Genomic DNA, 576,716 nt, shown 5'->3' with positions numbered 1-576,716 from the left:
CCAAAAAGCCTCATATCTTGCATGATGTCACATCCTCCAGTTACGCCAGACTTTGCAAACAATTCTCAAAACATTTCTAGGAAATGTGTTAGTAGTACTGCGATATAAAAGTCATTATATTAAAAGCTACATATGGCTAAAAACATGGTTATATGCTGTGTGAAAAACAAGAGAATGCTTTGGAGTATTTTGATCCTGCATTACATCGGGAGTTTGCTCTTTTGATGGCAACCATTTAGATGCAATCCAAAAGTTTCACTATCAACTCATCATCACAAAAGCTGTTTTCTGTTATTCTATTCCGAGCGATAACAATAACCAACATATACCAACAGCTGTTCTGGTTGGGCATTTGTTTGTTTTTGGTTCTTTTTTTAATATGCATTACTGTTTCTTCAGCAAATTACATATATTTAAAGGCCAAAATGAAACACTATCAAAAATAAATAAACAAGACCTTGTTTGAAATACAACAAATATAGTAAAACCCATAGCTGTATTTGCGTGACAGCATGTCGTTTCTGTCTCTACATGGTCACGTTTACAAACCATCATCTGCTCTCTGTATCTCGTGTGGAGATACGCAATCTACAATCTACTGAGGTAAATAGTAAGGTTGGTAGAGTTAGTTCAAGAGTTCTAGCCAGACTAAACCCTGGATTGTTCACCAGCCAATTACAGGGCAATTTTTGTGAGAATTTAACCAAGAATTAAAGTCAACAACTTAAACCATTAATGACCACATCTTAATGTTCTCATTCTTTTATGATTTTTTTTTTTTTTTTTTTACAAAAGACAACAAAAAAAGAGGATTGTGGTGTAAAAGTATCACCACAAACGTTTTACAGATGCAACTAAAGTATTTGTTCCCTCACTCCAAACTTAACTTTCTTGATTGTTGTTCTTAATTTGTTCAAGGGTAAAGTTAATAAAGCATTCACTGTCAAGATTCAGGAACTCTTAATATTAAAATGTAAATTCCTCAGCTGTTGTTGATTTATCCTGGGAAAGTTGAAGCAAAGTGGAGAACACCTACCGAGTCGCACATCTGTCTGGAAGACAGCTCATAAGAAAACGACGGTGGAGATTAAAAGTCACTAAAGACAATTTGTGTAGAAATGCTGAGGTGTGAAATGAAACGTGAATGCTGGGCATTTCCTGAAATGCTGTATGGAAAATGTGGTATCGTGGTAAAAGTGGGAATTTTTGGGATGTGGAAAATTGTCAACCAGGTTTTAATACATTGAAGAAGAACGATATTCATTTCAACAGGAATTGTTAGGCCAGAAAATGTGAAATTTTGATAAAACTGAGCATTTTTTGGATGTCAGAAATGGATACTGTGAATGCTTTTAATGATTCGGATGCTTTGGTGTTGGCGTTTGGGGAATTGTTTGAATCGGTTGACACACGAGGATGTAGTAACAATTGTCAAAATCAAAGGGAATTTGGGAAATGTGGCATATCAGGAAAATTGGGAATTGCGAGGATGTGTAAAATAGATACTCCGAATTTCATAAAGAAGCTGAATGTTTTGAGTGATGGAATTGTTTGACTCAGTTTAGAGATGTAGACGACGAAAGAATTCTCAAGAACAAAGACAATTTGTGTTATGGAAAATATGATATTTTGGGAAAAATGGGAAATTTTTGTCTGAATGTCCTGAAGGAGCTGTGTATCTTCATGCAGGAGTGGTTTGAATTGGTTGAGAAGTGTGAGAAATTTAGAACTTTTGTGCAACTTCTGAAAAATTGTCCATTATTTTTCAATGGGAATGTTGTCGCGGAAAATGTGGATTTAAAGATTGTTTTTTGGAACATCATAGGACATCATAATGTCATAGGACATCATAGGTCCTCAATGAGCTGAACGTTTTTTATATTGGAATGTTTTGAATGGGTTTAGAAATGTGGAATTAGTGGGAGTGAAAAAATGGCAGAAAAGATTTTTGGTGCAGAATGAAATACAGTATGTTGTGTATGTTCTTCAACATTCACAAATGACAAAGGTTGTCTAGACGGCCCAAGAAAACTGTAACAGTGCTCAAGAGACCACAGAAAACAGATGTGTGTGCGTGTGTGTGTGTGTGTGTGTGTGTGTTTGTGTGCGTGTGTGTGTTTCTGCCAGAACTAAGACAAGCAATAATAAATAAAATGGGGAGGCTGTGATGGCTGTCGTACTCACTCTTTCACACATTCATACTAATTCACTAACTCAGTGCATATTCACACTAGATAGAACAATCTTGTTGTGCCTGATCCCACTTTGACATTTGACCCACGATTGGAAGAGGTGGTCTAGGGTTTGGCAGGATTCCATGCACACGCGCATGCACGCGCTCAACCTAGCAGAGCTATAGAACGACAGTAATGCGAGCGCTCCTCGCAGGTTTTTAATGGCAACCGACACAATCCATAATATACCGAAATTTCCGGTGTATAAGTCGCCTTTGAACCCTGCGGCTTATACAGAGGTGCAGCTAATTTATGACCATGTCCTACTCTTGTGACATCTCCTTTACGCCAGAACTCCTAGTAATCGTTTAAATACTGTGCCTCTCGCGAGTCAGTGGGGAAACGGTAGCTCTTTCTTTGGCAGGAGCCAATCACCAGCCATGAGGGAACTCACAACAAGCTTGTCAACCCATAGGAAATCGCAGGAGGAGCATGAGCCACAGCCATTGGCCAATGAACTGCTCTGCTGGACAAAATGCATGATGGGAAACCCACAGCACACTTCCTCACCCGCAGCTACGTTGATGTGCGAAATACAGACGTGTCATTTAATTCATGCGATCACTCCTCTAGCAAGTAAATAACAACAGCGGCAACCTTGTCTAAAATCAATAATCTGAACAGAGAGGAAGGGGGAATCGCAGCCACGTCCACGAATGGTCTAGTATAACTACGACCTTACTGTCGCTTAGCATTTCCCCCATTCTCTGGCTTTTGACATTGTTGTGACCTTGAATGTCTGATTTCATGAGAGCTTTTCCCAAAAAATGCAATGGAAATAGGTGCTTTTTTTACAGAGCACAAGGGTTATTTATGATTATTCATGGCTTGTTTTTTGCCCGTATTCTAACTGCAGTGCACTCCACGTTGTGATGTTTTAAATTAACTGGGCTGTCAGAGCGTTTCTGTTATTATGTCAGTGTCTCCAGAGTGTGGCTTCTTGTGAAGAATCCCTGTAAGCCCTGCTCTCTACCACTCTCCTCTGGGTTTGCTCTTCCTGCTCCTTGTCCTGCCCTCTTCCTTTATCTCTCATCTCATTATTGTTTCCTGGCTCCTGTTCTACTGTCTCTTCTTCATCTCCACCTCCCAGGCACAGTGTGTGGAAGACCTGGCGTAACACAGCAAGTCAGATGTAGGCAGGCATTGTTGGCATTTTATTATTATTATTATTATTTTCATAGCAGATTCACACACAAGGCATTGTTGCATTCGACCTATACTGTCCTCTGCTGTACACCCACCAGGTACATTCACTTATACCAGACATGTCCAAAATCTGTTGTTAAATATTATTATTACACCTTTATATTCTATTAGCGCAGTGCATTTTCAGTGTAATAGCTTCTCACAGAAGGCCTTCTTGACACAGACACACTCACACAGCACAATCAGAGTTGTGCAACACTTAGATAGGACTCATGGAAAAATTGGCAAACACACAACAGGTGCGTTGTTCTCACTCTCTCTCACACAAGCTTAACTTTTAAGTTTCAATCTCTAGAAGGGCGCGGCTACCTGACCTATGCTGGCGCGGCAACTGCTGTACTCTGTGTACTTCCATTCTGTGCTTTGTGTCCATCTTCCGTGTCAAGTCCAGCTCTGTAACCAAATATAGTGCTGCTAGGCCTGTCACAAACAAATTTTACTGGTCAATAACTGTGCTACAAATTATCGTTGATAATCGATTTTATCGAAAAACATTTTTTAGACCATTTTTTCAATAATTGTCATGAGAGTTGTACTACACATTTGAACCACGGGAGGAAGGCTCCGCTGCCCGAGACACCTACATCGGTATTTTTTTCCCCCAAAGATGTATGCGAATGAAATTACACCCGACATCATATGAAAACGCAGAATTTTCACGGACGTCTCCGCGGACTCTTCCAATCCAGCATCAATTGTGACATTCCTACGAGTGAGGATAAGCGGCATAGAAATGGATGGATGGAATGGAAGGAGCAAGCTAGTTTGCTACTAGTCACACACGGTTGTTTACACACTTGAGAGGCGGTTTGATGAGGTCATTGGGGGAGCCCTTAGGTCTATATACAGCATTGTGTTTATTATCGGCTTTCATTATAGGGACAAATCCAGATATTGACTGATTTTTTATGCCAATATCAGGCAGGTAATATCAGCCCACCGATATTATCCCGATTCTGACAACCCTAATAATATTGATTAATAGAATATTATAGAATATTAAACTAAAAATGATTCAATTATTTGCTAACTAATGCTTTGTAACTGTAGATTTAAGAGATCCTAAGACTGGAAAAGTTGAAGTGAAAAATTTATTGTAAGTCATGTTCAGTATGTCATTTTTTTTAAGTTATAATTTTTGTTTATTAAACGGAGGTCATATTTTGACCTCCGTTTAATAAACAAAAAGGTGACGAATATCAAAGTTGCCCCGGCATCCTTCTATTTTTCCATACGTGAAAACATTTTGGACACCCTGTGTTCCTGCATATTAACAGTTTGTCTTTCTTGTTGTGTGGCGTGAGTCAGCCGTCATGTGAAGGCAGCGTTACATGTTTCCCTCGGGCATCATGTTGAGATGCCAGCAGGCACTGATCTCAGTATTTCAGTGGAAAGTTATTTTAGTACATTGATCAGAGCCTCGGATGTGTGTTGCCTTGAGTCTCCTTGGCAATCATTGCTGGGTGAACATCATGTCCGCCGAGAAAAGACTGGACTTCTGCAAATGGTTCAGGGTTAACATGTAGTTCAATTAAGCTACTGTAGATATGTGCAGAATAAAACAGGAACATCCTCATTATATTCCCATGAATTGTCAATGTGACTCATATGTTCATTCATTAAATTCCTCCCTTTTATTTTTTTAAATTGTTTTTCATAGGTTCCCCCATGCCCTCTCCCTCCTGTCCATCATCTGTCATTGACCAAATCCATCCACAATCATCCCGTCTGCATGACAACCAAGTGTTAAGTGACACAGCTGAGCCTGACGAAGAAGAAGAGGAGGAGGAGGAGCAGGTGGATTATAGAAGCCGATTGTACTTACCGGTAAACCATGGTAATGAACTATAATCTTTTTATTTGCAACGGTTTAAATGGTTCCTTCTGGCTTACTCCCTGCTCTGAAATGTACAAATGTAACAAGACAGATTTATTTGAATTATGTTTGACTTCTCTTCAGTTTAATATTAAGTTTAGTAACTTTTTGGAGCCCAGGGTACTGTTGTGTTTATCTTTATATCGACAAATTTGCCCTATGGAGTCAGCTATGGACGCAGAGTGAAAAAAAAGTTCTCCCATTCTGTGTGGAAGTGGTACGTTTTTGGCTTCTTACTTTGTCCTTCTTCCCTATTCAGTTTTAAACTCTTTCTTCAAGTTCTATTAAATAAATAGGAGGCTATCTGGTTAGCTCGGTGGCTTGCTAATGTTGAAAGCGGTGGCCGTCTCTTATGTCCTTGTAGAGATCCTCTAGCCTCTGCATAAGAGTGTGGTGTAAACAAAGATAGTGTTAGCGAGGATGGAGGATAGACTCTTGTCATTATGTTCAAGACACTAAAATAGCAATGAACTGTCCCAATGCTAATTTGAGTTAGCATATGTTATTATTGCTTATCATGTCTACTGTATTAGATAATAGAGGTGTTATTTAATGTCTACAGCGCTCTAATAATGTAAAAAAAATAGAAGCTTTTCTATGCTCTAACTACCCAAATATTTACTTTATTAACCCATTAGACGCCAGAGTTTTTTTTCACTTTTTTGCCTAAATTAAGCATTTTCAAGCATAAAAATGGCTAAATTAACAATAATACAAAAATAAGGCACTCAGAAGACTCGGTAAAAGAAGCTGTGGTGATGTGTAGTTTTCTACACTGGTCACTAGGTACCAGTAATGTTACTATAATGTTCGGCGTGACACACAAGCACCAGACTTGATTACCGGAACAACATGCTTTTATTGCAGGTTTGATGATCTCACAACAGGTCCAATAATCCCCAACAGGTGCTACTGTTACGACCGTAACCCATGTCAAGCTAAAACTCAACTCTGAACTCCCAATGCCACTTCCTGTCTGCCCAACACTCAGCTTCCTAAGCACCAGAACACATTTACACCAACACATAACGTGTGAGTCTGTATTCATGTCTTAAATGTCTTATCTCAGCGTAAAGGTGACTATAGGGGTACTAATTCATGTATAGAGGGCTCTAATCATGTGAAAAAAACATATTTAGAAGGTCCTAAACAGGTTTTCTATCCTCTAACTTGATTTATAAATAAAGAATCCTACTTTGTGGAAATTCACTTATCGTGGTCGTGTCTGGGACCAATTAACTGCGATAAAGGAGGGATTACTATCGGTACGTGGGCTGTTGGAAGGGCTAGCTGTTGGCTTTCTAACGGTGCTAAGTTTGTTGCATTTGTTTTTTGCTTTCTAAAATTCTTCATGACCTATGCTGGTGTCTGACTGCTTGAGGTTTTCAACATTTGCCCATTTAAGTGCTTATGGTTTGAATTGTCTTCTGTTTTCCTAAAAATCAGTTATGTTTGGCTTTTAGGTGATGTTCTCCTAGCACTGTGGACATGTGTTTATTGATACTGAGCAATTAGCATATCAACACAGACAAAACCCAGCACTCCCCAGTACGCTATTGAGATATTTTACATCATCACTATATTTCAACAACAGTGTTCAGAAATGTGAAATGTTCAGGTTGTATGAAAAAGAGCCAACAGAGTAAGTTGAACTGAGGGTTTTTTTCTCTCACTTGGAGGCTTTTTTAGTCTCAGTGTAAACATGCAGTGGCGGCAAAAGTTCGAGATGGAGATTATCCAATTATGTGGTAAAAGATAAAGAGAGATTCATGGTCTCAAGCTGAATAGGTCGCTCGTTGAGGTAGTGGAAAACAGATGTAACCTCTTTTTTTGGTTGAACTCAGGCCAACTTTTAATTGGACTGTTTTTGGGAAAGATAAACAATTGTGTCACCGGCATTAGCAGTGGCTTTATCAGTCTACTTGTTTTTCATTTGTGAGACTAATTCATGGCACACTGTATATGACAAACATTAGACTCAGCAGGATTTATCCTACCGTCATATTCGAGGGGCGCCAGATCAAAGCTTTTTATTGTGAAAGTGTGCTGTGCACATGCGTGTGTGCACCCCAAATGTGTGCGCGTGTTTGTTCCCCCCACGCCCCAAAGCTGTAAATCAAGGGGAAACTGCAGATTTTTTAAAAATCAGTCCAGCCGTAAGAGCTTATTCCAGTGGGTTTAGTCAAGATCGCCTCCGGATGCTGTCAGGTTCTGTTGGCTCTCCAATGACCCTGCATCATTCTGTCATCGTATATTTCGATGGGAAACAGACCTTGATGGTTTGAAGAAAGGAACGAGGACAACCGCAATTGCACCCAGAGTAGAGCAGGAAAGGTGGCGTAAAAAAACAAAAAAAAAAGAAGGACCAGTTCTGGGTCGAGGCAGTGTGAGAAAGTGTTGCTGACAGCTGAATGGAATGATCAGAACAGACAGAACGACGTCTGTGCATGTTTATGTTGCCATCTAAACATAATCAGAAACAGCTCTGAAATGATTTGAATGTACCAAATGCCTGTGCGTGCGTGCGTGCGTGTGTGTGTGTGTGTGTTTGCAGATGTGTGTGGTCTTTTTCCCACAAAGTTGTCCCAGCCTTACTTTACCAACCACTGCACAGCCAAACATCTAAAATATCACTCTCACCACTTCCTGTACTCTTTTTCTTTTCCCCCCACTTTCACTAATGTTTCTCTTTTTGCCTTCCTTAAGTCACACCGTGTATCTTGACAGGAATTAAGTAATTTGTAAATTAGCTTTGATTGTTCACAAGCAGTTCATCAAATACATCATTTTGATGGTGTGGACAAGAGGTAGCCTACACAAAGCTTACATTTCATGTATTACTTGGAGTACCTATTTTACTGACTAATACAAGGGTGGGCATACTCTTTGACTTGCTAGCCACGATGGCTTCTAAATGTACTTGTTCTGTCAACGTGTGGCATTTTTTTCTTGCATTACTGCATGCTTTAAGTGTTGCAACAGGATATAATGACAGACCAACTCAAAAAAGGGACTTGGATTTTACAGGTTTCTACTGAATAAGGCAGCCAGAATGTACATGATTTACAATTTGGACTATGAATTATAAAACATTGAACGTCAAGTGACTCCTTACTATTTACTTGGATTCAGATGATTTCCTACCTCCTTGATTTTGCTGTGCGAAGCCGCAAAATTTTAACCGCAATGTGGCAGAGGGATGACTGTATACATACTGTAGATAGATATGTTTATTGTCATTACACACAATATACAACAAAACCTGGTTCGCTGGCTCCACTTCCATTTCTCGCAGCAAGCAGTAGGACATGCTAAAGCAGATATGATGAAAATGTTTAAATGTTGTGTTGTAATGTATATAAACACATGTCCATTCAGTCATTGATATGTGTACTGTATATGTGGGTGTGTATGTCACTGGAAAGTGCAGAGCATCTTTTTATAGAATTCATCCATCCATCTTCTATGCCGCTTATCCTCACTAGGGTCACGGGTATGCCTATCCCAGCTGACTTCGGGTGACACTGGTCGCCAGTCGATCGCAGGGCACATATAGACAAACAACCATTCACACTCACATCAACACCTATGGACAATTTAGAGTTGCCAATTAACCTAACATGCATGTTTTTGGAATGTGGGAGGAAACCGGAGTATCCGAACTCCACACAGAGATGCCCAACGGAGATTCGAACCCAAATCTTCCCGATGTCCTGACTGTGTGGCCAACATGCTAACCACTAGGCCACGTTACATATTCCATTAGAATTATTTTGAATTACGCAAATGGTTCAAGGCTCATGGTAGTTTAAAAGTAACATTGCAAATCCGGTCGCCAGTGACTGCTTTGGGGTTAAAGGGCAAAAATAGTTAGGAAAAGTTGGGCGAGCCAGAAGCTTAATGGGCTGCATATGGACCGTGGGTAGTAGTTTGCCTATATATGCCTGAGCTAATCTGACACAAACTGTTCACACACACGCTTATGATGCAGCCTCAGGGGTAACAAGGGGTTCAGTAGATCTCTGTCTGTAGGAGAAACTGGGAAACCCTGCAGCTTTCCACTTGACTATTCTATCACCTGAACACATATGAAAATGCTAACCATAGACAGTTTTCCAACTGCCAAAACGGGGGAAAAAAATCACTCCAGCTCCAACAATTTGGTGGATTTTTTGGACCCTGGATCTTGACAAAAATAATATCTTTTTACAAATGCTCACATAGAGCAACATGGGCAAAAATGAAAAGGTATAACACAAAATAGTACAATCCAAAACTAAACCCAAAACACGGTGAAAGTCAAGGAACAAATAGACAGTGAGAGCAACAGGTAATGCGATGACAAAAAATAACAGCTACTTCAAAAAAACAACTAAGACAAAACAGGGAGGTGAGCAGGAAGACAGAATAGCTCAGTGCGGCAATGACAAAAATAGAATAGTAACAAAACAAGACAGAGGATACTTCATGAAGAAAAAGATAACAGCTCTTGGAAGTCGATCGTAAAGTACAATCTGGTGTCTTCCTGCTGCAGCCGCAATGCTTAAAAGCACGGCTGTTTACCAGCGTGCCCTGTTGCTTGACCTTGCACTGGAAATAATGGAGGCTGGACATACTGTAGGAAACATAAGAGTACACACGTAGGCAACCAATTCAAAATAAAGGGCAGAATGAAAACACAGAATGTAACAGATTTTCTTGACTTTTAAAAAAAATGCTATTTGGTGGAAATATATGTAAGAAAGGACCAGTCCAGGGTGTACCCTGCCTCTCGTGCAAAGTCAGCTGGGATAGGCTCCAGCATACCCCTGTGACCTTAGTGACGACAAACAGCATAGAAGATGGATGGATGGATATGTAAGAAAGAAAGCATTTTTTTTTTTACAAATCATGAACCAATTGTAGGATTTCCAGTAGAATACATTGTTGGTTGTGTCCCAAGTATCGTAATTTCCAAACCATAGAGTGCACCGGTATATAAGCCGCACCCACTAAGTGTAAATTTAAAATTGTACATTTTTAGGCCACACCGATCTATAAACCGCAGGTGTCCACGTTGTAACTTGGAATATTTAGTACATAAACTCACCCCGCCAAGATCCACCAGCAGACATGAGCAAAAGCCGCTAGCTTGATCGCCTTCAACCTGAAAGCCACATCACATGCACCTCTCCCCGCATTCACCTGATGAGTTGTTGTGGTGTCAGATCGATACTGAAATATTCATACCTGCGATACCAGATCTTTAAGCTCTGAAATCGAATCAAATCAAAATTTTGGTACTTTGATACTTCAGGCATTTAAGGCCATGTTTATCATTAACAGGAATGCAGTAGAAAGTAACTAAAATATTCAGACCTTGTTTAAATCGTATGCAGTTGTTGAAAATAAATGAAAAAATTACTCTGATGTCTCATATTATATATTTTCGGAGCTATGCTATGATTTGAAATACACTTCTTTTAAAAATGCACCCAAGACAGCTGCATTTGCACAAAGTAAAATATCAGCGTATGAACCGCAAAAAGTAGTGGCTTGTTCACCGGAAATTACGGGAATTAGCTCCGTTCAAAGCATATTACAACAAATCAGTTTTCCAAGACAAGTGAACAGTGAAAAGGCATTCGGTTACTAGAACTTGAAGCAACCACTTTCTTTTCTTTTCTGAGAATGAAAAGATGCCAAACAACGGTCCACAGCCTTTTGATGCCTCCGTGACGCCAAGGCCATCAGCTCAGTGCGGAAGAAGCAATAGAAAAAAAAAAGCAAAGTTTCTTTGCAAATGGCGGGATGACGCCAAAGCTTATTGACAACGTCTGTACTAAAAGTTAAAGGGAGGTCAGACATGGCAAAGAGAGACAGCAAATAACACTTAGTGCTTTTTAATCCAAGACCAAGTAGACAATTCTCCTCAACACCAGAAATAATCAATGAGCCACTGAATGAAGAAGAGGATAGAGCGATTCAGGGTGAGAGCTGGAAAAAAAAACATTTCTCCTCAACGCCACTCCTAATCAATGAAGGCAATGGGATGAAAAGAATCAGAGACAATGAAAAAATCCTTCCAGACATGAGAATGAATCAATTTTACATACGCTATTATATTAAGGGCGCTCCCAAGGAGGTCACGTTAATTAAATAAAATGTAATTTGTATATATTGCAAGATCACAATAGTAGTAAATGAAAGTGCTTGTGACGCAAAAAGAACTTTGAAAAAAAAACAATAACAAAATGAATATACTCACTTAATAAAACATTTCTGTCATACTGCTGTTATAGATAAATAAAAAACTATGAAATAGGAGTGAAATGAAGTGGTGATTTTGACAGGCCCACCAGCGTGTTTTCTGAACCGACGCCATCCTGGTGGTGACGTCACTGCCAGAACACGTTCCGGAAACCAGATTCTAACACATGCAGCCATGAGCTCACAGCAAAGATAACAAAGTGACAGATCTGCAACAACAACACAATAATAACGTTCACTGATGTTGTCCTGAGATGACTATGGTATAACACACACAAAACTATGGCCACAAGTATGTTTTTTTGACTCAAAATGAAAGACTAGTTATCCCTGGAATGAAACCCAATAATATTATTCATAGATTTGTAGAACAGATCTAGTTAAGGTAGGGTGAGGTAGGTAGGGTGAGGAGCTTGGTCACCTGAACTGGAAGAGGTGGCCGGTGACCGGGAAGTCTGTACTTCCCTACTGAATCTGCTGCCCCCGTGACCCGGGCCCGGATAAGCAAAAGAATAAGCAAAAGAAAATGGATGTGTAGATGTATCTAATAAAAATATGGATTTACTAACTGAAACTGACAGATCAACTGCAAGATCTAGCTCCAGAACACTGACACCGGCAATCAAGTGCAAACAAATACAGCCATGAACGCATGCGAATAATATGACATATTCACAACAACATAATATTGTGTTGTGAGTTGTATGATATGTTTTACTGGCAGTGATAGCTACAACAGATATCACATTAGCCGCCTCGCTAGCGCGTCAGTTAGGAATCCAAGCTGCATTAGCTGCCATGAGCACAAGGCTGGCTACTATGAAGCATATTAGCAGGAGAAATGTGAATTAACTTACTTTTTGAGAAATTGAGAATGCATTGTAATGAAGTAGAAGCTCTGGGTAGGACCGTCTGGTGTCGACGTGACTTGCCCCTCCTCCTCCAGACCTGGAAGAACTGCCGGAGTGATAAATATTTCAATATCGAGTACACATCTAACACAGGAAATATGCCTTTCAATGTTATTCAATGTTATATCTGCAGAAATACCACGATTAACGTGTTTCGGTGTCATGAGCACTTTAAGGATACCTGTCCTGCAGAAGATGTCAATACATAGTTCTTTCATTGAACAAACTAAATAGTATTATCTTTTTTATCCTGTTTGCGTGACAGCATGTCATTTCTGTCTCGACATGCTCACGTTTATTTACATCAGGGGTGTCAAACTATCTATTGTCTTTTTTAAGAGCGGGTTGCTCAATGTTTCATATTGCCCAAAACTGACTACTACTACAATTTTGCAATAATCAATCAATATTCATTGGCGTTGTGATGTATTTACAGGATTCCATTTCCTTAACATTCCCAAGCATTTTTTTTCCACAGAATCCTCTACTGTGTCACCCCAGGGTAAGATTAACTTTTCTATGTGAATAAGTGGGTTACAACCACAAGCTTGCCCCAAGGACGACACGTCTACTAAATACACTCAAGTACATGCATGCACTTTTGTTAAATTATGTGTACCTTTGGAGGACCATGAAATGGGATTTAGTTGTACTCAATTGTTTTAACTCACAGCGTATTTCTGTTTTAAATGCACTAGCAAAGCTTGAATAAAGGAAACCTGTGCCAGTTTACATTTAGACTGTATTTTATATTATGTATGTATTTATCAAGCGCTGTTTTAAAACCACACAGTCAGGAGATCGGGAAGACCTGGGTTCGAATCTCTCTGTGTGGAGTTTGCACGTTCTCCCCGTGCATGCGTGGGTTTTCTCCGAGTACTCCAGTTTCCTCCCACATTCCAACGTTAGGCTAATTGGCGACTCTAAATTGTGAGTGTGAATGCTGCCCTGCGATTGGCAGGCGACCAGTCCAGGGTATATGCCGCCTCTCGCTCGAAGGCAGCTAGGATAGGCTCCAGGATACCCCCGCGACCCTAATGATGATAAGCGGCATAGAAAATATATGGATGGATGTTTTAAAACAGCCAGTACTGCACCAAAGTGCTGTACATGCTTAACAAAAAAGTATGGTAATAAATTCAAACTTTATAACAAATAAGAGACCAAAAAGACAGGCATGCAACAAACTAAGCAAACAATAACAATGACTAAAAACAGTGAAAGGTACAAATGAAAACATCCATTCATCTATTTTCTATACCACTTGTCGTCATTAGAGTCACGGTATGCTAGAGCCTATCCCAGCTGACTTTGGGTGAGAGGCGCGGTACACCCTGAACTAGTTGCCAACCAATCGCAGGGCACATATAGACAAATAATTATTCACAGTAACATTCATACCTGTGGACAATTTCGAATCTCCAGTTAGCCTAACATGCATGTTTTTGGAATGTGGAGCTACGGTACGGAGACGAGGAGAACATGCAAACTCCACACAGAGTTCTTCCAACGGAGATGCTAACCCGGGTCTCCTGACTGTGCAGCCAACATGCTAACCACTAGGCCACCGTGCGGCCAAATAAACACATGGAGACGTTCAAAGATGTCCAGTGTCAAAAGCCAGTGCAAATAAGTGTATTTTGAGCATCAATTTAAAACTCTCAACAGATGTAGCCACTATAAGGTTCGGAGGAAGAACATTCCAGAGCGTGGCGCCTGCTACCAAAAAGGCTCTGTCTTTACTGGTTTTTAGTCTGGACCTTGGAAACTCTAATAGACACTGGTTAGGTGACCTCAGAGCTCTGAACGAAGTGTGCAAAACAGGGAATTCCGGTTTATAAGGTGCAGCCAGCCCATGGAGAGATTACAAAACAAATAATAAACTCTTAAACTGAATTGTAACAACAACAGGCATCTAGTGGAGCGAAGCCAGAGCAGGAGTGATACGGTCGTGCAGTCGCAATTTGGACCAGTGGTAAGCCGCAAGTGGAGGACTGTTTCAAGGTACAATAGTCCAGGAGAAAAACCTTTCTGTCAAATATGATTGAAACCACTCTAGAACTGGCATTTGAAACCTGCACATGGCTCAAGACAAGTTAAAACATTTATGGTCAACAGTGTCGAATGCCGCAGTCAAGTCTAGAAGAAGGTTTAAAACAGTAGTTTATGCACCGTGATGAGATTTAAAACCGATTTAAACAAATTTAAAATGAATTTTTCACAGATGGAAGCAATTCACTGCCTGAACTGCCTTAAAGTAAAGCCTGTGGTTGTCTGTCGGGAACACATCCACTAATACCGCCAACGTGTAAAAGAGTTAATAAATAGGAGAACTGTCCAAGACCTTTCTAAGAATGTTAAATCTTCTGAAGCTCTTGAGATCGGGCATCTGGTTTAGAGGCTGTAGGATCTCGTCTCTGCTATTTGCGGTACATACAGCCCTGATGGCCTCATCAAGCTTTGACCTTCAGCGTACACTGGGCACAGCTGAGTGTGAAGCTTCTGGGATTAGACTCCTCCTCCCTTGTAAAACCAGAAAAGGGTAGATTCCACCCCAACTCATAGTAGAGTGAGGTCTTGCCTCAGGTGGAGCAGTTCAACTGTCTCACGGTCTTGTTCATGAGTGAGGGAAGAGAAGAGTGGACCAGAAGATCTGTGCAGCATCTGCAGTAATGCGATTGTTGTACTGGACCGTTGTAGCAGAGAGCGAGCTGAGCCAGAAAGTAGAGCTTTTGATTTACCGGTTCATCTATGTTCCCATCCCCATCTATGGTCAAGAGCTTTGGATAGTGACCGAAAGAGGAAGCTCATGGACACTCACCCTTACAGATAGATTGATAAATTCGGTCATCTAGGAGGGGCTGCTCCTTCACATCGAGAAGGGCCAGTTGAGGTGGCTTGGTCATCTAGTTTGGATGTCTGCCAGGCATGCCTAACTGGGAGGAGGCCCCGGAGTAGACCAGAGAACATGCTGGAGGGATTATGTTTTTTCTTGGTGTCCCTCCCAGTCGAACTGAAGGAGGCGGCCAGAAACCTGGAAGTCGGGTTTTCCGAAAGAGACTGCTGCCCTCTCAACCTGGACCCCGATAAACGGAAGAAGATGAATGGATGAATGGATCTTGAGAGAGAATCAATAAACCAATGCCATTAATGGGGTGTAATACTGAAAATGACAACTGTAGTTATAGTTGTTACAGTTCTGTCAGAAATTGTTAGTACTTACAAGACTCGCATCTTTTTTTTACCTATTCAGTTTGAAAGTCCCCTATCGTTACACAAACCAACAACAACAACAAACAAAAACAACAGCAAAACTGTCACTGACATGTTTCCAAGTGCAAAATATTGCTGTTGAGGTTGGTAATGTTTTTAAGGCAAGTCATGTTTGTATCCACAAGCAATAGGATGATTCCATTTTACATGTAAATCAATGGCAATCTTAAAAGGTTGTCTGAAAAGTTTATATTTACTATATTGTAATTGCTGGGTTTTACGTGACATCACATCGGACCCAACTCAAAAAGATGTGGGGCAAACTAGTGTATTCGTAACTAGAAGTCACATACAATCAGAGCAAAATACCATATACATTTGCGTTCTCGTATGTGGAAACTGTTCGAGTATGTATCCCGGTAAATGCAATTACTGCGATAGTCCATCATAACGGGAAAAAAGTTCAGGAAACAACCGTTAAATGCAGAAAAGCCACCTTTCTCTGCGTTTGCTAACCCTGAGCTCTATGTCGAGTGGAGCCGAGTATGGACACGCTCCAGTTTACAGTGAGCAACAACATGCACAATTTATACTAAAATTAAAGTTACAACAATGTTCCAACTCAAACATGTGAAATGCATAAATATATGCCACCTGTGTGGCACAATCCAGGGCTTCCAGCAGCTCGGAAACACTACGCGAAATTGGGCTGAAACTTGGCTACAGTATGGGGCTCAGACTTTGCCAAACTGTGCAGCGATATTGAAGGACACATACAAGAATGTACTCATGTAGATTGATTTGGTGTACTAACGCAAATAGACATGTTAGAAGCATTACTTTCATGTCTGACGCTGAAATAAGCCTTTGCTGCTTTTTGATTGTCTTGTTTTTCAACTATTTTATGTCTTCATGCATCACACAAATGGAGAAAGTAATTCCAACGACATGCACCATTATTCGCGTTCATTTCCAAAATATTGCACGAGCATACTGAGTTTGTATGTGGCTGTCGCTTATGTTTGCCCCCCGTCTGCTCATCGGAAGTGACGTGACCTACCTCGATGTCGCGTGGTTGAAACTCAGCAATTAAAATTGTCTAAACTTGTCATATATCTGTTCAATAAAATTCAATGCGATGAGATATATTCCATGCATTCAGCTCAGTAATGCACAAAAACATTCTCGGAGATTGGTACATAAACACGTTAGTGTAAGAAAACCCGCTGGCTCATAGGACCGAATTAGATAATAGATAAATGACCAAATTAGCTCAAGCAAAGGAAGACCCACTGACTAGAGGAACGTGGTTTTCCATACTAACAACTTAGAGGGAAAAAAAAAGGCCTGAGAGAAAGTGGGAGAGATGGGGCGCCAAAAGCTGACTTGGCAGGAGAAAATGAAAGAATAAGGGTGAGAGAGGGAGGGTGTATGAGTGGTTAGTACACTGGTGCTTCAATACACAGAGAAAAATGTGGAAGACTGATTAGAGCCTCTGAGAGGGTTGCAGCTGCCTACACTGAAGGAGTACATGAAGGAGAGGATTGGAAAGTAAGAGGAGGTCAGATGAAGAGGATTGCACGAGTGTCAGAGAGGGGATGGGAAAGTGGTATGAGGATAGAGAATAAAAAGTAAAAGTCATGCTACAGTTAGTGTGACCGGAGAAAGTGGAGAAAGTTTTGCGTAAAAGCAAAAGGACCAACTGTGTGCGGATACAGTCCTCTTTCTATCTTTCTTATGGTGATACTTTTGTTTGTCTCGGACATGCTTAAACCTTTGGGGTCCAGGGTAGGCTGGGCTGCTTCTGCGATAGCACGGCAGCGTGCATGCATGTTTGTGTTGATAGTCAAACCTCCCAAAGCTGTAAACCTAGAGGAAATACTGAACAGTTAAAACCATGTGGATACAGTAAAACATGCTGTAGTTCTCTTCTTGTCCCCCTGAACAAATCCTTCCTGGGTAAACATGTGCTACATTCAAGACCTCTAATCTCTCATGCTCCATCTCTCTTGTTTTTTTTCTTTTTTCTGTTCTTTACTCGGTGTGGGTCATCCGTCCAAGAGGGGCACACAAAGATAGTTGTTTGAAAGAACCCAGACTCGCTGCCTTCTTCTTGCTGGAGACCAGAGGTGGAATGAGTTTTCACGCCTCACAAACCACGAGTCTTAACTCTTCTCCTGACCTCATTCACTCTGTCAAGTGTCCATACCTTTTTCCACCTCCTCCTCTCTTGTCCCTTTTCCCTTCTTCCTCTTTCAATCACTCACTTTCTGTCGTTCACTTTCTCTCTGCCTATGCTGCAGTCTGTCTGTCGTTGGATTTTGCTATCTGTTGAACGCTGTTGACCATTGCTGTACTGAAACTTTTCTTTTGTTGCTGTTTAATTGCACATCACGCGATAGAGTTTAGCATAAACTCTGACCTATTTTTTCAGTTGTTGTCACAAACGTTTGTTTTTGTTGTAATTTCGGATTTCATCGTCTTCCATAACCTTTGTTCCTGTCATTGACAATTTGTCACATTTCGAATGTACCATCAGCAAACAGTTATAGGGATGCAATGGTACGCCATAATTACGGTTCAGTTTGTATACCTTCATTTTAAGGGCGCGTTTCAGTTAATTTTGCGTAAGGTACGGTAAACAAAATGTAAAAGGTAAAACTGCTTAACTTAGGCTTGAACAGCTTTCATCATTTTTAAAATGAAACATAAAAAAAACACAAAGTGCTAGCAGGTCATTGTCAGATCAAAAGTCCATCCAGGATTTTGGGAGATTTTTGCGATTGTTACAGCCTACAATGTCTGAATTTGTGGCTGCTTTTTCAGAATGTTGCGGCAAAAGTCGCAAAGGTTTGAAGCTTTCTTTTTTTTTGTTTAATAACATTGCATCGACTTGTGATTGTATGAATTTTATGTCATGTTCCTTCCTGTCCTGCTCTCTTATTTTGGAGTGATGCACTTCCTGCTGGGGGGAAGCTGCAGCCACTTTACCCCAGTGGTATGGTGCACAGCTGTTCACCATCACAATTAGTGGAGTTGAAAAGCCCAGCGTCGTCGCAAGTACGCCGCTGGTTCATTGTCTTGTTTCTCTTCATGCTGTCACATGAATCTTCCTCCGACCTGTTGCTACTACCTTGGACTACAGTGCATGTTTGGTTTATTTTTCCAGAGCCTTTTTCATCTCTGTCTCTTTCTGTTGTTTACCCCTGCTTAATTAAAAGACTTATTTTCACCGCTGTCTGCCTCTGCATACTGGGGGTCAAGCACTCGACAGCTCCACGTCTCGTAACATTTATTTTTAGCAATGTTTTAAGTGCTTTTTGTAACCTTAACCACATAAAGCACAGAATTTTAAGAAATTAACAAAATATGCCTTTTACCACATATCGATACAAATATTATTTTTATTGTTGCTGTTATAATTACTAATTATAACTAATAATCATCATGATTAATTACAATAACATTGTAATTCATTAATAAACATTATTTTAATTTTTTTGTGTTAAGAAACACACATAAGTTTTGGTTAGACAGCTCATGTGCGCACTTGAGTGCCGCCTCGGGGACAAATTTGATTGGCAAAAATGCCAATTGTGAGCGAAAAATATGCGGGGAAGTTGTGAGGCCACGCATAATTTGCAGGGATTGGTTGCATTTGGGTGCAATCGACACACTTTATTTTATTTTATTTTATTTTATTTTATTTTATTTTATTTTATTTTATTTTATTTTATTTTATTATTTTATAAGGGTCTGGGGATACAGTTAAAAATAATCATTTAACCATACCAAAACTGTTAATGGATTTTGTGATGCTGTGTCATATTTTAGACAATTTATTGTCAGCGCTGCCTCTTCATATATTCATAATCAAGATTTTTTTTTAAGGCATAACGGTAGACTTTGTATGACAATCGTTTAAAATAAAACATTCAAGAAATAAATTTTTAAAAAAATCAAGTAAATGGCGCAATTCACATGTGTCTGAAAGGAATTTAGTATGTTTCCCTTGCAGTACAAATTCCCCATTACCATCAGCATCCCTTTCAGTGGCACATTTCTTACTAAAAAATGGCTTTTTTCACTGACAATGTGACTGATTTGGAATTAGCTTACATTCTCTCTGTAGAATCGTTGTTGATTTGCATTTAACCCGTTAGATTCCTTGTGTTTTTGGTACAGGATGGCTCACATATGTGGAAGAGATCTAATTTCTATCAATGTTTTCATTCCTCCTCTTTATGGTTTTCTACGTGAACACGTCACCTTTTGTTCTGAAAATGGATGACATACTTTAAAGGAAAACTGCACTTTTTTTTATTTTGGCCATCATCCACAATCCTTATGCGAGGCATGAACACATAACTTCTAAAGATATAAAAGTCGATAAAAAGAGACAGCTCATTACCGCACTTAATAGGACACACCTATGCCGCCTACAAAGCTCGCTATTAAAACACCTCCAAAAACCTCCAACAAGGTTTTATGGTTTTATAAACATGCTGGAACCATGTAGTAACTGGTGCATTCACGATATCATTGTAATACGGTATTTTGCCGTCACGTCCTTCCTGGGTGCATTGATTTCAGATAGCAACATAGGAACGCACACCTACACTAGCATTAACTTTTCCAAACTCAAAAATAAAAACACAGCAGCTTTGGCAGCGGCTCCAATATGCGGCGTTATCTTTTGCTAGTGGTTTGAGGCACTGTGAGTGCGGTGCTGACGCGTTCCAGGCAAGCTGTGGTGAAGCTAGACGCTACCCGGCTAGTAGCTAGCCGGTGTGGTGTGGCAACGTGTGACAAATGCGCCTTAACTAGTTTGGCGTAACAATGTTAATAATAATAATAACAATGCCACTTTAGCGTGGTTAATATGCACGTCACATTATATGTAAATGAAGCGTCGGTGGTGCTTTTTGGAGTGTTTTTTAGAAGGCTTTATAGGCAGAATCAGTGTTTCCCACTGTGTGCAGTAATGAGCTGTCTCTTTTTATCTGTATTTATGCCTTTTAGAATGCACAGAAAAGAGAAAGATGTGTGTTCATGTCTCACATAAGCATTGGGGCTGATCGTCAAAATTACAAAAAAAAGTGCGGTTTTCCTTTAACTGCAATTGAAACATCTTTCTAACCTTTATTTCCCCTGCGAGAAGCGTCATATTTTCTGTTTTGCAACGACAGATATAATGCTGCATATTTACTGTAGAAGTCAGAGAACCTCCGTATACAGCAGCTTCCGTTGTCGAGTTAGCAGACAAAACTTACAAGCACCAAGTACAGCAAAGAAGTACATCGTGACTGTTGGCGAGTTACACAGGTCATATCAGTTTTTGATTGTAAGATAGACTAGTGACCATTGCAGTCGCTGTGCACACTGAGATTGAGTTTCTGAATTTTATCGCAGTATCGTTTTTCCAAAGCCCACCCGAGAAATTATTATTTGGCTCCGATGCCCACTGTTCCTTCACATGTTATCAATAACTACATTGGCGGTTGTAATTGAAAGTTGGAAGGACTGAGAACACATTTTGGAAAGCAATCAGACAAAAAGACAAGTTTGCAGACCATGGAAACATATTCTTGGCAAGTGATGGCCTGTGATTTACTGTACATGTCATACCTTAGCCATTATCACAGATGATTCAAAAGCCTATAAAAGCGGTGCAGCAGCCCTCTCGAGAAGACTTGAAGTTGCATATCATGGGAGTTACTCTGTGTGTGTGTGTTTGTGTGTGTGTGTGTGTGTGTGTGTGTGTGTGTGTGTGTGTGTGTTGTGCAATATGTCGAACATTAATGTATACTGTACATAAGGAAACCTACGTTAATACAGACATTCACTTTTTGTCTTAAAACTAAACGTATGTCTTTTCCAACGTTTACAGAACAACCATCCAATCACCACAGCTCGACTCTGCCTCCTGTGCCACCCCCACATCGTCAGCGACCCTCGGTAACAGCTCTCAATCACTCCCTGGGCTCCGCACATCACGCTGGCCAATCTCTGAATTCGACGCGGCAACTAACTCCTCCTACCGGAAGCCCGGCCCCCGTGGCCGGCCAATCACCTGCCGAGCTGCAGACCACACCCCCAGAGAGCGTCCCGCTGCAAGACAGCTGGGTGCTGGGTAGCAATGTGCCTCTGGAAACAAGGTACATTTTCTTTTGTTTAAGTGTCCGTTCATCATTTGTTTAGATCACTAAAATACACTTAAACCACTTCAACCCGACACCATGTTTCTTGGAATCAAACTATAAGCATGTGGCAGTTTACGCACACTTACGTGCACATGGCATAGCCAACTGTAATGTAATCACTGCTCTGTAACAGCTGGCCGTCCAATGCTGTGACTCCGTAATGTTCCTCCTAGCAGCTTCGCTCTTTTAACCGCTCATAAGCAAGAACAGTGGACCGCAGTTACAATAGAATTGCAATGCAAATGTTACGAGTTGGCACACGTTGCAGGGGGAATGTTTTGTGTGTGACACCGTACCAGAAGAGAGCTGGGCTAGTTGTATGTGTGTAGATGTGTATGTGTGTGAGGGTTGTCCCTGCTAAAGTTGTGAAAAACATTCAAGTGAGCAAATCTGCAGCACTAGCCATCCACTCATTATGGGGGTGTAAGTGATGGACAAGAGTGAAACAGCCGCTTTAACTTTAACTTCAAATTCTGCATATTCTAAAGTGCGGTGGTTTAGTAGATGAGGTTTGCTGAATTGAACATTTTGTTTGCGGCCCCATCGCGACTTATTGGGTCCTTACATAAATTATAAACTACTTGCTCTTCTCCTTTTACTGTGTCATACTGCCGGACATGGTTACCAGTGCAGCAAACACACCTTTGCTTAGGTAGATAAGATTGGTGGATTCATACAGTATGTACGATCGCAAAAACCCAAAATTAAGGCAGTCGGCGCCAATCGATTTGTGCACCCCTATTAAAACTGTATTTAGATGATTTTTATGTTTAGTAAACAGGTTTTTGATGCTGTTACTAAGAAAATATTTCATTTACAGTATAAATAAGGAATCCTACTTCATGGAAATTCACTTATCACGGTCAGGTCTGTAACCAGTTAACCGTGATAAAAAAGAGAATACTGCACTAGCAAATGTCTGTATTCCATAGACAGATGTGCTTGTGAGCACTAGTCCATGTGGACTTTGTGTGAGTGGTTGTGACAATGGTAACCTTGACCTTTAAGTCACTAAAAATGTATAATCAGGTGCTACTTTTATCCACCCCCATCCGATTCTGTCCAAATGTCTTTGCTTCTCATTGCCCGGGAGAGTAATGGGGTTGCCGATGGATTGATGGAAGGTGAAATATTTTTCTCTATGATCTTTACAAGATTGAGCATTTTGGCTGTGTCTGAACGGGCCGGAGAATGGTTGTCCCATACGGACATCTAAACTTGAGCTCTGCTTTGGATGTACTGTAGTTTAGAATGCTTCAGAGTTCAGAGCATTCCGAGAACATCAAAACTGCCTTCATTCCAGACAGGCTTCAGAGTTGAGAGCGTTTTGAGAACATCAAAACCACGTTCATTCAAGACAGACCTGGAAGTGTGGAGTCAGAGTACAAAAAGTTGCTGAGGCAGTCTTGTTTGATTCCAATGAGCCATACCATTGCTAAGGTAGAAAAATACTGTTCTTCATATCAAAGCTAAATATTTCTCAGGGCTTTGAATCAATCATTCAAGCTGGAAGACATTTTGACTCCCATCCGAGCAGGCTTTATTGGTTCATGTAGAAGACAAGATAGAACAGCTCTAATCCAAAGGGATGGCAGAGGATCCAAAGTCTTTGTTCCTTTCAGGTAGAAGGCACGTCCCAAACAAGAATGGTTTCACTCTTTTGTGGTGTAAAATGCAACTCGTTATGCCTGCTATGATAACTCATAATAACTATACCAAATAATAACAATAATACCAAAACAATTATTATTGGGGAATTACCTGCTAGCTATATTTTAAAAAAATCATTAAAATAAACTGACCTCAAAAATGGTTCATGCGTACCGTTACACCCATACTTTCTATTTTACCTATCTATTGTTCACTTCATTTAAGACTCCATAAGATACTGTATGTCTTTATTAGTCCCACAAGGGGAAATTCCATGTAATATATTGGTTCAGCCAAATGAGCATTCACAGTAGTTTTGCTGTGTTTTTTTAGACGGACAGGCTGGAAGGAAAAATGAAAGGAATACTGATCAAGCTGCATTCATAACCCTAGCTATTTTTGTTTTGTTTGTTGCGAACACAAGAGCACAATACAGTGGCAGGACAAACATACACAGTCAATAATAATACAAAGAGCCATGCCGGAACATATATTGGATTCTTGTAAGATGAAAAGGATGTGTTGCACTCAATCATCTCAATTGACACAACGGCACAGGAGGCATAGCGGGTCACGTCACGGCATTATACCAAACACTTGTACTGCAACCAATTGTAGTGTCAAGGAAGATCCAAAACAAGTGGGCACTGGAACGGATTGCTGTGGTTCTCAGTCTTTTTCCATGCGCAGTTGCTAGTCAGAAACACAACATTATGCAATATATTATCTATGGTGACCATATTTTGATTACCCCAAACCAGGACACACAGCCAATACTCAAATGATACTCAAAGTTAATTAAAAGACGCCTTATAATTTCAGTAAATTTAAAGTACGCCTATAATTTAAAGTACAAAATAATATACCAGACACAAATTTCAAAGGAAGAATGCTCAAAAACATTCACAAACAAGGAAGAAAATTTCAAAAACAGAACAACACAGGAAACTGAGGTCAAATACATGTTAAGTTTTGGAATGTAACCAACATTTTCAGGAAAACATTTCCATCTAAAATTGCAACAACTTCAACTTTGCAAGTGTCGGAGGATTAACTCTGCTTTTTCTTTGGCTTTGTGCGGCTTTTTGGCAACACTAATTCAAAAAGCTGCCCACATGGCAGCCTCTCGGGGATTACGTCACATACAGCAGAGTGCCCAAATGGCCCAAACAATGAAAAACCAGGACTTTAAGGATTTTCATTACTCCATCATGGACGTGAAAACAGGACATGTCCTGGAAAAACTGCCGTGTCAGAGGGCACAATACAGACGTTAGCTTAATTAACTACTTGATGATCTGGCATGATGAATTCATTAGATCTCGATCTTCCGCCAATGATTTCTTTCTATTGGTGGAACAAGGAGCTTTTGTGGTCTGTAAAAAAGGATGGTAATGCATGTTGATTTGCTATACAAGAAGTTCTACAAAAAGAATACAATTAACATTTTCACACAAGCTGGCTTTTCAACACACTGCATTTATTTATTTATTTCTGTATGTGTTTGTTTTTTTTAACTTCTAAGAAAACAAAAATAAATGTCAAGACTGTTGGGCCCTTGAGGGCAATTTGTCTATTTGTGTTTTTTTGTCAAAGTTGTTTGTTTTTTTTTTGTTATCCTATCTTGGTTATCTGTTAAATGCTTTCATACTTTCCTGGCAGTTTCTACAGTACTTTGTGCTCCATGGAGCCATCTGGATTTTGTTCATACTACTTGAAATCCCAAAAAAATAAATCCAACATTCTGTGTTGCTCTGATTAATAAAGACAGAGATCCAGTGTGAATAATTACTTAATGCAGGGTTATTGAATAGAGATTTGGAAGCGCCAAGAGACTACCATATTAGTTATGGTTGCCACCCACTGTGGTCTCTGTCACTTCACATTCGTATTGTCCCTGCATTCTCTGGTTGTCTGCTGTCATTAGTTTGCACTAACACCTTGAATGGCTGGTCTGCTGCATCAAGCTATCACACCATATTGTTGGACATTTGTCAATTTGAAACCCCTTTATGCGTCCCAGTGCTGCACTGAAAAGAAGCTCATGACTCAAAGCCCACAACAAGCGCACATTCAACGACCAAACATGGATAGATTCATTTCAGTAAAACTTGCATAGAATTGATAGTTCTCTGGCGTGCAGGGTAGGATTTTCCACTTTTGCTGACTTTTGTGTTTCCCTTTGTATTTCACCTTAGAAACAAAACTATTTACCTTGCTTTGCTTGGTTTCCTTTTTCTCGTACAACCTCACATTTTTATTAACTCATTCAATATTTTCATTCAAGTTTTTATTTTAATCCAGAATCCCCAATCCCAACAACATATTTATGTCTTTTACGTTTTTTTGCGCGAGACAAAAAGAGGTGACGATGCAACTCTGCACTAATGCATTATCATTTCAGAGCACTTTTACGCCATAAAAATGGCCACAAGGTGGCAGAAGTGCACTTGATGAGAGCTCAGCAGGGATCATTCAATGGGAGAATCACACACGATACCAAGGAAGAAGTGCGAGAGCGTGGAGGAGTGTAGCGTGCAGAAGGTTATGCATTGTCGGGAAATTTTAATGCGTGCACATGCTCGCGCACACGTGCACACACATAGTTCAGTTCGAAATGTGAAAAATGTAAATAGTTTATGGTGTTATATTTATAAATAAATTGTTATTTCGATGTAAAACAACCTTTTTTTGCGTTGTTTATGTTGTGGTATAGTTATTTAGAAATTTCAGCTGTCACAAGAGCAAAAAATATTAGTGTCAAAGTGGAAGTTATGCTTGGAAAGTATCTTTTCACAAAAAGCTGTTTTTCTCCCTGTATTAGTCGGGAACTGATATTTTCCTGAAACTTACTTATTTTCTACTGCTGATTACTAAAGAACGGAAAAAGGTAGAAACAAACTTTTTTTTCTTTCTTTTGGTAGGGTTCATGGTTATATAGCCATAGAACACAATATTCTGCCTGCTTTGACAGATCAGTCAAAATCGTCTAAAGTGGCCGGTACTGAAGGGGTTGTCTTTTGAAAAAGGGCTGGGATTGAGGGCTATATATATATATATATATATATATATATATATATATATATATATACTGCATACTATGAACTATAAAATATTCCATTTATAAATAAGGAATTCTACTTGTGGGCCGCACGGTGGCCTAGTGGTTTGCATGTTGGCCACACAGTCAGAAGATTGGTAAGATGTGGGTTAGAATCTCCGTTGGGCATCTCTGTGTGGAGTTTGCATGTTCTCCCCATGCGTGTGTGGGTTTTCTCCGGGTACTCCGGTTTCCTCCCACATTCCAAAACCTGACATTCCATACATGTCAGGTTAATTGGAGAGTCTAAATTGTCCATTGGTATGAATGTGAGTGTGAATGGTTGTTTGTCTATACTGTATGTGCCCTGTGATTGACTGGTGACCAGTCCAGCATACCTGCGACCCTAGTGAGGATAAGCAGCATAGAAGATGGATGGATGGATGGAATTGTACTTATGAAAATGTATCACGGTCGGGTCTGGGACCAATTAACCGCGATAAATGAGATATGACTGTATTCACCCGTGTTAACTTGTTGGGGAAATGAATGAAGTGTTGCAGCTAACATAACCTAAGGTCATCATAGATTACGCCATGTGTTTAAATAATTCAGGCAGGAGATTGGTTGCAGTCTGAAGCCTCATGACTGAAGTCCTCTAGACTGGTCCTTAAATTGAACTGCTGAAATTCATGAAATGTTAATAGAAACGCTCAGCGTATTTCCATCGCTGTGTGTAACTTTTACAGGTGTCTTCTTCACTCGTTTTCAAAAATCACCCGTGCTGCCAAAATTCCACGCGTTCCTCTCTCTTGTCACATCTTGCCTCGAGGCAGGTATTAATTGCAGGGCCCTTGTTATAATCGACTTTAATTGTTAATCACACAGCCTTGTTAGAGAGGAGTCTAATTGTAATTGCAGATGCTAATTAGCTGAAGCTGTGCCATTAATTACACATTGTGACCTAGGCAATTTCTGTACATGTTTTTTGCAGTGATTTTCATCACTGTGGATCTTCTCAACTGCTACCTTTTAAAAGAAAAAAATAACTTTTGGAGAGATTTACAGAGTTACACAATACACAGTAATCCCTGGTTTATTGCGTTTAATTGGTTCCAGACCCAATCATGAAAAGTGAATTTGCGTGAAGTAGGATTCCTTATTTATAAATAGAATATTTTCATAGTTAGAACATAGAGAACCTGATTATGACATTCTAAATACGTTTTTAATATTAATGCAGCCCTCTAGATATGAAATAACCCCCCTATAGCCACCATTACACTCATATCATCCAATATAGTAGACATTAGGGATGCTCCGATCAGGTGTCGATTTGGATAGATAGATAGATAGATAGATGGATAGATAGATAACGTTCGACTGTTGCTGCACCGTGAGCCTCGAACACTCACCATACTCCATCAAGTGTGTGTTCTTCAAATGCCGCATTAAAGCTATTTAACGTGCTACCCCGGCGAGATATTTTTTGTGGCATGTGTTGCAGGATGCAAACTTTACATCACTCACAAATAGCATATAAGTTCCACACAGCAGAGATGGTTGTTTTGGTTTGACACCGCACCCCTGCACAGTGTGGAGGAAAGGGGTGGGGGGACATCTTTAGAGCAGGACACAACACTGCACGTAGGGAGCCCGACAGGCTGCAGTAGTACGAGCCACACGTGATTGTTTTTTCATGATCGGCTTTGCAAGGCATTGATCGGCAGTTGCCAGTCACATGTTTTTCCATGAAAATGGTATCCCTAGTAGAGGAAATAAGACAAGGCATAAATAAGACAAAATATAGACTCACACGTGTTGGTTTGTTGTTTCTGTGTTACTTCTATTGTGTCATCAATGTAACATTCCTGACACCTAGTGACCAGTGTAGAATGCTACATGTCATCACAGTGTGTCTAAATGTGCCTTCTGAATGCCTTATACAGCATTTGTATTTTAGTTTGTTTAGCCATTTTTATGCTTGAAAATGCTTAATTTAGGGAAAAAAAAGTACATACAATTTGCATTTTTTAATACTAGTAATAGGCTGTATTCAAAGATGATACATTTATTATTTATTAATATATTTTTGACAATATATTTTATACAATATATATATTTTGGACTACAGGAGATCGACCAGCGGATTGGTGCGGCGTCTGCAGTGATACAGACTCTGCATCGGTCCGTTATGGTGAAGAAGGAGCTGAGCCGAAAGGCAAAGCTCACTGACCGAAAGCACAAGATCGTGGTTACAAGCGGCCGAAATGAGTTTTCTCTGGAGGGTGGCTGCACTCTCCCTTAGAAATAGGGCGAGAAGCACTGTCATCCAGGAGAAACTCGGAGTAGAACCGCTGCTCCTCCGCATTGAGAGGAGCCAGATGAGGTGGCTCGGGCATCTGGTCAGGATGCCTCCCGGACGCCTCCCCGGGGAGGTGTTCAGGGCACGTCCGACTGAAGCCACGGGGAAGACCCAGGACTTGTTGGAGAGACTATGTCTCTCCACTGGCCTGGGAACGCCTCGGGATCCGTTGTGAGGAGCTGGATGAAGTCGCTGGGGAGAAGGAAGTCTGGACTCCCCTGCTTAGGTGGAAGAATATGGATGGATGGATGAATATTTTTGACAGACCGTGATAGAGTGAAACAGCAAAATTCAAAGAGCAAAGTGGTGAAGTGACTTCAAGCTAAATCCACAAAAACATGTCCATTTTTTTTATTCAAAATTTCACTGTGATTCAGATAAAACTACATTTTCAGAATGTTTACTGTTGCAGACTGAAGTCATGAAGGAAACACATTGACCCACAGTACCAGTATGTGGTGTAGCATACCTTATTTCTCCTCTCTATCTGTTTGCAGGCACTTCCTTTTTAAGACAGGAACAGGTACCACGCCCCTCTTCTCCACAGCAACACCTGGCTACACGATGGCGACGGGCTCAGTGTACTCGCCTCCGACCAGACCGTTGCCACGAAACACCTTGTCCCGCTCTGCTTTCAAGTTTAAGAAATCCTCCAAGTATTGCTCATGGAGGTACGGCCGCATCATGTAACATGAAATAACACACAGTCTTCAGTGGTTTATCTTGAACAAGAACGCACATCACAGTGTGTTCCAGTCCCATACACCTTGCTATCTATCTTAGCCAATCAAGTAAGACAGGTTTCTCCTCATGACAAATAATATAAAACGTCACGACAGATATTATAAAATACAAATTCAAATGTATTAGTTTTGCTAGCCACTCTCTAAAATGACCACAAAAGTCAACCTAAAACTAATTTGCAATATGATTTGTTTCTCTTTCAGGTGTACGGCCCTCAGTGCAGTAGGATTGTCATTGCTGCTGTCCGTCCTGCTGTGTTACTGCATCGGTAAGCCCCTAACATCTCTCTCACCACTGTCCCAATCACACAGTAATGAATGAAACTTTGCTTTATAGTTCTCCTTATTCTTCATTGCTATCCTTTATGTCTCCTCAAGGTTATGTATTAATATGCTTCCTTGTTGATGCAATTGGTTTTCACTTTTTGGTATCAACGCATCAGATAAGCTGGGTGTTTTCCTTTCTCCGGGCATTAGTTCTACCTTACTGAATTACTGATGTTTTGCCGGATTTACTGTTTGTGATTTGGCCGTTATCTCAGGCATGGCCGTAGTAATTTCTCCCCCAGTTGTTTTATTAGTACAGTATGTGATGAATTGTTGGCAGGCAACATCAGAAATACCCCCACAAAACGGATTAATCAGAGAAAACTGAGACAGCCTTGTGTTCTCAGTAATCAAGTACATTTGTGAATAATCACCAACTTTCGCTGCGGGTGGGCTGCGTTGGACTGCGGATTCAACCATAGTACGGGTGACGCGCGTGCCCTCTACAGCCAATGAGCACACAACGTACTGACTCCACGAGCACGCACGTGATTAGTGTGCCATCAAGTCCTGAAAAGGTTTTCTATGCTCTCACTAGAAAATATTCTATTTATAAATGAGGACTCCTACATTGCAAAAATTCAGTCATCATGGTCGGGTCTGGAACCAATTAACTGCAATAAACCAAGCATTGCTGTATTTCAATGAATGCCCTAAAATGCTTAAATGGACATCTTCTCTTTCTGTTGGAAAATGCCTGCTGACAATGTCAGCCAAGTACGTCACGGGCACAGAGCAGCCTCCTTGGCAACACCACCAGAACATTTTAGGCTATTAGGATTAAATGATTTGGGAGAAAACCTTCACTGCAATTTGAAAGATCGCAAATCTTAGAAATTTCAGAGCTGCATTATCCAATTTTCCAACAATTTATGATATGGCGGGACCCGACTCTGCTCCCCAAATGGTTTATCCCGTCATGCTTGGCTTGGAATGTTGTATGAAACTTCATCTTCAGCATTGATGAAACAACCAGAACAAACTAAAAGCTACAAGTCCAGAAATGCAAGGCAAAAAATGCAACAGGAACAGAGCACCGAGAATGGCAGGAAGATGAGGAACCAGTGGAAGAATTACGCTTAACGTAAGATTAAAAAGAAGTACAAAAAATACTACAGCGTAGTAGAAGGAACTGGAGGAGGAGGACAAGAACGGGATACAACGCTCACAGTTCTTGGCATGGCAACAAGAAGCGTAGAAGTTGAGGAAGAGGAACACTCTGGCGTCTTCCTGTCTGGACTTTATTAATTCCCAAATTTCTTAAAAATGCTCCTGGTTTATTTCGAATGTACAAATCAACATGTCTGAAAAGAAGTAGTTAGACGCTTATTTAATGCTACCGCTTCCTCATGTCCCAGCTGTTGCTGACAATTTGTTTACTTCCTGTGTTCAAATTCACCAGTTTCTAATAGGGTGAGAAAAGAATAGGAAATGTGTAAAAATACTGTAGTTATATTATGCAGTAATGAAAAAAGGGGAAAATGTGTTCAAATAAGTACGTATATAACTAGCGATAGTTAATGACAATAAGTCGTAAATAAATACATCCATCCATCTATTTTCTATGCCGCTTGTCCTCATTAGGGTCGTGGGGGTATGCTGGAGCCCATCCCAGCTGACTTTGGGCAAGAGGCAGGGTACACCCTGGACTGGTCGTAAATAAACACAATTAATTAAAAATAATAACAACTACAGAAAGAAATAGGAAATAAGTAACGTTAACACGAACTCATTCAATACCAAAGACCTAGTTAAACGTTGTTATAAACCCGAACGCCTGATCCCAGCAACATATTTATATGTCTTTTACGTTTTTTGCGTTAGAGACTAAAAGAGGTAATGACGCAACTCCCCACCAAGGGATTTGCCTTCCGATCAATTTCAAGCCATAAAAAAAAATGGCCACTGGGTGGAAGAAGTGCATTTCATAAGAGATCATGTGGACGGACAAACACACATAATAGGAAGGAGGAAGTGGAAGAACGTGGAGCGGTCTGGCGTGCAGAAGGTTACACGTTGTAAGGAAATTTTCATGTATGCACCTGCACACGTACACGCATGCGCACAAACATGCACACACATAGTTCAGTTCCAAATGTGAAAATTGTAAATAATTCATGGTGTTATATTTGTAAATAAATTGTTGTTTTGATGTAAAAAAAAAAAGTGTTTTTTTATGTAGCGGTATAGTTAGATATTTAGATATTTAGTCACAAAAGCTAAAAATAGCGGTATAGAAAATGGATGGACGGATTTGTGTCAAAGTAAAAGTTATGCTTATAATTCATATTTTCACAAAAACCTGGTTTTGTCCCTTTCTTAGTTGGGAACTGATATTTCCCTGAAACCTACCTATGTTCCTCTGCTGATTACTATCCATCCATCCATTTTCTATACCGCTTCTTCCTCATTAGGGTCGCGGGGGCATGCTGGAGCCTATCCCAGCTGACTTTGGGCGACAGGCGGGGTACACCCTGGACTGGTCGCCAGCCAATCGCAGGGCACATATAGACAAACAACCATTCACACTCACATTCATACCTATGGGCAATTTAGAGTCGTCAATTAACCTCACCTGCATGTTTTTGGAATGTGGGAGGAAGCCGGAGTACCTGGAGAAAACCCACGCACACACAAAGAACACAAAAAGGTAGAAACAAACTTTTTTTTTTGATGAAAGATGGGAGTCTAATCTTTCTTTTGGTAGGTTCTGCGAGCCTTGAAAGATCAGTCAAAATCGTCTGAAATGACCGGTACTGAAGTGGTTGCCTTTTGAACAATGGCTGGGATTGAGTTACTGATAATAATAATAATACTAATAGATCATATTTGAATGAATAAATAAATAAATGCAGGGGTTAAAAAAGACAATCTTTGTATAATGAATAAATAATGCAGAACATACAGTATACTAAGCAATAAGTTATTAAGAATGACAGAAGAATGTAATTCAGAATATATAACTTTGAAGGAATGGTTCCCAGTCTTCTTCTTCCATGCACCTTGTAAGCATGTTACATACAGTACATTAAGTCATTACCTCAATTGGTTCTATATTTTTACTTCACATATTTAGTCGTAGTTTTCAGCATTGTGCGAGTTAAAAAGATAAACACGTGCAATGCTGTGTGCCCTACAGTGGCTATTAATCATCGCATTTTGTCACACACATAAATACACACACACACACCGCTCCTGTCGATTAGATAGCTCTCTCCCATGACCCTTTGCTCCCGTGCGCACCAGGGGGTGTTGTGGGTAACGGACTGGCACAGCATGGCTCTAATTTAATGAGGCAGTGAGGTGTGTTAGCAGAATGTGTGTGTTTGTGTTTTGTATGGGGGAGCGGCAGGGATTTCTCTCACAAAATATCCCCATGTTGCATCAATAATTGGTCTTTGACTCACACTTTAATATATGTACTGTGAGGAGTCCGGTTCGCAGTCTCTCAAATCGCCTTCCAGTCGACAGAAACAGGTGACTGCTTGTAGAGTCGCTGCGTGTAGAATTGTCATGGGACATAAGACATGTTCTTCATCAAACTCAAACAAAACATAATTACTGCTTTGTGATTCTGTCCTGTGTGTATCTTAGGCACGATTAAGAGGGGAAGCTTTGTGCTTTGTGATATAATCAGTCAAATTTTAGGACACTTGACATTGGCTTATGTTGTGTTATAACTTAAATCAAATTGCCTAAAACATGACTCAAGTTACGCCATACTTCCGCTGATTATTTTTTAAACTTAAAATGCACATAGCTTTAAAGCATTTTTGATTGGTCACTAGACCCAGCAGCACCTTGAAAAATTAAAATAAAAGTGGATAAAGTGAGTGACTTTGTGGAAAAGTCTTCAAATAAATGAAAAAGGAATTATAATTCCAGCGTACAAAGAGATACTCTACCTCAGTGACGTAGCAAAAAAGTTAAACAATGATAACTTAACAAACAAATAATAGCATATCCACTTGAAACTGTTCAATGGAGCACAGTACTTGCCCTATTTAACATGAATGTAGTCACTTCAACACCATTGTTTTTCAAAAAGGTGAACATTTCTGCCTTCTCAGCTGTCAGTCTGCTCTTCCATTCATGGATAATAATGGAGGCCGTGCTCAAGAGCCTATTGGTCTCCGCATTTGTTGAAGGTGCACACTACAGACACGTAGTTGCTGTGACTGCTGAGGATGTAGTCTAGGTTGGTTCGTCTTTCAATACAGCAGTGAGTTGAATGACTATTGTTGTGGTTCCCCTTTCTTCTTCGCGCTAATGGAGAAATTTGTGGCGTTGAAATGTGCAACACTGCTGCCGCCCCTCGAGATATTCGCGTCACACAACTTGCATGCGTGTTTGCTCTCAGCATGTCTTCAACATTTATGTGATAGTTTATTTTTTGTACTGGATAAGAGGTTGTTTTTTTTCCCCCCCAAGATCAGAGCCAGTAAATTTGGCCCGGTGTTGGACCAATACCAATCTCGAGTATTGAATCGGACCACTCCCATTTATAACACGGATCACCGAGAGACAAGGGCATACTTCATTTATGATCAGTAATTAAATTCACCCAATATTAGCCCCGACCCCCCACAATAATCCTATAAACGACAAGTTACTGAAGAGATGATAGTGTGCTCACTTGGCTCATCTGATCCTCAAATGACAAATACTACCAATAGTTGTGACTAATGCTCAATGTACCAATTTACTTAGTCAAAAAAAAAACTTTTCGGTGTCTGGAGATGCTGGAAGCTTTGCGTTTGTATTGGCACCTTGCACAATGAAGCAGCCATATGCTTTCTTCCCTTTTGCATTGATTGATGCACAGCATCATAGTACTTCTTGCAGGCATTGGCTGCCCAAACAAAACAAAAAGTAACGAGTAACGATGACGCTCATTGGACGGGTATTGGAGGAAAATAATCCATTTTCTTTTGAAAATATTGGAAAGTAAAAGTGAAATTCAGCGCTCACAGAAATAGAAGTAAGCGCGTAACGCCATCCATTCATCTTCTACCGCTTACTTCGTCCAGCTACTGCTAGCGAAGCCCGAGGCGTTCGCAGGCCGTGTCCTCGGTCTTCCCCGATGCCTCCTACCGGTCGGACATGCCCTGGACACTTCAGGGCTTCCGGGATGCATCCTGAACAGATGCCCAAGCCACCTCATCTGGCTCCTGCCAATGCGGAGGAGCACGTTTAGTTAGTAGATAACTAAAGTACATAGGGTAAATAAAAATATAAGGTAAAAATATGTACAAGCATATGTACTCTAATTATAATAATATATGTTAGTACAATATAAATACAGTATATGTACAGTACAGTATGTGTTTATACTTTGTAATTTTCCATTTCCATTATTGCTTCATGATTTCATTCCTTCTCCTTATGTTCAGTATTTCAGAGTTGTTTTTTGTTCATTTCATGGTTCATTCACTTCTGTTCTTTGCTGTCACTTTCTCTCTTCCCCTCTCTTGTTGCAGCGATGCACCTGTTTGGTCTCAACTGGCAGCTCCAGGACAATGAGGGATACGGTGCATTTGAAAATGGAGGAATTGGAAGAGACACAACTCCCAACACCTTTCTGGTGTCCACAGACAACGGTGAGTCTCTCTATACAAAAAGCTAATAATTGCCTTCAACATATTTTATTTTTACTTTGGCTTTAGCTGCCTTATGATAGACATGAAGCAATGGATTACAGTAGATTTTTGCTTTATGCATGGGGGACTCTCCGAGATCACCCGTGATTGGCAAGAACTTACCTCACTCACAGTGCAATCAAAAATAACACAACAAGTAACACATGTGAAGCTCACAATGTAACTGCACCATACGGACTATGCCGGTATCAAAATGAACGCTTACAAATTAATATACTGCACATGCAAAGCAACATTAGCATGTATAACCTGCGATGCCTGCTGGGTAAACCTCCTGTTGGGGAAGTGTGCGTGTGGACTTCCCAGCATGCCTTGCGGGTTATAAATTGCGGGTTATAAATTTTGCCGCCTTTTGTAATAAATTGTAATACATTTCATCATTTTGTAATAAATTTTGCCGCATTTTGTAATACCTTTTGCAATATGTAACATTTTGTAATACATTTCGTCATTTTGTAATAAATGTTGCCGCATTTTGTAATGCCTTTTGCAACATGTAACATTTTGTAATACATTTCGTCGCATTTTGTAACAAATTTTGCCGCATTTTGTAATACCTTTTGCAACATGTAACATTTTGTCATACATTTCCTCACATTTTGTAATACATTTTGCCGCATTTTGTAATACCTTTTGTAATATGTAACATTTTGTAATACATTTTGTCGCATTTTGTAATAGATTTTGCTGCATTTTGTAATACCTTTTGCAACATGTAACATTTTGTAATACATTTCGTCGCATTTTGTAATACCTTTTGCAATATGTAACATTTTGTAATACATTTCGTCGCATTTTGTAAGAAATTTTGCCGCATCTTGTAATACCTTTTGCAATATGTAACATTTTGTAATACATTTCGTCGCATTTTGTAATACCTTTTGCAATATGTAACATTTTGTAATACATTTCGTCGCATTTTGTAAGAAATTTTGCCGCATCTTTTAATACCTTTTGCAATATGTAAAAGGTAACATTTTGTAATACATTTTGTCGCATTTTGTAATAGATTTTGCTGCATTTTGTAATACCTTTTGCAGTATGTAACATTTTGTAAGACATTTCGTCATTTTGTAATAAACGTTGCCGCATTTTGTAATACCTTTTGCAACATGTAACATTTTGTAATACATTTCGTCACATTTTGTAATAAATTTTGCCGCATTTTGTAATAACTTTTGCAATATGTAACATTTTGTAATACATTTCGTCGCATTTTGTAATACCTTTTGCAATATGTAACATTTTGTAATACATTTCGTCGCATTTTGTAAGAAATTTTGCCGCATCTTTTAATACCTTTTGCAATATGTAACATTTTGTAATACATTTTGTCACATTTTGTAATAAATTTTACCACATTTTGTAATACCTTTTGCAATATGTAACATTTTGTAACACATTTTGCAGCATTTTGTATTAACCTTTGTTATATATAACATTTTGTAGCATGTTTTGCAGCATTTTGTATTAACTTTTGCAATATATAACATTTTGTAACACGTTTTGCAGCATTTGCAATATGTAATAAGTTATTACAAAATGCGACGAAATGCATTACAAAATGAGTGCAAGAATTTCATTACAAAATGCGGCAATTATTAAAAAATGTGGCCTTGCTACATCATGACATGAACATTGATTACATACATATTGCTACATTATATTACATAATGTGGCGTTAAAAGGTGGTATCTCTCCTTTTGTTAAAAAAAAAGTTGTACTGTGTATTATTGGGTGTCAAGTTGTTGTTGCTCATGCACGATTTTGCTTTATCCAGTATTGAAGTGTTTCTTGACACCTCACGTTGTATATTTGTAAGATGAGATTTCCAGCTAATTTTATCATCTCTTATTACACTTAGAAATTGCTTTTATTTCACCATGTCAGTGTCTATGAATGCTACCTTGATCCAGCCCTCAAACATTTTAACCTTTGAATTAAGCGCTCCGTGTACATTTTGTTACATTTCAATGGTGATGCATTCCACATTATTGTTTCTGCTGATGTAGTTCAGTTCATATTCTTCCAGCTCTAAATCCAATCCTTTCTCAGCTTCAGCACAGGTTTCCGCTATTGGAATTTATTTCACTGGTTTGTATTGTCATGGCTGCGTTTGAGACTCGCCACGCGTTGTAGGTTAAATTAGTGTAACAACCGTGCGCTGAGTCTCGAAAGGCAGGCAGGTTTACTACCCAGATGTTGTGACTTGAGCTGTTAAATTTAAGTGTTATGAACAGGAAGGGCCGATGGAATTACAAACTATTACCAACAGCAATGAAAACATTTCACCTTCATATAACACAGGGCATATTTGTTGACCTCTGTGGATTTAATAGTTTATTTTAATAAATCATCCTATTTTCACTAACCATTATTTTTATATACATTGTGTCACACCGTAATCTAATAACTCAAAACACCTGCAAAGGTTTCCTGAGCCTTTAAATGGTCTCTGAGTCTGGGTCAGTAGGTTACACAATCATGGGGAAGACTGTCGACTTGGCAGATGTACAGAAGACAGTCAGTGACACCCTCCACAGGGAGGGTAAGCCTCAGAAAGTCATTGCTGCTTGTTCACAGAGTGCTCTATCCAAGCATATTCATGGAAAGTTGACTGGAAGGAAAAAGTATCAACTGCAGCCTTGAGAGGATTGTCAAGCAAAATCATTCCAGATTCAAGAATGTGGGTGAGATCCACAAGGAGCACATGAAGAGCCACTACGTACAAACCAATCCTAAATACAGGCTACAAATGTCGCATTCCTCGCGTCAAGCCACTCCAAAACCAGACACAACGTCAACATCTCTTACCTGGGATGTGGAGAAAAAGAACTGGACTGTTGCTCACAGGTCCAAAGTCCTCTTTTCAGATGAAAGTAAATTTTGCATGTCATTTGGAAATCAAGGCGCCAGAGTCTGCAGGAAGAGTGGAGGGGCACAGAATCCATTGTTGCTGGAAGTCCGGTGTGACGTTTGCACGGTCAGTGATGATTTGAGCTGCCATGTCATCTGCTGATTTAGGTCCACTGTGTTTTCTCAAGTCCACACAGCCAGGACATTTTAGAACACTTCACACTTGCTTCTGCTGACGAGCTTTATGGAGATGCTGATTTTATTTTGCGGCAGGAATTGGCACCTGCCCACACTGCCAAAGGGACCAAAAGCTGGTTCAGTGACCATGGTGTTACTGTGCTTGGTTGACCAGCAAAAATAATCTATGGGGTATTGTCAAGAGGAAGATGAGAGACACCAGACCCAACAACGCAGATGACCCGAAGGCCGCTATTAAAGCAACCTGGGCTTCCATTACGCCTGAGCAGATTGTCTCCATGTCATGCTGCATTGATGCACTAATTCGTGCGAAAGGAGGCCCAGCCAAACGTTGAGTGCATAGAGATGTACATACTTTTCAGTAGCCTGACATTCCTGTTTGAGATCCTTTTTTTATTGATCTTATGTAATATTTAAATTTTCTTTTTTCGGATTATATTATCTATCTGTATGCCATAATAGCAAGAAATACAGGCTTGGCATATTTAACTCCATACGTAATTCATCAATATAATACAGTCATCCTTCACCACTTTGCCGTTCGAATTTTGCAGCTTCACCCTATCATGATTTAAAAATATATATATATTATTAAATCATGCTGTTTTGTGGTTGAATACAACCTATTAGTAGTGAAAATATATACATATTAAGGATAGATTTTCAGACAAGTGTGAGAGTAAATTCTTTTGTTGATTTGGAGCTGTTAATACAGTACATACAAAGATATACTGTATGTAATTGTAATATATTTAATTGTGTCATTTATCTTTCTGTTCATGAAATACAGTAAAAATGGGCATATTTCACACATAGTTGCAAATGGTGATTAATCATGATTAATTAGGTGGAAAACTGATTAATTTAATAAAAATTTAGAATCATTGACAGCCCTAATAGTAACACACACGAGCACAAGTCTTATTTATGTCTTAAACGGCTTATTTACTCTTATTATGTCTACTATATTGGGTAATACGAGTGTAAAGGTGACTATAGCGTTGTTAGTTCCTTTCTTCTTCTAATAATGATCAAAAATGAAAAGGTCGTAAACAGGTTTTCTATGCTCCAACTATGAACATATTCCATTCAGAAATAAGGAATCCTACTTTGAGGAAATTCAGTTATCACTGTCGGATCTGGAACCAATTAACCGTGATAAACAAGGGATTTCAATTTCTGAAATGACTGATAAAAAAATCTTTCCTTGTCGATGTAACTTTACAGTCATCATCAGAGTCTCATGTGCGTGAGGCTACATTCATAACACAAAAGAACATTCAAGGTTTTCTGAACTGTTTCTCTTTGTTTTTGTGTCTGCAGCTAAAATGTTTCTCCTAGAAAACAACACCATCGACACAGGAGGGGTGGATGTGGGTAGACAAGCCACACAAGACGTCCCACCAGGTTGATAATAATAATGACAGCCTGTCAATGTCACGTAACCAGTGGTGATGCCCTGATTTGGACGTTTGCATATTATTCCTTTGCTCTATGTAGGTGTGTTTTGGAGATCCCAGTTATACGTTGATCAACCTCTCTTCCTGAAATTCAACATTTCAGTCCATAAAGACGCTCTTGTTGGAGTGTATGGGCGCAAAGGATTGCCACCCTCACACACACAGGTACAGACCATTACAAGACCGTTTTGAAGACGAGACATGTTTGCATCCACGAGCAATAAGAATATTCCCGTTTACGTGTCTATCAGCTTATTCCCATGTTACGTTTTGTTACCCTGCAGGTTTTGCATCATGTGCTGATTGAAAACGTACTTTATATTATAGTGGTATCAACAATAGTACAGACAAAATCATCTTTGCCAAGTTTTTCAGACTAGTGTTGATGGATGCATTCAATAATATTGAAGTCTTTAAAGGTATAATTTGGATTTTTTGACCTGAAGTTGTATGAGATCCCCATCAGCAGTGTAGTCCAATAAGAACTTTCAGCAGTTTTAGTATAAGTGGGAACTTCTACCTAAATGATATCTAAATTAACACGTAAGTCACTCACACTGTACGCAGAACAGTCCAAGGACATGTGAAATACTGTAATAATAAGAGGCTCCAGCATACCCACGACCCTAGTGAGGACAAGTGAAATAGAAAATGGATGGATGGATGTAATAACAAGATTAAATACAAGAATTAAATGAAACAGTAATAAAAAACTGAACAATTCCGTTCTTTTATTGTCTTGGGAATTGGCGTTGGAGAGAGAGTGACAGCCTTATTAGGAGGAGGAAGTCGTAATAATAAGACCACTACGCTGCTTAGTTAAGTAGTGTTTACACTTGAACACATTTTGCCATGGTAAGGTGTGCCATGTATTTATTTATTGATTTATGGTACACCTGAAAAGCTTCAAGACTAGTTTACGCACTGTTTGTGTTCTGTAAATTCCGCACTTTGTATGCAATTCGTGACCAAAAATGGTGCACATTGGCATGAAATGACCACACTCCCGCACGACTTATTTACACCTTGCCAAGTGCTGTTTTTGTCGAGTGCACAACAATAGTGCGCACGACACACGCATTGTCACCACCACTTCCCGCATCCGTGAAGCAGTTGCGGCATTGTTTGGTCCCGCTGTGTCCCACTGTGCCCCACGTGATGCCACACAACAGCAGGCATCACCCCAGCTTTATTAATACCTCTATCTGCAAGGGACCTACAAGATGTTGAACTGCAGAGAAGAAGCTATCATTGCAGGAAAGAAAGGTAAAAGTCTGTATTATCTTGCACTGCGGAAAGAGAATACGCAAAGAGCAGGAAGGGGAAATGAACGAGAAAAATGGAGGCATGGGCAGGTGTGGGAGAGTTATTTGCTGACAAGACGACATCGCTTTGAACATTAGGATCACTTAGAAACAGAAATTCACTAGGAAGGTCCAAGAGGCTAAAGAAATTACTTGAGAATTCCCCAGGACTTCTTCTTAAGAGTCAACCCATTCATGTGCATTGTTTAGGCATAGGTTGCGGTGCGTTCACGACTAGTTCATGGAAATGATCCGTGCCACAAATTCTGAACATTTCTACATTTTCTTTGCGCACTGGCACGCAGCCCCACCCCCAAAAAACACACACACACACACACACACAGAGTTTACACATACTTCACACCTGTTTACTACCAATTTACGCATTGGCACACTAGTGGCATGCAAAATGGCGTACCACTGTGGGGACAAAATGCGTGCAAGTGTAAACGAGGCTTACGGGGTAAATCATTTCACATGTTCAAAGATGCCATCTTTATCCTTGATGACGGTCGCGGCGTTTGAGCAGCTTGCAACCAATGCTGATTGGCTTTTCTCTACTTTCGGTGCATTTTAGCGTGTCTTAATTTCACTTCCCCTTTTGCTTTACTTTTCTTCGAAAAGAGTCGGTTCAGAAGAATCTGCCTCATTCTTGGGAGACATAGTGAAGGGAAAAAAGTTGACTGAAAAGAGCAAAAGTGACATTGTAGCGATGCGTGACAACGTATTTTTCTATCTCCGTATAGGTTTTGTACAATGTTAATCATATATGAGACAGTATCGTAATCACCAAATGTTTAAAGGTGAAACGTTGTAACACGAAATGTTATATATAATGAAACGTAACATGAAAGGTCGCAACCGCATTGGGCTTGATAGGGTCCCATCGGGTTTTTAATAAATGCAAAACTACCGTGTTTTTAAATTTGCAATCTGAAAAATAGGTTTACATGTCAAGCGTTTTTGCAATGTTCTGCTTAATACTGGAATACCGTGTGCACGGAAAGGCAATGAATGTACAGGACAATGGCTGACGAACATATGACCCCGACTTTCTCCTTTCAGAATCTTTCAAACTCTTAACCTTTAGCAATCATAGAAAGTATTGATGAATTCTGCATTCCAAGTGTTTTATGGAGTCTTTGTTCATAATGAAGGAGATAAGCCTCTTACAAGGCTACGATACTTTTTTAATGACCACACTTACAGCTCTCTGTGGTAAATCACATCTTCTATAAAGAGACTAATCCACTTATCTGCAAAAGACATATCACAGCTTAATGTTAGCACTTATGAAGATAGACACTGGTGTGTGTCCTTGTCATAGCCCGACCCGGTCTTAGTTGTTGTTTCATTGTGGAATGTCAAGCTTCTGTGGTGTCTTTTTGTGGGACAACCGGACGTACAATTTACACTTGTGTAATTTGTACAGCATGTGTTTGTTGGCCACAAAACGATAACAAGAATCCTTTAGTCCTTAAGAAAGCTATGGGTACACTGCCCAACTAAGTTTGTTAATCCCAACTCTAATCTTCAGCTACGCAGTATCACTTCAGAGGTGAAAGGCCACACACTTCCTTGTGATTGGAGCTTGGGAAAATGCCCTTGTGCAGTGGCTCATTACAATTAATAGCCCGATATTTAAATGAGTTATTTGCATGCCAAATTTAATAGAACGTAATACATGTTTGGCTAATAGTAACAGCTTGATTGACTACCTGGTGGTACGTTAATTGCTGTCATTATGAAGGAAACACCAGAAACCAACCTAATAATCACAAACGCGAACAGCTGTCGCCCGTTGTAGGCAGTGCAAGAGCTAGACGTTTTATCTCATAAGAACCCATAAAGTCCTTACGTGACGCATAAAGAACATTTTGGAGTTGTTGTCATGTGACAGTCATGTGACTATCCCAGGACATGGTATAACAGTTGTTGTTATAAATGGAATTTGGAAAAAAAATAACAATCCTGGTACGTGCTTATCTTCCAGTATGATTTTGTGGAGCTGCTGGATGGAAGTCGTCTTATTTCCAAACGGTCCCTTAGTGACGTGGACGTGCCGCATGTGCTCTTCCTCGGTGATTTTGAAAAGGACTCGGTGGGAGAGGTCCGTCACAAGCGTTCGCTGAACGTGCACGAGGCTGGCTTCATTCAGTACCTGGACACGGGCATTTGGCATCTGGCCTTTTACAACGACGGGCGCAATACAGAACAAGTGTCCTTCAGTACTATCATCATCGGTGAGTGTTTGCTGGAGGTAATTTTAAAAGACACAAGATCGACACATAAGTGTATTTATCAAAAAGCCTGAATCATCCCAAGGTCCGCACACATTAAGAGAAAACATATCTATCCACATGGAAACATATTTGCAGGATGTCAAGCACAGGTTCTGCTATAAAACATAACCCAAAGGCAAGGAAATTGTAGGTAATAGGAAGCCTAAAGAGCGATATTTGGGGCAAAGGCCGTGACTTGTACATAAACTACACACATTTAGGTTAATGTACTGTATATATTCTAACCGAGTCTGGACCCAGAAGCCATCCTATACTGACCTGGACCTTTTGTCAAGAAATATTTTGACCACTGCAGCTTTTTTAGACTTTGGCTGATCAGCTCATGAAATCCACTGACCGATTGCATGGGTGTTAAGCAATCCTATGTGATACCAGCCAATCAAATCTGTGCTTTGGCTCTAAACATTGCGACTGTAAATACAGAGACAGACGGAAGAGGAAAAATGAGTGGGAGATACGGGGAAAGAAGAGAGAAAGGAGTGAGAGACGGAGAGGGAGGACAGAGAGACAAGTGAGAGATACAGAGAAAGAGGACAGCAAGATGAATAAGCCACAGATAACAGACAAATAACACACATGGCGCTCTCCGAGAAGAGAAAACCGGACAGTGAAAATGGAGATTACAACCCAGAGTGCTCATTTATGTTCATTCTTCCCCCTGGGGGCACAAAATCAGTCTGTCTCTTATGTTCAGAGATCGTGGCACTCATAAAAACTGGCAACGTGATACGTCACTATGATACGAAGCACCAAACATACCAAAGAAAATGAGCAGTCTCGGAGCCCAATAGGAGGAATCTACGTAAATATTAGAGGTGGCCATTTTTATTGCCCCCACACCCTCCCTTCTACTGCCTGCCGGAGAAATGTTGTTATTTTAGGAGGGTGGGCTGTCTGGACCTTTGCTTGAGAAACTTTTGTGTAATTGGACCCACTCAAATTTTAGTTGAATGCCCCTGGTAGGTATAAGGTATATTTGAGCCTGTATGTAAAAATTCCTTGTGTAGAAATTGTTTAACCATTCCAATTTTGTGATGTTTTGGCTAAAATATGTAAAAAAAAAAAAAATAAATAAAAGTGGTGCCCAGAGAGAAGTAAAGAAGAAGTAAAGCTGTCCTTGAGATTTTGGTCTTTTGAAGGAAACACTGATATTTTCTCCCCGACAGTCAGAGTGTGTCTAACCGCTACTGACACCGACAAATCAGAGTTTAAATAAGTAATAATAGGTTTGGCGATATGGACTGTAAAACACAACGGGGCCACAGCTTGAGTCCTTACCTTATCCCATTTCGAACTTGACAATGATACAACAAAAATGAAGGATTTTTCACAGATTTTTTCTAAAGTTAGAATCAGGGAGCTCCTTTGTCACACTAGTCAGTCTTCAATAACTTCATGAAAACGAAGCTCCATGGCTTCCTGGTCCCTTTTCTTGTCTTTTAAGACCGTTTTGTCAGAACTGTTTGGAAAATAAAAGCATACAAAAAAAACCTCAGAGACATGCACCGTTGCAAGTTCCTTGCTTTTATGACAAAAGTCAACCAATCAACCAGTGTATCTGTTTTTTTTTTTCACAACCCCTTTGGCTAGTCACTGGGTCAGGAACAGCAAGGGGTTAATAGAACAGGATTTAACTATGCAATGCTTACTACATCACCAACAACATGTTAGTCCTTACGTGAAGCAGAGAGACAAAAATGGTGTGTGGTGTCGGGAGTGAGCGAGAGCAAGGAAGCAGGATAATTGGATTTTAGAATGTGTTGATTGGACTGACTGGCTGTAACTATGGCAACTGTAGAATACATGTCTTTCAGTGTGTGTTTTTTATTCTTATGATATACTGTTCCATTTCCTGCGTGCCCAATTAACTTGCACCCTTGCATGACCTCTTTGCTAAATCAGAGTCGATTATGGAGTGTCCCCAGAACTGTCATGGAAATGGAGATTGTCTCTCAGGAATATGTCATTGTTTTCCTGGATTCCTGGGGCCTGACTGCTCTCGAGGTATGCACACACAAAAATGATGTAATTGTGGTGAGAAATAGCGAGCGTGACGCACACTTGCCGAATCGTCAATGGAAGTCATTGGCAGGATGATGGATGGCTTGGATATCAACAATGCATTATTATCATCATCGTGTATTATTTGTCTTCCGTTTTGAAAGAAAATAAATAAATGTGAAGTCCACTGCTGAAACAGGAACGCCACAAGATAATGAATCAGTTCAGTGTTTTTCCTGCATTACTGAGAAGAGTGGCGCTACTAAAGTGGAGTTTAAGTCATTTATCTTTGTGTCTGGTCTAGCTTCCTGCCCTGTGCTGTGCAGTGGGAATGGCCATTATTCCCGTGGGCGCTGCCAGTGCTACAGCGGGTGGAAAGGCACAGAGTGTGATGTGCCCGCCAACCAGTGCGTAGACATCCATTGTGGAGGACACGGCATTTGCATTATGGGCGCCTGTATATGCAACACTGGTTATAAGGGAGATAACTGCGAGGAAGGTAAATCACTCAAATACAACTGCAATAAATGAACTCATAATAAATGAATTACGACATACTGTAACTATCTTGCCATTACTTTTAATTAGGTCTACCTGGGACATGATACTCTCAGGCACTTTTACCAAATGATGCTAAAACTTTAAACAATCGCTGCTCGTGTGAATATGAGTGGCCAAGTCCATAATACAGGCATACAGGTCAAGTACAACATTAGACTCACTGAGATACTGTGTTGCTTCTGGTCTTCTAGCCGGAACACACGTAATAGGGATGAGCAAGTACGCCACTATCTGTATCTGTATCTGTATCTGTATCTGTATCTGTTCACCCATCTACTGTAAATTATCTGTATACGTATCTGTACCGGAATGGGCGGTGCTTAGACCGGAATTGCACATGGTTTAACCGGAAATGGGTGGGGCTTAAATCATACATTATTTTAAGTCTGAAATCGACATGGATTGATCAGAAGTTGCTATATATATATTTTTTTTAATTATTATTTTATGTGTGTGTTGCTTTTAACTGGGTCTATGTCCAGTATCCCTGGGTTCCTTGAAAGGCGTTTGCAGATAAAATGCATTATTATTATTACTATTATTATGATTATATTCGTTGTCCAGGGTCAGGCAAAATGATCTGACACATTTGTAGGTTAAATAAAAGGCAAATAAAGTAAAGAGACAAGAAAGTGTTTTTATTTTCGAAAAGTACATATAATGCCATTCTGTTTCATTATGTTTTAAAAATGAAATCAGTCTAATGGGATCCATTATTGTCCACACACTCAATGCAGATCCAGTAGCTGTGAAGTTGGTAACCCATAACAAGATGGTGTTTGGAGCTGGTACGGGATCATGTCTACCAAGGTTGAAGTGCAAACGGAACGCTCGTTGTGTTGCAGTTGCAGATTCGTTTGTTTCGTTAAACGTTTCCACAATGAAAGCGCGATGCTCACCAGTCCGATTCATGGCAGCAACTGAAAAAGAAACGAAAAACAATGGCGTTATAAAGAAACAAAGCAAAATGGCATTAGATGAAAAAAATGGCATTATATGTACTTTTTGAAAATAAAAACACTTTTTTTGTTTCTTTACTTTATTTGCCTTTTATTTAACCTACAAATGTGTCAGATCATTTTGCCTGACCTTGTACATTATTCAGCTATAGTGTACTGTGTATGTGTGTAAGTGATCTGTAAGACTTATTAGTGTTAGTATCAACTATTCTGCAACTTTCATTTTTTTCTTAGTTACTTTATGCTTTTTTGTTTTATTTTTCCAGTTTTATTTTATATTTTATTTGTACAATGTGCTGTTCACAGGCCCATAAAAAAATGCGGCACACAAATGGACCGCGGGCTGCACTTTGGCCATCCCTGGTTTACATATTTCACAGCGAGGGGGGGGGGGGGGGGGGGGTGTTAACAAATGAGTGTGCCCACGCTGTGTTTTTGTAGCACTATCACGAAATACAAGCACGCACACCGGTTTGAGGAGGTGCGCGCCGGTGGCAAGGCTCTCGTGAGGATTACACAGTAAATGCACGACGAAAGAAAGACTTAATCGCGTTCTATTTTATTGCGTGCCACGTGGGAATTCGGACCAGAGCTACGATGCATACAAACGGGAAAAAAACTCTTTTTTCGAGCATGAGTGGGACGGCTCTTACGTCATTTTACGTCTGATAATATAGCTAGTTGAGACTGCTCATCACCCACGTCTTTCTCTTTTTTGGGAATTCTAAAGATATAAAAACAGATAAAAACGGGCAGCTCATTGCTACACATAATGGGACACACCTGTCACCTACAAAGACTGCTATTAAAACATCTTCAAAAACCTCCAAGAAGGTTCTATGGTTTTATATACAGTACATGCTGTGACCAGGTAGTAACGGGCACGATAATACGTAATACTTACAGTAGACTCCTGCCCTGCACAATCCATTGAGGGATGCGGACAGTTCTTCCCTTAGCAATAGAAATACTGGGCATCAAAAATCTCATATAACATGTTGGATTATCACACAAGTGCACAGAAATGTTAATCACCTTTAATAGTAAAATATTTAAAAGTCCTAATTGAAGGTCCTTCAGCAGGATATACAGTACCGATACCATACTTTTACAAGAGTTCAGCGTGTTTCTTGCTTTTGATTTGTCCATTTAAATGCTTGTGGTTGGATTTTTTTTTTCTAAAATTGCTTTAGCTGATGATAGTTGCATTACATGGATACATGGCATGGGCATAGCGATGATGACACATTATTATTAATTTAACAATATAGTCAGAGCCTCGTTGCGGTACCGGGGGAGGTACCAGGGAGCACAAGGATAAATCTACTGAGAGACGCTGTGTAATGGTTGCTGAGAGAGTTGCTGAGCATGCATACACATCCCACATATGTCACGCCACAAGATGTCTATACAGGAACATTAACTAGATTTCAGATGAATTAAACCATCTGTCTCGCTAATCCTTTGTGAATGTGTGTGTTGATGAGACAGAAAGGGGGCGAGTGAAAGAGGAGAATCTGCCCCAGTGACAGAACATGTGTGTGTGTCTGTGTGCATGCATGCTTTAATCCTATTTACTGTGGCTGTGAGTGGAAAATGATGTTAAATATGGCATTTGGCATTTCAATTAGACATAAATAAGTACATAAGTATAGACCGTTCATATATACGTCAGGGAAGCATTACTGAGTAGAGAAAAAAGAAAGAATGATTCATATATTAGTTGCTTGGCATTACTTTTCATTTTTAGTAAGGATGGGCAATGTAGCTCATTTTAAGTCTTTTCATGTGAGCTTCTTTCTTTTTCCTTCACCAGTCACTCTTTATTCTTGGTGTGATTGTTGTCCTTGAGGTACTGTCTGATTTCTGGTGGGAAAAAAAACAAAACAAAACCCAAAGTTATTAATAAATGCTGAGCGACGTTACTGTATGGACAAAAGAACACACACACAACACACTGCTAATATTGTTCAACAATGTTAGGAGTGACAATAAAGAGCTTATGTTGTGTAAAAACAAAACAAAAAAAATCATCGCATCTACAAGAACTACAAGTGGAAAGTAGAGTTGGTCCAGGCCAAATTGACGAATTACTCGCTTATGAGGCTTGACTTTTGCCCACATGTTGTGCTTTCCGACAATGGTTGTGTCCAGTGTTGCTGTCCATGTGCAAAAAAGACACTTTGAAACATTATGTATGACCTTGAAAAGTATAACGCAAGAGACCATTTGAAAAATACTAATTTAACAAACGGAATTACGACGGATTATTAGGCTCACATTGAGAAAAACAATTGTGAGATTTCGAGATTGAAGTCGTAAATTTACAAGAATAAAGTCGTAAATTTACGAGAACAAATTCGTAAATTTACGAGAACAAATTCGGAATATTACGGAGGAAAGCTGTAATTTTACAATAATAAACAATGTTTTTTTTTAGAATAAAGTCGAGAATATAATGCACATCATTTACTAATTACTAATTTATTATAATTATTTATTAGGATTATTAGAGCCTCATTGAGAAAAAAAATCTGAGATAGTCGTAAATTTACCAGAATAAAGTCATAAATTTACAAGAAAAAACATAAATTTACAACTTTATTCTCGTAATATTACGATGCTATGCTCTATTTTCCCTCTGACACGTATGACACAATGACATGTAATGTTACGACTTTTTTCTTGGAAATTTACGACTATTCTGACAATACTACAAGTTTTTTCTTGTCAATTTACGACTTTATTCTTGTAAATTTACGACTTTATTCTTGTAACCATGAGATTTTCTGTAATTTTATGACTTTATTCACGTAAATGTATGACTTTATTCTTGGAACATTATGACATTTTCTCGTAAATTTATGAAAATAAAGTTGTAAACTTTATGTACAATGTAACATAAAGTTATGAGCATTTTCTCATAAATTTATGACTTTATTCTCATAATACTAATTTACGACTTTATTCTCGAAATCTCAGAATTGTTTTTATTTTTTTTGTCAATGTGGTCCTAATACTCCGTCGAACAGAATAGACTCCTGGAACTCATGTTGAAGTTTGTTTGTTATTTTGTTATATTTCAAATAATATTTAAAATTAAAAAATGATTGGTTTTGACCAGGCCGAGTGGTTAGCATCTTGGCCACACAGTCAGGAGATCTGGAATATCTGTGTTCGAATCTCTGTTGAATGTTAGGTTAATTGGCGACTCTAAATTGTCCATAGGTATGAGTGTGAATGATCGTTTGTCTATATGTGCCCTGCAATTGTGCCCTGGCGACCAGCCCAGGGTGTGCCCCGCCTCTCTCCTGAAGTCAGCTGGGATAGGCTCCAGCATACCCGCGACCCTAGTGAGGAGAAGCGGCAAAGAAAATAGAAGGATGGATAGTTTTGACCATGTATGTTTGACCGAGATTGATGAACTGCCCATTTTTATGGGAGTTCAGCTGCGCTTTTATGTGCTCTTCTATTGAAAAGTATGCAGTGTGCTCGAGCTTGTTTTAAAGTGTACCACTTTATCCGTGTCCCTGCAGTGGATTGCATAGATCCCAGCTGTTCAGCCCATGGAGTGTGTATTCATGGCGAGTGTCACTGTCAGCCTGGCTGGGGTGGAGCCAGCTGTGAGATCGCCAAGGCCATGTGTCCAGACCAGTGTTCCGGTCATGGCACATTTAATGCAGAGACCAGTGCCTGTACCTGTGACCAGAACTGGACTGGACCAGACTGCTCCTTAGGTTTGTATCATGATTTATTTATCTTTTGTATGGTACTGGTTTGATTCGGATATGCTTAAGAAGTTACATGAAAGTACATTCAACATGTGGAGTGGGAAGAAGGGAAGAAGCAAAGCCGACTGAATCATTCCCCCTCTGTATGGCATTCATGAACGCAGTGTTTCTAGAAAGAAACGTTTAAATATTAGTTTTTATAACCTCCTTGGACCCAGAAAAATAAAAATGGCATTTTTTTTTTTACATTGCATTAAATAATCATCTTGGGGTGAAAACAGCGTTTTTTGTCAGATTTTTTTAATGCAATGTCCTTTACAGTGGGCAAGGGTATTGAGTGTCTTTCTTCCGTCGTCCTTTCTGTTGTTTTGAAGAGAGAACAAGACATTTTTATTGAAACAACGGCCATTTTTTTACCCTTATGTTAGCACTAGACATGAAAAAAAACTTTGAAAACTGTTGCTTGTTTTTTACATTTTCTTGGTTTTGGTGTTTTGTAAGTTTTGTTTCAAGCTCTTTCAGTTGTTTTATGAATTAACCTGCAAGAAAAGCAGGGTTTTTTTTTTTTTTCTTGGTGACACACATACATGTCTACATCGTTGGTGATCTTTGGCCGCCACTCGATGCACACAAGGGAAAAACGTTTTGACTTTTATTTGTCTTCCAATGACAATTATCGATTACAATGCAAATATAAAGTGCAGAATTCAAAAACGAATGTACACATTGAGCAATCAACGCCAATAAGGCATCAGGCAGTTACTGTGTACTAGCTATGCAGATAATAAATAATGCGTCCCATTCAAAAGGAGATGCTTTGATTGATGACCAGCTTCTTTTCACCAGTAGAAAGGGGGTATTTTGTTGCCCGTTTGCTTTTGCTTTGAAAGTGGCTGCCTTCCTGTGTTCAAAGTGCCTGCAAATGAGAAATAACATGGCGATACAATCAGTACGTTTACATGCAGTCAAATAACACTATCATAACCACAATATTAGCAATAACCTGGGAGCATCTGTATGGCTGCGTCATCATGCTACGCCACCTATGCTATTGGTGCGCCTGCATTTTCCGAGAGGTCAACGATTCCTAGGAGTTAATGCATTTATAATAAATGATATATTTTCATTATTTGAACAGAGGTCTGTGAAGTGGACTGCGGTAACCATGGCGTTTGTTATGGTGGTCTGTGTCGATGCGAAGACGGGTGGACTGGAACTGTGTGTGACCAGAAGGCCTGTCACCCAATGTGTAGCAAGAACGGTGTGTGTAAGGAGGGCAAGTGTGAGTGTGACCAGGGCTGGACTGGGGAGCATTGCAATATAGGTAAGTGAATCATGTTACGCGCACACACACACACACACACACGCACACACACACACACACTGAACACAAATAGAGCACAGCAGTGCATTACAATACTTCATCAATTGTGAGGAAATAATGCATGATGTGACTTGCCTGTTGTTTGGTCTTTTCACTGTTTTTTTTCATTTTCATTGTATCTGTCATGAACCTGCATTTACATATATGGATCATAAACTGACTGCTTTGAGGGGATATTATGTACAATGGCAGAAGAAACAAACTTGCATTTATTTTTACAAAGTACAATAGAACAATTACAGGTCAAAAGTGATTCTATTCTCTGTAGTTTGTAGTGTAAATCCTTGTGTAATTGTGTTTGTTGCTTGAAGTACAGACATTAGATTTTAATTCACTGCCATGTTCCATGTTATCTTTTAGTTCAGTTCACTGTGCAACAGTTTGTAAAAGTTAAGCCCTGACCAATCCCTGATCATGCATGTCCATACCATGAGAGTGTAATTAGCCGTCGAAGTAAACAAAAAAGAGGAAAAAGACACAGTAAACAAAGAAAACACTTCAGGACATCCATCATTTTGCGTTATTTTATCTTTGCATGTGAGTAGCCATCTATCCAGCCATCTATCTATCCATTTCCTTTCGCTTATTCGGGCCCGGGTCGTGGAGCAGCAGTCTCAATAGGGAAGCCCAGGCTTCCCGGTCTCCACCCACCCTCCTCCAGTTCTACCAGGGGACTCAGACCAGCTGTGAGACATAATAATCCCTCCAGCTTGTCCTCGGTCTACCCCGGGGCCTCCTCCCAGGCAGGAGGCCTCAGAGCTAGATGCCTGAACCACCTCAAATGGCTTGTCTCTATGTGAAGCTCTACTTTGAGCTCCTTCCGGATGACTGAGCTCCTCAGCCTTTCTCTTAGAGTTGAGTCCAGCCACCCTGCGAAAGGAAACGCCGTTTATATTAGCGATCTTGTTCTTTCGGTCGCTATCCAAAGCTTGTAGAAGGGTAGAAGGTTAGATCAACAGATAATTCGAGAGCTTTGGCTTCTGTCTTCATCACAATGAAGACCAGGTCGCCTGGTGCCTGTCCTCGACTGCCAGCAATGCACATTACATTACATTTTCAGGCTGAGCCAGACCGGGTCCCACGGGTGAAGACTGACCACCAGGTACTTGGTCTAGATCAGGGGTGTCAAACTCGTGCCATGGAGGGCCGAGACACTGCAGGTTTTCTTTCCAGCCAGTCACTAAAGCAGGTGATTTTAATGATCAACACCTTCAGTTTGAGGTAAGGAGCTCATCAATTAAATCACCTGCTGAAGAAACTGGTTGGAGAGAAAACCTGTAGCGTCTCGGCCCTCCAGGGCACGAGTTTGACGCATGTGGTCTAGATCTTGGGTGAGGCCTCAGTGTCCCAACGTCTGGGTGAGGTGCAGTCTCTCGTTCCGCTGTTCTTCATAGGGTCTTCTGAATCACTCTCTGCATTTTGTTTGCCTTGGGAGATCCTTGGGAGGGCATATAGCCTCAGGGGATCATTCAGGCGGTCCAGCCCCTCCAGCATGATAGGGTAGTGATTTGCAGAGAGTATGTGTGAAGCGGTCTTTGAGGAAAAAGGTTTGGGTTCTCCCCATTTCACTCTCATTCTCACAAAGATGCCATAATCCTCTCCTGGCCTGACAACAGACTTTAGATCCCACACATCCCGTACTTGCCTTAAAGGTGCTGACTAGGTGGTGTGGAACAGATAGTAGTATGCTTCACACTTTCACAAATGCAAAGAAATGCAAGCTATGCCAAATTGAAGTAAAATGTACAGTGGCAAGCTGTGCTTACAGAGCAAATAAATGCTTGCGTTGTTGTGGGTTGAACAGCTGAAAGAGTTGGGAATTTGCGATGTCCCCACTTCATCAACAAACACTTAAAATGAAACGTGTTGTCAAACAGACTGACAGCTACAGTATCAGTGTCAAAGAGCTGCAAATTGGCTTCAGTTATTATCACTTACAGGCACACACGTTCATTGTGACTCACGGGGAGCGGTGTGCCGAGAGAGAACAGCAGCGAGACGAGGAGAAATCTATTTAGCGCTTAGCTAACAGACCGCTTGTTTGTTTAGAGGAATTGTACACTGGAGTGGCGGAACGGCTTTGCATTAAACTCACAAGGCTTGCTTTTTAATTCCTCCATTTTCCATCATCACATTCACACAACGTATGACTCTACGTGAAGCTACGTCATCACTTTCTGTATAGCAAAACAAATGTTTTGAATATTCCTGTTAAGAAATATGCTGTGGCTCAAATGGAATACTTCCTGAGTGTGTACATTCTGACAGTTAGTGCTATCCCAAATCCATTACGGTTCTTGCACTTGCTGTAAATAACAGTCACCATGTTTACCCGCTTCTTTTTCTTCTTCTCCTCCTCTTTTTAATTTTTAATGGTTGCAATAACTTTATTGCATTCACTCAGCTGAGCATTATTGCCAACATTTGGATTGCCCCATAAAATAAATGTCACCTTTTTATCCCCACAAAATGAATTTGTTATAACTTTTTCCTCTGAATTGCCTGTACCCCCCTTGCCCAGATTACCCCATCGCTCTCAGTTTCCGCTACAAAGCTAAGGTGGTGATTATTAAGGGTGTGTCCAGGACTGTGTCTGGTGCACTCCTGTACTTACAAGTAGTCTTTTGAGTGCAGAAGTATTGAAACCTTCATTTTCCTGAGGGCACGTGCCCAAGGAAACAAAGGTCCTCCATCCATCTTCTATGCCACTTATGGGTATGCTGGAGCCTATCCCAGCTGACTTCGGGCTAGACCCTGGTACACCCTGGGCTGGTCGCCAGCCAATCGCAGGGCACATATAGACAAACAATGGAATGTGGGAGGAAACCGGAGTACCCGGAGAAAACACACGCACGGGGAGAACATGCAAACTCCACACAGAGATGCCCAACGGAGATTCGAACCCGGATCTTCCCCATCTCCTGACCGTGTGGCCTAACCACTAGGCCACCGTGCGGCCCTCAATAAAGGTTGCACTACCTGGATGTTACACTCAAAAGGGTCAGAATGGTGCGTGTGCAGCGATGGACACATACCATCCTCAAAAGTTGTCATTTTGGCTATGTGGCAGAAGGGGAGGAACTAAATTGAAATAATGGCGGCTGAGGAGCAACGCGTGGAAGGTAGTGAACAGAAGAAGAAGCAGGCAATTATTGTAATCGTCATTTCTGGTAAGTATGCAACAGCAGTAATGGATTTGTGACATTTGCATATTGAACTGTACTGATGGAAGTACCGGGTATTTTATTTGAGACACAGCCCATTTGGAGTGTTTTGAGGCCAGCATCCGGGTACTGACTTGCTTTTCGCCATTGGCTCCGTGTCAGTACGGTGCGCCAGTGGAGACACATTCATAACTTTGTTACATAATATCTGTGCTGGTTAGTCCAAATGCTTCCACTACTTTGTTTTCTCTGAACTTCTTTGTGTCTAATTTGATATCTTCTTCCTCCATCACCTGCTGAGTGAATCACCAATTTCTGTCATGAGATGTGATGGTGATATCGGAAGCCAATCTTCTACACTAAAGTCTTTCTACTTCTCTTTTCCTTCTTTAAAAGCTCACAATCCGGATATTAGAGTAAAAGGTACTGTATCTTTTTCCCTCTGCCGCTGTTCTTGTACTCATTCTTTACTTTTCCCATCATACGGCTTATACTATATACTATTTTTAATTGTTTTATACTGTTCAATTGCTAATCAGCTAACTTAGGGGTGTCCAAACTTTTTCCAGTGAGTGTGGCAAACTGAAAAATGAAAAGATGTGGAGACTATTTTGACATGTTTAATTTTGTAAAAAAAAAAAAAAAAAAGGACAAAAACAGCCGACATGTCACCTTTTTTAATTAGGATTATTATTTAAAATTTTTCACCTGACATGACACATTTTTACTCTTTTGTCTCATGTTTTTTGTGCGTTGTTTGATTTTTGTAATTTTATTTTTAGAATATGTCGGGAACCAATAAAAAAAATGGGCAATGGGCCGCAAATGTGCCCCACATTTTGGACACCCCTGATAAATGAATGCAGTATAATACAACATGTAATGTAACATTGCTTCACTAAATCCTCATGAAGCTTATACTTGGTCTTGGTGTATATACTGTATAGATATATACTGTAGATTTTTTTTTTCACAGCTCTTTTTTTTGTTTCACATAAGATGGTCAAAATACTGTACTTAAATAAAAAATATATTTTAATTAAAAAATACTGTTATTATACAGTATATTATTATATATGTTTATCCCGATAGTAAATGCCCAGCAGTTGTTTTTTGTTGTTGTTGTTGTTGTAGTAATATCTCTCATAATTTTCATAATTTTTAGCTTTTGCTTTTGCTCCAATGCTATGTTTTTAATTTCCTGTGCCAAGCACTTTTTTTCCCCAAATTGCACACTTTTCTGTTGTTTTTTTTTTACTTTATGATTAGATTAGCTCCTAAGTCATGACCTCGCCTCAGTATGAACGGAAATGCATAGACTCTTTTTAAAAACTAGCAGAGAAATTGAAGTCTGCCTCTATTGAAAATAATGGAAATGTCAGTGAGGGAAATAGTTATTTGATCCCCTGCTTATTTTGTAAGTTTGTAAGTTTACTTCCTCTCACAGTCATGAATATGCAGTCATGGAAACAATGATGACACCACCCTTGTTTCTTCAGTTTATTGACCCATTTTAATGCCTGGTACAACTAAAGGTACCTTTGTTTGGACAGATATGATGATGATGATAACAAATATAGCTCATAAGAGTTTCATTTAAGAGCTGATATCTAGCAACTTCCATGGTTTTCTTGATATTACCCAAAATCACTTAAGTTCTTACATGAATGACTATAGCATTGTACTGGCAAAAAATGGAACTCTTATGAGCTATTTTTGTTGTCATTGTTATATTTGTCCAAACAAAGGTACCTTTAGCTGTATCAGGCATTAAAATGAAGAAGAAACTGAAGAAACAAGGGTGGTCTAATCATTTTTTCCATGACTGTATGATTGTTTTTATGGTCGTTTTATTGTAACAGAAAGAGACAGAATGTACAAAAAAAAAAATCCAGAAAAAAACGTGAATAAAGTCCATAAATGAATTTCTATTACATAGAGTGAAATAAGTATTTCATCCCCATACAAAACATGACTGAGTACATGGTGGGAAATCCTTGTTGGCAAGCACAGAGGTCGGACATTTCTTGCATTTGGTCACCAGGGTTGCACTCATCTAAGGAAGGATTTGGTCACAGAAACATCCCCAAAGCAGAATGGTTCCACCTTCACCGGTTGCGACCTAAACTTAAAGGGACAGGACTAATTCACGTGTTTGGACACTTACCTGTCTGCAAAGCTTGCTGGTTGGTTGGGATCCAATACTTATTTCCCTTAATCAAATACATATTAATGTAGAAACTTTTGTTCATGCTTTTTATTTTAATTGCTTTTATATTTTATCTCTCTTTGTTACATTAAACCTACCATAGCAATGATGGACCACTTGTGTCTTTGTAATGGGGTAAACTTACAAAATCAGCAGGGCATCAAATACTTATTTTCCCCACCGTACAGTATATCATATTTTGATATTTATTCCCAGTAACCTGAGGCAGTCATGAGAATTATGTTCCTTCCGCAGACGAGATCACTATTGTGCAAACAAAACTAATAACTTTCTGATGTATTGGATGAAGTCTTGGCCCGGCACTTGTGTACATTTTTGCTCCAAGCTGTTTCCCCTTCTGTCCCTCTTATGTTGTTATGCTCCACTCTTCGCCCACACAAGTGTGAATGGGTTTAATCCGGCGTAATCACACTAAATTTGCTGCTAAAGATGCCAGTCAGAACATTTGACAGAACATTTGTAGAATTGTTTTCTTTTTTTGCGATGTTCTCTTTGCATAGCATTGAGTCTTTAAGCTGTGACATTATTGAATCATGTTAGCTCATTTTAAGCCTATTAAGCATGGATGTCTGGTAAATAGCTCACGTACAGCGAGGCAATGAAGAATTTGGAAAAACAATGTTATTTGCACTAGCACTTGCCGCAGTTTTAGGTTTTTGTTCATATGTTAATGACTTAACTACCTGCTAATACACATGGTTTTAGATTAACTAAGGCTGAAAAATTTTCTGATGTTTCGGTCCAAAAACATTTATCGTAAATTCCGGTGTATAAGCCGCACCGGTGTATAAGCCACACCCCCTAAATTTAGAGGAAAAAACAAATTGTTCAAATATAAGCCAGCACCGGTGTATGAGCCGCCTGCGTCTACGTCATAAAATGACATATTGTGGCGCACATAAATCCGTGAGGGCCAGGCAGGTCTTTATTTGACAGGAGCCAGTCATGAGCTGTGAAAAAACTCGTGATGAGCTTGCCAACCGATTGCAAATTGCAGCAGGTCATAACTCTAGTATAATAGCCTGACTCATGGTGTCATCTTCCGAATAACATTAAACTCATCACACGGTAACTTAACACTCAAAAGGTACTTAGGAAATACACATTATTTTAACGTCTACCAATAATGCATTCCTGCCAGAAGAGTAGTTCATTGGAGGACAAGCGACATAGATGGATGGTGCTGCAATGCTGCCTCTGTCGACCAGAGGAGCCCGGAGCACAGAGCCCAGAGGGAGGCTGACGTAATTGCAGCGCCCCAATGAATGCGTTGCTCAGATGCAATGCCTTACGGGAAAACTTTAAAATGTTGTTGTTTTTTTAATTGTATTTATTTATTTTTACATTAGTACATGTTTTTATATTTCTGAAGATTACTTTTTGTGTGATGAATTTAGTGTTGTTCTCAGTAAGATGACACCATGAGTTAGACTGTTATGTTGTGATACTGTTACATATAATGACCTCCTGCAATTTCCAATGGGTTGACAAGCTCATTGTGAGTGCACTCATGCCTGCCAAAGAAAGAGCTACCGTTTCCTCGCTGACTCATGAGCGGCACAGTATTTAAACAACTAGCAGTAGTTCTGACGTAAAAGGAGATGTAACAAGATTAGAATCTAGCCATAGATTAGCCGCATTGCTGTATAAGCCGCAGGGTTCAAAGTTTAAGAAAAAAGTAGCGGCTTTTGCACCGGAATTTACGGTAGTGTCCTTCAGGTAGTTTTAAGCAAAAAATGAATGACTACATAAAATCAATTTAAACTTTTAGAAAAGGGCTGGACCCCAGTACAGGGGGCAGCATGGTAGCATTTGTGTTACTTTGGTAACTGCTATGTGATGCTCGTATCGATATGCACATGCTATACATTCACGTAACCGTAAAAATGTCAGCTGAAAGCTCAACCAAACCAATTTTGGAAATTTGGAAAACAATTCAAACCAAAAGCACTTAAATGGGCAAATGTAAGAAAAAAAACTAGCAGTCCAAGACCAGCATATGTCGAGAATAATTCCATAAAACAAAACACTAATGCCACAAACTTAACACGGTTTGAAAGCGCTAACGCTAACAGTACAAGTATCATTCCTTTACCACTAAAACTCACTGAACAAACAGCTTCTTTTACTCTCATCCAGTAGCAAAGATATGCACATTTTCACATTTACAGTCACCATCAAAGTCTCCTCTTTACTTTCATACCAAGATCATCCATGTAGACCTTGTTCATGCACACAAAACTAATTTATTTTAAGTTTGTCTTTTTCTTGCAAGAGTTTCAAGCCAAGGGTTTACGAGGTTAAAGTTATTCTTTCATGATCCCAGCTCTTCCCACTTTCTTCTCCTTTTGGCAGCAGATTCCATCTATCTGTTCATTACCAAGAGTGTATTTGGCAGGGCTGCTTTTGTTCCATTTATATTCCCTCCCCCCTAATTGTCCTCCCTCTCTTCCTCGTGCCCTCTCCTTTTCTCAGGATATAAAGGTAATTCATTTCCCCAAAGACTTAATCAGAGGCTCCATTGCCCTAAATTACAAACACTTCACCTGCTTTGTTGTTAACGTTCATTGTACTTTTCTTTATTTTTAGTTTTTTCCCCCTTCATTTTTGTTTTTTTTTTATTGTGTGAATTCTGAAGCGCATTAAAACATAAAGTATGTTATTCTGCACCAAAACGCTCAACTGCTTCCACATTTCAAAACATTCTGTCCATTTTCCACATTCCAAAAAGCCCTGGTTTCCCGGCAATTCCACATTTTCTGGCCCAAAAACTTGTTTCCCCACATTTCTCAAACCATCCAAACCATCCCTACATAAAAATATTCAGACTAACAATTTTCCACATCCCAATTTTCACTTTTTTTTGCAAAATTCCACATTTTTCGTATGACTCTTCAGTCCAGTTCAGCTCTTCAGCATTCACACTCAATTTTCTACAAAAATTGCATTCTCTATAGGCAATTTCAATGTCCCTCGTGTTATATGCAGGGTTTTTTTTTAAATGACACTTGTTTAATGCCTATAGTTTAGTCTCTATTTTGCTGGTTCCATTATCATTCCGTCTTTCTACCAGAATACTTTCATAACGCAGACAGCTCAGAATGTGATTCCTGTTGCTGTCTTGCACACAGAAGCCTGATGTATACGTTTGTGTTGACTGAGTCACTCGCTGTCCTTCTGTATTTGGATTATTTTCACACTGTCCTACTCACTGTCCCCCCTGACCCACATTGAAACTCCATTTTTCATTCTGTTTATTCGGCAAGGCTTGGCTTGGTTCTGAAAGTTGTTCTTTTCAATAAAGCCTCGCTGTGTAGTCTGTGGTGATGGAATGCTGCACACAGGCGTCAAGTACCGGACATCTTTGGAGGCATGCCGCCCCGACCACATTCACCATCATTTTACTTTATGTGGCTCTCTCGGCCTGTTGTGTTTTCACATGGATGCCAACCTGTTTTTTTTGTGTGTTTCTTTCATTTTTTTTCTCCACCAGTAGCCAAAAGAATGAAATGAATGAAATGAGCTTTAGCTTGAAAGGGAAAAAAAAAAGTCTTGTTTGTTTTATTGAAAGATTTTGCATTGCCCTCTGATTTTATGAGGATTTTTTGGAATTTTTTTGAAAATATTTTTGGTGTATATGTATTTTTCAGTGCTCCATTCTCCATCACCATGTTATACTACAGGGTGTACCTACGGTCTGGACACATTCGCAAAAATCCATATACAGTCGTCCCTTACCACTTTGCAGTTTGAATTTCGCAGCTTCACTCTAGCAGGGTTTTTTCCAAAATATATTCATTAATAAATCATGCTGTTTTGTGGTTAAATACAGACTAGTTTTCGTTTAAAAAAAAACATGCATATTGAAGCAAATTGTATGTATTTTTTTGGGTTTTAAATTTAGCTTTTTCAAGCAAAAAAAAAAAAAAAGGCTGAATGAACAAAGTGAGGGAGTCAGAAGATGCTGTGAATGATACAGTATGTACACTGGTCACTGTTATTGTACGTAATGTTGGGTGGGACACACAAACACCAGACTTAATCACCGGAACAACAGGCTTTTATTACGGGTTTGAAATATCTCACAACAGGCACAATAATCCCTAATAAAAACACAGGCTACTGTTGGGGCTATAAACCATGCCAAGCTAAAACGCAACTCTGAACCTCCGGCGTCACTTCCTGGCCCCCGTCCCTCAGCTCCCCAAGGGAACACATTTATAGCAACACACACGAGCATGAGTCTTATTTATGTCTAAGATGTCTGTTTTCTGCTATATTGGGTAATGCGAGTGTAAAGGCGAGTCTAGGGGTGTTGGTTTATGTCCAGAGGACTGTAATAATGTTAAAAACGCTATTTAGAATTCCATAAACAGGTTTTCTATGCTCTAACGACAAAAGTATTCAATTTTATATATAAGGAATCAGACTTCACGGTAATTCACTTATCACGGCCAGGTCTGGAACCAATTAACCACGATAAACGGGCGATTACTGTATGGTACAATTATATTTTAAAAATGTTAAAATAATATGTATAAAAATAAATAAAATACACCATATACATCAATATTTTATCTTTTTGTATTTTATTTATATTGGTATATATTTTGTATTTTTAACATTCACATTCATTTTTATTATTTGTGAATAACAATTGTATTTATTTATCAATTTGTTTTATTAAACTATATTATTCATTTAACAATATCATATGTCCACACTTTTGGGTACACCCTTTACTAAAATAACATATTTTTTAGTAACAATTCAAAAAACATTTTTCAGATCATTGTTGAAGCAGTGCAGTAGACGCTCTTGGCTGCAGGCAAAGCGATTCATGTGAAACTACAACATATTTGTCCTACTTGTGGCTTAATCTATGACTCATTGGTCCTTTTTTGTCGTCTGTCTCTGGGGTTGTCAGATCATGTGTTGGTTTCCATAGGACCACATTACTTTTCACACATTTGGGCTTAAACCAATATGGATTTTTGAAGACAGGTGTTTTTGAAGACAGTCCACATCATAGCGTCAAGACCTTCTCAGCTACTTAATGGTATATTCATGTGTCAAAGGTTTTCCCATATATTAAACATTACTAATTGTTTGTAATTACAATATAGTAAAATACACACAAGTTTGAATGTAAGGCTGGTTTTACTCAAGCATATATAAATATTTGATATTGAATTATAACTCTACAGTAGATATTGTCTGTATTTTTACTTTTACTTTCCCATACTTATTAATCTGTTTGTGTTCTACTTTGCCCTGTATTATTACGATTATTATTGTTTGTTGATTTGTTTTACGCCCAAGCCATCTTTTCCTTCCAAACCATTGCTAAAATCAGTGTAGATGCGTTAGCTCGTGGTGTCTACTTCGAGAACATAATACAGTATACAGTATATTTAATGTTATGTTATCAGGGTGCGCTATAAGGTGACTTCAGAGCCGTGTAGGAAGATTTGACCCAACAACGTGTGTGCAATGATATCATTTAAGAACGTCACCATGGGCTGTTGGGAACTTTGAACGCAAAGTTATTTACCCAAATGGCCTTTATGTACTTTCTGTGGCTCCAACATGAAGCAACAACTCTCATCTTCCATAACTGTAGTGTATTGCTAGACTATTTCCACCAACTTTCCAAAATGTATGTTGGTTGAAGCCTATTTCACACATTGACCCCATCCCACTCACTCATCTAACTTTCGGAACTTTATTTTCTGACCTGATCAGAGGGTTGCCCGGGTCTCTGCAACAACAATGGACGATGTACCCTGGAGCCCAGTGGCTGGCACTGTGTTTGCCAGTCGGGATGGCGAGGAGCCGGATGTCACGTAGCCATGGAAACGCTCTGTACTGATAGCAAAGACAATGAAGGAGGTAGGTTGACATACAGGTTAAATGAATGAATACTCTTTGTGTGCTGGACAGTTATTGTTTGCTTGCACTCAATATTGCAGTTAAAGTTGTCTTTACGACATCCACGAGCAATAAGAATATTCCTGTTTATGTTAATCACCATGTACCCAATATTGCTTGTAATAATGTCATAACGTCAAAACAAACGGAATACAGTAAATGCTGAGCAAAGAAGCCAGTAACAAGCAAAAACGGTAGCAAGGAAGTCGTGGCACAGACAGGAGAACTCAGGTATACACGGGGAAATCATGAGGAATATCCTGACGTCTTCCTGATGTGGATGTAAGGCTTAAGAATAGTGATGATTGCCGGTTGTGTCCACCTGCCTTGTTGCTCCGGCCCAAGTCCCCAGACCAAGCTGCCTGAAACAATGAGCAGAGAGTAGTCAGCGCCGGACTGAAAACAGGAAGTGACCAAAATACGAGTCAGCTGGGATGCAGACCATTACACCCTCGTTACTTGATATTATCCTGCCCCCCATTTTTATCCAATTTATTTTCATACTTTTCCACTGTAACCAGTTAGAAGTTGTTCTGACGTCTCCCTTCGCTTCAGCTATGAACTGGGTGTTTGTGTGTCTCAGATGGCTTGACTGATTGTATGGACCCAGACTGCTGCCTGCAGCTCTCCTGTCAGAACCAGTTGTACTGTAAAGGCTCTCCTGACCCGATGGAAGTACTTAGTCAGTCTCCATCTACGCTCGCTCCCCAGCAGGTAAGGACATTCTTATAGAACACGGACTTCATGCCCAAGAAAGACAGGAACCTGCAGTCTTTTTTATGAGGAGTTGTTTTTTTTGTTGTTTTTTTTTTCCTCAGGCTGCCAGGTCTTTTTACCAGCGTATACACTTCTTACTTGGCCCTGAATCCACTCATGTCATCCCGGCTGAGAGTCCATTCAACAAAAGGCAAGCATGTCTCTCACTATATGAAGCACTGCAAGTATTGCATCCATACAGGGCTGATTATATTGTCAGTCAAGAGAGGTCCACAGAGAAGGCTCATGCCCAACACATTTCATAACTTGTGCGAGGACAGTGTAGCAGAATGCAAATCTGGAGATGGATGCCTTTTTCTAATGATTATAATGCACTGACTACAATCATTGAGCCTGAATGAACTGTGAATATGACCAAACCATTATGACCATTAATGTAGTTATTTAATGGAACGTTAGAAGCTGCCTCGGGGTGTCCGCAGGGTGTCTGCATACTGTGCAATATACATCATTATACAAAAAGTAGGTTTATTTCATTAATAATTGATTAATAAAACATAATGCATAAAAATGTATGTATTAATTTTGTTTAACATATTAAATTACATCAAGAACATTTCAGACTTCTGGGACTATGAAATATAATGGTCTCTCTTCTATGCATTTCCTTCAAAATAAGTGATAATGAGTCATAATGATGGCTTTAGTTTCTGTGTTATATATACAGTATATATATATATATATATATATATATATATATATATATATATACATATATCATTACATATACATATATCATAAATCATTCAGTTTCATCAATGAACTGCAAAATGTGGAATTTCAGATTTAAAATCTAGGGATGTTCGATAATCGCAGCTGACCGATAATATCGGCCGATATTAGGAGTATAAATAATTGATTCTTAGATGCATCATGATGCGGATTATTAATCGATTCATAAATGTCAATAATCAATGCTGAACAAAAAAAAAAAACGGAACAAAAATACAGAAAGCGGAAGTGCCGCCCAGACAGTTTATGGTGGTGCATGTGTAATGGCCGCCACAACTGCGATTGGCGAAAACTCATCGCCAACGTGTAGCAAACCCTGCACACGGGTGACGACGAGCGGCTGTGACCAGCTACACTGGCGAATGACGCGTTCACATCCAGAGAAAATTGTACGAGTTTCCCACAGTTTTGACTGGCTGTCAGATGTGGAGGGAATTTGGGGGTGTCAAAGCAGTTCAGAGGAGGAAAAGCGGACGGTGTTGATCGAGTACTCTTGCTAGTACGGGATCTTGCTAGTATTGAGGATAAACTTACGTGAATGTCATTCTTTTTTTAGAAATGTCAAATATCTCCGGGAAATTAATCTGTTTCATGTCTGTTTTAATTGTGGATCATTACAAATATGCTTTGTTTTAGTAGTAAACAGTGAGTAAAAAGAAAGTACACGTAGAAAAAAATTATGCTTGAAAACGGTTGATCACAAAAAAGATGCATCGAGATGCAGCGATAATCATTTTATCGGAGGCCTCTGAATCCTAATCGTATTGAATCGGGGGGTGGGCAGAGATTCCCACCCACAGCTGATATTGGCATAAAAGTGAGATATCAGTTTATATCGGTATCTGCTTTTCTGCTGATAATGATATTGGTGCACTAGTGATGATGTGCGCCACACAGCAACAACCTTGCCAGCTTAGCTCAGTCAGTATGTCTGCAGTATGGAATTCTATCCAAGTTCGGCCTTTGGATTGTAAATATGAGTAACAGAAGGTCTTAAGAAGTTGACACGATGAACGGACGGCATCCAAGAAGGTCGGGGGGCACGTTTTATTAGCATGCAGGTATCCTTGTCTCACTGTCACACCACACACTGTCAAGAGCCGAAAGGCAAAACAGCACGCTTCCAGCCTTCGTAATAAAAAACGTTCCGCGGTACAATCTGTCAGATGGTATCTGTCAAAAGAAAGGTATGAGAAAAGCAGCTTTAATTTGCGGTGAAAGCGCTGGTTATGTCAGGGGGAAGCAAGTAAGGCGTCTTCCTTTCATTGGTCATTGTTTTTTTTAATGACTGGACAAAATGTTTAAAATAAATATGACCCTTTTTCTACAACTTACATTGCATATTGCAGTGTTTGACTTAATTTGTAACAGCAGTGTTTATTTGTGAAATGCATCCAGTGGCATCACAGTTTCAAAGCATATTGTGTTCATTCATTACATGAGAGGTGACCTGACATATTTTGAGGAAAGAGCCGCAGGCAATATTGGTACACGTTGACATCGGCATTGGTAATGAAGCACTGGACAATATCAGCTTACCGGATATAACAAGCCAATATCGCGTATCTCTAATAAAATATTTTGATTTGTCTTTCTCCAGCTTGGTGTCAATAATCCGGGGTCAGGTTTTGACGGCAGATGGAACACCTCTGATTGGAGTCAATGTGTCCTTTGTCCACTACCCTGAACATGGACACACTGTGACCCGCAAAGATGGCATGTGCGTATAATGTATATGCAGTTTAGACATTGTACATAATCTATCTGCACACTCTTACTGTCTATGATAATTAGCCCACAATTGCTAGCTTTATTGTGTTTTACACTGTGTATATTTTCACATCTACAGCAACCATCAAAGTCTCCTCTTTACTTTGATACCTAGATCATCCATGTAGCTTGTGCACATGCACAGAAAAATGTTGGTTACTTTGGATTTGTATTTTTCTAAGAGAGTTCAAGAGGTTTAAAGAGCCGATTCTAGTTTTGCTTTGGCCCCACCAATCTTGAGCATATTTCACCATATTCAATGCTCCAGTTGTTCTAATGTTTGAACAAGGTCTACGTAAGACATGTTTTTCATTCCAGTGATATTCCTGTTCAATGTGCTGCAGGTTTGATTTGTTGGCCAATGGCGGAGCATCCCTTACATTGAGTTTTGAACGTTCTCCGTTCATGACCCAGTACAGAACCGTGTGGGTGCCTTGGAATGTCTTTTATGTGATGGACACACTGGCCATGAAGAAGGTGAGCTGTACCACTCTGTCAGGGACATCAATGCTTTCTTGGGGTGTGACGCTTCACCGTCATCACTGTTCTATACGTACCTCGGGTTTAAGGTCACGGTTTGGTTCATTTTGGGTACCATAAGGGAACAAGATGCAAAACATAAAACTGTTTTTGAAGATGAGATCCTGATATAGTGGGTGGAAAAATGTAAAAACATATTAGAGAGAGACAGAATTTAAAAAAAGAAAATCTTAAAAAATCCAGAAAAAGCATTCAGTGTTCCCTCGCTCTATTGCGGTTCACCTTTCACAGACTCACTGGCTAGCAGATTTTTTTTTTTTGTGCAAGGAAAGGCTGATTGACATACATATGTCCCTTTCAGGAGGAGAATGACATCCCAAGCTGTGACCTGAGTGGTTTCATCAGACCCAGCCCCGTCATTGTCACACCCCCCTTGTCCATGTTCTTCAGGAGTTCACCTGAGGATGGCCCGATCATACCTGAAACACAGGTAAGCTATATTGACTTTTAAAACCTCCGGACCCAAGTACAGGGGGCAGCGTGGTTGCATTTGTGTTGCTATAGTAACTGCTGAGCGACGCTTGTATCAATGTCCATGTAACTGGAACAGTTAACAGCTCGACCAAATTTTAGGAGTAGAGAAAACAATTTAATCCAGAGAGTGGTAGAGGAAGAACCATCCCACTACTGAGCAAGCAGCTTCATTTACCTTATCCAGTAGTAAAGATACGTACATTTTCAAATCCACAATAACCTTCAAAGTCTCCCCTTTACTTTCATACCAAGACCATCCATGTAGGCCTTTCACACCAAATTGTATTTATTTTGTCTTTTTCTTGCAAAATGGCCTTCTTACGCCCAGGCTTTAAGAGGTTAACTAGGACAGATGGAGGTATGAGGGAAGGACGGCGTCTTTGGTTTGGTTGCTCTCGAAAGGTGTTCAACTATACATATTAATGAAGGGCAACAAATTAACTGCATCCATCATGCTCGCATGCCAAACGGTGCATAAACATGATGACATTTATTGTTTTTCGCCATATGGTGTTGCTCTCAATGAATAGTCCAAAAGTACCTTTGAAAGACGTAACGAACAAGCGTAACTAAAAGTCAAGGTTATGTTCTCATCGTGTGAACCATTCTTGCCAGCGCTGTCGAGGTTGCAGTTTTCAACTGATGTTTTTTTAAAAGCTACCCACCAAAAGCTATTCCCAACAGCTTGGTTAAAAACAATGTTTACATAGTTTGAAGCGATTAAATCAGTATTGTTGCATGTACAGTCGTCCCCCGTTTGTCACGGTTAATTGGTTTCAGACTGAACTTCGATAAATGAATAGGATTCAATGTTAATAAATGGAATATTTTTATAGTTAGAGCATAGAGAACCTGTTTAGGACTTTCTAAATACAGTTTTGAACATTATTAGATCCCTGTAGACATGAAATAAAACCACTATAGTCACCTTTACCCTCCTATCATTCATTTTTGACACCACATTGCGCAACTCTTATGCTGCAGGGACTCAAGATAGCGAGCTAACAAGCTAGCAAGCTAACCAGTTAGGCTCAAATTTATTTCTTCTAAGCTGAAGCCAAAAACTTACCACTTCCACTGGGAGGAGAACTTTTTTTCACTCGATCATGTCAGACATGCCATGGCTGACTACATGCAGTGTTAAAGTAATGTAAGGTAAGGTAATGTCTCAGCAATGTTTTGTGTCAATACTGCGTCCTAGTGACCAGAACACTACATGTCACTTGTGTTTCAACAGGTTTGACTAATAACAGACCATAGTCTACCATGAAACAGCATCATTTGTTCATTAATTTCTGAAAAAACATGATTTAGTGAGGGAGCAATAATCGAACCACGATATTGCGAAGGGCGACCGTATAGCATTTTCCTGCAAAGAGCTTGTTTTACAAAATGTAACAGACAGCTGGCATACAGTAGTACTGTGTGGAGAAACCCTTGTTGACAAGCATAGAGGTTAGATATTTCTTATCGTTGGTCACCAGGGTTGCACACATCTCAAGAGGGATTTTGGTCAGAGAAACATCCGCAAAGCAGAATGTTTCCACCTGCATGTTTGACAGTAGGGATGTGGTTTCTCGCCATTTCTCTGCCTTCAAACACGTCCAGTCAACTCAATGCCAAAGAGCTCAGTTTTGGTTTCATGTGACCACATCACATTCTCCAAAGCCTTGTCCGAGTCATTCAGGTGTTGATTGTCAAACTTCAGACAGATGCTTTACATGTGTCTTCTTGAGCACGGGGGACTGCAGGCTCTCAGTCCATTACAGTTAGGAATGTTGTTCTTGGTGACTGTGCTCCCAACTCCCTTGGTATCATGAACCTGCTCCTCCCACGTTATTCTGGGCTGGTCCCACACCTTACCCCACCGGGAGAAATATTGCATGGCGCTCCAGAGTGAGGGAAATTGACTATTATTTTGTCTAATTGCATCAATAGTGGCGTCTTTCTCACGAAGCGTGTTGCTGATGGCCTTATAGTCCTTTCCAGTCTTGTGTAGTTCGACAACTCTTTTTTGCCAGCTCTTGCCTATGATAGTGGAAAGGTTTTGAGCTTTGTTCTGGAGTGCCAGGGACAAACACAAATAACACAATCAATGATGCAACAGCTGAGAACGTGTGGCTGTTGAGTGGTTTCTCTTGGAAACTAATTGTACATTCCCACACACACTTAGAGCTCTACCCAGCCTGTAATTGCCCATAGGCCTAATAGCACGTTTCTCTGGGTAGCCAACTGAGGTTCTCATCATGGTCCAATGCCATTGCACATACACACAAGTGTTCAACTTGCCTGTTTGTGGTTGCAAACGGGATTGTAAGCATGAAACCAAGAGTATGTGCAGTATGTGTGTAATGTGTTTTACTCTGTTGCCATGTTGTGTTACCACAGAGGAAAATGACAACAGATGACCAAAAACCAGCATGTTTTTACGTCTTCAAAATCCTTAAATAGAGGAGGCGTAACGGTACGTCATAATCATGATTCAGTACTTACCTTGGTTTTAAGGTCACTCAAACACAAATCTAATGGAAATCTCCTTTTTAACTTTGGAGGAGCCGAATCCATTACAGAGGAAGGAAGTGAAAAGGGCAGTCTTAAAGGAGATGTGATGGATCTGAAGTGAACACTAAACGCTTGGCTAATGAAAAGACAATAGCACAGTTGAAAAATAAAACATTCCCAGTAGAGCTTTCCTCAGAGTGCTCCTATGTGTTTTTTAGTGGCCATTTTTGGAAAGATTTTTAACGTAATCCCAACCTGGAAACGTGTCTTAAATTGTTGAAACACAATTTATTTTCTTCAGAAACAGTTACTTCCAAAATGTGTAAACAACCGATTACGCTCCAACATCCACTTTTTTGTTGTTTTTTTTTAAATAAAAAGGCAGTCACTGAAAAAATAAAAATCTATGTCAATCATTATGATATGCATTATCTTAGCCAACTTCCAGAAACTACTTCGACTGATCCCACAAGAAAAACATGCATTGCCAACCACTAAGTTCTGTTGGAGGTGTTTCCAAACTTTTTCCACTGAGGACTGTATATAAAATAATTGAAAGCGTGGGTGCCACTTTGATATTCTTCACTTTTTAATTCATTAAATATCCTAATATCAAGCCAAAGTTAGATCAAGATAAGATAAGATGTTATATAAGTGTAAACAAAAACAGTCTACACCTCAACTTCTTCCTATTTATTTTATGTTATTATTCTGGCAACTAAATTGCCTTTTTGAGCGCTTTAACATACTCGAAAACTGACCAAAATAAAACAAAAACAAATTTGTCAGGCCTTCTTCTTTAGGTATTGCACAAAAAAGCAGTTAACCCTTTGCTGAACTATGCACTAGTGAGTTAAGGTCTCGCACTTTGTTACGTATGATTAGTAGATTCTTCTTTGACCTTGCAGACACGAAAAATGCAAGTGTAACATGATGACGCAGCCACATAGACTTTCCTTTCAACTCACGTCGACAGTGTAGACTTCAAACCGCCGACAAGTTTTTAAAATGGTGTAAATTGGTCAAGTAAAATCAGATTAATGATCAATAACGTTCACCGTGCTTTCAAAGCGAGAGTAAACAGGCAATGAAACATGACGCCACTTTCCTATTGGTGGAAAACGCTCGTTATCGATCAATCAAAGCATGAACAGCCATTTGGTTGCGGAGGGAGAAGGGGAAATGTGAACTCACAGCGCCATCGAGCGGCCAACTGGCACAAACACGGACATCGTGGTTTTGAAAGGCCAACACAGACCGGACTTTTCCCTCTGGGTGATCGGATGCTTGAGGTGGACAAAAACATGTTATTTTTGGAATGGGACATATTTGTTGTGTGCATAGTAAATAGTACCTGCCTGAGGCCACTCCTGGCTTTGAAGGTAAATAATTATTATAATAACTATTTGATTACATTTATTATTTATTTTTTACTTTGTTTTCTGAATTATACGTTTTATATTTGCATTCTAAGTTAGTCTAAGAAGGGTTCATTTCACATGTTCCACTTTTTTACACACAAGAAATACAAATTTTCCATACTTTAATTGAAGGTTTTTGGGTGATTTTAGGCCCCATGTGTTAATACACTATGTCATAATGAAATAACTGTACAGTTGCACGTGTGGATGTGCATGGACTTAAAGCAGTTCAAGCACACAAACACGCCTTGAGAGCATCTCTTTTTGGCGGACCGTGAGTTAATTTGGGCTTAGCCTTCCATTTAAATAGTCACATACAGTATGCAGTCATTGAGTTTTCACTCTGTCACGGTTTGTGTAAATAAACGGGATAAATTATCGCTGTTTTGTGGTTAAATACAGCCTATTATTAATCAAAACTATGCATATTTAAGCAAATGTTATTTTGATATTGAAGACGTGCTGTGTAGTACGCTACACTGGTCACTAGGTGTCAGTAATATTACTTTAGGGCCGATGTTCCCAAACTAGGGTATGCGTACCCCCAGGGGTAGGCCAAATGTAATAGGGGGCACGTGAATAAAAATTAAAAACAATTACTGCCTAACGGTCACAATTGCGAGTGCGCCCGAACGCCTCACGGTGCAAGAAGGACGGAGCACAAAGGAGGAGTATGAAGTTGTTCATTGCTCTGTCTGATGACCAAATAACTAAGTTTGATGGTTATTTTGTGCGTTAAGAGTGTTTAATCTTGAAGATTTCATTCATATTGGTGTTCCGATCCCTGCACGACACAGCGGGGGAAACCTGTCACTGTGAGTGGTTTGCCCGAAAATTAGGCTTTATCGTTGGTTGTATGTATTTTTGTACTTTGGATACTGCTTTATTGTGATTGTGAAAATTTCCCCTTCACTTTGGTATTAATTGAATATGCAGACTTAAACCATAACCATAAATTCAACCCATTCAAACAGAAGGATGCCAACATCAGACAAGATACAATATGTAGGATGATTACTTATCTATTTATCAGTGCTCATGACAAGCTTTCATCAAAATGTGACCATGCAAAATATACATTTTTAACCGGGAATTACTATCGGTGTACTGTATGTTTGTGTGTGCAGGAGTAGTGGGTACATGGCTTCAGGTCAAATGTCTGAAGAGGTACGCGACTGTAAAAGGTTTGGGAACCACTGCTTTAGGTTGCATTGTGTAGTTCTGAGCTGCTGTTTAGAGTGTGGGCTATAGCTATGTCTGTCTATGTTGTGTTTTATTTGTCTTATTGTCTACTATATTGGGTAATACAAGTGTAAAGGTGACTATAGGGGTGTTAGTTCATGTCGACAGTGCTCTAATAATGTTAAAACCATATTTAGAAGGTTGTAAACGGGTTTTTATGCTCGAACTACGAAAATATTCCGTTTATAAATAGGGAATCCTATTGTGTGGAAATTCACTGATCATGGTCGGGTCTGGAACATATGAACCGTGATAAACGAGGGATGACTGCACTCTATATTTTTTATTCCAAAGAAGCGTGATCTGCAGTCAGGAATCAACAATCAACAAGAGTGGACACGCGAGAACCATTTAAGATCCTATATGCTGTATATTGTAAGACATCATTTTTCTTTGGTTTGGGATTTGGGTCATTTCCAGTTTTTCTTTGTTTTCTGTGTGATGTTCAAATGTGGGTCATGTTTAATTTGATCTGTAATGTTTATCTGGCCAATAAAACACAATCTACAGGCTACAAAAGGGTCACACTTTGGACACCCCTGGTTTAGACACACTGGCGCTACTTGCTGACCGAGCGATGGGGTGGGGCCCCTTTAGGGAGTTCTGTGCCAGCCAACCAATGTCATTACAAATTGTCCACATTGTCGCTATTCTGTAGTGATTCAAAGTTGGTCAGCCCTGCGGGGACCCTTTAGGTTGGCCCACCTCGCCTGTTGGCAAGCAGCGTCTCTCAGTGTCCAGTGAAAAAGTAGCACATTTAAAAGGAATGGATACCAAAGTCACCCTGATCCTCAACAGGTCAAGGATTTACGATATGCTGTGCGCGTCCTGACGTAAATCAAAGCAGTCCTCCTGTTTGTCCTTCACCTGCAGGTGCACTTGATAAAATATGTACTTGAATGTGCCTTCAAAGATATAGCACAGGTGAGGCCGACTCTCACCCGCTGTTAAGAGACATGACTTGAAAGGATGCTTCAAGTGCAGCCAGATTTCATTATCAACAGGCTTACCATATTTTCAAGTATAAATTAACAAAACATGGCTACCCTCTGACCGTTTTATTTATTCATATGACGTCATAAGGAGCCAAAGCCAATTGTGCTAAAATGATGGTGGATATAGCACAGACCAAGTTTGTTTTTTTCTGAAAGACCTACTAATTCATGTCAAAGATGTGTAATGTTACATACTGTATATGCTGTATTACATTGTTCATGCCAAATGTATTCCTTATTTGGAAAGAACTCAACTTGATACTTCTTTGTATAGCGCAATTGTACTTTTAATTGCATCATTGACTCTAACAATTATTGAGGGTCTCACTAGCATGTTTATGTTTGCTATTGTGACTGAAATACATAACAATAGGCTTTCTATACCAATTTTATGGCTAAAAGCCTAATAGTGATATTTTCCTAGCTTGTTTTATATGAATTCATTGAAGCACTATAGTAAGAACAGTTGAATTTTAATATTTGACACCCTATTAAAGCAGTAGAATGGTTAAATAGCTATAAAATCACCTTTAAATGTCAAAAAGCTTTTGGAAATGAGTTTCTTTATCTAACACACTGCCATTTGGGGGGAGCCATATCCTGGGATAGTGTAAAAGCATTTTTTTTTTTCTTGGAACAGCATTGCTGTCAGCATTGGTATCAGAGAAGTAGTCAGTGATCACACAATTTAAACGTTTTTAAAAATTGTATTAAAATTCGAGCAGTATATTTGGTTACAGCACTGGACTCTAATCATCAATGAGGAAAGGAGCCCAGAATAAAAGTACACAGCGTCTATTTAGCAGTTGCCGCGTACCTCTAGAAATGAAAGTGAAAGTTAAGCTTGTGGAGAAGTGAGAGTTAAGCTTGTGTGAGTGAGAACAATGCACCTACTGTTGTGCAACTGCTATGAGAAGCTATTGGAATGAAAATGCAATGAGCTAATAGACTGAATCTAAAGTTGTAAAAATACTACCTAACAATAGTCACATGACTGCCACACAACCACAGCAAAATGTTTCCTATACGTCACTTAGGGACTTCATCAGTGCAAGTTAAGCATAAAGCTGTATAGGACACTGCTGTTTACTAAAAACATGTTTTGTCTTTCAGGTTTTACAAGAAGAAACCTCAATACCGGGCAGTGATCTCAACCTGATCTACCTGAGCTCAAGAGCTGCAGGATACAAACCAGTTCTCAAAGTCACCATGACACAGTCATCAGTACCGTTTAACCTGATGAAAGTGAGATTTGACATATTTCCATCAAAAATATATGGATGATGCTGACTCTCTTGTATCACATAGTCAGACAATATTGCGTGGAGTCGAATACTAACATGTCCCTTTTTTTTCTCCAGGTTCACCTCATGGTTGCAGTGGTGGGACGTCTTTTCCAGAAATGGTTCCCGGCCCAGCCAAACCTTTCTTACACTTTCATCTGGGACAAAACAGATGCTTATGGGCAGCGTGTTTATGGACTATCAGAGGCAGTTGGTGAGTTTCCTACTAATTCTAATGTCTTCAGCTTTATCCTTTTAGCGGCCAGACCTGTGAGTCGACTAACATTTGAAAAGGAATTCTGAAGATGAGAGGGAAAGGAAAAACACGGTGTGCCAGCTTTCTCGCCATGTCTCACAGTTGTGCCAGCTTTCTCGCCATGTCTCACAGTTGAAAATGTCAAATCTGTCGGTCACCGGTTTGCAACTCAAGGCATGTTCAAAGAATATGGACAGTCAATAGCAGCATGCGCCTCCATATGAGTTGGCCAGAGGCCTTGCCAAAATAGGATTTACTTCCTGGGATGATGTTTAGCGACTGGCCAGTACTGTCCATAACAAGGCTGCTTGTTGTATCATGGTTATTCTGTTTTGTTTTCATTTTTTCTAGCGTACCTCGAATATTTCTTTTTAGTGTTATTGATGATTCTACACTGTTGAAGATTCAAAATTGCATCCATGAAAATTAGAAAACACATTGAGTCATTGGTAGATTCTGGAAGTTTCTGGGGAAAATAAGTATTTGATCCCTCGCTAATTTTACCCCCTTACAAAGATATGAATGCACCATAATTTATAAGGTAGATTTATTTTAATAGACAGAAAGAGTGTAAATGAATCCAGGAAAAATAAGTTATAAATGCGTTTGATTATTTTTTGATGATCACCTGTCTATAAGCCGCGGGGGTCCACATCGTAACATGGGGTGTTGAGTACACAGAAAGGTTTTTTTAACTTCTGAATAGCAATTATAAATAGTTTTTTTTCCAAACAGTGCCGAACAGTGCGTTGTAACATGGCTAGTTAAATAGTGCCGAACAGTGGCTGTAAGATATCTAGTTAAACAGTAGCCTCCCATTAAAGTCATTCATAGCCGTCCTCCTCCTTTTCCTCCTGGGAATTAAAACCACTCAAGTCATCTTGACAAGCATCACAATTGAACAGCCTCATAATTTCTTTGCCACACACTTCGGCAGTCTCTCTCTCTCTTTCGTTGTCACTCTTGTTTTGCCATTTAGTTGAGCTATCCTCTTCATTTAGTCCAGCCTTTCGAAAGTCGCTGGTGATAGTGGACTTTTGGCGGTCCAAGTAGTCCAAACAGAAGCTGTCGTAATCAGTCATTGGTCAAACTTACTCAAGACGTGTCAGAAATCGCTGCATATGACTTCAAAATGTGAGATTAGCTTCCACTGCACTGTCTAGGTCACTACTTCCTGAAGCTACACTCTAGGCATCATGGGAAATGTAGTCTTTAGCCATAAATTTGCCGCATCATTGTACAAGCCACAGGGTTCAAAGCATGAGAAAAAAGTAGTGACTTATCCACAGGAAATTACGGTATTTGATCCCAATACAAAATGTGAATTAAGCCTCATTTACACTCACTCATGGTACACAATTTTGCGTGCCAGTGGCGTGCGTTAATTGGTCGTTCACAGGTGTGAAGTATGTGTAAACTGTGCAGGGCTGCATGCCAGTGCGCAAAGAAAATTTTGAAATGTTAAAAATTTGTGGCAGGCATCATTTCGGTGAACTAGTTGCGCATGCAACGTGAACACACTGCGAAGGCATTGCAACCTACAGTACGTGCAAACAATGACAATGCGGGCGGTGCTTATCAAAGCGTGCCTCTGTGTGTCTCATTCACATGACTGGGTTAACTTTTCCACCAGCCTCTTGGATCTTCCTTGTGATTTTCTGTTAATAACTAATCATAATGCCCAAAGTGATGTCTTCTATTCAGCAGTTCCCTCTCGCACACTCTCCGTGTCTCTTTTTTTTTTTTTTTTTTTAGTGGCACATTCGCTACCTGCAGCTGCGAGAAAATATAGACTTACCTTTCTGTATTGCATGAGCTGCTTCTCTGGAGTTCAGCATCTTGTAGGTCCCTTGCAAATAGAGGAATTAATTAAGCTAAGCTGCTGTTGTGTGGCATCACACGGGACGCAGCGGAACGCAGCGGGACCAAATAATGCCATGAGTGCTTCACGGATGCGGGAAGTGGGGGCAACAATGCACACCCACATGGGAAGAATGCGCATCGCATGTACTGTTGTCGTGAACAAATTGGCGGACAAGAAGGAAAAAGCTTGCAAGCGTAAACGCCAACATTTCTTGTAGTTGATCACCACGGTTGCACTCATGTCAGGGGGCATTTTGGTCAGAGAAACATCCCCAAAACAGAATGTTTCCACCTCCATGTTTGACAGTAGGGATGTTGCTGTTGGGCTCATATTCATCATTTCTCTGTCTCCAAACACTTCTCATCCAGTTGATGCCAAAGACCTCGACTGCGGTCTCATGTGACCACGTCACACTCTATCAAGCTGAGTTTGTCTGAGTCATTCAGGTGTTGATTGTCAAACTTCAGATGGGCCTGTCCATGTGTCTTCTTGAGCAGGGGGACCTTGCAGGCCCTGCAGGATCTCATTCCATTACAGCAAAGTGTGTTACTAATGCTTTTCTTGCTGACTGTGCTCCCAACTCTCTTGACATCTTTAATTAACCACCTCGTCCTTTGTAATTCTGGGCTGGTCCCTCACCTTTTTCACAATTATCCTTACCCTACCTGGTAAAAAGTTCTCGCTGATGGTCTTATTGTCCATTCCAGTCTCGTGGAGGTCGACAATCTTGTCCCTGAGGTCCTTTGGCAGTTCTGTGGTCTTGCCCATGGTGGTGGAGAGGTTTGAATGGAAGAGAGTGTTTCAGTGACAGGTGTCTTTTATCCACGAGTTAAGATTTGAGTACGTTCCTAAAGAGAGAGGACTATTGTGTGTGTTTCATGGGCAAATATATGTGTAACCCGCCATGTTTCGCACTGCCCGCACCGGGGCTTGAATACAGGACCTTCGTAATGGGAGGCGAGGGCGCTGACCACGCGACTAAAAGCCCGGACTGACGGGCGCGTGTTCAGCGCAGCTCTTGAGGCAGAGGGAGTGAGGTTTACCAATGTACACTCGCACAGCCTCACAGGCTGGCATCCGTTACATATGGTCTGTGGGGGTCAGATACTTGCTGGTTGGTTGGGGATCAAATACTTATTTCACTCAAATACAAATTCATTTATAAAATTTTTTGACGTAATTTTTTTTTTCTGTGAACATACCATAAAAAGGTGGTAAAAATATGTCAGCACATCCACATGTAAATGCACGACTGGCATAAAAAATGCCCGCTTAGAATAACTGCTAGCATTTTTGTTAAGAGTTGTGTTCATTGCTTGTGCACGTTAAACGGATTACGCATGGTATCACACCAAGGTTAGATACAAACAGGGCATCAGGGCATATGTGTATGTCTATTAAATGACACTTACAAAGAGGAGGGCGAGCCAAGAATAATAATGGCAATAAAACAAAACTTCCCATCAATGTAACTTATGTACGATACACTAAATTGGCTGGGACAACACACAACTGCACACAGCCACGATAAAGACACTGGAAGGGAAACGGCTCTGACATAATGGGCCGGTTAACCCTTTGACATCTTTATGAGTCAAGCAAAAAATATCCTGCAGACATGCCCTTGCCCGTGAGTTATCATGGTTCGTAGTCTTATTGGGTTCAGCATAAAGGAGATTTACGACGTGTTTTGTGATGGACCTAAATGTTTAGTGAATTTCTTACACTGTTCATTTTCTGCTGGCTCTTTATTCGGCGTAGTTATAGTTGACAAAGGGAGACATCAGACAAACTATATCGCTTTCAAATTTTTGTCATGAATAACTATTAATACCAAGGACGGTTCAACTCCCTTTGTAACATTTGAAAAAAAGAAGAGAAATTATCTTTTTATTGAGAGGATTTTGTATTCACTCGAGGTACAAAGATGAACATTCCTAAGAGACTTGCCAACGCACTAAAATGCTGATTTGTTCTGTAGAACAATTTTGTTTTGTTTTTGTGTTTATTTTAATTAGCACTTGTCCCCCTTGCCGTTCAGACAGCCCACCTGCGTTTATTTTCATGACGACAATGGGGTGTAACGTGGCCCCCTCTCGGCGTGCCTAAACATGTCATACGTCATTGGAAAGCGTAGTTGGTTGAGATTCAGCTGATATACAGCACTTCATTCCAGGATACAATCAAAACTGCAGGCTCAGTTATCACTGATTTCAGATCAGTCAGTTCATGAATGAAGCCTCACCGGTATTCCAAGAGCAGTGTTATGTTGGCAGTTGTCCAGTAAATGCAAATAGTCCACACAGAGCCTATAAAGACACACTGACTGCTGCGGCAGACTTTCATCATATTCATAAGAGGCGCATATTTTTCCGCTTATTATTCATCGTAAATTCAATTAGCCGGGATGCTTTAAACTTTAAACTTCTGACTGACACCTCACTCGACCCAAAAACTCGACCCTCATAAGGGTCGCGGGTGTGCTGAAGCCTATCCCAGCTGACTTCAGGCGAGAGGCGAGGTACAGCCTGGCCTGGTCGCCAGCCAATCGCAGGGCACATATAGACAAACAACCATTCACACTCACATTCATTCACAATTTAGAGTCGCCAGTTAACCTAACATGCATGTTTTTGGAATGTGGGAGGAAACCCACGCACACACAGAGAGCCAACATGCTAACAACTTGGCCACCGTGCGTCCCGCCAATCAACTTTATGTCGGGAAAAAAATAGCAGCCCCTTTCCTAACATACGTCGCTTAAAGATGGCTTTTGCATTGAATAGCTAATAAATTTATGAAAACGCTGATTTGCTTGTGGACATTTGTCCTAAAAGCAAGGAACTCAATTGCGCAGCAATGGAAAATGGGGACTTGTGCATCAATGGTGCCTCAAGATTGTGCCTTTTGAAGTTTTATTTTATGTCTTTGTTGTATAAAACAATGATGGCAAAAGTGTCTTGAAAGACAGCATACAGTGTCAGGAAGCCATGGTGTTTTCTTTGCATGGAGTGGTGACCAGGGGTCACACCTTTGGAACACCTAATCCTTTAGAAAAATACTGACTTTTTATAGCATCCTTGTCAAATTTGAAATAAGATTTGGTAAGAACTCAAGCTAGGGCCACATTATGGTTTCCAATCCATAACTCCAAAGTAGTTATTTTGAAGGCACACATTTCTGAAAAAATATAGGCCAACCTAAAAAAAAAAATGTTTCAGTGTATTCAAATTCCCATTTGTCAGTGTCAGTAGAACTTAGACTCATTCTTACTGCTGGGGATAGAAAATCAGCTTGTTAGCTTTCAAAAGAGCCCTCAAAAGAGCCCAAAGCCATACTTCTACCCCAAGTGGTTCAAGGACAGCTGTATATTTACTTTGGGTATGACGTTTTAGGCGTTTTAGCCCCAAAAAATCCTGGAATTTGAAAGGGTTAATGCCCTCTAATTATGATGACAATGATCAAAATGTTGCTCATATGCAGTTTCTACTTTCTGCATATTTTTGTTGCCTCCTCTCACGTTTCCTTCTGTCAAACTCCGCCTAAATAACTCAATTTATTCTAAATGTAATATGTTGCAACTGTCACACAATAGAATATGGGGGGGAGGGAGCTCCTGGCAGCTACACAACTGTTCAATTCTGCAGCTGTGTGTGTGCGTGTGTGCGCGCGTGTGTATCAGTGTATGATCGTGCGCACACCGATTTGGCAGGTGTCCCACCCTTGACATTACAGCATCGTAGCGACAGCAGACAGGTCTGACCAGAAGTCTCATTAAACTGTGTGTGTGTGTGTGTGTGCGTGTGCGTGTGTGTGTGTGCAATGAACTGCCTTGGAGAGCCAACAGCTGGAGTCGGTGGATTTTATAAAAGCAGACGGATGGAGGTGGTCTTTATGCTGGTCTTTACTGTGTTACCTTACCTTTGGCCGAATCACTCACATATTGGAAACACTGACACAGTCACATGAAATAATGACTCATTAATATTATGACTAATAATATTAAATTAAAAGCTGAATAACTTACCCTAACCTCGTTGTCTCTCTTAGTGTCAGTGGGCTTTGAATACGAGTCCTGCCTGGACCTGATCCTGTGGGAGAAGAGAACGGCGGTTTTACAAGGCTACGAGATGGATGCTTCCAACATGGGAGGATGGACCCTCGATAAACATCACATTCTGGATGTGCAAAACGGTAGGAGGCTTAATAGTAACCATCCCACACTGTTCATGCATTTACAGTTTATGTATAGACTTGGGGCTCAGTCCATAAGGACTTCACATTGGCCTTCAGGGCGAAATTTTAGAACCCTGTTAAAAAAATGCAATTGTAGAGATGCTAATCTGCTTCCTGAGCACTGTCACAGGCCGTTCGCACTGTGATGGTTCCTTTCCACCTCCCTCTCGCCCGCACTCACGCTGCTCGCTCGTGTTATTACCCCATTCTGCTGTGTACTGCAATTTCCCTGATTTTGTGGATTGTTTCCGGTCTTATTTCAAGTCAAGTTTTGAGTGTCGAGTACGGGTGACGCCATCGTCTAATTTGCATAATTTGCCAGGACTTTACAATCTACAGCTGTAGATAGGCAAAATGGAGCCTTTTGGTTTGCGTCATAAGAAATGTGTGACTTCATCTTATGTTTTAATACCTTAATATGTTTAATACCGAACTTGAAGTTATTGACGTACGGGTGTTGGTTTTATTTTCTGCAGCAACGGCGTGTTATAAGGCGCACACACGCGGGATTTAAAAAAACATTAATGATGTTTACTGGGCTAATTTTAAAGATAATTATCCTGTCATTGCACAATATGTAAGGACAGGGATTTCAGGGAGGCAAGTTCATTTTTGTTGCCTTTTATGTTGCCACCACTTTCAAACAATTTTTTTTTAAATTATGGATTTTATATAAATATAAAATCCATAACAGAATTACAAATAGAATGTGTGCAACTTGGGTGGACAGCTCTACTATTAAAAACAGACTATTCTTAGACACGCATATTTAATAATAATAATATCGTGTTGACATCCAAATGACTATGCTTCAAAGTGCATTCCTGCCTTCCTATAATGGGCTTTTCCATGAATTACGTTATTGTCGCATCTGCACGGCCTCAGAAGAACCTTGAATACGTCCATCATTTGATAGTGTTAAGGAGGAGCAGACATGACAGTGGTTCGTAGTGTGCGCTGCTGTCTCGTCAGACAAGACAGTATCATCTGTTTCTGGTACCAGACACAAAAGGGAACAATTTTGAGAATTTGGTAAGGGTTGGACCCTGGATGCGGAGAACAGAAGCAGAGCGTGACAATAAAAGTAAGATTTTTTCAATAGCTCACGTTTGGTTGGAGAAGAATACAAAGTACTACACAAAAATCGTAATTCTAAAACGACGACAGGGTATCAAAAAGCGCACCATGGAAAAATTGAAAATAGATTGCCCCAGGGCAGCTGTGGAGTAATGAATAATGGTTTTCAGTGTACTTGGGTTGTCTGTAAAGGCACTGTATAAATCCAATCAACAGGTACAAAAAGTAACAGCTGTGCCAAAAGGACGGCTGGAAAAAAAAGCATTGAAAGCAAAGACGATAAATACAGGAGGTGGATCGGAAAGAGATGCAGGTCTCACAGTAGTAAGGGGTCAGGAGTGAAGTACAATCCGGCGTCTATCTGCTGCAGCTGCTGTGCTTAAAAACAGGACAAATTGACAGGTGGCTGCCAGCGTGCCTCGTTGCGCTGACCCGTACCAAAAATAAGATGCTCTGGAGAGGAAAGGACCCAGTAGAATATAAAAGGTTGAACGGAAACAGAGCATAACACAAACATCATACAGTAGAACCTCTGAGATCCAACAGAATCCATTTGGGGAAGTTGGGTTGACCTCCAGTGTTTCTTATTTAGAAAGGCTCAACCTACCATCATCCTAAAGCCTTTTTAAAAAATAAAAAATAAACTGAACAACCCCAACATTTCAATAGTCAAAACAAAGTACAGTTGACCCTCGCCACTTCACACTTCAAATTTCAAACGTCCTCACTCTATCACGGTTTTCAAAAATATATTAAGCATATTTTGCTTAAATTTAGCATTTTCAAGCATAAAAGTGGCTAAATGAAGGAAAATACAAATACAGTATAAGGCATTCAGAAGATGTATTCAAACATGTTGAGATGATATGTAGTATTGTACACCGGTCACTAGATGTCAGTAATGTTACTGTAATGTTCAGTGAGACACACAAGCGCTAGACACATGCGGAAAAATAAACTTTTATTGCGGGTTTGAATTATCTCACAACAGGCACAATAATCCCAAACACAAGCAAGTGTTGTGACTATAACCCACACTAAGCTAACGCTCAACTCTGAACCATCACTTCCACCGAAACACATTCACAGCAACACACACAAGTAAGAGTCTTAGGCTACATTCACACTGCAGGCTATAATGCCCAATTCAGATTTTTTTGTTAAAATCAGATTTTTTTAATGCAGTCGTTCAAAAAAAAATGAGACTCGTCAATATGAACGCAAAGCATGCGTAAAAGCACGACATCACACCATGACACCGTGCGGTGTGTTTACGGAAGTAAGCATTGCTGCAGTGTGTGTGTGCTCTCCTTGGCACGTTTGTGTAAATTTCAAGGATATTATGCAACGGGAGTCCGTCTTTTGTCAACCAAATGATTCCGCTTAGGAGATTCAGAAGAAAGAGGGACAGAATTTTGGCTGTAGCAGTTCTTGGAGGACTTCCTGGGACGTCTGTTCCGTGGAGCGTGGGAGCTAGGAGTGGTGGGATGTTGCCGTGAGCCGCTTCACTGACACTTTTTAGGAAGAACTTTTGCCTACATCAGGGAGTACCATTATCCCTCTCCGATATGTCGGATATATATGAGACCTGACCGTACATATTGGATTTATATCTACATACGAATGACACCTGAGTTGAATTTGAAAAAATCGGAATTGTACCATTCACACTGACATGAAAAAATAAGATAATGGTAACAAAAAAAAATCGAAATTGACCTGCAGTGTAAACGTAGCCTTATTTATTTCTTAAAAGGCTTAAATTACGTTATTATGTCTACTATTTTGGGAAATATGAACAGAACAATTCCTTACCTTTGTCCCTGTGATTGGCTGGTAAACTGGAATGGACGTTGCAAGTCTCAATAATGAGACAACTACACCACTTAGTTGTCACTGTCCATTTCATGGGAGCAGATCTTTTCACATGTTCAAAGATACTGTCTTCATCCCTGATGATGGTCGTGGCATTTGAGCAGCCTGGACCAGGCATGCAGCTAATGTTGATTGGTGTTTCTCCGCTTTCTGAGCATTTTAATGCTAAGCATGTCTAATTTTACTTTTCACTTTCCTTTTCTTTGACGCGCTGTATTGAGAAGAGTCTGCGTCGCGCTGGAGAGACAAAGTGAAGGGCAAAAAAGTAACTGAAAAGAACAAAAGTGACGTCCTTTCTTAGTGTAGCGACGCACGACTACATAGTCTTCCGCCGCATGCGCATAACTAGTTCTCTTTTTCTTCATGTACAGTATTAATAATTTACAGGACGAAACGTCGTAACACGAGGCCTGCCTGTAGAATACAGTGAAATGAAACACAACAAGTCACCCTTTGATGAAGTATGATAGATGTGTAGCATTTTGGGCAGGGGGGAGGATTGCTGAAGGCAAGGCGGCCTCATGAATTTGTTTATTAAAATTCTTCATCGCGCTTTAGTGATCCCACTGCAGTAACTTGACTGAGAACAATGAATGTGGAGGCTCAGCCCTCTGTGTATTTTAGCCAGATATTTTAGCCATTGTTGTATTTGCATTAACATAAAGAATAATTCATGTTTTTTTTTTAAATGCTTTGACTTTATTTACCCTTCTTCTTACCAACCCCCTTTTTGTCACCTCATCCATCACGTTACGAGCCATCCCTCTCTCCATGCTGTCAACACCTTGTCACCCACTTCTCCGACTCACTGTGCGAGTGTGTGTTTTTGGATCGGGAGGTTTTAGATCAAGGTCAAATGCACTCGTTTATAAACACATTCACTCCCAGAGTGCGAGAAAACTGCACTGGCTTCACTTTTAACACAGCTGGAGAGTTCCCTCTTGGAGCGTTGCATTACTTCCTGTCTGTCTCACCCACATCACAACATGCTCATGCACACACTCGCTGTTTTTGTAGTTAGGCAAGCAGTTGTTGTCATTGTGGACCGCGACACAGCATGGGTGCAAGCCTGCTGGCTGTGCCTCTGATGATCAATCAACACCTACTAATGGAAGGAGAGATGAAAGAGACCTGGGGAAGAATTGAAGGAAGCCCTGTGGGATTTGGTCCCACTAATGTTGGATGCTGGCTATCAAGAACATAGAAAGTCACCAATTAAAAGCCTTATTAAAAGTAGATGCAGTTTCGAAGGACTAAAGATAGGAGAATCGGATGAGAGGAAGAAGAAAAATGAGAAAACAGAGGACGCTGGAAGGAAGGAATGGAATAAAAGAAAAGTCATGTGGAAAGAATGAAAGGAAGGAATGAAAAGGAAAGGAAATGAGGAAGGAAAGACTGAAGCTATGAAGGAAAGCAGAAGTATAATTTAAGCAAGCTTCTCCTGGTATCCGCCTTTAAAAAATATAGTTCACCACAGGAGATTTATCGTTCATGTCTGAACGGGGGCAAAAAGGCCCTGGCTATATTGCTATATTATGAATAATAATCGCTAGTAGGGGTGTAACTTCTGTAATTTCTCTTGGAGATCAATAAAGTATCTATCTAAATCTAACGGTACGCCTTAATCACGGTTCAGTACGCACCTCCGTTTTAAGGTCACCGTTTTGTTCATTTTGGATACAGTACACGAACAAAATGCAAAACATAAAACAGATTTTTTTTCAAAGGTAAAAAAAAAGCATATTGCTACCGTATTCTTGAATTTTTCTCCATTTGGCCCTTGTGGGAAAAATGTTGGGCACCCCTGAACAGTACATACCACAAGAGAACAAGAGAAGAGAACCTAGCTTATAAAGTTTGTTTATGAAGATGCTGACCACTGAACAAGTCTCATCTTTTCCATACTGTATCCTCCTTTCACCCCTGATTATCTCTACACTCCTCCTGCGCAAATGTTCACAATGATTGCACCTCCTGTACATTACATCATGTTCCTGTGTTTTTCCTTAAAAAAATGAATGAAAATATGTCAAATTAATAGCTAAATGTCAAGGTCAGACTACACTGCTGTGTTCTTTTTAATGTGTTCCATCTTCTCATCGTTAGGTATCCTGTACAAAGGCAATGGAGAGAACGTGTTTGTTTCCCAACAGCCCCCTGTCATCAGCAGCATCATGGGTAAGAAAGTACTCGTGGTTTATTTCCTCCACAGTAACTACAAAACCTCGAGTATGATGACAAACAACACAAGATTTTGCCTCAAATTTACTTTTCCATATGTGTCTAAATATACATTTCAAGGATCTGTCGAAACCCAGGTTTCTTTCCGTGTGTCTTATGTGTGAAACAGTTTTGTGCCATTATTTAATCTCTCAGCCTGAAGCAAAAAGACACATACTCACTTTATGACTTGGCAGACTTTAATGGCCGGATGACTATTTTTAACAATGAGTCAAGTAAAATATTGAGGACAAGACGAGGATGGATCAGTTAATCAACTCAATTCCAAATGTTCCTCAAGCTAACACTCTTGTGTACCCTTTATCACCCTATAGTACATTACCATTTTCCCGCAGTACGGCCAATAAGAATGTCAATGGATGAACTGGACCAAGAAAACATTAGCACATGAGCACATTATGTTAAGAAAGGGGCATATTCTCAGTGTTTTGGAATGAATTCACTGTAAAATAAAAGAAGAAAGAAGCAAGCCATTAATCTATGACGTTTTTTCTGATGTTGGTCATGTTTTATTTGACGTTTAACGTACTGTAGGCACGGTAGGTTACTGGTAGGGATGTGAATGATAAACCGATGCGACTGGATATCCTGTTTGAGGAGCAACCGATTCTGATTAGCCGGTAAAAGAATCCTGTATCGATAATAATCAGCTATAAATCTTTAGATGAATCGATTGTGGAGACATGCACCGGGTATCGTGAGAGAAGCAAGTGTCTTATAAACAACGCCAGAGAAACGCGGTGAAGCGCGCCGTGGCGCTAGCTAGCTAGCAGCCCGGGATTTGACACTGAACCGATAGCTAGCAATATTTATCTCATCCAAGAAAAATATGTTCATTCAGCAAGTCCTTTTTTTGAGTTTGTCTAAACAATATAAATATTTGACACGTTATTCTGTTGACTTTATTTTTGCCAGTGCCTTACAGCATACTTGGGAATATGATGCCCTTTTACACAAAATACTGTAAGAATGCCACTTTCATATAATTGGTATCTTTATTTTATAATGTAATATATATTACATTACATTAGATATTACTAATATATCATTTATAGTAATATCTACTTCAACAAACAGTAACCATAGAATTGAATCAAATCGAATCCTTTGTACACTGCATTGAATCGTATCGAATCGTTATGTTTTTAAAATATATCGTTGTTGAATCGTATCGTAACCTGCGTTTCTAGATTTGAATCGAATCGTCAATCACAAAGAGATTTACGTCCCTTGTTGCTGGACACGAGTTTCCGGACACAGTAAATGTACAAATAAGGATTTGATCCGCTACGAACCAGGAAACATTTTGACCCCCACAAACTGTTTATGTGTCATGAAACACACAAATTAGTCCTGTCCTCGAGGAAAGCACTCTCAACCTCAACTCATTATGTAGATAAAACAGGCTCTCCACCACCATGGACACGACCATTGAGCTGTTAAAGTACCCCAGGGACATCGTTGTAGACCTGCAAAAGACCGGAATGGGCTACAAGACCATCAATAAGATGAATGGTGCGAAAGACTATTGCTGGCAAAATATAGTCAAATAAGATATAAAGTAGACTGACACATGTTAGCATTGGGAAAATTCCTTGTTTTCTTTTTTTTGCTCCTCGTACTTCCTGCGGTGGCTATTGTCTCATCAGTGTAACATGAAACGGTGATTATTTATTTATGAATATATTGTGAAAAAACTTGATAGAGGGAAGCTGCAAAATGTGAACCGCAATGGATGATTGTGAGAAAGGTGAAAGATCATCCCACAATTACAAGGGAAGAGCTGGGTAATGATGTCAGGGGAGTTGGGAGCACAGTCACCAACATTAGAAACAGACTTTGCTGTAAAGGATTGAGATCCTGCAGCGCCTGCAAGGTCTCCTTGCGAAAGGAGACACATGTGCAGGCATTGTCTGAAGTTTAACATTCAACACCTGAAGGACTCAGACAAGGCTTGGAAGAATGTGGTGTGCTCACAAAATCCCTCTTGAGATATGCACAACCAACCCAACCAATCCACAAGAAACATCTGACGTCGGTGTTTGCCAGCAAAGCTTTCGCCACAAAGTTCTAGATCAGTTCTTTTTTTTGGTGGATTTTGTTTACATTCAGTCTCTATTACAACAAACCTACCATAAAGATGATGGTCATATCTTTGGAAAGTGGGTTGGGGATCAAATACTTATTTTAGTAAACCATGGGTCAGTCAGATGTGCTTATGACTGTCACGCCTCTGGCATTCATTTTGCACTCATCTTCTTGTAGGAAATGGACGTCGCCGTAGCATCTCCTGCCCAAGCTGCAATGGGCAAGCGGAGGGCAACAAGCTGCTAGCACCGCTGGCTCTAGCCTGTGGAGCAGATGGCAGTGTGTACGTTGGTGACTTTAACTACATCAGGAGAATCTTTCCTTCTGGGAATGTAACCAGTGTGATGGAGCTCAGGTAAAAGGCAGAAGGTGTTTCTGTTGTTTGGTAGAAATTAGAACATGCTGTTTGTGCCTTCAAAGCAAAAAGTGCTACATCGGATTTAACCTCAAGTTTGCTGAATCCATTGTGGTTTATTGTGTTTGTTGAAGCTCAATTACACGTTATACTGCACCAGAATTCTTCTACAGTGGAACCTCGGTTAGCGTACGCCTGGGTTAGCATGCTTTTTGGTTAATGTCAAAAATCTATGCCAGACTCTTGCCTCGGTTAGTGTACATTCTCCTGTTATTGGTTTAAGCAGGTAGGTGTTCTCACCTGCTAGGCTAGGAGGTCAGCTCCGTCGCCCGTCTATGATGTCATCAGCAGTTTAACACAAAACATGTTTTTATAGTTTTACAATTATAGTTTTACACACATAAAATAATTCTAAATGCATGTACTGCAGATGACGAATGAAAGGGATAAATGAACGCTGAAGGTTACTTTTACCTTCACTGAAGACGTGACTGTTCTCAAAGACACGTGGCAGCAAGATCAACACAGACAGCCACTTCCTGTTTTGTCATGTGTTATTTCTTGATATGTGTTTATATACATTTCTAATTGTTTTCTATATGTAAAACTATAATAGTAAAACTATAAAAACATGTTTTGTGTCAACATGTTTGACTTTCTGGAACAGATTAATTTGATTTACATTGTTTTTTATGCGGAAAATCGTTTCGGTTAGAGTCTGGAACGGATGAATGATAGCCTACTAACCAAGGTTCCACTGAATTTATTATTCTTATTCTTTTTATGCTCAACTATTCCCACATTTCTCAACTCATTAAAACTATTCAAACATCAAAAATGTTCAGCTATCTATTGAAACATTCCAAAAATGACCACAAACTTCCTATTCAAAACAGCAGGGACATTTTTTTCCAAACTCGACATTTCTCAAATTTCTCCACCAATTCAAACCATTCTGACTAACAGTATTCCTCATGCCAACAATTCCCACTTTTTCCAAAATGCCACATTTTTCAAACACAAATTGTCTTTGATAATGAGAATGCTACATCCACATTTCTCAACCAATTGAAACCATTCCAAACCCAAACATTTCACCTCATTCAACACAAGTAAATGATCTATTTTTCACATTCCAACATTTTCCCAGAATTCCACATTGCACTGAAGGACATTTTTCCACATTTCTAAAACCATTCAAACCATTCCAGCACCAAAACATTCATGCTAGCAATTTGCCACGTCCTGAAAAGTCTCAGTTTTCCTCATTAGCATTTCAGTTCAGCTTCAGCACTTCAGCATTCACATGCAATTTCTATACAAACTGCCTTTTCTACTTGCTATGATTGTTATCGCTGCTTTGACAATCTTCAGAAATCTCATTAGTGCATGTCCCATGTCCAAACATTTAAATATAAAAATGAAAAAAAATACATACTGTAATATCCTGGTGTCCACATCGTAACAATCTGAATTCAGTGTACGGAAAGATTAACCTTTAATTTAAAAACATTCTTTTTTGGGTTAAACAGTAGCCTACCAGAAAAGTCGCTGTCATTGGCATCTTTATCCTCCTCTTTCTGCACTAAAACCACTAAAGTCGTCCTCTTCAGTGTCGGAACTGAACAGCCCCACAATTCCCTCGCCATACACCCCACCAGTGCCGGTCCCTTTTTCATTGGCACTCCTGGCGCCGCCCTTGTCCAGAGGCAAATCAGCTCCCCAGCCTGTACTGTCCTCCCCACAACGGAGCAGTCCAGCCCCCCCCCCGAGTCCCGCCGGTGACAGTGGACCTCCCAACACAGCGCTCCACGCTGCCAAGATCCACCGGCAGACCCGAGCAAAAGCCGCGACATCGATCGCCTTCAAACCTGAAAGCCGCATCACATGCACCTCTCTGCATGTTTTTCATGATGAGGGCGCGCACCAAGCACAAAATGCCTGCTCCGAAGCACACGAGACCAGAACGTGGCCACAAATTAGCCATATCACTGTAAAAGCCGCAGGGTTCAAAGTGTGAGGAAAAAGTAGCGGCGTATCCACTAGAAATTACAACATTTGAAATCATAGTAAATAAATGATGGTGTCTTGAGGTAGGTTGGACCGCAGATGTAGAGACGGCGACAGTAAGTAAGCAACAAATTCTTTAATGAGAACTCATGTGGAGCCAACAAGTTCCCAAGAACAAAGTGCAAACAAAAACGGCGAGGAGTCTTGGGAGATCAACTGAAAGAGCTGTTACACATGAAAACAAAAAGTGTGGTGAAAACTAGGGGAAAAGATTAAGTAGAAAGAAACTTAAATGGCTCAGCCAAAGAGGGTAGCCGGGACTAAGGCACTCACTCGGGCACCAACGCAATCAGTAAAACACGGCAATAAAAAATGCACCATACCGAACAGGATGGAGGCTCTTTAACTGCTGAGAAGAAACAAGTCTAGTTGGTTTAACAGGTACCGGAGGCATGCGAAACCAAACAGCAGTTCTCTCAGTCACAAGGGGTAGTAGAGTAGTGTCTGTAAATGAATGATCCACAGTCTTCTTGCTGGAGCTGAAACAACAGAGCACAAAACACAAGAGCACAGATCACAACACATAACATATGAACCTATGAATCTCTCCTGTCGGCTAACTTGACAGCATTGTTGTATTTTCAATGCAGTGCTTTAAATTCTAATGCAGAGAGAGACAATGTATGAAAAATTCACAGTGAAATACTGACTCTAAAGGCTTTCCATATCCACTTGAACATTTTCCCCGTGATACAGAGGAAATACCTTCCTGCCCTCTAACTCCTGTCTCCTTTCTTTTCTTCCTTTGCTTGCGCTTTATTAAAGAAACAAAGATTTCAGACATAGGTAAGAGCGAATAATCACTTTTTATTCCACTAACAGAACACTCCACTCTGGAAGTTTCTGTCCTTCTTCTCCTTTCATTCTTTTTCCCAAGCAAGCAATCACTTATGTTCTCTCCATTTGAAAGAAATTGTTAGTGTCGTAAAAATAGCATTTGGTGATTTGTGTATATTTGTCAATCCAGTTCAGTGTGGTTTCTTTAAAGTGAAATGATGTGACATTTTGAGAAGTGAGACTGGGTACAGTTTGTCCTCCCCATTGTTTGTCCATCTCTAATTGTGACAAGAGTTGTAGATAAAGAACTCATTTTTGTGTTGTCAGCTCAGATAAATGGCACAGCCGTCACTGAAGCAGCAGAACCAAACTAGGAGAGCTAAGAGGGAAGTAGGAAGAAGTAGGCTGTATTGGTTTTTATCTGTCTGTTGTACAGAATATCTCATTGTCAATATAACAGTCTTAATTCCACTGTTTTAATTAATGACGGTGAAAGACTACATGTTTTGAGGAATATGTCGCCCATGTGGTTGGCTGTGCAGCATTTGCTCGTAGAAAAGGTTATTGAGAAATGATGATAATTTGTATGCACGCACAACAACCAATCAGTGGTGATGCTGTAATGCAGACTGTTCAATGATGCATGGATAGTGACTGTGAACGTACTGTGCAGTCAGACATGACTTGAACTGAGAGGCAAAGGAATAGATGCAGACTGCTGATGATACTGTAGCTGTAGACACTGAATATATTCCAAAAGGAATATTGTGGATATGAACTTCAATGAACGTGACATACGAAATAGTACTGTTTTTTCGGACTATAAATCACACTTTTTTCATAGTTTGGCTGGTTTGGCTGACTCACAGTCAGATTATATGAATATATTTATGTAATTTAACATATTTTTAAAAGTTATTCACACTGATCGGCATGAACCAAGGAGTGAACATTATCGCCGTCAGCCGCGAGATTGCTTTCTAGGCTTGTGTATCTGCCACTGGATGGATTGACTGATGTGGAATGAGATCGGGAGCTCAGTGAACTTGCTTACCGATAACAGGCTTGTTGGACTCACTGACTTGTTATGTTAATTTAGCCTATTCAGCCTCCCAGGTATGATGTTTATGCTATTGTGTAGTTAGTAACGTGTTATATTAACATACCCGACACATATTCAGTCTGTTGTGGGTGGTATTGTGTCGTTGAACAGCTTGCCTTCCCATAAAAAAATTCTGTTGTTGTTCTACAGTATTTTGTGAAATACATTTCTAAACAAATGCGACTTATAGTCCAGTGTGACTTTTATTTGTTTTTTCTCTCTTGGTGAGGCATTGTTTGACTGACACTCTGAGCGACTTATAGTACGGAAAATACAGTACTTTTGGTTTACAGTGTTTTATTCAAAGGTAGTATTTAATTGAAATGAAGATATGAATTAAGAAATAACAATTGCCCCTCATTCATTATTATTTTGTTTTCCATCTGCCTTCTGCATGTTCTGTGTTCCCCATTTTATAAAATCTTCACTTCCTAATTCCATCCTACATCATTCTTTGTCTTCTATATGTCCTCTGTTTGTCTGTTTCTATTTTCTTTCCAGTCAAATTTTTAATCTGTCCTGGCGTGTTTAGATGATCAAGTGGCATCCACATGGTACACACATCCTCAGGCTGTGTGTGTGTTTCTACATTCAGCTGTACTCACACACCGAGGCATGTCTGAAAGAATTTGCCATCAAACTGCTTGTCAAGAGTGCTTTCACTGGTGCTAAGACAATACACTGAACAAGTTTACCGAATTAAACTTGTACAACTTGAAATAGGTCATTTGTGCTGATTTTGGAGAGGTAACGCAGCAGCTAAGTATTCTCTGTCTTCAAACTGGAAAGGTAATTTGTCAAAGGCAGTGCCATGAGCTATGTTGCCGCTGGCATAGCGTGTAAATCCAGTCTAAAAAGGCCAATTTCCCTTAAGGGAGCAAATATGATGGATTTAAAAAAAAAAAATGTTTTTCTCAGAAGGCAAACCGAGTGTGTACGAAGCCTCTGAAGGCACACAAGCGGAAAGGTGTTTTTTTCGTTTATTTGTTGAGTTGGAGTTGACACTTAACTTACCAGTGTTCCTCCAGATACACAGTACTCACTCCTCGTTTCGTTGTAGAACCAAATTGTTGTTGTTTTAATCTTATTTGGAATCCCCCTTGCCCTCTCCCTTAGCAACAATCCTGCCCACCGGTATTATCTGGCCACTGATCCAGTGACAGGACAGCTTTATGTGTCGGACACCAACTCTCGAAGGATCTACAGACCCAAGAACCTCAGCGGTGCACGGGACCTTATCAGTAAGCCCCTATGCTAGTTTTCCTTTTTGCACAGTGCTGTTACTTTTCTTTTTTTCAAGTTCATTGAAATGAGAAAGTACGAATAATGTGGCTTCAGGCATTGCATATATATGTTGGTCATATGAATTCAATAGGTTTGTTCTAGGCAAGTGATGTGATGTTACAATGTGTGTTTAGGTAACGGCGAAGTAGTGGCAGGTACTGGTGAACAATGTCCCCCCTTTGATGAAGCGCGGTGTGGAGATGGCAAAAAAGCTACAGAAGCTCAGCTGTTGGGACCTAAAGGTGTGCGCGCACACACACAGACGCACACACACAAGTGTTATTTATTTTTGTGTGCTACCTGCCTACAACAGCAACCCTGATCTTTTGACTGACACTTCACTTGACCTAATATACAACTGATTACCTTGTCTGCGGTGGCAAAATAGCCAATCAACTTCTTGCGTAAAAAAAGTAGTAGCCCCTCTTCTAAAGTATGTAGCTTGGGTCAGTTACTTCCAATCTTAATGATGACGGGCCCTTTAAACACTGTAGTCCAGTGATTCTCAACTGGCGGGAGTCGTTTTCAGTGGGTCGCGGAGTCTTTCCCCAAAAAAAGAGTGTAACGACCCGATGTCGGTGAACGCACCTCGCATCTGTGCTATTCGCTCGCCATACCACCACGAGGTAAGTACCATGTTTATGGGCGACTTGGTTGTGGACTTCAGGCGCTGTCTGTCCGACACACATAAAGCGAAAGCTCACATTGTGTTGAGTAGGGAAATTTCGCCCACAGTGAAGACTACCAGGTACAGTATGATGGTACTGTTTCATGGCCAACTGATTTAGGTCTATTGGCCCAGGCTGAGTGGTGGTCTACAGAAGAAATTGAATAAATGGTCCTCCTCTTATTATCTTATCTACTGAGTGTTGAATCACAGCAACTGGACTCGCTTGATTTTTAACTTCTTGCTTTATTTCTCATCCAGGTACTGAAAACCTTTCAACACACCTTTTTTTTAAAACTAACTTTTGAATGGATTGTTGCTGAACTAATCATCAAATTAGTTTTGTGTTGGCACACTACTGTACCTCAAATTCAAACTGCACTTTGCCTTTTCAATTAAAGCTACTGTTTGCAACTGCCTCAAAATCACACGCTCGGAGCGGGAAGCGCAAGCATATAAAGCTTGCAACACGTTCAAAAAGTGAGCGCCCTCTAGGCAGCCATGTAACCATTGCGAACAGTCTCTTTACATTTAAAATGTAACTACACGTCATTTATTAAATAAATAAGATACTTGAGAAGTTTACTTACAAAAACTTACGCAATTTGGGTCGCCGCTTGTCACTGAAGGGTGAAAACAGCAGAGAATCACTGCTGTAGCTGATGAAATCGTGAAGAGATCGAGATGCAGGTTGATGGGTGGACTTTTGTCATAAAAGTAAGGAACACCTGTGCAACAGAGCATTTTTATATTTTTTCCAAACAATTATGACAAAACAATGTAGTGTGACAAGTGTGGCCAGATGTAACACCTCTTGAACGGAATTTGAAATGGGATTAGGTAAGGACTCAAGCTATGCATTGTTTTCCACTCCATAGCTTCACAGTAGTTAACAAATAAAGGCCAACCTAAATAAATAGTTTCAGTGTATAAGTCCTATTTGTCAGTGTCAATAGCTCTTACATTCTGAGCCTAAAGTCATGCCTCTACTCCAAATTGTTCAAGAACAGCTTTTTTTTTTTTTTGGTGTTTTAGCTAAAAAAAAATCCCAGGATTAGAAGGGGTTAAATTTCATGTGTGTGTGTCACCTAGAAAAACATTTTTGAGATTAAGACCACAAATACAGTGATGCATTGGAGGTACACGTCCCGAATTGTAAATGTGGAAATGTGCTGGTACGTGTCTCATCCATACAGGGATCGCAGTTGACAAGAATGGTTTGATCTACTTTGTGGATGGGACAATGATCAGAAAAGTGGATCGCAATGGAATCATATCTACAGTGCTTGGAAGCAATGATCTGACGTCTGCACGACCTCTCACCTGTGATACCAGCATGCACATAAGACAGGTGACGTCAAGTCTCATTAAGACCACACCACCGAAACATTCATCATACCCAAGTATGTTATGGTACCGTTTGCCATCAAGATGCATATTTGTGTGTATTTCTATTTAGATTCTTCTGTTTTCTTCTTCTGATTTTGTGTATGGGAGTATTGTGTATGGTTCTGAGCTGTGATTCAGGGCTTGGGCTACAGTTTGCCAGCTCAGGAGAGAAGAAGAGTTGTTCAGCCACATTTGATGTATTGAAGTGTGAAGGGCGTATACAGTGCTGTTTTGTGCACGCCAATACAAGCGCTTTTGTGCACAATCATCCTGCCTCATTGTCATTCCGCCGACATTACAATTATTATAATATTTTATACTCTTCTCTAACAGCTGCGGGTAATTTCATTGTAAGTCTTGGTACAATGGCAATAAAGCTTTCGTACACGCATAAATATTTCTTCCGGTGGCTACCAATATAAAAATAAACATTTAAAAAGGTGTCGAATCCAGGTTAAAAAAAGCTTTTCTTTTCAAGCTTATTTTGGAATGAACAAAAAGTCACTGTGTGCACTTTTTAATGCTGTGTCGGAAATGACCCCTTCGGTCGACCATGTGTGTTGACGTTGACTTAAGTGGGCACTTTTTAGTAATAAGAAGAACACAGTGGACTGGGACTTAATGAGTTCTTTGACATAGACGGGTTGTCAGCATAAACGGGACCATCTTTAGCGGGTTCTACTGTGTACTGACTGACAACCAGTCGAAGGCATACCCATCTTCTTGCCCGAAGCAAGCTGGGCTAGGCTCCAGGCACCCACATGACCCTAATGAGGACAACGGCTACAGAAAATAAATGTACGGCTCTTCCAAAAAGTCCAATTTTCACTTTCTGTTGGCAGAAAATTTTAAGTCGACTTTTACCAATTTTAATATTTGCAGTTTATTCATTTGAAAGCTGACTTTTCACAGAGTAGCGACAACTACCCGTGTCTAATTTGCCTGTCTTGGTTTTTATCTGTGGAAGGGAGACAAAGCACGCAGTAGAGGACCCAGCAGACACGGGGGGGGGGGGGCACGGCACTTGAAATCTCCACTCTCACAATCAGAAGCTTAATTAACATTGCTCTTGTCATTCTGTATGTCCAGGTTCGTTTGGAGTGGCCCACTGATCTCGCAATCAGTCCCATGGACAACTCCATCTATGTTTTGGATAACAATGTTGTGCTGCAGATCACTGAAAACAGACAGGTATCGATTGTCCCTGCTGTCATTTTTTTCAATAAGATGAAAATGATTGTATCACTTGAGTTGCGTATGTGTCTATGTCCAGGTTCGAATTGTGGCAGGTCGTCCCATGCACTGCCAAGTCCCTGGTGTTGAATATACAGTCGGCAAGAGAGCAGTCCAGACCATGTTAGAGGGCGCTACAGCCATTGCTCTGTCCTACAACGGTATTCTCTACATCGCCGAGACAGACGAGAAAAAAATACACCGCATTCGACAGGTAATTGCTATACCTTTTTTTTATTTATTTGTTTGCGTCCGCTTCAGCGGTTGCTAATGTTTCTCGGGTTCACTATTAAAAAGACATCCATATTACACTACCATGCTGGTATGAACAAAAATGTAATATCCCACCTTTGTGTACAGAGTGTATGAAAATAATAATAATTTGTGAAATACATTATATACATTTATGCTTGGAAAAAAATCCATTAAATCCACAAAACTGGTCAATTTAAAGAAACGGCTGAAAGTATCAGGGCTGACAAAAAAAAAAGAAATCTGGATTCACACCAGCATGAATCTGTGATCTAATTTTCTAATACTTTTCTAGTGTATCTATATACAGATATGTATATGTATGGAAAATGGAGAATGTGCAACCATTTGGCTTTTACTCTGTATATTTTGTATTCGATTTTTAAAGCTGTTTTTATTCTTACTTAATTATTCTGTTGTCCATTTTCACTTTGTGTGCAGTGCCTCTATTATTTCCGTTCTTTATACTGCATACGGTGTTGCTGCTACAGTAACCTTAATTTCCTTGGGGGCATCATAATCAGAATTTAATCTACAGTAATCTGTTGTTTATTGCAGTTAATTGGTTCCAGACCCGACCTGATAAGTGAATTTACGTGAAGTAGGATTTCTTATTCATAAATGGAATATTTTTGTAATTAGAGCACAGAAGCCCTGTTTACGACTGTCAAAATATGTTTTTTAACATTATTAGAGCCCACTGGACATGAAATAACAACCATATTGTCGCCTTTACCCCCATATTCACAGTACAGTAGATATAATCAGAGAAAATAAGCCATTTAAGATTAAAATACTGCATATCGCGAATTTGAAAGCATCTACCTGTATTTGTATTTTAGCTCATTTAGACATGTTTATGATGGAAAGTGCTTCATTTTGGCAACAAATATGTAAAATTGGTTTAAAGGGACGCTTAGTTGCCGGGGACGTTTAAGTAAAGAGTTTGGCTTCTCAAAACAATATGCATTCAGAAGAGTAATACATTTGCATCACAAAAGTGCCTTCTCCAAAAAAATCTGACCTCACAAAACGCTCAGCGATATATTTGTCTCCCGCTGTATCCCTGTGCACTGTCGCCTGTGCATTCATGTGTAGCGGAACTACTCACTTGAAAACCAATGAAAACGACGGCCAGGACCGGACATGAGAAAGGACATGTATTGGGAAGACAGCACATTTGGTCATCCTATATGAACTGAAGTAATTTGTACTGTAATAAGGCATAATCACAAATGTATTTTTTAGAAGGGGTGAATATATATACAGGGTATTCTTGGCTTTGTGAAGTTTCCTAGCAGATTTTTCACTCTTTTTGCCTCATTTTTACCCCATAATTTTTATTCACTGCTTGTTTGTAGGTGTCGACTGACGGAGAAATGACTTACCTTGCAGGAGCACCGTCTGATTGTGATTGCAAGGTACTTACTCACACTATTCTTAAACAGGAATGTTCTCCTTTATGGCCCTGCTGCAAAAACCAGCATAGACCAGCATGGAAATTATGCTGGTCTGTGCTGGTCAGTGCTGGTTTATGCTGGTTTGGTGCTGGTTTAGCTGGTGGACCTTGCTGGTCTATGCTGGTCAGTGCTGGTCTATGCTGGTTTGCTATGCTGTTTGTTCTACCGATGATTTTTAGAAGAATGTGGTATTCACCAATATGCAATGTTTTCTTCTGAACACTCCGCATAATTCATATGTCCATTTAATTTTTCATCAGTACGCAACACTATCTTGCTAGGTGGTACAATGCTAACTGTTAGCATTTTAGCCGTTTCCATTATTTGAAATGTTGCAAACCTACAAGACATGATGTAAAACCACAAAAGAAATACTTAGTACTTTCGGTACTTAGCACTATTTTGCTAGGTGGTAGCATGCTAACTGTTACTGTTAAACTGTTGGCATTTTAACCATTTTGGTCATTTGAAATTGTACAAATCAACATGGCATGATCTAAAATCATTACACTGTAGAACTGCTATAGCACTTTCGGTACTTTGTGCTATCTTGGTAGGTGGTAGAATGATATTTGCCAGAATGTTAGCTTTTTAGCTATTTCTTTCTTTTGAAATAGTATAAACCTACACGGCATGCAGTAAAACCCTTACAGAACAGCCGTTGCACTTTCACTACTTAGCTCTATTTTGCGAGGTGGTAGCATGCTAACTGTTAGCATCGCAGTCATTTTCATCATTTGAAATGGTATAAACCTACAAGGAATGATTTAAAATCACTACTTACTAAATAGTATACTATATTTATGCAGTATCTCAACATTTTCTCACCAACTTTACTGTAACTACTTACCGTATGTGGAAAACAGGTGGCATCACCATGCCAATTAGGAGCAGCTGGCACACCATTGAGCGTACCTGTGAACGCTTATTAACCTTTTGTAATCCCACTTATTCAAATTTTTAAGAACACATTTAAGAACATTCATAGGAATATATTGGATCAGGCCAATTGGTTTGCCATACACTCCCCAATGCCACTCAACGCATATGCATGGTATACGATTTGTACTGTGGTTAATATGTCTGTTTGTTTCTCACTCACTTTCCCTTCCTTCCCTCAGAATGATGCCAACTGTGACTGCTACCAAAGCGGGGATGGTTATGCAAAAGATGCAAGGCTTAATTGTCCTTCCTCTTTGGTGGTGTCCCCGGATGGGACGCTGTATGTGGCTGATTTAGGAAACATTCGCATTCGAGCGATACGACGCAACCAACCACCTACTGGTATGTGTAGTCACTACAAATATTGTTGTACATTTGCCAGTGCGTCGACCTCTGGGGTCCACCCTGGATTTTCCGCCTTTGCTTACTTTTGTGTGTACCTTTATGTTTCACCTTTAGCTTGCTTTGGTTGATTTTCTTTCTTTCAGTACAACCTCACATGCGTGACAGTTTTTTCATTTTGTCACGGTGTATTAACACAACACACAACACAAAAAAAAACTAAATCCGAGAGGGGATTTTCTTTTTCTTTTTTTTTTTTTTACTGGGAAACTCTCCAACATGTGTAGGGAACTCTTCTTCCATGTCAGTTACAATTTACTATCTACACAACAGGTGTCCTATTCCAGAAAATATGTTTTTGTCCACCTCAGTAGAGATAGATATCACATTAGGAAATATCACTGGCAACTAAGGGGAAGAGTCAGATCTGCAACCCTTCCAAATGGCATGATAGGTTCCTCCATGTCAGTTGTCCACATGCTGGCAGTGTTTACTTACCCTTACCGCTCTCCCTCAGCAACCAAATGGCCCGTAATGCTTGAATTGTTTGACGTGGAGCTTTTTCCCCCCAATCGGAAGGTGGTGACATGTTTGTTCGCATGCAGACACTTTCGGTTTGCAAGCGGATCCCTTTCGTCCTGCACCAAAAGCGCATCAAACGTGACTCCGCAAAGACGAAATCATGGCGAATGTAATCATAACTGTGGTTTTACTTGACCCATTTATACTATTAAAGGACTCGTGCAGTTTCGTGTCTGCACTTTCAGCACGAGTTGAAAGGGGGCGTCTTAAACCTTTATTAAACCAACCGTTGCGGCCGTCGACTCCTGAGAGTTAAACTAAAAATGTTTTTCAATTTGTCCCCAGGCTCCTTGGCATCAGGACCCAGCTCCTATGAAGTAGCCTCTCCAGCTTCCCAGGAGCTCTATGTGTTTGACTTGAATGGAACTCATCAATTCACAATATCCCTAGTCACTGGGGACTATAAATACAATTTTAGCTACAGGTTGGTGTGTGGAAATTTGATTTGTAGGCTTTTACCCTTCTTCTTCCTTATCAGTACCATCATTTCCCACCTTTTTTTGTCTTACAGCAATGAAGAGGATTTAACAGCGGTGACTGACAGCAATGGCAACACCCTCCGTATCCGTAGAGATACCAATCGTTTGCCCGTGCGTGTGGTCGCCCCAGACAATCAGGTATGTCACGTATGTCAGCAGCATCAGTAGTAGTAGTAATAGTAGTAGTAGTAGTACTTCCTCTTTGTCTGTCCCCTCATAAACTCTGTACTGGTTGGTGACTTTACAAATAAAATGAAAATACAACTACAACAAGCGGAGTATATACCAGACTCTGGTACAGCACATCTGTTTTAGCAAAGTAAACATACAGTCCACCCGTATTGCAGGACTGAGCTGCCAAAAAGGACAGGTTAAGAAATAATTACGATTTTAAAAATATCAGTAGCACACAGTTTCAGGCTGTAAAACTACATGAGCAGATTGTGAATATATAACCCATGTCTTTCTGTCTAGGTCATCTGGCTGACCATCGGAACAAATGGAGGTCTGAAGTCTCTCACAGCTCAGGGTCAAGAGCTGGTTTTGTTTAGTTACCATGGCAACAGTGGCTTACTAGCGACCAAGAGCATCCAAATTGGCTGGACTACTTTTTATGAGTGAGCAGAATCATTGTCATTCTTTGTCTACCGAACTACAAGTTCATGTAGGGTGAAAGTATATAAAAAAAACTGTATGAAATATGAAAATGTGTTGAACTGGCTTCCAGCCACTGCCTCCTGCTGGGTGATCGTTTTAATCATGTGTATATTTCAACTGAAGATGATGGAAAATCATTTTGTGTTTCCTCCCGCCCTTCCTCCTCACTATACCTACAGCTATGACAACGAGGGTCGTTTGACTAATGTTACCTTCCCCACTGGCGTGGTTACCAATCTCCATGGCGACATGTCATCAGGAGCCGTTGCTGTGGATATTGAGACGTCAGGGAGAGATGAGGATGTTTCCATAACGACCAACCTGTCCTCAGTAGACTCGTTCTACACTTTGGTGCAGGGTAAGAGGCTTAATGAGTGGATTTGGTCGTCATGATATAAATAACGTGTGCATTGTTCTCTTCATTTTCGAAGGAAATATGACTTTAATTGAAGTAACTTGATTAATCCATGAGAAGCCTTCAAGGAATAGTTTGGATTTTTTGACAAGAAGTTGCATGACATCCCCGTCAGCAGTGTAGTGCATCAACAGTGACTTACCCCCCCCCCACTTCGTCCATCGAGCCAAGTTCTGGTTGGTTTTCGGTGATGAGGAACGTAGTTCCGGTTAGTTGGTGGGGCCACTTAAGTAAATAGTTTGGCTTCTCAAAACAGTATGCATTCATTTGCATCACAGCAATGCCTCCTCGACAAAAAAATCTTTCTTTCTCGTCGTATCGCTGTGGGCTGTCGCCTGTCCATTGTTGTGTATTTGTTCAACAATGTTTACATGCGCAAATGAAGACCGGTATACACAACAATGGACAGTCGAAGTTATACAAGTGTAAAAGTTACTATAAGGTTGTTATTTCATGTCTAGGTGGCTCTAATAATGTTAAAACTAGGGATGGGTACCGAAAATGGTACTTTTATAGGCACTGAACAAATGTCGTCAGTGCTACCGATTCACGTAGCATCAAAAGGTACCATGTCTCGGTACCAGACTGGCACTCTCCGCAAACTTAACACCATTCAAGTCACAAGAGAAGAAGACAAAGCCAGAGGGAGGGGGGCAATGTTAACACCAACAAGGAGACAAATTAAATCTGCAGCGGCTGAAACAAGTCATATTTTTAAGGAAGAAGCCATTCAATGTTGGTAAAGATCTGGATAAAGAGGAATAATACAGAAATTATTATTAATGTGGCATGAAAGGAATGGTCCAACCCCTATAATATTAATGGCACCCCCCCATCTTTTTGTCACAAACACAAGTGCTTTTCTTCGGACCTACAGGCCTCCACCAAGGTTGATTCGTTAACAGAATTTTTTAAAAAGCTGTTTGTTACCTGGACCTGAATGAAATGCTCTTATCTGCTGGTTGTTGTAAATTCCTGTGTGCCTCCACTGCTTTGCAGGGACTACTTCAAATAATCTCATTGATACATATGGTAGATTACTCTAATCCCAAATGATTGCCCAAATTCATAAGGATTCAGAATGAATTCATTCAAAACAGTTGATGCAAGATAAGCGAGGGACTGGAAAACGTGTGCTGTTGTTGATCCACTGTCGTCGTTTGTCGCGCTGAGCCTGAACAAGGAGACAAATCATACATGTAGCATTGTCGTACTTCAATGTGTATTAATGACACAGTTCAACCAAGGTCATGTGTGACCAGCAATGACTTGTTTCCGTGTGCCCAGAGTATGAGACAAACACAGCGGAGCAGCATCGACATAAATGTAATAAGTTATTCAACGCTATCGACCGGTGAAGCATTCCTATGCATCAATATATGTACATTATTTATGGTTTCATCTCACGCTGGCTCAGTATGCAGCCAGTCTACAAAGTCCCATGAGCTCTTCTTTGAGCTTGTAAACAATAACAGAATCAACTGCCTTGGTTTCAGAACACAGTATTTAATTCATCCTTGAGTTTCTTCAGGTTAAGAGAGAATTTGAAGATGACATACAGGCATTCCAAAAAAATATGTACAGGCAGTCCTCGTGTTACAATTTTCACAGTTATGTATGTGCACAGATAAATTCTTAGCACTGTACAAAGAGAAAAAGAGAAGTAGTTACATAGATGCGGCGGAAAAATGCGTACGTAACCGCATGTGGCGACGTCACTTTTGTTCTTTTAGTTAACCTTTCCCCTTCATTATGCCTGCCAGGCATGAGGCAGACTCTTCTGATAGCAGTGCATCAAAGAAAAGGAAAGTGAAAAGTGAAGTGGAATTAGACATTGTAAAATGTTCAGTCAGAGAGTAGACAAAAGCCGATCAACATTGGCTGCATGCCCTAACGTTGCTGTCATCACCAAGGATAAAGATGGCATCTTTCAACATGTTAAAGGATCTGCTCCTATGAAATAGACAGTGATAACCAAGCAGCGTAGTGGTCTTATTATTGAGACTTCCTCATGCCTGTCTCACCATTCCTTGCAACGCCCCAACAAGTGTGCCAACCAACCACAGTGATTTGATTCTCGTATTTAATCTTTTTATTATTGTATTTTATACGCCCTTCATGTGTTCTGTGTAAAGTGTGAATGACTTAGGTGTTAATTTAGGTATCATTTAGCTTCACTGACACTCAACTTACATCGCCGTCATAAGAACAAAACTCATACAATTTGTGTTAAAAAACCTATTTATAAAAATTCTAACACCATATTCAAACATCTTTAGGTTTTATAGTGGATTTCACAAATATGTCAGAAATATATGCACCATTTATGACATGACACCTGCCAAATGCACTGTATCACATCCTATGTAACATTCTGCAGCGCCTCGATCATTCTCTGTCAACCAGGGGTGTCCAAATAGCGGCCCTGGGGCTATTTTGGGCCCATTGCTTGTTTTTTATTGACTATCGGCATTGTTTGAAAATGCATTATTAATGAGATATATTATTAGATATTAGTGACATTTTCTTTGTCATCTTTAACACAAAGCTAAGATGTTTTGTTCAGATAGCTTAGCATATATTGACCTACATTGGATTGGTTTTAGCATCTCTAATGTAAAATAAAAATTAAAGTGCCCCTTCAATTTCAGATGCAGCCCTGGATGAAAAAGTTTGGACACCCTGGTCTTAAACATTAAACTTAATTGATGTTACATATCTTGTTAACATTTGAGATCATTTTCCTTTCTTTTAGTAGACAACGAAATGACATCACATATTTTGGGGCACCCTGTATTTGAAATCATAATAGCTCTTCGTATGAAAACCCTAACATTGTCTGATGGCCTCCTGTTCATTCATTTGTTCTTCCTCATTTATACACACACACACACACACACACCGTCTCATGTTAGTGGCCATTAGTCGTGTCAGGTCAAGGGAAAACTAATTAAAAGACAATGTAATACCTGCTCTGTGCTCTATTAGCAGCTTCAAACATGATTCGTTGAACTGTTTTCTCTCCTCCTAGTTCATCCGCATCATAGCACACCTTCATATTTTCAATGCCTTCACTTTTTTCAATTTTAAGAAATGTACAGCTTTTTCTCTGGTAATCATACAGTATGTCATCGCCCGCCCTCTGCCCCCCAAACACCCCCATCCCCTCATAGACCAGCTACGTAACAGCTACCAAGTGGGGAAAGACCACTCTCTTAGAGTCACCTATGCCAATGGGATGGATACACACTATCAGACAGAGCCTCATATTCTGGCAGGTATGTAAACGCTCTACCACACACTAATAATAACTCATTCTCTTACTGTTCATTCCCAATTCTTGATTAGGAAAATCATTGAAGATGTACTATATGTCGTATCAATGACACTTATACAAAATAAAGACACATTAGACGCTATTTGGACATGTTCACTCTGTTGCCTGCTATACAGTATATTAGACAATACACTGACACAGTCACTGTCTGAGGTCAGTAACTCTACACATATTGTACACTAGCTACAACTGTTTCGTTAGAGAACAGCAAGCTCTGCGTGAAGCATTGAATATTGGAGAAGCTCAAAATGTATCGGAAACTTCTTGTGAGTCGTATATTAGTTCTACACCACTGCAAACTAATTCAGTAGTACCTCAGGAATGAGAGAATGTATGAAAAACTGAAAAGTCTAAATAACGTCTGTTTGGGTGGAAATGCAGGTGCCGCCAACCCAACTATAGCACGACGGAACATGACACTTCCAGGAGAGAATGGCCAAAATCTGGTGGAGTGGCGGTTCAGGAAGGAACAGACACGAGGAAAAGTCATTGTATTTGGAAGAAAGCTTAGGGTGAGTAACCTCCCAATGCAGAAAAGGAGAACTCACTCGGCATTGCACCGTATTGTTCAGACTATTTTCTACTAATTTTCTACAAACCTGGGTGAAGGAAAATATGGATTCCCGGCTGATGTTTTAAGTTTCCCCCTTCAGAAAGATATAAAAAAGTCCATCATATTAATGGTAGGTTTGGTAATGGTAGGAGAGAGACACAGTATGAAAAAGTCAACAAAAGTAAGTAACTCCAAGAAATGTCTGACCTCTGTGATTGACAACAAGGCTTACCAGTCACGTTTTGTATTGCATGGCATTGCTGTGTTTTTAAGGGTTTTCAAAACTATTCAATAGCAAAACAAAAAAATAATTTGACTAGTTGTAATGGAAACTTAGTTTTGGTCTTTTAAATGAATATTAAAAGGAGGTTTCTCTTTTTTCTTGATAGAATGAAATGTCTTTTATCGCCAGGTTTGCAAATCCTATGAAAGTGAGCAGATTGTTGAGTTACCGTGGATGATATTCAACACAAGATTTTCAAATTTAGACACCTGAAGATGACCAGATGCATCCACAAGCTGTTTGGTCTTGATTAGTCATTTCTTACAACTGTCTCTTTATGTGTAAAATCTTTGGCAAGTGAGTAAAATTGTTTCTTACTGCTGCATTGTCAACACTCTCCGACCACTTCCTCATACCAACACTGGGCAACAGTCTCCACTTCACCTTGCATCTGCCAAGATCTCACTGCCCTTCTGTGTTTTTTCACTCTTAGGTAAATGGAAGAAACCTTTTGTCTGTAGATTACGACCGTACGCTGCGAACAGAGAAAATCTATGACGATCACAGGAAGTTTCAACTGAAGATCATTTACGACACACAAGGCCATCCGACGCTGTGGGTCCCAAGCAGCAAACTACTTTCTGTTAACCTGACGTACTCCAGGTAAGCATGTTGTCCCCGATCCTCAGTCGGGAGTGTTATGCAATCCAATTAGTTCATTTATGTAATTATGTCAAGGCACACTTTGGAAGACCAACACAATACTTTAAAAAGGCCCTGTCCTGCTCATTTCTGAGGCTTTTTAAATGGTATTGTATCCCAGTAGGGCACCACAGTAAGGTTCTTATGATAAAATATCCCATAAATCTCAACATTTGCATTCTTCTTCCGCTCTTGTCCGAAACGTTCCGATTTGGCAGCCTCCTTCCTCGATCACACCTATTTTGTTGCAATTGGACAGGGACTGAAGGTCGGCTCCAGCCCCCCTAACCCACCCCTGCTAAAAGCAGCGTAGAGACACGCCCCCTCAACTGGTTGCATGCTAATGGTTATCAGCAAACAGGGGGGAGGAGGGTTATCTCACCGTTATCTATTATGTGTTATCCTGACTATCACTGAAAACATGACATGGAATCCAGGAAGTGAACTACATGTACTGTACTAGATGTAGAATGGATGGGGGGTAGGATTAAATAAGCTTTGCTTCTTCCTACTCCTTTTGGACATGTGGAACTGTCAAAGAATGATTCACGAGATGTATTCCATTGTAACCTTCATGTTCAAATAAACTAAACCAAACCAAACCAAACCAAACAGTAAAGAAGAATTGGGTATTGGCTATGATCGGATGACTGTTGGAGAATTTGGTGTCGCTTTGCGCTTTGTTCACGAAACAGCTGTCCGTGAAGTGGCAAGAAGCAGTGATCATGAGGTAGGTCTTTAGCTCCCCAGAAAACAACTGCTGCCTTACTTCGGTTCAGATACACAATTCTTACATCCAAAAAACACTTTCTGGCTGCCATTTTAAAAAAAAAAGTGCCAAACAATACTGAGCTGCTTCCTGTTACCATGAGACACCCGTACATGGGTACATTGCCATACATGGACTTCCTAACGTTGGGACTTGAAGAATTCACAAGATCTTGCGGAAATATTGTGACCTTCTCGAGATTGACACTCCTGATCAAAATTTTAAGACCACCCTTGTTTCTTCAGTTTATCGATCCATTTTAATGCCTGGTACATCTAAAGGTACATTTGCTTGGAAAAATATAGTAGCTATAGCATTGTACTGCCAAAAAACTGACTCTTTTGAGCTATTTTTGTTGTCATTGTTATATTTGTCCAAAAAAAGGTATCTTTAGTTGCATCAGGCATTAAAATGAAAAAGAAACTGAAGAAACAAGGGTGGTCTAATAATTTTTTCCATGGCTGTATACAGTATATACTGTATGTGTGTGTGTGTGTGTGTACTTTTATTTTGTTAGCGCGTGTATTAACTGGTGTGTTCTTGTGTTTGTCCAGTACGGGCCAGGTGACTGGTCTGCAGAGGGGTCCAACCACAGAGAAGTGGGAGTATGACAGTCAGGGAAGAATTATTTCCAGAGTGTTTTCTGATGGAAAGACATGGAGTTACACTTACCTGGATAAGGTAAAGGCAAATTTCAGCTTCATACCTGTATGTACATTTATACATATACTATAGAGTGTATTTTCTTCCACATTCATTGCTATGTCCTTCTCTTTATAATGTGAGAATGTCATAACGGACAGCATCAACGTTATATTCAAATGAAGCTAGACAGCATATGCATAAACACAGTCATACACAGTAATCCTACCAACTCAAGGAGAGGCAGATGCTACACAGGTGGGCTCACACAGAAGAGCCCACATGCTCCTTTCTCTCAGTGAAGTGGATAGACAGAAGTGTCTACAGAGGCATGATAAAAAGAGAGAATACACACACCAAAAAGCACAGTCACTTAAAAGGTTTGTTCTCTGTTCCTTGCACACACAAAGCAAGGTTATCACGGGAAATGTTAGTCAGACAGAGGAAGCAAACTATCTGAAGCATGTCCCCTGTGGAAAGTGTCCTGTCCCACAGTAAGTGAGGGAAAAAAACTGCGTCAAAGTCGCTACTAAGAGACATCTCTCGTCTGGTTGTAGCGTTTTTAGATTCAGCTAAGGAGGCAATGACAGCATTTAAAAAAAAAACAACAAAAAACAAGTCTTTTAATGGTTTCTTACAAAGAGAGTGATTATCCAGAAGCATGAGATACAGAAAAAGTCAGAATACTCTCATGCAACAATGAAACAACAAGGAAAAAACAAAAAGGCACGGTGAAGGACTAAATAGTCTGTCTACAGCAAAAAAAACATAGCCAGCCAAGGGGGTAGCTGGAGTGAAGCAACGAGGCTGGCAGGAAGACAAGGAAAGAGTGAAAAGACCATGCCCAAAAAAACAGGAACCTGCAAAATAAAAGGTATAGGAGTACTAAACCGTGATGGAAGATACTGGAGAGGAAGGAAGAGAGCGTTCGAAGTAGCTTGGAAATATGAAGTAGCTTGGAAGTTAACGAAGAGCAAATATACTGCATTATCCTGTTGCAGCCGCTATGCTTACGAACACCACAAACTGGAACGCGAATGCAGGTGTGCCTTGTCGCATCCTTGTTTCAGTTTCACCAATAAACGAAAGCATACTGTACAGGTGAAACACGTCCACACACAGCAGAACCACTGGGGTGATGATCCCCTTTTTGACACGAAATATGGTTGCACTCAAATTACTCGACTCCGATTGTATATTTGATATACGATTACATGTCCATGTAGTCATTTCTAACAAACAAACGAAACAAAACACATCATTACAAAATGTCGTTATCTTTTTGGAAATTAGGGAAACAGTGGCCTCTTTTTGAAGAGAAAAACAAAATAAAATAAAAATAGTGTAATACATAATAATAATAATAAATAAATAAATAAATAAAAATTAATTTATTTTACCAAAAATACGCAAATTTGGGGGGGCTTGAATGCTTAATTGTGCGCATGCAGCGATCCACTGTACATTGCTCTTTTTAAACAAACTAAATAGTCTGAACTTATTTATCTTATTTACATGACATCACGTCATTTTGATCTCTCCATGGTCGCGAGTATAATTGTTCATCAGCGACCGCATTGCTTGATTTACTTAGTGGAGTCCATGCTTTCTACCATGAAAGTTGTTCAATGTAACCGTAGAGGAGCGATTGCAATACAGTCGGCCATGCCGCGTTTGTGCATGTGTGGCCGTCTTTGTATCGATGCAACATTTATCAGTAGTGGAAACTTGACGACCCCAAACAGAGCCAAGTGCAGTTGTTAAGAAAATTCATTTAAAAAAGAGGAAAACACCGGCCTGCTTTATGCTATAGAACTGGGCGGGTGAGGGCATGGTTAGATGAGTAGCGACCGTGCAAGGAAAAGGGTTTTAAGTTAATGTGGTGTAAGTGTTTTGTTGTCTGAAGTTTAAGGGAGCATCCAGCTACCTCAGGGGGTGGGCCACAGTGCCAGCATGTCCATATATCGTACCTGGATTCCTTTCCACCTTGTTAGATAACCTTCACAGTCACTGCTTAAAAGCTTTCTTTGACACCTTGTCATTCTGGCTGCTCCCTCACTTAGGAGAGGAGACATTTTCATATCAACTTCGGTCATTCAAAATGTTTGGAGTTAAAACATTCAAAAAATATATAGCCTAGTTTTGTAATCCAACATTCTCTAGATTTTCCTCAGTGTTTTAGCCGAGGCAAGTCAAGTCCGAGATCTTGATAAGACCGCATTAAGGCTCATTAAGGCTAAAACCAGGCAGCCATCACACTGCCGGTTCAATTACTTGGCAGGAATGAGCTGCTCAGTAACTGTTCCCTTCTCTGTTCAAGGCTGAGATGCCCTTGAGCAAGCCACCGACTGCTGCCCAAGCAGTGTACCACTGCTGGAATGCCAGCTGTTTTCACTTTGATTGATTTAAAAACTTTAATAGATTTTTATTCAGAATCTTAAAAGACTTGCCTCAGGTGTGAATGGCAGTACTGATTTTGGAACAAGGTTTGGCATTTTAAAAAGAAGGTCACTTATTAAAGTGGAATCATAAAAGTATTTGTTGGCTTTGTATGTGCAGTACCAAATAGGGAATAAATAACACAAATCTGTGTTGGCAAAGGTAATTCCGAAAAAATAGTTGCTATTATCAAGGTTTCCTGAAGATGACAAAGACGGCACCCTGTTTGTCTCATTGAAAGAAGAGAAAACATTGAGTACCTTTACATGCAGTCAAATAATCCTATCATAACCGGAATATAAGGAATAACCCGGTTGCGCACAGCCATGTATACACCAATAACCCTTTTGAAAAACCGGAATATGCTCATATTCTGTTTTTTAAAAACCTGAATATTACCCCAGGTTACTCCGTTTCTAACCCAAATATTGGGTCATGTATACGCCTATCGGGATATCCCGATCGAAAGGAACATTATTTTTCTCTGCGCATGTTCTATTCGAAAGGAATCTTGTGTCTTTGGCAGGAACTACTTGTAAACATGACGACACGCAAAACCCCACACTTTCGGAGCGAGGAGGAAACAAGCCACCTCGTTAAGTGTGGTGAAAGACAGGAACATTGTGTCTTTCATAAATGGTAGAAAGTACCTCGATAGTGCAATTTATCACAAGGTGAGCTAGAAGTTTCGTGACGCAGGGTTTGTAAACGCACCTTCATACAGTAAGTGTCCGTGGGGCTCTGGTGGATGTAGCGTGGACATGGATGGCACAGCTCCAGCTCCATTTCCTATTTCTTCACGTTCTCGCTTCCATTAATGAAGAAAGTGAGACAGAATAGTGTCAAGTACTGGTGGTGGGTCCTTCCGATCTCCTGACTGTGTGGCCAACATGCTAACCAGCCACCGTGCGGTCCTCATTCTGAATTTGGCCTATTATTAGTAGAAAAATGCATATTTAAGCAGATTCTATGTATTTGTTTGCCTAAATGAAGCATTTAAAATCATAAAAATGGCTAAATTAACTAAAATGCAAATGTAAGCCATTCAGAGGGTGCATTCAGTAATGCTATGTAGTGTTTTCCAGTGGTCACTAGGTGTCATGTCTAGAGGGCTCTAATGATGTTAAAAAACATATTTAGAAGGTCATAAACAGTTTTTGTATGATCTAACTACGAAAATAATTGATTTATCAATAAGGAATTCTATTTTTGCAGAAATTCACTAATGTCTGGAACCAATAAACCGCCATAAACGAGGGGTTACTGTCAATGTTCCGCCCCTATTTTTCAGACAAAACAAGTCGTGGAACTATCTCATACAATTAACAATCTGAATCTTGTAGAAAACTCTTAGTTTATAAATTTATTTTCCATTTCTTTGTCTTGTTTACCATTTATTTTGTTAATTATGAATACTTAAATTTCCTTACTTCTTTTCTGTTTTGCAGTAGTCTGTCCTGGCATTATTTTATCCTGGAAATTTAATTGGAATTGATGCCATATATGTTGTATGTGTTTACTTTCGTCTAAATAAAAAAGTTTGTGTCCCTTCGGCAACACAAAATCGGCGTATCCAGTATGTGTGGCCACCAGAATAAAAGCCCAGCAGTAAAACATGTGGGTTACGCCTCACATTCAGTCCACACTTTTCACTCTGAAACCTTGCTTGCTTCTTTGGCTTTGCAGCATGTTTAGAGCCGCCCTTTTGCACGCGAACAACAACAAAAAAAGCTAAAATCTCACCCAGTTTCACCTCTTGTTCTTCTGTTCGCACATACTCCGACAGCCAGTCCACCACTTTTTTAAAAATCTTTTCTTTAGCTTGGTGAGTGAATGTGTCCCTGCCCGTTTGTTTTAATACTTTTAATACTATTATTATTTTTTTTGTGAGAGTGCGTTTATAACCACAAAACGTAATGCGGAATGACGTAAAACGAGGAGGACCACCTGTAACTTCTTGGGATATTGGATTGGTTCTAACCTTTTTTACAAAATGAAAAACATCAAAATGCCGCCTGTATCATTTAAGTGTGCATCCCTTGGGGAAAAAAAATTGGACACCACTGATTTCAAGTATTTAGTACATATGAAACTTGTAGAGGTGAAGATGATTCAACATACATCCATTATTAGCTAAATAGCTGGCAACACAAGCGAGGACACACTGATTTGAAGATCATTGTGTCTTGCCATCAGTCAAGCATTGCTGGGGTAATGTCATGGTCTGGGGCTGCATGAGTGCTGCCGGCACTGAGGGGTTGCGGTTCATTGAATTCCAGCATGTATTGTGACATTCTTAAGCACAGCATAATCCCTTCCCTTTGGAAACCGGGCTGCATTCAAACTGATAGCGAGCCCAAACACACCTCCAAGATGACGGATTAATCAGCCTCAGCTGATTTGGTGCGGCTATAATTAAAAATGAGTAATTAATGATTGTGTTTTGCATTTGTTGGCGGGTATTTACAGTCGAGCATGTACAGGACGCGACACCAAATTGCATTTGCCTGAGCTAAACGGATAATGTCAACGGCTTGCTAATGTCCCCAAGGGTATGAATAAACTCTACTTAAAATGCAAGCACAGACATTGGTGCAGCAACGAATTTTACACAAGGGACAGAGGGCACAGCTTCACCAAATGGCACAAAATATCAAGATAAAGATTGATTAAAAAGGTTAAATAACAGGAGTCCTGCCAGTTGATTGATGTCAGGCTCGCATCCCACAATGCAGACATTTGGGATAGGGCTCTTGACAAGTTGTCATTTTCACAAACAGATCTACTATGTATCCATTGGAAGGATGTGTTGCTTGAAGTTAAGGTAATACCCGTACTTTTTCTATGTATGTGACTTAGTGTTCCTGTCTTCTGCTCTCTCGACAGTCCATGGTCTTACTGCTTCACAGCCAGCACCAGTACATTTTCGATTACGACTCAGGGGACCGCCTGTCAGCCGTCACTATGCCGAGCGTGGCTCGACATACCATGCAAACCATCAGATCCATCGGCTACTACAGAAATATCTACACTCCCCCTGAGAGCAACGCCTCAGTTACTGTGGACTACTCTGAAGATGGACAGGTGTGTGCATCAGTAACACTGATGACAGGCATTACATACGTCATTTGACAGGAGTTCCTGAAAGCAGCTTCCCACCAGAGATCCTTGTGTCTCGAAGTAAAAGCTTCACACTTGTGCCGACTCTCTCTAATTTGCAAGTTTTAGTCTCAGAAATCTCAGTATCTGAGAGCAGCCAATCTCTCAAGGGTAATGGATATTGTCCACATATATGGTGATGATATTAACATTTTACGACTTTTTCTCTCTCCAGCTCCTCAGAGTTGCACATCTTGGGACTGGACGTCGTATATTGTACAATTACCGCAGACAGGTAGGTGCATTTTTTTTCAGGGTTTAACCTCTTAAGAGTAGGAGTGCCAGTTTTCTCAAAAAAGACATATCCAAAATAAGCACGATTTTTTCTCAGGATGATCTTGGTATCACTTTAAAGGCTACTGTAGAATGTGTTTTTACTTGTGCTGTCAAGAGATAAAAAAAGAGAGATTAATTAATTATGATCTGTAATGAATCTGTAATCTAGAACTGGCAAGAACATTCATCATCAGCCTGTCGGTCGCAGGCTTGCTCCTCGAGTTAAAAGCTTTGCTATGGCTCGCTAAATTGCTAACATCTGTGGGTGCTTTGCATTGATATGGTAAGCTCAACTCGAGCTGCTTCAGTGTTGAGGAAAGCCCTAACAAAGAAGGCATATCACTCTACCATTATCAGTGTTGTTTTCGGAGCGTTTTTGAAATGTACATTTCCCATTCAGTGGACCGACAACGCTCACATGGTCCTCCATTTTTACGTCACCTCTCCACTTCTCACCTTGCCTTCCCAACTATAATGGGAGCCTATCATCTTATACTCAACAAGCCCAAACACAATGACAGCCAGTCAGTGTTCACTTCAGAATGTGACTGACCATTGTTTTTCACCCCCAACCACACAAGCACAAGAGGCCCAACACATGAAAATGGATTTTTATAAAAAGGCAACTCACATACAGAAACTGTAAAGTTAGAGATTAAAAATTAGATTAACACGATTAAAAATAAATGTAAGTGATGTAATGTAATTAATTAATCACAATTAATGCTATAATTTGACAACCCCAGTTTACATATTTTACACGCAATATCTATTCTACTGGGTAATTGTAAATAAAAATGCTCATTCAGTGAGTTTTAGCGGTAGGAATGATACATGTACTGTTAAGGCTAAGGCACCCAGAACACCGTTTCCGTGTGGAAATGAGGCTGAAACGATAAAATACTTTGCCGTTTTGAACGTTTGCGTGCAGATAGCCTCTAAGTGTTAGCTTTCAAACAGTGCCACATTGTCACACATTTGTCACATTAGTGTTTGTTTTACACATTTTCATGACATGACCTTCTCTGACTTGTTCTCGCCCATAGTGTCCATTTAATTGCTTGTGGTCGAAACTGTCTTGTCTTTCTTAGGTTGAGCTTTTAGCTGACGTTCTTCCAGTTACTCGGCTGTATAGCAAGTGTCTATTGATACAAGCAGTTGCACAGCAGTTGCCGTAGCAACACAGAAGCATCCCAACTGCCCTTTGCCCCGGGATCCGATGGTTTTAAAAGGTTAAAGGTACACTACATTGGACGAATTGGATTAGGCTAGGTTTAGATTCGATTACATCCAATCCAAGTACAAAGGAACAAGGTAAAATGCAGATTGCATCTATGTTGCATCCATGTTTGACAGTAATTCATCATTTTCAGACGGGTCTGCACATGTGTCTTCTTCAGCAGCAAGATCAATTTAACACAGTACAGAGAAATCTGGACGCACACTAACAATGTCAGATGGTCCCTCGGGTGCTGAGGTCTGATACGCCTTAGTAGAAGCTGCAGCAGTGACTAAACATTGATGTTTGACAGCTTGTATCAACTGCACAGAAGCTGATGGGATGCGAGATGCGGGATGGGAGGCAGGAGCTGGTGTTGTAAACACACTACATCTTTTTTTTTTTTTTTTTATTCCTCTCCTCAGAACAAGCTGGCAGAGATCCTGTATGATTCAACGCGGGTCAGCTTCACATATGATGAGACTGCTGGCGTGCTGAAGACTGTCAACTTGCAGAGTGAAGGCTTCATCTGCTCAATCCGCTACCGGCAAATCGGCCCACTGGTTGACCGGCAGATATTCCGCTTCAGCGAGGACGGGATGGTGAACGCACGTTTTGACTACACCTACGACAACAGTTTCAGAGTCACCAGCATGCAGGCTGTCATCAACGAGACGCCGCTGCCAATCGACCTCTATCAGTTTGATGACATCTCAGGGAAAGTCGAGCAGTTTGGAAAGTTTGGAGTCATCTATTATGATATCAACCAGGTAAGACAACATGGGTTTATTTAAATGAAGTGACACGTGTGTGTACAAAGAGAGGTTGTCTTATTAGATCTGACAAATGCAACAAAACATGTTTAGTTTTTGTGTAAATAACTAATTTTTATTTTTCAAATGAAACATAAAAAACTACAAACTGCGACCAGGTAATTCTCCAATAAACACAATTCTCAAAAGTCAGCAAACATGTTTCACCAGGATGGCCAAGAGACTTTAATGACAAAAGGTGGTTTTCAAGCTCTGGCACATACGAATTCATAGATGACATCTGTAACTTCTTGGTGTCTGCGGGTCTGCTTTTCATAGACGACGTCTTCGGACAACGACTCTTTCCTGCTCGTTTGGTGTGATTTTTTTTCATGGTTTTGCCGTAATTTCCGGTGTATAAGACAGGAGCCCATCATGAGCTGTGAGAAAACTCACGATGAGCTTGTCAACCCATTGGAAATCGCAGGAGGTCATTACTCAGTATAACAGTCCGACTCACGGTGTCATCTTATAAAAAGCGCTAGACTCATCACACAGCAACTTAACACTGAAAAGGTAGAAATATACAAGTACCTATACGAGTTTAAAAAAACAAAACAACTATTTTAACGACTTCCCATCATGCATTTCATCCCAGCAAAGCATTTCATTGGCCATGGCTGTTGGGGCGCTGCAATGATTCATTCAGCTGCCTCTGTCCACCAGAGGGAGCCAGAGGCGCCCAGAGCCCGGAGAGAGGCTCTTCCGGTTTTAAGTTGATAGTTGAAATTAGCATTGTTTGGTCAGTGTCTGACTTTTTAAATCCAAACCAAAGTTAAATAATGGAGTCCTTCCCTCTTTTTGGCACCAACTCCTCTTCGGGTTTTGTTGGTTTAGCCTCCGGGTACTGCAAAGCAGTAGCATTGCTGCCATTACTTTAGCCGAGCGAACCACAGCCCAAATGTTAAACTTCTGATATAAACGATAGAGGATTATATCATACTGTAGACATTTTTATATCGCACTACAATATATTTACCTAAAAATTTGGTTCATTTTTTTATTACGCCTAAGATCCAAAGTAGGAGGTAAGTTTTGATGACGTATTGAGTGCTAATGTGCACATTTGTCTCAAGTTAATTCATGCTAGCACACTGCCTTTTACCACACACGTCAAACAGCGATGTAACAGTGTAATCTCGACATAATAAATAAGATTAATTAGATCGCTATAATGTACAACCCCCCCATCCCCCCCCCACCCCTGGTCCGTGGGTGATTTGTTGGTCAAAAAAGGTTGGGGACCACTGGTGTAAAAGATGTAAAATGTTAACTTTGTTTTTAAGTTAAGTGTCCTACAAGTGTAAAAAAAAAAAAAAATAGTGAAGCAGTGCTAATCGTATAAGAGTCTTAACTTTGTTTTCAAATCACGTTTCAACATTCTTAAGTGTTGTAATGATGTACCCTTACATTACATAGGATTGTTACACAATTTAATTGTCTCAACTTGTTTCTACCCTTTTTTTTTTTTTTTTAGATCATTTCCACAGCAGTTATGACCTACACCAAACACTTTGACCAGCATGGTCGCATTAAGGAGATTCAGTATGAGATCTTTAGGTCTCTGATGTACTGGATCACCATCCAGTACGACACCATGGGCAGAGTCACCAAGCGTGAGATTAAAATAGGACCATTTGCCAACACGACGAAATATGGCTATGAGTATGATGTCGATGGACAGTTGCAGACGGTCTCCCTCAATGAGAAGATGATGTGGAGGTAAGATCGCCATACGAGGATGTTTAAAAATCGCTTTATCCGAGGACCGCAATTGCTAACAACATCATAAACTGGCCTTGCAGGTACAATTACGACCTCAATGGGAACTTACATTTGCTGAATCCTGGAAACAGCGGTCGGTTGACGCCTCTTCGTTACGACCTCAGAGACAGGATCACCCGTTTGGGAGACGTTCAGTACAAACTGGATGAAGATGGTTTTCTGAGACAGCGAGGGGCAGAAATATTTGAATACAACTCCAAAGGTAGGAGCCAGCTGTGTCTTGAAATGAACTTTTCATTCATGAATAACTTATTAACACATCATATCCTGCTGATGCAGTTAATGCATTTGCTGACCATGAAGGTGACTGTGATGACAATATTGACTATATTATAAATATTTGTTTGATCTGACAGTGGGGGGAATTACGTATTTGATCCCTTGCTGATTTTGTAAGTTCACCCGCTTATACAAAACTAGAACAGTCAATCAATTAAAATATTTAATCATGATTAATTGCGCGTTAACTCGTAATTAATCACAATCGCATGTAGAACAAAGTTTTTATCTATGATAAGTGTGCCTTTGAAAGATGATTTTAAAGTTTTGAATACACCTATCAACATGAGACTGGATAATATGTTTGTTTTATGCAAATGTGTGTTTATTAAACAGCACAACACAGAATGGACGTCAATGTGTAAACAACAAACACAACGTACAACAAGTAGACATTAGTAAGGTAAACTGTCCTGTTCTTTTCAAGCAATTCATCTCACGAAATATAACTGTGACTAACGTCACAAATAAAGGTTTGCAAAAGCGCCCAACAACTAAGTGAAATGAAAAGAGGGCGTTAGAAAAATAAATATTGACAACTGACAAAAAATAAAGTGCCGGAGTGCTTTTACACACACTTTATCACACTTTTCTTTTCAACGACGTGGGAGTATGACACAGCGGGTCTTTCATCATGCCAATGTTATTCTGACATCTTGGACAAAAACAGCAATTCAAGCACAAACGCTGAGAAATCGCTCATAAATCCTGATAATAACGCTAATAAATTTCCTTGAGCGATTTCATTGAGTGATGTGTGTGTGCTCGCCCACTTCTGCCTGCTGCCCTCGGCTATGCCTGCCGGTAACTAGCAGCTCGTAACCCAAATTTTAGCTCGCAGTTCAAGGCAAAAAATCAGCGCCTCCCATCTAAAAAAGACTTGTTAGCACGTTACCTTTGACAGCCGTATACAAAACACGTAACAAACATAACCTGCCTGTCTTACATTACCATGACGCCCAGAGTGAGTGGATGCTACATTTTCAACTGTGGGTTTTTGTTAAAAAAAAAAAAATCCTGTCACAAAGTGATGACACCACAGAAAGATGCTGTGTAATTTACACACGACGTCCTTTCTATTTTAACCTAACATTGCTATTTTCCTCTGGAAAACTTCAGGCCTTCTCGTTCGGGTCTACAGTAAGTCCGCCAGCTGGACCATCCAGTACCGTTATGATGGTCTGGGTAGACGAGTGGCAGCTAGGAACAGTCTGGGGCAACATCTGCAGTTCTTCTATGCTGACTTGAACTACCCCACCAGGATCACCCATGTTTACAACCACTCCAGCTCTGAAATCACATCATTTTACTACGACTTGCAGGTAACAACTTTTTTTTTTACTTATCGCACAAGATTGTGGTATAGGTGACTACAGGACCCACTTTAAATTGTTTCTTCTTATTCTTTATTCTTATTATTGTTATTAGTAGTAGTAGTAGTAATAGTTGTAGTATTGCGGCAACTAAATAGCCTTTTTGCATACTCGAAAACCTACCAAAACACGTCTTACGCATTTGCAACAAAAACAAACTGAACCTGTTGAAGTCGGTCCTTTTTTACAATATGTGCTGCAAAAAAGCCAAAGAAAAAGCAATCCTTTGGTGTCTGCTGAACTAATCACTAGTACGTTCCGCTGAGGTCTTCCACATTGTCACGCATGACAATGGTCTGAGCGTCCAAGTTTTCTGCAACTTAAGAAGCATATTTTTAGGTTATGTAGACCAAAATTGACAGATATGTAGATGTTATAATTAGTGTTTGCAAAAAATCCCTTAACACCACTGTTGTAGCAGTTGATATTACTATCATTATTATTATTATTATTATTATTATTATTATTATTATTATTATTAGGTACTGGTCTTCCACTCAAGTACATACTTGTATTTTTTCCATCCTGGTGGAAATTTATTTGCAATCAGGAATCAAACAAGCGGACACAAAGAAATCCTAAAAAGATACAGAGTAAGATGCCATTTCGGTTTGCAGGAGGCCAGCAAAAATACTGGGGTCATCAGCATGTCATCAGTTTTATTACACCTCGTTTTTGACGCGCAACAATTTCTACATTTCTCAAACAATTTAAACCATTCCAACATCTAAAACATGTGTCAAACTCGTGCCCTGGAGGGCCGAGACGCTGCAGGTTTTCTCTCCAACCAGTTTCTTCAGCAGGTGATTTATTTGATGAGCTCCTTCCCTCAAACTGAAGGTGTTGATCATTAAAATCACCTGCTTTAGTGACTGGCTGGAAAGAAAACCTGCAGTGTCTCAGCCCTCCATGGCACGAGTTTGACACCCCTGATCTAAAATGTTCAGCTCATTTAGGACACAATAGCTGTTTCATGACACAATGCAAAAAATCCCACATGATGCGTAATTCCACAATTTCACAAGAAAGTTCCCACTGAAAATGAATAGACACTTTTTCCGCATTCCCAGTCGTTTCAAACCATTCCAACATGAAGACATTCAGCCTAACAATTTTCCACACCCCAAAAATTACCACTTTTTCTAAAATTCCCGCATTTTCGTACGACAAATTCCCTTTGATCTTAGAATTTCTTACCACTTCCAGATTTCGTGACATTTCAAAATCATTACAACATGAAGCCAGCTCAATGAAAACATTCAGGGTGTCTTTTTTCACGTTTTGTAAATTCCCAGTTTTCCCACAATTCGACTCTCTTCTGCGTTTGCACGCAATGTCTACACAAATTGCCTTCTCAGCTTTACAGTAATATATATATTTTTTTTGATGACCATAGTAAAATGACCATACGAAATCTCTACAATAAGCATTTGGTGGAGCAGCCCCACTTTAAAAAATTAGAATATTGTTTAAACTGGTGTTAAATGTAAGAACTTACGCCACACTCACTTATGTTGACGTCTTATCTCATAACTCTCCACCTGTACAGTAAGTTATACATTAACAATGACAGCAATGGTTCTGCGTTTATTGCACAGGGCCATGTTTTTGCAATGGAAATCAGCAGTGGAGAGGAGTTCTACATTGCGTGTGATAACACCGGAACCCCACTGGCTGTCTTCAGCAACAATGGGCTTTTACTTAAACAGGTACATGTGGCACAATGAATGAAAAACCCAAGGGTGTTTGTGTGCCGTATGTTAATTGCAATACCAGAATGACGCAAGGCCTCTCTCAATATGTAAAGGTGCAGTACACAGCATACGGAGAGATTTATTTTGATTCAAACCCAGACTTTGTGCTGGTAATTGGTTTCCACGGAGGACTGTATGATCCTCTGACACGACTGCTGCATTTTGGAGACAGAGACTATGACATCCCCGCTGGAAGGTAGGCTGTCCCTGATTCGCTCTTTCCTAGTCTGAGCATGAGATGTGATTCTGTTTTACATAACAGCTTTGTCAGCGTTTCATCTAACCCCGATGTTTGTCACCAAGGTGGACAACTCCTGACATCAGCACGTGGACAAGGGTTGGTAGAGACCCCCAGCCTTTCAATCTCTACATGTTCCGGGGCAACAACCCCATCAGCAAAATCCATCAAGTCAAAGAATACGTGACAGGTAACACTAAAAACCTGCAGTGCAGTTAACAAGGCAGTTAGGTTGTAGCAATTGGGTTTAGGATTGGCGCGCGGATGCAGAGACAGAGGCAGAATTATCAAAAAAATAAAGTTTGCAATGGCTCGCCGACAAACGTCGTAACAAACAACATTTAAAAAGAATATACAAACATAAAAAGGTCACCATACTCGTACAGCATCTGTTGGTCTCCCTGTCGTGCTACCAGCGTACTTCAGAGCTGCTCTGTATAGTTTACAAATGCCGTGGCTCTTGTCCCATTGCTAGTCTCGAGATACCCGGTGCAGGTCGTTACGATCAGTTAATCTAAGGATTTATGGCCGATTCTTAGCGATCGAGGAGGCTGCTGCCGACGCAGCCGTATCTCTCACTTGCCATATTGGTTATCTTTCACAACTCTGGTGCTGAAGTACACCACTAATTGGAAAGCGGCTGCAGATGCGCCTTGATGCCCTGCCCCAAGCCGGAAGAAAAGGAGTATGGGGAGAAATACAAAACAGAAATACAGACACAAGCCACATAAAAAATAAAAGACAGAACAGGAAAATGGAATGTGACAAAGAGACTGTAAAATGGAGTAAATGATTTATTTGGATATGTCTTGACTGTCAGTATTCTGTAATTGTAACCATGATAGAAACCTTAAGACATGAGTGTAAAATAGGTGTGAGTATGGGTGCTTTTGTCGATACCAGGGGTCAGCAACCTTTAACATCAAAAGAGCCATTTTGCCTTTAGGTTCCAAAGTAATGTACCATGTATCATTTTTATGGTAGGTTTATTTTGACAGAGAGAGTATTTGATTTTTCTTCTGCTCTGTCTCTTGAGACGTTAACATCTGGTTGGTCACATTTGGATTCCATCTGCACAACGCCATCCCAGGGTTCCCTATTCCCAAATTTGACTTGACACAGCCGTCGTTGGAGATGAAAAAAAGTCAGCTGTGGGATGACCTGCCTGTGAGTAACTCTTACACACAACAACTTCACATTTTGTTACAAGAACCTAAGCTCATAGTGATGGTTTACTGTAAATTCCAGTGTATAAGCCGCTAACGTTTTTCTTAAAACTTTCAACCCTGCATCTTATAAAGCGGTGCGGCTAATTTATGGCTAAATTCTAATCCCGTGACATCTCCTGTACTTCAGAACTGTTTAACACTAAACTCATCACACAGCAACGTAACACTCAAATGGTGTACCCGAGAAACATACAAACGAAGTATCAATACGAGTTTAAAATGGGGAAAAAAACCCAACTCTTTTAAAGTTTTCCCATAACGCGTTACGTCCGACCAAGCGCTGCAATGATGTCAGCTGTGGGCTCCTCAGGCTCTATGGTGGACAGAGACAGCATTGCAGCAGCATCCTTCTATTTTCAGTGCTGCAAAGCTTTTAAAAATTTTAAATTCATATTGGTATTGGTTTTTACATTTATTAAGTATACCTTTTGAGTGTTAAGTTGCTGTGTGATGAATTTAGTGTTTGTAAGATGACACCGTGAGTCAATTTCCAATCGGTTGACAAGCTTGTTGTGGGTTTTTTCATCGCTCACGATTGACTCCTGTCAAATAAAGAGCTGCCTGGTCCTCACGGACTTGTGCGCAGCACAATATGACATTTTTTGACATGGACACGAGCGGCTTATACACCGGTGCAGCTTAGGTATATATATACAAATCTATTTTCCTCTAAATCTAGTGGGTGCGGCTTATACACCAGTGCGGCTTATACACCGGAATTAACGGTGCTTGTTTCAGACATGCTTAACAGATGGTAACAGACAACGGCATGGGCAGAGGTATTATAAAAAATACGCATTAATAGTCAATTGAGGCCAAAACAGTACCTTTCAGGAAATGAAGAAACAAGAGAATCGGATGAAGTGTGGGGATAAAGAGAGAGGAAATGGCAAGGAAAGCCAATAAAGACACATCTACAAGTAGTCAAGCCATCATTCTTCTTTGTTTTGGCTTCTGCTTCCACTCAGTCACATTTAGTGTGGCTGTTTGTGGACGCAAAGCCCACCGATGTATGACAATTACAAAAACCAGGGAGACTGCATTGTTACATATTGAAAGTAAGATCAGTTACAAATGAACACACAAATCACACATTTTTATTTATACATTTATATAAAAAATACAAATAAATATTAAATAAATCATACATAAAAATATTTCAGGTTTTTACATTTTCATATAAAAACAACTCGGTTCGGTTCGTACCTCAGTTTTGTTTTGTTTTTCACAGTTCGCTTCGGGTACAGTCAGAGAACAACTTGCAAAACATAAAACTGCTTAGGTTTTGTATAAAAAGCGCTTTAATGGTTGTTCAAATGAAACATAAAAAACGGCAAACTGCTTGCGGGCAGTTCTCCAATGAGTACATTTCTCAAATAAAACTATGATCAAAACAAGTACGGTAAGTAAGTTGTTTTATGAAAGTGCGACAACGAAGTCAAGTGCAACAGGAACAGTTTGAACCGTGTGAATTAATAGTTCATTAAGTTCAGTTAATTCATAGCTCCAGCTTGTAGCCCCCCTTCCCCGTCGCTACTGAACAATGGCGGCACGCTGCCAGTTGAAGGCTTTTAATGAAAATAATTTAGGCGGGACGCATTATACAGCTTAACGGCCGTAGTGTGCCCATGTAGTACTAATCGTGTTGTATGTTACGTTCTTTGGAAGTGTGGCCTCGACCCCCATCCACCACCCAGCCCCATCCCCCCCCACACACCTCCGTTCACCACCCAACCCCGTTTATCCTCCTCACTCATCCACCGCCCTGTCGGTATTTTGTGCGGATGTGCCTGAAATTGTCTTTGTTATGTTCGTCAGTCTATCTCAGGTGTCCAGCAGGAGGTGACTCGCCAGTGTCGGGCCTTCCTGTCCTTCGAGCGGATGCCCAAAATCCAGCTCAGCCGACGCTATTCCGACCACGCTAGACCTTGGCTTTGGTTTGCCACCATCAAGTCGCTCATTGGGAAAGGAGTGATGCTTGCCGTGATTCAAGGCCGCGTGGTGACCAACGCCCTCAACATCGCCAACGAGGACTGCATCAAAGTGGCCGCGGTTTTAAACAACGCCTTTTACCTGGAAGGCCTGCATTTTACAGTGGAAGGACGAGACACGCACTACTTTATCAAGACCAGTCTGCCCGAGAATGATCTCAGCGCACTGCGTCTAACCTCAGGACGTAAATCGCTGGAAAACGGTGTGAATGTCACAGTGTCGCAGTCTACAACGGTGATGAACGGCCGAACACGGCGCTTTGCTGATGTGGAGCTGCAGTACGGCACTCTGGCACTCCATGTGCGTTACGGGACAACGCTGGACGAGGAGAAAGCACGAGTCCTGGAGCATGCGAGACAGAGGGCGTTGGCAAGTGCCTGGACCCGTGAGCAGCAGCGAGTGAGAGACGGCGAGGAGGGCGTCCGGCTGTGGACCGAGGGCGAGAAAAGGCAGCTGCTGAGCGGCGGGAAGGTGGCAGGTTACGACGGATATTACGTCTTGTCCATCGAGCAGTACCCACAGCTAGCTGACAGTGCGAACAACATTCAGTTCTTACGCCAGAGTGAGATAGGGAGGAGGTAACGGCATCAGCAAAGGGACTGTCGGACACGCCGAAAAGACTTCAAAAACTTTTTAACACTAAAAGGATGTTGCTGACTGAACTGCAGTGCGAGTCAAAGGTGTTCACTGAAGAACACATAAAAGGTATTTTTCTCTGAGGATAATCAACAAGGAGTTACAAAGATAAGGAAAACAATCAGGAAAAATCCAGATGTGATTTAAAACAACAGCCAACAAAACCTTCAGTCAGTTGAGCAAAGCCTTTTCTTTCTTTCTTACTTACGTTCTCTCTCCTTCTTACGTTCTTTCTACCAGCCTTTAAACAGCACGCATGCCTGCCCCACCCTCCCCCCCGTCTGTCTGTGGAAGGTGGGGCAAACCTGAATGCTGGATGTCACGCTGCCAAGCTGTGATGCGGTGGGATGTAAAACGAGCATTTCAGCAGGCGCCATTACGACTGGATGAGTCGCCGAGCATTTGTGACAGTTCTCAACAGTCCGAACAGTGAACATGTTGCCCGTATCGTTCAAGCGAGGGTCCGGATGTACGTTTTTTTGACCCCCGTCGGCCATGTCGATAAGGACCTTTTTGTTTTCATGGCTGAAGCCATCGAAGGGAACTGTTGTGGACTCTCTCCAAGAGGGACAAGCACAGAAACGAACAATGATTAGTACGAAGTAATGGATGTTCTGTTTGATTATTTTTGTTTTGTTTTGGGGAAAAAAGTGGATATAAAAATGAAGAAAAAATGTGTTTACATACTATAACAGATACCACTATTACTATTACTACGACCACCACCGGAATGGACTGCAAGCGTAACCTTTTCAACCGTGGGCCAGTTTTCTAGCCAAAGACATATCCGAAAATCCTAAAGAAACATTTTGTGTGCATCTACAAGGTCTACATCAGGGGTCTCAAACTCAACTTGCCTGGGGGCAGTCGAGCCTGGGTATGAGGTATGCCCCCCCCAAAAAGTACAACCTTTCAGTCTTTACTAATAACAGATAAGAACATGAACGGTTCTAAGGAACATAAGCTGGGTGTTAGAAAAACACGAACGCTCTGTGGGCCGTGAGTTTGAGACCCCTGGTCTACAGTACATGAATTATGTGGGTATGAAAGTCAAGGGGAAACTTTAATGGTTATTGTAGATATGAAAATGTACATATCTTTGCTACTGGATAAAAGTAAATGAAGCTTCTTGTTCAGCGAGTTTTAGCGGTAGAGGAACGATACTTGTACCGTTGGGACGGCTAAGTGTTAGCTTTCAAATGGTCACATTTGTGTTTTGTTTTAAGAAAATACTCATGACATATGCTGTTCTCTGCCTGTTTGCTTGTTTTCCATGTTCCCACTGAAATGCTTGTTGTTTGAATTGTCTTTTGTTTGCCTAAAATCAGTTACGTTAAGCTTTTAGCCGACGTTCTTCTAGTTACGTGGATGTTGAGCAATCGCCATGGCAACACAGACACGATCCGGCACCCCCTAGTACTTGCTGCGGTCCTGCGCTTTTGAAAGGTTGATCAAACAAAACCAGTCATTTTTCAATTGTGTTTTGTTTCTTTGTTAGTGATACACGGTATATTATCCGTTTGGTTAGTTCATGTAAACTCCTCATTGTCCCCGTGCATCAACAGCTCCATGTAAGAACGTAGCATTGTGCCACGGCTGCTCATGGTTCTCTGTGGATGGACTCTTTTGTGGGCCCACTTGGCTCAGCGGTCCGGCACTGAACCCTCTCGTAAGTCCAGAAATAGTACAATTCTGCAAAATGTGACTCAGTCCCATAATGCATAGAATGCGTGCTTTTATCGGTCAAAGTAGGTAGGATTGCTTGCAATAGAAACATGTCGTCTTGGCTTTTCTAGGGGGGAGGGGGATCGCTGTGAGTAGTAACCGATCGTTGCTTCTCTCTACATTTTTGCTCGTTTCTCTTTAAGAGGCCAGTGTATCGCCATCAGTGACTTTGGTGAGTAACAATAAATCAAGAATCGTGTGGATGTTTTGCCATTGACTGTGGCTCTCTGTACTCTTCGAGGTTATTTCATGTGTGGGTTTGTTTCCAAGGGTAGGAATGCCATCGGAATTATTTTTAAAGAAACTTATCAGAGCGTGTTACTGTAACATCATATGCCACTATTTTTTTTTTCAGAAGCAAGATAAATTGATGGTGTGTTTATGGGTTTATCGTCTTTATTTCAAAGGTTGACAAATTCCACTCTTATCTGTACAACAATACTAGACTACTAGTGTTTCTACAGTTAAACAATAAAATCCTTGAAACGTCTCCTGTCTCGTTTTAGGTTTTATTACTGATGGTCATACTGCATAAAAAAATGCTACAACCACACGTCCTGGTTATTTATTCTGCTCTTGTTACGACAGTATGATCAATATCAAGATTTACCTCGATTGACATGTCGGTCCATCCATTTTCTTCCACTCATTCCGGGCAGGATCACTGTGGCAGCATCTCAGTAGGGAAGCCTAGACTTCTCAATCTCCGGCCACCTCCTCCAGTTCCACTTGGGGAGACCACTGAGGCGTTCCCAGGCCAGCTGAGAGACATAATTCCCTCCAGCGTGTCCTAGATTTACTCTGGGATCTCCTTGCGGCTGAGCAAAGCTTCACCACGACAGTACAGTACAGCAACCACATAACTGCAGGCGCTGCACCAACCTGTCTGAAGTGCAGCGGCGACGTGAGTCTCTGCTTGACCCCGACCAGGGGCATGACAGTGGGGTCAGGAGCTCCGGTTTCAACCTGCTGCACTACGGGCGGATGTTCGGCGACTTCAGCACTCAACTGAAAGTACGGGAGGAAGCCAGCGTGTGTGTAATAGACATGCCTGGCTCTAACTGTGCCGAGTACGGACCGCCATAGCGGCGCGAGTGGGTGGAAGGTGGGTCAAGGTGAACAAACATGGCAGCACCCATCAGTACACATGCGAAGCCTATAAAGCTCAGTTTGAGCTGGTGGCTGATGCAGCAGGCGGTACTGAGAGGGTGAAGGCGATGGTTGGCATCATCACTGACAGATGACGCTACAGCCCGCTTGCTGAGAGACTTGATTACTGCACGCCGGTTGGCACTGCACAGGCGCTTTGGGTAGTTCAATGTGAAAAAACACTACACACCGTGATCGACAGCCAGGTGAGCCGCACCGCTCCCACACAGTCACAATCAGGAGATCGGGAAGACCTGGGTTCAAATCTCCATTGGGCATTTCTGTGTGGAGTTTTGCATGTTCTCACCGTGCGTGCGTGGGTTTTCTCCCACATTCCAAAAATGGTTAGGTTAATTGCCGACTCTAAATTGTCCATAGCTATGAAGGTGAGTGTGAATGGTTGTTTGTCGACATGTGCCCTGGGTGTGCCCCGCCTGTCGCCCAAAGTCAGCTGGGATAGGCTCCAGCATACCCTCACGACCCTAATGAGGAGAAGCGGTACAGAAAATGGATGGAAGACCCTCAAGAAGAGAGCAGAGAAATAAGCTGAGGCTTTCTTACAGCAGTAGCCCAAACACTGACTGGTCAATTCGGTTACGTCACCCAGGATTCTCATTCATTTAGGCTTTGATTCACATTAGACACTCCTGCTGCACCCAGGACAGTCGCAGCCTGGGGCAGCTTGAGAACGCCCCACACATGCTCAACAGGGTTTAGGTCTGGAGAGATGCTTTACTTCTTTAGCGGGGCAGTGGTGGTCTTGGAAGTGTGTTTGGGGTTCTTTTCATGTTGGAATACTGCCATGTGGCCCGGTTTCCCAAGGGAGGCGTTCATGCTATGCTTCAGTATGTCAAAATACATGTTGGCATCATATAAACAATAAACAGTAGCTCCCCATTGCCGGCAGCACTCATGCGGCCCCAGACCATGACACTCGGAACACCACGCTTGACTGTAGGCGAGGCACATCTTTCTTTGTACTGCCGCACACGCTTGGCATTATCTGAACCACATAAGTCCATGTTGGGCTCGTCCAACCACAGGACATGTCTCCAGTAACCCATGTCCTTCGTCTGACTGTTTTCAGCACATGTTTAGAAGAGGCCTCCTTCTTGGACGGCCACCATGCAGACCTATTTAATGTAGAGTGCAGCCTTCTTTCAGGCTAGAACATCTTTACATAGAGCAACAATTCTATTTTTCCACATCCCGAGAGTTCTTTGCATGCAGTGCCATGTTGAACTTCCGACGATAACATCTGCTACCCGTTCACACCAGAGACCTTGTAACACATTGGATTCAGGTCAGGACTTTGACGAGGCCACTCCAAAGTCTTCATTTTCTTTTTCTTCAACCATCCAGAGGTGGACCTGCTTGTGTGTTTTGGATCATAGTCCTGCTGCAGAACCCAAGTTGGTTTCAGCTTGAGGTCACGAATCCTTCAGGATTTTGGGGTGTTTATGGTTCCATTTATCACAGCAAGTCTTCCAGGTATTGTGTGTGTGTGTAATATACTGTATGTAAGGAAGTATCTGTGAACCCATTGTTTGTATTTACCAACATGTATGCATTAAGTGTACCAATATTTGATGTGTACCTAATAGTTTGGCTTCATCGAATAGCTGAGCTCCATGTGTGCCTCACGATGTGGGATAAGATGGCTGACCTTGAGTGGTGTAGACACGCGGTGTTAAATGACACTATTAGAAAAGCGCCATCGAGTCTATTGTGCCAGCGAGGAGGACCTGCCATGTGACCGAAGAGGATGACTCCAATTAGCTGCGCCTGCTGGTGCCCGCCATCTTGCCTGTGACGCGGCAGAGTCACTAAGTCAGAGTGAAACTTCATGTCATACAAATGCTTGTCACAGCCAAATGGTTCAAGATAACGAGTCCAAGACAGGCCTGTGTTCAATTTTTAAATCGGTTAAAAAAGGGCCTCGGAGAAATGTAAAAAGAAAAAGTGTGACTTTGGGGTTTTTGTCCAGAAAACGCTGTCATGTCTTGTCACACATCAAAGTGACAAGTATGTCCACGTTTTCACCGAAAGACATGACGCTGGGTGAGAGACGACGTTTAAATCGCAAACTAAAACCTTCCTGCTTCCTCTAACTCGACTTTAATGAGCCCCCCCTCTACACACTAACGGGCCTGATGTCTCTCGCACTCTTTTGACGGCAACAGAGCCAAAGCAAAATTTGGTCACAAAAAATGTAATCCAGACATGTGAACTACATTGAGATTTTTTAAATGTGCTCCGGCATGATTGTGTGCCTGGTCGGGCTGCCACAAGATCTCACAAGACTAAAATTACAAGATCCAAGACTTCTCGTTTGGAGAAAAGCTGCTTCATGAGAACACGGCAGCCAGAATCAGCCTGAACTACGGCATCGCTGCTATGAATGATCGTACAGTAATGTGGACGTGGCTTGGCGGTGTGTGAGGCAAGATTGGATCTGGACATGAACTGCTTTACGCACACATTGCAATCCAACCTACCTCGGTGTTCCCAGCATCAGAGAGTGACATGCGGCTGTTTTTTTTCCCCCATTTGAGTTGAACAGCTGCATCCTTGTTCATGCGCAAGCAGAAGCTGTAATTCTATATTAGATCAGTTACTTAAGATTTGTCAGCTCAAAACAAATACAAGTTCAGACATGTCTGCACCCTTAATGGCTGTTCCCGTTAATCACCGTCAACATTAATAATGGTAATGTGGCGAGCATAACTCCCCTTCATAACACACCTCATGCATACACTACAGGAGATCCATATTGACGAGTAGGGGTGCACATTAACAATGAATGAATTAATTCAGTTATTAAGTACATCAAAGGTGAAGTATCATGCAATGCAATGCGAGTCTGAAAGCTGCATAAACCCCTCCACAATGCATTCAACCCCTGACTAGCAACAGAACTAAAAAAGGCAGAGCTTGGACACAATCCTCCGTCGCTTGGCAGCACCTCCCCGTCCTGGTGAAACAAGCACGTGTCCAAAGTGTGGCACAGGGGCCATCTGCGTGACGTGGCTCATTACAGAAATAAAACCTGGCAAAAGTCGAAAAATAGAGCAAAAAGGGATAATGTAACTAGAAAAAAATGTCTGCAGATTCTCCAATCCTCCAGGTCATGTTAATCCCCACAAGCTTGAAATGAGGCAACCAACAAGAAGAGTCCAGTTTCCTCCGTTCTGCCTTTTGCAGAGTAACTAGAAAATGCTAAAATGTTGACACTGTATGTATACTTTTTTATTCTAAATATCAAAGGACAGCTGGACAGCCCGGACATAAATACAGTAGAAGAAGACAAGTAGATCGGCAGTGTTCAACTTCAAGGTGGAAGCCAGCATTTCAAGACTTCAGTACAAATTGCCTGTGAGAAAATGTCAAACGCCATTTCCACAACTTTCCAGAATGAAAGATGACACATTAAAGGAAATATTGCATTATTATGATATATTACTATTTATTATAATTAAATAGTACCATAAGAGTGGTTTATTTGGTCTCAAAAATGTTGACAATAATATAGTTTAGCGTCAATTTGTGTGATCATAAACGTTTGAAAAAGCACCTGCATTGTTCTGCGACTCTGTTTGTCTAGTCATATGTTTTCATTGCACTTTTCTTCACCTTAATGTTAAAATCTCATCTCATGTCGTTCTCATGGACCCAATCTCATGCATGGTCTCGTCCTGTGACCCTCAACAACTGGCCAACACGGCCTGGAAGAAGGGGCGCATATGACGGTTTCACATTCATTTTTTTTACCTAATAATTTCAACTTTTTCGTTAATTCTGTCACCGTGGTTACACAAAATGTTACAAAAAGTATGTTGCACACTCTGTGCCATTGAGATGCATCGTACGTACGTGTAATGAAGGAACATTCTGTGTGTGTACCCGATTTATTCACCCAAGTTGTACATTTTTCCGTGAACCGTCGACATGGTTGCACGTGTTACAATGTTGCAAAATGCACATAGCAACCTTCACACCATTGAGCAGCATAAGATATAATAAATAAGTTGAGGAACAATAAGATAGGCTGTACTGCTTTGCAATTAGCAGCCTCTGATGTTGGAAAGTAGCAACAGAAGCAGTCATACAACCAGAGGTCGCTATCTCACTCAAATGTGAAAGCCAACACCAAAAAATGTACTTAAAAGTTTAAAAAGTAACATCCTTCAGACACTAACTAGAAACAAATGATATTATTTTTGGTTCCCAGCCTCTTTTTAGGCACCATATCCATGTATATTGTTCAAGAGGTGTAGCTGGGAAAACCAAAAGCTCATTCTAGAACCATGACCTGAAAGTGCCTGCAGCAAAGGTAGAGCAGCAGTACAGGTGATGCCATTTCAGTGGAGTCCCAATACGGACAATTTAAAACAGATAATGAATAGGGAGCAAATATGAGCAGCAAAGTCAACTGCTGTGTCTGGGATAGGCTTTAAACTATGTAAAAGAGGTAAATACCAAGATAAAGACTCATAAACACATGTCTGGCCCCCCCATGTGCCAATAGCCATGTCAAAACTCAACGTCTTAAACTGATCTTACGTTCTTAAACCCACATTGAAAGGTCCCCAGCATTGGGTTTTTCAAGTGACGTTGTAAAAACAGAAAAATACATTCTTCCAAATCATTTAGGCTGAAATAGTAAGACAGCCTAAAACATTAAAAAAAAGGCAGGAAGTGTCTCCATTCTGTGTCATGTCGTTCTCATTCAGCGGCTCCCCGTTATCAGAGATTTATATTTTTACTTTGTCGAGCTGTTCAGCAGCGGTGGATGGTTAATGGAATTAAAATCAATGACAATCGAAGTCCTCTTGGGCTGGAATTGCCTACCGCAAGAAGACAAAAAAACATGAAAGCAGAAATGTTAATCAATAAAACTGTACGCATCCTACCCAACGGTCTAGTTCGCCAACGTTTGATGACACCATTAGACTGGGGAGCGAGGCAATGGAATTTAACATACTTAGTGAGAATTGCCTTTGCACAGCGTACAAGTAAATCGGGGTAGTCGCAGTAATTGTGGAGTCAGAAACACAAGTCTTATGTTCCACCAAGTTTCACGAGTATACTTGGGATGACCGACCTTCCAATTCAGAACGCGTTTCGGGTGGCTGGTGGGGTTTGGTGTGTTGAGGGTCTATGTCTTTTTTTTTCCCCTCTCGTAAGTGTTTGTGGAGCGTTACAACTGGCGTGCGAGGTGTCTGACGCAGAGGGGAGGGTCCAGAAGATCAACGTCATATTTGTTTACGACGCATCACACGTACTGTAGAAGAAAAAGAGCACTTCATTTGCTCACCCTACAGGACAGTATGGGTAGTCTCGCCTCACTGGAGCGTTTTTTTCTTTTTAATTATTAGTTATCTGAGCTATTTTTTAATGTTATCAGTATGATATCATAATTTCTATCAGCAAAAGAGCAGCAGCAGCAGCGTCCTTCAAGGCCGATGGGGTGCCTTTGTTTGTCAGTGTAAAGCTAAAGTAGGAGTATGTTTATGCTCAAACATGCGAAAAGTCCTCTCACTATGTTTAAAACCATGCTATGTTTGCCATTGCACAGATTCAATTATACTTATCTAGAGTGGAAACGACGGCACACAATTGTTACATCATCTCACAGCGACAAGTGAAAAATTCAGTTTTCACAGCCCAGACAAGAAATCTGAAGCTGGAGTGTTCAAAAATCTTCAGCCTGGCAGTAGTTTTCCAAATGCTCAATTTTTACAGACAAAAGCCTGTGTTTGTGTGTGGATGAAGGCCAAAGTGCCACCGTGCATGGCCGCCTCAGTACTGCGCTTTCCCTAATCCACTAAGTTTTATGGACAATGTGCTACAGCTGTCCAGCTTCACAGAGCGGACCGCGTCACGGAGCATCAAACTGCAGTCCAGACTTACAGATGCTGTTTAAGTCTAAGTCTAAGTCTCAAAGTGTACATACTGTAAGTGCTGTGTTCTACTCACATTTCACCTTGGGCGTACATGAAGGGCGCGCTACAAACTCTGGCTGACCTGATAACTGGATTGGAGCTAAAACAGTCCGACTCACTCCTTAATATTCTGAGGACTTCAACAGAGCAAAACTAAACCATGAAGTTGAAAATAAAAGCAGCACAGTGACAGTTCCACCAGAGACAGTTACACTCTGGATCCCTGCAACGCCACAAGAAAAGACACACATTGTGACGTTCCCTGTTTAATCCAGCTAATACCAGCCTACAGGCGCAAACTTCAATCTGCAAAGCCTGTGGTGAACACAGTGGATGTGGACCAACTAAACAAAGCTGGAACAACGGGACTGTTTGGACCGGACAGATTGGAGTGTCTTTGAATCTTTAAGTAGCAGCTTAGACAAATATACAGACACTGGGACATTCTACATCAGCTTTGACGAAGCCACGAGTGTCCCAAAACGTTGCGCACGTTCAACAACAGGCAGTGGTTCACAGCTAGGCTCTGCCAACTCGGCCAGGATGATGAGGACACCAACGGGAGTGGGGATATGGTCCTGTACAAGCAGACCAGAAATCAGCTGACGAAAGAAATTAACATCAGCATCACGTCAATGTGACGAGGCCTGCAAGCCGTCACCAACTCCACGAGACCATTTCCTTAAAAATGAAGGCCAATTCTACTGCAGATTTGAAAATAAACATTTTCACATGCCAACCGCCACCAGCTACGGTCATCGTAGCTCCAATGACTCCCATCCACTACCCCGTTGTGGTTCTCTTGTCAATGGCTGCCATCACACCTGTGACTCCCCCCTGTGCTCCTCCAACCTATATTACCCATCCACAAACAGGATTTTCAAACAATAAAAGATCAAGTAAGTTCCTAGCCTGGACGGCGTCTCTCCCTCCTGCCTCAAAGTCTGCGCTGATCAACTGGCTCCAGTTTTCACTCAGATCTTCAATCAATCTCTAGACCTGTGTGAAGTTCAATCCGGCTTCAAACGTTCTACCATCAACCAAATCCCCAAGAAACCTGCAAGCACGGGACTGAATGACTACAGTCCTGCCACTCTGACATCTGAGGTCATGAAGTCATTCCAATGCCTTGTGTTAGACCACTTGAAATGCATCATGAAATGGATCAATACCCTCCTCCAACAACCTACCAGGGTGGTAAATCCCATAAGTGGACTGGTCGAAGGATAAAGGGGATTTCTTTTAATGTCATTCGGAAATCAAACATAATGATATTTCACATTAACAACCTTGGGTCCATCCGTGTCAACTAGTCCTTGGCTCCTTAGACACTCCCACTACATAAAAGTTATGATTACTATCATAACATGTCACATATTCTCATTTCATCTAAGATTTTATTTTCCAATCGTACACTAGATTAGAATTAAACGTCCATGAAGATGGATGAAGACGACGACGAATGACTTTTCTGGTAGGCTACTGTTAAACTAACCATGTTACATACACTGTTCAGCACTGTTTAACGAGCCGCGTTAGCTGCGCTGTTTGGAAAAAAGCATTTATGGAATTAGAGGTTGAAACGATATTTCTGTGCAACATCTTCCTGTGTACTAAATATCCCACGGTACGGCGTGGACACGTGCGAATTATAGGCAGGTACTAGCTATGTACAAATCTTTTTTTCTCTTTAAATTTAGAGGGCGCAGCTTACATATGGCTGTGCTCTATCGTCCGGAAATTACAGTATTTTTTATATAACAGAAAAGATTTAAGGATAGCTTTCCTGTAGAACAGATCTATACCTATAAACTAAATAGCTTTTTGTTAACCTTACTGTATTTACACGGCAGTATGCGCGGCGTTGGAAGCTCCCGTGCACTAATTTGGACTGTTACAATGGAGTCCTGTGCATGAACTAGGTACTCACTTGTACTGTATTCTTGCCATGTTGAGTAGTCTCCTTGAGGCGGTCATCTCTGGTGTGTCATGGTACTTATCAGAAAGATAGACCACTTCCTTAATTCCTAGGCAGAGGGTGAAAGCATGAGAATGATGATAGCAAGAGAATGATAGTAGTAATTATATTTGACGCTGACCGGCCACAACATTATTATCATTTGCACTCGTAAATGAGATCAAACTTATAAGTGGCAGCAGATTAAGGAAACTTAAATTGACTCCTGAGTCACTCACACTGTACACACTAAACGTGAAGGACATAATATATATAATATATATGAAACAATAATAAAAAGAGAACAACACACTTTCTTCTCTTGAGGTTTATTGGGAGGAAGAAGTACAAGTGGCAGGAGACGCTGCAGGAGAATCTGCAGAAGGTGCTGACATAGACGGTACAGGATGACTTCCTGAATCAACATGAGGGTCAGTGGGATACAGCGTTGATTCTGGTCTTCCAGAACACTGCTTAGTTATCACTGTCACTTTCATAGGGGCAGATCCTTCCACATGGTCAAGGATGCGATCTTTATCTTTAAGGACAGACGTCACAGTTTCTCTGCTCGCAGAGCTTCTGATGATTTTCATTTCTATGGTGATGGCTTTTCTTTACGCTTGGTAGACATATTGAAGCGCAAAGACTCAATTATAAGCAATGAAGTGAATGAGGCACATTCTGTATCCATCTGCAGCGTCTTGCGCACAGCTGCATGTACAGTACATATTCATCCTCCGTGCGCGTGCTGATTGTCCAGTGTTTACAGACCACAATTAAATAATTAATTAATTCATAGGAGTGCCGTAACCACAAAACTCGCAACGACATAACCCAAGGACGACCTGTAATCATAAAAGATGTCAGCGTGTGTGTTTGTGCATGCATGTTGTCAACACCAACCTGCTTGGATGATAAGCTTAGCACACTCATTGCAGGGAAACAGCGCAACATACATGGTGCAGCCCTTCACGTCAGCACTGTTCTTGTTCATGATGGCATTGAGCTCTGCATGACACACTGTGGAGCAAACCACAATTCATTTTTTTTTTATGACAACTAGATAACTATTAATTGTTCCAAACACAAAAAGTAAACATGGGTACAGAAATGATCCCTGTTTATTTCTGTCCATCCAGATTAAACGTTTGTTTTACCCCAATTCAACACAGACAGTCGAATAACAAGTAAAACCTGATATTTTTTTCCATCAGAGAAGGTCAGAGACTGTCAAGAAAAAACGCAAATAAATTTAATAATTAATTTTCCTATTCTGCCATCTACAGCTCAGCGTGTGCTAGTACTGGTGACTGACCACTGTATGATGAAGTCATCTACAGGGTCTGGACACAGAGGTAAAAATGCCTGTTATACAATTAGATTTACTTCACGGTGTATATTAATTAGCATTTCTGCATATGCACCAGAATTAGCCAAAAGGCTATTTTTCCTCCGTTATTCTTGGACAGACTTTTAAAAATTGTCTCCCCAAAAAACAATAAAATACATTATACAATGCACAATGCCATATATTTATCTTTTTTTAAAGAATTGAATAATAAATTGTACTCTAAACATTTTTACTTATGTGTCCACACATGAGGGACAAACTATATAATGCTGCGAGCATTTTTCTTTTAATGTCAAAAGGTTTCTTTAAAAATGAATTGGCGATGAAGTTAATACTGCTTATGTAGTTTTCAGACACTGTAGCGGGTGATCGTTTTCAATGTGCCAGATCAAAAGGGAGTCATATTCTCACCGTAGGGATATTTAGTGTCCAGTCGGTCGTCAGCTGATCGAGCCCAAGGCAACTGGTCATCATCACAACCATTGGGCATACCATTGTAGCCAATACCAACAATCTTATTCTCCTGGTTCACAATGCAGGCACCCACCTGCAATTACAAATAAAACATCACGATCATTGTGACCAAAATGATTATAAATACTAGCAGGATATTAGGCCCATACTTATTTTTAAGTACAAAAATATTGTTATTGTCGTCAATTGACTTGCCTTTTCGGCGTGTTTTGTTCGAGCAGAATAAATAGCGCGCCAGCGTATGACACATCTACTATGACTTCTTCCTAAGGTTGGTTGTGCAGGTTGTGCACAACTTTTGCGCATTGCACTGTTGACTTTCTAATTGCAGTAGAATAATTAACGTTAATTGCGAAAATTACATTTTGAGATTCGATCATGTACAAGGTTATTAATAAACCATACACCTTTTGGTCCCTACCTGTAATAAGGGAAGAAAGGATCATTTCAGTCCAATCTCAAATATGTTGCCTGTTATATATTGTTATCTATTACCAAATATATCTGAAAAGTAGCACACATACTTGGATATTGATATGAATTTATCTGTATCATGAAAGGTACACATTGAATGCTCTCTGCAGACTGAAATCTGAGTAAAAGTGCAGCTCTCAAGTTGAACAGACATGCCTTAAGATCTCGCAAGATTAAAGCACCCGCGATCACCGCCTCATACACAGAAGAGATCCGTGTTGATCATTTAGCGACATTATCGCTATATTTAGCCAGTAATTGTGCACATATGAATGTTTCTTGCGTCATGCATTTATTCGGTAATTAAATATCAACAAAGGTGAAGAATCTGGCAACACAAGTATGGGCGTCCAAAGTGTGGCGCAGAGACCAATAGTGAAATGTGCCACATTGCAAAAATAAAACAAACAAAAACCCAACAAAAGCAGAAAAATGGAACAAAAAGGCATAAAGCAGCTAGAAAAAGCTTAAATGTCAATACTAATAACTAATAAAAACACAAAGATTTGTCTTTAAATGTGTATGTTTTTTTGTTTTATCATAAATTGTTTTTATTTTAAATTCCAAATGTCAAAGGACAGCCCTGACGTAAATAAACAAAGACAAGTAGATAAACAGCGAGCTGTATTATTATTATTATTATTATTATTATTCAGTATATTATCATAACGGTGGTTTATTTGGTCACGAAAAATGTTGACAACAATATCTTTGAGCGTCAATTAGTGGGATATAAAGTTGTCTGGTACAGTTCTCCTCCATCTAGTAGTCCGTCCCGTGTCCATTGCCATACTATCAGCTATGCATCAATGACCATGCATGATGTCGACAGATCACATGCAACTCCAGCAAATTCTGTGAGACTTGAGCTTAGAGAACGTCTAAAAACCAGCAAGCGTGTCTTTCGCTTTTACAGTGTTCCCCTAGGTTTAGGGCTTTGGGGGGGACGAGGCTAATGAACACTGACAAACAATCATGCACATACCCAGCGTAGTCATAAAATGACTAATCTGCCACCTTTCATAATAGATATCAATAGAAAAACTTCAAAATAATCCAAAGTCAAAAACCATAACATGCTCACTGATTCGCAAATACATTTGCACACAAAAACGTGTTGTATAATGAGTGCAATTCCCTCTGCCATGCACGACACTGACGCCAACAAGGGCCAGACATGACATGCATTGTGTAAGATTAATAATATCAGACTATTTGTTTAATAAAATTTAATCGTTTCTCTCCAGTTACCTTTGGGGTGCACACGTACTTAAAGACTGTGTGTGTGTGTGTGTTGGCAGTGGGGGTATTGGGTGGACAAGCACCCATACATATTATATACAGTATGTCTCTACTCCACAACTGCATCTCGCAAACTTGCAGAATAGAAAGCATCCAAAATTACCCACAAAGTAAAAATAAAAATGTGTAATTTAATTAATACCATGAAGAGACAGAAGAAATGCTGTCATTTAAGATAAGACTATTTAGTTTCTTTAATAACTAAATAATGTACACGTATAGCCCTGTTGTGTAAAATTAACTTTTCAAGAAACTTCTAAGAGGGCAACAATAAAAATTGTACAGTGTACTGTACTTGGTTTTTAATCACAGTTGTGTGACATGGCGTGTGAAAAAGGTTGCTGGAATAGAAAAATATAACAAATAAATCTAATAAAATAAAAAACACTGAATGACCGAAGGACAATCAGCTAGAAAAGCCATCAGGTACTGACATGCACTTTCAGAATAAACCTGAAATTGCACTTTGCCTTCCCGTGTGCAAAATAAAGTTTGCAATAGTTAAATAATATGGAATTAAAAATAAAATGTAAATGAAAAGACCTGTGAGTTGGGGTCTTTGCTCCTCTGTGCTGACAAGAAGGCCACAGCCATGAAGTAGTCAGGCCATTCCAGGTAGTCTTCCCTCTTCTTAGTGATGATGCTGCACACAAGAACATCACCTTTTCGTGCATGATTACTTCAAATGCTCACATTTGCGTCAACCTTTGCAAACGCCATGCTGTAACTCATGAGTTCAATGCAATGAGAAATAAACGTATTTTTTAAATAAATCATGACGTCATAATAAGCAGAAATGAAAGTATTTTCTCACTAAATGGTGACGTCATTGTAAACAGAAATAAAAATATGCTGACAGACAATTTGACGACTTCAAAGTTTGTGGCTGTGTGGAGACAAAATAGAGCCTACCTATTACAAGTGTCAGCCGTGTCTTCCATGATATTAAAAAAACAGCTTTTTACTGATATCACGATGTTAGAACGCCGTGAAAAACAACGAACTATGACTAGTAACTGATATAAAGTATGCAATCTACGGAAGACGACTACAGTACAACATACCACGATACTAACCCGGAAGACATTTCCCGCCGTGATAGACAATATGTTGTCTTTTCCCGATTTTAGTTTTACAGGTCTGATCAGAGACCTGTAATAAAATTAGTTTTGTTGGACAAATCAGTCATAATATTGTGTTTTGGTGATTACCCCTAAACATTAGCTTATTCTACGTATAAATGTAAAATAATTGCGTAACTTTTAAATATTAATGATATGTACAGCTAAAAAGCAGACGCCTGTCAGTCTTAAATGGGGGAGAACGTTTATGACTGTTGTTATCCGCTCTAATACTGCCATCTAGTGGGCAAAACTATATTTATTGAAGAGTGTAAATAGAACACATACACACCACCATAAAAAGTAATACTAAGAACTATATAATTGAAGTGAGGTTATTTTGTTTTTCAAAATACTGTATACTAAATAAAAACTAATAATACAGCAACATGTAACCACACAGCGCAAATTGGAGAAAAAAAAGGGCATTTTGTGAGGAAAAAAAAAACATGCATCACCATTAGTTTACATGTTCCGTTTATATTTGGTATTAAAAAATATTTGGAGCTATTAAAACAGCAGTATTGTGAAGTACTGTTAAAACGTAAAAAAATGTATGATTTATTCTATGAACTAGATTAACACTAATTATGTCATACGTCTGTTAAATGTAATTGTCCTCCACAATATTTAATGGGGTTACGGCATAAACTGTTGATGTTCCTGGTGTCTCAGGTGTGTCACATTGCTAATCCTGTGTGTGCTCTGTCTAAGGTGCAAAAAGACGTCTACTATTGGCTGAATCATTGGCTCTGGAACACTTGGGAGGATGCTTTGAGGAAATAAAAAGGCTCCCACTCTCTCTTCCTCACAGGTGCTGGGCTGCCATACTGGGTTTGTCTGGCTTTTGTTATCCTTCCAACACTCATCACATCATGGTCACACGCTTACTCACCTGATAACACTGACAGCCAAAAGCCCAATCTTAATTGTGGCAATTGAGTTATTCTTTGTTCAAATAAATCATAACATGTGGCAGAATTAATAGAAAGAGACAAGAAAATACAACATAAACATGTAAAAACAAATTCTGACATAGGACATAAATTATGCTATTAGGCCAAAATCAACAATTTATTCATATTTATTCACAGTCCGGCAACAACGATCATCGAGTAAAAGAAATAAAAGGAAGAGCAAGTCACACAAAATGAATCGGTAAAACCTAGCATTATTTTGTACCATTGGCGTTATTTTGTGTCATGTACGGAACATGGTACAATGTCTAATATTCATTGGAAATGTGGACATTTCCAATGAATTAAACATTATCAACTAAGAGTGTAAAAAATGTGAATAAACTGCATAAAGTGGTGGCATTGCATGAAATATGGCATACTATCCCTACCATTATATTAGGGAGGTGCCCCACGGGTGCTTGATGAGTGAGTGTTCAACATAGCACACAGTGCAAATAAATGCATCATCTGCAAGTTAATGAAGCACAACAGTACTGTACAGCATCACCGGAAATATTTCCATTTACAGAATCTATAAACTCTATTTTATAGCTTTTTGGAATTCTGCTAAATGAAAATGTGACCCATCGCCAACTGCTTGTTTGTGTGTACATCCATACCTTTTAAGTCTCACAAAAGATAATGATCCACCAAAGCTAAAAGATCAAGCCACAGAGTGATGTGTTAACAATCAAGCTGCTGTGAATACTGGAACGTTATGGTATTACAAAAAAAGCCTAAACAATGGATCCGTTTTTTGTGGAGGATTCTGTGTTGTTCATCAGAGGTACTCGGAGGTACTCTTCAGCCTACAAGTCGAGATACAAGAACAACAAACTAAATACAGTATTTATTAAAAAGCTATGTCAGCAGAGTGATGACTTACATGTTGGTGATACGATGTAGTCTGTCTTTTAAATCATCCTGGACAAAGACAAAAGAAATATTGAATTGAAAAGCATTAGGAGCCTCAAGGTCTTCAAATCCGGCCTTTACAACAATAATGCCATGTATATTAACACCTCTTAGTGTGATACATTGCGGGGATAAACCACTGAAAGCTACCACAATAATACACATATTGTTAAATTTACTTTGTTAATAAACCGAGAATAAACCAAATGAAAATGCACCACTTCGTAAACAAATGGATGGGCTGGAAGGAAAAGTGGAAGCTTTATAGAAGCAAAATGATGAAAAGTATCGCATTATATCGCAAATGACATGCAGAGTGCATGATTTGGAGCAGTCGACGCGCATGGTCAATGTAATTGTGACTGCGCCTCATACGTAGGTCTTATGCCAGGGCAGCTGACAACGAAGGATGACAAGATGTTGCTCCAACAGAGCAATAGGTGACCAAATGTCTGCAGCCAACGGAGGTGGATGTGTATGTCAGCAACATCGATACATGCATCCCAATATCTGACAGGAATAACAACACAACACCTGTCATCATCATAAAGTTGAACAACAGGAAATGTTTGAATTGTTGAGGCAGAGAAGTAAGCTGAAAGCTGAAAGCTGAAAGAAACAAACGTCTGACAAACGTCTGAGCATCTGACAAAACACAATGCTGACATCGCCAAGAAGGTGCGCGACTTAAAATAAAAAAAAATTCAAGGCACTTGGAGCGCCAACTGCAAAATCTACATCAAGTTAAATGGAGGGCTGGGGGAAGTCAGGTACTTGTTGTCAAAGACATCAAAGAACTGGACAAATATTGTAATAAATATATTACATCGCATCGACTACAAAGCAATTAAAGACAACTCACAAGGACTTGATGCAGCTTAGCGTCAACATCCTCAATGTTTTAATTGTTTTACTAATTCAAACGTACTCCTATTTATTATTAACAATTTATTGCCAGCCCATCATTCATCAAATTTTTACTTATTCCCTTCCCTTAAAGGGAAACTGCACTTTTTGGGGGAATTTTGCCCATCATGCACAATCCTTATGTGAGACATGAACACATATTTCTGTGCGTTCTAAAGATATAAAAACAGATTAAAAAAAGAAACACTTATTGGAACCACTTATTCTGCCGATAGAGCCTTTTGAAAAAGCCTCCAAAAAGTGCCAACAATGCTCCATTTACATATAATGTGACGTGTACATTAACCAAGCTTCAGCAACATTGTTATTATTATTTAGATTGTTACGCCGATCAAAGTACGTTACTTACGCATTGACAGTTAGTCTGATAGCGACTAGCTTCACCACAGCACACCTGCAGCATATCAGCGTATCAACAACGCCTCAGACCACTACCAAAAAGGTAATGCTAAATATTGGACCTGCCGTCACTGCTGCTGTGCTTTTATTTCTGGGTTTGGAAAAGTTAATGCTAGCTGTAGGCGTTCGTTTCTATTTTGCTATATGAAATCAATGCACCAAGGACGGACGTTCCCACAATGCTTAAAAATGTCCAAAATACTGTATTACATGTCATCATGAATGTACCTATTACTACATGGTTACAGCATGTATATAAAAGCATAAAACCTTGTTGGAGGTTTTTGGAGGTGGTTTTAATAGCGGCCTTTGTACAGCATTGGTGTGTACCATTATGTGCAGTAATGAGCCGTCTCTTTTTACTGTATATCTTTACAATGCACAAAAAAGAGAAACATATGCATTCATGTCTCACATAAAGACTGTGGATGATGGGCACAATTCCAAAATAAAGTGCAGTTTTCCTTTAACACTGCACAAGGTTTGCGGTGCCATTTGAACTGCTATTTGCTTTTTCACATTTTTAACACCATTCATTCCTTTTCATACATTCCTTTCCTTTCAGAGCGAAAGTGAAATATTGTAAGCGTCAACAAGTAAAAGTTAGGGTGTGAATGAATTATCAGTAATAGACGTGGGAAACAGGTAGGATTAAATATAAGATCTGCTTCTTCAAACTCCTTTTCAGACATGGTGAATTGTGCAAATGTAAACATGTGATGTCCCTTAACTTGTAACTTGTTCCGCATGTCTGAAACACATAAACATACCATGCCATACCATAACAAATTGAGCACATAATTGATCATACCTAATATTGTGGCCATAATACCTAATATTTGTGATGCACATGTATTCATCTTTCGAACGCATATTGTTTTGAGAAGCCAAACTCTTTACTTAAGCGTCCCCAGCAACAAACCAGAACTATATTCCTCATCACAGAAATCCGACCAGGCTCACTCGGCTCACGGGACGAAGTCGGGGGTAAGTCAGTGTTAATGCACTACACTGCTGATGGGGATGTCATACAGCTTCATGTCAAAAAATCAGAACTATCCCTTTAATGCACAGTGCCGTGTCTCACCTGAGAAGCGTCAGACATGGAGCTGACATAGTGGGATGGGGCAGATGGCTGGCATGTTGGAAGAACACTCCGCTATGACAAAGAGACAATAAAAAAAGACGTCATATTTTTGACAATACACTGAGCAATCCGGAACAAGCTGATGGTACATCAAGTCAAATTGTACAGATGACTGCAGAAACAAAAAAGGTCATCTTACAAATCAGCAGCATTTACAAGCAAATGCCGTTAGTAGGGCACAACACTTTAGCTAGGTCAGAACTACACATTGGTAGTATGATTGGAAAGTGTGAACATTTATCTAGTACTTGTAAATGCAGCAGTATAGAGCAGCAGAATTGCTCAGATCCTTTCTTTGATCACATCTGTTGAGGCAGACTGTGTGGTGCACAGTCGTCGTTTCCAGAAGTCCAATGCAAGACGTGGTCATATATATGCCAGCAACGTTCCACTAGGCTGTTTGAATGGCAAACTAGAGAGGTGCTAATAAAAGACACACAGTGTAAACTTACTACAAAACGGGATTATAAGAAGTATGAGTAACATTTGTTTATACTGTACACCTTATTTTGCAATGTATTTATTTCTCAGCATTAGGAAGGAAGAGCAGCATTAGAGCAGATTAGTGTGCATGCAAGGCTAATAAGAGTGGAAGTTTTACACACTGCCTCAACAACCTGACTAAGCACAGTGCATACATACTAAGCTCACTCTGAAGAGCTCAAGAGGAAATACTTCAAGCTGTTTACCCTCGAGACACCTCCCTGCAGAGACATTATAGGTATGTGCAACGGCAGTAGTTCTGTTTTAGGAGTGGAACTACTGCTACAAAAAATCATAGACAATCATTCACACCTATGGGCAATTTAGAGTCGCCAATTAACCTAACATGCATATTTTTGGGAGGAAACCAGAGTACGCGGAGAAACCCCCCGCACCCTACACACACACACATGGGGAGAACATGCAAACTCCACACAGAGATGCCCAATGGAGGTTTGACCCCAGATCTTCCAGATCTCCTGACTGTGTGGCCAACATGTTAACTAACCACTAGGCCACCGTGCGGCCCACACAGATAATGTTGGTATAGCTGATTATGGCACAGACATATTTTGCCACAAAAATGATCTCAGCCTCGTGCGTGTGTATATACAGTATCTTACAAAAGTGAGTACACCCGTCATATTTCAGCAACCATTTTATTTTATCTCCTGAAGGGACAATACTATAGAAATCTAATTTGTACAACAAGAGTAGTCACTGCACAGCTTGTATAGGCATATAGATTTAATATACAAACACAGCTGAAAAAAAACTTTCCTCTTCAAATGCATTTCTGCATTGACAACCTTTTCAATCAAAAATGATTTTGTTTTGTCTTTTCAATGAAAATGACGTGTAGAGGTGATGTTTGGCTGCATGTGTCCTACCTTTGCATGGTCCAGTTCCAGTTTAGTTTCCAGTAATAGGACTCTACTGTTAAGATTTTCCCAGCTCTCCTTAGATATTGTGATGACTTCTTCCTTCTGTAACAATACAATAGGACAGCATAGTCACACTTCATTCACTTTAGTTTATTTGAACGGCTCTTTTTCTAGGGTGGAATGATTATACAATGTACATCTTTAATGGACTGAATTGGATGCACACTTATTTGGGATTTTCTTGATTTTACACAGGGCGGAACTACACATACAGGTTCGTAAATATTCTGATTTATAATGGTACACATATTGGTAATGGGATTATTCGTCTACTCTGTAAATCCAGTGCAGCCCAGTCTTTGCTTGCAGAAGTCATGGCAAGTGATATTGCCAAGGAGAAGCCAGAGCTTGAAAATCCCCTTCAGTTGTTAAAACCTTAAAATCTCCTGTTGGGGAATACCTGGCCTTCCCGGTGAAATACATAAACGGAAAACAAAGACACGTGGATAAGACAAAAGCGGTGTGCCAACATTGTTTAGTATAGATGAGGAACAGGACTACAAGCTGGAACTACTCTTATGATTATGATGTACTTTTACACCCCAATACATTTTCTAGCTAAAAGTTTAGTGATGGCTTGCCAAGTGACATTTAAGTAAATATTAGTGGGATTGTATATATACGGTAATCCCTCATTTATGGCAGTTAATTTGTTCTAGAGCAGACCGTGATAAGTGAATTTCCGTGAAGTAGAAATCCTTCTTTTTATTTATTTCTTAATTATTATTTATTTTGTGGTATTTTCATAGAATATAGAAAACCTGTTTACGACCTTCTAAATACGGTTTTGAATATTATTACAGCCCTCCAGACATAAAATAGTAATCACCCACAGTCATCTTTACTCTCATATTACACAATATAGTCGACATGATAACAGAAAATAAGACATATAGACTCACATGTTAGCATTGGGAGAGTCACATTATCACCACGTACTGCCTGCGGTGGCTAGCATCTCATCAATGTAACATTACTGACACCTAATGACTAGTGCAGGACACTACATATAATCGCAACATGGCTTTGAATGAGTCTTCAGAGTGCCTTATAAAAAAAAATATGTATAGATATATTCCATTGTAACTTGTATGCATGTTTAAATAAATTTTAACCATTACCATTATATTAGTATTTTAGCTCATTTAGCCATTTTAATGCTTGAAAAGGCTCTATTTAGGTCAAAAATACTTCAGATTTGCTTGATTTCATTTTTTACTAATAATAGGCCATATTCAACCACAAAACAGCAGTCATTTATTAATTACTATTAATTACCACGATATTCGAAGTGCAAAGTGGCGAGGGACGACTGTAGTACATTTGAACCTGTCATTTTGTAAATTTGAGAACAATCTAAATATAAATCGATCATGTGCACCCAATTGGGTGTTTTTTTTCCATTATTGAAGATGTACATTTTATAATTATTCCACCCTTCAAAACGAATGTTTCAAATAATTGTTTATGTCTATAACCATAATGGTGGTAATAATATAATTAATCCACACAATGCCACTGTTCTAATAGATGAATAAAAATAAAATAAAGAAGATGTGTCTAATCACTTTTTCAGAGTTACTTCGGCTCTCTCGCTCCTGCAGACGTTCCTCCAGGGCACTGAGCCTTTGAAGACCACAAAGAAGACTCTCAATTTGAACTTCCAATGCAGAAAGCCGTTGCTCAATATTGGAAGACTGAAAGACATCATGACATTGTGCATAAATTATTAGAAATTATCAGTGGGCGTAAGTGTGATGTCTTAAAATACACAGTATTTGTATATTGAGTGACAAATTTACATAATACGCCTTAGGTTTCTAAGTACTGTGTAGTTAGTAGTTTCATTTTAATTTGACCTGATCACTTTGGCTCAGACAAAGTACTTCTACCAAAGCTTCTTTTTGCATCACAACAAGCTACAAGCATAGTGCGGCCTAAAGAGTGAAGAAAACAACTGGTTTCTTTTCACCTAAATTATGCCAAATTATTTGTCAGACAACATGTAGAGTTCTTAACTAGTATTTGCAGGGCAATTAGATTTAAAACATCCTTACTAAAAAGGCAACATCCTCCTTCTGTTCCTTTTCAGCCAGCTGGTTTGTCACATTTTCAGGAGAATTAGATGAGTGCACGTCATCATGCGAGGGTTCCATTCCGCTGTGACATGGCAGCGATTCCCCTATTTGCATGTGATTCACAACAAGAGGACTGTCACAGACCTGAAGCAAAAGAGAAATGGAGCTAATCATATATTATTCCCAAGATCAAGCATTACAGCAACAGCTTCCCTCCATTGCACAGCACAGCTTCATCAGCAGATAAACTAGCTGCACTTCAGCCAAAAAAGAATTTTCATTGCTTGATTTTTTTTTTTAGTGGCCCTCAGCATATTGTAAAAATAAAGGTAATTAATTATTAATGAGATATATTAATACACAATACACTAATTTGCTTTGTCACAAAGCTAAGATATGGATGTTTTGTTCAGATATCTTACCATATTTTAATTCATTTTTATGTACATTATATATTATTTTAGTTTTTATTTTTAAATCATATTTATTGGAGAATTATCTGCAAGCAGTTTGCAACTTTTATATTTAATTTTAAAATCATTACTATACTTACAATATACGGCTTGGTAAATGGTGGATGAGCTTCTCTTCTGACATCCTTGTGTGATCCACGATATCTAACTTTGGGCTTAGAGAACACACACAAAAAAAGTGTAACGTCCCAGGAAAGCAGATGTAAATTGACAAAACACATCCACATCCTGCAGAGGACTTCTAATGACAATGCATTTATTAGACCGTGTCCAGCAGAGACAGTTAAAGTTGGCATAAATAAAAAGTATGCTCTGATGCAATCATATAACTCCATTGCTAATACATATACAAGCATATTTAGCATTTGAACGGTTTGACATGAAAATACACGGCATCAGAAACGTACGTACCTTTTTCACCTCATTGTGTCTTTGCAGGACCAAGTCAATGACGTCACAAATTGCGGCAATTTTTCTTTGAGGGAAACCCCTCTGAAGAAACTGTTGCTTGGAGAGGATGGGTTTATAGTGGAAGGTATCTCGTAGAATCTTAATATGAAAATGAAGGAAGTTGAAAAGATGTGGAACGAAACAAATTGTTAAAACTTGTTGCTGCTGACCTAACGTTGATGATACAAAAAGCATATGGCTGAGATGAAACTTGCTCAAGGGCATTTAACTAAATACAGTGGGGGCGGATGTACTGTATATACTGTATTTGAGACTGCGTGGATATTTTTGGCCCTGTGAAAATGAATTGAAAATGAACATGCACATTTTATAACCATTCACTATACACTGTATGCAATGTAGTGTACCTTATAGAGAGTGTCTATGAATCTCAGGTCAGTTTTGCTTGTCAGCTCCAGCCCATCTATCACAAGTTGCTCAGCAAAAGGTGACGAGAAGGTGGTGAGAACGAAGCTCAGTATTGGCAGAAAAGCTGAGGGTTCTCCTTTGGATAGGCTGATTTAAAATTAAACAGAAGTAGAAAACAAAACCGTTGCCATACAGCACACGATAAAGCAATTATCACTGCCCACAAGAGGGACAAAAACAAGTTCAAATATTACACAGGCTGTGTGTCAAATTGACTACTTCCCCAGTAGACTTATATATGTAAACAATGTGTACAATGTACTGACACTGAGAGTGCACATTTTGACAGTGTAGTGCTGTCCCAAATCCATTATACTTTCCAAAATGACACAATATTTACCTGCTTCTTGTTCTTCTCTCTTTTTTAATGGTGAATTGCAACCACCCAACATTTGGATTGCCCGATGAAATATCTTGCCAGGCTTTTCCGCCCATATTTCTCGATTTTAAAATCAAATAAAATGTATTTATTATTCCTTTTCCATTTGCATTTTTTATGAAGCATGTAACTTACAATGTTCACTACTTTCCACCTCGGGGTAGCTCCTCAGCCGCCCTATTTCATATTAGTCCCACCTCTTCCGCTAATTAGCCAAGATGGTGACTATTGAGGGTAGGGCGTGTCCATCACTGTGTACTCACCATGAGTACAACATCCGGGTACTACTCTGCATTTGCGGTATTTATCTTTGTAAATGCGCTTATTGCAAACGAACGCTAAGTGTAAGTACGCCAATTGAGACACAGCCTACGTCGACTAATCATTTCAGCCCTATAATGACAACTGAAGATACAACTGGTTTGTAAAAGTGGTGGCTCTGAAAACTGTGTAGCAAGCATAAACGGTGTCTCGATATGAACATGTTTTCCATTTGTCATGACGGACAAGCCATCAAGTGGTAACTGCTCACCCACTGTAGTCGACATGTCCTGGGTACTTTACCACCCGCAAGAGCGTTTCCAGTTTTCTAAGGCTGACTTGCACATCTCCAGAAGACTGCATTTTGTCGCTTTGAAAACAGAAAAAGTTAAAATAATGTTTGTCATTTTCTCCGACTCTTTGTTTCTAAAATACAGTTCAAACAGCAAACGTGTATCATAATGTTGTTAAGTATTTGCTTACCTCAACGGACTGTGTTAAAGTATGTTGAAATAAGTCATTCAAACGACGTAGGTAGGCCTAACTGGATGTTTGGACATTTTTTGTTTCTACCGGGTTTCAAAACAACAAAAGTGGATTGGCTCCTCTTGTCACGTGAGACTGACGTAACAAACGTCAGTGACGTTAGTTGAGTATCTTAGATAACAGTGCGCGGAAAGGGGGAGGGGCCAGGATGACGGCAGAGGAGGAGGGTTTAACATATAACTAGTGATGGGAATTTCTGCTCGTTTAAGGGAGACGGTTCATTTGGTTCGGCTACTTTAAACAGCCGACTCTTTGGGCTCCCAAATCGCTTCTCAGATTTTTTTTGTTGCTTGAGTTGATTTCTCACCAAAATAAGTGTAAAATGAATTTATAATGTAGAAATATAATTAGATCAAATGTTTATTAATTATATGCATTTATTTATATGCTCAAATTGGTCCAGATTGCTGCAAAAACAAATTATAAAACACAAAAACAAAGACTCACCTCAGTTAGACAAAAAGGTCCTATCTGATTGTATTCTTTATAAAATTCCAACTATTTATAGTGAAACAACACACCATCAACAAAATATTACCTTACCAAATGTAAATTGAACTGTGTTTGCTAGTCTTTAATGAAAATTGGCATTCAGAAAAACAAAGTGCCTCGGATTTTGTTTATTTTATCAATATTCCTTCATCTTTCCAGTTTGCTTGTGTGTGTAACCCCTCCCTCCTCTTTCTGCTTAGTATCGGTACATACGGTACCACACGTTTTGGCCATTCACGTGCGGCTTTAACAGAAAAAAACGATAAAAAATGACGTCTCGTTTACTTCAAAGAACCGTTTCAAGGACACGCTTCGCTCGCGACCGACACATCACTAATGATAACAGTGTTATCGACAGTATGGACGACTCCCCCGGATCCAAAGCAGCAATTATCTTGGCTTTAATCACTGAATATTTCTCTTATATTCTTACGTAGCAAAATGGAATGACGACAGAGTAAATCTCACTTCAGGGAAACTACATTTGCAGCTGTCATTGTGTACAGGTTGAGCTGTCACAGGAATCTTTCAACTCCGGTAGGTGATTAGTGTTTCATTCATACGAAAACCTTAGCAAACACGCCTTACGAGATAAATACGAATATTTTAAGCTATAAGTAACACATGGAAGTCAACACACTCTTTGTCAATATAAAAATAGCTTGCAATGCTAAGTCATCAAACTGGTGGTTGGTGGCCCAGAGAAGTCCTTTATAGCCAATAGCGTTGCGAATCGGAAGTTCAAGTGAACTAAAGATTGATTCTCATTGGAGGGAGGGCGGGACTACGCGTCAACCTAGCTAATTTGCTAGAAGTTCCAGTGTTGATGTTGACGACAACTCAGGGATTGTTTATGTAACACAGCTGACTAACTGACCTGCCCACTAAAATGCCAACATCGGAGACAACTTTGCCCATCCATCCATCCATTATATCCTCAATATAACTTTGCCATATTGTTTTATTCGTCACTTTATTTGTCATTGTTATCCTGCCTTATATCCTCAATATAACTTTGCCATATTTTTTTATTCGTCACTTCATTTGTCATTGGTTATCCTGACACTTTGAAGTGCCAGGATAACAACTGCCTCACTTCTGCCAACAACGTAAGAAAAAGCAGACTTGTTTTTATTAATGAAAAGAAAATTAACCAAAAAAGTAGCATTTTTAATACGCCAACAATTGATGTTAAACTCTGATATAGTTCTTGAAATCAGTCAGGGTTTCATTATCACATTCTTATTGTTTATAGACGCAATCAGGTCAATTTTAGTTGGAAAATAAACCTTATTGTGTCATATTTATGTAAATCAAAAATTCAGTATCAACGAATGCAGAATTATTGTGAATTTACAGTATTAAGTTATGACGTATTACTATTATGTTGTAGTATTATTATGATGTATTATTATTTATTCATTATGTATTATTGCACTACAAGCTTGATATGATCTGTCCCGTTGGTTAAATTATTGTTATCTATTCTTCTTCTTATTTCTTATTTTTCTTGTCTGTCATGTCGTGCCTTGGTTATTTTATTTTGTGATTTAAGTGATTAAGTTCATTACGACATTTTGCAGAGCTGCTGGAAATGCGAATTTGTCTCGGAGATTAATAAAGTATCTATCTGTTTTAACATATGCATAGACCAGTAATTCAAGCAGCTTGTCCAGCCTTGTGAAAAAAAAATAACAAATTCTGCCAATAGTCAATTATAATTGTGTATGAATTTTGATGACAAAGCCCACAGAATACTTTTCATATTTTGTTGACCAACATTGCTGTGTCAAAAATCAGTAAAAGGATGTGCAGTGCATGGAATGTTTGCAATTGCATGACACACATAATGAAAATTCTGTTCACCAACAAATACCAATGTATTGCATATGCAGTGTAATCTGTCCTCATTTTCCCTGTATAGGTTTCTATTGTTGCTTGTTTTGATCAACACTGACTGTTGCACTGAATTGTCTTGTTTGTGGATTTCCATTAATGTCATATCATAATGATAGCCATTGTTTGGAATATTTTATTGATATTAAGAATGGAAAACTTCATGTGATTTACTAAAATTTTACTGAAACAGTTAGATGATATGACTGTAAATGAGTGTGCATCATGTACTGTAAATGACGGGCTTGTAATTTTCAATGTCCTGCTGCACAGATGGGTCAGGCACTGTGGAGGCTGCCACCCAGACAACAGCAGCAGCTTCAGGAAGAACTTGTCGGCCGGCTTGCTGACACAGGAGGAGCAAGACGAGAGCAAGGTAACTTTGACTGTCGCGTCGCTTTTTTTAATTGCTCCTGTCAGCGGACACAGTTGGACATGTTTACGTTTACACACACTCACCATGGGTATGAATGTCCAAAAATCCAAAGAAAAAGATTCCCTCTTTCCCAGGGCGGGATGAGCGGCCACTGAGAAGAGTTCCACAGCATTGTTATGGCCCTGACATATACCATTTGCTGAAAACACGCAGAGGAGGTAGGATGAAAGTATTTGAGTATTTTTTTTATTATGCTGCTGATTCATGTTATGTCCATTTTGTTCTATTTCTTATGACTTGCTTTGCTTTATTGCTTTAGTTGTTGCTGTATTTCTTTATGGTGTGTATAACTGGAATAACTGGAAAATAAATAAATATACAGGCAATTGGTAAGTATAATTTTAACATTAACGCAAGTGTAAAAGTAATCTCAAGACTTGAAAAAAATAAACAATCAAGACAGGCAATGGTGATTTGCATTGCAGATGCTACTGTATTACAGTATTTATTTCCTGTAATTAAGGCACTTGTCATGGGCATGAATGTCCCATTCATTTCGGGTCCCTAATGATGTATTTGTTCTTTATGTAGGGGGGATGTACATCTTCTGTGATTTTTAAAAACAAGAATTGTCTGCATTTTTATTTTAAGAATTTCTCCAATCCATGCAAATATATACATATACTCCTACTTTAGGAAGGCCATTCCGGAAGATTATTATTAACTTGACTGAGCCGTTCCAAAAAAGAGTTTTGATGTTTGTTTGGGTTCATTGTCCTTTTGGAACACCCAATTGTGTCCACGTTTCAGCCGTCTAGTTTTGCATGATTCCATCCACTTTATACAGTGTACACACACCACTGGCAGCAAAACAGCCCCAGAACATGATGTCTCTGACCATAAAACTTGGTTCCAGAAAGCACTTGGCTAATCCATGTGGGCTGCTGCAAATTTCAGTCAAGCCTGAAGCTGTCAATTTAATAGCAGGGTCTTCCTTCTTGACATTTGGTGTTCCTGGGTTGTTCCTGAATATCCTAACCAATTTCCTGTCATCTGGGGCTCATGCTTTTTCCAGACTTTAGCAAATGGTGACACATCCAAATAACTTAAATTAAAACTACGGTAACTCGTTTGAACTGATGATTTTGGAATGTGCACTTGCTTAGAAATGTACTGAAAAGACGTTTGTAACGTGTGTAAATCTACAGTTGTCCTTCTTAGATCTTCACTGAGTTATTTGAAGGTATCCACGGGGTATTAAAAAGTCTCAAATCCAATCATTTGAATTTAAGGCCTTAAAATGTCAATCTGTTTTAAAATCTCGTAAAATAGTCTGGTTTATTTGTTTCAGACATGCTTAACAAGTTACATTAAGGAACATCACATGGATACATTTACCCAATTCAAAATGTATTAAATCCCAAAAAATTGATAAATGTTACTTCATTTAAAACATATGCAAAAACTTCAGAAAACACAACTATAAAACAAAACTAAAGTACCTGTCAGCCCAGTCAGAATTTATCGGGCATAATCATACAGCGTGCTGTGCTTGCACCGCGGGCCTCCGATTTTTCTTCATGTCTTTTTGTACTTTTTGCCAGCATGGATGTGAAATGGGTCTTAAATTGTATTCAATGTGGTCTTTAAAAAGTCTTTGGACTTTCCCATTATTTTATATATTGGTTGTTCCAATGAGTGCTGCCAAACAGTTTTTTTTATGCTGGGAAAGAGAAACTATCAGCCGCAGTCAATCATGATCACGAACAAGAAGCAAATAGACCTTCAATATGTTATGTACCGATTTTGTGTCCATGAAACACACAATTTAGGCCTGTCCCTTTCGGAAAATACTCAACCAAAGAGCAGTCAAAAACCTCGGGGACTATTGCAGGCCTGCACAAGACTGGAATGGATGTTTGGTGACAAAGAGACCACGGTAATCATTTGCAATAATTCGGAAATGAAGTACATCCTAAGTCGGAGTAAATATGGATTTCCCACAACCAGAAGGGGATCAAACACTTATTATTCCCACTTTATGAATATATTTGACTCTGTGTGTACAAAAAATCCCAAATAAATTCAAACGTGTGCAGCCTTGAATAAATCTTGTTAGACCAACGTATAGGGTGTATAAGCATTCCCCCTGGAAAAAGAACAGATAAATCATTAACAGGCCAAAATGAATAGGTCATCCAGGTCATCCATGCCCATGATGAGTGGATATAAACTTTTGACCTCAACTGCGTATCTGACTTTTTAAAATTCCATACCGGCTCTTCATTTTTTGTTATTGTAGGCAAAGAGCAGCATGGTTTTATAGATTTGGAGATGCTCCCACCAGAGTTAGGCATAACCATACTGTCATACCTGAATGCCACTGATCTGTGTCTGGCTGGCTGTGTGTGGCAGGACCTAGGAAATGATGAATATCTCTGGCAGGGGTAAGGAGATTTAGATCTGTTTTTTGTCTCCCTATTTGTGTGACTACACAGCAATGGCATTTTGCCACATGTTTGCAGTAAATGTCTTTTTTTCCTAAACGAGTCGTGTTGATAAACCTTGTGTGTGGATCTCCCAGGCTCTGTAAGTCCACATGGGGTCACTGCTCCATCTACAACAGAAGGCTGCCTGCTGGTTTCTCATATAGAAGACTATATCTACAGCTAGATGAAGGCAGCCTCACATTCAACGCAAACCCACAGGAGGTAACACATGCCGAACATCAAAGATCACACGTCATCCTGTCCCCCAGCCTATGCTCCTGTGTCTGGATGTTCTGATGCACTGAGGCCCCTTTAAGGCTGCATGATGTATGATCTGTCTGTGTCCCTTCCCTATAGGGTATCAGTTATTTCATGTCTAAGGGCATACTAGGGGATCACCCCACGGAGCTGGCTAAGTTCATCTTCTACACCCGACGGCTCAACTGGAAGATGCTGAGGATTTATCTGGATGAGAGGTAACGCATGCTTGAAAACTCACCAGCACCATATCTTACATCAAGACATATATGCTTTATTATATGTCTTTGTATATGTTTTTCAATGCTTATACATTTTAAAGTAAAAATAAACCGTGTTAAATTAATGATGTCACTTGAGTTATCTATTGGCATAGAGTGTATGCTTTTCCAGTCCATTACTACCAGTGTAAAAATGAAAAAAATATGACATGGACATTGTATCTTCTTGTGTGTGTGCAGGCGTGATGTTTTGGATGAGCTGGTGACCCTTCATAACTTCAGCAATCAGTTCCTACCCAATGCTCTGAGGGATTTCTTCAGACACATTCATGCACCGGAGGAGAGAGGAGAGTATCTGGAAACGCTCATCACCAAATTTAGCCACCGGTTTTGTACCTGCAACCCTGGTCTTGTTCGGGAGCTGGGACTCAGCCCTGGTTAGTGCTTGAACACCACCACACAAAACAGAACACAATACGAACTCATTTTGTTGCAGTTTTAGGCCTAATGCCATGACATAAATACCTCAAACATCTTATGTTACCAAATAGATCAAACTCAGTTAGTTTTAATATTCATTTGCTTCGTTTTTTCCCCCCAAATATACATTTATTTGTATAAGCATGTTGGCTCGGGATACAGCAAAGATGAGTGTCAGGATTTAAACTTAAAATGCATTTATATATCGTACATATATTAAGAATATTTTGTGAACCGTGCTAAATGGTCGACCCAAGTTGACTGAAGATATAATAATCTTATCAATAACTAGTGAATTTTCCCATGTCAGAAAATAATTCGAACCAGTAGATCAGGATTGTCCATAATGGAGGCCGGGGGTCATTTGAGGCCTGCAACTCTTGTTTTTTTTATTGGCCCGCCATATATTCTAAGAAGACAATGAAGGACAGCCCCCATCAGAATATTAAAAGAAGGTTTAGGGCTAAAAAGTATTTAAAAAAAAAAAAAAAAGATTATGGGGAATTAATTGGCATAGCATAGTATGCATGTCTTGTAAGGCTTATGCCACTGCTGACCTAAATTAACAGCACTGAGAATTAAAATCTTTTTTTTACTTGTTCCTGTAAGCCCTTCAAAGAAAATTATATTTTTAATGCGAAAAATGTAATTAGTGTTTTTATTTATGAATTGTAAAATGTATTGTAAAGAAAAAAATAGCAACGTACATTATGTATTTATATTTTTGGATTGTATGCCTTTACAAAAAAACGAACAAAAATCATAATGTACATTCAAATTCATTGTGAGTGTTTTTCAAAAAATGAAAAATTTACAACGTACAATATAATTTAGCCCTTTTTAAAATTTTGAGTTTTACAAAAAACTGAATTTTATATATATGAAATTTATATATATTATATTTATTTAATAAGATGTATTCCTCAACATAAAAATGTGTTTTCCAGCTGTTATCGAATTCAAAAAGCCACCATATAAAATATTATTTATTGGGCTATTATGTGTGAGGAAAAAAAGACTAGTTTATTGTTTCTGTGCCAAATAAATAACAACAATGCATTTTTCAGTATGCTTGGAAACCCCTGCAATGATCATAGGCCTCTTTTCCTTCAGTTGTGTCACTGTGACTCAACAAATGGGTGTGAGATGCTGCCAAAAATTCGACAGGTGGCAAAAATGAGATAGCATTAGCAACAAATCCCTAGATCCCGAACTGAAGTATCTTCCTTGCCAGACCATACTGAAGCCATCTGTAATACTTACTTGTGTGATTAGTGGACTTAGTGTAATGGCTTGTAGGGCACGGATGAATGGTCGTTGCCTCTGTCAGCGCAACGTTTTCATCTGGTTTAGAAAGGGAAATGTAGAAGCACAGAGCATATTTTTAGCACGTGTCTCCTTAAGCGTTATTCGTCTATTAGTTTATTCATGACTTTTTACTGCATGGTTTCTGTGATGTCGTGTGGTTGCTTTGGACCCCAGATGCAGAGACAAAGGCACATGACTGTTACATGACAGCTACTGCAGAATGTTTCCTATACGTCACTTCAGGACTTGATGAGTTGAAGTCAAGCACAAAGCTGTATAGTACACATTTGAACACATTGAAAGTATTCTCTATGGCTTCTTATGCTTTCAGCACATTTCTGAGTTCTCTGCAGGGTGCGATCACATGTTCCGCTTTGTGTTTGCAGACGCCGTGTACGTTCTGTGCTACAGTCTGATCCTGCTGTCCATCGATCTAACCAGTCCTCACGTCAAAAACAAAATGTCAAAGAGGGAGTTCATCAGGAACACTCGCAGAGCGGCACATAACGTCTCGGATGATTTTGTGGGTCATCTTTACGACAACATATACTTGATCGGCCACGTGGCTGCATAGCTCCACTCAGCAGCTCTCTGACAGAAATCCTCGCACTGCACCAGAGTACGAATCAGCGACTCTGAAACGTATGGAAAATTGTGAAGAAAAAACATGCAATGCCCTCCCGGAAGCATAACAACAACGTACTCTGTAGAGCATTTTCCACTGCACTGTGGGAGAGACAATGCTACCAAATCGTCTGAATGTTCTTAGATTTATGTCTTTTTTTTAAATATGTTTAAACAAAGCGAAGGCAAGGGAGGATGGTTTAAATTCAAACCATAAAGACGAGCTCTGGTACTGCACTGACACCTAGTACTACTAAAGCGGTGGAAGGACGAGTCCTTAGACTGTCAGACACAGGGACAGTTTTTCCTTTTCAATGCTGACTACTTCATAATCACCAGCAGGACTATTATGTTCAAGCGGAAGATATAACCCACTAATATCACTTAGTACAAGCACGTGTGATCAGTTGAGGTTGTTACTGGAATCCTCTTCCACTTCTCCATGATGACATGACACTACATACAGTGGGGAAAATTAGTATTTGATCCCCTGCTGATTTTGTAGGTTTACGCCCCTTATCACGATATGAAGAGTCCATCATTTTTATGTTAGGTTTATTGTAACAAAGAGAGGCAGAATGTTAAAAAGAAATCTGGCAAAATTAATATTAAACATACATTAATTTGTATTGGATTGAGAGAAATAAGTATTTGATCCCCTACCAGCCAGCAAGCATTCTGATGCATAACAGACCGGTCTGTCCATGAAGTACACAAGTTAGAAAGTACTCCTAATCTCAACTCATTATGTGGATAAAAGACACCGCTTCCATTCAAACACCACCACCATGGGCAAGACAAAGAGCTGTCAAAGGGCCTCAGTGACATGATGATAGACCTGTACAAGCCTGGAATGGAGTACAAGAGCATCAGCAAGAAGCATGTTGAGAAAAAGGGTCAGTTTATTTTAATAAGTTTATTTGACAGTGGACATCTGAATGAGTCAGACAAGGCTTGGGAGAATGTGATGTGGTCACATGAGACCAAAATTGAACTCTGTGGAATCAAGTGGACTGGACGTGCTTAGAGGCAGAGAAATGGTGAATATGAGCCCAGCAACGCCGTGAAACAGTCTGCTTTGGGAATGTTTCTCTGACCAAAATCCCTCCTGGGAGAAACGTCTGACATCTGTGCTCGTTCTCAAGTCTCGTTATCAAGTATTTCTCCACCAAGGAAATTACAAATACAAATTCATTTATAATGTTCAAGGGGGGGAGGGGGAGGATTTCTGGACTGTGCATATCTTGGTAACCCTTAAAAAAATCAATAGGGGATCGAATACTTATTTTCCACTGTACTGCAATTCATATTTCCCTTCAGCAAACCACAGCTTGGCAGCACTCATGCCGCTACCGGTATCACGCCATACAAGCTGTACACTGACTACTCTAAAGTACTAAATATCATTTCTATAGTATTGTCTTTAGGCAATATGTATAAAAAATGTTCAGGGTGTACTCACTACAGTGAGTAAGCGTAGTGAAGCAGTTTGAACTGGAGTGATTTCCACAACATAGCCTTTTAGTCACTGACAAACAATCAAAATTACAATTTAGATAATAGGCTGCACAATGTCCTAGTGGTTAGTATGATGGCCTTACGTTGGGACAACGATGGTTCAGATTTCCGTGTGAAGTTTGCATGTGCGCCGTGTGTGTAAAAAAAAAAAAAAAAAAAAATCCATTATCTTTTCAGTTGTTGTCTTAACACGAAACATTGCTTTTTGAAATGATCGTGTCCCTGTTGGAGAACGTCTTGGTTTGCTTGTAAATGCTATTCATTTTGTCACTTTCCCACACTGATGAAGGATAGTGTATAGAAATTATGAACACCATTTATGGAAATGCTTCCTTGGTGATTTGAATGCTATGTAAGTGGATTTCGTCACCAATGGTTAACTTATTAAAACTTGGCTACCGTGTTTGGCTGAGACATGTAGCTATGAAGAAATGTGGTCCAATGCTGGTGCAATTTTTTTTAACTAGAAAATACATGCAGTTTATGGACTAGCAAGAAGAACTACGTTACTGGCATAGTGACACCTGGCCACACCAGACCACACCAGCTACTAACTACTAGCTGGCTACTAGCTACAAGCTGGGTAGCAACTAACTTCACCACACACTCGCTCATAGCGCGTCAGCGCAGCGCTCACAATGCCTCAGACCACGAAAGGTAATGCTACATGTTGGAGCTGCCACCACTGCTGCTATGTTTTTGTTTTTGAGTTTGGAAAAGTAAACGCTAGGAGTAGCGTTTGTTTCTATGTTGCTATGTGAAATAAATGCGCCCAGGAAGGAAGTTCCTTAAAGTGACCAAAGTACGGCAAAAATTTAAGTATTACACGTTATCATGAATGTACCTTTTACATGGTCACAGTATGGATATAAAGGTTTTTGGAGGTTTTTTAATAGCGGGCTTTGTAGGCAGAATAGGGGTGTTCCATAAAGGGCATTAATGAGCTGCCTCTTTTTTTGCTGATTTTATATCTTTAGAAGAGAAAAAGACATGTACATTCTTGTCTCACAACAATTCCAAATAAAGTGTAGAAAGCAAGTAAAAAGTAAAAGTGTTCAAGAACAGTCAAGTTAAAACGTTTAAAATAGTGTTCATTCATGTAGCACTAGTTCAACATAAAATACAGTGTCCCCTCACTACATCGCCGTTCACCTTTCATGGGTTCGCTGTTCGTTTTCTAAGTCCAATTTTGGATATTTGACAGCATATGAACGTGCATCGTGTTCTGCGTCCTGATTGGCTTTAGACCATTGTCAATCTTCTTTGTGCCGTCATTAGCAAACTAGCTATCTGAGCTGCTTGCTAACCGCCAATAAACACAGAAGAAGCAGCTAAATCTTTGGTTTAAGGAGTAGGGCGAGGAGAAGGACGACGGCAGGAGGAATATGTTTTAACGAGGATACAAAAACACTACAGCCGAAAGGCGCCAGGACGATGCACGGCCAGAGCACTGAATACAGTATGTGTGAGTCAATAACTTATTGTGTCCAATCTCGTAGATTGATCATTGTTAATCAACTTTGAGAGTGTTTAAATGTGAGGAAATGTTAACGCCTGTCTGAGAAAAGTGTATAAAGTGTATTGGGAGGGGTTTTACAGCCTTAAAACATATAACTGCAAACCAATAAAGTTGGCTACTTCGTGGACTTCACTTTTTGCGGGCTATTTTTGGTAACCTATCCACAGCAATAAACGAGGGAACACTGTAAACCTGCTATATAACAAATGTAGCCTGTTTCGAACACAACACAAGTTTCTTGTGAAAGTGTAACAACTTTCACATTAATGCTCAGCAATTTAAATTACTTACAGAAAGACTGACGCCATATATAAAAACTGGACTAAAAGCACAATCCAATTGTAAAATGTTATATACGGGGTGTCCCAAAAGTCTAAACATTATACAAAAACGTTTGATTTAATTAATAATGAATTCATACACAATTGTTTTAATTAATCTTTTTAAAATAATTACATTAAAACAATGGAAAAAAACTGAAATACTAAATATATAATAAATGTAAATTGTTGTAATATGTTTTTTTTCAGAATTGCATAATACACTCCAGATCAAAATTTTAAGACCAGTTGAAAAAACAAGAATTGACATTTTGCACTGTTGGATCTCAGTAGAACTTCAAAATGCAAAAAGAAGAAATGGGAGTGAGACACAAAACAATTTGAGTAAGCCATTTATCATTAAACTGAAATAGGCTGATGAAAAGCTTCTGACCATAGATTAAAAAAAAAAATACTAAGCCCTCCCTAAAATAGAATGAACATTTTCCAAAAAAGGACTCAGTTATGAGTGTGCACCATTCTTGTTATCACCTCAAAAATCGGTTTGTGCGTACTTGATGCCAGTGTTTCCACCAACTGTCTGGAACTGATGTCCATTTCTGCAAACTTCCCTTGCCATCCATCTCCAAATGTTCTCAATTGTATTTAGATCAGGGGAACATGCAGGATGGTCCAAAAGATTGATGTTATTCCTCTTGAAGAAGTCCTTTGTCAGGCGTGCATTGTGAAATGCGGCGTTGTCCTGTCGAAAAAGCCAGTCATTACCACGCAGACGAGGGCATTCAGTCATGAGGGATGCCCCCTGCATCTCCGCATAGCCAGCTGCCGTTTGACAGCCTTGCACAACCTGAAACGCCATTGTTCCATTGAAGGAAAAAGCAGCCCAGATCATGATGGCGCCCCTCCACTGTGCCGTGTGGAAAACATCTCAGGTGGGACCTCCTTGTCATGCCAGTAACTTTGGAAGCCTTTAGGATCGTCAAGTTTACATTTTTTCTCATCAGAGAATCAAACTTTCATCCACCTTTCAATGTCCCATGTTTGGTGTTCGCGTGCAAATTCCAAACAGGGAATTTTGTGGCACTGAAGAGACGAACACCTTTTTTGTTCTTAAAACCCTTCTCTCGCATATGCCGTCCGATGGTTATTGGACTGCACACAGCACCAGTCACAAGCATCATTTGGGCTGAGGATCGTCCCATGTCTTGACGGACAGCCAATCGGATCCTCCGACTCAGGGCCAGTGACATTTTTTGGGTCTAACGCTTGACTTTTTTGTTCCATAACAATCAGGATCTTTTAAGAAGTTGAAAAAAAACTCTTATTGCATACAACCTCAGCAGCAATGGCGTGCTGCGAGAGGACTTGCTCATGATACAGTAGACCATCAAGCACATCTGTCTAAATTGACCCACTCCAACCTAGCAGAAGATGCCGTAGCTTGGTTTCAGTCTGACTGTGTACTGTATGTTGGTGGCATTATGTCATCTTACCTCAAATGCCCAGCAGGGCTCCCACAAGGCTCTATTCTGGGACCAGTATTGTTTTCTGTTTCTATAAACGACCTGCCAAATGTGTGTTATAAAGTTCACTTTCAAATGTATGCTGATGACACTTATTTTTACACCTGCTAAAAGCACACAGCAAGCATCACCCATTCTCAGCTCTAACCAACGTACAGCATTGGCTCTTTAAATCCTGTCTGCTACTGAACAGAAAAAACTGTTGCTATGATGTTCACCAAAAGAGAGGTCCAATGTGTTCCTGGGAGTTGTGGAGTTGATCTTGTACAGGATGGCACTCATGGGAAACGCCATCAAATTCAGTTTACATAACTTTAAACAAATCAGACCATCAATGACAACCAATTCTGCTAAAATGTTACATTCAATGATGTTTTCTCACATCAACTACTGAATCGCAACCTGGACCCTCACTGGAGACACAATATTAAAACCAATAGAAACATTATTCAAAAAATACATAAAAATACTTGATCAAAAGCCTCTGTCATTCCACCTGTGCAATATTTTGGAAAAATATCAAATGCATAATTTAAAAAATAAAAAAAAATGTTATTAATTAATTGCTGTTTAATTTTTAAAGCTCTTCATGGACTTGCCCCACCTCCACTTTCTAAGTATATTAAACTCTGGACTGACAGAGGCTTCTGCCCATAGTTACCTCCAGAGGAGGCGTGGAGATTCCACACAGGAAAACAGCATTTGGACAAACAGTTCTGTCACTTCAAGGAAGTCACTTTTGGAACAGCCTCCCAACAAGCATTAGATATGTCCCACATATTGCACACAGTTTCCTCACAATTCCCAGTCATGGCATCACTTGGAATAATTTTATTTTTTTAATGTTAATTTTATGGACGTGCGTTTGTGTTTTTACTGGATATTACATATTTTATATTGTCCTTCTGTTTTTATTTTCCTGCCTCAGGACTACATATGAAAATGAGCAAATGTGCTAGAATCTGGTTCATTTACAGCCTGTACAGAAGTATCAGACTGTTCATTAATGTGCACTGCCCCGAATAAACAGATAAATAAAAATAAAGATGCAGCTCAACAAGCCCACCGCCCTCAAAGAAAGAATGCTTTTTTACCTTTTCCATCATCAGGACAGCTTGAATAACTGACAGAAAATGACATTGAATCCACATTTTTCCAAAGTTTTGGCTTGTATAAGCTGTGGTCTTAAACTTATGATAAACTGATTTCACTTTAATGGTTGTTTGCAATAAATTGCTGACTCAAAAATTATTTTGTCTCACTCCCATCTCTTCTTTTTGCATTTTTAAGCTCTTCTTAGAACCTCCTTAAGATCCAACAGCGCAAGATGTAAATTCTTGCAATTTTTCTACTGGTCTTAAAATTGTAAAGAGGTGTATATATTCATATTTGTCCATGTGTTTTTAGGAACACCCTGGAAAATACAAATTAATAAAACGGAATACACAAAAACAAGACTCTTGCACTTTAAGGGAGAGCTGCATGTTCACATCTCGCATGTAAACCCGGAAATGATGCAAGCTAGGCCGTGACTTCTTCTTGGCACCTCAATTCCTCATTGGCACCTCTCACGTACAACCAATCCTACACCTTCTTCTTCTTTGCATTGATTGGCGCGCTGCATCGTTGAACTTCTTCCAGCCATTGGCTGCCGGAAAAAAAAAAACATGAACAGTCCCAGGTAGCAACGATGCTCATTGGAAAAAAGAGTAAAAGTATCCATTTTGGTTTGGTAAATATATTGAAGTAAGACATAAAATACAAAGTTGTTTTTTTTTAAACGACTTAAGTACAGTAACAAAGTATTTACACACTGGACAAAATCGTATACTGTGCATGTATTTCTATTTCCAGCAGTTTCCTTTGTAATTTATGCTTTAAATAGCTGTATAAATAAATATGTTAAATGGAAATCATCACAAAAATGAGAGCATAAAAAATGCTTGGATGAGTATTTGACCACTTTTTAATCCTTATTTTTACAATTAATAAAACAAATGAAACCTATCTTGTATGACAGCACCTACATGTATGTGTTTGTGTGTGTGTGTTTGTGTGTGTGTGTGTGTTTTAGATCAAGCAGCCAAAAAGTAAATCCTCTCCAGACACAATATGACCTCTGACACCTGACCTCTGTGAGTGTGTGTGTGAGAGCCAAGGAGCGAGAGCTGGGTGGTGTTTAAGGTACAGCAAATAGGAAGAGAGTGGAGGGCAAAGATACATGACCTGTCATTTAAACATGCAATCACTCACACACACACTTCAAGTTTATTCATACTTGGATGGTACTAAGAGTACTAATATTGTAGTATTTCATGTTAGGAAAATAAATAGCTAAACTGCAATTATTGATGGTGGTTATCATCATTCTGATACATACAGGGTGTCCCTAAAGTCTGGACACATTATACAGTTATTCATTTAACTTATAATTATTACTTATAATAATTTAATTTATATATTTGATATAAATAAATAATATACTTTTTTTGTCCTGTCCAGCCGTCAGGGCAGTATTGTTGATCTAAATGCCCTTACATGCTAAACAGATTGTCTCCCTCTTCCCCTGTTATATAGATTTTATTTGACTTTATTTCATGTTTTGTTGCAAATTGGGAGGGGACGCACGGGAGCAGGAGGGGATAGACAAGAAGAGAAAAGAAAACAGAGGGGAGAGTGCGGGGACAAGAGGGGGACAATAGAGAGAGAGAGACAAGAATAACAGCAACAACAACAACTGCAACGACAATAACATGTCTATGAAGGCCATAAAGACCATAATGGAGAGGACAAAATAATATCAACAGCCACAGTGATATTACTAAATTGAAACGGTCATACTCATTGTTGGTAATAACAGTAATGGAAATATTAACCATGGTAGTGAACAGAAGGACAATAACTGTAATGCACATAATTGTAATAATTATAATCTTATTGCCAACATCACCATCACTGTAATAAAACTAACAACATGATAACACCATAATAAACCAGTGAGTTATGTGGGGAAGTAGCCTACAGTACTTATGTACTGTGAGTGTGTATATACTGTACACATTTTTAATGGCATTATTTTAATTATCATTATTAATCAGTGACTACAGTACTTACTGTACTGTACTGTGAGTGTGTATATATATATACTGTATATATATATATTTTAATTAAAATTAAATTATCATTATTATAATGCCTCATTGGCAAAAGTTTGGACGGCCCTTGTCCGAGTGCATTCTAAATGGAAGTATTGAAGTGTGCAAAATAACGAATGAAATGTAACATTTGCATTCCTTATTTTTATTATACTGATTTTGATTCTTCCATTTACTCCGTGCTTCATATCCTGTATATACAGTATACACAGAAGCAGACCACACACACAAAGTCGTACAAGGAGATATGTTAGAATGAGGGTGGATGCAAATTGTGGCCGTGAGGTGATAACAGTGGGGCTTGGTGTGCAGTTCAAGGGCACCTTGATAGTCAAGAAGCACATGAGCATCTCGGCCACCAGCTTCCATTTTTGTTTTTTCATTTTTTCAACACTACACTGCTTCTGATGATGATGATGATGCTGACCCAATCGGGGTCTGATGATGATGAGGAGGATGAAGGCCTGGTGTTTATTTAGGCCGGCCCGGAGCAGCGAGCCCGGGTCGTCGTCTGGTGGCGTCCCTGCCCGGAGAGGTACACTTAAGCTTGAAGGAGATGATGGATGGCCTCCCGAGCTCCGTCTCTGCACTTCATCAGCATGGAAGTCAATGCTGCTGACACACACACACACACACACACACACACACACAAACACACGATGTAGGCTGATTCAGACACCTCTAGTCCTTAACACACCGCAAATACTTGAGAGCTTCTGCTGCTACGACATTCACACACACACATCTTCTCGTTGAATGATTGTAAATGCTTTAATGTGTCGTTATGGTGGAAAATTGCCTTGTGTGTCCGTATCACAAGAAAAGGTTCTGGGTTCTGGTCGCAGCTTAGTTTACTCTACCTTTCCTATCAAAGTCATGAACCTAACACGCAAGTTGGGGCTTTATTATTTCTCCTGTGATGGCCAAGATAGGTTTTGGAACCTGACGCAGACACAAGAGACGTGAATGTTTAACAACACAATTTATTCAAAGATATACAAAACTACATATGGATATGGCAACAATAAAAAATTGACAAAACAAAGACAACAAAACAAACACAAAGCCACAGCCAGGGCCTTGGAGAAAATAAAAGACTGATAAAAACAAGCTGAGAAAACAACTTACTTGGAACGGAGCAACAAGGCAGTCCAGGAAGATTCTGGGTAAACAAAAAGTAACAACTAAAACTTACCTGTAACGAAGGATGAAAAAAGACTGAACATACAACAATAAACCAGATTTATCTTGGAAGCTCATAGCAAGCAAAGAAGGAAGCAAGGAAGTAGTGCCACAGAATAGAGAACTCAGCTAAACGCACGGAAACCCATGAGGAATAATTTGTGTTTCTGAATTGTTGATTGCGTCCACCTGCCTTGCCCCACCCACAGTCACCAAACCAAGTTGTCTGCAAAAAGAGCAGAAAACAGAAAATGACAGACATAAACCGGAAGTGACCGAGTTGTTGGGAATGCAGATCATGACACCTTCTTAGGTGTGTGATTTTTTGTTTTCCCCCACATGTGGAGCGTTTGTCGTTTGCTTGTGTTTGTGAGGTGAAGTCATGTCATGAATTCAGTGTGTGGAATTCAATGTTGTTTACTGCTTCGAAGAAATGAGAGTTGCATTACGGGCGCAGAAAGACATGGTCAACCCTGAGTATGGGTGTCACAAGATCTCGTGTCACGAGATCTCGCAAGATTAAACATGACGCTATTTCTCGTTTAGTGAAAAGCTGTCTCGCAAGACCAGGGCAGCCAGAGGTTTATCAGACTCTGAGATATGGCATGGCTCCTGTGAATGATAATATACTAAATATGGAAGCAGTAGTGCGTGAGACAGGATTGGAACCACATATTAAGTGCTTCACACACACTATAAACCTTGCAGTCCTACCTGCATTTGTGTTTTCCCCGCGTCATTCATTTGCTGGGCGGTTGAGATGGGAGACGCTTCTTTTCATCAAAGTTCAACAGCTACCACAGTGTAGCAGAAGCTGTAGTAATTCTTGATTTGAGCAAACTTACTTAAGATTTGGCAGATCAAAACACGATCGCTGCATAAGACTTAAAAATGTGTTATTAGCTTCCATTTTGAAAATCCAATAAATCTTTATCTAATTTTTAGTTTTTGTTTCAACAGTTAACGCTAAGCATCATGTTTAGGTCATGTATGAAAACTTATAAAACATTTCTGAATGTACCTACATTGTTTTGTGACTCAGTTAAATAAGTCTCTTTGTCCAGTCCTATATTTTCTCACTTACATTCTCACTCACTTACATTTTCTCACTTACTTTCTTGAAAGTAAGGTTAAAATATCGTCCCGTCTCATCTTCTTCTTTTGAACCCAATATATGTATCGTCTCATTTCATGTATAGTGTATCGTGATACCCCTTTCCCACAGTGTTAATAGGACCTGAGGCCTGGGAGCTTGACGTTTGAGGGTTCTGCACAGGATCTTAGTTGTTGGGCCACGATTTGCTCATGTCTTACTGTACATAGATAGATAGGTCCATAATGGTTCTGGATTCTGCCACCTACTACACCTACTTGGCTTCGTTACTCTTGTTTCGGTCACTGTGATCCACACTAAAGTAATGGTAGGAAAGTCGCAAAACCACAGAAACCACCTCATCTAAACACAAGAGCACATACACTATTTCTGTTTAATTAGTTTTTCTAATTGTATTATACAGTATATGTATTAGTATTCAAATGCACTACAATTATACAGTAATCCCCGATTTATTCCGCTTAATTGGTTCCAGACCCGACCGTGATAAGTGAATTTCCTTGTAGTAGGGTTCCTTATTTAAAAAATGAATATATTTGTAGCGCATAGAATGCCTGTTTATGACCTTCTAAATACGGTTTTTAACATTATTAGAGCCCTCTAGGCATGAAATAACACCCATATAATCACCTTTACACTTGTATAGTAGACATAAATAGTAGATATAAATAAGACATATTAGACATAAATAAGAGATAACAGACTCACACGTTAGCATTGGCAGAGTTCCTTGTTCCTTGGCTATTGTCTCTTCAGTGTAACATTACTGACACCTAGTGACCAATGTAAAATACTACTTATCACCTCTTTACGTCTTTGTAATGCCTTATATTTGTATGTTAGTTCATTTAGCCATTTTTATTCATTTTTTATCGGCCATATTTAACCATGAAACGGCATGATTTAAAAAAAATTTAAAATCTTGATAGTGAAGCTGCGAAATTCAAACTGCAATGTGGCAAGGGACGACTGGAAAGCTAATTTTAAACTCATTTAACAATTTGAATTCTTTCATAGGGTGTCAGATATTACAATAAATAATGCAGTATGTAGTATATGCATATGTGTGATGTTGGATTCAGCTACAGCATATATTGTATAACAGGCAACAGAAGAAGTGATGACAGACTGCTGGTTTTGCGTCCTTTGCAAGCAGCTGTTCTTCAAAGTCTTGTTGCTTCCTCGTCTCAACGCACATCAGATGTTGTCCAACACTCGGCTGCAGATGGCACAGCCACACAGCACAAGCACAGACCTTCCCTTTCATGATTTATTAGTTTAGAAGAAGTGCAAAGACGCAAATGTTGTTAGATGACATTTTTTCCCTCTGTTCTGTGTTCATCTGCTCGTAGATTTACTGCAGCGAGTGTAGCTTCAGGACAGCAACGAGCTGAGAGCTTGTGTTTTCATCACAGACAGGAAGGAAGGAGGAAATTGAATGAGGTGAGAAGTGAGCATTATGGGAATGAAACAAAATGTTGCTGGACTTAACAGATGGAAGAAAAAATGAGAAATTACACTTTTATCATGTACAATAACATGCTGTATGCAATGTAATAAATAATGCACAAGCATAAAAGATTGACATCAAATATAAGAACTGGAATCAAGGTTCCATCGAATCCAATTGTCGGTACATATAATATAATATGCATACGTGATACAAAAATGTTTAATTAAAAATTAATTAGTGCATAAAAATGTTATAATTATTTTTTAAAAATTAAACAATTTTAAAAAATTGCTTAAATATATTTTTGTTGTAATAATAAAAATATATTCCTATTAATAAATTAAATAAAAAAGAAGAATTTTTATATTATATATATATATATATATATATATATATATATATATATATATATATATATATATATATATATATATTACTTTTTTAAATAAAACTTTTAATAATACATGTATTTTTGTCTATGTGTCTTTAGGGACCACCCTGTAGAATCATTAAATAAAATGGAAAACACAAAAACAAGACTAGAGTGCAGTTGAAGAGAGAGCTGCATGTTCACATGGGCTGCAGGCCAGAGGAAGCACATAGCACGATAAGATGAAAAAGCCCTTGTTTCCACTTGGGAGACACTTTTCTGGCAGATCCACTCCAGACTGTTCCATCAAAGATAAAGTGAGTTGAGACACTTCAAGAGTGGACGTGAAATGGCTGCAGTATTTCCTCCAATGCAGTCCTACTTTACAGATGCCAATCAGGCCATAAAAAAGGGCTTTGGACACTTGTGTTGTGATGTGGTCCTTGGAATGCATTTGACAGAAAACAAACACAAAAGCCCAAAGTAAGAATGTACGGCAAATATGTGATTCATTTCCAAGATATTGATAATAATAATGGTATTGTCACGGCCTGCCTAGGTTCTCGGACCCAGATGCAGACACGATACATGATTGTTGTACAAAACAGTTTACAATAATAATCTAATATAATATTATTAGGGCTGTCAAAGTTAACAAGTTACGCCACTATTTTTTTGTGCGCATGTCCTGTTTGATCCTCGGCTGGCGCATAGTTTGAGAAAGCAGCGGTCAAGATGGAGCTACAAGCTGGAGCAAATATTGAGCAGAAATGGAGAAAGAAAGGGGTATTTTGATAAAGTGCAAATTTTGTTTCAAAACCCTGGCAGATGGCTCTCGCAACAAGACCAAAGTTATTTGTATATACTGTCGCTGTGATTGGAATTGTCACGGACTACGTTGTTATTACTTGTTACTTGCCCGAGAGAAGGTACTGACGACTGCCTGTATTTTTTACTGACATTTATACAGCGGTACCTTGGCATATGAGTGTCCCAAATGACGAGTGTTTTTTTTTACAAGTCAGCTGTCTCTGGGCTGATTTTTTGCTTGGCATTGCGAGCTAAAATTTGGGTACGAGCTGCTAGTTAACATCAGGCATACCCGAGGACAGCTACGTAGGGGCTGCTGTCAATTCAGCACTAACAACAGCTAGCATTAGCTAGCATTAGCAGTGCACTAGCTAGTCATCGACACATAAGGAAAACATACGTACATTATAGAGATCTAATTTATCTTATTCATTATGTATTGTGTAAACCTAGACAGGAACAACACCAAATTAAAAGCACGAAATGAATACAGACCTACTATCCACCAGTACCAGCCTGGACTTGTTTTTCAGAGAGGTTGTGTACCACAAATATGAACATTAGCACTAAATAAGGTCATCAGATCTTACCTTTATACGTATATTACCACATAGTATCAGCATTTGGGAGAAATGTGGTGAAAGAAAAAGGGTAAAAATACAGTATAGTAGTCTATCTGTGCGGCGTGGGACAATGTAGAAGGTGCATTCAAGAACCGTCACACAGTAGGACAAATTTCTGCTTGTATTAAACATTCAAAAACTGTGGGCTTTCTAACTGTATATTATTTTTGAATAACATAACGGCCCATATTTCTGAAATTGATTCCAAGGTCATTGGTCACATTGGTGGAGCTCTAGCAGGACTTCTAGTTAAGTGAGAGAGCAGCCGTCAAGAGAGAAAGGCTTGTCATCTAAATCAATTCAATTATTTTTCGGGTTATTTGCTTAGCTTTCTGACTGTCACCCACATATGGGCGAGTGTTGTCCACATGGCTGTGTTTGCTGCTGTTTGACTGATGACCACACCGTGAGCCTCGAAAACTCACCATACTCCATCCCATGTTTGTTCTTCAAATGCCGTGTTAAATTAAAGCTTTTTAACGTGCTACCCCCGCACGATCGTTTTCGTGGCACGTGTTGGCAGTGAAGTTTCACACGGCAGACATGATTCTGTTTGTTTTAGCATGCTTGCGCAGTGTGAAAGAAAGTGGGTAGAGGACGCTGCCCAAGACTTTAGTTAGGGCAAGACACCACACCGCACACATGGATCTCTGCAGGTTGCAATAGTAATAGCCACAGGTGATCGACTTTTGTGAGGCATATGCCGATCACACGATCTTTCACGGAAATCGGCCGATACTGATTGGTAGCCCATCGTTTGTAACATCCCTACTGAACATACAAAAACTACGAATCACAAACTTAGCATGGAAGCTACTAGCAAGCTCAAAGGAGACATGGAAGCCATGACATAGAGTAGAGAACTCAGGTCTACACAGGGAATCATAAGGAATAAATTTGGCATCTTCCTGGTATGGACGAAGGGCTTATGCAACAAGCTAATCACAGATTGTGTCCATCTGTCTTGTTGCTCCGACCCCAGCCAACAGACCAAGTTGCCAGAAACATAGAACAGACACAGGAAACGGCAGAGTGAAAAGGAAACTACAACAATAAAAGCACTGATTGTCATGCAGAGCAAAAAGATTGAACCTGGAACTTGACACAGCTACTACCTCTCAACATATCAACTGTTACACATTTCTGTCTGTGTGCAGTTTACACTTTTATTAGCTTTTGCCGGAGACAGCGACACAGACGCAAGGAAAAGGGGTCTTGAATTTATGCTCGGCTTGTCTTTAGTGTGGTGAGTGTGTTTGTTACGTGGTGTATCTCTCTCTGGCAGCAGAAAGCTCTGATATAAACAAATGTATGTGTCAAAGCACAATGCATTGCGCAATCTCGTGCAAGTATCACAAGATTTCGTCTTGTGCTGGTGATCCAAGATGGCGGCGTAAACAAATAAGCGGGCGAATGCAAATCAAGGCAAACTTTTAGCAAAATTTTTGGATGTTAACCGAAAAACACACGGACGTTAACCAAGGTACCACTGAATTTCCATAAATAAGGCTTGTGTCTCGGTGTCACATCCGCATGGCTCAAGAAGCCCTGATTGCTGAGTGCCACCAGGTAACAACATTTTAAATTGTCTTTCCCCTTTCCCCTAGGTGTCCAAAGTGGGCCTGGGGGCCATTCTAAAAATATTAGCAGTAATTTTACAAGAATAAAGTGAAAATATTAAGAGAAAAAAATAGTAATCTAACAGGAAAACATTGTAATTTGACGAGACTAACGTCCTAATATTATGAGGAAAAATAATATTATTTATTATAGTATTTTTTTAAAGTCGCAATATTATGAGAAACAAACAAAATAAAGCTGTAATTTTTGGAAAATTAGGTTGGGGAAAAAGTTATAATACTATGGGAATAAAGTCATAACATTTTGAGAAGAACATTTACAAAGATTATTTAGAAGAAAGTTAAAATATTTGGATAATTAAAAAAAAAACAACAACAGCAAAAATGGGGGAAAAAAAGCAAAGACCCAAGTTCATATTAATAATACACTTTTTCACCTTATATCACAAAGCTGAGATGCAGTTGTTCTTGAAATATATGTAACTTCTTTGCATATCTACTTGTACATGTGCTGGTTAAGAAAATATCAAAGTGGCCCTTACATCCTCTCATTTTTGAGTATGTGGCCCATTGTGGAAAAAGTTTGGACACCCCTGCCCTGTGGGGTTACATGACAGAAAATAAGGGTGAACCACTGGTGTAGACCACATGTATTTGGTGTAGACATTGACATGGTGCATGAAAACACATGTTTAGGTGTCATAATAGATGCTACAATTAGCTGGAACTCGCACTCACATTAAAAAGATACAACATAAAGTGTCAAAAACACTTTAATACGGACTTATACTGAATAAAGCAAAACACATTGTGGACCAAAAATGACTCCATACTCTACGCTGTCCTCCGGTGTTACCATACATAAATTACTGTGTGGAGATATGGGGAAATAATTACAAAAAAGCACACTTCATTCACCAACTGTACTACAAAAAGGGCCGTTATGATAACACACAATGTTGCTTATCGAGAACACACAAACTCTCTATTCATTAAATCACAAAAATTCACTAATTCACTCACTCCCTATTAGAAAATGGTAATATGTGAACCAGTTAAATACAGGAATTGAACACACAATCAGTAATTGTTGACACATGGAGAAGTGGTAGCATTAAAGAAGCTTGTTGAATTGTGCAAGTGTAAACATGTGATGTGCTTGTATGTAACTTTGTTAAGCATGTTCCAATTAAACTAAACCACATTTTGCCATTAGCTTTAAACATAATTATTATCATCACCTTTCTTTTTTGATTGGCCGTGACAAATCCCAGCGGGACGCTACTTCGTGGTGATGCGTGCGGCGTCTATTTTAACTTAAATTGAAGTTTTTATATGTTTCCCGGCACTGTAAAGGGCCGCGCATACATCTTCAGAGGGATAATTACACATCTGACCACAATACCAAATTGTTTGAACTTCAAAACCTAGGCAGGATTGCCAAAGCAATCGTGGGGGGCACGCTTGTCGTTAATGTATGGAGCTCCCATCCTAGCTTGCATTACAACGTAGACGAGGAAAGGTCACCCAAAGGCGTCTCAGCTCCAACCATCTGTTAACCATTTGTGGAAAGATGTCCCATATTGGACGTCACACTCTGTCACTCCTTCATATGCTCACTGGGACACCTCCCCTAACAGGAGATCTGAGCTAAGGTGTGTACAGATGCTTTTTGGGTAAAACTCAGTGCCAACTTTGGAAAACCATTTCTGTTCTGCTCAGACTACTACTAGAACTTTCCACCGTTTGGATTTTCATTGGACCCTGGATGCAGGGAAGGAAGCAAGCAAAAACAAAGTCTTTCATGGTTGCCCACAATGAGGAGTAACAAGGAAACTAGAAAACAAAAGCAAAAAGGAAAAGTGAAAGACTACTTAGTAGATCTGCACCAAAAAAACATTCCTGGGGTGAAGCAACGAGGCCGGCAGGAAGACGGGGGAACTGAGAAAAGACTGCACAAAAAAACCTCTCCCAAAAGAGCCCCCTCTCCCAAGGAGAGTCTATCCCAGCTGACTTTTAGTGAGTGGTGGGGTGCACCCTGGACTGGTCACCAGTCAATCACAGGACACATATGTGCAAACAGACGGGACGGAACCCACGCTGCGGGGTGGACTATTGGTCATGATTATTTTTTAGAACTTTTGTTGAGACAAAATGTTTCAAATAACCATGGCACTTTTTTTAAAGCTTACATTGCATATTTGTCTTTATTTGTGAAATGCATCCAGTGGCGTCACAGTAAAAAAAAAAATAGCACAATGTTGCTGCTGCCAGCTCTGCCTCGGTTTCGGTTGATATCGGTATCGATAATGAAGTGCTGGACAATATCGGTATATTAAAGTTATATTAAACATTACATATCTTACATAGTCTGGCCTGGATACGTCATCCACTATTACAAAGAGATCCTGCAAAACAGCCGCATCAGAAAGGTCCTGTTATAAGCATTTTAGAAGCCTTGACTCTCCATCATGACATGAATACTTTTTGTGGTGTGACATAAAATATTCAAAATTGAGTACACAAGACGCTAATAGGCCAGTGAGACAGAAAAATGTCAGGTTAATCCCAACTTGATCTGCCTGTGTAACAGGGGATGCAGGTTCAGAGGACATTACAGCCTCAGCATTACTCCACTGACATTTCCCTTTTTAATAGTCCGCACTGTTGTTTCACTGACAGCGAGTGACCGAACTGTGAGTATAAATGCACATTAAAGGATGTGTTCATGTCTCACATAAGGATTGTGGTTGATGGGGGAAAATTCCAAAAAAACGTGCAGTTTTCCTTTAAGGAGTAACAATTGGGAGTAATGCGGATATAAGTGGGATTTGGAAGTGTGAGAAAGGAAGATGACAAGACAGATTAGAATCCACAGCAAGGCAAATTACACTAGTATAAAATATAAAATAGGATATAACTACCTACAATCACCAGATACTATTCACAACAGCAAAACAGTAAACCTGCGGAAAAACAAACAAGAGACAGTGGAGCAGAAGGGCAGCTTTAATGGTCTCATGAGGCAATCCAAAGACGCGGCACGTGACTTTTATTTTAAACTAGGATTGGTCTTTGTGTTTTTCTAACAAGGAAAGTGCATCCAAGTGAGATTGCAAAATAAAGAGAGACTTAAAGTGATTTGGTGAATGAACAGAATTAAATGAATGCATATCACAGCTGCTGCGCAGTTTGTGTTTAAACTGCAGCCAAATAACACGTCATATTCAACCCAAAAAAGAACACGCCTTTGCTTTCCCTGCAAGGAAATTCAAATGACACTGTTCTATACAGTACCAAGTAAGTCAGGGAGGGGTTTTTTTGCATTACACAATAAAATTGTATACGTTACTCAGTGTTCTTATCCTTATTCCGTCATTTTTTGACACTCAACTACTTTCACATTTCTTAACCCATTCTCACCAGATGGAGAGGTCTACAGTTGGAGGGCCTTCTTGAACAACTGAAGTTTTAGTACCTAATTGCTGGCAAAGCTAACTGGAACCTGTACAGCAATCACTTGCAGTTTCCACAGTTGTGGTCACTGGAGGGTTTTTGTACTTTTCAGTCCATTACAGATCTTGGAAGTGTGTTAAGTCGGTAGACTAAGATGTTGCCCCCTTGGGATCATTGTTAAAAATTATATATATTCAAAATTGAAGTCTACTGTAATTCCTTTCTAATTTCTTTCCTAATTACAATAAGGTTCGGGTCCAAATTAGGCATGGTCTAGCCTGTGGTTCATAGTTCTCATCAAGCCATAGTTTGCCCGTTAAGCTTTTTAACCAGGCCGCCCAACTTTTCCAAATTATTTTATTAATACGTTTAACACTGAAGCTGTCATCGGAAACGGGATTTGGAAAAAAACAGAGAAATTGATCATTTTGATCACCTTTTATTTATTTATTTATTAGGGGTGCAATGTGTATCTATTTGATACAGTGGTCTCGGTCGGATTCCACGATGAATCGAATGATCCGGTAACCTAATCAGTCAGCTGACATCAAAGTCCCCTATTGATTCGCTGTTGGTCCTCCTCAGCAAAGATGAAATCCCTGTAGGCAAAAACAATCAGTGGTGTCTTTTAAGGGGCATGCAAAACTACCTTTTTCATCTTTATTATCCAAATTCCGGATAACATAACTCAGCAGTATGATGCATATATAGTGGTTAGCGTCCGCCCCGGTTAGCGCGTTTCTCGGTTACTGTAAAAAATCAATGACACAGTTTTGCCTCGGATTGTGTGCATTCTCCGGTTAGCATACAATATGGTGCGTTATTAATACACTGTGTGAGTCCAACTGTGTTCTTAATGTATCTTTTTAATCACAAAACATCTTTCCTTATTAGCATCCTATTCGCTCACTAAATAAAATGGCAACCGGAACTGGAAGTTATATCACCCGTCTATGATGTCATCTACTTTTGACTCTCAAAAATGTCAACAAAAACACGTTTTTATAGATTTACATAAATAAATTTGAATACAAACAAATTTGAATAAATACAATTTTAAATGCATATAAATGAACATTTAAGGTTACTTTTGCCATTATTGAAGACATGACTGTTCCTAAGGACACAAAGTGGCAATGAGCTCAACCACCACCACTTTCTTGTTTTGACATGAGTTGTTTCCTGAATGCAATAGTGTTTCTCACCCCAATACCGCATCCCAAAATGGAGCCAAAGAAAGTAGCAAGTGCCAGCATTTTGATAAAGAAGGTTACAAACACTATCGCATTCAAGAACTGATGAACAAAACAGGAAGATGGTGTCTGTGAGGTGTCTCGCTGCCACTTGGGAACAGCAGTATTTAATGAAGGTGCCCTTAAATGTTCATTTAGCCCTTTCAGTTGTTGTTTATAAGCATTTAGAATTATTTTATGTATGTAAAACTATAATTAGAAAACTATAAAAATGCGTTAACTGTCGGTTCCATTTTGTTTGCTAGCTAATAGGATGCTAACAAGGAAGGACATTTTCTGATAAAAAACAAAAAACAATTAAGAATACAAATGGGCTCACGCAGTGAATTAATAACACGACAAGACGCACGCCATATTGTACGCTAACCAGAGAAGGCACGCAAACCGAGGCGAAATAGTGGTGTAAATTTTCAACGTTAACCGTAAACCACAAAACACGCTAACCGGGGTGGACGCTAACAGAGGTCCCACTGTGCATGTAACTGTAGATATATATATATATATATCCGTATACATATATATATATATATGTATGTATATATATACACACACACACACACACACACACACACACACACACACACAGTAGATACAGTAGTCGCTGGTTGACCCAACACTCCATCCATGTGCCTGTGCTACTTGTGTAAAAATGTGCCCACGCAGTTCTAGATGATGTTAAGGTTAAGAGCAAATATATTTTAGTCATTGTCCCTTTTGGAGACGAAGCTTCTTTTCACATAGAAGTCATAAGTTTGTGGTGTGTGTGTGAATGTGTGTGTGTGTGTGTAAGTCTGCCTCTGTTTTCAATCTTATATACTTTTTTTTAACTTTCAGACTACATTTACTATATAGGCATCACATTCTTTTAATGGCCAGCATAGTAGTAAAAATAGACCAAGTCTGCTAGATTGCTTTTCCTAACATCTACCAAAAGCCTTCAATCATGTTTTTTTGTTTTGTTTTGTTTTTTAAGTTTCTTTCTTTAATTTTAATTTCAGAATATGCCATGGGCCAATAAAAGACAAGCTGTGGGCTCCAAACGTGCTTCCTGGCCGCACTTTGGGCACACCTGTTTCCGGCTTCTTGCTCTTTTTTTCAACTTTTGCTGCTGTTTTTTTCCCCGCTTTTCTTGTTTAATTCTGTTGTATTTAGGCGATGCCACAGGCCCATGAAAACAAGCTGCTGGCTGCAAAAAATGGCCCCCGGGCCACTCTTTGGACACCCGTGCAATAGATGTATGTCAGTTCAGATGTGACAGTTTTGGAGAGCATATCACCTAATAGCACTTTTCAAATGTCCACATGGACAGCATCTAAATGTTCTGTTAAAACAACATCAAAAACATGTGATCTACACACACTACACTCCCTTAATGGCTGCCATTTATCATCTTTACAATCACACACACACACACACACACACACACACAGGTCAGACACTTAACCTGCTTTAATTAACGTCATCAAGATATTGTGTAAAAATCAATACCAGACATAAGCTTTCATATTTCAAACGAAAAGGCGTTTCTCACATATGAATAATGCTTGAAGTCATCTTTATTATTATCCTTTTTAATGAACACTTTTAAATATGCATTATAGTCACAGTGCATTTGAATATACACAACAGTTCAATACATGTATATAATTTATCTTATAAAAAAAAATCAAGCACTAAACAAATAAGAATTCTTTTTTTCTAGTTTTTGTGTGACAGATGGAAGAAAAAAATCTGAAGAAATTAATATTTAAATGTACACATTTTTGAATAAAATAGCATCAATATCGTATGACTATACAAACACTGATGCTACCACAGTCATATAATAATGATAATAAATACAATAATAATGATAATAAATAATAATAGTAATGATAGAAGGTGTACAAGTGAATAGCATTAATGGCATTGATGAGGTGATTATGAAATGTTTTACAGCGCCTTAGAAATATGTCAGCTCCTATTGTTTTACGAGCGCTGGAACCATTCCTCCGTTTAGATTTTCACATAAATCTTCAAGTCTTTTTGTTTTTGGTATCACGTCCACGTTGCAGCCATCATGTCATTGTGTGACTTGAATTTGTGTGACATAAGCAGTCCTCAAACTTGTTAACTGCAGACAACAAAAAGAAGTATATTTTATTTTCTCCACAATAATAATAATAATACATTGTACAGCAGAATATATGTCATTCGTTAATCATTATTAATAATGTTTTGCATAATCTATATCCTGCATTTATTTATACATTATGCAATATTTACTGTATGTCAGTCCTTCCCACTTCCTTCCTTCCATCCTTCCTTCCATTCTATTTATTCACTTATCTTTAATCTCTTTATTCATTGTAATTTATTTACACATCTTGTGTAGCTACCAAAACAAACTGATCATTAGTTTGATTGACTCACTGTGATGAACCCTGACAGGAAAAGTCAAATTATACAGTATACAATTACAATGAATTGTATTCATTTATCATTTTTTCTATATTATCTTTTTATTTACTATTATTTTTCACATAAGCATTTTTTTCATCTTTTATTTTCTAAGAATACGCTATATTCTGTCAGTTACTTATTTAATCATTTATCTTTATTTCAGGGATGTCAAAAGTACGGCCCATTTGCGGCCTGGAACTTTTTTTTTTGTAGTAGCAGAAATGGGGGGAAGCAAAAAGTGTTATTCTAAAGCAGCGCTTTTCAAATAACAGTGAGGTTATTACGTTCTTACTGCAAATTGTAATATTTAAGCACAGACACGCTGCATCGTGCAATCATGTGATGTCCTTTAATGTAACTTTGTTAAGTATGTGTTAAACAAACCCATTTTGAAAACGTTTCATTCTAGCATGTTTAGCATCTCTTGATTGTTCCTCAGATGAGTATTGCGGTGTCAGATGGGGTGAGAGCAGAAGACTGACGACAGCAGCATGCTTCATTAGCCACAAAACCCTGAGACAAACATGACAACAGCGCCACCAAACACACTTGTCTTTGCTGGTAAGTGCACAGAGGCTCCACTGTCCCCGTTCTGCACGTTGTGTTGTTGCTAGAGTGCACTTTTACTGCTTTTCTACGCATTTCCCTCCACGCTGAGCTTGCATCTTTTTATTCTGCACTCTACACATAAGTCACTTTTACAGCATTTGTACTATTTTATACATGCAAAAACACCATGACTGTGTCTCATGGAATATTTTTGTCAACACACTTCAATAAGTATACTGTAGCTGTACAGTGTATACTGTTCCTGAGTGTATAAATTTTGTCTAGTGCTGTCCCAAATTCATCACTGTTTTTGCGGGGGTTGCCCTCCGGGACCACCAGTGACTGGTAGAAATTTGCGAGCAACTGAGACACCTTTTGCGGCACGGCTCACTCAGTCTCCCCCTCCAAACCCTCCTGTTAGCTTTACACATTGACGTTCTCCTCCGATTTCAGATCAACATTTGCAATAAAAGTAACTGTTGTTACATTCGAATCAGCTCCAAAGCTCTCCTTTCCTCTTCAATATGCCTCACAAACATATTAAACACATTTTAGGTATAAAACGTACAAGTACTCACCACTAATGAATGATGATGAAATCAGAGTCACGGTGTAGAAGTTACTGTATACACACAGCAACTATGGTGCGTTCAGTGACCCCCAAACGAAGTGCAAAACCTCAACGCTTGATGAAAACAAATGATCAGTGAAGCATAGACAAAAACGTGTAAAAAATGGTGGCCTTTTTTTAAAACAGTGGTAGAGGCATGCTGGGCATTTTACCTGCATTATCACATACTCAATTATTATCAACCTACGGTGAATGAGATGTGTTTTTTGTAGAAAAAACACAAATTTATGGTGCCGTGAATGCAGAATGTGCAGGGATCCACTGCATTTACTTTCTTCTTCACTGCTTTTTAATGGTGAATTGCAATCACTCATGTTAGTCCCTCACGTTCTGCTATATCGTCAAGAAGACGACTGTTGAGGGCGGTAAGTATTCAGCAACGCACGCTCACCATTTTGAGCGATTTGAGTGCAACAGTGCGCTGCATTTTGTCAGATACTAAGGATCAATCCACCAATCCAGTGTTTGTACAATATATGCTAAACTATCTGAACAAAACATCTTAGCTTTGTGTTGTAATAATATATATCTATATATAATAATATATCTCATTAATAATCCATTCATTTTATTTTTACAATATGCCGAGGACCGATAAAAAATTAGCTTTTTGTTTTCCAAGCATGAATCATCTCCTGTTGTAAATGTTTAGTGTACACTAAATTTCTTAGATGCTCCGTGTTACACAAATATTCAAAATGTGACTATCCTCCACTCGTTTGTAGTAAAACAAAGGTGTTTTATTATGAAATGATGTAATAACATTGTCTGATACACATCATGTTGCCTCTTCCAAAGGACAAGTGTATCGAAGCTTTTTACCATCTTTATGTTGCACTAACTTACTTTCTCTTTTTCCATGTGTGGTTGTATCAGCACTTTTATGTGTGTGTGCGTGTATGTAAGGGATATACTCTTGGCCTTGGGAAAAATCAGAGTGCGACAGACTGACGGAAAACAGACTGTGGCATAGAGCTTCCTCTCACTAATGAATTCCTGATCACTTTTACACACACACACACGCACACACACACACACCCACACACACACACACACACACACACACGCGTGCACGAACATACACACACCAGACAAAGGCCTTTTCGGTATACAATCACTTATGCTGAGCATCAGTTTTACAAAAGTGTATTACATAATGTTCTGAACAGAAAAAACTATATGCATTTTTTGGTTTGTTTGTTGTTTTTTAATAATAAATGCAGTTTTTTGTATGCAAAGTGCTGCAGAAACATTAAATGACTGGTCGACTGGCCTCATGCAAGGTTCAAGGAGGTAATAAGTCCAAGGGTGAGCAATCATCTCTTCCAGATGGTTTGATGCGAGCCTCTCATCAAATGCTGCACAACGTCTTAGCAGGAACCACCATGCATTATCACTGTCAACCAACAGGGGGCAGAATAGACTCCTTCACAGTGGCAGTGGAATTTCAAAGGAAGAAAGTCCATTTTTTTTAAACTAAGAGAAACATACAAAGACATTGTTTATGTAGTTTATTTAAAAAAAAACATCCAACATAGGTCAAGGTATGCTAAGCACTTAAATATAGTACTACTCAACTGTACTACAAAAAATTGCAAATTTTAGAGTCAAATTTTACCGCTCATTTTGGAAATAATTAACAAGCAATAAGTCACTAATGTTATTTGTTTTAAAATGTAAATAATCTATAGACAGCATTTTTTAAAAGTTTAACTTAATGAATATATTATTCCTGATTATCCAAATGCCAATAAACACTTTGAAGACAAATACATTTTGTCAATGATTATTTATTTTTAATTAATGTATTTTTTAAATTTAAACAATTAAGTCATACAGAAGCATAATAGCAGAATTTATTGAAATTAAGGCCAATCTTTTAAAATCAAACAATCAGATGAATATTCTTTTTTTTTCTTTTTTTTTTAACCAACATTTTATGTATTTTTTTTTTCTTCTAATCGGCTATCCAATGCATCAGTCACCAATAAGATTGGATGAGCTGCGGTGGTGTGAAAGGTGTTTGCCCCCTTCCTGATTTCTTTTTATGCATGTTTGTCACAATGAAATGTTTCAGATCATCAAACTAATTTAAATATTAGTCAATGACAACACAACTGAACGCAAAATGCAGTTTTTAAATGAAACCTTTTATTATTAAAGGAGAAAAAAGAGAAAAAAGATTGCCCCCTAAATCTAATAACTGGTTGGGCCACCCTTAGCAGCAACAACTGCAATCAGGAATTGCAGTAACTTGCAATGAGTCTCTTACAGCGCTGTGGAGGAATTTTAGCCCACTCATCTTTGCAGAATTGTTGTAATTCAGTCACATTGGAGGGTTTTCCAGCATCCATCCATCGATTTTCTAAGCCGCTTCTCCTCATTAGGGTCACGGGGGTATGCTGGAGCCTATCTCAGCTGACTTCGGGCGACAGGCCGGGTACACCGTGGACTGGTCGCCAGCCAATCGCAGGGCTTTTCCAGCATGAAGCACCTTTTTTAAGGTCATGCCACAGCATGTCAATAGGATTCATTTCAGGACTTTGAGTAGGCCACTTCAAAGTCTTCATTTTGTATGTCTTCAGCCATTCAGAGGTGGACTTGCTGATGTGTTTTGGATCATTGTCCTGCTGCAGAACTCAAGTTGGTTTCAGCTTGAAGTCACAAAGAGATGGCCGGACATTCTCCTTCAGGATTTTTGATAGACAGAAGAATTCCTGGCTCCATTTATCACAGCAACCCTTCCAGGTCGTAAAGCAGCAAAGCAGATCCAGACCATCACACTACCACCACCATATTTTACTTTTGGTATGATGTTCTTTTTCTGGAAACCTACGTTACTTTTACGCCAGATGTAATGGGATACACACCTTCCAAAAAGTTAAACTTTTGTCTCATCAGACTATTTTCCCATAGGTCTTGGGGATCATCGATATGTTTTCTGGCAAATTGAGATGAACCTTAATGTTTTTGTGTTTTCGTTTTGGAACTCCGTTTTTGGAAAAACATTTTTGCCCAGTGTCTTTCTTATGATGGAGTCATGAACACTGACCTTAACTGAGGCAAGTGAAGCCTTCAGTTCTTTGAATGTTGTTGTGGGGTCTTTTGTGACCTCTTGGATGTGTTCATGGGGTAATTCTGGTTGGCCGGCCACTCCTGGGAAGGTTCACCACTGTTCCATGTTTTTGCCATTTGTGGATAATAGTTCTCACTGTGGTTTGCTGGCGTCCCAAAGCTTTAGAAATGGCTTTATAACCTGTATAACCAGACTGAGAGATCTCAATTAATCTCATTTTTGTTTTAGCAGGGCGGAAATCACTTTTTCACACAGTGCCATGTAGGTTTGGATTTTTTTTCTCCCTTAATCATAAAAAGTTTCATTTAAACACTGCATTTTGTGTTCAGTTGTGTTGTCATTGACTAATATGTAAATGTGTTTGATGATCTGAAACATTTAAGTGTGACAAAAATGCAAAAAAATAAGAAATCAGGAAGGGGGAAAACACTTTTTCACACAAGAAACACGATATCCTTCTTTAGTGTAATTTCCAAAAACAAGAAGAGAAGTTGTCTTATTTTGAGGTTTGTCTTATATTGTGGCAAATATGGTGATTACCTCGTTGATGGATGGATTCCTTTGAGCCCCTGGTAGTCTTGGGCAGCTAGCAACTGCCCATTCAGAGGCTGTGGTTGGATCTGTGGAACAAACAGTAGACCGGTAGGTATTCCAGGTATTAACATCCACCTCAATAAGAACAAAATTTGAAGTGCAATTTGAATTGTTCGTGAATGCAGAGACAGCGACGCAGCTGTAAGCAAAAAGAGTCTTTAATAAAGGCTCACATGGAGCAAAATTGTCAAGAACAAAGAGGACAAACTAAAATCTACGGTACATTCACAAAAACACAAAAAGGCACAATGGAAAAAGCAAACGAAAAAACAAGATATGAAAATTAGTTGGCTAATCTAAAAGGCAAAGTTGGGACAAATCAACACTGCACTCAGAATGACAGTGCAAGTAAGAACTAATACGTTCTGGAACTGAAATAAAGTTAAAAAGAAACAAAACAAAACAATCAATAACAAAATGATGGTACCAAAAGTACCATCCCACTGTGCTTATGAATGTACTGATAGCACTGGTCTACAACCAACATGCTGCTGAAATGGAAGTAGTCATTCTTGACTAATATGCCCACAATTGGCAATGAAGGTAGGCCACACAATGTTGAATACAGAACCTATATTCAATTCACAAGAAGAGCCTCGTTGAATCTTTATAATCTTGTGACCGTATGCACATGAAGTGTATGGAGACATTTCACATTGTGTATTACTCCCTATATGTTACTGTGTAATAAAGAACCTCGCATATCCTTAAGATTTTAGTTAATACGATTTTATGATGGTCATATTCTTGTTCAGCAGCCCAAAATTGACCAAATGGTGATATGTTTTATCTCAGAAGCAGACATTTTTTGAAAATTTGTAGACCAGTGTAGCTGAGAGGCTTCCGGTGTGACCAGTTGTTCCGTCCCACACCGGTAGTCAGGTGCTCAAGTTGTCGGAACCAAATACAAAATAAAAGACAGCATGAGAAAATACATAATATTATCGGCCCCATATCGGCATAAAAATGTAATGTCGACTGATATCAGTATCGGGTTTCTCCCTATCATGATAACCGATAATAAAAAACTGCTATATATATACAGTAGGCCTATGGACTCACGTACTTGCCGTCATCGAGGCATCCTGCGGCGCCAACACGTGGAAATACCTCGCCACGCCATGTGCTATTCCTCGCAGTCGGAACTGGATTTCATATACTGAAACCACGGGCGTGGGTGTGCCGCAGATAGCACCGACGTTAGCGTAACTCGTTACCTTGTAACGGTGCCGGTGCAGTCTCGTCGTCTCTGTTTAGACAGATCGATAGATAGATAGACCACCCTTGTTTCTTCAGTTTTTTGTTCATTTTAATGTCTGATACAACTAAAGGTACCTTTGTTTGGACAAATATAATAATGACAACAAGAATACCTCATAAGAGTTACATTTTTTGGCAGCACAATGCTATAGCTATTCATGTAAGAACTCACGGTATTATCAACAAAACCATGGAAGTTGCTAGATATAAGCTCTTAAATTAAACTCTTATGAACTATATTTGTTGTCATCATGTTAGCATCAAAATGGATCAATAAACTGTAGAAACAAGGGTGGTCTAATCATTTTCTCCATGACTGTAGATAGATACAGTAGATACTTTATTAATCTCCAAGGGAAATGTCTAAAACAATACTGGGGTCACCGCAATGTGTTAATTCTATGGCATGTGTGATGTTACACATATCGGTATCGGAAATTGAGATTTGGACAATATTGGCATATCGGTTATCGGCAAAAAAAGCCAATATCGGCAGCATTCAGTAGAACACAGACTTCAACACAGATCGAATCGTTAAGAAAACTAGGGGGAAAAAAACGCGGTGCGTGGAATTTCTGTTTGTCCGATCACATTGTGGTGAGAGACTGCTTCAGCAGCATGCATTGTGACAACAATACATGGCAATGAATGGTGCTGTTAACACACACACAAATCAAAAGACTATGATGTCTGTCCTGTGTAATGAAACATGTGAGGGAACTCTTCCATCATGATTTCAATGGCAACCAGTTAAACAATAACGCAACATGCACGTCAGGCCACGCACATGTGCACCAAATGCTTTTCCTTCCAGTCCAAGAGTGTTTTTTTGATCCTCCACTTGGCTTTCATTTGAGAGTTTTGCTTAGTGAACTTCTCCTTCTCAGCCTAATGTAATATGTGTAGACACCTGTACTGTGTGTGGCAATGATATTTCAACCAGAGTTGTAGAAAACAGACTAAAAAACTACTCATGGTATTGGCTTGGAAGTACTATAGTAAGTAATAAAATTGCCTTGCGCATACTAATACCACGTCAGCTCAAACACGGATGCATATGAAAGAAATGAATAGGTTTCAATTTCAATTAGTTTTGGCCTCTCGTCCACACACAAACGTAGGTTTTTGGCCTTAAAAACTGAGCTCTTGGAAAACTCTGGCTTCTGTGTTTAAGTAGACGGGTAAAACTGAGGTTGTTTTTGTCCGGTTCATGAGAAATGTGTGACAATCATGTTTTTAAACGGAATTTAACAGCAGTACATTAAGTTATTGACTTATGGGTATTTAATTTCGTGTAGCAGTAGACGTGCGTGTGCGCACCTTAAACAAACGTTTAAAAGAAAAAAACATTTGTGTTGTTTCCAGGGCTCCGTGTCAGAGGGCACTGATTTTAAAGATAACGTACACACACGTTGTACATCTAATATCTCACTATATCCATGAACAGACATGTTATAATGCGCGACCAAGTTACCTGTGGTTGCTTTTTCAAGCATCTGGATGGCCAAAACATGCATGACAGCTGGTGAATGTGTTTTTATGTGGACAGACATTTTTTTAAACTCCATTCGTGTGGATGGAGATTTTTTTTTTAACGCCAGAGTGGGAGAAATGTGAGTTTGTGTAGACGTAGCCTTGGTATACATTCAGGAAAAAAGCACATGACTGACCACCACAGTGATTTTAAAACACACATACACACACACAGACACACACACGCACACACACACACACACGCACACACTTAGGGTCAGGTTAGTAACTGTTGAGCTTTAATAGGGTACTTACCTGAACTGCTCACACAATAAATCTTGTGCTACAAAGGGTATTTAGTTTTCAGCTGGGGACACTAAACACAGATTAGGCATGGACATTTTTTATTAACACATTTAAGAATGTACAGTTCACTCTTTTTTTATTATTAAAAATTCTGACTTGTATGCTTCTCTTTTTTTTTCAAAATGTCATACGTGATAGTTCATGTTTTTAACACATATCCTCGCATCAAGCTACTCGGGGCCTCTCTGCACTTTAGTTACATCTGCAGAAAGGGTGGCTTTGATTAACAAAACACCACAATTCTTCTGTCAAGTATTCATGAAAAGGATATATGTATTTTTTTTATTAACCCATAAGAATGTATATGTACTTAAAATAAAATATACAGTAATCCCTCGTTTATTGCGGTTAATTGGTTCCAGACCTGACCGTGATAAGTGAATCCCCATGGAGTAAGATTCCCTTTTTAAATATTTTTGTAGTTAGGGCATAGAAAACCTGTTTACAACATTCTAAATGCTGTTTTAACCTTATCAGAGCCCTCTAGACATGAAATAGTCACTTTTACACTCGTATTACCAAATATAGTAGACATAATAAGCCATTTAAGACATAAATAAGAGTCATGCTCTTGTGTGTTGCTATAAATGTCTTGTCTAGGTGAGCTGAGTGCCAGGCAGATGGGGAAGTGACATCAGGGGTTCAGAGTTGCGTTTTAGGTTGGCTTGGGTCAGAGATTATTGTGAGATAATTCCAACTTTCAAGAAAAGCCTGTTGTTCCAGCGATCAAGTCTACAGTTTGTGTATCTCACCGAAGAGTACAGTAACATTACTGACACCTAGCTACCAGTGTAAAATGCTAAAAGTCATTCATAGAGTCATTGAACGCCTTATATTTGTATTTTAGTTCATTTTGCCACTTTTATTCTTGAAAAAGCTTAATTTAAAAAAACCTACATAAAATTTGCATCAATATGCATGTTTTTGACTAATAGGCGTATTCAACCATGAAACTGCACGATAAATAATTTTTTTTTTTTTTAAGCCCGCGATAGACTGAAGCCATGAAATTTGAACCGCGAAGTGGCGAGGGACGACTGTAGCGCCGACCAAGTGGAACACATAGAAGACATTTGTGCCAGGTTTTTTTTCTAAAATACAACTGATTCTTGTTGGACTGCAACATCTGTCAAACATTTTATGGTCTTCTTTATGAAGGTCTTCTTCATGAACACATACGCTCATGCGCAAACACAAAGGCAGTAAAAAGGACACATCAATTCAATCTTGACCAAATTCAGTTAACCTTCTGTTTCTTGGGCCAGAGCCACAAGGCGATGGGGCAATCAAGATGCAACAAACACTCACACAACAGTGCACACTACAATACACACTATTGGGCCCATTGGTACATGTTAACTGAATTAAGGCCAGTCCAGACCCTTGTCTGGACATCATCATTGAGGCATCTGGTCAGCTCCTTTCCCTGGATGTCCCTCTCTCCTGTTTGTCTCTTTTGCCCAGAGCTACATTCTGTACACGGCACCTCACGTTAGTGGACAACATATAAAAAAGACATATATAGTGTTTTTTTAGAAAGAATGTTTTCAAAATAAGTTAAATAACAACTGATAACTCATGTATCTCAGTCGTACCACTGCGCGTTGTCCATTGTTGTGTAAGTGTTGCACAGTGTTCACATGCACGGATGAAGACCGCTGCGACGCGAGACTATGTGAAATACACACACAACAATAGACGACGAGAGACAAAGTAACACTGAGCGATTGGGAGGTCTGATTTTTACGAGTAAGGGGGTAAGTCACTGTTGATGCACTACACTGCTGATGGGGATGTCAAAAAATCCGAACTATCCCTTTAAGTTGAACTCTCTCACCCTATTACATCAGACGGTCACATCGTCTTGCATCTAATTAAAAGTAATTTAAGGATGCCTTTCATATAGAACAGGTCTATACATTATTTTGTTAAACAAAAGAAATAGTCTTATCATATTTACATCACAGCATGTCATTTTTGTCTCTACACGGTCATGCTGACAATTAATTTTGTTATAGGTCTTTCTAATGCAGGGGTCACCAACGTGGTGCCCGCGGGCACCAGGTAAGCCCCCCACGACCACATGAGGTGCCCGCAAGCCTGCTTTTCATTCAGGTTTTCAGTTAATAATGAAAGAACAGTAGAAAGAAATGCATTCTAAAATACAAAATATGAGTTGTGGACACCAGCGTTTTGTTAATGTTCTGGTAAAACAAGCATATTCGCTTTGTTTGGGTTTAAAATAAGCTCTGAAAATAAATGTTACAAAAATGAGTAGCTCTTGGCCATTTTCATTTTGTAAAAGTAGCTCTCACAAGGAAAAACGTTGGTGACCCCTGTTCTAATGCTTTCTCTTAAGGAAGTTTGTGAAATGTAACCGTGGAGGCGCGATCACAATACAGTTGACTATGCTGCATGCATGCATGTGTGCACATGTTTGTATCAATCAATCGGTGTATCAATTATCAGCCGAATCACCCCCAACCCACACACGGCTGTTTGTGATGTATCTTCTAAAATACTACAAATTCTAAGTCAAAGATGTGTGCTGTAACATGTTCATGGTAAATATATTCCTTATTTGAAAATAAATCAACTTGACACTTCTTTATGTAGCACAAACGTTGCAACGCATGGCGGCGGGTGTAATCAATAAAGTTTTTAATTAACAAAGGGTGAGTTCAAATGGAGCGGAATGATTTACAAAAATACAAAGTAGCAAAGTAACAAAGAAAGGCAAGGAGACTCTGCTTGCTAACGTAAACTTACCACGGAAGTGGGGAACAGGAATGCACACAAAAATAATAATAATAATTGCAGGAACTAGAAATATTGCTTACAGGGATGCAGTGTGATGCATTGAGCATAATTCCAGGAACGGCTGGAGTCCAAACTTCTAACAAGACATGTAACGACAAATTAAGACAATGCAAGCATTTTAAATAATCCATTAACTCGCAGAGAGTCCAACAAAAGGAAAGTCACCCTGATTACTAATCAGACACAAGTGCATGCATAGTTCCCACCAACTAAAGTAAAGGTGCGGCATACGGTGCATAACAGGAAACAGAAATACAAAATAAGAGTGACAAACAGGAAAGAAAGCTAGAAACAAACATGAAACAGTGACATTCATGGAGTGGCTTACAGCATTTTTGCTATTGTGACAAATACGTTGCATCAGGCTTTCCATATCAAATTTAAGGCTAAAAGCCAGATAGCCATTATTTTCCTAGATTTTTTTTTGTAAACTGCAAAAAAAAAATAAAGGGAACACTTAATCAATCACAATGTCAATCACACTTCTGTGAAATCAAACTGTCCACTTAGGAAGCAACACAGACAATCAATTTCATATGCTGTTGTGCAAATGGAATAGACAACAGGTGGACAGTAATACACCCCCAATAATAATGATGATAATAATAATAATAATAATGCATTTTATTTCCATGGATCATTTTTGTGTGATTTTGTTGTCAGCACATTCAACTATGTTAAGAAGAAAGTATTTAATAGTGATATTTCATTCATTCAGATTTAGGATGTGTTATTTTAGTGTTCCCTTTATTTTTTTGAGCAGTGTATACATTTGTTGAGGAAATATCGTGTAATATTATGTAACGGATGTAACTGGCTACACAAGTGTACGTTGGTAAAACCTCGCTCCGTCAGCCTTAAGAGCTTCACTGAACGCTCGGTCGACAGTCCAGGCTTTTGTCTCGTCTCTCATTCTGAAGGTCCTGCGTTTGAGTCCCTGCGCGGGCAGTGTGACGCAGGTGGGTTACATGGACAACAAGTTGAATTGTAATATGTAACACCCTATTAAAGCATTAAAGTTGTTAAATGGCTTGAAAATGACATACAAAGCTACCTGACACACTGCCACTTTGGGGAAGCCACATCCTGGGGTAGTCACATGGCAACCACTCCAAAATGTTCCTGATATGTCACTTAGGGATTTCACAAGTTCAAGTGACGCAAACATCTGCTCCCATTTAAAGTGTTCTTACGGCTTCGTATGGGTTAAAAGGAATAAACAAAACCTCTGCTTCATACTCCTTTTCGGACATGTTGAACAATGTGTACAATTGTGATGTGTCTCTTATTGTGCTTTGTAAATATTTTAACATGTTCTAAATAAACCTTCAGAACAAAAAAAAAAATGCTGAATTCCACATGAGAAAGCACTTCGGCAAGGAAAAAACGTCCTCTCACATAAGAAGAAACCTTGACCAGAATCAGGAAGTAAAAGACTTTCACACAGAGATTCCAGAGACAGCCAAGCCGGAATAACTTTCACCTATTGCTGTATGTGCACCTTCACACAGCACTTCCATGAATGACCGAATCAATTAAAGGTATTTACTACTATCAAGCAACGTAAGAGAACATGAACAACAAAGGATAGGATCATATTCAAAACTAAACAATATGACACAAAGGGTGGAATACGTATACATGGAGTACAAGCACCAAGGAGACACGACGACAGGGCGCCCTCACTACAGTGGGATAATCGTACACAGGTGGACCACATTAGAGTGGGTCAGATAATCACTGGAGCAGGAAACACAGAAGTGCTGGAATGATCTAGAACAAGAAAAAAAAAAAGTGTCTTCCCTGGAAAGAGTTTGTAATGATGAAAGTATCCTCAAGACAAGCAGTCACCAGGTTTCAGGAGTTTGGAACTTAATCAGCCATCCACCAGTCCACAAGCTGAAGGACCTAAGGAATGTTCTGGAGTAGACGTTCTCTTCTACCTTCCCCAACCTCATGGAGATGATGGAGTGTTTGAGGAGCAAAAGCCGAACTTCTGAACGTATGATTTGGTCATATTTTGTAGTCAGAGCAAACAGAACTGGTGGATTTATTAATACCAGTTCAATTTTAGGTTTGGTTCTGTCACATCAGTCAGAAAAGTAAGTCTTTTGCTGTGATGGTGTCCTACACTCGCTGTACAGTGGGAACATTGATTGGTTCAGTTTACCCCCTTACAAATATACCAACAGCCCATCATTTTTATGTACCTGTATATATGTATGTAATGCAAAAAAACAAAAACAAAAGAACTGTACTGTAATGATCTACAGTTACATTCTCAAGGAGTTGAAGAACTACTAGATAACTACGACAATTATAGAGGCACATAACTTTTTTACACCTGGTTGGGTCCACAAATTAGGTGTTAAGGCCATGAAAGGCAATGTTGGACTAATTTGTGCATGGGTATGAACCAGAGTTACCACAGTTACCTTGAAAAGGTAATCTGATTACTGATTACCCCTTTAAAAGGTAACAGCTACTTTACTAATGACTTTATTTTAAAAGTAACTAAGTAAAAACGACAACACAACCGGTTTTGCCAATACCGATACCAATTTTTGTGGCTGGAACTGATTGATGCGTTACAACAGGCAGCCTTAACGAGTCGCATCATTGCAGCTGGAAGATTTTTTGAAGGTGCACTTCACGTCATGTGCGGCGTGCCGGTGTGGCGTGTGCTGCCACCTGTGCTGGCGTGTGCTGCGGCGGGGTGTGTGCCTGTTGAGTGGCAAGGCATACGAGTGTGTTCCGTGGTCAAAATGTGTGCCTGTTTGTCACTCTCCGGGAGGGGATTGATAATGCACTTATTTTTCCTAATATTTTTGCTATCGACCAGCAAAATCCCAAAGGTCGACGGGTTTGATACTTATCTCTCCCCTCCCTCCAATGGGTTGTTTCCTGTGTGTTGCCACATGTGAGTTGTCCTTGTGCTGAAAACGTGACTTGCTGCATGCATGATGTCACTCCCCTGGACGCAAGAAGAAAGTTAATACAGTACAGTCGTTCCCTCGCTATATCGCAGTTTTTCTGAAATTAATTAATAAATTGTTTCTGTTTCATGGTAGACTATGGTCTATTATTAGTCAAAACATATTGAAATACAAGTGACATGTAGTATGCTTGTCACTAAGCGGCAGTAGTGACACAAAGAGAGACATTACCTTACATTACATTACTTTAACACTGTAAGTCATGAAGTCAGCCATGTCATGTCCGGGATGACATAGTGAATAAAAGTTCTTCTCCCATCCTGTGTGGAAGTGGTAAGTTTCTGGTTTCTTAAATTTAGACTAAATAAATTTGAGGCTACCTGGTTAGCTCGCTAGCGTGCTAGCTAGCGGTCGTCTTGAGTCCCTGCAGCATAAGAGTTGCAATGTGGTGTAAACTATGAATAATAGGAGTGTAAAGATGACTATAGTGGTGTTATTTCATGTCTACAGGGCTCTAATAATGAATTTTTTTTAAGTATCTATAAAGTCACAGACAGGTTTTCTATGCTCCGAGTACGAAAATATTGAATTTATTAACATTGAATTCTATATTGCGGAAATTCAATGAAAGCGGTCGGGTCTGGAACCAATTAACCGCTATAAATGAGGGACGACTGTATATCTTTTAATTAAGGAAAATGACAAAAACTTGACAAAATACTTGCATAAGTAACTTTAATCTGATTGCTGATTTGGAAATAGTAATGCGTTAGATTACTCGTTACTGAAAGTGGTCATTTTAGAGTAACGCGTTACTTAGGCAACACTGATTGTCAAGAAAGTGGATTATAACTTTTTCTGCAGTCTTCTTCTCAAATATTTAGCTGTCATCTATAATTGGGGTCTGCATTTGCTTTAATGATGTGACGTTAATGTCTTTCCTCAATGTTTTGTTACATTTTTCAGTTGCTTCCCTGTTGTTCAGGAAAAGTTTGCATAAATTTAGATTTTGTAGATGGCAAAAGTTCCAACAATATCTTCACTTTGGTTTTATTATAAATTTTGCTTGTTGCTGGTCACTGCAAACTTGAGAGTGTTCAGACTTTGCTCCACTCTACGAGAGTGACAGGTTCAGCAGCCAGCTATCTCTGTGTTTTTTTGGTTGACTTGAACTATTTTTCCTTTATGATACACTATCTTAGGAACGCTGTAATAACATTTTCCCGAAATTAACCATTTCCACACACAGAACAGTGCTTGTGTGCAGCATTTAACTGTGACTTCACTTGCCGGCTCGTTACAAATACAGCTGTTTTTTTTTGTTGTTTGTTTGTTTTTTTTAAGTATTCACATGTAGGGTTGCAACTAACAATTATTTTCATATTTGATTAATCTGAAGCTTGTTGCTTCAATTCATCGAGTAATCAGTTAGGCCCTACACCAGGGGTCAGAAGAAATAGAGTGTAATTCTGCATAGACAGATTCCTTTGTCTTCTCTGCCAACAACGCTGGCTTACCTGTATGCTTGATAGCTGGTGAGAAATTAGCACACAAAAAACGGTGAATACGTTTTCAAAACAAGCACCAAGTCATCGCTGCAGTCCAGCCCTGCACACGCCGGGCCCAAACCAGACAGTCGAACAGCGTTAACCAGCGAGCTAAAAGAAACTGGCTATCAATTCAATGGGCGTCCAGTAGTGAGGTTTAACCAACGTACTGTCACGACCCCACTAGTTGGCATCCGTTAAACATGCCCACTGCACTAATGCTTGTTTATTCTGTTGTTGTAATGATTATGTTATGCGGCTCCAGGCTATTTGTCTTTAGTGGGCGAGAGGGCAAGATTGCTCTTTTGATGGTAAAGAACCAAATCAATATCATATAACATATCAGAAAAGAGGCAAAAACATGATTGAACGTCAGAACTGATGTGTGTGAATATCTTCTTTTGTCTTATGCACAAAGATAAAAGATCTGCTTTCATGGATGACTCAGGAAATTAAAAAATATTCACATTTGAGAGGCTGAAACCAGATGAATATTTCCATTTTTAAATTAAAAAAACAATCAAATACCAAAATAGTTGCCGATTAACTGGATAATCGATGAATCATGGATTAATCAATTAATTGTTGCAGCTCTATACGCTTGTGTGACCCCATTCCATGCCCCATCTATTATTTAATGAAAAAAATCTCTTTCAGTTAAAGAGAACAAAAAAATATGCAATTAATCCCAAAACCTTGTGATTTAATTTTGTTTTAATTCACAACCCAATTAATGACTCGTGCGTGTGTGTAGGTGTGTATGCATGTGTGTGTGCGCTCTTGTGGGCACACAAGCATTTTAGCGTGTGAGCACAACAGATAAGAATTGCTATCTTAACTCTTTCCACAGTGAGGTCACTGAAACACACAAGCCATGTGAAAGTGTGTGCGCACGCGTGTTTGTGTGTGTGCGAGTACACGGTGGAATAATTTAACACTGTTGGACCCACAGTCTGGTTCCCATGGCATTAGCAGTGGTAGTGCAGTCCAGGAGATAGCACAGCATAAGTGTGTGGATGTGTGTGCGTGTGTGCGTGTGTGTGTGTGTGACAGAGAGGTGCCAGTGTTATCAGCAAAGCAGTAGACGGTTATGCTACACTAACAGGAATGTCTCTCGTCAGTCTTGACACATTCCAGCTGTCCGGCTTTTCTCTTTCTCACTCATACACACTTGTTGTCTTTCTCAGATGTACACATGTACACAACGCTGCTCACTTAATGAACTGGTCGTCACCACTGAGTGACTACAGCACAGCAGCTTGGTTAACATATTGTACGTACATTTACACACTTACAAAATTAAAAAACACACATCAGTGTTCCCCCTGCGTTTCTCGCTGTGGGAGGCACACTGGGCAAAAACGCATGCACGTAGCATAGCCGACTAATGCGATTGCTCCTCGACGGTTACGTTTGGTGTGCACACACGCACGTGTGTCTGTGTATGTGTTGGAGGGATTGGGCTGATAATACATTGATACAAACACGTGCATACGTGTATACAGGCATGCTTGCAGTGTATCCGACTGTATTGTAATTGCTCCTCCACAGTTACATTTCACAAACATTCATGATAGAAAGCAACCAAAAGATTCCAAAATAATCCATGAAGTCAGAATGAAGACGTGTCAATTAATTAATCTCTCCTCTACATGTGATACAGAGAACAGGTAAACTGTATCGGTGTGATGATAAGTTTGTGGCCACCCCACCCCCTCTTCCCAAAGCTGCAAACCTAGTAGAGACACTAGTTGGGAAAATGTTAGAAAGTGTGAGCGACAGAGGAGAGTGAGTCAAACGTTCGCCAGACGGTCTGCAAAGATAGCAAACATGAACAAATATTTCACAAAACTGAGTTGCATGGTACAATAACAATAATAATACAATGTAAGTTCAAATCCAAAGCAAGAGGAAAAGGCAAATTTGGCTAAATGTGTGCATGTGGGAATTTGGTGGGGGTGGGTAAAGTCAGTGGACGGGAATAAAAGGGCTAAAGGTTGGGAGGGGGCGCACTTACCTGTTTTAGATCCATGAGAATGATGGCATCCATCAAACCAAACACAGGAAAGTCATTTAGGTTAACAGCGTAATCACAGGCGCCAGCCATGGCATTGAGGGTGTGCGCCTGTGTCTTTTTGTGTGTGGCACACTTAGCAAACAAACACTTATTTGGATTAAAATGGTGGCAAATGAACTGTTTTTTTTTTATTTCTGAGGTTGAGATTGGTGTCTTAATATCATTGAGAATTTTTTACTGTTGTCTTACCATGTCTGAATAATAGTGAAGATATGTGGAAAGAACACACAAACGCTTTATTCCTAAAATCACAATGACCGAAACTCACTGATCTACTACATTTTCAAACAGATAAAATCACGTACACATCAAACCTCAGCTTTCTACCCAATAATGGTCAATATTTTTTTGCAACAGGAGAGGAGAAATATATCAGGGAAAAACACAATTTTAAACATTTGGAAACATGCACAACACTAAACACTAGGGGCGTAACAAATACATGTACAGTCGTCCCTCACTTCATTGCGGTTCGAACATCGTTCCCTCACTCTTATTGCCGTTTTTTCAAAATGAACGTATAAATTAAAAAAAACCTGTTTATGACCTTCTAAAAACATTTTTTGTAGATATTAAAAAACACTTCGATAGTCACCTTTACACTCGTATTACTTAATATAGTAGACATGATAAGAGATAATAAGACATAACTCATTGGGAAAGTTCCTTGTTGTATCTCGAACGTAATGTGGGTCGATCGCATGGCATAAAATGACGTTTGTCACTTGATTGATATACAGGACAGACAGTCTAAAATTAATCTGCCATACATAGACGTACACTCTGAAAATAGTGCTAGCTTTGTTTACATCACATTACTCTCCGCTGGTGCAAAGGCGACAGGAATGACACAAGAGATGGCCGCCGCTTTAACAATACTGTAGCAATCTACAGCGCTAACTAATTAGCCTCCGATTTATTTATTCTATGGCTGACTTAATGTAGGTAATGTCTATCAATGTAACATTACTGACGCCTAGTAGTGACCAGAATACATACCTTTGTCTTTCAATATTTTTTGACTAATAGTAAGCCATAGTCAACCATGAAACAGCAATCATTTATTAATTCATTCATTTCTGAGAAACTGCGAAGGAGCTATATTTGAACCACGATGTCGTGAGGGACAACTGTATTTTGGTCACTAAGCAACAGTAATGAGGGCCGCACGGTGGCCTAGTGGTTAGCATGTTGGCCGGCCACACAGTCAGGAGATCGGAAAGATCAGGGTTCGAATCTCCGTTGTGGAGTTTGCATGTTCTCCGGTTTCCTCCCACATGTTAATTGGCGACTCTAAATTGTCCATAGGTATGAATGTGTATGGTTGTGCGCCTGAAGGCAGCTGGGACCCGTGGCCCTAGTGAGGATAAGCGACATAGAAGATGGATGGCATCAGTAATGACACAAAACATTGATCAGACATGACATTACATTACCTTAACACTGCATGGAGTCAGCCATGGCAGGTCCGACATGATGAAGTGAAAAAAACTTCTCTTCCCATTGGACGTGGTTAAGTTTACTATACTTACTATACTTGAAGGTGTGACCATTTCTAGTGTCCCTGCAGTGAATTCCAGTGCCTGTGCATTAGTAATGTGGTGTAAACAAAGAATAATGGGAGTGTAAAAGTGACAATAGGGGTGTTATTTCATGTCTACAGGGCTAATAAAAATTAAAAAAAAAATGTATTTAGAAAGTCATAAACAGGTTTTCTATGCTCTACCTACGAAAATATTAAATGTATTAATATTGGGTCGTACTTCATGGAAATTCACTTAAAGCCCGGTCACACCGCCCGAACTTTGCTGTAGCGTTCCTGGAGCTGTGAAAAAAATTCATCACCGCTCGTAACCGTTCACCACCGTTTAACAGAAGTTGGCCCCCGTTAAGGCAACGCCGTATCCGCTCGGCCACCGCTGATGGTCCCTCCTACCGCTCCGAAAGTTTTGAGCCGCACAAAATATTGCAAGCGGTGAGGAGCCGGCAATTTTCCACCACGGCAAAATTCATCACCGCTCCAACAACGCCCAGTCAAAGTTTGGCGCTGCTAGACGCGAGTTCGTGGCCGCTTGGGTCCGCTAGGCCAACACAGAAATCTTGAACGCTGGACCACTGCTGCTTCGCCAGCTTTGCCCGGGCGGTGATTATATATATATATATATATTATATAATATCAGACACCACAGTGTCTGATATTGTTTATCCTCAATTTACCAGTTATTATCTTATTACTAAATAAAGTATTAGCCAACATATTAGTGTTTTTATTTATTTATTTTTTTAAATGTATTTTTCTTATTCCATACTACCCAATGTTTCGGCCAATTTTTACCCCTTTTATTTACAAATGTATTGTTTTGTTATCAAATAAGCTTTCTGCTTTACAACTTTACAATTACACATTTTACTCAGGGATATTATATCAGTAATTATTGAGATATGGAGAAGGGGTAGGATTAAATAAGATCTGCTTCTTCCTACACTTTTTCAGACACGCGGAAGTGTAAACATGTCATGATCTTTAATGTAACTTTGTGAAGCATGTTGTCAATAAACTAAACCATCATTCCCGCTCTTTCTTGGTAGAGTTTTAGCTGAGTTATTTATGGTGTATCAGTAAGTTTTTCCAACTATTGGAATTGTTGAAATTCCATGTTGGTCAATAACCTTCAAGAGACAGGTTAAATACAACTACAAACATGTACAAATAACATTGTGGGTGTTTGTGGAAGAGTAATTATAAGTACTTACCTCTAATACGTGTGTCGTTTCCGTGAGCGGTGCTATAAGGCGCCATTAAGATGTCGCTCTTAGCAACCTTGTTAGGGCGGGTCATGTGACCTGTTGTCATCCATTATCTAATGAGGGCCAAGATAACACACTTGTTTAGACTGCACAGAAAAAGAAGCAGAAAGAGAGGAATGAGGGCTGGTGTGTGTGTGTGTGTGTGTGTGTGTGTGTGTGTGTGTGTGGCTTTGATAATTTTCTTTGGCTCCAGTCTGACACCTTTAAATGGTTGTCATCAGAAACCACATGCTACACACACACACGCACACACACACAGAGGTATTTAGGTGTAATAGGCCTCTCAGCAGTAATATGTCTGCAGCTAAACCCTCTTCACTTGAAACAACCTCAAAATCACCTTTTGTACACTGACATAGGAAATTCAACTTCTAAACTGTAAGTTATTAGGCTTATAAATGCGGTGACATATTCAAATTATAAATGTGATGAAATAATCTTATATTCTGTCATTGTTGAAAACCAACCAAAATTCTTCCGTTGTTCTTATTTCATCATTTTTTGACACTCAACTACTTCCACATTTCTCAACCACAGGGTTTCCGCTACATGTAATTGATCGTGGCAGTGCGCCACTACAAAATAAAAGCCGTCACAACTTGAAAACAATTTTAAGTAATATTTTGTATGAATGGCTATATATGCAATATAGATAGATATATGGCTTATTATTTACGCACATACTGACAACAGTTAGTTTGAAAACGATTTAAAATGTCCTGAAAATGTTTCACTGCACTTTATTTTGATAAGAATGCACTGGAATTGCCTGTGAGCAGATACGCAATACGTTCTGTGTTGACTTTCACTTTGTTTCTTATTATCATGTGCAAATGTGCAGTCAATTTTTCTTTTTTTTTTTAGCATTTGTGTACCTGTATACTGTATATGTGTATACTGTATATGTATATATGTGCATACTTGTGAAGGTGCAGATGTAAGTGTATCTATATGTATGTGCATGTTTGTATGTGTATGTACACACATGTATGTATTAGCAATTGATGTGCTACAAAAAGGGGATAGGATTAAATAAACTCTGCTTCTTCCTACTCCTTTTCGGACATATGCATGTTCGAAATAAATTAAACCAAACCAATTGACGACAGCGTGTCACCTGCTCAGCCTATCTATGCCAGCGTGTTCTGGCATTTTTGTTTCCATGCCTGGCTGGTGGCATCTCACTAGCTCGTTTTTGTTCCCCCACGGGCAAGCTGCGAGCTACGATTATCATCACAACTTACTTTTTTAAAGTGTCACTTAACAATCTTGTTCTCTTGTTATCATGATAATACTTATGGCTTATCTTCAAAACACTAGTTGTGTGTCGTAGTTGTGCAACACAAACACGTAGTGTGTCCAGCTTTAGACAGTGATGCTATCACAGTGCTCTCCAACAGGTGGCTCACCAGATGCTGTTTAGTAGTTTACCAAAGTGTTCTATTCAAACATGACGCCTGCATTTAATGACAAATGAGCACACTGAGTGGAGATGCGCTTTGTAAATACATTGGAATTTAAATGTTTGCAGTGTTCTCAGCAACTTTCAATTAAATTAGGTTTTGCAATGTTCTCGGTTCATATTCTGCTATCTATTGAAAAATGTTAAATAAGTTAAGAAATAAATAAGTCATAAAAAATTGCTATTTGTCATTAAATAAAATGCAGATGCAGCAGCGGCAGTCCACCCTCCCATGCAGCCCACCTCCACAGCTTCAAAAAATCCTTTTGAAGGGGAAACCTTCAAACCGTTCCAAAATATTCAGCTCAGTCGGAATGCATTGTCTGTTTACAAGTTCCACATTTCTCGACAGATTCATTCAGCTCATTCAGGACATTCAGAATAAAACTACAGTATTCACATCCCAAAAATCTAAGATAAAATATGTTAATTTATTAGTCCCACAAGGGGAAATTTCAGGTTTACAGTGCAAAAACACGGTAATACAAATCAGAGGTTGTACTGTATATACTACTTGTATATACACCTATACAGTATACATGTTGACCAAGTCACAGGTTTACAATAGTTTACGGTTATTGCGCTTGTTCATGGCAAATTTGTACTTTTCCTGAAATTCCAGATTCCACACACATAACGCAAATAAGTATTCTTACCATTTCCGTATTTCCCAACAGATTGAAACCATTCAAACACTGAAACATTCAGGCTAACAATTTTCCACGTAATTCCACATTTTTTTTGTATTGCATTACATGCAGTGCGGCTTCAACTCTTCAGCATTCACGCTCAATTTATACACAAGTGGCCTTCTCCAGATTTACGTTGTTGGTTTGCATAGTACATATATACATTTTTACATACATATTTTAAACTCGTTCGAGCTAAGACATTACAAATGAGCATGTAGTTTCATCTGTGTAGGCTCTCAGTCGTACAGGAGTTGTCCATCGAGGAAAAGGCTTCTTGAGACGTCATCTGTACTTCTGTGTAGAAGGTGTCGGACGTTTCGCTCCTCATCCGAAGAGCTTCGTCAGCAAACTAATAAGTGCTGGTAGCTTAGGCCTTAAATACAGTAAGAGTGGGCGGAATTGGTGTGCCAACACCCTCCTCCTATTGGTTCGTTACACTAAGCCTGGGCGGAGCAGTGGTATAATCCTATCCTGTTATTCACACCTACGATAAAAGGGAAGTGTCGCTCCCTGAATTGGGTATGTGTCGCTCCCTGATCAGAGTCGTTCATACCCAATTCAGGGAGCGACACTTCCCTTTTATCGTAGGTGTGAATAACAGGATAGGATTATACCACTGCTCCGCCCAGGCTTAGTGTAACGAACCAATAGGAGGAGGGTGTTGGCACACCAATTCCGCCCACTCTTACTGTATTTAAGGCCTAAGCTACCAGCACTTATTAGTTTGCTGACGAAGCTCTTCGGATGAGGAGCGAAACGTCCGACACCTTCTACACAGAAGTACAGATGACGTCTCAAGAAGCCTTTTCCTCCATGTAGTTTCATGTTCCATACATGTGGAGCAGCGTCATACCCATTTGAGCTGACATCCAAAAGAAAACATTTTGTTTGCTTTTATGCATGTAAGCAAGAAGAGTAATCCCAACAGTTTCTGAAATTAGAGAATTTGTGTTTTCCAGTGATATGCATCACATTATGGTCATCCAAGAGACAGCGTCACAGCAGCTCAGAGAAAATGAGGCTTTCATACAAAGCAGAGTGGCTGTTCTATGGTGAGTTTTCATCTAAACTAACTTTTCAAACTTTCTCTCTTGTCCTAATGGGTGGCGTGCTGCTGTCCGAAAGGTTTGTGGTTGCATTTGTGTGTGTGCACAAAGGGTCACAGAGGCCATTTTGGGTCATTGTGTCAAAAGAGACAGACAAAAAGTTTCTGATCTTTGACCCCGGCTTGTGCCTAGGTCACGAGGTGTAGAGCCTTCCTGGTAAACACTCACACACACACACACACACACACACACACACTTTCCTTGTTAATGGCTATTTTGTGTGGTGTATTTTGAGGTTGTGTCTGTGGTATAAATAGATTCACCTTTGCCCTAAGGAAGGGCAATCAGAAGAACTGTTCGCAAAAGAACATTGGCTACGTTCACACGGCAGTGTATGACCAATTCTGATTTTTTTGTTAAGGTCCGATCTGTAGTCATGATTACACCTAATTATGTAGTCGTTCACATTACCAAAAAAATCCGAAAACGTGGAAGCGGTGCATCCGGGAAGTGACGCGCATGCGCAAAACATGACATCATACTCATTGGCGTGTGTTGATGGAAGTAAACATTGCCCCGGTTTGTGCTCTCCTTGGCGCATTTGTGGCAATTTCAAGGATTTTGTGCAACGGGAGTCGACATTTTCTTAAATGATTCTGCGTAGGGGATTAAGAAGAAAGAGGGCAAGAATTTTGGCTATGGCAGTCCTTGGAGAACTTGCTGCGATGCCTGTTCCGAGGAGCGTGTTGGAGCCAGGAGTGGTGAGACATTGACCTGAGCTGCTTTGCAAACACTTTTTTAAAATAATTTTTACATCTTTTTATCTTTTTATCCAAGTCTTGCATGGCAAAACTCGCCATTCGATGACGTATGGGTCGGATATACAGTATACGTCCTGACTGTTCAGACTGCTAGATCGGATACATGTAGCGTTTATAGCTTCATGTGAACAACAGAACACAGAAAGTGTTGTGTGTATATTTTTGTTGAATGTATTTTGATGTGAAAAGATTATGGTGTTTCGATGTTAAAGTGTTGTAATAAAATAATTTGGAAAAGTTGGCCGTAGTTTGCCCATGAATCGAGTAGAGTCATCATTCCCTGTACGCAAATGTCTTTTCAGGTGTCATCAATTCCTCTCTCTGATCTTAACGATTAATGTAATATTGTAAGAAGGACAAACAGAAGTCTGTAAAATGTGTATGAACCTCCTTCCTTTCATAAGTGGTTTTAAAGCCTTGTAAATGGGAGTAATATGCACTAAAAATGGTTTCCACTGAGACATAAAAAAATTTGAATACATAAGAATACCTGACCGTTTTCTCCCTGGAATCCACATTTCCACAAATCAAAACAAAATCTTCCTTGATCAGAATCCAAATTACTGTAGATGTGACTCTTCCTTGGCCGGTGTCACAAACACTTTGAATACTGCCAAGTGCAAAAAGGCAAAACTATTGTTTTCACCTGGTGTGTTAGTGTGTTCATTTGCTAGCACGATTTTAAAAACTACAGATTTTCAGAAACTACAGTAGTACCCCGCATAACATAAACCTCCTTTTACATAAATTCCACTGAACATAAAGAATTTATGTAACGTTTTTGCTTCGTATTACAGAAGAAATTCCATATAACATAAAGCGTCAAGTCAGTGCAAGTCTTTTTTTTTTTCAATCAACTTTATTAATGCCTCAAGTCGGTACAAGGCACCGCCTCCGCTCTCATCTCATTGGCTGATTATCGGGGCACCGCCTACGCTCTCATCTCATTGGCTGACTTATACAGCACGTACTTGAGTTTGTGTGAGAGACAGGCTTCTCCCTTCAACCTCCTTCCTCTTCGTAGTCCCCCTGAAACTAACTTAAACAATTAAGTTAAGTTACAAATTAAAATTTGGCACACAGCATTATCGTGTAGTGCGTGTGCGTTTGTCTGTGAGACCAGCTGACTCTTAGACTCTTTGAGTCGCGTTTCGACTCAGGCTAGTCCTCCTCCTCCTTCCTGCCTCCACTTGCACTCCTGATCAAGACATCTCGTGAACGGTAAGATTGTTTTTGTTTTTCAGTTTTATTCATTTACAGTAATCTTATTTATTACCTTATTTTATATTGGAATGTAACTGTACTATGTTTATGCTAACATTTTCTTATATTTTCCCACCATATTTGGTGGACTTTGAATATTTTTACATGTATTTTACGCTTCGTACAACATAAAATCCCTATAACGTAAAGGTTCTCGGAACGGATTATTTACGTTGTAGGGGCGTCTACTGTACTGATTTTCAGAAAACTTTGTGGCAAGAATAAAACACTGTGGAATTTATATTCTCTCTCATTGCTCTCAATCACACTGTGCCACGCCAAATAAAGGACCCAATACTGTATGTAAAATGTAACTTTATGAAGCGGCTTGTAGAAAGTAATAAGTTGTTATTATTTCATTTTGCTGAGGAGTTGTAGAAATGTGAAGATGGAGTTTTTACTATTTCACTTCTATGGCCTTTGGCCTCGACTCCAAATCTGACTTTCTCTTGCAATAGTACATGCACAGGGCCCAAACTGGATGTGTTGTAAAATCCCGCCTTTTTCAACCACTTTGTGTAAAATTGTCTATGACTACTGTATGACCACAATAACGCGTACCGTATATTTTCAAACATGCACATTTCCCCCACACCGGTGTTAAAAAAAAAATCTCCATCCACAAGAGTGCAGTATTTAAAAATTGTCTGTCCTCATTAAAGCACATGCATTAATGCATATAAGATAAATAAGATAAGACCATCTTGTTTGCTTGATAAAAGGACAACGCATAGACCTTTTCTACATGAAAGGTATCCTTAAATTACTTCTGTTAGGATCAGGCACCATATTAAAATGTAATTAACTATAAATACATTGAAAAAGATGAAAATTGTGTATAGAACAAGCGTAAAACTTGTCAAGACAAGCAGTAAGCTGTACATGATGTCCACAAGTACCATAAGAGGGGAGATGATTGATGAGGATGTCAGAAGAGATCATAAAGAGCCGATAAGCAGACTGAATTAGTGCTTGTCTGTAAACGGACTGACAGCTGATACACAGATTACATCAGACTCACCCTCATTAGTGCAGACATCACCTGCTGCAGCCTGAGGCTGACACTCAAATACACGCATGCTGTGTACAGATGACTATCTCAAATTGCTTGTGGCTTAAGAGCAGATGCTAAGCACGTCCATTCGGTTTTGAGCATTTATTTTGACAATTTTTTTTTTAAAACCTAACATACAGTGGGTAGTAAGTATAAAAGTAAGTATTTGATCCACGGCTGATTTAGATGATGATTTATGTGATTTAGATGGACAGTCAACACTTTAATTCATTTAATTTGTATTTGATTGAGTGAAATAAGTATTTCATCTTAATACAAAATGTGACCCAGTAGAGGCGGTCCTCACTTTACAATGTTTTGTGGTTACGTACGCACTATAACACTTATATGTAATACTGATGAGAAGTTTCACCACTTTGAGCTATAATACAGCAGAAATATTACATTTGACAATACATAATACATTTTTCATTTCAACAGCAGAAGCATGTATGCCAATTTAAAAAATAGCAAGCAATACATTTAATTAATTTATCTTAATGAATTAGCCATCGCTTAAGACACAGTGGTGTGAGAAAGTGTTTGCCCCATTCCTTTTTTTTTTGGCATGTTTGTCACCCTTAAATGTTTCAGATCATCAAACAAATTTAAATATTAGTCAATGACAACACCACTGAACACAAAATGCAGTTTTTTAATGAAAGTTTTTTATAAAAATCCAAACCTACATGGCCCTGTGTGAAAAAGTGATCGCCCCCTAAAGCTAATAACTGGTTGGGCCACCCTTAGCAGCAACGGTTAATGTAATATTGTAAGTAAGACAAACAAAAGTTTGTACAATATGTGTCAACTTCCTTCCTTTAATATTGGTTCTTAAAGTCTTGTAAGTGGGAGTAATATGCATTAAAACTGATTTCCACTGAGACATAAAACAATTAGAAGAATACATGACCATTGTTCGGTGTCATCCTGTGGAATCCAAATTTCCACAAATCAAAACTAAAGCTAACAAGTGGTTGGGCCACCCTTAGCAGCAACAACTGCAATCAAGCGTTTGTGATAACTTGCAATGAGTCTTTTACAGCGCTGTGGAGGAATTTTGGCCCACTCATCTTTGCAGAATTGTTGTAATTCAGCCACATTGGAGGCTTTTCCAGCATGAAGCGCCTTTTTAAGGTCATGACACAGCATCTCAATAGGATTCAGGTCAGGACTTTGACTAGGCCACTCACCCCCACCAGGGTGGCCCAACCAGTTATTAGGTTTGGGGGGCAATCACTTTTTCACACAGTGCCATGTAGGTTTGGATTTTTTTTTTCTCCCTTAATAATAAAAAGTTTCATTTGAAAACTAGATTTTGTGTTCAGTGGTGTTGTCATTGACTAATATTTAAATTTGTTTGATGATCTGAAACATTTAAGTGTGACAAACACTAACAAAAAAATAACAAATCAGGAAGGGGGCAAACATTTTGTCACACCACTGTATATACAGCATATATTTATATCATGATTTACTTTTCATTATTTTTTTATTCATTCATTCATTCATTCATTCATCTTCTGTGCCGCGCATTCTCACTAGGGTCCCGGGTATGCTGGAGCCTATCCCAGCTGACTTCGGGCGAAAGACGGGGTACAGACAGGGGACTGATCACCAGTCAATCGGGCACAAGCAACCATTCACTCTCACATTCATACCTATGGAATGCTAGCATGCTAAACACCAGGCCACCGTGCTGCGATTTTATTCTTTATTTACAATTAATTATTATGAATTAAATTACACTTTTGTTTATAATATATTTATATTCTACCTGTATTTTATATGTCCAGACTTTAAGGTCACCCTGTATACTTCAGAGTCAGTTGTATACCACACGCACACATACTCATATTTACATTCACACACACTCTCACACACACACACACACGCACGCACGCACACACGCACGCGACACACTTCGGCCTGTAAAGAAACACATCTAGATGAAAGCGGTGGGGGTTTTTTTATCTCCTTCTCTCACTGGGAAACTCTGCAACTACTATTGTACATACACACACACACACGTACACGTTCACACACTGTGTAGTTGATGAGTTGTGTGGCAGATATATGGGCAGGAATTTGGCCGTAAAAAATGTTCAGAATAACCCTTAGCTTTTCCACTCTAGAAACTTTTGGTGGGGGGTTGGGCAACATGCTAAGAGTTGGAAATGGGAAACACGGTAGCAGCTTCAAAACACTGTTGGACCTGTTTTATACGTCAATAATGAAAATATTGACTTTTAATAATATTTCTTCATCACCAGCCCATAACCCTGCTTGAATGGTGAAAGTCACTCAAACAACTTAAACCAAATTTTAAGGCACGTTTGGAATAATAACAGTGTAAAACGGCACAGAGCCAAATGGACAGAATACCTGTTTGTTAAATACACTAAAACCAATACAATGTTGAGTAAGGTTGTATATTCATCAGATGTGGTTTTTATTTTAGACACATTTTTAGATTCTGACCAAAGTGTGAGCATATTTTCAGCAGATTTAGAGACTATTGTGATAATAATGTTCACAAATGTTCACAATCATTAAACTAGGGTCGGTCCGATATCCTTAAACAAGTGGATTATATAATTGGATTATACTGGCCTTCATCTAAAATTTCCAACATATGCACTCCAATAGTGTCCAGCATGCAGAGCCCAAGTGATCACAACAACAGCGTGTGCTAACATGTTAACAACAGCAAGGAGTCAGAGTCCGAAATACTGACAACTTTCATACGACCATCCACATCACGCATTTGAAGCAGCATCCCCAAAACCACAGCTCCCTCAAACCAACGCTGTCCGAAACATTTGCAAAGACACGCCCACGAGACGGCAAAAAGGCATTAGCTAAAACAGAAAAGAGCCAGCCCTTGTCGGTGGTGAGTGTTGTCGGGTTTATTGATGCTTTGTTGAGCATTTCGAGCGTGGCTGCATTGTGCTTATCCTCCACTACAATGCCAATAAAACTATACTCCAGATGCATAAAGAAGTAAATGGGTCCGTTTTTCTCATACCTACTGTTGGTAACTATTGTCATATACATGATACAGAGAGCAGATGATACATTATAAACATGACCATGTATTGACAGAAATGGCAAATAAGATAAGGCAATTTAGTTTGTATTATAACGAGGTATAGGTCTGTTTTATATGAAAGGCATCCTTAAATGACTTCTGTTGTGATCTTGTGCCGTATACTATAGAAAATGAAATATTACATTAACTTCTCCTTCGTGGAGGGGTCGGGGCACCCACTAATATAATGGTAGGGGAAGCAGTTATTTCATCAGTGCCCTGAACTGAGGACGTTAGTAGATGAAACAAAGCCAAAAGATTTATGTTGCTACTTTGTTATTCAGTGGAATCATCGAATCATTTTTAAGAATACATACAGGTATGACAAATGTGGGCCAAATCAACTTGTCCGAAGGAAGCAATTTGTTGGCCAATATTGCTTGTTGATAAGATTTGTTTCCTCAGTCATCCCAGAACTGACTTGTGCAAAGTGTCCATAGGTCACAATGTTTTATGTGTGTGTGTGTGTGTGTGTGTGTGTGTGTGTGTGTGTCAAGCTGCTAGGTTGATTATCCAGACAGGATATAAAAGCTGGGTGGCCTTCTATTGGCCTGCTGTCTCCTCTACTCAGCATCATGGGCCTCACTCACCTGATCCTCATAAAAAGCACTTTATTAACCACTCTGAAGAGCTTGGTGTGCATGTGTGTGTGTGTGTGTGTGTGTGTATGCTGTACAGTTCTGTTAAATCTTTGTCATTATTTTAGTATTATTATGACATTTGACTCTCATGGCTACTTTTTTGTCAAATACATGTATTAATTACATTTTGTTGTAACAATGAGATGCATGTATCATTTTTCCATTTCTTATTTTAACACATAAGAACACTTTAAATGTGTTAAAATGTGTCCTGTACGGCTTTGTGCCTGGCTTAATCTCATGAAGTCTTTAAGTGACAGGAAACATTTTGGAGCGGTTTTCATGTGACAGTCATGTGACTATCCCAGGATATGGTTTCCCCCAAATGGCAGTGTGTCAGCTAAGCTACTGTAGCTATTTCCCACAAGCTTATTTTTTGCCATTAAAGCTCATTTTAAATGCGTTTAAAACAAGTGTCACAAAGACACCCGGCTCATGAGACGAGACGATACATGAGATTTGTCTCCACGAGATTTTAACATTTATTTTAAGGAAAGTAAAATGAAAAAACATAGGATTTTTTTATTTAACTGAGTCAAAAAACAATGCATGTGTGTTTTGGAATGTTTATGCAAATAAACCACTAATGTTATCATAATATATGATAAAAATATATATTCACTATATATACATAATAATTTATTATCATACTTAGGGGTGTCACGAGCACCCAACTCACAAGAGAAGACAATACACGAGATTGGGTTCCCAAGACGGGACGAGATTTTAACATTATTTTAAGTACAATGAAAAAAGTGTAAGCTATTTTTGATGACACCCTTATTTTGTTGGCACAAGTAAACCGGCTGTAGTGCATATAGTGAAGGCCGGAAGTGTGTTGTGTGGGATGAGAGGGTCTCCTTCCTTTTGCTAAAACAGTCGCACTGTGTACATGAATAAACTTGCATCCTGCTGTTGTGGCGCTCAGCCTTTATTTACACCAAATTTCCACATGGCGCTGAAGAAGACAAAGCCTTTGAATGCATTTTTGTTCTTAAAAGCCTTCTCCCGCAGATGCCGTATGATGGTTATTTGACAGCACTCCACATCAGCAACAACCTTAATTTGGGCCAAGGATCGTCTTACTGCCTCCAACCTCAGCAATGGCGCGCTGTGAGATGCTTTGCATATGCAGTTTAACAATCCGACCACCTTCAAAGAGAGAAAGCTTTTTTGCCTTAGCCATCAAGAGATTATGACAGTGTGAATATTTCACAGAAAATGACATTGAATCCACATTTTTGCCAATATTTTGGCTTTTAAAGGCTATGATGTTAAACTTTATTACAGGACAGAAACCTCAGATGAGGCCGCAGCGAGTCTCTCCTTTCATCTGAGTGGCCAAAAGCAGTCTACCGTGTGAGTGTACTCAGTGAGTGCACTGAGTTGGATCATGGAGCCTGCCGGTTTCTGTTTGTTTGAATAATATAATGTTGCAGAAACGTTTACTACACGCCTTTTTACTACACAGCCTTTGTAATGTCGTTAATGTAAGTGTGACATCATTATTCTTAGTAATATGGTGACAATTTAATACAGAGGAATGTCATACGGGAGACGCTTGCAGTACTCTCGTCGTCCCGAAGGTGCTGTCCTTTCATAGAGAGGAAAAGCCATAGTTTTTTTGTTGTTTTTTTTTACAGCAGAACCAGCTGGAGAGCCACAGGTCAAATGAATTAAAAATATTTTTCTTCTCTGCTGAATGAGTGAATGAATTTGTCTGTCAAGACGGATGATTATAAATTTAAGTTCACCAGAAGGTGATCACATTTTTACAACAAAGTATCGGAACTTTTCCTGGAGAAGGATAGGGTGCGTGTACTTCATATACAAAAAGATAAGACCGCAAACGTTTTTCAGTTCATCAAAAAATAATTCAACGGGTTAAATGGGACTAAGAAGCATTTGAAAACAACATTTTAACAAAAGTGAAGTTGTTATCGTCTTAATGAGCAACCTGCATTAACATAAAAAAACCCTCCAAACCAACCAACCATGCAACTTACCGCACGTCATCAGGAGAACATAATAACAGATTCCATGGATTTTAGATTAGCTTCATCTTTGGTTCTCATGCTCTTTTGGACAGACAGTTGGGGAGGGGATGATAAAAGTCAGAGAGGAATGTTGCATAAGTCATATAAAAGATGTCCTCCCTCACACAGAAAAAGAGGCCAAAAGCTGAAAAAAACATGGAAAATTCTACATAATTTTTTCTAAAAAGAAAGAGATAAGCAAAGAGAATTTATAGTCGGCAAGACAGTAAAAAATATCAGAGCAAACAGCCTCTGTGATGCGCAGTGGTATTCCTGCAAATGTCAGCAAGTCTATCAACTTTGTGCAACTGTAACTGAAATTCCACGTTAATAAGCATAAATGAATCGAAAGTTATGCACCACTTCATCAGTCCATTATGTTGGTCTTTTAGGGAAGATGGCATTGGGCAAGAGGCAGGGTAGGCCCAGGATTAATCGTCAGAATCAGATCACAATCATCCTTACCGCACCAGGTGAAATCTTGCACGGGGCTCCAGGGCGAGGGTGATTGACTGTTATCCTATGTTTCTTCCATTTCTGAATGTCTCTCTCTCACCAAGCCGGTTATTGATGGTCTTGTAGTCCATTCCAGTATTGTACAGGTCCATAATCTTGTCCTTGAGCTTTGGCAGCTCTTTGGTCCTTCCAATGGCAGTAGAGAAGTTTGAATAGAATAGACTGTTTCTGTGACAGGTGTCTTTTATCCGCTTAATGGGTTGACTATTAGGAGTACTTTTTTAAAGGGACAGGACTGTTTCGTGCTTTTCATAGACTCATAATCAGGGTCAGAATGCTGGCTGGTTGGTTGGCGACCAAATACGTATTTTACTCAATCAAATAAAAATGTATTTATAATGTTTTTATCATTATTATTTTACATTCTGTCTCTCTCTGTTGCAATAAACATATCATCTAAATGATGTCTTGCTCATATCTTTCTAAGAGGGTAATCTTACAAAATCAACAGGGGATCAAATACTTATTTTCCAATCATACTAGCCTTCAAAGAAAAAAAATTGTGACCGTTAGCAATATGTACTGTACGCGCTAAGCTGTTAAAATTATTTTGGTATTGTTAAACTAGGTATAATTTAATTTATAATTTACATGCGATTGAGTGTAAATTCAGACAGAAAGCAGGGTATTGTGGTAATGATGATGCCTTTATATGAATATAGAGGTGCTTTCTCCATTAATGTACTGTTATGCTAGAATGCAATGGAAGGACTGAGAAGTCAGTAACCACTCACAGCTGGAAAACATAAAACTAATTTGGGGGCAGCTTTGGCTTAGTCTGTAAGTCTTTTCAGTAGCTTGGACATTGGCTTTGCCCCATTTGTATTCCCCAATACTGAACGCGCCCTCTTGATCAGCCTTTTCAGCTGTCTGGTGTCCCTTGTTGTAATACTGTATTGTCACCCCCAGCAGACAGCTGCAAAAGTCAAGGCACTACAGACTACAGACCAGGCTTCTCTGGGAGAAAAAGCTTGCTCTGGCCCTTTTCCTTGAGCACGTCCGTGTTTATGGACCACTTCAAGTTGCAGTCTAGTTACACACCCAAATATTTGTCAACCTTGACTGCTTCGATGATATCACCTTTTACAGTGACTGGCTGTACAGGGTCTTACTTCTACGAAAGTCAATGACCATCTCCTTGGTCTTGCCAATGTTTAGGGGTAGGCTATTCATCATTATTGTAGGAGCTAACACAGAAGAACTACTTTTCTAGAGTAATGATACAGGGCCTCGCTCACAACGCCTCACGCCACTACAGAGAGGTAATGGGCCCACTCCAAACTCATCTGTACTGACTGGGAAACAAGAACAAGCAGATGAACAACTACAAATAGACAACCAAATTATCTGTAAAGTAGTAGCCCACATGCCATGTTTTGTTTGTACACGGCTGGATGGATTGTGTATATAGCTGTGATGTGAGGTGTTTCAGAATCAGTTTCATGGTGACTTACTCGATGGGCAGTTGTCCGGCTGGCTCGGGGCATCTTTTTTAGTTGATTTTGGATAGGTGCAAAAAACTTTGTACCACTGCAGGGTTTGTTAGTGCTAACAATTCTTTGTTCGTTGTGATGCAGTCTCTTGGAGTAACGTCCTCCTCGCCATATCCATGAAGTCTTTCCACTGTGAAACACTCAATTTCATGCACGGCTTGGCAAGCTCCACATTTACACGACCAAGTCATACCGGACCTGGCTCTCTAGGCCCATCTTCTCCGACATCTCACTTCTTGCTTACTCTGCTTCAAAACCTGTAGCTCATTGCCCGTGTATTTCGGCTCAAACGGATAAGGTTCTGGATCCTCATTTGTCCAAAAGTAGTCGGCGGTGGCTCACGTAGTCTGCCATTATTAGTAGCAGCAAACACAGACATGCGCTTTCTATGCTGCTGTTGTTGACTGAAGTGGCATTCGTTGCTATGGGCTCTGTGAAATCAATGCGCTCAGGAAAGAAGTTCAGGTAATGCTCAATATGACCAAAACATGGTAAAATATTGTGAGTATTACATGCTACCATGAATGTGCTTGTTACTGCATGGTCACAACATGTATAGAAAACTTTTTTAGAGGGCTTTATAGTCAAAATAGGTGAGTCCCATTATGTGCATTGTTAGCTCCTTTTCTTCTCATTCAACACACAGAAAAGGGAAAGACGTGTTCATGTTTCACATCAGGATTGTGATGGTGGGTAAAGTTCTGAAAAAAGTGCAGTTTTCCGTTAAGAAAGGCTTTCAACTGCCAACTATCGCTCAGGGGCATGCCATGTTTGGCGATTTGCCCACACGGATATTTAGATCTAATAAGACTATGTCCACATGAACACACATTCCCCTGTTAAAAATATCTAGTAACTGCAACTGCAGTTGACTTGATGGCATTATAACGCCTCTGTTCATCAATATAGTGATATATTAATTATTATTTTTCAATTATTTCATTATAATTATATATATTTAATAATTTTTCAAATCAGTGCTGGAGCCCAGGAAGTTTTTTTCATCACCCGTGTCAGCCATAAGACTACTAGGGATGAGGGAGTACACCACTATCTGTGTCTGTATCTGTATCTGTTCACCCATCTAAATTATCTGTATCCATAGCTGCACTCGGAGTGGGCGGGGCATAAACCGGAAGTGGCCGTGGTTTAACCAGAAATGGGTGGAGCTTGGTACATTACGTCGGTACAGTCTAGAATCAATTTTAAAGTCCTTTGCTCCATCATACTTGGCTGAGCTTTTAACTGTCCGTCACCGAGGATGAAATACACAAAATGGGGTGATCGTGCTTTTGCAGCGTTTGCCCCCACACCTTGGACCTCCCTTCCACCTGCGCTACAAGTTATCAGTTTTTAAATCTCATTTAAAAAGTCATTTATTCAGACTGGCTTTTGACACATGATGATTATATGTATTTTAGTTGTGATTCTGTGCATGTATTTTTATTTTGTTTTAGTTGTTTTTATTATTATTATTTGATCTTACCATGTTCTTATTTGCTATAACCTGTGTTTACTCTTGTGAAGCATTTTGGGCACCATTGGGGTGTTGTAAGGTGCTATACAAATAAACTTTGATTTGATTTGATCAGGATGTAACTTTGACAAGTCTGGAGCCCAGATGGCACATCAATGGCCTAAGCTCAATTGGAGCTCAATTTGGACTCCTGGCTCTCATTTTTTATTTTTATATTTGTCCACCAGATGATGCTACTTTTTCCCATTCAAAGCATGCAACAAAAATTCTTACCTTGTACTGTTTTCTCCAAGGTGCCTTGATGTCTCTATTGATGTTAAAGTATATGGTGTAAAAATAAAGTCTTTCTCTTTTTTTCCCAGAAAAAAAGGTTGGTGGCAAAATAATGTTATGGTATGAAAAAACACATGGAATTTGCAAGACACCCCTGAATAATAATCCGCCAAGTCTATTTTTTTCTGCAAATTAGACATGTCCTTTTGAGATCATATTTAACTGGAAAATGATATGTGGTTCAGGTTACACATCTACCAAAGTGACCCCTATCTAACCTTCCTACTAATACCAGCTGACATTAGAACAGACTATTTGGCTCCTTTAATTGGCTTTTCAAACACTTTGTTGTCCAGTCAGATTTTGTGGCTGGATGAAGGTGACACACAGACAAACTGGCAGCACAATTACAATAATAACACAAAATCTACTACCGCTCTTTTATGCTTGTGTGTGTGTGTGTGTGTGTTTGCAGCTTTAAACTATTACACAGGGTTTTTCTCCTTGAGACCCTGACCTGAGTGGTGCTGCCACACACACGGACACACACATCCTGTGTTTTGTGTTCCTGCAAAGCGAGAACAGTCCATCCATTGGCAATGACTTTAAAATGTAGCTTCCTGGCTTTAATTACCATATTCTTTCATCATCCCCTGCATACTTTTATGTATGATTTCATTATGTATTTATTGTTATTTGTTGTGGAACCACACACAAACCAAAAGCCAAGAATTTTTGTTAAGATACAGAAACTGTCAGTAAGGTTATGTGCTCACATACACAGATTTTTTTAAAAAGGGATATTTTTGGGGTCGTTTTGTACTTTTGTACACACGCAAATGTAGGTTTTTGTTCTTAAAAACTGAGCTTTTTGGAAAACTCCGGCCAGGGTGAAGCTGTTCAAAAACTGCCTTTTCTGGATTTGTATATGAACAGGTAAAAGTGAGCTTTTTGCCTTGTGTCATAACAAATATGTGATATTATCTCACGTATTTAAACCAGTGACGTAATGTCCGGGGAGGCACGTGAGGCTCTGAATAACATAAAATAGTTAATTAATAGTTGCCCATGGAACTGTATTATAATTTTTTTTTCTGTGTGATTCCTATCATTTTTAACATTTTCTTAAGTGAAAATCGCTGGATTTGCACATTTCCCGATCAAATACAGGGTAGAAACCTAAGATGAGGCTGCCGCGAGCGTCTCTTCTCGGCTTAGTGCGCAAGCCCTGGGTGCTGTCTGAGTGCACTTGGATCATGGCACCTGCCAGTTTGTGTTTGTCAGCATATGGCCAATAATATAATGTTGCAGAAACATTTATTATACACCATGACTTTCTACAGCATGTGTAATGTCTCTAATGTAAGTGTGACATCATTATTCTTGCTAATCGGTCAATAAAATACACAGAAATGTCATTCGGAAGGCACTTGCAGTACTCACGTCATCCTGAAGGGGTGAGGGTGTGCGTGAGCTGGAAGGTGCTTGTCATTGCTAGCATTCCATTGAGAAGACAATCCAGCGGTTTTATGCTCTGCTGAATGAATAAATGAATTTTACTGCCAAGATGGAAGATTATATACCCAAGCTCACCAGCAGGTGATCAGGCTTTTACAACAAGGTATCAAAACTTTTCCTCAAGAAGGATAGGGTGCATGTACTTCATATACAGATAAAAAGTAAACACCAATGTTTTCCAGTTGATTAAAACAAAAAACAATTAAAACAATTAAAAAGGAGTCAGTGCCTCACCAGCCATGAACCTCACCACACGTCACTAATGTAAGTCTTTTTTAACAACAGAAACAGAACACGAGTAATACAATTATTGGCTTACAGATGCTGATTTCGTCACTGACGGTCTAGTGCAGGGGTATTGAACTAAAATTCAAATAGGTCCAGATGCAGAAAATATCCTCAAGCTAGCGTCCAGTCAGGTCCCCATGACTTTCACTCGTCCCACTGTCCTCTTTATTCGTATCTATGACTTACTTCTATCTTCTTTCTCTGTATGTCGCATTCATTCTCCCGTGTCACTCACATCACTTGTCTTTCATCTATCTCTGTTGTATGTAGAGTTGCGATGTTTAGCGCCAATGCAAAAATTGGATTGGCTGAGTAGCATCACGTGGGAATTAGTCAGTGGACTAATGAACAGCCATTACCCCAGTATAGTGCGTTCCAAATAAACACACCCATGACCTTAATATAATTCATCAATAAGTTTCACTCCTCTATAAATTTTCATGGAAAGTTATAAAACAAAACAACATGTAATCAAAATACTGTCATTTTCTTTAGTTTGGTGAAGATAAATATGTTAAACTTACATCTGAAAAATATTTGATCTCCTGCCAGGACCACATCTCAGTGAGAAACGCACAGTGGAAGAGTGAACAAACTGTTTTACAAGGTGTTTTATTTGCTGTGTTTATTTAACCATATTTTTCTGCAGATTATATGAACCAAGTTATAAGAAATTAATAAGAAATTATTTTAGGTCTCAAATAGTTGGGCGGGCTCCCCTGGGGGGATGAGGGGGGGGCGACAAACTGTCAGGGGGGGCGTGAGAGGCACGGAGGACTTTCAATGTTAGTGCAGGCCTGCTAACATGTATGACTTTGTTGTACTCAGCATGCAATTTGACTCCTGAATACGCTTGTATGCTTCTCTGCTTTTTGTTGCATTTCGCTGGTTTCAGTTTCGAGTTCAGTCTGTACAGTACAGATAAATAAATAGATATTATCAGTTTCTCATTATTATTTCAAACCGGGGGGGCCCCAAAACATTCCTGCCTGGTAAACCCCATCAAACATGACTGTGATATGTCATTGGGGAAATGTCAGAATTCTCACTATTACATTTAAGTCAGTATAGATTTGTGCTTGCACATTTTATGCACAGCCAGGGTTGGTGTATACGCTGTATGCACAGTCAGACCACTTTACTTCACATTTTACCCAGGTCGGTAGTCAAATGATGGACAACAAACAAATGTAACAAGAATTCCAGCTTTCAGCAACGCACCAAGATTTCCAAAGGTGTATTCAATCCAAATATATCAATGGAACAGATTACAAGATTATCTTAAATGGGCTACTTTCATTAAATCATAATAAGAGTGAAAAAAAACTACTACTGGCAGAAACCCCACAAGGTGTTAGTGTGGCCTCAGTCATTATCATTGCTACTCCCCCTATATAGCAAATTACATTCTAGATCAGGCATACACAAACTATTGTGATGGTGTTACGCTTCACGTCACTTTTTCATTTGCATTTAGTGAAAGTGCTCAGGCCAAAACACTCGAAAGTTTGGTTTTATTTGACCTTAAAAGATGCCACCTGAAATAGCTTGAAGGTGAGCAAGTAACATTGTGTAAGTACAGTCAAACCTAGCGGCCACTAAAGGGAAACGGCAAAAGTGGCCGCTATAGGCAGGTGGCCGTTATATACAGGTGGCCGCTAAGACAGGTTTGACTGTACATTTTGCTCAATGAATGCATAACTCTTGCATGTAGGATTCATTTTAACAATCTAACATTTTTTGCACATTCCCTGTGTTCTGTATTGCATATGGGAAATTGTCCAGTATTTCCAGGGTGTACCGGTTGATGGCAATGGGTGGTGAGGAGTCTGCATCCTGGACCATGATGGTGCTGAAAGCTGTCTGCCAGCCATATTTAAGTCACAAAATTCCATAAAAATAAACCACGTCTTCCTTTTTTAAGTATTGGATCAGGCACCGTAAAAAGTACCTATTTGGCACCATCCATTTATCCATCTATCTTCTTGTGTTTATCCAAGGGCGGGTTGCCGGCGCAGCAGCCTAAGCAAAGAAGCCCAGATCTTTTCCAAGTTCACTTTGTCCAGCTGCTCCCGAGGGGAATCCGATGCATTCCCAGGCAAGTTGGGAGACATAGCCTATCCAACGTGTCCTGGGCCTTCCTCAAGGCCTCCTGCCGGACGGATGTGCCCTGAACACCTCCACCGGGATGCGTTCAGAAGGCATCCTGAACAGATGCCAGAGCCACCTCATCCGGCTCCACTCTATGTGGATTAGCAGTGGCTCTACTCCAAGCTCCTCCCGCTCCTGACAGAGCTTCTCACCATATCTCTAAGGGAGAGCCCCGCCACCCTATGGAAGAAACTCATTTCGGCGATCTTGTCCTTTCATTCACTACTCTATTTTCAGTACCGGATAATATGTAAACAATACCCAATCCTAGTCTATCATGTCATGTTCCAGTTACCAATCTCTCATCCAGTGTCGAGGTTCCTCAACACCTGATACAGACTTTATTGTTATGACTCGCCATCATTTCATTTATTGAAAGTCATTCAGACTGTGGGCAAATGATATCTAGACGAGAGAAGATGATCACAACTGAAGATGTTGAACTCCCTGAAGACAACATAACATGTGCAGGACAGCTACAAATACCTGAGGATTCCACAAGCGAATGGCAACAATGAGCAGGCAGCTCGAAGGTCAACCACAGCCAAATACCTAGAGAGGGTGAAGCAGATCCTGAAGGGTCAGCTGAACAGCAAGAATAAGATCCAGACCATTAACACCTATGCTCTACCAGTAATCACATACCCCGCTAGAAGAGATGTAAGCCACTGATGTCAAGGCAAAAAAGCTCCTTACAATGCATGGAGGTATTACACCCCAAGTCCTGCATCCTGAGGCTGTACACAAAGTGACAAACTGGAGAAATACCGAGGGAAAATGTGGGGTGTGAAGACAACAGTGGTGCCAGTAGTGATCGGACCACTGGGGGCAGGAGATCCAGGAGATACAAGGAACAACATCTGACATTTCTGTCCTGAAGGGCGCAATACTGTGAACAACTAAGATCCTGCGGGGAACTCTCAAGCTTTCAGTCCTCTGGTAGACGACCCAAGCTGGAAGGAGATACCGTTGCTTGAACATTTGGTATAGCAAACTACACAAACCAATTATTGCAACCCTCCCTTCTTATGCCCCTGGAAATTTGGGCTCCAGCTTTTTCTATAATTGAGTGTGATCTTCAAGACTGTGTCTTCCTGACACAGCTACAAGGCTTAACTCTGTACAGCAAGTACTTGTGTGTCTCTTTGTGTCTGCAGGCTACATGTTAATGACTAACACTAACGAAGAAAAATGATCCCTTTAGATTGAAGCGCTCTGCGAGAGCGAGACAAAGGCGGGCACTCTTGACATGTTGCTTGTCAGTGTGTGAATGGCTTCCCAGTGACATATTCGGTCTTTCCTTGTCAAAGACATGAGAGACTAGGACACTAATCACTGAGGCTGTGCTCCATGCCGCACAATAGTCTGCAGTGTGTGTGTGTGATGGTGGTCTGGCCATTCTTTCATGGCCCTAATGAGGTAAGCAACAACACGCCTGAGGCCATGCAGGAGACAGGACATGCACACACACACACACACACACACACGGTCACAGAGGCAAGTCTAAAGATAGTTACTGCTTGAGTTGTCAAACTTCAGCCGGGTGAATAATAAGGTCAGAGGGAGTTAACCTCATCAGCTCAGACTGATGAACGAATGTTTAGAAGTGATACTCATTATTTACTCCACGTCTTTGTTCATCTGGTAACGCATTTTGCTCCACTCTACTCGCCATGAAGGAAACCTGTGACAGATAAGACGGCGTTCATGCAAATTGTTCATTTGCATGCAGCAGATGAGGCTCCATTATGGGACAGTGACTGCAAGACTGCTTATCAGGTTGGTTGCATTGCTAAATATGCCCCGTGCACAATAATGCATCACATGCACTTTTGTTTGCAAAACCTCACATAGCTGATGTTGGACAGTGCACTTTACACTGGTGTGACTCAACTTCTTGTTGGTCACCTATGCATTTATGGTGTGCTAGTCTAGTGTTAGGCGCTGTCTGACACGGAAACGTTCCTGGGATTTATTTTTTTTTGCTAGTTGAAAAGAATTTGCATCCACAATGTGCCGGATTAGTCATCCAGAAAGGAACGGATAACTGGGTGAAAACGATGCAATACGCAAGGCACACCTACGTGTGGCACAGTAAACAGACACACAGACGGAACCAGGTGACACACCAAACTCTAGAAGAAGAAAGAACCCATGCACATAAGTCTGTCATCTTCCGTTTTCCAAGGCTCGACTAGACATATGAGGAAGTGAAATTACCTTTGCGAGTCGTTTTGGAGTGCGAGAGAACGTCGAATGGGGTGAGTCATGCCAGTCGAAATATTCAGATATTATGTTGGCTCGTCTTCAAAGCTCATTTTTGGTCATGTGACGGCAGCTGGGTGGCAATGGTTCGGTGATGGCTCATCATTTTTATAAAGAAGCGGTTTGCTTGTCTACATGGAAACGACAAACCGGCGTTTTCAGTTTTTTCGCACTCTGGAAGCCATTTTCAAAAAACACAGTTTCAGACGTTGTTTCCTTGTGGATGAAATGCTGAAACGATAAAACACTTTCCTGTTCTGACCCGAAAATGTTTCCATGTGGATAGCCCCTTAATGACAAGAGCTCGCTTTATTACTTTACTTCACGGGTTTGATACGGCTGATGCAGACTTCCCCCCCTCTTATTTTTCCATCTTATTTTTATGCTACAAAATGTTGGCGCTATATTTATGCTGATATTGAATAATTGGGCACTTATACACTTGTAGCGTTTAAAGGAAGCAGTATGAGAAAATGGCCCATTTTCTGTTTGAGGCAACTCTTTCTACATTTCCAATTTTTACAAGCATTTTGGACTTCCAACAATATTTTAATTTCGGTTTAATATGAAATTTTGCTCCACTCAACGAAAGCAACAGGTTCAGCAGGCACCTTTCTCCTCATTTTTGTTGGTTGTTTCTTGAACTTTTTCCACTTTATGATGGACTATCTCAGTAATAACTCCCGAAATCCCGATTTGTACAGTTTCCACGTGCTGCATTTTTGCTTTAACTTCACAGGACTAGCTGCCAGTACTCTTGTTTAACCCCATATGCTTGAATCCATGACGACAACAACCGTCATGTGCAACCCAGGAGGGGCATGAATGGTTCTTATGCCAGATGCCCTTCCTGACACAACCCTACCTGGGTATCAAAGCCATGCCCTCTGCCCTGAAAGGCATGTACCATTACACCACCAGGGCTATGCCAACAGCCTTATGTAGGAGGGAAAATAATTGCGGTATTTGAGTATTATTTAATTTGAACGTTCCTCCCTTACAAAGATATGAGTAGTGCATCATTTTTATCATTTATTTTGTTGGATTCCAAAATATGTCTTAGTACTTGGTGTAGAAACCCTTGTTGGCAAGCACACAGGTCAGACGTTTCTTGCAGTTGCACACATCTCAATATGTATTTTGGTCAGAGAAACATCCCCAAAGCAGGATGCTTCCACCTCCATGTTTGACAGCAGGGATGGTGTTGTATTCGTCAAACACGTCCGGTCAACTTGACGCCCAAGAGCTCAGTTGTGGTCTCACCTGACCACATGACATCGTATTATTCTCATATTGTCTTCCGTAGTTCTTTCTCATTATTAGCCATTGAGCCATACAAATAGCTTCATAACAGTGTCAGCATGTGTATTAAAACTATTGTAGATTTAAAGGCTTTCCTTGTCTCACAACGCACACACACATATGCATGACTATGAGGTCATTTGGGATCATTAGGAGCAATGTCGTTGTCCAATGCCACAAGGTCAGACTGTTAATTATATTGGCCTTAACATGAGACGGTAGAACACACACACAGCTGAATACAGTTGCCTATACAGCAGAATAGAATAGGCTAATGTGATTGTGGTCATGACAAGACATCAAAAATGAAACATGACTCACTGATGGGGCCACCAAGGAAGAGAGACAGACTGTCCGTGTTTATGTCCAAGACATAAGGACAAAAGTATGGGGGGGGGGAAAGGAAATGAGGAAACACAAGTATGGTTTAGTAACTAAGCAGTATTTTTTAAGAGGAATTTCATTTTAAAACATATTGAGGGCTTATTTAGCAACTCTAGACAGCCTGTAGTGCTGAACATTGTGTTAAGGTTTGGCTATGATATGTTGATTATTAGTTTGAGTTTCTCTACTGATTATATGCAAGTGTGTGCATGTTTTATACCAGGACACTTTACGACACTGACAGTGTTGTGTTGCTGCTAGTGCCACTAATAGAAGCATTGACATGGTCATGGCCATTTCGGACAAATTGTTCATTTCCTGTGTTAAACATCTTACACACTTCCAATAACGTATGTGTTTAGAATGTGTAACAATAGACAGTTTATGCAGCAATGAAAGGAAGAATAATATAAAATTCATAAATAGAAAAAAACGAGACGGTAACATTTGTGTAGTTCATGAACACTGCTGAATATACAGTGGTGTGAAAAAGTTACTCATTTCTTATTATTTTTGCATATTTGTCACACTTAAATGTTTCAGATCATCAAACAAATTTAAATATTAGTCATTGATAACACAACTGAACACAACATGCAGTTTTTAAATGAAACTTTTTATTATTAAGGGAGAAAAAAATCCAAACCTACATGGCGCTGTGTGAAAAAGTGATTACCCCCCACTAAAAGATAACTGAGATTAATTGAGATCTAACAGTTTGGAAAGGCTTATAAAGTCATTTCTAAAGCTTTGGGACTCCAGCGAACCACAGTGAGAGCCATTATTCACAAATGGAGAAAACATGGAACAGTGGTTAACCTTCCCAGGAGTGGCCGGCCAACCAAAATTATCCCAAGAGCGCAGCGACCACTCATCCAAGAGGTCACAAAAGACCCCACAACAACATCCAAAGAACTGCAGGCCTCTACCGCTACAATTTGGAAAAGATGTCGTAACCACCCCGTCAATGTCATGTGACCAGAAGAATAACAGGAAGCCGGTATACGAAATAACAACAATGTTGGGCTTGAGAGATGTTTGTGCTGCAGTTGGTGCTATTAGCACCAACCAACCAAGTGCCTTTTTCTCTGGCTCCTTAACTTACGTGCTCATTTACAAAATGTAGCCGTTTGTTCCTTTCAGCTTACTTCTTTGCTTCAACAATACTGTTTTGTATTTCTTGTTGGTGAACGTATAACACATGTGGTGTTGTAATTTGCCAAATGAATGCATGATACTGTAGGTCAGGGGTCGCCAACCTGTCGATCGTGAGCTACTAGTCGATCTTTGGGATTTTGCGGTCGATTGCGGGAATATTTAGCAAAAATAAGTATTTTCACATCAGTGCCCTCAGCGACCAACAGGCTAACATTTTGTCCACTGAAAACGCCTGTACGCCTTGCCGCTATCCAGGCAGCAACCCGCAAGCCTCAGCAAGGAGCCCAGTACCCAATACCCGGCCGGAGGTACACTAGTATACTGGCTCACCTCGTAAACCGACTCGCCTCCCGACACTAGCAAAAAGGTCAAGTGAGAGAGGGAGGGATTGACAGAGCACTGCAGCGATGTGCCTGCGCACACAACAGTGATGTTGTAACGTTAATAGGGCTCAAAATCGGCCTTTGCTACCTCAAAGTTAAGGCACAAATAGAACTCCATAGACAAGCACCTTCCAAAAAGTCTTTGAGCCGTGACAACGCCGCTCGTTGTAGCGCATTGACCAGCCCCTCTCTCCTCAATTTGCATCGCCCGTCCACAACTAGAAAAAAGTACAGCAAAAGGCACAATGAGAAAAAGCTGAAATGTGTGTTTTTTTTTAAATTGTCCTTTCTCCCCGTTTGAGATGGAGGACAAGATCAATTGCACTGGTATCATTATCACTGCATTATCTCGTGGTACAGTATTGATACACTTGCGTCATAGATCGACACTGTTGCTTTCTGAGTGCAGTTGAGTATTTAATGAATGATTAAGACTAAACTATTTTAACAATGTAATGTGTCTCTGGAGATACTCAGTTAAGTCGGAAAATAATAGACTCTTTGTATTGTGACTGAATTTATGTGTGTGGTTTTTTTTAATTCAGTGTGACTGAAATTGTTTTCATTTCTAATTTGCCAGTAAAACATTAACTTTTCACAACCTTTGTGATTTCAACCACCCGACTGTAAAGTCCAAAAATCTCTATTAGAATTGCTATCCAAAGACGGAGAAGGGAGCCAAAAGCATCTTTACAAACCACAATGGATTACCGTGACAAATCAGCGTGTGACGTTGTTTATTCAAAAGACTGTTGCTGGAAGAATAATTACAAACACAGTGTCTGGACTGCATGTTAACCGCAGAGAAATGAAACAGTATGTATCACAAACGCACAGGAGCTAATGAAAACAATAACAGTGGAAATGAACAAATTAAAGTGATTGGATCATCTGACCTGGAACAAATCAAAAATAATGTTATTTGGTAATAGTAGAAAAGACAAACATAATGAAAACAGTTGTTTATGTGTCATAATCGATGCTGAAATGAGCTGGAAATCTCACATTTAAAATATACAACTTAAAGTGTCAAGAAACACTTCAATACAGTAGAGAACACACAAGCCCTTTATTCCTAAAAGATCTGGCACATTTTCAAACAGATAAAATTATCCACAAAGCAAACATTATTTGCTATCCAAAAATGTACAACATTTTTTTCAACAAGAGAAAGCAAAATAAGGCCTAAGGGCAAAAATTACATTTAAAATCTTTGTACGCACACCCAAAACTTGTATCATATCAATATGTGGAATTAAAATATGGAACAGAATGAGAAAAGAAATCAACAATGTAGAGTCGTCTCTCGCCACATGACGCTTCAAATTTCAGGGGTTCACCTTTTTTCAAAATATGCAGAAAAATTACTAAATGAACTAAAATATAAGTCATTCCGAAAACGCTGTAAAAGACATGTTGATATGTTGTATTCTGCACTGGTCACTACGTGTCAGCAATGTTACTGTAATGTTGTAATGTTGACCTTATACATTCTTTTGTTTTTCTTTTTAACCGATCCAGCCAGTAGGGCAAATGGTACTGTTGATCTCGATGGCCTTGCATGCTAAACAGATTTGCTCTGCCAGGGAAAAGCATAAAATTCATTATCACGATCGGGTCTGGAACCAGTTAACCGCGATAAACCGCGAGTGACTACTGTGCTAATAATGTGGTAACATGAGCCACAAACAGTACAAACATATGGTGTTTACAAGGTATAAGGAGGAAGAATGCTGAACCACAGTGTCTGATATAATTTATCTTATCGGAGTTTGACGGCTGCCGCTGTGTTAAATGTCCAAGCAGAACTTTTAGTACCGTAATCCCCGGTGTATAAGACGCACCGGTGTTTAAGCCGCATCCACTGAATTTAGAGAGAAAAATTGATTTGTACATACATATGTAAGCCGCACATGTCATAAAATGGCATATTGTGGCACGCACAACTCCGTGGGAACCAAGCAGTTTGTTATTTGACAGGAGCCAATCATGAGCTATGAAAAAACTCACAACGAGCTTGTCAACCCATTGGAAATTGCAGGAGGTCATTATTCAGTATAACAGTCCGACTCACGGTGTCATCTTACAAATAACGCTAAACTCATCACACAGCAACTTAACACTCAAAAGGTAGCTAAGAAATATACAATACAAGTACCAATACGAGTTTAAAATAAAAAAACACAAATTTAGCTTATTCCCGTAATTCATTTCGTCCCAGAAAAGCATTTCATTCAAAGCATTTCAAACTCGTACAACACTTTGGGTATAAAGTAAACCACGACCATTCCTTTTCTAGCTCACCTTTCTGTATCGCCTCCATGTTCACACTGAGGGAGTAGAACATTCAGTCAACAGATGGGAAAACACTGCGCATGAGGAAGATATCCTGTTGCTTTAAATAGATATGTAAGCTTTCAGCCTTGGCAGGTGCCTGTGTTCCCCAAATGTAATGTATTTTTTGTATCCTCCTTTTTGAACTGCTAATTTCATAGCTGAGCCTGTATTTGCTCGCTCTATCTATCCACTGTCTTCTTGACAGTACAGAGAGACTCTGCCAAAGTCATCTTTGGAAAGCTACAAAACATCCTTATCCACTTTAGCCTTTTTAATGTTATAAATACATTTCTACTTATTATGTTGTCATGTGGTTTACTTTAGTTATTCATTGTTTGGAAAGCAATGCTGTAGCTATCTGTATGAATGAGTTTGTTGGTCCTAAAACCAGCTAGAAAAAGGCTATCTTTTCTGGGTGTAAGCTACCATGTATAGCCCTCCATCCATTTTCTGATACAAGATGTTATTCCAAACATGCTAAAATAGAAGTTATTGATATACTATACATCACACATAAAATTCAAATCCACCCCGGCTGTGGCTCCACTGCTCACAAGTGCTTTCTGGAAAAGCGGCTGTGAAATGTAAACATGTTGAAGTATCTCCATACTTAACAGAGCAGAGTCCAGCGTCTTCTCCAGGAAAATACAAAACATCAGTAACCATTGTTTATTTACTTAACCTCCTTAAACCACGGGCGCCAATTTTGATAATTTTGATCTTGGTATGAAAGAAAAGAGGAGACTTTGATGATTACTGTAGATGTGAAAATATCAGTGGTGTGCAGTCAGGGCCAGCAAAGCCTCTGCTGGGGCCGAACAACTACCAGAAGCACTGACATAAATTTACAATAGGAATTATATTAATTTATTCCCAACAGTGTATTATCTTCGTGTAGTTGTGTGTTTCTTGGCTGCACTGCTTCCAGTATGTTAGATGTTTGTCTGATTAGATTTCAACTTCTATGTGTTGCTATATCAATGTAATGTGCCCAGGGCCTTCAGAATCAGGAGTGCTGGCCAATGTCACATACTACCCTATTAGCAATGAGGCTGTCAACATTGTGTATGGTGGGAATGGTTTACTGCTGACCTTGGCTCAAGATACTGTGGAAGGAATACTTCAAAGACCTTCTCAATCCCACCGACACATCTTCCAATGAGAAAGCGATGCCTGGGAGCTCCATAGTGGGCTCCCCTATGTCTGGGGCTGAGGTTGCCAAGGTGGTCAAAAAGCTCCTTTATGGCAGGGCTCTGGAAGTGGATGAAATCCGGCCAGAGGTCCTTAAGGCAGTGGATGCTGTGGGGTTGACTTGGTTGATGCGATTCTTCAGCATCGTGTGGATATATCACTGGCGATGCATCTGCATTTGCAGACCGGGGTGGTGGTTCCCCTTTTTAAGAAGGGAGACTGGAGGATGTGTTTCAACTATCATGGGATCAGACTCCTCAGTCTTCCTGGTAAGGTCTATTCAGGGGTTCTGGAGAGGAGCATCCGCCGGATAACTGAATCTCAGATTCAGGAGGAGCAGTGTGGTGTTCGTCCTGGTCGTAGAACTGTGGGCCAACTCTACACTCTCAGCGGGGTCCTTGAGAGTGCACGGGAGTTTTCCCAGTCCACATGTTTTTTGTGGACTTGGAGAAGACATTCGACCGTGTTCTTCCAGGAATCCTGTGGGGAGTACCCCGGGACTACAGGGTACAGGATGGTACAGGACCATCTAATTTACTCCCTGTATGACCGGTGTCATAGTTTGGGCCGTATTACCGGCAATAAGTTGAAATCATTTCCAGTGAGGGTTGGACTCCACCAGGGCTACGTTTTGTCACAAATGAGTCTGTTCATTACTTTTATGGACAGAATTTCTAAGCACAGCCAGGGCATTGAGGGGATCCGATTTGGTGGCACCAGGATTGGGTCTCTGCTTTTTGCAGATGATGTGGTCTTGCTGGCTTCATCGGGCCGCGATCTTCAACTCTCACTTAATTGGTTTGCAGCCGAGTGTGGAGCAGCTGGGATGAGAATCACCACCTTTAAGTCTACGTCCAAGTCCATGGTTGCCATCACCGGGTTATGGATGAGAACCTGCCCCAAGTGGAAGAGTACCACCGGATCCTGTTCACGAGTGAGGTAAGGATGGAACGCAAGATCGACATGCGGATTGACAGTGATGCGGCCTCTGCATTGGTTCCTTGTGATGAAGAGGGAGCTGAGCCGAAAGGCAAAGCTCTCAAATTACCGGTCGATCTAAATTCCTACCCTCACGTGTGGTCATGAGCTTTGGGTAGTGAGTGAAAGGACAAGATCGCCGATACAAGCAGCCAAAATGGGTTTTCTCGGTGGGGTGTCGGGCTCTCCCTTAGAGATAAGGTGAGAAGCACTGCCATCCGGGAGAAACACGGAGTAGAACCGCTGCTCCTCCACATTGAAAGACGCCAGATGAGATGACTCGGGCATCTGGTCAGGATGCCTCCCGGACGTCTCCCTGGGGAGGTGTTCAGTGCACGTCCAATCGGTAGGGCCTCGGGGACACATTGGAGAGTCTTTTATCTCTCAGCTGGCTTGGGAACACCTCGAAAATCCGCTGGGAGGAGCTGGACAAAGTTGCCGGGAAGAGGGAAGTCTCGGCTTCCCTGCTTAGGCTGCTGCCCGTACGATCCACGACTCAGATAATGTATAGATTCATCCCTTATATCCAATATTAATATCCAATATTTATATCCACAAATTACAGTGTATCCAATTATTCTCACTGTTACCTCCTGAAATGAGAATTGGGCCCCTTTAAATGCTTCCATTGCTGTGTACAGTAATCCTTGTTTATTGTGGTTAACTGGGTCCAGACCTGACCTTGATAGGTGAATTTCCACAAAGTAGAATTCCTTATTTAGAACTGGAATATTTTCATAGTTACAGCATAGAAAACTTGTTTTTGACATTGTAAATAGAATACAGTTATTAACATTGCTAGAGCCCTCTAGAGATGAAATAACACCCCTATAATCACTTTTACACTCTTATTACCCAATATAGTAAACCTAATCAGAGAAAATAAGCCATTTAAGACATAAATAAGACTTGTGCTTGTTTGTGTTGGTATAAATGTGTATCGGACAAGTGGAGGACAGAAAGTGGAATACAGCCACAACAGTAGCCTGTGTTATTGTTATTATTATTGTTCTTGTTATTCTTATTGTTATTATTATGTTATTATTTTTGTGCCTGTTGTGAAATAATCCAATAAAAACCTTTTGTTCCGTCAATTAAGTCTGATGCTTGTGTGCCTCATCAAACATTATAGGAACATTGCTGACACAGAGTGCTAAATTTGCTTAATTTAGGCAAAAATACGTAAATTTGCTTAAACATTCACATTTTTGGACTAATAATAGGCCGTATTTAACCATGAAACAGCGTGATTGAAAATGAACATTGTTATTGTCACAATACTGAAAACATTTGCTGAACATATAAAAACCACATAAAGCATTGCAAAATCAAGAAATATCTGTCTTACAAGTGTCTGGTGTGTATTCTTTTCAACAATTCCTTGTTGGAAAATCCCAAACAAAAAAATGCAGCCAGAAAAGACATACCAATGCTTGCTGAACTGTATTCTCAAGCTGACGCACAAAGCACATAGGAGCTATTGTATGACTTCAGAAGTGTTTGCCCCTGAAAAATGTTGATTAAAACCTGAATTTCACTGGGATTCCACTGTAGAAGCCTGTTATATATACAATACATCCTAGATTTGAACAGTTGCTTTCAGGACATAATCTATCTTGTGTATTCTATGTGTGTGTGCGTGCGTGTGGGTGTGTGTGTGTGTGTGTGCGTGTATAATATCCCTGACCTTCTGCCAAATACCCACTAAAATGCAGTCATCCATTTAACCTTGTAAAACAAATATTAGAGGGGAACCAGAAATGAATGTGCCTTCAAATAAAAGAACGCTGAAAGAAAATACTGAAAATGGCCTCTGCTACCTTGGCCAACCTGTTTCTGTGTTGTTCTTCATATAAATAATTAGTAATTAAAACTGTCACAGCCATTCATACCGTATACAGGTAATGACGCTCCCATGTGCATTCATGTGAAATGCGTCTCGCTCAATCGCAGATAAGTCATAAAAGTTTCGACCGTGGAAAACGGTTTCCAAGTAAATTCATGCTGACGTCGTTGTTCTCTGAGAAATATCACTTGATCACCTTTTCTAACCTTCCACACCACTGAACAAGTAAAGAAAGCATACGTGATATATCGGATTCATATTGGTATCGGCAGATTTTCAAGGCTGCAATATTCGAATCGTATCGGAAGTGGAAAAGTTGTATCGGGACACCCCCCCCCGGTACAGCTCAGTGTGAAAGCACTTATGCACTCACAAGACATTGTAAGCGTGAGTACGAAAGTGCGCCGGGAGAGACACAGCCAAAGTCTAAGTCATGGGGCCGAAAATGTGTGTCGGCAGACACGTCAGAGTGAAAGTGGCAGCTCTTCTAAAGGGTGACTTTCTAAATGCTGCCATATGGAGACAGGAAGCATACTGATGACCTATTGTAACACACCTTGCCACCAGCTAAATGATGTATAGATAGCGTTCTTGTCACTAAAGACTAAACATTAACTACTGCTGATTTCATATTACACACACTTGCATGACAGGAATGTGTTTAAGTAAGAACAGATAGGTCTTATGGAAAGTGCAAACAAAGTTTGGACTCCCCCTTAATGAACTCATAATTAACTACACACACACAAGGCCCATGCAATCCATTAATCATGACGGCTGCTTTCTGGTAGTGCTGATTTCTCTTCCAAAAGGAAACTCCTGGAGTATTCCACCATAGTAATGATGATAAATTGAATCATTTTCACTTTGTGATGAAAAGGTTGATAATACAGCAGGGATAACGGGAAAAGAAATGATATCAGCACGCTGAGAGTTTCTTCCTTTACTGTAATCAGTTACTCATGTGGGCTATTTGTTTTCACACAGGATAATGCAAAACGTTCCGAAACACAGTATCAGCATTTGTCTTTTAGGGTTAGGGAAACATTATTGTTAGAGTCAAAATAAATAAGGAAACATGTCAAGCTCGGTTTCCGTATTTTTGTATGAGCTAAAATTTTATCTACGTTTTCGTGAACGAACTCGTTTTTTTTGTACAATATTGCACAGATAAAACAAGTCACTTATGTCATGCGGTGCATTACAGTTGTGCTTTTATTGTTACATTTCCTGTTTCGACCTGCATTTCCTGTTGATGCATCTTAGTGCAGTGATCCCCAACCCCCCTGCCGTGGCCCGGTGCTGGGCCGTGGGTCATTTGGTACCGGGTCGCACAGGAAGAAAAAATAATTTCCATGATGTTTTATTTTGAAAAGTGGCTGGATTCTCACTCTCACTCTCACTTGACGCATGTCCATTGTGGTGTGCTAACCTTCTCTCACCGCACAGATAGACTACTAGTGTATTTTTAGCATTTTTCTTTCACCTCATATTTGGTGTCAAATGCTGATACTATGTGGGAATGCATAAAGGTAAGTTTTCATGACTTATTGAGTGCTAATTTGCACATTTGTCCCAAGGGAATTCATGCTAGCACACTGCCTTTTACCACACACATCAAACAGCGATGTAATAATCTCTCTGGAAAAACTCCAGAGATAAGATAAATTAGATCTATTTTTTGTATAGTTGTAATAAATTATTTCTGGATAAAATTCGCATTGGGGTCCAAAAACCAGGTCTGCACTAAAACCTAGCTTGCCAACCCAAAGGGTAAATAAAATCTATCCTCCTTGATACTATTAACTACCAGATGAGTATTTGAATGTGTTTTAATATCAAATCTGAACAATTCATTCTCAATCATCATGTTTCAATGCACACAATATTCCTGCACTAACTACAATATAGTCAGTATTGTGTACAAATAAACACCTTTGTCAGATGGCCAATTGTGAATGAAAGATCTTGCAAGTCAAGCAGAGGAGGCAGCGAGGAAAAGGGAGCAAGGGAAAGTCTACAAGATCACCAAAATATAATATTGAGTGGCAAACCAATGACTGAGACACAAATAGCATTTGATAACAGAGTCACAATAAGAAGCCTGCTAGGCAGAGCACTTTCAGGAAATGCTAAATAGACCAGTACCCACAACAGAACCGGATGTCCGGCATGAAGAGAATGACCTGGAAATTGGCATTGAATCCCCAACAAAAGTAGTAATTATCTCAGCCATTAAGTCTCTAAAAATGGAAAAGCTCTGGGCCAAGATGACCTGAATGCAGAGCTTTTCAAAGCAGACCCAGACCTCACCTGTAAACTCCTTCAACCACCATTCGAAACCTTCCGGGAGAAAAAAACAAATACCTGACGACTGGTCAGAAGGAATTATCGTAAAAATACCAACTGCTGCAGAATTGCACTCCTGTCGATCCCAGTCTAAATTATGGCAAAAATCATTGTGCAGCATCAGCAGCAGTAGATGAGAAACTCAGGAATGAACGGGCAGGATTCCGAAAGCAGAAGGGGTGTATTGGCCAGATATTTGCACTATGGAGAACAATCCACAGAAAATGGCAGAAGAAAATGTAGCAAGATGGATCTCATCAAGACCTTCTGTGCCAACTTTAAACGGTCGCTGACATGATTTTTCAAATTTGCTTAAAAATATTCTATATTGTCTGTATTTATGTTCTACATTTTTCGTTTTTTTTTAAATGCACGTTAAATGAGTAAACATTACATTTTTGTACGTTGCAGCGGCCATGTTGGTCGTCAGTCGTCAGAAAAGGGACGCTTGCCAAGTGACGTCAGCAAAGGCGCAGCTCTCACCTTAGGCAGAGTAAACAAACACGAGAGAACGGACGAGACAGAAGATGTTCACAGTGATTATAGCAAAGATTTGAGAGACGTGTCTTTAGTTTTCAAGGAGGAATAAACATCTGGAGATGGAATGGAGAACTTGCAGGGCATGGAATGAATTGGAACCACCGACGATGGGACTCTATGACTATATGATTATATGATGCTGGGGTGACAAAGACATGGAGATGAAGACTGGTCGGCTTCAAACACATAAAGGTAAGTTGCTTATCCTTCAATTATTGTTTTAAATCAGCTTCTTAATGAGCGTAAAGCGCTCTTTGGGGCCTTTTTTATTGTGTTCAAAGTGGCAAGACAGCATCCCAAGAGCAGCTCTTCACTGGACACCTGAAGGTAAAAGAAAGAGAGGACAACCCCACGAACCTGACGTGGGAAGGTGTCCAGAAAACAGCCCAGAATCGAACAAAGTGGAGAACCTTCGTTGCTGCCATATACTGGCCAGGAGACAAACCGGGCAAAACTAAGCAATTCTGAATCAAGGTAATTGGTCGGTTCTGAATAACCTGTACCAACTCCAATATTAGCTCACTGCTCATAAAGCAAAGAATTTGGGGGATTTGTTTGGGTCTGGCATGGTGTGGAACGGATGCGGTAAAGGTTTAGACTAGGTCTCTAGACTAATGTGGCCCTCAGCAAACAAAGTTTGGACACTCCTGACGTAAGAAGATGTCCACTCGGAAATAAGGAAGAATGTAAAGTTATAATTGAGAGTTGAAAGGTGGAATTGAGAATCCTATTTAAATGACAAACATTCATACGTCACACCTTTGTGTCCAGCCTCAAAGGTCTGTTTGGACGCTTTGGCAACAATCGTGTGAAAGATGTGTTGTGTTCTCACACGGTGTGAAGGTATCATCTTGTCTTTCCTGTCACTCAGGTTTCAAGGTGACCATTTTGCAAAGGGGTAATCCCTCAGATTAAGTGTCCTTTTAGTTGGGGACGAGCAGGGCTGTCTGACTGGTGGGAAGGACTTGCTGATCATATGGAAAGCCTGAGGAAAGCACTTTGATTCGCATGTCCTGCTAGAAACATGACCCTGCGCTGACGTGAGAACGGTGAGCACAAGACGCCACAATCTCATTCATTTTAAACACTGGAAAATCTACTAATGAACAAAATAGAAGATGTTTCTCACATTCAAACTTTATTGTTGTTCTATATCGCTTATCCTCATTAGGGTCCTGGGTACGCTGGAGCCTATCCCAGCGGACTTTGTGCGAGCGGCGGGGTATACCCTGGACTGGTGGCCAACCAATCGCAGGGCACATATAGACAAACAACCATTCACTCTTACATTCATACCTGTGGACAATTTAGCGACGCCAATTAACCTAACATGCATGTTTTTGGAATGTGGGAGGAAACCGGAGTACCCGGAGAAACCCCACACCCGCACGGGGAGAACATGCAAACTCCACACAGAAATGCCCAACGGAGATTCGAACCCAGATCTTCCAGACTGTGTGGCCAACATGCTAACCACTCGGCCACCGTATATATATTATATACATATAATAACTGTAGATTTTTGGTAAATATATTTTATTCGTTCATTCATTCAGATTTCATACAGTATATATTGTCACCTACATTGTTTTTGTTTTAAAATTGTTTAAATGCTACATTATTTCAAAGTGCATATGTATTATTTATTTATTTAATAATAATTATTTAGATGAAACTGTTTTCTACATTGTATGTACATCATGTGTATAATAACATATGAAATAATGAAATTAGATAGAAACTTTAGGGACACCCTGTGGAGTAGAATAGAAAAGGTATATATTCCCCATCGGACCATAAAAATGTAACCATGTAATAAATTAAAATATGTCATGTAAAATAACTCACTGCAAATGTATTAAAATCGATACATGAAGTTCAAAAGAAGAAAGCAACTTTTTACATTCCAGTGTTGATGTAAATTATATTAAACTAATTATAAAGGATTCAATATATTATTTTTGTCTAATTGGATGCATTTTTGCTTGTGTCCAGAGTTTAGGGAGACCCCGTGTGCAATTGAATCCAGACAGCAACAGCACTTGAAGAATGTACCTGTACGTCATCACACAGCCTGACACACACACGCACACACACACACCTTTACTTTCTCTCCTTTGCACACACACACGCACACGCAGTGCTACTCCGTCAGGTTTATTTATACTAAGAAGTAGATGAGAGGAGATGGGGGAGGTGCGTGTGTGTGCAAAAGAAAGAAAGATCAGGAGTCTGACCGACTGACCTACAGTCTAATTATATATCATTATCAGGAGACACAAACTCATCTAAATTACTGCAACAGCTCCCATTCACATGGATGGATTACACAGAGCAGGCACACACACACACACACACACACATTCAAGCTTTAACAAATATAAATCACTGCAGCCTCCAGTCTGACTCCTCATCTTCTACACAACTCCACAGAAATAAGCACTTGGACCTGTTTCTGCCATATTAATTATTACTATTAGCTCCACAGCCTTTCGGCCACAGCCAATTAACTAATTATTCATTGCAACTATTCTAACTAACTCTGCAGCATGATTGACGGTGCTGCAACCACAAGATGGAATCATGGAATTGAGTTGAGTTGAAAACAACCCTTTTAAAAGCACGTGTGTATTCGTAACGTCGGATTTAACCACGAATCGGCTTTTATGAGCATTTACAAGTGCGACATTTAACCCCAAAGCAGGGATGTCCAAAGTGTGGCCCGGGGGGGGGGCATTTGTGGCCCATGGCGGCTGTTTTTTTTTTATTGGCCCGTTGTAAAAATATAATTTAACAAGAAAACTACAAAACAGCAACAATTGCTAATTCCGCTGTAATTTTAGAAGAATTAACGCAAAATATTTAACCTGACAAGAAAAGGTCGGAATTTTATGAGAATAACGTAATATTGTGAGGAAAAATAACGATTTTACCATCATAAAGTTGAAATATGCGAAACAAACAAAACAAACGAGTAAAGTTGTCACTTTTCAGGTTGCGGAAAAAGTTACAATGCCACGAAAATAAAGCCAAAATATTATGGGAATAAAATCCTAATTTATAAAAAAGTTGAAGAAAGTTGACATTTTACGAGAATAAAGTCAAAATATTAAGTAAAAAATGTGGTATTCTAATGAGAAAAACATTTAAGATTTTATGATTTTACAATTATGAGGGGAAAAAATGTCATTTTAGTAACATAGAGTTGAACTATTCAAGACAAAATACTGTTTTTTGTAAAAAAAAAAAAAAAAAAAAAAAAAAAAAAAGATCAGAAACAAACAAAACAAAATAGAGATGTCATTTTTGGAAAATTAGGTTGCGGAAAAGTTTGAATATTATGGGAAGAAAGTCATAATATTATGAGAAGAAAATGTACAAAGATTATTTAAGAAGAAAGTAAAAAATGTTTGGGATAAAGGAGGAAAAATGGTCGGAATAACAGAGCAAAGTTCATAGTAATAATACACTTTTTCACTTTAATTTTTGCTTTACAAAATATCAAAATGGTCCTTGCATCCTTTCATTTTTTTAGTTTTTGGCTCTCGCCGGAGAAAGATTGGACACCCTTGCCCTAAAGTGAAGCATTGGCATAAATGCTCATGAAGCAGACTGAAAAAAAAGAAAGAAAAATATGAAAACCCCTGTTGTCAAAAGTAAAAGAAAGCTTCGTTTTCGGTGGAATGATCTAATCGGTACATTTAAAAGCATCCGTATTTAATATAATCCGGATTTATTCAAACGACCCGTTCTAGCCTTTGTAAAACAATAAATAAAACAGCAATGATATGATAACTGACAATCCACAATGAATGAAGGGAAAATATAAAGACACAACCGGAGCTTTCTTCCATAGCTTTACGTCATCATTTGCTTTTCCATTAAAGTGACAATTAGACCGTGGATACAAATGACCTCCGTATTCTATTCTCTTTTTCCCCCTGACGTTTATGTCCTTTATTATGTTATATACAACTTACCTTAACGCTGAAGTAGAATACATGGCAAACTGACATCGAGGAACATTCATATTATTGATTTTATACGGTGACCTGCCCGCATCGATAATTCATAACGTACAGAAGCAAGTTGATAGCAGACTGCCGTGGATGGGTGAATAACATCTATTTATAAGAATCCAGGCTGTAGCGAAGTGCTGTTTGGTCCGAATTAAAATTCAAGTTATTTAACACGAGTTTTAATTACTATTAAAAGCCACATCCTTTCAAAGCTAAATAACAGTACACAACAATTGAACTGATCTCTCCCCCCCCCCCTTTTCGGCTATTCCCTATTAGGGGTCGCCACATGCGAGTCCGTGTTAACAAAAACACATAGAAAGCGCGTCCTTAAAGTCCAGACGCATAGGCACGCATGCATACTGTATATTATGCAGTTATTAAAAAAAATAATAATATATATATATTATAAATGTATTTGTATCCATACGGTACATGTTTTTGTATTTAATTTCATTTACTAATTGTAATATTGTATTTGTATGATTATGTGTAGAGCATGTTTTATATATTATACGTTTTCATGTTTCATTACAATTGTTTATTTTTTTATATTTATTTATGAATTCTATAATTTATGTATCTTATATGAGTATATTAGCCGTCCAGACTTTAGGAACACCCTGTACATTAATACATAGAAATATACATACAGGCGTACAGTTTAGCGTGTAGTACATTTTATTGCTTATGCCTAAAAGCAAATGCGTGGTTGTCAGTTTGAAATTGTCCTTTCTTTTCACTGAAAGGAAAATGTTACGTTCGAGGATGATCTAAGGTGTTTTTGCAGTGTGCACGTTTGTATTTTATTCTAACTAACATGTTGCAACCCTTGGTTTTCTGCTTTTTCCCTGACAAAATGTGTGGTTGAGGTGGAATGAGCTTTTCAACTGACCTGGTCTTGGTTTAGTTGGCCCATGATCTTGCACGTGCTGATAAGATGAAAACACACAAGTCAAGAAGAGGCAATCCCTTCAATTCAACCTCTTTTTAAAGTCTCTAAACATGAATCATTTATTCTATTCATTCATTTTATTTCGCTTAATGATATTTGATATATATATTATGTTTTATTACACAAATGTCTTGTGTTTTTTGACTATATGTGTGTTTTCCTATACAGCACAACTTGTTTACGTGCTTTATAAATAAACTTATCATGGTATTGTTTTATTATTAGTAGACTTTTTTAAATATTTGTTTTAATTTATATTATATTCTTGTTATATTCTTATTCGTGTACACGTGGCTGCAGTGAGAAAGTCATTTCCTGCAACGGATAGATACAACTATCAGTTTATATAACTTGATATACGTCGTGCACAAGTACCATGTGTTTTAATGAATAATAATAATAACAAATAATGAGAAAAGCATTTGTGATTTTTAATCTTTCATTTGAATTTGAAAAGAAGCAGTTTCTATATCATGCATATAAAACACGTGGTAATTGCCCAATAAAAAATACATAGCAACTAAATTACTTACATGTTTTTTTTTTGTAATAAATTGTTAAAATAAATTAATAATAATATTTTTTTAAACCGTGGAAAAACGCGCAAGTAGATTTTAAAAGGTAAATTAGTAAAATCATTGCTTCGCAAGTGCAATTTAAAAAAGAAAGAGATCCATATTTATCGATAAACATTATAAAAGATAAATAACATTCGCACATTCACGACTAAAGCTAAAATGACCTGACAGGCGGGATGTTGCTCGCGGGCCTTGACTTTGAAACCGGTGAGAGGATGTGAGTGTGCGCGCGCGTGTGTGTGTGTGTGTGTTACAGACGAGGCCGGTGGAGGGTAGAAGGTTGCTGATTGGTCCTCCCCCCGGTAGTAAAAATGACGTCACACGCGGTCTTCCTGTCTTGCGGTCCAGTCTGCAGCAAAGCTGGACGTGTCTTCTGGGGTCCTGCACACATTGGTCCTGTCCACCAAGCCGCTGAGATGCTGCAGCAGCAGAAAAGTTTGAGATGAGCTAAAAAGGTAAAAAGACAAGAAAATGCATATTTCAATATATTTATGTAAAGTATAAATAGTGTGTATTTATTGTAGGATTAGGCACCATGTCGTAGGACGAGGACATCAGTAGACAGCAGGCCGGGTCCAGGATGTTTGTTGTGTCAACGCGGACGTGGTGATGTGCTGAGGACATTATTCATAGTTATTTTAATTTGAAGGAGATATATATATTTCAAAAGAACTTGCGGGAGATCCAGCATGAGTGTGCTTTCAGGCTTCCCTCACCATCCGGTCATGCACCACCACGACAGCCACCATTACTCCCTGCACGGAGACACCGGAGCTCCTCCGTACTTCACCAGCTGGCTCATCAGTCACGCCGATGTTTCTCCCACCGAGTACGGCATGGCGCCGGGATACAGCCCCGACTACCACGGAAACACTCCGGGCAGCCTGGACCCCCACCACCACCACCACCACCACCACCACTATGGACATGCTGGACATGGTGGACACGGCCCCGTGTCCGTTAACGGAGCCCCGGTGGGCGTGCACCACCACCCCCGCACGGTCAAGAGGAGACCGACCGCCAACCGGAAGGAGAGGCGGAGGACGCAAAGCATCAACTCGGCGTTCGCGGAGCTGCGGGAATGTATCCCCAACGTCCCCGCAGACACCAAGCTGTCCAAAATCAAGACACTCCGCCTGGCCACCAGCTACATCTCTTACCTGATGGACATCCTGGACAAGGACGGACAGCACGGAGACACTCAGGCTTTCAAGGCCGACCTCAAGAAGACGGATGGCCGGGACGAGCGGAGGAAGAGGGACACGGTAAGACCAAACATTTGTCCTCAAACTCCACTTCTTCGTACTTTTAGTACTGGATTGGATTTCACGTGTAGGATACAGTAGTTCATATTGTGGGCACGTGCAGTCAAATCGACTTGAAATATGTGTCCCTAAAGTCTGGACACAATAGGCAAATACATTTAAAATTGTTAATTTAAAATATGTAGAATATAAATAAATAACATCTGTTCTTCTTTTAATTTAATTGATCGATGTTCTCATTGTGTTTACTGTTACACATAATACATTTGTATGTGTTAGCTTGTGACATAAGCCGTATTGTTAAAAGAATCATTTATTTAACGTATTATTTTGGAATTATGTGTATATATATATATATATATATATATATTTACAAGCTGTGTTTGTAGACTCAGACACTAAAACGAGAAGTGTGGAAAACAAGTTGCCATCCAATGTACCGTTTTACGATCTATTGACATATTTGATGGACAGAGAAAACATGTTGTTCAAGGGGATCTGCGTGATGACGTCATTTGAGGGCTCTTAATATTTCTAATTGAGCTTATCAAGTCTAATGACAATCATTAAAGGCAGACTCAAGCGTTATAGGAACGGTTGGGGATATTGTAATATATTTGTATAGCAGAAGCACACAAATAACGTACGCAGAGTGATTGCTGTACTAATATGCACTTTTAGGATGATATGCATTTTTTCAATGAATCACGTATACTAATAATAAGCAAGTAACAACAGTTTGCTGCGTGGCATTATGAAGTAAAAATGTATGCATGGATGACATGAAAACATGGGAATAGTTCCAAAAGGCTTTAAATCGCCGTTAAATACATTTACCATACATGCATACATGTGAGCATTTGGTCATAATACCATACCATACTGACACCGGTCCACAATAAAACCACAATAATAAAACAAAATCTTTATAATGCTGACCCTCATTGTGAATGGACAACAGTGTTCAGCCTCTCTCCTTATTGTGCCCTACTACATTTTTATTTCTTATAAACGTTTTGATGCTTTTAATGCTTATATTTAAATGTATAGCGAAAAAATATATATTTATACTAACGCTTGTGTTTTTAGGTTGTGCCGATTTCCTCTCTAGTGAGTTTAGCAAATAGCTACGATGCCACTCAGTCGTATAGCTTATGGATCACGTAATATAATACAGCAGGGGTGTCCCAAGTGTGGCCAGGGGGACATTTGCGGGCCGCAATAATATAATTTAATTTGTAGTATAATGTAACGAAGTTGCAATGTGAATGCATTAACAGTCATAATAATAAGCCTTTGTCACCTGTAACACAATCTGCTTTCTGTGCAGCTGGAAAAAGTTTGGACACCCCTGATGAACAGAGTGTGCCCAAAATCTGGACATATAATATGCGTACGTTATACACTCAATTAATTCATAAACATAAAATATATCTTTTTTTAATTGCTACTTGTCAAATAACACGTATAAATGTGTTATTATTAGTAGTAGTATTTATAATAATCACGAATAAATATCTTGCAGTTACTAAATTAGACGAACAAGTTAAGACATTTGTTTATATTGTGTGTATATAAAATTTGACTTACTAAATATAAATATGTTTAGTGTGCACACAAAGGAAATGTGGAGTTGACGTCAGTCTTGCAAAGCGGGTCAAACTTTTGCATCACAAATCATGCGATGTTATTTCAAGGTGGTATTTGTTCACATTACAATTGAATAAGGATTCATTTGTTGAAAATATGCATGTTTACCTTTGTGTCAGCCAAGTCAGGTTTTTAGCATATTGGTTGTCCATAATTTATTATGTGGAATATGTATGGCAATATTTATTATGTGGGAAAATAGATATGCACAAAGGCAATACATCTGTGTATTTAATATGTGGCAGTCTACGGGCAGCATGCACAGTAAATGATGATATCATCATGTCTGCTCGTCTGGAGTGATTTCCTTCATCGTTGAAAGCAGACAGGCAGAAAGTTTTCTACACTCCAATACGAAACTCAGTTATAGGAAGGCGTGGATTATATAATACTGGATAAAGCTGAAACTGTGCAGAGTAAAGACGATTCCCCTCCAAATAATCGCAATGCTGCACACGCTGCTGCTCATCAACAACGAAGCTGTTAAACTCTTTAGTCGAAACAGTGTCTCCTTAAGCGTGCCAGTAAGGGTCAGTGCCATGATAATTATATTCCAATTATATGTGCCCCCATGTTCAACGTAGTATTACGTGTTATTATATGATTAGTATTACTATTATTATTATTTCAAAGTGATTTAGAACTTGTTGGGACAGATTATTGGCAGCTTTGTTGTCGAAGTAGATCACTTACTCACCGGACCAAGGCTGTCCAAACCTCTTCATCCCAGAGTGGCAATACATAAATATGACACTTGCGTTTATTAAACGATTACAGGTCAATTATGCGAAGCAGTTATAGCAAAACTCGTCTAAGGAAAGAACAACAGCCCATGAATTAAAATTGGAATATACAGTATATAGACATATATATATAATCGCTGTCGTGCGATTCCTGAATGAACCCATACGAACCAATATTTGGTATTTTGTCTTTATGTGCTTATCTTGATGCTATCCAAAATGTTTTGGGACAACGTGACATAGATGTCCATCAGGGTGTCCGAAGTGCGGACCTAATTTTTTAAGAATTGGCACTCAGCATAGTCTAAAAGTAGAACTGGGGGGGATGGAAAAAGGTGTAACGTAATGAGAAAAAGTTGACATGCGTACCAGGCTGACATGCAGCCTGGCTGTTTTTTGTTTGTTTGTTTACATGTATTTCACTTTAGCATTTAGCCTTTTTTGTTTGACTAAATTAAACATATCAATATGTCCCTATTTTGAGTAAACAGTTTACTTGGACAGAAAATGGTACATTTACTACTTCCACAAAGTGCTAAATACTGCATCCAAGCAATACGCATTGCCCACTCGTGTCCTTTTCATAAAACAGTGTTGTCGTAGAAATACGTACACTAAAGTTTAATGTTTGTACTTAACTATTTCTGTTAAGGTCACTTTGCATTTCTATTTTAGTATATTTTCAAATAAAAATGGATACTTTTACTGTGATTCATTTCCAATTAGCATCTTCCCCACGCAATACTTTTAGTGTGGTTTCGACAGCCAATGGCTGCAACAAGTACTCTGATGCCGCGAGCCAATCAATGCAAAGAAGAAGGAGAAGACGGTGTATGATTGGTTGTTTGTGTGAGGCGCCAACGTAAACAGGAAATTATAACCTGGCGTTTAGCATTTCGGTGCGATATGGACAACAACAGCGAACGAGTATTTTTAATGTTATTTTGCTGGCAGAGCATTTTTAAAAGGTAAAAACAGTACATTTCTTCTTATTTGATACTTAAGTATAGCAGCTCTTTTAAGACGTTGACTCAAGTCGTGTTCCTTTTGTTCCTGATACAAAAATGTTTATCACTGCTGTGTCTTCATGTATGTTTTAATGTCAGCAGAATGACCAGGAAGGACAATTAGAGACAGTTAAATAAGTGCTGTCCTATTTAATCAATAACGTAATCAATGGTGATGTAAATTACTGATTTCATGTCACTTATTGCCAAAAAAAACCCAACTTGACGAACTAATTACAATAACTAGAATAATAATTTATAAACGAGTCAATAATACCTTTTGTGCTTGATGTTAATATGATAATTGTTATATACCGTATCTGTGTGTTTAATACATAATGATGCAAAATTAAACTGATAAAAATGACAATATAATATCAATGAAAATAATGTCACAATTAATTTCTGCCTTGTTTTACAGTTTCCGTCTATGGAGCGTGGTTTTTGTGATAAAACTAAGTAAATTGTTGAAATAATATTTCATTGATTAAATACTGAAATGATTTATCCATCCATCCATCTTCTATGCCGCTTATGCTACTAGGCTCACAGGTATGCTGGAGCCTATCCCAGCTGACTTCGGGCAAGAGGCGGGAGGCCACCGTGCGGCTGAAATGATTTACTTGCACTGTAAATAACTGCCCATGAATTAACTTAATTGTGAAATAATTATTATCACACATAATTACACTAAATTCATATGTATTTGTTTTTGTAATTATGTATTTTTTGTTGTAGTTGTATCTGTCTTGATTCAGTATATAGCCTGTTCACATGTACAAGGCGATCATATAAATTGAGGAGGTAGTTTTGTATCCTCATCCACCATAATGTTGCATAGAAATAAATATGCAGTTTTTCTTCACACCTCATCCATTTTTACACTGTAATCTTTTTATTTCATTCTTTTTGTCATTAATATCTATCACCGTTGTGTTTTTTTCTGTACATACTCCACATATATGGCTGGTAAATGTTGCAGTGCAGGAGTGTACACCAAAACATCTGTTACAACTGATTCACCGTGACTACTACTATTTATATTTTTAAGTAGTATATGTAATATCAACATTATGATACTTTTAAAATTCCTGTTGATCGCTGTTTGTGGCAGTTCCAATGTTGTTTAACCCATAGGAATCCATTTAAAGTCAAATGATGGCATATCACAGAGCAAGCGGGACACACAGAAGACATTTGTGATGTTTATTTCCAAAATGCTACTAATTACAGATGTGTGACGTTACAAATATGTTACATGAAATGTGTTCTTTATTTGAAAAGAACTCAACTTGACACTTTTTGTGTCGCACAAACGTACTTTGAATTGAAGGCGAAATGGCTGATATTTTCCAAGCTTGTTTTATATACTTTCATGAAAGAAATATTATAAGAACAGTTGAAATATAATATTTGACGCCATGTTAAAGCATTACAATTGTTAAATGGCTTTAAAATGACCTTTACGTGGGAAAAAAAAAGCTTTTTGGGAATGAGCTAGCTTACCTGACACAATGCCATTTTGAGGAAGCCATATCTTGGGATAGTCACATGACTGTCACATGACAACCACACCAAAATGTTTCCTATTATGTCACTTGTAGGGACTTCCCGAGTTCAAGTCAAGCACAAAGCTCTATAGGAAACATTTAAATTCTTCTTTTGGGGTTCAAATAATATAAAATATCACACAGTGCTTTTAGTAGTTTGAGTATATAGAGGAATTAGTCACAGCCTTGTTGTCAATACATTGTAAAGTGGTGGCAGTATTTAATGAAGCTTATGAAGTATATTTCAAATGGTTATCGACTAGATCAATTTAACTGTGCCAGCGATGTGTTTCTCTGCAATAATAATAATCATTTCTGCAGGCGGATATCCCCAAGACGGTGTCATCATCGTCGTCGTCTTCAGCGGGCGACAAGAAGACAAAAGGAAGGACAGGATGGCCCCAACATGTCTGGGCTCTGGAACTGAAACAGTAGCTGAAACATCTGTGCAGGTTGATTGCACTCACAGGAACTTAAAGTCATCATCTCGTGTCTGGTGTGGACGTCCAACCAAAGGACAGACGACATGTAGTCCCCGTAGAAGCGTACGGTGATGTATTTCTACACTTTTCTACTGTTTGCTGAGAATGAAAATGCATTCAGTACACTTGCAATTACCGTGAAACCAGGAGTGTCCATAGTGCGGCCCAGGGGCCATTTTCAGCCCACAGGTTGTTTTGTATTATTTTATATTCACGAATGGGATATATTATTATTAATTATACCAATTTGCTTTGTCATCTACAACACAAAGATAGTCAAAAAGGCATAATATAACAAGTAAATGTCACAAGGTTTGCATTCTCAAACCACCCACAAAGGGCAAGTAATTGAGACGCCAACACGAGGTCATCAAACCAGACGCCTCCCTCACTCCTGGTGCAACCAAAAATAACACAAAACGTGGAACACACAATGTAACTGCGCCACACGGACGACGCGTGTATCTAAATAAACACTTACACGAGTGTACGTGCAAAACAATACTCTTTTATACAAATGTACAACCTGCAAAGCACGCCGGGTACTTTCCTGTTTGGGAAGTGCACGCATTCGCATCCCAACATGCATGCCGAGCATGACTACTTTCTGTGCAGCTCAAGCTTTTCCAATGTAGGCCTGTGTAGTTTTCCTACCAATAAACGACCTAATTATGGAGATTATAAGCACAAAATGGTGGGTTTTCCCCCAAATAAGAACATTTTTAAAGATAATGTTTTTATTAAAAAAAATACATAAATGGATGCTGAATAGTGTATATGCGGGTATCCACTGTAATACGCGTTGTCACCTATAACAGAGCTGACATGCAGGCTACATTGGATTGATTTGAGCCTTTTTTACAAAATAAACAAATATTTACCAAACATGCTGATCAATTAAATACATGTAAAGGAAAAACATATCAGCTTTGTGGTATAGCTGACAAAGGGACCCTCTTGAAATCAGTATTATTACAACAAAATCATCTTTCTGAGGACTTTAGCATACTTGAAAACAGGCCGTCGGCCATTTTGGTTTGCAGGTAACATTTTTGATCAATTTGGACCATTTCCAGTTTGTCTTAGTTTTCTGTGTCATGCAATGTGGGTCGTGTTTAATTTTGTTTTTAGGATATGTGAGGGACAGTAAAAATAAAACGAGCCGCGGGCCGCATTTTGGACACCCCTGACTTGAGTTGCGTTGTTGTCTTCAAAGAAATGAGAGCGAACGCAATTGATTGGTGATCGTTTGACACATTCATCCAGGGCCCCATAAATAACATCTAACTACACACACACACGCACGCACACACACGGCAGACCAGCTGGCTCTCAGCTTTATTTAACTTGATATATTTATGTGCAATGCGGCCGTAAGGACGAGCCAAACTACCACGCCACTGAATGCCAGTATACAAAATACACGGTGTCCCTAAAGTCTAGATATATAATATGCACAAACAATACACACATACATTACACACACAAAAATATAAATAACAAATATAGACTAAATTAAATATCATTTTTTTAAATAATTACAATGAATTAATAAAAATAAAAATAATATATATATTATGTATAATATTAACAATATATATTTATATTTATACATTAAATAAAAAAAATAAAAAATAGATTTGTACATGCATATTGTGTCCAGACTTTAGGGATACCCCGTACTAGATATGTGTCATAATTACACTACAAGGTGTTTGTGAAGTCTTTGTGTTTCTGTACGGGCTGGGCTGTAAATACATGTTGTGACGACACAGTGTCCGTGTTGTGAAGTGTAAATAATAATAATAATGCTAAGTGTATAGGATGTAACCTGTGTCATGAATTGAATAAATGTTTACATGGTAACTTTTTTATGTTGTTCAGTTATTTGGATTTCTTATTCTGTTTGACTGTTTCACATATTGATGAATATACTGTATTTAATAGCTCTGTCTGCACTCAAAACAGTTGAGGTTTATTGTTACAGACAGACTACATCAGGGGTGTCCGAAGTGTGGCCCATTTTCGGTCATAAGCTTGTTTTTTTTTTGGCCCTCGACATATTGTAAAAATAAAATGAACTGACTGTGAATGAGATGTTGAGATGAGATCATTAGATATTGGCTTAGTATCTTTAAAGTACCAAATATAGCAACGTGCCACCCCATCCTTCAATTGGACACCCCTGTCTTATATGATCTGTGTGTGTTTATAATCAATACACCCACCTGCCCAATGAAATACTACAACACAGTCCACTGAGCCCTGACGGCAATTATTGACAGCCAGTCATCGATTGCTAAGGTCTGACAAACCTCTTGGTATGTTGATGGAAGGAGACAAGACAACAAAACGTTGGACGCTTGAGAGACGGACGTAATGGAGAACGGACCAATGTTGAGAAAACTGGCATCACACGCATGACCTTTTAATGACCTCCTTTAGTTCTGTTCGCTTGTGTTCTTTCACCGCTGAAATCATTAATTCACCAACATAATCATGATAATATTGATATTCAACATGCCTCCAAACACGTCCAGTCCACCTGATGCCAAGGAGCTGCATTTTATTCGTCATTCAGGTGCTGATTGTAAAATTTCAGGTGGGCCTGTGCATGTGTCTCCTTTAGCAGGGGAACCTTGCAGGCACTGCAGGATCTCAATCCATCGCAGCCAAGTGTGTTGCTAATGCTTTTCTTGATGACTGTGCTCCCAACTCCCTTGACATCATTAACCAGCTGCTCCCTTGCAATTCTGGGCTGGTCCCTCACCTTTCTCACAATCATTTTTACCTTACCAGGTGACATCTTGCATTTAGCTCCAGAGAGAAGGCGACTGACTGTTATTTTGTATTTCTTATTTAATTGTTGTGTCAACTGTGGTCTCTGCCTGACCAAGCTTTCTGTTGATGTTCTTGTAGCCCATTCTGTTTCCATTTCAGGTGTCTTTTATCCACATAATTCACCGAGGTAAACTTACAAAATCAGCAGGGGACCAAATACTTGTTTTCCCCGCTGAATATGTTTAAGTACACGTTTGCATTATGGATGGTAATGGTTCAGTTTGTTTTGAGCATGCAAAACAGTTCACATAGCAGTACATCACATTTACACTCGCACAATTCAACATGTCTGAAAAGGAGTATCGTTGTCTTTAAATTCTTAGAATTTCAGAAATATATGAATTAATAAATTATACTGTTTTGTGGTTGCATACGGTTTATTAGTCAAAACATAGGCATATTTAAGCGAATGCTGCAATGTTTTTTTTGTCTAAATTAAGCATTTTCAAGCATAACAATGGCTAAATACACTTAAATACAACATAAGGCATTCCAAAAGACGCATTCAAAGACATTGGTGATAGGTAGTATTCTACACTGGTCACTAGGTGTCAGTAATGTTACCGTAATGTTCGGTGAGACACAAAACCACCAGACTTGATCACTGAAACAACAGGCTTTTTTGCAGGTTTGAATGATCAACACAGCAGTCACAATTATCCCTAATAATAATCCCTAATATAAACAAGAGCTACTGTTGCAGCAAGATGAAACTCATCTCTGAACCCCTGACGTCACTTCCTGTCTTCCCCTCACTCAGCTCCCCTAGGGAACACATTTATAGCAACACACACAAGTCTTATTTATGTCTTAAATGGCTAATTTTCTCTTATTATGTCTAATACATTTGGTAATACGAGTGTAAAGGTGACTATAGGGGTGTTATTTCATGTCTAGAGGGCTCTAATAATGTAAGGTATTAACAGGTTTTGTATGCTGTAACTATGAAAATATTTTATTGATAAATAAGGTATCGTACGTCGCCAACATTCACTTATCACGGTCGGGTCTGGAACCAATTAACCGCAACATACGAGGGATCAATGTATAGGAAAAGGCAGATCTTATTTAATCCTACCCTTTCTCAGTTTTTTATGACACAATAATGTTTTAATGCAATAAAAAGACCAGAGCTGATCTGTCTTTGGGGTGTTTACACGTGACAGGCTACAAGCTGATAAATACTCCATCATTTTGTCTGTTTGTTTCTGTGACGATACCGTTTTCAAGCTCGACAATGTCAACATTTAAAAACTCAAAGTGTTGAAAAATGACCCATCCTTCCCATCCAGCTTCAATGCCGCTTATACTCGCAAGGGTTGCGGGGCTATGCTGGAACCTATCCCAGCTGACTTGGGACAAGAGGTGGGATACACCCTGGACTGGTCGCCAGCCAATGGCAGGGCACATATAGACAAACAACCACTCACATTCATACCTATTGACAATTTAGAGTCACCAATTAACCTAAAATGCATGTTTTTGGAATGTGGGAGGAAACCGGAGTACGCGGAGAAAACCCACGCACGCACGGGGAGAACATGCAAACTCCACACAGGGATGCCCAACAGAGATTCGAATTTGAAAAATGGCATCGTAATTAAGTGATTATCATGAAGTAGAGGTGTAACGGTACGCCATAATCATGGTTGGCTACGTACCTCCGTTTTAACGTCACAGTTTGGCTCATTTTGTACAGTCGACGAAAATATAGACGCAACACCTTTTGTTTTTACTCCCATCTTTCATGAGCTAAACTCAAAGCTCTAGAACCTTTTCTGCGTATACAAAAGGCGAGTCTCTCTCCAATCTTGTTGACAAATCTGTCTAAACGTCTTAGTGAGCACTTCTTCTTTGCTGAGATAATGCATCCACCTGATTAGACAGCATGATTATTGCACAGGTGTGCGTTAGCCTGGCCACAACAAAAGGCCATTCCAAAATGGGCAGTTTTACTGAAATTGCCCAATATTTGCCGCAATGCCCCGCCCACTCCCACGTGTCATTGCGCCAGTGAAGTAGTTTGATCGGCGTAATAATGTTAATAAGAATAATAATAACAATGGTTCATATGCACATCACATTATATGTAAATGGAGCCTTGTTGCCGCTTTTCGGAGACTTTTCAGACGACTTTGTAGACGGAATAAGTACCGTAAGTCCCATATGTCAGTAGCTGTCTCTTTTTATCTGTTTTTATATCGGTAGAACGCACAGAACAGACAAAGACATATGTGTTTATGTCTCACATAAGGATTGTGGATGATGGGCAAAATTCCCCATGCCTGGATTGACCCATTCATCCAATCACGTTGTTTTGTTGTTATAATAGGTTATGACAACACTTTTAGAAGTTAGAGGTCATAAATGCACTGTACCCCCCACAAAAACACACCGTGGACTTTGTGTTTCTATTATTATCATTCACTCATTCATTTTCTAGGGCGCATATTCTCAATAGGGTCGTGGGGGTATGCTGTAACCTATCCCAGCTGACTTGTAGCGCGAGAGACGGGGTACACCCTGGAGTGGTCGCCAGCCAATTGCGGACAACCATTCACATTCGCATTCATACTCATGGGCATTTTAGACTCTAAATTTAGACTCTAAACTCTAAAACAAAGTGACGTTTACGCGATCGACCCAAACTACCTTGCCGATCTACCGGTAGCTCGCGATGGACGTAATGGCCACCCCTGATTTAGACTCTCCACTTACCTAACATGCATATTTTTAGAATGTGGGAGGAAGCCGGAGTACCCGGAAACTCCACTCGAACCACCAGGCCACCACGCGGCCCATTATCATTAATATCATAAATATTATTTTAGCGAGGTTATTATGATGCTGCGTATTTACTGTACGTGTGATATGTGTGTCTAATAGTGTAGTTTGACGGTGTCTTCAGCTTGCACAGACCCGAGTCACCACACTGTAATATAAATAGTCATAACGTAGCATACATTCCTCGCATGTACAGTATACGGTGCGTCTGCTCACATGTCCTGTTCCTTTTTCTGTGCAATGGACCGACTGGTGAGCATGATGGATCGCTAAGGCTGCAAGAGAATTTCTCCCTGCAATAATAGCAAAACATCTGGCAGCCATTACTTCACGCAGATCCTCCCCTTTCCCACTCCAGCCTTCTTTATAGCCTACCAGACATTGTGTCTCTGCTTTTTTGTCCTTCATAAGGTGGCGCCATTTCTACCTACTGTATATTTGTCTGCTCTATTTTTTTTCCTGTTTTGTTGAGTGGTGAGCGCTTGGTGACCATGTGCACATATTTGAGCGAATATTTGGGTGAATAATGAGCAGCGCTTATAAACCGGTGATGCAATATGCAAGATTATGTTGAAGTTAGCAAAGACAGCGGAGAAGGCGAAGGGAGGTAACGTTGGAAACAAACCCTGAAGTCATTTCAGTCCCACCATAACGACTACACTGCTACATTTTACACCTACACGTTTACGACACAAAGATACTTTCAATAAAAGAGGCATTTTCTGAATGTTTACCATTTTTACAAATGATTTTTCTTGCAGCGAAACCAAAAACAGATTGCCCATTGCTCCCTTTTTATTGACCAGATAAAAACTGGGGAAAAAAAGGGGGCAAAAAGGGATAAACCACAGGTGCTTTGGACTCAAGGAAAACATGCGTCTTCGCTATAACATGTTTAATGTCTGCTTTGAACAAGAATCAAACATACAGTAGATATCACATTATTTTATCCCTGACAGTCTTGCTTTTATTGTTGGAATTTCCTGTTCATACCTGCCGTTTCCTGTTTCTCAGACAGCTTGGTCTGGTGGCTGGAGCGGAGCAATGAGGCTGGCAGACCTAATCAGCAATTAACATCATTTATCAGCCTCGTGTCCGCACCAGGAGGACGCCAGATTATTCCTCATGGTTTCCCCGTGTTGTGTTGACCTGGGTTCTCCATTCTGTGACGCTGCGTTTTAATTCGCCTTTTGTTCCAGGTACGTTTCTCTGGCGTTTTCCTGGACTGCCTTGTTGTTCCCTTCCTAGCTATTATTGCTGGGTTGCCTGGTAAATTTACTGCATAGCAGTATTGTAGGGAAAAAAGTAACAACAACAAACTGAAATGAGAAAAAATACAACGCGAAGTAGGATTCCTGACTTGTAAATGGAATATTTTTACAGTTAGAAGTTAGAAAACCTGTTTACGACCTTCTAAATACGGTTTTTAACATTATTAGAGCCCTCTAGACATGAAATAACACCCCTATCGTCACTCTTACACACTCGTATAGCCCAATATAGTGGACAAAATAAGAGTAAATTAGCCATTTAAGACAAAAATAAGAATCATGCAGGTGTGTGTTACTATAAATTTGTTCCCAAGGGAACCTGACAGAGTGGCGAACAGGAAAGGACGTCGGGGTTCAGGGCTGAGTATCAGCTTTGTGTGGGTCACAGCCACAACAGCAGCCCATGTTTTTATTAGGGATTATTGTGTCTGTTGTGAGATCTTTCAAACCTGCAATAAAAGCCTGTGGTTTCGGCGACCAAGGGGGTGTACGGCGAAAGTGGCTCCACAAACCCAGGCTTTGTGCTCAAGATGCAACCCAACAAAACACCCGCGACCGTGGTTATCAACTTACTTTGTCAAGTCCGGTTTTCGGCTTTGTGCTCAGTGCGTGTTCACATGAAAAGGGGGCGTCATATTATTCTACTTCCGCCGAAAAGCGAAGCAATCCCAGCCAGTGTATTTTTAAGCCTGGACATAACCTGGTCCCGGCCAGGCTATGAGCTTAGCTTCAGTTACCATGGCGATACAGCTGCTTCGCTGAACACGCAAGTCCGGCTTTCCACTCAACACGGCTAGCTAACCCACTAAACTCGCTTCGCAGAATACCCCCCCAAGTGTGATGCTTGTGTGTCTCACCAAACATTACAGTAACACTATTGACACCTAGTGACCAATGTAGAATACTGCATGTCACCAATGTCATTGAATTCGTCTCTTGAATGCCTTATATTTGTATTTTATTTAATTTAGCCATTGTTATGCTTGAAAATGCTTATTTCAGGCTTAAAATACGTAACTGCTTAACTAACAATAACCATAAAACGGAACGATTTATTCATTCATATAGTTTTCAGAAACCGTGATAGAGTGAAGCTGCAAAATTCGAACAGTGATGTGGTGAGGGACGACGCTATGTAAACCCATATACAACTTATATACAGTACACAGTTATTTTTGTTCTTTTTCCAGGATGGAATGATGGCACGACATACATCATCAATGGTTTTTTTTTAACTACACTTGGTTGCACAAGTTTGAATTTATTTGGGAGTGATTTATTTGATTTTGGTTTTATTTTGAGTTATTTATTACCATTTCAAATTTGCGTTTGTTTGACCCAAAACTTAATTTGTGGAAAAACCCGCCATTTTGTGCTTATAATCACCATAATTAGGCCATTTATTAGTAAAAAGCATCTAACTTGCCCGACGTCGGTAGAGCTTGAGTTACACAGAAAGTAGTCAGAGACAAACTTCAACCCCAACACTTGCCTCAAATGCAGAGCAAAATATCCCTTTAATGGTGTTCTGATGTTATAATGTAATCTAAATGTACTACATTCATCATACACGTCAGCGACCTTCCTACCACACCCTGTCTTCAGTATGACTACGCCCAAGACGTTGCTCTCCTGTGCTCCGATAAAGGTTGGTCCAGTGTGGAGGCAGCTCCACAGAAAGACGTGGCACTGAATCAATGAGATAGAAACTGAGGACAGCAAAAACCACCACCACAGCCGTCCACGTCAAAAACAAGGAGTGAACCTGAACGGACCACCTCAACCTCACAACGCCTTCCCCTGCCTACCTGGGTGTCAAGCTGGACAGGCAATTAACTTCCAAGCAACATCTTGAAGCACTTTGTGCCAAATTGACCTCTAGAATCTCCTTCGTTGCCTTGCAGGCTCATCTTGGGGAGCCAGCACCTCCAACCTTCACACGGGGGCCCTCGCCCTCGTCTGCAGCTGCGCGGAATATGCAGTCCTAGCATGATGTTGACGCATGTGAAGAAAGACAGCTGGACACAGCGCTAAACGACAACCTCAGCATCGTCACATGGGGCCTGCATCCAGGGGGACAGTTTGCTGGGCTTTGCACCTGCATCCTACGGAGAAAGCACCACACTTCCAAACAACAAAGACAAGGTCCTGCCACATAATCTACACGAGTGCCCCATACTGCATCCACACGAAGACCCTGGCCCTCCCCGATCCTGACACAGTGAACTGGTTGCGACATTTGGAGCAGATCGCATAGCAGTCTTGAAAAGATCAACAATTATACAGACAAAAGTGACTTTTTATCACAAACTGGTACAGGAATATCAGTACCACCTGGGTGACACACTATACCGGACCTTGCATGTGCAATAACTGCTTCATATTCTGCTGGTGTGCATTTTTAAACGAGGTAATACTGGAGTTGATACATGCATATGCCTGGGGTCCCAACGCAGCCCAGCCTTTGGCGAGTGGGAGTCTCGGCTAGCGATAGAGCCAAGCAGAAGCCAGAGCTTGAAAACCCTCTTCCGTCGTCTCATGCTTGGGAATGCTTGACCTTCCCGGTGAAATATGTAAATGGACAAAGACAAGTGGAGAAGATGAAAGCAGGGCGCTGCCGTTGTTCATTCGAGATAGGGACCGGGGGCTACAAGCCGGAGCTCTTCGGGCTGCGCTTCAGCCAATAATAAACTTTACTAAAAATCCAATAATCATTCAGACTCCTCACACTGTTACTGTTGTACTTGTCTGCATTTATTAAAAAAATTATATATTTTTGTAATTTTGAAAACTTAAAACTTTACAAGAAAAAGCTATAGTAAGTAAGCAAGTGTATTTCGTAATTTCACATGAAAAAGTACCAGTAATTACTTTACAAGACAACATTGCAACGTCGGAATATGAGAAAAAAAGAAAACATTTCAAATTTTGAAAAAAATCTTAGCCTTCAAATGAAAAAAAATGAATTTTTATGAGAAAACACCTTAATTTTATTAGAAAAAAAGCCAGAATATGACAAAAAAAAGAAGAAACGAATACAATTTTACAGGATGAAAGTCATAATATTGTGTGAAAGGGTCTCAATTTGACAAGGAAACCTCAACTTTTACGAGAATAAAGTGGTTATATTCTGAGAAAAGTAGGAATTTTACCAGAAAAAAGTTGCAATTGTGGAAGATGCAAATTGTAATCACAAGCTTTACCTGCCTGAAGAATTAATTTCCAGCATTTTGCAATTTTTTGTTTCATTTTACAAAAGCAAAGCAGTGAGCAAAAGTGTGACCCAGGGGATATTTGCGGCTGTTTTTTTTTTTATTGTCCCGTGGCAAATTAAAAAATATACACAAGTTTAACAGAAAAAAAACCCCAAAAAACAACAAACAAAAAACAGCAAAAACGGAACAATCAGCATTCTTTTACAAGAATAAAGTCACAATGTTTACAGAAAAAAAAGTTGCACTCTGAAGAGAAAAAAATATGAATTTTACGAGAATACATTTTAAACTTATTGTGAGGAAAAATAACGTAATTTAAGTAACAAAGTTGACATATTAATGAAAAAAATGTTTTTGAAAAAAGTTTAAATATTGTAATAAACAAGCAAAACAACGAATAAAGTTGTAATTTTTGGAAAATCAAGTTGTGGAAAAGAGTTAATAAAGTTCATAATGTTAATAAAGTCAAATAAAATGATTTAAAAAGTCGCAATTTTGTGGGAATAATGTCATAATTCCAAGAAGAAATTTTACAAGAACAAAGCTGAAATAGTTGAATAATTTAAGAGAAAAAACAGCACAAATGAGGAAAAAAACTGATGGAATTTTAAAACAATTATGTCAAAATAGGACTTTGACTAGGCCACTCCAAAGTCTTCATTTTGTTTTTCGTCAGCCATTCAGAGGTGGACCTGCTGGTGTGTGGTCATCAGACCACAGAGTATTTTGCCAAAGGTCTCGGGGATCATCAAGATGTTTTCTGGCAAAATTTTTAAAAAGTGGCCTTTATGTTCTTTTTGTTCAACAGTGGTTTTCGTCTTGGAACTCTGCCATGCAGGCCGTTTTTGCCCAGCGTCTTTCTGATGGTGGAGTCATGAACACTGACCTTAACTGAGGCAAGTGAGGCCTGCAGTTCTTTGGATGTTGCTGTGGGGTCTTTTGTGACCTCTTGGATGAGTCGTTGCTGTGCTCTTGGGGTCATTTTGGTTGGCCGGCCACTCCTGGGAAGGTTCACCACTGTTCCATGTTTTCGCCATTTGCAGATAATGACTCTCACTGTGCTTTGCTGGAGTCCTAACGCTTTAGAAATAGCTTTATATCCTTTTCCAGACTGATAGATCTCAATTAATCTCAGTTAAGTTGTGTTTTAACGAGGGGGGACGACCACTTTTTCACACAGTCATGTAGGTTAGAATTTTTCTTTAAAGGTTTTCATTTAAAAACAGGATTTTGTGTTCAGTTGTGTTGTCTTGTTGACTAATATTTATATTTGTTTGATGATCTGAAACATGTAAGTGTGACAAACATGGAAAAAAATAAGAAATCAGGGAGGGGGCTAACACTTTTTCACAGCCACTGTATGATCTGCTAACAAACTTCTGTTGCCCCCTCTGAAAAATTGGTTGTCGGTTGTTAAGAGATACAAATTGTCCAACCACACAGTTAAGTAACATCAACCCCCCCCCGGAACACACACATACACACACATGAACACAGCATGCTGTAACTCCTGAGACCACCCGGGACCCGACAGACCACCAGGCTGTCCAGTCCGCGGGTGCGTGTTTTTGATCAGCAGGTCTGGGAACATGAATAAAACCTGGTAAAAGGTGGACAAACACACACACATGCAAAGCCATAATACTGTCACACGCACGGAGACACACAGTCACACACATGGCCACTAATGGAGTCCTGCTTTTTATGTCTTTTTTCTTTGTGTGTGTGTGTAAAACACCATTAGAGCTGTGTGTGACATGATGAGAACTAATGGGCTGACTGATCGGGGCACACACAGTAGGGGGTTGAGTGTTCGGATGGGGATTAACATGGGGGACACCAGGAACAAGTCCAGGACTAATAAATTAGAGTTCAGCTGGTGCTGAAATACTGCAATAAGAATAACTTGGAATATCTCCTAATGCTTGTACTGCAATAAGTACAACTTGGAATGTCTGTAATGAAATACCCCGCGATGCAAAATGATCATTTTATGCTCTGTTTTACGTTGTGTGTGAGCTGCTCTCGCTGTACTCGACAAGACTTTTGCTTTTTCTGTAATCATTCAACTCTAATTTGGACATGAAAGGAAGCTGGAGAAAGCAATTTGTGTAGACACGGTGTGTGAACGCTGCAGAGCCCAAGCTGAACTGAAACGCTGCGCGGAAAATGTGAAATTGTGGTAAAAGAGGGAATTATTGGAATGTGGAAAATTGTTAGCCTGAAGGGCCACACAGTGGCGAGTGGTTAGCATGTTGGCCTCACAGTCAGGAGATGGAGAGTTCGAATTTTTTGTTTTGTTTTTGTTTGGGCATCTGTGTGGAGTTTCCATGTTCTCCCCATGTGTGAGTTTTATCCGGGTACTGCGGCCAAACATGCGTTTTTGGTTAAGACTGTAAAAAAGGGGTGTCCAAAGTGTGGCCCCTGGGGACAATTTGGGGCCCGTTGCTTGTTTTTTAATGGTCCGGGGCACATTGTAGAAATAGAATAAAACAAAAAAAACAGCAAAAATGAAAAAAATGACCGAAAAGGCAAAATGTAAAGAGAAGCAGCTGAAATGTTGACACTAATAATAAAACAAAATCATACAGTCCTGTGAAAAAGTGTTTGCCTCCTTCCGTTTTTTTTGTGTGCATGTTTGTCACACTTAAGTATTTCAGATCATCAAACAAATTTCAATATTAGTCAATGACATCACAACTGAACACAAAATGTTTTTTTTTATTAATGGAGAAGAAATATCCAAACCTACATGGCCCTGTGTGAAAAAGTGATTGCCCTCCCGCCAGAAAGAAATTGAGATCAATCAGTGTGGAAAAGGTTATAAAAACTTTTCTAAAGCGTTGGGACTCCAGCAAACCACAGTGAGAGCCATTACCCACAAATGGCGAAAACATGGAACAGTTGTGAACCTTACCAGGAGTGGCCGGCCAACCAAAATGACCAAAAGAGCACAGGGACTACTCATCCAAGAGGTCACAAAAGACCCCACAACAACATCCAAAGAACTGCAGGCCTCACTTGCCTCAGTTAAGGTCAGTGTTCATGACTCCATCATAAGAAAGACACTGGGCAAAAACGGCCTGCATGGCAGAGTTCCAAGACAAAAACCACTGCTGAACAAAAAGAACATTAAGGCTTGTTTCAATTTTGCCAGAAAACATCTTGCTGATCCCCAAGACCTTTGGGAAAATACTCTGTGGTCTGACAAGATAAAGGTAGAACTTTTTGGAAGGTGTGTGTCCTGTTACATCTAGGGGGAAAGCATTTCAGAAAAAAACCCATCATACCAACAGTAAAATATGGTGGTGGTAGTGTGATGCTGTGGGGCTGTTTCGCTTTTTTTGTGTTCAGTTGTGTTGTCATTGACTAATATTTAAATTTGTTTGATGATTTGAAACATTTAAGTGTGACAAAAATATAAAAAAATCAGGAAGGGGGGCAAACAATTTTCAACTTGCTGCAAGTTTTGAGGCTAGATTGATTGTTGGAGCTAGTGCTTCTGTAGCCAAACGAATTTTTGCATCACAGCACACAACTGTCTGTCACAAGATGGCGCAGTGGTGTTTTTGAACGCCAAAGCATACAGACACAAAAGGTCCAAAAATACAAACGTTTAAGAACAAAAAGTGCACTTAAAGTGGATATGAGCAGGGAAAAACTAGCAAGAACGAAAAACAACTGTGACATAACGAAAAACAAAAAACGAAGTACAAACAAATCACTGGGTGAAGCCAAAAAAACATGAACTAAAGCACTAGGTAGCAAACTCAAGGACTGAAAACACTGGCAAGGAGCATGGACTGGCACTGGCACAGACACAAGAAGACAGTCCGGTGTCTGAGTGGAGTCAGATGAGAGCTAATAAAGGCTTAATAGGTGATGCCGTGTAGGTGTGCAGCAGGGCAGCAAGTGGCTCCGCCTAGGAACTCCAAAAAAGGCCCTTTGCAGAACAGAAAAGAGAGCAGCAGCACAGGGCACAAAACAGGATCATGACAGTTTTTTGTCCACTCATGGCTATGGTTTAAGTTTGCATATTAATTTAATTCCAAATTGAAGGAGGAAACTTCAACAATCCCGATAAAGCAGTATCTGAAGTACAAAATTACATACGACCAACGATAAAGCCTCATTTTCGAGGGAATCCCCACTCACAGTGATGCGCCGTGCGGGGATTGGAACACCAAAAAAAATGAAATCTTCAAGATGAAACACTCTCAATGCACAAAATAATCATCAAATGTTAATATAATGCACACAGAGCAATGAACAAAGTCGTGCTGTCTCTTTTCTGCTCTGTTCTCCTTGAGTCGCGAGGCGTTCAGGCACACCCGTAAGTGTGAGTGTTAGGCGCTAATTGTTTTTTAATTTTTATTCATATACCCCGCGTGACCATTTGTGCACCCGTACTCCACTTTGGGAACCTCAGGTCTAGGAAAATCTGTGCCTTGGCTCAATAAAACTTAGAAAACACTGCACTGCTGTGAGTCATGTTTTACTTTAGGATCGAATACTTGAATGAAGAATTGCTGCAATATGAGTGTCAGAAAGGTTTGCTCTTTAAGTGAAGACTCTTTATTGCAGCGCTGTGACACTCAAATTGAAAATGCATGTACAGTATACTACTTTAATAGACTGCAGATTTTTAGCTCCCAACTCAGGAAGAGCTTCGACGGTCGAAGGGTGATCAAATAACAATGTCTGATGAATGCTCTTCAAATAATCAACTCATAGATGAAGCCTACAGTATGTTGGTGAGGCGAAACCTGTCCATAGTTAGTTGAAGCAGTAGTAGTAGTATATGATGTTCGGGTTTTTTTGGAGCGGGAAATTCAGTTCAAAGCCTTATTCACGCTCCGTGCCATAGGGTGGCGCGCATGCGTCAATAAGCGGCTTGCCAACCGCCATTGAACCGAGGAAGAAAAAAAACGAAGAAGAAGAAGAAGAAGAAGAAGAAAAAGAAGAACAGGAATAAGGACTAAACGACATGGCAGCAAAATAAGACAGATACATCTCATTTGGAGTGGAAATGGGGGTAAATATATGTAAAGTACATTTTTATCGCGGCGAGTTATCTTTAGCAGTGTAATTTGTAATTGGCGACGTTCACTGCATAGTTTTATCGCGCGATTTACCAGTTTGTTGTGCCTGAACTAACTGATTGCAGTTGTTGTTCCGTGAAATCATTTATGTTTTGTAAATTTAAACACCGTTTGTTTTCACTTTCACTTTGTAACGGCGTACATGTATTGTTTAGTATAAATAGTCATGGTGGAATCCAATGCAATTGATTCAATGCTTAATTATCGTCATTCAACACACCTAAGTATATCTTACTTTTACTTTCTTGACATAATCTAATGTTTGCTGAAATGTGAGGCTGTGTTGTGTCATTCATTCTGTATGACAGTGGTGTCCAAAGTGTGCCCCCGGGGACATATGATGTCCTGAGCTCAATGTGTATCGTCCCTCTTTTATGACGTCACGAGGATGACTAACTAGTGGGGCTTAGCTCCTATGGGTGTCTAGTAATGTACATGTTTCATCTGCAGTAAACAATCATCACATGCTCCCCTCGAGGAATTTTACTATTTTTATATAACTTGGCAAAACATGGATACATTACAGTGTGGTATTTAACATCATTTTCAGTACATTACAATTTTCAATGAAGTGTTGCCTTTAAAATGAATGTTTTATAACAGACCGGGTTATGGTCACATTGACTGTAGTAATGTTATCCATAACGCTGTTTGTAAATTCCCGGGGTCAGTGAAGGCACCTTAGGCATGACAGGGTTTGACGGTGACGCGTGCTTGTCGGAAAACAAGGAAATGGATGGAATACACACACTTACCGTGCACGTTTGCACCCTAAATGTAACTATAGAGGAGCGATTGTGTTGCAGTTGGTTATGTTGCGTGCGTGCATGTGTGCACCTTTGTGTCGGTGACCTCCCCCACCACCACCCCAAAGCTGTAACGTGAGCGGAAACACTGCATCTTGTCATTCCATTCATCTCTTTGTTTTTAACCAAGACTTTCTTTCCCACTTAAGCGGTCTAGTACTCGGCGGCGTTACCATGAGGAAGTCATCTCTGATGAGGAGATTGACGGCAAGAGAATGTTTGATCTGGAGGAAAAGGTCCACAGCCAAAGATTCAACTCTGATCGGATCATTCGCATGCAAGGCAAAGGTAGAAAATGACATTCATTGGCACATACAGATGCTAATTATTAGAAATTCAGTGAGTCTAAATTGTTATATTGGTCATGAATTTCTGTCTTTTAGATTTAACTTACGAGTACATTCAAAGAGGCGGCTTGAAAGATCCAATCATCTTTGAGGAAACTGATAGCCTGGGGATAAAGTACATATTTTTTCTTGCACTTTTTCCCCTCCACATCACTCGTTATGACTAGATGTATAATACAGAGAAGATGAAGAATGTTTGTTTTATGCTCCATAGGATGCCAGAGCCAGACTTCAGTGTCAGTGATGTCAAGATGTTTGTTGGTAAGACTTATGTTCTTGTCGTACTTCACTTATCCACAATTGTTTAGCATTATTTAGTCTGAAGTCACACATATATATTACTTATATATAAAGGTGTTTGGTCAGTACTAGTTCTTTTTTTTTTTGCCTTTTTATACTCCAATTGATTTGAAATAAAACAATATGGAAGGAATTAAAGTGTAGATTTCACCTTGAAGACGTTGCATGCAAGCTATATTCAGTGTAGGATATTTGGACAGAGTGATGTATAGTGTGTTGTAAAAGTATTCACAGCGCTGCACTTCTTCCGCATTTGGTTATGTTACGGCCTTATTCCAAATAGAATGCATTCATTTTCCCCCTGAAAAATTCTACACATGATGTTTGGGAGTTAAAAAAAAATATATTAAAAACTCAAATCATATGTACATAAGTACTCACACTTTGCCGTGAAGCTGAAAATTGCGCTGCCCGGCTATCAAAACCAGAGGTTTCCAAACTTTTTCCACCATGGGCCAAATAATGAAAAATCATAGACGCATTTAGGGGCACTTTGATATTTTATTGCTGTTATATTGTTTTATTGTTGATGGTGTGCTGCGGGAAATTGTGCAATTTCCCATGTTCTTCAGTTGTTTCCAGAATGATTATTTATTTACTACAAACAGTGGCAGGCAGAACAATTAAATACTCGTCCATTAGATGGCAGAAGTGTCCACCTTATGCCCTTCATACTGTGTGCCACACACACGAAGCCGTGGGACGCTGTGCCATGCGATGTTTCTCATGTAAAATATGTCACAGAAAATGCAATATGTTTTTTTTCAATAATTTTAAAAGTGTGTAAGTATTATGTGTAGTGTTCTGGATAAAATATAAAGTGGTTCATCGCCATTTAAAAAGTGGGTATTGGATTGGAAGGTGCTTGCATTCACGTGTTGTATAATTAAGTTCATACTGTAATTACACTACAGTACCTTTTCGGTTTAATTAGTGGGTATCTTATTACTTGGACAACAGTTGTTGGTGTGTGTAATGCACCAAACACATTGGATATAATAGAATGACAGAATGAAAATGGCATTTTCCCTCCTATAATATAAACTAGAAGAAAATAATTCATTAGAAAACAGTACAAAATAATATCTGTACTTATTTCATCATTAAATTACTAATATATCAATATAATGAATTAATATTTAATTAGTTATAATAAATTTGATATTTTAAAGTGTTAGAATTCATGTCTTCATTCTGCCATTCTCCACTCAGGTAGCAGACGTATGATTGATGTCATGGATGTCAGCACTCAGAAGGGTACAGAGATGTCCATGGCCCAGTGGACACGTTACTACGAGAGTTCTCCGTGTCAGAGAGAGAAGCTCTACAATGTCATCAGTCTGGAATTCAGCCACACAAAGCTGGAAAACCTGGTCCAGAGGCCTTCCACAGTATGTACATACTTACCATAACTTCCGGTGTGTAAGCCGCTACTTTTTTCTGAAACGTTGACGCTTATATAGCAAATTTATGGCTAAATTCTAATCTTGTGACATCTCCTTGTACTTCAGAACTACTACTAATTGTTTAAATACTGTCAGTGAGGAAACGATAGCTCTTTCTTTGGCAGGAGCCAATCATGAGCTATCAGTGCACTCAAACGTGCTTGTCAACCCATTGGAAATCGCAGGAGGTCATTATATATACCAGTATAACAACATAACAGTCTGACTCACGGTGCCATCTTTCAAAGAGCACTTTACTAACAGTAAATTCATCACACAGCAACTTAACACTCAAAATGTGTATATACAAATATACAAACTTGTCCCAATATGAGTTTAAAATATTATATAAATATTATATAAAAAACATTTTAACGTTTTTGCATATGGCATTGCATCTGAGCAACACGTTCATTGGGGGTGCTGCAATGACGTCAGCTTCCCTCTGGGCTTTGGGCTCCGTGTCTTCTGGATCCCCCTGGTGGACAGAAGCACCATTGCAGCGCCATCCACCATTTTCTATGCTTTCTCCTCAAATTAAATGGTTTTCTCAAACAAAATGCATGATGGGAAAACTGTAAAATGATGTTTTTTTCCATATTAAACTCATATATGTTTCTATACAGACTTGATCAAAATCTTACGGCCAGTTGAAAAATTGCTAGAATTTGCATTTTGCACATTTGGATCTTAATGAGGTTTTAAGTAAAGCTACAATATGCAAAAGCAAGAAGGGGGAGTGAGACAAAAAACATTTGGAACTTGTAATTTATACAAACAAAAAAAGAAATACGTTGTAGACCAAAGGCTATAAAAGCCAAAATATGCTCAAAATTTTCATTTTCTGTCAGGCATTCACACTGTCATGCCCTCCTGATGGCTAAAGCTAAGAAACTTTGTCTTTTTGAACGTGGTCGGATTGTTGGGCTGCATAAGCAAGGCCTCTCGCAGCGTGCCATTGCTGCTGAGGCTGGGCGCAGAAAGACAGTCATTCTAAATTTTTTGAACGATCCTGAGCATTATGGAACAAAAAAGTCAAGTGGTAGACCCAAAAAAATCACACCGTCCTCGCTCATAAACCCATTATGATGGGGCTGTCTATGAATGCAGCTTTTCAATAGTCTGTACAGTAGGTGCTGGTGTGCATCGTAACTACGCTTCTTTAAACACCTCATACGTACCTGGTCTTCCAGAGAATAAGAAGTCGTTGCAGGAAGAATCAGTGTTGACAAATTAGCGACTTTGTTGCTACACTTGGTGAGTATTCAGATGCCTCTAGATACTCTGTTTCAAAAACGCAACTAGCGACAAATGTAGCAACTTTTTCTGGTCTTATTGGAGATTTTTGGAAACTTTTTTTGTATTGCTCTTGTCACCAAGGAGCGGGCACAGCTTTCACCCCCTCCCCCCATCATAAATCACTTCACAGGCGACTCAGTCTTGTGGCATTAAAAACATGACAAAAAGAAGCGACAAAAAGTTAATTTATAGTTCCAGTCATATTTGTTTTGCTTTTTATGTTGTTTACTCACTTCTTGTCTTTCTACTTTAGCAAAATTTGCCATTTACGGAAGCAGGAACTCTACTGCTAGTCTGACTGTACTGTATAGATTTTAGGAAAGTCACCAACAATGTCCGTTCTCTCTCTCCGTTTCCCCCTCTCAGCTAGATCTTATTGACTGGGTTGATAACATGTGGCCTCGTCACCTGAAAGAGAGGCAGAGGGACTCCACCAACTCAATCAGTGATATGCAGTATCCCAAAGTACAAAAGTAAGTGCTCCCCTCTTCTTTTACTCTGACAGAAATGATTACATGTTGACAGTTTGCTTACAGTGTTGCTGTATTTTTTTGCACGTTTGCTTACAATGTCGCTGTTTTTTTTTTTTGCACAGATACTGTCTGATGAGCGTGGAGGGCTGCTATACGGACTTTCACATCGACTTTGGAGGGACATCTGTGTGGTATCATGTTCTGAGAGGCAGCAAGGTGTGTGTGTCTACAATGTGTTCTGTGACTCTTACAATGTCAGTGTTTCTCCTACTATTGTATTAGGCACTCGCAGCACTACACTGCCTCTTCAAGAAGGCAAAGCTAATTTTATTTTAGTTTATTTGTATTTTTTTTATATAGAACTAGATCACTGCAGAAGTAATTGAAGGATATTTTCATATAGAACAGGTCTATTCACGTTTTTATCAAACAAACTAGTCTCATCTTATTTAAAGGACAGCTTGTCATTTCTGTCTCTACATGGTCGCAATTTATCATTTGCTCTGTGTTAATCTCACATTTATTAAATTACATGTTTTATCTGAACTTTTTTGATTATTTTGCCGTATTTGTTTTTATAAAAGTGTGTGAAATGTAACTGTGGAGGAGCGATTGCAATACAGTCGCCTAGGCTGCGTGCGTGTGCTTGTATGTGCGTGTGCGCTTGTGACGGCGTTCACGTACCAATAAAAAGATGTAAAACTAGGGGAAACACTGCAGTGGTGATTTAAGAATGCTGAATGCGTTGTTGTTGCTCACAGAGTCGACGTCAGGTCACATGCTCAGCCCTGACGAAGAACTGTAAAAGTAGGGGTGTCCAATGTGCGGCCCAGGAGCCATATGCGGCCCGAGGCTCGTTTTTATATTGGACCACAGCACATTGTATATATAAAATTAAACCAAAGAAACTGTAAAAATGGTTAAAAAAATAGATCAAGAGGCATAACGTATTGAGGAAAAGCTGTAACCTTTCTGCTAATACTAAACTAATAACTAATAATAGCACAAAGCTTCATCTTTAAATAGGACAGAGGTTTTTTGTTTTGTTTTTTAGAGAAATCTACAAAATTAAAAACTAAAACTAACAAAGATGGCTGGGGGTGTGCTCATTAAATTTTAGGGTTGACAAATCTGAAACAAAATTGCGCAAGTTCTTTCAAATAAAAATGTTATTTAGCAAAAGCTAAGATGCATCCCCATAAACATCCTCGCTGGTGTGTTCTCAGGTTTTCTGGTTGATCCCTCCCACTACTGAGAACTTAGAACTGTATGAAAACTGGGTGCTGTCTGGAAAGCAAGGTGATATTTTTCTGGGTGATCGAGCGTCTGAATGCCAGAGGATAGAACTTCGGCAAGGGTGTACCTTCATCATACCGTCAGGTGACTATCGACATACATGCTACATAATCAACTGTATGCACATATTAACCTATTCCGTTTGTTAGGTTGGATTCATGCCGTCTACACCCCTGTGGATTCTATTGTGTTTGGAGGAAATTTCCTCCATAGCTTTAACATTGCGATGCAGCTAAACATCTGCAATATAGAGGACCGCACACGGGTAGGTGCACACAAGCAGCTGACGTGAAGACACACGTTTCTCCAGTAATCTTCTGCTACCTTCACAGGTTCCAGTGAAGTTCCGTCACCCGTTCTATTATGAAATGTGCTGGTATGTGTTGGAGCGATACATCTTCAGTGTGACCAAGACATCGTATCTTACGCCAGATTTCCAGAAATTGTCTCTGGGCATCGGTATGAACACACAGACAGAATGTTGCTTTATTCTACAAAAAACTCCTTCCATGTGTCAAACGGAAAACTTGTGTCTGACGTGATCCAGCTGGTGTGAAAGAAGAGGATAAGAGTACACGTGAAGATGTTTCAGAGCAGCTCTCTGCAGTTCAAGTTCATTTCACTCCATTGGAGCTGGAGGGGCTGTGGACCTTGGTGGGCAAACTTGAGTCACTGCCATCCAACAAGAAGTGTGTCCCAGCAGGGATACACAATTCCATGGCACTCATCACACACATGAAGGTAACAGATGTATGTTTACAGACACCACTTTTGTTTACCGACCTGAAAATTGCTTTAAACTCTCCATAACAATTTTTTGCTGCCGTTTTTTTTATATATTTATATTTTATATTTATAAATATACATTTCTACTTATTTTCATATTTTTATACTTTCTTCAGAAATAATCTTTGTAAATGTTCTTCTCGTAATATTATGTCTTTGCTTTCACATTATATTTTCACTTAATTCCCCTAATATTATAACAAGGGCTGCCAAAGTTAACACGTTAACGGCTGTTTCCTTTAATGGCGCTATTTTTTTTAAATTTGTTTTACTAAGCCTGAATGTGATTTCTGTGAAAAAACAGCCTGTTTTTGGAGAAAAATAAAAATATATGTATTTTTGACCAAAAATCTACAAATTTGCGGGGCCGTCAATGCTGAATTGTGAATGTTATTATTTGATCCAATATTGTGTCTTTTCAAAACTGTAAAATACTGTAACAATAACAATAATGGGTGTCTTGCAGGCACTACTGAAGGAGCATGCTAATGACAATCCCAAACAGTCTTACACTGGAAAACCCATTGTCAGGTGGCCAAAGAGGGTAAGTGTCAATTTCGCATATAATATACTGATGGAATGCATTTACGCTGACACATCATCTTTCTCGTTAAATGCATTTGTTCTTTTTTTTTTTTTAGCAACCAAAAAAATGACATTGCACTTCACTTCCTACACACTATTATTTAATGTTTTGAATCCTTTTTTTGGTAACATGTATGCGTTATTATTAGCTTACTGCTATTTTCCCTTGACTTCTGATTTCAAAACTAATTTAGCAGTCTGTGGAAGGAGTTCCACCAGCACTCAAAATAACATAAGGCAGAAATGACAATAAAAACTAGGGATGTCCTGATCCGGTATTGATGTCTTATATTGGGCCGATATCAGCCAAAAAAAAAACAATATCTGATTATATTGGCCTGCATCTCATCTCCGATATTGGCACTCTGATACTAGCAGTCGAATCTAGGCTTCACCCCACCACCCAGTCCACAGTGTTTGCTAACGTGCGAACAAAGGAGCAGGAGTGATGTCAGCCGTGCATCAGTAAAAAGACATGGCAGCTGAGTGCAAAGCTTGTCATGCACAAGTTTCCCGTGGTGGCACAGAACTGGGGAAGATTTAATACGACTGACCTCATCGCGCATGAAGCAGCATCACACGGGAAACTCCCACAGGACTGGAAAATGTCATTAGCTGTATCAGAAAAGAGCGAGTCCCTGTCAGTGGTATGTAATGTTGAGTTTTAAACGCTTCATTGAGCACCCCGAACCTCGCTATAGTATGCCTAGCCGCCACTACATTGTGGATAAAACCTACTGTTGCGGACTATTGTTCTTTGTTTGACTAATATCACTTGATCAAGCCTTTTCTAACATTCCACACTACAAAATAGGTAATAAAAGTATGTATTGGATCAAAATGGGTATCGGACAATATTCAAGGCAGCAATATCGGTAGTGAAAAACTTGTATCGGGACACTCCTAATAAAAACAGGGTGTATTTGCCTTTGCACATTTGAATAGCACGCTCATTTGTCTTCAGGCCTTAAATTATCAGCCACCTCCTCCTCCACCACCGCATCTTCGTTCCAAACCGACCACTACTCCAGTTATGCCACGCCCACAGAAGCCTGCATCTTCCATGTCTGTTCTGAGAAGGCGTAGGGTCAGGTAATGAATGAATTACGAAAATTGTTGAAGACTCTGTTGATTACTATAAGGCATGTAATAATAATTCTGATAATCAATGATGAATAGCTTGTTGGCCTTGGTCTGTGTAGATGTGCCGCAATTTTAAGATGTCCAACATCACATACAAAGATAAGTGATTGAACTGTGTGATTTTCTTGTACTTTCGAACAGATGTAAGCGCTGTGAAGCCTGTATGAGAACTGAATGTGGAGACTGCAATTTCTGCAGAGACATGAAGAAGTTTGGAGGACCGGGGAAGCTAAAGCAAACCTGTGTGCTGCGCCAGTGTCTCTCAGTAAGGAACTTCTTTTCCCATATTCATTGTCGTTTTGTGAATGATCTTCAAACGTTTTTGAAAATTAGAATAAGGTAGATAGTCAGTGTATTCAGGGAGGCCACAAACTAACTAATTACTAGCTCTGTATCTTCACCATTAATACATTTTATACTGTCAAACAGTTTTCTATTCATACTGCCTTGAATATACAGTGGTTCGATATGTGTTACAGTTCATTTTTTTATGCTTGCTGATGTATCATGCGATTTAACATGGTTTTACATGCCATCATGTATCCCAACTCTGTAGTTTTGTGTGGGTTTCAAGCTCTATTCCTCCACCCCTCGAAATGTAAATGACTTCTGAATGGTACGGTTTTAGGGACATTAGACTTAACACTAATATTAATAACGTTCTATTTAGAGCTGCATCGATGAATGGATGATTAATCGATTATCCAGTTAATTGACAACTATTTTGTATTCAATGTCATCTTTTTTCTTTCATTTAAAATGTATATATCCTTTGATTTGTGTCTCAAATGTGATTTTTTTTTAAATTATTTCCTTAGTCATCCCTGAAAGTAGACCTATTATATTTGTGTTTTAGGCAAAACAGATATTCACACACATCAGCTTTGACTTTGAAAAACAGTGATGAACATTTTTGCCTCTTTTCTAATTATAATAACCACTCTAAATTGTCCATAGGTATGAATGTGAGCGTAAATGATTGTTTGTTTATATGTGCCCTGCGATTGGCTGGCGACCAGTCCAGTGTGTACCCCGCCTCTTGCCCAAAGTCAGCTGGGATAGGCTCCAGAATGCCCCCGCGACCCCAATGAGGAGAAGCGGCATAGAAAATGGATGGATGGGTGGATAATAATAATAATACATTTAATTTATAAGCGCCTTTCTAAAAACCCAAGGACACTGCACATGACAGATAAAACAACAAAAGATAAAAACAACATAAACAAGTCAAAGTGAGTATGCAGTCTTGACCAGATGAGTTTTGCGTCTGGATATGAAGATGGGGAGTGAGTCAATATTTCAGATGTCAGTTGGTAATGAGTTCCAGAGTTTTGGAGCAGGGTGGCTGACAGCTCTGCTCCCCATGGTGCTGAGGCGGGCAGAGGGCACAATGAGGTGAATGGAGGGAGAGGATCTGAGGGAGCCTGGCAGTGTGGAGGAGGTCAGTCGGGTGCACAGTGCTGAGGCTGTGGATGGCCTTGAAGGTATGTAGGAAGAGTTTGTAGTCTATTCTCTGCTTGTCCGGGAGCCAGTGAAGTTGCTGTAGGATAGGGGTGATATGACTTCAGTCGATGTCAGCAGGCTTCCGTCCCCACTGTAAACAGTGTGGACCGGGCACTGCTTTCCCTTTGAGGCGTCGGACGGTTTGCCAGAACCTCTTAGACGCCGACTGAAAGTCGTGTTCCATGGCCTCACCGAACTCCTCCCACACCAGAGTTTTTGCCTCAGCCACCGTCGAAGCCGCATACCGCTTGGCCTGCCGGCACCTGTCAGCTGCTTCAGGAGTCCCACAAGCCATACATACATGCTCAATGGGACTCCTCCTTCAGTTTGACACCGGCCCTGAACTCTGGTGTTCACCATTGAGTTCGGGGCTTGCCGCCACAACTGGCACCAACCTCCTTGCACCCGCCGCACTGATTGGCTGCCTCAGCAATGGAGGCACGGAATACGGCCCATTCGGACTCCATGTCCTCCCTCGGAATGCAGGCGAAGCTCTGCCAGATGTGACAGTTGAAGACTGAACGAACGGGAAACTCTGCCAGATGTTTCCAGCACACCATCACTACACGCTTGGGTCTCCGAGGTCTGTTTGACATCCTTCCCCACCATCTAATCCAACTCATCACCAGGTGGTGATAAGTTGACTTCTCAGCCCCTCTCTTCTTCCGTGTGTCCAGAACATGCGGACCCAGGTCTGATGATACGACTACAAAGTCGATCATAGAACTGCAGCGTAGGGTATCCTGGTGCCAAGTGCATTTGTGGACATCCTTATGTTCGAACATGGTGGTGGTTATGGACAAACTGTGGTTCACACAGAAGTCCAATAACATCACACTGCACGGGTTCAGATCGGGGAGGCCGTTCCTCCCAATCACGCCCCTCCGGGTCACATTTTCATTGCCCACATGGGCATTGGAGTCTCCCAGTAGAACTATGAAGTCACCAGCTGGGGTGCTGTCCAGTACAAACGACAGTCAGAACCCTTTCCTCAACCCGAAGGTGTAAGGAAATGAGCCTCTCGTTCACTCGGGATGACTCCAACACGGAGGCACCGAGTTGGGGGGCTATTAATAAGCCCGTACCAGCTCACCGCCTCTTGCCTGCAGCAACTCCAGAGTAGAACAAGGTCCAGCCCCTCTTGAGGAGTTTGGTTGCAGAACCCAAACTGTGGGTCGAGGTGAGTCCGACTATGTCTACTCGGAATGTCTCAACCTCTTGCACAAGTTGGGCTCCTTCCCCACCAGAGAAGTGACATTCCTGTCCCAAGAACCAGATTTAGCCACTGAAGATCAGGATGCCCAGGCACCCGTCCTTGAGACTGGTGATACCATAATTTTTGCCAGAGCTTGTAGATGATGAAAACAAGGGGCCCCAGGACAGAGCCATGAGGCATACCTGTAGTGACAGTGGAGAGGTTTCTGGTTGTGTGTTTGTGTGTTTGCATCCACAAGCAATAACAATATTCCCGTTTAGATGTTTATCATCATATTTCCAATATTCAGATCCTTCAGTATTTTGTGACGTTGCAAATTCGACAAATCCTCTCAAATTATTCGCATTTTGGCCCATCATCGTCACTTTTGTCAGTCAAATTTGTTCCTAAATAGCACTAAAATGCGCACGTCCACTGTCAAGCCAATACATTGACAGAGATGCGGACGCATGGTGATAATCCCACTCTTTTTTTTTTAATTTTTAGCCAGGACTTCCACTGTCTGCAGTTTGTGAAGTATGCAAGGAGCCGAATCAGGAGGAAACTGGAGATGGCTTCTATACTCTGATGGAATGTTCCAACTGTGCACAGATAGTCCACCCTGCTTGCCTCACGGTACTAAAACATTTGTTTTTATAATTTATTTCAATGTGAATGTGTACATTTTTTGTTACCTTTTAGTAATGGGTTTTATTTAAATTATGACAATGTGATGTGTGAGCTCTTTGGCATCAACTCGACTTGTTATGGACGCGGTTAAATGTAACCAAGGCTCAAGGTCTTATCATGTTTTTTTTGTCTTTCCCTTCTGTCCCAGGTTCGGGGTGAAGGAGTTATCAATAACGATCTACCAAGCTGTTGGGAATGTCCAAAGTGTGTCCAAGGGCTCACTGACACTGAGGTACACAACTGAAAATCTCTGACTAGCCCTCACCTCTTCATGCTTTATCTTTCTATCCTTCATCAGTTTATTTTTGCTTTATTTCTTATACATTCCTAGAAACGGAAATCTTCCTCTCTGCTGGACGCTCGCATGGCTAAAATCTTCCGACAACAAAGACACAGCCGTGATGGAGATTCTAGTGATGACGAAGATGAAGGTTGGTTTGTACTTCCACCAAATCTGATGAAATGAAGTCAATGAGCTTCATTAGCTGTGAGTTCTATAGATCTAGTTTTATGGACAGGTGTTTCTCAGCAAGAACATTTAATCCTCATGTATTCCATTCCAGGTGTGGAAACATTTCAAATATGATTAACAGACTTGAAAGAACTCAGAAATACACAGTGAGCTTGAATGCCTCATCAGTGCAGGGCGCACAGTGCTTGAAAGGAAGGAAACAGACACGGTGTTGTTAGTCGTTCTGTGTGTGTTCCACAAACGCATAAACCACACACACATAATAAAGATGATAAAAAGGATTCCCTGGCCACAATATGTCTATAGTGTCCCAACTCCAGAAGAACCAAGATATATTCTTCACATAAACGGTGTCATTAACACGTGGATGCTTTCTTTGGGTGCTGTTTGGTCATTATCATAACAGTGTATGAAAACCGAGACATACAGTATATGTAGCAATCATTTTCGGCGAAACTCGAGGTTCCACTGTGTCCGTGTTCCTGTGAACACAAACAGTTGTGAAATAATCGGGGTACTTTTTTGATCCACAGCTCGTCAAGCCAGACAGGAATGATGACACGAATACACTCGGATTGTGTAACTATGCTCATAACTAAATGCGGTGACCTTCAAATGCTTCATCGATTTTGTGTAGTGATTAGTGACACATGATTAATTTATCATGCCAACTATTTGATGATGATGTTGAGCTTTGATGACGTATGTTACTCCTCTAACACATTTTATTGTGATGGTCTCTGCAGCCACTCAGAGAAAAAGGATGCGTCTCCAACGAGGAGGAGGCCACTCTTCTTCTAGGAGGGGGTTTGGTAGCAATAGGAGGGGACTCCTCAAAGGAGGACTGGCCCTTAGAGGAAGCCGGGAAAGTCCACTGACTCTTGGAACTTCTTCCATTCTGAGGATGAAGACCATGAAGGACGGTGGCAGGAGGAGGAGAGGGGTGAGATTGAGGGGGGGCTCCAGGATCCAGCAAAGAGGAGCTTCAACTGACGAGTCTGATTATGGAGATGAAGAGGAAGAAGATGACGACAGTGTAAATGGAGACCAGGATCAGCGCCCTTATCAGCTTAGTAGGAGGTTCAAGACTGATGATGAGGAAGATGAGGACAGCGAGCGACAGGAGTTTGACCTCGACGAAGAGGAAGGGGACAATTTTGAAGATGAAGAGGGGCAGGAGGAGTTCTGGGATTCTGACGCAGAACCTCCAGTGCTCCTGGTGTCTGATCTGAATGATGACATCCTGTGTGGATCCTACCTGACTGTGACGCTTCAAAGCCCTAACAAGACCGAGAAACCAGGTAAGTACAAGTCATGTACGGTAGTTGGACGATAGAAAACAAAAAGATGTTGGCATTGCCAGTGTCAATCACAGATGACAGTTTTCATCAACTTATGACATTTCTCATAGAGTCATTGTCCTTCAAAACAGAGTCCACAGTTTCATCCTAGCTCTGGGTTTACCTCAAGAGGCGGGTCTATAGGCCAAGGGCTGGATCTATGGGCCAAGAGACAGATTTATCTGTCTCTGTCTAATGTTCCATTCCATTGCATTCCATTTCCTTCCGCTTATCTGTGTCCGGGCCACGGGGGCAGCAGTCTCAGTGGGGAAGTCCAGACTTCCTGGTCCCCAGCCACCTCTTCTAGTTCCACCGGGAGGACCCCAAGGCATTCCCAGGCCAGCTGTGGGACATAATCCCTCCAGCGTGTCCTAGGTCTGCCCCGGGGTCTTCTCCCGTGTGTGCATGCCCGGAACACCTCACCAGGGAAGCGTCCGGGGGGCGTCTCGACTAGATGCCCGAGCCACCTCACCTGGCTCCTCTACTCTGAGCCCTTCCCGGATGACCAAGCTCCTCACACTATCTCTTAGGGTGAGTCCAGCCATCCTGCGGAGGAAACTCATTTCCGCCGCTTGTATCCGTAATCTCATTTTTTCGGTCACGACCCAAAGCTCATGACCATAGGTCAGGGTGGGAACATAGATCGACCGGTAAATTGAGAACTTTGCCTTCCGGCTCAGTTCTCTCGTCACCACGACGGTCCGGTACAGCGAACGCATATCTGGTTCTTGGCACATGGAACATTACTTCTATCTGTCTAATGTCTGGAGATTTTTGCTTGACTTTTTCCCATTTTATGACTGACACAGGTTCTATAGTTCCCAAACTGGAAGCCGCCATGGGTTTTCGGACACAAAATGCAAGTGGACACCCGAGCTTCAACAGAAAGACCGCTCTTTCCAAAACTTCACGCAACACCCGTGATGGACCACTTCCACAAGGACCAGGAAGGTTGGACTTTTCATACAGTTAAATAGCACTAAATAGACCAAACAATATAGTATTTTAGGATGAACTCCATAACACTCAGGTCTCAATATGTTATCTTATACAGTCGCAGGACAGAGGCAAATGACTAAGAAATCTCCATGATGGAAGTTTCATGAAACACAAATCGAAAGAGCACATAAATTCCTGCATACACATTGACAGTTTCCATTCACTCACGATTGTGGTTAAGGTTGACAAAGAAGTGTTTGCATCTACAAGCAATAACAATATTTCTGTTTACATGTCAATCAGCATATTCATATTCAATATTCAGACCCCTTGGCATTTTGTGACGTCGAAAACTCGACCAGTCCTCTCAAATTATGTGCAATCTCACAATTTCCCACACATTTTGGCCAATCATCGTCACTTTAGCCAGTCTAATTTGTTCCTAAGTAGCGCTCAAATGCGCACATCAACCATCTAGCCAATCAAATGTGTCTCTGCATCACCCACCCGCGTCCTCACTTCCTTCCTTACATCGACAGAAATGTGGTGATAATCTCTCATTGTCGCTCATTTACCAACAAAAATCGCTGCTAGAAATCGCTCTCATCGGTTCCCCAATGTAAACTACCTGCAACGTGGAAAACAAACAAAAGTTTGCACTCGATAAGCACTTTTCAGTCATAAAACAAACACAGAGAATGTCTGCAACTTTTAGACGAGTGTTTATCTCTCAACCTGAAGGTTGCTGTGACCAAGTCCAAGTATCCTTAAGAAAGATAACGAACCCATCGTTAGGTGAATGACGTGAAAGTGAAAGTTCATTTTGCCATACAAGTCTGTTGGTGGGATATAAATGTAGCATGCTGATGGTGGGCATTATTTAATCTTTTAAAAGGGCCAGACCCCAGCACAGAGGGCAACATAGTTGCATTTATGGTATGGTATGGTTTATTTGCTTCAGACATGCTTAACAAGTTGCATTAAGGAACATCATCACATGATTACATATCTGAAAAAAAGAGTAGGACGAAGCAGGACTTATTCAGTCCTACCCCCCTCCATGTCTATTACTGATAATTCATTCACACCATATCTTTCATATGTTAACACTTTTCATTTGCTTACGTTGTATCATTTACATTTTGTTAAATTCCTGTGTGAAAAATAAAGGAAGGTGTTTAAAAAAAAACAATCAACACAGAATAACAGTTAAACTGCTGACACTAAAAACCTTGTGCAGTGTTAAGGAAAAAAGGAAATAAAACCTGGAAAATAAGGATAAAATGTGATAAAATAGGAAAAAGATGTTAATAAATTCTGCTGCTGGCTCTCAACGAAGGCGGTCGCATCTTTCCCCCCTCTCCTTTCCCTTATCTTCCTTGCTTTGCTTCTCATGTCTTGTTTTTGTCCTGTCTCATGCTTTTTAAGAGCCTCTCTCCGCTTTGCTCTCCAAATCTAAATCATGAAATCAACTGGTCTCTCCACACAATTGACAAAATCTTTTCGATAAGAAGCTCGGGGTCTGGGGAACCCATCTGCCCTGACGGAATGTTCACCGCCAGTTACGTGATGGACAGTTGGGGGAAGTGGAGGGTCATGTGCCTGGCGGTTCTACTTTCCGTTGAGGACATCAGAATCATCTACCTATTCGGAACCTTGATAACATGATTGTTGCTGATTGGGATTAGGCACTGCCCTGATGTAGCACAAAATTTGGAAGAGGGACACAACAGTCCAAGTGCCCAGCAGCTGCCCATCATGATTGAAGGATCAATCAAGAGACCAGAATGGACAACGGGTCAGCCGAGTCTGTTGGAATGCGGCTACCGCACTAACCTAAACAATCTAATCTGTATTTAATTTTTTGTGTTCAGTTGTGTTGTCAGTGACTAATATTTACATTTGCTTGATGATCTGAAGAATTTAAGTGTGACAAACATGCAAAAAACTAAGCAATCAGGAACACTTTTTCACATCACCAAAATACCCAAATCATCCATAATAAGCAATCAGGAACACTTTTTCACACCACAAAAATACCAAAATCATCCATGTATAACTTGTGCATGCACAGAAAAATACAACATTTTTTATTTTTCTAGTTACAGGTACAGGACAGTCAGGTAACTAAAGTTTTGTCATCTTGCAGGTCAAGTCTTCGAGGTAGCTATGTCACTCGCGGTACTGTAGAGCGGTCTGTGTCCTCAGAGGATGAGGACCTGGCTGCTTCATCTATCTCTACCACACCTCCATCCCTGCTGCTCACATCCTTTAAGGACGTGGATGAGAAGGGCGGAGAGAAGGACGTGTGGGTGTCTGTTTTCAAGTACCTGAATAGAGCTGACCTGCTAAAGTGCATGACCGTGTGCAAGGCCTGGTACAAGTGGTACGTTGTCCTCAAGATGATGCAGAGAAATTTGATGTTGAACATCCTGGAGTCACAGTTTTATTGCCTGCTGCAGGACATTTGACAAGAATCTTTGGAGCCATCTGGATGTGAGTCGGTGCAGCCCTCTGAGTAACAAGGCCTTGGCAGGCATCATAAAACACCAGCCCATCTCTTTGGACCTCTCATGGACCCCCCTTGCCAAAAGACAGCTCAACTGTCTTCTCAGCAGACTTCCAGGTACAACACACAAAGTACTAACATGCATGTTGACAGGTTGTGCAGCCTGATCCCTCTGTCTGTAACTGTAGGTCTTCGTGAATTAAGGCTTGCTGGGCTGTCGTGGTCGTGCCTGTCAGCTTTAGCCTCCCCCACTACGCCCTACCTTCGACTACTAGACCTGCGCTGGTGTGAAGGAATAAAAGATACTCAAATTAAAGAGCTCCTCACCCCACATGGTCAATTGCAACAGAAGTGTGTGTACTCGCAGGTTTTCTTCTCGCCTTACATTCTTTTGTTCCTTCTCAGGCTCGGAGTCGTCCCGCTGCAGACTGAAGAACATGCTGACATTGCACCTGTCCGGCCTGGAGATCAGCGAGTCCACTGTGAGACTGCTCCAGCGTCATATGCCACACCTGGAGAAGCTTGACTTAGCTCATTGCAAGAACATAACAGATTCGTTCGTAGCGGTGCTGGCTGCAGGCGGCACACAGATGCGCAACAATCTGAGTGAACTCACTCTAGCAGGTACCTCATTTGACATTTTCTCATTGTCTTGCTCCATCATCACTCTAATAAACCATTTCAATTGAATCTTAGAGATGATTTGATCCCACACGGCAGATTTTTAAAGCATGGTAGATGAAAATGAGTAATAAACAAGAACTATAATATAACCAGAGCAATTATGTGTGTTTATCTGATCAGGTTGTAGTCAGCTAACAGATGGATGTATGTCCTACCTGAAGAGAATGTCCTCTTTGACCTTCCTGGACATGAGAGGCTGCAAGGGCATCAGCATGCAGGCCTGCAACACTTTCATCTCTGACCTGTCGCACGTTGCTGTGTACTGCATGATGGAGGAGAAGCTCATCCAGTGTCTCAACTAAATGACAGCATGTGTTCTCACAGTGCCACAACTGACTACTGCAAGGTTTGTAGTTCAACCTTTAGCCCAAGCAACTAAAGAAGAAGACAGATGTTGTCGTACCTTGATTGGAAAAACACTACAGAGCTTTCTGAACCATGGTGGTGAAGGGCAGGCCCATCTTGTGTGCTCTATCGATTTGACACTGTGGACGACACTCAGCAATTGCAGAAAAAGCTGGGACATTGTCTTGATTTTCTTTTGGATGCCATTTTCACATTAAAGTAGTAATCTGAGTCATGATTTTATAGTAAATTATTATGCAAGTGACTTAAAATAAAAAAAGGGTCGGATTTTCAATACAATGCTGTCGTGTGATTCAGAAGATGTACATATAAGAATCAATATATACCTCTCGCCTGGACAAGGTCTCCAGGGCTGTGCTCTCACTGGAAAACAGGCCTGGGGGAGGGGCTTCATGAGCCACCCACGGACCCACCACCTCTCGGGCGAAGCAGCACAGTGGTCAAGTGCAGTGTGTGTTGGGAGGAAGCACATTACGATCCTTTAGTGGCCTCAACAGTCTCTGGACTTTTAAAATGAAAATCTGTAGAGCGAACTGAAACTTTTAGTTGCCAAGTGACAGCCTCAAAACCTTCAGGATTTGGAGAGAATCTGCAAAGAGTGGTGAACCAAAATCTCTTCTGTGTTGGGCATTGTTTACATATTATCTGATACATGTGCCAAATCCCCCACGACCCTAAAGAGGAGAAGTGGTATAGAAAATGGATGGATGGATGGATGTGCCAAATCGGTACTTAAAACAAGGAAAACATACACATTTTGTCCAGCAACGTCTTTTTATTTGTACGGAATTTTGTTACATGCAAGTTGAACAGAATAGTAATTCCAATATCTCAACAATATAAATGAAATGATAACCAAGATTCACAAAAGCTGGTCATAATTTTCACAGCAAAACCAGCAGCATTCCGCTGTTTAAGTACATAAATTCCGCCACAATTCCAGCAGAAATTAATTATTGATACACAATTGTGGCGATGTTAGACTAGCATTACAACGGTGTTTGCTGGTTAATCCTACAAGCAAGAGCAACGTATTAATTTAGCAAAATGAATGTTACTTGCAAAACATCACCTTCAAGCTGAGTCTGCATCTCACATCACTCAAGTTTGTTTTCCAGAGGAATGTACATTGTCATGCAATTCACAATTTCACAATCAGATGCTTTTAAATAATTAATTACACGCTTTTAAAGAATTATGTACAGTTTTTCACAGAAGCCCATTTTCAGCATAAGTTGAGAATTTTATAAGGCTAATTGATTATTTTAAAAAACATTTATCAATTATGTTGCGCATCTCAGCATGCTCTTCTGTATCAGTTTAGTATCTTAAGCATCAGCCGTTGTTTCACACAGTTTACTAAACTTGGTGTTTGGTGAAAAATACGCAACGCAACATCATTCTAGCCATCAGCAGTAGGGTTTCCAGGTTTGCATCAAATATGTTGTTTTTTTTCATTCTCGATAGTTCATGGCTCAGCGGTTGACATCGGATGACGTCAGTGTGTAGGGCCCCCTTGTGGCCGCTTATAGGAAGACAGACATAATGTTGACAGTTCATCACTAATTTGTTTAATATGCAATAACTCCTTCCCCACACACTCTTAAGGGATGTAAAATGAGAGACATTCTTTAAATATGGAAAAATGTAACAGAGCAATGTCTTAGAACAACAAACCTGATAACGAGAATGTAACTGATTGTTGCTGTTGAGATATAGTGAATATTTGGTTAAAAGCCTCGTTGCCGCGTAGTGGCGGAAATGCACTAAAACGTTTATATTGAAAACAACTTCCGCTTACTCATCGTTAAAAATGCATGAGCATCCGGTTTCAAGTACCGGAAGCACGCTTCATACCACCCTCCAGAGTAAAGGATCTCTTCTGTTTAATCTTCATTGTTTACTTCTTTAACACCTTAAAGTACACTGTTTTCGAATGACTCCTAACAGTAGCATTTAAATAACTTTTTAAAAAACAACAGTCAAAAATACAAGGGAAAAGGAAAAATCCCACGTACAGTGTGGTGTTTCATTTTGAAAGATCTAGTAGGAAGTACGTTATGCGGCAATGACGGTATCTTTTCGACAGTAGCACAGTGAATTCATACAAACGCGCAGTTGTCCTTATCACTTTGACTATTTTATATTTTGCCTTCAAACATTCATAAAAGATGAACACTGTTTTGTCCAGAGCGAACTCTCTTTTCGCCTTCTCTCTCAGCGTCATGGCAGCTTTAACGTTCGGCTGTTTCATCACCACAGCGTTTAAAGACAGAACAGTTCCTGTGGACGTCCGAGTCTCCGAAGTCTTGCTGTAAGCCTCTTTAATGTCCATTTTGAACACAACTCGACATGAAATATTCATTTTTTCCAAAACACCTGGACATGAAATGTCACCATCATAGGTACCGTGGTGACATTTTATCAGACGGTTTCAGCTGTAAATCCTGCAGTTGGTGGTTATTTTATTTAAGTGTTTCGACTGTGAAGATACTGTTGAATCAATATGCTAGTGCCAACATATACTGCATTTGACACCTGCGGGAAGTTACAACATATACACGTTACAGCGTTTAAGTTAAAATAATTTTGTGAAGATAACATTTCATTGTCGTTGGGGTGGAGATCAAAGCATCTCTCGACACATCGAGGTTGTGTCGATACTCACTTTACACTTGGTCTTTTGATTGTAGAAGTGCGTTCACATTGACAAGTGCTGTAGTGCACTGTCAGTCCTCGGATGTTGCACTCAAACTGGTGAGTACACAGTGATGGCCACTTACCCTCAATAGGCGCCATCTTGGCTACGTAGCGGAAGAGGAAGGAGTAGCTTGACTCCTTAGGGAACCGGAATACCCACGCACGCACGGGGAGAACATGCAAACTCCACACAGAGATGCCCAACTGAGATTCGAACACAGATCTTCCCGATCTCCTGACTGTGTGGCCATCATGTTAACCACTCGGCCACCTTGATGTTGACTTCTTCTTTGGATTTGTATCAACATTTGCAATAAATGTTCGTAAAAAAGTAATTTGACCGTGCACCCCAAGTACAATATTTCGCCTGGGAGGACAAGTATTTGTTGTGTGCGTGATATGTCACAGTATGCAAACAACAAAGTCGTCAGGCTTTTTTGTAGCCTTGTGTGAATGAGAGAGTTTCTTGGATTCTGCATACAACTTTTTTTTTATAGTATCACTTTATTGTTATTAACTATTGCCTCTGTTCTACAGGAAGAATGTTAATGACTTCACTGGGTCCAAAGAGCGCAGTGATCTGGGTTTCATCACCTTTGACCTCTCAGCTGATATCCTTTGGGGTGTACTTGCACCAATCCAACCACGAATGGGTCCACTTAACACCTAAAGTCCTGACAGATATGAACAATTCATATTTTAATGGTAGGTTTATTGTAACAGAGACAGAATGTAAAAGCAAATCCAGAAAAAACATAGTTGAGCAAGTAATTGAGTGAAATACATAAGTGATACAAAATATGACTTGGTGGAGAAACCCTTGTTGGCAAGCACAGAGGTCAGATGTTTCTTGTAGTTGGTCATCAGGGTTACACACGTCTCAGGAGGGATTTTGGTCAGAGGAACATCCCCAAACCAGAATGTTTCCACCTCCATGCCTGTGCATGTCCTTCAGCAAGAGGACATTGAGCACTGCAGGATCTCAGTCCATTACATTACCAACGCTTTTCTTGGTGAATGTGCTCCCAACTCCCTTGACATCACTAACCAGCTCTTCCTATGTAATTCTTGGCTGGTCCCTCACTTTTCACACAATCACCTTTAACCCACCAGGTGAACTCTTGCACGACGCTCCAGAGCAGGGCAATTGACTGTTATCCTCTTACATTTCTAATGCCACTGGATAGAGCCATACTTTATTAATCTCAAAGAAAAAATTGCAGTTCCAGTTGCTTGATGAAAAAATAGATACAATAAAAATTACGCAAAGGTGAGCGCTTTCTGACCAATCTCCCTACTGAGGGTTGTTTAGTCCATTCCAGTCTTGGGCAGACCGGTCTTTGGTGGACCATGGTGGTAGAGAGGTTTGAATGGAATAGACTGTTTTTGTGGCACATATGGTATGTGGACAATGCGTCTGTGTAGGCTCTCAGTCGTACAGGAGTTGTCCATCGAGGGAAAGGCTTCTTGAGACGTCATCTGTACTTCTGTGAAGAAAGTGTCGAACGTGGCCAGGGCCAAGCCAGAACAATAGATGCTAACTAGCCAGTATCAGAGTCGTTCATACCCAACTACAGGGAGCTCCACTTCTACACTATAAGAGGAGGGTGTTGGCACACCTATTCCGCCCACTCTTACTGTATTTAAGGCCTAGGCTACCAGCACTTGTTAGTTCGCTGACGAAGCTCTTCGGATGAGGAGCGAAACGTTCGACACTTTCTTCACAGAAGTACAGATGACGTCTCAAGAAGCCTTTCCCTCTATGGTATGTGGAGTTTATATGGAGTTGGTGACTGTTTTTGACTTATAGCTGCATCAAGTCTTTGTAAGTTGTGTCTTTAATATCCTTGTAGTCGAAATGATGTCATCTTAGATATTTGTCCAGTTCCTTGATGTTTAGTTGGACTTGTTTGGGCCTCCATTTAAGTTGCTTTTTTGGCAATGTCAGCGCTGCGTTTTGTCAGATGCTCATTGATGTAATGTGGAGGGAGGGGGGGTGCAGCTTGCTTCTCTGCCACCTTGTTTGTTGTTGGTGATTAGGTGTGGTGGTGGTGGTGGTGGTGGTGGTGGTATTCCCACGAGACATTGGAATGCATGTTGATGTTGTTGACGGCCACATCCAACACAATGATTGCAGAAAGTTGGCCACTCTTTACTCTTTTGAGGCAACATTATCTAGTTGTCCTCCTGTTTTTCAGCTGTGCTAGCGTCAGGCCTACGTGTAATTTGTAGTCCAGTCACAATCACATTGTTCACGTGCTTGGACTGTTCCAAATCAGCAATCCTGCACATAATTTGTGATATAATGCGATCCTTTTGCTTCTTTAAAGAATCCACTTTTTTTGTAATCCTGATTCACTTTCAGTCTTCATCATTGATTTCATGTTGTCATGCGTTTTCTTTTTCATTTTTTTTAATGTATTTCCATTTTTAAATGAGTTAAGATTAGAAATAGTTTAAAGCAGCAGGACTAATTTGTTTATTTCATGGACACAAACTTATTTCACTCAATGAAATACAAAATAATTTATCACCTTTTATTTTTTCTGGATTTTTTTTTTTTTTTTTTTTTTTTTTTTTTTTTTACATTCGGTCTCTCTTTTACAATAAACCTACCATAGAAATAATGATGGTTCATATCTTTGTAAGGAGGTAAACTAAGAGACTAGTTTCCCCCTGTGTGCATATGGTATGGGTAGCAGTTGCTCATTCTATAAGGACTTGGGCTTTGGAACAGGCAAAAGTAAAGTGCAGCTAGTTGTTGGGAGAGATGCCGCTGAATGGCGCTTGGCAAGAGAATGTACAGGTGCTGCTCAGTAAATTAGAATATGACCAAAAAGTTCATTTATTTCTGTAATTTCATTCAAAAAGTGAAACTAGTATATTATGGATATACAGTACATTCATTACACACAGACTGATATATTTAAAATCTTTATTTCATTTCATTTTTATGATTAGCACTGAAAACCAATGAAAATCCCAAATTCAGTATCTCAGAAAATTACATTACTTATGACCAGTTAAAAAAAAAAAACGATTTTAGAAATGTTGGCCAACTGAAAAGTATGAACATGTGCAGCACTCAATACGTGGTCGGGGCTCCTTTCGCCTGAATTACTGCAGCAATATGGCATGGCATGGAGTCGATCAGTCTGTGGCCCTCCTCTGGTGTTATGAGAGCCCAGGTTGCACTTGTAGTGGCCTTTAGCTCGTCTGCATTGTTGGGTCTGGCGTATGGCATTTTCCTCTTGACAATACCTCATAGATTTCGATGGGGTTGAGGTCAAGTGAATTTGCTTGCCAATTAAAGGACGGGGTTACCATGGTCCTTAAACCAGGTACTAAAGAACTAAATCTACTTTTTGGTCGTATTATAATTTATTGAGCAGCACCTATACACACCAATATTTCAAAATGGCATTTTTTAGTAAGGATCTGTTTTGTGGTTGACATTATTATAAGAATACACAGAAGTTATTTTACTTTTGCCTTAACTTTTGTACATTTGCAGCCTATTTTTGACTGGAATGTCAAACAGCTCTTTCTGTACTTGTCGGCCGAGTACACAACAAAAAGCAACGTAAGTTTATTGTCAACACGTACCTATCCACGTAAGAACTCATCACAATGTGAAACTGTTTATCTTGAAAGCTGCTGGATGTCACGGATAGGCAGTGGCCTGTAGGGCGCTAACTCTTTTGTGGTTGACTATGGCCTATGAGTCAGAAATATACATATTTAAGCAAAGTTGATGTACTTTTGGCCTACATTAAGCATTTTCAAGCCTAAAATGGTTAAATGAACTAAAAAATGTAAGGCATTCAGAAAACACATTGGAAGACATGTTTTCATATGTAGTATTCTACACTTTGTCACTAGGTGTCAGCAATATTACATTGTGTCTCATTGATGACACAATAGCCACAGCAGGTAGTACATGTGTGTCTATATTATGTCTTATTTTCTGTTATGTCTACTATATTGGGTAATATGAGTGTAAAGGTGACTATATGGGTGCTATTTCATGTCCAGAGGGCGTTAATAATGGTAAAAACCATACTGAGAAGGGTGTCAACAGGTTTTTTTATGCTCCTAAATACAAACATTTTTGATTTATAAATAACGAATCCTACTTCTCGAAAATTCACTTATCATGGTCGGATGGGGAACCAACTAACCGCGGTAAACAATCGATTACTGTAGTGTCTTAACAACACGGCTGTCTAAAATAAGAAACACAGGTATCCTATCATAATAGTTGCACATTACTTAAAGACACAGTCTCCAAGGCAGAAGCATATTAGAAAGTATTTCGTAATGAAAAAAGTGTCTAGTATGCTCTGCATTATTCAATTAGTGTGCCTATGCTCAACTCAGTGAATTATTACGGCCACTCAGTTAAGTTCAGTTGTATATATTTTTTGGACATAAGTCACACTTGACATATAAGTCGCAGGACCAGCCTAACTAAATACGGTATATACGAAAATACGGTACGTGAATACCAGACAGCCGTGAAAGACAGCCACGAGCACCAGTTATTTTATTCGGGCCTAATGATAATTTACAACAGTATTAATTGTGAAAAGAGACATTTTTTTGTTCAATCTGCTCTTTTAAACCACTGTTGGTTGCTTGCCAACGATGGGGTTATATATTTTTTGGGAGGGGGGGATAAAAAAATGTACAGTCATCTTGAGCCGGTGACATACAGCAGCTTTAACATGCCTGGATTGTTCTTGACTGAAAAAGGTCATGATAACGATGTGCTGATATCCACATTGAGCTTAGGACTCATGACGTCTGGTACATCTGGAGGAAAGTCTGTTTAATTAGGTCTCATGTCATTGGTTCTCTCTTTGCCAATCATTCTATAACTTGTCTGATAGCTCAGGAGCTGAATTTGAAAGAAATTTTGTTGGGATTTTTTCCCTCTTTTTTTTTTTTTAAATTACACGTGCTGAGTCAGCATGTTACGTTGATACTATGCTAAGAAGATGGAGATGGAGGATCTGAATCATGTCGAGTGAGTTTATTGCTCTGCAGCAGGCTACACGAATCTGCCGAGTCCAACTGCAAATTTTGATGTGAACCAATCCACAACATGAAAATGTGTGACTGTAAACATTATGCCAGATAAAACACGTCCTAACTCCTTCTGCTAATGATAAGTGTGTGTGTGTGTCAGTCTCTGAACCAGGTTGTGCTCTGGGATAAGATTGTCCTCCGGGGTGAAAACACCAAACTGAACCTCAAAGACACTAAATCCAAGTACTTCTTCTTTGACGATGGAAACGGGCTCAGGTAAGGCACAAATGTGGTTGATGGTTGGAAATTTCCTGGTCATTTATAGTAGCAGTTAACTAAAGTGGGTAACACACAAAAATTGTTACAAAACAGTTTTTTACACGTGTCAATAACAAAAAAATGTCATGTATTTGTTGTACAGCATTTGCTCCCATAACTTAATTAAAAACTTAATTTTGGTTCGTAAGCACGGGACTTGTTTGAGAAATAACAATCATTTCCAGACTATAGAGCGCACCTGTATTAAAGCCGCACCCACATGGGGTATTTAGTGCACAGAAAGTGTTAAGATTTTTTAAAAAATAATTCATTAGGGCTGTCAAATGATTAAAATGTTTAATCCGATGAATCACGGTATTCAAATTAATCATGATTAATCACTATGTCACGCTATGTCTTAAGTATGCTCATGTATTTTATTGAAAGAAAGATAAATGAAAGGCAGGATTATGTTTGTATAGTCCCAAATTAACTGAAAATTTGAATCAAGTTAAGAGATGGCACATGTGTGAATCGATTTACCTAACACTAGTTTCTTTAATAGTAGCAGAACGTTAGAATCACACTTAAACTGTGTTATCATGAGCAATGAAGGGTAGCGTTCAAAGACACCACGTGAAGTTGAATTTACATGTTTTGTAAGTTTTCTGGGATTTCCGAGCACACTTAATAAGTGCAAATTGTATTTACCAATTAAGAGTTACAAATTAAGTGATAAGAATATCCATTTATTGTTTTTCTTTGCACTTCTGTGTATTTAGACCACACATACGCGCATAATAAAGACATTGTTGTGATGTTCTGAGTGTCCGTGAATGCATCTCGCGGTCTGTCTAGTGACAATGAGGAAGTGTCGTTGCAATGACAAATGGACTAGAGACGTGTTTAAAGTTGGAGAAACATATATGGTGTCGGAATTTTACAGCTCTTGATGTGTTCAGGTGAGAATAAAGTTATCAAAATCATAAGAGCGTCAAACTCTGTAGGGAGCATACTCCGTGCCGCCATCTGTCGTCATAAGAGGCTTGCGCAGGAAAAAAATAACGTAATGAAGTAAATTAGTTGTAGCATTTAAAGCGCTATTTTTGACAGCCCTACTTTTAATTAAATAAATGCTTTTTTCCAAACCGTGTAGAACAGTGACACAGCTAGTTGAAACAGTAGCCTACCAAAAAAGTCAGTCATCGCTGTCCTCCTCCTCCTCGGAACTAAAACCACTAAAGCCGTTACCTTCAAGTGTTGGAACCGAACAGCCCCACAATTCCCTCAGCACATACGCCGCCGGTCTCACTCCCTCCCCAGCACGCAATTCAGCCCGCCGGCGACAGTGGACCTCCCGACACCGCTCCCGGCTGCTAAGATCCACCGGCAGACCGCCAGCACCTCTCCACGTGTTATCCATTATGAGTATTGATGTGCGGATCGATACTGAAATATCGATCCCTCCGATACCAGGTGTTTTAGGTTCTAATATCGAGTCTCAAATCAAAATATCATTACTTTGATACTTTTAATAATGTACATCAATAACAGGAACACAGTGTAAAATAAGTAAATTGTTGAGAGCTGATCTAAATGTTATGCAATTCTTTTAAAATAAATGATTAAATTACTGTCTGCTATGATTTGAAATACACTACTATGTCAAATTTACCCGACACGTTCGGTGTACTTGCACAAAGTATCGGATCGGAGTCGCTGATATCAACCTGAATTTTACTCTGTATCGAATCGGACAAATCAGTGGTATCGCACATTACTGCAGTATTATTACATTATTACAGTACCTGCAGATAAACACATATTAATAAGGTGCAGTTATTCAGTCCTGCTGTCTTTGGGAACCAACATAACCACAGGACCCAAAGGAGAGTAGAGTACACTTAAGCCTCCATTTTAAGCTTGGGAAAAATGGATGGTAGTAAAAAAAAAAACCAAAAAAACCCTCAATTTATCAATAGCCATTAAACTTTGACTTCACAATGAGTGGCTTGTTCTGATACTTACATGACTTTGGAATTCTGTGTCGCCAGGGCCAACAAGAACATCACTTTGACACTGTCATGGAACGTCGTTCCCAACGCTGGAATACTGCCGTTTGTAGTTGGGAGCGGATACGTCAGTATTCCCTTTCCTGATAAATATGAGACTACAAAGAGCTATTAGGGGGACAGATCTGATGACAGGCAAACTGATAACATTTGTCAAGTGGGAATTGCGGGGGGTTTGTAAAGTTTTCAAGATTCATTTGTTTCACCTTGGCGTCTAATCTCGCACATAACTGTGATGCGTTCATGGACCATTGAATAAAGTACACAAAAGGTGGTTTTGACCAAATGATGCAATATTTTTTTGTGTGTGCATGTCAGCGCACTGTGGGGGTGTGTGTACGGGCATGGCAGGGGTGGGTTTATGGTGGGGTAGTGGGCCATTCAGGAGGGTGTTGAACGAATGTGTGTGTGTGTGTGTGTGTGTGTGCGTGAATTACACTGATCATTTCAGCGGAGAGGGATGTGTTTGTGTCTTTGAGCAGGTGTTTGCGGCACTACAGAAACAAGGTGCTCATCCAAGCTGCCAGCAGGTGTTTGCGGCACTACAGAAACAAGGTGCTCATCCAAGCTGCCAGCAGGTGTTTGCGGCACTACAGAAACAAGGTGCTCATCCAAGCTGCCAGCAGGTGTTTGCGGCACTACAGAAACAAGGTGCTCATCCAAGCTGCAATTTTCTTGGCCTGTGAAAGAAAAACAAAATACATTTTTTACCCCTGAAATGATTTTAAGAGATTTACGCATTGTTTTCTGCATCGCTTGTGCACAAAAAACGCCTCTTGGGGCCCTCACATGTCTCTGTAAAATGACAAAAAAGTCATTGGTCTGCAATTGTGAAAACAGCTGACTGATGGAGGGCACTAAAAATGTTACAATATCACAACTTTTTTTCCCAATCAAGGTGCTTTTAACGGAAGTCAGTTCATTTTTGCCAGTGTCCAGTGTAGCAATTATTGTTTGGTGCGGACCCTAGATACAGAGACACGGACAGCAAGACCAAAAAGTAATAAATGTAGAGTGTAGTGAGGTATGCAGGAAGACAATAAGTACATTAAGTACCGTAGAGGGGGGGGGCAGCAAGTGTGTAGTAGAAAAGCAGTGGAGGTGGACAGGCCCTGAAAGCACTCAGTAACTTGGAGGATTCGCAAGAACAATGCGGCCTCTTCCTGCTGCAGCCGCTCCACTGAAAAGCACCACCATGGTATGGTGTGACATTTCCTGTTTTCACATCCTGTCCTGGCCGTACCAGAGTGTGATTAATTGTTTTTCATTGGGCCATTGATTTGAGCAGCATTAGGGCACGCTGCTGCATGTGATGTATCCCCTGAGAGGCTGCTGGATTTGCTGACATATAGCTTATAGTTCATATTTTTCATGCAACGGCACTTACATTGACAAAAGGCCAGTTTCAGTTGGAACCACCACGTAGATAGAGCAGAAATTGACGTTAGAAAACACATTAACTTGAACACACACACATTGTAACACCCAAATAAGACATGCAGTCGAACCTTGGTTAGCGTCCGCCGCAGTTGGCGTGTTTTTTTGGTTAACGTCGAAAATGTATGCCGCAATTTTGCCTCCGTCTGCTTGCATTCTTCGGTTAGCGTACAATATGGCGCATGAACGAATGCATCCAAAATGTGTTATTATAAAACGTCCTCCCTTGTTAGCATCCTATTTGCTAGCTAACATAATGGCAACTGGAACCAGAAGTCAGCTACGTTACGTCGACGGCGTATGTATGATGTCTTCAGTGGTTGACACTCAAAACTAACACAAAACCCATTTTTCTAGTTTTCCAATTATAAGTTTTACGTGCATAAAACCGTTGTAAATGCACATAAATGACAAATGAAAGGGATAAATGAACATTTAAGGTGACTTTTACCTTCACTGAAGACATGACTGTTCCCAAAGACACGATGCGGCTGTTTCCCCAAGAGGTATTTCTTGAATTTAATAGTGTCTCTCGCCTTCTTTGTCAAAATGCGGGCACTTGCAACTTTCTTTGGCTCTATTTTGAGTTGTTGAGGTGAGAAACACTGAATTTAAGAAATAACTAATTTTATAACAGGCAGATGGTGGTGGTTGATTTTGCTGCCGCACTGTGTCTTTGGGAACAGTCACAGAATCATGTCTTCACTGAAGGTAAAAGTCACCTTTAATGTTCATTTTGTTACGGCTGGCACTACGCCAGAAGTTTGGACCCCAAAACAGAGACAGAAGGCACAAAAACAAATCACTAGCAGGATTGGCACGAGGAGGACAACATGCTGGACATTGGTGAAGGTAGGCGACACAATGTGGCGTCGAGCAAACCTGGAAGCGTGGCTTATGAGTCCCAGTGGTTGCTGATGGGAAGCAGGCGTGCAGCTGCAGGTCCTCCTAGGGAGACCAAACAGCTGTACTGAAAACAGACAGCAGATGGCGGCAGAAACAGCAAAGTGGGCACATGACACATTTATCACTTTCATTCATCATTTCTATGCATTTAGACTTGGTTTCTGCATTTAAAACTACAAAAGCGTAGTTTTTGTTACCATTTTTGGCATATTGAAACAAACGGATGAATTGGATTTATTGGACATTATTTTTTTAAAGGAAAAAAGTGTTTGGTTCATGTCCATTTCAGTTAGCATGATGAGCAGTGCGAGTATTAGGGCCACATTGGAAAAAATATAATCTCTGAGATTTCGAGAATAAAGTCGTACATTTATGGGACAAAAAAAGTCGTAATATTACAAGACTAAAGTCATAATTTTAGAAGAATAAAATAAAGAAATATAACAAAGGAAGAATAGAGCATAGCTCTTCAGGAAGGAAGGAAACTTTCCTCTTGCTTCAGGCAAGCTTGTATTTACGTGGCAGCAAAACAGAGCAGTTCAGCACGAACAGATAAGCCCCCCCTGTGTCCCGCTTCCTTACCCCGCCCCCACCACATGCCCAAGGCCAACAGTCACATAAGTCGCCCTTTTCAGAGCTGTTTCAGGTAAGGCCTTATGACTTTATTCTTTCAGCCACATTGAAGAAAATTACAAAATTACTTTATTCTCGTAAATTTACGATTTTTTTTTCTCGTAAATTTACAACATTTTTCTCGTACATTTATGACTTCATTCTCGAAATCTCTGATTTTTTATAATTTTTTCAAAGTTGTAAATTTACGAGAATAAAGTTGTAAATTTGACACGACGACGTGTGATTATGACTTTATTCTTTCGGCCACATTGAAAAACTTATTTTAAAAAATCAGAGATTTTGAGAATAAAATGATACATTTACAAGAAAAAAGTTGTAAATGTACGACTTCATTCGCATAGATTTATGAATTTTTTTGTCATAAATTTACAAGGTTGAAAAAATTATAACAAATCTGAGATTTTGAGAATAAAGTCATAAATTCACAAGAAAAACGAGAAAATAAATCTTAAATTTACGAGAATAAAGTAATTTTGTAATTTTTTCAATGTGGCCGAAATAATAAAGTCGTAATATCACACGTCATCCTGTCATTAGCACCCTTCTCACTTTCCACATTGAAAAAATTTGAAAAAATCAGATTTCGAGAATAAAGTCATAAATTTACAAGAAAACGTTGAAAATTTTAAGAAAAAAAACCCTGTAAATTTACAAGAATAAAGTTGTAAATTTAAGTTTTTTTTTCCTTGTAAATATACAACTTTTACAACAACAAAAAAAACGTAAATTTTACGAGAAAAAAAATCGTAAATTTACAAGAATGAAGTTGTAAAATTAACGATTTTTTTCTCGTAAATGTACAACTTTTTTCTTGTAAATTTATTACTTTATTCTCGATATCTCAGATTTTTTTCAAATTTTTTCAATGTGGCCGAAATACTAACCAAGGTTCCACTGTATTAGATGTATTAGATTAGACATAGACTCACACATTAGCATTGGGAGAGTTCCTTCTTTTTTTGTAGACAGCGTGCTTCCCGCTGTCTTGTCAATGCAATGTAACGGCGGATGAATGACACCATGTCAGGCTGGCTGTAAATTAGTCAGCCTTTTTAATTGAAATAGACACAGGGTACTATGTCTTCCAGGCAGATGCTCAAAACACAGCATGAACAGTTCAACACTTACAGTTCAACACTAGTTCTCTTCTTGTACAGACTTATTTCCTAAAAGCTAGCTCTAACCCAGCAGAATGATGTCACTGCCCACCTTAGCCCCCACTAAACAGCAGCTCAGAACTACACAATACTCCCGTCACTACAGTAACATTACTGACACCTAGTGTAGAAGACTACATATTACGTCTTTGAATGTGTCTTCTGAATGCCTTATATTTGTACTTTTGTTCATTTAGCCATTTGTATGCTTGAAAATGCTTAATTTAGGCCAAGAAATGGTTCAATTTGCCGTGTTCAGCCACAAAAACAGCTCTGATTTATTTATTTTTGAAAAACCGTGATAGAGTGACAACGCAAAATTCGAACCATGAAATGCCGAGGGATGACAGTAATTATTGAAAGAAAATGACAGACATTAACAGTGGCGGGCCGCACGGTGGTCTAGTGGTTAGCATGTTGGCCACACAGTCACAGTCAGGAGATCGGGAAGACCTGGGTTCGAATCTCCATCTGGCGTGTCTGTGTGGAGTTTGCATGTTCTCCCCGTGCGTGCGTGGGTTTTCCCCGGGTACTCCGGTTTCCTCCCACATTCCAAAAACATGCATGTTAGGTTAATTGACGACTCTAAATTGTCCATAGGTATGAATGTGAGTGTGAATGGTTGTTTGTCTATATGTGCCCTGCGATTGGCTGGCGACCAGTCCAGGGTGTACACCGCCTCTCACCCGAAGTCAGCTGGGATAGGCTCCAGCATACCCGCGACCCTAGTGAGGAGAAACGGCATAGAAAATAGATGGATGGATTAACATCCATGGCCAGATATTAAAAGTACACTAGAATTAATTACTAAACTAAACAGAAAAATGACTCCCTAAATATAGCATGAAAGTTGCAAAACTGGCAGCACTGATCCCTCCTGCTACATAATTCTCCGGCAGACTAAGTGCGCATGAGGTGTGTGAACAAGCAGAGTGTCCCGTTATAATGTGTTTATGAGCAAGGATGAACAAGTAGAACCAAAATGAATTTGTGGCTGTCCAAAATTGTTTTCTTTGACTGACCCCCATTGTGCTTTGAGTTAGAGTCATTACATTACGGAATTAGGATATTCCTACATAGCTGTACAGTGGTACCCCGGTATTTGTTATTAAATCGCTCCAAAAGCTTCGACGAAAACCAAAGAGTACAAAAGCAGAGGCAGTTTAAATAGATAGATCCAATACGTCCCTTCCAGACACCCACAAATATTAACCAAAAAAAGTACATTTATTGCAAATATTTATTGCAAGTATTTATTGCGCGGAAAACACTGCAAAATATTTATAAATGGCTATTGTTGATGTGGTCTTCCTGTACATCCTGACAAAATCAAATTCGGTAGTGTTTCTCACCTTATCAAAGTGCTGGCCCAGTGGCGGGTTATTTATAGTCACACTCCATGAAAAAAATGCATGGACAGCGAGTCACCAACACATAGTGCGCTTTGTCTGGGCACCCGATTTTGCAAAACGATATAGTACAAGGCAAACGGACTGGTTTGTTACGTGCAATATTGTACAATAACACAGAAAATTGAAAACCCAAAGCAAAATTTGTGCCAAAAACGGAATCCGTACGTAAACCAAGGTTCGGCCGTATTCGCAATATCTAACTATGATGCCTGGAAGATGAACATGTTGATGAACATTGCATGTTTCCAGTGCGACCAAATTGCTTCTGTTGTAGGACTATAAAACGGTACATACATTGCACAGAAAGGTACAGACCCTGAAATTGCAGATGAGGAGAGAGAGCTTTGAAAAAGGGACTTCCCTGATCCTCCATCATCTGCAGGGAGGGAAAAGGACATACGCGTGTGCACACACACACACACACACACAGCCTCCTACACACACGCACATGCACACTGTGCTGAGCACTAGCAAGGAGCTTGAAACCGTTTTACCACAAACTCAAACAAAGGCACTCTAACCTGCCACAATGGAGGAGAACATGGATGAATCACAAAGCCAGAAAGGTATTTATTTTATGCTTCATTTCTTGATCTTGCATCAGCAGTGCCATTGTCCTCTTCATGCATCCTTAAGTATTACGTCTTGTCTTTGTGTTGTGGGCAGACAGCATCCATGTATCGCAAGTAGAGCAAAACATGTCATGTACAAATTCAGTGACATCTTCTTTTCTTTTTTTTTGGGCTTGTTTGTCATCATTGTTATTTAACACCGAGCGACTGCCATTGAGTTGATAATGCTGCAGAACATCCCACCATATTCTTGTGTCTTTTGATGAATGGATAATGAAGCAGCTTGAGGATGAGATGAAATGGCAGACTCTGGTGGGATGCTGTTGTTTTGCTTCGGAAGGCTGGATGGATCAATGGATGGACAGATGGACGGATGGACAGATGGATACATGGAATGGTTGAATGTATGGTTGGATGTAGACGTAGGAGTGGCATGGGGATTTAAAAAAAAAAAAAACCTCACAAAGAGAAATGAGAAGGGGGGTTAAATGGAGCAGTGATTGATGGATCTATTGGGGTTTTCTTTGTTAGCCTCCATTGTTGGCGCTTCATGCTTGTCTGAGCGCCTTTTTCTTGGCTCTCTACATGTCTCCCTCCATTTTCTCTGTCCATGAAGAGCCCCCTCACTGTTTTTCATCAGCACGTCTGACTGCATTCACTGGCTTCATCTATCCATCCCTCTGCCACTGCAGGTCTTGTTTTTAACGTCAATTTCTGCTCCTAACCATCACTTTGTCACCACCTCTCAGCATCCATGTTCTTTTCTTTTTCCTCATTTTAACACCGCCGGCCTCATTGGGCTCATATTCATTTTGTCTGTGTGTAACGTATCTCTTTTTTTTTCTTTTTTTTTTTTTTTTACATAACCTCCCTGTTTTTATTTATTATTTTTCTAGTTGTCGTCGGTCAGAATGGGCGTGTCCATGTTCTTCCATGCACCCCCAGCTTCAACATAAGCGCTTTCCGCTCACGTAGCAACCAAACAATGATGACCAAAAAAAATCAAATTGGATTTGAAATGGCATGTTTGTGTTGATTAGCACTGAATCCATGGGAATATGGGTGGATTATTTATTTATTTATGTATTCATGGAAGCGTTGTGTTGGAGCCAATGAGGTTTCTGGGCAGTTGATGTTTTTTTTCTTTTTTTCCATTGTTGTTCTTGGCTTTATTTGACACTACGTGTCTTGTGCCCTTTTATCTTTTTTATTTTAGTGTCGGAAGGGGCACATAATTCCACTGACAATATTTGTCTGGCTTGGCCTACGCCCACATCAGTACCCCCTCACCACCCATCCCCCCCAGCAAGCGCACCATATGAATCGTATAACTCAATTCAAGCTGCATCCAGACATAAGTAACTAAAAACATTAAATCTTGTTATCAAAATAGTCATCTTAGATTCAAACACTCAAACATATCTCCCAAATAAAACCCGTGACATTGGTGATTTTTCTAAATACTACTCATTCATGTCGAAGGTGTGTAATGTTGTAATGTATTCATCACTTGACACTTATTTTGTGTAGCAGTAATGTGCTTTTTGATTGGAACTGTGGCATTTATTGAGTGGCCCTTTGGCATTTTTGCTATTGTGACACGTCACATCAGGCTTTACATAGTAATGTTAAGGCTAAAAGCTCATGAGCGATATTTCCCTAGCTTGTTTTATATACATTCATTGAAGAAATATAGTAAGAACAATTGAATTGTACATTGTACGGTGCAGACAGACTAGCGAGGGAAGAGAGACACTCAACGTCCCAGAATGCAATTTTTCTTAAAGGGCCAGGCTCGTCCTTTAACGGCGTTCATACGCTGTAATAATAATTTTAAAAAGACACACTAAAAACATTGTGCGAAACAGCGAATCCACGAAAGGCGAACCGCGATAGAGCGAGGGAACACTGTATTGGACACCCTATTAAAGCATTCCAACTGTTAAATGGCTTCAAAATGAGCTTCAATTGCAAAAAAATCAGCTTTTGGAAATGAGCTAGCTTACCGGACACGCTGCCATTTTGGAGAAGCCATATAGTCACATGACACATGCCAACCACTCCAAAGCGTTTCTCATACAGTAATCACTTGCTACATCACCCTTCAAATTTTGAAAAATATATTAATTAACTCATTCAATCCTAGGCATTTTTGAAAGGACAGCCCCTTCAGTATAGGCCATTTTGGACGATTTCGACTGATCTTGAGATCAGGCGTTTGGGTTTATAAAAACATAGACTGAATAAGTGAACAAATCATCTCTGTTTGGTGTTGTGATTAAATATGTGCTATCATTAGTAAAAAAACAAAAAAAAGCATAATTAAGAACATGTTACATGTTTTTTGCCTGTGTTTTCAAGCATGAAAATGGCTACATGAAGTAAAATACAAACATAAGGTAATCAGAAGACACATTCAAAGCTTTTGCACTGATATGTGATATTCTACACTGGTCACAATGTTCGGCGAGACACACAAGCACCAGACTTGATCAACAGAACAACAGGATTTTATTGCAGGTTTGAGTTATCTCACAACAGGCACAATAATCCCTAACACGGGCTACTGTCGTTGCGACCGTAACCCATGACAACTCAAGCTCCGAACCCACAGCATCACTTCCTGTCCGTCCCATAGTCATCTCCCACACATTTACAGCAACACACACAAGCATGACAGCACGATAACACGAACACAATAATAATCAAAGACAATGTAGCGCAATGCGCAAGACTGAACACGGGCAGGCTTGGCAGGATCCAGATACAGTGCACTCTGAAGACAATTCCAACGATTAATTGCTGGAGTACACGGTCCAAAAGCCCAGATTTGTCAGTTTTCACATTTCCCAAAAACAAAGACCGGTATGTGTCATAAAAATGTTGTAGATTTATTACACTGGTAATTACAATGGTAATTGTAAATAAACCAAGAGTCCAACACAATGTATCTTGACTATAATAAATGCAAACATCGTTGCCCACAGCATTCTTCTCGACCAAACGGGTGATTTTCTTGTTTGATCAGAATTTGGCTAAAAAGCCGTACATGGTCACATGTACACATTACATTTTAACGGAAGGGACGGAAAACAGTTACAAAGTTATCGAATGTCAGCGTTAAAATGCAAACCAAAGTTGTATTTGACCGTGTATGTGAATAATGTTACACACCGTATGATTGCAGTTCTCATTTATGCACTTTAGCTTCAAATACTTGCGCCTTCATGTTACTTTCCGTAGCGTTGCATGATTTCATGTACTTGTACTGATTAAGTTCAAATGTACTGAAGAAAATTTTAATCATTTTTGGTTTATAAATGTGTTTATTTGTATGAATGTAAGCGTTGGTAACACAGTAGGACAAAAAGCGTCACAGAGGGAAGACGTTTCCTCAGGTTTTTATTGACATCTACATGTAGGTCACATTTGTGCAGTATAATGGACCCTTTACCATTTATTTATATTCAATAAGCAACATTCGCTCATTTCATCAAAGCGTACGCACTTCATTTTATACTCTGCTCAGATCAAGCTAATGCACGCTACATTTTATTGCATGCATTTTCGGCTTTGATAATAATGAGTCTTTGATAATAATGCCATTAAGGGTCATTACATTACACTGAGTGAGACAATAGCCACTGCAGAAAGCGCTGTACTTCTCCCAGTGCCAACATGTGTGAGTACACTGCATATTATGTCTTATTTATGTCCTGAATGGCTTATCTTCACTTATTATGTCGATTATATTGGGTGATACTAGTGTAAAGGTGACTGTAGGGGTGTAATTTCATGTATAGAGGGCTCTATTGTTAAAAAAAACACATTTAGAAGCTCGTAATCAGGTTTTGTATGCTCCAGCTATGAAAATATTTGATTTATGAATGAGGAATTTTAACACATTGAAAGTGTTCGTGTGCTTTTCTGCTGATTTGTCAGAGAGTTTGCCTCGTTATCTTGTGCCAGTGGTGCTCCCGTTGCTATCATTCTGCTGCCGTATGTTTGCGGGTGACGTCACAGACATAAACTGGAGGTGATGGACAAGCAGGACAAGGTACAGGCAGTGGGTACCACCACCTTGTACACCGTACACTCGGTTGTTTTTTTGCCATTGCAACTTCAAGTGGGAGGCAGAAGCGTCGTTTCCATTGCTGTTCAACCCATCTGACACCTTATTATTTCATTCTTCTCCTCCTAACATCAGTCACGCTAATCTTTCATTCCAGGACATCAGTTTCCATGAACATATCACACATATCGGTTCAACTTCATCCCATCTCCTCATTTTACTGTACAAACAGGATGCAGAAGCCGGAGGGGAAAAAAAGCATGTGGGTGTTAGGAAAAGCGGTCCTGAAATTTAAAAGTGAACCTCTCTTAGACCTTGCGCTGGAGAAAAGACATACCCAAAATAGATCATAGCTTTGTATGTACGTACGAGGTCTATGTGGATGATATTGGTATGAAAGTAAAGAGGGAGGAGACTTTGATGGTTATTTTAAGTGTGGAAATGTTCATATCTTAACTACGGAATAAGAGTAAATTAAGCTTCTTGTTCAGCGAGTTTCAGTGGCGGTGTTGTCTTTTGTTTTTATGAAATGATGACATGCTGGTGCTTGTGGTTTGTCTTCTGTTTTGGCACAATTGGTTTGGTTGAGCTTTTGTCTGGCGTCCATCCGGCTGTGTGGATATGTAGCATGTGTACAGTAGATACCCGCTTTTCCGTGGGGCACGAGACGAAAATCCGCAAGTAACTGATACTCCCATAAAAATGTCTATTTTTGACACACAGCTCGCTCCCAACCCTCCAAACCCTCTTGCTAGCTTGATGATAGATAGATTGATGGATCGACAGATTGTCATAAAATGTAAGATGATGGATAGACGGAGTCAAGGCGCACAAGTTTCTCACGGCAACTATGGTGCATTCAAGGGCTGCCGAACAAAGTGCGAAATCTCAAAGCTTGACGGGAAACAGTGACACCAAGATGTAAACATGTACAAATTGTGGGCTTTTTTTGAACAGTGGTACATGTATGCTGTACATTGTACCTGGATTACCAGGTATTTACACATGGTTACCGGCTCACGGTGAAGCTGCAGAAAAAAAATTTGTGGGGCTGTGATTGCGGACTCGTGAATAATGTGGGGATCCACTGTATATTGATACAAAATAGCAAAAACACCTTTACAGAATGAATGTCTATTTTACAGTTTTTGTGAATGACTGATAATGAAATGCTTTACACACACACATATATACATATATATATATATATATGATTAACACATTAAGACAAGACATCAGCATAATTAGAGCTAAATTATGTGACATGAGTAGTAACAAACTGCGCTAGGACATGGGACAAACAAATTTTAGGCCCGGTTAAAGAGGATTTGAGATACAGGATACAGGAAGTCATTTCCCTTTTTTAATTGCGCGACTACTCCAGTATGTGTGAGTAATGTTGAGCTTTATCGATGAAGTCGTGGCAAATCCTGGTATCTGTGCAGTATGTGCCTCATATCCATTTCATTATTATGACCACTAATGGAGAGCAACTTAATGGAGAGAAGAAGAAGTCGATAAAAATTGACTCGGCACACTTTGCTGCGGGTGTGTGATGGGTTGAGTGGAGGGGAACACAAAGAAGAGCAAAATAAAAGGTAGATTTTCTTTTTGCTTCTTTTGAATGTGGTTGTATTACTTCACATACAGTTAGGTCCGCATGGAATGGATTTTCGTACGTGTTTGTCACATGACAAAGATTCAAATTCCACATATGTTGTCACAGGCTGCTACAACGAGGGTCTGAGGGTCTACACCCGGACATATAATACGCACATATAATATACAGGGTCAGGCAAAATGATCTGACACATTTGTAGGTTAAATAAAAGGCAAATAAAGTAAAGAAACAAGAACGTGTTTTTATTTCCGAAAAGTACATATAATGCCATTCTGTTTCATTATGTTTTAAAAATGAAATCAGTCAAATGGGATCCATTATTGTCCACACACTCAATGCAGATCCAGTAGCTCTGGGTTGGTAACCCATAACAAGATGGTGTTTGGAGCTGGTACGGGATCATGTCTACCAAGGTTGAAGTGCAAACGGAACGCTCGTTGTGTTGCAGTTGCAGATTCGTTTGTTTCGATAAACGTTTCCGCAATGAAAGCGCGATGCTCACCAGTCCGATTCATGGCAGCAACTGAAAAAGAAACGAAAAACAATGGCGTTATAAAGAATCAAAGCAAAATGGTATTATATGAAAAAAATGGCATTATATGTCCTTTTCGAAAATAAAAACACTTTTTTGTTTCTTTACTTTATTTGCCTTTTATTTAACCTACAAATGTGTCAGATCATTTTGCCTGACCCTGTACATTATACAAAAAAGTGTCACTGAAATAATTCATCTAAAATAATACATTTAATAATTAATTACATTCAAAAATACATAAATTAATAATAAATACATTCAATATTTTATGATGTATTTATATTATGTATTTAATGTTAATATTTTGAAATATTTTTCTAATATACTGTATGTATTTTTGTGTCCAGACTTTAGGCATACGCTTTACATCGGCATAGAGAAACATTACTCATTTTTTATACTCATAATACTTTGTAACACTTACATTGAGTACTTTAATCAAGCAGCCCAACTCAAATAAAGTGAAACCGCTAAACCAAAAATGAAATAATTTTAATTTCACCGATTTGTTTGACGAAAATGTATATATTTGATGTGTATTACATGTGTGGCTTGTCTTAATGATGATGTGATACGTACATACATTTGATTTGATTTGAGCAAACAAAAGTGTGTTTGCAGGAATGTTTTTGGCACAATAGCAGTGAGTAATGGACGGAGGAATGGGGACTGTATGAACACTGACTGGCAGTTACAATCATTGCAGTAGTCAGCAGAGGAAGTGTGTGTGCGTGCGTGTGTGTGTGTGTGTGTGTGTGTGTGCAAGAATCAAAGAACAATTGGGGTTTCTGCTCCAAGGTTCCCACTAGAGTTGGAAAGTTTAATTCTCTTTAAAATCATTGTGGTAAATAAAAAAATAACACTGATAAATATGCATGCTGTTAACAAAAGTGACTGAAATAATAGGACGTGTAGTTATAATACCTCATAATACACAAAGGTACTGCATAATAATGCTAAATTACAAGAGACAGGAATATACAGGGTGGTGACATAGTGCGAAATGCATAATAGACCAATAGAAAAGAAATTTGTATATATATATATATATATATATAAATTAGTTGTATTGTTTTTTTATTTATAAATTTTAGATTTAATTAATTTTGTTTATATTAGTATGTATATTATCAATTTTACAAATATTTTAAATAATTTTATAATTATGATTTATTATTGTTTTGTTAATTAAATATGAATTGAGGGACGCCAATGTGACCAATAAAAATGACAAAGGCAAAAATGAACAAGCCATAAAATGACAATGACTAAAGCAGCATCGTTGTATCGCATCATAACGATACCCAGGAATTAATGTTGACAAAATTGTGTGAATACCAACGCCGTGCCTCCTTGCAGACAAAGAAATCCCCCCACTCATGTTTATGGAGAGTACACCGCCGTTTGTGCTTAGCGTGCCCCAGTTTTTACCAGGTCACTGGGTCTTCTTGCCTGTGTATCAAAGCCAAATATGGAAATATGAGGAGGATTATAATATGGCTGGAATATACAACACATACATGTTCATTGTCTGTCACAACCGCACCGTCATACAAATGAATAGAATGTTGTAAATGTGGACATATTTAGATGTTAAACACATTCACAACACAATATCTTCTCCATCTTCTCGAGAATTGCCGCCGTCATTATTTATGCAGAGAGGTATGCACACGAAGAAGCTCAAAAGCAAGAACATTGTCTTCATTCAATACAAAATGGTTCCCCAGTCTTCCTGCCTCCACCATAACGGTTCTTATTTTGTAATTTTCTGCTGCGAAATATGCACAACACCGAGCAGCCTGATCGGGAAGATGTGCATTAGTATGACTGTAACGCTTGCCGAGCTGCACTGTTGTCATGACAACGCTACAGGCAAAGTGGGTCAGCGGGCTCCCGCCACACCCTGGTTGGCATGGCAACAAGCCTGGTCAATTAAACCTGAGCACTCACATGACTCACATCCGTGAAAACGCACAAAACCTTTTCTAAGAACCAGGAAGACCGGTCTTAGCGCGCGGATCGATGCTGTGTGTGCGTACGTTAATCAGTTCATGCGGGATCAGCCGGTATGTTTGTGTCGAATGAGGTTCATGAGTCCGGTGTGCTTTTTCAAGTTATCCCTGGTTTCATTTTAATGCCACTCCTAAGTCTCATGACTGGTCAGGCACAAGAAGTTCACAAGAGGTTTTGAATTTGTCACGTCACACCTTTAGGAAGCCCACGTCCTTGTTGCTTTTTCTTGAAAACGGCAGCCGGCAAGTGTTTTTTCATATGTAAGAATTGTGTATCTCAACCCGAGTAATGGGAAGATATTTTGTTTTTGGGGGAGCTAAAGACCTACCTCGCGATCACTGCACCTCTGCTCTTGCCTCTTCACAGACAGCTGTTTTGTGAACAAAGCACAGTTCCAACGCCGGATTTTCCAATATTCAACCAACTACAGTACATCCAATATAGTTGTTATTAGTAGGGATGCTCCGATAGATCGGCCACCGATTAGTAAAGGCCCATTTATGTAAAAAAACGTGATCGGCGATGTGTCGATAAATGCCTTTGAAAGCCGATCACAAAAAACGATCATGACAATTCATGTCATGACAACACAAATGTGACATGAATGTGCATGTGTGCTGCGTCACGTAGGGTTACCAACAAGCCGACAAGAAACGCACTTTGTCCCGCATTGCCGCGAGAATCAACACTAAAACCTCAATGGCTTCAGTTTGACAGCTGGACAAAGGCTACGTCAATCGACGCCAGTGTGTTCGATCACTCCCTGATCAAACCTATTGGTGCTCGACTTGTCTTACATCATTTGCCTAGCTGTCCGCAGCTAACCAGCTAAGTCGTTAGCTAGAATTATCCGCCTAGCTTCTCGTCTTTGGACTCCAAGTGTGACTTTTTACCGAAGTGACATTTTGTTTTCAAAACAAACAAGCAATGCGGTTATTTTGGAGCTTGTTTTTGTCCCACGGGGAAGTGGATTTTACACCCACGGGTACGGACTAACTTTTTCAAGTGTCTGTGTTGTCATTATACGAATTTATTGTCCTCCAAACACTATTTGTGTGTTGGTGTTGAATGAACATTACTCATTTGCCAGGGGCCCTTGGAATTGTATAATGGCAGCCTTGGCCAATAGCACTCATCATAAATACATTGAAAAATGTACAGTTAATCCATGTGATCTGTATCTGTATCTGTATTGGCCGATCTCACTCATGGATGATCGGAATCGGCAGCGCTCCCTATTAGCAATGTGTAGGATTCAAACCAGGGATGAAACAGAGGCAAAAATGCAGATCACATCCACAAGTCTACTGCGTTATTCAAATATAATCAGACGGTTCTTAACATTTAACAGTCTTCAACATTTCAGTCGAAATTTTTCAAAGCTACATTCTCAAAAATGAGAAGCGGTGTATTTGTCACTGACTGAAGAATTCAAGTAGTCTCCTGGAAGTGGTCAGTGTACCTGTCTTCGTTTGGTTCTTGCCGATTAAGTACGCACTTTTACAGCTGACACCGTTCACTTTCTTTTTTTTTTTTTTTTACATCAGAGAAGATAAATGTGCCCTTAAAAAAGCCTGCTGCCTCATGCTAACCCGACTTACAGAGTACGCTGACGCCACATATAAAGCCTGTGAACCTGAACGTATCCAGACATTAAGCACTCGAGTTTTATGGGACGCTGTCCCAGTCAGTATGTATTGTATTGTGAAATTCTTTCTTGTGCAGATTGGAAGTCTGCACCCACATTCTACAAATCCAAGAGCGCAATTAAAGCAAAGTATGGCATAATGATGAATGTTTTTAAATGACCAAATGAACAGAAGTACTTCGGAATATGTGTCCTAAAAGCATCTTCTGGGAGTGAGCTTTGGCAAAACACTTCAGGGAGATGAAGGGTGTACAGTGTTCCCCCGCTCTATCGCGTTTCTTGGAATTTTTTTCGTGTCTTTTTTTTTTTTCTAACAGTTTATGGACACGGTTAAAGGCCGAGCCTCGCCCTTTAAGAAAAATTGCATTGTGGGAAGTGGAGTGTTTCTCTTCCCTTGCTCGCCTGGCTGGACCGCCCATTGCTTTCTGCGTCCTGATTGGCTGTACCCTTGTCAATCAATCTCCTTCGTGCAGCCAGAAGTGCTAGCTTGCTTGGTGGTAAATGAATCTTCGGTTCGAAGGAGGATGACGGCAGCAATATGTTTTAACAAGGATACAAAAATGCTACAGTACAGCGGAATATGGCGCCAGGACGAAAAGGCACGGTCACAGGAGAAAAAATACGCGTGAGTGACTTGATCATTTCTTGTGGCCTACAAGTAGGTTGATCATTAAAATTAAAACGAAGGTTTGAACTTCTTTGAGAGTGTTAAAACAAGAGAGAAATATGATAAAATGTTAATGCGTGTCTGAGAAAAGTGTATGAAGTGTATCGTGAGGGGTTTTACAGCCTTAAAACACATATAGTCATTGAAAAATGAAGTTGGCTTCTTGTGGATTTCTCTTATTGCTGGTTGTTTTGGGAACCTATACCCCGCGATAAACGAGGGTTGAGGCACTCTTTCACTGTATTCACTGGTTCGATTCCCTGACCCCCGCCCTCCCTTATTTGGGGCCATTCTGATTATTTAATTTGTGCAAGGTGGTGGCTAACATTAATTAATAACTTGTGCGAGGAGCAACACATTAATTAAATGACACGTTTGTTTTTTTTTTATGCCCACGAACATAGTCGCAGGTGAGCGACGGTGCTGTGGGTTTGACTTTTGCATCATTTTCAAGCTTTGCATTTTGTTTGTATTATGAATTTTGTCAGTTATCATGAATAAACTACGAGGAGCAAGCAGATTACAGTCATTCTGTGACTCCGCTATGTTTCAGCCTTTCAGGTTGTGCTCAGACTTTACACAAAATAATGTAAAAGTTAAACCCACAGCACACTCGGTCACCCGCCACTACATTTCTGTGCGTACTAAAGACTTGTCATTTAATTAATACTTACAAAGTCAAATGTAACAAAAAAAATGGACGTCTAAGAGATGAGACAACAGCTCAGCCTGAAAGGACTTACTGGAGGCTCAAACTAAGGGTGTGATTGTTTTGTGCTGTGATTAATTGTTTGTGAAAGGAGAGATTTCATACTAATGGAGTGTGTCAGCCATGTTTCTAAGATCAGTTTCATCTTTTGCGTGACAATGATGCAACATTGTGTTTGTGCAGGTTGTAAGGAGTGCTGTGAGCGATGTGTGGGCAGTCTGCCTTGGGCTTCCCTCATTGCCACCATCCTTCTCTACATGGGCGTGGCCTTGTTCTGTGGGTGTGGCCATGAGGCTTTAAGTGGCACCGTCACCATCCTGCAGAACTACTTTGAAGTCATCAGAACCCCTGGACAAACGCTGGACGTCTTCACCATGTGAGTGTTAACCACATCTGTTTATGGACAGATACAGTAACTAGTCCTCTTTTCTGTTTTATGATATCATTGTGTCAAATGCTAAAGATCATTCACACATACTTTACCTACAGTCTTCTACTTTTGATTTGTATTCCTTTCTGAACTGATTCCAACCATTCCAACACCAACAGTGTCCAGCTTATTCAGGTTATGCAATATGTCTAATGACACATTCCAAAAACATCCCACACTTTCTATAAATCTACATTTTCCATGACAACATTCCCAGTAAAAAATTTTTCCACAGTTCCACATTTCTCAACCTAATTCAACATGAAAACACTGAGCTTATTTGGGACATTCAAGGGATCTATGCTCTATATTTTCCATATTACAAAAATTCCCACTTTTTACAAAATGCCTTTCCAAACACAAATTCCCTTTGATCTTGAGAATTCTCACTACTTCCAAATTTATCGATCGATTCAAACCATTCCTACATCAAAAGCATAGATAGACTACAAAAGTACTATACTGTATTTTCCCTTTTTCTTTGCCTCATATTTGGCCCCAAATGCTGATACTAAGTGGGAATGCATAAAGGTAAGGTTTGATGACATTATTGAGCGCTAACGTGCATATTTGTTTGGTGCACCTCTCTGGAAAAACAAACTCCAGGCTTGTACTGGTGGACTGTGGCTGTGTATTCATTTAGTACTTTTAATTTGATGTTGTTCATGTCTTAGTTTAAAACAATACATAATAAATAAGCTAAACTATATCGCTACAATGTACGTATGTACGATGTGCTGAAAATATTTCCCGGTGACTTGCTAGCGTGCTGCTGATGCCAGCTCTGCTAATGCTATTTACATCCATTCTCGTCTTCAGTTATGGTAACCTATGTGCGACAATGCTTTTGCCGGAAGCCCAGGCTCTAGCGTGTTTTTAAGAGAGGCACTGTCAACCGGTTGCTAGTCTTGCAATACCTGGCGCATGTCGCTACAATCCGTAAATCTAAGGATTTCTGGCTGATTCTTATCCATCCAGGAGGATGCTACAGATGCAGCCGTATCTCTCGCTTGGCAAACCGGCTATCACAACCCTAGCGACTATTATATTATATTATCAGAATAAGGTTGTGATTTCAACAAGTCCAAATTTCCACACCAATGCAGAAACCTGTCTCTCTCCTCCTGTTAATTCATGGTGTAGTAGAATTAAATACTGTATTTGCAGTGTTGGGCAATTTACTCAATTAAAAAGAGTAATTAGTTTAGTTACTAGTTACTTCCCCCAAAAAAGTATTTGAATTAGTAAAGGAATTACTCCTTTGTAAATGTACTGTAATTAGTTACCAGTGAAAGTAACGGGGGTAGCTACTTCTGAGTTGCAATTCTCTACCAAAACATTAGGGGGCAGTGTTACTGAGTGTGAGCAACTAAAACTCTAGTTGACTAGCAGTGTAGTAGCAGTAGTCGTGAACAATGGTGGCTGAAGCGACATGCAGATCATTGATATAGGTATCAGTACATAATAACACGCCACATTTCACCTTTAGTAACGTTTGAAATAGTAATTAGATGTGCAATGTGCTTCAAGCAACTAATGGAGTGTTCATATATCGTTAGTCTTATTTTATATTTTACACACAATTGTCTTTTTGCTTCTGTGATGAATGTGTGCAATTGTAAAGACGCTTTATGACCCTATATATAATGACTTGATCATTGCTAAAGAGTTCAAGAAAGACATGATTTGTGTTTGTTTTCTCTGCAGTATTGACATCCTGCAGTACATCATCTATGGCCTTGCAGCTGGATTCTTTGTCTTTGGAGTGCTCTTGCTGGTGGAAGCCTTTTTCACCACTGGAGCAATTAGGGATCTGTATGGAGAGTTCAAGATCACCGCTTGTGGACGCTGCTTGACTGCATTTGTAAGAAATCTTCTATCTTCTCCTCTTCTGCTTTTTTGCTAGGACTTTTCCAGTCAAGAGCATTAGTTTGCCACCAAAGCAATCAGTGCTTTCCTTCAATGTAATGTAGGCATAAAGTCCATAAACCATGCCCCCAACCCTACAGCCAAATGGATGAGACGTAGGGGTGTCACAAGACACCCAACTGTCGAGATTGCACGAGATTGGGCCCACGAGACAAGATTTGAACATTAATTTCAAGGAAAGTACAATGATAAAATGACTGTACAGACAAACCTTTTTTATTTAACTGAGTCACAAAACAATGCAGGTACATTTTGAAATGTGGATTGTCCCTCAAATTGACACTAAACATTTTTTGAGACCAAATAAGCCACTGAAAATAGATAATATAATAACAATAAATAATATATCATAGTAATGGTTAGTTTTACCCTACTGATGATGTGTTGTTGCAATAGTAATCCTTTACTTTCATTTAATATGTCATCTTTCACTCTGTAAAGTTGCAAAATTGGCATTTGTGACATTTATTTTCTTACAGGCAATTGGTACTGTCTGTCCAACATGTGCAGCATTTCTTGACATGCTAGCTTTTCAACTGTATTAAAGAACAGCATTTCTTTGGCAATGACTTTCCGTGAACGCACACCATTTTGCTCTATTCCGTTTGCATTTACTTTGCCAACCAAATGTCTCAGTGCGTGTTGACTGTCGGGTCGAAGTCTCTGTATCTTGATGTGCATTTTTTTCCCAGATGGGAAAACTGGATTGAGTGGATATGTTTGAGGTGAGCAAGTTTGTTTTGTTGCCTTTTATGTTGCTACCACTTCCGATTACATTTGGCATACTGGCTCATTCGTGTTGATGAGCTTACCTTGCTCATTATTAATATTCCCACACGGGGGCTGTGGCATTTGACTTTGCAAGCCAAGCATCTTTTTCCCTCCTAACTTCTGCGTTACCTTGCACTGCTCCTCACAAAGCTCCGCTCTTTTGCTGTGTGTGTAAGCTTGCGGCCTCGCTTGAGCAAGCTCAGCAGATGCACCTGCCGTTTTTTTCTCTCTTTTTCTGTTTTATGGGATTATATATGTTAGCTCGTGACATGATGAGGCAGACTATATTAATGTATGTATTAATACTTGGCGTATTCACATTCGTGTTTCTTTATACACAATAATTGGTGGGGGCTGTCTTTCTATTGCAGGCCTTTAGGAATGGAACTATAATTAATGTACTCAAATATTGTTTTTTTTTAAATATGTGAATCTCAAATGTAACCGAATGTTGATTATAAAGGGCAATAACTATAGTATATAAAACACAAATGACCTAAAATAAGAGTTAGCAGAGCAGTCATTTTTGAATGTGAAGATAGTGAGATGGTTGTAATGTTTGGTGACTTTGTGTTTGTGCAGCTGATGTTCCTGGCCTACGTCTTCTTCCTGGTGTGGCTGGGTGTGACAGCCTTCACCAGCCTGCCGGTCTTCATGTACTTCAATGTTTGGTCCATGTGTAAGAACACCAGCTTGCTTGAGGGACCCAAATTCTGTGTGGACCTACGCCAGTTTGGTACGTACCAAGATAGACTACTTGTGTTGCAGATGATCTTGTGTCCATCCATCCATACCTCCTTTAGTTCATAACAGCTGCTGTAGGTCAACAAATATCTGACTTTTTATGATTTGAATGTTCTATTCCACCACAGTTAAAACAACCAAGATACAATTTATGAATGTAAACCACCATTACCTTTACTCACGTTACGAGTTTACCCGCAAAAATGTCCGCTCGCGCTTAAAAAAAGAACGCTTGATGCAGAATGCAGAGTTTTTAACAAAAGATGGGCTGTTAAGTATTTATTCATGAAGCCAGAGGCAAAGTTGTGCGTTTAGTTTGTGGAGAGCAGATGGCCGTCTTTTAAAGACTACAATTTGAATCGGCGCAGAGAAATTGAAAAACCTGGCTGATGACGTTTGAAGCATTGCTAGCTAAAAAAAAAACCCCAAAAAAAACAAGTTTTTTTTAAGTGCAGCTTGGCTAAAAGCAGTAAGTCATTGACATATCCACCTCACATATTCAGCCTGAGTTTTTGAAGCCGGATTTCTCTTATCTTCAAGAAAAATAAGTGAAAAACAGACATGAGGTGCTGTGATTACAAGCTAAATGCTTATACTATTTGTAAAACTGATTTGATGCTGCTTTTTCAAAAATGTTACATGCATGAATATGCACATTTTGTTTACTGTTGTTTTGACTAATTGGCATTGAATACCATAAATTCCGGTGTATAAACTGAGTAAGCCGCACCCACTAAATTCTGAGGAAAAAACTGATTTGTTCTTATATAAGCTGCACCGGTGTATAAGCCGCACGTGTCCACGTCATAAAGTGATATATTGTGGTGCGCACGAGTCCGTGCGGGACAGTCAGCTCTTTATTTGACAGGAGCCAATCATGAGCTATGAAAAAAAACACGAGGAGCTTGTCAACCCAACCCAAACTTATTTCCCTACCGTATTGTTGAGGACATGCTGCTGTTGTTGACAGTTGAGTCAGATTCTTTCAGTTGTCGTGGGACTACGGTGAGGGTTTGACAGTTATTTATTTTCAGTACATTTTTTATCATAAGTCGTCCCTCGCCACATCGCTTTGAATTCCACAACTTCATTCGATCCCTGTTTTTCAAATTATATATAATAAATCATTGCCGGTTTGTGGTTGAATATGGCCTATTATTAGTTTTTTAAAAATGCATATTTAAGCAAATTTGGTGTATTTTTGGCCTAAATTAAGTATTTTTGAAACAAAAAAATTTATCAAATAAACAAATATACAAATATAAGGCATTCAGAAATCGCATTGAGGCACGGTATGTTACTTTGATGAAACAATAGCCACCACAAAAAGTAAAAACGACAAAGAACTCTCCCAATGATAGATCTTGCGAGATTAAAACGTGACAAGATTTTTTGTTTGGAGAAAATCTGTATCGTGAGAGCAGGGTAGCCAGAAGCCAATCAGACTGTGAATTCTGGCATCACTAGCGTGAATGATAATAAACATAATATAGAAGTGGCAGTGCGTGAGGCATTTTGGAATCGCACATTAAGTGCTTTACGCACGCTATTAACCCTTCAGTTCAACCTGCCTCTGTGTTCCCACAGTCAGTGTAAACGAGTGACATGTGGCTGTGTTTTCCATCGGAGTGGAACAGCTTGCCTTCGTATTACTGTCCAAGCAGAAGCTGCAGTAATTCCATGTTTGATCAAAGTTACTCGGGATTTGTCAGATCAAAACACATAAATGTTCAGACTTTTCTGCACCCTTAATCACCAAGCGGTTGTTTTTACGCGTGTTACATTAAGCGCCAACTTTACAATGGTATTGTAGCGACAATAATAAATAAGAATTATGTTGTTGAATATGTTTGTTGAACAGGAGCTGTGACCATATCTGAGGAGAAGAAGCTTTGCACGGGATCTGGGAAGTTCTTGCAGATGTGTGAATCCAACGAGGTAAGAACTGCTGCAGTGTGTGCACTGAAAACATGTAAGACAAAAATAATTCAACGAACCGACTGTGATCCAAGTATTTTCTGTGACTCTTCCAGCTGGACTTGACCTTCCACCTGTTTGTGTGTGCGCTGGCGGGAGCGGGAGCTGCTGTGATTGCTATGGTGAGCACTTGGGACACACACACACACACACACACACCATCTTACAATTCTGTGGAAAAAACAATTTCATTTCTATGACTCCGCTGGGTGCAGCATGACGACACAGTCTCTTGTCGAAAGTGCAGACTTCAAACTGCAAATGAGTCTTAAATGACGCCTTAAGATTGATACTATTGACCACGATTTCGCCTTTGTGTCGTCACGTTTGTTGTGCATTTGGATGCGCTTAAACTTCAGGACAAAAGGAGAAGGAACTGCTTGTACAACTGAAAATATCTGCATGCAGTGAAACATGACACATGGGGAAAAAAGCTCCACAGCAACCAATCAGTGCATTACAGACCATTTGGTTGCTGAGGGAGAGAGGGAAAGGTAAGGGAACACTGCCACCATGTGGACAACTGACATGGAGAAACAAGTCATGCCTTTGAAAGGCGGACAGGCCTGACTCTTCCACTTGACTGAACGGTCAACTATAAAGGTTTACCTATAAAGGGAAGCAAACGAGGAAAATCCTAATCTGGACCCCTGAGGTTTAATAATATTTATCAATTCTATGAAAGTGCAAAAAGCTGACAGAAAATGAGTAGTTTTTATGTATGATGTAAAAATATGATGTTTCCATGGTGATTAATGTTTGCATTAATCTAGCATCACATGTTTAGTTTCAGTATTCTTCATGTAAGAAATGCAATGTGTTCAGCTATATTTGCTGGCAATTGTGCAAAAGACTGAACCAGGCCTTGTTTTGAAGCCAGTGTGGGGGGGTGGGGGGGGGGGGTGGGGGGGGTCTTGGCAGTGAGTCACCAAGCTGTGTCGTTATCCGAACCACTTTGACCAGACATTTATCTCTCCGCTATATTTACCGTATGTAATATATATGGAACGTGTATCTACCAACATGTTCTTCATTATACTGTACCTCTAAAGCCCCCGTGTCATCTCCATCTATTTCTGCACCTGTTTATTGCTGCTTCCATTCACGGGGGGTTGGCACCCATTCCAGGAAAAAAACACTCCACCCACTCACACTTTGGTTTCAGAGGCACAAACTGCAGAGCCTATATGTGCCGAAAGTAGTGAATCAGATGGCTCTGCAGTAAAACCCTTGTCAAATTTCAGATTTTGCTTGAGCGCTATTGACAGTCATTTTTCCATACAGCAATTGATTTATGTTTTTATAATGACATAAACAGTGTATCTGTAACAGGATTTAAATATCATATTTCATCATGGATTTGCGATCATGAAAGCAATTTCCACTGAGCAGTTCTGTTTGGTGTGGCTTGTGTGTCCACCCTGTTTTGAAAGCTGAACAGAATAAACGAGATCTGTCGAAAAATTACGTGTGAATGCCGAAGACGTGAAGTGATGTCCAAAAAATGTGGAATTATGGGAAAAGTGGGAATTTGGGGAAATTTATGGGAAAAGTGGAGAACAGTTAGCCTGCTTGTTTTGATGCTGGAATGGTTTGAATGGGTTGAGCCCCGGGAAATGTGGTAGTCTTTCCTGAATTTTGCAGCTTCACTGTATTATGGTTTTTCAAAAATATATTAATAAATCATGCTGTTTCGTGGTTGAATACGGCCTATTATTAGTCCAAATATATGAAGCAAATTTACTTATTTCTTGCCTAAATTAAACATTTTCAAGCATAAAAATGGCTAAATTAATTAAAATACAAATATAAGGCATTCAGAAGTCGCATTCAAAGGTGCTGAGAATGATACATAGTATTCTAGTCTATCTCCCAACAGGCACAATAATCCCTAATAAAAACATGGGCTACTGCTGCTGCAATAACCCACACCAAGCTAAAACTCAACTCTGAGCCTCTGATGTCACTTCCTGTCCGCCTGCCACTCACCTCCACGAGGGAATACATTTATAGCAACACACACGAGCACAAGTCTTATGCGTCTTAAAGGACCTACTTACTCTTATTATGTCTACTATATTGGGTAGTAGAGTGTAAAGGTGACTATAGGGGTGTTTTTTCATGTCTAGAGACCTCTAATAATGTTAATTCCCATATTTAGAAGGTCATAAACAGGTTTTCTATGCTCTAATTATGAAACTATTTTATAAGTCAGGGGTCACCAACGTGGTGCCCGCGGGCACCAGGTAGCCCCCCACGACCACATGAGCTGCCCGCAAACCTGCTTTTCATTCATGTTTTCAGTTAATAATGAAAGAACAGTAGAAAGAAATGCATTCTGAAATACAAAATGTGAGTTGTGGACACCAGCATTTTGTTAATGTTGTTGTTCTGGTAAAACAAGCATACTCGCTTTGTTTGGGTTTAAAATAAGCTCTGAAAATAAATGTTACAAAAATGAGTACCGGTAGCTCTTGGCCATATTCATTTTGTAAAAGTAGCTCTCACAAGGAAAAACGTTGGTGACCTCTGCTATAAGTGAATTTACGCAAAGTAGAATTCCCTATTTATAAATAACGAGGGAATACATTTATAGCAACACACACGAGCACAAGTCTTATGCGTCTTAAAGGACTTACCTACTCCTATTATGTCTACTATATTGGGTAGTAGAGTGTGAAGGTGACTATAGGGGTGTTATTTCATGTCTAGAGACCTCTGATTGTGTTAATTCCCATATTTAGAAGGTCGTAAACAGTTTTTCTATGCTCCAATTATAAAACTATTCTATTTATAAAATAGGGAATTCTACTTTGCGTAAATTCACTTATCACAGTCGGGTCTGGAGCCAATACATGTGATAAACGAGGGTTTACTGTGTAGCAATTCTTGGGATGTGTCCTGAATGAGCAGAATGTTTTGGTGTTGGAAATGTTTTAATGGGTTGAGAAAAGAGTCCGCTAAGCATGCTAGGAAGCCCACGTGCACACTTCCCCACAGGAAGTTACTCAACATGCCTTGTATGTTATTAATAAGTATAAAATATCATTGCTTTGTGTGAATATTAGTGTGTGAGGATATATTTGGTTTGGTTTGAACATCTGTTGATTTATGCTGTGTGAGTCAGAGTCTATATTTATTGAAGATGAGAACTTCCTTAAGCCATTTGTGGGTGACCTACTGTAGTTGAGCATCAAAAGTGGTCTAAGAATAATTAAAGGGATCATTTTAGTGCAGAATAACATACTGGATGTGTGAATGGTGTTCGGCATTGACACAGTTATCTCTTAACATCGCACTTTTTGACAAGCTATTGTTGGTACAGCCTCAGAGTGGAGCTAGAGACGTGGCAGTCCATTGGTGAGCTAAACATTAAGATTCGTTGAATGTGGAGGAAAAGAAATGCAAAAAACGCTTGATTTCCTCTTTTGTTGTGCTTTCTGAGTCATATTCTGGTCTTTGTTGAAATCCCTGGCAGTTTACACGAGGAGGATGTTCAAAGTTAGTCTAAAAGAAAATACAGGTCGTCAATTTACGACGTGCCGTGTTATGACGTGTTTTGTGGTTATGAACGCGCTCCTACAAATGAATTAAAAAGGTAATTTTAGTTATAGCATGTGCCGGGGGAAGAATAGGATGCACTGCACGCACACACTGCGCAGGAATGCAGTGTGAATGCCTTGTGCTTGTGTTCCTGCACAGCTACATCGCGGAACAATAACATTGCTTATTAGTTAACTTTGTGCACTTTATTATGTCCCCCAAGTGGGAGTGTGCCGAAAAGGAAAGCCATCACCAGGGAAGTGAAAATGAACATTATAAAAGACTCAGGGACAGGAGACACGTCCACCAATAATGGCATGATTATTGAATGCTAATGAATGCTGTAGGGGTCCTGGAGTCTGTGCGCTGTTACAAGGAGCAGAAGAGGAGGTTATCCAGACAATATTTTTAATTACTGAATTTTATATGTCCTTCATATGTTCTGTGTACAGTGTGAGTAACTTGGGAGTTAATTTAGGTATAATTTAGGTCAAAGTTCCAGCTTATACTGAAACTCAACTTACATCACGGTCTAAGTTCGGAACTTTTTCGTAACCAGAGGACCATCTGTACATGTCATTCACCATGAAAGCACAGTTTAAAGGAAAACTGCACTTTTTGGTGGGGAATTTTACCCATCATCCGCAATCCTTACATGAGACATGATCACACGTCTTTCTCTTTTCTGTGCGTTCTAAAGATATAAAAACAGATAAAACGATGCAGCTCATTAATGCATGTAATGGGACGCACCTATTCTGCCTACAAAGACGGCACCTCCAAAAACCTCCAACAAGGTTTTATGGTTTATAAACATGCTGTGACCATGTAGTAACAGGTACATTCATGATAACATTTAATACTTACAGTATTTTTCCATATTTTGGTCCTTTGGTCCTAAGCATTACCGAAACTTCCTCCCTGGCCGCATTGATTTCACATAACAACATGGAAACGAACGGCTACACCTAGCGTTAACTTTTCCAAACTCCAAAATAAAAACACAACAGCAGTGGGGGCAGATGCAATATTTAGCCTTTGTGAGAGTGACCCTGACGTGCTGCCAGCGAGAGTGTGGTGAAGCTAGTCGCCAGCCGGCTAGCAGCTAGCGGGTGTGCAGTGTGTCAATACGCCAGTAACGCAGTTCGGTCAGCGTAGCAATGTTAATAATAATAACAATGTCACTGTAGCTTGGTTAATATGCACATCACATTAAAGTGTATGTAAATGGAGCGTTATTGGCACTTTTTGGAGTTTTTCAGAAGGCTTTATAGGCGGAATAAGTGTTCCCATTATGTGCATTCTTAGCAGCGTCTTTTTAGCTGTTTTTATATCTTTAGAACGCATAGAAAAGTGAAAGACACATGTGTTCATGTCTGACATAAAGATTGCGGATGATGGGCAAAATTCAGTTTTCCTTCGAGTCAAAATAATTAAAAAAGCCTGTCTCTCCCTTTAGGTGCATTTCCTGATGGCGTTAGCTGCTAACTGGGGCTACCTGAAGGATGCCAGTCGGATGCAGAAATATGAAGATATCAAGTCAAAGGAGGAGCAGGAGCTGCATGACATCCATTCCACACGCTCCAAAGAACGCCTCAATGCCTACACATAAACACGATACACACACTTACCTGATACACACACACACACACACACAATGATCCGACACATACACTTGCAGCACACACATCATGCATACAAGGAAAGCAGAAATACACATCAGTAACACTAAAATGTATGAAAGCGAAGACACTGATGTCCTCCTTTGTCCCTTGCTGATCTTTTGCTGAAAGTGGTCGATGCTAAGATGCTAAACACGACAGCTAGCCTTCAGTCATGATAAGACTTCATCAATTGTGATTGAATAGTAAGGGTTTTTTTGTTTTTTTTACAAATAGATGTCTCTAATTTGCCAGACATTTGTTAGTGTTTGCTAGTATTTTGGGTATTATGTAGTATTTTGAATGTGCAACAGTCGCAAGTCTGGAAGTAAAGCTTACAGCGAACGTGTCGAAAAGAAATCAAAATGAAAGGACATAAGGAAATACCGAAAAAGCCAAAGATCCCAACTGTCCCAACTTCGGTTGCAGGTGGTAGATCCTTTTAAGATCTTAGATAGTTTTCTCATTTTTAACTTTAAAGAGACTTTGGGAGTATATTTTATTAGGATTATGACAACCAACCTTTAATCCAAGAAGGTTGTAAAACTGTCGTCTTAAATCTAAACGAACAATATAGTTGAACATTGTTGGCTTTTGTGCTTCTGTTCAACACAAATTCGCACAATGAAACAAAATGTCAGACGAAAAACAAATAGTATGAAACGAGGCATTTTTCTCCATAAGAAATACTGCAAATCCACTTAATCCATTCCAGACACCCAAAAATATAAACAAAAAAATTACTGTATAGAGAATAATTATACTTTTACTTGAAGAAAACAATGCAAAATAATTATAAATGACGAATGAAATGGACAAATGAACATTTAACATCGCATGGGATGCTTTGTTGGGCACTCACGGAATGATACTGCACAGGGCAAACGGACTAGTTTGCTACGCGCAATGTTGTACGACAACCGCGGTTGTGGAGGAAAATTTTGCCGCTGAAAACCAAATCGTACGAAAACCGGGGCGTTGGAAAACCGAGGTTTGGCTGCAGTAAACAAGCCATGCCAATATGGATGACAGTCGTCCCTCGTTTATCGTGGTTAATTGAAGTGAATTTCTGCCAAGAAGGTTTCAATATTAACAAACGGAATATTTTTGTAGTTGGAGCATAGAAACACTTTCTAAATACATTTTTTTAAACATTTTTAGACATTGCTCAACTGCAATGCGCAGGCTACAGGATCACTGCAGTGACACGAGAGACGACCGTCGCTTTAAACATAGCGTGCTACCGAGCTAACCCATTTATTTATCCTAAACTTAAGAAACTGTTTAAAATGGAGTGGGGAAGGACAAAGTAAGAAGCCAAAAATGTACCACTTCCACAGGAAATGGAGTGAGAACTTTTTCCGTTGTCATGTCAGACATGCTGTGTGAAGGTAATGTCATGTCTGAGCAGTAATTTTTGACTAGTAGTCCGTAGTTAACCACGAAAACTTATTTATTAATACATTTTTGACAAAAGGCGATAGCTTGAGGGAGCGATGTTCAACCGCGACGTAGCAAGGGACGACTACACACACGGAACGCACGAGTGCAAAGCGTGGCGAACTGAAGCAACAATCAGCAGAAGACAAGGAAGACATCAGTGGAAGTTGATGTTTTCGTGGGGGAGGGGGGGCTGGGTGATCTGGAGCCCCCCCCCATCATGCATTCCTACGGTACACTTACATATATGGATGGGTGGTCAGTGTTGTACGGTGGTGTTATGCTGTGCTATGTCCTTTCACCACATTATGTCGAGTGCTATTGCAGAGAAACGTGGTCCACAGGAAGTTTGTACTTCAAATGAGTACCAATGGGTAGCTCGGAAAACTCCTAAACCCCCCTTATTACTTTTCCCGACTCTTTTCGGGAGCCCAATTTCATGAATTGTTCTGACAGGAAGGATGTACCACTAACAGCCATTTATTCTTTTCAACAAAATGCACTTAAGCAGGTTTAACTGTTAATTGATGACTCATAAAAGCTTATATTTCTATATAAACTGACCAAATATACCAATGAGTTGATACTTGACGAGTGTAAATTTGTGCTATTTTGTATTTGACTCAGACTTGTTCCCCACTAATAGCACTTAAGTTTAACAGCACCCCTACAAGCGTGAAATTGGGCTTCTCTTCCTTCCTGTCCGCCAATCTTTGTACAAACTTGTGGTTGGTCCTCCGAAACGGCACATCTTAGCAGCACAAAGTTTTCAATGTCATGTCGGCGTCATAATGTCTTTTTCAGGTTTTTTCTCACTTTTGGGAATTTTTGCCACCGTTTTTACCAGCATTCTTCTCGTGTCGTTTTGGCATCGGGGTACGTGCAGCGGGCAAGCGGGGTGGGGCACGGGGCTCGTTATCACTTTCACAGTTTCATGTGATTCCGCACACATACACACACACACATGTGCGTAAACACCAATCATTTCCGAAGTTTGATTCTAGGATTTTTGCTATTTCAGTAGTTTGTAGATCAGGCCCCGATGATAACCAAAATGTCTCTTTTGTCACGAGATGTATTCAATTCCTCACTGGAAAACACGACTGGTCATTGGTGAGGAGAGGTAACTGTGAATGCCTGTTTTTAGTAGTTTAGTAGTTTAGTTTTTGTATGATTTCAGTGCAAGTTTGACTTCTGCGTTTGAAAGATTGCATTCTTATCTAAGATCTAGATTACAAACCTGTCCCGAGGCATGTTTAATATAATAATATATGAAGATGATGATAAGCTGTGAGGGAATGTGTGTCTCTATCTGCCAGTAGAGATGGTTGAATGATGATATTGTTCAAGACTGATCAATGCAGGGGTGTCCAAATACCAGTCCAATGCAGATATGCTCAAATTATATTGTACGAGTGTTTATTTTGGTTTTTAATGAGGCCATATCAATATTTGGACACAACCCTAGTGCAGAAGTTATCATTTCTCGAGCATGAACCCAGGACAGTAGTTTCACTCCACATTGCAAACCCGATAGTTTCACTTGTGGTTGTTAAAGTCCACTTGCATCCAGATTCAACAGAACAAAAAAAACGTGACTTTTTGATGTTTTAAAAAGGCTAATCCTGCTACTAAGATATACTGTACACATGAACAGCCTGTGTCTCAGCTTTGTGACTGAGGTGACAAAAGTATGATTCACCTCCGCCAAGCGCAGTGCTGACATTGTTTTTGCCGGCGTTTGTCTGTCTGCTTGTGTTCAAAATAACTTGAAAAGTTCTGAATGGTTTTTGGATGAAATGTTCAGGAATTGTCGGAAATGGGATATGGAAGCACTGATTACATTCTGGGGGCGATCCAGATCCCCGTCTGTATCCGGTACATTTTTTTTAAGGATTCTTTAACATTGCCAGATAGGAGCATTTTTGCCATTTGCGCATATAACGCCACAAAAAACGGTCAGAGCACTTGGGGAAAGAACAGCAGGTTCTACAAAATAATATAAGAGTCACAATATGGGGGGGAACTATGGCGCTTGGCGGAGGTCTGTGCTCTCCGAGTGCTCCTCTAGTTAGTATTGTTTGTGTTGTCATTAGGTTACACCTTGATGCTAAATGTTTCCTCTTTTTGTTGTTATTTTTGCGTTTTCTTGTTTTAATTATATAATAATAATTGAGTAATTGAATATGCCGCAGGGCCGATGGCACCACTTTGGACACCCCTGGATTAATGGCTTGAGAACGAGACAGCCAGCAAGACACACACACACACACACACACACACACACACACACACACAAGACCATCATTGCCATCACTCTGAGCCATAACTATTTTACCGATCAACATTTCACTGTTCTATTAACAGCTTTTATTTCTTCATTTAAAAAAAAATACTGTAATAATAACGTGAAGTCATTTAAATACAAAAATGTGTCTTTTTTTCTAGGCAGTATTCTGCTGTTTATTGTGTATAAAGCTATACATAAATGTGAAAGAGCTGGGAGGGAGAGTGATTCCTGATAGTTCAGTCTCAACATCACGACTGCATTTACACACACACACACACACACACACACACACACACACACACAAAGTGCTGTACACTACGAGAGGACAAAAGAACCACTGTTGACCAGATTAATTACACACTAGTTTGGCTGAAGTATATTGAATCTAAACGCTAATTGCAGTCAATTTAAAACAACCGAAATCAAATCTTTTCAGTTGTGTGTGGTGTAAATGCATGTGAATGATGGACAAGGGAGGACTGATGTGTTCAGGTTCAGTCAGTATTTTTAAGGGTCTAGTTTTACAGTAACAGTATTCTATCATTTCATTGCCTGACAATGGATGTCTTGTCAGTGTTTTTAACCTCAGATAAAAAAAAGAGTTGTTTTTGTGCACTTATTGGCCATTGTGAGCTCTCTATCTCTTATTCTTGGTGTGTAAGTGCATTGACGTCCCCCCACCCCGTGGGACCTGTGTATAGTCTTGCAACACTGGTTATATAACCTGAATAACAAAGATGAAAATCAATTCATACAAATGAAGAAAAACCTCCTTAGGTTAAAAAAAAAAAAAGACAGTGAATCTAGTTGTTGTTTGTGGCATGGTTATGCATTCAAGTGGTCATAATTTTAATGATTAAACAGTATTTAAAAAACAACAAAAAAAACAACATTTCCACTGGCGCTGTTCTGCTCTTTTTGTTTTGTTTTCACTCTTTAGCTCGCAGTATTGCAGTTGCTGTTGCTAATGGTGTTGCTAAGCTAGCTAGCCTGTTTTGTTGTCTACCACCAGAGCAATATATTGTACCATTTTGACCAAAATAAACATAAATACGAATCCTAACCTTACATTTCTGGCATACAATTGCATGAAGAAGAAGAAAAAAAAAAACCCTGCAAGTCTTACGTGATATGATCCATGGTGTTATTTATTGTTTGTTTTTTTTACAGATTTGCAGCTGTGATGTAATGTATTGCTCTGGACGCCCCGTTACTCAATCAGCTCACATCCTCCAATCTCCGATTCATTTTAAGCACACTGCAATCTAAATGTCGATCATGTTTGGAATTTCTGCAACAAGCACAACGTCAAAGCAACAAATCTACAAGTGCCGCTAACGAAATGAAAATAAGCTTAGTATAAAAATTGAAGGTGAAGTAAAAAAAAAAAAAAAAGGTCGGGGTGTCGTGGTTCGGTATGCACGGTTCATTTCGGACACAGTAAGGGAAAAAACATGCAAAACGTGGTTTTGAGAACGTTTGAAAAGTCCCGTTTTGTATCTCTACTGAGTAATGGCGGCACGCTACTTTTCGTCTTATCCACTTGTCTTTGTCCCTTTGGTACGCCTCCGTACCGAACCGAAAAAAATTAAGATTCGGAATACATGTACCGCTACACCCCAAGTAGCTATCCATGATGTGTGGTGCTAGCAAGACTGAATGATGTGAAGAAGCCACAAAGCAGTGTCATTACTGAGGATTATTGAAGGAAGGAGAGGATGTGAGCTGTTTGCTCCTCGTTTGTTTGACTTTTCCTGTTCTATCCACACCTTCTTGTAAAAATCGATATGTGTTGTATTGACACAAATCCTAATTCCCGCGTCCTTTTTGTCTGTCCACTGCTGACCTGGACTCACACTACAGTATTCCTCCATCCTGGTTTGTGTTGTGTGTGTGATTTCAGCATGAAGCAAACCTTCCAAAACCTTGAATAGAATTCCTTATCTTTCTGTGAGGTTTGGTGTTTGTGCAGCTCTTAAAATGTCAGCCGTCAATCCAGGATGAACAATCTGTGCCTGAATAAATTGAGCTCTTGTCCATCATGAGCTGCACGCCAGACAGAAAAACGGATGAAGAGTCTGCTACCTGAAAGTGAACATCTCTTATTTACACATACTGTACATCAGGTGGGACATTTTGGACGTAGGGAGATTTATTTATTTTCACTTTCTCCATCGTAGATTTTTGTACTCCACTCTGGTTGCTTCGTAGCTTTGTTGGATTCACTCCCCTATTTTGTACATATCTGTGCCAACAGCTTGGGCAGACAGTGGCTTTTTTTTATTTGTAAAGACATAAACTTGCTTGCATATATAAATAAAATGAAATACTACACTTGTGTACTTGTTAATAAGGGACCAATTCGACTCGTGTCTTTATTTCATTTCAAACCTGGGAATGTTCAACATCTGTAGATGCAGAGAAACAATCCTTTATTAGTAGTACAGTAGATTCAATGATGAAAAAAAACGCGAGTAATAATGTCGATAGCAATGTAATTTTTGACGGCAACCCCCTTGCCCCCCACCTTCCAAAGCCTCCCCTTCTCTCTTCAGTTGCCATCGTTTCCCTGGCGACACAATCCAGGTTTAAGCCCTAAATACGCTAACACTCTTATTAACCGCATGTAAAGTCTAAAATGTATAGGCACTCGCCACTAATGAATGATGTCAGATGATCCATGAACAGATGGACTCTGAGTCACAGTGTACACAACAATGGTGCGTTCAAGGACTGACGAACAAAGTGCCAAAGCTCAACATCTGACGAAATAACATAAGTGAAGCATAAAGACATAAACATATAAAAAATGATGGGCTTTTTTTTAACAGTCGTGTGAATGAAATGTGTTTTCTAAAATTTATTTTTGACCAAAAATTGACAAATTTGCGGGAACATTGCGGTAATGCCGAATCGCAAATGCGCAGAAATCCACTGTGCTTTAATCTTAAAGGGACAGGACTAATTTATGTTTAATGTTAGGGGTGTCACACATGAGTTTAAAACGTGAAAAGATTTCTCTTCTCAGAAATGTGGCCGCTACGCCTGGTACGAGAGTAAATTAATCACACAATAAATGAAAATGAATTTGACCATTTTGCCAGCCTCAATATATTGCCATGGGCATGCGTGTCTGTTTTCCTCATCTCTCGCCTCCAAACAGGCAGGAAGAGAGTTCACTCTGTGCATGGGTTTCAGCACTTTGGCGCGTTTGTTCCGTAGAACCATGGCATGAACGGAGCGAGCCCTTTTGTCAGTCATGCAGTCTCGGTCGGTGGAGGTTGGGGCCGCTAGCATACACACTGTGCAGAAGAAATTAAATTAGTAGATTGCAATATATTATCATATATTTCCGATTTCTTTTATTGTACTTTTCTTAAAAGCTGTGTTAAAATCCCATCTCGTATATTGTCTCATCTCGTGACACCCCGATTTAATGGCCACATAACCAGTCTGGGGGGGCTGGGGGGGTCAGAATGCTTGCTGGTTGTTGGGGATCAAATACTTCAATCAATCTACCACACAAAATCATTCAGAACCTTTAATTCATGTTATTTTTTCAGATTTTTTTTTTCCCCCATTCTATCTCTCTCCGTTAAAATAAATCTACCATCAAAATGATGGACTGTCTTTGTCAGGGGGTAACTGTTACACAGCATAAATGTAGGCACCCAAGAAGCAGAGTGGATAACAAAATTGTGTTTTATTAAGCACAAAAGTAGGGGTTCACAGGGAGAAGGTGAGACCAAAAAAAATCCCTCTAAACTAGTCAAAACAAAAGGCGTAGCAAAAACATTCCACAACAGTAAGGTATAATACCTGATGGCAACCGGGACGGCACCAAGAGGATGACTTGACGGGAATCAGGATTATCAGACAGTGTGCTACGAATGAGAATCTCAGTAAAAAGCATGGGAAAGGAAGATAATGTGCGTAACGTGGGGCAATGAACCCACGTCCTCCTGTAGTGACTTAAAAAGCCTGATGACGTAACAAGTGTGCCTCCCGGTGCCGCCCCTCGCCGGAATCCAGGTTGTCTAGTGGACACAACAGACGTATTGCCAAAATAAGAAGTACACAAACCAATAACCTCCAAAAACACAAAAAACAGAACTTACAAAATCAGCCGCGGCTCAAACACATATTTTGCCCACTGTATGCAGTGGATTCACGCATATTTGCCATTCAGTATCCGCCATTTTGTGCTTCTAAGCTCCATAATGAGGTCGTTTACTGGTCGGAAATGCATTAATCAGAGCTTGAGTTGCACGGAAAGTAGTCGGAGGCAAACTTCATCTTGCTTGAGGAGGTGTTCTTTACATGCAGTGAATCAGGTTGATATTCACACCTTTACTCACACGATGTGCACGTATCTAAAGAGACACGTACTCACTAATATACACTACATGCAACACAATACTATTTCACACGTATTTACAGTATAACCCGCAAGGCACACTGAGAAGCCCACGCTCACACGTCCCCGACAGGAAGTTACCCAGCATGCCTTTAAATATTCAAATTTATCCCGGTCGTTGTATTCCTCAGGGCATCAAATCGGTCTCAACTGGACTGTTGAGGTTTTCTTAAAACACGTTTCGCACTTCGTCCGAGGCGTCATCAGATAGATAGGATAAGAGCTGTCCTATCTAGTCTGTAAGCATGAACTGATGAAGCCTGCTCGGATGAGAGGCACAACGTCTGTGCCCTGAGAGTTACCCGGCATGCTTTGCGGGTTATAAATTGGTACACAATAGTACTGTTTTGCATGTATGTTAGTGTGTAAGCGTTTATTTCGACACCCGCATGTCCACGTCTTACTTTTCGTGTTATTATTGGCGTTTGGGAAGCATTTGGTTTGGTGGAATCCTGTTGGTTTGTGTTAGATATTTTTCTGGGCGTCTCAATTACTCGTTTGTCACCAATCGCGTGTGATCTGAGATCGCAATTGACTGTATTCATGTTAATTAGGTTCATGAAAAACAGCGTATGTTGTGTTGATGAACATGTACTCTTCATCTACTTTCAGTTGTTTGTTAAGTGTTAAGTGTTCTGCACATGTTTAAGTTAGTGGCAGATATGTTTGAACTAATTAATCTAAATTAAAATGAAGATAACAGTGCAAGTCCAAGCAGAGGCTTTTTTTTTTTTAACCTTTCGTGGACATTAATAATACATTTTCTTTATTAATATTTGACAGTTATCAAGGCTGATGGTTTTTACATGTTTAGCTTGTCATTCTTCCTTTGTTGTCCCGACTGAACCAGTCGGAGGACATACGCACAGTGTCTATTTTATAAAACTGTAGATAAATAAACCAAGGATCAGGGCCAGTATCACACAGCAACAGAAGATCATCATTTGTTTCTTGACAGCGTGCAGGAGAAGGACACAAAGACAAAAAAACAAATATTCAAAATCATGTCACTGTAACACAAACAATGGTATACAGTATAGTTTGGTCAAAAAGGTGAGATTCTTTTACAGGACAGCAGTCTTTTCTACTGCAACAATTGGATAAATCTTCATTTACGGACAGTAAGCCCTCATTTATCACAGTTCATTGGTTCCAGACTGTGAATGGGAAGTGAAAGTGGTATTCCTTATTTACGAATTGAATGTTGTTGTAGTTGTAGCCTAGAAAGCTTGTTTACGACCTTCTAAATAGGGTTCCTAACATTATTAGAGCCTTCTAGACATGAAATAACAGCCCTATAGTCACCTTTACACTCGTATTACCCACTATAGGAGCCATAATACGAGAAAATGAGCAATTTAAGACATAAATGAGACTCGTGCTCGTGTGTGTTGCTGTAAACGTGTTCCCGTGCTAGGGAAGCTGAGTTTAGAGTTGGGGTTTAGACTTGCGTTTTAGCTTGCCGTGGGTTATGGCTGCAACAGTAGCTTGTGTTAGGGATTATTGTGCCTGTTGGGAGATAATTCAAACCTGCAATAAAAGCTTGTTGTTTTGGCGACAACATTGCAGTAACATTATTGACACCCACTGACCAGTGTATAATACTACATATCATCCCAGTGTCTTTGAATGTGTCTTCTGAATGCCTTGTATTTGTATTTTAGTTCATTTATCCATGAAAATTTAGTTTAATATTTTATTGTATTATAATTTGAGTATAAAGTCAATAAAACGTCTTGGTTTGAAAATATGACTGATACAATGAGACCAGACAAGACAGTACGCCCCCCCCCGACACCTATTAAGCATTATGATCTTCTGTAAGTTGTAAGGTGGCTAAAACAAGTCAAGCCCAACTTACCCTGCGTGCCTCCTGCTGGAACTTGGCTGCTTTTTTTGTGTCAGCCACAGCTCTTTCTACAAAACCCACCGACTGGTCCATGTTGCTCTCAATTCTGTCAATCATCCCACCCTGAGAGATGCCAGGGCAAGAAATGACAAGAGTCAATAAGGACACACATTCAACAATGGTTCAGCACATATTAATCATGTACATTATCATCTGACATGCCTTGAGTCGGCAATCCGAATGAGTAATGATGACAGGGCAATAATATATGCATAACATCTTTTTCCTCTTCACTCTTGTGTGTCACTTTTGCTGTCTAATGATAATAATCATTGTGAAGGCTTTTTACATTGGTTAGTTTATTTTAGATAGATGATTAGAAAATTGTGAGTAGTTTATAATGACATTCAATCAATCAAACTTTATTTATAAAGCGCTTTATGTACATTTAAAATGCAACACAAAGTGCTTTAGAGAGTTAAAAACAAGGCCCTTGATAGCAAATGCTAACTGGACATAATACATGAACTGTGTGTCTAATGAATGCTACATAGCTATTCTGACTGTCAGTACTCCGGTTTTGTACACAACTATTGAGGAAATATGTGTAATTATCTTTATTGTCATATTGAATTGAATTGTGAATGACTGAATGGTCTACTTCCTAGGTTCCCAAAATGGGGTAGCCAATTTTGATAGGGTGTATGTGAATAAGAATGAAAAACAATTAGCGCCTAACACTCACAATTACGAGTGCACCTGAACGCCTCACGGCTCGAGGAGACCGGAGAAGGAAAAAGACAGAGCCTGAAGTTGTTCATCAACAAAGAAGTAAGTTCGATGATTATTTTATGCATTAAGAGTGTTTCATCTTGAATATTTCATTTATATTGGTGTTCCAATGAATCTCCACACGGCGCAGCGGTGAAAACCTGTTACTGTGAGTGGGGATTCACCTGAAAATGAGGCTTTATTGTTGGTTGTATGTATTTTGTATTAAGAAGTGGGTAGTGTTTGTTTTTAGAGTTGGGCCACCATGGAAGGATTCCGGTCAGATAATGGGCACTTCATACTGAACAAGCAGGATCAAAACTAACAAACTGCAAAGCTAGCTTGGTTCTAAGAATGGTGCATTCAGGTGCGTCACGTAACTGGCACAAGTTGCCGCTGCATTCACGGACACTTGGAAATCGCAGGAAACGCACCCAAACATGCACGTGCAGCCCAATCACGTCATATTTACCAAAACAACTGTTGTTGTTCATAACAGTAAGACTATGTTACAAAATGTTCTACTTATAACAGACATCATTATTAAACAAATAGACTTTTGGACAGATACTGCTTTATCATGATTGTTAAACTTTCCCCTTCAATTTTGTATGAAATGAAATGTGCAGAATTAAACCATAGCCACCATGAGTGGACAAAAAAAGTGAAGCTCAAAGGGAAGGATGCCAACGCCAGACTGGAATAAAAGATATGTAGGATGATACCTTATCTATTTATCAGTGCTCATGTCAAAATATATCCAAATGTCACCATGCAAAACACACATGTTTGACCCAGAATTACTATAAAATGAATGAACCAATGAATTATGTTGAATATTTCAAGTGAATTAAGATGAAAGGTTTTTGTTTTTTCAGTGTGCAGGAGTCGGGGGTACATGGCTTCAGGTGAAATGTCTGAAGGGGTACGCCACTGTAAAAAGTTTGGGGACCACTGATCTACTTTGATTACCTGTAAACTTTGAAACTGTGAATGTGAAATACTAATCATTAGTATTTAGTATAGTAGTTTCAAAGTTTATCGGTTAGATTTATATATATATATATATATATATATATACTGTATATATATATATATATATATGTTTTATAGGAAGAGATAGATCATGTTGACTTGTAACTTGCATGCTGAAAAAGTGTGTGCACCAAGATATACATACATTTTAACGTGCTTTCTTTCAAAGAAATAAAAAAACATGAATTCAAATGTGACATACCTGGTTCTCAACCAACATGGCGATATCAACAAACATGTCATGGAGTTCTTTGATGCTGCTCTCCAACCTCATGATATCTTTGTGCCGAGCCTCGATTTCATTCAGGGCCTGCTGGTTTATTTTGGAATCCATAATCTGTGCAAAAAGCCATGCTGTTATCAAAACTGCAAAAACAATAACAACATATTTATACAAGCATGATTATGCTAAAACTGCTGGCAAGGCACATTATAGTTCGCATCTATGAGGAGCTTGATGAGGCAGTGAAGGATGATTTTGTTGTGTGCGCCTTTAAGAGGTAGGGCCTGGCAAGTGATGTGTGTGACGTCAGCTAGCTAGAGTTAACTGTGTTAGCAGTGTGGAGAGTGCAGTGACTGGCGTGAGTTGTGACCGACAGCAGCTCCTGTGTGAATGTTCACTGCATATGTCTTCTCTAGTTGTAAGTAAAGTGACTGAAGAGCATTATGAGTCTCTCATTAACCACAAACAGCAGCATTACAGTAGTAATGTAGTAGTCTCAACTGATAGTAGTAGTCTAAACTGGTCACTAGTAGTCAGTAGTCAGTAACATTACATTGGCCACCACAGGAAGTACGCTGTCAATGTGTGTAAGTCTATGTTATGTCTTATTTATGTCTAAGCTGTCTTATTTTCTATTATTGTGTCTACTATATTGGGTAATATGAGTGTAAAAGTGACTATAGGGGCGTTATTTATGTCTCGAGAGCTCTAATAATGTTACAAAACGTATTTAGAATGTCATAAAGGGGTTATTTATGCTCTAACTATGAAAATATTCCATTTAAAATGAATTTCCGCAAAGTAGGATTCCTTCGATATACTGTAAATGGAATATTCAGAGTGCAGGATTTCTTTCCACACTACTACGTTCCAGTCCGTCTTTGTACAACCAAAGCAGCAGCCTGTGTTTTGTCCCATTTATCTCCTGTTTGCTCTTAATCTTTTATTTTGCTGTTTTGCTCCCTACTCGCAGTTTTTCTGTTCTTCCTTCCCAGATCTCGTCACTTCTGGCCGGGGAGGAGTTTCTGAGGCACACCGGAAGGTTTGTATTGCCAGCAGCAAGTCGAGTGTATTCACGGTTAACGTTGGCCTCTGCCACGGCTGCCTTTTGTCACTGATTTTATTAATACTGGTAATTTTTTATGGACAGAATTAGTAGATGCAGCCTAGTCATTGAGGACTCATCTATTTGCGAATGAATGCGGTTTTGAATAATACTAATATATGTTGAATTGTGTTTAAAGAAGTATTTGCAGTCTTACCCCAGCAGTGAAGACAGCAGAGTTTCCTCCCTCTAGCATCTCTTCTAGTTCATCATCAGTCGTTGCTTTGCCAGCTACAATCAACCAAAAATACAAAAAAATCGAACTAAAAACTCTTAGAGCGGATTACTACCAAAGTTTGTTTCATGGATTGTTCACTAACAACACAATGATAAATAATGTAATCGTGCATAAGACTTGAACATCAAACATCGTGCTTTTGTGACATTAACTTTATCTCTGATATGTCTGAGATTCAATTAATTTATGGCACATGAACAGTACGGTACTCGGAATTATAAAATGGACAAAGATTGAGTAGATGGGCGATGTTGTAACATTAGGTAGGATGAATTGTTTTGTTGGCTTATTGAAAACTACTGCAAACTCACTGATCTCCAGCTGTCGTGCAATACGTCCTTTACTCTTGTCTCTGAAGTCAACTTGTGCCTCGTTGTATTTTGTCATCACCTCTACGAACTTCTTGGCCAAGATGGCATGCTGGGAAATAAAAGCACGTGAAAAGAACATTTCTATCGATGGCACAAACATTACACATGATGATTTTACAGAGTTAAGCATTTACACTAATGCCATTGTCTTTCAAACATAATCCAATAATGTTATTACCACAGTCAATCCTTGTTGAATAGTTTCAAAAAGTGAAAATATGATATTAACACATTGTTTTTATGATAGGTTGATTGTCATAGAGAAAGACAGAAAGTAAAAACAATCCTGAAAAAAGCCCACTAAATACATGTTAAACAATAATTTGTATTTGATTGGGGAAAATCAGTATTTATAAGTATAAGTATTTTTTTATCAGTGAGCAAACATTTTGACCCCCACAGACCGGTTATGTGTCCTTGAAGCACACAAATTAGTACTGTCCCTTTAGGAAAGTACCCCTAATCTCAAGTCATTATGTCGACCTAAGATACAAGTCACAGAAACAGTCTCTTCCATTCAAACCTCCCCATCACCGTGGGCAAGACCAAAGAGCAGTCAAAGGACCTCAGGGACAAGATTGTTGACCTGCACAAGACTGGAATGGTGTACAAGACCACCAACAAGAAGCTTTGTGAGAAAGAGGCCAGTATTGGTGCAATAATTTATAAATTGAAGAATCACCCTCGCTCTGGAGCTCCATGCAAGCTCTTACCTGGTAGAGAGAGGATGATTGGGAGAAAAGTGAGGGACCAGCCCAGAATTCCAGAGGACGAGCTCGTTAATGATGCCAAGGGAGTTGGGAGCACATAGTTACTTTGCTTTAATGGGGGTCAGTCTGAAGTTTGACAATCAACACTTCAACGACTCAGACAAGGCTTGGGATAATGTGATGTGGTCATATTGCCAAAATTGAGCTATGTGTTTGGAGGCAGAGAAATGGTGAATGTGAGCCCAACAACACCATCCTTAGTGTCAAACATGGAGGTGGAAACATTCTGCTTTGGGGATGTTTCTCTGACTAAAATCCCTCCTGATGTGTGAAACCCTGGTGACCAGCTACAAGAAACATCTGACCTCTGTGCTTAGGTAGTGTGCAGTGCAGTATATCAACAGTGACTTTTCCCCCACTTCGTCCTCTGAGCTAAGTTTGATCAGTTTTTGGTGTTGAAGAAAGGAGGGGTCAACTGTTGCGCACCTTTCCATCATCTGTTTCACAGTGTTTACTGCTGGGATGGTGAAAGTAAACATGTCAGACTACAAAATATTATGACAGTGGTGACTTGTGACATTACCACTCTAGCGCTCACTTTAACTGTCGTGTTGCAGGAGTTGCAAGGGGTGTGAACATTGTGAAACACGTATTCAGGCGGCAGTACGCAGTGCTAGGAAGGGAGAGAATATAACGCCAAGTGTGATGTCTGTCTTTTTCGAGGAAAACTATTTTGTGATGCAAATGTGTTACTCTTTTGAAAGCATATTGCTTTGAGAAGCAAAACATTTTACTTAAGTGACCTCACCAACTAGCCAGAACTACTGTACTTTCTTCAGCACCAAAAACTGATCAGACGAAGTGGGGGAAACGTCATGTTGATGCACTACACTGCTGATGGGGATGTCCTACAACTTCATGTCAAAAAATCCAAACTATCCCTTTAAGTCTAGTTGTGTCTCACCTGTGATTTTTTTATCCTGAGGTCAGCTGAGGCTCTCTCATCTGTCTTTGTTTCAAGCTGACGTTCAATGTCTGATGGAAGATGGTTACATATGTGACCGCACACGCACATACACACACATACACACACCATCAAACAGACATCTGTGATCCTGTTGTACTGTTCCACAAGAAACATGGATTTGAACAAGAAACCATTTCAGGTACAGTAGTTATGAATAGAATTCATGGGTTAGTGGTGTAACAGTACATGTACGTATTCGAAACCAGATTTTTCTATAAGGAACATTTGGTTCGGCGCAGAGGAATAGTGATTAAAAGTGAGTGACAAGAAGTGTTTGTGGAGTCACGCATTTACTCGGTAAACAAATACGAGAAGCCGGAGCTTGAAAAACCCTCTTCTGTCATTTCAGTCTCTTGTTTGGAAACACTTGGCCTTCCCGGTGAAATACGTACATGGACAAAGAGAAGTGGATAAGATGAAAACGGTGTGCCGCCATTGCTTAGCAGAGATAGAGAACGGGGACTACAATTTGAAACTATTAATGCAGCGCCGTGACCGATGTACAGTGTTGTTAAAAAGTGTTTTCCCCCTTCCTGAGTTCTTATTTTTTTTGCATGTTTGTCACACTGTTGGCCAAGATGTTTGTGTTTCAGATGATCATCCATCCATCCATTTTCTATGCTGATCCTCATTAGGGTTGCATTTGGGCGAGAGGTGGGGTACAGCCAGCCAATTGCAGGGCAGATATAGACAAACAATCTTTCACGCTCAAAATTACCCCAAGATCGTAGCAACAACTCATCCAAGAGGTCACAAAAGACCCCATAACAACATCCAAAGAACTGCAGGCTCACTTGCCTCAGTTATGGTCAGTGTTCATGACTCCACCATAAGAAAGACCCTGGGCAAAAACGGCCTGCATGGCAGAGTTCCAAGATGAAAACCACTGCTGAACAAAAAGAACATTAAGGCTTGTCTCAATTTTCCCCAAAACATCTTGATGATCCCCAAGACCTTTGGGAAAATACTCTGTCTGATGAGACAAAACTTGAACGTTTTGGAAGGTGTGTCTTCCATTACGTTTGGCGTAAAAGTAATTTTTACATTTCTGAAGAAGAACATCATACCAACAGTAAAATATGGTGGTGGCAGCATGATGGTCTGGGGTTGTTTTGCTGCTCCAGGACCTGCAATACTTGCTGTGATAAATGGAACCATTAATTCTACTATCTACCAAAAAATCCTGAAGGAGAATGTCCGGCCATCTGTTTGTGACATCAAACTGAAACGAACTTAGGTGCTGCAGCAGGACAATGATGCAAAACACACCAGCAAGTCCACCTCTGAATGGCTGAAGGAAAACAAAATGAAGACTTTGGAGTGGCCTAGTCAAAGTCCTGACCTGAATCCTATTGAGATGCTGTGGCATGACCTTAAAAAGGCGTTTCATCCTGGAAAACCTCCAATGTGGCTGAATTACAACAATTTTGCACAGACGAGCAGGACAAAATTCCCCCCAAAATTTCTCCCCTGATAATAAAAAGTTTTGTGTTCAGTTGTGTTGTCATTTGATAATATGAAACATTCAAGTGTGACAGACATGCAAAACATAAATCAGGAAAGGGGCAAGCACTTTTTCACACCACTGTACGTATGGTGTGATTATGTGATATGATATGATCATATATATATATCATCATATCATATATATCATATGTGATATGATATGATCACTGTGATTATAGCGTGCCGTTACGCCGCTATTTAATAGACTTTTTTTACCGTTAACTTAGGATCTGTGTAAACCTTTCATTTCTTTCAAATTTCAAACATGTTTTTTTAGCATGAAAAAATAAATAGAAGTACAAGTTAAAATACTGACTTTTCAGTTTGTTTCTTGCATTGTTGGCTGACTTCTTAATGTCATTGGTGACAGCTTCAACGTCGTCCTGTGTTTCTTAGAAGAAAGGAACATCATAAACAGACAGAAAGTGCAAAGTTGACAAGTCAGTAAATTAATGAATTCATAAACTGACTAGAAAGTGTGACTTTGAGCATGTGTGTACGCATACATGGTTTGTCACGGATAAAATTTGATAATTTTCATGCATCACTTGTGTGTGTGTGTGTGTGTGAGCCAGACGTAATTACTCTGGTCAGATGTGGGGGCGGACAAGATGGTGGAGTACAGTTTTTTGATTTCCGTTATACTCTCATCAATCTTGTCAATACTGGAGCGGATATCTTCAATCTAAAACACATACATATACATCCACTCAATAAAAGACATGATTTTTCAAAATGACATTGAGCGAGGAAAACACATCCAACCTGAGCAAAGAAATCATCCATAAAAGCTTCATTCTCCATAGGAACCTCAATATCATCCCCTCCACCATCACTAGTCTGTTCAAACGACATACAGATACATTCAAATGGAATTTAGACAGCACTTATTTCAAATTAAAACAACATTTGCATCAGGAATATACAAGCATTCATTTGCATACTGCTAGAAAAGACATGTCTCAGTGTTCGACCATAAGTTTGCCTAATGATACCGTAGAAGACTTCCATCCATCCATTTTCTATGCCGCTTCTCCTCATTAGGGTTGCGGGGGCATGCTCATTTTGTTCGCTTGTACCCGCGATCTTGTCCTCTGTCACTACCCAAAGCTCATGACCGTAAGTGAGGGTAGGAACGTAGATCGACTGATAAATTGAGAGCTTTGCCTTTCGGCTCAGCTTTCTCTTTGTCTGGTCCCTCACCTAGTACCTGTTTGTCGTGGGTGACCCTACCAGGGGCATAAAAAACGCAGACAACTTAGCTCCTAGGATCATCAGGAGACGCAAACTCCTCCACCACGATGAGGTGGTACTTCAGGGAAGAGGGTGCTACAGCAAATTTGCTTAAATCACATACTGTCCTAGCTCTCCACTAGTCACAAAACTATTAGGGAAGATGTATGCATTATGACATTAGTGCCCTCCCCTCCCAGAGAGTGACCAACAGACACACATTTTGACAACTGAACACGCCTGTACACTTCACCGCACTCCAGGCAATCAGCAGCCCTGAGCTCTGTTCCCAAAGCGCAGCCGGAGGTGTCAGCGCATGGCAATAGAGCAAAAGGCACAATGAAAAAAATCTGAAATGTTGGCAACACCGACAAGTCTTTAAATATGTATCACTTTTTAAAAAACCTTTCTACAAAATGATCAAAGGTTTGGGTTTTGAATGTCAGAAAATTACTCATATTCCGATCCTTTCATACTCCCCACTGTTGTCTTTCATGTCATTGTCTTCATCATTCATTTTCTTGAGTATGCTTAAAAAAATAGTGAGACAAATTAACTTCCATTTTGCTTAATTTCACATTTAAAAAAATTCCTATGAGGTAATTCACACGTTTACCACAAGCAGTAAGGGTTAGGGAAACTTCAGACAAGAGATTATCAATTCAATTAAGCTAATTTGTAGACAATCACATTATGTTGTGTAACAGACACCTCAAAATGAGAATTGCTACATCAATCGTTTTTGAATACGAATGAGCAAAAGCCCCATGAAGGTTTGTAGCAAGCAGGTAATCCATAAAATAGAAATACACGAGTAACATTGTGCCTACCTCCTTAAGCTGGGCAAGTCTGTCCTTCATCTTGACAAATGTGGAGCTGTTAATGAAAAGTAATTTTAAAAAATCACACGTAAAGAGGAAAAAAGTCTTGTAATTTTGGTGCCTCCAAAAAGAAACTGAAGAGTAAGGAGGCTAACGTGGGTTCTTTTCTGGTCTTACAAAAAAATGCGTGTTTATCTCAAATCTAGCTCGTGCTCAAATGGTCACCAATTCGGACCACAAAAAAAGTATTTAAAAAGATATCAAATGCAAATAAACATTTGTTGGGTTGCCCCCTCTCTAATGACACATTTGTAGTCAATCTAACGTGAGGTCTCCTAAGCCTCTATCCTTTAAGAACGGATTAGTGCAGTAGTTAGGATGATAAACCTCTCACTCCCCCACCTTGACCAACCTATTGGCTTTACATTCAAGTACTGTGCTGCATTTCTGACAATTGGAAAGTTGGAAGTATCCTACTTTGTACATATTATAGTCAATTAGGCGGAAAACTTGTAGATATACAGTATAGGAAATTCACACGGTACCATTGGTACACCCCTCACATTTCAGCAAATATTTTTATATCTCAAAAAGAGACAATACTACAGAAATGAACTTGGAAAATACAATGATAAAATATCGGACTGGACAAAAAGACTTTGTTATTTAACTGATTCACAAACAGTGCAGGTTTTGAAATTTAGTATATGTTTGCATTGATGACCTTATTTTTTAATTGTCCAAAACGAAACAAGACATATTGGCCAAAAAAATAAATTATAATAATTCCAAGTAACACATTTCCCAATTCAGAGGAAACAGAAAAACACACACACACACTACTATACCAAAGACACTTCCCACAACTCATACACTACTCCCCCGCCCCTCGAGTCTGGCTCAGAAAGAAAAAAAAAGTAAAAGAAATTACAATATAATCGATCTTTGTTTTCTAATATCATGTCCATGGCGCGGAATTGAGAAACCATAAGCCCTCCTTTCCTGGTTGTATACATTTTTTTAAAGGTTTTTTTTTAGCACTGAAAAAAACAGACACAAATATTTGCTTGGGATGAAGCGAATAAGAAGTGAAGGAAGTGACATTGAAATCGCACATGCGCATAACGGACGTGTTTCCGGTATGGATCGAGTAGTGACAACCAAAGACGCTAGATAGAAAGGAAGAGCATTAAGCTCACACTTCCGTAGTGCGCCACGGGCGGGATTGGCCGTCATGATGGTAAGCAGGCTCCAGAAACTGCACTGTGAGGATGTCCTTGGCGCACTGCTTAGCGATTAATTGCTATAATAGACGGCCCAAAAGACCAGATTTGTCATTTTTCAAAACAAGTATGTGTAAAAGTAAAATAAAGAAGGAATAGTTTTTTTTTCATACTGCTGCTCAGGTTTTTTATTGGCATTTCTGCAGTATAATGGATTCGTACACACACACATCCATCCATCCATCCATCCATACATTTTCAATACCGCAAGGCAATAGTTGTACACGGTTGTGCGCCTAGCCCCTCCCAGCTCAAGTGCTTACCATCATGGCGGACTTTCAGCGCCATGGCGTATTACACTTTGTTACATGCATGTGTGTGGAAGTTAGCTTATGCAATATGTAGCGTCTTGGATTTAAACAACCAAACAAACGTGAGATGTGGCTTGTTCGCTTCCTGGATGTGTAGGGAGGACTACCTCGTAAAATAAAATGAGACTTAAATTGGGATTTATATTCAGGAGTTTCCTTGTCATTCTGACGTTTTTTGTGTTAGTGCTGCTGTGGTCTTCTCTTACGAACAAACTCAACGACGAGAACCGTTTTGGAGTGCAGGTGAGTTCATCAATGAACATTCAATTCAATGACAAATCATAATTTTACGGATGTGTCACATGAAAATGTATTACTGTAGGATCATTCCATTTCACATTGGTTTAGTTAGTCATTGCTCCATGAGTGCAATACTTTAATACTTTGGTATATTTGGTACAAATAATTGTTACGTTTCTTCTATGTAATATAATATATAAGAATATATACACAATCAGCATCTTTGTTGAGTTGCATTGCTGTTAACCAGTCGTATGTACAGTATATTGCCAGGAACCATATCCGTAAATGACGTCGTACCAGTCTGCGTCAATAACTTGTTTCACACGGCATTTGTTACTGCTATAGGGCATTGGTGAACAATATGTCATTAATATTGGCTGATAAGAATAGGTACATCTCGTATTGTTTTCAGTATTTATTTTGAAATACAACTTTATTTTATCCTATCCATATGCTCAGATACACAGTGTTTGACATTTGTTCTTTTTGGAAATATTTGATAAGGAAACAAGGCACCTTTCTTCATGTTGTACTAGAATTGAAACAGTTGTGTGACTGTTGAGAGACACCATTTTTCATCCATTTATTATTTTAATTTTTTACTATTATTCCACATTTCTCAACCGATTGTAAACATTGATACATCAAAACGTCCAGCTCATTCGGAAAGAGGTGCTATCTGCTTTGCTTTTCTCCCGAAATTGCACATTTATAGTTGTATGTGCACTGTATCACAGAAGTGAGTACTGTGCACCGCTCCCACTTCAGCAACCATTTTTATTGCAGTACAGTGTACTGTATCTTCTCAAGGGGCAATACTATATAAATTAATCTTGGCTGCACTCTAGTCAGTGGTCCGGTATGATATGGTTTATTTGTTTTAGACATGCTTAACCAGTTCCATTAAGGAAACATCACGTGGTTACATTTGCACAATTCAACATGTGCGAAAGGGAGTAGGAAAAGGCGTTGCTTATTTAATCAGTAAACCCCTTCTCCATGTCTGTTACTGCTAATTCATTCACAATGTAACTTTTACATGTTGACACTTGGAATATTTTCTTTGATTACGTTTCGCCATTTGCATTTGTTCACTTCTTATGGGAAAAGAAAGTAAGGTGTAGAAAAAAAAAAGATATCAATAAGCAAAATGACACTAAATAGCTTGTGTGGTGTTGAGGAAATGAAATAAATTAAAAATGTTACAAATAAAGATAAAAAGTTGATTAAAAATTAGTAAAGGTAATAAAATAAGACTACTTTGTTGATTAAAAAAAAAAAAACTAGGGACATGAAGTAAGGATGACAATCACATTGTTCATGCGTGTGGGCTGTTCCAAATCATCAATCCTACACATACAGTAATTTGACATATAATGCCATCTTTCCATAATTTTGCTTTTCAGTCACTGTGGATTAAATCAAGCTTTTCAAAACTTTTGACCCCATTAATTCAAGATTCAAGATTCAAGATTCAAGAGAGTTTTATTGTCATGTGCATAGTACAACAGCAGTTATACCATGCAATGAAAATCTTATTCTGTTCATTCTCCCAAGAAAAGAAAGAAAACAAATGAAAGAATAAGAACATAAGAAACATAAACACATAAACATATATACTAATAAATTAAGCAACAACAACAGACGAGACATTAATACAAGTAAATAATACAAATAAATAAATAAATAAAGTGCTATGAGTGTGTGCGTGTGTTGCGTGCGGCGTGTGCGAGTGCTTCGTTGAGGAGCCTGATGGCCTGTGGGTAAAAGCTGTTTGCCAGCCTTGTGGTCCTGGACTTCAAACTCCTGTAGCGTCTGCCTGACGGTAGGAGTGTGAATAATGAGTGTTGTGGATGTGTGCTGTCCTTGATGAGGTTGTGTGTTCTGCGTAGGACTCTAGATTTATAAATGTCTTGCAGTGAGGGGAGGGCTGCCCCAACAATGTTCTGTGAGGTCTTGATCACCCGCTGGAGTGCCTTCCTATCACGTGTTGTACAGTTACCGTACCAAACAGTGATGGAGGCGGTAAGGACACTTTCGATAGTGCATCTGTAGAAGCAACTCAGGATTGTGGTGGACATGCCAAATTTCCTCAGTCTTCTCAGGAAGTACAGTCTCCTTTGGGACTTCTTCAGAATTTGTTGGGTGTTGTGAGACCAGGTGAGGTCCTTGCTGATGTGTGTGCCAAGGAACTTGAAGGTTTTCACCCTCTCCACCTCAGTCTCATCAATAAACAGGGGTCTATGCGGCTCCTTTTCCCTTGTTCTTGGGTCGATGATCATCTCTTTAGTCTTATCTGTATTGAGAAGGAGATTGTTATCACGACACCAAGCTATGAGGTCCGCCACCTCTCTTCTGTATGATGTTTCAACACCACCAGTGATCAGTCCGATGACTGTAGTGTCATCCGCAAATTTAATGATGCTGGTGTTGTTCTGGGAGGCCACGCAATCGTAGGTGAAGAGCGTGTAGAGGAGTGGACTCAGCACACACCCCTGTGGGGTCCCAGTGCTCACAATTCTTGAGCTGGATGTGCGGTTGTGGACTCTGACTGACTGGGGTCTGCCTGTGAGAAAGTTAAACACCCAGTTACAGAGGGAGGGAGACAGGCCAAGTGTGAGGAGCTTATTTGTGAGTTTGTGGGGGCTGACTCTATTAAAAGCGGAGCTATAGTCTATAAATAGCATTCTGACGTATGTGTCCTGGCCCTGTAGGTGAGAAAGGGCTGTGTGGATGGCAGTGTTGACTGCATCATCATCAAATTAATAATTGTATGTCTCTATCTATTGCCTAATTCTGCATGTGATATCCTCCCAATGCAGGATGATGGTTTGCTGAACAAAGGAGCCCGAGATCAGTTTAAGCCAGTTTTACCCTGGCCTCATGTGGAAGGTGTGGAAGTGGACCTCAACTCTATCAGACTGAAACATGGTGAGATGTATGAGAGCTACTGTGTTTATGAGGAGTCAAATCAAAGGCATCTGTCAGCGTTTTGTGGCCAACGAATTGTAAGAAAAGAGGAAAATATTTGACCTATTTTAGCATTGTCAGGTCATATTTTAAAAGGTGAATTCTCTTTGCTGCCCTCAGGACACAAACCACACTAGTTTGTGTGGTTTGTGTTTTTATTGTCTATGCTTTTATTGTGGTACTGGATTAAATATTGAGTGGCCATTGATTTGGTACTTGAACATTTGACTATTATAATTTGACAACTTTTGTGTTTGGTTTAATCTCCAGGAGAGGGCAACCGCAACCCCAAACATCAGGTGAACCAGCATGAGGTGATCCAGCAGCAGTATGTAACATTCCGGCCCAACTCACACAATTACAATGCCCCAGTCCTCAAAAACGGTGTTTTGGGAAACTTTGAACCGAAAGAACCTGAACCTCAAGGGGTCCCTAATGGCCCAGGAGAGGGGGCCAAGTCCTTAGTCCTAGGTCCAGAATACAAAGACACCATCCAGGCAACCATCAAAGAGTTTGGCTTCAACATGGTTGCCAGTGACATGATATCACTGGACAGGACAATCAGTGATATACGCCACAAAGAGTGAGTACACAATTTTATATTACTATTAAAATCTATAGATTATATATCTAGAATCTAGATATATAATAAAATATATATATTTACTAAAATCCAATTAATCCAATCAATATTAGATCCACTAATTAAAATGAACAAGTGGAGTGAAGCTAAAATTAAGGAAATGTGTTCATGCTTACGGGTGCCAGTTAAGACATGCAGCAGCGTTGCGCATCAACTGAAGACGTGCGGTGGACATCCCGCTAACACCCACGTGAAGTGCATTACAGTAATCCAGCCGAGAGGTGACAAATGCATGGATTACTGTTTCAAAGTGCTTGCACAAAAGAATTGGCTTTATTTTGGCCAGCAGCCTCAATTAAGAAAAAGTTTGCTTTCACGACAGCCCTAATCTGACTGTCCAACTTTAGCTCTGACTCCATTTTAACTTCTACGGTTTGGGGTTTTAAGATGTGCCACCACAGACAGGCACTTATTTTCACTGAACATTAAAAAATTCAGAGCCATCCGGGCCTTTTTATATCATAAAGACAGTGGATGGAATGAGTGTTCTTTCTTTCAAGACTGACATCAAGCAGAATGAAATGAAAATGAAATGCCATAAAAGGCCATGCTTCCTCAGTCCACTCGGTTCCCAACTTACGAAACACAATTGGTTCCAGACGACCGTTCGCAAGTCGATTTGTTCGTAAGTCGAACCAAATGTAATTTACCAATTATATAGGTACTACATGTAAGTGTATACATACGTATATACATATATGCGTATGTATGTAATATGAGTTTGGATGTAGTAGTAATATTAAACGAGGATAATTAATGAAAAAAAACAATAATAATAAAAGCGATATAATAATACGTAATGATAAATGTTAATTACCTTTGAAGAGGAGTGGCCAAGCATACGTCGTCGGTGGTAGTGGTGGAGGAGGAGGAGTTATTGAAAAAAGGAGAAATCGTCGTCGTCGTTAGACTCTTGTAAAAGAGTTAGTGTTCTGTGGGTGGTGTAGAATAAGCAGGCCTAGTCACTCTTTATAACTTTATTTACCAGCTCTGCTGGGTTGTATTGTACAACTACAATTTATCCTCTCCTGTTGGTCCCATTAGCAGTGTCACAGTGCCCTCTACTGGTCAAGTATGTAGCAGTATAAATATGGAGTTGCTACAAGGCAAAATACATGAAAATATAGACCAGTCAGCTTGCGTTCGTATCTCCGAATGTTCACAAATCAGATGTTCGTAAGTAGAGAACCTAGTGTATAGAGTCAAGTGGGAGCAGATAGAGGGAAAAGAGAAGAGGGCCTAAAACTGAGCCCTGAGGAACCCCACACAAAAAAGGATCCAAGGAGGATACAGTGTCACACAGAACAATGTGCCAAATAAGACCTGAACCACTCCAGTGCTGTACCTGTGATGCCCACCCAACTCCTCTAAACGAAACATCATCATCTCATGGGCCATTGTATCAAAAGCTGCGGTTAAGTCTAAAAAGCACAAGTACAATGCAGTCAACAGATTGTAAAACCTCGAGAATATTGTGCTCTTCCAGAAAGGCCAGTAATTGACTGTAAACGGTCTTCTCAAGGATTTTAGAAATAAAGGGTCATTTGGAGATTGGCTATAGTAGGCAAGAACTGTGGGGTCTGGAGCATGTTTTTGGACGTTGAACCACTGCATGTTTAAAATATTCAGGGACCACACCTGAGTAATCAATGACTGCCAGTACAGATTGGTCTACAGAGGGGAAAAAGTCCTTAAAAAGACATGGTCAGACAGCATCACTTGGAGAACCTGGGGGCTTTAAATGACCAACAATTTTCTGCAGAAATGGCAAGAGACACCGGTTCAAACCTATCAAGAGCCAAAGTGGGGAACAAAGACATGAGGTTCATAAGCAGGTGGTGAGATCAGAGCTCTAATGGAAGTGACCTTATCAATAAAAAAAGTAGGAAGCTTTCACACACAGCAGGTGAGTGTTCCATACAAGCTGTCTGTAGGCATTAAGAACTGTTTATAGTCGTAAATAACACAGGGGTGCAAGGAAAAAAAACACACAAAGTTTAAAATTTATGGGATTTTTTAAAACTCTACGTATATTCAAATGTAAATATGTGATATCTACAGTAATAATGTGCATGAATGAATAAGATTGTGATTGTTTGCTACTAATGCAGGTGCAAGTACTGGCATTATGATGAAAGACTGCTGACCTCCAGTGTGGTGATCGTCTTCCATAATGAAGGCTGGTCAACCCTGATGAGAACCATCCACAGCGTCATCAAGAGGACTCCCAGGAGGTACCTGGCTGAGATTGTCATGATAGATGACTTTAGCAACAAAGGTGGGTTGGCTTTTCTCAGAGCTCATCATACAATATCATAATAATCATAAAAATGAACAAGTGCATTTTTAGTGCGTTTTATGTCATTACTGCATACTGTACACACTGCAAACAGGATAATGTCAATGAAATTGGAGGAAACATGAAGAATAGGTGTTATAGTAACTTTGTTTCTGTGTGCTAGGGGGATGGGTACGTGACAGGGCTCAAACTCTTACCATTGTCAAACAACCATACAAACGTACATGTTAAAAAAATAACTTTGCTTAATAATATTAATATTGGCTTTTTGCCGATATCCAATATTGTCCAGCACTTCATTACTGGTACCGATATAGGCAGCATCTCTTCCCTCAAACTAATGTCAGGTCACACACAGCTCATGTAATGAATAAACACATTACGCTTCTTTTACTGTGATGCAACTGGATGCATCACACAACACAGCAACATGCAAATGTAAATTATAGAAAGTGTCATGTGTATTTTAAACATTTTGTCTCAACAAACAAATCATTAAAAGTCAATAAATTGTAGATAGATATTTTGTTAATCTGTTGTGCAACAGCACTATGCCAAATCTCATAAGATTAAATTTTTTTGTGTGCACTTGTCTAAGAATTGATTAGATTTCGGATGGCACTTCACCTGTTTAGTTACAAAGATCACGTGCCCCTCCGCTCGATTTGTGGTTTTGTAACCGCTGCACAATGACAATTACATTTCCTCTTTGTGAAGTCCATCTGAAGGAACGTTTGGAAATGTACATCAAGCAATGGAACGGACTTGTAAAGCTCTTCAGAAATGAGAAGAGAGAGGGCCTTATCCAGGCACGAAGTATTGGAGCCAAGAAGGCCACTAAGGGACAGGTACTATACTGTACATACCGCTCAAAGTACAGTTACGTTCATTACTGGATTAACCTGGCACTTTGTAGGGCTGCATATGTTTAGTTTCTTCCTGATTAGCTGTTCCGAATAAATGGAAACATGAATGTGTTTGTGTTTTAGGTGCTAATCTACCTGGATGCTCACTGTGAAGTTGGAATCAACTGGTATGCTCCACTGGTTGCTCCTATTTCAGAGGACAGGTAAGAATGCTGATAAGCGAATGTAAATGTGTGAAAAAGAGCCAAAGATTGATGGTTTCCGTAATTTCTGCACCATTTTAATTAAGAATGTTTTGCAAAAAATGACGTTCTGCATGAGTCTTGCTAGGTTAGAAATGCTGCTCATCACAGAAGATGTGAAGTGTACTTGAATGGGTCGCAGTCAGTCTGTGGCCAGTGTTAGTGCGAGTTGAGTTGTGCATCGATTACAGCAGACTTCCTCTGTGTCGGAGAGTCAGAGTTTGAGCATTGATTTGATAACATTTATTTTGAACATGTAACAAGACAATAACATTTAGAAATAGACAAAAAAAAACGGAGAAAAAAGTGCACATTCATTGGTGAGTTGCTCTACAACAGTGGTTCTCAATTTTTTATTTTCTGTCATGCCCCCACTGGGGGACAGAAATGTTTTCGCGCCCCTCCCAATTTAAAATACAGTGTTCTCTCGTTTATCGTGGTGGATAGGTTCCCAAAATAGCCCGCAATGAGGGAAATCCGCGAAGTAGCCTACTTTATTTGTTTACAGTTATTATATATGTTTTAAGGCTGTAAAACCTCTCACAATACACTTTTCTCAGACAGGCATTAACATTTTCTCACATTTTTAAACACTCTCAAAGTTAAAATTTTGTTTGAATTTTAATGATCAATCTACTAGGTTGGACACAGTCAATTATTTAGTGACTCACGCGTATTCACTTCTGACCGTGCTTTGTCCTGGCACCGTTCGGCTGTAGCGTTTTTGTATCCTTGTTAAAACATATTGCTCCTGGTTCATTTGGAGCTGTTATGTCATTTATTTTTGTGTTCATTAAATACAGTAAAAAAGGCCATATTTCAGACATACAGTAGTTGCTAATGGTGATTAATCATGATTCATTAATTTAAAAACTGATTAATGTGATTAAAGTTATTAATCATTTGACAGCCATGCTATTTATCTGTACTGTACAGGCTGAACTTGAAACCAGCTAAATGCAACAAAATGGTAGAGCAGTGAAGCATACAAGTGTATTTAAAGGGATAGTTTGGATTTTTTTTTACATGAAGTCGTATGACATGCCCATCAGCAGCGATTTACCCTCCACTTGGTCCCGTGAGCCCACTTCTGGTCAGACTTTGGTGAAGAGGAACGTAGTTCTGGTTAGTTGTTGGGGACCCTTAAGTAAAGAGTACTGTTGCACTTGCCTGCATCGTTGCACTTTCTTGAAAAGAAACATTCTAAAATATACTGTATATAACTATATATTATTTCCTTTGTTGGAAAAAAAAATGGAGAAGTGTTATTTATTGGAGAATTACATGCTAGCAGTTTTCATTAAAAAAAAACAACATTAAAGCTGTTTACAGTAGCATGTACCAAACAGTGATGGCGTACAATTACACCCATAATAGTGTCTAATTGTCGCCATAATTGTTAACCAGTAATCACATTCCATTTAGAAATGTGCACCATATGCAACTAATAAAACCACCTGAAATATTTCATGTATTCTGCTGAAAACAGATAGCCTTTATGGTGTATTTCTGTATTATTTCAACATGGCATTCAAATGAATGTGCAAACTCGTGAATTCAAATGGGCCACAATTTGAATCTGTACTACAAGTATGAAACGTGCCGACAGGCTTGTGTCTGTGTTTGTAGGACAGTATGTACAGTACCGCTCATAGACTATATAGATGGTAATACGTATAGTATGGAGCCCCAACAAGGTGGAGATGAGGATGGCCTGGCTAGAGGAGCATGGGACTGGAGTCTGCTCTGGAAGAGAGTACCGCTAAGCCCGAGAGAGAAGGCAGAAAGAAAACATACCACTGAGCCCTATAGGTACACCCATTGCAGATGGCATGTTAACGTTCATTCTTGTCTGTTTGTGTCTCCATGTCCCATCCTTCTACCCTCTTTATTTTTACCTCTGACAACCTGTCTGTGTATGCCTGCCACCTGTTTTTGTGCGTCTTGAATGCATGGCTGTTTCTCTGCTCTCACACCAACTGTGAAAGAACGGTGTGTACTGTTCCTCTGATTGACTCCATCCATGGTGAGAAGTTCACCATTGAGCCACAGGGTGGAGGAGATGAAGACGGCTTTGCTAGAGGAGCGTGGGATTGGAGCATGCTGTGGAAAAGAGTTCCTCTGAACGACAGAGAAAAAAAACAAAGAAAAACTCGTACTGAGCCATATAGGTACTGAATCGTTTTAATACTTGTCTGGGGAAAAAAACAAGTAGATCATGAAGACAATTACTACTCAAAATTACCCTCGTGGAAATATCATTTGAGGTTCAATGTTATCGATTGTGATAAAGAAAGTATGTTGGAGTATTAATAGCTCTGCTATCTGAGCTCAAACACAGCATGTATCCTCAAGCATGTATGAACTAGCATGTTCTTTTTCACTCCATGGCTGTATACACTATTTTGTGCAAGTTAAAGGAAAACTGCTTTTTCCTGGAATTTTGCCTTTTTATGTGCATTCATATGCGTGTTCCACCTATAAAGCCCTCTAAAAAAAACTACAAAAACCTCCAAAAACGTTTTATATACATGCTGTAACCGATTAGTAAAAGGCACATTCATGATGGCATATAACTTACAATATTTTGGTTATTTTAAGCATTACCAGAACTTCTCTCCTGGGTGCATTTGTAACGGATGCCAGCCTGTGTGGCTGCGCAAGTGTACGTTGGTATAACCTCATTCCCTCTGCCTTAAGAGCTGCGCTGAACACGCGGTCGACAGTCCAGGCTTTTGGCTGTGTGGTCAGCGCTCTTGTGTCCCATTGCGAAGGTTCTGTGTTTGAGCCCCGGAGCGGGCAATGTGAAGCAGGGCGGGTTACACATTGCTATCGCTAACGCTACCTCCTTCCATAACAACAGCACAGAGAGCACAGCATGTTCTGTGTTTGCTGCCACTAATTATGGCAGACTTTGTGAGAGCCGCCGCCAACTTTGGGACAAATAGGATCCAGAACCTTATATTGAATATACGGAGGATGAGCTACCAAGAGAGTCAGGACCGGCATGACGTGGTGGTGTAAATGTGGAGCTTGCCAAACCATGCTGACAGAAATTTAGTGTTTCTGCCGCACAGAGTGGCACACAACGTTACCATCGATGAAAAGACTTGTGTATCTGGCAAGGAGGACACTGCTCCAAGAGACTTTATTACAACGTAGAATTGTTAGCGCTAGCAAACCTTGCAGTGGTACAAACTTTTTTCCACCTACCCAGAATCAACAGGAAAAGCTGGACCAGACAGACTAACTGTCCATCGAGTCACCATGATATTGAATTTGTTACATGGATAGTGCTTGATATCACAGCTACGTATATACACAGTCGATTTAGCCGTGTCACTACGCCAGTAAAGTATTTCCTCTGTGGTAGCTCCAGTGATGCCGATAAAGCCTTAAGTAATGCGTTACTCTAAAATGACCACTTTTCTCAGTAATGAGTAGGGGTTTTACGAAATCTTGTGTCACAAGATTAAAATGTGACGAGATTTCTTGTTCAGAAAAAAACGGACTGGCGACAATAAATAACTTAATAGCACGATAAATAAAATTTGCCCGGCGATTATGCCCATAAGCATAAACAATTAAATTTTTCTGTTGAGGCAATGTGGAGTGGTGTTGGCAGCTGTAAATATAACTAATAAAGTAATTTGTAATCTAACTTTTTAAAGGAGTAATCACTAATCAGATTACTTTTTCAAGGTAACTGTGGCAACACTGGTTAGCTCCCACATTAACAACGTTTCTATAGCTTGGTTAATATGCAGATCATGGCATATAAATGGAGCATTGTTGGTGGTTTTTGAGTTTTTTTAAGAGATCATCGTAGGCCGAATAGGTGAATCCTGATTACGTGCATTCTTAGTGAAAAACTGCCAGCACGAGGCGGCTATCTAGAACGCACAGAAAAGGAAAAGACGTGTGTTCTCGTCTCGCTGAAGGATTGTGGATAATGGGCAAAATTCCAAAAAAGTGCAGTTTTCCTTTAAGTTAAATCTTTTAAGTGCGTTTTTGTAAATGCAGTCAGCCTCAATCTGAATAGAGAGAATCTCTTGTACTGTGCGTCTGGAAAGTATTTTTGTACTGTGCGTCTGGAAAGTATTTTTTCTTTTTTCTTTTTTTTTTACATTGTTATACTGTATAATATATTTTTTTAAACTTCCAAAAAATCCCACATACCTAAATATTCACACGCCTTGCTATGACGCTCAAAACAAAGCACAGGTGCATCCTGTTTCCACTGATCATCTTTGAGATGTCTCTACAGGTTCATTGCACAGAAGGATATACGGTCCCACAGTTGACAGTGCACGTCTAAGCATAAACTAAGCATGAAGTCAAAGGAATTGTATAAAGGTACAAACCTGAGGAAGGGTACCCAATGAGCGCAGTGGCCTCTGTTATCCGTGAATGCAAGTTCGGAACCACCAGGACTCTTTCTTGTGTTCTAACGATGGGCTTTAGTCAGGAAGGTGACCAAGAACCTGATGGTCACTCTGTCAGAGCGCCAATGTTCCTCTGTGGAGAAAAGAGAACCTTCCAGAAGAATAACCATCTCTGCAGCAATCACGCCTGGATGTTAGAGTGGCCAGACGGAAGCCACGTCATAGACATGGCAGTTTATCTGGAGTTTGCACCTGAAGGCACCTGAAGGACTCTCTCAGAACATGGCAAACAAAATTCTCTGTTCTGATGAGAGAAAGATTTAACTCTTCGGTGCACCGCTCATCACCTGTCAAATAGCATCCTTACAGTGAAGCGTGGTGGTAGCAACATGATGATATAGGGATGTTTATCAGCAGCACAAATTGTGAGACTAGTCAGGATAGAAGCAAGGATGAATGCAGCAATGTGCGGAGACTTCTTGGAAGAAAACCTCAAACTGGGGAAACGATCACCACCAAAATTAATGTATTCCATTTTGGAATAAGGCCGTAACATAACAGAATGTGGAAAAGGCAAAGTGCTCTTAATACTTTCCGGATGCACAGAATTTTTTGCTTTTATACACAACTACATCGGAGGAGATTAGAAATGAAATTTAGATGTGTGAAGTGTCGGCTTTCAGCTTCAGTGTAAGACATTTAATTAAAAAAAATGGTGTTTACCATTTCATTGTTAAATGCACAATAAGTACATTTTTAGGCGCTCAATAGCGTTTGGAAATTTGACATAATTATGTGAATGCTGAAGAGCATGTGTACAACAACATGATATTCTACAGCTAAATTTAATGTAAAATGTATTACTCTTATTCTGCTCTGTTTTTTTGACGCTCAACTACTTCCACATTTCTCAAACCACTCAGACATCAAAATGCTCAGCTCATTTGGGACATAACGACTAGCTTTTGACACATTACCAAAGAAATGCACATTTTCCACGACATACGTCATTAAAAATAAATGGACATTTTTTACACGTTCCACATTGTCCTACAAATTCAAACCATTGCAAAATCAAAACATTAAATCACCTCAATTAGGACACTCAGACTAACAATTGTCCACACCCCCAAAATACCCACTTTCCGAGACGTCCCATTCAAACCATTCCAATGTCCAAACCTTCAACTCATTCAAAATATTCAGGCTGTTTTCTACATCCCAAAAATCCCCAAATGTCCCGTTTTCCATGTCACAAATTTCCTTTGATCTTGAGAATTCCTACAACTTCCACATTTTTCAAGCTATTCAAACATTCCAACAGCAAAATATTTCTATCATTCAAAACATTGAATTTTCCACGAATTTCCAAAAACCTTCCCCTTGAGGCTAATGACATCTACAATGCACATTTTCCGGTCGAAAAATTCCCATAGGAATGAATCTAATTTTTCCACATTTCTCAACTCATTCAAACCATTCCAGCATCAAAACATTCAGACAAACAATTTTCCCCATTCCAAAAATTCCCACTTTTCCTGTAATTTCACATTATCCCTACAGCATTTCATTTCAGTTCAGCCAATTGGGACTTTCGAAAAGTTGTTTCACAGTAACATGAGGTACGACAGCTAAAATTGATTATCATAGAATTCTAGCTTCATATGATGTATGTCGTATCGGTATCAAACAGTCATTTTTGCATCATATTTGTAACAGAGATTTGAAAGACATGCACTTTGAGCATCATAATTGTCCAGTCATGTGATGTTTTTATCCATCCATCCATCTTCTATGCTGCTTATCCTCACTAGGGTCACGGGTATGCTGGAGCCTATCCCAGCTGACTTCGGGCGAGAGGCGGGGTACACCCTGGACTGGTTGCCAGCCAATCGCAGGGCACATATAGACAAACAACCATTCACACTCACATTCATATCTATGGACAAAAGAGTCGCCAATTAACCTAACATGCATGTTTTTGGAATGTTGGAGGACACCGGAGTACACGGAGAAAACCTACGCACACACAGGGAGAAAATGCAAACACCACACAGAGATCTTCCCAATCTCCTGACTGTGTGGCCAACATGCTAACCACTAGGCCATCATGCGGCCCGTGATGACAATATATTTACCAATATATTGTCAAATAAGCCAAATTTGACCCAACAGATAGTAATGGGCCAAAGATGACATAAACTCAGTCATGTGCATAAAACTACATCTTCAGTGTTTTTGAACAACAAAAATTGGCTGCCCACGTTTGAGTTCATTTGGGGTTTTCTGCTCCGAATTATACATAAACACTCCAAATACAACCTCGATTCCACCTCAGCTACACAAAAGGAAAGCAACCAGTTTAAATGAACTCTACAAATTCTGCCAAGAAGAGTAGTCAGAAAATCCACATAATGTCAGAAGCTTTTTGAAAATACTACAAAAACAAGACTTTTAAAGGTGATGAGCTCAACTCAGTAAAGCATGCTTGACTTTTACTTAGCAAAGACGCGGAGACAGTCTGGCAGAAATGATGGTGATGTCCATGGGCTCCAGACTGATAGAGCTATTAATCATCAAATTAAAGCTGAACGTCCACACGTCCACCACATCTTAATTCTGTAGTTTGTTTCAAATCTGTTGTGGTGAAAACAGTATAAAAGCAAAAAAGTCCTAAAATGTTCTGCCACTGTGTTAAATAATGTTTTTGTTTTTGTTTTTGCACTTTTCTCTGGCGGACATAAGATGATTTAAAAAAGAAAAAAAATAATTAATCCGTTGAGATATTTGAAATTGAACAAAGATGATGTTGTTATGTTGTTATGTTGGTCAATTTAAATCAGTGCAGACGGGTCTCACCATACATGCAAGTTCGTTTTGTGCCTACAAAAGAAGCTTATTGAATGATGGCGCAAGCTACCATGGCGTTCACTTCCCATTCATAATACATTGTCAGTGATTTGCTTGTTGTTGCACTACTTTTGTTTTTCTGTCCATCTGAAATGAACCCCTCCAAAAGAGTGTATAATATTGGAGGAATTGATAATAATAATGTGCCTGTCAATGCATAGGTCTCCCGCCATGGCAGGGGGTCTCTTTGCTATAGAACGTGACTTTTTCTTTGAGCTTGGTCTATACGATCCAGGATTGCAGATATGGGGAGGAGAAAATTTTGAAATCTCATACAAGGTAGGATTGTGTGACTTTGTGCAGTTGTTAAACTTGACTTGTTTAACTTGGTCATGTAATCAAATATTATTTTCATTGTAGATTTGGCAGTGTGGTGGCAAACTGCTCTTTGTTCCCTGCTCTCGTGTTGGTCATATATACAGACTTCAAGGATGGCAAGGCAATCCTCCACCTGCACATGTTGGTTCCTCACCTACGCTGAAGGTATAAAAGCACGCACTTTCATAGGACTATTTTTATTGTTTGTGAATTTCTATCTCTTGTTCAACATTGTTGAGGGCCAGTACAAATGTTTTACATCCATCAGTCTTTCTAAGAGATACAATTAGGCTATGGCTACGCCGACACGCACAATTTGGTCATCCACACCAGTACAGTTAAAAAAAAAAAATCTCTATTCACATACTGTAAGTGTGTGTGTGCATGTGTGCAGAATTACGTTCGCGTGGTGGAGGTATGGTGGGATGAATACAAGGACTACTTCTACGCCAGTCGCCCTGAAACGCTAACCCTTGCCTACGGGGACATCAGCCAGCTGAAACGCTTCAGGTATTAAAGCTTGAACACACATAATCACATAAAAATGGAATTGCTCCCTTTGTTTACATATTCAGCAATCCCTCGCTACTTCGCGGCTTGACTCGAACTCGGTTTATCAAAAATTCTATTAGTTAATTAATCATGCTGTTTCATGGTTGAAGAACTACAGTTGCCAGGATGTTTAGCATGCAGAGTCAAGAAGTAGTGAATTGGAGAACAGCGATCAACAGTGATTTTAAGCATGATTAACAACACCGTTGTAAAATTTGTTTTTATCATCTTCCGCTTTTATCCAAAATGAAATCTTTTTTTTATCTTTTCAGCATTTTGAACAAGTCGTGCACGCTTTTATTTCATCACATCTGGACTACTGGAATGCACTTTACAGTGGAATAAGCCACAATGCACTTTCTCGCTTACTGTTAGTCCAGCACTCCGCAGCACGGCTTTTAACAGGAACCAAAAAGAGGGACCACATCAGCCCAATTGTTGCCTCCCTGCAGTGGCTGCCTGTTTGTTTTAGAATAGACTTTAAGATTTTATTGTTTGTTTTTAAGGCATTGAATGGACTGGCCCCACAATACATCAAGGACCTCATCCAAATTTACACTCCAGCACGCTCATAGAGGTCCGAGGGCCAGCTCCAACTAGTGGTGCATAGTTCGGATTTTTTGACTTGAAGCAGTGTTGTGCATCAGCAGTGACTTACCCCCCCACTTCGTCCGTGAGCAGAGCTCTGGTCGAATTTTGGTGATGAGGAACGTAGTGCGCATTATTAATGTTAGGTTACAGTGTTTGCAGAAGTCACCACCCTGTACCATTAAGTCACAGGAGAGGCCTTTTCCTGCCGTCTGCTGCCTCATTCTGATAGAACACACACATCAGATGATTTGCCCGTATTACTGACGTGTTGGGTTATTAACAAATTGTCTGTCCAACTGCTACTGAGGTTTGTCAAAAGTGGAACCACTTAGGTGCACTGAGGTATGAATCTTTATCAAAGGTTGTTAACTACAGTCATGGAGAAAATGATTAGTCCACCCTTGTTTCTTCAGTTTATTGATCCATGTTAATGCCTGGTACAACTAAAGGTACATTTGTTTGGACAAACATAATGATGATAACAAATACAACTCATAAGAGTTGAATTTAAGAGCTGATTTCTAGCAACTTCCATGGTTTTCTTGATAATAACCAAAATCGTTCTTACATGAATAGCTATAGCATTGGACTGCCAAAAAATGTAACTCTTATGAGCTATTTTTGTTGTCATTGTTGTATTTGTCCAAACAAAGTTACCTTTAGTTGCATCAGGCATTAAAATGAACAAGAAACTGAAGAAACAAGCGTGGTCTAATAATGGTTTCCATGACTGTATGTGTGATTTACTTGCATGTCTTCTAACAATGCAAACTCCCGCAGCCAGTCTGCTAATAATAGATAATTTACTTCTAACTGACCATCTCTTTATCTTTTCAGGGAAGAACATCGATGCAAGAGCTTCAAATGGTTCATGGAGGAAATAGCTTATGACATACCACAACACTATCCCCTGCCTCCAAAAAATGTGGAATGGGGAGAGGTATGTGTAGAAATACAGTATAGAAATGACACAAATACTGTATAACGAGTGATTATGATGTATAACGGGTATGTTTGTGTGAAGATTCGGGGCTTGGAGACAACTTACTGTATTGACAGTATGGGACACACAAATGGAGGAAATGTGGAAACTGGGCCGTGTCACAGGATGGGTGGCAATCAGGTAAAGAGAGTATTTTTTCTTATTAAAGCTATAGCGTCAACATTTGCTATGGACAAAACATCACACTCTTGAGATGCAGGAGATAGCTTTTACAACTTTTAATCCAGCAGTGTCCAAATTTTGTCCGCCAGCGACCAAATCCTTAAAAAATGTATACATAAAATATTCTTCACGCTGGTTTTTAGAAGTCACACCAATCCAGTGTTGGTCAAGATAAGCTAAGTAAGAATTAAATACAGTCGTCCCTCGTTTATCGCGGTTAATTGGTTCCCGACCCGACCATGATAAGTGAATTTCCGTGAAGTTGGTTTCAATATTAATACATTGAATATTTCTGTAGTTATGTCATAGAAAACCTGTTTAAAATCTTCTAAATATGGTTTTAAACATTATTAGAGCCCGCTAGACATGAAATAACACCCATATAGCCACCTTTGCATTTGTATTACCCAATATAGTAGCTATGATCTAAGAAAATAAGACATTAAACATAAATAAGATAACATAGACTCACATTTAGCAGGTCCTTGTTGTTTTTTTCTGGATAGCGTACTTCCTGCAGTGGCTCGTGTGTCATCAGTGTATTGTATTAGGGGCTTCAAAAGGCATAACACTCACATTAGCCAATATAGTAGATGTAAAAAGAGTAAATAAGCCATTTAAGACGTAAATAAAACTTCTGCTCGTGTGTGTCACGGTAAATAGACAAGAAGTGACGTTGCAGGAGTTGAGTTTTAGCATTTAGCCATTTTATGCTTGAAAATGCTTAATTTAGGCCAGAAATAAGTACATATCGCTTAAATATGCATATTATGCTATTAATACACTACACTAATAAACCGTATTCAACCACAAAACAGTGGTTATTAATTAATCAATTAATTTTTTTAAAAACGCAATAGAGCGAGGGTGCGATGTTCAAACCACAATTTAGTGAGGGATGACTGTGTACAGTACTTGACTACATACAAAATGGAGAGTACGGTAATATTATATTTTTTTGAAATTGTAATTCATTCATACATTTCCTGATTCCTGATAATAATAATAATAATAATAATACATTTTATTTAAAAGCGTTATTCAAGAAACTCAGACAATTTACAAGAAAGCAATAAACAACCGTGTCTCCGTGTCTCTGCAAATGTCCATGAGAAGAAATTCTATGAGCTACATTGTGCCGAGAACTATGTTGGTAACAAACAGTTACCTGCCAGACACAACCGTTACCCTCAATTCAATTTATGACGCATCTAGACTTGGATGGCTAGCAATTTCCACAGAAACAATACATGTCGCCGCAGTGTGATGGCTACTTTTACATCGCAAAGTACGACCATTCAGCTTCCTCCATTCATACGTACTGTACTTTTGTCTTTAATAGTCACTAATGGAAGACATAGTTGTCTGTTTTTCTCCACATTCATGTTCAATTTAGATCATAGCTAAAGTTACATCCGTCGCACATGGACACATATTACCTTGAACAGCTACTAGCAATGTGCATACAGAGAAGATTTAGCAATTTCTACGCAATCATGACCTGCACTTGGCCACAATTAATTCCGGGTTACAACGCCGGCTCCGCTCCAGTAGCACACACGCAAGAGAGAGACCTAGTTTACAATTGCATAATCGAGGTATGTTAATCTGACTTTTAAAAAGCCAAACAAATGAACTGGTCTCACATGCGCAAGTAGATAGTCTCAAATTTTTGTCGCAGTTTAGAGCCCTGCCTATATTGGTAAGAGCAGACTCATTGAAAGAGCTGAGGGGGCTGGTCATGTTTGAGCTGTTTCTTAAAATTGTCCATTGGTCCATTGTATTTGTGTGTGTGTGTGTGTAGTTGTTCCGTATCAACGAGGCCAACCAGCTCATGCAGTATGATCAGTGTCTGACCAGAGGAGTTGACAGTTCAGCTGTCATCATCACACATTGTGACAACAAGCAGTACGCAGAGTGGAAGTATTTCAAGGTGAAACACAAGCACACAGGAACTGACATCAGTGTAGAACACAACATCACATGTCGACACTTTTCTGTAATAAATGAGACCACTTCCACCTTACCGTATTTTCTGGACTGGAAGTCGCTCCAGAGTATTGAGTCGCACCAGCCTAAAATGCACAATGAAGAAGAAAAAATCATATGTAAGTCGCATTGGACTATAAGTCACATTTTGGGGGGGAAATGTATTTTATAAAATCAGAGACCAAGGACAGACTAAGGCAAGTTATAGTAATAATAGAATGGAGAACACCAGGCTAAATAGGCGTGGTATGTTAACGTAACAGTTATTCAGACAACTATAGCCTAAACAACATAACATAACTAGTTTATTTGCAGCTTGCAATCTGCAGAATATGATTTTTTTGGGGTGGGGGGGCATTTGTGTTCCATCTTTCTCAGTTGTCTTCATAAGTTGATGTTTACATTGTACACTTTCAGTGGTACAGGACTGATAGGAGTAACAGATACTGGCTCACAAGCCTAGAGCCCCCTCTCGTGGCTGCCAGTGTAGGAAAAAAAAACATGGTACAAGTTACAGGATCAGCCAAATTATGAAAAAAAAGTGCCAATACTGGAAGTTGCTACACAATATGGCATACAGGGATGCGAGGGCCTTCCCAGCTGCTAACCCATCTAGGAATACCTTGAATTACACATTAAACTTCCAGGGCAAAGCGTAGAATTTTCAGCTTTTGCTTACTTTTGTGTTTTTATAATTCACCTTAAAAAACATTTATCCTGCTTTTGATTGGTTTCCTTTCTTTCGGTACAACCTCACATGTATGATTGACGAGTTATTCTTTCATTTTGACGAAGGGGCCCCAAATCACCCAAAAACAGTGCAGGGAAAACGCGAAAGTTAAATGTCGTGAATTTGAATTTTTTCCCCTCCAAAGCCAGGCGAGGCTTCATGCAGTTAAAATTGACTAACAATGTACAAAAACAAATAATGTGTCCCATTCCAAAAAAGATATTTTTGTCCAACTCAGCGTAGATGCATATAATATCAAGAAACAAGAAGGGCAGCCAAGGGGAAGAGTCATGACATTCAGTTATTCATTCATTCTCTTTGCCGCTTGTCCTCATGAGGGTCACAGGGGGTATGCTGGAGCCTGTCCCAGCTGACTTTGGGCGAGAGGTGGGGTACAACCTGGACTGGTTGCCAGCCAATCACAGGGCACATATGCCTGCAGACAAACAACCATTCACACTCACATTCATACCTATGGTATATTTAGAGTCAGCAATTAACCTGACTATGTGGACAACATGCTAACCACGAGGCCACTGTGCAGCCTGAGTCATGACATGTTTCTCCATATCAGTTGTCCACATGATGGCAGTGTTTACTTACCCTCCCTACTCACCCTCAGCAACCAAATGACCTGTAATGCACTGATTGGTTGATGTGGAGCTTTTTTCCACCAGTGGGACAGCGGTGTCATGTTTCACCGCCTGCTTTAACTTTTCCTTTGCAGACATCCATCCAAATGCAAACGAACACGAGCATACGAAGACAAAATCATGGCAAACATTATTGATCCTAAGTCTGATTTTACTTGACCGATTTATGCCATACAAAGACTCGTATGCCGGTCGAAGTCACAGTTAAACCGGCCCTAAAAATGTATCATGTAAATTAGGACACACTGTATTTGTGGAGAATGCATGCATGTAATTTGTGACGAGATGGCGACTTCTTCTACTGAAGATAATCAACCCTCGCCATAAGACGTGGATGATCTTGGTTTCAATGTAAAGGCTTTGATGGTTATTGTAGATGTGAAAATATACTTTTCTTTACCACTGGATAAGAGTAAATGAAGCTGCTTGTTCAGTGAGTGTTTGCAGGAGAGGAATAATACCTTTACCACTAGAAGGAGTAATTATTAGCTTTCAGATGGTGCTTTAACATGTTTTGACTTGATCTCCCCTCTTTCACTATCCATACAGGATCTCCATCGCTTCACTCATGTAACCACAGGTAACTATTTCTACGCTTCTGTGTTTAATCAAGCAACATGATCATTCAAACACAATGTGATGCCTCGTACAGTATGTCTGGCTTTTTAGCTGCCACAATTCAATAGATACAAGGTCATCATTTAAATATGAACTCATTCAAACATGTAACAACTTGTAATAATATGTGATAGTTCATCCATTCGTTTTCTTCGGGGTTATCCGGTTTGCGCTCTCAGTTACACTTGCGGGACCGAGGTGTTCCCAGGCTAGCTGTGAGATGTAATGGCTCCAGCGTGTGCTAGGTCTAGGTCTAGGTCTTCTTGGTTGGGCATGTCCACCTCACCAGGGAAGCGTCCCAACTACAATTGTGAAGTATAATATTAAATATGACAGGGTGAGGAGCTCGGTTATCCGAGAGGAGCTCAGAGTAGAGCCGCTGCTCCTTCACATCGAGAGGAGCCAGCTGAGGTGGCTCGGGCATCTAGTCCGGATGCCTCCCGGACGCCTCCCTGGTGAGGTGTTTCGGGCATGCCCAGCCGGGAGAAGGCCCCGGGAAAGACCTAGGACACGCTGGAGGTCGGGGACCGGGAAGTCTGGGCTCCCCTACTGAGACTGCTGCCCCCGCGACCCGGATCCGGATAAGCGGAGGAAAATGGAATGGAATGGAATATTAAATAGTTACGCTGAAAATATTTACTCATTATGCATTTCATAATCAAGTTCAACAGTATGTTTCATGGAGGAAAAGGCTTCTTGAGACGTCATCTGTACTTCTGTGTAGAAGGTGTCGGACGTTTCGCTCCTCATCCGAAGAGCTTCGTCAGCAAACTAATAAGTGCTGGTAGCTTAGGCCTTAAATACAGTAAGAGTGGGCGGAATTGGTGTGCCAACACCCTCCTCCTATTGGTTCGTTACACTAAGCCTGCATTCCTCATCTTTACAGTGGTATAATCCTATCCTGTTATTCACACCTACGATAAAAGGGAAGTGTCGCTCCCTGAATTGGGTATGAACGACTCTGATACTGGCTTGTTAGCATCTATTGTTCTGGCTCGGCCCTGCCTTCACCTCATTTGCAAGACTAAGAGCTGTGGGTTTTGGTCTCAGTAACCTGCTGAACACAGGGTCCAAATTGAACCTCAAACCACCATTCCGATTCAATGATGGGTTCTGTTGTTTGACAAAAATAGCTTCCTTTACTCCTCTTTCAAACCATCTGTTTTCTTTGGCCAAAATCTTTACCTCGCTGTCCTGAAAAGAGTGATTGGTAGCTTTCAGGTGTAGATGTACTGCTGATTGAGGACCACTAGCATTGTCCCTGCGATGTTGATAAAGCCTTTTTTGGAGCATTTGCTTAGTTTCCCCAATGTAGTGCTCTTTGCATTCCTCATCTTTACAGTGGATGGAATAGACCACATTGCTCTGTTTCTGGTTTGGAGCCTTGTCTTTAGGATGCACTAATTTTTGTCTCAGGGTATTTACTGGTTTGAAATAGGTAGGAATTTTGTGTTGCCATAAGATCCTCTGGAGTTTTTCGGAGACCCCCGCTACATAAGGGACTACCACTCCTCTCCTTTTAGCTTCTGTGGGCTTTTGGGTTTCTTTCCCTACTCTCTTCTTTTGACATTTGTTAAAAGCCCACCGTGGGTACCCACAGGTTGAGAGCGCTCTCTGGACATGTTGTGTCTCCTTTTTCTTTCCCTCAGCACTAGTTGGTATTTGTTCCGCTCTATGTTGGAGGGTCCTAATAACCCCTAGTTTATGTTGTAGTGGATGGTTTGATTCAAAAAGCAGGTATTGGTCAGTGTGTGTGGCCTTTCTAAAGACCTCTGTAAGTAGCTGTCTGTCCTTTCCTATAATTACCTTGCAGTCTAAGAAGGCTAGTTGGTTTTCTTTAGTGTCCTCGCGAGTAAATTTGATATTGGTGTCCACCGCATTGATGTGATCTGTGAAAGACTGAATTTCTTGTTTTTTGATTATGACAAAGGTGTCATCCACGTATCTAAACCAGTGCCTTGGTTTTGTCCCTGAGAAGGATGTGAGAGCCTGTTTCTCCATCTCTTCCATGTACAGATTCGCCACTATGGGTGAGACTGGTGAGCCCATAGCACAACCATGAATTTGTCTGTAGAATTTCCCTCTAAAGTATGTTAGAAGTATGTTTCATGGCCTTTTTAATCATTTAATTGCATGTATTTAATATTGTTATGTGATTAACAAATATTTGTATTATTTAATGGCATTTATAATTATTTAATAATCTTTTAAAATGGCCTTCTATTTCATGATGCTGTCGTGCATTGAAAAGCAGCATTCACAGTCCAATGGATTATACTGTAGCATGAATTGCCTCAAAGACTACAGTATTTGTACCGTGATGGACTTTGGTTCGATTCCCCCTCTCTCTCCTGGCCCCCGCTGGCCTGTGTTCACATTGATCATGTGTGTTTACTTGTCCCATCACTTCTATTCTATTCCAGTCTTGCTGTATGTCATTCTGTAAACAAAAAAACATATATAATAAATGAAAAAACATCTTGTAAACAAAAAAATATACTGTATAATGAATCAAAAAACATATATAACAAAAAAAAAATTAACTTCTACTACACAGATTTCACTTATCACTGGTATTTTTTGGTACCTAACCCCCACGTTAAAAGAGGGAACACTGTATAAGTCACACTGGACGATAAGTCATATTAACCAGTATTCATCGTTGAATTATCATCAGAGACTTTTGTCATGGCGGTGCTCCTAACAACAGTAAAATCACAAGAGAAGAAGACTAAGCCAGAGGGAGTGTGCAATGTTTATAACAACAATGAGACAAACTAAAGCTACAGAAGCTGAAATAAGTAATTTATTGTATTCAAGTATATGAATAAATAAAACCTTACCAGTTTAATACATGTCAGAATGTTCTCACTTTTAATACCCGACTTGACACCTGGGCACCTTGCGGGGTGTAGAAATGTATCAAACAGCCGTATTTTAACACCAAAACCTCTTTTTAGCACTCTTAAATGAATTAAAATAGACTGAAAATCACACGTGTGTATTTAGTTAGTCGGTGGCTGACGCAGCGGCTGTAGGCATAATTAGTGCGTTAATTTAACAACACTGCTGTTTGAAGTAGGACGTTTCTCAATCCACACAGGTATGATGTCATCATAGCTGCACATTACTTACAGACACAGTTTTCAAGGCAGATTAGATTAGATATTAGAAAGTATTTCATGACAAAAAAGCATGGTGTTTTTTCATGAAGAAAAGCAGTAATGCATTATCTATTGCTGATAATGTGTACATTCATCCTCATGCTCATTGTTTTTTCTGCAGGCAAGTGTTTGGATCGCTCGGACCTCCTTCACAAAGTGTTCATATCCGACTGTGACGGAAGTAAAACCACTCAAAGGTGGGAAATGAACAACATTGTGGCTGTATGAAGACTAGTTAACTACGTTCCTGCTTGACATGAATTGACTTGAAATATTTGCAAACCTGTGGGTGGTCTGGCTGGTAAAATGGCTCAAGTGAATATTTAATGTCCATGAATGACACAAATCAACAAAAGCTACACAGTTATCCGGTCAAAATGCATAATCGTGGTCATTACAGGTCAGACAATGTGGTTAGGCTCAAACTGACTACAGTGTAAGGAAACAATATTTGTTGCATTTGATAAGAACAGCCTTGAATTTGATGAAATATTTGGACATGAACATTGACAGGCTGCTTGTGAAATAGCACATTGGGCTTTTTGTCTCAGTCTGGCCGATTAAGTGGAATGTCGACCTTTTATGCAAAGAGGAGCTCCGCTGCTTTAAAGTGAGGGTAGGGCGATGTACTGTATAGTGCATTTTGCGGCACCATATTGATCAGATGACGCCGTACGTTTTTGAACGAAATCAAAATTGTCAATTACTATTTGGATAAAAATACATATAAAGTGGTGTTTTGGTGGTACCAAGGTCTTTTCTTTAAAGGCATTTTAAAAATGTGCGTACATAATTGACTACATCAAATCAGGTCCAAGACGTGCGCACTGGTGGCCTGTTGGTATGCATGAATAAACCACCAGACCCCCATTATAAGATGAGCCCCATCTTTTTCCGACTGTTTTTCTAGGGGAAAAAAATAGTGTCTTATATTGGGTTCAAAACACAAAGTCAATGCAACAAGACTTGATGTGTAGTGTATAGTTTTGGGGGCGGGGGGTTGTTGTGTGTGTGTGACAAATACCAAAAATAGTCATCCCATTTCAATCATAGTCACCTGTTCCTCCTCTATATTTATGTTAAGGGTGAAAGCAATTCAGCAACAACAGTGATGATTTAAGAAAAAATGTTGCGAGACTAACGCAACGTTCATTTATGGAATGTCATGTGGGCAACATGTAAACTCAAATTGAGATGAATAACTTTCTCACAAACATCAGCAGTTCAAGGTGCCATTGAATGTGAAGATGTCACTAATAATATATATTTGTGCATATGTGCAAATCGCAGGGGTTACAAACAGTATTCTAGGGTGGGGGGCAAATTATACCGTCAAGAAATACACAACTTTATTTTTGTGTGTGTGCGTGTAGTTTTCAGGGTTAATTGATTATTGGATAAAATACATGTACTTTACAATTTGAATGAATGACTTTCCAACATTAATCGAAATGCATTGTGTTAAAATCCTTGAATTGTATTGTAAATATGTAATTTATGAGAGCAGATGAAATTAAAGACCTGATTTGTACCTGATTTGTTTTGTTTTTGCAACCTGTCCTGTCCTTTCTACCTCGTAATAATAATGTAGTAATAATGTATGTGTATATATATATATATATATATATATAATCGGTTATAACAATTCAAAATACATCAGTTATTATTATGTGCATGCATGTGTAAATACACTCCTGATCAAAATGTTAAGACCTGTTGAGAAACGGATCTTAAAGGGAAAAAAAAAAAAAGGAAAACTTTTTTGGGGGGAATTTTGCCCATCATCCACAATCCTCATGTGAAACACGAACGTATATTTCTTTCCCTTTTTTGTGGGTTCTAACGACAGTAAACGAGTTAGTATGAGCCAGCGAACGTTGCACTTAATGGGAGGTGCCTAGTGTATTATGACTATGAAGCCCTCTAAAAAAAAAAAAAAAAAAAAAAAAAACATGATGTGATCATGCAATAACAAGTACATTGATATCATGCCGTATTTTGATGATTTAAAACATTAACTTCTTTCCTAGGTGCATTGATTTGCCCATAGGAGCTAATGCGATTTCTGTCCTTCCAGCACAAGACTTGTGCTCCAGTCCTCAGGTAAAAAATGCTGCCAACAAACGATGTGGAGTCTTCGTCGCGAAATTGAGAGCCAGTAGTATCCACTCTTCCGTCTGTCCCGTTGCAGTGGCTTGAGGCGTTGTGAGTGACACAGAGACTAGCGGCTAGCGAGTTTTCCGTATTAGCTGCTACAATAACCATCGCTGTAGCATGATTCACGAACAGATCAGTAATGTAAATGAAACACTGTTGCCGTTTTTTCGAGGAGTTTTTGTTAGGGCTTTAGCGCCTAGGTACCCCCCATGACTTGCGTTGTTAGCTGGCTCATAGTAACTTTTCTCTCGTTAGAACGTGCAGAAAAGGGAAAGAAGTATGTGTTCATGTTTCACATAAGGATTATAAATGATGGAAGTGCAGTTTTCCTTTAAGGAGGTTCTAACTTGAGCTTCAAAATGCAAAAAGAAATGGGAGTGAGTAATTTATGACAAACGAGCATTAAAGTGAAATAGGCTGTTCATCAGCTAAACCAGTGATCCTCAGCCCCCGGGACGTGGGTCATTTGGTACCGGGCCGCACTGAAAGAAAAAATCATTTCCATTTTGTTTTATTTTGAAAAGGGGCCGGATTGTCTTTGTCGCATCCGTCTCACTTGACGCATGTCCATTGTGCGTGTGCTAACACAGATAGACTACTACTGTATTTAAAAAAAAAAATGTTCACCTCATATTTGGTCTCAAATGCTGATACTATGTGGGAATGCATAAAGGTAAGTTTTGATGACTTATTGAGTGCTAATGTGCACATTTGTCTCAAGTTAGTTCATGCTAGCACACGTCAAATCTCCCCCGGTCCGCGGGAGATTTGTGGGAACACAAGCCGGTCCGTGGGTCAAAAAACGTTGGGGACCACTGAGCTAAACTAGCGGTGTATAGCATGCATTCTTTAATGAACACATTTGCAAAAGAAGTAAATGACAATTTACAGTACGTACAACGATAAGTATTGGCTCACAGACAGACCAGTAATTGTTCATGATAGAATTGACTACAAATAAAAGCAGTTAAGTAAATAAAAAGCCCTAAAGCACACATATAGAGCATACATAGAAATCATACATACTGTAAAAACACATTTATACAACAAATGCAAATAAACAAACACCATACACCATAAGAGGACACGATGGTAACATACAGTACAGTACCGTATGTGTTTGTCACTGCAATACTGAAGTGTTTCTTCATGTATGAAAGGCACAGATCCACAGTTGATGACCGCTGACGATTTACAAAATGAGTCGGCACTTTTTACACGTGCTAACAAGCTAATGTGAGTTATAAGTAAAATAAAAATCTGTATAGCAATGTGAATTTAGATTTCTGGTGCGTGTTTGAAACAGTGAACATCACCAGTGAACTACATGACAAAAGCCTGAATGTACTTTCTAACCAGGCAGGAAGACAAATATTTTATCATTAAAAACCAAAATGTAAACTGAAGACATATTTTGAGTTGTCAGTGTAACTGTGGCCTCATTTGTGGCCCGCAGCACGTTTTATAGTGGCCTTCAGCATATGGTAAAAAAATTCATGATTAATGAGCTTTATTGTTAGATATTACATTCATTTGTTTTGTCAGCAATAACACAGAGCAAAGGTGTTTGGTTGAGATAGCATGTTTTGATCTACATTTGATTGTTTTTAGCATCTTTAAGGTGGGAAAGTGTATCAAAGTGGGGTGATGTGATTGATCAGCGCCGGTCAGACGTGATGAGGGCTCTTGGAGGAGATGAAGCAGCTCGAGTGAATGGCTGCACACAAGAGGACACAGGATTAAGTATTCACTATTGTTGATTGTTTACATGACACATAAGACACGCTCTTTACGTGACGACGCCCGATCCCACCCCTTCAAGGTGGTCCGGTTCATTTAATTTTCAATGTAGCAAACGATCACAACGGAAGTCTTAAAGGATACCTTTCTTATAGAACACATGCACACATTGGCTTGAAAAAAATTGATCGTGCATCCCCAATAGTAACACACTTTTATAGTACACTATAACAGGGGCGTCCAAAGTGCGGCATGGGTGCAACTTGTGCACCACAGTACATTCAAAAAATAATTAACACGTTTTTTTAAAGAAACAGCAAAAATTAAAAAAAATCAGCAGTAATTTATTGAAGTCAAAATATTAAGAAAAAAATGTTATACTCTAATGTAAAGTAATTTTACGAGAATAACTTAATAATATGAGGAAAAATAACATCATTTTAGTAGCATAAGGCTGAAATGGTAAAGAAAAAAGACATTTTTTTTTTTTTTTTTTTTTTTTTTTTCTTCCCCCTGTCCTGTCCAGCCTTTAAAGCAGATAGAATTGTATACCTAAATGCCGTCAAGTGCTCAACAGATTTACTCTGCCAGAGAGAAGTGTGATATACACTTCCCCTGTCATACAAAATTTATTCGACCTTGATGCTTGTTATAAAGCAAATTTGGAGCGCCCGGACCGGAGCAGGAGGGGACAGAGAAGAAGAGAAAAGGAAACGGGGGGGGGGGGGGTGGACAAAAACAAAAAAAAGAGAGACAAGAGACAAGGACAACAGCAGCAACAACAACAATTGTGACAGAACAACAGAAACATACAGAACGACATCAGCAAATAAATGTCCGTGACAACTATAAAGACGAACAAGGATAAAGGACAAATCAATATCAACAACCGCAATGACAAAGCTGTCAATGACAATCAGACATAATAGCAGTCATGAAATGATGAACTATGACAGTGATCACAATGACAATACTGCATTGAAACAGTCGCACACAATAGCAGTCATGAAATGATGAATTATGATAGTGATCATCATGATAATACCGCATTGAAACAGTCACACATAACTGTAGTAATGAAATGATTATCCATGATAGTGAATAGAATCAAAGTTACTGTAATGCACATCATTGTAAAAAAAAAATATACATATACACACATATATACATACATACACATACATACATACATACATACATATATATATATATATATATATATATATATACATATATATACACATATATACCGCACATACACACATATATATATATATAGTCATACTGCTGAAATCACCGTCGCTGTAATAAAACCAACAACATAATAACACCCTGGATAACTCAGTGAGTAATGTGGGGAAGTACGCATGTACTGTGAGTGTGCACATGTACAGGTATCTCTGTATGTAAGGAAGACTTCATATATATATATAAAGGTGCAGGAATGTGTGGGCGTGTGATTGTCACTGAGAGTGCATGAAAGGAAAGGGGCCGCCTTCCACCTCCCAGAGAGCCCCGCCCCAAATAGCAAGGCCGGGCCCCGGCCGCCAGAAGGCCACCAGGCCCATAGGGGCAGGCAGCACAAAGATCAGTGCCCCAAGAGCCAGCCCAGAGAGCCCCCCCCCCGGGAAGACCAGTAAGGGGCCGAAGAGAGGCAATCCCAGCCAAGGACAGGGCGCCAGCGGGCCGGAGGACTGCCAACCCCTGAGACCAGCGAGAGATCACACCCCACAAAGGCAGACGGGTACCGGGGGCCACAAACCGGCAGGCCCAGAGATGCCTCCACAGCCGGAAAGAAGCCCGCCCGCGCCGGAAGCGCCAATTCCCCCCCACCGCCACCCCCACCCCCAGGGAGCGGAGCCCGGCCCGCCCCGGGCCAACCCCCGCCCGACCCCCGACACAGGGCCGCCCCGCCAAGGGATGCAGGAGGCACACCCTCCACCCACCCGGCGGAGGCACGGGCGGCAGAGATGTATCGCCCAGCACCTGACCCCACGGAGCAAACCCCTGTATGCCCCCCCCCCCCCCCCCCAAAATAAATAACTAAAATAAATAAATAAATAAAAATACACACACGCACGCACATACACACTCCTACGCACCCACACACACGCACATAAACACTCCTACGCACAAACACACCCCTATGCGCACGCTCATACACACTCTTACTTACTCAAGCGCGCACACACACACACACACACACACACACACACACACACACACAGTGGTCGACTGCCCGACACCCGGAAGCCCCACCCTATCCCCCGTTGGTAACCCAAGGAGCAGCGGAGCCGGGGACCCCGGGGTCCCAGACATACGATTCAGAACCCAGGGGCGGAGAGCGCAGACCGCCGGGGAGCAGGAAGACACCCGGCCACACACCCCCAGCGGTAGGACGCCGCCAGCGAGGCAGACAGGGGAGTCAGCGAGGAGGAGAGCGGGAAACCGAGCAGGCAGGCGGGAAAACGGGCGAGCAGCCAGGCGAACCACCACACAGCGCCAACCGAGACCCGCGGGCCAGCAAACCCCGAAGAGAGAGCGGGAGCACCACACCCCAAGCCGCAGGGAGGCCAAGCACCAGAGCCGAGAAGGCGAGACCAGCAGCCGACCAGCCGACGGCCCCCACAAACCACCAGAAGCCAGACCAGCCACATGCCACCAGAGCCGACAGCGCACCACCCGCGCACCGGAGCCCCACCCCCGACAAGCCCACAGACAGACCGGGGGAGGCGAGGACACAGACAGCGGCCCGGCAGCGCACAAAGCGCAACGGCGACAGACGCCCAAGCGCCCGGCAGAGCACGACCCCCCCCAGCGAGCCCGGCCCCAGGGCACCCGCCCCCCCACCCCCACCCCGCCACCCAGGCCCACAGTACCCGCAAGCATGACCAAGCCCCAACCCACCAGCTGGCCCGGCGCCCCAGCAGCCGCCACAGCGCAGCAACCACCGGCCGCCGCGACAGCACACGGGCCACCCGAAGCACCAGCACCGCCCCCCGGAGACCGCCGAACCCGCCCCAAGAGCGCAGAGGCGCCCGCGGCACGTGTCAGTCCAGGGGGGGCACCGCAAGCCGCCCCCCCCGGCGCAAGCCCCGGCATCAACAGGCCCCAGAGGGCCACCCCAGGGAAGGGCAGGCGAACCAGACAAGGGCACCCCACAGGCCAGGCCGCCCCGGGCGAGCCACCGCGACGGCCAGGCCCCCGGCCACACCGCCGACCCTGGCGGGCAGACGCCGAGGTGCACGAGGCACCCCAATCCAGCCCGCCCCACCCGTGTATGTGATAAGGTGTGATAGTGTAGTAAAGACATTTTTTTGACGTCGTAATATTGTAAGACGCAAACAAAGTAAAGTTGTCATTTTTGGAAAAACAGGTTAAAAAAATTGTATAATGGTCGGAGAATAATTTTAAAATACTATGGCAGTAAAGTGAACATTTACACACAAAAAAGTTTAAATAGTTGGAAAAATACAATTACAAAAAACATCAGAAATGGAAAAAACAGATGTAATTTTACAAGAATAAAATATTATGGGAATATTTAAAGTTGAAATAGAAGAAAAAAAAACAGCTGTAATTTTATGACAATACAGTCAAAATATTCAGAGAAAAAAGTTGCAACTGTATGAGAATAAACTTGTAATATTATGAGGAAAAGTAGTGTCATTTTAGGAGCATAGCATTGAAATACTAAAAAATACATATATTTGTAAGTCTGAGAAACAAAACAAAATGAAGTTGTTGTTGGAAAATTAGGAAAAGTTAGAATATTATGGGGATAAAGTCAAAACATTACAAAAAGAAATCTTTTTAAGAAAGATGAAATATTTGAAAAACTAAAAAAAAAACAACAGCAAAAATGGGTAAAAAGGTCAAATACCCAAGTTCATACTAATAATATGCTTTTTCACCTACATCAACAAGGTGAGGTGCAGTTTTTTTCCTGAAACATATATAACTTCTTAGCATATCTACATGTGGTGCTTTGCAAAATATCAAAGTGGCCCTTGCATCCTTTCAATATGTGGCCCTCTGTGAAAACAATTTGGACACCCCTGCACTACACTAACACACAATCATAAGAGACTATAATAACCCACTCGAATAGGACATTATAATAACACACTATAACAAGTGACAATAATAAGAGTGTAATGTAATAATAGCATGTAAGCGTAAAGGAAGCATAAAAAGAGATTTGTGGGTGTCTTACAGCATACAAGCCAAAGGTGCGTTTGTGTCTGTAGAGAAGGATGCAGAGAGTTGAACACACTGCAGTCTGGGCCAGGGTGAACACTAGCAGGGAGGATTTCAGTCCTCTGGACAGTCTCTGTTGAAAAAGACATATTTTAATAAGCAAGAACTTTGTGTCATCATACATACAACTCTGATAGAAGGCCGTATCAACTTAAAAATAATAACGTATGTAAAACATGCTCAACTAAGCCAGATATACTGTATGTATTCACCAGACAGGTCAGTGTTTTATGATACCTGCCTCTGCCCCACTGAAAGTAGTGGTTCAGAGAATGCTATTGTTAACAAGTTATTCATGCATAAAAAAAAAAACAATAATAAAGTTCAGTGCACGCTCATATACAGTACAGGGTAGGCAGAAATGACAAATACATAAGACAAAATGCATCGGAAAAAGTGTCTCTTGGCATTTGTATGTCACTTTATGGACAGTAAATAAATTGATACACACCGTGGCATAGAATTTTTCGTCACAGGTTTCTGCCGAGCTCTTGACACAGGGTGCCTCAGGGTTTTTGTCCATGTCCACAGAGTAGATGATCACAGCGACAACCGAGAGAACCATGGACACGACGTTCACCACAAAAGACACCCGGTACTGAAATAGAGTTGAGTGATGGTTGAGTTAATGTAGGTATAATTTGGGTATAAGTTCTGACTTACACTAAAACTGGACTTCCATCACAGTCTAGGTACCCCGTGGATCACCTGTATTGAGAAATCTACCCTTTTCCCCCAACAACAGACCCTAAATTACCAGTGACCTGAATGAACTACTCAATCAAAAGAAGAGGGCGTTCAGATCTGATGAATGACAACATGGGGTTGAATAGGACACAGCATCAACTCAAGGTGAGTCTGAAAGAAGCCAAGATCTATTATAGTTGGAAGCTAAAGAAGTCCGAAGAGGAATTAGGCAAATTACTAAGAACCATCCCCAGCAGGAGGCCATATTGGATAGCATGAATGAGCTACATGGCTTTTTTGAAAGCTTTAGCTTACCAACCCCCTGCTCTTCATTGGCAACCACCACTTCCACTATCAAACCTAACCCCCTTTACGAGCTGCCCTGATGACCTCTCCCAACCCCCGTCATCCTGCAAGGACAGATTCTGGAATGGTCAATGATCAGAGATGATGTCAGGGATAAGATCATCAGCTCATGTTACTGTCATGAATTCTGGGGTTTGGTGTTCACTTTTGTTCTCTAATAAGAGATGATCTGAAAAAGGACGCTATGAAGAGTTCCTGCTGGACAACGCTAATGGCAAAAAGACACTATGATCTGAAATAATGCTGCTACAATCCCCTCATAAAGCTGCTACATGTAAGTGTTTTACTCAACATATCAACTTGATGAGTGTGACTCACAGTCCTTACAGTACAGCGTTTGTCCAAGATGACGGCAACCACTCCAGCAATGACAAACTGGCAATGCAAAGAAAGAGGCAGAAGGTTGTCAGCACAGAATGTATTTACAGTCGAACCTCGGTTTTCCTACGCCCCGGTGTTCATATGATTCAGTTTTTGATGAAAATGATTGCCAACAGTGTCTTGGTTTTTGTACACTATCTTGGTTATCATACGGCCAAACGATGGGCCTAAGCTATTCCGCAGAATCGATTGCCCAGACAAAGCATCCACACGGTGATTCAATCTCTGTGAAGAATGGATAGTGGTTCTTTTACAGTTGGGACACAATTTGCATATCTTGAGTCATATTTATAGAGAAATTTAAGCCATATTACTTAAAAGAAGCTACATAATCAGAAGAACATTTTCTGTTTGCAGATTAGTATGCTTATTTTAATACATATGAGAGTTCAATGTAATATTACTTAAGATACGCAAATTGGTCTGAGATAAAAAAAAAAATGTCACAAAATAGGTCTTTTTAATTCTAAATAAGCACTTTTGGCGTCATTTCAAATCTTTAATCCATCATATATTTCCACTTTTTGTTAAACTCAATGTGAACACTCACCATCAGGCCACTCCACCATGGTACTCCCAGGAAAACCACTTCAGTGAACTTAGTGAAGTGCAGAGGAATCGAGTAGGACATGATCATCAGTCCCAGCATAATTTGACTCACCTGAAATCATACACAGCTACTGAGCAAGAAATATTTCATTCTCCCTATCTAGCACTGAACGCCAAGAATGTAACCAAATGGGTCAGGTTTAAGTTTCATTGAAAAAACACTGCCAAATAATCACAATGGTACACTGGAACGTTCATCACAGGAACTTTCCTGATAGACATGAATAGAAAGACTGAAAATGATCCATCACATCAAAAACACGGCACACTCGCTCACTCGACAATACGCTTATGCACGTAATGAAGAAAAGTAAAAAAAAAAAAAAGAAGAAGTCAACGAATGAATGCGATTGCTACTCCCACGAGCTGATGAGATAGCCAGCAAGCCCTTCCGCCAACTCACCCTGACCAGCGCTCACTGTTGGGGAACAGGGAAAATGAGGAGCAAGTGTCGGCCATCATTCCAAGGACAGTGCAACGTGAGTCCTTGAGTAAAATTAGAATTTTTGCTTGAGATGCGGGTAAAAAATGTCATTTAGAAATTAGATTTCATGTTAGTGTGACTCGAGTTGGCAATTTTTTTCACATTTTTTGTTTGCAACCCTAGTCAAGTTTATGTTTCATTGAAAAACCAAACACTCTACTCAAATACAATAGTCACGATTGACCATTTGAACCATGCCAGACTTGGGTAGGATTCCCCCTTCCTCCCTTGTCCATTCATACTGTGATTTCCCTGACTTTGTGGATTAAGGTACTTCCAGTCCTATTCTTATTATTTCTGTTGTGCAAGGTGACGACTGTCAGAGGAGCGATCGCATTAACTAAATGATACATCTTACATACAATTGTAGTCACGGGCGAGTGCGCATAGGTGGGTTTGACGTTTGGATCATTTTGAGTTATTTATGTTATGATTGGTGTTGGTTGTCATTAACTCATTCAATACCAAAGACGTATTTATACATTTTTATAAACCCGAACGCCCGATCCCAACAATGTATTTGTACATCTTTTAAGTTATTTTGGCAAAATGAGGTGATGATGCAACTCTGCACTAATGCATGTCACGTTCAGAGCAACTTTAAGCCATAAAAACAGACAGAAGTGCAATTGACAAGACCGCGACAGGGATCATAGATGGAAAAACTCACATATGACAGGAAGGTGGAAGTGAGAGAGCGTGGAGGAGTGTAGCATGCAGGTTATTTTCACGCGTGCACACGCGCAGATAGTTCAGTTCCAAATGTGAACATTTTAAATAGTTCATGGTGTTATTTTTGTAAATAAATTGTTGTTTTGATGTAAAACAACCCCTTTTTGTGTTGTTGATGTTGGTATAGTTGTTTAGATATTTGAGCTGTCACAAAAGAAAAAAATATGTGTCAAAGTGAAAGTTAGCTGGTTTTCTCCCTTTTTTAGTCGGGAACTGATATTTTCCTGAAACTTACCTATGTTGTACTGCTGATTACTAAAGAACGGAAAAAGGTAGAAACAACCATTTTTTTTCTGACGGAAGACCGGAGTGTAATCTTTCTTATGGTAGGTTTCATGTTTATATAGCCATAGAACACAATATTCTGTGTGCATTGAAAGATCAGTCAAAATCGTCTAAAATGGCCAATACCGAAGGGGTTGTCTTTTGAAAAATGCCTGGGATTGAATGAGTTAATAATCTGTGAAGAGCAATCGCATTACTATTGCGACTACGCATGTGCGTGTGCATGGAATCATGCCGGTCCCTAGCCTACCTCTTCCAATCGTGCCAAAATAGGATCAGTGCTCTCACACTAGCCAAACATACCATGCTTTACAATAGGTACAGTATGAAGTGGGCCGAAGTACGGAACAATTAGCCTAGTGTGAGTACAACCTAAGCGTGCGTGCACCATTAAAATGCATTAAAAAGCAAAAACGCACCTCCTGTCACCCTAACTCATTTTGAGAATCTCTGCTGCTCTATCTATTGCAAACATGTCATTACATACTTACTTGGGTCACTTTTTGATTACTTGTAGAAAATACATAATAACATAGGAGTTATTTTCTGGTAGTGTAAACCCACCCCCAGACATTTGGGCTGTCCTTTCTGGTTGGCACCAAACACATCTTGCTGTCTGTCAGTCAGTTTGGCTGAATTCTCATCCTCCAGAACTTGTACTGCCAGATCCCTTGAGACAGAAACTGCCATCACCTGCAAAAGACGAAAGGCAGATGACCATTCCAGCCAATCTTTCACCACATGGAATACAACAGAAGTGTACACAAGCATCTTAAAAAGGTATAATAGTTATGGTACAGCTGTTTCTATCCAACAGTTTTGATCCTTGTAACACAAAGACGATGAGATGTGACTCAAGCAGCTGCATGAGTGATACAGGTGTACGCTATGTTTAAGTGTGAGGCGGCCCTCCAGCGAAAGGGAAGCATCTCGAGAGAAAGAAAGCAAAAAAAAAAACATTCTTCAAAACCTGCTAAGCTAACTTCATCTATCTTCACTTATGTTACAGGGAAAATGTTTTAAAGGACATGGGAGGCATTCCCTCTGCGATTGGCTGGCGACCAGTCACAGTGTACCTCGCCTCTCGCCCGAGACGGCTGGGATAGGCTCCAGCATACCCGCGACCCTCGTGAGGACAAGCGGTATAGAAAACGGATGTATGGATGGGAGGCATACACATGTTTATCCGGACAACACATGATATAAGTCTTTTCATACTTTTCAAGTTTCTAGTTTGAAGTTACAGGAAGGGTCTTGAAGGTTGTGGATTGTGGTACAGTATACTGCAAACACGGCAAAAAGTAGGTGTCCCTAAGCAGAGGGCGTCCATAAAGGACATATGTAATATACATGCACTGTACAAACAAGTATTTCAATGAAATTACTATTAACAATAATAATAAATATAAATACAAATAGAATAATAAAAATCAACATTTAAAAAAATAATTACAATTAAATAATCATCTGATTTACATATACACGCTGCATTTGTGTTTAGACATTAAATTAAATGTTTATATTAAAAATGTTATTAAAAATGTTAAACGTATATATATGATACATACATACATCACACAAAAAGTGGAATTAAATATATTAATGATTTCATGAATCAAAATGTTTCAGGATTTAAACAAATAATTACAGTGAGTATTATAATATTAGAATTATATATGTTATATATACTGTTTATATTTAACTTAATAAGTACAAAAGAAAATATTTATAATATAATACACATAAATAGAATATAATAAATAAAAAATGTTAAATATCTGTTTTAATTTTACAATATATTAATTTTTGCAGACCTAATGGACACCTCGTGGATTAAATATCTGAAATCAGGTTTAAAAGTGTTTGTTTTTGATTAAAAATACTTTTACTTGTGAAGTTAAACCAGTTGACTTTTAGTGAGTAGTAATTTACAATTTGCTGGATATACTGTAAGTATGTTAGATATAGTTTAAATAAGCAAAACAATCAACCAACAGAACCAGTCAAATTGTGAAATGCGTCATTGACAAATCAATGTATTTGTCTCTATCGTCGTTGTTTGGAGCGTGTACATAATACTCTTGCACAATATAGTACTTGTATAAAAAATACTTATGCATTCTAAGTAAAAAAAAAAAAGAGTAAGATTTAAATTTTAAAAAAAAGTCCTACCGATGTTCTGAGGCAAGTTTATCCTGAAGACGGACGATGGACAAGAAGAAAAGAAGTTGTTTTGTCAAATGGATTCCATTAAACTCCTCCTCCGCTTCCCCTTTTCACTTCTCTCGCTTGTTTTTGGAATGTTGCTTAATGTTGCTGTCGTCGCTTTTGTGCAATTGAGCCAAGCGGGATTGTTGCAGCGGGAACATTCATCGTGTACTTGTAAAGGTATGTAAAATACTTTTTACGACAATGAACGACATCGTGTCTACTGCATGTACTTTCAAACGTGACGTTGTTAACATGTATGACCGTTGTATTGTTATTACTTGTACGTCCACAGTGTTAGCATTGATAGTCATTACTATTATTTCTCAGTACAGTTTTATTATCGTAAAACCTGCTTGTGTACATTGATCCCGAAATACGTAAACCAGGGATGTCCAAATTGCGGCCCTGGGGCCATTTTCAGATCGCGGCTCGTTTTTTTTTAAAGGGCTCGTTGCACTTTGCAAAAGCAAAATAAACAGAAAATGGAAATAATAGAGCAACAAGGCATAATGTAATAGAAAGGTTGATATTTTATAGCAATAATAACACAGACTGTCAACAATAACACATTAACAGCTCTAACTAAATGATTTGATTAATTACATAAAATAATCATTTCATCATTATTAGAGTATGCGCATTATGGCAAGCCGCAACTCTCTTTTATAAAGACGGCAGAGTGTAGGCTCCCCACGGGGTCACACAGAGTCTGATCGTCTTTTGTAACTTCATTCTGACCTGAATACCAGTGCCCGCCCCAGTTAGCATGTTTTTCGGTTAACGTCAAAAATGTACACCAAAATTTGTAAAATATTTTCTAGATAGCAAAACAATATGGCGCGCGACTTGTCGTGTTGTTCATACACTGCTGGAGTCCAATTGTGTTCTTAATGCATTTTTTAAATGACATAACGTCCTTGCTACCATCTTTAGCTTGCTAACAAAATGGCAAACGGAACCAGAAGTCAGTTACGTCGGCTGTCTATGATGTCATCAGAGGTTGACTGTCAAAAATGTAAACACAAAACATGTTTTTAATTTTGCAATTATAGTTTTATATGCATAAAACTGTTCTAAACGCATGTAAATGATGATTGAAAGGGCTAAATTAACATTTAAGGTTACTTTTACCTTCATTGAAGACGTGACTGTTCACAAAGACACAATGTGGCAACACCTTTCTTTTCAACGCCTTCCTGTTTTGTTATTTCTTGAATTCAAGAGTGTTTCTCACCTTCTTTTAAATGCTGGCATTTGCAACTTTCTTTGGTTTTATTTTGGGTTGTCGAGGTGAAAACAAGAAATGACTCATGGCAAAACAGGAAGGTGGTGTTGAAGAAGAAAGTGTTGATCTTGCTGCCGCATTGCGTCTTTGGGAACGGTCACATCAAGTCTTCAGTGGAGGTAAAAGTTGTCATGACCCATATAGCAAGTTGAAATTTAGTTTTAGTTTTTCCTTAGTTTATACATGGTTTCCTGTTTTATGCTCTTTTTTCGGTTTTCTGTTTCCTGTTTGCTGTCGCTGGACTGCGGCACCTGTGTCTCATTGGTAATCAGTGCTTCTATTTCGGTTGAGGCGCATCTAGGGATGTCCGATATTGGCTTTTTAGCCGATATCCAAGATGCCGATATTGTCCAAATCTCAATTTCCGATTCTGATATCAACAGATACCGATATGTGTAAAACACTTATTTTGGCACCGAAATTGAATTTAAAAGAAAACAGGACTAAATTTCACCTAAATAATAAAACATTTGACTGTACAGACAATGAAAGAACGCAAGAGTCTCATTTTTAAGGCTTTTATTTTTAAAAACCACCAATTTCTCGGGAATAAAAAAAAAATAATAATGTTTTGAAGACTAATTTGCATGTTACTGTGCTGTGACTATGACTATGACTCCCATAGATTTTTCATACTCAGTTTCAGAGCAAATGAGACAGCGGTTTGGCACTGGATTCTGGAAGAATGAACATATATTGGTCCGTCCTTTCACTTTTAAATGTTCGGTTTTCTCGATCAACTTCTTACTTTTGAGCAAGCCACGGTTCTATTCGAAGATAGAAAATGGATGGATGGTTCCCAGCAAGTAAACAAACAATTTCATTGGCTCATTTTGAGTGACGTCACCGCATTTGCTGTCACGTTAACCATAACCGGTCCGTGAGCATGATTATATGTTATTATATTTCCCAGTCACTTGAATTGGTCACGGAGATGGCTGCCATAGACATATGAATGAATGAACGGTGCGCCGGAATCCACAACATCTGTTAATTTATGCTCTCAAAACGATGTTATAATGGCCAAATCATGCAGTCTACGAGCCAAATCCTATCAACGGTAATTGTTAAGTCTTACCTGTGAAATGTTATTCCCTGGGATTTGGTTTGCAGCACATGAATTAGGCATCTTCTCCGCTCCGACTCTTACCACATCCATTATGGCGGCGATGTTGACATAGGGCTCAGCGCTCGATGCGGTGTCTACATATATATGTCTGCGGCTACCCTGCTCAGCTCAAAACATCGGCTCAAGTATATGCTGCCTGTTGAATGTTATGGCGACAGCAATGTTGCTTGTGGCACTTACAGGACCATATCGGCTTTCATTATTATATGACATTTTTATGCCAATGTCGGGCCGGTGGGCCGATATTATCGGACATCCCTATTCATGTCAATTGTTTGTTGCCGGTTCGTTATTGTTCTGTTGGTTGCTCTACATGCCCAGACTTTGCCACCTGTGTTTTGGGACTTCTGATTTGAACTTTGTTTGCTCGAGACCTGGCTATTTTTGGTTCAAGTTCTGTCTTAAGACGTAGCAAACAGGAAATGTACTGCTGTGCTTAAATAAAAAGCCTTTTTGACTGCACCCTGACATGTCATTGCATTCTGGGGTAGTGCACTTTGCCCCGAGAGCGCAATGTGACAAAAGTAAGTTTATTTATAATTTATATGCATTTAAATTTGTTTATGCATGTAGAACTATAATTGTAAAACTGTAAAAGCTTATTTTGTGTTAACATTTTTGGCTTTCCGGAATGGATTAATTGGATTTTCATTATTTCTTATGTTAAACATTGATTTGGTTAGCATTCGAGTCTGACCTTCTCGAAGGAATTAATGGCACTAACCAAGGCTCCACTCTTACGTATCTCCAACTCACCACACTCACGTAAGGGGCATTCACACATGCTCCCAACATTACAACATCTTTATTATGCGTGTATGTGTGCTCTGCATAAACAGAACGACAAAGAAAAACAATAAGGGCATATGGATGTCACTAATACTGAAAGTAACTCACTCTTGATGAAAACATAATTAAACTCACTTATTGGTTCATATAACGCACACAAACGATGAACACCTAGTCCAAAAATGCTTATTTAAGCAAGTTCTACATATTTTTGCCTGAATTAAGCATTTTCAAGCATAAAAGTGGCTTAATGAACTAAAATATAAATATAAAGCATTTAGAAGACCCATTCAAAGATGTTGTGATGATATGTAGTATTCTACACTGGTCTCTAGGTGTCAGTAATGTTACTGTATTGCTAGTTTGAATTGGTTGACTTATCTCACAACAGACACAATAATGTTTAACACGGGCTACTGTTGCAGCCATGTCGCACGCCACGCTACAACTCCACTCTGAACCCCCAACGTCACTTCCTGTCCGCCCCACACTCAGCTCCCCTAGAACCGGAACACAAATACAGAAACACACATGAGCACGTGTCTTGGTTATGTCTTAGATGGCTTATTTTCTGTTATTATATATATACAACATTTGGTGATACGAGTGTAAAGGTGACTATAGGGGTGTTTTAATAATAATAATGTTAATAATGTTAATAACTACTTGGAAGGTCCTACATCGCAGAAATTCACGGTCTGCAACCAATTAACCACAACAAACGAGGGAATACCGCACTAGGAATATATAGTATAAAAACAATGATGTGTTTTGATGATAACGTGATATAAAGGTCATATATGGTTTAAAGACCAGCCTGTGATGTGTTTTGGTGTTTGCAAGTGTCAGAAATACAAGTAAATTAAAGATCTAAAAAGGAAAACTGTAGATTTACACAAGAAAGTCTTTTCAAACCATTTCAAACAACTGCAGATTGAATTTTAAATAAGTAAAAGCATTTGGATTATGCTCGTGTTTGGTGCGCACCACGACACGATTAGGGTAAACACATTTAAAAAACAAAGTCGAAAGGGAGTTCATGTGTTTATTAAAACCACATGTCAGGGAAAAAAAGGAATGCTGATGAGAAGCAGATGTGGCGGGGGAGTAGGGAAGGGACCGGCCATGTGGGTACAAGAATGTTGACCACTACATGACTTTTCGGAGACAGCGTATTAGCATTTCATTTGTAGATGCCAATATTTAAAGCCTTAAGCACAGCATGGATTAACCTTCAATCATGTGCTTTTTTTTCCTGGCTAGAACCTTCCAACATATATGACGTTTAATTTGCCTAACCATACGTCCACTCCCAGTCTCTATGAGGATTTGACAATCTTCAGGGAAAATGTCAGAAAAGCAGAGATCACATCTGCAGGCCTGATGTAGACAATGCAAAGAATGTAGTGTTGTTTTTTTTTGTTTTCATGGCTTGAGTAAACATAACTGTCATGCCTGGAACCTCTCATCGGAGCTCGGTACTGCGAAAGTGGCTCAACACACCCAGGCTTGCTTGTGCTCATGATGCAGCTCAACAAAACTTAAATTCCCCAAACAGAGTTCATCGATACCACGACGGTGGTTATCAACTTACTTTGTCAAGTCCGGTTCTCGGCTTTGTGCTCAGTCATAGAGAATTTCGAGCGGATCAGAGTGATCTCAAAGAAGCCGCTCCCGAAGCCACTCCGGAGAGCTGCCCGAATCGGGGTTCTCAATAAATGGTGATGCAATCTCCGAATTAGTTACACAGTAAAACAGTGGCGCTTTCATAGCGGATTTTAAGGTGAAATTCTGAATATAACCCGGTGATCTAGCTGCGTCAAAGAGAGCCACCTTTACATTTGTAATACATAGTAGCCTTAATGACTGAAAATAATCCATTAAAGACATAAATAAGACTCATGCTCGTGTGTGTTGCTATGAATGTGTTCCGGTGCTAAGAGAGCTGAGTGAAGGGCGGACAGGAAGTGAGGTCGGGGTTTCAGAGTTGAATTTTAGCTGGCCGTGGGTTATGGCCGCAACAGTAACCCGTGTTGTTATTAGGATGATTAAGGATTAAGATGTTTATTAGGAATTATAGTCCCTGTAGTGAGATCATTCAAACCTGCAATAAAAGCCTGTTATTCTGGCAAACAAATATGGTGCTTGTAACATTACTGACACCCAGTGACCAGTGTAGAATGCTGCATATCATTCACAGCGTCTTTGAATGCATCTTTTGAAGGCCTTATTTTCTATCTGAGTTCATTTAGCCATTTCTTGCTTGGAAATGCTTAATTTAGGCAAGGAATATGTCAAATTTGCTAAAATATGCATATTTTGGACTAATACTAGGCCATATTCAACCACGAAACAGCATGATTTATTTGACTTTGCGAAATTCGAAGCGCAAAGTGGCGAGGGATTGCTGTATAGGTCTTTTATCGGTTAGTATATAGGTATTTATTGCTTTTGTATATACTGTAGTTATTGCATTGTGTATAGAGGAATTTTATTTTTGGTAAGGGTTTTATACTACATTTCAACATTTTTTAAATATTTATTTGTAATTTATTAACCATGTAAATTGCGTAAAAAGGTTTTCTTACAAATGAAAAAGACAACAGTAAACACAATGCCATTCAATTTCTTTTGCAAGCTATGTAAATCGCCGATGGAGATGGGCTGTAAATAAATGCTCACCTATTGTCCCACTTTGGGTCGGGCTGGCTCTGTATATAAAAACAAATCTTCTTCAAACCAATTTAGTGAAAATGGATCATTTCCCGTGGCATGCCCGATGAGCTCTCACGGTACACTAATACGCTGTGGCACGATGGTTGGGAATCGCTTGGTTAGGATCAGGGTTAGGCCGCAGCATTGGCCAAAGCCTTCCACTGCTCATGAATGACACTTTGAGTTACTTTGAGTTATAACAAGTAAATGTTTGAGGAGAAATTTCCAACAGCCAGCAGGTTTAGATAATTAAGAGTGATCAGTCTTGAAGTCACATGACAGCCCCTCCCTTCTTTCACACTTAACTTGATGTAATTTTTCTAATACCTTCAACAAAGAATGTCTACCAGACAAACCCAAATATTAGTTACACCAAAAATACTGGGTGCACCCGAAATGCTCAGTACACGTATGGCTAAATTATTAGAGATAAATGGGGTCAAACCATTAGGCACTCCCGAAATAACAGGCACACCTGCAGTTAAATATGCAGTGCATTTTTAATTTGGTACAGCCAAAGTATTCCAAAATATTAGGTAGACTTGAAGCCAAAATATTTGGCGCAAACAAAATATGAAGTATGCCTAAAATAGTAGGTACACCTTCAGGAAAAATATTAGGTACACTCAAAATATTACGTTCACCTGAGTCCAAAATATTTGTTGTATTTATGATCAAAATATTAGATATACATGAAGCTAAACTACAGTATTTGGTGCATACAAAATATGAATTGCACCTAAAACAGGAGCTACACCTGCAGGGAAAATATTGTATATTTCTTAGCTACCCTTTGAGTGTTAAGCTGCTGTGTGATGATTTTAGCGTTCTTTCTAAGACGACGCTGAGTGAAAGAGTTTTATTGAGTAATGACCTCCTGCGATTTCCAATGCATTGACAAGCTCGACATGAGTGCACTGATAGCTTGTGATTGGCTCCTGCCAAAGAAAGAGCTACCGTTTCCTCACCGACTCGCGAGCAGCACAGTATTTAAACAATTAGTAGTAGTTCTGAAGTAAAGGAGATGTCACAAGATCAGAACATGGCCATAAATTAGCCGCACGACAGTATAAGCCGCTGGGTTCAAAGTTTACGAAAAAAAGTAGCGGGTACGCGAGAAATTACGGTAATTCTAATTATTTTGTGCTGCAGCACTTCGCTGTTGACAAACTTGAATTTGTCTGGAAGAAGGCTAACAAAATAGCTTTTGACTTGTTTCCTTCAATGTAGAAAAATGGCAGTGGAAGGAGTGACGTCAGCAGATGGCGCTAGATTACTACGTGTCGCTCGTTGGTTTGACGCAGAAGCAGCTGCCGTGAGTAAACCAAGATATCATCGCTTGTTTGTGGCATGTGAGGCTTCCTTTCTTCTCCCTTTAGGTGGTGTCCATCCTTTTGGGTCTGTTCCAGGTGCTGCTGTCTGTCCCACTCGCCATGACTCACCAAACTCTCCCAAAGATATTCATACTCCCTCTTGTGTCTGGAATTCTTGTAAGTATTATACTCAGATTGTCACTGATTCACCTACTAAAAACAGTCTTTAGATACAGTCAATAACAAAAGCGAGTCCTTAAATGTTAAAATGGTCCACGTCTGACATCACAGGATATATAATTACCTTTTATAAACAATTGTCCAGAAAAACACAGGTCTGGTTAGAGTTTATAGTCATCGGTGTAGCACTGTAATTTAAGACCAAAGTATCACAACGCACTATCACCCATTAATAACGGCAGATACATCATTTGCCTGGAACATTGAAATTCAGTGTGTGTGTGTTTGTGTTTACAGATTGTGGCAGGTGGATCGTTCATCTTGGCAAATGAGAGAAATCCCAGCAAACTCTTGGTAAGCTAAAGTCAGATAACAAGCAATCCAAAAATAAGTGGATGTAATTGGACATACAGATATTACAATCCAAATACTTACCACCCTCACATTCTGTTTCTCAGCTTAGGTTTATTTGGTAGAAACATACAATGAATGATGTGGCAGCAGTCGGGGTAGAACCTAGAGGTCTATGTGTCCCCCCGCCCCAAGGAATATCCCTCCCAGACCCTACCACCAAACTGGTCATGCTTCCACGTCTGTCATACTGTATGTGCTTAGTGTGATCCTGCTGGGAAGAGAACATGGTAGCAAATCTTCCACGTCTTCTCCGGCAAATGTGGGCTGGACAAGGTTGAGCACAGGCCCCCACTTGTTGGCGTTGGGCAGTCATGCCAGCATCGCAGTGTCTGTTCCTGACCGCTTGCACAGGTTTTTTTTGCGAATTTGTATTAACAGTCACTGACAGTCTAGTGATGCGGCCCGCGGCACATTAAAAAACATAATTTAACAGGAAAACTGGGGAAAAAAAAAACACAACAGCAGCAAAAATTGAAAAACCAGCAGTCATTTTACAAGCGTAAAGTCAAAATATTAAGAGAATTTTTTTCTTGAAATATATACAACGTCTTAGCATATCTACTGTACGTGTTGGTTTGCAAAACATCAAAGTGGCCCTTGCATCCTTTCATTTTTCAGTATGTGGCCCTCAGTGGAAAAAGTTTGGACACCGTTCGGACACCCCCGGTCTAGTGGTTGACTCACCAGACTTCAGTTGCTCGTGAATGCTCATTCAGTTGCTTGAATTTTCGATCAACACGAAAACCAGTTACTGACGGAGTGTACAGTATGAGTGCTGTAGCAGAGACGTGAAATGTACAGAGAGGTGAAACATTAACAGGATGTGTGAGCCCAGGTAAATACAGTCTTCCATCAGGCACCATAGCTCAGATGTGGCCGAGTGGTTCACTTCTTAAGCCCGAAATAATACCAGGGTCAAGTACTATGGTAATAACTACGTGACAGTTATGTCAAGTACCATTTGCAGTACAGTAATCCTTTGTTTATCGTGGTTAATTGGTTCCATTCTCAACTGTGATAAGTGAAGTTCTGCGAAGTAGGATTCCTTCTTTATAAATGGAATATTTCGTAGTTAAAGCATAGAAAACTTGTTTACAATCTTCTAAATATGTTTTTTTAACATTATTAGAGCCACTAGACAGGAAATAACACCCATATAGTCACCTTTACATTCGTATAACTCAATGTAGTAGATATAATCAAAGAAAAAAGCCTATTTAAGACAGTTTACCACATAGGGGAGCAGAATTGATGGCGGACAGGAAGTGACGTCAGGGGTTCAGAGTGTCGTAACCCGTGTTATTATTATGATTATTATTATGTTATTATTATTTTGCCTGTTGTGATATCAATGAAAAATGCAATAAAACAAGGTTGTCCAAGTCTGGTGATTCGGACGTAGTCTCACCGAACAATTACTGACACCTAGTGACCGACGTAGAATACTACATTCACAAGTTGGTGGTCTTAATGGCTTATACTGTATTTGTATTTTAGTTAATTTAGCCATTTTTATGCTTGAATATTGTTAATTTGGGCAAAAACTACATACAGTTTGCTTAAATATGAATATTTTCTGACTAATATTAGGCTGTAGTCAACCACGAAACAGCGATCATTTATTAATTAATTAATGTATGAAAAACCGTGATAGAGTGAGGGAGCGGTGTTCAACCCACGATGTAGCGAGGGATGACTGTATACCTGTGCCCCTCTACGATGGTCAGCCAAAAGCTCAGCAAAACCAGTTCTGTGAAAACAGAAGACAGTCCAGACCAGAACCACTTGAGTTGGCGAAGGTCGAAATCCCAAGTTTATGACCAAAATATGTCATTAATAACTCCATAATACATGAAACTAACGTGACAAGCTTCAACTTAGCTTAGAAACTGTTAGCCGCTACAACTAAAACAGAGTTTGCTTTGTTCATGATGTCATCTGTTAAAATGTAATGTGAATGATTGAAGTCATCCTGTTTTTAGTTTACTGGAAAGTAATCACAGCATTTGAAAGGGACTGACGAAAAGATGTTGTCTGTCCCCGACTGCAGCTTCAAGGTTCTGCCTGCAGTAATGTAGTCGGCTTGCTGGGTGCACTGCTTGCATTCAGCCTCTACTGCTTCAGCCTCAGCGCCACAGTCAGCAAAGAGCCCTGCTCGGTGTCATCGATAGATCCATATTGGCCTAGCGTTTGTCCTGCTGACATCCTGCTTGTAAGTCTGTTGCAATCAGGCTTCTCTTTCGTTTTGTGAACAAAACAAATATTTAGAAATGTTTTTTAGGGTCGCTCTAGTTTTTAGGGTACTGCAGACATCAATTAATGAGCGTACGGCATTGGCGGCATGGCTCTGGCGGTAGAGTGGTTGTCTCCCAACCTTAAGGTTGCGGATTCGATCCTCCCATGATCGTGTTGGCCAAGATACTGAACCTTCTGAACCTTCTGATGCTGTGTCATCAGTAGGTAAACGTGCAAGCAGTGTCAAAGCGCTTTGAGTGCCTTGGATGTGGAAAAGCGCTATACAAGTGAAAGACCATTTAAGGTCATTTAAACAGTGTTCTGTGATGTAATTTAGTCATTAATTCATTCTACATGTTATAAAAAAAGAATGAGTCAATCCTGTCAATCAGTAATGGCTTTGCAGACACTACTCATACTGTAGTTGTGTTGCTTGACATAAGTGAACAATTAGTCGTGTCCTTTGAACATAGCACCTGTCTATTTCAGGCATATTGCTGGAGTCTGACACTGATGCTGCTGCTCTATGACTTTGGCGCCGTGGTCCTACACAGTGTCTTCTCAGTCTATTCTCTCAAAGCCCTCAAAAGTGACTGACACAGTATGGGGATACTCAGCGATAACCCCTTTCACACTGCCTGCAAAAGATGGACTTTGTCTGTTTTCTGACGCTTGCTCGCCAAAGGCTGGGCTGTTCAGCCTTTGTTTACCGATAGATGTGTGACGCGATGAACACTTTCTGTCCCCTACCTTTAACGTGTACTGTGTGGGAAATGTGTACTCCTCTGTATCGTACTTAATGTTCCGCAGTGAAAAATCTGACTACCGTTACACCACTAGCAGATACTCACTTCTCCCCTTTTGTTGTGTTGAAAGCAATTGCCGCAGTCCGAAGTGTTGTATTTGTCAATTTGTCATACCAGACGCTGGTGCTGATGTGGTCACACATCTACACTGGATACAGGAAGTCTACACACCTGTTAAAACGCCAGGAAACAAGACTCTTAGGAATCATTTTAGAACTTTTTTCCAGTTGTAATTTTAACCATAGCACCCTTTGGTCCGTCGTAATCCAACTCTAGGTCATGTTCCCCCTTGGTGTTTTTCATTCAGGTGTGTAACGGCACGCCGGTGCAGACCAGTTCCACCGGTCTAAGATCATCTAGAAGAAGTCTTGGTGTGGTTCCAAACAAACTCGGTGTGGTTCTGTTGTGGTGTGAAAGCAGTCTGCCCTCACTTCACTCAACTGGCATATGAAGGAGTCCATCCACATTTGGATTTTATTTGCTGATTTTCCCAAGAAACATTGCTCCAAATCTGTCAGAGGTCACCTCTGTACAGCCCTCTCAGATAGCCCCACATATTTTTAGAGATACTGAAAATAACATGAACAGTCGATACGGCAACAAGCCACCTTTCCCTTTTCTACAGAATCTGGCAAAGGCGACAGCGTCTGCTGTTAAAAAAATATTGGTAGACAGAGACATTGCTTTCAACACAACAGGGCGAGAGACGTGTGAACCTTCCCATTCCTGTCACTCTCATACAGGCTTTTACGGAATGTTCCTCGACCCATTCCTTGTTTCTACAAAAAGCAGCCCATCTGCATTAGACCGTGTAAAAGGTGCTTTGGCTTGTCTCTTACTTTTGCAGCATGAATTCAAGTTTCTGTGCTTTGCTTGAAGGCAAGAATAGCATCTCTCCAACAACCAATGTTGTATTTTTTACATGTTTTGTTTCTTTGTTTTTTGTGCTCCATATCTCTCACAAGATTAATGAAGTATATATATGTATCTACAAATTGTTCTATTAAACTTGTTCTTCTATTACTTGTGAAGTAGTGCTTATATCTAGTGGGGAAAATAAGTATTGCATCCCCTTCTGATTTAGTAAGTTCAAAATATGAACAGTCCAGAATTTTATGGTAGATTTGTTTCCACAGACACAGAATGTAAAAAAAATCCAGAAGAAAATAACATGTTTATAAATGAATGTGTATTTGATTGAGGGAAAAACATGACTGTGGTCTTGCGCACCTCATGAGGAATTTTGGTCCATGACTACAAAGGGTTTTGAAGCTAGCCTTGGCAACCCGAAGTTTTAGTCCCCTTCACTGACTTTATATTGTATTCAAGTCTGGACACTGACTAAGACATTGGTGCATCTTAATGTGATTCTTCTTGAGCTGCTCCTTCGTTGTCATGGTTGTATGTTTTGAGTCATTGTCATGCTGAAAGACACGTCCGCGACCCGTCTTTGGGTTTTCATCCAAGATTCTACGGTACATGGACCTGTTCATAAGCACCTCAATGTACCCTTAGCAGAGAAACAGCCACAGAGCAGAATGTTTTCAACCATAAAAATGAAGGACTGTTTATTTCTAGAGATGGCTTTTTAGTTCTTTTTTTAGTTCTACTTCTAGTTTCTTCTGCTGGCTCTCAACGAAGGCGGTCGTATTCTTTCCCTCTCCTTTCTCTCATCTTCCCTGCTTTGCTTCTCACCTCTCGTTTAGTCCCGTCTCATACTTTTTAAGAGCCTCTCTCCACACTGTTCTCCAAATCTAAATCATGGAATTAATCTACTGGTCTCTCCACGCAATTGACAAGATCTTCTCGACAGCTGAGGGAAGTGGAAGGTCATGTACCTGGCGATTTTTTCCATGCAGGACATCGAAGACGTCAAACTGTTCTGAACCATGATAACAGGTCTGTTGCTGATTGGATTAAGCACTTCCCTGGTGTATCGCAGAATCCGTAAGGCGGAAGCAGCGGTTCAACGCGGCCCACAGCTGCCCATCATGATTGATATGGTGGGTAAAGCCGTTAGCACTCTGTGACAATGAATCGCAACAAGGAAAACATCTTGCCGATCTTGGAGAAGCTTTCGGCTCACTCTCACACACACCCTCCCCTATGTCACGCATTGACTGCTTCACCCCCGGGTCCACGCGTAAGGCGGGGTCCACGTTACGCGCTAACATGACTGCGACGACTGGCAGGCTGCCGGCTTGTGCTGGAAAAACCTACATCCTCTTTTCCCCTCTCCTGGTGCAAGTTTTGAGTTTTATGTTGTAATGCGTGCTTATTGGGCCATTTGGATGGCTCTGCTGATAGCGCCACTGTTTCATGGTGCAACAGGACCAGCGTTCAAGACCAGGTCAGCCCAAATAGCATTTGTTGGTCATTTTACTGCGATTGGCTGGCGACCAGTCCAGGGTGTACCCCGCCTCTTGCCTGACGTCAGCTGGGATAGGCTCCAGCATACCCGTGCGACCCTGATTCGGATAAGCGGCATACAAAATGCTTGGATGGATGGATGTGCGCTTATTTGTGCCTATGTTGCAGAGGATTTTTGCCGGTCCCATACTGTAACCGCCCGCTGCCGCAGGAGAACAATTTTAGACTGTTTTTTTTTCCTCCTCCCCTGTGAATTTCTCTAGGAGATTAATAAAGTATCTATCTATCGTCCTCTTGGTCTCCCCTTTCCTTTTTCCCTTTTATTGCCCAGTCATCCTGTGATTGTGTCCTGTCCTGTCTAGCAGCAGTGCCATTTTAACATTGAATAGTGTTTAATACTTTGTTCTTTATTACCTGTAAGGTATTCCTGTAAATCACATATATAGTTTACTTAATAAAAGTTTTTGAACTTAGTTTATAAATGCATAGAATAATTACACACGACTTCCATCATTTTTACAATGCCGTTTAATGGAATTTTGACATGTACCGCTCCAAAATGGCGCAGTAAGTGACGCGTGACGTTACGTACGTGTGTGACGTCTTTACCTACGTAACATGGCACCGGACCGTACCATTATCCTTTACAGACAGATAAATTGATTACAAGAAAGGGAAGTTAACCTGAACAGAACCCCCACCTCAGTATGTAGAGACAAAAATGACGAAAAATATGTCACTATGACGTGCTGGTGGTCGTTGCTTCCTACTTGTATTTAAGGAAGTTCTCGAATATACCCCATCTCCAGGGAACATAGATTAATCTTAATATGGCGGCGGTGGGGAGTCAAACTTTCCTTTCTGATCAAATGGCACTTGACTTAATCTTTCGACTTAAGACACCTGTTAATTAAAATCAGCAGGTTTCGAACACTCTGGGGTTTACTTTGGTCGTCGGAAACAAACTGTTATTCTGGGCTCCGTTTTGATGAGCAAACCCGGGGCTTCCCTCGAAGTTGATGGTCGCTGACATTGCTGTTATTCTAACCGCTGGTGTCATTTTATTGGCAAAAACGACAGGAAAGCGGTTGTTTTAGTCAGGATAGAAGATCGTAGATTTTTCCACTGTGGACGTTCCTTTTACCTTTCCTAAGATAGTATATCGTTCCACTGGACGTTATCGTTACCTTTCCTGTCAGGACAATTACATAGGTGGTGTTGGATGTCACTCTCAGCCAATATAAGGCTGAATTTGGTTTGCTAGCACCGTGTAAGTACCAACTTTTTCTACATATGACTGAATTTCTTGACAGCTAACAAGCTCGTCATTGATTATGTGTATTAAACATTTTTTGTATTGGATTTTGACCTCTTTAAGCAGCCGTTTCTATACATTGTTTGTGAATCACACTTCCTGGTTCCTATATGATTGACAGTGATCCTGGCAAATCAAATGGAGAAGCTTCCAGACTTGAGCAAATCAGAGCTTCAGGAACTTCTGGATAACCCGGAAAGGGTGGAGTCTATGGCTCAGGAGTCTGACGAGGTGACAAACATTTCATTAAGTACACTAGTCATACAAATGTCAAGTGTTTTGTTTTAATGGCCCATAATAACATTAATCTGATTTGAACACAAAGGCAATATCAGCCCATTTGTTATATGTATTTGAACAAGATTGTGCTTTCTGGTGGAAGATTATTGCGCTTACAAAGTAAGTACAGTACAGTATTGTTTTGGGTCATTCTGCATGTCTTTGCATTCACAACCAATTTCTGAGAACGTTGCAGTTTGATCTGCATCAGAAAACGCCATTTTCCACTGAGCATTCACACCTCAGTCGTCCCTTGCCACATCATACTTCAAATTTCGCGGCTTTACTCTATCACAGTTTTTCGTGCCCTCATAAATCATCTGTTTTGTGGTTGACTATGGCTTATTAATAGTTTTTCAAAATGCATGTTTAAGCTATTGTTACAGAATTGTGGCCTAAATTAAGTATATTCAAGCATAAAAATGACTAAATGAGCTTAACAACAAATATTAGACATTCAGAAAGACATGTTATGTGGTATTCTACACTGGTCACTATGTGTCAGTAGCCTTGGCAAGAAATCCCGGATGTTAAACAAGAAACAACCATGAACTCTCCCAATTCTAACATTTGTGAGTCTTTATGTTATGTCTTATTTATTATTATTATTACTATATGGGGTATATGGGTAATACAAGTGTCAAGGTGACTATAGGGATTTTATTTCATGTCTCGAGGGCTCAAATAGTGTTAAAAACCTGTCTTTATATGGTCGTAAATAGATTTTCTATGCTCGAACTACGAAAATATTACATTTGTAAATAAGGAATCCTACTTCACGGAAATTAAATCCATTTTTTAAATTATGGGGGGAAAAAAGAGTTATACAAAGATTGTTACTGTCTACTGACATCCCTGTTTTGTTTCCAGGAACTGTGAAAAGTACTTCACTGGTATATCATAGACACACATGAATGACACATATGAATTATTGGACAAATTTATTCACAAAAAATCTTTTTTTTTTTTTATTATGACTTTGATGTTATTTCTTTTCAAATATTTAATTAGTTCCAGCGATGCCTTTCTGTAACAATGACACCTAATAATAAAAAAAAAAAAACAGCCAAAAATGCACAATGAAGAAGAAAAAAACTGCAGCCATAGACTGTTCAGGCAATTTTAGCCTATCTTCCATAGACTGACTTCCATCAGTCTAGTCTTTGGAGATCTCCACTCTGGAGTTTTTCGAAAGCTCAGTTTTCAAGGACAAAAACGTATGTTTGCGAAGGGCCAAAAAAATTCATCATATGTCATCTTCCATCAAATTTCACACTGTCGTTAAAGTGACGCAATGTTAAAAGGACATTCAGAGGAATGACATCTTTGTCAGTGATCAACGCAAACCATAACATTGAAAATGCTTTCTATTGCTTTCACTGCAAATGAAGTTAAAATTCTCTGTTGTATGATATTCAACCCCAAAGATCCAAAACATCCAGCTGGAGAGAGAGATGGCCTTGGCGTCCAATCGCAGCCTTGCAGAGCAAAACCTGGACATGAAGCCATGCTTGGAGTCGCAAAGGCAGGTTCTGGTGGAGAGATACACACAGCTGGAGGCCATCAGAGAGCGCTACAAAGAGCACGCCTCTATAATAGGTAGGCAGGAGTAAAGGACAGAGGGATCAGGAGTCGTACCAGTGACTCGCGCAGTTTGTGATCTTGACAAGTTTGCATTGTCGCCAAGCATTTCATCTATCCATCTATCTAAAGTCCATCTATCCAACCATTTTCTATACCGCTTGTCTTCATTAGTGTCAAGGGTAAGCTGGAGCCTATTCCAGCTGGCTTTGGGCGAGAGGTGGGGTACTCCCTGGACTGGTCGCCAGCCAATCACAGGACACATGTACAAACAACCATTCACATCTATGGACAATTTAGAGTCTCAATTTAGCTTATGCAAAATTTTGGAATGTGGGAGGAAGCTGGAGTACACACGCACGGGGAGAACATGCAAAGTCCTCATAAAGATGCCCAAACAGAAATTCAAACCATCGATCCCCTGATTGTGAGGTCAACATGCTAACCACTAGGCGAGCGACCGTGCAGCCCTCTGCTAAAGTCAATTTCCCCTTTGTTGGATTGTAAGTATTACTGTAAATGTTCAAAATATCCATTGATTTTTAATTTGGGCAAGCATCACTACTTTGTATTTTAACCAAATTTATGATGGAGGACACGCACACACACATTTTGAAATTTTTGTTCTTATTTCTTCTATTTTTATTTCAGATGGCATGGTTGGTAAGGTGTCTCCAGAAGCACTGTTCTCCAGGCTACAGACAGAGGGCAGCAAAGCAGAAACAGAATCAGAGGTCAGTGTTAAAAACTTTTCAAAATTGTTCAAAACATTCCTGATCAGTATGTTTCTTTGTGCATTATAATAACAGTTTTAGCTTTTCACTGTACTGCTGCCACATATATATTGCATTTAAAAACAGCATTGAAATTTCCCTTTTCTGTATGACATGTTGGCCTAAAAGATCAAAAAGATCGAGAATGGCAGTGTTGCTTTTCAACGAAACAAACCTTTTTGAGAAATCTGGGTGTTTTATTTTCTTATGTTGTGCAGGACACTATTTTTTCCATCAAATGCAATAGTTCTGAATGTTTTCTACTTACGGCACACCCATAGCTGGAAAGTTCTAACAAAATATTATATAATAATAAACTATGTAGTAGGAGTGATGAGATCCTGCGAGATTAAAACGAGACGACATTTCTCGTTTGGAGAAAAGCTGTATTGTGAGAACAGAAGCCAATCAGACTGTGAACTATGGCATTGCTACTATGAACGATAATACAGTAATATGGAAGTGGCAGTGTACAATTATTGGAAATGCTGCTTCATGCACACCTTGCAATCCAACCTACCTTTGTGTTCACAGCGTCACCGAGTGACGTGTGGCTGTTGTTTCCATCGGAGTTGGACAGCTGCTTGCTCCTTATTGATGTCCAAGCAGAAGCTGTAGTAATTCTACATTTGATCAATTTTACTTAAGATTTGTCAGATTGACCCATGTAGATGTTCGGACTTCTCTGCACCTTTAATCACAGAGCAGTTCTATTGACGCACATTGGATTTGGCTCAGCGCCAACTTTCAGGCACCGGTGCGCTGCTTCATAACACACCTCATACATAGAAGAGATCTGTGTTGACAATTTTAGCGACATGATATTTAATAATTAAGAGTGCACATTTAAGTGTTTCGTCCGTCATGCATTTATTCAGAAAATAAATACAAGTGATCAACAAAGGCGTGTCCAGCGAGCGGGAGTGAGCTCAACCTCAATAACGGCGTGCAATGTACATTCGAAAGCTGTAAAAGCCAAGCCAACCCAACCCTTGACCAACATCGCCAAGAAGGCAGAGCTTGAACACACTCCTCTGGCACCTTGCAACACCTCGCCTTCCTGGCAAAACACACACAGGTGTCCAAAGTGTGGCGCAGGGGCCTCCGTAGAATGCGGGTCACTGCAGAAATAAGCAAAAACCCAGCAGAAGTGGAAAAATACAGCAAAAAGGAATAATGTAATTAGAAAAAGGTAAAATTTTGAGACTGATAGCTAATAAAAACACAACGATTTGTCTTTAAATATATGTATAATGTTGGTTTTTTTATATACATTTTTATTATTAGTATAGCTATCAAAGGACAGCTGGACAGCACTGACGTAAATAGACAAAGACAAGAGACAAACAGTGAGCTTTATTATTATTATTAAACACTATATTGTCATAACAGTGTTTAATTTAGTCAAAAAAAAGTTGCCAATAATCTTTGAACGTCAATTGTGGGACAATAACATTTCAAAACGCCCCTGCATTGTTTTGTGACTCAGGTAAATCAAAACGTTTGTCCAGTCATATTTTTTCATTGTACTTTCTGAAGTGAATGCTAAAATCTTGTCTCTCAGTTGGGTGTCTCGTGACACCCCTACCATGTAGTCATATCCCGGTGCTTTTTGGCTGAATGGTGAGACACGATATACGGTATATCTCTATGTTTTCTACAAAGTTGGTAAGTGTTAAAATTTAAGTGAACTGTAAATTCCAGACTTCTGGATTGAGCGCACCGGAATATAAACAGCACTGGAATATAAACCGCACCCACCAAATTTAGAGAGAAAATTTGCTTTGTGCGTATATACGCTGCACTTTTTTTACGTTAACCAAAAAATCGGGGTGAACGTTAACCAAGGATCCACTGTACTCCACACCATTCATCGCTTCATGGTTTGATAGTGACCGTGGTCGTCTTTCTATTCTGTTTCTGCATTGTCCTATCCCTACAAGGTGGCAGTTAAGTTTGGTTAATCAGCGTCTGGTCCTAGGTTTTAGATCCACCTATCCCAGCCGTGCTGCAATTTCTGATATCAGGTCTGGTATCATTTTGCTGTCTGCAGGTTTTAGCTGATGCATTCCTGGAGGGCTCGCTGCCGTTGGACTCATTCCTTGACCGGTTCCTTGTTCTACGTTGCCTAGCTCACAAAAGACGGGTGCGGATAGAGAAGTTCCAGGAGATCTTGCGACAGAAAAGAGAGGGTAATCCCACAGTTTTGACACCATCAACAGGTATCAGCCAACCTGTCAATCAGTGGAACCCACAGACCCCAACAACAACAAACCAGCAGCAGGCAAACCCCAAATGCCAGACCTCCAACTACCGTAATATCGCCCAGCCTGTTCCTTCATCTGCAGTTGGCTCATGTGGTCTCCCCTATAATCAATATCCTGTTTCTCCTTCCAATGCCCCCCCACCAGTAGCGCTATTGGCAGCGGGCTCTGACCCTGTCGTTCCCTCATCACAGGTCCCTTCATATCCAGGCTCTGGCTCTCCTTTCTCCCCAGCAGGTTGCTACACTGGCCCCGGGTCAGCGTTCAAACCTCTGCCGTCAGTCCATTGCCCTTATCCAACCCAGTCCTCTTTTCCTGTCCCAAACCCGGGCTCGGCTTTTGGCCAATACGCACCAAACCAGAGCAATACAGCACTATACCCAGCTTCATACAACTATGGTGGTTACAGTTATCCATCCAATTCTCAATCACCAACTGGAAGTCCCATTTACAGACCAGGATATGGAGTTTCACAGCCATATTCTTAAAAGTACCTACTTTTTTAATCTTTCTGAATTCTTAATTTCACGTACTTTACTTCTTCCCCTTCTTACCAAATTATCACTAATCACTGCTTCCTCCTCCTCGTCTTTCTGTCAATCACCATTCCCCCTCTTCCTCTCCTGATTTTTAGATTCTGTGCTATTCTGTATTTTAACATTTTGAAGTTCATTTTCCTCACCCGTCTGGCACTCTGTTGAAGTATCTGTATGTGTGATATTACTGATATTCCGAACAAGTGCTTTACAAAACACTACAGTACATCTTTGTCCAGATGTTATTAAAATTCACTGAGAGAAGCTGGTGATGTTGTCAGCTTATCTTATCACCATGTGCAAGATTTCAAGTCATCTGATGCATTCTCAGTCGCACCTGGGAGTCAAATCCGACACTTTTGTTTTTCAAGGAGTAAAACTGACCCAATTTCTCTTTTTTCAAAGACCATCACCACAATAAGTGTATTGTTCAAATTTGGTAAAAGCTTTCTTTTGCCAGCCATGGTGAACTACAGCTGACATTGGTTGTTGGGGCTACCCTTATGATTAAAGCTTGATTCATGTTTGTATAGTATACTAATTGGGCCATTCCACATAATCCGTACCATTTGTAATTCACTCAAAACAAACTTGAATTTCAACAGAATTTCTAGGCGCAGCCAAGGTGTCGAGAAGGTCCATTTTGGGGGCCTTAGGATCTCTGCTATTTGCAGGCAATGTGGTCCTGATGGCCTAATGAAGCTGTGACATTCACTGTTTACTGGGGCGGTTTGCAGCTGAGTGTGAACCTTCTGGGATGAGACTCTGCATCTCCAGATCCGAGATCATTGTTCTCTGTCGGAAAAGGGTGGATTCCACCCTGCGGGTTGGGAGCGAGGTCTTTCTCCAAGTGGAGGAGTTCCAAGTATCTCGGGGCCTTGTTCAAGAATGAGGGAAGGATGGAACGTGAGGTCGACAGATGGATCGGCGTAGCATCTGCAGTAATGTGGTCGCTGTACCGGACCGTCGTGGTGAAGAGAGAGCTGAGCCGGAAGGCAAAGCTCTCAATTTACCGGTCAGTCTATGTTGCCATCTTCAACTATGGTCATGAGCTTTGGGTCATGTCCGAAAGAACGAGATGGCAGATACAAGCGGCTGAAAAGAGTTTCCTCCATACGGTGACTGGGCACACCCTAAGAGATAGGGTGAGGAGCTCGGTCATCCGGGAGGAGCTCTGAGGAGAGCTGCTGCTCCTTCACATCGAGGGGAGCCATTTGAGGTGGCTCGGGCACAGTCCGGATGCCTCCCTGGTGAGGTATTCTGGCCATGCCAGACCTAGGACAATATGGAGGGGTTATGTCTCATAGCTGGCCTGGGAATGCCTTGTGGTCCTCCTGGTGGAACTGGAAGAGGTAGCTGGGGACCGGGAAGTCTGGACTTCCCTACTGAGACTGCCGCCCCCACGACCCAGATTCGGATAAGCTGAAAACAATTGAACTTAAATTTCTGCCGTTTTTCAACTCTAAATCTGATCATATTGAACTACTCAAAATGTTTATTTGCTCATCTCAGACAACTTTATTTAATTTTTGTATGAGTTTCCTTCGCCGAAATGATTCCTTTAAGTAACAGGACTGAATGTAACAAGTGAGTTTTAGCACCGAATACATGCATGAAATATAGCCACATGCAATTTATGCTGACACTCGGCACATTACAGTGGTTCAACAAAAAGTTTTGATTTTAAAAATAACATTTAAAAACATACAGTAGGTAACAGTTCTGTTCTGAGATTTTTCCTCTGCTCATAGTTAAAATATCAATGAATATACAGAAAAATAATTGGATCTGAATGATGTGGCTTCCCGTGGATTGTGTGACTTGCAGAATATTCAGCATTTTTCCGAGAGGGTCATGTGTTCGGCTAAGGGGACTGAGTGAAAAGAAAACCCAAGGACACAACTAATGTGTCGATTTTAACTAATTCATGTCATAAAGAATTTAAATGATTTTATTTCATGGTAAAGTCTAATTCTAGGAAGCGGGGACAGGCAGGTTTTTTTCCAGTGTCCAAAGTAGTTCAAATTAAACTTAATAATTGTATTTCTTAAATATGCAGTCAGATCAATGTGCGGCACACTTTGCTTAAGAAAAAAATATATTTTTCAGTTTTACATTTTATTTCCTGGTGACTAAAATGGCACTGATTCAGTGGAATGGCCCTATTACAGTCTCATAAATGTGGATTGATGCTGAGAAAGGAATGGATTTTGAACTTGAAGGATATGAAGTACACTATATCAACAGAAAAAAATAAAAATGGAGGGGTGGCAGCATATGCGGAGAAACATCTCAACTACAAAGTGGGGAAAAAAATGTAATTTACGATTGATAACTCAGAATGTATATGAATTGAAATCTGTAAAGAAAAAATAAAAACGTATCAGTGAGTTGTATATACAGAACACATAATAATTAAAGTTTTGAGATGTTTGAGGACCGGATCAAGGCAACCTTCACATGAAAGAACCAAAAGGTCATTTTCAAATGTGAGAACTTCAACATTGATCTTAGGAATCCACACAAAAAAAGTCGATTGATATCCAATGAGTTACGAGGCTAAGCCGAATAACAGACTACGATAATGGTCTTGAACAATACAAGCATTCCTAATGCTAATGAATGACATTAATGATCATTTGCCTCTCTTTACAATTTGTCATGACAACTACATGGATGACTAAAAAAGACATTCAAGAGATTCAAGATTTGTTATTGTCAATTTCACTATATGTGCAGGACATTACTGGCAAATTGAAAGGACTGAAATACAAGGTAGTAATAATTTACTGACATGGGAATAGTCTAAAGCAGGGGTCACCAACGTTTTTCCTTGTGAGAGCTACTTTTACAAAATGAAAATGGCCAAGAGCTACTCATTTTTGTAACATTTATTTTCAGAGCTTATTTTAAACCCAAACAAAGCGAATATGCTTGTTTTACCAGAACATGAACAAAATGCTGGTGTCCACAGCTCATATTTTGTATTTCAGAATGCATTTCTTTCTACTGTTCTTTCATTATTAACTGAAAACCTGAATGAAAAGCAGGCTTGCGGGCACCTCATGTGGTTGTGGGGGGCTACCTGGTGCCCACGGGCACCACATTGGTGACCCCTGGTCTAAAACATTGCAGATGGGAAATACAGGTGGTCCTTGGTTAGGACGTTTTGTGTTACTGTGGGCTTGGTGAAGGACTATACTGCACGCCCTCGAGGGCGTGGAGCTACACCGACAAAGGATAATGTCGCTTATTAGTTAACTTTTTGCACTTAATTTTGCCTTTCAAGCGGCAGTGTGCCATAGAAAAGGAAAGCCATCACCATGGAAGTGGAAATGAACATCATAAAAAACTCAGACAGAGGAAGAACACCCCAATAGTGGCTGTTTTTATGGTCCCAACCGCTTGACTATCACAACCGTCAGAAAAAAGATTGAATGATAGAGGGGGCATGCATCCACTATGCTGTTACAAGAGCTGTTAAAAGGAGATCTGGGACTATAAGAAGGTGGAAAGGCCTGCAAGACAATCACAGATAAAGGTAAGGAGCTGTATTCTAATCTTATTGTCTACACTGTGGTGTGAAATCGTGTTTGTCCCCTTCCTGGTTTCTTTTTTTTGGGTGATTTTTGCACTTGTTTGTCACACTTATTAAATTTTGCAGATCATCAAATTTAAATAATAAATTTCAACACAATTTACATGAAACTTTTTATTATTAAGGGAGGAAAAAAATCATACCTACATGGCCGTGTGTGGAAACATGATTGCCTCCCCTGTTAAAACAACTGCGATTAATTGAGCTCAAGCAGTCTGAAAAAGTTTATAAAGCTTTGGGACTCCAGCAAACTACAGTGAGAGCAACCAGCAGGTGTGTCATTTTTGCAGTGAGGAAAAAATGGAAGGATATCGGAGGTGACTTAGCTTTGTGTTTTGGAGGCAAAACAAATTAGTGCAAAATTATAATAATAGATCTAATTGGTAATGACTTAATTTTACTTTTACAATATGCCGAGGGCCAACAAAAAAAAGAGGCTTTCTTCCAAAAATGGCCGCGGGTCAGTAGTTAGGACACCACAGCTTGGTTGATATGTTTTTGTTTTTTGAATAATTATTTGACATTTTAGTTATGTTATTGTGTTATTTGTCTTTTATTTTCTGGGAACTATGATATTCTTGATGTAAAATTTAAAAAAAAACAATAGTACGTATAACCCGTCCTGCTCCGCACTGCCCGCGCCGGGGGTTGAAGACAGGACCTTCACAACGAGAGACGAGGGCGCTGACCACACGGCTAGAAAACCAAGGGTGTCGGCCACTTGTTCAGCGTAGTTCTCAAGGCAGAGGGAGCGAGCTTTTACCAACGTACACTTGCGCAGCCTCACAGGCTGGCATCCGTTACGTGTACAAGTATATTGTACGCGAAAAGATGAACCATATCCGTTTCCGACTGGATGTGACGTCAGCTTGGCACTGTGTATAAATAATTACCTAACGTTTCCTGGGTTGGTTTTCTTTTGGTGAGGACGCAAGATGCCGTTCGTAGACTTCAACAGCAATTTACCAGCCAGCGCTTTCTCACAAGACTTTCTCAACAAATTTACTTCTTTCACTGCCGCCGTTTTGGGGAAGCCTGATGACGTAAGTAAAGACACGTTACGTCTGTCTGACGAACCCTGATTGCGTATGTGGCAGCGGGATAACGTCGATTGATTTACCAGTTTTATCAGCAACTTGCTTATATTTTGAAATGGAGAATTTGACACCGTAATGTACTTGCTATTGTGATTTTAGATGCTTTTTTCCCAACTTTTTACAACATAACGAATGATTTTAAACATGGTGAATGATTTTGTGTGTGTATTGCAGTAACATACACCGACAGACACATGCACGCGTGCAACGTAGCTAACTGTATTACAATCGCTCCTCCACAGTTATATTTCACAATCTGTCATAATAGAAAGCAATGGATTTTAAACGAATCCACAAAGTCAAAATAAAGGCTCGTCTATTAACAGCATTCGCTCCTCCACATGCAATAAAGAGAGCAAATGATAAGTTGTTAACGTGACCATGCAAAGGCAGAAATGACATGCTATCATGTAAATAAGACAGGACTGTTTAGTTTGTTTAAAGGGGCCCCATCCTGCTCATTTGAGGGACTTGAAAAAATAATATTAGATCCCAGTCGGACACTATAGTGAGTTTCTTGTCATAAAAGATTCACATTGTGTACAGGGTAAATGTGCATTCTTCTCCTCTTGGTCGAGATGCTCAGATTCGAGGAGAAGGCGAGAGGAAAAGTTTTTATCAAAACTACTGAAGGTGTCAACCTTTTTAACAACGACAGCAGCAGCACTGCTGTCAGTGTCAGCCGCGGAGTATGCAGTAGTTCTAGAGATGAAGCTGAGAGTGACACTTTTCAACACAAAGATGTGACACTATATTAAAATGTTGCTTAATGTTCTTATCAATTACAGTAAAAGATTTGAGATGATGCACATGTGAGGTAATAATAACCCCCCGGGAGGATTTAATGGATTTTATCTAGCTCAGGAAATAGGAGAATTTTGTATTTACACTTGTTAGTAGATGATAAACATTCATATTTAAAATTTTAGAAATAAAACAAAATAAATACATTTAAAATAGAATAAAATCTTTGTTGGTGCAGTACAAGGATGAGGGGGGCGCCAAGGACTGGGTTTGCCTTAAGCCCCTAAATGACTAAATATGACCCTGTCAATCAGGTAACGGTGTCCAAGCGCTCTGAGTACCTTAAAGGTACAAAAGCACTATACAAGTGCAAACCCATTTGCCATTTTTGCAACTAGAAAGTGTGCTCTTAAGTACTGTATTGTAGCTATGTATGTAATGGCGTTAAAGTATCAACGGTGCCCATGCATAGAGTAAGTGTCCAAACAGTACAAATCATCTACCAATGTTTGTCTTGTAGAGAATGAACGTGATGTTGAAGCCAGGGCTGCCAATGATGGTAGCAGGCTCCTGCTCTCCATGTGTGATGCTGTCAATCTCTGCTCTGGGGGTTACTGACACTGCTGACAAGAATAAGGAGCACAGCGCCAAGATCTTTGACTTTCTGACTCGGGAGCTTTCCCTGACTGAAGACAGGTGAGTGTTCACTGGTTCACACTGTGAACACACGGGCCATTGTGAGATAATGTGTTGTTGCAATGGTATTGTTGCAACAGTGGTTCACTGGTCACACTTGAACTTTCTTTTTAACCTTTGAAACCAAGCAGATAGCACATGTTTAACAGTGCTGTTGTGTCGGGCTACTCCCACATTGGGGGTATCACGATACCAGAATTTCAGTAGTCGATACCAACACCTGTGAATGCACGACTTTATTGAAAACTGTTTCAAACCGTCAAGTATTTAAGGTCACAGAAAACGTTGTTTTGTACAGAATTTAGAGGCGCTGCGTCTGTGATTTTTTTGGATATGTGACTCTCCTCCTGCTTCTCCTGGTCAGTATCATCCTCGGACTGATACTGTAAAGGAAAACTAAAATTTAGTTCAAATAACATAAGCTCAGAGGTTGCCAGAGAACATGTCATAATGTCATGTATAATGACGATATCGTTACTTTCTTAAGCCTAGGTCACAATTGGATGTATGTGTTTTTTGTTCTTGTACATACAGTGGTGTGAAAAAAGTGTTTGCCTCTTTCCTGATTTTTTTTTTTTTTTTGCATGTTTGTTTGACTTAAATGTTTCACATCATCAAACAAATTTAAATGTTAGTCAGACAACACAACTGAACACAAAATGCAGTTTTTAAATGATTTCCCACTAAACCTAATAACTGGTTGGGCCACCCTTAGCAGCAACAACTGCTATCAAGCGTTTGTGATAACTTGCAATGAGTCTCTTACAGCGCTGTCAATGAATTTTGGCCCACTCATATTTGCAGAATTGTTGTAATTCAGTCACATTGGAGGCTTTTCCAGCATGAACGGCCTTTTTAAGGTCATGCCACAGCATCTCAATAGGATTCAGGTCAGGACTTTGACGAGGCCACTTCAAAGTTTTCATTTTGTTTTTCTTCAGCCATTCAGAGGTGGACTTGCTCGTGTGTTTTGGATCATTGTCCTGCTGCAGAACCCAAGTTGGTTTCATCTTGAGGCCACGAACAGATGGCCGGACATTCTCCTTAAGGATTTTTTGGTAGACAGCAGAATTCATGGTTCCATTTATCACAGCAAGTCTTCCATGTCCTGAAGCAGCAAAACAGCCTCAGACCATCACACTACCACCACCATATTTCTCTGTTGGTATGATGTTCTTTTTCTGAAATGGGGCATTACTTTTACGTCAGATGTAATGGGACACACACCTTCCAAAATTGGAATTTTTGTCTCATCAGACCATATTTTCCCAAAGGTCTTGGGGATCATCAAGATGTTTTCTGTGTTCACTTGTATTGTCATTGACTAATATTGAAATTTGTTTGATGATTTGAAACATACAAGTGTGACAAACATGCAAAAAGAAATCAGGAATGGGGCAAACGCTTTTTCACACCACTGTAGTTGTGGTGATCACGAAGGGGTTATATTTCGACATGGATGGAGGACGTACAAAATATCTGAACGTGCGTTGGCCGCACAAATTACTTCACGACACACATACGGAGTCCGCAAGTGCGACGTATGAAAAAATTGACATTTTGCCCAAACCTGATACCAGCAAAACGTACGAAAGACACACTTGGCCAAACGGACGCCGCACAAAGACGTACGAAAAAAGTAAGTTGGTCTTGCAACGTGGAAAAAAACGTAAGCGCACACAGAGTTTGTTTGATATGACAAAGAACCTCTGCGGTCGGTCTACAGCTCGAAAATGAGCACATCACATGCGCGCTCTCTGTGCATTTCTTGCGCTTTTCGCACGTAGACCGGCCGTAGGAGCCCGTACAACCGGGTGTGACCTAGGCTGTAGTTAACCGTGTCTGTTGACGTAATGAACTGCGTGAGTATTAGAAGCCTGCGCTTCTATAAGCACGGTCAGCAGTGTTGCCAGGTCCCGCGAGAGAAAACGGCGACAAGCTCTCAGAAAACAAGCCCAAAACAGCAGGGAACTTGAGAATTTGCAAGCGACTTTTCGAAAACCAACCCCAAAATCACTTATAATAAGTGGCTTTGTTTATGGTGACAGATGTATTTATGATATTCATGTATTTGTAGCTTCTCGTAAACATCCCTAACCCTCCCAGACCATCAAAGTCATCACAGACATGGACAACGGAATAAGAAACTGTTAAAATACTTGTTTCTAATGTGGAAGAGAGGGCCGATGCTGAAAGGACCTACAGTATGTTCAATTAACAAAATACACTTTTACTTTTAGTGTGTTGTACATTTTACATTTGTTTCTTTTATTTCAATTCATTATGAAGGTTTTGAAATGATTGATGATTTTCATTGTCTTGGAGGATTAATGAGGCCACTCATCAGATGTCATGAACAAAGTATATGTTCAATATTCAAGGAAGTGATAAATACTTCATATTTTTGTTTTGGTTGACAGGATTGTTCTGCAGTTCCACAGTTTGCAGCCTCACCAGGTTGGAAAGAAGGGAACGGTCATGAGCTTCCTGTGAAGCCCATCCTGTAAATAAGTGACAGAAACACAATAAAGTCTAAAATGTTAATGTTTCATTCATTTCATGAATTAGTCGTGTGTGTACACAATCACTATACTATATACTACTATATCACCGCTCGGTCTGCTGAGTTTTTACTTATTCATAGTTCATTCATTTTACTTTCACAGATATTCACAGCATGTTACTAGAGCCCCTTTTTTCACCCCTTTGTACGCTGCCGGGATGCAAGCGACGAGAGGCCAGCACGAAAAGGAACGCGCATGCGAATTTAGGAGGCCTGTAGTTTGCATAGTTCGTTGTTCAATTATTTTGGGGGGGAAATGATGAGGAAAGACAGAGGGCTAGTGGTTAGCATGTCGTCCTCACAGGAGAACCTCCGCACTTGCTATAGGGAACAATATACAATCCATGTGTAAACAGCCCACAGCGAGTTGCACATTCCATTGTATTGCGTTTCCCTATTCATTTAAGTGAACTAGTGAGGCGGAACAATATACAATACATTATGTAAACACTGCCAACCCTTTCTGAATGTCTTCTTCTCAGCCTTCTTCACTCACAGACTGGCTTTAAGAATAAGGAGGAGGATAAGGAGAATGAGAGGAACTGCATGTAGTGACTGTAATAGACGTGGGAGTTTTAATTTAATTAATTTAGAGACAAAAAGTGAGTAAATAAACATAAAAAGTAAAACAAATATGTTCAGAACAACAAATGAACTTTCTTCTCTTTGTCTTCTTTTTGTTGATTTTTTTTATGTCACAAACAAAACTGAGCCGTCCGTGACTGTTTTGAGAAGGAGGGGCCACAGCAGCATTCACTGCTCATTGAAAAGAACGGTCCAAAAAAACAAAGTCTCCAAAATTCTCCAATAACACCAGGAAAAAGTCCTTAGATTTGTTGCTAGTAGCTTTTTTTAGGGGTGTGAATCCATCCATCCATCCATCTTCTATGTAGTTTATCCTAATTAGGGTCGCGGGGGTATACTGGAGGCTAACCCAGCCCACTACGAGGCGTGGTACACCCTGGACTCGTCGCCAGCAGGGCACATACAGACAAACATTCACACCATTCACACTTACATTCATACCTATGGACAATTTAGAGTCGCCAATTAACCTAACATGTTTTTGGAATGTGGGAGGAAACCAGAGTATCCGGAGAAAATCGATCCAGTAGAGGGAGCCAAACGAGTACAGTGATATTGGTCCTGCTGAGCCGAAAGAGTGCAGTGATATACTGAGTCCAGCAGGGGGAGCCAGCGGGGAGTGCATTACTACACTTTTAACACTAGCCTACACTGGTCTTAACCTACATACATTATATCTTTGTATTTGTGTTGTTTACATTTGTGTTGCTTTTCAGCAAAGTGGTAAGTTTTTGGCTTATTTTTCCTTCTTTTTAACTCCATTTTAAACACTTTCTAAAGTGTAGAATAAGTAAATCGGAGTGGCTAACTAGTTAGCTCGGTAGCTTGCTATGCATGCAGCGGCCGTCTGTTTTGTCCCCGCAGTGATATGGTAGCCTGTGCAATGTGATGTAAACAAAGAATAATTGGAGCTTAAAAGTGACTATTGGGGTGTTATTTCATGTATACAGCGTTCTAATGATGTTAAAACCCATATTTAGAAAGTAATAAACAGATTTTCTATGCTCTAACTACGAAAATATTGTGTTTATTAATATTGAATCCTACTGGAAATTGCACTTATCGTGGTCATGTCTGGAACCAATTAACCGAGACAAATGAGAGATGGCTCGTAGTGTAAAAAGACAGAAATATTAACACCAGTATAGATAAACTTTTCAGGACTAATATTCTACCTCCATTTTTGAACTTTGGAAATGCTTTGAGACAAGTAAGCGATTCTAAACAAACTGACCACTTTTTTTTAAAATATTTGCCATATCGACACGTTCCGCTGTTACCGCAAGAGCTTTTTTTGTTTGGTTTTCGAAACAGTTCTACGTATAATGCAACCATGTTATTCAGATACCTAGGAATGTCAATAATCATTCTACCTAACGATGAGCATTAGAAGACAAAACGTCCTTGATTCCTCGACCTCCACCAGTCAGAGCATTACTGATGCAGGGCCAGGGACAACTATGGCGACGCTGGTGGCCTTGCTGAAGAGTGGAGTTGTCCGAATCCAAGTGTATGTTGTCAGTCGTACGGTTCATGAAGTCATGCATGACAGTGTTCAGCATTTGTGCAGCTTTAGAGGTATTCATTTGGTCATTTTGATCCTGATCAGCGTCACAGGGTGACACCTTGTCGATAGCGGGATACAGACAGTGCCCTCCAGAAGTACTGGAACAGTGAGGTCAATTCCTTTATTTTTTCTGTAGACTGAAAACCTTTGGGTTTGGCATCAAAAGATGAATATGAGAGCAGAGAGCACAATTCCAGCATTTATTTCCAGGTATTTACATCTAGATCGGATGCACAGCATTTCATTAGAACTCACTACATTGCTTATTCAGTCAATAAATACCACTGAATGTCTTCGCTCAATTTCCTATTGGGTAAGATAGATTTTGCTTGTGTAGACTGTGTTTAGAGGTGAAAACAACATGAGCACCAGAGAGCAGTCAACAAGCAATTGTGAATCTGAGAGAGGATGGAAGAGCAATCAGAACCATTGCACAAACATTGGTCATAGCCACTACAACCATTTGGAATGTCCTGAAGAAGAAAGAAACCGCTGATGTACTAAGTAACAGACGTCCAACAGATACAGCAAGAAAAACATCAGCAGTTGATGACAGAACGATTGTGAGAGATGTAAAGAAAGACCCTAAAACTACTGTTTGTGACATCAGCAATAACCCGCAGAGGACAGGAGTGAAGACTTCATAGAAGACTTCATCAACAAAAGTAAAATGACTACGCCAGAAGATGCAAACCACTCATTAGCAAGAAGAATAGGAAGGCCTGGCTGGAGTTTGCCAAAAGTACAGAGATGAGCCTCAAAAATTCTGAAGCAAAAGTTTTTTATGAGCTGATGAAAACACTATTTGCTATCGAAAAATGTGTCACATGCTTGTTGTGAGCCGGCCGTAAAGTCAATGACAGACCTCCACACATATAGTTTTTTTTTTTAATCATACTTGCCAATTTATTCATTATTTCCCAGGGCATTGAATCAGTCGCGCCTGGACTGTTCAGGTTGTCTTAGAAGATGTTTCACCTCTCATCCGAGCAGGCTTTATCGGTTCGTGCTCAATAACTAGGTGGAACAAACCCTTGTTTGTTGGATTCCAACAACAAGCCATTACCACCTGCACGGCCAAAGACTGGATGCTTCCTTCCGGTAGTGTCCACAGAAAGAGCTTATACTTACTCTTTTATACTCCCCAAATCGGACAGTGAACCCATAGCACCACCTCCTGGCCAAACAAGGTAGAAAATACAACAAATGCATACATAATATAGTACAATTTTGTCTCTAACGGTGACAAATATAGACAGTTATCTATTCAATGTGTTTTTTATATCACTATTGGTAACATCTGCTAGCCGGTGGTGGTGGTCTTATATTTGTTTGGTTGAATGAAGTGTAGTTTGGAGCTTGGAGTTTGTTCACCTTCATTGCAGGAAACATTCTATTTAAAACCGTTTTTTTACAGCCAAATAAACAAGATCAACACTACTATATGCTGGGGCTTTCTCCCAAACAAATTGTAAATAACTTTTCTTTGATTATGCTATTAAATCGTGCAATAACGCCATGAGAGAATGTGTTCAGGGTGTGGCTATGGCAGGGAGCTGTGCCATCATGCTATCAGTTGTCTGCACGTGTGCATGTGCGTCTGTGAGTGTGTGTGTCAGTCACAGTTCATGTAGATCAACTGTTCAGCATTTTGTTCAATGTATTCTTCAAGGATGTTTCCATTCCTCCTGGTATGCATGCTGGGTAAGTCCGTTGGTGCCACCTGCATCACTCGTGCTATGTAAAGATGCGTTTCTGTTTGTTTTCTTATAGGGTCATGCTACTGTGGAAAGGGAGGCGGTAAGTCAACTCTTGGTCATTCGTGTATGCGCTCTGTTAATAATGATTGAAAGTGCTTTGGTTTTTGCGTATTGTTGTAAGGTGTAATGACATTTTTTTGAATAGGTCTGCCATTACTAGGGCGTCCGGAGATGTCTGGCCCTTCAGAGGCTATGGCGAATGAGGTTGTTGACTTTAATTGTCTTCTGTCCATCTACCCAAAGAATGAAACCATCCTGCTGGAGTTATTCAAGTGGGTAGCAAAAATGTCTTATGGAGTCTTCTGACAAATGCCCCTCATATGATCACACTTTATTTCCCAGGGAGGGAGACCGTGACAAGTTGCTGGGGTTCTACAGTTCCCTCAAAGGAGAGACTGCGACCTTCCCCATCGTAATCACAACTCTTCATGAGGGCAACCTGGAGTGTGTGGCCAGAGCACAGAACAATCCTCACTTGGAGCCCACTGTCAGCTTTCCACACTACCTGAAGGTTATCGGTGAGTGGAACACCAATATGTTATGCGCTGCATACAACTGCGGTTAGAGGCGGTCCACACAAGGGCATCAATATCGTCTTCAAACAAGAATTGGTTGCACAAGTTAGTTTGTTTTCGATTTTGTCAAAGTTGTGTGTACATTTTTTTAAATTTAAGATGGGACACAGGCAAGAACAAGGAACAATAACAATAGACAGCAACAATAATGCATATCTTTTAGTTAAGAATGACACAAGAAAGTGGCAAAAGAGGATGTGTAGTTGTGAGATGTCCATGAGACAATTGCCTTTTTTTCATTATTTGTATGCTTGATTTTATCATAATATACTGAGAAAACACAATATCTTGCACCATATTAAAGGATTCAACTGAATTAGAAATATATTCAATTTATATGAATTACATTCAATATTAATATTATTTATTTTATTTATATATATTTATTTTGTTTTATGAATAATTATATTTATCTTTTTGAAGTACACATTGTACTGACATTATTATTATATTATATTATTATACATTGTTACACTATAAAAAAAACATTGGCCTCTGTTGAAAAAGGTATGATTTAGACAAAAATTCTTTTTTGTCAACTATCTTGCCAACTATCCATCCATCCATCTTCTATGCCGCTTATGCTGGAGCCTATCCCAGCGAACATTCACACTCACATTCATACCTGTGGACAATTTAAAGTCGTCAATTCACCTAACATGCATGGAATGTGGGAGGAAGCCGGAGTACCCTGGGCTATATCGTTTGGGTTGTCGTTCTAAAATACTGTATGTGTGCTGGATGACAACAAAAGGTGTTTTTCCTGTCAAATGTAGTGCATAACTAATTGTAAACTCACCACAAGAGATAGCCAAGAGGTAACAAAGCCACAAGGCCAATGTTGTTCTTGATTGGGTTCATCATAATGGACCTATATGCAGCTAGAAGCAATGCAACTGTACCTTACCACAAGGGTTCTTAAGAAATAGACATTTTGACCTGGTAACCGACCCTCACAGGAAGACAGGAAATGACTTTCCAGACTGTGCTCTCAGTCTTTCACTGTGTCCATCCCTACAGAACCAGTTGCAGGTGCAAAGGTCATCACACAATCAGGTCAAGATGAGGTCTTCGAGGGAAGCACACTGAAGCTGAGATGTAAACTTACAGCTGGAAATCACGTCTCCTACAAGTGGCTAGAAAATGGTCAGCCGGTCTCACAGTCTCCACGCCACTGTGTTGTAGATGACCTGCTCTTTATCAACAGGTCAGTTGCATCCCTGTGAAAGCCCCTGATTCATGTCATGATGCAAAACGTCTGTTCTAAGTTATTATTACATGCAGGCTGTTCTGCTGCGTGAGTGGCAATGGCAGATATACTGTCGAGCAAGAGCTAGACGTTGGGTAAGGGCGTTAGGGTTCGGATTACGGCATTAAGGTTAGGGTGAAGGATAGGGTAGAGCATTTGATGTACTAACATTTTCTTTTTTTGCAATGAAAGATGTTTTCTTTACATCTATTATTATATAATATATTATGACTTTATCCCAAAATATTTTGATTTCATTCTTGTGATGTAAGTTTTTGCCAAACTCGTTTCCCAAAAGTTGCGTCTTATAGTTGATTCTCATGATATTACAACTTAAAAAAATAGCTTCCTTTTTATATGTATTTTTTTCCTAACAATATTACATCTTTATTGTCATAACATTTTTTCTTGAAAGATTATCACCTTTTCTTCTTAATATCATAACTTTATTCTCTTAATACTCTAGTTTGATGTTATTCTAAAAAAAAAAAATACTGCTCTTTTCTTCTGCTTTTGCTGTTGTTCTTTTTGGAGTTTTCCTGTTTAATTGCATTTTTTTCAGAATTGGCTGCGGGCCATTAAAAAAAAAAAAAAGCTGTGGGTCGCAAACGGCCCCCAAGCTACACTTTGGATACCCCTTAGTTAGCGTGTAATGATTAGAGTGAGGGGGTTTGGGTCCGAAAGTTATGGTTAGAGCGGAAGGGTTATGGTTAGGGTGTCAGGTGTCAGATTATGGCATGAGGTTTAGGGTTAGAAAACACTAAAACCCGACTGGATTAGCTTGTTAGGGTCAGGTTAGGGCATTAACGTTAGGGTTCTAGTTATATGTCTGAGTCCAATGATGTGTAACAATGTATGTGATGGATTGCTTCACCCTCAGAACCTCCAGTGCAGACAGCGGCTCCTACATGTGCATGGCTACAAACCACTACAAGACGACAAGAGTCTTCACATCCAACAGTTCTGAAGTGGTAATCACAGTCAAAGGTAGGTGATCTTCTCAAGCTGGCATTGAAGGTTGAGCATAAGAGTTCCTCAGATGGTACTGGTTTTATTTCTTTGTAATACTGTATGCATATTATATATAATACGGAGACATACATAATCCCATAGACATGAGATAACGCCCCTGTAGTCACCTTTATACTCCTATTATTCTTTGTTTACACCACATTGCTCAACTGTAATGCACAAACTATGGGATCACTGCAGGGACACAAGAAACGGCCATGGCTTTAACCATTAGCAAGCAAGTGAGCTAACTAGTTAGCCTACAATTTATTTACTGTATTCTAAACTTAAAGGGTTTAAAACTGAGTGGGAAGAAGGACGAAGAAGCCCAAAACTTACCACTTCCACACTGATTGGGAGGAGACTGTCACACCCTGTGAATTTATTTTGTATTTCTGTTTCCTGTGTTGGCACCGTATGCTGCAACTTTAATTTTCTACTGAAGCTGGCAACACACCTGTTCATTTGTAATTAGCACACTATTTTAGTTGAGTTATTGCTCCTTGCTAGTTGCCGGATCATTGATGTTATTGTGTTTTGCATGTCTGTGTGATAAGTTTAATCTACCTCCTATGCCTGGATTTATGCTCTTTGCATCCTGAGCATTTTACTTGCTTCTTGCTCCAAAATACAGAAAAATGGAAGAATGCAGTAGGAGGCTACTTTAATGTTCTTTGTTTTGTTTATTTAAAAACTGCGAAAATTACCCCAAAGTAGTTGAAGACACACAAAATGATTAAATCCATTCCACGATTTAAGAGACGGCCGCACGGTGGCCTAGTGGTTAGCATGTTGGCCCCACAGTCAGGAGATCGGTAAGACCTGGGTTCAAATCTCCGTTTTCTCCCACATTCCAAAAACATGCATGTTAGGTTAATTGGCCTGCTCTAAATTGTCCATAGGTATGAATGTGAGTGTGAATGGTTGTTTGTCTATATGTGCCCTGCGATTGGCTGGCGACCAATCCAGGGTGTACCCCGCCGCTCGCCCAAAGTCAGCTGGGATAATCCCGCGACCTTAATGAGGATAAGCGGCATAGAAAATGGATGGATAGAGTGTGACAACCAACTACATCCCCTCAGTCCCAGTTTATAATTCTTTGTAATCTTCGAATGAGGGCCATGTTTAATTTGATTTTTGGATTAATAAAGAACAAGCTGCAAGCCGTAAATGGACACCACTGATATACTGTACGTTTTTGTGCCTGCTAAAATAGTTTAAATCAAATTTCAGTGCTGCAGGTATGTAGATTATATTTACAACATTACTGTTGAAAGAGTAATTTAAATAAGAATAATTTAAATAAAGTACATGAAACAGTAATAGAGAGCAGTTTCTTCATAAAAATGTCAGTTATATTGTCACAAGGACAAAATAACACATTTCAGCATCCTCGTTCCCTCAGATGTGGTGTCAAACCCTGAAATTTCCTTCAGTGTGCTGAAAAAGGATCCCCACAACTATTTTGCTGTGGTCACCTGCCAGTCAACCAGAGGTACGCCACCTGTCACCTTTTCCCTCTACAACAGGACAGAACTGGCTTTCAGTATGACAGTCGACGAGAGGAAAGCCACGTTTAAGATCCCCCTGGTTTTGGAGCGACACTTAGGATGGCTCCAGTGCCAGGCCTGCAACGGTGATCAGGTTGCGTACAGTAGCCAGTTGCCCTTACAAGTCGGTAGGTTTGCTGCTTTTACGCTCAGACCCGGAACCTGTTTAAGTTAACAAACTTGTCTAAGTCAACCAGCTCATCAAATCTCAGGCCACAGCGTTCTTATTTCTAAGAAGTGCCCACTTAAGCCGATGCCAACTTACATAGTCGAACATTTACAATATGTCGACATGCTATGGAATTGTTAACATTATCATTATCGCTTGCGTGTTTTTGTGAAAGCAAACCAAGAAGGGAGTGAGGGTGCTTTCTTGTTCCATGGTAGACTTTTCAGCCCTTCTTTTATCCCGCTTTTCGCAACTAACAAAAACAAACTGCCACCAAACTGTCGTAGGTTCAAAAGTCCGGCCATTCTCCTTATGTCCCTGGCGAAAGTGACAAGTAAAGCGATGTCTGTTTTCGTTTATGTCGACGTGAGTCAGCCAATCCGAGAGATGTGTCGACTTAAACAGGTTCCACTGTACTTTCAATTTGTCTCTTCTAAATTGACAACAGCACACTCGACATCACAGTGAGTGTGGCTGGGCCAGTGATGATGAAGTACGACTACGACATTGGAGACAACTATGTTGTCATCGGCCTGAGGTTCTACTGCAAGGCGACGAAAGGATCTCATCCACGGTACAAATGGTTCCTCAACCAAACGCTTCTCCAAGACCGGGGAAGCTTCTACTACACGGTCCATCAGCCTCCAGAACAGTCCATCCTCCTGCTGTCTGTAGGGAGGAGCAGTGCCGGGACGTACCATTGTGAAGTGTCAGACATTTTTGACAACAGCACTGCCATCAGCAGCAACAAGCAGTATTTCGACAAAGATGGTAAAGTACAGCCTCTGCTCTACTTCATGGCTGTTTTTTTTATCCACGTCATCTTATCCCCGCAGTGCTGAATCGTTTCCCTGTCTCTGTGGTGGCTGTTGTCTTTGGATGTTTCACTTTTCTGATTCTCCTTGTCGCCGCTTGTTGTTGGACTGGAGTGTTGTACAGTAAGTGGAGAATCTGCAAAAGATGTGTGTTTTTATTAGCTTTAGTGGAGTAATGTTGTTAACTGTGCTTTCAGGAAGAAGGTTGAATGGAGAGAAGTCCTCGTGAGTGGCCGTACTTCTCTGTTTTATCACCAAATTCTCCCACATGACCTGAGCTGAACTAACCTTTTAATTCTTTTTACGAGAGCGCAGAAAAACAAACACTAACTCCAGTATGTTGCACATTTCACTTTTCTTGAACTCATGTTGGGCGTGTGAATACAAATTGTTTCCTTTCCCTCGCAGTGTGGTCCAAGAGATGGAGACATTCCAAGCACATGAGGACGAGCCGGTTTGTAAGATTTCTACATCTTTGTCATTGTAAATGCCCGATTCTTCACGAAGAAGCTACCCCACGTGTCATTGTATTTTTAAAATCTACAAGAGAATAGAAAATAACGTCATTGCCACTGCACTAATTGTACAATGAAATTAAGGCGCAACCCTTGCAGCATGAAAAAGAGCAATACCACAAGATAAAATAAGATAAATATGTAGGTAAAAAAGGCACATGCAACACTTTCAAACCTATTGCACTTTTAATATGTGCAAATATGATATGCAAATATGATGGCACATGACATGTAAACATGGTATAGCATGATCTATCATCATATTTGCACCACTCCATATCGTGTTCACATGTCATGTGTTATCATATTTGCACATATGAACATGATATGGAGTAGTGCAAATATGAGAATCAGTCCCTGTTCAGTCTACCCCCAACCCTTTGCTTGCAGGAAGTGTCCGAGTATCAGGACCATGTTGACGTGAATGACGACTCCGTGACAACTACGCACCTTCATTCAAGATACACACCCTGGCTGGAGCGACCCTAAAATGTGGGCGTTCCCTTTCAAATGTGGCCTTATGCGCACTCTCCGTCTGACCTGAGTACTTTTGCACCTGCACGCTTCTGAGGCTGCAATAAGTCTAGCGCCCCTTGAAGCTGAAACATTATATTGCACTTGAAGTTTGGTAGGTACTAACCTATATCGATTCAAACTGCCACTGTCAGTGTCAAGTTTTTTCCATTTTTTTTTTCTTTCTTCTCGCTTCCTTATTTGCTGGACAATTTTATAAACCTACGACATTTTTCTTGTCTTTCCACTGCACCATGTTCATTCATCTGAAATGAACACAAACAGTTCAGTACTGATGATCAGTCACTTATCTGTTTGCTTCAGCCGCTAAGTAAAGCACGTGCGCATCCGCAGAGCCTGCCTTCCTGATGTACGACAAACAGCACACGTTACTTTTGTACAAGGGAAGGGGAGCTACTTCCAGCCGTTGTTTTTGTTAAAGGGGTGATAGTTTGAACTATGCCGCTATTTAATAGAAAATACATACTGTAGCATCTATCAGAGGAGGGGGTCGAGGTGATCAGTCAACGGTCACTTTATTTAACAAAACAGGTTGCTCAGCAAAAACATAGCAGGCAGAATAACAGAAAAATGTTGCCAACGTAACTTGCAAACTGTCACTCTCCCCTTTGCGCATGCCCACACACATCATACATAAGTTCAGGGTCGCTACACTATATAACACTATACAGAAATCCCATGTTTATCACGGCTAATTAGTTCCAGACCTGACTGTGAAAAGTGAATTCCCGCAAAGTAAGATTCATTATTAATAAATGGAATATTTTCACCCTTCCGTGGATCACCACCTTACCGTGGTGGAGGGGTTTGTGTGCCCGAGTGATCCTAGGAGCTATGTTGTCTGGGGCTATACGCCCCTGGTAGGTTCTCCCAAGGCAAACAGGTCCTGGGTGACGGGCCAGACCCACCACCTGCGGGGGCAAGCATAAAGGTCCGGTGCATTGCGCTTTGGGTGGCGGTCGATGGCCTGCGCCTGGGCGACCTGGTCTTCGACGGCCAAATCTGGTTCTTGGGACATGGAATGTCACTTCTCTGGCGGGGAAGGAGCCCGAACTTGTGAGAGAGGTTGAGACATTCCGACTAGATATAGTTGGACTCACCTCGACCCACAGTTTGGGTTCTGGATCCAAACTCCTCGAGAGGGGCTGGACCTTGTTCTACTCTGGAGTTGCTGCTGGGGAGAGGCAGCTAGCTGGTGTGGGCTTATTAATAACCCCCCAGCTCGGTGCCTCTGTGTTGGAGTCATCCGCGGTTAACGAGAGGGTTATTTCCCTACGCCTTCGGGTTGGGGAAAGGGTCCTGACTGTCGTTTGTGCGTACGCGCCGAACGGCAGTTCAGAATACCCAGCCTTCTTGGAGTCCATCAGAGGGGTGCTGGAGAGCACCCCAACTGGTGACTCCGTCGTTTTGCTGGGAATGTTGAAGGATGCTTCAACGCCCATGTGGGCAATGACGGTGTGACCTGGAGGGGCGTGATTGGGAGGAACGGCCTCCCCGATCTGAACCCGTGCGGTGTGTTGTTGTTGGACTTCTGTGCGAACCACAGTTTGTCCATCACAAACACCATGTTCGAGCATAAGGATGTCCATAAGTGCACATGGCACCAGGACACCCTAGGCCGCAGGTCTATGATCGACTTTGTAGTCGTATCATCGTTTGGCAGAGTCTCCTGTTCGTCGAGTCTTCAGCTCTCACCTCCGGCAGAGCTTTGCCTGCATCTCGGGGGAGGACAAGGATATTGAGTCCGAATGGGCTCTATTCCGTGCCTCCATTGCTGATGCAGCCGATCGGAGCTGCGGCCGCAAGGTGGTCGGTGCCTGTCGTGGCGGTAAGCCCCGAACCCAATGGTGGACACCAGAGGTCAGGGCTGCCGTCAAGCTGAAGAAGGAGTCCTATCGAGCTTGGATGGCTTGTGGGACTCCTGAAGCAGCTGATAGGTACCGGCAGGCCAAGCGGCACGCGGCTTCGGCGGTGGTCGAGGCAAAAACTCGGGTGTGGGAGGAGTTCGGTGAGGCTATGGAACACGACTTTCGGTCGGCCTCGAAGAGGTTCTGGCAAACCGTCCGGCGCCTCAGAAAGGGGAAGCAGGAAGAAGTCGGGAACAGTACCTCTGGATTGGCAGACTGGGGTGGTGGTCCCCCTTTTCAAGAAGACTGACCGGAGGGTGTGTTCCAACTACGGGGGATCACACTCCTCAGCCTCCCTGGGAAAGTCTATTCCAGGGTGCTGGAGAGAAGGGTACGACCGTTAGTCGAACCTCGGCTACAGGAGGTGCAATGTGGTTTTCGTCCTGGTCGCGGAACACTGGACCAGCTCTACACCCTTGCAATGGTACTGGAGGGTACTTGGGAGTTTGCCAACCAGTCTACATGTGCTTTGTGGACCTAGAAAAGGCATTTGACCGTATCCCTCGCGGTGTCCTGTGGGGGGTGCACCGGGAGTATGGGATTGGTGGCGCGCTACTACGTGCCATTCAGTCCTTGTACTAACGGAGCAGGAACCGGGTTCACATTGCCAGCAGTAAGTCAAGCCTGTTTCCAGTGAACGTTGGCCTCCGCCAAGGCTGCCCTTTGTCACCGATTCTGTTCATAATTTACATGGACAGAATTTCTAGGCTCAGCCAAGGTGTCGAGGGAGTCCAGTTCGGGGGCCTTAGGATCTCATCTCTGCTATTTGCGGACGACATGGTCCTGATGGCCTCAACGGGCTGTGACATGCAGCGTTTACTGGGACGGTTTGCATCTGAGTGTGAAGCTTCTGGGATGAGACTCAGCACCTCCAAATCTGAGGCCATGGTTCTCAGTCGGAAAAGGGTGGATTGCTCCCTCCGGGTTGGGAATGAGGTCTTGCCCCAGGTGGAGGAGTTCAAGTATCTCGGGGTCTTGTTCTCAAGTGAGGGAAGGTTGGAGCGTGAGGTCGACAGGTGGCTCGGCGCAGCGTTTGCAGTATTGCGGTCGCTGTACCGGACCGTCGTGGTGAAGAGAGAGCTGAGCCGGAAGGCAAAGCTCTCAATTTACCGTTCCATCTATGTTCCCACCCTCACCTATGGTCATGAGCTTTGGGTCGTGAACGAAAGAACGAGATCGCGGATACAAGCGGCTGAAATGAGTTTTCTTCATAGGGTGGCGGGACTCACCCTAAGAGATAGGGTGAGGAGCTCGGTCATCCGGGAGGAGCTCAGAGTAGAGCCGCTGCTCCTTCACATCGAGAGGAGCCAGCTGAGGTGGCTCGGGCATCTAGTCCGGATGCCTCCCGGACGCCTCCCTGGTGAGGTGTTTCGAGCACGCCCAACCGGGAGAAGGCCCCGGGGAAGACCTAGGACACGCTGGAGGGATTATGTCTCACAGCTGGCCACCGGTGGAGCTGGAAGAGGTAGTCTGGGACCGGGAAGTCTGGGCTTCCCTACTAAGACTGCTGCCCCCGTGACCCGGACCTGGATAAGCGGAGGAAAATGGAATGGAATGGAATATTTTCATAGTTATGGCGTAGAAAATCTGTTTCTGATCTTCTAAACATGATTTTAACGTTATTAGAGCCCCCAAGACATAAAATAACACTCAATAACTCAAAGAACACACTATAGCCACCATTATATTTGTAATACCCAATATAGTAGATACAATCAGGGAAAGTAAGACATGTTTGACACTTTTTTTTCTGGATAGCGTACTTTCTTGCGGCTTTAAATGGCTTTACACTTGTATTACCCAATATAGTAGACAGAATAAGAGTAAATAAGCCATGTAAAACATAAATAAATCTGCTCAAGCAGTGTCAGTAAATTAGTGATGTGTCGGTCGCAAAAGAATCGGCTCTAAGAGCCGGCACCGCATCTTTGGGAGCCAACTAGTTTTTTCCTTGTCTTTTTTTTCTGTTAAAGGCGAATGTCTTTGGTCAAGATGTGTGGCGGCGTCTCTGTGTCCACACTGCGCAGTTGGAGGGGCGGGGTCAAACAAATGCTGTTGTGCTCTTAGAGCCGATTCATTTGTAAGAAATTTGACCTATTTTGACTAAATTTGTCTATTGAGATGGGGTTTTGTTTTGGTATTATTTATAATATAACATAATATATTTTGTAGCTGCTCATTGAGGTTTAAATAAATCCATTAATAACCATTTGATATCATGTCTTTTTTTTTACGTTAGTCATAAATTTTACACAATACACATAAATTGGTAATAAATTAATTTAAGACAAGAACAAAAATGTGAGGAGCCACTTGGGAGCCGAAAGAGCCGGTTCTTTTTAGTGAGCCGAGCGAAAAGAATTTCCATTAGTGAGGTGTCCAGTGCATGTCTCACCGAACACCGACACCTAGCGGCCAATGTAGAAAGATTCACAATTACAATGCTGCTTCTTATTTTAGTTCATTAAGTTACATCATTTAGCCATATACAGTATGTGCTTTTATGCTTGAAAATGCTTAATTTAGGCCAAAATGAAGTACAATTTGCTTCAATATGCATATTTTTTTTAGAATAATAAGCCGTATTCAAACACAAAACATTTATGACCATTTATTAACTTTTGAAAACCCGTGATATAGCGAGGAAATGTTAATGCAACCACGATATTGATAGGAATTACAGCATAAACAAACGTTCATCCACGGAGTTATTTACGTCAAGGCAGGAAGAGGACGAGCTGGTTGTAGCGTGCATACACGCGCCTACATCACCATGACGACACACACGCAAAATCACAGGCAAGGAGGCTCCGCAACTGAGTACAACATAGACAAATATTCCTGTTGGGGAAGTGCACGTATCAATTAAACCTGCTACTTTACACTTCAATTGAATTAAAAGTGTGCTTTATCTTTTTCACTGATTTCCATGATATTCATTGTTGTTCTGAAAACGCCATGTTCCATGATTTTGAGACAGCTAAAAAAAAAAATACGTCATGACAAAGTCCTCCTCCTTTGCAATGAATCACTTTAGCGCGCCTTCATTCACTGCCTGCGCGTGGTGGACGTGTTAGGAGTCTGGATGGGAGAATACGAACAAACGGGAGAATATAAGACCAGGTAAGTCAAAATGCCACCGCACGCCTCACTATATCAGCCAATTGTCATGATATCATAATGATATGATTAAATACAATGACAAAAAAAGTATATCATTGTGGCATATCATATTTTGCTATATGATAATAATGATCAGAACATTTTGAAAAATTTGCTAGGAAGGAAAACTTTAGTAATGTATTACAATCATATTCTGGCATGGCGATTCTGAAATGTCTTTAATTTTAATGAGTGCACAGTAAATGGAAGCATGGAGTAGTCGTGCACTTGTAACGTGTAATTTAAAAATCGAATTTCTCTTATCATTTTTCAATTTGTATTTACTACCTTTCCTTAACACTGCACAAGGTTTGTTATAGTGTCATTATTTTAACTCCTATTTGCTGCTTGGTATATTTTTAACACTTTCCGTCTCACACAGGAAGTGAACAAAATGTCAGCGAGTGATATATTGTAAGTGTAAACATGTAAAAGTTGTGAATGAATTATCAGTAATAGACACGGAGGGAAAGGTAAGATCCGCTTCTTCCAAGTCATTTTCAGACACGTTTAATGTGCAAATACAACAACGTGATATTCCTTTCTGTAAATGAAGCATATCTTAACCAATCCATATCATACACCATGCCATTGGATAGTAGTTTTTGCTTTTGTGGCTAATTTGCACTGTTGATTTTAATTTTTTTTGTATTTATTTTTTAGAAATGATAAATATGTTGTTTTATACAAATTATAACCATTAACAACAAATAAAAGGGGGAAACCACAAAATCATTCAAGGATCTCGAAAATTTCACGTAAAAAGAGTCGTTATCGGCAATACTGGCACTGTTTTTAATTGGTATCGAACTAATACCAAACTTTGTAGTATCGCCCACCTCTGTTGTCGAGGTGATGGAGGTATGGCAAGGAAGTGTACTGAGCTCCGCCCTCATATCTCAATGTCGTCCAATCAGTGATCCTTGTTGGCAAGAGAAGGCGGTGCCTGAAAGTGTCTGGGCAAACCCGTTAAACCAACTTGACTGAAACGAGAGTGGGTCTGTCCAAGCGGAGAGACATGGAGGGCACCAGAGCAACGAGTGTGTACGGGACTTCGCTCGCCGGAGGAGGCTTCGATCTCCAAAAGTTTATCCGACAGCCGCAAACCATCGTGCGGCTCCTCAGCTGGGTGAGTGCAGCCTGAATGGTTTGTGAACAGGTGCACTGTGTATGTTTTATGACTTAGCCTAGCCCGCACTAACCAGCCTTGTGGACGTCTTCAGGGGCGTCATGTTGCATGCAGCTGCTCAGTGACAGCACAGGGCGGCACCATTGAGGAAAAAAACACTAAATATATCTAAACCCGATATGTATTATTATTTCTCACTTTATTGTACCGCAGCTTGACTGGAGAGTGCTTTGGCTTAAAAGCATGACGATGTACCTGTAACAGTACCTAGGAAGCCACACTGCTGAACACCTGTTGCACTTTTTTTTTTAAGTTTGTGGTTTGGATCCCATTTGAAAGTCTTATATACCAACTGTATAATGCATTCTATCTTTACCCTAGCTGGTGCAAGAGAGCAGGTTGTAGGGCTATTTAAGATGGTTGACCTTGGCCCATAGGCCTATGTAATGTGCTGCTTTCATTTCAATGCCAAACTATCCTTGGCTCACTCTGGGGAGTGAATTTCACACACTTATGTCATGAAGTTTGAACCGTTTCTCGTCCATGGTGGATTAGGACAGAATGTGCTTTGAGTTGGCAGACCCCTGTGTGTGTATTAGTGTTTTTGTACGCACGGAGGGGCTTTTTGACAGGTAAGGTGATACCTCTGCCTGGATGAAACTCCAGTGCGTGGCTCATCTCACACAGTTTTGCAGAATCAATGTGGGAGCTCTCACCAGATCCACTCAGGTCGGATTACATGATTACGGGTCATTTTAATTGTATTTCAGTGAGTCACGGCCTGTCACACAAGAGCATTGTTTGCTCTACCGACATGTGCTACCGTGCATCAGTCACGGCATCCACAGTGGAACCTCCAAAGTTCAGCACAACACTTTTACTTCACATTTCAACAGAAATGCTAGAAATTGTCATAATGAAACTCTTGCCGTCATTAACCCTTAGGAGTCCAGGTTAGGATACTTTAAAACGGGTTGTTTTCCTTTTTTACAGTACCTTCACAGGTGAGGTTGTACAGTTGTTGTTTTTTTTGTATACACATAGTGTATTAACTAGTGATGTGTGATGCCACTGATTTCATTTTCGATCCGATACCGACTAAAATTTGGGCTCCGATTCATTGTTCAAATACAGTGATGTGATAAAGTGTTTGCCCCATTTCTGATTTATTTTTTTTTGTTGTTTGCATGTTTGCCACACTTAAATGTTTCAGATCATCAAACAAATTTAAATATGTGTGAAACATAAAAAAAAATCAAAAATCCAAACTACCAAACTACCAAAGGTAGACAGCCAGACACTCTTGACAGCAGCACAGCCGAAAAGAATGTTGTAGTTTGAGGGATGAAGCTGAGAGTGACGCTTTTCATCACAAACTATGTTAAATGTTGCTTAATGTTCTTATCAATTACAGCAAAAGCGTAGAGATGATTCACTTCTTAGGTAATAATAAGGGTTTTAAGGACTTTAGTTCAGGAAATAGGAGAATTTTCTCATATTCACACTTAGTAGATGATAAACGTGACACTCAACAAAAATATAAACGCAACACTTTTGTTTTTGCTCCCATTTTTTTTATGAGATGAACTCAAAGATCTTTTATTGTGGGCAGTCTAAGGCACACGTGTGCACCAGTCATGGTGTCTAATCAGCATCTTGATATGGCACACCTGTGAGGTGGGATGGATTATCTCAGCAAAGGAGAAGTGCTGACTGTCACAGATTTTGGCAGATTTGTGAACAATATTTGAGAGATATTGTGGATGTGGAAAAGTTTTAGATCTTTGAGTTCATCTCATAAAAATGGGAGCAAAAACAAAATTGTTGCGTTTATATTTTTGTGGGTGTATATAAAAAATTGTTTTCTTTTGGGGGGGGGGAATAAACATGGCCATGGATGCAACTGGCAACTTAAGATGACAGATAACAGATTTCAAAAGCAGGAAAAAAGTGGCTTAAATTACATCCTCGCCTTTTTGTGAAAATGGAGTGCAGTACAAAGATGTGGAGGGCCCCCATGACTGGGTTGGCCTTGGGCCCCCAAATGACTAAATACACCCCCGATTGCAGTGCTGCAAGAAAAATACATCCATGGGGTGACATAATGACAACTACAGTAAAAGTAAATGTTTTTAAACATTAACACCAAATTGAAACAAACAATCCAACTTTGGAAACCAACAAACTAAAGAGATTTTCTTTAAAATGAAAACATGGTTAAATACAAATATGGCTTATTAAATAAGAATGAAACAAATAATAACAATGGGCAGGTATTTATTTGTAAGAAGCAGTACAGCGCCTACACCTACAACTAGTGGTCGAACCATCATCGCTTGGGCTGTAAGTGAACAAGGGAAGGTGCGTTCCATTTATCAATTCCACCCCTCCCTCATTCACTTTCCCTCGGCTCTGCACGTGCCCTCGCCATGGTGTAATACCAGGCAACTCAGCGAGTGGGACTTAAACTGCTTTAGGAAGGCAGCCTGAGACTGACCGACTGAGCAGTGTGCCGCTGTGCTTACATATTACACACTTACCCAGGCGCAAGAAGAAGTAGTCCCCACCAACCTCGTATCATTTAGACAAGATCGCAATCATTTTTATTACGTTCCGTTGTGTTCCTGTTATCGATATGCATTACCTCAAATGACTGAAGTATCAAAGTATTGATATTTGGATTGATTTTAGAGCTTAAAGATATGGAATCGGAGGTATTGATATTTCAGTGTTGATCTGCACATCACTACCGAAATGATTGAAGTATCAAAGTGTTGATGTTTTGCTATGAGAATCGATTTTAGAGCATGAAGATCTGATATCAGATGTATTGATCCGCACATCACTAGTGTTAACACATTGCAGCATCACCCAAAAATTACCCTAAATCCTATATTTTTTGGGGGGGGGGGAGGAAAAATTAAGGCTTTTTTAATAACTTAAATGCAAATAAAATGTATAATTCAAAAACTGAGCAAACAAGACAGTTAAATGTAGCCCATAATAATTATTTACCTACAAAGCCAGGTGAGGCCTCAGGCGGGTGCTATTTACTCTGTACACAACCTATTTAAAAAAAAAAAAAAAAAAAAAAAAAGTTTACCTGAAGAAAGCTGAATACAACATCATTGAAGCGTCAGGCGTTGGACCACATTGTTGGCTTACCTTCCTCCCCCCGCCCTCTGCAGCCAAACTGTCTGTATCACTTTGATTGATTGATGGCGAGCTTTTTTTCCCCGCACCTTTTGGAAGGTGGCGTCATGTTTCACTGTCTGTTTACTTTCACTTTCAAAGTGGTGCCTTCTCGCATTTAAAGCGCCTGCAAATGACCAATGAACGTGACGACACAGCGACAAAACCGTGATCAATATTATCGCTCATAAGTCCGCTTCCACTTGACCGATTTCCACCTTTTAAAGACTCGTATGCAGTTTGACGTCTGCACTTTTGCCGCGAGTTGAAAGGGAGTGGCTGTGTCATAATGCTGCGCCACCTTTCATGCTGTGCCTGCGTGGGCCGCGGATACAAGGTTGTGGACTTGGCGAGCAACAAATGATGTACAGTACTTCCACTTACTAACGTGGGCATGTGATGCTGTGGCAAAAGTGCATAGGAAAGATTCATCACTTTAACCTTATTGTATTCTACTTGGCAGCCAGGACACATTTTCCATCTGTGTTATTGAACACTCATCTCCTGCCGTCTTTTTGTCATGTTTTGGCATTCCACGTATTCCCGTCCCGTAGTTTGTCTGGATCTTTTGTCCCCTTCCTCCATGCTTGTTCAACAGCCCCTCTCTGTCCTCCTCCCAGACCTCGTTATGAGCGTTATTATGGAACTGGTGGTGTTTCTCGAGTCACAAGGCTGGCAGCGAGCGCTCAGAACTAGGTCACATGGTTAGGCGGCTAACCAGCGCAGCCAGTGACTGACCACGAGATGGCCCTAGGCACCGCAATGCGTCAGCGTCAATGGTTGTGTTATTTCCTGGCGATAATGTGGGTTATCCCAGTAAAAGACTCGCACACAAGGACTCAAATAGTCTCAAATATCATCGAAATGTCAAAATAGAAAGCCCATGTTTTCGTTCATAATTCATATTTGTGAGTACCGGCAGCAAACATTTAGATGTCCAAGATTCAGTAAACGCATCGTCGGTAAGGACTGTCATTCATTTTTATTTTTTTTGTCCTGTTCAGCCTTTTGAGCAGAAAGTATTGTTGATCTAAATGCCCTTACGTGCTCAACAGATTTGCTCTGCCAGGGAAAAGTGTGAGATACACTTCCCCTGTTATACAGAATCGATTTGACTTTGATGTTCTGTTGCCATGCAAATTCGGATCGGCCGGACCGGAGCAGGGGGGGATAGAGAAGAAGAGAAAAGAAAACAGAGAGGGGTGGGCGGGGGTAAGAGGGCGACAAAAAAGAGGCAACAGCAACAACAAAAATTGTGACAACAGAAACAAACAGGACGACATCAGCAAAGGACGGAAAGGACAAAATACCACAAAAGGACAACAGCCACAATGATAATACTGCATTGAAACAGTCATACATATTAGTAGTAAAAGCGTCATTTCTCGATTTGATTTAAAAGCAAGTATTGGCACTTAAAGTAACTAACAGGTAATCATTGGAAGCAAGCATACAAATGCTAACGTTTCATTGTCTCCCTGTAGCTGTTTGCCATTGTGGTGTTTGCCTGCATCGCCACAGAGGGCTACATCAACCCAGCGTACAGCGCCGAGGCCAAGTGCATCTTCAACCAGAACGACTCTGCGTGCCACTACGCCGTTGGCATCGGGGTGATTGCCTTCCTTGCCTGCGTGGGCTTCCTGCTGTTGGACGTTTACATGCCTTTCATGAGCAACGCGCAGCAGAGGAAATACGCTGCGATGGCAGACCTCGGATTCTCTGGTGAGGCCTTATGTTGCGTTTAGCTTCGTGTGAAAGGTGACGGCGTATTAGTGTAGTATAATATAGGTCATTAATAATGAATTCATTGAATTTTTACAATATGTCAAGGGCCAATAGAAAACAACCTGCGTGCTGAAAATGGCCCCCAGGCTGCACCTTGGACACCACTGGCGTAGGCCTTTTATTTTGAAGGCCAAATGATTCCTATTTTTCCGGAAAAATTTGGGAACTCTGGGCCAGTAATTTAAAACAACTTTATTAATTATTGTGTGTGCAACAATATGACACTGACCATTAAGGCTGTGATTGGTCGGCTTGCATTACATTATTTCCTGTCTGTTTTTGACTCGTTCAAAGGGCGGACAGCACGCCTCCGTGAACGCCTTCTTCTCTGATTTTGGATCTTCTGACTTTTGCAATGCATCGATTAGTTCCAGCTGCAATAACACTCCTCTTGTCTCTTTAATTACCATTGCTAACAAGCGAAATAGTCGATGAGGTTGTTCTGTGGTTGTTCAGAGTTGACATGTCTTCACGCGCTCACCTTGACCCGTGGCATATTGGAGGAATAAAATCAACCAAAAAAAACAGCAAAAATGGGGAAAACGGAGAAAAAGGCACTATGTCACAAAATAATATTTGTCTAAAGATTTGTCTTAAAATATGTATCACGTTTTTTTTTTTAGTCTTTTTACAAAATAAAAAAAAATGCGTAAAAGTCCCCCACCAACCCCCGCAATCCTTTTTCTTTTCCTCATAAAATTTATTTCATCTCTACATTGCTTGACGGCCGTTTTGGTGGGCGGTGCAAATTATCTTCATACATTTGCATAATTATTCCGTATAGTCCAATTTCAATGGATGCCTTGGTTAGTGCTAATGACATGAGAGTTGTCTTTATTTGAGGACATATAGTATATTGTAACACGTACACTCCTGATCAAAATGTTAAAACTAGTTGAAAAATGGCAAGGATTTAAATTTTGTACTGTTGGATGTTAAGGAGGTTCTGAGTAGAGCTTCAAAATGCAAAAAGAAGAAATGGGAGTGACAAAACATTTTTTTTGAGGAAGCAATTTATTGCAAAGAACCATAAAGTGAACTAGGCTGTTTCACTTTAAGACCATTCCTCGGAAAAAACAAACAAACAGAAACCCCCCTATAATTGAAATAAAATGATCCAGAAATAAGTCCGTAATGAGTACGAGCTTGATGCCAGTGTTTCCCGGAGGCTAGTGGGAATGTCCCTCCAGGTGGTGAAGACGGCTTCACGGAGGGCATCCACTGTCTGGAACTGATGTCTGCGTTCAAAGAAAGAAAGCTTTTTTTGCCTTTGCCATCAAGAGATCACGTGTGAATACCTCACATTGAATTCAAATTTTTGCCAAGATTTTGGCTTTTAAAGTCTGTGGTCTTAAACTTTTGATCAGATGAACAGCCTATTTCACTTTAATGCTTGTTTGCAATAAATTGCTTACTCAAATAGTTTTTTTTGTTTCCTTCCCATTTCGTCTTTTTGCATTTTGAAGCACAAAGCTGAAACTTAACACTGAACCCCTCACTTCCTGTCCGTCACTCTTTCCGGTCCCCGAGGGAGGACATTCATAGTTACACACAAGCATGAGTCTTATTTATGTCTTAAATGGTTTATTTACCGTTATTATGTCTACTATATTGGGTAATACGAGTGTAAAAGGTGACTAGGTGTGTTAATTAATGTCTAGAGGGCTCTAATAATGTTAAAAAACGTATTTAGAAGGTCGTAAACAGGTTTTCTATGCTTTACCTACAAAAATATTCCATTTATAAATAAGGTTTATAAATTTATATTGAATTCGCTTATCACGGTCTGGTGTGGAACAAATTAACCACGATAAACGAGGGAGTACTGTATAACTATACTATACTGATTGCACTGCTGCTCTACTCTCCACGTTCATCCAGAGAGCTGCCAAACAAAGCACTCAAGTGTTTTCCTTGCATGGCGTAAGGTATTATGCATTGTTGTAACCAGCAGATGATGATGAGTGAGCAGAACAGTGGCGGAGGGGAGGATGACCTCACAGATTGTGTTTAAATTCATCAGCAGGGCACGCGGTTGTCAATGGGAAGGAACAAAGGAGTAGTCATTTGACCTGATTCTCTGCCTTTTAAAATGATGGAAATGTATTTAAACTGCGTCCGGAAGGTAAATGTGAGTTTTAAGTCATGGAAGCCGCCATCTTGCGAGGAATGGAGAAAAAAAGTGCACTTTCACACTTAAACAAGCGAGACCAGTGACGGCCTTGCCGAGATTTGGTCTCTGACAGGTCAGAGATGATTTGAAACTGGACAGGGGGCCAGCAGTCATCAGTGAAATGATTGGCCACAAATAGAATAACTTGCAAGCACCATAACACAGCAGGACTGCCAAAGAATTGTCTCCATCTTATTCTACAGCAGCTTTACTGTGCTCCTGTCCCAGTTCACTTGTGCATTTGAGCATTTCAAAGCAACAGCCCACAATGCAACGCGTACCCGCAAGATGGTGGCCCTCGGGTCTTAAAACTCACTGGATTGAACTTTTCATAGGAAAAACACCCAAGTATGTGAATGATTGTGAATATGTGTATTTTTATTAGGGGTGTGGACCTTCTTGTGGTTTGTGTGTTTCTGCTTGTTGGCCAGTCAGTGGGGTCAAACACATGATGTCAGTGGTATCCCCCAGGATGCTGCACGTGCAACCGTGGCCTTCTCATTCTTCTCCATTGCCACCTGGGTGAGCGAGGCTACTGTTTTTATAATAAGTGTTTGTCGTAGCTGAGAGTGTCCGTGTCAAAGATTAGGGTGATACATGCACAGTGTTTCCCACAGGACTATAATCTGTAACCGAGTTGTTTGATGAAAAAAAAAAAAAAAAAAGGCACTAAGGGCCGTGAAACACAAAACAAATACGTTTGGAAATAGAAATGAACTTTTTTCTGTCGCTTCTTCTTGTTTTATTTTGGATTTTTACATCACAGCAGGACCCGCTGCTCGTTGAGAAGAGCGATACGTGCCTTCATGTTTTAAGGAGCGGGGCCACATACTGAAAAATGAAAGGGTGCGAGGGCCACTTTGATGTTTGTAAACCAACTCATGTAAAAAACTGCATATCCGCTATATCAGTGTAATAACTTATTGTTGGTATGAACTCTGGTCTTTGCCTTGCTTTTTTTCCCCATTTTGCTGTTTTTTTTTCATTTTCAAAATAGTTCAACTTTCTTCTAAAATCTTCGTACATTTTCTTCTCGTAATATTATGACTTTAATATACTAATATTTTGACTTTATACCAGCAATATTATAACTTTTTTCCCAACCTAATTTCCCAAAAATGCCAATTTGATTTAGTTTTGTTTGTTTCTCATATTACCACTTTAAAAAAAATATCTATTTTTTCTTTAATATTTCAACTCTATGCTACTAAAATGACATTTTTCCTCCTAGTATTTGGGAGTTAATTCTTGTAAAATTGCGTCTCTTTTTTTCTCATTAGAATGCAACTTTTTTCTTTTAATATTTTGACTTTATTCTCATCAAATTACAGCTGTTTTCATTTCTGCTGTTTTTTTTTTTTTTTTTATTTTCTAACCATTTCAACTTTTTTTCTTGTAATTATAACTTTAGTCAAAAAAATATTACTTTTTGTTTTGTTTGTTTTTCACATTATTGCAACTTTTAAAAAAATACAATATTTAATTTTAATATTTCAACTTTATGCTACTAAAATGGCGTTATTCTCGTAAAATCGCAACTTTTTTCTCTTGATGTTTTGACTTTATTCTTGAAATATTACTGCAGATTTTTCCATTTTTGTTGTTGTTTTTAGTTTTCTTGTTAAATTAATGTTTTTAGAACGCCGCCGTCCAATTAAAATAAACAAGCCACGGGCCGCCAATGGCACCCGGCTGCACTGTAGACACCGCTGCCTTAGAGCGTTCAATAAGACCAGTAAAAGTCGCTAGAGTTGGCAACACTGATCCCTCCTGCTACGTTTTCTTATAACGACAAGCTACAAACACAGATGGGCGGGGGAGAACAGGGGGCGCCAAATCTTTTTGTGGCGGTTCAAATTGACATGAAAAAGACATGAATGTATGGGAAACACTGACGTATCATGACAGCACAGATACTGTATGAGACGGTTTTAATAGCAAGATAGCAGCAATAATGAACAATTGGTCAGTTCTTGTTTCCTAACCTTAACATTTTGTTGGATTGCGCAGGGAATCCTAACCTACTTCGCCTTGGGCCGTTTCCGTCGAAGCCCAAACGATGTCACCATCCCGACCTACACCGAGCAACCTGAGGATCAACACACCTCCTACCCACCAACCTATGCCCCCACCTCCTATAACCCCACGCCGTACACCCCCACCACGTATGCCGCCTACCCCAGCATACCTGACGTGACTCAACAGTCTCCCTTCGCCACTAACCTGCAGCCACAAGGCGGCGTGGGCTATCAGCCACCCAAGTACTGACACACGGGGACGCGATACGAAGCTCCTGGCTGCTTTGTTGGTAAATGGCATCCAGATCCGTGTCATATTGATACAGCTTTTCTCATGTTGTTAACCCGACAAGTTGAGATGAGGGACACTTGTAGATCACGTCCAAGGGTCGAGCACTCTGGTCTGTGTTGAGATCTTGACTTGATCGGACAGAGTGCTGTGATTGGCTAATCGGACATGTGTGCTAAAACGCAACACGTACCTCAAGCAGGCAGAAGGAATGTACCCAGGATGGTTGTTATTGTGCCACGAGTGAGACACTGTTTGTCTTGCATCTGTACAGATGTCTTTGTGAAATTCTGCCATTTTAGTTGACTTATGTGAATTTCTCCAGTGAATAATTTATCTTTACAACACGCAGAAGGTTGTACGTTGTTGAGTAAAAAGTAGTTGTGGCAGAATCAGTGCTTTCTTCAGTAAATTTTTTTTTGTTAAATTTAGACATTATATGGATAAATTCATCAGCCATATGACCTTAAACAACCTTTGAGACAGTGGGAGTTTTTTTTATACTTTTTCTAACATAAAATGTCTTTTGCGTTTGCCATCTACAAAAGCAACTATCGCTGTGTGACACACAGGTGCCCTGTAAATGTGCGGCTTACTTTTAGATAGAGACGGGAGGTGGGCGGGAAAGCAGATAATGCTGGAGCCATTGAACAGTAACTCATTAACAACAGAAATGGGTCCTGGAAGCAAAGAACAGCCTTGTAGTTTCATAATATTCTTCACGAGCTCTTCCTTGGACACAATGGGTGTGTGCCACTTTGGGTTTCTTGTGCTAAAAGTGATGCCAACAATCCAGTAACAGGTGGTGCATTAGGTACCTTCAGTGGGGGACTTAACCGCCCAGAATTTTTTTTCAGCCGACACTGTGAAGGCCAGTACAAGTTACAAAAAAAAAAAAATAAAAATATCAACAGCATGGTTTTGGACCACAGTTGCCTGTGTTCAGCACAAGCATCATTAGCACTGCACTGAGCCACCAATACTGTCACAGTCAATAAGTAAGTCTTCTTATCTTCGAATACATATTCACCAATATGGCTGCCTTAACTTGACTGTTGATGACTTCCCGCATTAGTAACTAATTTTCTCAGTTAAACATTGGCAGCAGTGCTTATAAACTTGGTGCTCAGCCAAATGTAAAGGGCGTAACGGCCCGGTGAGTAAGGGTTGACATAACTCCAAATATCTATACTACAACATCATCCGTAGCAGTACAGAATCAGTATTCACATAATATGACAAAAATATCAAACTTAAATACACTACTGAGACCAGTTGAAAAATGTCATTACGTTTTGCACTGTTGGATCTTAAGGAGGTTCTAATTTGAACTTCAAAATGTAGAAAGAAGAAAGGAGAGTGAGACAAAACCACTTTGGGTAAGCAATTTATTGCAAACAAGCACTAAAGTTCCATCAAGCCGAAATCTTGGCAAAAACATGATGGCGAAGGCAAAAAAACATTCTCTATGTGAATGCAGTCGGATTGTTGAACTGCACAAGCAAGGCCTCGCACAGCATGCCATTGCAGCTGAGGTTGGACTCAGTAAAGCAGTCATTTGAAACTTCAAAATAGTCAAAGTGGTAGACCCAACAAAATGTCACAGGCCCTGAGCCGGAGGATCCCATTGGCTGTCCTTCAAGACACGGGACCATCCTTGGCCCAAATGAAGGTGGTGCCGAGTGCAGTCCAATAACCATCAGACTGCATCTACGCGAGAAGGGTTTTAGTCTCCTTCAACGCCATAAAATTGCCCGTTTGGAATTTACACAAGCTCACCAAACATGGGACATTGAAAAGTGGAAGAAAGTTTTATTCTCTGAGGAAAAAGTGTAACCTTGATGGTCCTGATAGGATAGGAGGGTTTCGGGGATTTTTTTTTTTAAAGCTGTGGTGTTAAACTTTTGATGAGCTGATGAACAGCCCATTTCACTGTGTCTTACTCCCATTTCTGTTTTGCATTTTGAAGCTCTACTTAAAACCTCCCTAAGATCCAACAATGCAAAATGCCAATTCTTGCCATTTTTCAACTGGTGTTAAGATTTTGATCAGGAACGTATAATACATATACTCACCAGAGATGTCAATTTCTCCTCATTCAGCCATTGTGGGTGGAACTTCGCTTGGCAAATAGTCTAGCTCAGATCAACCAATAAGAGGACGGAAACATTGTGATGTCACTGTGGAGAGCAAGCTGGCCCCGAGAATGTGAAATCTGATCTGTTTAAAAAAAGCAGTCCCATTGGCAATAGTGTGTATGTGATATGGGCCAGCACTCCTGATTTTGAAGGCCCTGGGTAGATTACATTGATATGGCAACACTTCAAAGCTGAAATCTGAATGGACAAAAAAAATCTAACCTACACATACCTGTACATATACTGGAAGCAGTGCAGTCAAGAGAGACTGTTGGGAATAAATGAGTACAATTCCATGGAACAAATGTTAGAATTTAAGTTGTAAATGTTGTTTAGGCCAGCAGAGAAGGCCTTGGTGGCCCTGACTACACACCACTGCAACAATCTACTTTTAGCTTAACCACATGATTCTAGTTTATTGAAAGTACAAATAAAACAATGGCATTTTAAATACTGTACATCATTTTTATCATTCAAAAAAAGTTATTTCTCCATACAGCCTAGTCTATACAGCAATATACTGTCATGTGTTTTTAAAATATTTTTTCATTGTGCATTTCTTAAAAGTAATGTTTAAATATCGTCCCGTCTCTAAGTGTGTAACTGAGTGTCTGGTGACAACCCACCTAAGTAGTGATTAAAAAATAAAAACACATCCTTGCATCCAAGAACCAGATATTAGTAATAATAATCATTCATTATAACAATAATGTCTCAGCATAGTGTAAGATGAGTACAATTTAAAAAAAAAAGAAAAGATTTCTCCCATTTCTGGTCTCCATCTTTCATCAACCATTTCTTCAGAGGTGGAGGGATGAAAAAAGCTTCCTGGGGATTGTAGAGTCCACACGTTTTCCATGAAGTGCATGTTGGGGCGTTTCATCCCGAAGAGGAGGTGGTTGGTTCTCTTTGGCCGCCATCAGACCTCCATAACACTTTCGGCAAACTGCCTGGTATTTGTCCGCTCCACCAATCACCTCCACCTATGGAACAAACATATACTGCATATACTAATGTGTATTTTATACACACACACACACATACAGTGGATGCCCGCACATTCGCAATTCAACATTCACTGCCCCGTAAGTATGCTGATTTTTTTTAAAAATGTTTTTCTGATTTATAAATATGCGATAATCCAGGTAACGTGCACAGCATGCATATACCGCTGTTAAAAAAGCCCAGATTTTTTTTTTTTTTTTACATGTTTGTCTTTATGCTTCACCGATAATGTTTTTTCATCAAGCCGTGAGATTTCGCACTCTCCTTGAACGCACCACATTTTGTGCTGTGACTTGCTACACCATATTTACGGCTTCAACCTGGATTGTTTCGCACGTGAACAAAAGACAATTGAAGAGAGAAGGGGAGGCTTCTGGGCCTGAATCTAATCTAATCTTAAAAGTACGTCACTTTTATTGCAAATGTTGATCCGAAATCACAGCTCTGCCATATACACACACACACACACACACGCATACAACGGAACCTGTTTATGTGGACTCCTTTCGGACCGGCTGATGTCGACAAAGAGAAACCAGCCATTGTTTGCACATTTACTTGTAACTTTGGCCAAAAATACAAGAATGGGGGATAAAGGGTTTCAGCCGTTGACATTGGCTTTCCTCTTTGTGCATATTTTTATTTAGATTCTTGTTTTTTCCATCATATTTTATACTCTGATATAACAGCTACCACGGCCATTTTCATTGTATGTCTGGACTACAATGACAATGAAGCTTTCATACATAGTATGTCAACATAAGCGGGTTCCACTGTACACATTATTCAGTTAAAACAAGTCATGGTTAGGTTCCGTGACAGACGACTCTTGTTGAGGTCCAAGCTGATGCCTCACCTCCAGCTCCGCTCCAATCCTCTTCGTGTAGGCAGCGTCTCTGTAACATTGCATGCAGACAGCGTGAAGCTTCACCACACTTTCCGCCAGCGGGACAAGGTTCAGGATGTTTCCGAACGGCTGCAAAAAGTGCACAAACCAGCAGCGAGAACTTGTGAATAGCTACAAGGATAATCGCATTATCAGGACAGACCAGCGTTGTCTTGGTGAGGAATAATGGGCGTATTGAGCAAAGATCTATCCTTGTATGAGTCAAAACACATTCCTCCTGCATCCGTATCAACCAGACAAGAGTCACCTTTCTCTGGAAGGTTCCATCCAAGGCAGCCACGATAACAGTCTTGCCAACATTGGCCATCTCTTCACAAAACTCCACTATATCTGGGAACTACAGCCACACAAAGACGCACATTAGCGAGCAATTCTCCAGCCTCGCAACGTAATGATTTTAAAAATGTGTACTTACAAACTGCCCTTCATCTATTCCAATCACACAAGCTTGAAATGCCAGCGAGCGCACATCTCTGAGGCAATTTGCAGGTATAGCCTCCATCGTGTTACTAAAAGAGGGACACTTGATGATGCATCTGAACATTATATGCAATTACTAGGTGAAAGAAATAGGTAGTATAGGTCAAGCTCAGTTCATGGTGCATTTGCATAGCAAACTGGTCCCATAACGTCTATACACACACAAAAAACAAGTGTATGTTTTTAAGGAAACTAACTTCTATACTTACTTGTCATGTGTGGCCATGCCTGTGTCGGAGTATCGTGTATCTTTGGCATATTTCACCACCAAGCAGCAGTACTGGGCTATTTGGAAACGGCGCACCCTTCGCATTAATTCGGTGCTGCAAAATTCAATTTACAGTGACTCATAGGCAAAAGTGGTTAAGATTATGTCCCTGTTCTAGTCATTTAACTCATGATAAATATGCAGCAGTAAATGTAACTGTGCAGATTGTAGTTAAGGGTGTATTTTACATACTGTAATACATATAGTCCTGAGCGTGACGTGAACAATGCAGGAATTGGCGGGACAGGATACGCTGTGGAAGTGGGGCCTCGTAGATATAGTACTGTACTTCCAACGCCATTACAAGCACTTACAACATATTTATTAATGAAACAAGCTAGTAACTCATCTAGTGTCAAATTAAATATACGACGTACCTTTTGCCTGAAAACATAGGCCCGAAGATGACCTGTGAAGAATGATTTGGGGAAGGGGGGCAGTTAGGGAAAAAAGTATTTCTAAAAATTAGAACGTCAAAAACTACAAATATGCACGCATACATGTACGTAAGGTTGTCATTGTTACACATTATATGACAAAAACTTCAGTTAGCATTAGTTACCTGGATTTGTCCTCGCGTTTTCCTCGGGGAATTGGGGAAAACTTTCGGAAAATCCACATAGTCCATATCTTGAGCTTTATCTTTCGTTTAAACGTCAAAAATAAACTAACAGTTACAGACTAACAGCTGCTCTGCAAGTAAGTCAATTGAAAGAGCGCGCGTCTTTCAGGCTGTGTGACCCGGAAATGAATTCAACCAGTGGGTCGCGCTTCTGAATGGTCACATGACTACTACATCCATACATAACATAGATACGGACTTGTACACGAAAACGAATTTGCATGCATATTGTGAGCTGTACCGAATACTCCGCTTGGTTTATTGTGTCAAAATGATGACTGACATGCTGCGTTTTTAAGTAGGCTGTTTCAATTCGGACATTTACTTACACTTCTATATGTGTACTGTGTACATTATGTACACTGTGTACTTAGTTCCTGAGTGCGCGAAGTTTGATAGTACAGTGCTGTCCCAAATATCCCGATTACTGTCATTGTGCACTTACAGGAAATGGCGATCACAGTATTTATTCACTTCCTATTGTGAACGTATTTGTTATTTGTTTATTTTATTGAACACAAATAGTTAATAACAGTAAGGCATAACTAAATAACAACCAGTAAATAAAACTTACAAACAGGAAATACAAGAAACACTTCAACAATTGCAACCACACGAGTTAGTCCCTCCTTTTCTGGTACGTAGCCATTGCGGTTTTTTCAAATTTTTGTAATTCAATACAAAACATACATATTATTTCAAACGTACGTAGAAATGCCATTACTATTCAACAAGGAACAACATTAGCAATGTAGGATATATACAACGAAAAGAAAATATTTGCGGGTGATAACTGTTGCGGTGAGAGGGGAATATTATTTTCGCATTTTATTAAAATTTAAATGGCTTTTATATTTTTTTTAGTTTTAATCTTTATTGAGTTCTTTCAAAGTTTTTATTCGGAGAAAAACGCAATTACTGAGCTCACGCTCGCTATTTGGGGCGTGGTGAGTGCAACATCCGGGTACTGGCGGCGCACTTCTGTTTGCACTCAAATTGAAACACAACCTAGGTCTAAAGTTCAAAATAGTTTAGTCCCACTGCTGCTCAAAGAAGCTTCGATCATCTATCGAGACAGGCGTTTTACTTCAAAGGAAAAAAATGATGATGCACTGGACTGCAATGAAGAAAGATGTAAGATTGTGATTTTATGTGGTTATTTCTTGGGTATACAATACAGATGGCTGTTAAATTTGCAGCACTAGCTACCCAATTGTCAGCATTTTCATCAGACATATTTGTTATAAATGTAAAACTGTGTAGTTTATTTAAGACATTTTGGTAAATCGTCTGTGTATTAAACTATACGGTGACTATAAGGCGAACGGCTACATTGTATCGGAGGGGGGCGCTGTTGACCGTCTTTACTGTATTACTCCGCAAATGATGGCGGTCACCGTGTGATAGTCCATGGCTGCCCAGCTCACTCTCTCCCTACTACTCTGGACAGGAGCTAGAGAAGCAGTATTCACCGAGCCGCTGGTCGCACAGAATGGCGGCTGACGACGTGATCAAGGCCCACGTCAAGGCTGTAAAAGAAGGTTTGGCCTCTTTTCGACTCTTTTTATAGATGCGACACATGTACACACAAACGCTCTCGAGACCCAACCATGCAGGTAGCCTTTAGCTATGGAGATTTATTTTTAAACCGTGCGGAACGCCTCCCTCGTAAAATAGTAATAATAAAAACTAAAATATGTATTGATTGATTGATTGAATGAATCGATTCAAGTACTGTAGCTGGGGAGAGGGAAGTCTGGGCTTCCCTGCTTAGGCTGCTGCCCCCGCAACCGCACCTCGGATAAGCGGAAGAAAATGGATGGATGGTATTGATTGATATGTACGATTGTTTGGAAGTTTCTTAAGGTTAGCTATCAAAACATGTTAAACTTGACAGGTGATTGTAATTTGAATGATATAACATGACTGTGCACATAAGAACATAAACGTATTGTTCGACATTCTTTATTCTCTTCTGCTCCCACCTTGGAAAATGGTAACAGGTGAACATGAAAAGGAAGTGAACTAACTATCAGTAATTTATCAGACATGGAGAAGGGCTAAGCTTAAATATTCTCTTCAGACAGTAGGCTACCGTTGTAAATATGCAATATATTTCAATGTAACTTGGTCAAGCATGTGTGAGAAATGAAACCATACTTATCAAACTAACATTTAATTGGTTATTTGTTTGCATCCAGGTACGGAGCGTGCACGTGGTCTGGCTCAAACTCTACTCAATGTCCCCTATGGAGAAGGTGATGGCGAGAGACTGGATGCCTATATTCCCAGCACCAACTCTCTCGGTGTGTAACTGACATGGCACGCATTTCATCATCATTTACTTTTAATTGACCCTTCAGTATTGACACTTGGAGCTAGTCTTTGTAGCAAGTTAAGGCGCTTAGCTAGATCTTATAAACCCATCTCAGCAACTGAGTTATATGGAGAATACCGTGCTGACGGTATGAAAACGGAGCAGGATGAAAAGAAAATATTAACCATTTTTTAAATAATGTGGAGCATGTTTGTCCTTCTACATTGTGAGGAGCAGCCATTTTTGCACTCAAGCAGCGTGTGCTGCGACAAGGATGAGGTTGTAGATGTTGTTATGAACCACACACAAGCAAAAGGGATGAACTGTGTCCTAACAGTTGACTCCCGTAACACAAAATCTTGTACAAAACCCAAAATAAGTAGCAAAAGGGGGAAAAAAACTGTATTGTGGGTTAAAGGCTACTTTCTGGTTCTTGTAGAATGATGTAAGGATTAGATGACTGCAGTCTATTTGCATTGTAGAAAGGGAAGAGAAAATTAATTCTTCTGTGTGCGTTTTAGTCCCAATTTACATGACAAATAAGAAAATGAAAAAGATAAAACAAAGACATTGAAACAATACATCTTGCCCACTCTTGTATTAGGTTCTAATGATGTGTCCACTGTGAACACGTGTGTATTTCAGATGTGCCCCTTGTCATTTACATTCATGGAGGCTACTGGCAGTTTCTTAGGTATGTCGTTTGGCTTTTATTTCCATGTGCATGTTTTCATGCTTGTTCTTTGTGCTGATACAGTAAGGAGGAGTCAGGATTCATGGCCGTGCCGCTTGTTGGTAAAGGTGTGGTGGTGGTTGCGGTCGGCTACGACATTGCTCCCAGAGGTAGTAGCGTTGATTCCTGTTGTTTTTGTCTATGTGAAAAGCAGTATTGTACAGTATGTGAAGATGTGTCTTTTAGGTAATATGGATCTGATGGTGTCTCAAGTGCGCAAGAGTGTTGTGTCTGTCGTCCAACAGTATTCTCACATCAGGTACCCCTCATACTTAGGATCTCCAGAGTTGGCAAATACAATGTGACATTTCTCAGTCAACTCTTGACGATGTGCTTGTCAGTGGTTTGTACTTGTGTGGCCACTCTGCCGGCGCTCACCTGGCTGCAATGGTGCTCTCCACCGACTGGTCGCAGTACAGCATCACACCTCAAATCAAAGGTGAGCATCTTGTTGAAAGATGCCAAATGAGAAAATCCTTCACAGCCTATTTGTTGTTCTTTAGGTGCTTTTCTTGTCAGTGGTATCTATGACCTCCTGCCCATTCTGTCCACCTACGTCAATGAGCCATTGAAGATGACAGAGTAAGTACAGATGGCTCCCCTGCCACGCATTTTGCCACATGGGACCTTGAAAGGGGGTGGTCTTGGCCTGGTGTTAAAACATAATTGTAAGTACAGATGTATCTCGGTTTACAACGTTCCGTGTTACAACACGGCGTGTTTATGAACACCCTCGCCTGGGAACAAGTAACGGCGCGTGCCCGCGGAATGCAGTGTGAATACAGTGAAAGGCTGGCTAGCAAAGCTGGGATTTTAGGCTAAGAATGTCAGTGTATTAGTGTCTGACCAATAATTGTTTTTGTTTTACCTTTACTTTTGGCAGGGAGGTGGCAATAAGAAACAGCCCCAGCAAGCTGATCCCTCAGCTGAAACTCTCCTCCTCCTGCTGCCAAATCGTTGTGGCCGTTGCTGAGAACGACTCGCCCGAGTTTCGCAAGCAGTCGGAATATTACTACAAAGTCAGTGTTCCGTTATAAATTGCAAACAGAGAGGAGCACACATCTTGACAGCAAATATTTGACTCATTTGACACTGTCCCTTCCCAAACAGGTTTACTGTGTAAGCAGCCTTTTCTTTTCTCTGTAATGTTTTAAGAAGATAGAGCAGTATTGTCAAACCAAAGTGGAGCAAGAAGAACTAAAAAGCAGGGTTATCTATCCCATTAGCATCCTCTCACTTCTGTGTAACAAGAGTTTTTTTTTTTATTTTGTCCTTGACAGGCTTTGAAGTCTACTGGGCAGAATGTGACCATGGAGGATGTTCCCAACACGGATCATTTTAGTATCATAGAGCAGCTGGTTGACGAGGAGTATCACTTAGTAAAGGTACACAATTCATTCTGAAGTTTAAACTTAAAGTCCAACTACAATTTCTAGATTAATTATATAAAAAGAGAGAAAACGTCTATAAAATGGCCACAACCCAAAACTTTGTAAAGGAATGTATTTATTTCTCTGCAGCTCCTGTTGAAGATGATGGGGAAGAGTTGAGGTGGCTCTACCAACATATGACCTTAGGAGAAGACGACCCACACTGATAAATGTTACATGTCTGCATCCGTTTGAACGCATTTGAACTGCATTTACAGTATTTTGTCCAATTAGGACAACGTGGAGGACTTGTTGCATTCGTAGTCATCAATCGGAAGACACATTTTTTTGTACACTACAATTTTTTTGTGAGTATGTGTAACAGTATTTGTTACTCAGGTGTCAACATGGGCCAGAACGATCTCGGTTCAATTTTGTTTTGTCTGGGCATGTGCTGGCTAAGAGAACAAGAAAATCCAATGTGAATGTAGCATTTCAATGGCACCTCTGCAGAGCTGCCACATTCAGGGTTTGAACGTGTCCTAGATGACATGCTGTAGTTACACATTTTATGCTAATACATATTTGTATAATACGAAAGTAAATGATGTGCAGAATAAGTCATCGCTTTGCACATAACTGCATCGTGTTTGCACATTGTACTATGAGGGATTAATGCAGCTTGTACAAACTAGCATTCAAATAAACATTGAAGAGTAGAAGTTGTGGGACTGTGTGTGTTGAGGTTGAGAAAAGGGGAGCTTGGGGGCTTCTCAGAGCTGACTAGAATTAGACAATATGTAGAATTAAACAATGAATGGACTGTTACTTTAATTTTGCAGGTTGCCTGGCAACCTTATCAAGCTTGCTGCTGTTTACACACACAGAAAACACACCTGCACTCTTGATTGACACAAGCTGCAGCCAGTTAGATGCCAACACATCTCACACACACTCATCCACTCAGGAAAGGGCGGGACCCAAGAATAGCATAACAAGGTAGGCAGTTCCAAGTTCGAGGCTTCCTGCTTGATGAGTGGAGGTACAGTACTGTACTTAGTGACATCTTCCAGACAATTTCTTCACAAAAAAATTGAAAATGAAATGTGTGTCTGGCTGATCTCTTCTCGGGAAAAAGGAACTTGAACGTTTCATGGTACTTGAAGGATTTGTGTACAGCAATAAAATTATTTTCCATTCTGTTTGTGTTGTATTTAATATATTTTGCTTGTCTGTTGTAATATTTTCTATCTTTTGTGGCAATGTCTAACTGAATGTAGTTTTCTCAAATAGTCTTTGAAAAGAAAAACTAGTATTGTGAATTTGTAATTGTACTAACAGTAAGAATAAAGGCGTGTGAGGACACAGTCGTCGTTCGTGCATGCTTGAACATAACACTTTGCTCGAGGAGGCCTACACAAAAAAGTTGGACACAACACCCATTGGGTAGCGAAGTAGATGGTACAGAAGAAAGAGGAATATGCAAATCAGAACAGAATGCTGACGACTTCCTCAAGCTTCACAACAGCGGACTTCCCTCCAGTGCACTGGCCTTCCAATTGCTTTGTATCCACTTCAGTTGAAGATAAAATTGACTTTTAGACTCTTAGCATTATTTCAACATCTGACAGAAAAAGAATCTGGGTGGGCCTCGCCCTGTTAAAGGGCCGGTCTGAGCCCCACTCATGATACTTCAAAGGCAGCTACTCCTGGCTTGTGGAGTTAATTTAAAAAAACTAATCAAGGGGTTGCCTACAGCCACAGTTATTAATGCTAACGTTTTGAATCAGCAGAACCGGCCCCTCCCCTCAAAGGTCTGCTAGTAGGGCTTCAAATTTCAAGCAAGATCAATCTGAAAAAAAAGATTAAATTCACATTGACTAAATAAGAAGTTGAGGGAAAAAATACAATAAATCAATAGAATAAGTAGAGAATTATTTTTCAATCACGCTGTAGTTAGTCCCACCCACTCTCCCCTCCACCAGGAAGTAGTGTTTGATAGAATGACGTCACACAGAGTTCTGCTCAGCAGAAACCGCTAGGTAACACCTTCACTCTGACCCACACGGTGACGAACACAGGTAGGTTAATGGCTTTTAAACGTATCAAAATGACTTGGGTTTTTTTCCCCCAGAAACTATTTAAGAAACTGCGCCTGGAAATGAAATGTCTTGGGGCGGGGGAGAGTTCATCGTCGCATACTAAAGTTGCTGCCTGAAGTTAGCTAATGTATGGCGACATTTTTGAACACATAGCGACTCTTGGGAGTTTACACGCTAACTCTATATCTGTTATTTGTGTTGTCATAAACGTTATAAATGATCCATAATCGCGGGACGTGGAGGATGACCAGTAGGCGGTCAAAGATGACAAGTGCAGTCGTGGCTGAAAGATGTGTGCAGCGGTCACTTGGACACATGTAGCATGTATCCTAGCTTAACTTGGACCAACATGACACTTGACGTTTTCCAGAACACAACTCTCTGTTTGACTGCATCTGCCACGTCCTACAGTCACCTGTTTTTATTTCCAGACAATTTAAAGGAGTTCGTTTAAATGCGTGTAAATGTTTAATAGGTCCAATATTTAATGTGAATGTGAGCCAAAAGTTAGGATACCTAACAGTAAGGTTTTACTGCACGTGTGTCCAAAGTGCGGCCCCCGTGCTGTTTTTGGTCTGCAGCTCATTTTTCATTGGCCCTCGGCATATTGTAAACATGAAATTCATTATTAATGAGATATATTAGTAGATATTACACGATTCTGCTCCACAAAGCTTAGATGTTGATATTTTGTTGATGGCGTAGCATTCATAGTGCAGCAATGTTAAAACAATATAGAAATATGTACAAAAATATCTTATAAAGCATGACTTGAACTTTAATTTGATACCTCATACACCCCAAATATTATATAGGTTAGAGCAGATTTTCCATCCATCCATCTTCTATGCCGCTTATCCTCACCAGGGGTCGCGGGGGTATGCTGGAGTCTATCCCAGCTGACTTTGGGCAAGAGCTGGGGTACACCCTGGACCGGTCACCAGTCAATCGCAGGGCACATACAGACAAACAACCATTCAGAGCAGACTTTATACCAGAAAATAGTGCCTGTGGTCCCCATTGCTTTAACAAGACAAAAGCTGTGATGGACCCACGGACCTTGGCAAGTACAACCGCACTACAAAATATATAATAACTTAGCTGTGAAAATCTGTTTTAAAAGTCAACATTTTTTTTTGACAATCAAAAAGTCCAGGGAAGAAAATCAAGTGTCATATTTGTTATGTATGTCTCACACTGCAGTGCAGCAGCACGCTGTGTATTTGTTTTCACCCCACACTAACCACAAGAAATACCTAGCTATTATCAATGACAGGAATGTATCAAATCCACCACTATTTGAGAAAACCAATGTTTTTTAAGCTAAATTATCCATATTTAATTTGCTTTTATATTTACAATCAAGGGGTCCATATTGAGAATAGGGCAATGCAAACGCAACATGTGGTAATTGCGGGTTAAAAAAATACATTCATCTGCAAATAGATATTTAAATGAATTCATATTCTATATACCGTTTATCTTGTCCTGAAGCTGCGATTCATGAGTTTGAAAGGCTTAAAGTTGGACTTAGCATTCAAAGCATTCATTTGAGTCGATGCGGTCCGACGCTCAGTTTAAACCTGATACAAAACTGAAGAGAACGAAGTAATCTAGTTCACCAACATGTATATGAATGAAAATACACCTGATGTCATGTGAAAAAAAATAGTATTTTTAAGGACGTCCCCACGGACTCTCCAAATTGATCACGCATGCATTGTGCCAGATTTTTGCCTTGCTAAAATGCGGGTTTTGTAACATTGCTACACAGTGGAACATCTGTTAGTGTCATTAATCCGTTCTAAGAAGGTCCGACCCAAACTGAAACGTACTTTTTCCATAGGAAATAATGCAAATCCAATTGTGAAAGGATAAATGGACATGTAATGTCACTTTTACCTCGAATGAAGACCTTTTTGTTGACAAAAATGACGATGACGAGGGAGGAGGGGAAGAGCGAGCCACACAGATGACACATTCATACTTTGCCATGATTTATTTATTTTTTGACTTCTGGTTCTGGTTTTCCAGCTAACAGGCTGCTTACTGGGACATTTTGTGATTAAAAATGCGTCATGAACAGTTGGACTCCTATAGTCTACCAATAACACAAGACGCGTACGCTAACCGCGAAATCTACTGTATGCCAACTGAGGCAACATCTTTGCGTAAATTTTCAACATAACCCGAAAAATAAAAAGCCTAACTGGGGCGACGTAGGCGTACGCGGGTAGTAAAACCAAAATGCAATACAATTCACAAGACTCAAAAGACCCACCGTTTTTGTCAGACTGGTCTTATTTTAGTGGCCACAACAAATGAAAGAAATCAGTTTCAGTTGGAACAGGAATGTGGAGGGATGTGGTTTTTATTTGCGTTGTTGTAGGCAACATCAAGAGCGATCCAGCTACAGGAGGCCAAGAAGGGGAAAACAATAGAATAGTTCATTCCGTAGGGCTTTGTTTGAGTCTGTGGTGGCAAGCCATGGCAAATATGGGTCATGATTACATTGGTGATAACAAGGGTATTCTTTGTTGGTCGTGGAAAAGGTTTTGCATTCACAACTGTTGGTGTGTGCGTGCGTGTGTGGGTGTGGGTGTCAGAATGAATGTGTTCCTGTGTCAAACTTTTGCCACCCAAATACAGTCCAGGCAATGTTTTAACATTCTTTAATGTTAATCAAGTGTAGAAGGAAGTAGATCACCTTATACTAGAGCTTCCAAAGCGGACCAAATTATCCTACAATGATGTAAAGTGAATTTAAATTGTGGGTGCCGTCATAAAACATTTTTAACATTCTTAAAGAAGTCAACCACTGTGAAATGAAAAGTAAAACTAAAATGAAGTTAAACTACTCACCAGGGGTGTCATGAGACACTCACTTCACAAGACGACACACAAGATTGGGTCTACTGTACGTTTCTTAAAAATACGATGAAAAAATATAAACGATATATGACAATATATTGCAACCTACTAATTGATGTTCAAAATCTTCTAAAAAGGCTAATCCAATTTGTCATAATTCACGACAGTCAACAAAGATCAATGATGGCAGTACGCATGTCAGAGTTGGTGCCGAGCATCACAACGAAGCTTTGTAAAGAACAATGACCAAAAACAAACTTCAAATTTCCCAACATCTCCAGCTTTGTCTTCAGCCACTATTTCTTGGTCCTGATCTCCTTCTTTTTGCTTTCTCGTCACCAGGCTGTGACAGATGTCCGCCACAGTACAAACGTTGCCATGAGTATGAAGGCGCTACTTCCATGACCACTTTTGGTGTTGCTGTGTGCGGTGTCCTTTTGATCTTGTCATATATGAAGCGAGCTGCTAACTTGGACTCACGCTTCCACCCCAAATGGCGGGCAATCGCTGTGGTGGCTCTGCTGGCTGTTGTGCTCATGTTGTTCCTGCACTGGCCAGTAAGGGGCAGACACACTCCTCCAGGTGGTTTCTCCCATAACAGTTTGCAACTCTATCAGAGTAACGACAACACGTTCAGGCGCACAAACACACAAATCAGGCAAAGTATCGCGCAATACCACAAAAGGGACAAACCTTATAATGACACGTACCCTCTTAGTCCACCTGTGAAGACAAAGAACGGCATCAGGTACTGCATAGGAGTCATTGCAGACCTGGACACTGCGTCACGGAGCTCCAAGGACCAGACATGGTTCAGCTACATGAGAAGGGGTCATGTGACTGTTTCACAAAGTGCAGACAGAGTGGATGTGGAATGGGATGAGGAGATGATCACACTGGAAACTCATCTGGCAGAGAAAGGACGAGGTAGGAGGAGAGTTAGCTTAAAAGTCCATCAGTATGTGTGGCCTTCATGTCTAATTGAGCGCCTCTTCTCCAGGTATGGAGCTGTCTGAGTTGGTGGTCTTTAATGGTCACCTGTACAGCGTGGACGACCGCACAGGCGTGGTGTACAGGATTGAGGGCAGGCAGGCGATCCCTTGGGTCATACTGCCTGATGGGGATGGATCTGTTTCTAAAGGTCAGTCCACCACTTGACCCAAGTTATACGCCGTAAATTCTGGTATATATGCCGCACCCACGAAATTTAGAGGAAAAAACAGATTTTTTCATATATAGGCCGCACCAGTGTATAAGCCGCACATGGCCACGTCATAAAATGACATATCGTGGCGCGCGCAAGTTCATGAGGACCAGGCAGCTCTTTGACAGGAGCCAATCGTGAGCTATGAAAAAACTCAATGGAAATTGCAGGAGATCATTACTCAAGATAACAGTCTGACTCACGGTTTCATCTCATCGCAACTCATCATATAGCACTTAACACTGAAAAGGTACCTAAGAAATATACATTACATGTACCAATACGAGTTTAAAATAACAAACAGCAGCTCTTTTAACATCTACCCATAATGCATTACTGTCAGAACAGCAGTTCATTGAAAGACAAGCAACATAAATGGATGGTGCTGCAATGCAGCCGTTGTCCACCAGAGGGAGCCAGAGGAGCACAGAGCCCAGAGGGAGGCTGATGTCATTGCAGCGCCCAAATGAATACGTTGCTCAGGCACAGTCCCTCATGGGGAAACTTTGAAATGTTGTTTCTTTTTCATTCTAAACTTGTATTGGTACATGTTTGTATATTTCTGCGGTATATTTTTGAAGTGTTAAGTTGCTGTGTGATGAATTTAGTGTTGTTCTCAGTAGATGACACCATGAGTCAAACTGTTATATTGTTATACTGTTATATATAATGACCTGCTGCGATTTTCAATGGGTTGAGTCGTCGTAAGTGCACTGATAGCTTGTGATTGGCTCCTGCCAAAGAAAGAGCTACTGATTCACAAGCAGCACAGTATTTAAACAATTAGTAGTAGTTCTGAAGTAAAGGAGATGTCACGAGATTAGAATTTAGCCATAAATTAGCCGCACCGGTGTATAAGCCGCAGGGTTCAAAGTTTTAGGAAAAAAGTAGCAGCTTATACACTGGAATTTATGGTAGGATATAAATACAACCCTTCTGTAAAAAAACAAATACTTTGTTTTTGGACAAAATTTGAATGCGTTCCTTTTTTTAAGCAGTGATTTGGCACATGAGTTGGGTAATATGTAAAGAATACCCAACCCTGCTTGGTGGATCTCCCCATGGATCAGTGCAGTCTGGTGTGTTATGTAGGGTGCACCTCATTTCCTTACTTGGCTTATTGTGTCTCTACTGTCTACTGTCACACATTCAAACAAGAGATGAAATTACAGTGCAGTAATGCCTTGTTTATCACGGTGAATTGGTTCCAGTTTTCCCCAAAGTAGGATTACTTTTTAATAAATGAAATATTTACGTAGTTTGAACATAGAAAACCTGTTTCCAACCTTCTAAATACGTATTTTAACGTTATTATAGCCCTGTAGACATGAACTAACACCTTTTGCACTCGTGTTATCCAATATACAGTGGTAGACATAACAGGAAATGAGACATTTAGGACGTATAAAAGACTCGTGCTCGTGTGTGTTGAGTATAAATATGCTACGGTGCTAGGGCAGCAGAGTAGCGGGTGGACAGGAAGTGACGTGGGGATGTTCAGAGTTGAGTTTTAGCTTGCCGTGGGTTACAGTGCAACAGTAGCCCGTATTAGGGATTAATGTGCCTGTTGTGAGATAACTCAAACCTGCAAAAAAGCCTGTTATTCCTGAGAGCAAGTCTAGTGCTTGTGTCTCACCAAACATGACTGACACCTAGTGACCAGTGTAGAATAATACTACATATTATTCACAGCGTCTTTGAATGTCACTTAGGAATGCCTTACATTTAAATTATAGTTAATTTAACCATTTTTATGTTTGAAAATTAGGCTAAAAAGACATAAAGTTTGCTTAAATATGCATATTTTTAGAGGCTGTATTCAGCCGCAAAACTGCATCATTTATTCTTATAATTTTGAAAAACCATGATAGAGTGAAGCTGTGAAATTCAAAGCACAAAGTGGCGAGGGAGTAAGTGGCAGTTAATGTGTGTGTGTGTGTGTGTGTGTGTGTGTGTGCATGTGCAGGCTTTAAGGCAGAGTGGCTTGCAGTGAAAGACGAGTGCCTGTATGTTGGCGGTCTGGGAAAGGAGTGGACCACCACCTCTGGAGAGGTAGTGAACAACCATCCAGAGTGGGTGAAAGTTGTTGGCTACCACGGTGATACTAAGCATGAGAACTGGGTGCCGCACTACAACGCCCTGCGCAGCGCAGCGGGCATCAAGCCACCAGGTTTGTCATACTTCTCCTCAACCTTGTAAGCCCCTTCTCAAAAATCCAAAGTCTCCATCTTCTCCTACAGGCTATCTTATCCATGAATCAGCAGCATGGAGCGAGCGGCTCCAGCGCTGGTTCTTCCTGCCTCGCCGTGCCAGTCACGAGCGCTATGAAGAGACGACAGACGAGCGACGCGCTACCAACCTCTTGCTGTCCTGCCAGGCAGACTTCAGCGACATAAGGGCGCAACGCGTTGGCCCTTTCAATCCCACCCACGGCTTTTCCTCATTCAAATTTGTTCCGGACACAGACGATCAGATTATTCTGGCCCTGAAATCGGAAGAGGACGGTGGCAGGATCGCCTCCTACATGATTGCCTTCACTCTCGACGGTCGGGTACTGATGCCCGAGACCAAGATAGGTGATGTGAAGTATGAAGGACTGGAATTTATTTAATATTGTTCAACAGAAAAGCACAAACGAACCGCGATACATTGTAATAATTGAGCATGGAAATATATTAGAAACTTCCAGTCCAATATACATGTTGTCTTATACAAAAACTGCTGGTCAGACTCTCAGGTGGACACATTCAAATATGCAAATTACTTAAATGTATCAACTCACTTTTTAAAAGGCCATTTTTTCATATTTTTACTGACAAGATTATTACCAAACCATACAATACTGACTTGAGCTATTTTATTTAAACATAGATGGTTAATATATTAAATACTTTGTATCTAAAACTGAATAAATTTATCCCCAGTGTTTCAATGTTGTGTAATGGCTTCCTTTTTTAAGTCCAATATCAAAATATCAATGCAACAGATTAATTACAAGGTCTTTATTGAATTTGAAAATGTACATTTGTGTATTCAAAGTATATAATAATGTGTTACTTGTTAAACTGTAAAGAGTCCAGTCTAAGTGTTTCATTGCTATAAAATGACACAATCATTTTTACAAAAAATGGGGGTAATTTCTTGTGAGTTTACAGGCTCGACCCCAGGGCGATGACGTCGTGAGGGAGACCGGCCATTTTGATGGGGTTGAAGGATCCAAGTTTAGCGTAGAAGTCGAGCATCCTCCTTTCGCAGTGCCCCAGCTCACAGAAAACTCCCCTGGAACCTGAAAGGAAACCTAAGTGTTATCTTTCTGGGGAGAGTCACATGCCAGTTTTCCCAGTCATGCATCCCAGTACTTTTGTTAATCAACGTACCACTGCTTTTAATGGTGGACAACATCTGTCCAATCATGTGCTTTACCGGCGAGGGATCGCTGACCCTTGGCAGCACTTGTCCAGTGACTAATGAGGGGAAGTCCTCTAATCCAGGATGACCCGTGTCCCTCTGGAGGTAAGAAACAAAACACAACATTTCGATTTCATCTGGAATCTTTTGTACACTAACTGACTCACGAGCATCACCTGAATGTTAGCTGCAGCCGCTTTGGCATCCGTGAGTGCTAGCATGTAACCACACACCCCCATTTCATCCTCTAGGATGAGAGCACACTGAGGAGATGGGGAGATGTCCCCCCTTGACAGCCTGCAATGGACACAGAAGACGATCCAATCAGGATGGGACAGTATTGATATTTTCTTCTTGGTGCGTACATTTGAACACACAAACACACACGTGGATGAATGCACATTACTATTGATCTACTATTATCTACTTGGTAAATGAGTCGACACTTCTTTTTGACAAAGCTAAAGAAGTAGACAATATGAACATGTTTAGATATTTCTTAAACAGGTCAAATAGCTCATTTTGCTTTTTTTTTTTTAAACACCATACTCCCCAAGTTATTTTTTTAATACTTTTATATATTTTAGTTTAGAAATGACACAAAGTGTCATTTCTAAAAATAACTGTTATTTTTATATTAGATATTATGAAAAGTATTTGCAATGTTTTTTGTTTTTTTTCTACATTTACCTACAGTACATATCATTTTGAGAAAATCAGTACAGGATGGTAACTTCTAGAATAACCTAAAGCTTTCCAATCAACTTTTTGACATTGGATAGGACTACTGAGCGATTATGGGGGATTTTAGACATGGAAAGTTTAAAAAAGAAAAAAAAAAGTATGAAAATGTATGCATGTATGACCAGATACCATTTTTCATGTCCGATACTGACACCAACTCTCATCAATGTAACATTACTGACGCCTAGTGACCAGAACACTACATATAACTTGTCTTTCATTAGTTTTTGACTAACAACAGGCCATAGTCAACCACGAAACTGTGGTCACTTATTCTTTTTTTGTTTTTAAATCGCGATAGAGTGAGGGAGCGATGTTCGAACTGCAATGTAGCAAGGACAATTGTACTTTGTCCAATATAAAGAAACATTTTCAAACTGTGCAACAAATGGTTGAAATGAATACCCACATGTCACTAATAAGAGGTGGCTGTGGCTGTATCATGGCGTCGGCTTTGCTTGGTCTTTGTCTTTGCATCTCCATGAAAATCCTCTGCACTTCCATCTACACGAGAAAGCACATGCAGCTGACAAAAAAGCTAAAATGCACAAGGGGGGTCTTATAAGGAGAACTCTAACCTGATCCTCTGGGCAGTACGGCCGTATGCAGTACACTGCTGTCTTGGGCGGATGTTTGAACAGGTCCCTCTTTCCATGTCCCGGCAACATTCTCTGCAAGGACAAACATCAACAATACGTTGAGGACTGGATGTGTGCTGTTTTAGAACCCCACAATGAGTCGGTTACCTGAAACTCCCCAGACAGTCCTCCTCTGAACCCCCATGGTTCAGGATCAGCACCCATGAGCTGGGCTGATGGTTTGCCCAGCCCTCCTATGGAAAGCTAACATGAGATGAAGGCTGAAGATCAAATAGGATTTTGGTGGCGGTATCACTGTAGCTAACACGGGAGTCTGTTTGTGTGTTCAAATGCTCTTAATAATGGTAGTGCCACTACCTGAATAATTCAATTGTGACAAACCATCCGAACATGCGCCTGTGTAGCATGTGTAGTTCAAAGACCGTAGGAATATTCAGAGCGGCTCACCCAGAGATTTCACGTAGACTTGGGCCAGAGTGACGCCACTCTTGATGTCACAGATGTAGTTGTAGAGGTCGTACAGAATGCTGCGGTTGGGAGCATTGGACAGCCGGTTGAACATCTGCGCCACCGCTTCGCACATGTCGTCAAACCGTTGTGCTCTGGAATACCACTCGGGCGTCTGGAAAACAGCAGCAGGTGAAGCAGCCCCGTGAAAGGAACGACACTGAGTGCAGCGGAATGGAAATGAGGAACCTTGTCCGTCTTGACAGCGGCGGCGTGACTGTGGCTCTTGAGCCAGTCCAGCTCCTGCAGCATGGTCCTGGCTATGAACCCGTGTTCATAGGGCAGGTAGAAGAGGTCAGACAGCAGCTTCAGGTCATCTAGGGTCAAGGGTTCAGCTGTGTATAAAGGGTTCTCTCCTGGACCGGGTACGTAAGAGCCTTCTCCAAGGTCTGTCTGCATGGGCTCATCATCTGACGGCTCCTTTCTGAAGCAAACTGAAAGACAAAGTGTCTGCAGCTTGACTTCCTTTGTGTGATGTGTGAAATATGTCTACCTGTAGGCTGGTCTGTGCTCAGAAACACCTGTAGCCAGTCAGTGAGGGCCAAGATCAGGGCTTTATGGGGGCTGTAGCAAGGATCCTGCTCTTCATCACCTGAAAGAGAGAAGTTTGAACTCTGGAAATGTTCTGTTTGTAGTGAAGGAGGGGGAAAAAAAAGCTCACCCATTTCCACATCCCTCGCTGATCCGTCAGGACAAGCCTTGCACCATGTAGCAAAGGTATGGATGGCCACAAAGTTTGGATGAAACTCACAGTTGGGATTGGTGAGCACGCCTCTCAGTTTGGGGATAAGCTCAGTCGGTCGATCCTTAAAAACATAGATGAACATCTCAATACGATAATAGATAGATCGATTAATCGAACGATAAAAAAACCAAACACGTTGATAATTATGAGCCCTAGATATGTGCATGTATGCGTATGTGTTTCAGCTGCTTGTTACTCCGTGCCACAAAGGCTGGATGACAAGAGGGTTCACTCTGCAACTGTCTGTGCACATTGGTTCTATAGTGGAATGAACGGAGAGAGTGAATCCTCCTGTCCTCTCCTTCGGCCTCTTTGTGGAGGCGGGGCTACTTGTGAGCAGACCCAGGTTGCTAGCAACAAACCAGCATTGCATTCACAGAAGCGATGGTTTCTAAGGCGAACGCAACAGCCCCAGTGTGGGAATATTTTGGTTTTAAACAGAATGAACAAGGTGAACGCATTTGTTCGAAAGTAGTGACGAGGTAAGAGGGGAACGAACGACCAACTTATGCTGAGAGACGAAGCGGCGAAAACCATCCTTGTAGTCCCACGGAACATTATGTGGAAACTGCACCACCTTGGGGGAAAGTGGCAGGCAGGCTCGGAGCTTCACAAGTCTGCCACCCCTGCGTTTTCCTGGGAAGAAACTGCTCCTCCCGCTGCAGGAACTCTGGCACGTCAGCCAGGTAAGAGTCCTCTCAACAAACGATAAAACACACCGGCATAATTATGCCACATAATTAATGAAAAAATGTCGATAAAATCAAATATCGCCAATAATGTTTAGCGTAATTATCGACCAGCAGAATTTGTTATCATGACAGGGTCTTGTGGTGTTGTTTTTTTAGGGCAAAAGAAACCATTTTGAATCTTTATATATATATATATACACACAGTATATATATATATATTTCTTTATATATATCTGCATTATAACCTTTATCAGTAACCGCATTAAATAATGTATGTTAAAACTTTCGGATTATGATCCCAAATAGCCTCTGTGATTGGAGTGTTTACCTTAATATGACACCTAACTAACTAGTCGGTACTCTTTCTAGTGCAGCAGAGGTTGCCATTGTGCAGTGTGAAGCACTGAACACATACGGCTATTACCGGAACAATATCACGTTACAATGGTGGGACTTTTGCCGAGTGAGGGACTCTGGGCCACTCAGCAGTGTGTATGTACAGTATCTTAGCACAGAGAGAAGATTTAGGATGAAGGCAGCACTGTAACTTGAACACACAACTGGCTCCCTTAACCAAATCAGTAGAAGCTGAGCCCACTCTTTGCAACATTTGATGGTAACACTCAGAAGGCCACATCTAACATTTAACTATATCAGGAATAAGATAAGATAAGATAAGATACGCCTTTATTAGTCCCACAAGAGGAAATATCAGCTTTACAGCCGCGAGTACAAGAGCACACGAGAGGTACATAGCACACAAGAGCAGATAAAGTGCAAAAACAGGGTAATAGAAATCAGCGGTTATATACACTATATACACCTATATACATGTTGACCAAGTCACAGGTTTACAGTATTTCACGGTTATTGGACTTGTTTATTGCATGGCTAATTGCACGGTTATTGCCCACCTCCTCCACCTGTTCTAGATGACATCCCAGGGCAGAGCTGGCCTTCTTAATGTGTTTGAAAAAAATATATATTTATTATGACATCAGATAATTATGACCAATCAGAATAGCTAAAAAAAAAAAAAAAAAGATAACTTTTTCTGCCTTAGCAAAAGGGTATAGAAGGTGACGAAAAAAATCAGTTGTCTTGCTGTACAACTCTGCTTTGGAATAAACTTTTTGGATTCTACCTGGGACCTGGTTGCAGTGTCTCATTCCGACTTTGAATATTAATCGACCGGCTCTTTGCTCTCGGACTTGATTGCTCTTCTTAGAGAAAAGTTTTACTCTGGAAGAACCTCGTTTCTTCCAGAGTAAAACTTTCATTTGGATTTGTAATCAACAGTGAAGAAAATTCTGACTATTTCTGCAACAAGGAACAACTTGACAAGAGACTTAATAGATGATGTGAGCGCCTCTGCGGCCAGGCCGGGACGCTATCAGCTGGCCCCGCAGCACCGAGTCTTGGCTGCCTGAATCTGACACTCCATCAGTCTGACTCAGCCTCAAAAATTCATCAGTCCATAAAACTTTTGTCTCCGAATATTTGAGGCTCATCCCTGTACTTTTGGCAAATTCCAGCCAGGCCTTCCTAGTGTTCTTGCTCATGACTACGGTAGTGTGCATCTTCTGGTGTAGCCTTTTTTTCATGAAGTCTTCCATGAGCAGGCGATAGGGATACCTTCACTCCAGCCCTCTGTGTAAAGTGCCATGAGGTAACTGCTGTTGTGATTTGGCGCTCTATAAATAAATGGAATTGAATTGAAAACCCTAAACTAGAGCATTGCAATCAACTACAGTATAAGTGTGTGAATATTGATGTCCCAGTAAGAAGAAAGGGTATTAATCATTATGGGCATTGAGCATTTTTGTTAAAATGTTGAAATAAGAAAATATTATATTTACTCTCTCATGCAACATCTTTCTGGTCACATCTCATTATAAAATACCCCAATGTACCAAATAAAAATGCCCTTTAACTCAGATTTGGCATTAGTATGAATATTGACAGGGTTTATAAAGCTGTTGCTGATTCTACACAATCATTTTTTGTGTTGCTTGATATCTGTTATCAATCAATCTTTACCTTATAAGGTCCCATGAAAATTCTTTGTGGGTCATAGTCATTGGCGTGGATATTGTCCCAGATGACTGGCGCCCTCTTGAGGACGGAAGACACCTCTTCTATGGACTTGACTGAGATTTTATGGGATACCACCTTTGGACCTAATCACAACCCCATGAACACATTTTGTCAAAGTAAAACCTCCACACAAAATTAGACAGTCTCTAATAAAGAAAGTCTCTAAATAGACTAAATTATTCAGCACTCTGTTGAGAAATGTATCAGTTGGCAGGGTGAGAAAGTTGTAGTTTGCAATAATCCAACAATGCAAAAACTATTTAAATAGATCAACACATGTAATATTACAGAATGGGCTGTATAATGTCGAGTGTAACCGCATGTGAAAATATTAACTTGATAAATTGTGTTAGAGCATGTGGACACAGAGTGTGACCTTACCAGTCCACAGCACATCTATCCCTGGTAGCAGCTTGTCTCCCACAGTGTGCAAGTAAGAAGACTGTGATACATTTGGGGTGCAGAAAGCAGCACAGTAATCTGAATTTTCAGGATAATAAAACATCAGTTAGTGTCGAACTTGCTGGCTGTGTAAAATACAACAAATCATATTGGAATGACAGTTCGTCTCCCTCATGGACCTGGTCTCCTTTCTGACCTGTAGGACAGAAGAGGAAGGTCTCTGGTTCTCCCAGATGCTGGAACACTTCATTGGTGATGGCCACCTGAGCGTGGGCGAAGGAGCTGAAGGCTTGCTCGTCAGTGGGACACATTTCTGTCTCGATGTCGTCGAACAGTAACGAGAAGGAGCTGCAGCCAAAGTCTCTGACCTGACAACAACTCTCAGCATGAGTGCCTGACACATCAACTGTGTACAACTGATTACTGAGAAAGCAATGGAGGGCACTACCAGGACCCAACCAACCAGCACAGGTGCTGTGGATTCAGTCCAGTAAGTTGAAATTTAGCTATGTTCACACTGCAGGGTATGATGCAAAGCGGAGTCAATATTTTCTCTCCCAAATGATCGGCATAGGAGATTAAGAAGAGGGCAAGAATTTTGACTATGGCGGTTTGCTGCGACGTCTGTTCCGAGGAGCGTGTGGGTGGCTTTTCGATCACTCATAGGTCGGATATACGACCTGACCGTTCAGCCTGCAGTAGCACGGATACTTATCGGATTTATATCTGCGTACGAATGAGGCCTGAGTGGCATTTGAAAAAAATTCTGAATTGTACTGCTCACACCGACGTGAAAAAATGGGGCCCTATGATTTCCACGTTAAGGGAATCACAGACGGAATCGCAGAATTGTTTACTGTTAAACACGGAATCTGGCGGAAAGTGAAATAATGTGAATGAAATGATGTCATGGTGACGAGACGGAACGTGCGTGTGGGGAAGTATTTCCTCGGCGGACCGCTCAATCGTGACGGGATCTCCTGAACTAAATGTCAAAATGCCGTCAAAAAAACCTTCTCAAAAGTCCTCTCTTATGGCACGTGAATGGATGCTAGCGGGATTATCTTAGTTTACCAGAGCATACCAGTGCGGCTGTGTGTGTGCGTGTGTGACTCAGGCTAGAGGAGTGTTTACACCATTTGTGTTTTACTGCTTTAATGTAATCTAAGCGAGCGTTTTCCAATGCCCACTAATGACGTGCAGGTTCTGAGTTAAAAAGACAAGAGGCACATTTATTCTTGCATCCCACTGCGTCACAGCCGTCAAGACATATTCTCAACACACACACACTTCCGGCTTTCAAAATAAAAGCACTGTTTGCATCTTGCCTAATTGTGTAACAAAATAAGGGTGTCATAAAAATATCTTGCATTAATAACATGATTGGAATTTCATCGGTGACTACATTTTCTTAATCACAAGCACAGGCATTACAGTTTGTTGAAGACTTTGTGGCAATGTGTGCTGAGGCTGACATCCCATTAAAAAAGTTAGGCGGGCTACATCCATTTTTCAATGACTGGACAAAATGGGCCAATGATGTATTGAATCAATAAACGTAAGGAGTTTTGCATTTAATGAATGGACATTTTATTCACTAACCCAAAAAGCACACTCTAGGCTGGTAAAATAAGCCTAAAATGTAAAAAAAAAAACAAAAAAAAAAACAGAATTCTAAAAAATTAAAACGGAAAAAAACTGAATTTGAGGAAAAACTAAAACTGATTTTATCGGGTAAAATACAGAAAAAAAAATGAGTAGCCTTAAAGAAGAACAGCAAGACATAAGCAATTGGAAGTGGATTGACATCCAAGCAGACCTCTACTCGACCCCACACGAATGGCGAATAATACACACACACTCATAAAAAGCCCTTCAAAAATGTCTATTTTTGACTAAATCCTACAATATACCACTTACAGTTATTAAACACATTTTAAATTCAGCTTTACACATGAAAAAACAATGATAGGCATATCGCATATAGTAGTATACTTACAAAACGTCTTGTCAAAGAGTCAAAACGTACAAACAGTACGGTAACTGTACAACACGTGATAGGAAGGCACTCCAGCGGGTGATCAAGACCTCACAGAACATTGTTGGGGCAGCCCTCCCCTCACTGCAAGACATTTATAAATCTAGAGTCCTACGCAGAACACACAACCTCATCAAGGACAGCACACATCCACAACACTCATTATTCACACTCCTACCGTCAGGCAGACGCTACAGGAGTTTGAAGTCCAGGACCACAAGGCTGGCAAACAGCTTTTACCCACAGGCCATCAGGCTTCTCAACGAAGCACTCACACACGCCGCACGCAACACACACTCATAGCACTTTATTTATCTATTTATTTATTTATTTGTATATTTATTTGTATTAATGTCTCTTCTGTTGTTGTTGCTTAATTTATTGGTATATATGTTTATGTTTCTTATGTTCTTATTCTTTCTTGTGTTTTCTTTCTTTTCTTGGGAGAATGAACAGAATAAGATTTTCATTGCATAGTAGAACTGCTGTTTTACCATGCACATGACAATAAAACTCTCTTGAATCTTGAAAAGATTGGTTGAACTATGCAAAGCAGAGGCCTCAGATGCTTGCTGACCTACTTGTCGTGTTTTTACCTGCTAAGATAAGTCCTACCTGATCCAGTTTCCTCTTAAGGGCAGCCACTTCTTTGCGGTTGGAAAACGTAATGTCCAGGCCAGGAGAGATTGCGTAGATGAAGTCAACGTTGTGCTGCTTTGCTGCCGTTATTAACGCAACGAGTTGTTCTGCACACAAGAGAAAAAAGAAGAACATTTGCTATAAATCAAATGTCTAGCCTATTTTAGCATAATATTGATTTTTTTTTTCCCCCCCATGAGATGTTGTTTGTAATATATTGACCCTCTGATGTATACAAAATATCAGAAACAGCTGTCGATCCACTACACAGTACGACCACAATAAACACACCCTATTTAGACAAAAGCACACTGGTTATGACACACTTAAGGGGTCAAAGATCACCATCATCAAGTTAAGAGGGATTTTAGCTTTAGTTTGCATGCGGAAAATGTGAAACTTGCTAGTTCGGCTGAAATATTATGCATTTCAAAAATAAAAAATTATTGTAAAATAATTAAAATGTTTTAACATCATGTATTGATTTAACATATGTTTTTATTAGGCCGCACGGTGGCTGAGTGGTTAGCATGTTGCCCACACAGTCAGTCACAGTCACAGTCTCTGTGTGGAGTTTGCATGTTCTCCCCGTGTGTGCGTGGGTGGGTTTTCTCCGGGTACTCCGATTTCCTCCCACATTCCAAAAACATGCATGTTAGGTTAATTGGCGACTCTAAATTGTCCATAGGTATGAATGTGAGTATCAAGTGGTTGTCTATATGTGCCATGCGATTGGCTAGCGACCAGTCCAGTGTGTACCTCCCCTTTCTCCCGAAGTCCGCTGGGATAGGCTCCAGCATAGCCCCACGAAATGGATGGATGTTACTACACTACTAAATATTACGTACTGTATATATGTTATATACAGGGTGGTGTGCAGGTACAGCCATTGCACAGCATCAAAAACTAAAGCCTTTTAGCTGACATAACACTCACCTGCCTCCTCAGGAGAGTACAGGTCTCGCCAGTACATGCGGTGTTTGTAGTCGTCTTTAGGGGCATACAGGTATGTGTTCAAACCCCACTTCTGTTCCCTGAGAAAGCCAGAGACACACTGATCACATCAAATGTTAGCTTACCCTGCCTGTGTTATGTTACTCCACATTCTCCACTTTGCTGCAATGCTCCTCTTGGATAAAATTGTTCTTTTTCCCGTGGCTGACAAGTAAATACACCCTCACTCTCCTCCATTGTTGTTGTTTGTTAGCGCGTCTCATTCCAACTGTGTTCAATGTCGCATGGGCCACAAACCTTTTAAAAAGCTCCGTTCTTTGCTCCATAGTCCAGGGTCGCCCATAAAATCCTGCAACAAGAAAAGGTCGGATTAAAAGTGACTTAGAAGCAAACCAAGTCAGTAGAAATAATCACATCAGATAGTTAAACCTCATTCGAACTGATGTTGGTGTATGATGTACTGTTTTATAGCTATTGTTGTTTTATATGTATTGTTTTTCATGTTTGTATATTTATAGTTTGTTTGTTTTGGGTGTCTTCTATATGCTGTTATGTTGTTGCTTTGTGTGATGGACCCCAAGAAGATTAGTTGCTACTCTTGTACCAAGAGTAGGGTATAGGATAGGTATAATATTACTCTTATAGGGTACAAAGCGTATTATTATTAGTGCTGTAAGTATAAAAATAGTTTCATAATTACGCTATTCTTTTTGTTCACTATTATTACTATTTTACTACTATGTGCCACGGCCCAAAAAACAACCTGTGGGATGCAAATGGCCCCCAGCCTGCACTTTGGACACCACTGCTTTACTGCAAGCTTCTGGGGACTATTGCAGGGGTGTCCAAACTTTTTCCAGCTAGGACCACATAAAAAAAATAATTTTAATAATATATCTCATTTATAATGAGTGTCTTATTTTTACAATACGCAGAGGGCCAATAAAACACGAGCTGCGGGCTAAAAATGGCCCCCGGTCCGCACTTTGGATGCCCGAGTTATATCGTGTCCCACTCCCACCCAACAACAACTACTCAACCTCGGCTGCTCACCTTCGATAACGCCGCTGATGAAACGCTTGGTCCCAGTCCGTCGTTTGTCTTGAACTTCGACGGAGGTCGCCATGGTGGTCTGTCAGGTGTAGTCGTGTTGTGGTTTGGTTGACTTTTCTTTGCGTATTCAGGTAGCGAACGTTCCTACTGTCGGTCATGGCAGCGTGAACGCGCCCTTTAAATATGCCCTCTCACGCCTGCGCACAAACATGCAGTGACGTAACATGAGACGACAAGCTCTAAAGTCTGTAGTAGTAAATATTTACTGCATAAACATACACTTAAATTATCTTAACTATTTTGAGCTGGTAAATGAGTGACTAGCAGTGCCGCGTGTGGGCTGAACTTCACCTGCTGCCGGGTGAACGGCTTAAAGAGACAGTGTACCGGCGTCTTAAAGACACACATCACCTGAAATGTTCACGCTGAAAGTAAATACATACAGTATATACAGCGGACAGTTTTCCTTCCTCCGCCTTTATTTGTTGGGAAAATGTATTTACCCAATGTGCAACCAGGAAAAAGTTATTTCAAAGTGAGTAAAACTAGAAACACAGTAGAGTTCATACTGTAAATTTTGTTATCGTTGCAATACCAAGTACTGGGGGCAGTATTATTGCTGATACTGATACTTTTCACTTGAAAATTTTCAAGATCATTGTATCATTTTGCTTTTAAATTGTTGAGTATGATTCTCATCAGAATAAAACACAGGACAAAACTTCATGCAAACAAAAAAATGTCAACAAACTTATTTATGAACAATTTCAGAATATATGAATATAAAATGTAAAATTTAAGAGAACTGAAAAATTATCCTGTCATCACCCTAATACCAATCCTGTACGGATTTGGTATAAATGCCATCGATATTATCAATCCACCACGGGCATATCGTAAAAATAAAATGAATTCATTATTGATGTATATTATTAATTACACTATTTTGCCTTCTTTCATTGACGTACAAAATGTATCAAAGTGGCCCCACGCAGCCTTCAAAAAGGTAAATACACCGTACTACAACATTGTAAACCGCCTAACAGCAGTGTACTGCATGCGTACACCGGGAAAAAAATCTAAATTGGAATTGTAAAAAAAAAAAAAAACAGGTTGCCAATGGTAAAAGCAGAAATTTAAAATACAGTGCAAAATATTCACAAGAATGCACAGTGCTAAGGGTGCATTTTGCCATAAAAATAAACCAAATGTTGAGGTAACCAATAAAAAGCTTTTATATTCCATAGACATTTTCAATTATAGAATGCAACAAATGTTTTTGAGAAGGCTCCACTAATAATGCATGCTGTGATGAATGCGATACACAAGTACAACAAGAGGTGATACATGGGGGGAAAAAAGTAAACATACAAAAGTTTGCTACATCAGTGCGAGCAAAAAGCTCTGAGGTTCTCTCTTCTTTTTTCTTCTCCGCCCATCAGCTCTGCTACCTCCGTCCTCTTTGGGCTCGTTTCAGTAACGAATCAAAGTCAAGCTCCTGAAACCTGCTCTTAGCTGGAGACAGATCTGCATCCCCGCTTGCATCTGAGGAACAAAGTTAAACAGAAAAATAAATGTAAATGGTAACTTCTTCTGTAATAATCTGCAGTGGAGCCTTTCAAGTTAATTCAAAATCTGACTAACATATTAGAAAAATTATTCATCTGCGGTCAAAAATACTTGTCGGTTTAAACCGCCATCAGGCCTCACATTAGCAAATTACCCATAAAGGATGAACTCTTGAGTGTTTTGGCTACTTTCTGGACAGCCTCAACAAGTGTGTGAAAATAATACAGTATAACCTTGGTTTCCATTCCAAAAAGCTTCCAATTTTTCCCCCCAAAAATAATATGAATCCAATTAATCCGTTCCAGAGACACACAAATAAAAATTTGTATTTTGCGAGAAGTTCTTTCTGGACTTCAATAGTGTTTCTTGCCTTCTTTATCAAAGTGCTGGCACGGGCAACTTTTTTTGGTCCCATGGTGGGTTATTTTGCAGTAACACAAAATAAAAGTAGGAAAAATAACGGATTTCACAAAGCGTTTCAAATGAACGCACTGGGTGATGCTCACGCAACGACAAACAAACGGAGACTGAGTCACCGATGCTTTGTTTGGGCGCTCGATTGCACGAAATGTCGGCAAACGGACTACTTTGCTTCGCGTGTTTTGTCGTATACGAAAACCGAGACGTGTACAAAAACTGGGACCAAATTTAGCCAAAATTGTCGTCAAAAACAGAATCTTCGACTGTACAGTAATGACTCGTTTATCGTGATTAATTCGTTCCAGACTCCACCGCGATGAATGAATTTCCGCAAAGTAAGATTCCTTCTTTATAAATGGAACATGTTCATAGTTATGGCATAGACAACCTGTTTAAAAAACGTATTTTGAATGTTGTAAACATTATTAGAGTCATCTAGAGATGAAATGACACCCATATAGCCACCTTTACATTTGCCCAATATAGTAGGTACAATCAGAGAAAATAAGCCATTTAAAACAGTTTACATTGTAGGGGAGCAGAATTGATGGCGGACAGGAAGTGACGTCGGGGGTTCAGAGTTAAGTTTTAGAGCTTGTTGTGGGCTAAGGCTGCAACAGTAGCCCGTCTTACTATTATGATTATTATTATGTTATTAATATTCTTCCTGTTTTGAGATAATTAACCTGCAATAAAAGCCGTTTGTTCAAGTGTGGAGCTTTGGTGGTGGTCTCACCGAACAGTTACTGACACTTGGTGACCAGTGTAGAATACTAAATATGATACAGATAAAGTTGTGATCTTAATGGCTTATACTGTACAGTTTATTTGTATTTCAGTGCGTTTAGCGATTTTTATGCTTGAAAATGTTTAATTTGGGCAAAAATCTGTACAATTTGCTTAAACATGTATAGTTTTCGACTAATAATAGGCCATAGTCAATCAAACAGTGATCATTTCTCCATGAATTAAAGTTTGAAAAAAAAACGTGATAGAGTGCAGGAGCAATGTTCAAACCGCGATGTAGCGAGGGACAACTGCATACCCAAAGTTGCGTGATGTGAGTGGGACAGAACTCAAAGCAGTAAGACTGTTTGGTCTCAATGCTCCATCCTCCACCGTAACAATAAATAGCGTCACTTGCTGACAAAGTAAAGATTCATTGTTTTATTGTTATGTTTTACAATGGTTAACTTCTTTCAAAAAATATAAAAATGGGATATGTGAGGTGCATCTCTGATGCCAAGCACTTTCCACGATGTTGCTTGTCGTGTTAAGACGGAGTACACTTGTGTGACAGTTAAGAATGTGGAAACGTTACTTCAAACATTGTGTGTACGATTATTAAAAGGTTTTCTGCTGGTAATACTTTGACCCTGGAAGAATGATTTCTGTTTCCATTATTTCCTATAGGAACATTTCTTTGAAATTTGAAGTAATCATTAGTTGAGGTTCCGTAAGGGCTTGTGTCCAAACGGTTCCACTGTACATGGCTTTGTTGGCCTCTCACCTAGATCTGCATAATTGGAATTACAAAACTGTCTTCTTCCACCAAAGCAGATGTCGAAGGGCAGCTCATCTGGCCTTCTTAATTTTCCTCCATTATCAATGGCTGCAAACGCATTCTCCATGTTGTAGAATGTGACAAAGCCATAATGGTCACTGCAGAATCCAAAACGTAGAATTTTAATCCTACTAAACATGTACTGACAGTAGACTGAAAAAGATGAACTTGCTGTGTACCTACCCTTTATCTCTAAAGTGCAGCGACACACACTCCACCTCTCCAAACTGAGAAAAGCGCTCTCGCAGTTCATCATGTGTCATGGATCTGCGGATGCGGCCCACGTATACCACTCGGCGCTCATCCTATGGAAGAAGATTTTAGATGCGGGCTCATCAATTGTTGCACAGCTAACAAGCACAAAAACGTACCATCGGCTGACATGACGATAATGTACTCACAATAGCTTTTAACTTCTGAATCCTCGCCTCCTTCTCCCTCTTCAGCTTGCGGGACTCTCTGTTGAAGATGTCGTTCTAGTTTTTACGACTGACTGGAAGTGTGAAAAATTCCCATTTGCAGACTGACCTGTAAACGTCTCTCCTGTGGTTACGACAAGCCCGTGAGAAGGGAGACGGGGACCTGGACCGGGACCGAGACCAAGATGGGGACCTTGACCTGCTATATCTTAAACGTGTGGAAGACAGCTTGTGCTGCCGAGGTGGGGAACGGGAGACGGAGCGAGAAGGGGATGATGACCATGACCTGCTGCCTGAGCGCTTGTGATTGAACCTGTGCACACACACAGACAGACTTATTGAAAATGACATTAGGCATAAAATGATCAACTAAGAGAGGAAATAAACGTGACTACCTTTGTCTTTTTGGGGAGCAGGATGCTGAACTGGAGGATGACGAAGAAGAACGGGAGCTGTCTGACATAGGTGATCTTCTCCGATACCTTCTCTTCTCTCGTCCTCTGCTTGGGGGGCTGGGTGGAGGTGTGAGTGGAGTACATGAAGGAGCACATCCATCCAATACATCTGTGCATGTGGATGAAGATGACTGGTATATCGCATCATCAAATTTCCTGATGGAAGCTTGTTTGTATTCAACAGAGGAGGTGGTCTCCTCAACGTGACGAGTGGTTTTATGGATATTCCTGAGAAGAGTGGGCGAGGCTTTTGTATGCAAATGATCCACAGGCATGCAGTAGTCATGATCTGCAGCCACTGATGGAGATGTGTGAGGAGATGCAGAAAGCTCTAAATTGTTTGTTCTCCTGGCTAGCAGAGGGCGAGGCTCAATGATCTGAATGGTCTTGGATGGAATGGTTTTCCATCTTCGAGTGAGAGTTTCCTGAGTGCTGAGGATGATTTCAGTACCGAGGGGTTCAGGGATAACCACATCTTCCAGCTTTCTTTCGGGATCTGACGCAGTCGTGGCAGTTTTTGTTAATCTTGTGTATGAAAGTTTGACAGGTTCACATTCCGTATTAACAGCATTTCCAGTGTTGCCCATGTGCTCAAGTTCAGGATGTGGCTCACCCTCTTTTGCTGCAGAACAAACAACGACAACAGGTCAGATGTGCACATTATTATTTGTACACAAATTATTCCGTTCAAAATTGGGGGCTTCACTTTTTTAAGGACCAATTTAGCCTTTAATCTATTAGGGATTATAAAGAATACAGGTGGTCATCGGTTTACGGCCTTTCGTGCTTACATACACGCTCCCATAAATGAGTAAATAAATACGTTTTGGTCCGTAAACACGTGATAGTCTTGAGAACTAGTTAGAGCAGAAGAATCCACTACACAGGATAAAGATCGTATTGTAACGTCTACCTGGACGGTATAAGAATGACCAGGAGATGATCAGCCAAACCGTGCCAAAACACCAGGAGATGATCAACCAAACCGTGCGAAAACACCATCAGCAAACTCAACTGTCCTGTCCTCCCGCACCGACACGCACATACAGTCAGGACTCTTTAACACTATACATAACTGCCAGGTTGCTCCAGTCTCCTTGAGCATGTTAAAAGGATCTGCTGCTATGAAAGCAATAATAACTTGTCATTGTAGCGGTCTTATTATTGAGATGGAAGGGTTGCTAATACTTTGGCTTTTATTTTGTGTTACTTTTTATTTGTCATTATATTTTATTACCGTTTCATTTAATTCTTGCATTTAGTGTTTTATTACTGTATTTTGTGTTTTTGTGTCCGTTTGAGTGACTTAGGAGTTAATTTTATGGGGTTTTTTTGTACTTCTTTAAAAAAAAAAAAAATATTACAGCATATGAACACTGTTACAAGCCGAGCCTGGCCCTTTAAGAAGAGTTACATTGTGGGAAGTTGAGTGTCTCTCTTCCCTCCCTCGTCCATCTACACCGCCCATTGTTTTCTGCATCCTGATTTATTGACAATGCTCTACTGCCAATCTCCTTCGTGCCACCCTGCGTGTCTCCTGTGTCATCGCTAGCTTGCTTGCTAGCTTATAATGAAACTTCGGTTCGAAGGAGGAGGACTGCAGCAATACGTTTTAACAAGGATACAAAAACGGCGCCAGGACGAAAAGGCACATGTCACAGGAGAAAAAACACACGTGAGTGACTTAATAATTTCTTGTGTCTTACCTGTAGGTTGTTCATTAAAATTCAAATGAAGGTTTGAACTTCATTGAGTGTTTAAACAAGAGCTAAATGTGATTACATTTTCATGCTTGCCTGAGAAACAGCCTTAAAACATATATAATCATTGTAAAAAAAAAAAATGAAGTGGCTACTTTGCGGATTCCGCTTATTGCGGGCTATTTAGGGAACCTATCTCCTGTGATAAACGAGGGAACACTGTATATTTTTTACATACTATATATATATATATATATATATATATATATATATATATAAATAAATTTGCCAGTAATCACTCACCTTGTTTCTCCTCAAACTGTTCCAACAAGCTGGTAAGATCAGAGGCCTCTATCCCTGTAATGGAACAGACAAACAATAGGTCATTCTTTTTATTGATTACTTGTGTTGAATTTGCGTTTATGTGTCTGTACCTGACACAGCTGCAGTGGTTTTCTCTGTAATTGCAAGCTGCAGTGACGGTAGTGGTACCTCAAGGGGGGAACATGTGCAGGGAACCTCTGCTAATTCCTCCTTGACCGGCTGACTGTGGTATGATGGCGTGGGTTCACAAGTAAATGCATCTGGATTTGTTAACTGACCCATCTTTGGAACAACGATGTCATGTGGTTTCCTGCACTCTGAACTGGATCTGGCTTGAAGCACGATGGGGCACGGTGTGGTTTTCTCACTGAACTTGCTCACAACTTCCTGACGTGACTGAGGTTCAACAGGGGATGTTGGTATTGTGGGGACTGTGGATTCGACATTGGACACTGGTGAGTGAGGATTGGATGAGGCTGGGGGCAGCGTAACAGACAAGGGGAGTAACACAGGGTTTGGGGGATCAGTGGTGAGCACTGTTCGATTGTGTAGTAGACTTTTTTTGCTTCCAGGTCCATAAACAGCAGTGTGAGTGAGCTTGTCTGGCAGCGGACTATGAGGTGAGAAGGTTTCAGATACAGTTTGCAGAGATTTGAATCCACAACACCGAACAGAAAACGGTGTTGTCTTCTCTACTGGGTGAAGTGTGTGACATGATGTCTTGTGTGTAGCTCCTTGGGGTTGAGAAGTGCTGAGTCTGGACCAGTTTGGCCCACAGAGGTTCTGTCTCTGTCCATGTGAACAGAGAATTGGGGTCAGTTCTTTGGGGAGCTCGGGAAGAGAGGGCCACTTGGTGGTGTAGTTCCCCTGCTTCTCCGCAAGAGGCTGCCTTTTTTGCCTCAACTGCCTGTACTCATGGAGGCTTAGCGATTTGGCTTTCACTTGACTTTTTAGCAGTGGTTCCTCAGCCTTGTGACCGACTTCTGAAGACGGTGCTGTGGGTTCTGCATCAGCTGAACTTTTGAGTGCTTCAGTATGGTTTAGTGTATCTGCACTGGCTACACTGGGGAGATTTATCTTGTTGAATGCAGATTCCACTGACTGCTCAAATGACGCCACATGAACAGGACCAAAGCTCACTCTTTTCTTTGCCCTGGGGAACAAAACTCTAGATGAGTTGCCGTTCAGCAGTGCGCTTTTTCGCAGGGTGTCGCTGTCTTTTTTTACATCCTCCTTTGGCCCTTTCAGGGGTGTCTCATCATCAGATACAACATTTATCTCTTCATCGCTGTCTCCAGTGGGCTTCTCATACTTCCACACTTCTTCCTGGGAGAATATCTCGTGTTTCCTCTCCAGTTTGTCCCACGACGAAAGTGATAGTTCAGCTGCGCTATGTCGGTCGTTGCCCACCTCCTCCTCAACGTGCACTTTAAGGCAGTAGGGGTGCATGAGTTTCACCAAGTTGACCAGGGAGGAAGAAGTGAAGACCTCCACTTCATTTTCTCCTTTCTTATTTTGGGCTCGAGACAATGTCTGACTTTGTTGTCGAGACACTGGCTGCAGTCTGGTGACTTTGCTCTTTTCTTCTTTGCCTGCATCACCCTTCTTTATCCAGATCAAACTTGGGGATTCGGCTTTTGGTATGAGTTTGTCAGCCAAGGGTGCTTCATCCTGGAGAGAGCGAGGTAAATGGAAAAGAATGTTTTGATATTGCATGAGAGAATCCCAGTGTTTCCCATACATTAATTTACTTGTGGCGAGCAAATCGCCACAGATAGATTTGGTGCTGGTGCACCCACCGTTGTCCTGTTCCCACATTGCTGATAGGTGAGAAGTTTGGTATCTGGCAGGGTGTCGAAGGGAGAAAGAGTGCTGCTGACGTCATCCTCCACACAGTCCAACATTTGACTTAATGCAGACAGCAAGGTCTCGTTCTCTTCCTCCGCTTGCCTTGTGTCCTGTGGGACAAAGGACAGGACAGTTGGAAAATGATACCATCCAGCATGCTCTTCAGAGGTATTGTTGCTTGTATGGATTTGCACTCTGACCTCTGATGATACAGGGGAGTCCTCAAAAATGGCCAGGATGGAGTGTTCCACACAGGACTGTGGGTCCATGTCCTCCCCACTGCATGGCTCAATCTGTCAACATATGGACAATGATATGAACGGATGTAACTACCACAGGAATAATAAAAAAAAAACACCTCTAACTAACACAGGGGTTCATTCACACTTGTCACTTTTGTTCCACTTAAAATGAACACTTGTCAGTTTGCTCTGCTAAGGTTAAACATACCATTGACATTTTTACATTATGTATATCCTCTTCTTTACATCTCAGCTGGTAAAAATTCCACCAGGTCCTCCTACAATAGTATGTATCCCAAAAGACATACACATCGCATGCAATGTCCAAGCGAGGCGTGACTTTACGCATCTGCTTAAATCAGCATTATTTGGTCCTCTGACAAAAATACAAACGTCAACGCTTACCAAACCACACTGAAGTGACCACATAGCATCTTTTTTCAAATTTTTGATCCGGACCAGAGTGCCACGCTCCAAGTGTGAACGCACCCTGACTTTATAAAGAAAAACAGGTTGAGCTGCATATTCTTAAGTCTTCAAGTTACTGGGAAGGCCTCCTAAAACACTCAATATAAGATTATTTTGATGTGATAAAGCCAAGAAAACATCGGAATGCAACAAACCAGGCTCACATTGTTAGGATATCTGCTTCGTCCACGACCAAAGACAGCCTTTTACTTGAATGGCTTCCCCTTTGCAACGCTAATCACGGTCAGCTTGCTCAATTTATTGTGTCACCCGTGTATTGGATTGGCAAGAGACATTTTTTAAATATAATGTGCCTCTCCTTCGTTGTTGGCTTAATAAACTAAAGACAAAACGCTGACAGGGAAAAGGTGGTGATTACTAAGCTGTCATACTAGTAGTCAATAACATTTGATACACCTACAGGAGGAGGACGACGACGACAAACAATGTTGGTATCGCTCTGATACCAAGCAATCACAGGACCACTATCGCAGACACTATTTACTTTGGCCATTTTTCAAGTTCATAGAATGAGTTCAGGCAAACAAATATTCGTTTCAACACATGTGTTTGTGAACAATTTAATGCAACAATACAAGATGATGTAACAATACCAACAAATGGTACAATTTATTACATACCATTATTTGCACAAAATAAACTCAATAGTTCAACAAAAAAAATGCACAAAAACAAACAATAATTCAAATCCTTTGGTGTTTTGCCCTCCTAAGCCCCCACTCTATCCTATCCAATAACTAATTACGGTATAGAATTTGTTAACGATATATAAATATACACAATATACCGTCATGGAAAAAGTGATTAGACCGCCCTTGTTTCTTCAGTTTATTGATCCATTTTAATGCCTGTTTGTTTGGACAAATATAGTGATGATAACAAATGTAGCTCATAAGAGTTTAATTTAAGAGCTGGTATCTAGTAACTTGCATGGTTTTCTTGATAATCATCAGAATCACTTACATTCTTACATGAATAGCTATAGCATTGTACTGCCAAAAAAAATATGTGCTCTTATGAGCTATTTTTCTTGCCATCGTTATATTTGTCCAAACAAAAGTACCTTTAGTTGTATCATGCATTAAAATGAACAACAAACTGAAGAAACAAGGGTGGTCTAATCATTTTTTTCATGACTGTACACTGCTCAAAAATAAAAGGAACACTAAAATAACACATCCTAAATCTGAATGAATGAAATATTCTTATTAAATACTTCGTTCTTTACATAGTTGAAAGTGCTGACAACAAAATCACACAAAAACTATCCATGTAAATCTAATTTATTATGTCTTGCTGTCCACCTGTCGTCTATTCCATTTGCACAACAGCATGTGAAATTGATTGTCAATCTGTGCTGCTTCCACAGAAGTGTGACTGACATTGTTACTGATTAAGTGTTCCCCTTATTGGTTTTTTTTTTAGCAGTTTATTTGAACACAACAAAAAACCTGATATTTACAGATATACTGATATACTCAAGAGAACGAAAAAATATCGACAATCATCGCGCTAATATCGATCTGATAAAAATTCTACCCTTGTATCGATTCGCCCAACTCTAGTTTCCGTTAGAAATCCCAACCGGAAGTAAAGGAAGGAAGACGAGTTTTAACACAGCGGCGAAACTAAACGTAAAAACAGATTTGTCAAAACTGTTGCTTTACTCTGACGACGTTTACTACGATCGTTTAACATTTAGTGTCAATGTGTGCATTTAGATTCGGCAAGTGTGACATGTTATGTGATAGGAGTCACAATTATATTGAGAAGAGGATCTAAACCCGTGTTAACAATTAAAATGGACACCCTAATGTGTTACTAGTACTTATAATTACAAGCTCTTATGAAAGATTACATTTCTAGTGTAAAATGACGAACGACAGTGGTCGATGAGTCGGAGAGTGAGCAGCACAGAGAATGAAGTCGAGCCAGAACATCTTGTACTACTACTTCGTTGTCAGCAGTCTACTCCTGGTTTCGGTGAGGTTTTCATGTCCTTCGCATTAATTGACATCTCACATACGTATACTTATGACAAGATGGACGATTTGAGGTGCAGCTACCAGATCATCGATAACCTCATTCTACTGCCTCAGCCACGTGTCGCCCGCAAGCATGTGCCAATGAAACGACCCCTATCATGGCCCCCAAAACATCCTCCATTCTCCCTTTTGAGCAACAGAGAAGCTTAAATGGCGAAACGGTACCTGACACGGGGTGACAGTGCTCAGGAAGTCCACGTTACCGGTATTTAAAGCCTCGTCTATGCAGCTCCACTGTGTCGCCATCTTGCTGCTCCACATGGCAGTCTTGGTAGGGACACGTGGTCACAGGCAGCGCGCGAGAAGAGGTGGCTGACCTGAGAGCAGTTTGGCAAGGACAGCGTGTCAGGCGAAGACCAGGAATCCGACCCTAGGTCAGGTCTTTTTTACTATCCATTTTCTGCTCATACTCTTGTTATTTGCTATGAAATACAATTTTTGATCGCTTTGGTCTTATTCTGACAACATGTCTTCTCGTGTTATGAGAAATAAGCTAGACGTATACACCATTTACCATTGCACTTCTAATGCATATGGATGTTTCATTTTATGTAAAGTGACATCTAGCGACCATTTGCAGATATCACAATTCCACTAGAATTCGGTGATACTGTAGCCTACTGTAAATTTTGGTATCAATCCTAATAATGTAATTATAGAGCCAATGTTGCTGCGTTGATACCGATACTCCAAGTTAATAGGGATTTAAAAAAAAAAAAGGACAGAAATTTTAGGCAGGAAAGATCAACAAACTCATTTGGGGACAATTTAACAACATAAAAATACAACAATGTAATACAGTGTAACTATATCAACAAAATCATGCTCATTCCTTCGTCAAAATAATTGGCTTTCATTCAAACCATTTGGCCCCCAAAGCTGTCCCATGGACAAGAACGTATTCCCTGAGTTAAAAAAAACAACAATCCGTAAATACAACAATATAGACAATGTAACGATATGACCAACACAACAAAAAAAGCACATATATATTTGTGATAGTATACATACAGAAGAAGAGAACTGAAAAACATCAATCTGATCACGTCAGTATCAATGTGATATTGATATTTCGTTGGTATCGATATGATCACTATTGGAATTGAATCTGTTCATCCCAAATTTTTAGTGTGTACATACAAAGAGGCTCATACTTCACTGCACAGCACTAAGTGACAATACTTCATTACAAATACATGTAAGTCCTGTGGGCTTATATTGAAATGGACAAATAACTCTTTTGTGATGAATATTGGGAATGGAGACATCATCAGTAGCGAAGATAAGAGAATTAAGGCCTGCATCATTAATTCTAGCTGGCTACATTTCTTCTTCCAAATCAGGTGAGCTGAGAATGAACCTAAAGAACCTTTGCTGAAGTGAAACGAACCAAATTGCTGGTTAATAAACATGAATGGGTCACCTTTCTTACAAGCTTGTGTTACAAAACAACTGCATCAGTCAAGTTCACTACGATTTATTTTGAAGAGGCCTATCCCCAGACTAGTGTTTTTCATCCTTTTTGAAGTGACTTATCCTGTGTGGAGTGGGTTTTTTTTTCAACCAGAGAAAAAACAATGAGGTGTAAAACAGCACTGTAGCATCACTATCTGATTTATTACTGTTGAAAACAGTGCTGTTCAAAATTGTAAACAAATAAGTACTTAACTTAATTCCAAAAAAGTTTGTGCACATAAAATAATTATCGATTTAAAGTGCCTTCTGTGTTCTTAAATTTAAATACTGTACACACACATATATATATATATATATATATAAAATAAAGTTACCATAAAGTAATGCACTGTTCATATCTTTGTAAGGGAGTAAACTTACAAAATCAGCAGAGGATCAATTACTTATTTTCCCCACTGTACAGTAGACATTCGGTTACGTCCGGGACCACCAGCGTAGCTACAGTATTTTGGACACACGGCTCGCTCTCCCCAAAACACTACTGCTAACTTGATGTTGACATTCTCCTCCGATTTCGGATCAAATTTTGCAATAAAAGGTATTGGTACGCACCACTAAAGTACAGATAGAATCTGAGTCAGTTTGTAGAAGTTTTATATAAGTTTCACTTTTGCGTCTTTCAGCAACTATGGTGCATTCAAGGGCTGCCAAGCATAGTGCGAAATCTCAACGCTTGACAAAAAGACATAAATGTAAAAATTGTCATCTGTATTGTCACATATTTCTAAGCTATTGTCTAATTTGAGTGAAACAGATGTGTTTTCTGCAAAAAAAAAAACCCAACTTATTTTCGGAGAAAAGAAACTCAGCATTACTCTAGAGCAGTGATTCCCAACCACTGTGCCGCAGTTCATTGTTGTTCCAATAGAGATCATCCAGTGCGTTGTGGGAAATTATCCAATTTCATTGAATTGCTCAAAAAATTATTATTAATTTAGTAAATTTACAACAGATCATGTTCATCTATCTAGGCCTGCAATGTATAGTTTCTCCACCAGATGGGTTCAAAGTCACATATTCCCTTTCATTGTCTCATCATTGTCTCCTACTGTTTAAGCTCATAAGTTGCAAATTTGTTTATGATGTGGTCACTCTAGACAACTCTTCGCTGCAAATATCAATCAGATATTCAATACATGGTTTCAATGTACACATATTGAATTGTTCTCCGTTCTTGTATGGCTATCTTGTATTATCTCCCTGTTTTCCATAGAGGAAGATGCACGTGTCTGGCCTGTTATCACACTCATACCAGCAAGGGGTTGACCTTTCTCGTGAATGTCATGGCGGTAAAAAGAGTCAACGTCTGTGCAAGATTAATAGGAAATGAATTATAGTCACTTGTATAACCTTGTATACAAGGTTCCTCATATTCTTTGTTGATGGGTTGCTTGTGTTCCGTTCATTGCCTTCATCGCGGTTGGGAGTGTTATGCAAAAATACAACAGGAATGGATAGGGCCTGGATCCGGGAAGCACACATTTACTTTTGGTGCAGGTCTGGATAAAGGTGCGGATAGTTTTTCATTGAGCCAGGCCATTTGTTGTTGTTGTTGTTTTATTTTTTTTTATATTGAAATACATAATTACAACATACACAGAAGGGGAGGTGGGAAAAGGTATTCTTTCTAGTGAGCGTCATTTTTCTCGCACTTTGTCTCAATATGGTTCTTTCTTTAAACCCTCGATTCCTCTGTGCTGTTACACCTGCCTTCACCTGCACTTGCACACACACCACCCCATTTCACACAAGACTCAAAACACATTACTGTCTGAAATGGGGCCAAAGCCTCCGTCAGTCTCCTGCGGGTGCAGTATGAGTATGTTCACGAGCGTGTGTGTGTGTGTGCGTGTTGAGGAGGGGGAATTCAGTGAAAGTGGGTCACCTTACTGCAGCGTTCAACACAAAACAACCATGTCAACATTCAACACACAGTCATATATTACCATTTTTTGGGGGGGAGTAAAATACACCCTCACATTCACTCTTAAATGGACACTTTGCCTTCCTCCATCAACCTCCACAGGTTTTATTGCTTTGGGGATGAACAAAATAAGGAAAAGTATCTCATTCCATCACTCTTGCGCTGCACCAGGACTCCCTCTGAGCTTGTTTGAAGAACCTGTGAGGTCTCAGGAGTCATGTTGCCGCTTGTGTTACAAACTGTGTATGTTCAACCACATCAGCACTTTTTTTCCCCTTCAATGACTTCATGAAATATGTGTCTGTGTACACTTCAATGACCTGCAAAAGCACTCTGGTCTTTAACTCGACACCTTCTCCACAGGGAAAGCAGGACACACTGGCTTTATTCTTCTTTGCTTCAAGTCAAAGAAGAGGAATGCCCTCCCACGTGGCGCAGAGAACATCTGTTGAAAACAACTAAAAGCCTGGGAGAAAAAGAAAAAGAAGAGGAAGGGGTCAACAAAGAAAGAACAAGAGATTATGCAGGCAGAGACGATGAAAAAAGCCTTGGAGGAGCTCATCCGGAGTACAGAACGAGAGGTGAGAATCAAGGAGTGGGGACTCACAGCTGCACACAAACACACAGTATAGTGACACAAGCCTGGAGACACAAACAAGATGGCTATTTTTCCTTACATAAGACTTTGCAGACTTATGCATCAGAGCAACCTAAGGCACATCATTTGTATACTAAAACATGCAAGCACAACTTCTTAAATTTTGTCATTAATGACATTGGACATTGATGACTAGCTTGTATCTGATACGGGAAAACGGATGTGGTCTCACAGAACATCTCACAGAATACCACCAAGCGTGCCATGGCTTATTCTGTTGTATGAATGGCAACAGGTGGATGCACAGGTTAATTATCTACCTTTGGCAATCTGGTGGAAGAGCATTTAATTGTTTAGACTGTCACTAGAGGCGGTCCACATTTTACAACATTTTGTGGTTATGACACACTCCCATAAATTAATACAACGGTACAAAAGGAAAAAGAGAACTAGTTACGTGCGGGTGGAATAATATGTAGTCGTGCGTCGCTACACTGAGAAAGGAAAACATCACTTTTTGGTTGATTTGTTTTCCTTCATTATGTTTCCCAAATCTGAGGCAGCCCCTCTCAGTGGCAGTGTGTTAAAGAAACGGAACATGAACAAGAGAAATTAAGTGAAATTCGACCCTGTAAAATGCTCAGAAAGTGGAGAAAGGCTGATCAACATTGGCTGCCTGCTTGCATGAAAGGATCTGATCCTCTGAAATGGACACTGTTAACTAAGCAGCTGCAGTAATCACTCGTTTATCGCAGTTAATTGGTTCCAGGTGCGACCGTGATATGTGAATTTTCATGAAGTAGGATGCCTTATTTATAAATGGCATTATTCCATAGTTAAAGCATTAAAAAAACTGTTTACGACCGTCTAAATACAGTTTTTAACATAATCAGAGCCCTCTAGACATGAACTAACACCCCTATAAGGCCTTGCTAGCCCTGACTGCGCACCACTGGATAAAAGTAAAGCCTAGTTTACACTTGCGCGCAGTGGTAGTCAAGTTTATGTGCCAATGAGTAAATTGGTGGGCCGCACAGTGGTCTAGTGGTTAGCACGTTGGCCAACACAGTAACAGTCTGGAGATCGGGAAGACCTGGGTTCGATTCTCTGTGTGGAGTTTGCATGTTCTCCGAGTGTGTGCGTGGGTTTTCTCCGGGTACTCCGGCTTCCTCCCACATTCCAAAAACATGCAGGTGAGGATAACTGGTTACTCTAAATTGTCCATAGGTGTGAATGTGAATGGTTGTTTGTCTATACAAGTATGTGCCATGCGATTGGCTGGCGACCAGTCCAGGGTGTACCCAAAGAACAGCTGGGATAGGCTCCAGCATGCCCCCGCTACCCTAATGAGGAGAAGCAGTATAGAAGATGGATGGAGTAAATTGGTTGTTAACTGGTATGAAGAATATATAAACTGTCCGGGGCTGCCAGTGTGCAAAGAAAATTTTGGAAATGTTCAAAATTTGTGGTATGCATAATTTCTGTGAACTAGTCGTGAATGCAACGTGAACGCACCACAACGTATGTGCAAAGAATGCGGGCGGTGCGTATCAAAACGTGTCTCATTCACATGCATGGGTTAAGTTTTCCACCACCTCTTGGAGCAAGGCGGGTGTAATTCTTTTGGATCTTCCGTGAATTTCTATTAACTGATCATAATGCCCAAAGCAATGTCTTCTAGCCAGCAATTCCCTCTCCCACACTGTCCATGCCTCCTTTTTTACTAGTTAATACCTTCTTCCTGCTCTTGCTTCATTCTCTTTCTTCAGACTAGGGATTCCCAACCAGGGGTACACGTACCCTGAGTGGTACGTAACCAAATTGCATGGGGTACTTGGAAACATTTAATTTCCAAGATGATCCATTTTCCAATTTCCAAACAAGTCCATTTTCCCAGTCATTTCCCATTAAGCCAGACAATAAAATGCAACATGTGCGCCACAACTAGTTTCCCCAGGGAGACAATAACCTGTGGCACAGCTGTGCCAAAATCATAACAGCTGTGTTACATTCTTCTTTTGGAGAATTCTCAACATGTATGAGTAAGAGGGTACTCATGGTATGACAGAAAGGGTCCGGGGTGTACACAAGACAAAAAAGGTTGGGAAAGACTAATGTAGACTTAGCTTTCTGTTCTGCAATGAGAGCTTCTTCTCTTCTCTGGAGTTCAGCATCTTGTAGGTCCCTTGCAAATAGAGGAATTAGTCATCAAAAAAGATGCAAGTTATCTCTGTTGGTTTCAGAGGATCCTTTCACAAGTGCAAGGATACGGTCGAGCAGCTTGACCGAGCAAGGGTTGGTCTGCGTTTCTCCCCTGTCTAAGCATTTTTGTAATGTCTGGTTTCACTTCCATGGTGGCGGCTTTTCTTCACTGTTGAGGGAGTCTGCCTTGGGCTTGGGAGAACCGGGGCGATGTTGTCCTTCCTCAGTGTAACTATGCACAACTATTAATTTTTCATGTAACCACTTCTGCAGCTAGTCTTGTATTTACGAACCAAACCGCTTAAGTTGAAATTAACTTTTAAGTGATTTATGAATGTACGTCATAACCATGAAACGTTGTAAACCCAGGACCTTCTTTACGTCATAGATAGATGAACAAAGCTACATTGTTTACAGTAAATAATCAAGTGGTTCTCATGTTGGCCACACAGTCAGGAGATTGGGAAGACCTGGGTTCGAATCTCCCCTTGGGCATCTCTGTATGGAGTCTGCATGTTCTCCCTGTGCATGGGTGATTGTCTATACAGTATATGCGATTGACTGACGACCAGTCCGGGGTGTACCCTCGCCCGAAGTCAGCTGGGATAGGCTCCAGCATAACCCCGCAACCCAAATGAGCATAGAGAATGGATGAATAATTTCACCTGGTGATCTCTCATGGCACTCTCATGTGCTGCAACAGTGGTTGGAAATCACTTGTCTAAGATGCTAGGCTGAATGAGGAAACATAACATTGAATAAATCAAACATAGAGGTCACAATGACATTATGATCCGGTAATTGTGTTTTCTCTGGAGGTGGCATTGTCAGTAGTACAGCACAGTCGCAATTCAGCATTTTTTCCTCGCATTTGCCATATGTCAGTAATCCATCCATCCATCCATCCATTTTCTATACCGCTTCATCCTCATTAGGGTCGCGGGGGCATGCTGGAGCCTATCCCAGCTGACTTCGGGCGACAGGCGGGGTACACCCTGGACTGGTCGCCAGCCAATCGCAGCATATGTCAGTAATAATTTATAAATATGTGATAAAAGTACAACATGCATGTATCACTATTAGAAAGCCCACAATTTGTACATTTATACAGCATGTCTTTATTTCACTTACGGTTTTTCATTAAGCCTTGAGATCTTGGACTTTGTTCGGCAGTCCTTCAATCAGGGAGCTGCTACAAGTCTAAAACCACGCATGTCAACACGGTACCTCGCAACATACCGCATCATCAGTGTGTTATATTTCGTCACTACAAAAGTTTGTTGCAGAAAAATACGCAGTAGATATGTACACTCATTTATTATATATCAACAGCAATTCGGAAAATGTGGTAAGATGAGCACTTATCTACACAAACTTGAGTAAGGGACAGTGTTTGTCAACTCTGGTGCTTTTCTTCCTTGCGCTCCTTTGTCATTGTATTCCCTGTAGTGTTTTACCCCTCTTGTTTTGTGCTTACTCCTTGTTTCCTACACTTTCTGTGGCACCGACAGACTATTTGTCTCTATTATGTGGGCTTTGACTGTCTGTTAACCAGCAATTTTTAGGATGTGGTTTTGTATATGGATGCTGTTGGTTATGTAGTACGTGAGAGCATCTTGTGCACATCACATTAATTACAATAACTTGCCAACAATGTGGGCAGATGACAGTTTTCACTGGTAAACGTGTGTGTATGGGCTTTGAGAAGCTGATCATGCTTGTGCTATCCTTTTTCTGCCACATTGCCATGGCGACAGTGCCCTCCCGGGGTAATGGGGGACGAGTGCGCTAGAGCTATTTATTCTCCCTCCCTCACCCTCACATTTCCTCCGTCTCTCTCTCTCACTCACTCCATCTCTGCCCTCTCCCTCCTGCAACCTCACCGCCACTCTCCTCTCTAACATCGCCCTCCTTCCCTTGCTCGTTCATTCCCATCTCTGATTGGCTTAACACTCCCCTCCTCAAAATGAGAAACTGTCTAATGAGACGAAGGGTGAGGGAGACAAAGACCAAGTGTCTTTAAAAAAAAAAAAAAGGAAAAAAAAGAGAAGACGGAAAAGCATGGGGGAGGTGATCTATGCAGATGTATGTTCCTCTTTGCATGTCAATCGAGGACCTGTTCTAACAAAACTCTGATGTCATTCGGGAGGGAAACCGTGCGATGGGAGTACTGCATGGATATGTAACCACCGATGTGTGCAGCGTGCATGCACAGGTCACATCAGGCACATATGCAAAATCAATGCAAGAGAAAATGATGTCTTTGCAAAGATAATTTTCAGTTTTGACACGGTGAGCGATATTAATTGAACATGGTCAAACTGAGAGTTGACTGTCATATTTTGGTTACTTTATCCAGCGACCTGAGAGGAGTAAAATACAGGAAACATCTCAAAATGCAGTCGTACTACAGCCACAGTAATAAACATATTGCTAAATTAAATCTCTTTAAATGCTCATCTGCATGTTTTTTAATAGACTGTTTACTCATTGAGGGGGCTAGTGAGTACTGTATATCTAAATGGTATAAAATAAACAATTTTGTGTAGTGGAACATGCTTTTGGTTCTCAGTCACACTAAGTACACATTACATTTGTGGGTTTTACTGTTATTATTGAAACATATTCAGTGGCGGAAATAATTGTTTGACCCTCAGCTGATTTTGGTTTGGTTTGGTTTGGTTTAGTTTATTTGAACATGAAGGTTACAATGGAATACATCTCGTGAATCATTCTTTGTAAGTAGAAACTCTTACAAAGACAAGCCAGATTTTTTTTTCGGGAGAGGCAAAGACACAATATCAAAAAATTGAATACAGAACATTAAATAAAGGGTATGGATTGATTTGTATTTGATCCCCAAGCAAAAAATATCTTAGTACTTGTTGGAAAAAAAAACTTGGCAAGCGCAGATCTTTGTACACAACTCAGAAGAGAGATTTTGGTCCGGTCCTGGACAGACATGGGGTGGCAGTGGCTCAGGAGGTAGAGCAGGTCATCCAGAAACCGAAAGGTTGGCGTTTTGATCCTCGTTCTCTCCACCCACGACTGTTGTTGTGACTTCACCTATTTTATACCCCAGGGCAGCTGAGGATACAGATGTAGATTATCACCACCAGTGTGTGACTGAGCAGTGAATGAATAATGGGTTCATTTCATTGTTAAGCGCTTTGGGTGCTTTCAAAAACTATATGAACTCTAATTTATTATTATGATTACTGCCAAAGCAAGGCAAGGCAAGTTTATTTATAGAGCACAATTTATACAGAAGGTAATTCAAAGTGTTTACAGAAAAGAAAGGTAAAAGCACTTCATAAAATCATCCCATAAAAACGTAAAGTCATTCTAAAATAATTACATAAAATTCCATAAGTCATTCCATAAAACAAAGTTGAGGATTGTCGCACATCTTCTGGAAGACTGTTCCAGATTTATGCAGCATAAAACTGAAACGCAGCACTACCGTGTTTAGTCCTGACTCTGGGCACCCACAGGAGACCACTCCCCGAGCTTCTCAGAGCCCGAGATGGTTTATGTGGCTCTAACATGTCAGAGATGTACTTTGGCGCAAGACCATGAAAAGACTTGTACACAAGCAGAGCTGTTTTAAAGTCTATTCTCTGAGCGACAGGAAGCCAGTGCAGCGACCTGAGTACTGGACTAATATGCTCATATTTCCTGGTTCTAGCCAGGACTCGAGCAGCAGCATTCTGGATGTACTGCAGCTGTTTTGCTGCTTGTTTAGAGAGCCCGGTGAGAAGGCCGTTACAGTAGTCTAGCCTGCTGACAGGCATGGATTCGCCTCTCTAAATCTGGTTTAGACACTATTCCCTTAATTTTTAGGTGCTAAAAAGCTGCTGATGTTATTGATTTAATGTGGCTGTTAAAGTTCAGATCTGAGTCCAGTATTACCCCCAGATTTCTAACCTGATGATTAGGTTTTAAAGAAAGAGTCTCAAGGTGGCCAATAACACTTTCTCTTTGTTTCTGTGGGCCAAAGACAATGATTTCAGTTTTGTCTGAGTTCAGAAAGTTGTTTTGCATCCACACACAGATCTGTTTGATGACAAGTAGATCTGAGTGTCGTCTGCATAGTTGTGGTTGGACCCATTGCAGCTGCGTATTAGCTGGCCTAAAGGCAGCATGTACAGATTGAACAACAGGTGTCCCAGGATTGACCTCTGGGGAACCCCACATGTCATAGCCATTTGGTCTGAGATACAGTTACCAATTCCAACAAAGTACTTCCTGTCCTCCAGATAGGACTTGAACCAGTTAAGAGCAGTACCAGAGATGCCCACTCAGTCTTCTAACCTCTGTAATAAGATCACTTGGTCAACTGTGTCAAAGGCAGCACTCAGATCTAGCAGAACTAAAAGTGAGACTTTGCCTGCATCTGTGTTCAGACAGATATCATTTGTCACCTTGATCAGAGCTGTCTCAGTGCTGTGGTGGGGCCTAAAGCGTTATTGGAAAGTATCAAACACACTGTTAGAGAGGAGAAAGTCAGTAAGCTGTTAGTATACAACCTTTTCTAAAACTTTTCCCAAGAATGGCAGGTTTGATATGGGCCAATAGTTGTTCAGTACTGTGGCATCAAGGCTGCTCTTCTTCAGAAAAGGCTTAATGACAGCAGTTTGTAGGGCCTTTGGAAATGTTCCAATCTGAAGTGAGATGTTAAGTAGATGAGTGAGTTGTGGTAGCAAACTGCTCAGCATAGATTTTAGAAATCTAGTGGGTAATTCATCAAGGCAGCACGTTGATGGACCCAGACTGCAGATGATCTCTTCGACTGTTTTGTCATTGACAGGTGTGAAGTGTGTCCGCTCGAGGTGTCTAGCTGGCTGCAGAATAGTTATTTGTACTCTGGAAATGATTGCATTTTTTATACCTTAAACTTTGTCATGAAAGAATATTGCAAACTCATTGCACTTAGATGTAGAAAGGAGTTGTAAGGGCACGGGAGGTTTTGTTAATCTGTTAACTGTAGCAAACAATACATAAGAGTTGTTACTACAGTTACGCCTCAAGGTTTTGAGGCTGTTGCTTGGAAACTCGAAGTTACAGCTCACTCCACAGATTTTCTATTGGCTAGGCCATGCCGGGATCTTAATGTGGCTTAATGTTAAGCCACTCCTTTGTTGTCTTGGCTGTGTGTTTTGGTCATTGTCATATTGGAAGACCCATTTTCAGTTGGCTGAGGCCAGGAGGTTCTCATTCAAGATTCTTACAGTACATGGCCCCGTTCATCCGGCCCTCAATGCAGTGATGTCTTCCTGTACTCTCAGCAGAGACCCAAAGCAAAATGTTTTCACCTCTGTTTGACAGTAGTGATGGCGTTCTTGGGGTCAGATTCAACATTCTGCAATTCTTCTCAGCCTTTTCTCATTCAGGTGTTCACTGACAAACTTCAAACGGCCTGGAAATGTGCCTTCTTGAGCAGGGAGACCTTGCGGTCACTGCAGCATCTCAATTATCGAGCCAACTGTGGTCTTTTTCTCACCAGTCTCCTTGCTGAAGGGACAGGACTATTTTGTGTGCCTCATGTGTGCTGCAAGGGTCAGAATTCTTGCTGTTTTTTGTTGATATTCTGTCAAATTCCCCCCAAATTCTGGACTTTCTTAGGAGCCAAACGCAAAGGATCAAATCATACACGAGCAGTGTATGTGTGTAATCTGTACACGAGCAGCATTTGTAAAGCAGTCAGGTGGCGTCTTGTAATTAACTTCACATTTGTGACACAGCCGCATGCAAACTTGCGCATGCATATCAGGGCGAGACAAATGCCACAATGAATGAAGACAGATTATAGACAGTGGGAACAGAAGAGCAATAACGGAAGAAAAAAGACGAGCGAGCGGCAGAGGGAGATAAATGGCCGAGTAAGAAAAAAAAAAAAAGATGAGTGAAGTGAGAGAGCAACACTGTGTGACATACTGCAGACAGAAAGACTAACGGAGCGAGAAAGAGAGATGACAGAGGGAAAGAGAGGAGAGAGCTGAGGCACGTCAATAGCCCCCACCTCCCTGCTCCTCCCCCATTTTACCTCCCCCCTACCCTCCCTGCCATGTAGCAGACCTTTGCTAGATGTAACAAGCCACTCAGACGGTTTCAGTACACACACACATGCACACATTGGACGTCACTAGATTCCCTGAAGATCATGTCATCCTTGCGTGTGTGCACTTTCTTGTATGTGTGCGTGCGTGCGTGTGTGTGTGTCACTGTTACAACACACTCTCTCTACATATTTAAAGGGGGGAAGGACCCACATCACATGGTTGTTTTCTCTCAAATCTTTCTGGTCACTCTGACACACACACACACACGCGCACGTACACACACACTTATATACACTCTGGCACTCAGCCTCTGGTTCCCTCCTTTTCTCTTTCTCTCTCCTCCCACCTGAGCTGTAATTTGCAGGGCTGATGAGGGCAGAGCAGAGGCAGGACTGAATTGTGCTCACTCCACATAACACTGACACACACATCCACAGTGCTCTACAACCACAGAGTGAATCTGATCCTTTGTGTCTGCGTGTGTGGAAGCTCTCTTTTTAACCTCTTTTTCTCCCCGTCTGTCTCTCTGTTGCTTTTTGTCACTCTCGTCCTCCCTCCCTCCATCTCTCTCTGCTCCCTGGCTGTGTGTGTGTGTGCGTGTGTGTGTGTGTGTGTGTGTGTGTGTGTGTGTGTGTGTGTGAACCGTGGGGAAAACAGACGCTCATGTGAGCAACAGCAGTGACTGGTGAGAGACAGTAGAGAGGCAAGGAAGAGAGCAGGGATAACAGAGCCAACGCCACCATCATTCTGATCGGATTCCCACCAGACATGTGAGAAGATGTCCGTGGGCGGCTGCGCGTGTCCCGGTAAGTGGCCACCGTGGTGACGGTTGCCGTTAACGACAGCTGCAACCGCTGCCACTTTCTCTCTGTCGTTGCTGTATTTTGTGTTTTGGTGAGAGCTGCTCCCGCTGTGGCGTGACTGAGGCACAGAGGAACAGGGAGATGGGTGCCCCGGGGCCCTGGGCTCTGTTTGCAAAGCCTCATGGGAGGTTATCTTCTGTGTTGAGAATAGATGGGTCAACAGCTTATCCATTTTCATTTTCACTTTTAACCTGAACTTTTAGTTTGGTTTAGAAATTTAACAGAGACATGCTTTGGTGTTGCTGTGGTGCCCCTAATATTCCCTCTGCCTGTTGTTGTTGCAGATAGTGACAGTTCTTTGAATTTGTCCTGTACAAAACTTACTAAAGAGTTTAGAGTGCTCAAAGAAACCAGAACAAGAGTTCATGGTTCACCGGCTTTGATTAAATGATGCACGATTGGTTGTCGGTTTAATGCACTGCAGTAGATACATAAAGAAGGTTATGAAATGAATAAAGTTCATCCAGATGGAGAAACGCTTCTGTTACAGATGCACAACAATGCAGCAACACCTAAATTCTTTGACCTTTAGCTGCTTGTCATCTAAAACCAGGCTGCCCCAATCTAATGTGGCAAAAAATAATTTGTTGTGTTCTGTTCAGTGTGTATTATTACTTTATATTAATGTATATTTGTTGTGGCAATAAAAGACAGATAGTACTATACAGCGTTGACATGCGGTCAAGGGAGGCTGGTGAAAAGTGAATAATGATAACATAATAAATCGTAATATTTGTCCATTGAACTGTACTATAAATGTATTTTCTGTATGATTCCAATCGTTTTTAACATTTTCTTCCGTAAAAATCGCTTCATTCACACATTTCCTGCAGGGCAGACACCCAAGACAAGGCTGCCACGAGCGTCTCTTTTTGGCTTAGTGCACAAGCTCAGCCTATCGTCGGAAAGAACTCAGCGAGTGCGAGTTCGATCATGGCACCTGCTACTTTGTTTGTCAGCATGTCGCCAATAATATAATGTTGCAGAAACATTTATTATACACCATGACTTTCCACAGCCTGTATAATGTCTTTAATGGAAGTGTGACATCATTATTATTATTCTTGCTAATCGGACAATAAAATACAGAGAAGTGTCATATGTGGAGGTGCTTGCAGTACTCGTTTCATCCTGAAGGTTTGGAGGCGTGCGTGAGCTGGAAGATGCTTGTCACTACCGTCCTTCAATAGAGAGGAAAAGACGGCGTTTTTTTTTTGTTTTTTTTTAAAGCAGCACCAGCTGGAGAGCAGCAAGTCAAATGCAAGATATTTTCATGCTCTGCTGAATAAATTAATGAATTTGCCTGCCAAGATGGAGGATTATATATCCAGGTGATCAGACTTTTACCACAATGTCTCAGAACTTTTCTTGGAGAAGGATAGGGCGCATGTTCTTCATAGGCAAATCAAAGGTAAGGCCACAAGTTTTTCACTTGATAGATAAATAAATAAATGGGACTAAGAAGTATTTGAAAACAACATTTTTAACAGAAGTGAATTACTGTCTTCTTTTTCTTGGTATGCTCGAAATGAGTCCGTAAACACACGATTCTCTCGAGAAGTAGTTAACACGCACCCCGGCGAAACAATACGCGCCACGTGCAGCGCAAGAATGCCGTGTGTGCCTTGTGCTGGGTGGATGCATACGGTGTGTGTGCCTGCTCAGCCACACTGAGGAAGGATAGCTTATTAGTTACCTTTGTACACTTCATTGTGTCTCTCAAGCGGCAGTGCGCCAAGGAAAATGAAAGCCTTCATCATGGAAGTGAAAATTAACATAATGAAAAATCTCAGAGGGAGGAGACATGCCCACTGATATGGGTCGCTGCTTCGGTCCCAACCGCTCGATTGTTGCAACCATCATTCAGATAAAGATTATTGAATACTAAAGAATGCTGGAAGGGTCATAGATTCCGTGCGCTGTTACAAGGAGATTGGGGAGGTGAAGAGGAGGTTTTCCTTCCAGACTAGCCTGGAACAACATATTAAGAAGGTAGAAAGCCCTGCAAGACAGCCACAGTGATAAAACAAAGGAGTTGTTCTCAATTCTTGTATTTTATCTTTTTATTACTGTATTTGATATGCCCTTCATGTGTTCTGTGTACAGTATTGGTGACTCGGGAGTTAATTTAGGTATAAGTTCTAATTTACACAAAAACTCAGCCTACATCACAATCTGGGAACGGAACTCGTTCATAAAACGAGGCCCACCTATAGGGTGGATACCGCTTAAGTCGCCAACCCCTTTATGTCAACCAACAAACCTGGCTGGGCTTTTGTATGTCCTAAACCGGTTTCTTGTCCTCTTTTAAAAACAATGCAAGAACTGGGGGGAAAAGTACTGCATGTGACCTTTTTTTAATAAAACACAGTTTTTTATTGAGTAATAGTTGTTCGGTTTCCAGGAGCTCAGTCACAGAGGAAGTAGAATGCGTCATATTGAAAAGTGTGCGGCTTGTCCACTGTCTTTGAAGGGTGAGGAACTCCCCGCAGGCTACATATGGTTGTATTTGGCCTTCCCGAACCTGACAGCAAACAGATAACTCCACTCATTTTATTGACTTTAATCACGCAGCATTGAGAAGAAAAAGAGGAATCAAGGTCTAGAAATAAAGCCTGCGCCGTTTTCCCCCGGGCAATATATTATTAAGTGTTGCAGCGATTTATGTCCCTCTCCTCATAGCACATGTAGACATTAAACATAATCTCATAGCTGAAAATCTATTACTTCATATTACTTGTACTGTGTCGTGTAATATTCCGCCGGGGAAGAAGTGGAAGTCGTCTTGGGTTTTTTGAGTCTTTTGATGGGTGCAGTATCACCCTGATGTGGCCTCTCTTTTCCCCTCCTGACTAACAGACCACAGTGGCTGCAGTGCTCACACACTTTAATCATCAGAAAGAGCGGAACACTAAATGCGCTCATGTTTGTGGCTTGGAAACTATTTAGCTGGCAGTCGCTTTAGTTAAGAGACAACAAGTTCTCATCTCAAAGAATGAACAAATAGCCAAGCATTGTCATAGATTGTGTAGCTCTGGAAAAGCGGCTATTGGCTCGGTGATTAAACCGTTGTGTGATTAAAGGCGCACGTGTGTTTCCAATCTCTGCACAGGGCCCCGTGCTACAGAGCAAATGGTGCTGCCACTTCAGCCATTAAACAAGCTCGCACAGCCGAGGCGGGGGATCTTGTTTAGAATAGGTCCTTGGCTATCTTGCGGTCAGATTGCATAGTGAATCAACATGGTCATGGAAATTTCCGAAAAGACGTCCGGCTGCTCTGTGGCGAGCCCCCTCTTATGTTTTTGCTGATGTCTCAAATAGTTTCTTTTCACGTCACATTGTCTGCCAGGTTTATTTTTTTACCTCACTTGTCATTCAATCAATTAACCGTTAAGAATTCAGTTAATGGTTTGGAATTGATTGTTGTTGATCGAAAGTAACTGAGGCAAAATGGGGTCTGCTGAGCCAGCGTCAGCTGACAAAGCAGTGATTCCCAACCACTGTGTCACAGCACATTGGAGATCATCAGGTGTGTCGCAGGAAATGATTCAAATGCTCTTAATGGCTCATTAAATTTTTTATTTCCTGCAAATAATGCTAATTTGTTCATCTATTTGTACATGTGACGTGTAGCAGTGGTGTGTTCTCGAGTCACGCAACTTGAGTCGCAATTTTGATGACTTTGGACTCGGCTTGACAATATCATCATATCATCATCATATCATCATCATCAAAATACTTCACATTTTCAGTGACTGTGCTGAGTAAAATGTGTCCCCATTCAAAGTGTTCACCTGAAGTGATCGCTATAATGTAATTTCCAGCAAGACATTGTGTTTTCCCTTCGAATCTGCCTCATAGAATGCATCCATAAACGTCCAATCAGGTTTAAGAACACACAACGAACAACGAACCCTGACATCACTTCCTGTTCTCCACACGGAACACAGAGCTTATTTTCTCTGATTATCTACTACTATATTGGTTAATACAAATGTAAATGTGACTATATGGGTGTTATTTCATATCTACAGGGCTTTAATAATGTGAAAAAGTCTCTTTGGAAGATCGTAAACAGGTTTTCTACGCCATAACTACGAAAATATTCCATTTATAAAGAAGGAATCCTACTTTGTGGAAATTCACTCATCACGGTCGGGTCTGGAACCAATTAACCGCTGTAAACGAGGGATTACTGTACATTGAAACCTCAGTTTTTGTTTGTATTAATCTGCTCCTAAAAGACGAAAAGCAAATTGTACAAAAACCCCATAAGAAATCATGTAAATCCAATTCATTTGTTCCAGACACCCAAAAATGTAAACAAAAAATACATTTTTATCGAGAATAAATGTAGTTTTACATACAGAAAACAATGAGAAATAAACTGATGAAATGGATAAATGAAAAGAAGACTCTTGTTGGGGTATGGAAGACGGCGAAGAGGGGAGAGGGAGGAGGAGAGGTTGTTTGGAAGGGGAATCCCGCTCCATAAGAACTTCACAACATCGCTTGTTTGTGATTGCAGCTTTCTTGATTTCTTCTTCTTCTCCAAGAATGGAACTTATCGTTGATGCAGACTTCCCATGCATCCTGGCGAGATTGGCCACTCGATCCCCACTCTTGTACTTTGCCACAAGTTCTTTCTTGAATTCAATAGTGTTTCTCACCTTCTGTATAAAAGTGCTGGCATATTTAAAATATATGCATTGTTGCAGCCTCCTTTTATCTTTGGCTGCTGAGAGGTGTAAGCGTGGTCCTCGCGTTTGATGATGCGCTTGAACAAAGAGGCTGAACTCCAGAATGCGTTTTGTGTGGTTGATTTATTGCTGAGACCAACATATGGCAAACTGAGGATATGAATATGTAAGTATAATAACAGAATATGACATATAATAGCTGTCATCAAAAATATGGCGTCCTAGCCTTTCCTCTCTCCTCCCCCTTGACACGGAAAAGTGCGCAACCTTTATTACTTCCGTGAGTGCGCACACCCACCTATGCCTATGTGACCATGCCTTTCATACCTCGGCTTAAACCTTTTTTGCCTAAATTAAGCATTTCGTACCACAAAATATAAAATACAAATATAAGGCATTAAAAAGACGCATTCAAAGACATAGTATTCTACACTAGTCACTAGGTGTCAGTAACGTTACTGTAATGTCCAGTGAGACACACAGGCACCAGACTTGATCGCCGGAACATCAGGCTTTTATTGGAGGTTTGAATGATCTCACAACAGGCACAATAATGCCTAATAAAAAAATCCCTCATAAAAACATGGGCTGCCGTTGCGGCCATAACCTATGGCAAGCTGAAACTCAACTCTTAACCCCAACGTCATTCACTCTAGTCCCCTCGGTAACATATTTATACCAACACACACAAGCACAAGTCACATTTATGTTTTAAGTGGCTTATTAACTCCTATTATGTCTACTATATTGGGTAATGCAAATGTAAAGGTGAGTATAACGTTTTATTTCATGTCTAGAAGGCTCTAATAATGTTAACACCCATATTAGGAAGGTCGTGAACAGGTTTGCTATGCTCCAACTACGAAAATATTCAATTTATACATAAAGAATCCTATTTCGCAGAAATTCACTTGTCATCGTCAGGTCTGGAACCAATTAACCGCTATAAATGAGGGATTTTTGTTTGTTGGTGTTTTTGTAATATAATATATGTGCCGTGGCTCAATAAAGGTTGGGAATTATTGATTTAAAGAACAATAACTAGATCAGCTATGAGCAACTCTTCTAGGGAGCATTACTTTGCTCAATATGACACTCGCTTTGTAACAGTAGTTCTGGTCATTTAGAGAGCATTTCTCCCATCTCCTTAAAAATTATATGACCATGTTAAGAGTACAATAGATCCTCCCCCAGTCGCGGTTCAACATGCGCTCCTCTGCATATTTGCGGGTTTCTTTTCTGTGCTTTAGATCATTTTTTATGGAAACTTCAATAGAAAGTGGTTTGATGGCAGTATCTGCAGGGGGAAAAAATTAGTACTGCAGAGGGCTTTGTTACACAAGTCAGTTCACTCAACATTTTTCACCTGGAGAATGCTTTGACGAGACTTGATGTTGCGTAATTGCACGTTTTGTGAAGTGCAATACTGCCCACTGTATGCTTGTAATGGTTCTTTCATCAGTAAATCTGAATAATGTGTTTAATAACCGTATGAGGCAAATTATAGGGCTTAAAGTACTAAAAAATAGGCATTTTTAGGGCTTTGTATGTCCATTATTTGTGTTATTTGTGCCGTAACTGTAAAGTAGATCCACGCTTTTTGCAGGGTTTACGCTCCGGGACTACCTTTTGAATGACAAAAAAACCACAAATAATTTATTTCTTTTGTCTCCTGCTAGCTTGACGTTGACGTTGTCCTTCAATTTCAGATCAGGATTTGCCATAAAAGTGAGTGCTGTAATTATTTGGTTAGATTCAGCTCCAGAATCCTCCTCTTCTCTCCTCAATTGTTCACCCGTCACACAATTACTACATACACTTATAAAACGCATTTAAAGTATAAAGTACTCTCGACTATGATGATAATGCAAGATTAGCAATGAACAAACAGATGGAACTGACGTCATGGTCTAGCCAGTCACGGCGCACAACCATGGTGCGTTCAAGGATCGTTGAACGAAGTGTGAAAACTCAAAGCTTGACGAAAACAACAGTGAAGCATAAAGACATAAACATGTAAAAGTTGTGGGCTTTCTCGCAGTGGTGGTACGTGTATGCTGTACCTTTTGCCTGTGTTATCTCATATTTCTAAATTGTTACTGACTTATGGTGGAGGAGATGTGTTTTCTGCAGAAAAAGATGACATTTTTTGGAGAAAAACAATAGTGAATTTGCGGCGCTGTGAATTCTGAACCACAAAAGTGTGGGGATCCACTGTAGTCAGGTTTCCATTCACAGTCTGCATGTTAAGTTAATGGTAGACTGTCAGTTGTCCATAGGTGTGAATGTGAGTGGGAATGGTTGTTTATCTATACCTGTATGTGTCCTGTGACTGGCTGGCGACCAGTCCAGGGTGTACCCTGCCTCTCGCTCTTGACCCTGACCGGGATATGCAGTTGCGAATTACTGAATAAAAAATAACAATGAATGGATTAATAATAATTTACCCCATCCGTAATCTAGGATAGTGAAATAGTCAAATTTCGAGGGGTGTAACGATTGATCTACTACATCAGTGTATCGATTTATCTTCCTATGATCCAACACATCAATCTGAGTTTGGCAAGTTTGCCATTCCGGACGACATATATCGATCTAACATCGTTTAAAAGGTAATCAGTCAATTTTTTTAATCAATATTAGGAAATAAAGCAATTGGTTTAAGCATGGCATGCTTTATATGGATGTTTCTTTGTAGCACTTTTAATGATAAAGACGTTTAACGTTACTCGATTCAGTCTGCCTGACTGTGACGTCATCGCCACATGTCAACAGACAGCACAATGTAGCATGGCGGATGGCAGAGGACCAGCTGGGCAGCGAGAAATAATTAAGCCACCATTGGAGTCCAGTGTGTGTAAACACTTTGGCTTTTGTAAAGAGGGAGATGTTCTAAATAAGTCGCTCGCTGTTTGTAGGATATGTAAAGGTCAAGTAAAATACCACGGCAACACGACAAGTCTCTCCAATCACCTACTAAGGCGCCATGGGATTTCACACAACGCTGACCATCCAGGCACCTCTCGTTCCCGCTGAAGACATGTGACCCTACAGTGCGGTTAAAAATCCGGGGTTCTGTGTAATGATTCAAACATTGGAGCCACGGTACCAGACACCGAGCAGACCACACTACTCAGAAAAGGTGTAGTACGAAAGTACTAAGAAGTACTAAGAAAGTACTAAGAATGATGTGAAGCTGTCGCTCTCTCAGGCTAAACGAGTAGCGACAACGACGGAAGTAGCAGAAGTAGCAGGTGAACCTACTGTTGAAATGTTGGTTGCACTTACTGTACTTTTATTGAAAGTTTATCGAATATTGAAAATGACAGGATAAGCGGCATAGAAGAATGAATATTGAAAATGACAGACGAAAAGGTTAACCTGTTAATTCAACCTGGAGTGTTGGTTGCACTTTATTCTAATTAAAATGTGAATGCATTTGCCATTAATTGTTGTTTACTTGTTTGTTTAGATCCATAATTAATTTATACCTGATTCCCTTACAAAAAAACAACGGGAATCTAGGAAACTTCAGCTGCACTCTCCAGTATCCAGGTATTTATTTCACAGTCACACTTGTTGAATTTTTGGCTAAAAAGTTACTGAATCGGTTTAAAGTTACTGAATGGTTTCAGATCGCATCGTTCTAAAAGAACCAATACCGCCCTTGAATCGTATCGGCGATAACGAATCGTGATAGGAAAACGAATCGTTACACCCTTCCAAATGTCCATCCCTCATTGGTGTAAATGAGGAAAAAGCTTGACCAATGGTGGTTAAACTTCCCCCTCAACTCTCTACAGTGTAGAAATCCTGTGTTTGCTTTGTCAGAAATCAAAACACAGGTGATAAAATGACAGTCGCCCAATAGCTGGTCCCCTCTCTGCCTCCCCTTCCTGCTTGTTTACATTCCAGTGCCATGTTGAACAGCCTCCTTCTTGTGTGGGCTCAGCGTTTTGTGCGGGAGTGTACGTGTGAATGTACCGTGTGTGTACATGTGTGTTATGTATTTGTTTGCGTGCAAAAGCCACGCGCCCTACTCCCTGGTGTCCGCTCATCCATTTTCTCACCTTTATACCCCCCCCACACCTTCCTCTTGTGCAAGCTTTCACTTATATCCTCATCCTCTTCCTGCCCCCCACTCGTTCGGTCTTTTCTGTCTGACGCCCCTGATTGCTAGCGTATGTTGCATGGCTGGCTGGAAAGATGTGGAGGTCGAGGGTGAGGAAGAAGAGGGGAAGGAGAGGAGGGGGGGGGGACTTTGCCCTCTCATGTAGGGAGTCACATGGCATCCCTGATTGGAGGAAAATGAGTAAAGACAGCAGCCTGGCTGAAATAGCAAGCGACAAAAAGGCACAAAGGCTTAGCTGTTTGGAAACGGGTTGCACAACAAGCGAGCCGAGGCGGCGGCGGTGGTGGTGGTGGTGGGGGGATTATGAAGGAAAAAAGAGAGGGAGTACAGAAAGATGTGATTTTGGAAAGAAAGAGTTGGAGGGAGGGCTGAGATAGGAGAGTGTGACAGAGGGATGAGGAGCAAATGGGAGATGAAGGCTGCAGGAGTGCATAAGGAGTGTAGCGGGAGGGCGGGAGGCTGAGAAATCAGACTGTTTCTGTGTTTTCTGCAAGGCTGAGCGCTGACGTGATTGGCTGGAGGGGCGGGGGTGGGGGTGTCGGGGAAGGCGGACGGTGGGGGGCAGACCTGACTCTGAGATCAGAGACAGACAAAATGGCTCCCAAAGAACAGAGAACGCAGCATCAGGCCACTGTCATATCCCCCTCACACAGCTGTCAGCTGACACCAGCCTCTGACACACACGCACACACACACGCACACACACTCTCCCAAAGGCTAAGCCACCTGCTACAATTACATGTACGTATATAATCAAAATCCTACATTTAAAAAAATATATATTAGCGTGTCATTTCTTGTAACACACGCACCATTCGAGTTCGTTGTTGTCTGCCAGTCAAAATCCTGAGCACTGATTCATCCAGTGACAGACAGACAGACAATACTTTTTTTCTCCTTGTAATCAGGATGAAAACAAACACACTTGCGCAGTGCGTCCACACGAGGGCGCTGCTAGCAAAAGTCATAGTCTGAGCTGCCTCTGATGGTGTCACAGCTATTCTGGTGTCTCCTGTGATATAAAATATGTGTGGATGTACTGTGTTTATATGATGTACTGTGTGTCTGTGTGGCAGTCCTCTCTACAGAAAGAAGCACAGTGATGTTTTCTGCCGCATCACAGGCATGCTCATTTGCATAAAGCTTTCCATAATGGTCTTTTAAGTACAGTATAATGGCTGAATGTAAATAAGGTCTTATATCAAGCATATCAATATTTAAAAAAATAGATAAAAAATTATTTAAACCAAAAATTCATATAAAAAATTATACAAAATGTAATACACAATTAATTGCAATTTTGACAAAGGCATTAGTGGTGGTTTGTATGCTTCCCGAGTAAATAAAATAGTCAATAAAAAAAAAATCAAGGAATGTCATCACAATCTTGCAAAAAATAGACATGTAAAGAGTTGGCCGATGCTGCCAATTTTGGCATTGAGCCGATTCCAAATATATAAAGGGGCAGTAGTGCTGATACCAGTCATTTTTACTTGGCATTTCCTCGAATCATTTTGTGATTTTGCCTCATGATTATAATCAGAATAAAGCACAGGACAAAGATGTTAGGCAAACAAACAAAAAAAAAAACTATTTAACATTATAGACCGTCATGGAAAAAATGATTAGACCACCCTTGTTTCTTCAGTTCCTTATTCACATTAAAGGAAAACTGCACTTTTTTGGAATTTTGCCCATCATCCACAATCCTTATATGGGACATGAACACACGTCTTTCTCTTTTCTGTGTGTTCTAAAAAAGATGAAAAGAAACAGCTCATTACTGCACGTAATGGGACACACCTACGCCGCCTACAAAGGACGCTATTAAAACACCTCCAAAAGCCTCTAACAAGGTGTTATGGTTTTATATCCATGCTGTAACCATGTAGTAACAGGTTCATTCATTATAACATGTCATACTTACAATATTTTGTCGTATTTTGGTCATTTTAAGCATTACCGGAACTTCCTTCCTGGGCGCATTGATTTCACATAGCAACATAGAAACGAGCGCCTACACCTAGCGTTAACTTTTCCAAAGTCAAAAAGAAAAACGGAGAATCAGTAGCGGCAGCTCCAACATGTAGCGCCACCCGTCGGTAGTTGCCTCAGCCATTGTGAGCGCGTTGTGAGGTGCTGCGGGCGAGTGTGTGGTGAAGCTAGTTGCTAGCCGTGTGGCCGATGTGGTGTGGCAAGGTGTCAATACGTACCGTAGTTCGATCAGCGTAACAATGTCAATAAAATAATAACAATGTCGCTGTAGCTTGGTTAATATGCACGTCATATGTAAATGGAGCGTAGTTGACGCTTTTTGGAGTTTTTTTTTCGGAAAGCGGAATATATCTTTAGAACACACAGAAAAGAGAAAGATATATGTCTCACATACGGATTGTGGCTGATGGGCAAAATTCCAAAAAAAAGTGCAGTTTTCCTTCAAAACCCGGTCCAACTAAAGAGACATTTGCTTGGACTACAATATAATATAATGATTCTTACATCAATAGCTATGGCATTGTACTGCCAAAAAATTAAACTATGAGTTATTTTTCATTATGTGTCCAAACAAATGTACCTTTAGTTGTATCAGACATTTAAATGAACAAAAAAACTGAAGAAACAAGGGTGGTCTAATAATTTTTCCCATGACGGTACATACTACAATATAAGACAATGTAACAACAATAACAAAATAACATAATTCCCTTTTATTACATACAATTGTAATAATGCACTTGGCTCTCATTCAAATACTTTTGCTTTTTGCTCCGAAGCCCTCCTGTGTCCAAAGGACTTATTCCCTGCGTTATGAATATAAATATATACAATGTCAACACTGTAAAAACATGAACAAGGAAACAAAAAACACACATATGCTGTATTTGTGAAAATAAACGTACAAGAGTACTGAAAGTTATGGATTTCCGATACTCGGTATCAATACGATTGATATTTGAATTGACCTGACCATCCCTAATGTTTTAGGACAGTGGTTTCCAAAGTGAGGCGGGAGGACTTAGAAATAAAATAAACCCCCCCCAAAAAAAAAATATATATATATATTTGAAAAAAATAGAGCAAAAGGGCAAAATGTGAAGAGAAGCTGAAATGTTGATACTAAAAACTAACAATAACGCAACGCTTTGTCTTTTTGAATAGATGAACTGTATATACTGTACATTATTAGCCTTTTTTTTACAAAATGTACAATATCCAAGTGGCTCCCTGGATCTTTTCATTGTCAGTATGCAGCCCACAGTGGAAAATGTTTGGACACCCCTGTTTTAGGAGGAAAACATGCCCTCATAATGCAGTCATTTTGGATCAGTCAGCTGTTGGTAAGGGAGGGCCACTGAGATGGATGATATCAGAATTGAGGCAGACGTTCGTGCTGTTCGGTTTCCTGTTGACTAGTAAGTGGAAGTGCCGCCACCCCCCCCACCCCACCTCCTCTCCCTCCTCGCCACCCCAATGCCTCTGAGCTGATCGTCTGGACACTGGAGATATCACAGAGAGGGAGAGGCATGAAGACACGCTCTAAGAGCTGGAGCAGTGTAGAGTAGTCACGGTGTGTTTATGGGTGACAAAATGGCCATGTCTGAACAGCTAGAAACCGAGGGAGGTAAGATGACCTTTTCCTTCTGGCCTGTCAGCACAACTGATTCAGCAGAACGTCACACGATGAAGAAATGATGGAGCCTGACTGCTTTTTTTGGGGGGGCTTCGTTCAGCTTCGTTGATGCTCCGTTTATCATCAGCTTGATTATTGTGCTTTGATTAAATTGGATTAAACAGGCCTCGCTTTTAAGTTCACTTGTAAGATCAGTGAACGTATCACTCAGCACACATTGGTGAGTTGACTTAATGGCTGCTTGCTTGGGTTATGAACGAGTTCAGTTCCTAGACTGTGATGTACAGTCAAGGCCAAAAATATTGGCATGCCAAAGATGTTTTAGTGCAAGTCGCAACTTAAATTAACACTCACACTCTACATTAAACACAAGAATGAAATGAAACTAATAAGAAGAGGACAACTCCTTACTTTTATCCCTGGGGTAGTCTTGCAGGCCTTCTTAACTTGTCCCAGGTTAGTCTAGAAGGATAACCTTCTCCTTCCAGATCTCCTCATGACAGCACACAGAATCCATGACCCCTCTAGCATTCATTAGCATTCAATAATCCTTATCCTTAATAATAGCTTTGGGACCAAAAGAGCGTCCAACACTGATGGGCGTTTCTCCTCCCTTGGAGCTTTAAGGATGTTCATTTTCACTTCCCTGGTGATGGCTTTCCTTTTCTTTGGCGCACTGCCGCTTGGGCGACATAATGAAGTCCAAAAAGTTAACTAATAAGCAATGTTATTCTTCCTCACACGCTGTTGTCTTCCACCGCGTGTGCAGTAACTAGTTCTCGAACAAGTCTCGCGTTTACGAACCAAAATTATGTTTTTAATCCATTTCTTGGAGAATTTATGGAAACGTAATACGAAATGTGCCAAGGGGCACACCGCGCTGCACAGGAAGTCAAAGACAGGAATGGTCCAGAATTTTTATGGTACTGTTGATTTAAAAAAAAAAATTGTACAGAAATATTTAGAAAAATAACATTAAAGGTGATGAATTCGTTTGCAAATGTGGAATTTATTTCTTTTTTCCATGTGTTTCATCCTCAACGTATTTCATTATTATTTCATTCTTTATGGGTAAGAAAGTAGGCTGATATTTACCGTACGGACAGACAAACAAAGGTTTATCTAGTTTTTCTTTTTGCTTCAAATGTTATGTTCCCATCCTTGGCTGTGTAGCATTTGTATGTGGCTTGTCACTAAAGGCCATTAATTACTCATCATTTACTACCTCATTCTTGCCAGAACGCACGCGGCGGATTGCAGAAACTTCTTACCGCCACAACGCGGTCTGACAAATAAACAGGGAGTGTCGTATTTGTGTTTAAGTGCTGTTGTGGTTATATACAGTCATAAATAGATATTTGTCTTTTGGTGTGAGGGTACTCACCGCAGGGAAGGTTAGGCAGCAAATGTGTGTGTGTGTGTGTGTGTGTGTGTGTGTGTGTGTGTGTGTACACGCGTGTGTAGCTGGTTAGGGTGCTGCTTGAAGATAAGGCCTGCCCTGTGCCTCATAGCGAAAGAGACAGTGTGTGTAAGCCCTTAAAGCCTTATCCTGACACACCTCCCACCCCCACCTCCTCTCCATCACCCAGCACATACACTTGATCTGTGGATTAACCCAGTCATGTAACATTTCAATGGCAAAGCTCACAACACACACACACACACACACACACACACACACACAGGGGATTAACCCTTGTGTGTCCATAGATGATTCTTAGCCTCTCTCCAGTTGTGACAGCTTGCTTGTGTTACCATGGCTACTGTGGCCAGAGAAGTGTAAGATAGGCAAATCCACATAAATCACACACAACACACACTGCAGTTACTAGTGTCTACACCACCCCCTGGTACGAGACACACAAAGATGCCTACATAAAGACTGGCAGAAGCCCCCTCTGCTTTGTGTGGCAGTTATGTTTGTAGAAATATACATCAAGTCAAGCTCAGCATCTTTTTACCACTGGTGGGGAGAGTGGCAGGGACGTCTGCCTCGAGGATGTTGAGCAGCATCATATTTCAGCTTTTGCAGCATAATTTCATCAATCATCTATAACAACAATTGGGAAAATACATACACTGTACAGTGGATCCCTGCAAATTCAGCATTTGTGGATTCATGGTAAAAAAAAAAAAAAAGTGTGTTTACAATGTACAGCACACATGTAGTTATTTTTGTCATTTTTACATGTCCGTGTCTGCATGCTTCACTGATAATATTTTTTTTGTCAGGTGTTGAGATTTTGCGCATTGCACGGCACCCCTTGAACCCACCGTAGTTGTGTGATGTATTCATTTATACACAAGTTTTATAACTCTGTCTTTGGCTTTTTTGAGTTTGCTGTCTTGTGATGCCACTATTTAAAATCATTGGTGATGGCAACGAGGAGAAATACGTTGACACTTGTGGTGTCAGTATTGATTGGCCGTCAGGATCTCAGTCCATAAGGACTTGGGCTTTGAACCTGGAGGGTGATGGTTTAAGACCTGTTGCAGACAAAAGAATAAGTGGAAGCTACGGTGGTTGTTCCTGACTAATCTGAGTCCCTGTTTGCACACCTCACTCCACTTTCTTTTCAAATGTGTGGTCTGGTTCTGTGTGTGGTATGCAACACAATATACAGCAGAGCGTAATCAGTATCATATACTTAAAAATGTACAATCCAGACTGGACATAGGACCCACTAACACATACGTCCCTGTAATTAAGGAATGACGTGAGAAATGGGCTTGGTTTCTTACGTAACCCGCCTGGCCCAGCCCAGGGTTCGCAGAATGACTGTGGAGAGCGCTAGCCATCGAGCTAAAAGGCGTCACGGAATGAGTTATACCAATGTACTCTCGCACAGCTGCACCAGCTGGCATCCGTTGCACTTATGTGCGCTCAGTCGTTGCATATGTCTAGGCTGCTCAGTACAATATGGCTAACTCAACAATTAGTTGACAATAATCATTTGAAGAAGTAGTTTGTGCTCCTTGCTGTGTTTGTTGAGTGTCATCCATGGGTGCTTAGATATTTAATTTATTTTATGTGTTTTTTTAATACTGGTTAACTGTTTTTTGTTTTTTTGTTTTGTTTTTTTTTTTACACTTTTTACACTTGCATGACAGTCAAGGGTGTTAAAATGTGACACAGAACAACAAAACAAATTCTCAGATTTTTAGACAAATACTTTTTTTTCTGCAAGGAACACATCTTATCCATCTTCTATGCCGCTTATCCTCACTAGGGTCAGGGGTATGCTGGAGCCTATCCCAGGTGACTTTGTGCGGGAGAGAGGCGGGGTACACCCTGGACTGGTCGCTGGTCAATCACAGAGAGAAACACATCTCATTCACCATAATTTGGAACGAGTTAATTTGAGTTAAATTAATAAGTAGGCAAGGCAAGTTTGTTTATAGAGCACAATTCATACACAAGGTGTAATTCAAAGTGCTTTACAGAAAAGAAGAGTAAAATCACTCTAATCATTCCATAAAAACATAAAATCATTACATAAAATTCCATAAATCATTCTATAAAACAAAAAAAAGGTGAATAATGAAGAGTGCAGGTACAATACTTTCAGTTATGATATGTACAGTTGAATTGAAGTGTTTTCAGCCTGGATTTGAACAAAGTTGAGGATTGTCGCACATCTTCTGGAAGACTGTTCCAAATTTATGCAGCATAAAACTGAAACGCGCCACCTTGTTTAGTCCTGACTCTGGGCACCCACAGGAGACCACTCCCCGAGCTTCTCAGAGCCCGAGATGGTTTATGTGGCTCTAACATGTCAGAGATGTACTTTGGCGCAAGACCATGAAAAGACTTGTACACAAGCAGAGCTGTTTTAAAGTCTATTCTCTGAGCGACAGGAAGCCAGTGCAGCGACCTGAGTACTGGACTAATACTGTATGCTCATATTTCCTGGTTCTAGCCAGGACTCGAGCAGCAGCATTCTGGATGTACTGCAGCTGTTTTACTGCTTGTTTAGAGAGCCCGGTGAGAAGGCCGTTACAGTAGTCTAGCCTGCTGGAGACAAAGTCATGTATTAGTCTATCTGAATCTGGCTTAGACACTATTCCCTTGACTTTGGCAATGTTTTTTAGGCGCTAAAAAGCCGATGATGTTATTGATATAGTGTGGCTGTTAAAGTTCAGATCTGAGTCCAGTATTACCCCCAGATTTCTAACCTGATGATTAGGTTTTAGAGAAAGAGTCTCAAAGTGGCTAAAAACGTTTGATGTATAAGAGCTCAACAGATTATCAACGTTAGAACACAGGGCGTTTTCAAAATGAATCCTTGCCATGAAGGATGTTCCTGTGCTGTCATTAATGAGTCTTCCCTGAACCCAACCTAAATACATGATAATACAGGACAAATGTACAGTGTATATGTACCACTGTTAAAACAGCCCACAATTTTTTCATGTTTAGATCTTTTTGCTTCACTGGCAATGTCATTTCAACAAGCACTGAGATTTTGCACTCTGTTCTGCGGTCCTTGAACGCACCGCAGTTGTGTGCCGTGACTATGACTTCATTTCCATCTGTTCATTGATCATCTTACATTATTGTTCATTAGTAGTGAGTGCCTGTGCATTTTACACTTTAAAATGCACGTAATACGTGTGTGAGGCATATTTAGGGCTTGAATCAGAATTGTGTCATGACTCGACAATGGCAGTTGAAGAGAGAAGGGGAGGGTTCTGGAGCTGAATCTAATCTAACAGTTCCAGGAGTCTCTTTTATTGCAAATGTTAATCCAAAATCGAAGGAGAATGTGAACGGCAAGCTTGCAGGAGGGTTTGGAAGGGGTGTAGCGAGCCGTGTGTCAAAAATAGAAATTTTTATGAGCGTATCAAGTACTCGCAGCTTTTCGCCATTTGCTGGTAGTCCCGGAAGGCAACTCTCAATGAAAAGCAGGGATCTACTGTCTCTCCTATTAGAAAAGTTGTGTTGAAATATGCACAAATTTGAGATTAGCATGGGAAAGGTATCATATTTTCACCACTTTGTCCTGTCTCAGCAGAATGAGTATTCATCTCAGTGCCAGAGAGAGCCACTAGCATGAGTGTAGGTTATTTCCTGGTTTAAATAGATAGTAAGTTGTATCATTGCATAGGGTATGTCCTTCGTCCGCAACACTAAATGAAGGTTTAAAAAAAAAAAAAAACCCATTTCAGGTCATGATTATCCTCCAAGTATCGAAACTCGCTTGAACTCTTGAAGTCAGCGAGCTGCTATATTAACAAGTTTGTGAACCTTCATGCATGTATTCCAGACCAACATAACATTGCCAGTGTGCATGGGGTGATCTTATTTGGAGTTTGCAGAGTACTCTCACAAGAACAGCTTAATTTTTCTTCATAAATCTTGTATGGAACATCATGTTTTCACTCCCTGTGTACATGCAAAAATAAGTTCTGTTTTTGCGCTGGCGGTTCACATGACAGACACACACTTAATACTACTTGTTCTTTTTATATCCCAACCTTTTCCATATGGGTGAGGCCCTTCTGGCTGTGATCTGGATATCTGATTATATTTTGAGGCGATTTAAGCAGATTTAGAGGCCATGGAATTCTTCTTTAGGGCTTAATGCTTTGTGTGTGTGTGTGTGTTTTAGAGAGAAAGACATGCCTTGGCAATGCTTCTAGTAGTACCTCTAGTTCTAGTTTTGATTAATTAAGAATCATAGGGTCATAGGAATAGAACATGTCACCATATTAATACTCTTCTGTTTTACAAATAAATGATACAGAGGACCTGATGGAACTTGAGAGGTGCTTAAAATAGGAACCAAGGAAACTAGCCAAAGATAGGTGTGCCAAGCTTGTGGCATCAAAAAGACTTGCCGAAAAAGGCATCAACAAAGTATTGAGCAAAGACTGTGAATACTTATGTACTTAACATGCGATTTATTTTATTTTTTTAAATACATTTTCAGACATTAAAAAAAAGCTTTCATGTTGTCATTGTGGAGTATTGTGTGTAGAATTTTGAGGAATATTAGAATGTATTCAATTTTGGAATAGAACCGTCATGTAACAAAATGTGGAAAAAGTGAAGGTCTGTGAAGACTTTCCGGATGCACAAATTTTCGCCGTCACCTACCATATAACACAAAGCTTTGATTCGGATGTTTGGTTGAGGTAGCCTAGCATATATTGACCTACATTGGATTTTTAGCATCTTTAATATGGAAAATGTATCAAAGTGGCCCCTGCATTCCTCGATTTCCCTGTATGTGGCCCTCAGTAGTAAAAATTTGTCTCCATTGTTTGATGACAGGAAGAATTCCAGTCATGCAAACATTTTTTTCAGTATGCATTAGGAATGGAAAATTTGAGACTCTTGTGTTACAGAATGTGAAGCTCCAAAGAGAGAAAATGAATGAGAGACCTTTGATCCTTCTAAAACGCACTGTATGTAAAAAATTTGCCAGGGGCGCCAGAAAAGGTACATTTTTCTCAGTATCTGTTAAAAACTTAGCTATAAAAACTGGTTACTCTGAAATCCTGTAAAATATTACATTTTTAGGTCTTTAAAGACTGACATCTTTCAGGTTTGGCGCCTCTGGTAGCCTGGCGAGCTTCCATTCTGTTCTGTGAATTTGCAGCATTTCTCTCATGCATGTGTTTTTAGGGTTTGTGTGTTTTTTTTGCATTTGCAGGATTTTTCTTTTCCATTTGTTGTTCTTTTTTTTTTATCCTGCAGCGTTTATGAAATTGCAGCATTTTCTCTTTGCATGCGTTTTTCGGTGTTTGTGTGTTTTTGCGTTTGGATCATTTGGACGTTGCTGCGCATTTGCCCCTGTTGGTCACTGTAGTTTTGGTCTCTCGCCTACTTGTGAACGTAGGTTTTTTTTGTCCTTAAAAACTGAGCTTTTGGGAAAAAAAACTTTTCAGGTCAGAGTGGAGATTTTCAAAAAGTCTTGTCTGCATGAATTTTTTTTTGTTTGCATCATAAGAAATGTGTGACATTATCTCATATTTCAACTTAACAGAACATCAGTGATTCAGTAAACTCAAGTCATTCATTTACAGGTAGGGATTAGGGTTCAGGGTTTCAAAGTTAAAGTTAGGGTTATGGGTTGGGGTTGGGGTTAGGGTTAAAGTTAGATAAAGTGAAGTTTGGCACTGATTTTAAAGCTAATATAGATGTCATTGTATGTCTAATAATTGTACGCCAGGCTTCTGATCGGCCAAAATGAGCATGCCAGTCGTTACAAGATCTCGTGTCACAAGATCTTGTGAGATTAAAGCGTGACAGGATTTCTTGTTCAGAAAAAAAAAAAGGTCTCGTGAGCACTAGGCCTGGGACGATAATGAATTAATCACGCAATAAATGCCAACGAACTTAATAATTTTGCTGGCCTCAATATATTGCCATGTACTGTCTGTTTTCCTCGTCTCCCGCCTCCAAACAGGCAGGAAGAGAGTTCACTCTGTGCATTGGTTTCAGCGCCTTGGCACGTTTTGTTGCATAGAACAACAACATGAACGGAGTGAGCCCTTTTGCCAGTCATATAGGTGGGTGGAGGCAGGGATGGCGGCATACACAGCGAGCGCAGAACAGCGTAACGTAGTAGTAATTATACTAGTAGATTTTGATATATATTTTTTTATATTTTTCCATTGTACGTTTCTTAAAAGTAATGTTAAACCAATCTTTTGTATCGTTTCGTCTCGTGAACTGAGTGTCCCCGAGTAGACTATTTTTTAATATTGGAGTGGGGGAGAAATCTCAAATATCTGTGTTCATGTGGACAAAGCTACAGTATATACAGTATAAAAAAAAGAGCTGCTGGCCATGAATGGCCCAAGGATTGCACTTTGGACACCACTGCAATGGGCCAAATAGTCATCTGTGTCACTTACAGGAAAGGCATGGGATGAGGATGAGGAGGTTGGAAGAGGGGGAAAAATGCTTAGCAGGCAAGCTTTCTGAGCAATGGTGGGGAGTGGAGAGGAGGGGGGTGGCTGGCGGTGGCGGTCAGGGTAGAGGAGAGCAAATGTACTGCGGAGAGAGAGGAGGAGGAAGAGGAAGAAGAAGAAGAAGAGGAGGAGGAGGGCCTAGAGCTATTGTTCATGTCCTCCTGTGAACAAAGGGCTCATCGGGGTCCGTATGTAAACCCACAACAGGCTCCAGCCCTCTGACAAGGCCTCATGCGGGACAAAACATAGCCGACACTCTCCCCGCTATTTGGGCCGTTTTGCTTCCTGGAGAATTGGATCGATCGCGTTGGTCGTGTTGTGTTGCTACGCTGCGCCCAGGCGTCCATTCAACGGGCATATCCGTCTTTACGCACGGTGCGTACACACACGGATCTGTAAACATTCCTTTTTCTCCTCATTGGACCTCAGCGCAGGTAAACGCTCGCTTTTTCACAGCTACACACTTCTTCATCTCACTCACTGCAGAGAATGCAGCGATTAATTGTGTCTAATGAGCGAATAGAGTTGTAATTAATTTGGCTAATTTTGCGGGTTTCTTTTAAAAAGGGGATTTAATGCAAAGGTGCTAGCAAGACTAGCTAGCTGTTGGTAACAGCTGCTATCTGGGCGAGCTAATTTTAGCTTAGCCGGTATAGGCCCTCCTCTCGGTGTTATTCACACCAAAGCGATAATGTATTATGTATGATATAACGCAAAACTTGCTTTGATATAGTTTTCTCTCACATGTGGTTACATCTTTACTTCTTGCCCAAATATGTAAAGCTAACATTTCGGCCTAGCTAACTGCTAGTGGTTAGCATTACGCGCTTGGTGCCTTTCTAATTGCCATTGTAACCCCAGACCCGTCGTAAAATGTGTGTGGACGGATTTAGAAGCGATACATCCATATATATCATTAAAACGTTTAATAACTTTTAACTCAAACAAACCACCAGGTTCACAGTATCTTGTGTATTTAAGAAAAGTTGATGATTGTGTAAGTGTTTAGGTGCTAGCTGACTATGATGTGTATGCCAGTCAAACTACACCGCCAAAGCAACTACAGTATATTATATCGAGCTGATGCTATGTATATTAGTGTCTGTGATGTGCAGACTTGGCTTCTTAACTTTCGACTTTGCGACGTCGTGTTTTGAGCCTGGATACTGGAAGGGTACTGTGCATGTTCGAAGATGAGTTGTTTGTACAGTACAGAGTCTGCATGTTCGACAGAGATGAGCAAATTCCCAATGGAGGAAGTGGAATCCTGCTGATGTGATTGTGACTGCCTGTCATTAACCGCTAACAGGGGAGGAGATGAGCTAATGGAGCTCTCACCATCTAATGGACACATAACCATCGATTATTTATTTATTTATCAACTCCATTTGTGTTGTTTTTCCTCCCCCCTCCTGTGTACAACCAAGTGAAAGCGTAGTTGTTGGTTTTTTGCTTGAAGTTGTAAAACTTGTTTTGAGTCCTGACACAACACAAACCGAACAGCCAATCCCTTGTTATGCACTACATACTGTGTCCCTTTCGTCGTGCAAGTCGTCTTTTAATTAAGTCACCCATCTGTATCTATATTTCTTGTTTTGTTTTTTTTAATACAGTGGATCCTTGCGTGTTTTCGAAAAACATTACTTGATTATTAGTTGGAAATCCGGCATTTTGTGCTTGTAATCGCGAGAATTAAGCTGTTTATTGGCAGAAAACCCATCTTATTTGCCCTACATGAGCTTAAGTTGCACAGAAAGTAGCCGCAAACTGCCGAACTTCAACTTGATTGACAAAGTGTTCTTGATATGCAGGGAATCAGCTTGATATTTAGACTCGCACATCACAAACTCGGGGTGCAACCAAAAATAATATTCGTGGAAAACGATACAAATTTATAAACCGAAAGGTATGCTGGGAAGCCCATATGCACATTTCTTCAACAGGCAGTATATGTAATGTTTACAATGTACACAGACATCCCTTGGTTACTGCGGTCAATTGGTTCCAGACCTGAAACCGTGATAAGTGAATTTCTGTGAATTTATAAATGGAATATTTTCGTAGGTAGAGCATAGAAAACCTGTTTACAGCCTTCTAAATACGGTTTTTAACACCATTAGAGCCCTCTAGACATGAAATAACACCCCTATAGTCAACCGTACACTCGTATTACCCAATATAGACATAAAAGACAGAAAACGAGCTATTTAAGACCTAAATAAGACACTATATAGACTCACATATGTTATCATTGGGAGAGTCACACTCAGTATTTCCTGCAGTGGCTATTGTCTCATCAGTGTAACATTACTGACACCTAGTGGCCAGTGTAGAATGCTACATATAATGTAGTATTTGAGTGTGTCTTCTGAATGAATTTGTATGTTCATATAGCCATTTTTATGCTTAAAAATGTAGACATATGTAAAATTTGCTTTGAAAAATTGTAGTCAACCATGAAAGAGCTCTGATTTATTAATTTGTATATTTAGAAAAACCGTGATAGAGGGACGGCTGTAATAGTGTGAAAGCCTTTATTTCGATACCCGCATAGTCCACGTGGTGCAGTTCCATTGTGTGTTCCACGTGTTACTTATTTTGGTTGCACTGTGAGTGAAGGAGGCGTTTGGTTTGATGACGACCTCTTGGTTTGTGTTAGAGTGTCAAAATACATTTTTAGGAACATGAAACACCAGTCATGGAAGGTGTCCTGTGTCCGTCCCAAGCGCGGATAAATGGCAGGGTCGTGTCAGGAAGGGCATCCGGTGTAAAAATGAAGCCAAATCAAGTCATGCGGTTGACTCGCTGTGGCGACCTCTGACGGGTAAAGCTAAAAGACATCGATATAAATGTATGGCTTTTTATTTTGTAATTAGAGGGAAGGCAGCATGTGCACCTGCTGATTCCCTAAGCTTGAAAATCAGTTTGGCACATACACCCTCGAGTGTTTATTTTGTGTGGACAAGACAGGGTCATTTATGAGGCGGGGCTTCGCCATGGTAACGGCTGGGGTCATGACCTGGAGACTGCGACGCTTGGATAGCCTTTAGAGAGCTGGCCAATTAGAGTAATACAGGGGGATGAGACGTGTGAGAGACTTGTTGTTGAGCCGTGTGAGCATTGTGTGGGTATTTGAGCGTTAGTTGTGGATTTTGTTACTGAGAAGATGGAGCAACAGGAAACCCGTTATAGACTGGATGTGTTTGGGGGGGGGGGGGGGGGGGGTCGTCTAATTTGCATAATTGGACGGTGTTTGTGTGGATGGGTAAAACATTTTGGTTTGTATCATAACAAATGTGCGACATTATCTCCATGTTTTTAAACCTTATTTGCTAGGGATGAGCCGGACACTCGTCTAAAACAAGTATTCGTTACGGATAATGCATTTTTGCAGAGTACGAGCATGAAACGAGTACAGCTCATCATTTTCTGTAATCGTGATGAAGGAAAATCCTCATTGGGTAACTACTGATGTATTTGTTCTTCACGCTCTGTAATTGGCCAGTCACACACACTGGACCGCCCCTCCCTAGACAGACTCCCTACAGCCAGAGAGAGGAGTACACGGTGCATTTGACAAGACAGAGTTGAAAACGGCTGGTCGTGTTGGTCACTGTTTTTTTTTTTTTCTTTTTTCCGTCGGTTTGCTTCCAATTTGGTTGGTGGTGAGAAGTCCGTTGGAAAACTTGGCTCGTAGTACTCAACGCGGTGCTTTTGAGAAAACTACAGTGAACAAGGCTGACAGATTATTTCCCTGTTTGCCATCACTGGATGTTCACATGAATCACCAACTTCACACAGATCATTAGAAAATAATTAAATGAAGTCTTACAGATCACACACACATACACAGTACACATACAGCTGAATAATAAACAAACACAGCACCTTCTGATCAGCCCGTATCAATTTCAGACTTAAGATAATGTACTGATTTAAGCCCCACCCATTTCAGTTTAAACCACGCCCACTTCACCCGTTTATACCCCGCCCATTCCGAGTACAGATGCGTATACATGAACAGATAGTGGTATACTCGCTAATCCTTATTTACAGCCAAACATGAAGTTATATATTTATGGGTGTTGGCTTCATTTAATTCAGCGGCAGACACGTGCGCTGTACTATAACACGCACAAGTGATTTTTTAAAAAATTCATGTTTGGTGAGCTCCATGTGCGCTGTTGTACATCTAATATATCACTATATGGATGAACAGATGCGTTATAATGTCCGACCAAGTCAGCTGTGGTATGTGTGTAACAGATGTCAGCTAGTGTGGCTGTGTGATAGTATGTTGTGTACACCTTAAGAGCTGAGCTGGACAGTGGGTTGACAGCCCGGGGTTTTTGGCTCACTGGGCAGCACTGATTGACTTGACTGTTAATCAGTGGCGATGTGTGGATGCTGGGTCGAGTCCGGGCAGGGTGCAGGGCCGGTCCACGTTACGTCTGTGTATGATGTGTGCTCAGAAGCAGAGTTGTGTAGTTGTGGTGCGTCGCCACAAATAAATACACGTTGAACTGATATAGGTGCCACTTCAGCAGTGTTTTCAACGTACTATTTGGCAGGCTAAAATACAACCACTTTAAATTAGCCTTTGGTCCTCAAACACACTAAATGAAAACAACCTTTAATTTCTAATTGCTGTCTTGTTTCTTATCCAGGCTGTTCCTCCAAGTCGTTCAAGCTGTACTCCCCCAAGGAGCCTCCCAACGGTAGCACTTTTCCCCCTTTCCATCCCGGCACCATGCTGGACAGAGACGTGGGGTGAGTTTTATACAGTATCTACTATTTCCATGATTGAAATCCTTTTTTACATTTCTATTAGTGTTATTCTAGCTAACGTTGCTAGCCTACATGCAAACTTGGCTAGTTGGGGTTAACTCGCTTCTCCTACTTTGGGAGATGGGCTCTCACTAAATGTTGTGAACTCCTGGGTCCATGCAAGTGGCGTATTGATCAGATTAATCCTGCCCTAATTGTTGTTTTTTGCTGTGTGCGCGTGCGTGCAAGTGTACTGTAGAGGGAAGGGCAACAAAAATACATTAGCTTCAAATGGCACTATTTGAGTCAGAATCCAAAAAATTGCAGGACTCATTTTGATTTGTCCCAGTGATTCTGAGACGGATGTCTCGTTATAAGATATTGGTTTGGGAAAATGGCACTGTAATTATTGAACAGCTCATGATTTGTGTAAATTTGAACTACTGTTTGCTTGATGCTTGATAGGTTCACAAATCATCAGTCAAAATGCTCAAGTGAGATGCTATGGAGGTTTTAGAGGCTAAAATGTCTCCTGGGTTTCTCAATTACTTTTAGACCATTTGTAAAATGTGACCTGTAGAACGGTGAGTGTTGTGTCCATCCTGTCATCTGCATTGGCTTTTATTATTAACATTGTCACCATACCATTCCATAAACACTAGATCTTAACCCTTTAAGCGCCAAAGTTGCAAAATTGCGACAAGTGACACTGCTGAATTTAACAAGCCATAGCTGTGTATATGGTGTCTCATGTTGTGACTACTTTACTCTAGGAGATGGCGGACATCTGTAACTTCAATCTGAGCTACATTTGTGGGCGTGTTTCTATGCAAAGTTTACGAGTTTATAGAGTTTAAACCGCCGTGTGCTTGGCGGCAACGAGTCTGCTCGACATGACAGTCCACAAGCAGCACATACTGGAACGATGCTTTGCTTCACCGTCTTCGGAGTGGCCAAAGGGAACGTGGTGGGTGTAGCAGTGGTGGTCAAAACACTGCTAATGGTGAGGGGGGTAGCGGGAATGTAAGAAAACACGGTAATGGCGGCGGACACGGTATAATCTGCAGCAGAAAATGCACTACTAATAGTGGTGGAGGCAGCAGTGGTGTTCAAGATCCCGCTGTAAATGACGATGATGATGGCTGGGTTTGCTTGAGAGATGAGTATCACAAGTGGATCAGACATTTTAATGAGCCTTTTGGGTTTAGTGGAGACAGGATCTGACAAATCCTGAGCCTGGTAAGGTCATAATATGCAAATTAGATGAGTGAATGTACTCATCACAAACTTTGGGTTATACTGATGATTTTTCTCATTTACGGTATACCTTTATCTCTAACCATTTTCAAGCTACAACCTTTTGAAATAGTAATATCAAAACTATTTTCTTTAAAAAAAACTCTGGCGCCTAAGGGATTTATATCACTCCCTTCAGTCTGTTGCTCTAAGTTTATTTTCATGAAGGTCAGACTTGTAGTATTCAACACCTATACTGAATGTGGGCTTGGACGGGCCCAACAGGACGCATTGACGAGTGACGCAGAAGTCATGTTAATGTTTTCTGTGAAGACTTGAAAACCATCCGTTGGTTTTGACAGATGAAAGATGTTTGATGGAAGTGGACTGTTAACAGATACCTCCCCGGAGAAGAAGTGCATGCTGCAGAATTGTCTACTGGTGAAGTGTGAAATACTCGGGATTAGGGAAATCCTGTAGCCTTGCCAACCTGTGATCACTTCTCTGGGAGAAATATTTCACATGGGTGGTAATTCCACTCTCAGCAGAGCACAATCTCAGCCTTTGGTAGAAAGCAGTTGTTATAGTTTAATACAGTAGATCCCTGCCTATTCGTGACCCTGCATAGCCACGGATTTCTTACCTCGGCCTTAAATTGTAATTTTTTTATGGTAACTTAAATAGAAAGTGGATTGATGGCGTTACTTCAGGTGAAAGAGAGTGCTGCAGGTATGAATCCAGCAGAGGGCGCTGTTTTTTGCTCAAAAATTTCCCAGCAAGTAATGTCTTGACGTGATATTTGTGTAACTGCACGTTTTGTTAGTATACAAACCGTATTTATAAGTATAAATGCTATGTTTTTTGTTTTTTTTTCTTCCCTGTCCTGTCCAGCCTTTAAGGCAGATACAATTGTAGATCTAAATGGCCTCAAGTGCTCAACAGATTTACTCTGCCAGGGAGAAGTCTAATATACACTTCCCCTGTTATACAGAATTTATTTGACTTGGATGCACGTTATTATGCAAATTTGGAGCGGCCGGACCAGAGCAGGAGGGGACAGAGAAGAAGAGAAAAGAAAACAGAGGGGGGTGTGCGGGGACAAGAGGGGGACAAAAAAAAAGACAAGACAAGGACAAAAAAATAAATAAATAAAATACGTAAATAAATAAATGCTATGTATGCCTGTAATTGTTTCTTAAATGTGTAAAACAATGTAAAATGCGCTTAATAACTCAAATATAATATTAACACATAATCATGCTAGTGGATAGATTGCAGTGGCAGATTTTGGCCGTAATGACTTTGGTTATTACGGTTACCTGATGGCAAACGCGGTGACGTCACTGAAAATGAGCCAGTGAAATTGTTTTACTTCCCGAGATGTGAATGAGACAACCATGGCTTGCTTCAAACTAAGAAAAGTTGATAGAGAAAACAGAACATTTCAATGTGAATGGATGAATCGATATGTTAATTTTTCTAGAATCCAATGCCAAACCATTGTGTCTCATATGCCCTGAAACTGTAGCGCTGATCAAAAGTGGGAATGTGACACGCCATTACAAGACAAAACAAATCATTCAAGGGGAAGTGTCCACTGAAGTCTAATGTGAGAGTGTGGATAATTATGTAGTTTATAGCCCAGTATGAAAAAGCTACGAGATGATAACACATTCATTTACAGCACAGCAACGTGCAAATGAGTGTTCACGGCATGGCTCAGGTGGTAGAGTGGTCGTCTCCTAACCTGCGGGTTCGATCCCTCACGGGAGGATCATGTCGAAGTGTAAGTGTCCTTCGGCAAGATACTGTTGCTGCTGATGCTGCGTCATCAGTAGGTAAATGTGCTCGCAGTGTCAAAGCTCTTTGACTGCCTTGGAGGTGGAAAAGCGCTATACAAGTGAGACCATTTATCCCTTACCTTACTTGATTGTGTGGATGTTGGGACAAAACACAAGCGCGTTCTTCTGCTTCAGAGGCCTTACTCAAAGGTAAATCAAAAGAGTAATTGTGACAAATTCAGGCAAATCCCAATGTCCCCCTCAACAAGAAAATCTAAAACTTTAACAAAGGATGTCCTGTAGCAGCTTTAATTTTAAAGTTACGCTCATTCAATTATTATTTGTTATTTTATTTATTGGATTCTTTGTACAGGTAAACCTTTTATTATTTATGTGACATCTGGTCCTGTTTTCTTTTAAACGCAATGTTAGGTGCCAAGATAAATGTGTTGTTTTGAAACAATAGGGAGTTGTGCAGGGTTTCATTACATTTCATGTTCCTATGCGCTAGTCTGCTCGATGCAATTTAAAGCAAAATGAGGTTCGGACCTTCGATTTGAAAAAATTTGCTGCATAAGCGAACCTTACTCAATTTTAATTGAAGACCCCTGATTTAGAGTATGGGTGCGCAGTGCTTCCCACAGGACTGCAATGTATGTGTGGTGGTGTGGAGGGGAGCTAGATCACGCCATCGTCGAATCATCACATCAAATATGTTTAGTATTACAAATGAACTTTCTTCTATCGCGTTTATTTAATGTCACAAACGCAATTTTTAATTGGGGGTTGGTCTCCAAAGACATAGGTCTCCTAGTAATATACCAGAAAAAGATGCTAGATTTGTTGCGAGTCGCCCTTTTGAAAAAGATATCTAAAGCACAGGTGTCAAACTCAAGGCCTGTTGGCCAAATGTGGCCCACCACATCATTTTTTGTGGCCCTTGCAACTGTTTGGAAAAAAGTATTGAGTTGGCCTGTATCACAGACCTCATCAAACAAAATGCTTCGGTAATCTGTGCAGTAAAGTAATGCAGTCTTGGGGATCTACTGTATTAGCATAATGTTAGAAAGTAAAAGTATGGCTTGATTTTCATTAAAGACAGAATAACATATTTGAGTAAAACTGCAAATGTTTTACTTGAGGCTTTGTGTTATTGAGGCAAGTGTTGGTTGTTTGATTGTAGCACCTGATGCTCATTCAGTTAAGTAAAGCTACATGTTGGTATAGAATCATTTGTGTTGTGTGTATGTGCAGTATTCATGGTCCTATCCTTTGTCTGACAGAGTTTCTTGTGTTCTGGATTAGTGGCACAATATGTGATTAAACAGATCTGTTTCTTGCTTCTCCAGTCCAACCCCAATGTATCCTCCCACATACCTGGAACCAGGCATTGGGTAAGAGAATATTAATCTCTATAGATAATTTTGCGGTCTCATCTCGCATTCAATTGAGCATTAAGTCTGACCAGAGTAAATTAGGTCGCTAAACAGCCCTGAAAGTATCGAAGCTCAGAATTTCCCTTCTGTTTTACTACTACAAGCCAACTGTTCTCAACTGCTTTCCTCTTCCTTTTGTTTTCTCTTCCTGTTTTATGGTGTAGGAGGCATACGCCATATGGCAACCAGACAGACTACAGAATATTTGAACTAAACAAACGGCTACAGAACTGGACAGAGGTTTGTAAACTCTACCGTGCTCATTCCCACAACACAAGAACTGTATATGGTAACATCATATTTATCCCTTCTCCAAACTCTAGGAGTGTGATAACCTCTGGTGGGATGCATTTACTACAGAGTTTTTTGAAGATGACGCCATGTTGACCATTACTTTCTGTCTGGAGGATGGACCTAAGCGTTATAGTAAGAAACCATACCATACAGGGTTCCTACGAAAGTATGGAATTTGATTTTTATAAAATTTCAGATCTGGAAACTTTTGGAAACTATTTGTTTCTAAGACTGTTACCATGGTTCAGTTTTCTAAACGATAAAATTATGAATAACAACAACAAAAAAAGGAACCATCTGTTTTTCTAAGGCGCTTCTTAGGGAAGCTAAGATGTTTGTGTGAGAGCACAGAGTGGTCCCGGAAAACATTTGGGAAGATTGACAAGATGAAAGGCCAGCCCTTTGCTCTTATCTTTCTCTAACCCTTTGTATGAGCTACATTACCTAGCTATAATTGAATGTAAAATCTAATCCAAAAATTATACGGTGACATACAGTATTGACAGACATATTCAGAATAATGAAAACAAAGTATTAATACCATAACTTTACATGATACTACAGCTACAACTAATAATTATTTTCTTAATTGATTTATCTGAGAATAAACAACGTTTTGATTAATTGAGTAATCGGTTAGGCCCTAGACGGACCAAATCAATATGAACCAAACACAAACAGTTGTTTGGTCTGCAACATCTGTTTTTCAATGTCAAAAGTGTGTGTGAATATCTTTGTTTTGCCTAAAACACAAAGCTAATAGGTCTGCTTTTACGGGTGGCTAAAGAAATGTAAAAAAGCAGAAAGCAACTGAAAGCAGAGGATATTCACATTTTAAAATCAAAAACCTATTTGATTGAATACTGTCGCCCCTTGCCACTTTGTGCTTTGAATTTTGCGGCTTCAGTTTATCATGGTTTTTCAAAAATGTATGAATAATTAAATCATGTTGTTTTGTGGTTGATTCAGCTTATTTTTTGGGAGGAAAAAAAAAGAAGCATATTTAAGCAAATTTTACAAGTATTTTTTTCACTTTAAAATTTCAAAGCACTTTCAAGCATAAAAATGACTAAATGAATTACAATACAAATATAAGACATCCAGAAGACACCTTCCAAAGACCATATGTAGTCTCCTACACTGGTCACGAGGTGTCATGTAATGTAATGTTACTGTCATGTTCAGTGAGACACACAAGCACCAGACTTGATCGACGGAACAGGCTTTTATTGCAGATTTGAATTATTTCACAGCAGACACAGTAATCCCTGATATCAATATCGGATTGGAATATTCCTACTTATTTATGTCTTATTTTGTGTTATGCCTACTTTATTGCGTAAAATGAGTGTAAAAATGACTATGGTGATGATGTATTTAGAAGGCCATAAGCAAGTTTTCTATAGTCTAATATTCAGTCTGGTCTGGTTCTGTTCTGGAACCAAGTAACCGTGATAAACGAGGGATTACTGTACCAAAATAGTTGCCGATTAATTGGATAATCGATGAATCATCGGTTCATTGATCAGTTGTTGCAGCTCTAAGGATACACATCTGTTTACTGAGTCTTGGAGAAAGTACGGAATTTTTAAATGTCAAATTCATAGGAACCCTGGCCATATGAACTGACTCACAAATCAGCTGTATAATCAAACCATCTTTATATGCTAACCCCTTTTTTTCCCTTTCCTTTCATTTCATCAAGCAATTGGTCGTACGTTGATTCCAAGGTACTTCCGGAGTATATTTGAAGGTGGTGCCACTGAACTCTATTATGTGCTGAAACATCCCAAGGAATCATTCCACAACAACTTTGTCTCCCTTGACTGTGATCAGTGCACCATGGTCTCCCAGAATGGAAAGCCAATGTTCACACAAGTGAGTGTGTGTCTGTGTTTTCGCTTTGTGTGAGTCTGCTAAGAGTGGATCATACCTTACAAACTTTACTTCAAGTCAGACTTTTTCATTGTCAGTCAGGACTGTAAACTCCCCATCCTTTGCTGACACACACTAAATGGAAATAAGTATTGGGACACCTGCACAGTAGTATACGTGCTGATAATGGGAAGATTTTTAAATTGCTGTGGGGAATTTTTGTCCCTTCATACAAAATGTTGGTTACAAGGCTCCAAAGTTCTTTCACACCAGTGTCATCCAACTTTATAGACATTGCTATGTGTACTAGTTATTGGTCCTTTTACCGTAATAATCAATATCAAGAATCAATAAAATAACAAGCTGGGTGAGATGCAGTCAGTACGCATGTGGTCATAACTGTTATATCCTGACCCCAATTGTCTGAACTCTTGTAGGTGTGTGTGGAGGGACGATTGTACCTGGAATTCATGTTTGATGACATGATGAGGATAAAAACGTGGCACTTCAGCATCAGACAACACCGTGAACTCATCCCTCGCAGTATACTGGCCATGCATGTGAGTGGATGGCGTTTTTTTTTTTTTTATGTGTTATCACTGTGTATATGTGTGACTGTTATTTATTTTGTTTTTCAATTATGACTCTCAGGCCCAGGACCCACAGATGCTGGACCAGCTGTCCAAAAATATTACAAGATGTGGCTTGTCAAACTCTACTCTAAACTACCTCCGAGTAAGTCAAATATACAGAACATTAGAACTCCACCTGGTGTTGTTCCGTGGTTGCTCCAATCTTATTGCATATTTCATTCTGTGTTGCCAGATGAGAAGTGACAAATTATCGTACCAGCAGATTTAAATGTTTATATTTTGAGGAAAATTGTCATGATTGACGTCTTGATTTGACATTGCTCCAGACCATCTGTTACATGACCACAGACAGTGTATAGTATAGCTTAATGCAGTAATGCAGTTTTACCTTTTAAATAAACTAACCGCACCATGGAAAATGCTGCCACTGGCAGAACAGCACCCCCACCTGGCTGTTAACAGGCATGTGAGACAACCAACATCATGCACAATGAAGTTTGTATCTTGTTTGTGTTTAATATGTATTGAACAGGTCAAATTATTGCACATGGTTGGATTCTTTAAATTATTGATCATAAAGAGGTGAAGTTATTTTATAAATACAATAATTATTGGACATCTGGCAACACTGAATTAATTTGAACATACACCTATAGAACATTACAGGAATTGACTTTTGTTTTTGACTACAACTGTTCGGACTACAAAATGAGTTTTGTATGTTGAGTAGATACCTGTCATTTAATATAGTACAGGCCTAAAGTTTGAACACACCTTCTCATTGACTGCGTTCTTTATTTTAATGACTGTTTAAATTGTAGATTCTCAAAACTACTATGAAACTATGAATGAACACTTGGAATTCTGTACTTAACAAAAACAAGTGAAGTAACTCTAAATGTCTATTTTAGATAGCGCTGCAAACCCTTGGTGTTCTCTCAATGATCTTCATGAGGTAGTCACCTGAAATGGTTTTCGCTTCACAGGTGTGCCTTGTCAGGGCTACTTAGTGGAATTTCTTGCCTTAATAATGGGGTTGGGACCATGGGGTTGTATTGTGTGTGTGTGTGTGTGTGTGTGTGTGTGTGTGTGTGTGTGTGTGTGTGTGTGTGTGTGCCCAAACCTTTGGCCTGTACTGTACATTCATACAAGTCAGACTTGCGTGCGTTTTCTCAAGTAAACGTGACAGAAGAAAGAATGAACTCCCCAAACATAAAACAAAACAGCCACTTTGAGCTGTAAAGGTACCAAGTAGGCATGGGTATTTTAAGACATATTCTTGGTCTATAGCTTTTGGATACTTAAGACACACAAGCACAAGAAGAAATATTACAACTCTTGCAACAATTAGTCCTTGTTTAAAAAAGAAACAAACATAAAAACAATTAGCTGGAGAGACTGGTGGATAGAAAAGCAAAAGAGTCTACTTAAACTCCTTACATTGAAATTAGTCAACCTAAACAAAGATTTATTTTGCTGTCCTTTTGAGAGTGAACTAGTTTGGGCTTATGTATTTGCGCCCTCTGCTGGTTGCTGCCAAGTAGGGAAATTAACTCGTGCACCCTCATCAAAATGAAGGTTATTTGTCATCTTTGAAAGTAGGACCTCTGACAATCTCTAAACACACATTTGATCTCTGCTCCAGCTGTGTGTGATTCTGGAGCCGATGCAAGAACTGATGTCCCGACACAAGACATACAGCCTCAGCCCCAGAGACTGCCTCAAGACCTGCCTCTTCCAGAAATGGCAGCGGATGGTGGCACCACCAGGTAGGTGACCAGCAAGCATACAAACATTATGCATACAAACACTACACAATGCCCACACTGTGCGTAACTCTTCCTCCGTCCCCCGTTCTGTAGCCGAGCCATCAAGACAGGCCCCAAGCAAGCGACGGAAGCGTAAGATGTCAGGTGGCAGTACCATTAGCGGAGGAGGAGGAACTAATAACAACAGTAATAACAAAAAGAAGAGTCCCGGCAGTGGATTCCCACTGTCCAGCCAGGTTCCAGTAAGTACATCAGTGTAATCATTATATATACTACTGGTATTAAAAAAACTTGGTTGGTTCATTGTGTGTGCCAGTGAATGACATATTAGCCTGGTGTTTCCCACAGGACTCCAATCTAGTTGTGGTAATGCGGTCCATTATGGCGCCACTAGATGATGCCGTTGTCTAATTTGCAAAATTGGCCATGCCACATGTGCATGGGATTTTTATGACCACTGTGGGAGCCAAAAAGAGAAGCATGACAAATAGGCATAGAAATACAAATAAACTTCTGCTGTCACTACTTTTTTTTTTTTTATGTCACAAGCAAGACAGTACTGCCCGTGAATGTATTTTGATGTGGGGGGCCCACAGAAGCAGCGCCAGCTTGTTGACAAGAGCAATACAGGCTTTCATGTTAAGAGTCCAATAATACCAGAAAACGTTGCTAGACATGTCCCTTTTTTAAAATAAGAAACAAGAGGTGTCTGATTAGTCACTAAATGTAGCACAAAGTCGGTCGCTAAGTTGGCATCATTGATCACTCGTCGTTTTATTCTGTGGCAGTCCAGGCATGAGTTGTGTTAAGAAGCTAGGATCAGGGTGTCCAAACTTTTTCCACTGAGGGTCGCATACTGAAACATCAAAGGATGCTTGTGCCACTTTGGAATTTTTATATGTTCTTTTTAGTATGTTTTATAAAAAGGTCCAACAAAATGTACAGTGCAATTAAAGGCAAAGCTTTGCGTTATTGTTAAACAGCTTCAACATTCAAGCTTTTTCCCTTTACATAATGCCTTGTCCTCTGACCGCACTTTGGACACTCCTGGACTAAATGAAGGTTGAAGAAACATGTTCTGATGAAAAACTGTGCATTAGTTTGTAACTGTTAAGCATCGATGCAATGACTGTAGAGTATGAGTTATTGAATGATTTGCATTTTTGCGCCACCAGTGTCACTACTGCTGCCACCACAACAACAACGATGGTGCAAAACGTTAGCTCAGCTATTTAGACCAAAGCCAAGCCATTCTGTTTAGGCTAACGATGTTGTCATGGTACCTACCAGCCTGCATCCGGACTCTGCACCCATTCTCCTGGTTTCAGTCATCACCCGGTGAAAGGACAGTAATGTGGTCTACTACAGCCACAAAGAAGCAACCCATACAGGGTCCTTATTACACTTATTTTACCTCATAGATTGTGTGCCTTTTGTGGCGGTGAATAAAAGAGATGGACATAAACGGACGTAGCTTGGTTAGCTTGTCTAATGGGATGTCAGCCTCTGCAAACAGCTACAAAATCCTCAACAAACTTTAATGCTCGTGCTTGTGGTTAAGGAAGACATAGTTGCGATGCAATTCCAATTGCTTTATTAACAAGCGGCGCAAACACATTGTATATACAGACTCATGTAGCCCGAGTCGGCCTAACATGCTCTGCTAACCCACATTTCCACTCAGGCAAGCTCACAAGTAAGAGATGACTTTCCAAGTTATTTCGCGGACTTAGCTGTCATTTGAGGTTTCCGATTTGTGTTTGTGAATGAGGAGTCCGCTGGGGAAATATTTCCCCACAAAAATGTTCCTTTTCCTCACGATGACAGCATTTCATTCACATCATGTCCATTTCTGCAAGATTCCACATTTAAGAGCAGATTCGGTTTTTATTGGCCAATTCCACAACTCCGTTAAGGTGGCAATCATAGCGCCCTAGGCACTTAAGCTTGCCATCTCGTGTCTTTTTGGTTCCGCCATTTCTGGTTACCCTTGGCAGTTTTTATTCTGTGATCGCTTTCTTTGTAGAGATACTACATTGTTCAGACAGTAGTGTCACTTAGTGTTTAAACTAAGAGGTACAAAACGGTTAAATGCATATTTTATGTAGTTTGGACACCCCTGTTCTACATTTACAGACAGTCTCTTTTTGGAATGTTTATAAGTGAGGGCAAAATCTATTTGTGGGGTCCGCCATCGTGAAATGAATGTATTGGAAACACCGTTAGACCCTTTTTAATCAGCCTGTTCAAGGTGAAGTGGTGAGTAGGGGCCATGACTCCACTAATATTCCACCTCCTGATGTAGAAGTCCATCACTGTACATATCATGCTATTAGTGTTTAGTTAGGTCACTTCATCTCACATGGAGTATTGTTATCAATGCCCAAAGTTGTAGTCTTTTTGGCAGTGGAGTATGTCCTACCCTTAACATGTCTGGCCTGTGCAGGATGTGATGGTAGTGGGAGAGCCCACGCTGATGGGAGGGGAGTTTGGCGACGAGGACGAGCGTTTGATCACGCGGCTGGAGAACACACAGTTTGACGCGGCCAACGGCATTGACGACGAGGACAGCTTCAACAACTCCCCGGCTCTGGGATCCAACTCGCCGTGGAACAACAAAGCGCCCTCTAGCCAGGAGAGCAAGAGTGACAACCCCACCTCGCAGGCATCGCAATAGAGTCGGGGCCCCACATTCGCAACACAGAACCCTCGCTCCATTTTCCTTGCCCCCCCCCCCCCCCCCCCCCCCCCCCCCCAACCCTAACCCCAAGCCAAAAGTCATGAGAGTAACCGCTTGCTCACCAGCCCCCGACATGCATTTAGAGCTCAGACTCTTCAAACACACGTCGCCTGACAGAGCTCAGTTTGACCTCCTGCCAGCTCCATGGAGCCACAGGAAGTACCACAGGGCTTCCCAAGTTATAGGCAATGTGGCTCCTGTCTGGTCTTTTCCCGTGTTTCATACTCAAAATGTCCTGTCTCCTCAGTGACTTGGCAATTAAGATGAAGATGTAGGAATTGAATCCAGGAGAGAAGTGTGCACCCTAAACAGCCCAGGCTAAACTCGACAACGCTACAAAGCAAGCAGTGTGGCTCAGCTCTGGTGGCAAGTTGCTTAGGGACAGCTTGTCCGCCCAGCCTCTAAAGCGACTCTCAATTCTTGGCTGCTCTGATGCATCAAGTCACTAGAAAACTTTGGTTGTTTGTGTGTGCACGTGTGGGTGAGTGAGGAAAAGGTGACTTGGGAGAAAGTAGCAGCCTAAACATGCTTGTGGCTTGGTCAAATCAAGCAGACCAGAATTTTGAATCGTTTATGGAAAAATGATCAGAATTTTTACAGTCCTCATGCATGGGTCGACTCACGCTAAACACACTCATGCGTGCGCACACAAACACACACGTCCGATGGAAGGTGTTTCAGTCCCTTGGTGCACGAGCCATCTCTGAGTAAACTAGAGTGTAAGCAGTTCTCTTCAGCAGAGAACATACGTACATCAACATACACACTTACACATTTTAAGAGGTTTTATACAGTATATATTTCCCTAGAATGTTTTTTTTTTTATTTGTATTAAACTTCATTATTTCATTTGTTATTTTTTTTTAACCTATACTGAAAAGCTACAGACCAAGGAGCAACACAGGACTTTTATTCTTCCCCTGAAATATATTGTTTTTAACTTTTGTGTTTATAAAAGAAATTATTTAGTGTGGATGTTTTATTTTGTCTTTCTGTTCCTTTTGAAATTTTGTGTATTTGTGCTTGTATATTTAAGGTAGTAGAAAAGTTCTGTCTGACTGTAATAAGATGTATTCTTACTTAGATATACCTAAAGCCATCCTGATCTAATGTATAAAAAAAAAAAAATAGGGAAAACGAGGAAAAATAACTTGGACCCTCTATCCTCCCCCCAGCTCTATCTTCCTCTTTTTTTTTTTCTTTTTTTTTTTTTCTTTTAAGGGTAGTGTAAATTTAAATTACCAAAACCTGGGGGTACAGTGGCACCATAGGAAGTTTTCCTGTGTCTCATTTGTCTTCTGTATTTATTTAGAAAATGTCAGAAATTCACTTTCATGTCTGCATACATCCCCCCCCCCCCCTCCACATTTGTCACAATTAGACGTGTTGCAGCTTTCAACCTGATCTTTTTTTCTAACCACAGACTTTCACACCAAGTTTTTTTTCCAAATGATTTCATGAGTAACAGCCACCCAAACATGTTCCAAAACCAGCCAAACATTGTTCATTCAGGGTATTTCGTAGCAGAGTCGTCGTGAAATGCAACAATTCTTTATGGCTGAAAGGTCAGGGGTCATCAAGAAGCCGTGCTGTTTTGGATTTAGCCCCTCCGGGATACATCGTGATCACAAGTGACATGGGATATTCCGACTCTTTGTACATTTCTATTTGCTATAAGTTCAACACATTTAAAATTGAGTTTGAATGGTGACTTGTACCTTCCGCAAACCCTGTAGAATCATTGTTTGATATCTTTTTTTCTTTTCTTTTTTTAAAATTTGATTAGTTTCTGCCCTTGCTAATTAATGTATGGTACCAATAAAAAAAGATACATTTTCACTTTAAGAAATTGTTTCTCAAGTCTTTGCAAACCTAAGTACTACTTTAAATTGGATTTTGAAAAAATAAAGCATTTTATAAAAGCTGTACTGTATAAAGCGCATCGTTGTATACAGTATGGTATTGGCTTAGTTTATTCTGAGCATCTTATTTACGGTTACACAAGTCAACATGTCTGAAAAGAAGCATATTTAATCCTAGCCCTTCTCTGTGTCAGCAATAATTAGTTCACGTGCAGTGGTGAATATCTACCAGTTTTGTTTTTTTTTTAATAAAAAAATAAAAGTGTGTGAGAGGAAAGTTAATAAAGTTTGTCGACAGCTTTTACAGTAAATTCATAAAGGAGTAAGAGTTGACAGAGCTTACTTTCTGGGGCCACCAGCGAATTGTTACGCCCATAAAAATGTCAGTTTTTGACACGTCGTGCCAACTCTCCAAACCCTCCTGCTAGCTTGAATCGGAGTCACATCGATGGTCCATTCAAAGACCACCAAACAAAGTGCAAAAATCTCAGTGCTTGATGAAAAAACATCAATGAAGCATAAAGACACAAACATGTAAAAATTGTGGCCTTTTACCTGTATATTTGTAAATTATTGCTTACTTATGGCGAGTGACATGAGGAAATATGTTATTTTTAGAGGAAACAAAAATACCAAAAATGTGTGGCCAAAAACCCACAAATTAGCAGATATGTGAATGCAAGATAAATATGTGCTAGATGATGAATAATGCTGTCTAGAGCGACGCCAACTGCAAAAGTAATCAGAGGATATGGAGCTCATAAACAGGTTTAATAATCAATACTAAAATACGACATGTTACATGTACAAGTTCATTGTTATGCACTCAAACATAAACATGGTGCCCGAGTGAAGAAAAGAAATATTCTCAAATATGTTTGTGATCATATTTTGATGACTTCTTCCAATTGTATTTAATACATCATCACACAGAATATGAGAACCACTTCAACAAATCTAGCCGACGTACTATACCTCTTCCTCAAAGTAGTAGTATTAGTCGTAACACTCATTAATGTTGTTTAGAGTCATTAAACAGGGGTGCCCTGTTAGTTTTTCTAATGGGGGCCTCATACAGAAAAAACAAAAGATGTGGGGGACCATTTTGATATTTAAAATGTTGTAAAAAGGCGAAACAAATATTATATGCTCGTACCAACATTCAGCGTTTTCTCTTTCCATTTTACTTGTTGCTTTATTTTCCCATTTTTTCTGTTTCTTGTTATTGTTTTGTTTAATTGTGTTCCTATAATGTATAAAGGCCAATCAAGAGGGAACTGTGGGCTGCGTTTTGGACACCCCTGAATGATGGAAAAGAAAAAAAAATAAAAACAATTCAATGACTCAGTAATATCAGTTATTGAGTAGGGATGGATGTCACTTCCTTACAGAGACAAACGTTAACTGTTGTTAAATACAATTTTCATGCCGTCAGGGTGTAGTGACACTGTGGTCCAGTAGGGGGAGAGAGTTAGCAGCAAAGACGCTGTTAGCAGTATGCTAGCCAAAGCTAGTGCACTGTGAAGGATACATGAGCCTACATATGTACTTCAAACGTTGAAAGTGAGGTAAGAATGAAGTACGCTCTGAAATCTAAATATATATGTAATAATCTTGCAACGCAACGAGTACGTCAATGCGTTCATGCCAGTCATTTTCTCGTAGTAGCTCGCTACATAAATAATATGTGGTAAATGAGAATAACTGTACGGTCCGGCTTTAGCTAGCTAGCTTTAGCTGTAGATTCGACAACAGGCAACCCGATGGCAATTGAGTGCTACTTGGGTATTAGCAATGCTAAAAGATAGCCGCGTTAACAGGTCGAACATAGTGCTGTGTTTCTTTAGCTGAGTATAGCTAACAAACACTGTGTGTTAACTTGGAACGTTAACGGCTAATGTTAACTGATTAGCTGCCCAGCCCATACATCATGTGCAATTACTTGGGAGCCAACGTTGACAGCTGATGAGGACAAGTTCCATGGCTAGCAGACTGATGTCATACATTTTGTCCGACTGAAAAGTCCTGTACAGTTTACTGGGCAACAAGACCATTGCAAATTTCCATGAAGATACTTGCGTCTGTACATACACTAGTACCTTATGTAACATCTGCAGCTTTTCTTTATACAGCGCTTTTCGTTTATTTTTTGCATTCAAACGTGTAGAGATTGTCCGATTAAGCTCTAAAGTTTAGAGTGCAATTCCGTTTTGATTTGAAATTTCACCCGAATGTCCCTGACTTTGTGTGAGTAGTGCATGTCTGCCCCTGTCCCCAGACCTAGCCATGTCTCAGGTGGAGAAGAAGGCAGGTTTGTTGAGGAGGACGTCGTCCTCTAAGAAACCACTGAAGGAGAAGGTGGTGTTGATGTATGATGAGATCTTTGCAGTGAGTATCATGAGTATGACAATCTTGACTTACTTAGGTGTTGTGTTATTGACGCAATGCATTTGTCTGTCCAAATTCAGAAGGAAGATCCGGCTAAAAACAGCCCTCGCTTCTGGGATGAGCTGTTTCTAATGAAGGTACAGTAGCGGAACACATAAATACCTGTCACTAAGCCTGGATATGCTCTTTATAATGTTACTCAAGAGACTGCTGGAGAGGTGTTCATTTAACAGTGTTTTTATAACTGTAGTTGTAGTTTTCTACCAATGATAAACTACAATAATAAATGTAAACAGTGGCAGTTCAAAGGGAAAACGAGGCGGACTTAATTTACAGTGAACAGCTCTTTGTGTTGGATATCATTAGATTGTGCAGGGGTACCTAATGATTTGTACTACACCTGGGGTGTTTTTTCCCGCAGCGGGCCGCATAATGAAAAATCAAAGGACGCTTGGGCCATTTTGATATATGTAATTTTGTAGACAGGCTAAAAGTAACCCAACATAGCGATGCTAAGAAGTTATACATCAACTTTTTTTTACTTTCAGCCTTTTTGCTTCCCCCCCCCATTTATGCTGTTTTTTAAATTTTGGTTTTATGCCACAGGCCAAAAAAAAACAGCTGTGCCCTGACCCAGGCCGCATTTAGGACACCCTGTGCAAGCATTGCTTTTGACACACTGAACAGTGTTTGCATCAAGTTCCTTTTTTGGTGGAAGCTGTCTTTAAGAGAGCAGCCTATTACACTATTTGTAATTTCCTGGACGAATAGGCCTGTTAACGACTGCATTTCATGAAGCCTTTTGGTTGAGCTGCTCTCTTTTGGACTGTAAAAAAACATGAGATGAGTGAGTGTGGCTTAAGGGGAAAAAAAAGGTACAAAAATACCGGGTGGCGCACGGGTTAGTCGGCTGCCTACCACATGTGTCAAACTCGTGCCCTGGAGGGCCGAGACGCTGCAGGTTTTCTCTCCAACCAGTTTCTTCAGCAGGTGATTTAAGTGATGAGCTCCTTCCCTCAAACTGAAGGTGTTGATCATTAAAATCACCTGCTGTAGTGACTGGCTGGAAAGAAAACCTGCAGTGTCTCGGCCCTCCATGGCACGAGTTTGATACCCCTGGCCTAGAGCTTTAAAATAGTTGGCCCGCTTGCACTGTTGGATGAAATGTCTCCTGCATTGGCAAAGATCATGCTATGCACGGTGTTTCCCACAGGACTGCAATTTACATGCAGCATTGGGTTGGGCTGTATAGATAATGTCATTGTCTAATTTGTTTAATTAGCCGGGCTGTCAAAAATAGCGCGTTAACGGCGGTAACAGATTTATTTCATTAATTACGTTGAAATGTTTGGAGTCATTAACGCGTGCGCATCATGTCAAACTACATCTCCCTGTTGTGATGGCAGACAGAGCCTCATTAGTGTCCCCGCAGAGTCTGTCGCTCTTTAATAACTTCATTGTGACCTGAACACAGATCAACCGCATTGCAAATTCCAACACCACCAGCGAGTTGCATTCACGGACACTCTGAAAATCCCATCAATGTCTTTATTATGCCTGCATGTGTGGTCAAAATAAAAAGAAAGACAAAGAAATACAGCAAGTGGATACTCTTATCTCTCACTAATGTAACTCTTAGTGCGGACGTACACTTTGCTGCTTTTAGGTGTGCTCCGAAATCCCAGAAAATACATGTACACGCAAAACATGTAAATTCAACTTAAGTTACGCGGTGTCTTTGAACGCAACCCTTCTTTCAAATGTTCTGCTACTGTTAAAGAGACTGGCATTAGGCAAATACATTTTCAGACGTGTGTGATGTCTTTTAGCTTGATTAAAATGTTCATTTCATTCGGAAATGTCAGTACACATAAATATATACAATGGTGTCTTGTCATTTATCTTTCTCTTCATAAAATACAGCAAAAATGGGCATATTTTGAACATTGTGGCAAATGGTGATTAATAATGATTAATTAATTTAAAACTGTGATTAATTTGACAGCCCTAATAATTAGCCCTCATGCAAAACTGCGCGCATGTGCCTTATAACATTCACAGGGCGATTAAAACACATTCATGATGTGTGCGCTGATGTTAAAGAAAATGGAAACATTGTTGTTAATTTTAATATCTCACTATATTGATGAACAGATGCATTCTACTATGTGACCAGGTCAGTTGTGTGTGTGAGGTGTGTTGCGAAGCAGATGAATGATGCCATCTACTGTACGGAGTTGTAATGACAAGTTTCACAGATAGTCCCATTATAATGTATTTATGAACAAGGGCGAACAGGTGGTGCCATATTCCAAAACAAAACACCAAATCTCTTTGTGGTGGTCCAAATTTACTCATGGCGGGCCGCCACAAAAAATGAATCTCATTGAAGGGAGTTGAGAGCTGGCCAGCTGAGTGATTCCTTCACACTGCAGTCTGCAATCATCCTCCAGTCATTTCCACGTTCACAATCAAGCACAGCCACTTTTTTTTGCATCATATAATGACACCACTCCTCTTCCAGGTGAACTTGGAGTACCTTGAGTCAAAGCTGGAGAGTGTTGACGGCGAGGAGGTACAGCGAATTCAGGACAACATCAACTCCCTGTTCCACCACAGCGTTCAGGCTCTGGGAGAGGAGCATCAGATCAAAGTGGTCAACGCTCTGCAGGTGAGTACATTTCACTGTCTTGTGACCGAGCGGTACATGTGTCACATTTTTAACCAAGTTCATCCCCTGCTTCCCTCCCAGACTCTGTGTGCGCTTTTTCGTGGGGTTCATCAAAAGAACAAGTCAGCATCTGGCTTTGACATCATTAATATGCTCATGGGCTTTGACAAAGCCGAGCAACGGATGAAGGTATGCAGGGAATGTAGACGGCGGTAGAAAAGACTTGTACATTCGTCCCTTTTTAATTGAAGTTAATTGGTTTCAGATCTGACCGCGATAAGTGAATTTCCACGAAATAGGATTCCTTATTCATAAATGGAATATTTTTGTGGTTAGAGCATAGAAAATATGTTGAAGACCTTCTAAATATGATTAGTTTTGCATTATTAGAGCCCTCTAGATTTGCAATAACACTCCTGTAGTCACTTTTACACTTGTTTTACACAATATAGTTGACATAGATAAGACAGTACATAGACTCACATGTTAGCATTGGCACTTGGTAGTTATTGTCTCATCAATGTAACGTTCCTGACACCTAGTGGCCATTGTAGTAGAATACTACTGCAATGGCACATAGCACGCATATGCAGTGAACATTTACAGAGGAGCTGCTGTCAGCCACAAGTCACGCCAGGCACTCGTAGCTAAATGCATTATGTTTTTATTTTTCTTCATTCAGCCATTTTTAGGATTGAAAATGCAGAATTTGAAGAATAAGTGTGTAGCGAGGGACGATTGGATGACCAACATTCGCGTTTATTAAAAAGTGTGTGTTGCTGCTTGCTGCAGGACCTAATGGAGAGACTGGACAGCCTTCTTTGTGGAGATGGCTCAGAGAGTCTGAAGAGCCTTTGTCTCAAACTTCTTCTCTGTCTGGTGACGGTGAGGCAGTATGGAAGACCTTCGAGCAATCGACTAGTTTAATTGTGCGGGCAAAAACGGACTTGATTGTATGTGTTTGCAGGTAACTGACAATATTAGTCAGAATACCATCTTGGAATATGTGATGATCAATAGCATCTTTGAAGCCATTCTGCAGGTAAGTAATAAGCAAACCTGCAAACAATGTGCAACTTAAAATGTGTATGCAAGTGAAAATCTAATATGAATTGAATGCAATTTTAAAAAGAGTAACTTCAATGCACAAATAACCTATAATTATGGAATAAAATAAGTAGAACAGTGACATTATTTTATTACTTTTTTCTAATCAATTCTCATACCTAAGTAGCTTTTAAAAAAATCAGTATTTCAATAACAAACAAGCTTAAATTAATAAAAATGACATCTGATGAAAATGGTTTGCCTTATTATTGGAATTATGCACAAAATTGTCATTTAGTCGTAGTTTAATGTTCAATGTAGAATGAAAGGTTGCAACAACGCGATCACTTGAGGCAGTCTGCGTCACATCTGGTATGACGTTTGGGGGGCAAACTTTCAATACAGCCACATACAAATTCAGTAGCTTTCATTCAGTAGCAATGTCTGGCAGATTAATGCGGATAGCAATGCATGCAGAAATTAATTGCTGTGTTGCAGGAAGACATGATATTGTTGAAGACAAGGCAATCAAACTGTGGTGAAAGCTTATCTTCTGCGTCAGACATAAATACCGTGTCAGATGAAAATAATGCTTCTATTACAGTATGTCTATCTGCATTGTTAAGTCCATCATTTCGCTGTGCTGTTTTACGGGGGTGTAGCGTATTAACATTAATTTGCTGTAAACCAGGGGTCCCAAATCCCCGGCCTGTGGACTGCTACTGGTCTAATAACTTTTCCGAAATCCCTATTTGAACAATTTCCTCATGCAAGAACAGCGCATGTATGTGGCATTTTTGCTCTGGCTTCACTTGACGTCTAGCTACGAATGCGCTTGTTTGCTCCTCATCTGCTCGAGCTTCTGGCGACTGTAACCGGATGTGACCTCACATGCAACCCAGCAATATAGACTGAGCACTGGTGGTATAGTGGAACATGGTACACGCAGCTGTCTTTTGTGCAGTTGGCACCGGTTTGATTCCCAACCAGCTGCCCAACACTCCGTCACTGGCGCTCTCATCAGAAAGACATTTGGCATAAAAATTGAGACTGTGTGTTTTATATTATGCTTTTAATGTGTTACAGTGTCATAAATAAGAGATTGTGACTCAAACACTCAATCAGTGCTTCTGTTCCTCTCCTCCACAGATTCTTTCAGATGTGTCCAGTAGAGGGCAGCATGGTTACGATGCTGTGGTTCTTCTGGCCCTTCTGGTCAACTACAGGAAGTATGAGGTTTGTTGTTTACACATACAGTACTGCATTTTGTCTGTGAATGATCATAGGCAATAGAACAATTACAGTATAATGTTGTTGTGCTTTGCAGAAAATAACTTCAGTCTCGGGTCATTAATGTTCAGTTTAAATGTTGACAGAATGTGTATAAAATCCGCCTCTGTGTTTGTCTTTCAGTCTGTAAATCCGTATATTGTGAAACTGTCTATTGTGGATGATGAGCCAACACTGGATGTAAGTATGTTGTCATCACACTGTAGTCCATTGAAGGCTGTCTTTAATCAAAAAATGTTTTTTTCCCCCCCCCCCAGGGAATGGGCATAGTTGTCCACCAGGCTTTAACAGAATATAACAGGTGAATTGTAATACTTTCTACATGTAAAAAAAAAAAAAAAGTCTATAATGATGATACCACTGGCCCTGTAAGTTTCTGTTGATGTTTTAAATAAATGTTCTATTTCTGCTTTGTTTATAAAAAAAAAAAAAATGCAAATAGCTATTTATAGCTAACAGTTCAGTAATGTTTTTCCATGAGACAAGGTTCCGGAAAAAAATATGCTGTTTGTGCATGGTCTATTTGCATGGTGAGGGACAACTTTGCGTCGGCCATTGGTTTGTGTGTCTGTTAACTTGCCTTTGTGTGACTATACCAGTAATTCTGGAATGTTCATAACCTCCTTCCTGTTAATTGTTCCTTCTGATCCTCTTGTATTTTTTTGTTTGTTTTTGTTTTTGTTTTTGTTGCTTAATGTATTGGTATATATGTTTATGTGTTTATGTTTCTTATGTTCTTATTCTTTCTTGTGTTTTCTTTCTTTTTGTGGGAGAATGAACAGAAAAAGATTTTCATTGCATGGTATAACTGCTGTTTTACCATGCACATGACAATAAAACTCTCTTGAATCTTGAATCTTGAATTTTACAGGCAGTACAAAGACAAAGAGGAAGAGAACCAGGGCGGTTTCTTCTCCACCCTCACTAGTATGGTAGGTGTTTTAAGTGTTCACTTAATGGAGTTGAAAGTTGCCATGCAGCTAATAGAATGATGACCAAAAAAAACCTCCCAACTCCGATACTATACCACAATCATTTTGGGTGTAAGATGATTTATTTAAAATCAGCATAGCACTGACAAACGATCCTTGACATTTTGGTAGGTTAGGTAGTATATTGTCTGTATATTGTATTTACTATTGAATGTTGTATTTGCTTCCGTCTCAAATTGCACAAATCTGTGTTTTTGTGATTGTCCACAGGTGGGCAACATGTTTATAGCAGATGCTGATGAGAAGCTCTCAGTGCAGTAAGTGCTACATCTCAAACGACACTTTTGATTGTCTTGTTTGAGCTACAAAACTCAACCAAAGCTCATAAAGGTCAACATAAAGAAAAGCTGGGTACCTTCCACGTGCACAAATGTAGTCTTTTAATATCATTTCTGGTGTTTTTATCAATTGAAATTGTCGCCATAAATGCAAACAATAGAATGATTGCTTTCCAGCCAATTCAGAACTACCGCCCTACTTGCCATATGATTTCCATTTATGAAGATGATATGATTGCCATCATTTCCAATGTATAAGCCGTTACTTTTTTCTTAAACTTTGAGACATTTTCAGTGTTGCTGTGTGATGATTTTAGCGTTCTTTGTAAGATGACGCCGTGAGTCAGGCTGTTGTAGATATTGAGTAATGACCTCCTGCGTTTTCCGATGGGTTGACAAGCTTGTGAGTTTCTCGTAGCTCATGATTGGCTCCTGTCACATAAAGAGCTGCCTCGTCCTCACGGACTCATGCGCGCCACAATATGTCTTTTTATGATGTGGACATGTGCGAATTGTAGTCTGGTCCGGCTTACGTATGTACAAATCAGTTTTTCTAAATTTAGTGGGTACTGCTTAAACACTGGAAATTATGGTAATTGTATGGAATGTTTTTGTCAGATCTATAAATAGTCCAGCTACACAGTTTGCAATCTATTGTATTGGTCATTTCCTCAGTCATTTGCGTTACCAATGTTAAAATGTTGGTTCCTTGTCCGTATTGGTTGTTTGTGAGTAAATTACTTTTGTTCCTGAATGTATCTCACCTTCTTGTGAGTATTTTTTCAATAATTGTGGAAGTAAGGAAACTGGTCTATAGCTTGTGAATTGGTGTGTGTCTCCAGTCTTCAAATCTGCACTACCTTAGCTATTTTCATTTTGTCTGGGAATTATTTGTTTTCTTCAAGTTCAATGATGTGTCAGTGTCTGTTTTTAACAAACCACCTTTTCCACTTCGATTGTTTCCACTCCCTCCTGTACGTTCTCCCTTGAACAAGATGCAGTTGTGTTGTCTGCATGTAATACTAATTTATAAGTCTTTTGTGGCCTTAGAGATAAATGTAAATACAGTCGTCTCTCGCCACATCGTGTTTTGAATTTTGTGGCTTCACTCTGTCTCAGTTTTTCAAATATATATTAATTAATAAGTCATGCTATTTCTTGGCTGAATACAGCCTATTAGTAAAAAAATATGCATATAGAAGCAAATGTTACATATTTTCTACCTAAATTAAGCATTGTCAAGCGTAAAAATGGCTAAATTAACTAAAGTAAAAATACAAGGAATTAAGAAGCTGCATTAAAATTGTAACTGTAGTGTTCTACATTGGTCACTAGGTGTCAGTAAATGTTCGGTTGGACAAGCACCAGACATGATCGCTGCAACAACAGGCTTTTATTGTAGGTTTAAATTATCTCAGAACAGGCACAATAATAATAATAATAACAACAACATAATAATCACAAGAATAATAACAATGGCTACTGTTGTGGCTGTAATCCAGCTAAACCTCAACTCTGAACCCCCAACATCACTACTCTTATTTATTTTTTAAATGGCTTATTTTCTCTGATAATGGTCATACCAATGTAAGGGTGACTTTATGAGTATTATTCCATGTCTAGAGGGCTCTAATCATGTTAAAAACTATATTGAGAAGGTCGTAAACAGGTTTGTCTATGCCATAACTACAAAAACGCGGAAATTCACTTATCACGGTCGGGTCTGGAACCAATTAACTTTAAAATAAATGAGGGATTACTCTAAATGTAAAGAAAATGAATTGACTGACTCTCAAAAAGTGTCTTTTGTCTGCAGGACAAATGAAGCGATTTTGCTGGCACTGTACGAGGCTGTGCACCTCAACCGCAACTTCATCACAGTATTAGCACAGGTAATATTTTACCTTTTTTGTTTGCATGTGCATTTTTCCGCTGTGTATTTACAATGTTTTATGATTACAAATTTACATCATGGCACAATTGGCAGCATTTTTCACAAGTTTTAGATCTGTCCACTGTTACTGGTAAGAGACCAGATAGATCTAAATTTGTCTGCGTGTCCTCTGTGAAGATAAAAATGTAGTTGCTTTTATCTGAGTCAACTGACAGTTTGCTTCACGTCTAAGTCATACTTTGTCATTTCTTTTTCAGCACTTAATAGAAACATTAGACTGTTGTTGACTGAGTGACGCATTTGAATAGCATCTCCCCTGTCTTTGGTCTTTCAACAGAGCCACCCTGAGATTGACATTGTTGCAACCCCCACCAACCCTGCTCCAACCACACCAACAACACCACTTGGCACAACCCCACCCTCCCTAGACAGTATGTCACATTCTTTTTCTTGATGTTACCTCGAGAGTGGCCTTTTATTTTTACAGTTTGCAGCGGGCTCATAAAAAAAGAACCCTGGGCTGCAAATGGCTACCGGGCCGCACGTTGGCTTTCCCTGCCCTCAACCTTTGAAAAATTAGGTTTTTTCCCTGCATCTCCAGCAAACTAACTTTTAATGATCCCTGCCCCTCCACGGTTTCTACAGTATGTGCTTAGAAAAGCGTGAAGCCACAACTCACCTTTTAAGCAATTTGGAAGACCTGCAGGGGTAGCAAAATGGAACAAAGGATTTTGAAAGCAGCCTCTTTACTTCAGTTTCAGCTTAACTTTGTTGTTACATGCGTTTTTTACATGCATTTTTTATAACTACCTCACCAAACACTGCAACTTTCTCCTGCCACGAGCAAGAACTCTTTTAACACACAAATGTGCCTACCAGCAGCCTTTTCAAATATTAATTGTTTTTTGTGTGTGTGTGTGTGTGTGTGTGTGTGTGTGTGTGTGTGTGTGTGTGTGTGTATGTTTTTGTAAAATAAAATAGAGACTGTTCAGTTAATGGCCCTTCTAAGACAGGTGTAAAACACCTTTAATACTCACATCTTTCACCAAACCAAACACCTCTCTCTGAAGTGTGATGCATGACTGTTGCTTCAGGGTTCGTGTTTCCACATGCATACTGTTTTGGACGCAGACACGCACTGTTACTTTTAATAGGTGCGTGTTTCCATCTCAGGCTAGTTCTTCTGTGGCTGCTTCAAACACCAGAGTCATTTTCTGTATTAAACATTAACACCTCTGTTAAGATGAACCTCTCACATGCTGCATGCATTGCAACCTGGTTCCATGTCTGCCTGTAATCCTATGCCAGGGATGCAGTGATGTTTAAGCACTGTAGATATCCCTGTGATGGATTTTTACCAGCGATATGCGATCAGAGGAAGCAGGATGAAAAATGAAAAAAAGCAAACAATAAACAAAATGAATATAAATATTTAATCTTTGGCCATCAAACTGTGTTATAAATGTGTTTATTGTTTCAGTCGTTTTTAACATTTTCTTAAGTAAATATCCTAAAATTAGCACACTTTCTGATCAAATGCAGGGCAGAAAGCTGAGAGGAGGCCGTGCTGTGAAGCTCTCCTCTTGGTTTAAGTGTCACAAACATTTATTGTACACAATGACTTTCTACAGCCTGTGTAACGTCCTGTAATGGAAGTGTGACATCATTATTCTTGCTATTTGGACAACAACGCTAGTTATTGACGCTAGTTTTTCTGTAGAAGTCAGCATTTTTTTTTTTACATACGCTACAGCTAATTAACGATATTTTAGTTCTCTGATGAATGAATGAATGAATGAATTGGACTGCCCAGATAGCAGATTAGATCTCCAAGCTCAACGGAAGGTGATCAGACTTTTACAAAAAAAGTATCAAGAGGTTTTTTTTTTCTGGAGAAGGATAGGGCACATGTACTTCGTATACAAATAAAAAGGAGGACCACAATGCCAAGATGGAGGATTATTTATCCAAGCTCAACAGAAGGTGATCAGACTTTACAACAAAGTATCAACATGTATAAAAATAATACAGAAATGGGACAAAAATGTAAACGTTATTAACAAAAGTAACTTGGGATATTTTTTTCTTGTTATCCTATTAATTAGCAACCTGTATTAACATTTAAAAAAAAAAAACTAACTCCAAATGAGTCTGTGTACAGACAGTGTGGACTGCTCCTCTGCTGTGTGGTGCAGTATTCAGATGAAGACAGAAACAGATGAGTGTTATGACACAACATTAAGCCAGCAGAGATTTTGAATGGCTGAAGATTGTCTGGATTACACAAAGACTGTAGTGAAGACATACAGTCATGCCTTCCACTGTCATGTTTGCTTGAATGAGCACGACCACTTAGAGGGGGTGCTCTCATTTTAAAAAGCCCAGGTGAAGGCTCAGTGATTTTTTGATGAGGTTGTTATTATTAAATAAATAACTGACCCGGAACTGACTTGACAGTCTTTTGGTCAAATTTGACAATATTTAACCTCATTCATATAACTTTTTGTACACCTATACTTCTTGTGCGCTTATTGTTGGCTGAAGTTTTAATTGTTCATTCTCTGTTTAGTGATGAACAACCCAGAGCTGCCGCTGGATCCCAACCTGCAGACGAGCAACCTTCTCATCACCTTCCTCAAGTATGCTTCTATTGTAATGCAGGATACTAAAGGTAAAAAAAAAGCATCATGGTTAATCTGCTTTCTTTTAATGCTTCCCTTTTCCCTCCGTTATACATGCTTGATACTGATTTCAGTTTCGTTTTTGGGTTTAATGGTTCTGTGTTTTCAGATGAGCATCGACTCAACAGTGCCAGGCTGTGCCTAATCATCCTCACATGTATAGCCGAGGTGGGAACAGTGCTCATGCTTTCACATCCCCCCAATCTACTGAGGCACAAATCTTTGTGTTTAACGTGTGTGTCTGTGTGTCTGTGTGTCTGTGTCTGTGTCTGTGTCTGTGTGTCTATGTGTATGACAGGACCAGTATGCTGATGCCTTTTTGCATGATGACAATATCAACTTCCGCGTCAGTCTACATAGAATGGTGAGTCTAAGGTCTGGAAAGATAGTGCACCTTTTCAAGTGTTTTAACTGTCATAATGCATGGATAAGCAGTAATACTTATATTTTTCTTTACTAAATTGCTCACTGCTTTTCAGCAATTATGCAAAGAAAAGATTCCATCTGTCGCATATGCACTGCACTCTACTCATATATATATATATATATATATATATATATATATATATATATATATATATATATATATATATATATATATATATATATATATATATATAATATGAGTTGATATATGATATATGAGTGTGTATATATATACACACACACCTATATACAGTCAAACCTGTCTTAGCGGCCACCTTTATAGAATGGCCACCTGCCTATAGCGGCCACTGACAAATCCCCCACAGCGAATTTACATGTTATAGACCCTTTGTATAGCAGTCACCTGTCTAACGTGGCCACCCATTTTGTCTCCCTTGGTCAATATCTGACCGCATATAGCGGCCAAATTACCGACTCAAGAAGAAGCTTCATGCACGAAAAAGTTTCGTTTTTCAATCAATGAAGCCGTCGTGTATAGACTTTAATTACTGAGTCCTAGCTCAGTCACAATCATTCACAAGATCCACACAAACTGTCAGTTGTTCCACATAAAAAAGCCGTCTTCTTTTGAGCTTGCTATTTCCTGGTCAAACATGTAACTTTAAGAGCATTTGCACCAAAACATTACCGCAAAGTAGGCTGGAAACAGGACGTGCTCCCAGCAACGCTACAATACAATATAATGAGGCCACCTGTCTATAGCGGACACTTTTGCAGTCTCCCTCTAGTGGCCCCTAGAGACAGGTTTGACTGTACATATATATACATATACTTCTGTGCAATCTTTTGCAGCCCATGAGACACAGAAAAAAAGCAGTGGATAAGAACATCCCGTCTCGGCCATTGGTGTGTGCAGTTTTAGGTATGTATAATTCATGGTTTAAGGTTTTTGTCTTAATTCCCAATTATATTAAAAACTGTTATTGGTATCTACCGGTACTTGTTACTGGCATAAAACTGACATTTTTGGTCTAATATGGTTTCATTGTAGTTGGTGTTGGATACAATTTGTGCATGATATTAAAATGTGCAATTTAACTTTTCATTTTTATTTTTATTTTTATTTTTATTTTTTTTAGATCTGATGGTAGAATTTATTGTCACACATATGATGAAGGATTTTCCCATGGATTTATACTTGTAAGTATACACACATACACATCAATGCATGCACACACACAGATCCCTTGCATTTTTTGTGTTTCTGTTCATCCAAAACAGGCGCTGTGTTCAGATCATTCACAAACTCCTGTGCTACCAAAAGAAGTGTCGAATCAGGTTACACTACACTTGGAGAGAGCTCTGGTCAGGTATGCATCATTGCTAACAGTGAAATCCTTTTCTTAGTGTAACATTACTAGTAGATTTCATTTTCCTGATAATCCTCACATGACCACCTGTGGTGGTGTCTGCACTAATCTTTTGAAATAACTATTCTCACTAAACAAAATTGCCCTGCGATTGACTGGCGACCTACCCAGGGTGTACCTCGCCTCTCACTCGAAGTCAGCTGGCATACCCCCGCGACCCTAGTGAGGATAAGCGGCATAGAAGATGGATGGATGGACTAAACAAAATCCAAGTTAGGCGTATTTCCTGAAAATAGCGGTTTATAAAGTATTTGCATGTGTCTATTTGTAGAATTTGGATTGTAAATCTCTTGATGTTTCTCTTTGCTAGGCATCACTGTGCAAGAGTTTACAAAAACCCTTTGCAAGCTAAAGGCAATTTCCATCTGAAGTGGTTGCCATGTGCATTTGAAAATAAATTGCATCATTGACTTTGGATAATGAGTCTCTAAAGGAAGTACAATCCGTCGTGGTGGCCTTGGTTTCAGCCTGGTCAACACAAAGCTGGATCGCATTCCACTTTTTAATGGTCCCATTGCACTGTGTCTCATTAGAATACTGATTCCTCTAATCAGACCAATAATCAGCTTCATTCCCTGGGTGGCAGCGCATGCTCTCCTTGTGGCGGTAATAATAGGACACCATGACACACGAGTGAATTGAAAGAATGAGTCAAATTAATCCAGAAGAAGCTTGTTATCATTCAGAATGTTTTTAAGAACTATTTATTTTACGCTTTATTATCTACAGTAGGTTTTTCTCTTTCTGTCCTGTTTCAAGTATATGGTTTAATAACAATGTAGAGGAGGTCCTTGGTCAGCATATGTGTTCAGTTCCTACGACATTCGGAGCTTATACAGTACGTAAATTAACACTCTAACTATACACAGAACACATGAAAGACATATAAAATACAGTAATAAAAAAACCTAAATACAAGAATCAAATCAAACACCAATAAAAACTCATTTTACCCCTATGGTTGGCTTGGACACTAGAAGGGGTGTTGCAAGGGAAGGAGAGACAGGCTAGAATTGGGTGGACGAAGTCTCAATGAGACCATTACGATGCTTGGTTGTCACTGTCCATTTCGTAGGAGCAGGTCTATTCACATGTTCAAAGATACCATGTTTATCTTTGATGATTGTTGTGTTTGAGCAGGTTGGATCGGGCATGCAGCCAGTGTTGATAGGCGTTTGTCCACTTTCTGATCTTTTTACAAAGTCTAATTGCACTTCACTTTTAATTTTCACTTTCTTTTTCTTTGACGCTGTGCCATCAGAATTGTATATGCCTTATGCTTGGGAGACATAATGAAGAGGAAAAAGTTAACTTAAAAAAAAACAAGCAAAAGTGTTGTCCTTCCTCAGTGTAGCAACGACTATGTATTCTTCCACTGCATGCACGTAGCTCGTTCTCTTTTTCTTTTTGTGTAGTATTGATAATATGCTGGAGTGCGTCATAACTACGAAACGTCTGTATACTGAAAAAGAAGAGCGATACAGCATATGCCTCTGCTCTCTGACCTATCAAGCCTCCAGATTGTGTCATTAATGCATGCACATCTCCCTCTGTATAGCACTCATCAACCTGCTCAAGTTTCTACTGTCAAATGAAACCACACTACTGGCCAAGCACAACATTTTTCATCTGGCCCTCCTGGTGAGAAACATGCACTCGCACAGTCACAGGAATATTTTTTCAATTTGAGGAAATGATTTGTGAGTTGTCCAACTACTGAATGATGTTCTTGGACTTGCTGTCTCCTTATCAGGTGGTGAACCTGTTCAACATGTTCATCACATACGGCGACACATTTCTGCCCACCTCCAACAGCTATGATGAGCTCTACTATGAGATCGTGCGAATGCACCAAGTTTTTGACAACCTCTACTGTATGGGTATGTTAGTTAGCATTTTTAGAATCCATTCAATTAATGGTGACTAAATATGTAAAAGATACACAATTCTTCTGTGAATTCTTTTTGTTTCCAGTATTGAGAGTGTCAACAAACACTGGCCAGTGGAAGGAGGCTGCCAGTAAAGTCACACATGCCCTTGTTAACGTTCGGTAATCACACTCTTACACACATTTAACCGACAAATAATGTATGCATCATGCGAAAAAGAAAATAGTCATATTGGATTGGAGGAATTGCAAACAAGAATGGGCTAAAGAAAGATCAAAATGGTGTGAATGATTAAAATATTTCATTTTGTTCCTATCCCAAGCTAATCTGAGTTTGGGAAGAGACAAATAAACTCTAGTATAAAGATAGTCCATGTTGAAAATAAGCCAGTTTGATTTCTCTCCCATCATCTTGTTCTGACAATTCACTGACCTTCCTCACATAAATGAAAGTAGAATAGAATGCTCCGTTTGTTGCTGTCACCATCACTTATTTGATATATATCGCAAGTACAAGTGAAGCCATTCAATCTCACGGTTGTGCTTATGGCATCAATTTATATTTGGCTTATAAAGCTGTTTATTCCATATAGATTAATGCTAATGCGGGAAAATATTGCCTTTGCAATTCCCTAGTGGGCTGGCACAATATGAAGCAGCCAGATCCAATCAAATGGGAATCAAAGGAAATGAGGTGCGTAACACACCAACGGATATATAACCTCCTAAAATGCTTTTGTCTCCGTTGCCAAAGCTGCACCTGTAATTTCACTTGCTAGCTGCAGGATTATAAATCTACATCAACACACCATCATTTCCTTCTATATTTCTAGGCAAGTCAAATTCAGCCTTTTTTTTTGGAAGAAAAGTTGAGTTTTTTTTTATTAAATTAAATGTATCAGGAACAGCTATATATGCATACAAGTTACAACCATATAAAAAAAAGCACTTTGTCAACATGATAATAAAATCAATTTCAAATAAAATACAATAAAGAAATCACAAATCAATTCACGATGGCAATAAAGATAATTGCGCATAATTTTGTGAATTGTTTTGTTCATAGATTCAACAGTATTTGAATCAAACTATGAAGCGTTCATTATTTCCACAGTTCATGCACACATCCAGTTTGCTATTGTACATTACAATTGTAAAATAACCAAAAACAACTATCGACACAACAATACAGCCGAAGTCAAGGCAACACATAAAAGAAACTTAAGGAATAAGAGGATTTTAAAAAATAAATAAAATAAAATAATAGCACCAATAACAAGTAAGCACAGGAAAACAATAGTGGAGTTCAGAGCGTGCAGTCAATGACAACACAATTTAACACAAACTGCAGTTTTTAAATGAATTTTTTTATTAAGGGAGAAAAGAGAGAGAAAATCCAAGCCTACATGGTCCTGTGTGAAAAAGTGATTGGGCCACCCTTAGCAGCAACAGCTGCAATCAAGCGTTTGCGATAACTTGCAATAAGTATTTTACAGCACTGTGGAGGAATTTTGGCCCACTAATCTCTGCAGAATTGTTGTAATTCGGCCATATTGGAGGGTTTTCCAGCATGAACCGCCTTTTCAAGGTCATGCCACAGCATCTCAATAGGATTCAGGTTAGGACTTTGACTAGGCCATTCCAAAGTCTTCATTTTGTTTTTCTTCAGCAATTCAGAGGTTGGCTTGTTGTGTTTTGGATCATTGTCCTGCTGCAGAACCCAAGTTGGTTTCAGCTTGAGGTCACAAACAGATGGCCGGACATTCTCCTTCAGAATTTTATGTTAGACGGCAGAATTCATGGTTCCATTATGACAGCAAGTCTTTCAGGTCCTGAAGCAGCAAAACAGACCCAGACCATCACACTACCACCACCATATTTTACTGTTGGTATGATGTTCTTTTTCTGAAATATAGTGTAACTTTTACGCCAGATGTAATGGACACACACTTCCCAACTTTTGTCTCGTCAGACCACAGGGTGTTTTCCCAAAGGTCTTAGGGATCATCAAAATGTTTTGATGATGTGTGTCCACAGTGTTTATATGCGCTTCGCAGTGGTCTTCATCCGCTGTGGAACACATACACACATACACAACAATAGACAGCGCAGGGTGATACAACGCGAGAGAAAGTAACACAGAGCGACTGTGAGGTCTGTTTTTTTTTCGAGGAGGCATTTTTGTGATGCAAATGTATTACTCTTTTGAACGCATATTGTTTTGAGAAGCCAAACTCTTGACTTACGTGGCCCCACCAACTAACCGGAAATACATTCCTCATCACCGAAATCCGACCAGGACGAAGTGGGGGGTGAGTCACTGTCGATGGTGATGTCATACAACTTCATGTAAAAAAATTCGAACAGTCCCTTTAAGTGCGTGCTGATTTTAAAGATAATGTACACATTGTATATGTAATATATTACTTTATATAACCTTAATTTGCTTTTTGGATTTACGTGCTCAACTATTAATGAAAAATGTTCATCTGAGTCTGGATAGCACAATATTCCATGTGCAAAGTGCCCACTCTGCTGCACTCTACTGAAGCTTGACCTCGTCTCCCTTGTCTGAGATGAATTGGTCTCAGACTGTGAGCCAGGTCTTCATCAGTGCTCTGTGTCCCCTAATGGTCTTGTGGGTGTTTGGAAGAAAATACGTGCAGTTTGCTTCCAAAAGCTTTTGCATCAGATTTAATTCCTTGGTTTTGGAATGAGGTTATGTAACGCTGTCCACCTTATCTAAAGTACATAATTCTTTTGTCTTCAAGGGCCATCATAAACCATTTTAACCCGAAGATTGAGTCATATGCGTCTGTGAACCATATCTCCCAACTGTCCGAGGAGCAGGTAACAGTACACATTCACACAAAAACATCAATATAAAAAAAGGGGAGAACTACTGTACATTACTGCGCTACGTCAAAAAGCAATATTGGAATTGCGTTACTTTTGTAACACGTTACTGACAACACATTTCATCTTTTGGGGATTATTCTTTATGAATTCTAGAAATGTTTTTATGTGAAAATCCGAGTAGGTCAGTACTTTGCCACCCATCTGGAAACGACATCCCTGTCAAGTTCCTGCATCTATTATGATGCTTTTAAGTAGACCACAAGCTACATGCCTAAATGTAGTAACTTGCAGCCCTGTGATTGCGACATCAGATTTTTGCTTTAATGAACAGCTGTATAGGTTTATCTAATTTTAGTGGCATTATTACACAAACCAAGTCCACACTTAAGAAACACAAATTGAACTGTTTTTCCAACACAAACTGAATTACTTGTTTGTCATTAAGTCTGAATGTACTGATGAAGAGTGTTAAGAGATCATTAAAGTCAAATGAGAGCACAGCGAGCATTGGAAAACAAATGAAAGTGTCCCTTTACCAAATGATAAGAGTGATATATTTGGTCATTATTCTGCCTCTGTACTCTTATCTGCTTGACTTGACAAGCAGACAAACAAAAAATGAACTTAGGTGTCTGAGCTGCACTGTGCGATAGTCTAGAAATTAATCATTTGACTAAACTAAACACTTTTAATAATAACCTGGCAAACAACACGTTTTCTCACGTTTTCAATCTCCAAAGAAAGAATGGAAGGAAGTATTTCCATTTTTCCGTTGCTGTGCTCATCATAAAACTATAACATTATGTACCGGGACCAGCCGCGATTAGCGAAAAACACAAGTACTTGAGATGGCCTTAAAAATGTCTAATATGACAAATCAACAGATGGTCATCAACCCCAACACCTCCTTCACTCATGGTGCAACAAAATATGACAAGTAACACATGTGAAACACACAACGTAATTGCATCACACAAACTATGCAGGTACTACACGTACACACTAATTTACATGCAAAACAATACTATTTTTTACAAATTTATGGGTAACTTTCTGTAGGGGGCATGTGCGTGTGGGCTTCCCAGCATGCAAATTAGTATAAAATAGTAGTATTTTGCATATATATCATTAGTGTGTAAGCATCTATTTCGATACCCGCATTGTCCGTATGGTAGTAGCATTTTGTGTTATTATATTATGTATTTTTGGTTGCACCGTGAGTGAAATAGGCATTTGGGTTGATACGCTCCTTATTGTTTGTGATGTCTGATTAAGAATGTAAATATCAAGCTGATTCGCTGCATTTCCCACAAATAAAAAACACTGTTTTGGTCAAATGCTGAATGGCAAATATACAGGGTTTTACTGTATCTGACGCCAGACTGTAGGATGTTAATTTGAGTCCAGTTGAAGGCTGCCTAAAGCCGTATTAACTGGTTTCAGAGCTGTGGGTTTGTAGATGCAATGGTAGCTTTTCCCCTTGGTCTTCCTTTAGCACACACAGACCCACACCATCCTACAGTATTTTTATTGCCTATAGTGACACAAGAAGATAAATGGCGTCCAGAACCGCTTTTGCACCATTAGATTGAAAACACAGTCCAGCTTGAGGCTGGTTTTGTTGTTGTAATTTGAGGTAATAAACAGTCATGTGTCTGCTTCATGATGCGCGACGCTGACTGTATTTGTGAGCAAAAGCCTCTTTGCTAAGCCAGGTTTCATCCTCCTGTCTTTTCTTGATTCCTCTTTCATGCTCTGTTCACCTTTAATTTTTCATTTTTGTCCTTCCAACCTATTTGTCACAGCTGACACTTTTCTGTTCACCCCCCCAGCCCCCCAGTTCAGCCTTGGCCACGCTTTCCATTTCTCTGCCTGCGAGGTGGGGGAGAAGTGTAAACACACATGAACTGAGGTTATCATTCAAACCTACCTCCACATTTTCTCAGGGAGGGAGCACAGAGAGAGCGCTGGGAGGACATTTCCATTACAAGACCACCCAACAAATAAAAATAGGTGCAGAGCTGCTGATTAATAAGAAGTAAAAAATCCAAAACAGATGACTTAGCTGCAGTAGACATACTGCTGTGTGCTGCAGTTAATCAAATAAGGCCAACACCTAAATTTACATGGATGTGTTGTCCACATAAAAGCGTCTTTGTTGTCCCATAGAACCAAAAGGCGCATCTCATTGTGAAAACTTCCTGCTGTGTTCAAGGATCATTAATAAGATGATGAAAAATCTCTGCATTAGCGCCTATCTCATGGCTGACAGGGTTGGAGCTGTGCATAATTAGCTCTGATTTCACTCCAGCTATGCCAAGTTTTATCATTTGTAAAAACAAAAAAAAAGACAAGAATAATGGAAAAGAGGAAACAAAACAACCATGCAGATACTGCAAGGGCTGGAAATATCTACATGATGATGCTTGTACACTCATTCATTCGTTTTCTATGCCGCCTGTCCTCACTAGGGCCGAAGAGGTATTCTGGAGCGAGTGAGAGGCAGGGTATACCGTGGACTGGTCGCCAGCCAATCGCAGGGCACATATAGACAAACAACCATTCACACTCACATTCATATCTATGGACAATTTAGAGTCGCCAATTAACCTAACATGCATGTTTTTGGAATGTGGGAGGAAGCCGGAGTACCACACACGCACGGGAAGAACATGCAAACTCCACACAGAGATTTGAACCCAGACCTTTCAGATCTCCTAGTGGCCAACATTCTAACCACTAGGCCACCGTGCGTCCATGCTTGTATACGTGCCTCATAAATAAAATGTTAAGTATTCAACACTAATGAATATTTGACTATCTCACTAGCTGCTCTTTATCATGCAATGTCTTTCTCGCTGTGTTAGGTGTTGGAGGTGGTGCGCTCCAACTATGACACACTGACACTTAAACTGCAGGATGGTTTGGACCAGTTTGAGCGATACTCGGAGCAGCCCAAAGAAGCGGCTTTCTTCAAGGAGCTGGTGAGAGAACACAGTCATACATGACAGCAGGTTTGATACCCCTACTGCCTGCACACCAGATTGTCATTGCTAATACCTGTCCAGGGCCTACTACTGTACCGTGGAACCCTCTTAAGTAGACAAACGGTCTATGTCGACCAGCTCATCAAGTGCTAGTCCACCGTGTGCTTATTAGTACTAAAAAGTCGCTTAACGGAAAACTAAACTTTTTTGGGAATTTTGCCCATCACCCACAATCCTTATGTGAGACATGAACACGTCTTTCTCATTTCTCTGCATTCTAAAAATATTAAAACCGATAAAAAGAGACAGCTCATTACTGCACGTAATAGGAAACACTTATTCCACCTATAAAGCATTCTGAAAAAGACTCCAAAAATTGCTAAAAACCCCCATTTACATAAAATGTGATGTGCATATAACTAAGCTACAGCGACCTTTTAGAATTTTTTAAAAGAAAATCTTCAGTTTTGATATTACTATTTCAAAAGGTTGTAGCTCGAAAATGGAGATAAAGGCATTCTGTAAATTAGAAAAATCATCAGCATGACCCAAAGTTTGTGATGGAAGTAAATTCACTAATCTAATTTGCATATTATGACCTCACCAGGCTCAGAATTTGTCAGATCCCTGTCTCCACTAAACCCAACAGGCTCATTAAAATGTCTGATCCACTTGTGACACTCGTCCTCATCTCTCAAGCAAACCCAGTCATCATCGTCATCATTTACAGTGGGATCTCGAACACCACTGCTGCCTCAATGGCTATTATAACTGCTATTGTTACATAGATAGATATAAAGTATCTAGTATCTATTATGCCTGTTTATTATGCCCAGATCGTACGGCGTATGCTGCTATTTCCTTTTTTTTTTTTTTTTTTACATTCCCGCTACCCCACACCCTCTCATTATCTGTGTTTTGACAACCCACCACGTCCCTTCCTGTCACCCTGAATACAGTTTAGCAAAGCATCGGCTCAATTATGCTGCGTGTGGACTGTCATGGCGAGCGTACGTGCTGCCGCACGCACAAGGGGCTTCAAAGTCTATAAACTTATAAACTTTGCAGAGAAACGCCCACAAATCTTGCTCAAATTGATGTTACAGATGTTCGCCATCTCCTGGCGTAAAGTATTAACTACATGAGGCACCATATTTGCAGAAATGGTTTCGTTTCAATTCAACAATGTTGCTTGACGGAATTTTGCGACACTTAAAGGGTAAAGTCAATGTTGACATACAGTGGTGTGGAAAAAGTGCCCCCTTCCTAATTTCTTATTTTTTTGTATGTTTTTTTGTATGTTTTTCACACTTGTTTGTGATCTGAAACATTTAAGTGCGACAACATGCAAGGGACAAACACTTTTTCACACCACTGTATGCGTGTGTACAGTACACACACTTGTGATCGAAATTTTAAGACCAGTTTTTTTTTAAAATGCAAGAATTTATATTTTGCACTGAGTTTCTGAGTTCCCAACAACTCGAGCAAAAGAAGCCCGACGCATAAAAACTGATTTTATAAAAAGGCGACACACATACAGACACCGTAAAAAATGAGATAAAATGCAATTTTAAAAATGCACTAAATATAATATATATATAATATAATATATAACTGCAATAATGAATTAATCGCAATGAATGCTTTAATTTGACATTTCTAATTAATTTATAATGTCACTTGACATTCTTCCTGATTTTAAACATGTCTTCAGGTACGCTCCATCAGCCTGAATGTGAGGAAGAATGTGTCTCTGAACACTCTGAGTCAGGATGTCCTCCTCAAAGAGTTCTCTACCATCTCCTGAGAGGCCCCACATGGACCTACATCAGCATGTACAGAACACGTCAGGTGCACACACCAACAACATTAAATGGAAGATGTTGTCTTCATTCCTCTTCTATTGTCCCTGTTGGACTATGTTAGGTTGGAAGCTCCATCACGAGGGCCCTATCCACACGGGAACAATCCTGGGATTTTTTTTTTTTTTTTTTGGCGGCTTGAAAATAAATTCAAAAAAATCACATCCACACAGTGTCGGATTAGTAAATAGTAGCTGCATCCAGATGGGAATGGATCGCTGGGTGAAAATGATGTAATACATAAGGCACACCTACATGTGGCGCTGTAAACAGACACCCACGCAGAGCTTTGTGACACACCAAAACTATAGAAGAAGAACGAACGCATACCCATAAAGTTTTCCACTAGACCTGGGCTTGTCCAAATATTCAGATATTATGTTGGCATGTCCTGGTCACGTAAACGGCGAGAGGGTGGCGACATCATCGTTTTCAGAAAGTAGGGGTTTGCTTGTCCACACAGCAACGTTGCCAGATTTTCCCACTCTAGACGCCGTTTCAAAAAAATTTGATTTCAGGTCACCCAGAACGCTGTCGCCGTGTGGATGAAAGGCTGAAATGACAATATGGTTCGCCATTTCGACCTGAAAACGTTCCCGTGTGGACCGCGCCTACGACGACACTAGATTGTCCGTGTGTGTGCGTGCTCTTGCACTGGTTTCTTGCTTGCAAGCTGCAATATTGGCTGGACTGTTAACAGACATGAATGTTGGAAATCACACAGTACTTAGAAATCGTATTTTTAACCCATTGTTAGTAACTTCCGCTGTCTAAGTGATTGGATGTGTAATTTATTTCTCCACTTTGAGATGGTGACGCTTGATTGTCACTTTGTTTCTTTTCCCCATGTAGCTGAATTATTGTGTGAATGCTAACTTAATGATGTGTTCAATGGGCAATTCAATTATTTTAACTTAACACAGTTTGCTAATGGATTGTTGTGACCAGTAAAGACGTTGATGCTGTGGAGTGAGGAAAAAGGAAGCAATGACTAACTACTGTACAGTATACCATTTCCTGCTTCACTCAAACTTCAACTGAACATGGTGAGCTTTTTTTTTTCTTTTTTTTGCTTAATATGTCTGGATTATTTCCACAATGATTTATAAATAATAAATACTGTATGTACAACCATCAACTTTTCATTCATTTTTTTTTTACTCTAAAATGAAACTTGTTGATTCGTACACTGAGAAATTCAGGAATTCAATTATTTTGACAAATGCTACGATGGTATCAAAAAGTGCGTAATTTAGGTAAAAAAATACATGTCAATATGTCAAATTTTAAATATTAGGGGTGTCAATTACAAATTTTAATCAAATGAATCACAGTTTTCTCTTAATCATGAGCAATCACCATTTGCAACGATGTGTGAAATATGCCCATTTTTACAGTATTTTATGAACAAAAGATAAATGATCAAAACGATAAATACATTTGTATGTATTAACAGCGCCACATGAACTAAAAATCAAGCTGAAAGATAGCACACGTCTGAAAATCTATTTGCCTAAAACTAGTTTCTTTAATAGCAGCACATTTGAATCACACTTTAACCTTCTTATTATGAGCTATGGCGAGTTGCATTCAAAGACACCAAGTAATGAGTTTAATTCACGTGTTAAGTGTATATGCTTTTTCTGAGGTTTCCGAGTATACTTAAATGCATCAAATTGTACTTCCGCATTAAGAGTTAAGTTAGTGATAAAAATATGACTTATTTTTGCTTTTCCTTCTGTCTATTTAGATGACACATATTTAAGACCTGCATAATCAGGAATTTTTTGTGATTTTCGGAGTGTCCATGAATGCATCTCGCGTGATATAATATAATAAGATAATAAGATATATTGCGTTGGAATTGCACTGCTGTTGATGTGTTCATTTCAGAATAAAGTTATAAAACAGCGTCAGGCTTTGTGGCTGTGTGGGGGACCACTACTGTATGCTTCCATCTGCCGTCACAACAGAGAGGTGTGGCTTGACATGATTCGCATGCGTTAATTACGCAAAACATTTTTACATAATTAAATAAATTAGTTACCGCCGTTAACGTGCTATTTTTGACATCCCTATTAAATGTTTTTTTTTTTTTTTTTTTTACTGTTAATAGGCTGTAGTCAACCACGAAACAGTGATGATTTATTAATTATGGTGATATATTTTGCAAAACTGTATCGAGTGAAGCGGCGAAATTGGCAAGGGACGACTGTACAATCGATAATAGAAATTAACTCATGAAAAATCACACATTGTAGTCTTTTGGACAGTTATTAAGCATATTCAAAACAAATAAACCTGATCATTTTATTCACACATGTACATCAGTACGTCCTCCCCATGTGGTATAACTTGCATCATGAACCTTTACAGCCTGACTTAACATGCTTATGCACTTTTAGAATGCAGGAGAAAATCCAAAGGGATACATCGTACCTGTCTACAAGCATAGCGCTACGAATTAAAGCAGGGGTCCAATGTTATTTTAATGTCGGGAATGGACATCCAGACGTGGTTCCACAGAAAATACTGTAATGAACTAACTTGCTGACTATTTTGCATCTCTTTTAGCGTACAGATTGTGTGTTTGTGCGTGTCCACGTCTCCAGACAGACACAAAGCAAAGCGCTTTTTATCGTGACGACCCACCAAGGTTTCATTGAAGCATATCAGCTTTCTCATCTAATTTTCATTCAGGCTGAGATTGCCTACTTTATCTCTGCTGCGCTGCTTCCTCCTCCTCCTCCTCTTCTGCTCTCGTGGCTTTGTTTGTGTATCCTGGTCCCTGTCTGTGTAGACACAACACATGAAGAAACACTACACTATTTTAATTCTTATGTATCTTCCATGTACGAGTATAGCATGTGTGTGTACATCCCAGCTCTCTTTTCTTCATTTTGCTCACTTGTTCATAGTTTCTCTCCTAACACTGCTACTGTATGCAAGTATTTTGTCTATTGATACACACTGTAGATAGTTTCTTCTCTTCCCATCCAACTTTCATGGACACAGTAATCCCAATATTGCATGAGTTTGCTTAAAAAAAAGGGAACTATAGTTGTAAGCGTCCATGTATTAATATCATTTTCTATATGCAATACAGTACTGCCTCGCTACATTGCGGTTTACAATTCCCGAATTCACTGTTTTGCAGATTTTTAAGTGCAAATTTGCTTCTTTTTTTTAACATCCTATGAATGCATTGTGTTCTGGTGCTTTTTTTAAGTGTCTGTTATTGTATTTGCTACTGCTCCCAGTAGAGGGTGTTGTATACTCATGTGAGAGTTGAAGACGTGTGGCTCCACTTAGTAACAGTATGTTTTTACGTGCTTGTACTAGCATATTAGGAACCCGCAGTAGACAATGGCCGGATAAATATAGAGCCACAGCAGTCCTTATTGGCTAAGGGAGAACCCGCCCATTGTGGTCTGTGTCCTGATTGGCTGTAGACCATTGTCAATCAATCTCCTTCGCGCCATTTCATATTGCGGTCAATAGTCGCTAGCAAACTCGCTAACTGTGTAAGCTGCTTGCTAACCGCCAATAAACAGTACAAGAAGGAAAAGAAGAAGCTAACGGCTAAATGAATCTTCGGTTCAAGGAGTACGACCATGAGGACGATGGCAAGAGCAATATGTTTTTACAAGGATACAAAAATGCTACAGCTGAACGGCACCAGGAGGAGGCACAATCAGAGGAGTGAGTACATGTGAGGCACTTAATATTTTTTTGTGTCCAACCTAGTAGATTGATCATTGAAATTCAAAGGAAATTGAAACTTTGAGAGTGTTTAAACAAGAGAGAAATGTGAGAAAATGTTCATGCCTGCCTGAGAAAAGTGTATAAAGTGTATGGTGAGGGGTTTTAAAGCCTTAAAACATATATAATAATTGTAAACAAATAAAGTTGGCTACATCGCAGATTTCACGTATTGAGATGGCCAGAATTCTTAGCACACCTCCCTTAAATATTACATTTTTCATGTTAAGAATCAGAATTGCATACTGCCACCTACTGTACAGAGTTGGAATGACAAGGTGCAGTCACAGACTGTCCCATTATAAGTTGTTGATGAGCAAGCGCTAACAGGTAGCGCCTAATCTATTTGTGGCCTATGGGAAACACTGTATAATATTGTTAACAAATAACTTAGCTGCAAAAATGTTTTGTCTACAAATTAGCTACAAATTAAAGGAAAAATTACAAAATCATTGAAGTATTTTGAAAGATTATTGGTATCATTACTGGTACTGACAACACTGGCTCTGAGTTACCTGTTATTGGATTGATACCAAAATTTGCAATACACTAATCACTCGTTTATCGTGGTTAATTGGTTCCAGGCCTGACTGTGATAAGTTAATTTCCGCAAACTTATTTATAAATTGGATATTTTCATAGTTAGAGCATCGAAAACCTGTTTACTCCCTTCTAAATATAGTTTTTACCATTATTAGAGCCCTCTAGACATGAAATAATACCCCTATAGTCACCTTTACACTCGCATTATCCATTATAATAGACATCAAATACAGACAACTGTCTATATTAAATGTGTTTTGGTGCTAGAAGGGGAGTAGAGTTGGTGGCAAACAGGAAGTGACATTGACTTTTTGGCGAGGCGTGGGTTATTGCTGCAACAGCAGCCTGTGTTGGGGATGACTGTGCCTGTTGTGAGATAATTCAACCCTGCAATAAAAGCCTGTTGCTCCGGCGGTCAAGTGTTGCGATTGTGTGTCTCACCGAACATTAAAGTAACATTACTGACACCTAGTGACAAGTGTCGAATATTACATATCACTCACAATGTCTTTGAATGCATCTTCTGAATGCCTTATATTTCATTTGTTCATTTAGCCATTTTATGCTTGAAAATGACTCGTTTAGGCCACAAATATGTCAATTGACTTTTTAACCGTGAAACAGTGTGATTTATGAATTCATATATTTTTTAAAAACCCTGATAAAGTGAAGCCACGAAATTCGAAGCGCAAAGTGACAAGGGATTAAAGTATTGCCCAACCCTATCAGGCAGGGTGGGCGGATCGGTCCAGATATGGAGAGTTCTCCTCTATGTTTATTTTCGCAAATATGTGTTTTTTGTTGTGTTGTTCGTATATTTGATATTGTTATACAGTATTTATGTTGTTATATTCTGTACTAATTTTGGGAGTAGGTCAGAAGCGTCCAAATTTTTTCCAGCGAGGGCCAAATGCTGAAAAATGAAAGGATGCAAGGGCCATTTTCATCACATGTAGATATGTTGACAATTTATAATATTTCAAGATGAAACCGCATATCAGCTTTGTGATACAGGTAAAAAAGCATATTATTAGTATGAACTTCGATCTTTGCTGGGTTTTTTTTTTTTACATTTTCCAAATATTTATATTTCTACTTAAACAATCTTTGTAAATTTTCTTCTTAATATTATGATTTTATTCTCATAATATTATAACATTTTCTACCAACCTAATTTCTCCAAAATTACAACTTTATTTCTTGTTTTGTTTGTTTTTCATAATGTTACAATGTTTTAATGTTTCTTTCTTGAACAGTTCAACTTTATGCTACTAAAATTCCGTTATTTTTCCTCATAATATTAAAAGTTTATTCTCGTAAAAAAATTGCTTTTTTCTCGTTACAATATAAAATTTTTCTTATAATATTTTTACATTATTGTTGTAAAATTACTGCTGTTTTATCCATTTCTCTCCTTTTTTTTTCAACTTTCTTATTGTGAATTATCATCTTTATTCCCACTTTATTCCTAACAACAAAATTAGAAAGGTACAGAATCAGAGGATTAGTTTTGAAATGGGTTAAAAGTTACCAAGCAAACAGGGAGCAATTTGTAAAGACACATCTGCAAGTTTAAATGTGGAATACCACAGGGGTCAATATTGGGAACAAAAACTGTTCAATTTGTATATCAATGACATCTGTAAAGTGAAGAAAGACTTAAAGTTGGTATTATTTGCGGATGATACTACTGCCTTTTGTTCTGGGGAAAGCACACAAGAGCTAATTAAAAAAGTCACGGATGAAATGGCCATATTAAAATGATGGTTTGATAAAAACAGATTATCCTTGAACTTAAATACAACTAAAATAATGCTATTTGGTAATGATTTTGTATGATTTTTTAAAATGTGTTTTTTCCTTAATATTTCAAATTGATGCTACTAAAATTACATTGTTTTTCCCTCATAATATTACAGCGTTATTCTTGTAAAATTACAACTTCACTTTATTCTTGTAAAATGTTTTGTTTTGTTGTTACGTTATATTTTTAGAATGTGCCGCGGGCCAATGAAAAAAACCCCAGCTGCGGGCCACACTTTGGACACCTGGAATAGGTCGATTCACTGACACGAAAAAGTACAGTATGGACCACCCCTATCGCCATGAAACGGGCGGAGCGCTCCGATTAATGACGTTTGATGAGGGATGAAAGAAGTGTAGAAAGTTGGTGCGGGCATGAAGGAGAAGGTGTGGACTGAGGACGTGGAGAGAGAGCAGGACGGATAATGTGAGATTCACGCACGAGATTACCGCAGCCTCGATGTTTGGGAGATGAGAACCACAGCACAACTATAACGTCCGTCCTGCAGGTCCTGGCAGGAACCATGAAGTCCAGGAGTCACGACCAGAGTTTTTCTGAGTCCACAGAACTGGACCGATCCTACGACCCACTCACAGGTATGTTGTCTTTTTAGACGGCAAAGCATCCTCGTGTGCAAAGGTGCTGGCTTTGCGCTCTTTTCTCTATTATTATTTTGTAAAACGTTATGACGCTCGTATTGGATGCCGTTAGAACTTGCTGGACAAAAACATCAACAAAAAAAAAAAGTCTCCAGCAGCTCATGTCATCTAAAATTATCTTCCTCGGTGTGTTTTGTAGTATCCTGAGATCAACGTGACACTCTTCTTCTTCTTCTCACTCTCAACCTCTTGTTTTCTTCTTTTTTTGCATACTTACAAAGACAAGCATACTTAATCATCCATCTGCCTAAAATAGAGTAGCAAAAATAACCGACTCAGTACCGATGTGAACGTGTCATACCAATAATACATGCATGTATACACAGCTGGAGGTTAAGGTGAACAGCAGCATGTTAACCAAACAGTGAGCAGGTGTATTAACAAGACACACAAACAACCCTTACACCAGGGGTGTCCAAAGTGCAGCCTGGGGGCCATTCATTGCGCTTGGCTGTTTTTTTATATTCCAACAATATAATTTAACAAGAAAATGAGAAAAAAAACATGACAGACAAAAACGAAAAAATGAGCAGTGATTTGACAAGAATACACGGTGTTTCCAAATTATTATGCAACTGATATTTTTCTCTGATTTTGCTAAATAGTCAATAACATTACCGTCATCATAATTTCCAAGTCAGCAACCTTTAGAGTACAATTTAAATGATATTGAACCTCCCAATAATAACAGTATTTTAAAAAATAAAATAAAAACTTCAAATGCACTGCTCCACATTATTATGCACAGCAGTGTTTCAAAGCATTTCACTGATTTTTAAGAACCGAAAATGGTCATTTGTTGAATTTGCAGCATGAGGAGGTCATATTTACTGAAAGCAAAAGCTATTTCAATCAATAACATTTTAACAGGCCAAGTTACACGTCAGCATAAGAGCCCTTCTTTGATATAACCGTCACTATTCTTACATTGAAATTATGACTTTTTGGAGCATTTCTGCTTGAATTTCTTTACTTGCCTCCCGTACTCATAGATTTTTTTCCTTGACGTTGTACCATAGGTTCTCAATGGGGTTGAGGGAAAAAGGGGTCCAAGCCATGAGTTTCTTCTCCTTTTATGCCTATAACAGCCAATGACAGAGAGGCATTCTTTGCACCATGAGATGCATTGTCATGCATGAAGGTCATTTTCTTCATGAAGAAAGAAAAAAGTGGTCACTCAGTCTTTGCTGAGGTCATTTTCACACCTTCAGCAAACATAAAGGGACTACCAGCTCTCTCCCAATGATTCCGATCCAAAACATGACTCAGCCACCTCCTTGCTGAAATCCCAGCCTCGTTGAGGTATGCTGGCCATACTCTACTTCATCCATCCGGACCACCCAAGATTGCACGGCTTCATCAGTAAACAGGATTGTTTGAAAATTAATCTTCATGTATTTGTTGGCCCACTGCAACCGTTTCTGCTTGTGAGTATTGGTTAGGGGTGGACAAGTAGTCGGTTTATGCATAATTGCAAGCCTTTGGAGTATCCTACACCTTGAGGTTCATGGGACTTCAGAGGCACTTCAAATACCTGTTTGCTGCTTTGTAATGGCTTTTTAGCAGGTGCGCTCTTGAGTCGATAAATTTGTCCGGCAGAAACCTTTCTCATTGTGCCTTTAGCAGCACAATCTCGGCTGTCGTCTGAATCAGCCACAAATTTCTTCACCATGCAAAAGTTTTTGTGAATTATTGAATGTTTTCATGCCCGGTCCATTGCAATATTTGACGCTTTTAAGCCATTTAAGACATAAATAAGACTCGTCCTAATGTGTGTTGCTATAAATGTGTTCCCTGGGGGAGGTGAGAGGGGGGAGGACAGGAAGTGACGGCAGGGGTTCAGGGTAAATTTTCAGCTGGGTGTGGGTTACGGCCGCAACAATAGTCAGAGTTTTTTTTATTAGGAATTATTGTGCCTGTTTATTTCAATTATTGCGTCCTAATTAAAATTTGCCATAAAAGCCTGTTGTTCTGGCAATCAAGTCTGTGTCTCACATAGCACTGCAGTAATTATAATCCCAAACCGATCCTGATTCCAACAATGTATTTATTTTACGTTTTTTTGCATGAGAGGCAAAAAGAGGTGATGACACAACTCTGCACTAATGCATGTCCCTTTCAGAGCAATGTTAAGCCATCAAAACGGCCACAAGGTGGCAGAAGTGCATTTGGTCAGAGCTCGGCTGGGGTCATTTCACTGGAAGAATCACACATGACGGGAAGGAGGAAGTGAGAGAGCGTGGAGGAGTGTAGCGTGCAGAAGGTTACGCGTTGTAGGGAAATTTTAACGCATGCACGCGCACACACGTGCACACACATAGTTCAGTTCCAAATGTGATAACTGTAAATAGTTCATGGTATTGTATTTGTAAATAAATTGTTATTTTGATGTAAAACAACCTCATTTTTGTGTTTTTTATGTTGTGGTACAGTTGTTTATATATGTCAGCTGTCATGAAAGCAAAAATATTTGTGTCAAAGTCAAAGTTACGTATCTTTTCACAAAAAGCTGTTTTTCTCCCTTTTCTCGTCGGGAACTGATATTTTCCTGAAACTTTCCTATGTTCTGCTTTTAAAGATCGGAAAAAAGTAGAAACAACCTTTTTTTTTTAAATCTTTCTTTTGTTAGGTTTCTTGTTTATATAGCCATACAACACAATATTCTGCGTGCCTTGAAAGATCACTCAAAATTGTCTAAAATGGCCGGTACTGAAGTGGCTGTCTTTTGAAAAATGGCTGGGATTGAATGAGTTAATGACACCTAGTGACCAGTGTAGAGTACTACACATCATTTACACCGTATTTGGCTGCGTCTTCTGAACGCCTTACATTTGTATTTTGTTAATTTAGCCATTTTCATACTTAAAAATGCTTAATTTAAGCAAAGAAAATATGCACAATTTGCTTTGATATGCATATTTGTGGATTTATAATAGGCCGTATTAAACCATGAAACAGCAAGATTTAGTAATTCATATATTTTTGCACAACTGAGAGAGTGATGCCGCAAAATTCGTGGCGAGGGACGACTCTATGGCGACAAATTCGCTACGTGGGCGACACCAATCCCTTCAGCTACATCTCCTCATTCTCTGACAGACCAGGTGCATTATGATGTATTGATCAGAAAGGGTGAACTGGTAGCGCCAAATCTAATTGCAGCTGTCCCAATCAATGCATTAGATGTGCTGGATCTTTTGTCAACTAACCTGAACACATTTCAGTGTGACCCTCACTCATTTTAAGAACACTTTGCATTCAACGCGCGCTAACGTGTGCACGGCCCAGATTGCATGTGTGCGTGTCTTGTTTGGTGAACATTCCTAATCTTGATGCTGTGTTGACGTAACATCATTCGAAAGCTGACGTGTGCTTCAAGGAGCCAAATGTTGTGTAAGAAATCATCAAAGCTGATCCTCCTTATGGGACGAGGTGCCGTCTAATACTACGCATACTCGCATGTGTCATGCTGAAGCTGTGTGTGTTTGCATGAAATGGGAGGATTATGGAAAGCAGACAGGCGACGTTATCTGACTAACATTCATTTAGCTCCCCTAACCTTCTTAAGCTGCCACGATGGAATTTAAAATCATCTCATAGAGGACTAAGGATCCAATTAAAGAGATTGGAGACACGGTGGCTTATTCGTTTGTGATCAATATGGAGAGACTTATGCAAAAATGTTTTTAAATGTAAAAACGTAATAGTTGAGGAGCGAGATTTCTAACTGTAGGTCTGACTGTCTTTTTTATTTTTTTACCTACGCTGACTTGTTTTGACTCACAACTGTGAACATAAACAAGCACGGTGGCCCTAATGCAGGGGCGTCCAAAGTGGACCATTTGCTTGTTTTATTCGTTGGCCCGTGGCACATTCTAAAAATATAATTTAACAAGAAAGCAAACCAAAAAAAAAAACAACAGCAGAAATGGAAAAAAACAATTTCGCAAGAATAAAGTCAAAATATCAAGAGAAAAAACGAGAATAAACATTAGGAGAAAAAAATGATGTCATTTTAGTAGCTTAGAGTTGGAATATTAAAGAAAAAATACGTTGTTTTTTGAAAGTCGTAATATTGGGAGAAATACACAAAACAAAATAAAGTTGTAATTTTCGGAAAATTTGGTTGGGGGCAAAAGTTATAATGTTATGGGAATAAAGTGAAAATATTATGGGAATAAAGTCATAACATACACATTTAGCAAACAACAAAGATAAATGTATTCAGATGACCAACATTTATGTAACTATTATTGTCATTTTCCAGAAATGACAACTTTATTCGTTGTTTTGTTCGTTTAATATTTTTTTAAATATTACAACTCTAAAAAATAAGTTTTTCCTTAATATTTCAACTTTATGTTACTAAAATAAAAAAAATAGTTTTGTCATAATAATGACAGATGTTAGACTTAAGTTGACTTAAGTTATGACTTTATTCTCTTAAAATTTTTATTTTATTCGGGTAAAGTTATTGCTGATTTTTCTATTTTTGCTGCTGTTGTTGGTTTTTTGTTAGTTTTCTTGTTAAGTTATATTATTAGAATGTGCTGTAGGCCAATAAAGACAGCTGTGGGCCGCTCCTTGGATACCCCTGATGCGTGTGCGTCTTGATGGCCTTGTTGGCTCACCCTTCTTTCTCTCCCTCTGCAACCAAACGGCCGTTCGTGCTTTGATTGATTGATGACAAGCTTTTCTCCACCAATAGGAAGGTGGTGACTGCCGGTTTTATTATTGCACCGTCGCTTTGAAAGCCTTCCCGTGCCCAAAAGCGCATACAACCGTGACGACACAAAGACAAAATCACGGTGAACGTTATTGATCATAAATCTGGTCGTACTTGACTGATTTTCACCTTTTAAAGACTCATAGGCAGCTTGAAGTCTGCACTTTTTCCACGTGAGCTGAAACAGAGCGTCTGTGTGTGGCTACGCCGTTAATAGTTTGCAGGGGTTAGTTGTTACTCTGCTGTTCTTTTCCAAACAAAGTTGACTCCATAAACACCAGAGTCATCTCTTGGGGTTTTCATTTTTCAGAATTCCAACAGAACAGTAACGTGTCACGGCATTAAGCGTCCGGCTTTCATGCCACTTCTTTATTTTCCATCTCTTTATTCCCATTAGCCTTGTCTTTGTGTCATCCTCAGTTGTTTGCACCCGCAGATAAGAAAGTGTAGTAAATTGTGTTAGTACCAGCAGACAAGAGTGTATTGACCAGCCTCAGTTGGCTGCATGAAATTGATTCAAACAGTCAGTCACCCCCCGAGGCCATGCAACATGAAGAAGTTGAGGCCTTGAAGCACATTAAAACACTTTCTGGACAACTGCATCCTTACATGTGCAACCATTGTTAATTGTGTCAACACCGTCACACACATTATCACCTACAGCGTTCTACTGGTTCAGTAGGTGTGTGCGTGTGTGTGTGTCTCTCGGAAAGCATTTCAGTTTGATCGATCTTCTCACCCGTGTCACATCTAAAAATAGAAACCAGGAGAAAGAATGACATCAGCAGCAAAACTTTGTATCCTCTCTCCGGCTAGATGTGCGCAATAGGCTTTCATCTAAAAAAAAAAAAAAAGAAGTGTTGTCTTTGCTTCTTATGAGCGTGTGTGTGTGTGTGTGTGTGTGTGTGTGTGTGTTTGAGGCGTCCAAAAAGCTTTTTATTGTTTTTCCACCCTCCTGTAGTTGCTCCATTTGAGCCTTTGATTGACATTTCATCAGTGAACATCATCACCACATGAAGATTCAGATAATATTCATTGCAAACAGCAAGCAAAATGCTCATAAAATAGTAAAAACGTTTACAAAAAAAGGAATAAAACCTCCACCCCTTCTATTGGCTTGCTTGTTAGTGTGTCTATTTGAATATGTTATGTTGATGACCAATTTTCATACATTTTATAGATTTACTGCAGACTGTATCTTTAACCAATATAATAAACACGTAAATACACGTAAAAACACATTCGCGAGGTGGCATTCACACTCCAGCAAATTTGCTGATTTTTGGTCAACAAATTGGATTTTTTTATTTTTTCCTCCACGGAAAACACATTCAAACCTCATTCACCATAAGTTTGTAATAATTTATAAAAACGTGATAATGGGGGTAAAGGGCTGTCAAATGACTACGTTTTTAAAATGTGATTAATCACAGTTAATTAATTCATTAATCATGATTAATCACCATTTGGAACGATCTGAAGTATGCTATATGGTATGAACAGAAAGTGAAAGTGATTATATATACAGTATACTGTATATATTATTATATATTATATATATATATGTGTGTGTATATGAAACGGAAGGGCCGCACTGTGGCCGAGTGGTTAGCATGTTGACCACACAGTCAGGACAATTGTAAGATCTGGGTTCTCCGGGTACTCCGGGTACTCCGGTTTCCTCCCACATTCCAAAAACATGCACGTTAGGTTAATTGGCGACGCTAAATTGTCCATAGGTATGAATGTGAGTGCGAATGTGCCCTGCAATTGGCTGGCGACCAGTCCAGGGTGCATGGCGCCTCTCGCCCGAAGTCAGCTGGGATAGGCTTACCCCCGTGACCCTTATTAGGATAGGTGTGTACGCTGTAAGTGTACGTTGGTAAAACCTCACTCCCTCAGCCTTCAGAGCTGTGCTGAACGCTCGGCCGACAGTTCAGGGTTTTGGCTGATCGTCCGGTGTTCGAGCCCGGTGTGAAGCAGGCAGGTTATATTATCCTCAGCAGAGTGATTTTCTTTGTGTAGCAGGGTCGATGACCTTCAAGAAGGTGCCATCTACGTCAGTTGTCATGGTGGTACCTCAGCCAGTAGTAAAGTAGTTAGAAGTAGTTAAAGGAGTGTTCTTAGTTTCTTGATGACTGCGCTTACTGGAGAGTTTGGGGATTTGAATGGTGTCTCAGAAAAAGGTCAGTGTTGTGAAGTTGAAGAGGGCGCGCAAGTGTACATTGGTAAAACCTCACTCCCTCGACCTTAAGAGCTGCGCCAAAAGCTCGGTCGACAGTCCGGGCTTTTGGCCGAGCGGTCAGCACTCTCGTCTCCCATTCCGAAGGTCTTGTGTTTGTGCCCCGGCGTGGGCAGTGTGAAGCACGTGGGTTTTATATATTTACATATATATACACATACATGCATACTGGTACACACTAGTACATAGAGAGTATGTAAATGTAGGGTTGCCCTTGGTAATCTGAGGTGAAAACTTTGAGAGTTGGCTGTGTGATAATGTCGTTTTGCCCCAAAATCAAACAAGTCTCCCACACACAGCTTGGCTGTGGGTGTTCGAAGAGATGGAGATGTGTCATCAGTTGTACTTTGAACACAAAAGCATGTTGGAAGTTGTTTTTTTTTAAACTGTGGTCGTTGGGCACTGCTTCTCCTGTTTAGTTATGGAGCGACACCGCCCTCTGTTGGCAGGACGCTTCAATGCATGTTTAAAAGGGCTGAAGATGGAAAGGAAATGTTTTAGCGTTTGCAGGTGGACTCGGGGTGGGGAGAAATTTGACTCAGAATCGAGTTATACTGCTGCCAGGGAACAAGCAGCACGGTGGACTAGTGGTTAGTATGTAAGCCTCACATACTGGAGATTGAGGGTTTGAATCTCTGTATGGCATTTGTTCTCTGGATTCCTCCAACATGTAAGGTAAATTTCATACGCTAAATTATCCAAAGGTGTAAATGATTGTTTGTCTTTCTGTTTCCTGTGATTGACGCCTGAAGTCAGCTGGTATAGGCTCCAGCTTTAGGACAAGTGCTATAGAAAATAAATGGATAGTCACAACAGGTGGGACATTGAAATGAGCGATGCTCATCCAACCGGCTCAATCACGGGTGTCCAAAAGGCGGCCTGAGGGCCATATTTTAATTCTAAAAATACAATTAAACCAGAAAACTCAAAACGCAACAGCAAAAATGGAAAGAAGAGCAGTAATTTTACAAGAAAAAAGACAAAATGTTAGGAAAATACAGTCATAATATTAAGAGAAAAAATAGCACAAAGTCCAAATGTTAAAGATTTAAATATGTAATTAAGACAATATTGTGAGAAAAAGAAAAGTAAAAAAAAAAAACAGTTGCAGTGAGAACATCAGTCTAATCTTACAATAATAAAGTAAAAACATGATGGCATTAAAGACATAATGTTACAAGAAAAAATGGATGTGAAAAAAAGTGACAGTGTTTGTAAAAAAAAAGTGTAATTTAAGGAGAAAAAGTTCATATTAATAATACGCTTTCTCACCGATAACACAAAGCTGGGACTGTTTTGTCAACAAATAAGGGACATTTATTTATTTATTCTTTTCTCCACAGAAAACACATTCAAAACTCATTGTAATAATTTATAAATACCTGATAATGCAGGTGTCAAATGACTACTTTTTAAAATCGGATTAATCCCAGTTAACTAATTAATTAACCATGATTAATTCCCATTTGGAACGATCTGAAATATGCCCACTTTGACTGTTTTTTATGAACAGAAAGTGAAAGTGAACAGGATTCCACATGTGGTGTATGTTTATTAACAGCTCCAAATGAACTAAAAATGTAAATCAAGCTAAAACTACAACACTACAGGATACCATTTGTCTGTCTCTTTGCAATGTCTTTTGCGTGTCCCTCTGCAATTCCTCTGGCTGGAGTTACCGGCGCAGTAAGAATACAGTTTAGCCTACGAAATTAAATTGGGCTGTCTTAGCCAAACAGATGATAGTTTGAAAGACCCTTAGTAGTTGTTTTTACTCACTGACGTTATTTGTAATATTCATTAATAATCGTTTTTGGAACAATTAAGTGAAATTGGATAATCTGATTTACCTTTTACGACACACTATTGTGCACATTGGTTGGCAATCACTGTTTTCAAGTGTCACATGATCTTAATGTGAACTTTATTGTGATTGGTTCCTTCCAGGTAACCCACCATCCAAACCCAGTAAAAAGACCATCAAGCAACGATTCCTCAAACTGCTGCCGTGCTACCACTCCGGCTCCAGCCCGTCCGTCAATCAAAGCAAGTGTCACATGTGCCATCAAGTACTTTGCAGCGACTCTTCAACACGGTAACACCTTAGTGTCTCCATGCTTCATGCAGACAGTGTGAGCGACACTGCCGAGCTGTCTGCGGTGCGTTATCGACCCGAAGGACTGGAACGTCTCGTGGAGCAGACCAACTTCAGCAAGAAAGAGCTGCAGGTCCTTTACAGAGGATTCAAAAACGTTAGTCACATCTGCAACATGTCTGGTGTGTGTCTTTACTTCGTCCATATTCAATCAACCTTCTGATTTGCAGGAGTGTCCCAGTGGTGCTGTGAATGAGGAGACCTTTAAAAACATCTACTCTCAGTTTTTCCCTCAGGGAGGTCAGTGGCACATTCTTCTTCTCTCTTCCCAAGACCAAAATAAATGTACAATAATTACAAAGACGTGTGCTGAGAAAAGAACTAGAGAAAGCAACAAACCGCAAAAACATACACAGAACTAGTTCATTGTCATTCTCGCTGTGGGAATTTCTAGTTTGGTGACAATTCTGCTTTGTTTGCATCGCTATATACAGCACACTCGCGTGTCACTGCATTTGGTACACATGCACAATCTAATGCGCACTATTTCCGAAGAGGGCCACGTACTGAGAGAACCAAAACACGGCAAGAATTGACATTTTACACTGTTGGATCTGAAGGAGGTTCTAAGTAGGGCTTCAAAATGCAAAAAGAAGAAATGGGAGTGGGACAAAAAAATGGGTTGAGTGAGAAATTTATAGCAAAACAACCGTTGAAAGTGAAATAGGCTGTTCATCAGTTGTGAACATCAAAAGTTTAAGATCACAGCCTCAAGGCAAAATCTTGGCAAAAATGTGGATTCAGTGTCATTTTCTGTCAGACATGAAATAACACCCCATAGGCACCTTTATAGTCCTATTAGCCAATGTAGTAGACATCATAAGCAACAATAATAGATAATAACTCACACGTTAGCATTGGATAAGTTCCTTGTTGTAATGTGGGTCAATCGCATGGCATTAAAAAAAGATTGACATCAGCCTATCATCCACCCTCACTGTGACGTATAGAGAGGGAAGCCACGCTGACATGCATCTGTCTCCGTCATACATAGACGTACACTCCGACAATGCAGCTGGCTTTGTTTGCACCACATTGCCTATGTGTCATACGGCACACGTCTCCTCCCTTTCCACACCCTTCTGCTAGCTTTTGAGACACCAGAAACACTACGTTCCAACTACCTTATCGTGGTGGAGGAGTTTGCATGTTCCGATGATCTAAATATGAGCTCAGGTGGTCCATTCACACTGTCGTGATCTCTTTCTCTCTTTGAACGCTGTCGGACTGTTGAGCTGCATAAACAAGGCGTCTCACAGTGGCATTGCTGCTGAGGTTGGACGCAGTAAGACGGTCATTTTAAACATCTTCAAAGATCCTGAGGATCCCCTTGGCTGTCCATAAGCTCACGGGACAATCCTTAGCCCAAATGACCGGTGCTGAGTGCAGTCCAATAACCGTCAGACGGCATCCGCAAGATAAGGGTTTTAAGAACAAAAAACATCTTCAAAGGCCTCATTTTTTTCAACATGCAAAATTGCCTGTTTGGAATTTGCACGAGAGCACCAAACATGGGACATTGAAAGGTGGAAGGAAGTTTTATTTTCTGATGAGAAAAAATGTAACCTTGAGAGTCCTGATGTTACTGGCATGACAAGGAGATGTGCTGTGGGGACGTTATCATGATCTGGGGTGCTTTTTCTTCTATGGAACAATGGAGCTTCAGATTGTGCAGGGGTGTCAAACGGCAGCTGGCTATGTGGAGATCCCTATGTGGGGCATCCCTCATGACCGAAGGCCCTCGTCTGTGTGGTAATGACTGGCTTTTTCAACCATTTCTTCAAAATGTACATTTTTGCATTTTTTTAAGTCGTGTTTAAATTTTGATCAGGAGAGTATCGGTTCTGATTTTTTGAATCACGATTTTGTTGAGACAACATTTTTATAACTTACATTATTTATTGCGGTATTTGTCTAATTTTGCGCAAGCAGTGTTTATTTGTAAAATGCATCACAGTAAAAGAAAGGTGTTCATTACGCAACAGGTTGAGGGAAGAGCTGCTGCCAGTATTAGCGTCGGTTGATTCTGTATCTATAACGACTTCATTGCAGACACTGGACAATATGAAACATCGGTAAGAAAGACAATATCGAGCATCTCTAGTTCTGGCCTTTTTATGAAATGAAAACACTAAAAATAGCCCCCCTCACCCTTTCATTTTTCAGTATGTGGCCGTGTGTGTCTGTGTCAAAGTCGAGTGATGTTGTCAAGTGAAAGTCTACAGCATTGTTTGTACGAGCACTGCACACAACTTAAAGAGTAACATTATCAGTAGTAATACTAGCGCTAATACAACATAAGAGGTGTCCTGGCTGGTCCACTATCATAGAGCAGTCTTTCCCAAACTTTACAGAGTCAAGGCACATATTTTACACACCGCAACACAAAAATGTTCTATGAATGGCAACGGGTGAATGCTCAGGTTAATTACTAGTATGCAGCTCTGTTCCTTTTTCAGATACAAGCATGTATGCACATTTCCTGTTTGAAGCTTTCGACACCCACAACAGTGGATCTGTCAGCTTTGAGGTAAAACATCTCTCTGCACACTCCTGCTCTGCATATTAGTGGTTGATACACTGGAGGTACACAGTGCTGCATCTGTGTGACATGCAGGCTGTGTGGAAGAAGGCCTTTACTTGTCACTTGTGCATGCATGAACACTCCTCCTTCCCGCGCTGTAGGACTTTGTGATAAGTATGTCCATCATCCTGAGAGGGTCCGTCACAGATAAACTCAACTGGGCCTTCAACTTGTACGACCTCAACAAAGACGGCTGCATCACCAGAGAGGTGCCGCGCTCTTCACTGAAAGCGTCTCGTTTATTATTATTCACCAACAGGCCACACGTTTGTTTTTTCCCAGGAGATGACGGACATTATGCAGTCCATTTACGACATGATGGGCAAGTACACGTACCCCTGCATGAGGGACAGCGCCCCCAAGGACCATGTGGAATCTTTCTTCCAGGTCTGAGTCATATGAATGAAAGGGGAATTATCAGATCAGGGCTGCTCACACTTTTTCAACAATCTACTATAATCTCTAAACATAGAAAATACATATTAATAAATATATACATGTGCAATATATTTATAAATATGATTATGTATCTACTGTATGTTGTGCATGTACTGTATATCTGGGATGCACACACTTTTTTGTAGCATGTTACAAGTCTACATGATCTATCTCTTACTATAAAACATATATGTCAAATCTAACCGGTGAACTTTGAAACTACTATACTCAGTACTAATGATTAGTATTTCACGTTCACAGTTTCAAAGTTTGCAGGTAATCAAAGTAGTTGGTATCGTTCAGTAATTCACAATTCAATTTAGCATGGCAATGAAGATAATTCCACATAGTTCCTCAATAGTCAGAATAGCTGTGCAGCGTTCAATAGACACACAGTCTATCATGTATTACGTGCAGTTGGCATTTGCTATCAAACATTACAGGTAGACAGAAAATGAAAATGATTATGCAAAAGAAAACGCAGCCAAAGTGAAGGCAACATATTAAAAAGGTTGCAGCAATGGGCACATTTTACAATGAATCCTAAAATAATAGTTGAACAGGCGGAAGTGTGGAAAACATGCATTTCCATAGCGGAGTTCAGGAGGCGAAGCAAAGCCATCAAACGATTCACTTTTTCCATACCAAACTAGTCGCTACAAGGGAACGGATAACTTTTGTTGCAGATGTAGGCATCTCCCTGCTGAGTCAGCTTATCTGCAATCAGAATAATAAGGATGAAAGTTGCGTCTCTGTGTGTAGATGGAGATGTATGTTCACCACTCAATCGTTGCCACGGGGGAGCATCAGCGAATCAGGAGGAGGAGAGAGAAGTTCTTCCTCCCACATTCCAAAAACATGTTGGGTTAATTGGAGACTCCCATGATAATGTGTTTGTGAACGAGGGCGAACAGGTAGTGCTAAATCTAAAAACCAATAAAATAAAACTAGCATCAAATCTCTGTGACTGACTGGCGACCGGTCCAGGGTGTACCCCGCCTCTCGCCCAAAGTCAACCGGGATAGGCTCCAGCATACCCCCGCTACCTTAGTGAGGATGAGTGGCATGGAAAATGGATGGATGGATGGATGGATAGTACCAAATCTATTTGTGGAGTTCCAAATTCATTTGTGGCGGGTGGCCTCAAATAAATGGGTTCTTGTTCCATGAAGGCCACAAGGTTCCACGGGAATCCGGCCTGTACTTTTTGTGTAATTCTGCTTCCTAACCAACAAACAAACCACAAACAATACGTCTTGGCTTCCTGCTCTTGTGCTTGGCAGAGGTAAAAACACACTACTACTAAAATCTACAATACTAGTTTATCATGGTTAAGTGGTTCCAGACCCGACTGTGATATGTGAATTTCTGAGAAGTAGGATTCCGTCTTCATAAATTGAATACTTTTCTATTTAGATCATAGAAAACCTGTTTACGACCTTCCAAATATGGCTTCTAACATTATTAGAGCCCTCTAGACATGGAATAACACCCCTATAGTCACCTTTACACTTTGTATTACCCAGTATAGTACATATAATAACAGAAAATACGCCATTTAAGACATAAATAACGTGTGTGTGTGTGTGTGTGTTGCTACAAATGTTTTCTGGTGCTGGGGGAGCTGAGTTGAGTTTGCGCTTGGTATGGGTTATGGCCGCAACAGCAGCCCGTGTTTTTAGAAGAGATTTTTACTAGGGATTATTAAGCCTGTTGCTCTGGCAATCAAGTTCGGTGTGTGTGTGTCTCACCGAACATTACAGTAACATTACTGACACCTACTGACCAGTACATAATACTACATAGCATCACAATGTCTTTAAATGTGTTTTCTGAATACCTTATTGGTTGTCTTTTAGTAGCTATTTTTTTTGTTGAAAATGCTTAATTTTGGCTAAAAATACATACAATTAGCTTATAGCTGCATTTTTTTTTTACTAATAATAGGCAATATTCAACCACGAAACAGCATGATTTATTCATATATTTTTGAAAAGCCGTGACAGAGTGACTTTGAGAAATTCGTAGCGGGACGACTGTACTACGATTATTTTCTGGGGTTTGAAGTTGGAACTTCTGAGCATCTCAATGAGTTCTCGGTAAAGGGTTCATATAGAAATTCATCAGATATACACAAGATGTCAAGGAATGAACCAAAGTAAAAAAAATGTTATGAACTCCCAACCCAAGACAGAAGAAAGCCTTCTTTTCCACGCGTACGTCTTATAACGAGAAAACCTCTAACACGACTATCGCCTTCTAGAAGATGGACAAGAACAACGACGGCGTGGTCACTATCGAGGAGTTCTTAGAGACATGCCACAAGGTCAGTTTTTGTTTTTTTTTTAATATTTCCACATGTGGGACTGATAAAAGCCATTTGTCATTTTCTTCCAGGATGAGAACATCATGCAGTCCATGCATATGTTTGACAATGTCATCTAGTGGACTCCAACTCGAAGGTTCCTCCACCAGAGCGCTGCAACACTTACCCAAAGTGTGTATGTGTGTGTGTGTGTGTGTGTGTGTGTGCGCTTAAACTGAGTATTGCAAATGAAACACATCCACCAACATAATCCAAAAGGACTCAAATCTGCTACAGAGACGCTGGAGTACTTTTTAACACAACAGCATGGACAGCCGGGCTATGAACTAACCGGGCGTCTTATATAAAGAATTTAGTAGGAATTTGCAAATTAAATGCACTGCAATTAGTAGCAAAGTAAAAAAACAAGGAAAATGGTACTTGATTTGATAAAAATGAATCAATGATGGCACTATATCCTGTATACAGTGGATCCCCGCACAGTCGCGATTCAGAATTCACATTTATTTATTTTTCTAGGCCTAAAAAGGCCGTTTTTTCCCCGCAGATAACACATCTCATCCACTACAAGTCAGTGATGGTTTCTAAATACGTGATGATACAGGTAACGTGCACCGCATACATGCACCACTGTTAAAAAAACGCCCAACATTCTTATGTTTGTCTTCACGCTTCACTTTTTTGGCAAGCGTTGCGATTCCGAACTTTGTTCGGCAGTCCATGAACGCACCGTGGTAGCTGTGAGACGCTAAAGTGAAACTTTACACGACCCAGTGGCGTTTGGAGCAGCGGAGCCTCCTGCTACCGCTAGATGCTTCAGCGTGAGGTGGCGGTCGGCCCACAACAGACGTAAGCGTGGTTGTCGCGCTAGCTCAGATTTAACAGTTCTCTTGGTCATTATCATCATTCATTAGCTGTTAGTACTTGTACATTTTATACTTCTATAATACGTATGCATATTATAAAATATATTGAATAAGCGTGTGAGCCATGTTTACCATTTAGCTTATTAGCATCTGTTGTGATCGAACAATGGAAATTGAACAGAGATTGTGGGGTGTCGGGGAAATGAATCAGATCTAATGATTACAAGTCACTTTTATTGCAACATATATATATATATATATATATATATATATATATATATATATATATATATATGTACAGTATATATACAGTATATCGGTATAAGCATGGTATAGGCATATGCTGATACTTGCTCTTAACCGCCCATCAGCTCTGCCCCCATTGCTGCAGGCAGCCTATAGCGACCATGTCCCGCCCACTTCCCTTCACAAAGCCAAAACAAGCATGTCTGCCGTGCGGGACTTCCTGTCGTTGTGAGAGTGATGTAAGTTTTGCACCCTGCAAAACACGCCTTAAAAAGCTTTAGTTTGGTGCGGCATTTGAGGGCTGGCACTTGGCACGGTGTGGTGAGTTTTCGCGGCCGGGCGGCGGCTAATTAGCCAAAACGCAGGACACGCGCCCGTGATAGCCCGAACAGCGGTTGGATTCGTCGGACTGGATGGCCGGACGGCGGGGGCGGTGGGGGAAACCGGGTTTGCCGACTGCCTGGGGTCCTGCTGGATATTCTTTCATTGAAAGTCTCCTTAAAGAAACAAGCTATGAAAAGAAATGTTTTTTTATTTAAAAATCTACAGTTAATCTATGTGATCGGTATCGGACAATTTCACTCGTGGATGATTGGTATTGGCAGCATAAAAACCTGATCTGAGCATCCCTAATGAATAAATATTATATACCAATATATATATTATATATATATATATATATATATACACACACACACACACACACAGTGGTGTGAAAAAGTGTTTGCCCCCTTCCTGATTTTATCATTTTTTTTCATGTTTGTCACTTAAATGTTTCAGATCATCAAACAAATTTGAATATTAGTCAATGACAACACAACTGAACACAAAATGCAGTTTTTAAATGAACCTTTTTCTTATTAAGTGAGAAAAACAATCCAAACCTGCATGGCCCTGTGTGGAAAAGTGATTGCCCCCTAAATCTAATAAGTGGTCGGGCCACCCTTAGCAGCAACACCTGCAATCAAGCAGTAACTTGCAATGAGTCTCTTACAGCGCTGTGGACAAATTTTGGCCCACTCCTCTTTGCAGAATTGTTGTAATTCAGCCACATTGGAGGGTTTTCCAGCATGAACCGCCTTTTTAAGGTCATGCTGGAGGTCACGAACAGATGGCCGGACCTTCTCGTTCAGGATTTTTTGGTAGACAGCAGAAGTCATGGTTTGATTTATCACAGCAAATCTTCCAGGTCCTGAAAGCAGCAAAACAGCCCCAGACCATCACACTACCACCACCATATTTTACTGTTGGTATGATGTTCTTTTTATGAAATGCGGCGTTACTTTTACGTCAGATGTAATGGGACACACACCTTCCAAAAAGTTCAGCTTTTGTCTCGTCAGTATTTTCCCAAAGGTCTTGGGGATCATCAAGATGTTTTCTGTCAAAGTCGAGACGACCCTCAGCAGTGGTTTTCGTCTTGGAACTGCCATGCAGGCCGTTTTTGCCCAGTGTCTTTCTTATGGTGGAGTCATGAACACTGACCTTAACTGAGGCAAGTGAGGCCTGCAGTTCTTTGGATGTTGTTATGGGGTCTTTTGTGACCTCTTGGATGAGTCATCGCTGCGCTCCTGTGGTAATTTTGGTTGGCCGGCCACTCCTGGGAAGGTTAACCACTGTTCCAT

The 576,716-nt window shown here is 40.1% G+C and overlaps 24 protein-coding genes across 57 annotated transcripts in view; 17 read left to right on the top strand and 7 right to left on the bottom strand.

Moving 5' to 3' along the window:
• tenm3 (teneurin transmembrane protein 3) overlaps positions 1–128,785 on the top strand; it is a 247,966-nt gene extending 119,181 nt beyond the window's left edge. For 2 of the 7 annotated variants that reach the window (XM_054779770.1, XM_054779771.1), the window contains exons 6-55: positions 21,580–21,847; positions 29,445–29,618; positions 29,895–29,959; positions 35,498–35,617; positions 40,055–40,138; positions 40,232–40,356; positions 43,489–43,738; positions 45,701–45,802; positions 46,104–46,298; positions 50,856–51,056; positions 52,189–52,374; positions 55,995–56,021; positions 63,574–63,720; positions 64,343–64,473; positions 64,578–64,666; positions 66,869–66,988; positions 67,383–67,515; positions 67,880–68,008; positions 75,326–75,457; positions 75,574–75,709; positions 81,666–81,809; positions 86,910–86,981; positions 89,310–89,487; positions 92,323–92,343; positions 94,553–94,677; positions 94,855–94,962; positions 96,584–96,738; positions 97,866–97,967; positions 98,050–98,223; positions 99,623–99,682; positions 100,843–101,005; positions 101,873–102,011; positions 102,099–102,204; positions 102,541–102,683; positions 102,903–103,081; positions 106,312–106,416; positions 106,857–106,987; positions 107,745–107,914; positions 109,277–109,403; positions 114,690–114,887; positions 115,138–115,197; positions 116,883–117,227; positions 118,747–118,991; positions 119,075–119,256; positions 120,453–120,655; positions 122,305–122,415; positions 122,514–122,656; positions 122,764–122,888; positions 123,735–123,865; positions 125,746–128,785. In XM_054779770.1, the coding sequence (XP_054635745.1) occupies positions 21,580–21,847; positions 29,445–29,618; positions 29,895–29,959; positions 35,498–35,617; positions 40,055–40,138; positions 40,232–40,356; positions 43,489–43,738; positions 45,701–45,802; positions 46,104–46,298; positions 50,856–51,056; positions 52,189–52,374; positions 55,995–56,021; positions 63,574–63,720; positions 64,343–64,473; positions 64,578–64,666; positions 66,869–66,988; positions 67,383–67,515; positions 67,880–68,008; positions 75,326–75,457; positions 75,574–75,709; positions 81,666–81,809; positions 86,910–86,981; positions 89,310–89,487; positions 92,323–92,343; positions 94,553–94,677; positions 94,855–94,962; positions 96,584–96,738; positions 97,866–97,967; positions 98,050–98,223; positions 99,623–99,682; positions 100,843–101,005; positions 101,873–102,011; positions 102,099–102,204; positions 102,541–102,683; positions 102,903–103,081; positions 106,312–106,416; positions 106,857–106,987; positions 107,745–107,914; positions 109,277–109,403; positions 114,690–114,887; positions 115,138–115,197; positions 116,883–117,227; positions 118,747–118,991; positions 119,075–119,256; positions 120,453–120,655; positions 122,305–122,415; positions 122,514–122,656; positions 122,764–122,888; positions 123,735–123,865; positions 125,746–126,501 (7,715 nt within the window). In that variant the 3' untranslated portion in view covers positions 126,502–128,785. Of the gene's footprint in view, positions 1–5,100; positions 5,278–21,579; positions 21,848–29,444; positions 29,619–29,894; positions 29,960–35,497; positions 35,618–40,054; positions 40,139–40,231; positions 40,357–43,488; positions 43,739–45,700; positions 45,803–46,103; positions 46,299–50,855; positions 51,057–52,188; positions 52,375–55,994; positions 56,022–63,573; positions 63,721–64,342; positions 64,474–64,577; positions 64,667–66,868; positions 66,989–67,382; positions 67,516–67,879; positions 68,009–75,325; positions 75,458–75,573; positions 75,710–81,665; positions 81,810–86,909; positions 86,982–89,309; positions 89,488–92,322; positions 92,344–94,552; positions 94,678–94,854; positions 94,963–96,583; positions 96,739–97,865; positions 97,968–98,049; positions 98,224–99,622; positions 99,683–100,842; positions 101,006–101,872; positions 102,012–102,098; positions 102,205–102,540; positions 102,684–102,902; positions 103,082–106,311; positions 106,417–106,856; positions 106,988–107,744; positions 107,915–109,276; positions 109,404–114,689; positions 114,888–115,137; positions 115,198–116,882; positions 117,228–118,746; positions 118,992–119,074; positions 119,257–120,452; positions 120,656–122,304; positions 122,416–122,513; positions 122,657–122,763; positions 122,889–123,734; positions 123,866–125,745 lie in introns of all 7 variants that reach the window. The other 5 variants (XM_054779775.1, XM_054779776.1, XM_054779773.1 and 2 more) reach the window with 5 other exon arrangements.
• A 4,124-nt stretch (positions 128,786–132,909) lies between these two features.
• dctd (dCMP deaminase) lies at positions 132,910–142,011 on the bottom strand. 2 transcript variants are annotated; one of them, XM_054779204.1, is made up of 6 exons: positions 141,845–141,987; positions 141,476–141,594; positions 139,094–139,229; positions 138,235–138,351; positions 137,305–137,401; positions 132,910–134,276 (listed from the first exon to the last, which is right to left on the bottom strand). In XM_054779204.1, exons 2-6 carry the CDS (start codon positions 141,524–141,526, stop codon positions 134,192–134,194), a joined length of 486 nt encoding a protein of 161 aa, XP_054635179.1. In that variant the 5' UTR covers positions 141,527–141,594; positions 141,845–141,987; the 3' UTR covers positions 132,910–134,191. The 2 variants fall into 2 exon arrangements, with proteins under 2 accessions (XP_054635179.1, XP_054635178.1); XM_054779203.1 differs by having other exon boundaries at positions 132,911–134,276; positions 141,476–141,575; positions 141,845–142,011.
• A 1,108-nt stretch (positions 142,012–143,119) lies between these two features.
• On the bottom strand, positions 143,120–152,524 carry cep44 (centrosomal protein 44). Of its 5 annotated transcripts, none has more exons than XM_054779285.1 (11): positions 152,381–152,524; positions 152,169–152,267; positions 151,197–151,344; positions 150,790–150,927; positions 150,459–150,533; positions 149,885–150,049; positions 149,396–149,524; positions 147,774–147,869; positions 146,341–146,412; positions 143,899–143,936; positions 143,120–143,821 (listed from the first exon to the last, which is right to left on the bottom strand). In XM_054779285.1, the coding sequence occupies exons 2-11, from the start codon at positions 152,258–152,260 to the stop codon at positions 143,794–143,796; spliced, it is 981 nt and encodes a 326-aa protein (XP_054635260.1). In that variant the 5' UTR covers positions 152,261–152,267; positions 152,381–152,524; the 3' UTR covers positions 143,120–143,793. The 5 variants fall into 5 exon arrangements, with proteins under 5 accessions (XP_054635260.1, XP_054635259.1, XP_054635257.1 ...); XM_054779284.1 differs by lacking the exons at positions 152,169–152,267; positions 152,381–152,524 and adding exons at positions 151,598–151,696; positions 151,772–152,161; XM_054779282.1 differs by lacking the exons at positions 152,169–152,267; positions 152,381–152,524 and adding an exon at positions 151,598–152,161.
• Positions 152,525–153,263: 739 nt separating this feature from the next.
• fbxo8 (F-box protein 8) lies at positions 153,264–162,508 on the top strand. The gene is made up of 8 exons (XM_054780029.1): positions 153,264–153,472; positions 155,105–155,207; positions 155,342–155,425; positions 157,510–157,654; positions 157,792–157,918; positions 158,054–158,172; positions 158,416–158,612; positions 160,350–162,508. The coding sequence occupies exons 2-8, from the start codon at positions 155,105–155,107 to the stop codon at positions 160,535–160,537; spliced, it is 963 nt and encodes a 320-aa protein (XP_054636004.1). The 5' UTR covers positions 153,264–153,472; the 3' UTR covers positions 160,538–162,508.
• An 80,948-nt stretch (positions 162,509–243,456) lies between these two features.
• hand2 (heart and neural crest derivatives expressed 2) lies at positions 243,457–251,624 on the top strand. Its single transcript, XM_054779370.1, has 3 exons — positions 243,457–243,565; positions 243,635–244,375; positions 249,647–251,624. Exons 2-3 carry the CDS (start codon positions 243,800–243,802, stop codon positions 249,758–249,760), a joined length of 690 nt encoding a protein of 229 aa, XP_054635345.1. The 5' UTR covers positions 243,457–243,565; positions 243,635–243,799; the 3' UTR covers positions 249,761–251,624.
• Positions 251,625–264,841: 13,217 nt separating this feature from the next.
• On the top strand, positions 264,842–283,477 carry kdm2aa (lysine (K)-specific demethylase 2Aa). Of its 2 annotated transcripts, none has more exons than XM_054780097.1 (24): positions 264,842–264,953; positions 265,976–266,114; positions 266,210–266,288; positions 266,388–266,434; positions 267,686–267,864; positions 269,584–269,690; positions 269,813–269,906; positions 270,917–271,070; positions 271,136–271,251; positions 271,319–271,445; positions 271,534–271,727; positions 272,239–272,316; positions 273,322–273,449; positions 273,642–273,765; positions 276,706–276,834; positions 277,037–277,120; positions 277,220–277,319; positions 278,107–278,661; positions 279,510–279,651; positions 281,789–282,025; positions 282,102–282,265; positions 282,337–282,483; positions 282,554–282,772; positions 282,953–283,477. In XM_054780097.1, exons 1-24 carry the CDS (start codon positions 264,948–264,950, stop codon positions 283,132–283,134), a joined length of 3,531 nt encoding a protein of 1,176 aa, XP_054636072.1. In that variant the 5' UTR covers positions 264,842–264,947; the 3' UTR covers positions 283,135–283,477. The 2 variants fall into 2 exon arrangements, with proteins under 2 accessions (XP_054636072.1, XP_054636073.1); XM_054780098.1 differs by lacking the exon at positions 264,842–264,953 and adding an exon at positions 265,737–265,901.
• A 1,779-nt stretch (positions 283,478–285,256) lies between these two features.
• spcs3 (signal peptidase complex subunit 3) lies at positions 285,257–293,540 on the top strand. The gene is made up of 5 exons (XM_054780385.1): positions 285,257–285,512; positions 286,436–286,509; positions 289,405–289,481; positions 291,090–291,205; positions 293,242–293,540. The coding sequence occupies exons 1-5, from the start codon at positions 285,370–285,372 to the stop codon at positions 293,372–293,374; spliced, it is 543 nt and encodes a 180-aa protein (XP_054636360.1). The 5' UTR covers positions 285,257–285,369; the 3' UTR covers positions 293,375–293,540.
• Positions 293,541–299,185: 5,645 nt separating this feature from the next.
• On the top strand, positions 299,186–327,789 carry gpm6ab (glycoprotein M6Ab). Of its 2 annotated transcripts, none has more exons than XM_054778557.1 (7): positions 299,186–299,373; positions 310,831–311,023; positions 312,785–312,941; positions 314,360–314,513; positions 316,383–316,459; positions 316,555–316,620; positions 321,501–327,789. In XM_054778557.1, the coding sequence occupies exons 1-7, from the start codon at positions 299,337–299,339 to the stop codon at positions 321,651–321,653; spliced, it is 837 nt and encodes a 278-aa protein (XP_054634532.1). In that variant the 5' UTR covers positions 299,186–299,336; the 3' UTR covers positions 321,654–327,789. The 2 variants fall into 2 exon arrangements, with proteins under 2 accessions (XP_054634532.1, XP_054634533.1); XM_054778558.1 differs by lacking the exon at positions 299,186–299,373 and adding an exon at positions 309,742–309,896.
• A 1,219-nt stretch (positions 327,790–329,008) lies between these two features.
• Positions 329,009–341,092, bottom strand: stx3a (syntaxin 3a). Its single transcript, XM_054778556.1, has 10 exons — positions 340,748–341,092; positions 339,450–339,524; positions 339,270–339,369; positions 339,001–339,075; positions 337,116–337,186; positions 335,382–335,490; positions 334,990–335,063; positions 333,707–333,841; positions 331,711–331,821; positions 329,009–330,799 (listed from the first exon to the last, which is right to left on the bottom strand). Exons 1-10 carry the CDS (start codon positions 340,775–340,777, stop codon positions 330,722–330,724), a joined length of 858 nt encoding a protein of 285 aa, XP_054634531.1. The 5' UTR covers positions 340,778–341,092; the 3' UTR covers positions 329,009–330,721.
• Positions 341,093–342,302: 1,210 nt separating this feature from the next.
• On the top strand, positions 342,303–368,760 carry galnt7 (UDP-N-acetyl-alpha-D-galactosamine: polypeptide N-acetylgalactosaminyltransferase 7). 5 transcript variants are annotated; one of them, XR_008570627.1, is made up of 16 exons: positions 342,303–342,575; positions 345,398–345,506; positions 345,816–346,128; positions 348,300–348,466; positions 349,205–349,335; positions 349,477–349,556; positions 351,584–351,766; positions 357,052–357,169; positions 357,251–357,373; positions 357,603–357,718; positions 359,189–359,291; positions 359,376–359,474; positions 361,321–361,449; positions 363,438–363,468; positions 365,437–365,545; positions 366,792–368,760. XR_008570627.1 is itself a non-coding variant. In XM_054778341.1 (15 exons), the coding sequence occupies exons 1-15, from the start codon at positions 342,453–342,455 to the stop codon at positions 366,896–366,898; spliced, it is 1,881 nt and encodes a 626-aa protein (XP_054634316.1). In that variant the 5' UTR covers positions 342,303–342,452; the 3' UTR covers positions 366,899–368,746. The 5 variants fall into 5 exon arrangements, 3 of the variants coding, with proteins under 3 accessions (XP_054634316.1, XP_054634315.1, XP_054634314.1); XR_008570626.1 differs by having other exon boundaries at positions 365,437–365,536; positions 366,792–368,758; XM_054778341.1 differs by lacking the exons at positions 351,584–351,766; positions 365,437–365,545 and adding an exon at positions 351,276–351,407 and having other exon boundaries at positions 366,792–368,746.
• Positions 368,761–369,661: 901 nt separating this feature from the next.
• On the bottom strand, positions 369,662–380,721 carry tmem176 (transmembrane protein 176). The gene is made up of 7 exons (XM_054778343.1): positions 380,544–380,721; positions 378,936–379,064; positions 376,812–376,922; positions 376,199–376,255; positions 375,279–375,425; positions 374,784–374,900; positions 369,662–370,544 (listed from the first exon to the last, which is right to left on the bottom strand). The coding sequence occupies exons 2-7, from the start codon at positions 379,059–379,061 to the stop codon at positions 370,485–370,487; spliced, it is 618 nt and encodes a 205-aa protein (XP_054634318.1). The 5' UTR covers positions 379,062–379,064; positions 380,544–380,721; the 3' UTR covers positions 369,662–370,484.
• On the top strand, positions 380,453–392,471 carry si:dkey-9i23.16 (uncharacterized protein LOC571915 homolog). 4 transcript variants are annotated; one of them, XM_054778344.1, is made up of 6 exons: positions 380,453–380,759; positions 387,731–387,815; positions 387,880–387,990; positions 388,291–388,347; positions 390,458–390,619; positions 391,756–392,471. In XM_054778344.1, exons 2-6 carry the CDS (start codon positions 387,735–387,737, stop codon positions 391,897–391,899), a joined length of 555 nt encoding a protein of 184 aa, XP_054634319.1. In that variant the 5' UTR covers positions 380,453–380,759; positions 387,731–387,734; the 3' UTR covers positions 391,900–392,471. The 4 variants fall into 4 exon arrangements, with proteins under 4 accessions (XP_054634319.1, XP_054634323.1, XP_054634321.1 ...); XM_054778346.1 differs by having other exon boundaries at positions 380,460–380,759; positions 391,132–392,471; XM_054778345.1 differs by lacking the exon at positions 380,453–380,759 and adding an exon at positions 381,748–381,986.
• A 2,015-nt stretch (positions 392,472–394,486) lies between these two features.
• Positions 394,487–400,830, top strand: vps37c (VPS37C subunit of ESCRT-I). The gene is made up of 5 exons (XM_054778342.1): positions 394,487–395,088; positions 395,255–395,364; positions 396,840–397,011; positions 397,645–397,727; positions 399,820–400,830. The coding sequence occupies exons 2-5, from the start codon at positions 395,272–395,274 to the stop codon at positions 400,516–400,518; spliced, it is 1,047 nt and encodes a 348-aa protein (XP_054634317.1). The 5' UTR covers positions 394,487–395,088; positions 395,255–395,271; the 3' UTR covers positions 400,519–400,830.
• Positions 400,831–404,905: 4,075 nt separating this feature from the next.
• On the top strand, positions 404,906–410,782 carry ddt (D-dopachrome tautomerase). Its single transcript, XM_054778349.1, has 3 exons — positions 404,906–405,207; positions 406,526–406,701; positions 409,122–410,782. The coding sequence occupies exons 1-3, from the start codon at positions 405,100–405,102 to the stop codon at positions 409,192–409,194; spliced, it is 357 nt and encodes a 118-aa protein (XP_054634324.1). The 5' UTR covers positions 404,906–405,099; the 3' UTR covers positions 409,195–410,782.
• Positions 410,783–412,974: 2,192 nt separating this feature from the next.
• Positions 412,975–424,624, top strand: si:dkey-93h22.7 (Fc receptor-like protein 5). 4 transcript variants are annotated; one of them, XM_054780476.1, is made up of 13 exons: positions 412,975–413,120; positions 413,190–413,216; positions 413,322–413,448; positions 413,519–413,694; positions 414,772–414,958; positions 415,881–415,987; positions 417,417–417,689; positions 418,196–418,501; positions 418,567–418,668; positions 418,743–418,770; positions 418,954–418,999; positions 419,451–419,688; positions 424,539–424,624. In XM_054780476.1, exons 1-12 carry the CDS (start codon positions 413,075–413,077, stop codon positions 419,547–419,549), a joined length of 1,524 nt encoding a protein of 507 aa, XP_054636451.1. In that variant the 5' UTR covers positions 412,975–413,074; the 3' UTR covers positions 419,550–419,688; positions 424,539–424,624. The 4 variants fall into 4 exon arrangements, with proteins under 4 accessions (XP_054636451.1, XP_054636452.1, XP_054636453.1 ...); XM_054780477.1 differs by lacking the exon at positions 424,539–424,624 and adding an exon at positions 418,861–418,880 and having other exon boundaries at positions 419,451–419,597; XM_054780478.1 differs by lacking the exon at positions 424,539–424,624 and adding an exon at positions 418,854–418,880 and having other exon boundaries at positions 419,451–419,527.
• A 1,008-nt stretch (positions 424,625–425,632) lies between these two features.
• syngr2b (synaptogyrin 2b) lies at positions 425,633–436,154 on the top strand. Its single transcript, XM_054780039.1, has 4 exons — positions 425,633–425,792; positions 430,469–430,706; positions 433,328–433,464; positions 434,953–436,154. The coding sequence occupies exons 1-4, from the start codon at positions 425,682–425,684 to the stop codon at positions 435,208–435,210; spliced, it is 744 nt and encodes a 247-aa protein (XP_054636014.1). The 5' UTR covers positions 425,633–425,681; the 3' UTR covers positions 435,211–436,154.
• Positions 436,155–437,694: 1,540 nt separating this feature from the next.
• On the bottom strand, positions 437,695–440,780 carry tk1 (thymidine kinase 1, soluble). Its single transcript, XM_054780041.1, has 7 exons — positions 440,610–440,780; positions 440,425–440,456; positions 439,989–440,102; positions 439,715–439,808; positions 439,547–439,636; positions 439,249–439,368; positions 437,695–438,370 (listed from the first exon to the last, which is right to left on the bottom strand). The coding sequence occupies exons 1-7, from the start codon at positions 440,673–440,675 to the stop codon at positions 438,188–438,190; spliced, it is 699 nt and encodes a 232-aa protein (XP_054636016.1). The 5' UTR covers positions 440,676–440,780; the 3' UTR covers positions 437,695–438,187.
• A 716-nt stretch (positions 440,781–441,496) lies between these two features.
• Positions 441,497–446,447, top strand: afmid (arylformamidase). 3 transcript variants are annotated; one of them, XM_054779006.1, is made up of 11 exons: positions 441,643–441,803; positions 442,120–442,210; positions 442,871–442,975; positions 443,632–443,680; positions 443,744–443,829; positions 443,906–443,978; positions 444,061–444,158; positions 444,223–444,301; positions 444,603–444,738; positions 445,000–445,104; positions 445,240–446,447. In XM_054779006.1, exons 1-11 carry the CDS (start codon positions 441,771–441,773, stop codon positions 445,267–445,269), a joined length of 885 nt encoding a protein of 294 aa, XP_054634981.1. In that variant the 5' UTR covers positions 441,643–441,770; the 3' UTR covers positions 445,270–446,447. The 3 variants fall into 3 exon arrangements, with proteins under 3 accessions (XP_054634979.1, XP_054634981.1, XP_054634980.1); XM_054779004.1 differs by lacking the exon at positions 442,120–442,210 and having other exon boundaries at positions 441,497–441,803; XM_054779005.1 differs by lacking the exon at positions 443,632–443,680 and having other exon boundaries at positions 443,744–443,978.
• A 630-nt stretch (positions 446,448–447,077) lies between these two features.
• Positions 447,078–454,719, top strand: cant1b (calcium activated nucleotidase 1b). 3 transcript variants are annotated; one of them, XM_054779621.1, is made up of 5 exons: positions 447,078–447,170; positions 450,405–450,989; positions 451,063–451,203; positions 453,233–453,436; positions 453,507–454,715. In XM_054779621.1, exons 2-5 carry the CDS (start codon positions 450,464–450,466, stop codon positions 453,875–453,877), a joined length of 1,242 nt encoding a protein of 413 aa, XP_054635596.1. In that variant the 5' UTR covers positions 447,078–447,170; positions 450,405–450,463; the 3' UTR covers positions 453,878–454,715. The 3 variants fall into 3 exon arrangements, with proteins under 3 accessions (XP_054635596.1, XP_054635595.1, XP_054635594.1); XM_054779620.1 differs by having other exon boundaries at positions 447,121–447,170; positions 449,798–450,989; positions 453,507–454,719; XM_054779619.1 differs by lacking the exon at positions 447,078–447,170 and having other exon boundaries at positions 447,215–450,989; positions 453,507–454,719.
• ogal (O-GlcNAcase like) lies at positions 454,254–465,485 on the bottom strand. 2 transcript variants are annotated; one of them, XM_054779617.1, is made up of 17 exons: positions 465,145–465,484; positions 464,389–464,440; positions 464,074–464,171; positions 463,114–463,244; positions 460,657–460,828; positions 460,440–460,538; positions 460,002–460,141; positions 457,186–457,330; positions 457,018–457,116; positions 456,714–456,958; positions 456,465–456,639; positions 456,165–456,250; positions 455,997–456,089; positions 455,828–455,922; positions 454,851–454,971; positions 454,644–454,773; positions 454,254–454,552 (listed from the first exon to the last, which is right to left on the bottom strand). In XM_054779617.1, exons 1-17 carry the CDS (start codon positions 465,215–465,217, stop codon positions 454,416–454,418), a joined length of 2,091 nt encoding a protein of 696 aa, XP_054635592.1. In that variant the 5' UTR covers positions 465,218–465,484; the 3' UTR covers positions 454,254–454,415. The 2 variants fall into 2 exon arrangements, with proteins under 2 accessions (XP_054635592.1, XP_054635593.1); XM_054779618.1 differs by lacking the exons at positions 460,002–460,141; positions 460,440–460,538; positions 460,657–460,828 and having other exon boundaries at positions 465,145–465,485.
• Positions 465,486–465,638: 153 nt separating this feature from the next.
• On the bottom strand, positions 465,639–480,159 carry LOC129182534 (peroxisome proliferator-activated receptor gamma coactivator-related protein 1-like). 3 transcript variants are annotated; one of them, XM_054778782.1, is made up of 11 exons: positions 479,940–480,159; positions 473,644–473,736; positions 473,395–473,553; positions 471,706–473,266; positions 471,575–471,628; positions 469,512–470,193; positions 469,226–469,429; positions 469,099–469,156; positions 468,881–469,002; positions 468,644–468,795; positions 465,639–466,689 (listed from the first exon to the last, which is right to left on the bottom strand). In XM_054778782.1, exons 2-11 carry the CDS (start codon positions 473,710–473,712, stop codon positions 466,592–466,594), a joined length of 3,159 nt encoding a protein of 1,052 aa, XP_054634757.1. In that variant the 5' UTR covers positions 473,713–473,736; positions 479,940–480,159; the 3' UTR covers positions 465,639–466,591. The 3 variants fall into 3 exon arrangements, with proteins under 3 accessions (XP_054634757.1, XP_054634755.1, XP_054634756.1); XM_054778780.1 differs by lacking the exon at positions 479,940–480,159 and adding an exon at positions 476,385–476,499; XM_054778781.1 differs by lacking the exon at positions 479,940–480,159 and adding an exon at positions 476,423–476,484.
• On the top strand, positions 480,002–526,206 carry ldb1b (LIM-domain binding 1b). Its single transcript, XM_054778783.1, has 11 exons — positions 480,002–480,200; positions 514,398–514,500; positions 518,864–518,908; positions 519,115–519,190; positions 519,274–519,376; positions 520,950–521,122; positions 521,557–521,679; positions 521,771–521,854; positions 523,358–523,481; positions 523,575–523,723; positions 525,928–526,206. Exons 2-11 carry the CDS (start codon positions 514,481–514,483, stop codon positions 526,156–526,158), a joined length of 1,128 nt encoding a protein of 375 aa, XP_054634758.1. The 5' UTR covers positions 480,002–480,200; positions 514,398–514,480; the 3' UTR covers positions 526,159–526,206.
• Positions 526,207–529,518: 3,312 nt separating this feature from the next.
• armh3 (armadillo like helical domain containing 3) lies at positions 529,519–553,897 on the top strand. 3 transcript variants are annotated; one of them, XM_054779909.1, is made up of 27 exons: positions 529,519–529,651; positions 530,362–530,471; positions 530,552–530,608; positions 532,996–533,142; positions 533,224–533,331; positions 533,935–534,027; positions 534,110–534,184; positions 535,339–535,425; positions 535,603–535,659; positions 535,737–535,780; positions 536,351–536,411; positions 536,682–536,728; positions 538,566–538,641; positions 538,981–539,074; positions 541,213–541,314; positions 541,434–541,492; positions 541,623–541,688; positions 542,564–542,633; positions 542,851–542,911; positions 542,993–543,081; positions 544,700–544,782; positions 544,895–545,021; positions 545,116–545,191; positions 547,801–547,879; positions 550,756–550,872; positions 552,593–552,713; positions 552,805–553,897. In XM_054779909.1, the coding sequence occupies exons 2-26, from the start codon at positions 530,370–530,372 to the stop codon at positions 552,683–552,685; spliced, it is 2,070 nt and encodes a 689-aa protein (XP_054635884.1). In that variant the 5' UTR covers positions 529,519–529,651; positions 530,362–530,369; the 3' UTR covers positions 552,686–552,713; positions 552,805–553,897. The 3 variants fall into 3 exon arrangements, with proteins under 3 accessions (XP_054635884.1, XP_054635882.1, XP_054635883.1); XM_054779907.1 differs by having other exon boundaries at positions 552,593–553,897; XM_054779908.1 differs by having other exon boundaries at positions 529,617–529,662; positions 552,593–553,897.
• Positions 553,898–556,332: 2,435 nt separating this feature from the next.
• The window catches only part of LOC129182522 (Kv channel-interacting protein 2-like), a 23,205-nt gene continuing 2,821 nt past the window's right edge, over positions 556,333–576,716 (top strand). Inside the window, exons 1-10 of one of the 2 annotated variants that reach the window (XM_054778765.1) lie at positions 556,333–556,442; positions 559,040–559,445; positions 568,424–568,522; positions 568,604–568,728; positions 568,802–568,871; positions 571,091–571,161; positions 571,317–571,424; positions 571,498–571,602; positions 573,917–573,979; positions 574,051–576,716. The exon at positions 574,051–576,716 is cut by the window's right edge and continues 2,821 nt beyond it. In XM_054778765.1, coding sequence (XP_054634740.1) covers positions 559,373–559,445; positions 568,424–568,522; positions 568,604–568,728; positions 568,802–568,871; positions 571,091–571,161; positions 571,317–571,424; positions 571,498–571,602; positions 573,917–573,979; positions 574,051–574,098 — 762 coding nt within the window. In that variant the 5' untranslated portion in view covers positions 556,333–556,442; positions 559,040–559,372 and the 3' untranslated portion in view covers positions 574,099–576,716. The remainder of the gene's footprint in view (positions 556,443–559,039; positions 559,446–568,423; positions 568,523–568,603; positions 568,729–568,801; positions 568,872–571,090; positions 571,162–571,316; positions 571,425–571,497; positions 571,603–573,916; positions 573,980–574,050) is intronic. The other variant, XM_054778764.1, reaches the window with a different exon arrangement.

This window comes from Dunckerocampus dactyliophorus, chromosome 6 (assembly GCF_027744805.1).
Source record: "Dunckerocampus dactyliophorus isolate RoL2022-P2 chromosome 6, RoL_Ddac_1.1, whole genome shotgun sequence".
Classification (NCBI taxonomy): Eukaryota; Metazoa; Chordata; class Actinopteri; order Syngnathiformes; family Syngnathidae; genus Dunckerocampus; species Dunckerocampus dactyliophorus.
The sequence above is the reverse complement of the archived record's forward strand: the minus strand, read 5'-3'. Positions and strand labels throughout refer to the sequence as shown.

Bases quoted from the DNA above. Each gene is read 5' to 3' on its own strand.
- si:dkey-93h22.7 (XM_054780475.1), top strand. From the start codon at position 413,075: ATGTATTCTTCAAGGATGTTTCCATTCCTCCTGGTATGCATGCTGG. The intron at 413,217-413,321 runs GTAAGTCAACTC...TTTTTTGAATAG, and splicing joins CTACTGTGGAAAGGGAGGCG to GTCTGCCATTACTAGGGCGT. The intron at 415,988-417,416 runs GTAGGTGATCTT...TCGTTCCCTCAG, and splicing joins AGTGGTAATCACAGTCAAAG to ATGTGGTGTCAAACCCTGAA.
- gpm6ab (XM_054778557.1), top strand. From the start codon at position 299,337: ATGGAGGAGAACATGGATGAATCACAAAGCCAGAAAG. The intron at 316,460-316,554 runs GTAAGAACTGCT...TGACTCTTCCAG, and splicing joins AGATGTGTGAATCCAACGAG to CTGGACTTGACCTTCCACCT. The intron at 316,621-321,500 runs GTGAGCACTTGG...CTCTCCCTTTAG, and splicing joins GAGCTGCTGTGATTGCTATG to GTGCATTTCCTGATGGCGTT.
- ogal (XM_054779617.1), bottom strand. From the start codon at position 465,217: ATGGCGACCTCCGTCGAAGTTCAAGACAAACGACGGACTGGGACCAAG. The intron at 464,172-464,388 runs GTTTGTGGCCCA...TGGCTTTCTCAG, and splicing joins AGAACGGAGCTTTTTAAAAG to GGAACAGAAGTGGGGTTTGA. The intron at 457,331-460,001 runs GTAAAGATTGAT...TATGTTTTTAAG, and splicing joins TTTTCATGGGACCTTATAAG to GATCGACCGACTGAGCTTAT.
- kdm2aa (XM_054780097.1), top strand. The intron at 267,865-269,583 runs GTATGTACATAC...TCCCCCTCTCAG, and splicing joins TGGTCCAGAGGCCTTCCACA to CTAGATCTTATTGACTGGGT. The intron at 271,071-271,135 runs GTGACTATCGAC...TCCGTTTGTTAG, and splicing joins TACCTTCATCATACCGTCAG to GTTGGATTCATGCCGTCTAC.
- ldb1b (XM_054778783.1), top strand. From the start codon at position 514,481: ATGCTGGACAGAGACGTGGG. The intron at 514,501-518,863 runs GTGAGTTTTATA...TTGCTTCTCCAG, and splicing joins ATGCTGGACAGAGACGTGGG to TCCAACCCCAATGTATCCTC. The intron at 521,855-523,357 runs GTAAGTCAAATA...TCTCTGCTCCAG, and splicing joins CTACTCTAAACTACCTCCGA to CTGTGTGTGATTCTGGAGCC.
- spcs3 (XM_054780385.1), top strand. From the start codon at position 285,370: ATGAACACTGTTTTGTCCAGAGCGAACTCTCTTTTCGCCTTCTCTCTC. The intron at 285,513-286,435 runs GTAAGCCTCTTT...TCTGTTCTACAG, and splicing joins CGAGTCTCCGAAGTCTTGCT to GAAGAATGTTAATGACTTCA. The intron at 291,206-293,241 runs GTAAGGCACAAA...CTGTGTCGCCAG, and splicing joins GACGATGGAAACGGGCTCAG to GGCCAACAAGAACATCACTT.
- cep44 (XM_054779282.1), bottom strand. From the start codon at position 151,692: ATGGGCGGAAAAGCCTGGCAAGATATTTCATCGGGCAATCCAAATGTT. The intron at 151,345-151,597 runs GTAAATATTGTG...ATTTTAAATCAG, and splicing joins GAGAGAAGAACAAGAAGCAG to CCTATCCAAAGGAGAACCCT. The intron at 150,534-150,789 runs GTACGTACGTTT...GTGTTCTCTAAG, and splicing joins GACACAATGAGGTGAAAAAG to CCCAAAGTTAGATATCGTGG.
- vps37c (XM_054778342.1), top strand. From the start codon at position 395,272: ATGGAGAAGCTTCCAGACTTGAGCAAATCAGAGCTTCAGGAACTTCTG. The intron at 395,365-396,839 runs GTGACAAACATT...TCAACCCCAAAG, and splicing joins TGGCTCAGGAGTCTGACGAG to ATCCAAAACATCCAGCTGGA. The intron at 397,012-397,644 runs GTAGGCAGGAGT...TTTTTATTTCAG, and splicing joins AGAGCACGCCTCTATAATAG to ATGGCATGGTTGGTAAGGTG.
- galnt7 (XM_054778340.1), top strand. From the start codon at position 342,453: ATGAGACTTAAATTGGGATTTATATTCAGGAGTTTCCTTGTCATTCTG. The intron at 357,374-357,602 runs GTATAAAAGCAC...GCATGTGTGCAG, and splicing joins GTTCCTCACCTACGCTGAAG to AATTACGTTCGCGTGGTGGA. The intron at 361,450-363,437 runs GTGAAACACAAG...CTATCCATACAG, and splicing joins CAGAGTGGAAGTATTTCAAG to GATCTCCATCGCTTCACTCA.
- si:dkey-9i23.16 (XM_054778344.1), top strand. From the start codon at position 387,735: ATGGCAGTGGAAGGAGTGACGTCAGCAGATGGCGCTAGATTACTACGT. The intron at 387,816-387,879 runs GTGAGTAAACCA...TTCTCCCTTTAG, and splicing joins TTGACGCAGAAGCAGCTGCC to GTGGTGTCCATCCTTTTGGG. The intron at 388,348-390,457 runs GTAAGCTAAAGT...CCCCGACTGCAG, and splicing joins GAAATCCCAGCAAACTCTTG to CTTCAAGGTTCTGCCTGCAG.
- hand2 (XM_054779370.1), top strand. From the start codon at position 243,800: ATGAGTGTGCTTTCAGGCTTCCCTCACCATCCGGTCATGCACCACCAC. The intron at 244,376-249,646 runs GTAAGACCAAAC...TCATTTCTGCAG, and splicing joins AGCGGAGGAAGAGGGACACG to GCGGATATCCCCAAGACGGT.
- tk1 (XM_054780041.1), bottom strand. From the start codon at position 440,675: ATGGACTATGTGGATTTTCCGAAAGTTTTCCCCAATTCCCCGAGGAAA. The intron at 440,103-440,424 runs GTACGTCGTATA...TGAATTTTGCAG, and splicing joins CCTATGTTTTCAGGCAAAAG to CACCGAATTAATGCGAAGGG. The intron at 439,637-439,714 runs GTAAGTACACAT...GTGTGGCTGTAG, and splicing joins GAATAGATGAAGGGCAGTTT to TTCCCAGATATAGTGGAGTT.
- armh3 (XM_054779909.1), top strand. From the start codon at position 530,370: ATGTCTCAGGTGGAGAAGAAGGCAGGTTTGTTGAGGAGGACGTCGTCC. The intron at 533,332-533,934 runs GTATGCAGGGAA...TGCTTGCTGCAG, and splicing joins AAGCCGAGCAACGGATGAAG to GACCTAATGGAGAGACTGGA. The intron at 547,880-550,755 runs GTAACAGTACAC...TCGCTGTGTTAG, and splicing joins CCCAACTGTCCGAGGAGCAG to GTGTTGGAGGTGGTGCGCTC.
- ddt (XM_054778349.1), top strand. From the start codon at position 405,100: ATGCCGTTCGTAGACTTCAACAGCAATTTACCAGCCAGCGCTTTCTCA. The intron at 405,208-406,525 runs GTAAGTAAAGAC...TTTGTCTTGTAG, and splicing joins TTTTGGGGAAGCCTGATGAC to AGAATGAACGTGATGTTGAA. The intron at 406,702-409,121 runs GTGAGTGTTCAC...TTTGGTTGACAG, and splicing joins CTTTCCCTGACTGAAGACAG to GATTGTTCTGCAGTTCCACA.
- stx3a (XM_054778556.1), bottom strand. From the start codon at position 340,777: ATGAAGGACAGACTTGCCCAGCTTAAGGAG. The intron at 339,076-339,269 runs GTAATTACGTCT...CTTTCTTCTAAG, and splicing joins CGCCCCCACATCTGACCAGA to AAACACAGGACGACGTTGAA. The intron at 335,064-335,381 runs GTGAGTTTGCAG...GGTTGATTGTAG, and splicing joins TGCACGACAGCTGGAGATCA to CTGGCAAAGCAACGACTGAT.
- afmid (XM_054779004.1), top strand. From the start codon at position 441,512: ATGGCTTTTATATTTTTTTTAGTTTTAATCTTTATTGAGTTCTTTCAA. The intron at 443,979-444,060 runs GTACCCCTCATA...TGTGCTTGTCAG, and splicing joins CAACAGTATTCTCACATCAG to TGGTTTGTACTTGTGTGGCC. The intron at 444,302-444,602 runs GTAAGTACAGAT...TACTTTTGGCAG, and splicing joins GAGCCATTGAAGATGACAGA to GGAGGTGGCAATAAGAAACA.
- syngr2b (XM_054780039.1), top strand. From the start codon at position 425,682: ATGGAGGGCACCAGAGCAACGAGTGTGTACGGGACTTCGCTCGCCGGA. The intron at 430,707-433,327 runs GTGAGGCCTTAT...TATTTTTATTAG, and splicing joins GGCAGACCTCGGATTCTCTG to GGGTGTGGACCTTCTTGTGG. The intron at 433,465-434,952 runs GTGAGCGAGGCT...TGGATTGCGCAG, and splicing joins TCTTCTCCATTGCCACCTGG to GGAATCCTAACCTACTTCGC.
- LOC129182534 (XM_054778780.1), bottom strand. From the start codon at position 476,480: ATGTGGAGCAGCAAGATGGCGACACAGTGGAGCTGCATAGACGAGGCT. The intron at 473,737-476,384 runs GTACCGTTTCGC...ATATGTTGACAG, and splicing joins GCACTGTCACCCCGTGTCAG to ATTGAGCCATGCAGTGGGGA. The intron at 471,629-471,705 runs GTACAGACACAT...GTTCCATTACAG, and splicing joins AACCACTGCAGCTGTGTCAG to GGATAGAGGCCTCTGATCTT.
- tmem176 (XM_054778343.1), bottom strand. From the start codon at position 379,061: ATGGCAGTTTCTGTCTCAAGGGATCTGGCAGTACAAGTTCTGGAGGAT. The intron at 376,923-378,935 runs GTGGGTTTACAC...GTATGATTTCAG, and splicing joins GACAGCCCAAATGTCTGGGG to GTGAGTCAAATTATGCTGGG. The intron at 376,256-376,811 runs GTGAGTGTTCAC...TTGCATTGCCAG, and splicing joins CATGGTGGAGTGGCCTGATG to TTTGTCATTGCTGGAGTGGT.
- cant1b (XM_054779620.1), top strand. From the start codon at position 450,305: ATGACCAAAAACAAACTTCAAATTTCCCAACATCTCCAGCTTTGTCTT. The intron at 450,990-451,062 runs GTAGGAGGAGAG...CCTCTTCTCCAG, and splicing joins TCTGGCAGAGAAAGGACGAG to GTATGGAGCTGTCTGAGTTG. The intron at 451,204-453,232 runs GTCAGTCCACCA...GTGCATGTGCAG, and splicing joins GGATGGATCTGTTTCTAAAG to GCTTTAAGGCAGAGTGGCTT.
- dctd (XM_054779203.1), bottom strand. From the start codon at position 141,873: ATGGAAGACACGGCTGACACTTGTAATAG. The intron at 137,402-138,234 runs GTTGGTGTTGAC...CCCTCTGCCTAG, and splicing joins TAAGCTTATCATCCAAGCAG to GAATTAAGGAAGTGGTCTAT. The intron at 134,277-137,304 runs GTGAGTACCTAG...TTCTTGCGGTAG, and splicing joins ATGGCAAGAATACAGTACAA to GCAATTCCAGCCCAAGAGGA.
- fbxo8 (XM_054780029.1), top strand. From the start codon at position 155,105: ATGGGTCAGGCACTGTGGAGGCTGCCACCCAGACAACAGCAGCAGCTT. The intron at 157,919-158,053 runs GTAACACATGCC...CCTTCCCTATAG, and splicing joins TCAACGCAAACCCACAGGAG to GGTATCAGTTATTTCATGTC. The intron at 158,613-160,349 runs GTTAGTGCTTGA...TTGTGTTTGCAG, and splicing joins GGAGCTGGGACTCAGCCCTG to ACGCCGTGTACGTTCTGTGC.